The sequence below is a fragment of the Dromaius novaehollandiae genome, chromosome 6 (assembly GCF_036370855.1).
Source record: "Dromaius novaehollandiae isolate bDroNov1 chromosome 6, bDroNov1.hap1, whole genome shotgun sequence".
NCBI classification, from domain to species: domain Eukaryota; kingdom Metazoa; phylum Chordata; class Aves; order Casuariiformes; family Dromaiidae; genus Dromaius; species Dromaius novaehollandiae.
The window spans coordinates 29,344,777-29,873,392 of NC_088103.1; the positions used below are offsets into that span (position 1 = coordinate 29,344,777).

The following is a 528,616-nucleotide window of genomic DNA, read 5'->3' on the forward strand; positions in this document are numbered from 1 at the left end:
TTTTTTAACAAAACCTGATTTGGCTCAACCTCCAGGTCTGTAGAGCTGAGAAAGTGGATCCCTGAGTTTTCTGTAAATTACCTTTCAGAGAAAGTATTCACAGAGGACATGATGACCAGAAAACACACTCTCTTTTTCACAGCGACAGCTGTAGCAAGAGGGGAGGAGACTTCCTGCAAGGTTCCCATCAAATGATGACATGAGATACGTGACCTTCCCTGTGGTATACTGCCGTGTTTGTTTGAAGAGTAAGCTCCAGCTGGCACGATTTCAAAACCTGACCATAAATCAGTTGTCATTCACAGCTGTCTGAAATGCAAAGAAATTAACTCAGGTTCTTCACATTGCTTCCTTCTGACAGGAAGGACTGAAATATTTGCACATCATAATTACTGCAAGTTGCATGGCTGAATCTTGGCCATGAAATAGATCTTGATACGATATCTTTATCCATTATTTTGACATTGCTGAACATAATATGGATTAATTTTTAGAGTAAAAAGTACTGATGAGTCTCTATAAAGAGGTATAGGCAATGAATGTTGACACTCTACTGTTCTTGAAAGACAAAATAATCGAGTGGTGAATATATTGCATTATGTATGAGCAAATGTTTCAAGCTTATAATCTTGTGACTGGTCTTTATTCCTATGTGGGTCCAGTTGAATTCAGTGGAATGACAGGATCTAAACTTAAAAATATTCATCTGTAACCATTATTGTAAATACGCTTTGTTTCCTAAACAGATGGCGCACACCTCTCCAGGACAGGTAGCGTAAAGCAGTAAAAATGCACATTAAGTTGTATTGGCACGAGTCCTTCTACCAAGGGTAAATGGATCACTGGAAAAATTATAGTTACGAATTTGAAGATCATATTAAATGAGTAAATTGACTTGAAACCTCATCACAATCTTTGTGTCCCATAAGCATTCTTAAAACTTAGAAAATTAATAAATATATATGTATAATATATGTAACATATTATTGTGTAATAATATAGAGGTATAATAATATAGGACACTTACGGTTTACTTTTTAAACAATTTAAAAATACTTGCAAGTAATTATCTGTATTTTGCCTCCATTCATTACAAATGGAAACTCATGCTCTAGACTAATCTTCGTAACAGCTCTCTGACGAGGCAGGACCTTGCTGGCATTGCCTTCTCTCCCCTTCTGTCCTCCAGGATAGCTACAAAAGCAAGAGAACAGGATGTAGGTAGGACACATTTGCACTGACCTGACCTATCTGCAGCCGTTGGCAGGACATTTTGCATGAAAGGTCCTGTGTTATGTGTTCTGCTGGTTTTGTTTGTTTGACTAGCAGAACTCAGAGCTCTTAACGCCAGGATACGGCAGAAGCCATTTCTTTGTGCAAAATGGAGCAAATGGGTTCACTTGTGAATATATGTTTGATTTGGGTTATTATGTGAGTGACAGCTTTTTACTATTCAAATAGTGTTGTAGATCACTGAATGTTAGTGATCTGTACTAATATAAGTTTTGTTTTAATTGTGATGCCTTAGACTTTAATACACATATTGAGTAAACATCAGGGTGGATGTAGGGCTGTCCTCTGCAGTAATTGCACAGGGAAGAGGTTCTTCCTTATATAAATTAGAGCATTAGAGGCTCTCTGCAGTGGAAGAAGCTAGTTTGGGCCTGAGGATTTTGTCTTCTTTACACCATGCTGTGGTCTAGTAATATGTCATTACTTTGGGTAATGCTGTGTTCACTGTAGGACTCTTCTCAATTGTTTTTTTTCTTTATGGTGACTCGATAAGGATAGTTCTATTTCAGCAAAAAGTGTTGTTGCTTAAGTTTATTTCCAAAGGACACTGTCCTTGGATTATTATTATGTTACTTGTATTCTTATTCCTCATTGTTCAGGCCTGTAAAAGTTGGAGAGTGACGGAAGGAAAGAGGTGATAGAGTAAGGCTTTGTATAGCTAAAACAGCCAAGCACTAAAACATCTGCAACCACTGCATAAATAAACCATTTGACACCTTTAAAAGCTTTAACATACTTTATTTTTGGAATAAAATTAGCATCAGTGCTGACAGCTTACATGCCAAGTTTCAGTTCGATGCAAATTTAAAAAGCCCTGGATAAGAACTGCTAAAAATCGGGAGTTTATAAACACTGCCTGATCCTAACTGACATCCAAAATAGACGGTCATTAAGCTGCAGTACTTATATGCACCGCTTCATACTTTGGAAAGATAGAAAGTAATCTCCTTCTTCAGAAGAGCTTTACCTAGTATATGATTGGGTCACCTGAAAGGTTATTATATATAGAACTACTTAACTTGGCCAAATGCAAATGACATTATAACTTGGCACCACCGTCGTGGGACAGCGTTGGAAGGACACTGATTGCCATCCTCATGCAGTGGCCTCCAGTAAATCAGACGCCTCTACACTTAATAACAGTAAACTTTGCAATAGCAGCTGAAAATGTCCACCGCTTGCCCCCCTCCATCCCTCCTGGGACTGGGAGGGTCTCGCATCTCATCACCTCTTCTGTTGGACACATGGTTCAAGGGAAGCTCTGCAAGAACCTCCTCTGCCACTGTTGTTCTCCCAGGAAGAAGAGGATGAGCCTCTTTCCTCACGCAGACCAAAAAAGAAGCAACACGCTGCTCACGCTGCCAGCACTGGCCAACAAAGCTGTGAGCTGAAGCCAGTCGCAAGAAAAAAGCTTTCAAATTTATTTTCAGAAGAGGGAGTTTTCAGTTTAAAGACAGGTAATAATTCATTACAGGGATCTGGTACAGCTGCTAGTTTCAATATTTTGATCCATATATGAAAAGCCCTTCACAACCACAGAATTCTCTGTCGCTTTACTGTGTTTCTGAGTGTGACCCTCCTCAGTATTACGTAAAGGTGATGGTCTCTCTGAAAATGTTGGAAGAAGTATTTTTTAATGTGAGTAAGTGCAGGAAGAGTACAAAGGAGAAACATTTTTTTAGAAGTGAAGAGAAAGTTGGATATATCAATCTCGTTATCTAGACCAATGCTTCGCTTTTTGAAAGTTTCTACCATTAGAGTTAAAAATTGTTTGTTTTCTTATACAGGAGTTCTGTGCCAGTAAAAGGCAGAAAACATGATTATTTACCACTGGGTGAACAGTCTTCTGAAGATGACAAACGAAAAAAAGAAGCAAAACAAGATTATTTGTTCAGACGTTAAGTATATTCAGGTGCTATTATATTTAGTGGTGTTTGCATCTCTCCTTTTGTTCCACACACACTGAGGGGACTTTTTTGTGCTTTGTGTTTGAAAAGGAGGCTTTATTAGTGCAGACACTCGGCTCTTTAGGAAGGAACAAGTTCTGAGTGAATAGGGGTGAACTGCCAAAGCTAGCCAGTATCCATTAAATACACCTACTTGCCATTCACGGGTGATTTTAAAACCAGCACTGGGGCACGCTGTCGGCAATGACAGCACGGCCATGGCGGGTGTCCGGATGGCTCCCACGCTGCGCAGCGCAGGGGTGTCCTCGGCACCCGTCTGACCCAGAGGCAGGATTACGGGAGAGGTGCGTCCCCCCATCTCGCACCAGCACGTGTGGAGCAGGGACGCCGCTGGTGGCAGCGCCCACTCTGCCTGATGATATGTCCTAAAGGATGCTCTACGGCACAGCTGCTTTCCCCAAAACCTGCTGTGACACCTCAGATGTGCTCCTTAGGGCAGTATTGAACATTTTGATATGTGTAATGGTCCTCTATTGGTACTACAGCACAGTTTGGGTGCATTTGGGGGGTTTTCTTTCCCTTTTGAGGTTTTGGTCTGTGCCTGCCACAGCACAGCACTGTCCCTTACCTCTGCTCCTTCTCACAGCAATTCCCAGCAAGCGGCTGGCTGCCAGCCAGCTGGGCTAGAGCGGTGTCCAAGCGGAAATTTAGAGAAAATCTTGTGAAAATGGAGGTGTTGGGTGTGGAAGCCCTCTCCTCCTTGGGAGATTGAAGACCTCTGTAAGCTGCCTCCCATGCAAGCAAGTTAGCCACCATCTACCCAAGGAACAGGGAACGCCGTGAGAGCCAGCTAACCACGGCAACGGGAGGACGGAGCACCAGACCGGTCCCGTTTGGACATTACAAGGGTGAATAGCACACAGTGTGTTAACGTGACACACTCAGCAGTCTGCAAGCGTCAAGCTCTGGATTCTGCCAAAACTACCGCAAGTTTTTCATCCGTGCCATTTGTTCTACCAGTTTCAGATGCTCCTGCAAATTGTCATATACATGACCGAGTCCCACAGCTATTACTTTAAAGGACCGAAACTTAAGCACTCCCACGGCTTCCAGCATGACCCCGAGCTAAGGAACGATCCCCCAAACCCAGGGAACGAGGCGGCAGCAGCCGGCGCCGCGGTTTCCCGGAGGGCGGCAATGCCGGCGATGCTGCAGCGCGGCCGCTGGAGGGAGCCAGAGCCCCGGGCAGAGCCGGCCCGGCCCGGGGGCTGCGGCGGGCCGCCCGCACGCGCGGCGCTGCCGGGTCCAGCTGGGGCTCTCCAGCAGGGAGGATGAGCGCGCCACAGCTGCTTAGATTTTCTCTCCTGCTGTCACTTCGAGAGTGTTTTCTTTTTAAAGAAAACTGGGCTAGTTTACTAACCCATAATTACGGAAAGATTTGCAAAGCCGTGTTATGCAGCAACCTTAATTCCAACAAGCATTTCGCAGTTCACAGGTCATATGATGACTAAGAAAACAAGCAGCTTTCTGAATTGAAAATTATATACTGCTCCACGTTATCTTGAAGTGCTCCTGAATTGAACCTTCTCTAGCAACGGCATACTTGTTTTTCATTTCCTGTTTGAATAGAAATTGGGCTAAAATCCTGTGTCTGATATTTGCATCTATGTCAGTTTAAAATAATTTACAGGCCAGATTTGACGAAGGTAGAGGGTATCTCCTAGCTTCAGCTTTTGTCCCTTCCAATACCTTGGGGAAGTACATGTTGCTGTTCCCTCTCATAAGAGTTTAAAAGCCTGAAGGCCAGCTAGGAATATGGGGGTTTAAAGATATTCAGGACAAAAACAATTCCTAACCAACTTTCTGGAGAGAAGAAATTTTTGTGGAAACCTTCTTAAGTATAAGTTGCATGGTTACTAAGTTCACTCTCTTCACTTGGTGAATTTTTCTCTCGCCTTAAGTCTTTTCTAGTGTTTGCATCCAGGATGTTATCACAGATAACTTCATTCTGTGGACACCACTGAAATAGCCTTAGTATTTCTAAAAACGGAGGCCAGTGATTTCTTTCAACCCAAAGGCTGTGCTCCCTGTCAAAGGGCAATTCAGTATTCAGCTTATCTGAGCAGACAAAAAAAGAGTTAATCGCTGACCCAAAAAATCAGCTGTTGCCTAGGCACCAGTGACCAGGAGCTTGTTACAGTTAGCTGGTACAAATGTTGTGCTGCACCAGACAGCGATGTCTGGACAAGGAACCTGAGCAGCAGAAGTAATTATGCAGAAAAGACAGAACTGCTTATTAGCTCTTTCTTCTCTTTATCAGGAATGAACAAGGAGGCTGCACCTCATGTGATGATGTACCTTCAATCAAAAGTTTACCATGTATCAAACAGAAGGATATAGGTGAGCATCTGCCAGGACAAAACAACAGCTGGGCAACTTGCTTGTAAGAGTCTCACATGAATTAGCTGAAAAGCTCTTTTAACCACTTTTGTAAATGTTAATAAAATCTTTACTAAATGGGGCTTTCCAAAACACTGGAGGATGGCCAAAGGGGAAGCAAGAGATATAGATCAGTTCTTCTAATGTTAACCATAGGGGAAATAATGCAGACTTAGCTCAGGAGAGTTCAAATGCACATGTGTTCATGGAAAAGAGAGATGGCAGAGGGAGCTTTTCTACCTTGTAGACGAAGGCATACAATCCAGGGACTGAAAGCTAGAGAAAGACAGGCTCAAGGGTGACATAAATTCCTGTTCCCAGCACGAAGAACAAATACTATTGGACTAGCTTGCCAGCAGAGGTAGAAATTCACAATCATTCAATTTTTTAGGACAAAATTACAAAAACTTACACTTTAGTCCAATTTCTAGGGAAGTAGACTGGGATCATCCCTTCTGAGCTCAGAGACTACGCAGTCTTGGAAGTTATGACTTGTGGGTAGACATGAACTTCCATTCTCCCTAATCTGCCGCCTCCCTGGCTGTGCAGCCGGCTGGTCTGGGAATGCCACAGGAGGGTAGCACATGGGAGCAGCTCAGGCATTAGCTGAGTGGGGAGTCCAGAAGTCGTTTGGTTCCTGATTTTGGTATGATTCACATGGCAAGTGTGGTGAGCCCTCCAACTCAGTCGGCAGGGTAACAGGTGGATTTCAGTGGCATCTTGCCTGAGTTCTGCTAGAAGGTCACCGAAAAAGATGCTTTTCTGTAAAACATTTCCATTTCAATGAATAAGGTCTTTCTGTTGCAAGTGAAATGTTTTGCTGAAAACCTGCTGTGTTGGAAAACTCCCAACCGTTTCTCTCTCTCCTACTCCCATGGAGCAGAAATGGGTTGTTCCCAGCTTTTTGCTTCCCCTTTCTGTGTTTCAGCCATCCTGTGCTTCCCCTCGTGCCCACTCAGGGTCCATCTCATAAAGCACACATCTGTTAAATCACACAAATATTTTTGTACTAGGAAGTGTATGAGATCTTAAAACAGTATGAAGAGGAAGAAAAAGTATTGTTCAGTAAATAAAACAGACAGCACAGCTGTGTGATGAGAGTCTGTCACCAATCGAACAGAAAATTCAGCCTAGCTTTTCTAAAGGACATGGGCTATTCAGTGCCTGAAACCTTCCTTCGCATTCCTGCAAACACCAGCAAAGCATTTGAAGGACAGGAAAAAAACTGCAATGGGCCAATACCATCCCTAACATCACTGCATGAAACCAGGGCTGAATTTGGCCACGGCTGCATTTTGACTTCTGACTATAAAGAAACACGCGATCAGGTACAGTCAATTATTTGTCATGAAAATATTGGCCAGGGAATTTAGCCCTTTTGATTTTTTCATTCGTGCATCACTCCCAAATGGTAATCTCTGCAAATGTATCTGTTACTTGTAAGCATTTACTAATCATTTGTGAACAAATGTTCGCATTTGGTTTGCTTCCATCTGTCATTTCCTGGTGGTGGCCTGGCCACGTCATTGCACAGAGATGTGCAGTTGACTTTTTCCCCTTCCTGACAACTCCAACTCTTTGGATAGAAGAAATGTGTCGGTGAACAATTTTAAAATATGTTGTTTGCAAGGCCCAGCGCTCTGCTGAGGTGGGACTGTTCCCCCACGAGCACAAGGAGGTGTTTCTGGGCCACGTGCTGCCCGCGTCCCTGCTGTAGTCACGGGTGTTCCCGCAGCCGACACGCGCTTGCCGGAGCCTGCAGTGCGGCGTGTCGGCGTGGGGCTCAGCGCAGGCTGCCAGACTCACCCAGGAACCGGGGCAAACGCGTAGGCCCAAGCAGCCTGGATTTGGCAGGAGTAACAGCTAGCACAAGTGGTCTGTGACTGAACTTTCCCATTCCCCAGCTCCTCCCAACATACCGAGAAGTAGCTGGCACCATGTGACTTAAGATCTTTTAAGCAGCTCAGAAGAAATGAGGAAAATCAAGGAACGTGTCCTTGGAAGGATAAATGAGGGAACATAGTAACAGTTGAGGGTGGAAAAGCAACCACTAAGGTAAGCAGAAGAATCAACAGCCTCAAAAAAATGCAAATATCATGAAAGGTGATCCAAACAACGAGCCTGCAAACACTTTAAACTTAAAGGCATTGAGTGTGCATGGGCCTCTGTCTAGGCTCCTGGCCCATCTGGCCAAAAAAATTGGTGAAGTCTTGTAAATAGAGGTTGCATTACCTCCGTTTAGTTTTGCAAAGTTGTGCATGCTGTACGTGCAACAGCTCTTCTCTGACAGGAGATGGACTGTCTTTCTGCTGTTTGCTGACAGCTCCATTGCCCACTACACTGGTTTATCACTTTGACAGCAAATGGTTTCCATGCATTACCTGACTACATGCGGCACCACTGCGCGCAGCTAGCAGCCATCCACACTAGCAGATTTAAAGCCAGCTGAGATATGCCTTTCCAAGCTGTGGTTGTGTCTTTGACTGCATTGTGGATGTATGAATTATATTGAATACTTGCAGTTGCAAACCATAGGCAACAGTTTATGCTACTTTTGTTAGGAGTGGGAAGATGCATTTGTTTCTTCTCCAACATATGGTCCTTTTATTCTCTTAGAAAACAGCGAGAAGAAATTCTTTAAAATTGTAGTTTTGTGCCTATCTTCATAATTGTCAAGGGTCAAAATATTCACCTGACATATATTAGTTTAGTTCAACAGAACAGTCTAGTGTTCTGTTGCAGACAACATTGTTCAATATTTCTATGCACAGTAAAAAGTGATGTCTTTAATGTCACATTAGCTTTTGTGCAATAATTTTGGTAGAAAGCTATTTCAATGTTTTTGAAGCTATCAAAAACCAAGCTTTACAGCTCAATGGAACAGAAAAAAAAGCTGTTACAAATTCATTTGCATACTTCCCTACCTGCATTTCTATTTCCCTCTGCTCCATCTCTCTCTGTGCAGGCTCATGGGAGTAAATCCTTCAATGTTTTAAGTTGGCATAGCTCCACAAAACAGCTGTGCCAATTGCTTCCAGTTGAGGACTGCCACTGGGTGTATAGCTGTTTGTACCCAAGTCATTGCAATTACTATCATTATGTTATAACTTGGCAAGGAAAGGAAAAAGATGTGTGAATGTTTGGGGGGGCTTTGCTTAACTGCGATGGGCTGCTTATTCATGCCAACCACCGAGAGCAACTGGGAAGCAAACACAGCGAGAACAAGCGAGCTTTTTGGAAAACCAGCTCTCAAATTTAACTTGGTGAGCAGACAAAGGGATTTCTTAATGAAACCTAATACACTTCAGGTCTGCCAGTTCCTTCAGAAAGGCAAAGCATTTTTCAGCGCGCGAGCTTACCGCTGCAGTATCTTTTGTGCCCTTGCTTTCACGCAGCTCATGGAGACCTTTACCCCCACAGCTCCAGCCCGCAGGAGCTGCTTGATTAATGGCAATACTGAGAAAAACTGTAACACGGTTTTTCTCCATCTGAAAAGCTGCAGGAAAAGATTTCTTACAGGCGGCATACCACTCCATCCGCACTTTGATCGTGAAGCTTGGAGGGAGGACTCTAGCCATCAAATGAGAGTGGGCCGAGAGCAACTATAATTTCGGCTACAGCTAATGCTTTCAAGGACCTAAATTTTATGTTGCCTAGCGTATACCAAACACGATGCCCCTCTCACTTAGGAGGATTCCCCATACCTTTACCCACGCACACAAGCGCCGTATTGTGCGCAGTCCAACACGGCATGTGTCCCGAGGACAAATTAACCTCGCTCACAGCGCAAGGGCTCCTGAGCCAAGGCTCGGGGAAGGCGCCAGCATCTCGGACCTCCGGAGCTTTGCCAAACGAACCGAGCGGACTGGCCGTCAACAGGCCGTCGTTTTCCGCGCCGGTTTTCCCCGACAAAACACAGATGCAACCTGAGCTTTTACACTCAATTTCTCCATTCTGATCATAAGGCAACTTAAAGAGCGTGATTTGAATGCAGGATCGAGGCGAGGAACGGGGCAGACGGAGGCACAGCAACACCGTCCCGGTTCCCCTCAGGCCTCCCAGGCCCAGTTGGGATTTTTGCGGCTCTCGCCGCCGCCGCCGCCGCCCTTGGGCGGCCCCTGCCGGCGGGGCGCGGAACCGCCGCGGGTCGCCCTGCGCTGCGGGCTGGCGGCGGGAGCCCGCGGGACGCGGCCGCCGCCCTGCGCAGGGGCCTCTCGGCGCCGCGGAGACGGGCGGGGGGCCGCGCGGCTGCGCAGAGCGCCGGGGCAGCCCCGCGCCCCTCCGCCCGGCGCTACGGCGTTTCCGTAGCGGTGTCCTCCGCTGCCCCCGCGCGGCGCCCCCGGTCGCCAAGCGCGTTTCCATGAGCCGCCTATAAACAACATGGCGGCGGCAGCGGCCCCTGCGGCTGCCCCCGGGCTGTAGGTGGCGCGGCGGTCGAGGGGGCGCCGCGGGCGGGCGGGGAGGCCGGCGGCCCCGGCCGCTCCGCTGCGCGCTGCTGCGGCCCCGCGCTCCCCCTCCTCGCCGGGCACGGCGGGGGCGGCCGGGCCGCGCTCCGCCCCGCCGTGCGGGGGTGTCTGAGCGCCCGGGAGCGGCCCCGCTGCTGCAGTGCCGCGGCGGCCCCGCACGGAGCGGAGCGGAGGGGCGCGGCGCGGCGCGGCGGCCGCGGGGCTGCTCGCAGCGGGCTGGAGCGCTGAGGGGCGGCGAGGGCAGAGGCGCGGGGCGGCCGGGAGCGGGGCCATGTCGCTGCAGAGCCCGCCCGCGGCCGCGGCTGCCGCCGACCCGCCGAGCCCGGCGCTGCCGCCGGGCACCGAGCTGAGCCGCGGCGGCGCGGATCCCCCCGCGGCCGAGGAGGTCGGCGAGGGCGAGGAAGAAGAGGAGGAGGAGGAAGAAGAAGGGGAGAAGGAGAAGGAGAGGGAGAAGCTGCCGCCCATCCAGGCGGCGTCCAGCGCGGCGGCCGGGGTAGGTCGGGGCCGGGGCCGCCTCTGCCTCCCCCCGGGAGGCCGCGGAGGGGCAGCGCCGCCGCCAGCGGAGACTTTGCTTCAAGTCTCGCTCTAACGTGCCCTACCTGCGGCTCTGCCCTGGTTTTTTCTTTTTTCTTCTTTTTTTTTTTAAGAAGAGGCATCATTTTCGTTTAATGTTCTTTTCCTCCGGGTGGCTTTCATTCAAGTTTCTTAAAAATAACAAGTGCATCTGCAAGCAGTGACATAATGAAGCTATAAATTCTCAGTCTACTTATAGTTCTTTAACATTTTACGGCGGTCTGTCCTTCTGGGTTAGTCATGACTGGGGATTTGCAGCGCTGTGAGTATTTGTGAAGCCTCTGGGGGTGGAGGGGTTCAGCTTGTAATGTGCTTATGGCAAAGGAGCCAGCTGGAAAATACTTCTTTACGTTTTTCTTTTTCCTGAAAGGTCTTTTTCGTTTTTAAGTTGTGTTAAAGGAAAGATGACAAAACATTTCGATAGCTGCTGTACGAATTAGCTCAGGTGAAAACTGTGCAAAAGAAATTTGCCAGAAAAATTCCGTTTCTTAAACCTTATTTGAGAATTTTTTTAAATCTTACTAGAGTCAAAATTTACTTTCTGCTGACTACACGATATTATGAAATATAAAATTTTCCTGGCGTAAGGTGCATTTTTTTCATAAAAAAAGCTCAAGCTTACCATAGCTTACTTTAACCTAACAGAGCAATGAAAATTTTACTGATCCTATAGTAATACAGTTATGAGCTTTTAGTTCAATAGTTCTGATTAATATCTGAGTGATTAGAAATTATCACTTTATACAACTTGACTTTAAGAAATTGTGTCCAGTGTTTATGACTGTCCTGAAATAGCTGTAATGTTAAACCAAGTAACTGTGGGCAAACTGCTTTGCCCAGTTCTGCCCCTGTGTTTTGCCTACGACATCCCGATCTCCCGAAAGACTTTCAGCTTTGTAAGTCATTCTGAATTTAGAGGAAATATTCCCTTTATTTGTTCTTGGGATTCAAGTAAAGTGTTGGAGGAGAGTTTCAGGGGTCTGCAGTGGACAAGTACCCAGGGATCATTTACACCTTTGAAAAATCTCAGCTTCAGACTCTGTTAGGCAAATACTAGTCCCTTAAATTTTAGGTATGAGTGCTGGTCTAAAATGTGTCGGGCTAATGACAAATGTGTGTAATCAGGGAGCAATGAGGAATTCATCCTAATGAATCAAGAGAGCAAACTTAGCTGTAAGCTGGATATCCTTCACGTGTCTCCAAACTGCTGCCCGCTGGACATGAGTTGTCCAAGTTGACCTGCTAGAGGAGCTCGGATCTGGCTAGGTGTGATTGCTTGTCAAGTGCACGTGAGCTTTCGAAGTTACAAGTTGAGATGCATACAGGTTTTAATAGTGTATCGTGGAGAGAGGAGTTTTGTGGAAAGATGTGATAGATATTCCCATAGTGCTGTGTTCCTTTGTGTGTGGCAGGAAGAAATTTTGATCCAAATATACCAAGTAGGGAATGCACATACCTTTTGCAAGATCTTTATAAGTTGCTGTAAAGAAGCTATTGGACTGCTGGTCTGCTGAACCTTAGTTCTGACCAACACAAGCATCTGATTCCAAGTATTTATAAAATATGTTGCTAGATTTGTATTTTAAAATCACAGAACGATTTTAATACAAGTTCTTGTATTAAAAGCTCTGTTTGAACATCAAAAATGAGTGTTACTTAATCAGATGCTCTAAAATCCTTTTAAAATAAAATATATTCTCTGCTGCATCCTCATTAAACTGGAGAAAAAATCGTAAATTTGATACGATGACTAATGGAAAAAATTATTGTCTTTTTTAAAATATTCTTTGCATATTCATGGTTTTCCCATTATAATTCCCTTCCCTTAAAAACAAACACCTGATGCAAGTACTAAAATACTCCTGGTGACCTTAATTTTCTCACTGTCTCTGTCTATTTTGTCTGTATTCGTAGCCACTGTATGGCGACTTACCTTGTAGTCTCTATATGAGCAGTGAGCCTCAGATATTCTTGTCTCAGAACATCTCCCGGTTTCTTTGTGAAATTGGTATTTTCTCTAATGCACTAATGACCCACCGCAGGTTGGCACGGCATAGCATGGCATTCCCAGGAGGCCATGCAAAGGTGTGACACATCCTTGGAAACCAGGTTCCAGGTGCCACCATAGCTGTGGAGAAGGTCAGAATTTGAGTAAGTCAATAGGTAACAGCAGTATCCTTCTCATAGGAGCATGTGTATGAAAGGTGCCACATCTCGAGTCTAAGCTGGTAGCAAGGAGGAATAAAGGGTTTATATGACTATTGGTATTGCCATTTGCGTTGTGCTGCTTGCTAGCTGAGGACCACGGGGCACCATGGGAGAAGGATTACATCTTATTGCTATTGTTTCTCAGAGAAGTAGCGGAGATTATATTACTTCATTTAGTTCAGACTTTTCTTATGGGTCAAGTGGTGATAAAAACCAATGTGTTAGGGATGGTGGATGTCGGTATTCAGATTCTGAAAAGAAATCCATAGGAAGTTAAGCTGGCCATATAGTAAGCAGAAACAAGTGGGAACACAAAGCGAACATAATCCTGTGTTAAACTTTTCAAGACTTAAATGAAAAGGAATATTGTACTTAGCAAGTAGGCTGTTGCACTGACAGCTGCTTTCACGTGGTTTGAGTGTCCTGCATGTCACGTGCATAGAGAGGAGAGCCTTCTGCTCTTCCCTGGCCTTTGCTTGCCATGTGCCGATGGGTCTTGAGCAAGTGATACCAGAGCTAAAGCGGAGGATTTTCAAGAAACTCTTCTACATGGTCTCTTTTTTTCTTTTCCCTCTTCCCAGAAAGTAGTCTCTACTTGTTCTTCACAAACCATTTGACTTTTTTTCATTGTCTGGTTAAATTTCAGTAATGGCAAGCATAAATCTATGAAGTATAAAGCTAGTACTTCTCCAGCCTTGTGGAAGGCTTACTGATTTTGAAAACTTTCTCTAAGAAGCAAGAAGTGTTATGAGTTATTAATATGCTCTTAAGAAAGAGGATTAAAGATGACTTTGATCCACTTACTTCCTTAAGCATACCCCTCCTTTATGTGGGGGTGCATTTTTTGTGATGGCAGTATGTGAGTCAGGCTCTAGAGGCTGACTGACCTCCTACAAAGTTTTTCAAGTATGACGTGGTGCTGTACGCTTGTCCTAGATTACTCTCCCAGGAGACGTCAGAGATCCTCACTAATGAGCATGTAGTTTCCTGGTTTTCCTCCAGGGCTTTTTCCGGTAAAGCCCGTTTCCATATGTCCATTTAAAAAGTGCTGGAATTGCACTTGGAGCAGGATGATGCAGTTAAGTGGTATGTGTAAGTTTTGGGGGTTTTGATCATTTCTCTGGGAGGTGGCATTGAGAAGAACCTGTTTAAATGCCTGTACAACTATACTATTGCAATGGCAAGACTGGTGTAAAATGTAGAAAGCTGTGGAAAGGTTATGTCGGTAAAAAAGGCTGTCATAATAGCCTGCTTCATAAAAGCTGCTTCTTTGAATTATGTATGAAGGCTCAAGAAAGTCTTCTACCTAGAGCATATGTTTTGTGGCACAGCAGATAAACGTCAGATCTGGGTTTGCTTTGAGGTCCCTCTTTGGCTGATCACGTCTTGCTATGTTTGTTCAATGTTTGTTCTGGGGTTTTTTTTTTGCCAAGTGCCAGAAGAAACTGTATTTCAGATGTTGTAGAACAGGAAATAATAATAATGGGAATTAATTCTATTTTATTTTTGAATATTTGTTGCATACAAGGAATTTTAAGATAGAAATTGAAACTCAGTAGTTTTAAAGCCAGAAGTCCTGCTGATTGTTCAGATTTGCTATTTGCTGAGTTGTAAGCCATGGGAAAATGACTGTTTATGCCATAGTTATTTAAAATTCCTGGCAGCGTACCAGCGTGCACGCTGGAGCATGGCAGGTTTATGGGCTGTACTACCCTTCTGGTGGTATTTCAGGATGTTGTGGTGGAAGTGAAGTACTTTCCACAGAACTCTGGCTATGTGTCTTGGTCAAAACTTACTCCCTTGAAAGGAAGGAGAAATGCATGTTTTTAAAAAAATTGATAGGATAATGTGCTTATTTTAGAACGTCTGTTCTGGTTTGGGGAATTCCACTTTTGATTGTGGGGAATCTCTCCAGTCTTACAGAAACAGTCTTCTTCCCCCCCCAGCTGTGAGAGCACAGGTGTTGGATATCAAGCGAAGTAATTGTTAGGTTAATGGGAGGATGAAAACTTGATGTGCAAAAAGGCAGTATATATGGTCTCTGCAGTGTCTGCCTCTGTCGGATGTCATCTGATCATTTGGAGCCGAGGTGTAAACTCAAATCTCTATCATCTTGGACAAGCCCCTTAACTCACCTATGCTTTGTAAATTCTCTGTAGTAAATAAACACGTTTAATAGCACAAGTGACTGGGGCAATCCCGTGAGCGCTCTGCTGTGTTACCTCACCGCTGTTCACTGTTAAATCAGATTAGCACTTGACATGTATTAGCAAGGGTTCGTGCAGACTCCTTGGTGGCAGCACATGCAGATATTCAAGCAGGGTTTTTTAATGCTGTGTCAACAAGTGAGTGTTGGCTGGCCTTTCTTCAGTGGCAGCTAATGCTGAAACTATTGAATCATTAGAGCTTTTTATCCAGTTTGGCATTATCTAGAGTTCATTAGCAAGTAGCTCATAAAATTCTCAGGTACGCATTTCAAATCTCAGGGAGTTTGTCTCAACTACTTCAGCACATCAGGGATGTTTTGAAAAAGGAATATGAGACACTTTCATCTTCAACTGAAATGGTTGCAGTAAGGAATGTAAGGGAGTTTGAATTATGGAAAATTAGGATATTGTTGCAAATATTCAAATTGTATTGTGTCCTGCTCACAGTTATCTAGAGATGTCTTTACATACTGTAAATTAATACATGAGTTTTTGAACGTAAGAGAAATGGAAAGGAATTTTATGGTGTCTTTCATGATTGAATTTGGAACAAACTTGCTGAAACATTGTTTAAGTCTTATTTAAATACTACCACTCTTATTTCAAGATAAGCTATTTAAGTGTTCTGTATAATACCTCATGAGTAAGATTACTCTTGCAGTAATGTATTAGCCCTTTATAGCATACTGTCATCTTAATTACAGGGGTTGGAGAGAGGAGCCAAAAATCAATTTTCCACTTTCAGCAATTTCATCACAACTATCAACCAAAAGAAAGAAGGCACCGGAAGCAGAAGTCCACCTACGCAACTTGTTATACCTAACATCAAAAATGGTGAGAGAATAAAACTCCTGTGTTACTTAGTTACCAATTTAAGAAGGTGCTCAGTGTTCTGCCAATATTTGTATTGTGCTAGTGCCAGAAAATCTAGATTTCATTAAATTATGCTGTACTATGCACTGTAGAGTCAGTGGGATGATAGTCCCTGGAGAAGGGACTCTGGAGAAGTTATGTCACAGAGGACAAGATAGATAAGAAAAACAAATTGGTAGTAGAGCTAGAGGATGAAATAATCATCTGTAGTTTTAAAGGAGATTACAGATTCAGTAGTCTATCTGTAGATGCTGTTTGTCTAACTGCAGTCAGATGACAGATTTCTCTAGAAATTGTGTCAGAACTGTGTCAAGAAAATTTTTCTGACTAAGTTTGAAGAAGGGTGGCAGGGATGAGGCAAGCATAGGGTTTTTGAGAGTGACAGTTGATCAGAGTTGCTGCTTTTCAGTGAAGATGAAGGCCAGTAGTGACACAATATAAACTTGTAGGCAAAGAATGATGACTTCTGAAGACCTTTAACAATGAGAATGAAAGCTATTGTGATATGGTGAGGTAGAGGTAATTGATTGAAAGTTATAAAGTGGATCTGTGTATTCAGGATGATAGGCTAGAATCACAAAGTCTAGTAAGATGATGTCAGTAATGTCAGACTTCTAAGAAAAGACTGCACAAACATTTGCCGGGTTTGTACGAGCTACGCTTGCGGTAGCTGGTCTTGCCTCTGGGCAGGTCCATTTCACTCTCGATGTTCTATGATTCTTTAAGTCTCTGTGTTTATAGCACATCTGAGTGAATTTGAAGCTGGAAAGAAAGAGATTGCATTAATTAAAGAATCAAAGTAATGGGTTTGACAATTTCTCTGTCCACAGATTTGTTTCAATTTCAAATTTGTGCAGAAAGAGGTGGCTAAATAACTTGCAGGATTGGACCCTCTAATAAGATAGTGTTTGCATCCTTGCTTAGCTATACTGCAAATGTAATGGTCAATACAAACCCTTTGTAGCTTTTCATACTGAGTAGGGAGGTGCTTCCTGCTTCAAAAAACCTGATCATGGAAACACAAATGACAGTTATTTGTAAATGACATAATTTGTTTTAACTTGCATGGTTTGGACAGGATTTTATACTTCACTCGAGTCACTTTGCACCACACAAAGCAAGGAGAGAGGACTTGAAATGGCCAGTGAAGAATTTTCCCACTGCTGGGTACTTTCCCAAGGGTAAAGTAGCAGTGTATTTGAGGGTGATACATGGGGTAAGGCAGAAAGAACATGCTGGAGAGCAGAGCTCTGCTGATTCCTATGCATGCTGTAAGGCCTGTTTGAGGAAGCAGGAGGACTGCCTTCCTGTGGCCATTCCTCTCCCCTGCATATTTTAAAGAAAAGCCTGCATATATGAACCGTGTGTAAACAGTTACAGTACTGTCAGAATCTGAAGGAGCTCTGAGAGAAATAAAATGTCTTGTCTGTTCTGACTCAGAAGCTAAAAGTGACCACTTGCCATATCAACTACTCAACTGTGCTAGCCTTTTTAACAGAAACGTATACGCATTAGTTTCGTAGACTCTACTTTATCTTCCTCAGACCAGAAGCATGAGTTATTTCCTGTCCAGTTGTAAAACTTTAAGCTTCTGTCTGGGCAGTTATTTAATACACTCTCATGTTATGATATGAAAGTCTGCTTCTCAATAAAGTTTAGGACAAAGTAGTACTTAATCTAGTATTAGACTAAGCAGTGTGAATTTTTAAATGATCATTATAACACACTTCACATTTTAAAACAGTTCTGTTGGTATTCTAGAATTCAGGAATGATATTTGGTTAGTAAAGTGAAAATAATGTCTATATGTGCATTGTGTGTGTATATGCATGCGCGCGCACACACGCAGTAATACTTTGGTAGGCTCGAGTTAGAAGAAAGTTAATTTCTTTGGAAAAAGTAACAGCACAGAAAAGGTAATGCTGATAGTATAGCATGAAAGCTAGGATGAAGTTGATTTGCTATATAGCTGCCACAAAGATTGAGTTTATATAACAAGTTTTGTGATGCAACAATAATCTAGGAAAAAATGCAGTGAAATCTGTATGCTTAACTGTTCTACTTCTTTCATAATGTTATGAATACAAGTAAGATTTGTTTGCTTTAACTACTTTGGAAATTTTGATCTGCCTGTAGCTCTGTTGGTTGCTGTGAAAATACTGCTGCTTAGATTCGTTCATCCTGAATTCCTTTGTAGTAGTCAGTTCTGCCTTATATCGGTGAGATTTTCTTTGTCAAAGTTCTTGGTCATTCCCTAAGCAGTCACTCTGCTTGATGTAAGTGGGCAAGCAGCCAGAAGTGATTGCTTTTTCTTGTCTTGTAAGATTGTGTTATTGCCGCCTATCAACTCAGTACATGAAATCTCAAGTTTCTCTTGAACGGAGCTCAAGTGACAGATCTTAATGAATATTTTTGAATGTCAGGCAGATAAATATATTTACAAATAAACTTGAATTATGGCAAAACACTGAAGACGACAATATGCTTTAAACATGTTATTAAAACTCAGTTTTAGTATATCTAATTTAAGCAGCATGTATTTAAGAAAAAAAAATGCAGCACTGAAATGGTGCAAGCTACCAGCTTAGCACCTGCAGCTGTAATTCACTGAAGTGAGAAACAGCTCTGTCAGCTGTAGATCTTCTACAGATGCAAAGAGAATATTTTCTTCATTTCGGTGCATTCAGCTGGTTATAATTCAAATTCATTGAAATATTGAGAAGACAGAATGGGAGTTAAATTAAAATGACTTGTCTTTCATAGATTAAAAAAAACAGAAGACCATCTTAGTTTCTTTTAGGTCAGTCCACCCTGCTCTCAGAGAAGGCTGTGCAAGAGCAGAGCAGTTGCACAGTGGGATTGTGTGATACCTTGACTTGAATTAATTTAGTATCTGCATGTCCACTTTGTTTTTGATTACTACTTTTCTTTTGAAATGGCTTAAAAATTCCAGCTGTGGGTGTGGGCAAAATTCCATATCTAGAGTCAGTGCTATACATTGGGGGGGTTAAGGGCATCTCTGATGTATTACTTTCTCATGAAGGGCAGCTGAGCATGTCACATGCAGTTCGGCTGTCATTAGAGTGAGTGAAAAGAATCTACCTTTGGGTTTGGGAGATTTTATTAGCTGTTAGCATTTATCACAGCTGTTTCCCTGCTGTGGTAAATGGAGCAGGCAGCAGAGTAGTGATGGTACTTTAATGTTTGGTTTATTTAAAAAAAAATAAACCCTTGGAATTATAGGGGGGGAAAAAAGCAGTTCTTAGAGGAGTTTGGTTTAAAGTTTGACTTTTGAGGCCCCTTTAGGTAGTGTCTTTGGTCCCAAACGTGCATTGGAATTCATATAAATGCTTTTTAAAATGTGCAGTATAAATCAGGTAAAACCAGCATTTTAATGATATTTGAGAAGAGACTCAGTAAAAATGGATGCTCGTGTATGCTGCATTAGAGTACTTTTTCATGTTCCTGGATCAAACAGAGTAAGGAATAGGAGAAAGACCTTGTTAAAGCACTATATTTGTACTTAGAATAGGCAGCCAAATTTACTTAGAAATATTGAAAGATAGTACTGTGCCAGCGATAATTCTCTGAAAGACAGAGCAATTACATATCCCATTTAATTTATAAGAGAGATTTTTGTAGGATTCACAGTCAGCTCTTGGCATAATTATCTATGACAGCATAGACAAACTGACTGATGGCTCGTCCTTGTATGTCAGAAATAGTTGGGCTTTGGTCTGATTGCGTTTGAGATTTTTCTTAGCCATAGGGACCGCCGGTATTGCAGGTTGTCTATCATTACTTTCGAATGAAATACAAACCAATAATGGAGCATGCTACCAACGTCATGGACATTGCTTACGTTCATGACATTCATTTGTGTTTTCAAACAATAAATTCTACAGTTGGGATTAAACTGGGTAACTCTAATTTCTTGACATCTTTTGTAAGATTAAGAGCATTATGCTAGTTTTTGCTATCATCTTCCAGCTTACTTACCTCAAGTTCCTCATAGGTTCAGGTGGATGTGATGTAATGAGCTACCCGGGATGTTCAGAATAGGCACTTTATTATACATCTGACCTTATAAGGTACTTGACTTAATTTTCAGAGAAGTTGAGCATCTACAGCTACAAATAGATTTAATGAAAATTTTGCAGCGCTCGTTTTGAATATGATAGTACATATGAACTTGGATTTTTCTTGTATGATGCAAGTACTGCTGTAACACTAGATATAATACTGATCTATCTTATGCAAGTACAGTATTTTATTATTTTCCTTAAATAATCAGTTGAAACGTGTCACCGGCTTTTTTGTCAGCAGTATGCCAGTAATTCAGTTGTGATTTTTGCAGGAGAGGGGAGTTTTGTAATAGACAAATCCTACATTTGCAACTAGGGCCACCGGTTCCTTTATAAAATAGCAGAGGCTCTCTCCTTTCAGGAGCACCTAGCTCAGAGACAGACTGGCCAGTTTTCCCCTCCCATTGGCAGGAGGGAGCAGGCAGGATCCACTACCACGTAGGAAGATGGCAAGAAACAGTGTGGAAGGTTTTCCCTGTTCACTAACAGTTTGGAGCTTCCCCTGCTGTTCGCAAAGACCTAGTTATGACCTCAAGACACAATTTTTGTTGTTCATAAAGTATTATTTTCCTTCAATTAGTACAAGTGTCCTTCCTGTCTGGAAAGAGTGTTCTAAGAAAAATACTAGGAATGCGTAAGGCTTTAAAAGATGCATAACTGGCCATTATAAGTTTTCTTCTTTTTTTTTTCCAGTTCATATACACATCATTTACTAGCTAAATATGTTTATTATGTATGTAATTGCACTGTATTTATTGTTGTTTACATTTTTTTGTAAGTGAGAGATCTGCCACCTATTTGCCTCGATGTTAGACAAAAGCAGCGCATCTCTATAGATACACTACCGCAAGAACTGAAAGCACCGATCCCTCCTGAACCTTCCCTTCCCATCCGAACCAAAACTGTGAAAGATTTTCAGTAAGTTGCATTGGTGTTTCTAAAAGTATACTTTCTTCCTGTGGACTTTCTCCATTTTTTGCCTCTAATTTGTACGTTTGTTTTTTGTTGATTTCAAATGAGGGAACCCATTAAGTGTGACGGCCAATTAATAGATAGAATGTAATAGTTGAAGTTAGTCTGGTTCTGGTAACGGGATTGATACCTCCCTTACTGTGAAATGGTCAGAAGACTCGCTAACTTGAAGTGGTTTCCTGCCCAAGAAATGGGACAGCTTGTACTTTGGGAGTTGGAAATCCAGCACCTGACATCCAGTACATTTAGTTTTGGAAAAAATATGTATGGCTAGTCCTAGGCTGGAAAATCCATTTCAAATTTTCTTTGTACTCCCAAATGCTATTCTTGCACTTCTGTATGAGAAGCACTATGTTTAAAAGCTTTTTATTTCAATGAACTTGGGGCAAAGAATCTGTGCAGACAATATTTATGCTGCTGTCCTATAGCACTGATTTAGCAAAAAGGAAATTAGAATTCATTAGAAATAGTGTCTTGTGTTTCAGATCTCTACAGACCTTTAATCCAAACTGTATCTGCATTAGATTTCTGCCAGCGTAGTTATGTTACTTGGGACATGCTTGACTGCCTTAGCCAGGCTCCCAGAAATCCCCAGTGAAACTAGCTGAGTCGTCTGCAACGAGTACATCCCGTGTCCCTGATGCCAGGTCTACGCTACAGCGTTTTGCTGCCTTTGCTCACTTCACTTGGGGGTAGGGGATAGGGAACAGTTTTTACACTACCTAACGTAGCTGTCCGTTATCCCCCAAATTGTGACATTGATGCTGTTGTTTGAGGAAATGCTGTAACTCTGTAGGAAAAACTAGTGGCATAAGCTGTCTACACTAGGGGTTTCTGCCTGCGGTGCTGCAAACATACCTATTTTGGCAGAGTGTTTCTTTGGAATAGATATGTTCTTGGAGTGGTATTCACTAATCCATTGGAAGTGTGGCCTTTATTCCCCCCACCTTCCCCCCCCCCCCCCCCCCAGTGTTAGCACCCACACAACAGCATTACGCTGCTGTAATATCCTTGATGTTTTTACTGGTACAAGAATCCTGGTAGGGAAATGGGGGGAATTAGTACTAGGAAGAAGCCTGATTCTTCCATATTTCAAACAGATGGAAAAAAATCACAGTTGCTCCCAGAGACATATGAGCATATCCTCTTCATTGCTCTTTTCCATTTTTGAAATTTTGTGCCTTCAGTGAGGAAGAGGAATGCTTTTCAGTTAGTCAGTGTATTTATTTAGTGCAAAAGGATACAGGTATAAAAGATAATTTGGCAAGAGATGATCCTTTGCCAGCATTCAGGTGATCTGAAATGCTGAGTTTTTTTCCATATTCAGACTTTTTATCTATTGACTTCTGTATAATAACTATTGAGAACTATTCTTTCAAGTCAAATATTAGAAAAATTGTCACTAGCATTTTGGTACATCCCACTAATGATTTCTTTGTATTAGATATTAAAAAAGTCTGCAAGAGAACTGGGATTGCATCACCAGCATTGTAGACAGCTAAGATAATGTTTGTAATTCTGTGATGTGCTGGAATATTTTTGATCTCATTTTTTCTAATATATTATATTAGAAAATATTTCATATACAGGTAAGCTTTACAGGTCCAATACTTAAATTTATGGTTAAATCCATAGATTTTTCCTGCCCCTTCAAAGAATATGTACAGTCACATTCAAAGTCTAAATTTTAGCTGAAAAAACTAGAAGAGAAATAAAATTTGGTATAGATAATAATCAGATTAACTAGTTTAGGAGCCTGCATATTTCAAAATACATAAATTAGTTGCAGGAATTTCATCATGTGAGTGCCACTTGGGCGTAATTCTGTTCTGCTAACGATTTGTCTTATCATGCTGAATTGTGACACTGAATTAACATTTTGAATAAGAGACATTGCTCAGGTGTATCAAGCACAATCTATGCTTTTATTCTCTTGTAAGGCCATGATCATACAATGATAAGGGAGATGTTAAAAAGACATTGATCTTATACTTGTCTGTCTTCTGAATATGTTTACTGAAGAAACTTTAGAGTGATAGCACAATATAAAATGGAAAGGTGGTGGTTTTCTTCTTTTAGGGCAGTTAGTATCTGTTTTGGGGAATATTGAGCATTTATATTTAATTAGCAATATTTTAATACATTATTTCTAGGGATGATATGGAAAAAGCTAAGTCATCAGGAGATTGGAAAGCTGTACATGACTTTTATACTACATCATTTGATTCTTTCCTGGAGATAAATGCTGCATTTAAGGTAGAAAATAATTTATAATATTATTTAGCACTTTGTGCTTTGCATCTTCAAAATGTTTAGGCAATCATAATTTTAAGACTTCTGGCTAGTTACTCAAACCAACTTAGATCGTTTTATCATGATCTCACATGCTGTTGTTAAACTATCATTGATGTATTCATTTCACATTAAGTAACTACTTTTCAAGCATACATGTAGCTTTAAAATGCAAGTGTTTAGCTTGCTTTGTGCCACTATGACTGCTTAGGTACTTTCTATATAAACTGTGATTTAAAAGAGTGCAAGCTAATGCAGGGGCCCAGGCAAACCTGGAAACTGAAATTCCCTCTCCCTAAAAAAATGTGTAATTTGGGCTTGAGTAGTATAGTTATTGCTGTGCTGTGGTAGCATACCCAGTTTTGCTTGGGTAAGATGATATCTGTGAGCGAAAAATCTTTAGCTCCCTGCTAAATTAATATTTTCTGCCTGTTACAGAGCAAAATGTGCTTATGATATTTGATATTGACAGTAGGGTCTGAACCTAGGCAAAATAGCTGTTGAATGCAGATGTCTGTTGCTCTTGTCTGATGATGGATCTATAGCAAACATGGAAGATAAGACACTACATAATTCGTTATTTAGGGCCCTCTTACATCTTTAAAACAGGATGTGTTGTTAATGGGGTCATGTGAATTTTGCCAATATGTAAGATTCATATCCTTTAGTTTTATCTTTCAAGTGTTAATAATAAAAGTGACTTAGATTCTTATGTTTTGCTAAGGAAAATAGTTATGCACATGTGGTTTTTTAAACTTGCTGTTAAACTTTTATTTTTAAAGAAAGCTAAAATATTCAAAATATTTCAAAAACAAAATGCTTCATGTACTATCTAACTTGCAGAAAGATGCCAATTTTCCATTTAATACCATTGAAGATTCTGGAATCAATGCAAAATTTGTGAATGTTGTCTATGATGCCTTATTAAATACTGTAAGTAGAAAAAGAATTAATGTTTTAAAACATTTTAACAATTATTTCAGTGAAGAAATATGATAAGAAGCAATTACACCAAAGGTTTTTCTCAGGTAGGCATGATTTCTGAAGAATCTCTCAAAACACACTTAAAATGATCCCATGAGAATTGCTGTAGAATCACGAAAATCGCTCTTGTAAAAGGAGAGGAAATTTTTGCTACTAGTGATGTGGCTTAGACTGTGGTAGATCTCCAAGACTACTTGGAAGATATGACATGACTCTGATGGGACACTGAATGGTGGGGAAATAAAGAAAATATGAGAACGGGGCAGCAACAAGTACTAAGTAGTAAGCAAGAATAAGACAGTAATGATGGTTACAGTTTTTAAGTTAATGTAAATAAGTGAATGATAAGGATATCCCTGCTTAATTTAGGTACCCTTGCTTGACTCATATTTGTAGTCTTCATAGCCCTCTGTGGCTACTGCTGAGATGCAGTATATCACTGCATACCCTGCTGTTCAGCACTGTCCTTCATGGGACGTTGCACTGCACCAGACTTGCAGCTTTGCTCTAAGAGAAGGTGGTAGTCAATTTTGCCAGTGTCTTTGACATACTTCCTGGGCACGGGACTTCCCACCGCTCTGCTCTGCTCTCCCCAGTTTTGCATCTGGTTAAAGTGTTTAGTGCTAGCTGACAACACTTGCTCTGCTGTTTCTAGGTGGTGTGATTGTCAATATAAAAAGTTTAGTTTTGTCGCTATTTCTAATATTTCACTTATTCTTCAGTTACGATTGTACCACTCTAATCTTACTGAACTACAAAAATAAGTTTGTCTAACACCATGAATTTTGGTTAACTTTTTTTCCTTCCACCTTCTTTTTCGATAGCCTCAAGATGTTCAGAAGTCAGTCCTAAAGGGAATAATTAATGGTTTGTTACAAGAATGGAAAGGGTAATTATAACCAATTTTTACATTAGTGCTGTTCCACTTATTTACAACGCTGACTTTTTTGTCTTTTATTCTACTATTTTGGCCAAAGAAAGAAAATCATCTCATACAACTTACTTAACTTAGAAGAGCTTGTCTCCTTTTGGCAGGCAAGTCTGCTGAAATACACCTTGAACGCTGCAAGGTGACGTTGAACTTCTGAGAAGCAGACCCAGCCATTCATTCCTCCACCCAAAATCCAAATTCCTTGTGCCAAGGCAATCTCTTAGGCATCTGAACTGTGAAATGAATTAAGTAATTGATCTTGAATAACCTCCTGTCCCCTGCCCCATGTTAGTTCTACCCCAGAGCAATTCCTTGACCCCAAATTCACTTCACGGCAACATACTGTATGGCAGCAGCACAGAAAGGAAGTACAGGGTGCAGAACAGAATAGGCAGGAGGAAGGAAGGATTTTTAGCAAAAAGTAATAGAAACAAAAACGTGTAGTTTGAGTCACAAAAAAGATACAGCAAGATACAGCCCCTTGCACTCACTTGTGACCCAGCCCCTGCTTATTCCTTTCTGCGCCCTGTATTGCCATCTCTATGCTGTTGCCACATTGTATTTGTGGTTATGTAGAAGTCTTGAAGCAGATGAACAGCAAGATGTACAGAAGGCTGCAGTGGTAGAAATTACAGAGAGTTGTGGCAGGAAATACCAAAGACGGAGCAAATACTCTTCTACCATGTCTTCTGAGATAGACAAGAGTATGGATTTCCCCCTTTGAAAGGCCTCTTGCCTTTTCAATTCTGTGGGTTTTTGGGTTTTGTTTTTTTGCCTCCTCTCTTCTGTTATACCACAAGAAAGAGATGCTAGAATAGCTTACTCAGAGCACGATGTACAACAAGTATTGACAAAGCAAAGTTGAGTCCTAAAGTGTGTGCTTTCATGGCTATTAATGTGTGGGCATAAGGTAGCCTTATGATTCTGCTTCTTATTTCGTTCATTCTTAGGCCACGAACAAAAGATGATCTTAGGGCATACTGTATACTTCTACAGGTAAGAAAAATGTTTTTATTTAAGTATATGTATGCTTAATTTATAATCTATAAACCAGTATACTATGCAAACAAAATATTTAGTAAACTGTAACTGAGAAACTTCACATTTAATTTCATGTTGTAAGCATGTAATAAAATACAGAAGAAATCTGGAGTATGCATGATGGGAAGTGAAAGATAGTTGATGGGGAGATGTTGTGTAGGTTAAAACTATGAACCAAGAACACTTGGACATGCAGTTATTTCCTATCACATTGTGGTTTGAAAGAGCAAATATTTTCATGTATTTTTTTTTGTTCTTATTTCCTCCTTATTCCCAAGTTTGTTTTATTGGTATGCTGTAACTTTGCTTCTTCTGGAAAGTTTCAGTATATGCACTTTTTGTTGTTCCTGGAAATTTTCTGTAGTGTTGCAGTTTATTCAACAAACCCATTCCAGTTTCTGTCTGCGTTAGCATATGATCTTTGCTACTAAACTTGATTTCTTCTTGTAGCAAATTTTTTCTTTAAATTTTGGCAGTATAGATAACACCTGTCCACATGAGAGAAGTTTCTGCTGTTAATGTAAAAGATCGGCTGGTAATTAAATTTTTAGAGAGTTGTTTTCTTCCTTGGGGTAGTATACTAGCTGTGGATTATGAGGAATATATCCTGCTGAAAGGAGGGAATGGTTTGGACTCATAAGTGGAAAAAGTTAAGACTGATGTGCTTGAAGGTAGCAGCTATTAGAATAAATATGCTGAGATGCAAGGCTCGTCACTCAGAGGAGTGTAATTTATGGGATATGTAGTATTTGAATATCAAGAAAAAAGCTGAGTTTTACCTTTATTACCTGTGGATTTTCTTTTAAAAGATGGGGAAAAAAATTATACTTTTATGATATAGGAGCTGTGTATTTTTCATTTGAATAGAAGTTGTAAATAATATTTTTTCATAGTTTTCCACTGTCACAGCAGTTTTCTGAATTACACTTTTCTGGATAATTGTATTGGCAACAACAAGCAAATAAAAAAACAATCCTAACGACTTTTTTCCCTTTATGCAGATTATTAATCTAACACATTTTTTTAATCTTTTTCAGAATCCTCAATTTAGTAACACTTCTACTTATGTCATCTATGCTCACTTGCTAAGACAGATAGCAGCCTTAACAGAAGCTGACCATCATTTCCTAGTGCACTGGTCTAAAAAGTAAAAAAATAAAAAATAAAAATAAAAATTCCATTTTTTTAGGATTACAATTGTTACTGTATTTCCATTGATGTTGACTGTTTTATATAAATATTTAAATTATATGAAAGTTAATTAAGTTGATTACAGAGATTGTTTTTGTTGCTTTCAAAGCACATTTGGACATAGTCCACTAAGTGATACTGATTTATAGATGCAAACTGTATATAATGTATAAGAATACCTTTACACAAAAAGAAAATAAATGCCTTCATTGCAAAGTAATTTATATAAGATTATTTTTTGTAAAGAGATTTTCAAAATACAGTATTAATGTGAATGTCTTTGACCTTTGTTCAAATAAAGCTCTCTTTTTGCATTATTTCCAAAAGCTATTGTAGCTTTGCTCTAGAGCATGAAAACCACAAACAAAAGCAATTCCTTGCTTCATACAGTTATAAAGGTGATGAGAGAGTGTAGTTAAGGTATTAACTTTAATTAATGGAAAAAAAACTCTAATATCACCAACCCTAATAGTCATTTATGGGTATAACTGTCTAAAGAATATCTTTTAAGTTTGAGTGAATGATGTCTGTCTGAGAGTGCCTGAGCTGAAGAAAGTTTAAATGTCCTTATTTGCAACTGTCTTATCTCCTAGGGAATCTGTTAATTAGGGATTCCTTCCTTGCAAGGGTAGGGATTACATACATAGGTAGATGTATGTATGTATACATTCCCCCCCCCCCGAAATATGTCCACATTTGCTTAAAATTTGGTAATTATCATTCATTTGGAACAGTGCTTACAAATCAGATTTACTGTCTTGGTTAAGGTTGTAATAGGCAGACTGATATTTTTCATCAAAACAAGCATTGGAAATCTAAACCATTTTAAAAAATGAGAGCTTTTAGTTTTAAAAGGATTTTTTTGATATATCTAAATGTGTGTGTGTGTATATATATATATATACACACATGTTTTTGCTATGATTATGGAAGTGATATAGCACATGATTTAAAATATGCACTTGTTACAAGTGCTTGAAGTTTTTTCAGTGTTCGTTCATTAAGATTGAATATTGATCCAAAAGCTGAGAATTGCTCAGTATTCAGATTGTGTAGTGAAATAGATACGTTTTTATTTTTGTTTAACGTTTTGTTAACTAAAAGAACAAGTAGTGTGCTTTTGCACTGAAGAGCATTTTTGTGTGCTAATATTAAAAGCATGCTGCTTCAAACTTTATAGTTTTGTTTTTATGTATAGGACAAAAGCATGTTCTTCAGAAAATAATGTTGAAATCTTGATAACATAGGCTTCAGTGTGGGCAGTGATCACATAAGAGTAACTGCAGCATGTTTGTTCTAGGATTTCACAGAAAAGGTTCAAGCAGCTGGTGGACAGGTTACTGCAATTTATTTCTTTACGATTGTTTCCTGCAAAACCTGAAGAGTTTCCACCCATGATGAAATGTACCTGGTGGATTCCATCAGCAACTAAAGTCTTGGCTTTATTTAGTAGGTTGCTTCTTAATGTGTGTGTATACACACATATATTGGGGGGGGGAGGTTGGGGGGGGGCAGTTTATACCTCTCTTTTGACAGGGAAAGTGACAGGGATGGTGGCACAGTAAGAAGTACAGTAGAACAGGATGCCAAAAACCATCTCAGCATTTCTAAGCAGAAACAGACATCATCTACTGGCAAGTCTTCATACTTGCTTTTTAGTAGAGAATTGCTATGTGTCGTTTCCTCCTATGGCAACAACTGAAGATCATTCAAACAAAAATCTGCGGGGGTAACCTGTAGTTATGGTTTCCCTTTCCATCCCCTTTTGCACACAGGCATCAAACTCAAATGGGTAACTTACCTGGAAAGCCTGTAGAGATTATAGCCAAAGTGTGTAAAGCTGTATAAGAAATCCATGTTTCAAACTGCTTTTTCATAGATTTCATCAAAATATGGCATTAATCTTCATCCATGACACCTTAACTTACAGTGTATGTCATTGACTAAATTGGCTAGAGTCAATGCCATAGAGGAATTGCTCTTGATGTTAAAAAAAACAACAACAACAACAAAAACAACATATATCAAGCTTTTGTTTTCATAGGTGGACTGAGCTGGGGAATTATTATTTTTAGAGCTATTAATATGATATATGATGTTATGTTACAGTTGTAATTCTATGGCTAAGACTGAAATGAAGTTATTAGTAGCCGATTTATTTTACAAGTTTCTGAGATCATTAGTGCTCAGAATACTTGAAAGCTGGTATGCCTAATCAGGGCAGGATTTTGAAAGACCTTTGTATTTTCTTTTCAGATGCTGCAAATAGTCTAAGTAGTCCTCCTGTTATTTCATATACTGATTTCTATAATTCTACACTTGATCATATTGATCTTATGGAAGAATATCATAACTGGCAATGTTATGGAAATTCTCACAGGTAAGAAGGGAAAATAGATTCTTGCTAAGTAACATTTCATCTGTCTTTACGCACTGTTTATATATATGCCATATTAAATATTATATCTTACTGGAAAAGGCATAACTTGTTTGCAGACACTGGATGGATTTGAGGTTGACTGTAATAGAATTCATATTCCATCTTTGTAAGCGGGATAAAGGTGTAAATTATAGAGAGTGAGTTTATTATTTATTGATATGGGCTTCTCTGCTGCTTTTTGTACTAACCACATCTTACTGTGAACATATTATTTTAACCTCTGACATAATCACAGAAAGTGATAAGTGCATACTTGCCACTTAATAATAAAAATGTATCTATTTATCCTTGGTATGTTATATGTGTCTCTGATCCCAAAAAGACTTAAGCACCTCATTACTTATATGTATTCTTGTTAGTCCAAATGATCTCACTGGAGCAATTCCTATTACTCGAAAAATAAGAATATTACTTAAATCTTTACAGGCTCAAGCTTATAAAGGTGTTTCTCTTCTTGTGAGAGACAGCCAGAAGTTTTATTTAGAAACGTATGGAGAAACAGGCATTTAATCTTTCTGCTGAATTTTAAAATTGTTTGTTTTATTAATAAAAAATGTATTGCAATGTTCAATATAGGTGTATTTTTCAGCAACCTGAAAAATAAGATCTCCAGATTCATCACTGGCTCTTTATGCCTTGAACCACAAGATGATTTTTATTTTCCTCTTATTTCAAGACTTTTTCAGTATCCTGATTTAAGACATCAGCCACCATATGTCCTTGTGCTTGTGTGTGTACAATTTTCACTGCCTTCAGCAGGTTGTTGAGGAAAACTTGGAGGTCAGAATTTGTTCCACCAAAGTAGGCATTTTAGGCTAAGCTTCTGTCTGATATCTGATATTCTACTTGAGAAGTTAAAGGGGGGAAAAAAAATAATGTGGGATGATAGCAGTAAATGTGCAGTAGGCTTTATGTAGTCTCAGTCAAAGTATTAGTCTCGGTGATGCTGAGCTTCACACTGCTTTTTGCATGGATACCATCTGACTACTTTGGCACCCACATCCAAACCTACAAAAGGGCTGTAAGATTTCCAGTGGCCCCAGTTCTCAGTTAGCTGGAACACTGGGAATTCAGTATTTATCACAACAAAGCTTGCTTGATCCATAGTCTCTGAAGAAATATAGGCTGTATCACTTTTAACATAAATTTGATTTTTTTTTTACTTTGGTATTCCCACTCTTTCTCTTCGATTTTACATCTTGTAAATCTGCATAGTTGCACTTCAAAACCAAAGAATCCCAATCAAGGCTGTATGCTTAGAATTAATAAGGCCCTGTATAAGCAAGTCCCAGTTCACCTTGCATATAAAGTATTTTGAATAATATAATTCTTCCAACTAAGTCAAGACTCCTTGGTAAAAGTTTTTGGATTAAAATTTCCAGGAGGCTAATGAGAGATCTTACTTCCTCTTTTGTCTTTCTTTGCTGAAGACAGCAGAATCCAGACCTCCACATCGGTGGGATTCAGGGCGTGTATGTAGGGCCCAAAGCTCAGCCTGGGTACCTAAGTATGAACTTCTGCTGGATGACCCAGCTCACTCTGCCTGCCCATACCCCGAGCCTGTCAGAAGTTGTTCAGCTGGGGTTAGCCTGAAACAAAGTTTGAGCTCATCTCCTGAGAAAGGCAGTCTGCGATAGCTTGGGTTTCAGTGCATTTGGGAGTAGGAGGAGTAAACACGGAAGTGCCTGCAAAGATTACGTAGGACAAGATATTGGTGATAATTGGGGCTACCTAATGAAACATTGCAACCATTGTCAGGTGTTTGTCTTCTCAACAGCAATGATCTGTATAAATTTCCAGAAGCTAGGCAAAATTCCCAGAAAAACAAGTATTAAATATAGACGGTTTGTGGGGCTTTTTGTTACAGAAAAAGTTGTGTAGTGTTTTACCAAATGCCTCTTTACGGTGCCATAATCATAGTTACAAATGATTTGGGAACAAAAGTGAAAGGGTTGGCTTCAAATTAACCTCAGAAGAAGATAATGTATGAGACTTGCCTTGGCTTACATCTTAAATCAAACTGTCTGCTTTTGTTCTACATACAATACTTCTCAGTACTAACAGCATAAACTACTGACTTTTGAGATTTTGAATACACCTGCATAATGCTTTCCAAGGTAAAGAAATCTATTGGATTTAAATGTGAAGTGACTTTGGTTATTTCTGCATTGCTATTAAGTTGCTTAGCCACTTAATTGGACTGCTTTAAGGTCTGGCATCTTGGATGCAAATTTCTACGTGCTCCACAGTAAGTCTGGGCGGGAGAGAAGCTGTTGTATTCTGTTGAGTATCATAATATTAACGTAGTGATTATGCATTGTCAAGCAAAATATATACTAAATGCTGCTGGCATTGTTGCTTATCAGAGTTAAATCCTTACAGGTTCACACAGAAAAGCTTGTTAATATCTATATCTTTTTGCTAAACTAGGGCTTTTTGCTGAACTAGAACTGCTATTATTTGACTTCCATGAGCTAAATGAACAAAAGACTTAGTAAAGTAACCAGTAACAAAATAATCTGTTACCCTAAAGATTTCTGAAGTTTTTCAAAATCCTTGGTATTATTTAATTGCAGTGGCATGTTGATGTGATCTGATATCTTAGAAATACTTAGCACCTGTAGCCTCAGATTGAATCAGAAGGACCTGTGGAAAATCAATGCCTTTGAAAAGCAGATCTGCAGCAAATAAGCCAAAAGAGAAATATTTTTACTGTGTATGTGAGAATGCTACACTGAGATAGTGCTACACTGAGATAGTTGTTCGGCTTGTATTTCGTAAGATGATGCTTGCATTTTCATTAGTTCAGTGTAGCAATTAAAATTTAGTATTCAGAGCAGGAGATACTTCCTGCCATCTGTAACTGATAACTGCATTTTCTTAGGACTATTGAGCAATGATAAACAAAAGAAGTTTATTTAGGATGCGTACTATTGCTGATTAGAATTTCTACTCAGTGTTTGTAACTAAGTGGTTTGAGTTTTACTGAACTCAGTATGTATATAACAGAAGAATGGCAGCTATTTACAAATTAACACCAGTAGAGGGAAGATGGTTATTGAATGCTAATACAAAGATTCATTCCTCTTTTGCTCTTCAGGAAATGTTATATCTTTTTTTTTTTTCCCCCCTCATTTGTCATTCAGGTTTTCTTTCTGTCAATACCCATTTATTATTTCAATAGCGGCAAAAAAAGTTATTATTCAAAGGGATTCAGAACAGCAGATGATAAGTATCGCACGGGTAAGTCATCTAGCAATTAAATGTTTACGTCTAATCAATTGTAATCTTATAAATCTTTGGCTAAATATTCTATACAGCACTTCATCGCAACTTCTAATATTTAGGGCTACCGTGAAAAAGTACTTGAGCTATTTTAAAATTAGCAGTGTACAAATAATCATACTGAATGCTTTCAGTATTTTTTTTATTTTAGTGTATTTGGCTTCAGGATGCTCATAAATACAGTGTTGTGGGGAGAGAGTTTCAGTAAACTTTTTCTTAGTTTTCTTTGAGAAACCAGCGTGATGTACTAGCAAGTTTAGTTAATAAGATAATTAAGGAAGAAAATTTCCCTGAGAACTGTGGTCCACTTCCTGTTTTATTCATAAAGATGTGTTGTCACTGAAGACCAAGATGCAACTGTATGTTCACAAGTCACAGAAGAGGTGTGCTTCTGGGCAGTTAGTTTCCTTTTGAAAGAGGCTTTGTCTCCCTCCTTTTCGGTGACTTCCTTCAGATGGTAGGTGCTGCTGGTTTCCCAGTGCTTGGTATGGGAGCACCACATACCAATTACTGTCCCACTGGACCCGTCTTGTGCATAGATAAATAAAATGCAAGCCTGTCTCTCGAGTCTTGTGGATATATATATTTAACTCTTTGAGGAATTTAAGACTGCAGTACAGTTGCCACCTTCTGGTTTAGACTTCCTGATAAGTTTGTTAGAATATGGTGTAAATGCTATCTGCAGTAGAAAAGAGATTGCAGGAGGTGAAGAACAATACCCTAGTATGGCAGCTGCTTCAGTGCTTGTAATGTCTTTAATGCAAGATACTAAGGATTTCCTACATTTAGCCAGTGTGACACTTTTTAAAATGAAGATGTATGTATGATGTTTCTTTTCTATTCAAATAGCAAAGCCTTGTGGACAAAGTCTCTCGCAGACAGAAACCTGACATGAATATGTTGTTCCTAAATGTGAAAGTGAGGAGAACGCACCTTGTTAGTGATTCACTTGATGAGGTATCACAATTGTAATTAAATGGTGTGTTACTGCAAAGTAGCTATTGCACTTTGATTTCAGTATGATAAGTCATTTAAATCTTTCTGTGCAAAGAGCTAGGAAATATAACTGCATAATGTTAAATAAAAGTAATAACTGCATTACTCTGTCACGACAGCAGTGATGCAGAATAGATTGAGCTGGATGTTCTAAACTTTGTTTTCTGTCCTTGTACTCCTCCGTAGCTAAGCCTGCAATGAGCATGTATATTTGCATGCTACAGAGTCTGCTGGTGTGCTTGTTTTTAATTTTTCCCTTAAGAATACCGTGCATAATTATCAAATCATATGGTACCTTCTTCCATGATAGAAGCACCAATAGTAAGTGGCTAGTCCAACCACTAGGTGCATTTGTTCTAATCTAATTCTTGGAATACTTTTATTTTTTTTCCTCCATTAACTTCTCTATCCTATAATATTTATTTTAAGCTTTCTTAACTTTGTATCTTTATCTTAACTAATTTCTCATGTTCCTGAATATAATTTTTCCTTTTTTGGAAAAGAGATAGATGTGTCCACAGAAGCTTTTTAAATTAACATTAAATAATGAAATCTAATTCTCTAATCTTTCTCAACACAAAAAACAGCCTGATGGTATTGAAAAATTGTTTCAAATGGTAAAAAGGTGAAAACAAATCAAGACTGTTGGATCAGTTCTGATTAAACTTATGTTTTATGAACATGAGCAAACTTTTTTGCTAGATTAAAGCCAGTCTATTTTAGTCTCATCTCCTAAGATTAGAAGAACTATGAACTGCTTTATCTGAGGCATTGTAGGTTTTTATTTATCATGCTGGCATAACTATGAACAACTACAAGAGTTCCAAAAGCCAAAACCTTCTCCTATTTATTTCTGGTATTTTCTTCTGCCCATCTCAGGGATGAGTAAAAATGTACTGTAAAATTTCCATGTTCTTAAAAGAGTGGGGAATGGAAGTGGGGAAGGGGGATGTTTTATTTTTTTTTAAATTAGCAATTTAATTTGCAAAGAAAAATCACTTCAACTAGTTTTTTTTTTAAAAAAATCAAATAATGCAGATACCTATATGTATAAAACTTACACAACTGGGATTTACTTGAGCAGCTAAAACCTATAATTGTTTTAGTACATGCATCATCCTAATTGGTTTAAAAGCTTTTTCTGGAGTTGGCTAGTAATTATTGTTTTAGAGGAAAATTGGACAGGGACATTATCTGGATGGTCAATGCTAATTGTGAAAGGCTGTAATCTAATTCTTTGCAGGCCTCTTGCATACGTGGATGAAATGCTGCACATAGTCTTTTAGGACAAAGTAATGAAAAGAGGTGTTACTATAGTCTAAAAACCAGCTCTGCAAAACAGTTGGTATTTGCTGGCAGATATCCTATGCTGAATAGAACTGTCCAAATGTTGACAGTTTTAGTTACCACCTTATTTGCTAAACATCTCCCAAGCAAGGATTAAAAAAAAAAGCCAGCATTTCTTCATGGCAGACTGGCACTTGCATAGATCAAAGAGGATAGGTCCAGAGTATTCCAGACAGACTCAATTACAGCGTTTCCAGTGTTTCTAGTAGCTCTTTAAGAGGCTGCTTTGCAAACCACCAAACTTGTTCTCCAGTCTAGGAAGAGATATTCTGTGCAAGTTGGTTGATGATGTCGCATGGTCATGAGACCTGCTTCCCCAAGTGAATCTTTTTTTTTTTTTTTAATGCAGTTGTGACCTATTAGTAGGAGAGAATGCTAATTACTACTTTAGAGCCTTCTAGTAAGAGCTGTAGAGATGAGGAAATGTGTTCTGTATGTCTAGAAGTTGTGATAATGTTAAGTCTGCTTTTTTTTTAATCTCCTTATTTTGTAATAGTTGGCAAGGAAGAGGGCGGATCTGAAAAAGAAGTTGAAAGTCACATTTGTAGGAGAAGCTGGTCTTGATATGGGTGGCCTGACGAAAGAGTGGTTTCTTCTTCTAATTCGGCAAATTTTTCATCCAGACTATGGTGAGTCCTCATAATTGTCCTTAAGTACAAGTTCAAAAATTGTTAATTTTAAATTATCAAAATGGTGATGGATAGGAATTTTCATTAGTCCAATATCAGGCAGGTCAGTTATTAATTGATATTGTGAAAACAAAAGAGGGCATGTCATCAGTATAGCTGGGAAGAACTTTAGGCCTAGAAGATAGTGGAAGAGAGTAAGATGTATTGAAGAGCTCAGAATATTTTGGATTTTGACAAGGAAGTTCAAGTATCCCTGAGAAACTGAGACTTTTCAGTGGTATGACAAAATTAGATGGTGAACAAATCTCTCATCAATCGAATTAGAATAAAAAGTAGGATTAAGCTTTTTAAGACTTCAGCTAAATCTCATTTCACAAACCAGAGGCTCAATGTTCATGTTTTGTTAGGATCCCTAGGCCAGTGAGTACATTGAGTACAAAGCGGGAGGATTCAAGCCTAGCAGTGGACTTTAAAAAGTCCATTGATACGTCTGTTTTGTTACAGTGTTTCCAGCTCTATCCAGAGACAGGACCTTGATTTTGCCTCTAGGCAGTTAGGAGAAGGTCATTAATTATTTTATGGAATGGGACAGAGATGGTTTAAATCTGTTACAGCTCAGATGGAACTGGGCCTTCGAGCAGGTCCTTTCAGTTTCTTTCCTGAGTAGCTCTTATGAATATTAGTGAATTGCTAGACTTGCTAACGAGCTAAGAAGAATAAGCAAAGTTGCTCCAGACATTCAAACGCTGGTGTTTGCCCTTAGAAACTTTCTAGGATAAATACAAGTATATGTATGGAGAATATTCCAGTATTTGGAATCAAAATAAGAGTCTTCCCATTTAGCTTAATATGTTGTTTGATTGAAATCAGAAAATGGTATTCTTATTCCAAAATAGACACACATAATAGCCTTTGAAGTAGGTAGTTTAGTAAATAACCAAGTGCTGATAAGGCCAAATGTATTTGTTGTTCTCACCCACTGTTCTTGACTCTTCTTTCTCATGCTGCATTTTCTACTTTTACACTGCTCTCAGATGTCCTCATATTGTTGCGTTAGAGGGTCTCCCTGTTTTTCAGAAGTAGTTGCAGTTGGGTGATGTTGTCGTGCATGGTCGTGGCAAACTGCTGATTCTGGTGGCCACCCATGTATCAGTCGTTTGAATTTGCCCTGATAGTTTAGTGTCTGCAAGCTCTACCACAATATTTTTGAGTTTAGTTCTCACTTGATTATTTGTCATTGTATCTTCTGTTGAGGTGTGTGCATGGAGCCAGTATTCTTAAAGTGAGCTGGTCTGAGATGCTCTCAGAAGAACAAGGCACTTGAAACAGGAGCAGGGAAAGGCAGATGTGACACTGCATGGAGTAGGCTGCCTCTGCTGTTGCCAGGCCTGTGAGCTGATAATGATAGTATTTTCAGGGGGAAAAACAAGAAGACTTTTGAGTGAATAGGATATTAGATCTGAATGGCCATTCATAACCAAGCAGTTCAGTCTGCTACTTCTGTAGATGGATCTGGAGGGTTTTTTTCCCCCATTTTGAACTTTTTCAAATGAGTCAGCTTTCTTCTGTTATGTATAAATACGTTACTAATATGTTTCTGGGTTAGAATGTGCACAGATTGGTGTAGATTAGAAACACTGATTAACTAATTGTCATTCAGCCTGACATCTGATAGTCCTTGATAGAGTGCAGGAGCTTGTCTGTCTGTCTGGAGGTGTTCGTGCCCCCCGAATACGTGATACTCAGTTGTTTATAGGACTTCTTTTAAAGATTCACAGAGTTTTAAGCCAGACATACCTCATACCTGCTGAGATCATTTTTTGCCTAGAGCCTTTTTCTAGTAAAAAGGGGCCTGTGTGGAGAAATAACATTTAGTGATAACAAACTTAATAGGAAACAATTTATCCTAGAGAAATTGTTCTGTAAGCTTGACAGTTCTGTTAATAAAAATGTGTTGTCAGCAGAGCTTGATAACTGACGAGTTTGGAAACATTCTAGTTTTTTTTCACCAGCTTTGGCAGGCTTTCTCGCTTTAAAGTGTACATTCTTTCATTGATATGATTATCAGCCAAGTGAGGGAGGAGTTCAGAGTTGTTCTTGTCCCTTAGAAAGGGACTGTATAATCTGCTGTCTTTAATGCTTAAGTTGCAAGTAATGTCTGTCAGAGAAGCTTGGAAGGACAGAAGACCTTGCTGTTATTACCCTTTTGAGCTCAGCTGTTCTTGTGGATTTAACCACAATTTAATTAAAGAACTCTGACTTAACTCAGGTGCCTGCCCTCCGATGCGGAAATGTTACGATGTTTTTTTGTCTTGATGTGGTTCATTAATTGATGGAGCTTGAGACCTGTTTTGCTCCAGCATCGCTGTCGTTGTTTGGTGCGTGGACCTGGCGCTTCCTGACACATAGCTGTCCTCCTGCTTCTGGTGACAGCCCTGCCTGAGCCTTTTGTGATGAGCTCGCTGTTGTAACTCCAGTTTGAAAGATAAAGTGAGATCGCACAGGAGAGTAGGGAAAAATAAAAATTCTGAAGCCAGATTTTTACCCATAGTTTCTCATAAGGACTAAAGGACTGAGACAGTGGTGGGTGGGTGTTTTTGTTTGTTTTGACTAAGGAGTTTGATTTTCATATAAATCTGTATTTTTTTTTTCCCCCAACCTCATTTACAAAAGGAAATGAGGTACTGCATGCTAGATATCCTTAGGACTATTTAGTGCTTTGGTTTACACACGGGCTGCGGAAACAGTATTAAAGTGTAGGCCTGTTCAGTCCCAACAAATTAAAACCAGTCATCAGTTTTTATCCAGTTTAGTTAGGAATTGAAGTTAATTTCACTCTTGGTGCTTGCTGAACTAGAGTTTGAATTACTTTTCTTGCTTCTCAGAATATGTTTTGCCTAGGCTGCTTAAAGCTGTTACGTGGCTTTCTTACGGAGGTTTTTCCTTTCTGTTGCTCTTTAAAACAATGATCTGTATCTGATGCAAATAGTAGTCATGCCATTTTACAGTCCTGATTTTAGTAGGCTTTAGCTTCTAATTTAGGCCAATGGATGATCCGGATTTTTTTGTTCTAGGATTTTTGTGGTTGTTTGGGGGGTTTTGTTTGTTTTATAACTTCTCTAATTGAATTTTTGGCCACGTAAATATGAAGAATACTCCTTTCCTGCTAGTGCGTGTATAAGATGGACTTTTTACAGCTTTCTATTCTAAGATGACAAAGCTTATGGTATTTGCATCATGGGATTCATGCCAGCATTTTTAAAGATTGTGATCTGCTGTTGATATTGGAAGGCAGGAGGAAATGGGCTTACATTACAGCACGGAAGTTTTGGGTTAGACGGTTACATTGCTGACTGTACAGATTACGAAGCACTGAAATAGACTGCACAGAGGCGGTGAAGAGCATCTGTTACTAGAGGTATTGAAGAACACATTACACTTCATTCACTTTACACAAATGCCCATCAGGGCTGATACAATTGATCCCACTTTGGAGCCGCACTTGGTGATCCTTGCTGCGAGGTTCTCCTCTGCTTCCCCCATGGAAGGGAGGATACAGGGTTGAAAACAAGCATGGAGATGTGTGCTTATAGGCGTACTTGTTAAGGGTATATCTGAGGAAAAGAGTTTTAGTATGACCTTTTATTGAAGATAAAGCTTTGTAAAGAACAACTTTCTTGTGCTTACAGGTATGTTCACGTATCACAAGGATTCCCACTGTCACTGGTTCAGCAGCTTTAAGTGTGACAACTACTCTGAATTCCGACTGGTCGGCGCTGTATCCTTTTATCTTTGCTAGAAGGTGCTGTATGGACAGGCGTTTAATGAGCTATTATATGGGTTCAGTGCGGTGTGAAGATCTGCTTCCGGCTAATTCTGATATTGTATGTACAAGTATGTTCCATTTTCAGTATGTAAAAAGAATGTCATTCAAGCAAGAGAACTAAAAATAGGAAAAAAAAATGTTTGTATATGGGTGCGTGGTACATTTTGCAGTCAGAAAATACTAAAATTAAGATTGCATGTGCAACTTTTTATGTATACATGGTCATTTTTTACATAGTTATGTTTTTCAGTCTCATTCAGTAAGCATAAATGACCCTGTGTGCATTAATATTTTATTATTTAATTTAAATCCCCATTGATTAGTATGTGTTGGGGCAGGGAGGTTAACTGAGTGGAAGCCAAATGCTCTCTTGAGCATAGGTTTACTTCCTAGGTTTTCTGTTGTGCTCATGTATGAAGTCTTCAGACATATTATTAATGATAATGAGATGACAGTGTCCCTGTTTTACTAATGGGAAGCTGAGTCATAAGAGTATTATGCTAATTTTTGGTATAATTTCAAATTTGTGCTACAAACTCTTAGTTCAGGTAACTCATTATTTAATGCTTTGATATACCTTATTTAGACAATGTAAAGGATGTGGAAGGCATTGTCTCATTTATCAAGAGATATACTTAAGTCGTTAATTAACATGAGTATGGGGCAAAGGGGACTAAATTGGATGATTCATCTACTTTAATTGGAACTAATTAATTGAAAATTATGCTGGTTTGGGGTTTGTTTTACATGTTTAAGTTTTATGACAAAATGCGGGATATTTCTCAAGTGTAAGTTGCCCTCGATATGAAGCTAAAACAGTAGGCTGTAATAGCAAATCTGGCAGTAATAAATACAAGTCTGAAGAGGAATCAGTTTCTTGTACATGCAAGTATCTCTTTAGCTAGAATGGTAGCTTGTTCTCTCCCATCCCTATCCATTTCCCCAAACTCTGTGACTATGACACTTCATCAGATATTCTTAAATGGACTAGCTGATGAGCTGTAGTGGCAGCACAGGTTTGTCTTTACTCTTAGTTTTATTCAAAATAAAAATTACTATATTGAGCACTCCCTAGAATTTATGGAATAAAAATCTGTATCTACAGTTATTCTTAATTTTTTTTATCATAACAATACTTTGAAATGATTGCTTCAGGAAATACTTCTATCAAATATGATGAAGGACTTCAAATGCTCTGTCAATGTGCATCACTTGACTGCTTTAATTATTACTCAATTGAAATATAAAATTGTGTTTAAAATAATGTCAGTCCAAAAAATTTAAATAATTTCTGTCCAAAAAACTTAAATTTCTGTTCTGTCAGTTTATTTAGCATGTATTAGAGTATGCTCAGTAAAAATCCTAATGTTTTTTCCAAGTTAATTAAAATATTAACTACAGTAAGGATGTGGGTTTTTCTCCCCTTAACCTTTGACATGTTTAGCTTATGGGACTTGCTGTATATAATAGCATCACCTTGGATATTCGTTTTCCTCCTTGCTGTTACAAGAAATTGTTGAGCCCTCCCGTTGTTCCCTGTGATCATAACACACTGGTAGGCATCTGTGATGTTGCATTAGAAGACCTGGTTCAGATTATGCCAGTAAGTATTAAGCCTTTTTAGAGGCTAAATTACTGATTTAAAATGTTTTATTTAATGCTTGAATAGCTTGATAGCTTCGGAACAGCCCTTTTTTTGCACTGACTGACAAACAGTCTCCCTTCTTCCGCTGAAAATAGAAATTCTCCACATTCTCTAGTGTAGTAGAATTTTGTAAGATCTGCTTTAATTGAAGTTAGAATACCAAAGTCCAGTATGAATGTTCTGGACAGATTTTCCATAGTGAAAGGGAAAATTTAACAGCTTATATTGAAATCAGAAAAACCCACACACTTCTAAATATACTATTTAGGCACTGTGTTTTTCTGTATGTATGAACATTTTGAATATGCATTTTTTTCCAAGATACTGTTTGTATAGAGTAATGATTCTGATATGTCCTTGTAAAGCACATCCTTTGGTTTTGTAAGCTTACTAAAAGATTTTTACTGTTATTGTAGGAATTGGCCCATGGACTAACTGAACTTCTAGCCTATGAAGGCAATGTTGAAGAGGACTTCTACTCAACCTTTCAGGTCATTACATACACAATTATAAGTGATTCTCAAACTATTTCAGTAATTTGTAACCAGTGTTTCTGCAATGGAGTGGCCCACAAAGTGTGCTTGCTGATTGCTTGGAGCGTCGCTGGACGAGGATGAAAGCTCGCTTTACGAGAATCAGTCGAGTCCTTGGCACTTAGGGCATGCAACGGCCTGCTCCATCTTGCAGGGCTTTGAGCTGTGGCTCTGTGGCAGTTCAAGTCAATCTAAGTATTGATTGCCAGGGTCCCGCATCCTGCTGCTGGTGCATTTCTAGCTTTTTGCCTCCTCTGACACTATCACCTTGCAGTCAGTGACTTCGTCTGTGGAATTGTTGAAAACTGAAATATTTAATTTAAAAAAAGAATCCTCACAATTGCAGCATGCTCTAAAGAGAGACAGATTAAATACTTACAGTAGTAAATACAAGCTTTGTAATCTGTGAGTATATGAATGTGTTCTCTATACTCAGCTTAAATCCTCTCTTTCCCCAGGTTTTTCAGGAAGAATTTGGTGTTATAAAATCTTACAACCTAAAGGCAAATGGAGATAAAATTCCAGTTACAAATCAGAACAGAAAAGGTACTTCAGTGCATATTAACTACACATACTTGACAGATTGAGATTTATCAGTTTTTCCCTTTATAAGTCTACATTTTGTTTAACAAAATGTGAAATTGAAATTCTTAAAATTCTTTTTGGTATACCTACCAACTTTAATAGTGCCTTAGTAGTATCTAAAGTAAAATGCATTCATTTTTATTAATTCAATGCAATTTGAGATAGCACAACAAATGATTGTCTAAAACTCTTACGATGTAACAAAAAATAAAATGTTTTTCTTTTTCAGAATATGTGCAGCTTTATGTTGATTTTCTTCTCAATAAATCAATCTACAAACAATTTGCAGCTTTTTATTACGGATTTCATAGTGTCTGCGCTTCGTATGCTCTACTGGTAAGAATAAAGTAAAGCATAATTTTTCACTTCTGTTTCAGATATGTGAAAATGACTAATCTAAATGATGTAAGTTACTCTCAGTAACACCAGTGGTTGTTTCTAGAGTTCATAAAGAATCTTGATTGACTAATGTAGTTGAGTAAATATCTAACTATAACTACATAGGGATGTTTGTTTTGATTCTGAGGAGTCACAGGTTCAGACCTCTTTTTATCCTGCCCTTTTCACTGTCAGGCCTATCAGTAATTTTACAAGGAGAAGAGGGAGATCATGAAGTAGTAAAAGTCATAGGTTGAGGGCACTTTTAATTATTAAAAAGAAAAAAGTAGTGTGCTTGCGAAATAGAGCAGGGGAGATCCAGAGTAACACAATAGACCACAGCCAAGTTATGCATTACTACTTTTAAGAATAAGAGTAAAATTCCATGTTTGTAGGTTGTGTATAATGCACTGGGAGCAGGTCTACAAGAGTCCAAGAAGAAGAAAAGGAATTAAGCAGGCAATGAACTGTTATGTGTAGTGATTCATTAGAAACAGATAAATAAGGGTCCACAAATTATTTTGTGTTTAACAGCATGTATTCACGGACAGTACACAAGCTCTCATGTGAACATTTAAAAGGACTCTTTGTAGTGCCTACAGCACAAGCAGTAAAGCTCCAGAAATGCATGTTACGTTCTGCCGGAAGAATATTCAGTGAGACTGATATTAAAGATTCTTGTGTATTCAGTCCTATTTGGCTGTTGGAATGTCTTTCATATTTTACATTGTTCCTTGTGCAGTAAGAAGAGAAGGAAGAGGCAATTATAATTTGCATGAGAATTTCTGCATTCCTGTGAAATTAGCCAAATATGACACTTGCAGCAAAGTGAAATGAGAGCAACTGCAAGGAAGTTTCAGGAAGGAGACTGAAAATCCATTGAAATGCCATGAAGTACTCTCATGCAGCTTAACAATGTTGTAGTAAATGATTAAGTAGTAGGTTTTACTAGTGTAAGTTTAGCAGTCATTTAACATGGTTTATTGTCTTATGTATTAGCATTGCACAGTAGTGTGTACAACAAATAGTCAGGTTCTGGTTGCCACTGCTCCTCATCTCTCCACTGCTCCACTTTGAGTGGAAATAAAATAGAAATTGTATTAAAAAAAGAGAGAGAAGACCCTCTTTGTGAACTCCAGATGTATAAACCTAACTTTCTTCCTGACCCATTTGTAATCTAACTGAAAGAAAAGAAAGTCAGTGTAATAAATGTAACAATGGAAAAGAAATGAGGAACAAAAGAAATATGCTAAAATATGATGTTTTCCAGAACTTTGCTTTTTACTATATATAAGAGTAAGATACTCATCAAAATATTGAGAAATTTCTGTGAAACAATGTGTCAGAACAAAGTTATAAATTTATATTTGAATATTGTTAATTTCTCTATAGTGCCAACAAAATGTCCTAAATAATTTTTAATCTGAATCTTGTAGCATGGTTTCTCATCTTTAACAAAAATTAAATATTTTACAATTAATTTCCGACAGCTACTTCGTCCAGAAGAGGTTGAAATTCTTGTTTGTGGTAGTCCTGAACTGGATATGTCCGCTTTACAGCGAAGTACCCAATATGAGGGCTACCAGAAAACTGATCTTACTATACGGTATGCTTTATTTTTTCTTTTCTCCCATTCTAAATAGTGAATTTTAGAACAGCATAGAATGGTAGACTGTTGGGAATAATTTCTTCTTTAAATATAGTCTGAGAATGAATCATAAATGATTGAAGCTTTAAAAACGTGTTTCCAAATAAGACAAAGAGATTTAATTTATCTGCAAGTAGGAACACCTAGAGCCTTAATAATATAATGTGTTGCTGGATATCTTTAGAAGGATATAACCAGTTTGAATTGGAAGTAGTCAAAAAGAACAGTAGTTTCAAATCCTGCATGGTGAAATCTGAGTCTCTATTTTTATTATCCAGTCTTCTAAAAATGCTTTTTCTCTTCCAATGCTACTTGATATTCAGGCTATTTATAATAGTAGGACAACATGTATTTTTTATAGACAAGTTGTTTGGGGCATCATTTGACTATACATCATTGCAAAATTCATTCAACGTTGTATGTGTCAAATCCCCAGGAATCTTTTCAAACCTTTATGTATTAGGATAGTACTGATGTCCTACTTACTAGATTAATTACATTTGTAGCTAGTGACGATTCATCATATAATATTTGCGGTTGTATTATATCCTCCCGCTTTGTTAGAATATTTCATCTTGCACCATTTTCTTCTTCCTCTGTCTTGAATATAGATACTTTTGGGATGTAGTACTTGGATTTTCTCTTGACCTTCAAAAGAAGCTGCTACATTTTGCTACAGGAAGCGATAGAGTACCTGTGGGAGGGATGGCTGATTTGAATTTCAAGATTTCAAAGAGTGAAACATCCACTAATTGGTAAATAACTTTCTGGATTTTTTTATTTTCGTTCTTAAATTATTTCCTGAGAGTTCTTGTTGCTCTTGAATGTCTTTATAAAGAACAACGGACTAATTTTATAAGGGAGAAACTGTACGGTCCCTTCTAGCTTGTCTTCAGGATGTTATTAAACCCCTTTATTGATTACCTAAATTTAGCAGATGATTATCTAATACAAAATCAATTCTCCAGGCAGTGTTTACATTTGAGTCCAGGAATTACTTATTTATGAAGATTTTCCTTACATGTCTTCAGTATAAAGAAACTGTTAGCTTTAGTGTTCCTAGCATGACAGCTGAGCTAATTAAAATATTCTATGAATCACCATGGATTTTTCTGAATTCATCGAGTCTGCTTGTCATTATGAATAGCCCCCCCTGCAGCTGCAGAAAAACATTTACGTTATTTGTTGACGGGCTAAATAAGGATTTTAATGTGTGTGGCTGGTAAGGATGTAGCATTTCTTTACGGTCTCTGGTGGGTGCGTGGATTGCTAATGCAGAGGTTGCTCCTATGTACTAGGCGCAAAGCAGCCTGTAACGTCATTGTGAAAGTTAAATTGAAGTCCATGCCAAGTACTTAAATTTCTGGTAGTGTTTTATTTTGTATTGAAGTGAAGTGAAAAAATTCCTCATACTTTCCAGCTAGTATTTTCCCCCTCAAGAATGGAGGAAGAAGTTTAAGTAATTTGGAAAGCTGTCTACGAAAGCTTACTGGTTCTGAAGCTTCCTCAGCAGAAATTGCTGGCTTACCCTCCTTTCTCAAGCTTTTAACATAGTTCCTTTTAAATGTTTTTATTATGTTTCTAAAAAGTCACAATTTTGTTGGTTTTCTGTGGTGACCTGAACTATGTGTATGCCAGCTCGGTTTCTGTTTTTTAATTTTATATCCTTGTTTATATCCTTACTAAAGCTTTATTCAATTAGCTGATAACTGATTGCAGTAATATGTTAAATGAACGTAAGGATCTGGTTTAAAAAAAAAAAATTCAGTCACCTTTGAATTTCTTTAACTTCACTTTTGTTAATTGCTGTTTTTCTTGAAACTGGAAAAACGTGTTTTGAAATGGTATGTCCTTTAGTGTTGTGTGAGTATGTGTTTTACAAGATAGTCTTTGCAGTCAGACTGCCAGTGCGGTGATGGACGTGGGCACGGTGGCGTTGCATTGCTCACACGGAAGGATCAGAGAACATAATCCCCTCAGTGCTCTCCTGCTTGTCACTTGAGGGTGTAAAGGGCAGGAAGATCCCATAGTTTCTGCCTGCCTGTGGCTGTGAGGCCAGACATTGGTGACATCAAGTACTGATGACAAAAATATTTCTGTTACTGAAGAATAGTTCTCATCAAACTAATCTGTCTTAGTGATGAGCAGTGTTTGCAGTGATTCAGCCAGGCAATCTGAAGAGACATCTGCAAATACGTTCAAGCTCAGCTTTCAGAAGAATCTCACAAGTTCGAATAGTGGTATGACTAGGACCAAAATTTGTGAACTGTTTGCGTTTTTTTGTTGGGTCCCGTCCCCCCCCGCCCCCCGGCTTCAATCAGCTCCTCAGTGCTTTGCACTGACATACATGTCTGTAAGGATGTATTTTACCAGGCTGAACTTTCAGCCTTCTTTATCCTTACAGTAACTGTGGTCCATCTAGCTGCGCCCATACCTACTCCATGACCCACTTCATTCTTCACGTTGTGGATTCTGCATATTCCAAATTTAGTATTTAGAGAAGAACTGATTTTTGAAGTTGTGTGGCTACTTGGAGTTTGCAAAACCTGTAAGGGATGTTTCCAACTTAACCAAAAAGAAAGGGAGTGGAGGGGGGCTGCAGGCAAACAAACCAGCCTGAGTGCTTGAGGTGCATGTGACCAGCAGTGGTGATGGTTATATTTACAACACAACTTGAACAGTAACACTAGGATAACTATTCCTTTTATAGGATTTCTTTTTTAAGTAATGTTGAACTGGAAATGTATAGGTAAATGGCAGTGTCCTGCTTCTATTGTATTATTATTAAATGAGAGGTTTTATTCTTTTTTTTTTTTTTTTTTTTTTTTTTTTAAGGTTACCTGTGGCCCATACCTGCTTCAACCAGCTCTGTCTCCCTCCTTACAAGAACAAGAAAGAACTGAAGCAAAAGTTGATTATTGGAATCTCAAATGCAGAGGGGTTTGGTCTAGAATGAGGGGAAGTACTTCAAGGACAGCATTTTTATGTAGCACTCACTCTCTTCTAATTGTGCCTTTAAGCTTTTCATTGTTATGTCTCTTGATACTGTGCAAGTCTTACCCAACTTAGAAACATTTTTTAAATTAAATATGAAATGTATGTTTTTTGCTGTACGGCAATACATTTACTGCTTGCTTTGTTACAGAAAGTAGTTTTCTTCATACAAAAAGATGGTCTATTTGATTAAAGAAAAAAAAAAAGTACTGACTAAGGCAAGTTCTAAGTTATAGCTCGTTTCTGGTTATTCCTAATAGCACTTTAATCATAATTACTTTACATTGTGTGTCCCCCACTGGGAAATAATATACAGAATATTTCTTGATTAACTAATCCCAGTGGTAGAATGTCGTCAATTAACACAAACAGTAGAAAAGAATGTAACATACAGCATGTAGCCATATTTTCACAAAGGCAAGTAGGAATTTTAATCTTTATAAAATGTATGCAGTTTTAATATTCTGGTTTTCTTTCTCAATTAAAAAGGCTGTCTAAGAAGCATGTAAATAACTGCCAGTGAACAAATAGGGTTTTTGATAGTGCCATTTACTGCTGAAAGTTTATTTTTTATGAATAAGAGGTTTTAAATGTTCTATATTCAGCTTTTACAGATCAACAGGATTGACTGTACACGAAGGTTAGCTGGTAATTTTCAGGTTAAGTGGATTCAAGGTCAGACTACAGGTATTAATCAACTTGTATGTTCCTCCTTTGAAACTGACAACAAAATAACCAGATTTACTGTAGTTTCATAGAGTAAACAAAAGTAGATATTTAAAACAAATTCCTCATATATTTAAATATTTCAGGAAAAGAATGAAATCTACAACATAAGAAAAAATGATAAATAGTGTATCATGCTATCATCTTATCAGCAACTTTATTGTATTCACTTTTGTCATAGCTTAAGGCTTTCAATAACATTTCAGAAGAACGTTGAAGCCTTCATTAACTTGAAGGTCAGCACCTAAAGACAATATTTTGTGGTTTTTCCTGCACAAAGTGGAAAAAAAAAATTCTTAGTGTGCCTCTTCTGAATTAGTAAACTAGGAGCTGGGGAAAAAAAATGGTTCTAAAATACAGATGGAATTACAAGTCTGCATTTTATTAATTGAACAGAATTTATTAGTATGCAGTATAGTATTTTTCCTTATGAAATCTACTGTGTGTTCAATAAACTTTTATTTCAGCTGAATGAGGCCTAGATCTCCCAAGATGTTTAGGCATCTAACTTGTCAGCTTTCCCAGTTGACTTCTACTGGGAGTTGATGCTTAGATATTTTTGAGTATCTGTATTCAATTATTTATTTGCAATAATAGCAAAATATTTTATTATTCTTGTTTTCCCTTTCTTTATTTGGATACAACCAACAGATTTTTCACATGATGAACAAATTCATTCGTCTGATTTGTAGTGTCAAAGCCATTGTGGGTTTTCCTCAATAGCTAAGTGTGAATTTCATTTTATTCTCTTTTCTAGAGCAGGCAGCAGTGATTTTATTAATTTATTAAAGCAGAGACAAATAGTGGGATACCTTAAAATATCTGGCACTGTATTAATTGTGCGCTTATTGAAACAAATATTAAAATTTGTTGACTTCAGCTTGGAACGAAGCTAAGGTAGCACTGTCTGTGTTAAAAGCATCACTTCAAAATTGTGCACTCTATAGCATTTCTTCGAAAATGGAGATTTTAAAATAGATTTCAATTTACAGGAATTCAGTGTTAAGAAAGAAATGAAACTTTCACCATTGCACTGAATGAACTAGACAGAAATTTAGAATTGCTTGAACCTAACAGCAGGAGTGTTAGGTTCAGAGAGAATTACCTACATTCAGCAGAGAATGTAGGTAAGAAATTGGGAAACAAACACCTTCCTTTCCCCCTCTGTAGAACTGGATTTGTGGAATGCTGGCTCATGTATAAATGGCTATACAGTTTATCTGAAAACAAGGCACATTAGCCAAAATATTTTTTTATGGCTTAAGCCCAATTTTAATAACTATTTATCTATTATTGTTAAAATAAAAGCTTTATCTTCTTATTTTCACTGAATTGCACTGTCTTGGGTTTTGTTTTATTTATTAAAGCTTTTTTGATTTACTGTGTAATATTACCTCAGAATTCTAAAAAAGCTATTGTATTCGCATCAGTTTTTAAATAAGATACTGTCATGTAATGACATTTTATATATTTCCTGATGTTAATAAATTAAATAGTAAATTTTGTATTTGTTAAATGAAAGCATTGCACTTATTTATGAAATAAGCCTCTGATCATGTAAAACTTTCCTTCAATGACTTTTTGTTGTTCTTTTGTCTTGCCCTGTAATTCAGCAAATCTTTTTTTAATCTCCTCATTGTTTTGTACCGTACAAAAGAAATCTGGTTTGTATAAATTTGTTCATTACTTAGTATCTATTTTTATGTATTAAAATTGTGCAGTTGTTAAATCAAACATTTCAATTTGTCCTTATTTAATTTCAGATTTCCAAAATTGATCATAATGGACTTGAACAATCTGACCTGCCTCTCTGCTTTTGCCTTATTTTTCTTTTGAAAATTTTTCTGTGTGGTAACAGTTTTGCTAAGTCTTGGAGTGGCTCACTGAATAAGAAACTGAGTTTCAACTACCAGAGGTACCCCCAGAAGTATATTCCGTATCTATAGTCAAAGTTAGTATGCCAGTGCTTACCATGGTGTAACAATGCTGTAAAATAGTGTGGGTCCTGAACTTCGTTTTCTATGTTTGTTTGATCCCTCAAGTGCAAGAGTACTCTGAGGTACAGTGAGAGACGGAGTGAAGCTGTTGTATGCTTTCTTTTTCCAACTAATTTTAACATTTAAATCGAGAGGGATATGGAGCAAGAACATCAGGCTTTTCTGTGGTCACAGGTCCCGATGAGAGGATGGATCTCTGACCATATTTAAACCTTCTTGTCTCCTTCGTCCCACTCATATTACCTACAGATGGCAGCAAAGATGAGGATCAAAACGACTTAATTAAATGTCACATTTGCCTCTTTACTTACAGGAGGTACTATAAATACAAATAATTTCTAAAAAGTTATCTTACAAAAGAAATATCACAAGTCTTTTCAGATTCACAAAAGCAGCAAATACAGATTTGCTTGTTTGTTTGTTTTTCCCCCCCTCCCCAGCCCACTAAGTGCATGTGGAGGCAGGAGGGAAGAAGCAGTTGCTTCTGTCTAGTGCTGGGTTTTGAAAATCCCTTCCCTTTCCCTGAAGGTTTCTCTAGTGTGGTTTGGCATAGATCGGAGACCTTTCCAAAGCTGCCAAAAGAGGGAACTGTTTGCTGCTGTTTGCTCTAAACAGTCAACAGCCTGAAGACTGATGTTTAGAAAGAGCTTAGAAAACCTAGCTTGTCTTGTCTCATTCAGATCAGCTATCAGATGGCTATTGCTGGGGCTTAAAAGTGAAATGCAATATTTCTCTTTTGGTTTTGGTCAAGAGGTGGTGAGATTCTTTCTCTGTGGTTGTAATTGGTGGTCCTGGTTGACTTGCTCCAAAAGCAAATGCTGTGTCTTTCACAGATGTGATATTAATCCTTAGCTGGAAATCCTAGCAGAATCCTTAACTGGAGGAGGGGGAAGGAGGGGAAAAAAAAAAAAAAAAAGAAAAAACACCTCAAAGATCCTTTAAAATCTGCTTTCATGTCAGTAGTACTGACAGGCAGACTTTAAGAGCATTTATTTTTCTTGTTGGAGTACCTGGTTCATGTAAGCTAATTTCTTCTTTGTTTCAGTCAAGTAATTTTCTGTTCTACCTGGATGTTTTCTTCTTCAGGATCTGTGCTGTTGTGTATGTTGTTGAAGTTCCTTGCACTTTTAAAGATTTATAGGGTCTAAGAGAATGGGATGGCTTGGACTGACTGCCACAGCTGCTTAATCCATAGTCACGTGGCTTTTGTTGTTAAATTAATGAGCTTTTATTCATTTAAAATTTTATTTGAGTCTTTAAACCCCAATGGCTCTGTGTAAAATATAACAAAAGAAAGTAGTTGTGGCAATGGTTATTATAGTCTGATATTTTCTGGAGTTAATGTATTCATAGCTGTGGAAGGGATACTTGATTCCAAAGTAAATCATTCTGCAAATTATGCTTAGGAGAGAACTCTGAGGTCAAGGAAGATGGGGAGAGCGTCTCTGAGATAAAGAGAGCAGATGTTTGTTCAGCTTTGGGAAAGGAAGAGAAGATCATGCAAGGTGGGAAGCATCTAACCTGGTCCAGATCCAGGCTTTCACAATACTAATGTTCAGTAATACCTGTATGTTTGAGAAATATTAACACATCTCAAATAGGATGTATACATTAGTGATACTGTAGCGTCTTTTACCACTTTTATGTCCTACCACAGAAATGCTTCATTTGCTATTTTTTGATTGCATCAATATTTATGACAGGATATTTGTAGTGTGTGTAACTGTGTTATTCATATCATTCTTGTCAATGAGTTTGCCTAACGTACATTTTAGTCTCTTTGCTCTAGCCAAGTAGTCCAGAACATTCACTAATTTTTCTTTTCATTTGATGTCAGTGGTTTTACTGTGGAGAGCAGGACCCGTGAGTGTTCTGTCCCCTGGAAAATTAAGAGCTGGATATAGATTAGCCAAAGCACAGTTACTTTGAAGGCAGTGTGGCCTAAACTCAGATGTAAATCTTAGCTTTGGTTTTGTCTTTGTCCGTCTCTTAGTTGTTTTAGGTAACCTTACACACCTTATTCTCAAAGAGTGTGGTGGCAGCATTCATGCTGTTTGGGGAGGGGAGGGGGCTTAATAGTTGACCTGGCAGGATGGGTAAATACACCAGTAACAGCAGTCACACTGAGCAAAGAAGGCACTTGATTTTTATCATCTCACCTAATTTCCAATAGATGGATCTTTTCCCAAGCCCGTCTGCATATCAAAATGAAGGAGTATCCAGCTCTGATTTTAAAATTACTTGACAAGACACATTCTGTGATACCAAAAGCATCTTATTCATTGTTAAGCATTTCACTTCATTAACAGAAAAAGTAATCCATCATGGTAGTTAAATGGAACGCCCATAAAATGGGGATGGCTTTAATACATAAGAAAAAGCACAAAATCCCATGTTCCTCTAAGATCCTCACAAGAGGAAATAAAAACAGCTGAGACAAGCCAATTAGCTTTTAATTTTAAATGAGCAATCTCTTTAAGTGAAATATATATCAAGCCACCATAAAAATAAGAGTGTATTTTGCCTTTTTGCTTTACCAGTTTTCAGTGTTCTATTTAGCACGTTAAAGTTGAGACAGATTAATATTTCCTTTAGTGCTGCTGTTTTTTCCCTAGAAAAGTTATTTCATAGATCTTAAGGCTCATCATTTCTTTGTAGCCATCTACTGGCTCTGAGAGAACTGCAAATAATTTTTGTTTGCTTTTTCTGTTGAAAATATAGAGGAAGGTGGCTGGGAAGAGAAGTCTGTTTTAAAATAAAGCCAAAATAAAGTAAAAAGTAAGAACAGGAGTTTGGTTGGAATTTTTTTGTTTGTTTAGGTTTGTTTTGTTTTCTAGTTGATGACTTCACCCATCCATTAGATTGGCAGGGTGCAGGTAAGAGAAATACTAACTGAAAGCAAAAACGAGTATTATAGCACTTTTCCTTAAAAGTAAAAAGACTAAATGTAAAGGCAACATAGTAAAAATAAAATAAAAAAAAAAGGTCGATTGAACAATGCAGAAGAAAAGGGGAGGCAATCTTGGAAGCAGAGGAAAGGTTGTGAAAGAGCAATTCTGCTTGCATACATAGTTCTACAGAACTGCTTTTTAGACATAGAAATCTAAGTTTATTCCTTTCTTAAATGATGAGGTTTAATTTAGTGAGTTTTACTGTTTGATTACACCCTTAGAGTTTAAGAACTAAAATGACTGGTTTTCTTTAATTCAATCACAGTGTTAGATAAAATAGCTGAAATATGAGTAAACCATAATATTCTCCCATGAGCATATCTGTACAGTGCTTACAATATTGTTTAACTGTACTGAAATCAGTAGCATGTTCTGCATCACTTTTTGTTTGGAACTGTAACTTTTGTGACAACTTTTACGGAAAAATAAAAGCTTTCCCAAAAGCAGATCAACCTTTAGCTTTGAAAACACTTGCCATTCACGCAAACTGAAGCTTTTAAAGCAATATATTTCATTTGTTCCTGTTGCATATAAACAACCTGTTTGCATTTTGGTTTGTGTGGTTTTGTTTTAGGTTTCAGAACCTAAGAGCACTAAATGGTATTATCTCGAATTGTGCATTCGGGAACAAAATCCACTTTCCAGTAGCCTGGGCTATTGGAGAATTACTGTAAATCTGGGACAAGGGTTCCAAGTTAATTTCTCACTTGGCTTGGTTGGCTGCCAGATAGGGGTTGAAATCTCCTGGGGCATTATGACTAACCTATATCTGAACCACTTAGGGGTTGTTTGCTTTTTTATTTATTTATTTATTTATTGATCGATCACCTCATAGCCCATGCTTACCTAGTTTTTACTGGTGATGGGTTTCACATGCTTTCAGGTTTCTAAAGCGTTGGTTCTTGCACTGAAATATTCAGCACCTACGAATTCTTCCTTTCAAAAAGTAAACTTAGTTTCTTCAACAGGCTAGGGTGCTGGCCAGGAACTTACAGCACCAGGGCTAATATCTCTGTGAAATTATTTTAAAGACCCACTTTTATTTTCCTATATTTGCTTCCAAAAGTTAAGCATCATCCTATAATCAAAGCTGTCGAGGCAACATCAGTTCAATTACGCTAGTAGCTGCATTCTGTTCTTCATTCCCCAGTTTTTGTTTGAACTGTTGCATTCATTGGCGTGTAACCAAAATGAGTGATGAAACAGGAGTAGGTTTAATATTCAACTGATATTTTCCTTCTCTGTCTTATTTTTGTTTGACCTTCCCTCTTCTCCTCCTCAGCCCTTATGTCTCCCGGGTAAGTCACCACATGGCAGCTAGCTTCTCTGTTAAAGACTTGTTTCTCCCCGGCTCCACACCGCTGGCCCCATCCACTCACAGTAACCACCTCGGGCAGCCACTGCACTGAGCCAAGCCATCCCTTTCTCCACATCTTAAAAACAAACAAACAACAACTGAAAAAAGCTTTATCTCTTGTTTCAGAGGTTTCTGAGGAGCCAGACAGAGGATGTGGTTATCCCCAATTGTAGAAGACCTGTCTAGGAGAAAAGTACATGCAGGGTAGCCCTGAGGTTCAGAGCAGTCGGTATTTGGATTTCTTCTTCCTTGTTCTCATGATTAGCTAAAAGTAATCAAGCTCCATATACAATCATACAAAATCCCATATGGACCATATGAAATCCCAACCTATTTGACAATATTTAGACAGTCAAAGAGTTAGCAATATCTGTCTCAAGTCTGTCTATATGGACCAATTTGTAACCAAGCCTAATTTAAATAATACTGGGAGATCTTGGTGTTTGCTCGGCTAGCATGTCACAGGATGCTGCTGTGATAGAGCCATCTCTGGGATTTCAAAGGCTGCCAGGTGGGAGTATGTAGGATACTTCATTTAGCAGCATTATGTCAGCGGTGTAGCAAGTTGCCTGCCTGTGCTGAGAGGCTGCAGTCCTTCACTTAAGCTCTTTAAGCTCTTCTCAGTTTTTCACTTTGGAATTGCTACTGCTTGTTACTGTCAGCCAGTCCAGGAAAGCCAGACACTAGCTGAATCTCGCTGAATATATTGCCTCTGTATTCTGTATTTGATTTCCTGTCCTTGTCCTAACCAGTTTTGCTAGAAATCAGTAAGTAGAGAGGAACAAAGGAATTTGCAATGTAGATTTATTACTGAACTGATGAGATTAGTGGATCAAATGTCTTTATATTAGCCAGTCATTTCTTTTAGAGATAATTTTGGAAAAAAGTCTCTGTTTATCTGCCTTTTTTAGCTTCATTTATTCATGTTCTTTAGTACTGCACGTGTAGTTATCCTAAGAATGTCATAAATGCAAGATCCTGATGCGCTAAACTTTTGCGAATAGCCATCTTTAATTACTTACATCTAGGTATCTCTGTAATGACTTCAAGTCAACTTGCACCTCTGTGTGTTTTCACACCAGAGATAAAGGTGAAAAACTTGAAGCAGGGGACTCTTGTATTTTGGAAGGAGCAGATCCTACTACCAAGTTATCAGCCAGGTGGCTGCCAACTCTTTTTAAGCTTTTTAATCAAAGTCAGTTTTGGAAATATGTGGTGTTGATAGTTCTTGTGTCTTAATTATAGCAGATTAAAAGGTGACACTTCTGCAGCAAAGACTATCTTGGAGCTTTTGTTAGTTGCTAATTGTTAGCAAAGAATTTTGCCACAGCTTGTCAAGTGTAAAAGTGGTGATAGCAAAAAGAATGCAGGAAAGAATTGCTTAGGTTAGAGCTTCATTTTACAATTATTGATTACTTGTTCAAATAATCTGAATAAAGAAGTCTCATGTTACCATATTACGATAGGTGCTGGACAGAACAAATAAATCCTTTGGAACAGGAACCAACGGAGATTTTAAAGGGAAATACTTGTATTTCCGTTTAATAAAGACTCTGAAAAATTTAACTGTATGATGAGTTATACCTTCTTTTTCAATAACCATGTTATGCTTTTAATAATAGTCAGTATTTTGCTCCTTGCATGTTCAAGGCATTTGGGGAAGTATTTATTGGTGAGTATTAACTGTTCCCCTGTTTATTGACAGGGAAACTACAAATTTTCCACTGCTGGGGAAAGAGATTCTGCATCCTGATCACAATTAGGTGACACAAAATGTTTTCTAGCCCTCTTGCCCTTTTCATCAATGTAGTGCACTGAAATCAAATGTCAATCTATAGATTCATATGTGTTCAGGTTAAACATTAACATTAGTGTAATTAAAAAAAAAATTAAAATGGAAACCACTATCATACACTTATTCTGAAATGTATCTCTGTCCCTGAATAGTCACACAGGAACCAAAATGGGTAGTGATGTTATCAAACTTGAAATGCTTATTATATCTAGTAAATCTAAGCAGCTGTCTTTCCCATCTCCCTCAAATGCTTTTTAGCATAGATGGCCTGTGAAGAGAGAACCACGGAGAACTGAACCACACATTTTCAACTCAGCTATAATCAAAAAAGTTTGTTTATTTTTGTGCTTTGACTTTTTTTTGTGTGGGTTTCTCAGACTCAGACTAACCACAAGCAGAGCACAGGATCGCTTTGGCTGAAGGCAATTGCAAAACGAGGTAACTCTAGGTCAGTGTTCTACTTTGTAACCAATACATGCCTTTAGTGTTAGGTACAGCATCTAGCTTAAATGCTTATTTCACCCAGGCTTGGTTTTTTAGCAAATGTGTCTGATTTTTGCAGCAAGAGAAACAAGCACATCAGCAATTACATTTGATAAATGGAGTATTCATAAATTATATCTCCAAGGCTTTGCATACTTATAGCTATTCAGAACTATAGCAATTTTCTTTTGTACCTTTAGAATCTACCTGACGTTTCGCTTGATCCAAAATTAGCCATGATTTTAATGGGTAATTTCAGCTCATAAATATTGTCACCCCACAGCCTGATTCACGAAGTGAGGGAGGAGTCGTGCTTTTCCCTCTTCTCGATGCTGCGCTGTAGTGGTCAGAGCACTTGCCAGCCATGGGGGAAATCAGCAGTCGAGTCTTCTGCAGTGGGATCGGAACTCCCATGAGCTCTTAAATCTGTATTTTGCATCAGGCAGAGCCTGGGCCTCTCGCATTCAAGGTAAGTGCGCTGAGTTAGTGAAAGGAAGCTGTGTTCTCCTCGGCTTTGTGAATGGTGTACGAGGTCTAGTTCAACTTCTGCGGCTTGTTTTTGTTAAACGTGCCCCAATGAAATAAAAGCTTCCTTTCTGATTCAGAGTGAATCAGGACCTTCTCTTTTTTCATCTCAGCAAAATAAAATAGGCCCCGCTGCACTTTTATCTTGATTTGATCTGGATTTTTGTTTCCTAAAAATGCTTTTGCTTCAGCAGCTAAACTGAAATATTAGTCACACTTAAGAGTCCTGCCTGAAAATCATCCCACTGGTTTGCAAGATGGGCATGACCTAAGAGGAGGATGGAAGGAGGCAGGAAATGGGAAAGCCTTTGACAAAATGTGATCACACTAATAAATAAAATACCATAATTTTTCATGTCTCTGTATGACACTTTCCTGAGCAATGTGCAAAACTAACAAAAAGCCAGAATGACCTTACTGATTTAAAATACAGAAAATAGTGTGAAAGCCAATATGGCAAATTTTTCTAGTTATTGCATAGCACAAACATCTCTGTTAAACTCAGGAAATGACATGTTTTATTATAATATAAGCCACACTACATCCTTCTAGCTGCATTTAGTTCCTTGTGTAACATCACAAACCTCAGAACGAGGCCTTGTCTGGCCTCTGAACCATCCAAGAGTTTACGTTCCCCCCAGAAAATGCCTCCTTTCTAGGGAGGACTGTTTTAAGTCGGGGGCTGAGCTGTCATTCAGAAGAGCCATTAGTGGAGCAGGCAGGGGATCCTTTGCGATCCTGGACTCGGCTGCTTTGCTAGCAGGTGCAGGGAGTTTTCTCTCAATGCCAGGGTATTTGCAGACATCTTCCTGGGTGAGAGCAACAGTCCTTATCACTGATACTTACTGCTACTTTCCAGTATCTCAGTCAGCAGCCCACACATTTTATAGTAATTCTCTGTGAACAAGTGCAAATTAAGGCACCCTAAAATTTCCACTTCTAAAGCATATGGAGAAATTTCTAAGTGTCTTTTTTGGTGGGTGTCTGCAGAAGCCATACTGACAGTGAATGTTTATGAATGCTCTCTAGGCCATTTCTCCTGCAAAACTGTTCTGGACTGCAGATAAATGAACCATGTAGTAAGTTTAATGCTTCAGTTCAGTATGTATTTGTTGCATATTTTTTTAGTAGAAAAATCTTTGTACTTGAAGTGCTCAAGGAGAGCATGCTTATGGAATTATTTTCATCACAGAAGAACAGGGATTTCAACAAACTATACAAAATCACTTAAAGAATGGAACTGAACCTGGATTTCCTGTCTCCTGGTTTTCTGTTCTTATTCCTAGCTGGTTTTGCCATGCAGACTAATTAAATATAAGCAGTTTTGAAGAATACTATGTTTAAAAAAAATGCTTTCAGAGTCTCCCATAAAACTTTGTATTTTTAATATAAATTTTCTAAACTGAAAATAGTCCATTCTGATTAGAAAGCTACAAGTAGTTTTGCAAAGATAGAGATGCTGAGAACACTGTGCCATTTACATTATGGAATATATCATGTTAAGTCCTTATTCAAGTCACTGAAAATCTCCCACTGATTTCAGCAGACTTCGGGCAAGTCGCATAGTTGCCAACTTGTAAAAATGCTGTCAATATAAAACAAGTTTTGCTTGAAGAATTTTTCAGTTTGACAACCTGATTGGCAGAGACTTTATCACAAGTATGCCTAGGCTCACTAACTTACAAAAATATATTCTCAAATTCAACAACTTGTTAATTCATTCTTTCCTTGCTTATGAAAATTGTAAGTTTGTGTACAGGATTGTAAGCCCCACAATAAAAAATGTTTTTGATGCTTTAATTTCTGATAGTTCTCCTTCTATCACGTTTGAATGTTTTGTGCGTGTTCTACGCAAAGCATAGAGGATGCCAGTAACACACAAGCACTGATGTCCTCTGAATTGTCATAAATTACCTTATTAGTAAGTTACTACTTTGAATGCTCTTAAAACACAGTTACTCTCAGTTTTAATTGAGAAGGTGTTTGTTTTGAGATATCAGAAGGTAAATAGCGTACCTGTAGGTTTTCTCCCCTGCCCTGCAGTACTACCACACTGCTTGTTTGCAAGGGACCTCTCGTTCTTTAACAAGCTGAACTTTGGCAAGACGAGTAGCACGTCGGTCGTGTGGCCTGGCAACCCCCAGGCCGGAGGGGAGGGATACAACTGGTGGCTCCAGCAACACTGTGCTCCCGAATATGCTAAGGGGGGAAATAACCAAAACGGAAGCAAAAACCAGCATGAGTAACTGTGTGTTCATTTGCCATGGGTATTTATACAATGTATATTTATTCAAACTTTTCTACATACGTCCTATTCATTAAGAATTAATAGTGCCATAAGGTAACTTCTACAGTTCTAAGTTTGGGCTTAGTTGTGTCTAATTCCCTTCTGATATAATTCCGCCAGCTCTAGAGGATTTTGTACCTGAGGTGAATTTGACCATTTCTAACAATTTTCATCATTGTCTTCAGCGTAATCATTCTGAGGATGCTGCTAATGCAAAGCGTACAAACTCCAGTCACTAATCTGTAGACAGTAACTTCCATGAGCATGTTGTCTTCCAAAACTGTTGTGTACCTCTGAATGTTTCCAGTGTTGAATAATTAGGCTGAAATAATAAATCAATATCCAGAACTTGTAAGCTTCACAATATCTGCGAGCATGTCTCTGCTGGTATCTCAGCGTGGGCACATACAATGAATCGCCTTTAACCTCATCAGAATCATATTTTGTAAATACTTTTAATACAAGTAAGACTTTTGCAGTCTAGTTATTATTTATTTATTCAGAATTAGTTATTTTGTTGCCCACCCACCACTTCGTCTCTCACTCTTTCTTTGTCCTTTTTTTGTAGGAGATTGGGTGTTTGCCAGTTGTCTCCTAAACACGTTGAAGAATTCTGACTCTGTTCAAGTCAGGAAATGCTTCTCACAGGCTGACGTGGGATTCATTTGGGAAGCTTGCTGAGGTCACGCACGTTGTCAGCACGGAAAGCTGAGATTCACAGCACTATGAAGAAAGCCAGCTACTTAAACAAATGCAGCCATCCTAGAACACCCTAAATGTGCCACTTTGCACTAGGTAAGAATCTGTCCCAAGCTTTTATCTCCGTTTAAACTACTCATTCTCATGCGAAGGACTGTTTTCTCAGAGAAGTGTTGACAGTTAACATGAAAAAAATCTGTGCTTAAAAACTCCTGAAAGGATTTCATCTACAGAAATATGCCCAATCTTCCATTACAAATTCTTAAATCACTGTTAAACACTTTTTCTTCCATTATCTAAGAGCAAATCACCACCAATTACCTTTAGGTATAATTAATGCATTCCTGAAACAGAGTAGAATTTCCACTTACTGCTGCCATTTGTGCATTACGGACATCAGACTGCTTATAAAATGTCCCAGTGGATCACTATAGAGTACATTTATATCTTTGATACCCACTATGTAGAAATGGATTTATGGGCTCTGCCTCTCCTACCTTGTCTGACAGGCACAGATGACCCAGTCTGTCAGCGGCAGCTTTCTCCTGGTAGGCAGCTGTGCTGCTGGACGGGTCGGTGGCTGCTGGACGGGTCGCTGCTTTGGCAGCCCTGCCACATGCCTCAGAGTCTTCTAAGCAATGATCTGCACAGGCAGGGATCGCGCTGACCCACCATCGTTGCGCCAGGATGGAGCCGGAGTCCGTTTTTGTGAGTGAGTTGGATCTGATTTGCAGCTGAAAGAATGACCTCTTGTGCCAAGGATATCCTCTGAGTAACGAGGATCTGAGAGTAGGATGTCAGTGTGAACTGTCAAGTTACAGATCAGATGCTTCATATCACAGGACACACTTCAGGCAAATAAAAATGCTGTTTTAGACTTTTCTTGAAGCGCCTTTCCAGAGACAGTGTTCTCACTGTCAATGGCACTGTGCCTGTTTCTCTTAAATGCTAGCACAACAGATGAGAAGTGACTGAGAATGAAGTGCAACAAACCAGATTTTATGTTCATTACCTACAATTTCTCACTGTGCCAATTTAGATTTGCATTGGGCCTTAGATGTGAGAGCAACAACTCCTGAGCCTCCCATGTGCAAGGCGTATTTGTCTGAGACCAGTCATCAGTGTTCATACACCTTTTCTTCTTGCAGCAACTGGACCTCCTAAGCAAGTATAAGCAAAAGTGGAAGAAAATGGCAAATGAAATAAAATAGACTTCTTTTTCTCTATTCATTACCAAGCCCGGTACTGTTACCAATTCAGTAAGATCAGAAGTGATCAGAGGATTCAGCAGAATACAAAGCCAACTCATCTCTCAGGCGCTAGGAAAAAAGAACCAACAGAAATAGCTGAGCTGCCCCGTCAGCATCAGCATATCCTAAGTGCCTGTTCATCCCTTTGTTGCCAGTTTGCCGCTGAAGAGCAACATCTCAGCTATTTGAGCTGCCTGTGGCTAAAGGCACCTTTCTGTTCTAATTCTAACGCCTGACGTACAGCGATAACTACCTGCAAGGCTTTCAGCAGCAAGGCCTGTTTTCCTAAGGCCTGTCATCAGAGGTTTATTTAGCAGACTTGCTAATTGCTGTACTACCTGATGCTAAATTTACTTTTCCTAAGTCTTTTTCTAAGCTTCACAAACTTTCTTCAAGTCAAGTGGGATCCCACCTCTGTTCTGCGTTTTGAAGCTTGTCTCAAGATTAGTATGATGAAAATCAAATAGGAAGGTAATGAAAATACATCTTGCTGGCAGCGTACATGATCTGGGGAAGAAGTTGTTAATGAACAGACTATATTCAGAACTGATACATGCATGTTATCTGGAAAACGTGATTTCCAAAATGGCACCACGCTGCAGGCTCGGGCTCTGGTACCTTTTGCCTATCGGCCTTCTCTGGGAGAGGAGCCTCTTGTGGAGCACGGGAACAAATCCTGAGATGCCCAAAATAAGTCCTTCCTGCCACCAACCACACACTATATAGGGGTACGTCAACCAGTCCTTGGTAAAGCATCTATTTATTTAAAATTCACCTACTAGGCTATTGAATTCATTGGTATTTTGGGACTGATAATAGGTTCCTAATGTATCTAGTAGTTCCAATGTATTTGGCATTTATATGAACAAAGGTACAAATCTAGCTCTGAATTTAAGTCATTTCACAATATGAGCAAATATATGTTTGTGGGAAGTACAGTGGTGTGACAGTATGCATTTATGTTGTTGTGTGTGACATACCTGTTGTGCAATAGGGAGTGGAAAAAAATAGATGCAGTAGTGGAAAAAACGGTTTAGAGAGTTTTTAATCAGTGAATATCTAAAGATAGGTAATAATTTTTACAGTCTTGCAGTACTTCGCTAAAGTGTATTTGTAATGTAGCAGAAAACGTGTTTCATAGAACAGTTAACAATAATAATGCATCTTGCTAAAGGTGGGCTCTCTCTCATTCAAGTATGAAATTTTTGATTTTCAGAAGGAAATCACTTCTCTAGCAATCATTACATAAGGTCCAAATGATAATTTAATGCTTTATAACTGGACTTTTTTGTCTCACTACAGAGTTCTCTAGCAGGAATATAGGTCTGAATGAAAAGAATAAATAATACTTCTTCATAGAACTTTATGGGCTTTTTATTGTAATTTCCACAGGGCTCTAATTTCCGTGAAATTCTGGCTTTTTTTGTATTCTGTGAGATTTTTCCATAAAGAAATAATTACAATTTTAGAATTTCTTTGAATTTTTCTTGTTCTTTTTTTCCATTTGTAGATATGCGTGTACTTTGGAGAGTTAAATGCTAGTGACTTGATGAGAAAGAAAAGACTTCTGTGATGAAGGCACTGGCCTGAAGCTCAGGCAATCTGGATTCGGTTTCTGGCTCTGTACGAGGCCTTTCGTGTAGCCTAAAATAGGCAGCAGTTTGCAACCAGGTGTGCTACCACAGGCCTTTCCTCTCGGGAAAGATCGGAGTGAAGGAGCAGCAGCCGAGGAAGCGGCATCCCCGCACGCATCCCCTTCGCCTGCCCCGTGCAGCCGGGGGCCGGGCACGGCTCCTCGCTCCATCTCGTCCTGCAGCGCGGCACCCGCACCAGGGCAGGGCCGTTAGCTCTGTCCTTTCCCCGCCGATTCCTCCCAACCTCAGTGATGCTCCAGTCACCTTGCAGTCCCCTGGAGCCATTCCTGCACATCTACTTGGCCAAAGCCCCAGCGATACCCTTCTCAGCTCAAAACGTGCCTTACTGCAGCTCCCAGTATCTCCTCCGGGTTGCTCCTGCTCTTGGCGGCTGCGTAAATGGAGGCAGTCACAGGGCTCTCCCTAATAAGGTAAGCGTGATATTTAGCTTTTGATTTTAGTACAGTCAACTCATTCCCTGAGCTGCATACTTTGTACATGACGTTCCTTTTTTAAACATCAGTATGCTTCGTTATTGCTCTGTTTTGAGAGTAAATAGCCTTTATCTGTGAATTATAGCATGTTGCTAGTTTTCTCAAGTGAGGCTAGCTGCAACAAGGCTGGGAATTATTGACCCTACGGTACATCAGATAATCTCTCTAGGCTTAGTTTCCCCATACAAAAAAGAGGGAGCAATGTAGTGTTTTAGTAAAAGCTTTGAATACTTAAGGAGATCAGATAGTAGAGAGCCGCAAACCATGACAGACAGAAGGAGCTTTGTTGCTTGCTGAGTAGTTAAGTAACCTCACTGGAATTAATCTTCCTTAAAAACATTATCTCTTGCTGCAAAATATTATTCATTTTAAGAACATCTATATGTGTCTGAGAGGAATGATAATATAGTGAGCAGAATGAAGATAAATGTGGGCCTACAACAAGTATAGCTGAGCTTTCAGCTGGGGTAGCAGTGTCTTGATGCCAGAACAAACAGATGCTGGTTTTTCTTTCGCCTTCCTTTGGAAAACTAGCTGTACACACATAACTGCCAACTTCTGTTGGCTCAGTTAACATGCTTTTTACAAATTCGGATTTAACCTAGCCAGTGATTACAATAGACTTTCTTTGCCTTTATATGGTTGTTTCATATTTCTCTGGATCTAGCTCAACCTATTCTTAATTATGTGTTCTTAGTTTGAGAAACAGGTTTTGTGTTTCTGGGCATCCTTTGTGACTTTTTAAAAATAGCATACCACTTACTCTCTTATGCTTAAAGGATGCTAAACCCATGACTTTTAGTCAGCTGTTGAAACCTGGTAGCATCAGTAAAGAATGACGGTAAAATAGTATCTGGAGCAACTGCCTTTTCGTTGTGAGAAGTACATTGGTCTTGATCATTCTCCCCTAAGATTTATGCATATTCTGCTTCTAAAAATGTCTTCTTAAATAAACAGCAAACCTTGTTTAGACTTGGAATAAATTTTTGTCCAAATCTTCACCATATTTAAGCAGAAGGGTGTTCATATTCCCCGGAGGAACGTGGGCAGGATTCTCCAGGACACGGGTTATTAGCGCTGCATTAGCAGAACAGTCCTGGAGCCTGCTCTGCATGCGTCTCTGCGTTACCGACTTCTCTCACTTCAACCTGAACTAATAAATGTGCAAAATGACGTGTGACTATTTAACCATATGCAATGACTCCTGATGACCCTTGGTTCCCACTCACCACTGAACATTGCTTCTTTGCTCTGAGGTTAGGACTGTCAGAAGGTCAGTGATAACTTTCTCTTTGGTGGATGCAACAGAGGGAAGGGGAGGTACGGTCATGCAGAAGAGGCAACAGAACCAGACAAGAAAAAGCCTTGGGAAATGTTGATACAACATTGATGAAATTAGGTGAAAATTTACCATGTGGCGTAATTACCCAGTGTTGGTTTGAGCTACACAGTTGGCGGATGAGACCTGCCAGATTGCATCGTATGACCGGGGCTGTGCGCAACACGGGGCAGCACCTGAACCGCGTGCAGGTGAGCCAGGGCTTTCCGTGTCCCAAGGGTGCACGCGCCGCCTCCCTGGGAAACGTGGCGCCAGCTGACCTCGTGGCTGTTGCCAAAACAATTTTAACGTATCGGCTGTGAAGATTAAAAATTTTCCTGCAGTTCCTAGGAATGTTTTAAAGAACACACTCTGCTAGCCAAAATCTGTCTTTTTTATTTTACTGTTCGCTGAGATTTGCATCCTGGTGAGAATGCAATGATAATAGGGCCGGCAGTCAGCTAATGAGTCCCAGGACGTTACAATATTTCAGTTTGTCGGTGTGAAGATAGACTGAAAGCCACTTTGTGATTTCATTTTTGGCAATGTTGCTTTCAAAGAAGTTTAAATTCTTGGTTAGAGGCGAATTGAAATGCTTGCTTAGAAAGGCAGGAGAGAAAGGGCAGAGTGCTTGTTCATGACATTTTTATTTCATCTAAACTGTGGAGTGTTTACATTTTTGTTCACTAGACGTAGAAACAGCGCATCTATTTTGACTAAGAGTGGCATCTGGGAAAATGTGTTGAAATACAGAAAACCAAGGGCAGAAGAACAGTTTATTGTGCCATAGCAGGGCTGTCTTGTACATTTTTGAAAGACATTAGCAGCAGGATGTGTTTTAAAATTAAAAACCCTTAAGAAGAATTTCACGCTTCATGCTAACTTGTGTGTTACTCGAATGCAGCACGCAGTTTTGGCAAGAATTGTTTTTCTAATAGAGCTGGAAGAGTGCTCTGTGTTTCCCGCTGCCGTGACAGTGGGGCTGCAGAGGCCCCCGCGGAGGCTTGTGGCTCCGTCCCCATCTCCTCACGCGCCTGCGTTCGTTGTGCAAGCGTCGGATTACAAACACACAGTTTACACAAGCTACTGAATACTGCAGATGGAATTGAAACACTATTTTATGACATGCTTTGGCACTTAGGGAATATTTTACTGAAAACAGATTTTTGAGTGTACTGGAAGTTTGCTTTGTGGCATCTCCAAACAAGGAGGGCTTCAGAGATTTCCGTGACATTTTGGTGACGGTCGGGGCCCTACACGTGCCACCTGAGCTAGAGGGGAAGGTTAATCCTTCCAAACCTGTGAAGGAAGGGAGCCTTTATTTATCATAAAAAGGAACATATATTTGAGCCTGTGATCCCTGCACTCTAGCCTCTAAAAAAAGATAGAAAAGCTTTCCACTTTTCCTGTCTTTTGAATTTAACCATAATTGGATTAAAATGAGTGGAAGTCACAAGACCTCACTAAGAAGATAGCAGAAGAAATCTATGTCATATACAAGGTATGTAGACGAGGAGAGGACTGATGTTAACAACGGCACCAAGTAACCTCTTAAAATATTGGCATTAAAAAGAAGCTGACAGAGGCTTGCATTTTTGAGCAGGCAGTCTGAGGTGGCGTTTCTCAAAGTACAAAGCACAACCCAGTAGCGACATGAGGGTTATCTAAGCTGGGCCAAGAATGGGAAGGAAACACGCAGGACTTCAGCAGGACGTAGCAAAATTGCCAAGTTACAGCATTTTGCTCATTTTCCTAAAGCAGAAAGAATGGCCTTTGGAAGTCAAAGACATCCTACTACGGATGAAGGGCAATGGTTGTCCTGGGTGTCCGGATGAGTGTTTAGCAAGGCTGTGCACTTGTCACAGAAACTAAATTGATAAAACTGGTCAAAAAAGATTTATCTAGTGTTTCTCTTCTCCTTCTCAGCTGTAAAGAAATGTGTGCAGGGTGCACATAATCCATTCAGGCTCCAGTTTGACAATATGCTATATAAAGCATACATTTAAAGCCCAGTATGTAAAACACTCTACCACATGGTTGTATCTGTCTGTATTTGGGTTATGTGGTACTTTCAGTATAAGCTGTACACATAAAACAATGTGCTACTGTATTGGGGAAGGAAGGAGGAAAAAAGGGGCAGTGGCAATACCATTGCCTTTGCATTCCAGCTCCACTAAGCAAATCTAACCATTTTTGCAAACAGCCTTTGTAGTTCTAAATTCATCAAAAGAGAGCCAGAGTAGTGATCCAAAAGACTAATTTGAGCAGCAAATGCAGACAAAATGGGAAAAGATTCTGCTTTGGAGATTATTCAGTCCTATCCTGAGGTCTCCAACATAGCCCATCAGACAGTTATTAATTAACTTCACACTGGAATAAATGTCTTTATTTAGTAAAACATAAAAAGCAGTTAGGCAATCCCTATTGTAGGTCAACATTCTAGACTTATCATTAGGGTAAACTTTTGGCTGAAATTCTTCAGTTTTTTTTTTTTTATATATAACTTTAAAGGTGCTCAAAGAGGACAGAAACTTTTAGTGAATCAGATCCAAGGGCTATATTTCATCATGGACTTTATCAAGAGGGATCATTTGTATTGGCAGTCTTTCAAAGGCTACCCTCTAACTATGCTCAAATCAGGTTAGTTCCACAGAAAACTCCTACTTTATTCTGAACATTGCTTCCAAGATTGCAATCACACAAGTAAAGGGAAGACTCTTAAATTTTAACTGACCTTAAATTTCGTGCTGATCTGTTAAACTCAGGTTACCTGTGATTGGTAAATATATATTTTTAGCTACCTGCACGTTAGCAAACAGATGGAAGCTGATCAAAACCATTCCACTCCTCTGGGTTTTGAATGCAGTTTTTTTAGTAAAAAGTTACAATTATTTCACCATTAATGTATTGTAAGAAATTTCTTCTCCATTGCTAATGAAGCATTAATGCTGGTGCATCTTAGAAAATCAGCAGTCCTTTAAAAGTTGGCAATGATTTTACTCATTTTTCTTCCCTCTCCCCACAAGAAGGAGTTATAAAAAGTAAAAATGTTTCATTTTCACAGGTTGTGAACTACACATTTAACTCTGGATTAGGCAGGCAACCCACAGTTCAGCAGTCAAAGTGAGCTCCATCGTGAAGGTGCTACAGGCCTCTGCCAGACAGCAGACTTGGATTTAAAAAAAAAGAAATGGCAGTGCTTATTTGCACTTCTTTTGCAAAATAAACTTTGTGGGTGAATCCCATAAACAAAGCACCAGTTCCAGAAAATAACGCTGGCACTTAATTTATCCTCATTGAATATTTAGACCCTTGCTTATGTGAGTGAGACAGTTGTACCTTTTTGTACTCTCATTCCAGGTTTCTACAGTCTCATCAGTTACGTTTGCTCAGGAAATTGGGAGTTTAGGGGGGGAAGGGGTTTTCAGACTTTTACTGCAATTGTAATGGAGAGAGATGGTCTTTATATTGCCTTCCTTTTTTGATTCTTTTTTATTTTTGTTTTGTTTTTCCTTTAATGGAAGTTGAGTGAAAGATTCAGGGGAAGGCTTCAGGGGTAAGGTCCGTTGGCCACTTCTGGGCCCTGATCCTTGCAGATTCAAAGCCTATTCCAGACTGCTCCAGCAAATGAGAAATGCAGAGGTTTGTTTCCCTGGGGCTCAGTCCCTGCGGGGAGATGTATCTGCCCTGGAGGCCCAGATACCATTTGGGCGCAGGTTTCTGGCCACATGCATCTAGTTGCAAGGGGGGATCGACTATGTTACAAATGTCTGTCTTTCCTGTTTCTGAAAAGAATAATGTAATAGAGGGAACACACTCTTTTTTTTAATCCTTTTCACATGGGGAAGGCTTTAGCTTAAGCCTAAGATTCCTCCGACAGGAAAAGAAAATGTCAAACATACTTAGCTGCTAAAATTTTGTTTCTTTTCTTTTTGAAAAAAATTACCATGTATTTAATATAGCTCTGTAAAGCCAAGAATCCTCTTTCTCCTGATATCTCTAGTCTTTCTTCCTGAGCAGTAATTTTCTGAAACACACCATTTTGTCTGGTCTGTCACTGATTGATTGTTAGTTATTCTGAAAATGTCCTGTTTGTGTCTGAAGGGATTTGGTCTGGCTGTCTGACAGGAGGCTGCAAAAACCAGCCTCCCGCTCTCGGTCTCCTGCGTAGCTTGGACTGTGCCAGTGCTGAGCCCAGACTTTCGCTTACCAGGTACGTTACAGCGGAGACTCACAAGCGACCATGCCTTCACTACTAAAAACTGCCAAAGTCAGAGAGAGGAATGGGAGAGATACTCTGCTTTCCAAAGTAGGACGTGTGCCGGACTGTGACCTGAATGGCGGCAGCACACTATAGCTGGGGGAAAGGGATTGCACAGACCTAAAAAAACCTATCACTATACAATCTACAAGATAAATTTAAAAAAAATGTTTTTTAAGGGACTCTGTTCATGTGTACCATGCTACGTACACTGGCTGATGTCCCAGTGACACAGTGAACTCGAAAATGTGCTGTTCACATGCACGTACCTTCATGTTTTGAACTAGCCAGATGCACATACCTTCATATTTTGAATTAGCTTCATTCAAAAAATCTTTGTTAGCTTCAGTGCTGTCCCTCTGATACCTAATCACCCTCTGGCCAGAATGGAGGAGCCCACATTTTCCATGAGCTTACAAGTACTACTGAAGTTTGGCAGTTGCACTTGAGAAGACAAAATAATTCCTTCATTCTTATATCTTTTAGACAGTGGTTTTAAAAAGTTTTTATGAGCCATTACTTTTTTCCCTGTGAAGAGCCATCTTGGTTCATTGCAGGGCACACCAAGGAGAAATACAGGTTGTACTGGGCTCTCTTTACTGTATTTTCTATTTCAAAGGTCTTTGTATTTCTTCAATGAAAAATTTACAGAGTTTAAAAAATGCATCGACTAGTCTTCTCACTGTAAGTTTTTCATAATGCTGGCAATACTGTGTGAAAAATAGATTTCATATTTTTTCAGCTCTGAGGCCAAAAAAATGTAATAAAAAACATGAGATAAAAGATGCACTGAGATACTTAAGTTCTCTGGAGCATAGAGCCTGTTCAGAAATGTGCTTTCATAAAATATAGAGCAGAAGAGACCATTAATTAAAAAAATCTAACCTGAACACATTACAACTTAGGCCAGAGACTTTCCTGAATTAGTTCCTAGTTGAACTAGATGCTGTTGTTTAGAAAAAAGCCTAATCTTGATTTAAGAAAGGAGTAGCCTCCGTAGGCCTTGGCAAATTTTTGTTTCAGCCAGTTCAAACGCTGTCAAAGCTTTGCAGCTGATTTAATTCATTTAGTATCAACTCCTGTTTATTAGACCTTGTTATTTAGGTGGTCGATAATCCTGCCATTATCATACTTACGAACCCAGTGTAGGTCATAGTCAGCTTATTACATGATCACAGAGCGGTCGAGGTGGGAAGGCACCTCTGGAGATGGCCTAGTCCCCAGCCCCTACTCAAGCAGGGTCACCCTAGAGCAGGCTGCCCAGGACCGTGTCCAGTCAGGTTTTGAATGTCTCCGCGGATGGAGACTCCACAACCTCTCTGGCAACCTGCTCCAGTGTCCAACCACCTTCACAGGGAAAAAGTTTGTTCTTATGTTTAAATGCAATTTCCTGTATTTCAGTTTGTGCCTGTTGCCTCTTGTCCTGTCACTGAGCACCACTGAGTAGAGTCTGGCTTTGTCTGCTTTACTGCCTCCCATCAGGTTTTTATTCACATTGATAAGATGTTCAATTAATTATCTTCTGTGATCTCCAGTTCTTTTTAGAATCCATTTCTTCCCCATCCAATGAGTACAGCCTGGCTTCTTCCGTTTTGGATGGATTCATTCCCATTTGCAAATGTACATTAATCATCCAGCTTGCCAGCTGATACAGATTGATCTGAAGCAGTGGGTTGTCCACTTTAGTGTTTGCCAGCTCCCAGTCTTCATGATAAATTTTCATATGTGAATTTAAATTGTTTCTTTATTTGAGATCACTGAAGTATTTTGAATTGAAGATCATAGCGAACTCGCTTTAGCTTTTGCTCTAAGGTCAGTGTTCCTACACAGTGTAACAAGGCAGAATAATGGGAATGGAAGAGAGAGAAAGAAGGACATTGTTTGAATGACTTTATTTGGCCAGTGATTTGGAAATTCAGAGTAATCTGCACTTACTTTGCTGCTCTCATTTGTTATTTCTCTCTCTAACACTGAGGTGAGAATAGATTCTACTCGCAAGATCTGACCAAGGATCAGTTTCTACTTATTAATACAGCTTTCCTATTCAAAAGAGATGAAGATAGAAATTAATTGACAGTCTACCTATAGTTGCACCTGAAAATTTATAAGGTAGTGCATGAACATAGAAGCAGTCTATTCTATAGACTTACTCAAGTTCCATAGATCTATAGATCTGAATAGATTTGGATGGATAGACCATGGACTAATGTGGGCAATTGTGTGAAAAGATTCTGTAGTGGTTTGTAAAAGCCCAATCCAAATGTATGAGTCACTTAACTGTGAGCACATGTCCTTCATCTACACAGTGCATTTTTATCTGACCGCTTGCCTGTTAGTTTGAAGCTTAACAGGGACTTGTATCTCAGGAAAACTGGATGTCTCTCACCAACACTGTGAGCCGCTAATCTGCAACCTTAGAGTGTTGAACTTAGCCTGAACCTTATCTATTTTTACTTCTATGGAGAGGACAAGAGTCATCTTTCTGACACAGGATAAAAGTAGATACCTTGCATGTGGTCACATTCCTTCTTTTGCAGGAGGCGGTAAAAGACTTCAGCATTTCCTTTCTGAATACTCTGTTCCTGTATTGCTGCAGGGCATGAAAATGCTTATAAAGGCCACTATGGTCACAAGGGAAACGGACCATGTAGCTTGAGAATAAGTGCATAGGGCGAATTATTCACAAGCAGATAGAGAGTAGAGAGTCCACAGGAATTCAGGGTTGAGCAAAGCTTGTAAGTCTTATCTAAAAAAAATTGCATGAGTTGCATGTGATATTTTAGGCTACTTACAGTAACAATGGAAAGTATGTTGGGTCCCAAAAATGCCCAGTATTGGGATTTTGATTCAGACATAAAGGAAAGGCACATTTTGCACATGGAAAAGTCCAAAGCACATACAAATACTGGATTGATGTCGTTTCCAGCCATCCTCCAAGCTTCAGTGAGCCTCTGATCTCAGTTCTCCAAGTGGCTTAGCTTCCCCAGTGCTTCCTTCATGTCAGGGAGGATCCATTGCCAGCTTAGGAGCCCACTCATTGGGGTTTTGGCTGGTTGTTTGAAGCTCTGTAGCCAACATCTCGCCTTTATTTTCATTCCGCGGCAGAATCTGAAGAGAAGGAAATGAGCAGCTCTTTCTGTTCTCCTGAAAGCAGCAGTGTGAGACTTGTTTCTGCGGTGATAACTAGCTAGAGCAAATCAGGGAACTGAAGCTTTCTTGGAAGTCACTGCAAAGGCCAAATACAAAGTGCTGCAATGCCACTCATTTAGTCAGCTCTCAGGGCAGTCCTTCTTGTCAGATGTAATATACTTCCATTAAAAACTCAGCTTAGAAGACAACTGCTCTTTAGGCTGCAGGGTTGGTTCCCATGACTTACAGGGCAGCTTTTGCTGCTAGGTTTTACTCAGGCATGCAAGTAGTAACAAAAATTATTGCTTTACATGCTAATATTGGAAGGATGATGACTCGGTAAAAAAATGGTGTGATAGCAGGGAAGGAAGTTTCAGAGAGTTCTTGTGGTTCAGGCCTGGAACAGCAGCCGCAGACTTGCAGTCTAATCATAACTGTGGAGAGAAGTCCTGGCTGCTCTTAGGAGATACTTCATATTCTGCATCTTACTTTCCCCATTTCTTTCCCCAAAGCTTGCAGAAGCCCTGGTATGTAGTTCTCCTAGGTAACCTTTCTGATGACATTCAGTAACAGGGATAAAATGACAGAAGAGCAAAGGAAAAATGCACAGCATCTAGAGTCACTTCAATGGTAGTAACTGAACGTAACCAGGAACGAGAGCTGCTTCTAGAAAAACAAGAATTAATCTCCAAAACACAGAAGTGTTTTGTTCAAGTCTGAACAATTTCCATATCTTTCTTAACATCTCCCTGAGAAGCTGCTAGTTTTTCTGTCGTCGTTTTTTTTTAATCTCCCAGAGGGATATTTCAGTTCTGCTGTCAGCTCTAGCCATTTCTCTAGATGCTCTGCAATACTCAATACTCATATAGTCAAATCAGTAGAAGCTAGTTCTTAACACTGCTTTCTCTGTACTTGCATAATTTTTTGCTACCATTCATAAGCTGTTTGCTGATATTTGTTCCATTTTAAGAACAGAACCTGAACCAGTCCCTGCATAAAAATCCAGAAATGTCCATATCTTCTGATGGCCTTGCGACTTGATTCATTTAGTTCTGCTGCTGGCTGCTGCTGCTGCTGCAAAATTGATCTTTGAAAGGAAGCGAAATGCAGCTGTATTTGTTTGGTCAGAGTTCAGCTTTTCCCATAGCACATTACAAGCCTCTCTGTAGGGCTGCCTGATATCCTCACAGGAGCAAGTAGCCGTGCTGAGAGAGCTGTGCAGTAGCAAAACATAGTGCACCATGACAAATGCAAGTCTTGACAGGGCTTGCTACTAAGTAAAGAGAGGGACCATAGGACATGCAGCTCACAAGAAAGGAAGAGCTGCAAGAAATCAGAGGGAAAAGAGATGAAGATGAAATTAATACAATCAGAAACACTTGAAAATTGTACAGATGTTATTGAAATGAAAGATAGCTTAAAAAGGAGCAAAAGGATGGAAAAAGGCAGAGCAAAAAACAGCAAGTTAAGAAAGGGTAGACTAAATTATCTATGCACACTGAGTGTCTGCCAGAGGGGAAAAAGAGCAGAATGCAATGTTCTCCCTAGCCAGATTCAGTCTAGCACAATATTGCAGCAGCCCACATGGATTAAAAAAAAAAAAAAAATGGACCAGATCCAGCAGCTGCAAAGCGAATACAAGATGATGTGAGCAGGAACTCATCTTATAGCTGAGATTTTGTCAGCTCAGCAACGTTCTCGATATGAGCTAATAATCACTATCTGCAGAAAGTGGCACAAAATGAATCTCAAAAACCTGAGGCATATGCAATTCATTTGGCTTTGAGAGAGATGGTCAGTAAATGATATCAGACTGGGAAGCTTGCCTACTATAAACTGTTTCATTTATAGTCAAATAATTTGATTTACTATGTTACGATGTTTATAATTGTAATTAGAGATCGACTCTTTTTTTGTGACTGCAGCAAACCTAGCAACTAATTTCATAGTCATTTTGTTAAGTGATACTTTGGTAAACATTTGACAGTGTGCTGTAAGTTTTCCAAACATCCTGGAGCAAGTTTTCTTTGGAAATAGTGAGGAATGTACTAAGAAACAGACTTATGAAAAATAGTTGCACTCATCACCAGTAAAATTTCAAGCAAAATTACTGTCTACAGCTACTTCTTCACTATTAATGTGATCAGGCAAAGAATGAAAATGTCAGTAGTAATTTATAGTTGAAAAAAAAGAAAAATCCACCAGGCTGAGAGACAAGAAAAATTTTGCAAGACTAATTTTGGCAGTCCTGCATTACTTATGCAGGAACCAGACACTCAGGACGTGGCTGAATGTTAGTGTTAGATATGTTCTTTACTGCAGCTAACCGAAATGCTAATCCTGCACTTTACAGGCAATAGTAACGGCTTCTTCTAAACAAATTTGAAATATGAGTGTCAACTTCTTAGTAAAACTGCAATGCTTATGTTACCCAGAAGCATCTTACCCACAACAACTTGACAAGAGTTAAATATATTTTCAAATAATTAGGCAGTGCTTAATGAATGTACAGTTAGTAAACTGTGAATAGAGAAAGAGGGTCTGTTTTTTAGATAGTGAAACCTATATGCGGTGCTTGCAAACAGGTGTATTTACAACACTATCCAGCAAAACAGGAGAAAATTCAACGTAATTTTACTACACAGGAACGCCGAACTGCGCAGCCTGCAAACCTCACATACATATGGCAACAAATTCCACGTTTCTATGTTTTGATAGCTATTTATACATACATTTGCATGGGTATATAAGGGCATGTAAACTGGTGCTAGGGGATGAATGTCTTGGAAAATAAACAAAAATAAAAAAAAATACAAGTATCAGAGTATTTGAAGTGTGTTTTTTACCAAGGCATTTAAAACCAGACGAGAAAGAAAAACAAACTACGGTACTTTTAAATGCTCTGACTTAAGCAACTATTAAGTACAGCCGATCGTTTCAATCAGTTTACAGCTCTCTACCCAGTGTAGACTCCTATCACAAAGCTCAGAAAGATCCAGAATGCCAAAAAGCAGAGAGAGAGTAAAGCAAAGGGAGATCCAAATTCTTCAGGGAAAACCTTTGTCCCTCTTTTCCTCATTAGAGATCTGCTACCGTTCCTTTTGCATTAGCGAGTCGTGGAAAAGGCCTTGGGAGCAAAGTATGGGCTATAAAGCTGGAAGAAAAGTGCTTGTCTCAAGGGGTGTTACATTGGAGGGCATTCAGTGGGCATATTACATGCAAACTTTTAAATGGAATATCTGATTCCTTTAACCTTTAATGCTGATGCAGGGACCCTGCAGGCACTAGCAGAACTGAAGGGGTCCCCCACTTTTCCAAGTCCTAATTCTGCCCCACTTAAAATCCCTATGATTTGCTATAGAAACTGTCATGGGCTGTATTAAATGAATGGGCACTTTAGAAAAATCACTAATTTTAGAATGATCATAAATATTTATACCAGACAGACCGTAAACAGCACCTTAGAGGCTATGCTCTGTTTATATAAATCCCCCTTATTTTAGAAAATACTGTTTTGATATACTGAGACATCCACATCCAACAAACATATATTTGAGGAAACCTCTATACAGTCTCCTGTGACTGAATTTTCCCCATTCATACAGCATTTGGCTTTTGTTTCTAATTGAAGCTACTCGTAAGAATTGCCTGCAAAATTCTTTTAGAAATGTCCATTCATGCTGAGTTCAAGTGCTGGGAGATTGCTAAAACCCTGACTCTAAAGCTGGAAGCAGCTTTAGCTACGGACAGGTCCTTCCAGCCCGTTGTCTGCTTGCGTGAAGCAGCTCTGCATGGGTGGGTGCCCGGCTGCCAGGTCAGGGCTTCGGGCTGTCAGCCGCACGTGGCGGGGATGTTGCCCTCTCACGCCTTTGGCACGTTTGTCTCCCATCCTCATGAGGTGCTGCTGCAATGTAAACCAAATTATTTATTAATAGCAATATAAAGTATTTTCCTCCTGCGTGGCTTGAAAGCGCTACTGTAACTGAGACTGTTGGTCTGTGATTTTTCCTGATTTGGACTAAGAGGAGGTTGCTTCTGGAAGGGGGATGTTGCCCAACCTCCAGCAGCTTGCTGTTGTCCCCACTGCTATGCTGGCAGTCACACTTCTGTGGGCACATAGTGAAACAGATCAAGTAAGTGATGCAGCTGATAACTGACACAGTAAATAATATATGCATATTTTGCAGCTAAATCAGTATCCTGCTCTGGCTCATCATCTGGTCACACAAGCAGAAGAGGGCCTAGGAAACGGGAGTAAATACGTGGGTGGGCAGAGGAGGAGGGCAGGGCAACTTCTTTGCTGGCATCTTGCACTTGGATTGACTTAGGGCTATTGTGAAACCACAGTACTAGAAATGCTTTCTCTAAAACTGTTTTAAAAATTTGGTCTTGGACTCAGGCCATGTAAGTCTCATTTTCTGCCCATAACAGATGATTATCTCTGGAAATATGTCTGCCATCGTTGGATTCTAATTATAGTTGGAGGCGATTTTCAGATGTTCTTAATCCAAAATATGTAATTAAATGTTAGTTCTGTACACAGGCCGTATCTACAAGAAAACCATGCCATCAAAAATCCTTCTGTTTCATTTGCAGATTGCAATGGATTATACAGAAGCGTTACTCACTTAAAATCATTTTTGATTATCAGACGGTAGAGCCCGTGGCTGACAGAAAGGGCGGTTTTCCCACTTTCTTTGTCTGTGAGCAAGCTCAAAGCCAGGCTACGGGAGCGAGGGAGTGGCTGAGTTTCAGAATCCGCACCCAAGCCACAAGCAATACTGGCGCTGGGTTTCTCAGTTACGATGAGGCCAGATTCCCCAAAAGAAAAGTATTATTTATCTGACATTTCCTATTTTGCAGTAGAAAACAGGAACCAAGTTGACCAAAAACACTGCTAATGAGAAGTTACTTTGCCAAGCTGTCATGTCACATTAAGATGGCAGAGCATTTTACACGCTTACATTTACTGCACTTTTTGCAAGTTCAACCCTGTTTCCTAAAATGAAAGCAATTTCATATAACATCTCAAGGCACACTATAAGAAGTAGCTGCTGAGGGCTCCAGGTACAAAAATACAATTACCGTATCTAGTTTTAGTGACACAGACTGTGGGAAAGGGCAGCTTGTTTAGAATGATTTTTTATGTATGTGATGGGGCAAAGTGTCTGTGATTGAGTTACAATAAGATCTGCATTTTCTGTCTGTTATCCACTGTCCTTTCTTCATTATACTTAGGAAGATTCACCAAGGGGAAATCATGCTTAACCAGTCTGATAGCCGCCTATGATGGAATGACTACTGGGGAGATGAGGGGAGAGCGGTGGATATTGTCTACCTTGACTTCAGCAAGGCTTTCGGCACTGTCTCCCACGACATCCTCACAGGTAAGCTCAGGAAGCACGGGCTAGATGAGTGGACAGGGAGGTGGACTGAGAACTGGCTGAATGGCAGAGCTCAGAGAGTTGGGATCAGTGGTGCAGAGCCTATTTGGAGGCCTGTAGCTAGCGGCATACCCCAGGGGTCAATGCTGGGTCTAGTATTGTTCAACCTATTCATCAATGACCTGGATGAAGGGACGGAGCGCACACTCAGCAAGTTTGCTGATGATACAAAACTGGGAGGAGTGGCTGATACACCGGAGGGCTGTGCTGCCGTTCACAGGGACCTCAACAGGCTGGAGAGCTGGGCAGAGAGGAACCTCATGAAGTCAACAAAGGCAAGGGCAGGGTCCTGCACCTAGGGAGGAATAACCCCATGCACCGGTACAGGTTGGCGGTTGACCTACTGGAAAGTAGCTCTGCGGAGAAGGACCTGGGAGTCCTGGTGGACAAGAAGTCAACCATGAGCCAGCACTGTGCCCTCGTGGCTAAGAAGGCCAGTGGTATCCTGGGGCGCGTTAGGAAGAGCGTTGCCAGCAGGTCAAGCCCCTACTCAGCCCTGGTGAGGCCACATCTGGAGTACTGTGTCCAATTCTGGGCTCCCCAGTACAAGAGAGATGGAACTACTGGAGAGAGTCCAGTGTAGGGCTATGGAAATGATTAGGGGCCTGGAGCATCTCCCCTATGAGGAAAGGCTGAGAGAGCTGGGCCTGTTTAGCCTGGAGAAGAGAAGACTGAGAGGGGATCTTATCAATGTATACAGATATCTTAAGGGAGGGTGTCAAGAGAATGAGGCCAGACTATTTTCGGTGGTGCCCAGTGACAGGACAAGAGGCAACGGGCACAAGCTGAAACACAGCAAGTTCCATCTGAATATGAGGAAAAACTTTACTGGGAGGGTGACAGAGCACTGGAACAGGTTTCCCAGAGAGGTTGTGGAGTCTCCTTCTCTGGAGATGTTCAAAACCTGCCTGGACGCGATCCTGTCCAATTTGCTGTAGGTGACCCTGCTTGAGCAGGGGGGTTGGACTAGGTGATCTCCAGAGGTCCCTTTCAGCTTCAACCATTCTGTGATTCTGTGTTTTATCCTTGGTTGTGTTCTGTGCCTTGGTATTATAATAGTTTAACAACAGTCTTAGCAAATTTATTTAGTTAACCCAAATAAAACTCAAATTCCCAAGAACATATTGGGTTCAGTGATTTGCCGAATCTGTGTTTTTACCAGAATGTTTATTTTGGTGCTTTGCCCATCTGCTAGACTTCTTGTTACTTTTTAACTTTATTGTTTATTTATTTTTGCTCTGTGCATAAATCACCGATGGCATCTATGGTTTTGACTGTAACTCTTTTCTAAATATATCTGCTCTATATGGGATAAATTCAAGTCAGTGGATGGAACAGTGAATGCTTCAGAGAATTACCCAGAGAGATGTTTCTCAGGAAATAATGAAGCTAGTACAGAGTAGTACAGAAAGAATCACACTGAGCGTTGCTGTCTCACTGGCCCTTTCTTGATTCTCTCTAGAGAGAGTATTTATCATGGAGCAGCATTTGGCTCTCACATCAATTCACTCCCTTATTAAAAACAAAAAAATGCATCTGGTTTCCTAAGGAAATGAGACGCTGTGATTGCGCTGTGTGACCCTGTCAACCATCATCCCAGCCCCCCACAAACGCACTCTCCCAGTAACTTCTCCCTCATGTCAGTCAGGTCTGAAAAAATGTAGAGAACTGAAGGTTATTAAGGAATTAAGGATACAGAGATCTTCCCTGCAGAATCTGTAGTCACAGATCATGACAGTCTATGCACAGCCTCTCATGCCAACAGGAGGTGGCAAGTGTGGTTTGACTCACCTGGCAAGAGGGAGAAAATGGTGAGTGGAGCCATGCACACACGGGTCCTGCCTGGCCAGCGAGCGCGGCTGCCAGCTGCCACCAGAGCTGCATGTGCCGCCTCCCTGCCCCGTGAGCAAGACACACTGGTGGCATCCAGTGGAAGCTGTGAATGTTATGGTCATAGTGCTGGGGTTCAGAGGAGGGGAGAGGGGTTTGTGTGTACTGAGCACATGAATATAGATAGAGAAACGTTTTCAAAAGGGGATGAGAGCATAAGAGAGAACCAAGGCTCAATGGATTTCAAAATGAATTCTGCTTTCCAAGGAAACTTGCTCGCACCAGATATGCGTTGCCATCTCTAATAACAAAGTTTTGGCAAGCTTTTGGGCTTTGGCCTTTACTGATGACTTATTCCCAGAACAAGTCCTCTCAACTGACATGTCGGCTTTGCAATCCTAACTCGTGTTGGTGAGATGAGTACGTAGGGTGGCTTAGGTGCAGCTGTTTACCACTGTGGAGAAAGGCTGCAGTCTAGCGCAATTAGTGCTTGCTCTCTCCTCTGTTCCTGGTCTGCCTTCGACGCAACGTTGTCCCAGGGAACATGGATGACTTGGTGCTCTGTGTGTGGCATTAGGCTTTCTCTTTTTTTTTTAAGAGTATCCTGCAGAGGAGCCTATCTGTGCTTTGCAGGTTAAAATCAAGGTATATGGAGCTTAAAAGAGTACTCTTTAGCAGTAGAAATGCGAGCTTGGGATTGATCTCTGACATGGATAAATAGAACTTTCTCCTTGTGGAAATCAAGTAGAGGACAGGCTGTTTTTAATGCAGCTTTGGCAAGGAAAACAACCCACAGAGCATGGCTGGTGGGCTGGGGGTAGCGAGGGGTGTCTAACCCTAATACTGCTGGCTTTCCATCTTAGCTCTTAAATTACCTTTTTTTTTCTTTTTTTTTTCTTTTTTTGGAAAGACCCTTTTAGCAGTGCTGAGAGATTAGATATTACTCCTACATCCCAGAAGCACTCAGGGTAAAAGGCAGACTGCAAGGCCTCGTGCGCTTATGTTTTCAGAAGGTTAATGCTAGAAACACATCTGTGCTCTGAGCTTGCAAAAGTGAGAACTGTGGTTCTTTCTCATGCTCTTCAGCTCTGTGCTTTTAAACCCACAAGCTAACCAACTGTGTTTGGGGGATTCTGTTGTATTTGTGCTGTAAAGGTGCCTGGCAGAGGTGGACGTTCCTCCACTTGTGAATTCTCTGGGCAGCCCAATATAGCCATGGTGCCTAATAGCCCAGCCCTTTGCACTATCCCGTGCAGCCCCAGGTATCAGGCTGAACCTCAGGAAAGGTCTGGAGGACAAGCTGGGTGGTCAGAAACGTGGCAAAGCCTCTGTGCACGGACTGTTTGGTACCTTCAGAGCAGCCCACTCAGCTGCTCAACACTGCCGTTAGTGAGAGGAGCTCCATGGCTTCCTGAGCTTTACACTGAGGCCAGATCCACGAGGCACAAAGACGACTCAGTCTGCATGTACCTGCCTTCAGCCTCCCTGGGAAGCTGCCTGGAGTACAGTCCATAGCCTGAGATATACTTTTTTCTTCATTGCTTGAAGTTGTTGTACACTCGCTGCTCAATTATCCAAGGTAAGGATGAGGCGAGATAATCTAGATAAAGCAAAAGCTTGATAATATAAAATATGTGTAAATTCAGCTATAAGAGCATACCGAGTTTGTTAACCTTTGCCATCAGTTCTCTAAAGAGACTAGGAAGAGCTTTAAACAAAAGTAGGCCAAGCTATATCTGGGGTGATCATAAAACACTTTCTGTTATGAGCACTGTGATAGATGCATCAGGTGAAGACAGGCCCTGATTAACCCACAACTTAGGAAGTGTGTGTAGCTTTCAAATGGCCTCCCATTTTTAAATTAAAAAGAAAATACTGTTCATTGAAAATAATGCTGATGCATTCTTTAATAATGAACTATAAGGCTATTGAAGGATCTCCTTAGAAACACAACAGTTGTGTCGTTATGGTAATGTCTGGTAAACTGAATTTATGAATACACACATTGCTGTATCAGAACTACCAAAATCAGAATAACACATGACTAGCTTTATTTCTCATTAGAGAAAATATTTTTGTGGCATCTTGACTACATTTATAACAAGGTATTTATAAACAGAATTCAAACAAATGTTCCAGTGTAAACTGTAGTTTTATTTCTAGCCATTGTTATATGCCCAATGGAACTATTCACACTTGGAAAAAGAACATAAATTCTCACATTGAAGAACTCTGTAAAACAGTGTAAAGAAATCAGCTGTGTTTTTTCTGAAAAATGCAAACATTATATACATTTCAGGGAGGGATTCTGCCATTTTCTCTAAAAACATCAGTTTCTTCTGAGTACATTCAAGTTACCCAAGAATCCCCCTTATCTCTTTAGCTGCTGCTTCAAGTATTATCACGGGCATACGGTGATCTTATTATGAATCCATCTTTCTTTTGAAAGCAAAGGGAGGACCAGAGGTCAGATGACAGATCCCTTGTTGAAATCCAGTGGGATTTTGTGTCCCCCCGCGAGCACAACTGTGAGAAAGCCCCGCAGCTGAGCACCTACGTCCAACTCGGTCCTGTCCCAGGTAGGTGGAGGGATGCATTCCCTCCCTCGGCTGCTGCAGGAATTGCTTGTGCATTTTATCCCATGGCTATTTAATATAGAAATGCATAAATGTTCTTAGGACAAGACAAGCCAGCTGAATACTCTAAACACTAGACTACCCATCTTTGGATTATATGCAGTGGAGGTTTACGTCCACAGGAGAACACCTTCCAAAAGAAGCTTTCCAAGTGCTTCCTCTCAAAACATGGCAGAGCATTAGCTCGTGGACAGGGCACTCCCCTAGAAGAAATTATTTTCAATCTTCTCAGGCATAAGAGGGAATCAAATTTGATCTCCCCTACCATGCTTGAGGTAGCTAGCAATAATCTGGTGCAAAAAACAGGGTCCCAAGATGCCCGTGGCTGCAAGAGCCCCCACACTGTGTGCTGTGCCTGGCAAATTTGTCACCGGAGTTATTGGCAGTTCTCTGCAGTCACAGTGAAGGGCTAACAGGGAACTGGAGATCCTGACTTTGCTTAGGTTCACGCACAGGATGCTTCCTGCAATATGTGATACCTGTAGTTTTATCAGCATCTTGAAAATGTTGTGACTGGCTAGATCACCAGTGGAGGCAATGTGCTGGACAAAAAATTCAGTAACACTGTGTGCTTAGAGAAAGACCACTTGATATATTCACCGTTTGCAGTTCAACTCTGGAGAGGAAAAGAGGGAAGAAATAGCAGAGCTATTGCAGCCATATTTATGCTACCAAAATCCCATTTCCATTTAATTTTATTCTTTCTCTCAGCTGTCTGTCTTTCTATCCCCCTTTCTGATTCTTCCATTTAAAAAAGACAAGCGAATCTTGAAAGGAGATAGTAAGGTAGGTCTTAATTCTGATTTTCAAGGTATCAAAAGGAAATATCCAAAAGGAGAGAGGTGCTTGGCAGCGCTGAATAAAGTGCAATTTTAAAAGTACAGTTAAGTGCATAGTAAGTTACTAAGAGGAGCAGGGCTTGACCCACAAGTTAGCCCACATTGGCTGACTTAATAGTTCCCTCCAACCATGTGAATTTTATGGAGCTGATATTGAAATGCCTAACTTCCCCTCAGGAAGAGCACGAGCAGCCTCAGTTTTGAACTCGGGGAAAAGTTGTTGCGTGATCAAGACCGAGCCACAGATGTAGGAGCCTTCGTGTCAGCTCTCGTATGTGACTTGCTCTGCGTAGCCTCGCAGTCATTCAGGTCTCGTCTCTCCATGTTTGGCATTTCAGGACTAAAGTGTTCTGTTTACATTACGGATTCAACACTTCAGTTCTGAAATGCCTCCAAAATATTTTCAGCCTTAAAGAAATTATTTGCAGAATGTAACTTCTTTATACTAAGTAAACAAATAATGAATTAGCGTTTTGTAAAACTAGGACATATATAAAAAAAAATACTGTCTTTAGTTTATTAGCTACTGCAAATGCTGTTCAGGGTATTACACAAAATATATTTAGGAGATAAGGAAAGATTATCCACTTGGCCTTATAAAGCACTGAGAGGACAGCCTGTTATTGCTGTAAAATACTTGATAAGCAAAATATGTCAAACATTTAATTCCTTAAACTAGCCACAAACCAAAATGAGGTTCTTGGTCTCATCCTGACCCTTTATTGATTTGTCCAATACAGTATATTGCCTAATTGGGAGTCATTGTCTGGAAGGGAAGACCAGAAGGGGAAATGTATTTAAAGAAGGGGGAGCAGTGAGCTTGCCAGGCTGTGAAGGGAGGTTGCAGGCTGCAGGTCCTGCAGAATACTCCATTCTTGTGTGTCTCAGTTCAGTGATGTTTCATACTCTATCTCGTAAATACCTAACCCCATCCATACAGTTTGAAAAAGAAATAAGAAATAGTTAAATTCTGGAAGAAATGCCTTTGACTTGACTTTAAATTGCTAATTATTGTAATTTATAACGAACATTAACTGAGTCAATCACACAATTAACTGCTGGTTCCTTTTATAATATTGGTATCCAATTCTGTTTAGCTCTCGTTTTAATGGCTCCTGCCGCATAACTCCATGGTAGAGTCATTACATAACTCCAGTCCGTTTTGTTCAGATGATAGTCTATTTTAATTTTGTGGTTAGACTGACATCAGTATGGCATGTCACCGTGATACCTGGCTGGCCATCTGCTTCCGCCTTGTTCAGAGCCAGCAGTGAGCCAGGAACCCAGGAGAACTGGCAGTGATTAGAGAGGCAGAACAACTGGAGAATAAGGTTGAATTGCTCATGCCGCAGTTGTGCCAGGATAATGCTGTGAGCACTGACTCATCAGAATAAGCTGATTTCTCGCTACAGTGCTGCGTTTCTGAGAATCAAGAGAAGAATATTTGAAAGGGCAGAAAATGTGAAATTACTCAAAGCATTTAGGCACCATCCCTGCCCTTCCACAGTGCTTTAATCTGCAGTCTGTGAGTGCAAGAGGATATTTCAGGCTACTACAAAACCCCTTTAGCATGAGCATCTGTTACATGCTTGCCCGTGGCTGTAGAGCCTGGACCTGATGATTCGGGTGGTCCCTTCCAGCGTGATACTGCTAGTACTGGTCTTGCCGAATCACCCTGTGCTGCAGCACCGCTAGCCTCCATAAAGCTGCGGGTAGTTACTGCTGACTCACGAGCACACGGCGCCTGTTGCCTGCAGGCAGGATGCAAGGCAGGAACGGCTCTGTCGCAGGTTTGGGAGCTGGAGATGCACGGGAAGCCGAGACCGGGCAGCAGCAGGATGGCCAAATTACTGTGTTGCTTGACTTGCAATAAAACCAAGGGCCTGTCTGAACTGTAAACTATTTGAAGCATGCTTTAGAGTAGGGTGGGAAATACAGCTGTTTAGTGCAGGCAGGAGAATCAAAAATAGCTCCTTCTGCTCCATTAGTAGTCTTTGCATTGAAAATAACTTTGTTAATTATGTTCTGCAGGCCTGCAAAACATGAAAATGGGTGAAATGGTTTAGTTCAGCCAAACCGTGACACCGCCATCTTCTACTCCACCTCATGTGGAAGTAAATTCAGATCTGATCTGTAGCTCTGGCCTTTGCTGAATGAAAAGAGTAAAAATCGTATGAAGATAGTGAGGGATAAAAATACATGTATTTCTCAGTTATGTTTCCAAATAAGCAAAATTAGCCTGAGGCTCTCAGCACTTGTCTCCCCATCACTGGTCCATCTGTCAACTGTAGGAGTAAAATAGATATTTAAGAGGAAGCAGATGCTGGAGCACAACTATTCCAGTGTCTCTTTACAGCAGGAGAATATTTCGTTTAATAGAGCTGGGCTGCAGCAGAGCCCTCACCGACCCAGCTGTCCCCTTAACCCCTGGACTCCGCTTGGCAGCCGGCGTGGGAAGCGAGGAGCTAGTGGCAAGCATTAAGGACCGGATGGTGGAAAATGTCCAGGGACTCTTGTCCACGTTCTTTCATTTTTCACTTTTGTACTACTTGCCAGTTTGGGAGGTAGTCACACACGTCCCCAATTTATTGACGGACAGAGACACTTAATTTAAGCCATTATGTGGAGGGAAATCCACACTGTCAGGGGAAACCATTTGGGCTCGTGGTGTTGAAAAGGAGCGCTCTTCGTCGAACAAAAGCTCAGGGAAGGTGGCTTGAGCATAATGGGCCAAAGTCATTCCTGCAGCCTGGCATTAATTCAAGAGGAATTGCCCTACAGATACATTTCCCTCAGCAGCAATGTCAAACGGAGTCTGTTGTGTAGTCACAAAAACAGCAAACTCATAGTAACATCAAAGATTAGTTGCAGGAGGCCGGAACTGATAATCAAGTGAAAAAAATACATTACAAACAACTGTGCAGATTTGTCTCTATAGAGGAGCACAAATAAGCACTTACATAAAATGCTGCAGAGGCTCCCATGCTGTTCTGCACAGGCTTGTGACTCAGAGGAGGAGAGGCAAAAAGTGCTCTGACAGAAACTGAAACACTGGATGAAAAAAAACCCTCCACTGTCTCGAGATTATTTTAAACCTGTGGCAAATGTCCCTGTGACAACTAAACCACAAGTTACATGCCTATGAATTACACTGCTCTGTTTACCAAAAGAACCATATAAAAATAGAGGTGAAATATTAGGAATTTATTCTGGTTTTTAGTCCTGCAGGAGAGGTGGTAACCCTGCTGTCTGAGAGGAGCCCTCAAAGGTTTCTGTGAGAGTGCATTTCTGTAAGTACTGCTTTGATCGCTATGCCTTCAGGGTTTAAAAACGCTCAGTAAACAAGAAGAAATGGAAAAAAGGTAGAATGGTGTCTGGAAAGGGTCCATAGGCCACTTCAGAAAGTAAGTGCTAGGGCTGTTAATGATATTCCATTAAGAGTGGGGAAAATGCACCTCCCTCTCTCTCTCTCTTTATTGTTTTTAATAAAAGATTTTTAGCTTTGCACCTTTAGAACCATCCCGTGAAAATCCTAGTGTTTTTTACTTTCTTTTGTCAAACCATTTTGACTGCTAACAACCGCAGTTATCATGTAAGCTCTAATCCAGTCCTTTCGCTGGCCAAAACTGTTATAAACAAAAACATTTCCTTCTTGTGTCCTGAAATACCCCTTGAACAGGTTTGTGTGCCAGATAACATAAGGCAATGAGCATTTAGTAGCGCCTGTATCCACCGCTTCCCTTCCCGCCCGTCGGGGCTTTGGCTTCCCTCCCTCCGGGCCGTCAGGATGCTCCTGAGCCCCGGCGCTCCGCTCCCCTCCCACCCTGGGCACTTCGGACTTTGTGCGTAGGGGATGGACTGTTTTCTCTGCTGCTAAGGTAAAGACAGAAGATGGCAAATATGCCTTCCTTTTTTAATACCACGTCAGCAATGCCAGCCGTTAAAACTCAGGTGTAGCAGAGCTGAGGACACTTTGAGAAGTCTCCCAGGAGGGACAAGAAGACACTAGAAGGGCTAACGTAATCCATACAGAAAAGGAAGAAGGGTAGTATTTTATGTTTGGAATTTACTCTGCTTTATTCTTGCTGCCTTAACAAGATAATTAACTATATATAAAAATATATATATATGTTTGTGTGTCTCTGCTTAATGGTTCCCTGTAACGGCTGAAGAAGGTCTTGGTACCTGCCTGTGAACTGCAGATCCTGACAGGTAAAATTCTGTCCCCTCTAAGGAGCTCTCAGCCCAAGGAGGGTGACTGCTTATTTAAAGTGACTGTGTAGGCCTCTCTTCCTGCTTCACTGCCACACAGACAGAAGGTAATTATTTCCAGTACGACTATGAGGAACGAGAAGACCACACCTATCAAGGGGAACAGTTTCACAGCCACAGTGACGCTGAGTTGAGTTCAGATGTCTGCCCTGGGCAACTTCCCAGAGTCAACAGGAGTAAGATGTGATCTCTGAAACAGGCTTTATATCTCCTTCTCTCTCTCTGAATAAAGACTGAAGTGCAGGGATGAATCCAGCACAGTCTCCACAGTAAATTAGCTGCTTTAGGTTGTGGTTGCATGACACCTGAACTTGCCCAGATTGTACATTTGTGGTGTTTATATGACATTTTATATAGTAAGAAGTAGAGTATTTTTTACTTGACAATAAAATGAGATGTTATTTATGTAGTATTGGTATACTTGAGGATAAGAGGATAATATTTGGTGTTTGCAGTCCACTGAAAATATCAAAATACTGTGTTTTCTAGACTTACTAGCTAGAACCAATATCAGAGTCAAGTTCTTCAGTTTTTAATGGAGTGTAAAACAGAAGAGCAGAGTCTTCACTCATCGTCAGCAGAGACATCACTATCTCTTGAAGCTTGGTGGGCCCTGCTGGTGTCTTGAAACACGTTGCACCTGCGCTGTTTCTCTGTTATCCTCACAAGGTCTGCACTGCGTTCAGCACAGCCCCAGGTTTTTCCTACATCTTCTTGCCCCTTAGCACTCTAAGTGCTGTGGAAAGTGTGGGAGTCAAAGACCATGTTTATTCCTCTCTCTGATGGACCAGATTGCCAGGCAGCTGTGGTGGTCCCAGCCATCATCACCTGCTGATGGCAGCCAGACTCTCCTGCATCCCTTCTCCGTCTGGGACTTCACCTTAAATGAATATCCTGACACACCTCCAAAGCATCTCACGTATGACTGTTGTGCTGCTGATCTCTTGACTTGTACAGGAGAAGATTCAAATTGAGGAATTTTTCCAGCTGAAGGGTAAGCTTTTATTCACCTTGTTCAACATTTTCCACTAGACAGACCAGCAAGTGCTCCTGGGACCTCTCTGAGAGGTCCAGAAAGCAAAAATATCCAACGTTTGCTCTACTGATTTATTCAGTGGTGTCATGGACTTGTGTTTCCACGTGAGCTAATGTATAAAGTTGGGCAGCTGGTCCCAGTGTAACTAGGATGCTCAGATAAGGGCCTGTGACCCCTCCCCCCCCTTTTATGTTTTTTCGAGTAAAGGAAAGGTTTCATTTGGGGGAGAAAGAATGCCATTTGGTTATTCAGCAAATAATTACCACGTTTGCCATACAAGCAGCATCTGCTGTTGCCTTTTGCTCAGCTGCTGCTAATGAGGCAGTTAGCACGAGCTCCCCACTCCCAGACTGGTAGGAGGCCTGCACAAGGTTTTCTTCAGCAATAACACTGCTTTCATCTCTTACTGGTGGGGTGGCTCTTGGCTCCTGTCCTGTGGATTTGTGAATGGTCCTAATTCTTCCCATCTCGGTCGCTGCAGTCTCCTCTCCACCAGCAGGTTTTTCCTGTGTACTGGGGTTATACGCTGCCCGGGTGTCCTTGCTGAGGAGAGGTGGTGACAGGCCCCTGAAAGTGATACGGCCCAGCAATTCAGACACCCATGCCCTTCCAGAAGACTACTCCAGGTAAGAAAGGGAGGATCCCAAAGCTCAATAGATAAAAGAAGCTCTGAGGATGGGGAGAATTACTTGGAAGTTAATGTATCCCTCCTTACCTACGTGGAGAGAAGGATAAATGCTTTTGCTGATGCAGCTACAAGAGGGATAGTTACAGGCATGGAGCCTGTTTGCTGGTCTCAACTGCGTGTTGTTTAGGGCAAAAGGGAGGGTGAGACTCTTCCAAGGGCATGATAACATTAAGCAGAAAACTTTAGGAGGTGTCCATCACTCAGCTTTTGTTGAGCCCAGATGGAGCGTGTGAAGGATATCAATGTTTGGGATGTGATTGTCACCTGAACACCCAGGTGTCTTTAATTATACCCATCCAACTCTGTAGCTCCTGCATGTTTTTGTACCATATCCACATCTGCTCCCAGGTTTTTAGGGGAAGGGGAGACAAGTCAATGACTGAGGCTGTTCTGTAAGTTCATGGACTGGCCTGTTTTTCTGTGGTTGATGGATTCACTTTAGTGCTTGGAGCAAAGTCTGAGAGGTCTGTGTTGTAACTTAATATTCTTGATCTGACTTAACTGCCCTGCCTGAAGTATGTAATTAGCTCTTATTTAAGGAACAGATTTTCTTTTTTTTTTTTTTTTAGTCTACGTAAATCTATTGTAAGTGTGAGTTTAAAGCAAGGCAGCTGAACAGTTTCAAAACTACTTGTCTTCTATTTGCATGCTGAATTACCTCAAGATGTGTTGGATTGCCCTTCTGAGGCAAGGGAAACAGGAGGCAGGTTGTGAGTGGGAAGAGGAGGAGACAAAAGGGTCTTGCAAAGAAAACCCATGGAACAACTAAAATCGGGAAAACACAGGGTGAGCTTTGTGTTACTTGTTGCACATTGTATATTTCTCAGTTAAAAGGATACTTTCTGAAAGGAGTATCAGTACAACACGTTTCTGTAAAACCTTCACATGTTCATTCTTAATGTTAAAATTTCCCAGATTTTCAACTCATGGTTGGTTCTAGTTGTGCATGTGGTTGGGGGAGGAGGGGATTAGTTGGGGCAGGGTTGTGCTGTGTGAGTTTTTTTGTTTTGTTTCACTACTTCTGCAAGAGGCAGGAGTTCCCATGCTGGCCCCACTGCCCACCTAGTCTAGTTTTCTGTGTGTATCAGCAGCCACTTTTACGTCGTTCTGGAGCAAGGTGCAAGTTGTGGAAAGTCTGACAGTATATAAAGTACTGTGATTACCTGAAACGAGAAGAGATAGCAGAGGTATTGTACAATAACCACTTTGAAGCAAATCATTCAGCTTCCCTAGAACTTTTGTTCTTCTCCATTTATTTCTTTTACTTTACAGTGAACTGTAGACCAACTTCTTTTCTTGCAGACTTCCAGTTTCTGGTATACTTTTTCTTAGTTTGTTTTCAGTATTTATTCCCTTCCCCTGACATTCTGCTTGCTAATTTATTATAATCATAAAATTACTAGCAATTACTCCTGTCGGAAAACCCGGTCTTGACATGCCGAGCAACCTCACTTTTTCACTGGGCTCAAAGGAAGTTGAGGATGTCCCTTGTGCAAGACTGCTATGCTTTCAGCAAGCTACAGTGGCCTAAAGTGTGTTATAAAATTATCAGTAACTGAGAAGACCCGTGCTTTGCCTCGACAGAATTAAGCCTGGTATTTTCTAGCTTACTGTTCGAAAGGTGGCCACCAAGCCCCCTGCAGCGAACACTGCAAAGCTAAATGTCAGTCTGCCTTTTCTGCACAAATCTTATCAACTTGCATGAACTTTGTCTCTGAAGCAGAAAACGCCACTTCTCACACTGAAGACATGAAGGCTAAACAGCTTAACTAGTTCAAGAAGGAGATAAAACAAAGGCTGAAGTATTAGAAGTTCGTAACATAGAAGGAAGAGGAGCATGAAAAAGATGAATGTCCTCAAGGGAGGAGATGACATCCTTAGAATAAATCGACCAGTGAACCACATCACTGATTCACTCTGCTCAGTTGTCATGAGCTTCAGAGAGAGCCTATCAGGCACGACAGGAATGATGCATACGCTCCCTCGGCCTTATGGTATGAGACAGATTAAGTCAGCTGAGCAGTGAAAGATGAGTATTGAGTTGTACTACATTTTCATTGCTGAAGTTAGGGAGCACATTGCAAGGCTTCCACTAGAGCTGCCTGAGAGTGATTATTTCTGCCTTAAGGAAAATCCAGAGGTCTGACAGGTTCCTCAAGCTGAACAATTCACTTTTCATAAAACAAACTATTACTTAGCATAGAGAAGGGATGTGGGGAGAGCAGAGAAAGTTGGTATTTGTCCTCAAGTAATTACAGGCTTTGCAAGGGGAAAGCAATATTTTCTTCTTCTTGTCTATGCAGAATAAAACAAGGGAGGGACTTGATTATGTTAACAGTGAATATTAGGCTAAGACCTTAGGAGCCTCTTTTAATGCAAGAACAGTGAAGAAAAACTAGAAGGCTTGTGGGGCCTCCAGCACTGGAGGTGCTGTAAGAACAAGTTAGGCAAATGCCTGTCAGGAATGACTGAAGTATAGTTGATGCCTCACAAAGGAGGAGAGGGATCTCAAGAGATGTTTTATGGCAGCCTTACTTTTATTTCAGCCTCACTGAAACATGTTGTTCTTGATTACATTTCACTTTAAAGTTCACAGGGGATTGGAGAGGAATGAGAGTTGTTGCTTTGTGTGTATATATATATATATGTGTGTGTGTGTATATTTTATACATGCATGTGTATATTTTATACACATGCAGTGATGGACAAAATGATTCTCTAACTGCCTGTGAGAAATCTAGTTATGTTCTCAGAAGTGTTCAGACCTACTGAGCTAAAGGAGCATATTCACTCATGTCACCTTAGCAGTGGAAATGCAAGTCCACAATAAAACTGGCTGGAAAAGTGGCTTCATAAGAGCATGAGAGGGTGTTGGAGGTTGTAGGCTCTGTTTCAAGGCCTGCATCTGCTTTTTACCTTTCTTTTTGGAATAGCATGTATCCAAAAGGGCAGTATCGAAAATATGTGTTTGAATTACCTTGGCTGAGACAGTTTTACAAGGGTGACTAGCTTTTCTCAGTTTCTCATGTGCATTTGTGAAACTAATTTTTCACTCAATATACCTTATTGCTATTAACACCTTCCTTTAGGTGTCTGCTACCTTTCTGATGGATGTAAGCTTTAGTGTCAAATATGAGTCCTGGTCTGGATGGGGAAGAAATGAAACCGTGTTGCTTTGACAGGGGCTCTCAGGCCTCCACCTCACCACTGGGCAAAAGAGATCTTGCAAGGTATCTTTGTAAAGAAGCTCGCTTAAAACCAAAAGCTTGATTAAAGATGCTGCTTTCTGGTGTTTTAAAGTGATTTATATCTCAGTCAAGAGCAGGACAAGTAAGCATTTTCAGTTGTGATGACTAGTTGCAAAATTTGGCTGGAGAAATGCTCCCTCTCCTCCCAGGAGAGGGGTTCTGCTCTACCCACAGCCTCGCCTTTGTTCTTCTGGGGCGAAGCAGCGCGTGGACGCAAAGCAAGCCTCCAAGCCACTGAGCTTACAAGTCTCTCTTCAGTGCAGTTTGTTTTTCTTAAAGCAGGGAGCTGGTGGCACATTGTATATCATGGTCTCCCTGAGAGAGGCTTGGCAATGTAGAGGCTCTAAATTCATTCTCCAGTCCAGAAACTTCCAACTTCTTGGGCACCAGACTTAAGAAAAACTCAGTGGCAAGATCCAAGTTTAGTTAATGTGTTAAGAAATCCCATGTAAAGTAGCTGGTGTGTTGCTTGTTTTGGCTAGCTTGCTCCTAGGAAGCACTTTAGACTAGCACAGACTAGGAGAAGCAGGAGTGCATCAAACAGCCCTGGGGTGCAGGCCCTTGGAGCACAATGCACTGTTTTCTTCTTCATAAATGGCTGCAGAGGGTGTTTCTACATTGCACTGTCAAAAGTGAACAGCACTTCAGTTCCTAGCAAGTTGTTTGGTATTGATGGCAGTTTGGTTGGGTTCCCATATTTAATGCCCCTGCCCCCACACACACACCCATTCCCCAAAGAGCAATACAGTTGCAGGAGGAGCGAGTGTAATAAACTAGGTACCAGTGAAAACAAGCCTAATGCTTGTTAGGCTTGAAGTGCTGCTGTCTTGATGCACCCATGCCAGCATTGCCTGCAGATGTGCTAGTTCAGCTGGCAAGCCTGGCCCAGGGATTAAAAAAAAAAAAAAAAAAAAAAAAAAAAAAAAAAGGAGAGAGACTCACCTAAGATACAGCAGAAACTGTGACAATCACTTAAGCCAAAATATTCCCACTGAATTTTGTGAGATAAAATGATACAACTCACAAGGTTAATACCTTTGAGAACCTGAGCCGGTTGGATTTCATCTTACCTCAGGCCAAAGTCAGCTGCTGACCTGACCCCCCATACCATGCCATAGCCACATTTAGCAGCGCCCAGTAGTACAGCACAAGCTTGTACTTGATATCACAACTGAAGTTGTTCAAAGAAGTTAATGAAATTGACTCATCAAGAACCAGGTGTATCAAAATAATTTATTCTTAAAATGACTACTTTACACAGAACAGCAAGTGTTACATAGGAAAAAGTGCAATTAGTGGAAGAGGCTTATTTCACCTTCATGTTTATCTTTTCATTGCATTGCAAGTACTTTCAGACTCAGAATATTATACTTCTTAGCAATGAGCAAAAATGTGGCTTGCATTTTGATGTTAACACCATCTCTGTATAGCTAAGTGAAGGTATGCCAGTATTCACACCTACTGAATATGTATTGGACAGTCTCCCAAATGAATCTTATAAGAAACAGATTATCTTTACAGTTTTATAGTTCAGAAAGCTAAACTATAAGCATACATATACAAAATATACATTAGTTTACCTCAGTCTAAAAATAAAAACCCAGAATTTCAACTTAAAAAAATGAGGTATGATAAAATAGAGCAGTTCCTATTTATGTGCAAGCCTATATTCTTTCTAGAAAAGCTAGTGGCAACCCTGCTCTTTTTAAAGAAACTAGCTTTTACCAAATATAGTTAATTCACTGTCTTCAATATGAAGGACCTTGCCTATGTTATACAGTTTTGAAAAGTTATCACCAACTTTGCAATAGAGAGCAGGATAGTCAACCATCAGACATTGTAAGATTAGATCAGGTGAGTAGTCAAATCATGTAATGCTACTACAGACTAGGACATCTACAAGTCACTTGGTCTGCTTTGTAGACTAGCTATGGCTCCAGCTATTACTTTTAGCATTTAGGGACTTTAAGGCACATTTTTCTTTCAACATTAAAAAGTAACTATCTGCCTGTTAAGTGAGTAGGATGATGAAGGTAAAAGCCAAGGTTAGACTTGTTCTCAAATGCAAGATACTTATTCACAAGGCAGATGTAGACACAGATGTCCTCCCAAAGCAGTGGTCATTTTCACCACTCATTTATTTTGCATTGTTTTCTGTGTTCTCATTTTTAACACAGAATTTTCTGATACTTCTAGAAGACCAGCTTTGGAAAGAAAAATAAAAAGTTGTGCATCTCTACACACCTTGCCTCTTCCCCTTCTCCCACTTCTCCATTATCGTCCGAGTTTTTTAACCTGTACCGAAGCCACAACACCTAGCCATGCACTCCTACCTGCCTCTGCTACAAGCATGTATAGGGTCTGCAGTGAGCCCCCATCCTGACAGCATTACCTCATCTCTACCATGCTCCTACCAGGCACAAAACAAATTGTGGCATTCTGTTCATGTACCCTCTTGCACACACATGCAGTTGCTACAGCTTGCAAAGATGCCATCATCTCTTGTACTTCCTCACATTCTTGTCTAGTGACTGAGGAAAATGAATAGCAGAAAGAAAGCAGCATATATTTAAGATACAGGCATGCTATTTCTATGGTAGGTGGCAGACATGGGCTTTATCTTGCTTTCCTTTCTTTCCAAGGATAAGTTTTGGTTAAGAACTTTAATAATGTAACATGGTTAATGAGTCCCACATACTAGTGAACTTGGATTTGTAGAGACAGTCAAAGCCTGCCAGGTGGTTTTGTTATATTGTATGTGAACCAGGAAACTAACACTGTTCTGTTGCCAAACAGAAGGACACTTCCTAGCTAGTATCTATCACCAATGTGGTGATGAATTTTCAATCCCTCCCAAGCTCTGCCACTGGGGGAAGAGACCACTGGACATCCTCGGACTGCCTAATTGATCAGGCTCGCTCTCTTGCACTTTGCTTGGAGCCTGAAGATCTATACAGTCTTCCCTGGCAGATGGTATTTGAACACCATCAGGTTTCCACTCTGCATGGAGAATCTTGTAATTCTGACCCTCATTATTGTCCCAGAAGATGTGTTCTCCACTTTGGTAAGAAATGCAAAACTCAATCTTCTCTTGAGAAGAAATGGCAGGAGGCAGGTCAATGGTAAACGAGAAGGTGTCGTTGTCAGAATCGCCATAAACATTGTTCATGTATATGCACTCAACGTCCGTGTAAGTCTTCCAGGTATCAAAGGTAATTCGAACCTGAACCTTTTTCTCAAAGCTTACGTTTTTCACTTTGACGGTCCCCGACAGTATCTTCTCTTGGAGGGTGCAGTTCTCCAGGCAGACAAAGTTCTTCTGCAGGCGGTTCCGGAAGTCCAGGTAGTCGGCTGAGGGCCGAGGGAAACCCAGAATCAAGTTTTTCTCCTCATGCAGCTTTAAGCCAGACGTGATGTTCTCAAGGCCTAGCAAGTCAAACTGCAGGTCCCACACGGGGTGTTCCTGAAACTCGGAGAAGGTGTGTATGGCTGTCAGGGACAGCCCCTTCGAGTCCGCGAACACAACTCGCTTCTTGGTTCGGGCTGACGGGCGGTTCCAGTCGCTCTTTTGTGCCTCAGAGTCACGTTTCACATTGAGGCATGGGCGGAGAGGTTTGAACCTGTTAACAAAGTTGTTCCTTTGACAGTCCTCAAGGGGGCTGAGGAAGCTCTTCAGCGGCGGTGAATGGGCTAAGCAAATTCTCATGGCCACGTCCACAGGCATGATGGGGCTTGGCAGGGGTCTCGGATCCAAGATCTGTATCATTCTGAAATGAGCAGAGACAGCAAGTTACATTGCCTGCTACGTCAGGGAAGGTGTCTCTTAGGAATGCATTTTTGCTTCATTTGCCATCTTAATTATTCATGGCCTGCTCTTTACACAGCTTTAAGTAACACGGACTAAATTAAAATTGCCTGCCAGTCAGTTCAAGCTAAGGAAGTAGGATGAGAATATTCAGCTATTTCTTGCAGATTCTGAACTCTTTCCATTCATATGTAGTCTCATTTGCTTTTCCAAACCTCTAAGAAAAATGAATTTTAGTGGCATCTAATTAAATATATTCATTTTCTTGAAAATACAGGTAAAGAAAACATTCTAGTAGACCAGTGCAGACAATTAAAGTGCTCATCTACTTTAAAGTTTCCCTTGTAGAGACTGAACCAGGTCTTAAAATTCATGCAAGCTGGATCAAGCTGCTTCATCTGTGAAGAGAGAGAACTTGCTTAACACAGTGCTATCAGTCCCATCATGCACCCTCAAACAGGACAGCACTGCACTATGGTCCTGAACAATCATGAACACACTTATTAGGCAGCCTGGTTTTGGTTAGTTCAGATGAGCAAAAATGCTAAGGCTTCTCTAAAAGTATTCTCTATGAGCTATTAACCCAGGTCTAGGTAACAGAGCTATCTTGCACTGTTAACTTTGACTGAATAGGAAAAAAAGGGGGGGAGGGGGAGGAGAAAGGAATGCATTTTCATGTTGTTATGCTTCAAGAACTAGCTTAAAATATATCTTTCTGTAATCCCCAAAGTCCATGCCTAAAGCCTACTGCAAGTCTTCAATAAGAATGCTATGGCCTGATTGGTTCCTAAGCCTTCCTAGGAGATGATGAAAATCAGTTATTACACAAAAACCTGGTCCATTTCAAGCCAGTTTGCATTTGTATTTGTGGAAGTGAGCTTCAACTGCAGTACCTCTCCTCTGAGAATGATGCAGCCCTTGCTGGAAATACAGATTTTTTTTTTTTTTTTTTTTTTTGTTGAGTCATGGGAAGCAAGGACACTTGCTTTGTCACTTAAAAATAAATAAATAACTTTCTCCTTCCCGCTGTTCTCAGGGGTATTCCAGAGCACCGCCAAAAAATAAGAAAACCCTGCAGTAACCTCGCAGGTTTTTTTTCCCCTTGCCTTTTTATTATGGCAGCATTTGCCATAATGGGCAGGATTCAGAGAGCAGCAGCAAGTTAGTCAAGGCTCGTTCTGCTTTATCGGGAACGCAGCTAGAGCTCCACAGCCGCTCTGCCTGCCCCGCCGCTGCCGGGCAGCCGGGCGAGGGGCGAGCGGCCGCTCTCAGTCCCAGGAATGACGCAGCTTCTTTGCCCCCCTCTTCCCCCCCGGGGACCGGCAGGGAGGCGAGCGGCCGGCCGCCGCGGCCCGGCGCTTACCTGCCGCAGTGCATGGGGCAGCGCCGGGCGCCGTGCAGGGACCGAGGCACCGACCGCGGGCGCCGGCTGTCGCCGCGGGGCCGCTCCGCGCACCGCCCGCCCGCGCCGCCGCCGCCTTTATGGGGCGCTGCCCGCCGCCGCGGCCAATGGGCGCGGTGCGGCCCGGCCCGGCCCGGCCCGGCCCGCCCGGGGGCGTGGCGAGGTCCGACCCGGCCCGGCGCGGGGCGCCGGCGGCCGCTGCCGCTTCACGTGTCCGTCGCGTGGGGCCGCCGGGCCGGGGGCGGCGGGGAGCGCAGCGCCGAGCGCTCCGCCCCGGGAGAAACGCTTTTTCTTTTTTTCTTTTCTTTTCCGTTTTTTTTTCACGTTTTTCTACTTTGTTCCCCCACGTTCTTTTTCCTTCCGGCCTGCTTTCTTCGCTTCTCTCCCGCTTTTCTCCCTCGTGGGGCGAGGCGAGGGCAGGAGCTGGCAGGCCGGCTGCAGGCCGGGAGGAGGTGCGTGCACAGCGGGCTCTCGCTGTTGGCAGCCCTCCCGCCTGGCAAGCGCAGCGATGCCGCGCAGGGCGCCTCCGCCAGGCCCCGGCACCAAGCAGCAGGGCTCTGCGCTGCAGCACCGAGTGAAGCAGCGGCTGTGCAGGGCCGCGCACACCCTCCCGCACCACGCACACCTCCCACACCACGCACACCTCCCCACACCACGCACACCCTCCCACACCACGCACACCCCCCACACCACGCACACCCCCCACACCACGCACACCTCCCCACACCACGCACACCCTCCCGCACCACGCACACCTCCCACACCACGCACACCCCCCACACCACGCACACCCCCCGCACCACGCACACCTCCCCACACCACGCACACCCTCCCGCACCACGCACACCCCCCACACCACGCACACCCCCCACACCACGCACACCTCCCCACACCACGCACACCCTCCCACACCACGCACACCTCCCCACACCACGCACACCCTCCCACACCACGCACACCCCCCACACCACGCACACCCTCCCGCACCACGCACACCTCCCACACCACGCACACCCCCCACACCACGCACACCCCCCGCACCACGCACACCTCCCCACACCACGCACACCCTCCCGCACCACGCACACCCCCCACACCACGCACACCCCCCACACCACGCACACCCTCCCGCACCACACACACCTCCCCACACCACGCACACCCTCCCGCACCACACACACCTCCCGCACCACGCACACCCCCCACACCACGCACACCTCCCACACCACGCACACCCCCCACACCACGCACACCTCCCCACACCACGCACACCTCCCCACACCACGCACACCCCCCGCACCACGCACACCTCCCGCACCACGCACACCTACCCACACCACGCACACCCTCCCGCACCACGCACACCCTCCCGCACCACGCACACCTCCCCACACCACGCACACCCTCCCGCACCACGCACACCCCCCACACCACGCACACCCTCCCGCACCACGCACACCTCCCACACCACGCACACCCCCCACACCACGCACACCCTCCCGCACCACGCACACCTCCCCGCACCACGCACACCCCCCGCACCACGCACACCTCCCCACACCACGCACACCTCCCACACCACGCACACCCCCCACACCACGCACACCCTCCCGCACCACGCACACCTCCCGCACCATGCACAGCTCCCCACACCACGCACACCTCCCCACACCACGCACACCCTCCCGCACCACGCACACCTCCCGCACCATGCACACCTCCCCACACCACGCACACCCTCCCGCACCACGCACACCCTCCCGCACCACGCACACCTCCCCGCACCACGCACACCTCCCCACACCACGCACACCCTCCCGCACCACGCACACCCCCCACACCACGCACACCCCCCACACCACGCACACCCTCCCGCACCACGCACACCTCCCGCACCACGCACACCTCCCCACACCACGCACACCCTCCCGCACCACGCACACCCTCCCGCACCACGCACACCCTCCCGCACCACGCACACCTCCCCACACCACGCACACCTCCCACACCACGCACACCCCCCACACCCTCCCGCACCACGCACACCTCCCACACCACGCACACCCCCCACACCACGCACACCCCCCACACCCTCCCGCACCACGCACACCTCCCGCACCATGCACACCTCCCCACACCACGCACACCCTCCCGCACCACGCACACCTCCCCCACCACGCACACCTCCCCCACCACGCACACCTCCCCACACCACGCACACCCTCCCACACCATGCACACCTCCCCACACCACGCACACCTCCCCACACCACGCACACCCTCCCGCACCACGCACACCTCCCGCACCACGCACACCTCCCCGCACCACGCACACCCTCCCACACCACGCACACCCTCCCGCACCACGCACACCTCCCCGCACCACGCACATCCCCTAGCGCTTGCTCAGGGCAGCCCGGAGGAGCCCCATCTTGCTGTCTGCTCTCCAAACCTGCAGCATCACATCAGCCCAACCTGTGCTTAAGATATTAAAATAAACTTCCTGCCAACTCCGAAACTCCCCCAAAGTGGTTTCCAAAACTACTGTGCTTGAAATAACTTTGATTTTTTTTTCTAAAGGCCCCACGTCCTTACTGCATTGCCTATCAGCGGCCAAGGGCACCTCCTCGTGCTGTGTGGAGGCCCTGAAGTCCCCACAGCCACTGCCGAGGAGGAGCCAAGCAGAGCCCTCCAGGCAGGAGTAGGGCTGCCCCATGGGAGCTGGGGGAGCCAGGCCCTCGGGGGCCCTGCTCTGAGCCTCACCGCCACCTCTTCCCGGGGAAATGCCCAGCCAGAGACCACGGCAGCACTCACAGCCCCCACAGAGCCAAGGGAAAGCAAGCAGGAGGGCTGAAAGGGGCTTGTCGAAACATCTGCCTTTTCAAGGGAAACAAACAGGATTTGCTATAGCATTTCCAGGTGAAGTGGGTTTTGTTTAGCACGTCAAAGCAGAGCTTCGAGTCGCTGCTGAAAGATATCACCTAGTGGAGCAAAAACAATATCCAGTTCAAACTAGGAAGCATAAGCTTTGTCGAAAGGGGCTGGAGCCACACGTTGTAAGATATGTTGCCAGGGCCAGAAATCTCTCATCCTGCAATATAACTGTCTCTGTCCTCAGTGAAAAAGTACTTTTGCATGTTTAAGTTGAACGAGTCTATGCACAAGTGACTGGTAGGAAGTCCTGTGGCCTATGTGAAGCAAAGTGGGCTTGCAACGATGACCGGATGATCGAGGCTTTTCTAGCTCTTTTCTGTTCTTGGTTTGTGAGCTAAAGGAATGAAAAGCTCTCCTAAGGAGTGTGAGAGTTTGTTAGGAGATAACGTGTAAGCGCAAGCCAAGGCACAAAGGGAAGTATGACAATGGCACCTCCGTTTTGGATTCAAGTCTGCCGGGGCTGGCGGGAAGAGGCCTGCCATTCTGCTGACTGACACATGGCATGCCGCTCAAAGCGCTCTTTCTGTGCGTATAATTAGAGCATTCACAGGAGAGCAAGACTTTACTTTCGGAGCGTGGACCCTTGGTGACTGAAGATCCTGCCCTTCACGCCAGGCCATGGTGATGACTGTCACGCAGGTGAAGTCTGAAGCGCTAGCTGGCAAAGTAGACAAGGCTCTTTGGAAATGCAGTCGTCTGTTCCTTGGCGCCAGTTATTCAGGACGACCTTCCCCAGTCCTCTGCTTCTCAAGTCACGTCCCCTCCGCTTACATCCTCTTCCTCTCATTTTCCCTGTCCATCTTCCTTATCTCTTGGTGGCTGCCAGATCCCTCTCAAACACAGGCAATGGTTTCTCACAATTTGCTTAGGAAAAGTCCTAGAAAACAGTACATGTGCACTTGAAGTCTTGTTAGCTCTGAGGTTTTACTTTTCTAGAGTGAGAGCTAAAAACAGTTTCAGCCCTAGCCACCTGTATGACATCAGTAAGCAGGGCCCAAGATCCCCCATAGGCTAAAAGAGGATCAGGCATATGGCTGACACCAAATATCCTGTTTACCTGTTATAAAAAGGAAAAAAGCATAACCAACTTTGAGGAGGTGTTATGAGCCTCTGCTACCTGGAGTCTGTCCTTGGAGCTCTCCTGGTAGCACCAGTAAGCAGCGCTGCCGCACTGTCTGTGAGCACACACGGCAGCCAGGGCATGGCTCACCGTAAACCTATAGGCATTAAATAAGATCGGGAAAATTGTTTTATTCCACACTGACCCATCCATGCTTGAAGCCTGCACAAAAGGAGTTACCTTGAAGCTTTGCTATACACATTTCTGCTACACAGCTCGTTGCATTGTTTGCCACTGTAAAACACTCCTGTCGTATTACAACATGTGTTTTGCCTGACTTAGAAAACATTTTGACAGATTATTTAAGGTGATATGCTTAGCAAAAACCAGCAGTGAGATACAGAACCTTTTCACGGACAGATCATTGACCAAGTTAGTAAATATGGCCTGGAAACTGCAGCTTTGTGGCTACTTGGTAACCTGAAGTGCGTTCATGGTCACGGGCTGGTGTTGCAGCACCTGGCTGCCAATACAAGCAGAGAGGGCTGGGCACAGCCAGAGCTACGCTTTCCTCACCCGACGAGGTGTCTCAGGAGTGTACTGAGGCAAACTAATGGGGTTATTTGAGGTAGCGCAACAGTTTGCACTGTCAGTGATGGTTCTCGATCTGCTCTTTTCAGAGGGGACTCAGGTTTCTAGTTATTTTGGTACAGCAGCTTTCCTGTCATCAGCAGCTTAAAAATGTAGATCTGTCTGTCTGTCTTATCTTCAAATAGGGTTGCTAAATTGGGAGCGCCAGAGAAAAAAATACCATTGTTTCCTCATGCATTTGACAGCAATTTATGCCGTATCAACTTTCCTGACATTAGCAGGTGCATTTCACACAGAAGCAAGGGGAGAAATATGTTCCTGGAGGAAGCAAGGGTGATTATAAAATCAAACCCCATCATAGGGATTGTACTTCAAACTGATTCTGTAACAAGTAAAACAAAATTGACACAGGTATACTACTTCTCTCCCTTTCCCTGAAAATATTACTCCAAGTGTAAAACGCTAATTGTAACAAATTAACAGGTGTAAACTGCAACCATAGTTTCAGTAAACTTTAAATGTATGTTTTTAAAAATAGTTTCCAGTTGAAATTATCCCTAAGCAATGTAACACATGGGCTGGCTTTTCAATGAGTTCACAGAGATGGCTCTGTGACAACCCGGCAATCAAGTCCAAGCTGCTCTGTCCAAAGACAAATATATAGTATTAGCTCCACAGTAAATGCTTTTATATGTGGACTGCCCAACATGTCTCGCTGTTCTTCACCTGTCTAAACGAACTGACCCTTTTCTCAATCAGCAGCTTTTAGAGCAGATGATAAATCAGAGAGCTAAAGGGTTGTTTGTTCATTTGTTTGTTGGCTGTGGTCATTTTGTGGCAGAGTAGGATGAAAGAGCTGCTTTCTTTAACCTCTGTTCCAAAACAGAGCAATTAAACAAGGTTTTGCGGTTTAGTGTTTGACTGTTACTTTTAGGTTGCTGTTGCTGTGCTTCTGTGTTGTCGTCCCCAGAGCTTCAGGAGGGAAGAAGGGAGATCTGTTGCAGTTGAATGGCCTTTAGCATTTAATTGAAGCCTTCTGAGCAACGATAAATAAGCATTTCCTCAGAACAATGTTAAGTCAAAGCCACATTTATAGAAAAAAGTCCATACAGAAAAAAATATAGATTTCCATTTCACTTGCCTGGTAATGCATCCCTTGAAAAAACTGCTGTTGTTTGCAGGGTGGAGAGTAATACTAGTTCAATGCAGTAATAGCATGCAATTTAACAGGGAAGTTTTGATTGATTTTGGGCTTGAGACAAATCAATTGCTAGTCCAAAGGCAAAATACTGGGGTTAGTAGAAAACAGAAAACACATACCTTTCTTTCGGCTGGCACATATCTGGTCCCCACAGCATCGCTCCATACGCATTAATGAAGCCATGCTTTAATGACAAGTCTGTGATAAGAGACAAACATGGCCCATTAGGTCAGGGGATGGTGCTGTCTCACAAGGTTTACACCAGCCATTCTGCTCCTGCATTCAGCTCTTACATTAGCTCTCAGCTGCTAAGACTAATCTCTTAAAAAGTATATGAGCTAAGAAGTTGGGCTGCAGGTATCTATGATTGTGACTGCAATGCAAATAACCATTATTCAGGTATATGTCGAGGCCAGGGAAGTTCTAACTGAGCTAAACCTGTAGGCCATTGGAAATTGAAACTCAGTGAATTATCTGATGAAATACAGTCAACTGAAGCCTTGTTTATTCCTAACAGAAAGTTCATTTTCTTTACTTGCTTCTCAGAGCACTTACAGTGAACTCTGAAAATTTCTAATGGTCACAATTGTGTTCCAAGGCAACTTTCACTGGGAGCCTCCATTGCTGTTTTAGGGATTTCTTGGCACTGGCACAGTCCATATGAGGAATAAATAAGTTTTTCATCTTTCTAGAATTTTTATTACCTCATTCCTCATGGCTCAGCTCATGCAAACAGCATTTTGGAATCCCTCTGGTAGAAGTAATCAAGAGGACATCAGTAACTTATGACGACTTGTTAACACACAATTTGCAGAATAGCTAGAAAAAAATATTCTAATACTCTACAGCAGGGACCACAAAACTCCTCTTTATCATGATGATACTACTATGCTTTGGGAGAATCCAAAAGCATTTTTTTATTGATATCATTCAGGATGAAATTGCCAATGAAACATGTTTTCTTTGAAATACGCTGATTTTTTCTAGAGCTTTGCAGGAAAAAGTCAACTTTTGCAAACATGCACACTGTAGGAAAAAGAAAAGTTAAAAAACCAGAATAGTTAAAGTATCACATTTCACTCCTTCACTCCTCAAACAGCTTTTAATTCTGAAAGAACAAAGGTAAAAATTAAAATGAAACATTTCAAACAATCAAAATGACCTAATATATCTAGGGTGGGAATAGTAAGTTTTCAGAAATGTTTCACTTTTCCAGATATTTCATTATTAGAAAATTTCTGAAATCTTAGACTTTCACAGAAGAATAGATCTGTTTCCTACCCAGTTCCAACTTGTTTGTAGAAATTGCGCCTTTCACAGATTTCCCCCACAGAATGCAGCCATCCCCTACAGAAAGGGTCAGGTGGCAGGCAGCCACTCGCACTGAGAAACTACGCAAAGACGGGTGGATTTTATGCTCTCTTACAACTACTTTAAGAATCATCAGTCTCATCAGGATATGATGTTGGCCCAAAGCTTTAAGTACTGGCAAAGGGTGCAGGTCTGGATCTTTTTAAGTCAATAGCAGAAGTTCTTGTCAGGATTGGGCCTCACAGCTTTGCAAGGTTGCATTTTAAGTCCTAGAAATTTAAAGCTTTGAACTGAACTGGAAACTAGAAATTGATTTGAAATGTTCAATCTTATTAAGACTGATTAATGGTAGATTAGTCAATGATAGTCATTGCTTTGGAAATGTGTGGTGCAGGAGAAATGTGTTGTTTTCTGAAACAAGTGACACAGAAAAGCAAGAAAATATGTCTTAGGCTGCTTAAAAGTTTTGTGTAATATGATTTTTCAACATGATAACCATTTCCATAAGACTCTGGCTGAATGCTTTTGAGGTCCCTCATCCTGAATGAACATTGCTTTATCTTCCTGCAACCCAGCTAACATCTGCACTACGCTCACCTGGAGTGTTCAGAAGCCTTTGAAGGGTCTGAATAATGCTCCTTTTCTTACTCTGTCACCAAGGAGGCATAATCCATTTCTGTATTTGAGACTCTCTTACAAGGTTCTTTTCTCTTCCGTATCACAGGGGAAGATCAGCGCTTGGAAATTAGTTCAGTGAAATTCTGTGTCAATTTTACTTGGATTTGCAATATTGAGGGGGGGAAACTCCCCTATGGCATAGGTCTAAGGGATGAATGAACCTTTTCTCCTTCAGGTTTAGTCTAGTTTATACTCACTTCAGCCTTAAAATAGGAGTTTCCTCGTATCTGACCTAGTTCCTTTTTGGATGTGCAATATATAACTATGCATTTCCCCAGTCTCACAAGGGTCAAGCTTCATGCAGAGAATAATTTCATTTCTAGATTTGCTGGTAAGAATGAGACCTCTTAAATGCAAGTGCTATAATAGCATCAGTCTTGTTTCATCCTGTAACAGGAGAGGAAGTAGTTAGGGCCTCTGAGTGTAGAAAGAACTGTTGCCTAAATAACCTATTTGCAATAAGTTGGTTTCTTTGGGTTATTCTTGGATGCTGCTCCCAGAACACAGAGAGTTCGCTGTCAAAGTGTGCTTGCTTCACATATGCAGTAATGCTTACAGCAAGTTCTGCAATCTTTAAAACATATTGAATCCATGAAAAAAAAAGTTTCATATTTCTCTAGAGAATTACAGTAATAGAGTAACTAAGGTTGGAAGGGACCTCTTGAGGTCATCTAATTCCAGTCTCCTCCTCAAACCAGAGCTCACTCCAAAGCTGGATCAGGTTCCTCAGGGCCTTGCCTCAGGGGCAAGGCTTCCCTGGACAACCTTCACTGCGCTTGTTTTTCCCATTTATCTAACTGGAATTTCTTTGCTGCAATATAGGTATGTGTCTCTCGTCCCTTTGGTGCACACCTCAGAGGAAAGTCTGTCTCCATCTCCTCTATAATCTCCCTTGAGGCTGTAGGAGGCTGCACTGAGACTTCCTGCATTACTTAGCCCTTTCTTTCGCAGCTATTCCAACCCAGCTCCCTCGGTCTCGCCTGGTGGATCACACATTCCAGTCCCAAACCGTCCCAGAGGTCTCCCCCCAGCTAGTCCACATGTCTCTTTTATTGAGGGACCCAAAACTGTGCATCGTGCTCCAAACACAACCTTGCAGGTGCCTCACGGAGGGGAATGGTCCCTTCCCTTGACCTGCTGGCTGTGCCCTGGCTCACACAGCCCCGTATACAGTTCCCTTGCTGAGACTGATCAGGAGAGCAGACTGGAGCTATTTCAGGATTTCAGACAAGCCTCATGGTGTTCTCTCCGCAGAATATAAACAGAATTTTTGCTTTGTTTGCTGTGGCAAGACTTTTTGTGCAGGTTGGTATATAGAAATTTGTGCAATTTCTCAGGGACTCTTTGGTTTGTTTAGGAAACAGCAGCTCTCTCAACTGTACTTCAGCGTACAATAGGTTGTATTTCATTTGTGGTTTGGGTGACTGGTTTTTTTTCCCTTTTTATTCCAAATTTGGCAGTTTGGGAAATCATTCTCTTGCTCTCATATGTGGTTTCAGTCACCTATGGAAGAGATATGGCACTTCTGGATAAAGACTATTGCAATATCTTTCATTCAGGCCTTCAGGACTTTTGATTTAACATCTGTCTCCATGTCCAAATGACACTTGTTCATAAATATGTGTAAAGCTTTTTCAGTCCTCCCAAATGCTGACAGAGGAATCATTTACTTTGCTTGCTGCACCAATTTTGGACAGACAAACTTCAAAACTTTTTGGAAGCTTCTGCTCTCACACTACATTTTAAGACCTTACACAGCTTTATTTCCACCCATGTTGCTGCTTCTATCTTTCTGCTGCTTCTGATTCACTTCAACTGTGTGACTTCTCATGGTTTTGATTTACATTTCACCTTCTGGCTGAAAGTCTTCCTAAATCTGGTTCACCACCCTTCCACTTTCTCTCCATTAAACTGTTATCCAAAGCTTATTACTCTATTAACTTAGCTAAAACCACTAAGATTTTCATTACTACTTTACCTCATCTCATTTAAGCATTCAGGCTGGCAATCAGTGTGTCAAACCTCTCAGTTTTTCTGAAGCCATTAAAAAGGCATCTAACACAAAAAATAACAGCTGCTCTTTCAGCCTGCTGCTCCTATACCACACCAACAAAAATTTGCTTCAACCCACTTAAGGTTGCTCAAATGCTAACCTAACCCACCCACATTCTTCCTGGCTATTTCTTTTTAGCCACACTGCATTAACCAGGCAACTGGATGGACTTCGCACATTGAGCATAAGAGGGAGCACAGTTCAGGCACCAAGGTTGTCTCACTTGCACCATACATCTGACCTCAGTGACACTGACATATATTTACTAGTCATAATGTAATATTTAAGGGTATGAGGAATTATTTGAGGCTTTTCCTCTGAAGGAGAAAGCACTGAGTGTGATGGAGATGGAGAGGAATTCTGGTTTTATTCTCAGCCTAGTAAAAAAGAAAAAAAACCTCTCTTAACCAGAGGTAGTAAGGACTTTTTATGTTACAAAATTGGAATATTTAGATGAAAAAGTGTTTATCAGAGCACTTCTTGGAAACACAACAGTTTTAAAACCTTTCTCTCCTTATGTATCGTGGACTTCTGCCAGGGACCCTTCCTAGAGAGTAGGAGTGGCCACAGAATAACATGGCACTGCAGCATGGCATTCGTGTACTTCTCCTGGGTTACAGAAAACCGAGGCCCAGGCCCTGTTTATTTCCACGTATTCCTGTACCTGTATATTCCTCTGTGACATATCTATGCATGCAAAGTGGTACAGCTCTAACAGGAGAGGGTGGGAGAGACCTTACTGATAGAGCATATCACCTGGCCCAGTCAGTGCCTAGCCACATGAATTGGCTGTTACGGGAGATGTAGTTTCTGTCCATTGGAGGCAAGGGAGGGAAGAAAAATCTTAAAAAATAAAGCTTAAAAATCTGTTTTCATCTGATCCAGAGTACTCCTCCCCCCATGGGAAAAGAAAGTTGCTCCCTTTCTTGCTTTTATTTCAGGATAGTCATAAAGACAGCGAGCATGAGAGAAAATAAATTCTAGATCTGTATAAAAATGGTAGCATATAAATGATGTATCCATTTTATTACTACCATGAGGCACTACACATTTGGCTTCTCCAAATAATAGCCATATTCATAATTCATAAACTGTTTGTATTTGTGTATCCCATGAAAAGGTATTTAAGGAGAAACTTCTCACTAGTCATAGCACAGCAGTCTTGAAAGCAGAATGGGGTGTTGGTCAATGGAATGTCTCTGTTTTAGAAATGACCTTATCTTCAGGGCTCTTAGCTTCAAAATCAGGTTATGAATGCCCTGCAGGTATAATACCAGAAAATAAAGTCATATACCTGGCCCTTTTTATGTAACACGTTGCAGATACTGATAGAGGCAGAGAAGTGATGATTCACTATCTGTTCATCCAAAAACAAGATTGCTGATTCATATGTTACATCCCAAAGCTTCTCAAGTCTAAACGTATTCTTGACTATTGACAAATTTCTATAAAAAAAGCTGTGCAGAGGAGCATGCTTATGCCTTCTGTCATTGATCTTGTTCTAAATTAAAAGGTCTAGATCAGTCTTAGACTCATTGGTATGTAATGTCATTTCTAGTCTGCCCAACTTCTAGTCTCCTCTGTTTTAACTTTTACAGGTAATACAGCATTACTCCATCCTTTGTCTTTTTAAAATGGCATATAGAACTTTTAAAATATATACTATAGCCCATAACACATTTGAGCTTTTGTAAATCACAGTCCAGGCTTTTGCTTGTGCCTTCTTTTTTATGCTGACCATATACAAAAATGAAAGCAAATCAAACCCTCTTGTATGTAAAGATCAGTTACTAATATCAGGCATAACTATAGACACAGGTACAAAAAAATGCTCTTTTGAACATAGTCATACTGTGAGTCTAATAATGTTTCCACAGCATGTAACAAAAATCAAAACACACCTACCCATTATATCACTACCTTCAGGAGGCAGTCCACTAGTTTCTGTGTGTCTTGTAAAGCAGATGACCAGAAATCCTGGTCAAAGGCTGTTGTCCATGTACATATTAAATGCTTCAATGCAATAGGTCAGACATAAACATGGTTAGAGCTATTGCTTCAATGCCATCCATTCTGTCCAAGGCAAGGATGTGCCTGGACTCAGACTCAGACTTTTTGCAACAGTTTGTTGAAATTTGCAGCAAAACCCCCTATCATTTTTATAAAAATAAGGCATTGGATATGAAGTTGATTAAAAATAACCATGCCTAATGAAATTACAGATTTTCTGAAAAACGCAAGACCTGCTCCAGAGCAAGCACATCAAGTTTGTGTGAAGAATAACACTTTACCATATAAATATAGAAGGTCCCTGCCATGATTCTGGTGAAGACATTCTCTACTGATAGGTTCTCCACTAAGACAGCAGAGATACTCCTATTGCTTTCAGGGGCAGCTGGGCTGGGTCTGTAAGGTCCTTTGTTCTCAGGGTCCTCTTCTTTTTATCCATATGAATTTGAAAGAGACAATAATTGCTATAATCCTTAAGATCTTTTCCCTGAAAATCGATGTTACTACACTCAATGTGTAACCTTTACAATAGAGGAGATAAGAAGGGTGGAAACTTTCACTTCAAGCTCCTATTACCAAGTTTTCTTGATGGAGCAAAGGAGATGATTAGTATATCTGTTCAAGTGGGATGTGCTCTGTGTTTTGAGCAATTCTGCTTTCATTATGCATCATTCCCGCAGTTGCACTAGACTGCACAAATTTAATTGAGCACAAGTTCCCTTAGAATACATGGGATTCTGTACTTAATCTCTGCACTTGTTTTGTGCCAGTATAATTCAATTGTCCTGAATGGTAATAACCGACATCAATCTTTTGCAATGCTAAAGAGAAACAACCTAACATAAAAGCCTATGACAGTTTCAAGAAGCGTTGCCTACTATTTATTTATTCTGTTTGTATTGTTTGTGGAAGAAAACATGGTTCTGTAGAGAAACCGAGCAACTACTTTGCCTATGGATTAATATTGGTAATAGGTTTCACATCTAGAATTAGGACATTTGTAGTTGCAATACAATGTCCACTCTGATGTTTTCAAGCCTTAACAGAAGAATCACAGTAGTCAAAGTTCAGACACACAGAACTACAGCAAGACTTTCTAGCAGGAAAAAGGAAAGGAGACTGGCAGCTGTATCGTATTGCATCACTCCAGCAACATATAACCAAGCTACTGCACAATTGTTTGAACTGCTGTTATGTTGTACAATATTTAAACTGCTGACTCAGCATACTTCTAGTATCGTAAGACTACTGAAATATGACTGCATTGCTGACGCACAGCATCAGAGCTAAATCCAGTTTCCTTCCTTTTTAAATCTTAAGAGCAGATGAGTTCAACTACGCACTGAGAATTGACTACTCATCCACCTCAAATCTGTCTTTGGTAACCTGTCTCGAATAGCAGGTGGTAGGACTGCTGATGCAAAAAGCATGTGTATGGATTGAGAGTGTGTAAAAGAGATATGAGCATACATTCATAGAAAATGCTCAGTTTGCTTTATTTTTTTAATCTGAAAAAATGAGAAATTTCCTGCAAGGGGATATTTTTGACCAGAAATGTCTGGAATTATCTATTAAATTGGGTCTAACTTCAAGTAGAAGGCAGAGAGTTGGAGGAAATGGCAATAGAAAAAATGGATGCCAAGCTAGAAAATAAGACAAGGTAGAGAATCCGTATCTTGGATGCCACGTTCTGTCTCTGAGCACTGTTCCAGAACGGATACTGATGCAGTCCTGTACTGTGGGGTCCGCCACTTGCCTCAAAGGGGAACTGGGAGAGAGCATTGCTAGTTCAAACTGACCCGCTTCTCCCATCACATATTTAGTAATTCAAATGTAACATGTGCCAAGAAAGCATAAAGCAAAAACCTTTTTATTTAGATACTCTGTATAAATATGAAGGGAAATTTTCAGTCTTCATCAGTTCTGTATTTTCATGCATTAAGTGTTTTGTAGGCACATCTGATTTTATCCAAACATTGCTATTCTGGCAGAAATTCCCTCTTGGGTTTTATTAAAAGAAAGCCAGTGTCCTCGAGCAGTGCTAAGCACAAGGGGCCTAATTTAGTGGTGATGCTCACCACCCCCCTTCCTGTACTCCATTCCCTTCACCTTGTACCTAGAGTGATGTAACACAAATGTTAAGAAAAGGTGAGAGCTAAAACGGTGAGTGACATTTTAAGAGGCACGTTTTCCTGCTATTCCCTTCCTCCTCTTACCACTCATTTTTTGTCCCTGCAGGGAGAGGAGCTATGCCAGGCCTGACTGAGCACGTCCAGCCGCTGTGTCCGTCAGCCTTGGAGCTTGCACACACGCAGTGGGAAACCCTGCACTGGCCTGAGGCTGAGCAGGTAGCTGCAGTGAATGTAACAGGGGACTCAGCTTGCCTGTCTTGCCCTGTGGACATGAGGGTAAGGCACAAGATTGTTCCTTCCTTCCTCTCGGCTGAGGCATCATAGCAAACCAGGGAGAGCCAAGAATTGATCCAGTATTCCTAATTCATTTTATGTCATGTCAGAGAGGTTTGCTGCAACTGTAGCTGGAGTTCAAATGAACTTCCTTGCCCTGCAAACAACTAAGAGCAGTCCTGTTCTCAGTTAGAGCTGAGCTTAAAAAGTTATCAGCCTGTCAGCTCCAAAGCGGTGCCTACCTGTGACTGTGCTATTAGACTTACCATATGCTAACATGTCAGATGCAAAAAAAAGATTTGCATGTCAGTGGTCTGCTGTGAACAAGCTCCAATTCAGCAGCTCAAATGCTTAGTCACGAGCAGACACATCTTTAAAAGGAAAGGGCCTACATCAAATTCAGAAGCAATTTAAAAATAGAAGAGTGCAAGTTTCATACAGATAAATGTTTGAGAGTGGTATAAGGTGGTAAAACACACATAGCAAAGGACAAGAGCATACCAGTAATGCCAAATATAAGTCCCTGCAGGTTACTGTGGTCTTGCTTTGAATTAATTCTGAATTTAGCCTGGAATGTCAGTATTCATTTCAGGTCTCTCTTTGAGTTGTGGGTCACCAAACACAACACAACACAGTCTACCCAACCTAAGCTGCAAACATAAAAAAGCAGTTCCCCTATCTCTTTCTTGTTTCTTCTAGTTAATAACTTGGCAATCCAAAGCCTTCCAATAAAAGATGGAAAAATCACTTGTTAGTAAGCTTTTTACAGGTCCCTGAATTGAAAGGCCAGATTTTAAATGAACACCACTCAAGATATCAAGCAAGTATGGAAGGTCTTTTTTCTTGTTATCAACACTAGAAAAAGGTGGTTTTGTTTTGTCTTTTTACAAATGTACTTTTTCCTATAACAGAACTGATGTAATTTTTCTTAACAAGCAGCCACAAAGGGCAGCTTATTGTCACACACTTGTGAAAACATTCACCCATTGAAATTTGCAGGATTTTTTGAATATTCATTGCTTTTTGGTGTTTGGGGTTTTAGTTAACATTTACACTAACATTTTCAACCATTAATTTTAAGTGTTCCAGTGTTCTGCAAAAGGTCGAGACACAAAATAGTTGGCATGCAGTATTACGGGGCAATTTCTTAGCCATATTTCTGTTATCAATTTGACCTGAAAAATCAAGATCTTCCACTGATTTTAAATTTCTGGTTTGAAACTTGTTAACACATAATGTACACGTTTGTGTTACTTTCTCTTCACTCAACTTCTTTTTCTCTGAGCAGTGGGCAGAAGGTAGGGTGTCCAAATGGCACAGACTGTGTTCTAAGATATAAACAGTACCTGGCATTAGAAGCAAAAAAAGCAACAGAGTTTGCCAGTACTCACAGTAACCACGTCTCGATGCTTTACATAAGCACTACCAGTATAGATACAGAGGTGCTGTATCAAGCTTTTACACAATGTAAGTTTGTAAGCTCTGCTTGGGAAGTATGAAGTCACCTAAGCTTCTGCGTTTGTGCTGGGATCAGCTGGAGCCAGAAGCATGAGTTTAAAAAAGGACACTGGCATGTTGCCTAAGAAAAAATATACTGGCAATAAATCCTCTCTCTAAAGTATTTGGACAAAGTGTAACTTACAAATTTAAATAATCAGTAACCAGGCAATTTCAAAATACAAACAAAGACAATCTTGGATTCCTTGTTTCTTTGTAAAGAAGAAATATATTTCTGAAGTAGTTCAGTAAATAAAAGATACATCTGGTTCTTCAGGCTTCTCTTTCCTCAGGGATAAGTTTGAGTCTCAGTGTTGCCCCAAGCTCTTTCCACACATACAGATCTCTAGCTCAAGTAACTAACATAAGCTTGGCCTGTCTGGGAGCATAGCTTAGAGTGCATGTGTTCCTGATGCTCAAACCAATAATAATAGTGAGGTTAGGACTACTCTCTTCTGCTGATACAGCTACTTCTGTGATTCTAACATTGCTTTGCAGCATGTCTGCCTTTACTTAAGCTAATGCCTCTTCCATTCTCACAGTAACTCTTCTACCCTATCTACAGTATAGACGACTCTACAGGTGAATTACCTCTACAAAAAAGACAAAACAGGTGTATTTATACTATTTTGAAATTGTCACTGCAGCAGTGCTGTACTCCCTGTCCATCTCCCAGCCACACCACCAGCTCAGGCCACCTCTTCACCCCTGCTCACAAGCTGCCATCTGACTGACAAGAGAGCTGGACAGGGCTGCCATTAATGCATAAGTTAGATTTAGCCAGTGTGGTTTCCTGTAGCTTTTCTCAGCAAGGTAAGCAGCATCAACACTGGTTTAATATCTTACTACAGTTTCTACTTCCTACTCTCTATAAAGTGAATCTAACTTTTATTCTGAGACCTGCTGCCCTCCCTGTTTTTCCTTGAGTAGCTGCCAGATAAGAATAGCTCACAAAAGATCAATTTTATTCAGTTCCAAGTTTGCTCTGCTAATTTTGGCTAAATGGGAGGATTCCTAAGACCTTCTGACATTTCCTTACTGTGATCATTTGGTCTCAGATGAAAGAATAGTTGCACAAGGGGATGCATGCATCGGTTGTTCTGATAAGCAAAGTCTGCACTTTGGTGAGTCAAATCTTCACTAAAGCAAGCAGACTTCTTTCATATCACTCAATCTAGAGATAAAATGGGAAACTAATATTCCTAATAAAATTATCAGGTATTATTATAGTCCAAAGTGTCTGAATGGAAAAGAAAGTCACTGAGCCATATGTGTACTTGTCTGTGTAAGCTGTCATAATTTCTACAGTGCTTTGCACTGCTCTGAGTCTAGGGATTTTGCTAGGTGTATCAAACCAGCTCAAATGATAGACGTGTTTTGTTTCCATACAGTTAAAGATCCCTAGTAACAAGCATGCTTTCCATAGATTTTTTCTTCCAGGAGTATGATTAATCTTGGAACAAATACAAATGAGACAAACTTTCGTCATGTACTTATCTGCTGCATGGGATTTGTGTTTAAAGCTAAAAGGGCTAGGCGCTATGTCCTCATATGCACTCCGGGACTATTCTGATACACATTAAAGAATTTCCGCACATGGAAAGCATCCAGAAAGACAGCAGTAGCTCTGCTGCATGATCTGTCCAGACAACAAGGAAAGGATTGCTAGTGAAATTATTTCTGAAGAATAACTGATACTAAGCTACCGGGAGAAAGCCATTTCAGTGTTACATGCCTATGGAACAATTTGGTTTGCATGTATATTGTGTGCAATGATAGCATTTCAGATGTCCTGAGGTTTTAAGATCTTACCTCCACAACGAGTACTATTTTCTACTTAGCTGTTCTGTTTCTAGTTTTGAAATGTTATGGGTTATGAGGTATACCTGGGAAGAGAAATGGGCTCCCATTGGGCAAGTACTGGAGAAGTGAGGCAGAAGACTCCTTCAGCTCATACTTTGAGACCACATCTTGAAGACCAAAGAGCTTGGCCAGATGAGGCAAAGAACTGAAAAGGAAAGGGAGAAGTATTATGACCACTCCTCTGGAGGGACTCCAGAGAGAACCTGGGCTATATTTAGTTTTACCCTCAAGTCACCTTGCTGTTGAAATTACATCCTGTGCATTTCATCTTAACAGTAGTTCACATGCATGCAACATTTTAATATAAAAAGGGCCTTTTTCTGTTTTTATAGAAATTTATTCAGTCACCTCTAAAATACAAAAAGAATAATTTTGAAATTATTCTTTCCTGCATAGCTCTAGCTTACCTAAAAAACAAAAAATCCTGCATCTAGGATCACCCTATACACTCAGAAATGTTGCTATCTAAAGGGAATTTTATCAGGTGTTAAGCACTGGGTGTACTGGCCAAGTACACAGAGGGTACATACCATGCAAAATAATCACAGCCTCAGGTGAAATATAAGCACTACTATTTACTATTTTTAGGCAGCTGGGTTATATCACTGCATAATCATGATCATGAGAGTGACCATAAGGCAACATTCCAGCAGTCAAGGTATGTCCAGTCAAAGAAAAAAGACATGCATTTTCTGGAATGATTGGAAAATGATTTTTCATGGATCAATGAAGACATAAATTATTGTTATAAGACTTTTTATAGCCTATGCAGAAGAAACTTCTTAGTTGCCTACAAAGGATTACAGAAATAAGTGGATCATAGAAATAATCCTAGAAAAAATTGTATGAACAAAACTCTCAAAACTTTCCGTTTCTTGCTAGAAAATACAAAGTCCAGAAAAATGTTTTGAATCTACAAAAGTGCAACGTACATTGCCATTCACATACACTACTCAGTTGTGATAAAAAAGCAACAATACTTAATTTGCTAATATTTTCCCCTCCTTCAAATGATAACATTGGCAATAAAGAAAACCTACCAATATGTTAACTGTTCTTTCAGTTAAGAAAGCAATTTTTTAAAATGGCTTGACACATGGGTGGTGGTAGGGAATGTGGGGGGTGGGATTGGGGCAGTGATGCCCAAGACATTATAATTTCAAAATATTTTTGATAGCTATTTGTCACTAGGCAGTTGAAAGGGGAGTAACCATCTGTTTGCTTAATAATTCAGTGAACCTGCATGTAAAATGTAATTCAAATGAAAAGATAAATATTACAACACTTAAACAGTTTGAACTTTGGTAATGTATCATCATTTGTGGCTGATAGAGGAATCTTCCAATGTAACATCAATAATCTGTCAATGAATGAGTGGAAAACAAAAATTATTATTTTCTTGCAGCAGATATAGATTTAATACGAAAAAGCTTGTACTACAGATAAGGAGTTAGTTTGCTAGCATGTTTCAGTGTCCCTCCTTGAGCTAAATACTTGCTGAATCTTTGCAGTAATATGCTTCAGTGTAATATCTAGCAAACACTCTATATAGCATCAGTGAAACTGTTGGATGATATCTTTCTTGCACGCACTTCCCTTAGTTAGGTTATGCAAACAAAAATAGAGACCTAAATGGCAGAGCCTCAAAATAAAGCCAAATTCATGACTTTTTTTTCAGTTTTACGATATAGTTTGCTCTTAATACAGTTCAAAGATAGAATTATTTTAAAGCTCTTTGATTACACAGGGTATTCTAGGTTTCTTTGGCAAAATTCTACACTAAATTTAAAGTATTGCTTTGCTTTGATCTGAAAAGGCTTAACAAATAAATTGTCTTCAATTTATGCATGCAACAGATAAATGAAATGTAAGATTTCCTCTAAGTGAGGATTAGTTCCTTAAAATACGAGAGTGATTGCCTACTCTGAATTCAGGCAGAAATGCAAATATCATGTTTATCTGGTAAATGTTTAAGACTTTTGAGATTTATCTATTCTAGGCAAAAATATCTTTGGATGCAAATTTTAAATCTTGTTTGCAGGAACATAAGAATTGTTTTAATGGATCACTACTTGCTTCCTCCAAGAGTATCCATGGCAAAACGTACTCTGTCCTTCCTGAGACATTAGTACTGGCCACAGTAAGTGAGAAGATGTTGGAAAAATCATCCAAGGAAGTTTCCTTCTAATTGTCATGTGTTGGTTTATCTCCATGATAAACATGGAGATACACTTAGCAGGACATATACATACCTGTGTTCACTTCTTAATACTTTTTTTAAAAAAGATCATTTATTTTTATTGTTTTCTACTGACAACATGTGACCATTAGCATTTGATTCCAATAACCTTTTGAAAGTATTTTCTGCTTTCTGTTACTCGGTTATAATCTGCCTAAATATATTCTTCACACTAAGTCTCAGGATTTTAATTCTTTTCATATCTGATTTTAATATCTATGTAATCACATTCCTTCTTTTTATCAAGATTCCTCTTCTGAATCAGTGCCATGGACTAGTTTTCAGTAGGAGCCTTCCATTAGAGATGTTGAAATCCATTGTATTGGATCATTATTACTTCATGGCAGAACTATAGTTATTTCTTGACCCAATTAACTGTGTTGCTTAGGATTAAGTCAAGAACAGCCTTTTCTTTTGCAGACTGCAGAAGTAGCCATTCCAAAAAGCCATCATTTGAATTGTTGAGAGATTTCCTTTCAACAATTTTTCCTGAAATAACATTTTGCCAATCCATGTGCAAGTGGTTGGAGCAGTACACTACTGCTTTTTAAAAAAATATTAGACTGAGTTGCTTCTTTGCTTTTTCTTCACACTGCATATTCTGTATGGTATTTACATTACATGATATAGGCAACCAATTGAGTTATCTGAATTAAAAGCCTAGGCTTCTTGTATAGTCACTGGAAAGAGGTAAATTGTGTTAGAGGGCCCTTAAGAGCACATAATTTAGAACCCCCCCCCCCCATGTTAACTACACAGAGGGCTTGGAAACAGACCCTTCTGTTAAATGCCCAAGATAGATTGTGAAGAGGTCTGAACATCCCCAAAGCCTTTTTTTTAAATCAGGCTGATTAAAAAAAAAAAAAAGAAAGAAAGAAAAGAAGAAGAAGTCTGTTACAATAATTTCACTTGACCTCCAATTTAGGTGCATGGAAAGTCTCTCTAGTTCTTGCCCCTCAGAAATTTTGTCCCAGTAAAATGAAATTTCCAAGAGAACTACTATTTCCCATCTCAGTGCTCTGTCATTTCTAGATAGATTATAACCTAAGTACCCCACATTTATTTTTATTTCAATCAACTTCAGAGAAGCTGAATATGTCATGCTTTCCTTTCATTGGTTAGGCATTCTAGTTTGCCTTTATTTGCTTTTAGGTTTTTTGTACCTATTTGAGATACAAATGAATTTGCTTTGCTAGCATCCCTAATCAATGCCTATCTTTGGCCTGACAGCTCCTCTGCTGCTTGTGGCTTTCTTCCTAATAACAACTACCTTCTCCAGGCCTCTGCCATGTTCCCTTGTTGGCAGTCCATGCAACTCTGTTTTGCATGTGTGGAGTCTATGCTTTTATAAAAGCTCTCTATACTCTCCGAAGTGTTTAAGGCACTACGGAAAAACAAAAGCCCCCCTTAAGCCCTCTATACACACGTCAGCATAGTAGTCTTTGACAGGAAAACTGGAATCATTTTAAAGAAATCACAGGGGTCCTGGAGCAAAAGCTTTTTCCTGACTGATCTAAATTTAGTTTCCCTGACCTCTCATACACTTCTCTGTGCTTTTGGTGTCAGGATCACAAACTTCTCCCCACCACTAGCTACAATTTTCTCTAAAAGTCATGTGAACTGTCATCTTCACAGTTGGCCACCAAGTTGCTGAACAGCTCTTATGGTTGCTGCATACACAGGTATAGTATTTCGATGACTAAATCTCCTACCATTACAGCTTGTCTACATCTCACAGGTATATCCCTGTCTCTTAGAGGGACCATTTAGATATGTAATTGCTCCTCTCTGCAATGCTGTCTCTCAGTGTTTCACTATGTCCAAATCGCTTTTCATCTTAAAAAGATTTTATGTCTTCTTTGTTATTTCAGAACAACATGTTATATTTATTCCACTTTACCCCCATCTGCTGGTCAAACAAAGCTGGCACATATAAACCACTCATGGCAGTGGAGTGACTGGCAGAGAAAAGTGACTTGCTTGTTTAAGGTAAGTAGCCGAACTACTTGATAGATCAACTGAGATGACTTGATTTAAAGAAAACAAGAAAAAAGAAAAAAAAGAAAAAACAGGAAGGAAAAAGTTCTTTTAAAGATATGATTGCACACACATTCACTGTTACACAGCTTTAATTTTGCTGTATACTCTTATTTCTCAAATTAATCAACATCTCTTTTTGCTTAGAAAAAGTAGCTTGCAGTGAAAAAGTTTCTGCTTATAGTTTTAAAAATTTAGTTACTAAACAATTGGCCACTTCTGTTTCCCTCTTAAATTTCCTATTTTCATTTTAGGCATGTTTCATAATTTCCTGATGTACAGCATTAATTAACGTTGTTTTTTGCTGAGTCTCACCTGGAAATACTTCAAAGGAGTACACTTCATCATTCTTCTTTTGAAATAAGCCAAATCTCTGGACACTTGAAGTGTCTTATTTATACTAGTAGATATTTAATTTGCTTCCAAGCACAAGGCAAAGCACTGTAGGAACCAATTAGAGCTGAGAAATCCTCTCCAAATGAAGGGCTGACAGCTGAAAATCCTAAATCTGATGGACTGTCTTGCAGGATGGCAGGGAAGATGGCTCTGCCCCCAAGCAACCTTTAGTCTCCAAAGGAGAAACTAAACGCCTTTCAGTCAGCTCTATCAGTCTGTCCATACCCAGCAGTCCCCTTTTCTTTTCCGCCCTCTAGTGACCAATCAAGCAGGTTTCAAAAGAAACTATGTAGAAACACTCTTTAAAAATACATTCATGTATTTATTCAGCCAAGTCATGCCACTAATTTAAATATGCTACAGAGAAGAGGCTATTGGTATATCATGATTTACACTAAAAAAATGGCAGTCAAATGTTTCTAAGCTGTTAATGGGTGAGCTTCTGTGGTGGAGCTAATAATAGGTAGGTTATAGCCCCCTGCTTCCTCTGGAAAAGTCCTCACCAGAAGGTTGGGTATATATTTCAGTACAGTTTTCTAAATTTATAGTGCTGTACAAAAGACTGAAAGAAACCACTGAAATTTACAGATCATTTTTTCATAAAATAAATAAAAATATAAATAAAATAAAAACTAGGTTTATTTTATGGAGGGCCGATCTCTCAAAAATCAGAGTGAGGGCTATTAAAAGACCAGTCCTGAAAGGTGCTAAGAGTCTTTGACTCACTGAATTCAAGGGGAACTGAATGCTGCTCTTAAAGTATTACACATCTAAAAATTATTTCTCGTTCACAGAGACCTGGCATGGTTTTATACTCAAGCTGTCAGGAAGCCATACTGGAAAAGGAAGCCAGGCTATAGATAATTTTAAAAACTAGCATCTTTTTAGTATAAAGATGTGGAAAGAATGGATAGTTTCCTAATTTTAGATCCAAAATAACAATATATTTTATAAGCATGCTCTTTTTCTAACTTGCTTCAACCTTTTTCCATTAGCATTTCATAATGATATATTTTTGCCAGAGTTGAAAAAACAGACTTTCAGGTCGCTTCTTCAAATTGGAAACAAAAGCAACCAATTTCAAGTAAATTCATTTTCTATTTCTGTTGTAGACCTGAAGAAGAGTTTATGAACTCAAAGGCTTGTGTATTTTCTTCCAGCCACACTAGTTGGCCTACTAAAAGATATTCTCTCTCTCTGCAAATCTTGTTGTTCTGTCCTTTGACTGTCACAGAGATAACAACACCGCTATCACAGGTAAAATACAAAGCACTTCTCACAAGACTTTTTTGTGATTTCTTTTCTGCATATCAGCTGTCTGCTTTTTACCAGAAAATGTATGGGATGATCATGTAATGAATATGTACTTCAGATTTCCCTGAGGTGCTTTGATGGGTGTCCAACAAAGCCTGGGGCTCAGAGGGCAGGAACGGTAACCCCCACTGCCTGGCTGTGCCATGCAAGGAGGTGCTCAGGGTCCACTGACGGCAGAGCAGGTCTCTTACTCCTCCAGCCAACACCACCTCTCCAAATCCCCAGTTATCTAAGAGGGAAGATAATGTAGTGCTTCAGATAATAACTAGAACTTGACTCCCAACATACACATTTTATTTTCCTTACATGTTGTCTGTCGGGTTTTCACAGTCAGGTTACCAGCGACTCGTTTGCCCTGCTGACGTTTCAGGAAGCGAACTGCAGCACTGCAACTCTTGTTTCCATCTGTGGAGCCTGCACGTAGAAAGGGCAGCTTTTACCATGCATACTTTGGAGAATGAGATGTTGGGAAGGTCTGAGGTGGCTCCAAGCCGATGAGCCATATTTGATCATAGCTTACACCAGAATGTTATGGCCACATGCAAAGCAGTGGATGAATTACGTATGTGTGACAAAATCTGGTAGAGACTCTGGTCATACCCTGACTTTTCCCTGCCTACTAATAATCCTGCCTGCTGAACAGAGCTTGTAAGGTAAGTGGTAAAAGGGAGACATGCCAATGGGGTGGTAGACAACATATATGCATGATCAAGGCTGTCTGTCAAAGCACATATTTTCTGTCTCTGTGCCTAAGCTATCTGCATTCTTCTGTCACACAGCTGTAGCTATGTGTATATTAGTAAATTAAATAGTGCCAGGCTATAGACATAGGCTCTGGGACCTGAGCTGTCACTGTAACGTGGTTGGGCCTGGGACAGCCAGCAGTCTCCCAAACAACTCCTGGCCACAGGTTAGGCATTAGCATGGAGCAGGGACAGGCAGCTTGGATGCAACTACCTCATTTCAGGGGCCAGGAGAGTTTAACAGCCTGGAAGTGACTAGGCTGCACCAATTAGCAGCAGGGTCTGTTTCCTGGTTCCTAGGCCCTTTAATTGCTAGTATGACAATAGTCTGCGAGTTCAATTGACTTTGGGGGCACTCGTCTTTCCTGCCTTTGGAACAGGAAGCCACTGACCCTATTCAACTACCCTTACAAAAGTGTTTTTATTTAAGTACTATAGCGTGAGCGGAAAAAATGTTTTAGCATTACCGAAAGAGTCCTCTTCCCATGGGCCCCACCGGCGCTCACACTTCCCGTTCAGGCTGTCTGGCAGGCTTGCCTCCTCCTTTACGGAAGGGCAGAGATGCTCTGCGTTCAGTGTAAAACCTTGAGTGGGCAATGCCAGTCAACGCTATTTTCTAGCAGCAGTTTCCAAGATTAAGAAGGAAAAACTATATAAATTGTACAGTATAAATTCCATTTCACAGTTACTATGCAACTACATTACCTCCTTTAGAGGAACATGCTTCGCTACATAACCACATAAGGATCTCCTTTATTACATCATGAAGCTACTAGCAGCAGAACGCAATCTTACGCATTTTTCAGAAATTACCAAAAAAAAAAAATCCCCTCAATAGTTATTACATGTTAATTTATACGCCCCTGGGCTCAAGCGGGGCTGCAGCCGCCTCAGCCCTGGCACCGCCCCAGGCCCTCGAGCCCAACGGAAAAACCCGCCGCCGAGACCCGGCCGCGCCCCGCCCCCCGCCCGACGCCCCCACTGCGCATGCTCCGCGCGCGCGCCCCCGCCCGCGCGTGCACACGGCCCGCGCACTCCCTCCGCGCGCGCCTGCCCCTCGGAAGGCGCCTGCGCGGCCCCAAGCCTGGCAGTGGCTGCAGCTGCCGCCGCCGGCGCCCCCTCCGTCGGATCCCTCCGCGGCGATGCGCCGGGCGCAGCTGGCGGCCCAGCGGCGCGTGTCGGCGGGCCGCGGCCTGTGAGCGGAGCCGGCGGCTCCTCGGCCGCCTCCCGCGGGCCCGGGCCGGCATGGCGGGGCGGCGGTGCGCGGGCGGGGCGGCCGCCCTGGCCGAGGCGCCGGGCTGCGGCGCGGCGGCGGAGCCGGCCCGCGAGCTGTTCGAGGCCTGCCGCAACGGGGACGTGGAGCGCGTGAAGCGGCTGGTGCGGCCCGAGAACGTCAACAGCCGCGACACGGCGGGCAGGAAGTCCAGCCCGCTGCACTTCGCCGCAGGTACGGCCGCGGCGCGGCGGGGGCGCCCCGGGGGCCACGCTCGGGGCCTCGCCGCCTGCGCGGGCCCCGCGTGCTCGCAGCGCCCATTTTGTGGCGGGGGCAGCGCCGCGGCGGGACGGGCAGGCCCCGCGGAGCCGCCTGGCCGCCGCCGGGCGGGGAGATCCCCGGGTGGTACAGGTGGTTCTTTTTTTTTTCCTCCCGTCTTTCACCCTTAAAAAACGCTCGGCTGCCGTTCAGGACACCTCGATTGAGATTTTGGGCTGTTTCTGTGGTGGCTTGTGAGCTCTGACAGGTGACGTGCCTCGCAGGTACTGTTTCCATTGATTTCGGCAAGCCCGTTTATTTTTAGGGTTTTTCCTGCGAAGGAGGCCTGTCAGAGCACACAGTTCCTAAGCTTTCTGCTATCGTTAACAAACAGACTTTGTTAATTCGGTACTTAGATACGTAAATAACTGACATCACAGAACAACTGCTCTCCTTGGCAGCTGTCCAGAGGATAGTATCCCACCTTTTCACACAAAGACCTGATTGTGGCTGTTGTTTTGCTGTTGTTTCTTTTGATTTGATTGCAGCAGTTATATGTAGAACCTCAAGACAGGTTGGCTACAAAAGGCAGCAGCTTCTCATCTGCTAAACAACATGGATTGTAATAAAGACATTTGTTTCTTCACCGAATTGTTTTCGAAAAGGTCTCTCTTTAGGATGCCTTTTTCCCTTGTTCTGAAGACATAGTGGGTGTAAATTTCTGAAAGCCTCTTTTCAGGACAGCAGCATTTCACAGATTTAAGAAACTTGATCACAAGAGATCCCAGGAGGCAACTTTAAATATCCAGAGGAAAACAATTTTGCACTTACCTTTTTACGTGCAACAGTCTTGCCTGTTCTGTTATCAGCTCTGAATTTCTGAATAAATCAGTATGTTTTACTGCATCTTGACAAAAATGAGTGTTTTTCTGTTTGGTTGCGCTTTGTTTTGTTTATTTGTGCCTAGTCATATAATGTTGTGATTTGGTCCACCTCTCTGGACAGGAGTGATCTGTTGTCTTGGGTTTGAAAAACAGAACTTCTGATCTATAAAAAACTTTTTCTTTAAAAAGTACAGAATAAAAAAATTTTATGTGTTTGTTAGACTTCTAATGTTAAACAGGTTGGCGTGTAAATGGGAGAAGCCATGGCCATGCTTATGTACCCTTCAGGCTTGATATAGAGAAATTACTAATGGCTCCTCTCAGAAGACTGTGGGATCTGCCAAAACTCTATGATTAAGATCTGGCATAAAATACTTGCATAACTTCTTGATTTAACAGTCTTCCACGGCTTCAGATGGCATTCTTGTGCTGCCAGCCTACTTGCGGTAGACTCAGGTAGGAAGATAGTCATAAGTAACTCCTGTATTTTGGGGGGTTTTTTTGTTTTGCTTTTTTCCTTGTTATTCACAGATTGAATAACACTGTTTCCTGTCCCTGGAGGAATTACATTCCAGGAAGTAAAAGCAAAAGTCTGTTGTGTTCTTGCTTTCTTTAGGCTAGATGTGTCTACATATTCGTTCTCAGAAAATAGACTATGAAACTTCTTCAACTTCTTCAGTCAGTTTCAAGACTTTGTCTTATGGAGGAAGCTAAAACATGAAGATAGATTTTTGTATTGCCTTTTTTCTCATTTGCAGTGGCATTCTAATCTGAACTCAGGTTCCAATTTTTAAGGTTTTTTTTTCCCTCCAGATCTTACCTATTTACAGGAGACAAAAAAAAAAAAGAAAAGAAAAGAAAAACTTCTTTTTGTATGTGTTATTTTGTAAAGATAGATTTTAAGAATTGCTGTAACTGCAAGCTTTCCCTGGGCATGTGCCACTGTTAAAAGCAATACACACTGGGATTTTGGTATAGTTTGCTCTCTAGTTTTTTGCAATATGCAATTGTGTGTGGGGGAAATAGGTTGTCATGATGTTTAAGTCAACAGTTCACCAGCATGTTAGGCTCAGTCTTCTCTCACTGTAAGCCACACACTTATTTAAAGGCAGTCAATCCTTTTCATTGCAGTGCATGTCAACCTGAAAGAATCACAAGGTTTTAGGGACTTGACAGGAACCAAAGTGCAAGGTAAAACTCATCTGAAAACCGAAGGACTGGGTAGGGGAGAAGAACCAGAGCTAACAAGTAGAACAATTATTTCTGTCTCTTTTCGTCCTGTCAGAATTAGATGAATGTCAATAGAACGTCAGTTGACGCAACAGCGATTGTTGGCTACATATAGTTACAATTTTCTGTTGTGATTGATGTTCAGGATTTGTAAGCTAAAAGTTTATAACCTTTCAGATGAACAAAACAGCTACTTGGCCATCACAGACAGTAGAAGACTGTCAACTGGAGACCTCAATTAGCCCTTCTACTCTGCAGTTGGAATAAAGTGTTCTTGATGAAAACAACAATTATTTAGCACAAGCGCAGGCTATGATACCATTTTGTTGGTCTTTTTCTAGAAGCTCAAGAGCCAAAAATAAAAATACTTTAAAATGGCAGCATATTTTTCACTAGGTATTGAAATTATCCTTGCAGCAGCGGACTAATAGCAAAGAGGAACAGTAACAGTAGATACTGGCTTCCTTTCCTGTGCTGGCAAAGGCTGTCTTCTCTTTCCACTCCCAGCGAGAACAAGAGAGAGGAGGGAGAGGCTGTTGTGCAGAGATTGGCTACCTCCTCTGTACACGTACATCCTTTGTAAAATAATGAGAAAATACTTCTGTTTCCATATATGGTGCCCTCTTGTACAAATACTTCCACAAGGAAGCAGGGAATCCCTGCTGTGCATTTACTACTGAGGAGAAGTTACAGAAAGTGGTACGATGCAAATAAAGTGTTGTTGCCACATTAAAATAACTGCAGGTAGTTTGGACATGTTGCTGTACTACTTTGGATATTTTCCAAATGAATGCTGGCTTTGCACTGAGGAAAGCTATGGGTCGTCCATGAATTGTATGTGATTGAATCCATGTACTAGAGAGCTAATTCACCTGTCACTCCTCAGCACCTATAAAGGGATTTACCACATTTGAGTAATAATCCATTTTGGTATTGATTCTCACTAAGTTTAGCATTTCATGTTCAAAACCATGGATATACATCAAAGCTTTGAGGGACAGGCGTGTCTTCTGTACAAAAAATGAATGATGTTTATCCACCAGAGGCACAACTTCTAGGCAGCAAATTGGATCAGAGGTTTTTCTAACGTAGCCAAAGCAGTTTCTAGAAAACATTTTTTTTTTTTGGGGGGGGGGGGGGGGTACCAAAAGAAGATACCAAGCAGTCTGTTGTGGAAAACGGCTTTGATATCATCTTTGCAGGACTCTGTCACTTGTGAAAGGTGTTGTCTGAGTAGATCCTGTAAGAAATTACCAAATTTTGAGTATGCATTCAAACTGAAACAGAATTTTAGGGAATTTTGAAGGTATAAGAAATGCAGGAGGAAACATATTTAAGAAAAATAAGAATATTTAAAATAGTTATGAAAGCTATATTTACTTTATTTAAGAATGAGAAATGTGCTGCATATAATTCAATGTATAGAAGATAGGGCTGTTTGGATATATGTCGTGTAGATACTGATTTTTATTTTGGCGGCAGAAGCATGCATGTGCAGTGGATATGACTTACTGTGCCTGTGCAGAGAAATTTTTCTGGCATGTATGATAGATCTGATCCAGTTTGCATTTCTAGTGTATGGACTTTGTGGCTCATGTTCTGTTAGTTTGACTTGTGTCTGTGCAATAGCACAAGCTGGAATTTCTGGCAGCTTCTTTAGACTTGCAGCCTGTATCCAGCCAGATATGGGATGTCTGTAGTAAATGGCTACAGTTGCTCTCTCTGGGCATTAGGAAAAAAAATTACTGAACACATCTGGGAAAGCCTGTGCTGCATAATAGTACCAAAAAGCATCAACGCTATTGCTTTTTAAACAAAAGGAAAAGTCTTTGTCTGTAGGACCTAGAGATACGTATGTAGAGATCTAATGTGAATTTCTTCTGCTATTTTTTTCAGAGAAGCAGCTTGGGAGGACAGGAAAGGTACCATCTGCTAGTTATAATATAGGTAGCAGTGTAATATTAAGAATCAAAAGCATATTTGACCTACAGGGTGTGGTTCTATAGGAGTTAAAGTGCCCAGCAAAGTAAAATTTGAATTATGTAATCAAATGTATTTTGAAGAATTGAAGCACGTTTCTGTTTGGTGACCATTGCCCTGAAAGTACCTGGGTGTTCATTCTGGGATTAAAAAGTTTCACGTAGCAGCATCTTTATAATCCATAGAAAGTTATGGGCAGTGTGGTTCCTTACCAGACATTTGAGGGAGGAGAAGGAAAGATAGAATTTTTAAAAAGGCTTTTCTGAAGACATTTCCTGTCTTCAGCACATTTAACTTGTATATGGGATCTCCTCTCAGCGTGGCTAGGTAATCACATTTATGGACTTAGCACAAAAAAATAGTGGGATCCAGAAATTGCTGAAAATTACAACATTCATTTTTTGAGCTCTTAACAGCAAAGGTGAAAGCCTCTCCTGCTCCAGGTTTTCAGTGATTGTCAGTCTGGAAGAAGGATTTGCTAAATAGACCGTGCTATGAAAAAATTCACGGTTGTAACTAAAATGCTAGCATGTCTTTTTATCTGTTCTCTGATTTTGTCACTGAAATACTGTGCAATCATCAGCCATAAACATAATTTCTGGGTTACGTTGCCCTTGAATTCTCTCTACCCAGTGACTTTCCATGGGCGATTTATAACACAGTTTGAATTTGTTACAGTCTGAGTATAATTGTTATTTGTAATTGCATGATGATTGGGTCTGAGGAAAAAGCTCTCATAAAGAGACTTCATCCCCAGTTCTTGATCTCTTTGGAGAAAAAGGTTTGCAACTCAGAAATTTAAAGCAAGGAAGGGCAAGTTCTGTACACATGGGTTTTTTCCCATCATGTACTTAGCACAAATCTGGTATGTACCAGTATATGGCTTACTACCTGCCTAGTAATCCCTGAGACCCACCCAGACCTTCATGAAACTTTTGAGGGAATTTTGTCAGCAGTGTCCTTTAGAGCATAACCATATAGGCATAATGACTATAAACAAAAGTCCTAAGTCATTCTGGCCACTTTTGAAGATGTTAGAGAAAGCATAGACACAGTTGATAAATGTTTGAGGTACTGGTTTATTTGCTATTTTATAAATGTGGAAGATACAGCTAATATTAAATTATGGTAACTAAAGAATTGGCTTATAAGAACAATTACTTTACTTACATATTTCTAGTCCCAAATGTGCGAGTAGGCATATTTTTTGCTACCCGCTAACTTAAATGACAGGTTTGGAAAACCGTGCCAGAGAATGTAAGAGCATGTTTGTGCTTCAGTCATGATCAAATATTTATAATCATATTAGGGATCAGTGAAATTAGAACTTACGAATATCTTTAAATTATGGTTGTGCATACTCTTGTAATAACTTTCTTCTATAGAGAATGGTCTCTTAGATAATTTTTTCTGTCCGTAAGGGTCTACTTAAGTGATACTTCCAAAGATGAAAACTATGTGTGTATTATATTAATTGTCCTTAGAAAGTAGACAGCCATGCTTCTAGAGCTTTAGCCTTAGAGCAGCGCAGCTCAGCTGCTTTTTTAATATAAGCAGTGTAGTTCTGTAAAATACTTTTTCATGCTATATAACTATTTTAAAAGTCTGAAATATGAATCGTACATGCCTTGTTCTCTACCCAGTCTTACCCCCTGCTGTTCCCTGGGCTCAGCTATTGGTCCTTCTGCAAACTTGCAGCCTGACTGCAGGTTGGCAGAGTATCGTGGGCACTGGCTTTTAAAGACCACTAGTCTTCCCTGCACTTTATAGGTTAAAAAATCCCACAGCCATTGCTTCTAATTATTGGAACTACTGTACTGCACCTGTGAGCTGTAACACCTACTGATTTATCAGAATCTCAGTGTGCCAGGCCCTATGTAATTGCAGAGCTGAAAGGTGGTTACATTAATAACAGCTTGTGCCTTCCTAAAAAGTAGCCATGTGAATAAGAATATAATCAAACTTATTTTTCAGTCTTTTAAAATTTGCATTGTTCAGAGGCAACAGTAGTCTTAATATTACTTGCTTTAAAGGGCAAATTTTTCCATTTATTCAAATATCTTAATTTTTACATTCTGTATCATTGAAAGGCTTTCTTTTGATTAAACATGGTTATGATAAAATACTGCATCATTTAAAAAGTTTGAAGGAGAGTTCTATTTCTTGACTCTGTTCCCTAAAGTGAATACTTTGAGGATTGAACGGATAAGAAAATTAATACTGAAGAGGGAGTTACTTTAAATAGTATTAAGATTGTAGCTATTCCTTTTATACCAGTGAAAATGTGCATCCTACTGTCATGGCAGTTCAAGAATGTATCCACATTGAGCTGTATCAGTTATAACAGCTTAAGTGTTATAGCAGCTTAAGTGGTGGTGGATTTTTGTTCTTGTTTTTGAAGCACATGATCAGGATAGTAGTCATTGGTATAAAATTTGTCTCATGATCTGAATGTAACTGGTATGTGTTCTGAAGATAATGCTATAAGTTCCATTTAAGTTTATAATTATTTTAAGCAACTGTGAGAATTTCTGCAATTTTTTTGTACAGGCAAGCTAGGGTCTGGCACCCAACTCTTTTGTATTTTGGGGAAAAGATAAGGATTCAGTCATGTCGTATCCATGTCAGATCTGTGTCACACAAATCCATTTTAACTATGAATTGTGAACATTCAGTGACTAGTTACAGGAAACAGTAAAATCTTGGGTCCTGTCTGTTAAGTTTTTGTCTTGAATGTAATTCCTTCTTAGGTTCAAGACAAAAGCTGCATCAACTGCTGCCTGTTTCCATCCTTTGCAAAATGTCCCTGGAGGCTTTCGTAATCTCTCCTGCTGTGTTCATTGGTCATCAAGTGGGATTCTTGTACTGAATCATACAAAATATTATTAGCTTTAACAGCCACAGAAGTGGGTTATTTTGTTGTCAGTGTTCGGCTCTTTTATGCTTTCAAGAAGCTGTTGACCTTTGTTCCAGTAATCTTAAACTATTTTTCTGCTGATTTTAGTATAGTTCTTAGGGGTTTCATAACTAGCCTTAGTGTGTAAATGTTTCTTTAATAAGGAATGCTGCTTGTGATTTTATGGAAGTTTGTTGTTTTACTTTGGATATGTGAGACAAGGGGGTTTCTTCCCCCACCCCCATACTTTTCTTCTCTAAGAGATGACACAGGGCGCTCTATCTATTCCAGGTTTTGGTCGGAAGGATGTAGTTGAATATTTACTTCAAAGTGGTGCCAATGTCCACGCTCGAGATGATGGAGGCCTTATTCCTCTTCACAACGCTTGTTCTTTTGGACATGCCGAAGTTGTCAATCTTCTCTTGAGGCATGGTGCAGATCCTAATGCTCGGGATAATTGGAATTACACTCCCCTTCATGAAGCTGCCATTAAGGGCAAGACAGATGTCTGCATCGGTAACTTCTTCCCATTCTTCCTATGACTGACTCATTTCTTTTTGTTTTGTTTTTTTAAAAAAAAAACTTTGAAAACCTGTTTTTATTCTGTGAAGCTACATCTAATGTAAGGATTAAATCCAAAAGTATTTTGTAAACTTAAATTCATATGCCAGTATTATCTGAGAAAATAACTGCAGGTTTTAGATCTGTTTTTGATCATTCCCTAAATATAATGGTTCACACTGACTTCATGAGGAAAGCACTTTAGAGCAATGTAATGGGACTGGATTCTCTGCCATTTCAGCCTCAACTCTGTACTGCCTTCTGCTGTTACTCATGGTGCAGAATAGTGAACAGAACTGTCTGTAATGATGGATTCATTTTGTCTCTCTGCATAGCAGCCATGTTAATTAGTGGAGTGTATGAGCTAAACTTAAGCAAGGAAAATACATTATATTGACCTTATGTTTTGCTTGCACAGTCCCAAGACTTGAGGTAGAAATGTATGCATGTGCTAAAGAAGCTGTTTTTTGCATTGAGCTGTTTCCTTCCATTTAATTTATTCAGAAGCACATCTGGAGAACTGGACATATAGCACTGCATTTTTGGCCCCAGTACCAGTGAAAGGTCTAGAAAGATGTGTGGCCTGCTACCTCTGTATACAATTTAGGGCATAGTCGCTCATGGTTTTGAGGCAGCAGGCTCTGGCTCTGATGGAGAGGTAGCCACCATTCTTTTGGGGTGTTTTAGTCACAGTCTTTCAAATGAGATTGCCTGCTGTCAGACTGTGAATGTTCCACTTCTGCCCTTGTCTCATAAAACGTGTCTAGGCATGTTTTGGTAGTTAAACTGTTTGCAGACGATGTTAAGGAATTTTTGACCTACAGAATTGGAGAGAGGAAGTTAGGACTGATAACTGCATATTTTTCTTTTGTTGCTTCCTGTTTAGGTAAATGATACATCTCATAAGGCTTATAGAGTTGTCTGCCCTATAGAGTTGTTTTCTCATGAAAACTTTGCTATTTTGTAGTATTGCTGCAGCATGGTGCTGAACCAACCATCCGTAACACAGATGGAAGAACAGCTTTGGATTTAGCAGACCCATCTGCAAAAGCAGTGCTGACTGGTAAGTGATAATCCTTATTTGTAATTCATTGAGAACACATTATGGCTAATAACACTCGAACATAACACAGTATTCTGTTTTCTTCCTCTGATATTAGCTTTATAATTCTGAATAGAAAATACCCCTGTGGCCTTTGTCATCTCAGAATGTATTCAGTCATGGGATGTGTTCTGGATAAACAGTTTATTGTGCTACTTCAGTAATGGGCTGTAAAATTTTTAGCACTTGTGGTCTCTAAAATTATGGAGGAGGAGGCAGCTAAGTATTACATTTCCATTCATGATCTTCACGTACATAGCTATTTAACAGCTAAAGAAATTCACTTTTGACTTTCAGGTGAATACAAGAAAGATGAACTCTTAGAAAGTGCCAGGTATGCATTTCTACGGAAGACATCTGGAATTTAGTTGTATTTTCGGAATTGTCTGGAGGTTTGTATGTAATGAATATGTATTAGCTTTTGAGCTGGCTTTCCCTCTAGATACTAAGCTTGGGCTGTTGTCTGTGAATAAAACTACTAGAGTATGTATATAAATATTTTTGCTTTGCCTTTAATGCATACAATATACAGGAAAATACATTCTACAAATCTGCTCTAAAGATATGTAACAGCAAGCAAAAACACAAGAACATAATAAACTATTAAGAGTAGGGATAAAAAGAATTTTGCTTATTTCATATCTTGTTTTTTAGGAGTGGAAATGAAGAAAAAATGATGTCTCTTCTTACACCGTTAAATGTTAACTGCCATGCAAGTGATGGCAGAAAGGTATTCTTTTGTCTAAAACCTGCTTTAACGTTAAGTCATTCTTAAAGGTTTCAAGGTTACCATTTGACCAGATTTTAAGAATGCTAAACATGGATTCTACATATTTTCTTAAATATTTGCGTGGAGAAGGAATGTCCTAGCTGATTATGCGTTTTAACCTTAAAAGGCATGTGTGAGTGCTTCTGTCTAGGAGCAGTAAATTAACATCTTCTCAATTGAAATTTCTGCTTCACATCTGCAGTGAGAAAGAAGGGAAGCCTTTCATAGATTATTATAGTTACCATGTAATAAAGAAGTATAAGTAGGCCCCTTGTTCACCCAAAACCCTAGGCAAGTTATCGCCACTGTTTCAGAATCAGGTTAATTGTCGCTATAAGTATTGGTAAAGATATATTTGCAAAAACATTCAAAATCTCCATTTAAAAAAAAATTCTGATAGACCCCCAAGCTAAGCCTGTAGCTTACTGAAGCTGAGTTAGCTAACTTTGGTATCCTAGTAGTTCTCATTAAGTATGTGTACTCTGTCCTTTTAGTTGGTTAATTTTTGTTTGAACCCATTTCTCTGTGTTAGGCTTTGCTGTAAGATACTGGAATCTCCAAAATACCTACACATCTCTATTTTCTCACCTTCTAAGCGTGAGGCTGAACCTTCAGAAATGTACAAAGTCATTGAGTTGATGAGTTTGTAAATGAAGAGTTTGTAAATTCTGTTGCCTTTCAGCTCTGTGCTTGGTGCTGCTGACTGGTATTCTTGAGTGGGTTTGCAAGAAAGACCATAGAGCAGTTATCTGACTGCTCTGTGGAGGGGGAGAAGGTAGAAAAGAAGGTGAAGATTGCCATGTACCCCATTAACTTATGCACTCATAGGTGTGGATAACCATCTCTGATGATTTCTAAACTTAATCTATTGATTGTCAGGGAGACCTATCTAGCAGTCAGTGCTTGTAACAGCCGCCTTAACTCCCCTTTAGCAAAGGGTTATAGTTCATCCCAGCAGGTAAGAGTATTTATAGTTATGGTAGCCTAAAACATAGAAATGGATTGCAGGACTCAAAAGTCTGTTAAGAGGGCTTTCATTGTCAGAATGTGTTAGTGAGTAAATAAATTTAGGATTTGTGTTTATTGTAACTAGAAGAGTAGTCAATAAGGAATGAATGTAGATATTAAATGTCTGATTCAAGCACTCTTTTTTGGGGGGGGGGGGGAAGGGAGGTTGCAAGTACCTTAAAGACCTCAGTAATTAGAACTGTTAACAAGTATTGGGGAAAAAAAACAGTCGATTTTGTGTTACTGATTACATCTACATTCTGCCTTTTCAGTCAACTCCTTTACATTTAGCAGCTGGGTATAACCGTGTTAAAATAGTGCAGCTGTTACTGCAGCATGGAGCTGATGTGCATGCTAAGGATAAAGGGTAGGTTCACTTCTTGCTGGGTTCAGAATAAATAAACTGTTCAAAATTAAGCTGTGTTAAAGAATATTAATACCATTTTAACCATGAAAAATTTTGGATTTGAGGCCATTATGCCATCTTTTAATCTGTCATGACAAAAATACAAAGTGCTTTGTCTTAAGTCTTGTGAAACAGCCCAACTCAAACTGAACTCACCATAAAATATGCTGGGTTTTTTTAGGTATCATTAAACAACATATCTTTTGTTTAATAATATACTTTCATGTACCACTGTGGAGTCAGCAAATGTTTTAATGGTTGAATCAGTGATAAAATGATAAAGTTGAAGATCTGTTTCTCAAAGGCTTTATTTGGACTACATTTTTAAGCATCTCAGGAAATCCAGTGAAATATAGAATGTAAGTTTATTTACAATTGCATAAAATATAATGAGAAACCGGTTTTTAAAAATGTGTGTGTATGTACGTACATTAAAGATTGCGGAAAACAACTTTTACTCCTCCTTTTTTCTCAGATCACTTCAAAGACACATGAATAGCTGCCTGATGAGACAGCTTCAGGTGTCCCATTGGGGCTGAAATTCACTTTTGTCAGTCCTCCCTCCCTTAATAGCCCACAGGGAAAGAATTCACTTTGGGCAATTTCTCAGTTGCTCCTAAGACAGCTCAGTTCAAGAGAGTATGAAGACGGCCTTAAAAACACGGTAGCTCTGCTGTCATTGTAGATTGTAGAACGTTGTACAGTTACTTAAATGTTACTCAGTAAGACTCCTTTAGTTTCCAGGGGAGAAGATAATCTTACAGCAGTGTTCTTGTGAAAAAGGAAATAATTACTGTCACTCCTGAAAAGCTCCTGCAGATAGTTCTTTCTGCTTAGGGTTCCAAGTCTGTCAGAGGAACCATTTCATATGCAATAAGACATTGTAATTCATTTCTGGTTTTGGTCATTTTTAATGGTTATTGTTCTGAATAACATTGTAGAGCTTTTCTGGGTTCTTCCCCAGAACATTATGTCGCCCTCAACTTCATTTAAGAGTCACAGTCACTATTTTTGTAAAACGCTCAAGATGCAATATACTGTTATTTGCACTGTTCTAGATAAAAATTGTAATTGAAATGTGTAATAACATATTCCTCCCCTTCTCTCCTACACAGAGATTTGGTTCCACTTCACAATGCCTGTTCCTATGGTCATTATGAAGTAACAGAGCTTCTAGTAAAGGTTGGTCTTTGAGGAGATTAAGTTAAACTGGGTGATACTGCATACGAACAGTTTGTAATAGACTAATGAAAGTTGCATATCTTTTATTTTGTACTTAAATTTACAAAGCTTAAAAAGAATGATTGATTTGTTTTGCTGTCCATGTTAGTTAGTGATTATCAGGCTGGAGCTAAATCTCAACAGCACCTTCTGCTTGCAAGGAAGCTTTCTCCTTATAAACATGCTATCTGTTTTTTTCCTTCTTGGCTCCAAAGTTGAATGTTTTTCTTACCACCATGTAAGTATTCCTTCTCTCAACCCTCCCATCCCCCATGCAAAAAAACCCACAAAAAAAACCCCTGAGGGATATTCTATTCTAGTTGACAATAGAAAAATATTTCAGAAGATGCAGTATGAAAAGGGTTTTTGGAAAGTGTATTGATAAAGATTGTAAATGTTTAAGATTAAAGAATAGTCAGTCTCTTTACAACATCAATTCTGGCCCTGAATCATAGCTCTCACACCAAAGAAAGAAAAAGTGTGTCGACTTTTTCATAGCATAAGTGAACTCTCAGAGCCAAAGTGATTTATTTGGGTTATGTTAATCTTGAGGACAAAGTATGATACACTACTAAACATTAAACCAGGGGCTCCAAGATGTGGCTTGAAAGATCTGACTGTTGTCCACAAAAGGACTTTTGAACGGTGTCCATTTTCAGCTGCTACAGCAAATCATGAACATTGTAGCAGCTGCGGGTTTTCTGTCACATAACTGTGGATGTTTGGACGCTCAGGGACTAGCTGTTGGTCAACCCTGTACATCTCAGTCCACACTAATTCCTTTTATTTTTCTATTTCTTTACCAAAAATAAAGTAACAAGTGATTAAAATAAGCATGTATCATAAAAGGTTAAAATAGTCAAGCAGTGGGAAAGAACATGCCCTACCAGACTTGCTTCCAGACAGTAACATTGAGTATTGAGTAACGTTACTTTAGGCACTGAAGAATTACATAGAAAGTAAACATCCAAGAGTATTACTGACAGAACCTTTACTTAAATCATTTGAGTCCAAATCAACTTTAGGTGCCTACCTCCTTTTAGATATTTAGCCTTTATCTCTCAGGGGATATTCACAGAACATATCTTTATCTTAGTGAAACTGTTCACTGGAGACTTTTTCTAGAGCAACAAGAGACAGAAGCTTGTACAAATGTGATTTGGAGGGGGTTAACTAGGCTCTTCCTCTGATTTGTCCAGTAGCAGAGCTCCTCTCTTTTTAGAGAAGCTGGAGAAAGCCTGAAGGGACTAGCCTTCCTTTGGCTTCTGCAGATGTATCTTTGGGACACTGGAGGATTAAAAGCTGCAATGTGCTGAAATATTCTGTCAGTGGAGATGTTATATTAAAGATGAATGTCTGGAGAATATCTTGGAAAGTATTTGCGTACATGCATTGATTTTAACCATCTATTGCATTGAAATTAATGACAGAAGGCTTTTTCTAATCATCTGTTTTTGATATTGCATCTTTTTTAACCCTTTCCTTTTCAAGCATGGAGCATGTGTGAATGCAATGGATCTGTGGCAATTCACTCCTCTGCATGAAGCAGCTTCTAAGAACAGGGTGGAAGTGTGTTCTCTTTTGTTAAGTTACGGTGCTGATCCAACACTGTTGAACTGTCACAACAAAAGCACCATCGACTTGGCTCCAACACCCCAATTAAAAGAACGATTAGCATGTGAGTATAAAGTGAGCTCAGTTCTTCAGTTATAGATTGTAATATGTACTATGGTTTTCCAGACAGTGAACTGCCAGGAATCACATTTGGAAAATGCTTATGCTTTTCAAGCAATTGTGTAATGTTTGACAGTGCGTTTCACTGTTTAGGACAACATCTTTATATAATTTGAGATTGCTATATTTTTCTGAACGTAGGCATTTAAAATAGTTTTATTTTAAATTCTACAGTCATCTGGTTGCAATGGCTTTTGTATCTTTTTCTTCCCTGAATACACTTTTCCTTTCACAACCTCGCCAGTACCCTTTCATTTTCCACACTTATTCCTGTCATTGCATCAAGGCTGTTGAAATATTTCTTTATTGCACTGTATTTTATTTGAACAAAAGAAAAACCTTAATTGTTTAGAATGCTGAATACATGTGTTTTGAGTGCGCTGCCATGACTAAAACTTCAAAGAAATTGATGAAAGGCATTCATTTTGTCCAGCAGACTTGAAGGGTTGACAAGAATGTCCTCAATTTCTGTCTGTGAGTGGACAAACAGTAACTTTCCAGAATATGTACAGAAGTGACCTTTGCATACTATATTAGGCCACGTGTTAACAACTAGATATGGTTTTCCAAAGGGAGATCAGAAATAAAGGTTTACTTATATTTGGACTCGTACATATGCAAAGAGCAGAACCTAGAACAGTGGTGAGTGAAATAGATCTTGTTCAGACAGCTTGGATATCTCTGGTTTTGGTTTGGAGGCAATCAAGGTATGTTCCTGTATTGTTTTGACTTACTGGCTAATAAGTTTTGTCAAATGATTTAAAAGCTTAGGTCTTTGAGTTTGAAATTTCTGTATAGGGAAAGATGCCCCTTGGCTATCTTACCAACAAAGAAAATTAATATTTTCTCTAATTGAAAGAAACAATCCTCTTGATCCTGTTAGAATTAAGTGTAACCTGCTGGTATACGTGTGGGGGGGGTTTTGTTTGTTTTTAGATGAATTCAAAGGTCATTCACTGCTACAGGCTGCAAGAGAATCAGATGTAGCTCGCATAAAGAAACATCTTTCTTTGGAGACAGTGAACTTCAAGCATCCTCAAACACATGAGACAGCATTGGTAATGTTTCAGGATTTATTAATTATTTTGCATATATTGTGGCTGACCTAAAAATAGTAGATAACAGTCTGAAGATTTCTGTGCTGAACAGTTTAATTCAGACCAAACTGGAATATGCATTGTCTAATTTAAAAAATCAAGTAACATTGATTTATATTTTGTTGCTTAAAGTTAATTTTAAGACTAATCAAATTTGCCAGTTTTATTTAGGTTGTTGAAATTGTTTTTCTTTTTCTCTAGAATAGTCTAGTTCTAAGCAACAGCAAGCTACATATGTTAGCTTTGTTTGTTTTTAAGGCCTGAAGTTTTCCGGCAATTATTGGAGAGTGTGTGTTGGAAAATACCAGAGTCAATCCATGAGCCCATGTGGAATCTCCTGAATTAATAAGCTTCTACGTGTTTTTTTTCTGTCGGCTTTGCATAGAACCAGCTCTTAGTTTTCGGCTGATCAGCAAGTAGTAAAATCTGTATGTTGTGAGTTAGTTGTTAATGCTACAATTTTGTAATGTTTTCAGCACTGTGCTGCTGCATCCCCATATCCGAAGAGAAAGCAAGTGTGTGAATTGCTGCTGAGGAAAGGAGCCAACATCAATGAAAAGACAAAAGAGTGAGTGGTTACAAATGAATACGCCTAACTGTTTGTTTAGGAGGTTTTACAGAATACATTTTTAATTACTCATTTTTTTTTTTCTTTTAACAGCTTCTTGACTCCTCTACATGTAGCATCAGAAAAAGCCCATAATGATGTTGTTGAAGTAGTTGTGAAACATGAAGCTAAGGTATGAGTCACTATTTATACTTTTTTGTTTAGGTTTACCTACTGTGTGTTTTCACAGCATGAAAATGTGTCCCCAGTCTACTCAGCTGTCCAAAGTTTTGAGGGTTTGGAAGTTTATTATTTATTATTATTTATAATTATTTATTATTTGGAAGTTTGGAAGGCTGTTGATCCATCAGTACAGCACTATACTTTGAGTAAGTAAGTAGACCATACATGGTGTTGTGCAGTAAAATTACAGTAAAGGCAAAAGGTTAAATCATACAACACAGAGTTTAGGCCAAATTTCCTTCAGGAGAAAATATAGATAGGAGATATTCTCTGTAATGTTTGAATTGCTCAAAACTAGGAGTCGGCTGTCTTATGGAACTTTTTAATACAGCTGGACTGCTGTGACATTTAGGGAGAAGTAATGATCAAAACCAGTTGAACAGTAGAGAAGATAAGTATGCCCTGGGTGCAGGGTTTTAAATTGGTAAATATATCTTAATTAACTTGATTGACGCTTATATAATCTGAAAGACTGCAATAAGATGATACAGTTAAAACTATTCTGCTTGTTTGAACAAAGGATGTGTGCCGTCATGAACAAAATTAAGACCTATTCTGTATGTGGTAAATAGGCTGTAATTGTTCGTTTAACTCGTACTGGGAATTACTCAATATCTTCAGTGAGTGCAGTTTTAAAAAGCAAAAACAGTTTGTAAAGTTATCTTCTGAAACTTTATAATCTTTGGAAATATGCTGAATGTGTTCCTTTGATTCAAGTAAGAAGAGTGCCTGTGAAATCCCACTGGTCACCAATGAAAATAGCCTTAATGTTAAGTTTTGATGGTATTTCTTGTAATGACGTATTCTCAAGATTCTGTGTTACTTTTAGGTTAATGCATTGGATAATCTTGGTCAGACCTCTCTTCATAGAGCTGCACACTGTGGTCACCTTCAGACATGCAGACTGCTATTGAGTTCTGGATGTGATCCTTCCATTGTGTCACTGCAGGGCTTTACAGCCTTACAAATGGGGACAGAAAGTGTGCAACAGCTACTACAAGGTACAATTGATTGCCTTAGAAATGGATGTTAAATAAATGTCAAGTTTCATTTTACTTGCCATTTCAAGTGCTATCAAGGAATAAGAGCAAACAAAAGCAAAAAATTTTCTCTGAAAGATTGAAAACTGGTTTAGGTTGTACAGTTCTTAAGGTGTGCACATGATAATGGAAAAAACATCTCAAGTGTCTGCTATAGGTGTGGTTAAGGGTATCTGTTACTCTGTAGCATTCAGCTACACAGATTGTCGAGATGCTCAGAATGTTTAATTGTGTAGCCACTTGGAATCATTTTGGAAAACCCCTGCAGTGGGCAGGGGTGAATCTCCTGAGTAGAAAATGAGATTCAAAAGCAAAAATGGTTGTTGGCCTTTGTGAACTAAGGCAACAGGGTGTAGGGGTTTTGATGAATAAAGTTTGGACATTTATACACATACAAACAAGCTTCCTGAGACAGCCTAGTTCTGAAACTGAATAAGAATATTTAATTGGTTCCACAGTACTCCAAAATGGGTAGGAAGCATGTTGCTGAGGTCAGCTTTGATATGGCTTTGGAGCCTTGCAAACACTGTTGAAGTTAACAGCAACAATTGTAGATCATAAGAAAAGACAAAACTTGTCTATAGCTGGTTAACTTTCTTTTAAGGAAAAATACTTGAAATACTCAAATGACTTCCTGTCTTAACAAATTCCTTCAAGTACATACAGCTACCTTTCATACAATATCATTTATTTTGCAGAAGGTATCCCACTAGGTAATTCAGATGCAGATCGCCAGTTGCTGGAGGCTGCAAAGGCTGGAGATGTGGATACTGTAAAAGTAAGCCTAAACCCATCCTAAAAATAAGAGGGAATTGTATGCCAAACTATGATTTCTCAAAATAAACAGACAAAAAAACACAGGCTGTTTTAGGACTGTAATCTGTGTCCTAAGGCCTTTGTATTGCACAAGAACTACAAATGACAAAATCCAACACTGACTGCGTCGTAAAAGTTGCATTCAACTTTTAAATAAAAAACTTAAAAGTAACAGGTATGGATTTGGGGAGAGCAGGTACTAATTATTCTTTCTGAGGAAACAATCTATGAAAAGTAAGGGCTTTATCGAAGAAATTTAATGAAAATATATAATTTTTCAAATCAGATGTGTATAACAACATTTTATGACTAAATTAACAATGCGCAGCATCATATGTAGTTATAAATGTTCTGGCTGTTGGTTTTCACAGAAACTATGTACGGTTCAAAGTGTCAACTGCAGAGACATTGAAGGACGTCAGTCTACACCACTTCATTTTGCAGCTGGCTATAATAGAGTATCAGTTGTTGAGTATCTTCTTCAGCACGGAGCTGATGTGCACGCAAAAGATAAGGGGTAAATCTTCAAATATAATACATGTTTTATTGGTAGATGTAATTCTTATAATATCCATCAGCCTTGAATATTGCTAGCTGATTTGCATCCCATCTTTTGTCAGACATCCACTTTCTTGTTTTCATGGGAAGTTTCATTAGTATGGAGCTGTTCAGAAAACCCACAGAAATATTTTGCAGTACTTGAATATAGTAACCAAGACCCTTTTTCCCTAGGTTTTGGGGGGTTTTTTTGACTGGTTTGTTTTCCCCTCAAGTGCCACTACTGATGATGGCATTTGTACCACTTTGGCAGTAGATTCTGTGTTAGAATATTGCAGAACATTCAGAAAACAGGGTGTGTATTACATTGTGATTGTTAAAAGTGCGTTGTGTTTTACATTTATATCACTTTGTCAAAGAGGCTCTAATTTTTTTAAGGAATTTTTCTTTATTTCCTTTTCAGAGGACTTGTCCCTTTACATAATGCTTGCTCTTATGGTCACTACGAAGTTGCAGAACTGCTCGTTAAACATGGAGCAGTTGTAAATGTAGCTGATTTGTGGAAATTCACTCCCTTGCATGAAGCTGCAGCAAAAGGAAAATACGAGATTTGCAAGCTCCTGTTACAGGTATTCCATATGTTGGAGAGAGGTTACTTTTTGGAAATATTTCTTTCTTGTTCAGTCTGAAACGTGATTGGACTTCTAATAAGAATTGGTTTGTGTTTTGTATTTCTAAGCAACTGTAGTTCCACGTACATTTTCAGTAGAGGAATGCTATTTGTGTGTTGCCCTTCCTGACACGGTGTGTGGAAGGCTGTTTTTTTAGATATAATTCCTCTCTGAAGGAGTTGAATACATGTTGAAATATTTGCTCAGTAAGAAACGAGACACCTAAGATTGAGATGTTTATTCCATTTATGTGCATATCACCTGTTTTTAATGTGCACAGCATGGAGCTGACCCCACAAAGAAAAACAGAGATGGAAATACTCCTTTAGACCTTGTTAAAGATGGTGATACTGATATTCAAGACTTACTTAGAGGAGATGCAGCTCTACTAGATGCTGCTAAGAAAGGTTGTTTGGCACGAGTAAAAAAGCTGTGTTCACCTGACAACGTCAACTGTCGGGACACACAAGGACGACATTCAACACCACTACACTTAGCAGGTTAGCGCTTTGATTAGATTTAAGAGTTATTGCAGCTGCATGTACTAAGTTTAAGCAAGTTTAATAGTACAGCCTCAAGCTAAAGGATTCCATATAAAATTTTGTTAGTACTATTTTCTTAAAGAATTTGACTTAATTTTAGTGTTTTATTTTTATTTTCTGGGTTTTTTTATATCTTCTGTTCCTTTGCTTTTCAGAAGTGTTTAATACTAATGGCTTCGATTTCCCATTCTTGTTTTGTTTACTGACAGAGATTTTAAAACCAGATACTCTTATATAAGGTGAAGCTGTCTTCACTAATAGATAGTACACTGTCTTTTGGGACTGACACCCTAGCTTCCAAGTAATTAAGTGAATTATCATTTCTCTACTGTCTATTGAGAAAGTTCTGGCTGAATCCATATGAAGAATTTTTGTTCTGCTCTGCAACTTGAAGCTATTCAGTATTCACAGGAATTCTTTGACCTGGCAACTCATTTGCCAATTTTGTTACTTCTAATATTATTTCTTTCATTTTTTAAAAAACATGTTATATTTATTCTTTCCTTTTGCAAACTTCAAGCCGGTTACAACAATTTGGAGGTTGCAGAGTACCTTTTACAGCATGGCGCAGATGTGAATGCACAGGATAAAGGAGGTTTGATTCCTCTGCATAATGCTGCATCTTATGGGGTAAATATCTCAAACTTTCCAAGGCTTTATTTAAAAAAAAAAACCTGCATTTTGTTGGCAATGTCATGATCTGATAAGCTCTCTAGAAAGCTTTTGCCATTCTCTTGTGATGTAAACTTATTCATGAAAAGCAAGAAAGTAACTGACCCAGTCAACTGACTGTATATGTGGAGACTTTTGAATTGACAGAATGAGTTTTCTGAACATGAACATTTACAAAACAAGTAATCTAAAAGGTGTTCCATAAAATGCATTTTCTTACCCATGACAATCAGTTTTTATTATCAAGATCTCATTTATACTACTTTGGCTGAAGTTGAGATGCTACTTGTTTGCGTGGACTTTCAGTGTGTTTTGATCAAGTCTTTAATCAAAACAGCTGGAGTACTTTGCAGACTCGAAGCTTGGATGGATTCAGACTTTTTTTCATCTGTTAATGAAATCCAAGGAGTTTGGATTAGGGATTCTGTAGTCTGTCCTTCTTTCACAAGAGCAGTCTTTACTTCTTACTGGTATGTTGTAGGTCAGGAAAAAAACACTTTTTAAAAATACTTTTTAATTACAATTCTAAGAAAATTCAGAATGAGGATTACAGAGGAGAATCAGTAATAATTCTGAGTTAGCTTAATATACTGTAGCACCTTGGAATTTAACAGGATGTTTTATTTTTCAGCATGTAGATGTAGCAGCTTTACTTATAAAGTATAATGCGTGTGTGAATGCTACGGACAAATGGGCTTTCACACCTTTGCATGAAGCAGCCCAGAAAGGAAGGACACAACTTTGTGCCTTGTTACTGGCACATGGGGCTGATCCTACTCTGAAAAACCAGGAAGGACAAACACCATTAGACCTGGTCACTGTAAGTGATGGGGCTCTTCCTGGGAAATCTGTACTTCTCTACTTGTTGTGGCAGATCCTCTAAAATTATCCTTTTTTTAATTTTTTTTTTTTTAAATGTGGCAACTTCTGCAAAGTTTAAAATGCTTTTGTTTCTTTGGTGTTTCTACATGGTAAGGAAAGTCAGTAGAGCCTTTTTAAACTTTTTTCCAAGGTTTTCCTGCTTAAGGCTTCTTATTTTGAAACAGAGGAGGCAGGGAAATGGGGGGGAGGGGGTTAAGTAGATGCTTTTAATTTGGTACCTACAGTTTGACTAATATAAAAACTGTTGTGGCAATAAAATGTAAGCAAAATTTATAGCAACGTAAATTTAGGAAACTATCTGGCTTTTAAGCTTCCTCCCTCCCTTAAGTATTATAATACAATCAAAAGCTACACTCAGAGTGACTCTGTTCTATTTCATAAATTCTGATTGTCGGTAGAACCTTTTGCTAGTTTCCCCGTGGAAATGAGAGTTTTGTTTGACTCTCTGAGAAGTTTTTTTGTAGAAAGATTGAAGGAATTACTTTTTAGCTTATTTCTGTTTTTATTTTAAAGTTTTACTTAAGTTTCTTATGTCTTTATTTTCAGTATGTTGTTGGTACAAAAGGCCATTTGTAAACTGACTGAACTTTTCCTATATGTATGTATTTGTATTGCAGTGTACTTAGGAAGCAGTCTGGAATAAGAATAATGCATTCTAGGAAAAACTGTTGTGTTAAAGGGTTCCTGTATTTCTAATAAATTGTCTTCTGATATTTAGGCAGATGATGTCAGTGCATTATTGACAGCAGCAATGCCTCCTTCTGCCTTACCGTCTTGCTACAAACCTCAGGTTATAAGTGTGTCACAAACTACAGGATCTACAGCTGATTCCCTGTCTTCTGGTCCATCCAGTCCATCCAGTCTGTCTGCTGCAAGCAGTCTTGACAACTTGTCTGGTAGTTTTTCTGAACTTCCTTCTGTTGTTGGTACAAATGGTGCAGAGGGAACTGCTGTTTTGGAGAAGAAAGAAGGTGAGACTTTCTCAGTAATGAATAAGAGTTTAGAAAATATGGTAGAAAGAATACCTAAGTTTGAAACTATGCACAGATAGTATAGTTTATGACATAGCTCTATTCCTTAGGCTATCGTTAATGAAGAGCAGAAGTCTGAAAGTCTTACGGTACAGGATTCTAGTCCTTTCCCCTTGTAGAAGATATTAAAGTCCTTTTTTTTCCCTTTTTTTTTCTACACAGGCCCACAATGGTGAGTTGTGTTTTAAAAAAGAAGTTGTGAACTTTGACTCCACACCAAGCAGTATTTTACTACAGACTTTATCTAATTTCTAAGAGATTGTTCTTAGATCAGATACCTTGAAAAGGTTGTTTCTGTAACATCTGTTAGTTCTCAAAATATCTGCTGTTTGGAGATGCATTTCTGATAGTTAGTTGCTTATGTCACAGATGCACAAAGACTACTGCTTTTGGGGGATGAGGGTAGAATGTCCAACTCCATTGGGGTTGGTGACCCCAAAAAATAATAGTTGCCACTTGTTAGTGACATAGATGGGAGTTTTTTCCTAGTCTGCACAAGCCCAGGAATTCCTGTATCTTCCTTTGCCACAGTGTATGATGTGTATACTTTTTATAAGTACAGGTATGAGTGTTCCTTCTCCGTTATTCTTCTTATCCAGTTTCCGGTATAGATTTTAGCATAAATCAGTTTGTGCGGAACCTTGGCCTTGAACATCTGATTGACATATTTGAGAGAGAACAGGTGAGTAGTTACATTTCCACATACTCAGTTAAGATGGAAGGGAATAAAACACGGGGTTTTTTTTTAGGACAGTATATTGACACAAAGTTAAAATGAGTAAATGTTTCCAGTTGGATGTGGAATGGAAGAAAGGACCAAAACTTTTTTTTTTAAATGTAAAAAATGAGGCAATATTATTATATATTAGCTTGAGAGTATAGCTGTAATTCCTTTCAGTGATGTAAATGATGGAGTCAATAAGTAGTCAGTGTTGATTAGTAATTGCTGTGGTTTTATCTGTTGACTTTAATGTGTTTAGAAAATGATATTTCTCAGTCAGAAGCATGATCTTTGCAAGGAATGCCAGTTACTCAACTGTAGCTTGTAGAAAATTAAAAGACAAAACTTTGGAGAATACAGTGGAAGCAAAGCCAGGGACGAGAATAGTATGCTAATTTCCAGTATGCGTGTTCTTTTCACACTTTTTGCCACACCTATTGTAGAATATATTTGCAGTGTCATTGGTAGCTGTTCTGTTTATGCTGTTGTCAAAAAATGATGTTGCTCTTACTCTAGATAACACTGGATGTATTGGTTGAAATGGGACACAAAGAATTGAAGGAAATTGGAATTAATGCTTATGGCCATAGGCATAAAATCATAAAAGGAGTTGAAAGACTGATTTCTGGACAGCAAGGTATATACTTGTTTCAAAATACTATGTAACAGTGCATTTATAGAATCCATTTTTATAAATTCTTTAGGTTGTTCCAAATGATATCTCATTAAAAACAATTTGTAGTAAAACTTAGTTTATTCTAAAAAGGGGCACTTTTAATGATAAAATGTCTTTTGATCTGAAGCATGAGGGCTTTTAGAGGGCTTTTATTTGTGCTGTAAATTACTGTGAATCTTGTCCTCCAGTTTGCTCTGATTTTTTTTCATCACGATAACTGTTTTGTGTTTACTTGCTTAGCTGAAGTGTAGATTTAGATCAATTTGATTGTAAGGCTTTTTAAATAGAGAGTGGTTGTCTTTATCGGAGCACATTGGAGCGCAGAGCACATTGTCTGTTCATGGATTAGGGCCTGTTCTACGCTGTTCCTTTGGATTCTGCATGGGAATAGATACTGCGTTAGCTTTCTCGGAGAGCGAGCTGAAAGTCTTCTATATCCTTTTCTTTAAAAGTACAGTTGATGTGTTTCCAGTGAGCCAAAATTAACATAGCTGCTTTGTTTAACAGCTTCAGCTTGTATTGAATTTTATGCTAAAGCCCCTTTATTTGTGCAGCATTGTCGATTCCAGCACAATCCTGGGAATAGCACGCTTCATTTAACTATGGCTGCATAGGAGACAAAAAGAAGTGCGCTATTTTTTTTTCCTCCCTGTCTCAGCGAAACATCAACTAGTATTGTTTTGCCGTGTTTCAGAGCAATGGAATAAATTAGTTAGAATTGGTAGAGTTTTTTTTCTCTAGAGATGCCATCTGTGAGTTCTCATTCCAAAGTCTGGACTCCAGAGTAATGAGAGACTCACTATCCAAAGCACTAAATGACTTTTGTTCCTTAAGACAAGCCAAGCCATAAAATAATCCTTTGCCAGTGATGAAGAATTTTTGTGGATCTCTAACTTCCTTTTAACTTTCAGTTGCCTTTTGACTGGTTCATTGAGCATTTCGGGTGGAAACTATTTTTGAGGAGCTGTTTCAGCCTCATGTCCCATTTCAGTGTTAAACTTCTGCAGCTAGTAATCAGAGAGGGGTGTTTTTTGCCTTCCAAATACATTTTTGAAAATATATGTTTGTCCTTATCCCCACCCCCCTTATTCTTCCTTGACTCTTGCTGTCTTGCACTGAAAGGCCTGGCATTTTCGTTGTAACATTAGTCACAAGCATAAGTACTTAAACAGAATGTTTCAGTAACTCTTATGCTTTTATTTTTGTTTTTAAAGTTTTTGTAATTCTCTGTACTTGTGCTCTTACGTTCTAGTATGTTGGCATTAGTGTTTTGTCATCTCTCCCTGAACACAGTGTAGCCATTGTTTCAAGGTTCCTAGGGCTTTTATGGAAGAGTTTAGTTTTGAAGCTTTCATCAGAGTTTCTTGCCTCTGAACACTGGTTTCCAGTTGCACACCACTAATGTGAGGCTCCAAACAGGAAACTCCAGTGACTGCTGTTAAATATTAGCTGAATGACTTAAACATCTTGGCTCCCAAATGTGGATGAATCTTCAACTTCTCCTTTTTCCCATGTCATTCCTTTCTAGAGATATTATGACAGACCCAGCATCTAACTCTATCTGCCTGCTGGTTGTCTGGGAAGGCTATGGCAAAATTATATCTGGTACACTGTGTCTTCATAAATTCTTAAGTCCAGAGATTACATTCCCATTCCAGCTGTGATAGAAGTCTGTATGAAGACTGAGAATGGATTCTGTAAAAAATTTCAACATTATGCTGGCATCTTTGAAGCATTTAGTAGAGGAGTCTCCTTTGAGCATTCATTATCAGCCTCAGGCCTCTTAGGTTCATGGACTAGCTTAACTACATTGTCAGCTCTTTCTGCATTATGATTTGAGATAGAAATCCTTGCATCCAAGCTGATCCAAAGCATGAAGAGATCTTAGTCTGGTAAATATGTTCCTACTGAGAGGTCAGAATTTGCACTTCAAGTCAAGTCACAGAATGACAGAGTATTTGGGGTTGGAAGGGACCTCTGGAGATCATCCAGTTCAACCCCCTGCTCAAAGCAAGGTGAGCTACAGCAGGTTAGCTAGGACCTTATCCAGTCAGGTTTTGAATGTCTCCAAGGATGGAGATTTCACAACCATTCTGGGCAACCTGTTCCAGTGTTTAACCACCCTCTCAGCAAAAAGATGTTTTCTTAGTTCAGACAGAATTTCCTCTGTTTCAGTTTGTGCTCATTGCTTCTCGTCATGTCACTGGGAGTCTGACTCCATCGTGTTTTCTTCATGATGCCATCACCATTAGATCAGTAGTCATGGACTCTTCTGCACAGGGACAGGTTGCTCTCGATGTTTTACTGCCTAGAGTTCAAACAGACTCAAGTAGGCAACTGCTTACATATAGTTTCCATGTCTTGTACATTGGAGAGACTGAGCTAAGCACATTCAAATGGGTTAGTGGGTCTAAAATGTTTGTTTGTTTTGAGAGAACGATGGATCAGTATCCGCGGATAAATGAGTAATTGTTGTTGATTGGCATCCAGACCCGGCTCCTGTGCTTCTGATGGCATGAATGTTATATGGATGATAATATAAGGGTAGAAGTTAGAGATAAAGAAATTGAAAAGGTTATTTTGTTTGAAACTAATAAAATTTTCTGAGGGATGACACTTGGACATCCACAAAAATTTATGTGGGTGAGGGAAGGCAAATAAAAACCTTGGTAACTTTTGCACTACTTAGCAACTAAACTCTTCATCTTCTAAACTGAGATTTGAAAAGACCACTACTTTAAAACAAACAAGCAAACAAACTGTTGCTGCTTATTCCAAATCAGTCATCTTAAAGCAGTATCTGAAACTGTTGTATTTTGTTATATTTGCAGGACTTAACCCGTACCTGACTCTAAATACTTCTGGCAGTGGAACCATACTCATAGATCTTTCCTTTGAAGATAAGGAATTTCAGTCTGTAGAAGAGGAGGTATGCTTTTTTTTTTCCTCTTTAGTTTCTCAGTATTTATGTCACTGTTACTAAGGATGTAGACAAAAGAGTGTTGCTAGGCAATATCTGTATATATATATATGTATATATAACTGTATGATAAACTTTTCTAAGCATCATAAGAAAAAAAAACAGCTTAAGGGTACTTTGAATTTTGATTTTTCTTGCCTGTACTTCTTGACTGCACCAGTATTACGATCCCTACTCATGATATCCATAATTTTTTACTCTTGTCTATGTTACTATTGCTAGTGGTAAAACCTCTAAGATACCGAAAAGTTCTTCAATATAACATAAAAATTCCATGCTACCAATTGCCTGTCTGTTAGACACAGCTTTAAGTCACCTCCTTCCAAAGTGTATTAGTCACACAGGGCAAAATACTGAAGAAACAGTACTCTAAATAGAATTTTTTAATTCGGAAACTAGTCTATAGACTGTTCAAGGTGTAGTTTTAAAAGGTCGTAAGACCAGTCTATGTGCATCTACAGTCCAGCATTATTTACACACAGTTATTGCCTAAAAGTTTCTTCTATGATCTTTTATTTTTTTTAAGACAGATATAGTTCTTTTGATTGTTAGAATATATGGAGGATGTTATTCTGGAGCAAAATAACACTCCTTAAAATTCTCAATCTTCAGATGCAGAGTACTGTCCGAGAGCACAGAGACGGAGGACATGCTGGTGGGGTCTTCAATAGATACAACATTTTAAAGGTAGCAGTCGCATTTTTATGGTCGATTGTTACAGCTTCAGTGTTCTGTTTGGAAGTATCTTTAACTCAGCAATAAAATGTTCTGTGTTCATTAGTTGAGCTCCTAAGAGATGTGTCATTTTGAGACATGCACAGGGAAAGGATCATGCTCCAGGGAAAAACCAAAGAACGAGATCATATGGAAAAACTGCTTATAAGCCAATAGAGATTAAGGACTTTTGTTAGAGATTGACATAGAAGAACTTCACAGAAAAGTGCAGAATTTTTGAAGAAAAAGACAGGATTTAATAGGAACTAAAGGATTTTTTCTGTTGATAAAATGGCAGGGAAAAAATGAAGCAAGAAATGAAAGAAAAACTTCTAGAAACATGGAAATAAAGGGATCTGGTATGGCTTGATACCAAATACGGCTTGATTTAAAGACAAAGAATCTTAAAATATCAGGAAGCAGATAACCCTGCTTTAAATAGTCTGTTGGAGTTTTGGTTTGCATTCATATTTTTATTTTCCTAAAGAAATGGTCATTTTCATTAAAACACTGAAGTTTTTGATTTGAAAGTAAGTACAAGTTTTATGCTAAGCTGACATGACATTTTTCCCAGTGGAATAGATATGCTATATCTACACACACATTATAGTGAGAATGTTCAGCACACCTCTGCTTATAGGAACTTTTTTCCTTTTTGAAACCCTCTGGACGTCTTTGTGGAAGGTGCTTTCAATTTAATAGATGATCTTTTTATTAATGGTTTATATCAAGCAATGGGACACTAGAGGGATACTAAAGTATAATTGTGATGAAGCCTTCTAAATTTAAATTAAGAGGAATTACTTGATAGATACAATATTTAAAATGAACTAGCTCTCATGAAGCTTATAGTTATGGTTTACTCAGTGTTTCGCTGTTGTGTTAGAACAATCAACTTCTGTAGTATAAGCTTCAGTATTGTTTAATTGAGTTCTAAGTAAAGAAAGATTCTTGTTTAAGTGGTATTGTAGAGTAGTATAATTGTGGTATTAAATAGTCAAAGCAAGTTTTCAGCTTCAGGGTGGAACTTACATTTTGACTATTTCAGATTCAGAAAGTGTGCAACAAAAAGCTTTGGGAAAGATACACTCACAGGAGGAAAGAGGTCTCTGAAGAGAATCATAACCATGCTAATGAAAGGATGCTGTTTCATGGTGAGATACTGACATGCACCTTATTTACCAGTTTCACACTACCAACACTCTTTAGTGGAGGATTTCTACTGGTTCAAAGTAAATTTTCTCACTGGAAATTGGCACTAGTTTTTGTGCAAGTTCTATACAAACAAACATTATCAGCAGTGACATATAATGTATTGAATCTTTCTTCTGAAAATTGCATCTCCTTGTCTTTCCGCACAGGGGACTTTCAAAAGTTTAAGTAAAATCATTGTAGCAATTATGAATGGAGATGAAGGGGCTTACGTTCTCCTTGGTGAAGTTGCTAATTCTGTTTTATCAGCTCTATGGCCAAAATGATTGAGTCAGACTTTATTCTGCAAAGGGTTTTTTCATTTTTTTCATTCAGCAGGTTAGCTCTTGTTCAGATCGTAATTCCAGAGAAGATAGGTTATAATTGTCAAATCAAACCCAGTTAAAAGCTCTCTTGCATACAAATATGTAGTTTGTCCTGACTTGCAGTGAAATAAGTTCACTGTACATCCTTACAATGAAAGCTACATAGTTCCCAGCATATTGTTATTACCAAGAGTAATATATTAACATAATAATCACTACTTGCCCAAAGTTGTACAGATTAAAATCCTGTCATTTCACTGTGGCCTATACCACCATTAGAGGAAACATGGAATGACTTCCTTGATGGAATTACTTTCCTTTAAGAAAAGATCTTATAAATTAGATGGTAACAAAATTATCCTGGAACAGGGGAATTTGTGCCATATGAATATTCTATTAGTTTTATAAATTTTTTATTTACATTAATGCTTATCTTTAGTCATTATGTGACATGCGGAACATAATGGAAAGAAGCTGTGGCTGTCTCCAGTTTCTTTTCATGTGGAATGTTATTCTACTTCATATAAGGTTTTCTTATCCTTCAGGATAAGGATAAGAAGACTTTGGATTATTTTCACTAAAATTCCCTGTGTAACTGAAATGCTATATTCTCTTAGAAAGCTCTTCTCTGAAGCTTTTATAAAAATCCTTACTAAAAAGTTACACTTTTTGTGAAAATGAATGGATATGAGGTGCATCTAGAGATGCAGAGTCCCGTTTGAATAGATTATTCTTCAGGGCTAGATTTTATGCCCGGTGCAAGTAGATGCATACTGCAGGACACTGGAGGGAGAAACAGAAGAATAATCTATTCTCCTTAAGAGAGTTACTTCAGAGTTTTGACTGGAGTGCATCTGTTGTTTTTAAATGTAGCCTACTCAGTGTTAGGAAGAGATGGGATTTGTGTAGCAAATTCACAAAATTTTGTTTAGAAGAAAGCAGTGCTGAATAATAGAGCCTTCCCTTGCAGCAAAAGTTGCCTCAGATCTTATACTTTTTACCTATAAGTAGTACACATATCACCTGCTATTCTGTGTATAACACCTCTAGCAAACTGGTCATGTACACCTGAGTTGCCAGAATTTCTGGAGACTGATTTTTTTGCATGTCTGAAAACCCATATTAAAAATCTTGGGGAATGGATGGTAGAATTAAGACACATACAAGTATATTTCAAAGTACTTTATTTTAAATATTTTTCTTTCTTTCTTTTAGGCTCCCCATTTGTGAATGCAATTATTCACAAAGGCTTTGATGAAAGACATGCCTATATAGGTGGCATGTTTGGAGCTGGGATTTATTTTGCTGAAAATTCTTCCAAAAGCAATCAGTATGTATATGGAATTGGAGGTGGCACTGGATGTCCAGTTCACAAGGATAGATCTTGTTATGTTTGCCACAGGTAAGCCATGATCTTTTACACAGAGGATTCCAAGTTTGCATTTGCACTTTGTGTAATTGACCATCAAGTCAGCAGATTCTCTGAAGAAAGATTTGCTCAATGACAAAACCTTTCCAGGATTCACTATATTCAGAGCCTTTCAGAAAACTTTGAAGTCTCACAGAACCTTCAACTATCTTCAGTGCGCTTACCTGAGTCTTAACTTACTGTAAAAATCAGGTTAGATAGGCTAGGAGTGAAGAGGATCTGCTAGACACGTGTGCGAAAGATACAGCAATGCAGGGATTTAGTCTACTCCATTGCCTGTTACAGAGGAAGGAGAAATTCAGCAATATTTAGATGCTCTATGCTTTGAGGGGGTGCTCCGTAAGAGCCTCCACCTCACTGCTGCTTCAGACAGTACAACATAGACATGGATTTGTGGAATCTCTACCGCTAATTCTGAGTTCTTAAATCTGCTTTTCTGCAGAACACTCATTCTGTCTCATTGACACCTTCAGTTTAGAATCAGATTATTCTTACTTCATGGAGTTCTCATGGTAGTGGCCATCATTTCAAAAAAATACTGTTTGTATATTGTTTTTCCCCTAGTTTCACAGGGATGAGGCAGCTCTCGCAGTTTCCTTCCTTGAATCTGTGCCCCTTTTTTCTTCAAATTGCATACCCTTTTCCAGCATCCTTAACTAAAGAAAAGAATCTTCTAGATTTAAAGAGGCTGTCAGTATCTCTTCGTGGTTTCCTCTTCATATTTTCTAAAATTTTGTTAAGTTCTTCCAATTTGTCATGTGTGAAGAATTTGAAAAGCAAATTTATTTTGGCTGAGCATGATAAAATGGTACACAGCATTGATCTACAAAAATGCTGAGATTATGTTGCTACTGCATTGGAGCATATGTAAAGAAATAGGTACCTTTGTTCTGATTTTTTTTTTTAATGAAAACATTGTAACATAACATACTGACTAATGCTAGTATTGATGTATTTTGATTTCATCTAGAGTTTGTGGTTTGCACTTGATGATATGGCTGTTTTAGGTGCAAATCCAGCATTAGAACACAAGTGTATTATGTTGTTAGTGTGAGTGATTTTGAGGAAGGGGGTTACGTCAGAAAACTTTAATTAAAAAAAAAAACATAAAAAGGTAACAATCTGAGTTCATTATTAAGCATTCTGTTGCCAGTAATTGTGATTAATATTATTCAGTATTAGTACCAGCTCTTTCCCCAGGCTTAAAGACCTTTTCCTAAGGGAGTGTAAGTTTTATCATTCCAAACAGAATTTCATAGTTTTGCTTACTACAAGGACTGACTAAAGTGGCTGAAGTAGAAGTTTCAAATTACTAAGATAATCTTTCTGTTGCTTCATGAGTACTTTTTCTTAATTCATAATTCTTTTTTCCCTTTTAACATAGGCAATTGCTGTTTTGCCGTGTAACCCTGGGCAAGTCTTTCCTGCAGTTCAGTGCTATGAAAATGGCTCATTCTCCCCCAGGACATCACTCAGTTACTGGGCGACCCAGTGTAAATGGACTGGCATTGGCAGAATATGTCATTTACAGAGGGGAGCAGGTAATTTGCTTTTTGGGTTGGTTGTTTGTTTGTTTTTCCAGACATTATTTTTAAAAGCACATAGTAGATTTTTTTTTCCTTACTTTAGGGCTGCTAAGACTTGCTTTTGTCTTATAAGAAACTCCAACTTTGCATGAAGGTGAAAGGTTCCATGTTTCCTGAATCGGCAGATGTTCTGCCGTTGACATTTTGCCTTTTTTTAACTTTGACATAAATACTGCACTCTTTCCCCCTCTGCAAACAGAACCTGCATATATCCAGAAATTGTAATCATAATAAAGAATGTGTTTGTCATTTTTCAGGCTTATCCAGAATACTTGATTACTTATCAGATTATGAAACCCGAAGCCACCACTGAAGCTTAAGACAAATACTTTTGAGAAACCATCAGACTTTGGATATGAAGATATCAATGGCTAACATCCTGTTAATTTACACCGAGTTGCTTAAAAAAAAAAAAAAAAATCCACAGGTAGTGTGGTAGCAAATGTGAACAAAATCTAACATTTTTGACTTGATAAAGCTTTAATAATGTACAGTATGTTTTTCTAAAGTTTCAGAAATGTCCTTTTTTTCAGCACTTTAACAGATACCATTCCAGGCATAAACTGAGGTTTGGCTTACTAAAGTATAAACAAAAATTAACTTGAACAATGGTTTTATACAATACTACATAAAATTTAGCAGAAATTGTAATGCTCTATACAGGAACTCATTTTACTAAACCGTGTTCTTTAAAACACTGCATTTACACTGAAAACAATTTCATTTGTAAAACTGTAAATAAGAGCTTTTGTACTAGCCTGGTATTTATTTACATTGCTTTGTAATATAAGTGTTTCTGAACTGCAACCTTGTACAAAGTGTTTTTTCCAAATGTTGGTTTGTTGATCTGTATTTCCTCATGCACAATAGATTGGAAAAGCCAATTTTTTTCAGGGTTTATCATTAATTTGGGAGGGAGACAAATTTTATCTGAAGAGGTATAGAAGTATCCAGCATTAGAATGATTACTCATATTTTTATTCTGTATTTTTATTTATGAAATACACATTTCTGAGAATGATGAGCTTTGAAAGTAGAATGTTCCAGATGAATACTAAAGTATTTTTTCCACCTACTTACTAGAGTTTCATATTTTATTTCTTTAAAATGTCTTTTTTTAATTTAACAATAGATATAGTTAACCTGTAGCTTCACTTCAAGGCCATTAGACCTTGCAAGTTACAGTTTTAGTAAATTATTTTCTTTGAATGTAGTTGGAAAGTTAACCTCAACGAGGTCTTTCTAGATAAGTTCCACTTGCTTACATTTAAGCCAGGAAGTCAAATAGTTTATTTCTAATATGAGGGTAAGCAACTTCATCTTTTGTTTGTATGATCATTCTTGTAAATTAACTACTTACTGGTGCCCTCAGGATATGAATATTATCAGGTGGAAATTTTAAAACCATTCTGCCATCTTCTGTTTTTCTGCCATGTTTATGTTCAAGCTCTAGTTGAAGTACTTGTGTAGAAGTATGTTTATCTGCAGTGCTTTTGGCTGAGTGAAACTGGGGTGTAAGATTTTGGTCCCTTGCACTCAGCCAGCTGGACAAAGAGTGCGTAAGCAGGATGAGCAGCTCTTCCACTGCAACGGCTGGATACGGTAACCCTATTAAGATCACTTGGTAGAGGAAGAGTACAAAGGGTATAATCCCCTGTCGGGGTTACTGATTGCACTGATCAGTTCAGTAATCCCTATCTTACCTCTCTTGTGTATTCAACTTCTGTCCCATCTGCAGTTTTTCCCTACATATTTCAAAAATATGTAAATAAAATACAAACAAATTATAATTCATTTGGGTTTAATATTAAAGCGGTTAGGAGCATATTTTAGTTGTTTGATTTTTCTACATACAGGTTCCTATCCCAGAAGACAGTTTGTTTGCAGGGCATGTTATCATACCATGGTTTAAAGTTAGTAACTGGTCAAGATAACGAAATTGTCTTGCTGATGTGATGGTTATGTGATTATGCTCTATGTAAAAATGTATTGATCACCAGTTATGTGGGGAATCTGAATAATAAGATTGCATAACTTAACTCTTGCAGGTAATAATATTGGCTCTGAATAAAAGAGGCTTTTTTTTTTTTTTTTTTTTTTTTTTGGTACTTTCTCCCAGCATGTTGCCTGTTCCTTAGGTGTAGTAATGCTGGAATTGGTGTTCATGCAAAATCTGTTCAGTATGTTCAAAACATTTTAGTTACTGCTAAAATGCTTCATTCTCTATGAATGATCACCTAATGTCTTGTAAGATATTGTGGTATGTTAGCATTTAAGTGGTACCACAATGTTGGTTTTGTCTGTTTGGGTTTTTTTGAGTTGTTTTTTGCATGACATAGCTTGCACTCTGAAGATGGAAGCTGTAATGGTTTGGTAATGTTGACTATTGAGGTGAACCTTTAATCTTTTGTGCAATTAGTTCTGCTTTACTCATCTTGAAGTGTCTTACATGTACTGTATAACATTCCATATCCATTTAACACTAAATAAATTTAATTCACTGGTTTTCTAGTAGCATGGGAGTAATTACAGGTGTAGTATGTCAAACCGTTGTTTTGAATGTAAGCATGCGCAGTAATATAACAAACCGCATAATTAGAGGGGAAATTAATTGTGTTAGACAAGCTTTTAACATGGATGACAAACTGTAAATGCTGTGGAAATTTGTAGTTTGGTACTGAACTAAAATATAGCTAATTAACAGTTTTAGCTATCAGTAAAAATGTTTGAATAATAACTTGAAGCTTATTTCTAGATTTCTGCATGTAAAACTCCATTAGCTAGCGCAAAGCTGAAAAAGAAAACTGCTTTAAGTTGGTTTTGTAAAATGAGTGATAACCTGAAAATTCTGACCTTTCAGATTACTGCGTAGGTTGACAGTGTGGTGCCTAAATGAGCAACGATAAAAATCCTGCTTAGATCGCTTGTAATGTGGCAGTGAGCAAATAGAGTTTTATTTCAGTAGAACCACTTTACATGGTAGATGATCTCCAAAACCAGCCTTATATATAAGGTTTAAATAGATGTGAGCACTAGAGGGCAGGAAAGCAACTCAAAATCAAAGATGATGAAATTCTGGAAGGTATTTTGAAAGTACAACTTTAATAAAAGTTTAGTGCTTCTGAAAATTCCACCTATCTAGGTTGAAAAAAATAGAAGGTAACTTTTATTTTGCATTAGTTTTTCAAAAATCTAGGTAGTATAAAAGTTGCTGCAACTAAGCAAACTGAAAATACTAGCTTTTTTTTTTCTTAAAAACTTTATTTATAACTTAGCTTTATTTTTAGAAATTCAAAAGTAGTTTAGCAAGCCAATGGATAACTGAAAAAAAAAATAGGGTCATCCATACAAGAGACGTTCAAGTGGTACGTTGGCAGTAATTTCCAATGAGATAATTGTATATAAAAGGAGTTCCTGTCTTTTCTACCCTGAACTTACTCGTTAACTCACGCAGTAGACACATGCACGCTCCCTCCCTCCCTTCATTCACCAAGAAGCTAAGAAAGAGAGGAAAAGGTGATTCATCCAGTGGACCAGCATTGCCAGGGAGGGTTCTACAGCTTAGGAGCCATTTCCCTTTCATCTGGCTGTCTCCTGAACTTAATATGATGATAAAACAGTTTTTCTCTTTTGCTGGAAATGACAACAGAATCCCCTGGGTGGCTTGCCTTGTGGTGAAAAAGTATAAAAGCCTGATTTGTACTCATCTAATGTAGTATTAACAAAGACGACTGCTTTCTCACCTTCAGTGAACTGGAAAATCAGACTGGCTGAGGTCTGCCCCTGTGTGGTTCTTGGAGCTGTGCTTTTCCTGCGCCTGCTGAAGTTGCAGTAGGTGGAGATAGTGTCAGCAAGGGATGTGCTCGAGCTGAGGGTGCCGTGGGAGGCGTGTGCCTCTCTTTGCCCCTCTCCAGCAAGTGTAAGCAGTGGTACTTCTGAGAGCACGAAGGGGTTTCTTCCCCCTGCCTGTGGCTCACTAGCAGATCAGACTAAGCTGCAGGCAGCTAGAACAGAAAGCAAGATAAAAGGAAAAAGCATGTGGATGACTGGTTTGGAGTTAACATGTGCTGCCCCAGAAAGGGGACAAGGTTGATGACTGGAAAAAGACAGGAAGGGGGAGACAATAAGAGAGAGCAATATTAAAAAAAAATAAAAAAAAAAATCTAAGTTATAAGAGCTCTGAAATGTTACAGTAGAAATAGCTAACATAATTGTTGGGAATGGCTAAGATTGTCATAGTACATTAGCAGTAGGAGTAGGAATACCTACCTGCAGTAGGAATAACTTCCGTCACATTTTGAGTTAAACCAGCAAGCAATTGTTGATTCATAGACATTACAGGGATTTCAGAATAGCTACTCCTGAGAAGAACATGCATGTTTAGGAGGAGAAAGTTGCAACCATTAAGAGTTTTCAAAAAATAGTACTATTATTTGAAAAATGTAGTATTTAAAATAGTTGTACATCATTTAAGGGGCAAATGAAAATGCACAAGTGCTTAAAATGTATGATTGACTCTTTATAGTTGGAGATGCTGCTTCATGTCAGCCGATAATACTGTTTACAGATCCAAGGTGGTACATGTGAGAAGGGATCAATATTGAAATGTTGAAGCTAATAGAATTATTCTGAGAAATAGACTTGAAAGCAGTCTGTTAGTTCTAGACTATTAGTAGTGTATTTTCTTCTTGTTGTTTCTTTTCTCACTACTCTTGAAAAGGTAGCTCTTTTCCAGCAAGAGCTCAGGAAACTTAGGTCAAAACAAGAAAACTGCTAAAGTTTGTAAGGCAGACACAGAATTTCTTACTAGCCTGGTAAAGGAATGCACAAATACTGATTAAGCAAGTAAACAGGATTGGAGTGAAGCAGAACTGAAATAACATGAATGGAGGAAAAAGGGATTTTGTTTGCAAAATTATCAGTAAATCAGTTAGAATATGTAATATTTATCACCAGCTGAAGGAGGATATTGCATCTAATAGCTTTTAATTATTGAAGTAGCCAAAGTGGTAGCTAACAGCAGTTATATTAAATGTTGTTTTAATTAATGGTAGGATGAACAATCAAGCAGTCCGAAAGTGTCACCTTTAAATAAATAAACCTGTATATGATGATCAGTGCATGATAGACTGTTTCCCTAATTGGAAGGATTTTACTGAAGCAGTGCAAACATGACTAGAATAAAAAAAACTTGGGCTGATTTGGTATCAAAGGGCTTGCTGAATGAAATCCTTTCATTTTAAGTAATAAGTATTGATGACACACCTTTTTCATAAAACAAAGTAATTCAGGACTTAAGGGTAACAACTGGGAGACTTTGTAGTACCTTACGAAGCAACAAAGATTTACAAGAAAAAAAAAACCTATGTAACAGCATAATCTCAGTAAGAGGCCTCTGAACCACGTCTTACAGAAAATGTCATTTAATGCAAAGATTCTAAAACAGTAATCACACACAGAAATAATTTTAACCTCAAAGTATAAAGGGAATAGTGATGAAGCTTATTTTGAAAGATTAAGAATGTGTAAATGCATTAAACCTGCAAAAACGCAGGTTTAAAAAAGACAGGTCTCCTTTTGGGGGCCAGGGCTCTATGAATGGAGGGCAGGTTAGCAAACTACTACAAAGACAGATTTCTGAAGACACAGAACAGACATATATTGAAGATGAAACTGGTGTTTTGAGGAAAAAATAAAGGCGGGGAGGGTGGATTGAGCATTTATGAGAGTGCATCTGAGAGAGATGTGCTAACATGTTAATATGGCAAATCTAGTCAGTGGTGTACCAGAAGATCTTAAATTGCTTACACAGACAGAGTAAAAGGCAGGAGAGAAAATAGAGAAAAATACTGCTCTTAAAGGTGGTGAAGAGTAAGTCAGATTGCTGAATTTCTGAACTGAAAACTGTAAAGTGAACCTCCTATCAAAATCCTATTCATGGATGCCACATAAGTATCTCAAATGTCTTTAAAAGCTTCTGAGCTTGTGTATAATCAGACCAGGATCAAAATGGTGTGGCAGAATGGTCAGCTGGGGTGAGGGCCTGGCTCTAGCACACTGCAAGCAATGCTGAATAGCAGCAAAGAGCAGACTAGCCTGGGATGGTACGCTGAATAATCCATTATGGATAAGGACTGGACAAAAATTGGGAAACCTACTCTTTTTACAAACTGTGTAATAGACCATACTCCAAAAAGCAACATCTCTTCTGAAATATAAACTACTATTAAAAGTGCACTTGATCGATGATAACATGAAATAACCTAATAAAAAGAACAGATGTTTGTAAAATGCAAAAAGAAATAATAGTAGTTTCAGACCTGGACTGATTACAAGGGATATTCCATATTTACTATAAAGGGAAAGATTTATACAGGGACAGACTTTAAAACCAGCTGTGGATAGTTTTATATTTAAAAGTACCTGTAGCTTATGATGGGAAAGTAGTCCAGTAGAAGTCATGAAAATAACTTGCAAGAGATATGAGAATCTTGTGCATGTGCCAACTACTAATAGCTGAGGACTAATACGAAGTGGTCAGTAAACAAATAGCTATGCCTTAAGCTATGCCTGCTTTCTGTCTTCTGAGACTCCCCTCCCCACTCCCAGGAAATGCCAGCTTTTCAGTAAAGGAGTTTAACAAAATACGTGAGTTAAATATTCAGATAACAAGTTTTGGTTGTATTTATTTTTCTGAAAAGAGGAAAGAGTAATGATATGATGTTGTATAATTAATAGCTTAAATATTGTTAATTGTGTAGTAGGGTGGATTGTTATGTATTACAGATGTTTTATTACAGTATCAATAAATAACATATTTTCCTTTAAAAAAAAGAAAACCTTTGAAAAATAATGAATGCTCAATATGTCTCCTGTACTGGACTGATTACAGTAGAGATTTTGAGGAGTTCAGCATCTTTAACCTACTTGAAATACTGTTAAGGTAGTGGGGTTTGGACTCGCTGACCTACTAGTTCTAGTATAATGAATGTTCTTATATCTGTAAATGTAAAACCCCATGTATTTGCTTCTGAATTCTGTTGCTTTAAAAAAAAATAAATCTCTACTTATGCATGCCCTGATTTAGCAATACAGGTATTTTAAAGGTATTAACAGTTGGCCTCTTAAACTCGGACACAATTAGTTCTCCCCTTTTGTATCTAATTCTGGAGGTAAAATGCAACCAGTGTTTCCCAAGCAAATTCATGAAGTATTGTCTTTGGTTTTAAAACTTAATTTATTCTAGTTTCTTCCCTTTTAAACTGTTTCCTCTCTTTGACTGAGTGGAATTGTCACTTAATTACCTATGGTCTATTTTAGGACTACCTAAAAAAGCATTACTGTTGTCACTAATTCTCCCTTATACAGAGGTCAAAATGGGAGTTAGCATGTGCCACTACAGGGAAAAGGCTGTGCATAAATGTTTTTCCTCTAAAAGTTTATTCCTTGAACTGAGATTTTGCCTGTTCACAGGAGGGGCTGTCGCTATGTTAGGAAGATTCAGAAGGCCAGATGACCTGCCGATGTTCCTGAAGCAACCTTTCCCTGAGCGGTAGTGAGTGGCCCCTGTAGTGTTTTCCATTCTCAATGCTGTAGGTAGCTCCCAAGCACCTCACTGTGTCAAACAAAGCGCTAAACAAATAGCGTTGAAGTCTGCATCCACCTTAAAGATGCATACTTTTATCGGTGGCTTTTGGGGCTTCTCATGCCAGCAAGGCCCTGCAGTCTATAGCAAGTGTGTCAGCATTTTGCTTTTTCTGTCCAGCTGCAGAATCTGCACCTGAACGAAAGAAGTGCTGCAAGTCTGTTTTGTGTGTTTCCCCTGGTTGCACAAAATATTTGTGTTATGTTTTAGATGGCATGTGACAAGAACATATATGTCCTAAAAAAGCAGCAATTTCCAGGAGGATCTATAGATGGACAATCCAACATCATTTTTACTGCTGGAAATTCCTGCATTTCTCCTATAATCAAGCCTATCTCCACTATGAAGCCACACGATTTTGTCTGCGTTTTAGGGGGGGCCCAGCTGCCTAGTAAGGTGACTCAGACTGGAGTTCTGTGGTAGTCACAGTATGCGCTGGGAAAGTGAAAGGCATTTCAGTTTAGATAAAAGTGAGGTTTCTGCAGCTTACTCATTCTCTGGTAAAAATTCTACACAAGAATATCTGCCATTGCTCTTTACAGTACACCTTGTAAAAGCAAACTAAATTAATTTGGATTGAAAAGAACCTATATTCCAGCCGGTAATTTTAAGCCTTGTATTTGAGAAGGATAAAAGTGTATACATATTTTTAGAGATCTTTGTTTTAGAGAACTTTGCTTGCTTTGAAATAGGCTATTTCTATTCTAAATGTTAAAGTATAGTAGTAAGATTACACCATAGTAATAGCAGTTTGGCATTTTAAGTAGTTTCAAATAAATAAAGATTATCAGAATAAAAGGAACTATGTTCATCTTCTATTTACAGTTTAGGATTAAAGAAATTAAGTAGAGGAGCCTGTACCACTAATTGTTAAGAACAAGATAAACTAATCTGCATACTAACAATTTTAAATGAATGTGAAATGTATAGCTCTGTATGTCGAAAGCAGCACAAGAGAGACCACCAGTTCTGACAGTCAGTCATTCACATTTCCCACTGTTTTGCTCTATTGTAGAAAAATGTGAGAAGCTGCTCTCAAGGCCACACATACAATGCTCTTTATTGGTCTTTACTGAGGCATGATCAGACATCTATGCTGAAACTGCCAGCCTGAAAGAAGTGCTACTTGATGGCATCTGGCAGCCTGGCTTTGCTACAGATAGATTTATGAGCTGTGAAAGATGGCCAAATTAACATCTTCTGCATTCTTGATAGGATTAGAGTTTCTGGGACATGCAGCCATTTGCATATTGCTCTGACTTACCACATTAGTCTTGTGTTGAAGGCTCATTTTCAGAGATTTGTGTGGGGCTCTTTCTCCCTTTGCATCCAACCATTTTTTCAGCCACTACTGGCAGTGACACAGATGTGTTGCTTTAATAGACCTAACAGAAATCATACTTTGGGGTCTGACCTCTTCCAGTTAATGCAAATTGAGAGTAGCAGCAGTTGCAGTAAACTCTATCTTCATTTGGGGAAGGATGGTCTTCACTAGGGATGAGCTCACACACAATAAAGTTGAATGCACTTTTATAAGAGCATGGAAAAGTTGTCACTAGCAGTTAAAAAGATCTGATCTAAGGTATTTTGCTACAGCTTATTAACAAAAGACTTCAAGCAGTTATTAACGTTTTTGGAAGGCTTAGTTTCACAAATAAAAAGGTGATTAGAAATCCTGAAGGTCGCAGCAGGAAGGGGCTGCAACTGGGCCGTAGCGGGAGGCAACACGGATGCACCCTGGCAATCCCTAAGGCTGTTCCAGTGCCTGCAAGACGTGAACTGCAGCAGTGCCGTACTCGTGTAGGTCTCAGCCCCCAGCGCCTCTCCCCATCCCAGGGGCCTGCCTCGGCCCTGCTCACTGCTGCTCCCAAAACCTGCTTGAGGTTCAGGCTGGAGATGCGCCCCAGCCACGCTGCACCGGGGTATGCTGGAGCGAGGCCGACAGCAGGAGTGGGGAAGGGGCTTGTGGGCCCTGGGGGCACTGGGGCGAGCGCGTGGCCTGCAGCAGGAGGGGTGGTGCAAGGGTGGCCGCGGTCCCTGCCAGGCCCTGGGATCGCTCTGAGATTTCAGATGGGAGCAGGGGTAAGATGGATAGGAGAGTGTGTAAAATGAAACAAAGGGGCTTTGCAGCTTAGAGGCGCTGCTATAGCCCCATTAAATGCAAGGGTGAGCATTGTATTTAATTCATGTTCTGGATCAAGATACTCTCTGGGAAGCTAGAGGCTCATGTTAATGAGGTTGTGATTTTTGTCATCACAGACAAAAGAGATCCTATTCTTACTCACTTTAGTAGCCAAACTGGTTAAACATCTAGATTGAGTGATCAACTCCTTTAAACAGGTATTTTTCTGCCCTTCAGTTTTGTTTTCCAGATACAGATACGTAGTGTAAGTGTGACACTCTGTGGCAGGAAACTGGAAGGGTTATTTCAGCTGCCCAGGCAGCTCCCTGCCTATGGGGTTGGAAATGGCAGAGAGCAGCCAGCCCAAATCCAGAAAACACAACTGACAACTTTTACAGATAGAAGGCAAACAGCAATGCAATTAATTTTGTGTAACTGCATAGATTTCAAGTTTTTGGTGATCTTCTGAGCCAAAGGTTAAAAATGGATGATTTTGTCCTCCTTTGCTGCAACAGAAGGGTATCTGAAAGCTCCAGAATTTGTGCTGTGCTCCCCAAACCATCAGAGCTTCTGAAAGGTGGTCAGAAATCACATCTATAGATAAAAACATCTGCCACAGTTAACTGCAGATACTAAACAAAGAGAGGAGAGCATATTATCCACTATAATTTAATAATGCATGCCTATTTTGCTCTACCCATTAAGCACTAACATGTATGTGTTTTGCCTTTTATTGTAGCACCGATGGTTAACTATTTAGATAATAGGTATTACTTGCCCATATGCCATCAGCAGCCCTTTCAGTGGGACAGCAGCTGGGTGAGTTGTGCTTTTTCATGTATCTGTCCTCTATAACAACTGCATTTAATGCTTTTCACTACATTTCCTTGTGAAATCCTTATGAAATCTAATTATGCAGACATTAGGAGTTGAAATCCCACTTTGCTTTCTAGGAGTCTCTCTCTCCAACTCCAGATAGTCTTAATTTTTTCTCTGAACATGCACCACCCTAGAGAGTGGCTAATCGTGAGATCAGAGTGTGAGCCTGTCTCTCAAAGGATTTGGGTTCAATTTCTAGCACTTTTAGTCCAATTTGACAACTTAAAGCTGTCTAAAAATTGAATATTTTATACTTACTTTCTTTGCACATTAGCCACGCTTTCTTCTTAGCTTGTAAATTTTTTGCATTAAGGACTGTGTCTACCTATATGTATGTAATTAAACTTATCCAGGCCCTTCAGGTACTACTGTAATACAAATGATAAGCAATAATAACAGTTTTCTCCCTGTAGACCCCAAGTACAACTTACTTGCAACAGACCTCTCCAGTTTCAGGCATACTGCTACTATCTTTCTGTCTTCCCGACCCCTTCCCTGGCGCCTGTGACACCAGCTGAGGGCACTCTGGTCCCCTCTGGATGCCTTAGCAAATGTGCCTGGAGAGTTTGGTGCTTACATTGGGTCTTTCTAATTCGGCTGCATAAATTCACTGTACCTGATGCTAGGGGATACATTGTTGTTGGCTGCTTTGAACTCACCCCTTCTTCAGAGCAGGTTTAGGGAAACATAAATAAATGAATCTTTGTGGGCTCCTAATTGCAGTCGGTTGCAAGACTTGACACAAAAATTGAGTAAATTGACTTAAAGCCAATTTAAACAAGATTTCACCAACCCTGTCTTTGAAAGAGCCATGCTTCCCTGTCTTCAACTTCTGTGCAATCACTTCCCTGGTGCTGACACAGCATTTGGGGGAACTGACCCAGCTGAAACTTTCCCCTGCCCCAGGAGATTTTAACCTGGATGGGTTTCCTGATCTTGCTCAGAATGTGGCTGCATAAACACTTGTACTGACATAAAAAAATGGGGAATAGAGGAAAAGACAGAAGAAGGGCAAGGCTACCTCTTTCAGCAGCAAGGCCAGCTCCTGCTGACTGAAATTGATGGTGAATTTCTGGCGTAAGCAATGTTCTCCAGCCTTGATATCCTAGTGCGAGATAACAAGCATACAGTGAAAGGGATGTCCAGGGTGCACAGAACAGAGTCTGTATCCAACAAATCACTACTTCAAATTTACAAATAACACTTCAATGTGCTTAGTGCTTACCTATTTTGTAATAACCAAAAATAAATTAGCTATTCTTCTTCAGGAAATAATGACTTTTTCCAGTGTCATCTGATCTCTCTACTCCATTTTTTCACACACACTTGCATTCTGATGTAAAGTTAGGTTGTGCCTTCTCTCTAAAGCCAATTTCTTTTTGCTGTGAATGATGTGTGACGGGCATATCTCTGTTAACCTTGCTCAGGAGTTAGCTCCAAGCTTCCCACAAGGTGTCTGCTGCAGTATTTTACCTGAAAGAAACTACACAGGAAATAAGTCATTTTGTGGAAGCTATTGCTTGTAGCCACTGCTTGAACAGCCTCAGGGCTTTCTCAGCTCCTGTTTTCACTCAAACTCGCAGATCCCCCCAGGGAGGTGGGATGCGTTTTCCTTAACCAGAGCAACCCTCACTGGAAAACCAGCGGCTGGGCTTGAACAGGGCTGCCAGAGCTTGGGCACTGTTGTTTGGCCTAGGAGAGCCCGAACTAGACGGGTAGGTTTGACTCTCCTCCAAGTTCAGGCGCGTTACAGACCTGTGAGGCCTCGTCATGTCGGGGATGCTGCCTCCGTCGTGGCGTCCCCCTGAACCATGCGCACCAGCTGTGTTCCTCCTGCACCGGCACGGGCTGACCCTGAGGTGACAACTCCCGAAAACCGACCCACCGCAGGTAACAGGGCAGGACCGAGCACCCACGCAACACCTCCACAGGAGGCTCGCTCGGCCGGGACCTGCCAGCCAGTGCCTGTGGGGTGCAGGGAGCCACGCAGGAGCCATCGGCTAGCAGTTTGGGCTGTCCAGCCAGCCCAGCACGGGCAGAAAGGGTCAACCTACGGCCTCGCTGCAGCCGGTGACCCTCTGCAGCCAATTCAGCTGTTGGGGTGGCCCCGCGATTCCCGGCAGCCATTTCAGCTGTGGCAGGTTGCTCCAGGATGCCTGGCAGCCATTTTGGCTGCCACAGGTGCCCCTGCAACACCCGGCAGCCATTTTGGCTGCTGCAGGTGGCCCTGTGATTCCCAGCGGCCGTTTCAGCTATGGGGGGTGGCCCCGTGATGCCCAGCGGCCATTTCAGCTGCAGTGGGTGGCCTGGTGACATCCAGTGGCCATTTTGGCTGGGCCGGGGCACTCTGTGATGCCCAGCAGCTGTTTTGGCTGCGGCAGGTGGCCCTGGGAAGGTGCTCATCCCTTGGCAGGTGGCTGCCGCAGGCCCCAGGGCAGCCTCGCGTCCCAGAGAGGAGCACGTGAGCCTCACCTCCCTTGTCTCTCAAATAACTTCTTAAAATGACATATTTTTTCTGTTTCCTGGTGCTGTAGGAGCACGTGAGCCTCACCTCCCTTGTCTCTCAAATAACTTCTTAAAATGACATATTTTTTCTGTTTCCTGGTGCTGTTTTCCTACGTGACTCTCGCCCTGTGAAGTTCTTGGCTAAGGTAAGTACAGAAGAAAGCCACTCAAACAAAGCGCCATGTTACCACCACTGTTTACCATGCGCTGATAGAGATTTAAAATGCCCCCAGAAGCCATTAAAATGCAGTGGATATGTACATTTCTGGCTGCGGCGGCCCGCCGAAGCGCGCTCATTGGCCCTCGCTGGGTGGGATGACATCAGGCCCTGTCTTCAATAGGGCCTTCAGTTTGCCTAAATGTCTGGCGAGGGCTGCGAGAGAATAGAGGCGAGGGGAGACAACGTCCATGCTACATGGTCTGCGGCCCAATGAAAACACAGGCTGCCTCAGCTGGGGATAAAAGAACTTAAAAAACAAAAAGAGAGAGCGAGCCCGTAGTCCTGGAGCTACTATTAACGGGAGATGAATCGCAAGAGACCATTTCATGCCGAGGCACTTTAGAGAGCAGAATCCCAAAGAGCCATTAGCTCCCAGTGAGAGTTGTGTCGAAGTCCTTTGCTGTCAGGACAGAAGCATGCATATAAATTTTATACCATTTGTCTCCGAGCAGAGACAAAAGATCAGCTCTAAATCCTCAACATCTTGTCTCTGCTAATGTGAAATAATACTGTCTTGTGTGGCTGTCTTGTTACTCTTTTCCCATCAAAAGAATAGTGGTGATAAATTTATTCATAATTTTGAAAGGTGTTCCTCTTAAAATTAAAGAAGAAATCACGTGGAGTAAAAATTACAGTTAGTCTTGTTAGTGCAAATCATTCTGCTCTTAAAGACGTGCACTGTACTTTTTTTTTATTTTAAAAGTAGCAGAGCTTTAAAAAGTCAGCCACTAGATTTTCCTCTCCTGCTTTCCTCAAAACTAACTCTGAGGACAATACTACTTCTATATTTTCTAGTTCTAAACATGTGGTAAGTGCAATCTAAAAAAGGCACATTACTGTAGAATTTTTTTTTGCTCCTTTCAACAAAAAAGTCAAATCCTTAGACATTTTGGTTCCTGAGACCTGCAAACGTTACTCATACAAGTAAATCTGGTGAATCCAGTAAGTCTGGTAACACTGAATAGGGGTTCTGGTTATAATTTGCAGAATAAGGCCCTTTAAGATCTTTTTTATTAAATTCATTATCTGTGCCTAAGTAGATCTTAGATAAAATTTTACATTTTATGATTTGGATCTTTTTTATTGAACACAAGTTTGTTCTATGTACACACTGTTCTGTGTGTTAAATACATCTCTTTTCTTCAGTAGTATGTGTGTGTGTAATAAGAAGTGATTTCATTCTGTGTTCACCATGGCCCTTTTATCAACCATTTTCTCATTTAATGACAATCTAAATAAAAAATACTGTAATTTTGAAGCCTAAAGTTAATTAATCCTAAAGAGCCTTATTTTAAAAGGGGTAGTTATTCCTAGATTTCCTCTGCGATTTAAACATAGAACTTCTCCAGATGATCCAAAAGCTCTGTATGGATGTAAAATAGAAATAAAGTTAGAATTATTCATAATGGTTCATGTATAACAAAATGCTCAGTGCATGACACAGGACAAAACCGAAATAGTTTTTGGTTTAATAGCTTTAATAATTTAATAGTTTTACACAGTTATTTTTAGCATGTTTCCCTAGCAAGATGCAGCTGCTAACATGATGATGGTACTGTGTGTGTCTCTAGTACTAACCTGGCATTCAGCAGAGCCCTTTTCCTAGGGGACAAACTGACAGCCAGCACTGTTGTTGAACGCATGTACCCGTCCAGGGTGCAAGGGCCAACAGCAAGGACAGAGCTCTAAAATATAGATACATATTCTTGCTGGCAATGAAGATCTGCGTGTTTTCCCTAATCCGCTGAGACCACACAGGCCGGGCCCTCTGCATTTGTCCTTGCCGTGCAGAGGCTGCGTGGGAGCTCAGGAGAAGTGCGGGAGCCACTCCAGGCACACGGGGGGCCTCTCCTGTGGGAAGGCTGGAGCTGACGAGTAAAATCACACCACGGCAATCAGGCCATGTCCCCTATTCAGGAAACGGGAATGTGGGCTGAGTTAACGCTGCTACTGCCGCCCCTCTCACGCCCTCTCCCCACTCAGAGAAACATGCATCATTAACCTTCTGAATGCTTGAAATAAATTGGGCAAAATATTTGCCTTCTCAGAGGCCAACATAGCCTGTACAAACTTCACGAAGCAAGGTGCATACCAAACAAGGTTAAGCCCTAAAACTCTGAATTATTTCTAAGTCTGTAGAGTATTTTATACATAATTGTGCCTAACAGATCCCTTCCACTTAATCAAACAATCTCAGGGCTGCAGGAGTTAATCTAAACTCTGTAATACTGTATGGTTAAAAGCCTCTTTCATGTAATTGTGTTTATGAACTGAGCTTGGAATTCTTAACAATCCAAATTATTACAGAGGAAACTTAGTTTGGTATTTGGCAAAATCACAAATCCTGCCATTCACTTGCCTCTTGTGTTGCTTTGTTTTACAGTGAGTTTCAGAAAAGGGCTCATGGCACAATGAAGATGTGTAATATGTTGGGGTCATTTAAAGAGAAATTCGCAAAGATTTAAGGTTCCATTATCAACTTGCTCTCACTTGAATGGTTGCTTTTCTTTGCCTTTGCCTTATTGTTCTTATTTGTTAATAGCCTGGCTGCTTCTAAGCTGCACCACAGATCTCCAAAAACACAGCTTGCTTTTGCTGGGTACCCACAGAACAGGTTGGTCTTAAAGCTAGGTAGAAAACATGAGTGTCAAATAATCAGATGTAGAAAAATTAGATATGTAAATACAGGCACGTATAGCAGATCATGGAGATATTTGAACTGAGATTATCCGGCAAGATTTTAATTTTTCACTTCTTGAAACTGTTAAGTGTTCAAAGACATTGTAAAAGCATTAATGATATGGAAATTCATCTCTCATCTTCCTACAGCAGTGCAGAAAAGCAGTTTAAAACGCAGTTTGTATCAAACACCTGACAATAAAGCTCAGTTCATGACGGATTCTCTTTAGCTTTTGTTATCGCATAAGAAATTGAACTTTCTTGTTCAGCTTGTGTGGGGTGTAAGCAGACAGTTCAGCCCAATAGCTGGAGACTGTTCCCATTACACAAATGGTGGAACTAATTTTTACATTGGACTGTGAGCGCTACAAAGAAATTGTTTAGGATTTCACAGGGAGAAATGGAGTCCCATTGGTAGGGGTTAGTGACACGGGGAAAGAAAAGCCTCATGCAGATCGAGGTGGGCAAGGACCCAGGCTAAGCGTAAATCATGTTAACCCAAAATACTGGCCTCATCACCTTTTCAAAAAAACTTTCTCACAGATGTAATTAAAGAACTTCACTGGGCAAATTAAGGCCTTGGTTTAACCAAGGTTTTGAATCAAAAAATTAAAACATGCTTCCGCACTAGCTGAATTGGGCCTCAATGGCCGACGTTTGGAGGATTTCTGTGGAGGGTGTCTGGGGATGTGTGGGTGCTGCTGCCCTGGTGTGGGAGCTCCACAGTGCCCAGGCATGGGCCAGGCATCCGGGGTGCTGGGTGAACACCCCAAGGCAATGTGCTGGGGGTGACCTGTGGCCCCACAGGGACCTCATTTCTGTGTGGTCTGGTCACACGTGGGGTGAAGGACAGAGCTCTCACAGTCTGAGACAACCAGTTGCGAGTGTTTGGTGAAGGACCTGTACAGACTCTGCTGCTGTGTTTTCACAGGGAGGAGATTCGACTTCTCTGTGGCAACTGGCTCCTTTACAGTAACGGACTGCCGACAGCCACCCCTGGCAGGTAAGGGCTGTGGTGTGATTTAAACACAGGTTTTTCGGGCATCCTCTGCTTTGCAGTGTCAGTCCCCCCGCCAGGCAGAGCTGATAGTGGGAAGCAGCAGGAGAACACAGACCGCAACCACCATAGCCAACACTTCTCCCTGAGACACTGAATACACACTACGTTTTTGCATTGTTAAACAGGTAAATAATGGCATCTTGCTCAGGTATCTCTCCCTATTCCATCCTCTTGCTTTTTTCTTTTAGATATTTTCCACATTGAAGTGCCTAGTGCAGAACCCAGAAAAGAATAATTCCTGTTGTGGTTATTGTGCACTAGGACAAAAGAGCAAACTGATCAAAGTTTGGGGTCTGCAACCCAAAAGGCATCACGTGAGCAGCCATCTCAGTGTTTGCAGCTGTCAAAGGACAAGCTGGGCTAGAGCTGTGTCGCCGTTCCTGGGAGCTCACGTTACCTGGCAACAGCCTCCAACAGTCCCCCACTTTGTGTGAGGTTTCATGACCACTGAAGACTCTTGGTGAAACTTTCTCCAGCTTAGCCATTTCGAGGTTTTTTTTTTTCAATTGCTCTCCATAGACCTCTTTGCTTACTGCTGTGCTGTTTGGGCTGGCAGACCTGTGGCACCATCTGTGGGACCATCAGCCTGTGTTTGTCTGTATTAAGATATTGGAAGTTCACAGCCTTTCAGTACTCTTTTTTCTAACTCCAAATGTCTTGAAATGGGTTGGGAAGAGGTGAGCAGGAGTCTGAATATGTAGTCCAGGGACCGAACATGTAGCAAATGAAATGAAAAGGGGACAGGTAAAGCCCAAAGTAATTTGCTGAGTCAGTATCAGTAATGTAGATGTATGCCAGAGCACCTGTGCACTGTACCACATTAATTATTGCACTGAGGACATACAGAAACGAGTGCCCACCAAGTCAAAACTGTAGCACCTTAAATTACAATGTGTACTGTATATTGCAGTATTGGCATGCATTGGCCTATTTTAGTTTCAGTTTAGTTTTACAAAACAAGAATAAATGGATGGATGGCCCTTCAAAACAAGAGCTAGTCACATTGTCTAGATTGGGTGGAGCACATGTGCTGTCTGTCCTTTTGTGGATAGCAGACTTTTCTTCCACCTCAGCCTAGCGTAACTGAAAAGTATCAGACTGATTTACAGACATGGAATTGCTTTGAAGTACAGCACAGCCAATGATGAACTTTAAAGCAGATGACACAGTGAATATCACTTTTATGCAGAATCTTTGCCAGTGCCTGTTCTTAGTTCAGCTCAGTTCAGTTTTGAAGAAAGATTTCTTGCATGTATTAATTTTGTAATGTCATTTTATAGGAGGGATTGTTGCAAACAGCAAGACAGAAGAAAGTTTACTCTCTGCTCTAACCTCACAAATTAGAATAACATCTTTTATTTTAATTGGCCCTTCAAAATCAGAAAGCGGTGAAAGATTATTAGTTTGCTATTTAATAAGCTCAAGGGTTATATACATGTAAAAAGCACGAATAAAGCTAGTTACACTAAAAACATACCCAGATTCAGCATCACTGATTTTCTCCAAAGGAAAATCAAGAAGCAGTATTGCCAGCTCAGGAAACTCTATTGGGTACTCTAGATACTCTGAGGTATTTGTTTGCATTGTCTCGTAAATGCATGATGAACTGTAAATTCAAACTGGTTGCTATTTCTACTGATCACCCAAAGGAAAGAAAACAATTTTCTATGTATATAATTCAGCACAAAGCTGATATTTTGCCCCTGAAAACTTGCAAACACTTAGACCCCCTAGAATTCAAAATCCAGACACTAAAATAAAATTGATTTTTTTTTCTTTAAGAGAGCTCATGCTTTCCTTTGAAAGACAGACCTACCGATCTTGGTGGATTTAACTGGTAGCACTCTTGTGAGGGTAACAGAAGCTGCAACTCTGTCTGAGGAAGATCCACTCTTGTTACTGATGCTCTGGACCACCTGCCTCCAGCATGGGAGAACTCATTAGCTCTGCCCAAAGGCAGCCTAGGCTTGTTCACAGCAGGCTGTCAGACTGTCAGACCGTCTCCTCTTGCTGAGGACAACCAGGTGGCCAGTGAGAGCTGAGGAGGGAAGGGCGAGTTGGTCGGAGCTGTTTGAGCCAGGAATGGGAAACACGATGAAGGACTGCAGCGGGAGAGCAGAGGTAAGGTAGGCTGCAGAGTGGGCACGCAGCAGGCTTGGGTTGCTGAACCAAACTAATGGGGAGAGGAGTGGAAAGCACATGTCATGGTAGAGCTATTGTAGGGCTGGAAAGGAGCAGGCTCAATTGGAGATAAAGGTCTTGCGATAGAGAGGTCCTTTCTGTGTTCGGTTGGCTTAGCTGGTGGCACCAGCCATTGCCTAACCATGAGAAACACTGAGTTAGGGAGCAAAGAGCATTGATCTAGTCCCCTTAAAAACAAATCTGAGGATCTGACTGTGATTTTTCAGCCTTTGGAATCTGTAGTACCCAAAGTACAAGAACTCAGTATTTGTTGCCATTGAGCTGTGGACAATGATATTATTAACCAAAGTAGATGTGATTAATACAGTATCTTGGGTTGTTGTGTTTAATTATTTAGTGGTGCTATAAGAAAGATTTTGAGCTCTTTCGAGGAGTGGAGGAATAGTGCAGTGAAACATGGAGAAAGGGATCCTCTTCCTTCTCCTCCCTCTAAGATAAAAGAATGAACTTGTTAAGAATTTCTACTTAGGGTTTTTAAAAACACTGAGATGGGGGTAAGCAGATCAGTTGCTGTGGTGTTCCACCTTTGCATGTGATAGTGTAAGATGCAAGATTTGACTGCACTGGACAAAGTGGCAGTTGCACCCTGTCTGTAAACTGCTGTTTATCTGTGAGGCTAAATGTTTTATTCCAATAAGCTTGCCATCAGTTTAGCTGTGAAATTCAAACTTTTGCAACACATTTCCCTTGCATGGAAAGGTAAAGTTCTGTCAGTGCATCAAGGTGAACAAATAATGCTGCCATAAGAATGAATATGCATTACATGACTACACACTCACTGACCTGTAATGCTAGAGCTTTGAAGATGTGTGTTTTCCTGCAGCAGAGAGCTGGTTACACAGTGGCCACTAGCCTTGTAAAAGTAGTGGCTGATTTCCTTTTCTAAGCTGTTTGCTTTCCAGAATTGTTCTTCAGGGTAAAGAGAAAATGTATTTGGTGCTTCCTGATGTGATTGTTCCTTTGAACGTTCTTATTTCTTCTTTAAAGGGGGACTAACACCTGCACTACCTGCTTTATCCATAGTGTATGCTGTTCTTATACTGTGCCTGCTATGGATTTGATGTTTAATTACTGGTCCTGTCTTGGGTGAAGGGACTATGATATGTGCTCTCCTGCTGATGGCATATTGCTTTTCTGTGCTCAGTCTGCTGAAGCTCTGAAGTATTTTGGTTCAGGAATAATGTATGAGAAGCAGCCCTCTAAATGATCGCAGGGGGAATTTCAACTTATCCCTGAGGAACAATTAATTTAATGTTCTCTTTAATCAAATCTCTCTGCAGACAGGTATTATTCCACTTTCTGTACAAGTGATTCCCCAGGAGCTTCTTTTTTCATGAATGTAGAGGCCAGATCCTTCCCATGTTTACCTCTACTGCAATCCTGCTTTCCGCAGAGTTGCCTTAGGCAATAGGATACAATTTGACTTATCTCAGCAAAGCTGTTGATGCTCAGTCAGACACATGCTGTAGGAACCACCATTGCTCTTCTAGAATCTAAGTGGGATGTGTCTAAATGAAAGAAGTGAGGAGTGAGGAAAACTTAGGCTTTCTTTTCCAAACTGTACCCGAGAATTCCTCTTTAGTAAGCGGACAAAGTGTTTAATATCTCGAAAGCCTCTTCCTCCTTTGTAAGACAAGGAAGCTATTCACCTATTTCAAAAGATTGGGTGGACTGATGTGTTTATACTTGTGTGGTACAAGGAGGTGTCTGAGGAAAGGCAACTAGAAAATTAACTTATTCTCCAATAATATTTTTCACTTAATAGTGTTGAGCACAGGAAAATAGGGGGATAATCAAGAAAGTCTTGTGATGTTCCTGCAAGAACATCATATTTCTTGCTCACACCTTTTAGTGCCTTTTAGTCTCCAAAGGCGATGTGAGAAGGTAGGTAGTCTTTATAGCTGTGAGATTTACACAGCAGCTGAGTGGCATGGCCTGAACTAGAACATCACTCTCTCCGTCCCTACCAAACTCTTTTAACCATTAGAAAACACTTGTTACTTGTCAGTTTATTGGCAATGTGCAGATAGTGTTCCGGGAGTAAATTACAGAAATACAGGTCCTTACTCTGGGGAAACAGATATTTTTGATTTTTCTAGACACACCTGAACTTCTCAAAGTCTGTTCAGTATATTTCTCTTAGTAGTCTTTTATTCTGAGACAAAAGAAATACAAAAATTATGAAAAGCTTTCTGCACTTCAGAAGAAAAATCTGAATTATTCTGAGTCCTGCAAAACCTTCCAGGCTTGCTCTGTGACCTGATCGCAGCGTCCTCTGGGCGTGGCTCATCCTGTGGCTGGCTGAGCTCCCACCCTGCCTTCTGGGAGGTCACCTGCTCCAGGGGAGCACACTGGGCCACATGACTACAGTCTGCGTTCATGCCCGTCTGCAATTCCTAAGGCTAAAATGATGGAATTTTAAGTAGTATCTTATCCCTGTTGAGGTATAGTCTAGTTTGAGATTTTTTTTCCCCCTGAAAACTATGTGGAGTACTTTTGTATGAGAATGAAAAGCATTTTACTGTTTGGAAGAGGAAAAACCAACAACAGCAACCAAACAGAAATGCTGTTTAGAATGGCAAATGTCTTTCAATGTATATAATCTCCTCACCACATCCTCCCATACCAAGAAAGCAACCTCTGTGCTACTAAACACTACGAACATGTTGTGCTTTTTCAGTTTGTTGCAGCACAGAAACACGAGTATTCCCCCTTGCTGATACCTGACAGAAGCCTTTCTTCAGGAGCTACCGATAGCTTCCAGCTCTGTGACTTCTCAGGCGTGCTGCCTCAGGTTCACCAAGGCAGGGTAGCAGTGTATTCTTGCTCTGAATTGTTGGGATTTTGGGCACAGGAGTGGGACTTGCAAGCCCTGCATGGGCATCTGACCTTGATGCAGAGCCTGCAGAGAGCTTGGTGCCTCACATAGGATCAGCGCAAGCTGTGTGCTGACAAGGAGGCATCTCAGCTGCTTCAGGCTGAAAAAGATGTCTCCAATATCACTGAGCAGATATGTACAGCAACATTGATGGTCAGGGAATGAGAAATACTAGCAGCAAAAGATTTAACTATTTTCTTTGAGCTAAATATATATGGTTTGAAGGCTGGTTGGTTTTTATTACAAGGGGAGTTTGGCCCCAAAACAGAAAGCCAAGAGAAAGAAATTCTAGGGACTGAGTGTGCTAATCTGCATTTGTCACCAAAAATTGGCCTCCTGGTCTAGGCAAAGCATGTTGTGATCATGGTCCCTGTGGGCAGTCTCCCCCTCTGAGACCCCAGACCCATACAGGCGTGTGTGCTGAGCCTGACCACACCAAGGGTCCAGGTGTAGGTCGATTCTGTGCCTCTAGAAAGTCAAGCCTGCTAACGAAGTCCAAAACAGCTTTGAAAATAGTTCCTAGTTGAGAAGACTGGATAATGCAGTAGCAATGTGAGAACAGTATTTCCCCACATGTGAACTTTGTTTTGGGCTGTTTTTTAGGTAGGCAAAACACCATTCAACACCAAAACTGAGTTTGTGTATCTAGCTGCTTTAGTTTCTGTTGGGAAACCTTTCCACAGTTTTTGGTTTTTTGTTTTGCTTGTTCTTCAGCCCCCCACACACCTATCTACATTCCTGTTTGAAGTCAGTCAGTGATAATCTCACCTGGAAAGAGGGTTTGGCTTGTATGCAACCCACCTCCACACAGGGAACCTTAAGACTCACCCAAACAGGCCTTTTTTATCTTGAGATTTATGTAAGCAAGCAAGTCCTTCTAGGACTTAGTGTTTAGTGGAGACTTAGTAGTTCCTTATTTTGGTATAAATGTATTTTTCAAGATAAACATTACATTGAAATTGCCTGTCTTTAGGCATTGTGCAAATTGATTGGGGGGGGGGAAATTAGCTTCATCTCTGTCTTTATCTCATTTGGAAAAAGTGTACTAAAATATACAGATTTTTCCCTAGATACCTCTATCTCTTCAGTTACTTAGCTGGCTGATACTGCCTGTGTTTATTCAGTGTACAGTGCTGCAGATACATGACAGGACGTGAGAGAGAAAGAGTTCCATGAGCTTGTAGAGTATCATAAAATAGCTGGAACTTTATTGGAAAAAAAAACGAAAACTGACAAATCTGAGAGAAGACTGCGCCCGACGAAGGCTACACAGGGGGAGCGGGCGGCCGCGGGGACTATCCTAAGGGAAGGCGCGCCGCCGCTCCCGTTTCCAACGCCGCGGGAGCACCTGCTGCATTTTAACGGGTATTAACGGAAACGGGGTTCTTTAGCACCAACGGAGGAGCCGGTACTTCCAGGGCACCGGCCCGGCAGCGCCTCGGGAGGCGCGGGGCGGCCGGCGGGGCAGCCTGCCGCCGCGGCGGGATGGATCGCCCGCGCTGGCCGTCGCCTCCCGGAGCGCGGGCGCGCCGGCAGCCCCCGGCCGCGGCGGTGGTCAGCGACGGGGCGGCGCGGCCGGGGCGCGGCGGCGGCTCAGCCCTGCCAGAAGCCGACGAGGAAGCTGCAGAGCGAGTGCCACCGCTCGGCGCAGTAGGTCTCCGCCAGGTCCTCGGGGGGCTCCGCGGTGCCGCCGGCGGCGCCCGGGCCGGGCGGCGTGGCGCTGGGCGCGGGCAGCAGGCGGAGCTGCGCCTCGGGCGGCGCCCGGCCCTGGCCGCAGAGGCGGGCGCTGAGCGGGCCGTCCGCGGCGCAGGGGTGCCGCCGCCGCCGCAGCTTGCCCAGGATCTGCCGCCAGTACTGGCGGCTGCGGGCGCCGTAGGCGGCGCAGCGCCGCGGCTCCCCGCGGTACACGCAGCGCCGCGCCGCGCCGCGGCCCGCCGGCGGCCGGCAGCTCAGGCGCAGCTCGCTGGCCCCCGCCGCCGAGCGCAGCTGCCAGCTGCAGCGGTGCTGCTCCGGCGTGGAGAATTGCCCCGCCTGCGCCGCCTCGTCCGGCCCGCCGGCGGCGGCGCCCAGCGCGGCCAGGACCAGGAGGGCCAGGGGGAGCCTCATGCCCTCAGCGCGGCGGGAGCCTCCTCCGGTGCCTCAGCGACGGAGCGTCCCGGCGGGGGCGCCGCCGCATCCCCCGCGCCCTGCGGAGACACGGACACTGAGGGGCCGCGGCCGCCGGCAGCCCGCCCCGACGGGGGCCCCAGGAACAGCCCGGCGCGGCGCCGCAGGCTGCCCCGGTGAGGGGAGCGGAGCCCCCGGGGCGACGCCAGGTGAGCCCGGCGGCAGCCGGGAGGGCGCTGGGCTGCTCCCCCAAAACCCCTCTCTCTCCCCCGCCCGTCCACCCCCACCGCCGTGTTTCCTCGCCCGGAGCTCACCGTGCGCCGCGCGAGCTGGAGGTGCCGCGGCCGCAGAGGCGTGCGCGGCGGCGGGGCCGGCGCGGGGTTATCAACGCCGGCGGCTGCCCCCGCCCTCGCCCCTCCCCGGCCGCGGCCCGCGGGGGACGCGGGACACGCGCGACGCTCGGCCCGGCCCGGCCCGCCCTCAGCACCGACTCGCAGAAAGTTCCCTGCGCCGCCTCGTCCCCTTCAGCGGTTCAGCGGCATTCAGACGTGATCGCCGTGTCACTGCACTTTGGGGAAGGGGGACGAGCCGCCAGTTTCGGAGCAACCGCTGCTTGGAACTGGGCTCTCCAGCTCTCCATGCGCTGCAGTTTTGTGGGCGCTGTGCTTTCCACATCTGCCCCAAACGTCCGTCATTCCGACCCCTGTTGCTCAGACCTGAGGCAACAAGACACCGAGCTACCTGCGGTTTCGTGGCGCCTTAGCAGCAGCGGAGCGGCAGAGCAGCCCGGCCCTGGTCCGCACGCCGGGGGCCGGCGCGGCAGAGACGCTCCCCGCCAAGGCTCCCGCAGGCGAGGTCGGGTTGTCCCGTGACCCATCACAGGCTTTTGGAAAGATCGTTACTGCGGTGTAGATACGGATACACACACACCCCGTATGTATTTACACTGTATATCGGTACAGTGATACTATACGCGCCATCCTAACCTGAGCCGCGCGGCGCCGCGGAGAGGCAGCCCCGGAGGCGCCGGGGGCGGGGGGCGCCCGCCCGGCGCAAGGGCGACACCTGGCGTGCGGCGGTTGCTGGGGTGACTTCTGCAGAGCCGGGGGCAGCGCGGAAAGGCAGGTGCGGGCTGCTGTGTGCGAGGGGGTGGAAGGTGCTGTTCCGTGCTGCTCCGGCAGGCTGGCTGGAAGAGCGGTGCCTGCTCGAGGCGTTAGTCCGGTGCCAGCCCGCCTCGACAGCGCCGTCTTTCGAGATTCCCCCGTGTTTATAGTAGTGTGTCCGTAGAGGAGACCTTTGCGACTGCAGCCCCAAAGGAGGATGTGTGCCTGCGTGACTCCGGAGTCATCTGCACCGAGGCATTTAGACACCACTTTCGCACGTATTCTTCTAATTCGTAGATTTCCTAAGAGTGCGGGTTGATCACCCTTTCAGGCCAGTCTGTTGCTACCTCCCAACACCCCTAGGCCGTTCCCGCCTGTGTCTTTGCGAGGCACTGGCTCCTGAACAGCTGCAGGATGAGCTGGATCTGACGACGTTTTAGTGTGCCTCCAAATCTGGCTCACTGGGCAGCTGCCCCAATGGTGTCAGAGGAAGGGCCTGATTTGGAGCGGGGACTCTGGCAAAGGCATCCCAAGAGAGTGCCTAAGCTACTCCAGGGTTGTTTGGGGGTACTCCTCTGATATCTCCTGAGGGAGCTGCTCTATTTTAAACAACTGATATTTAGTGGGACTCAGTGGGGAGAAAGAGAGGCTGATATTAACTCATTTGTCTTTCTGTCAGTGCAATAAATGGTTGTACAGTCTTAAACAGGAAAGACTTCTGCAGAGGCTGAGAGAATGACGGCTGGGCAAGGTGCAGGACACAGAGCCCTTTCTCTAACTCAAGGAGAGGAGGGACTTTCAGATACATCTCCTGCTTCCCAGCTGTGTTTCGTACTCAGAGCAGGGGAGCAGTACTCTCCCTGTTTGTTCCTTTCGGGACAGGGGAGGAACAGTGGGGATGAAGGGGCGTGAGCATAAAATGGCTTTGGCAGCAAACCGTAGGAGAGGGTTCACAGTCAGGAATCGCAGGTGGAAACTGATAGCTCCCTCTGTCCTAGAGTTACGTGCACAGCTATCTCTGAAGGACAAGACCTGGTTTCTGCCTGTGAGCTGTGCTCGGCGTGCTGGATTGTGTAAATCTCTTTCATGTGTGCTGAAGTCTTCCCATGGGCTGTAGGAGGAATCTTGGCATCTCCCTTAGGGCTCGGGGTACCCTCAGGCATCATAATGAACGACTTTGTGACTTTTAAGACCCTCTGTGGCTCCAGTGAGCGTAAGGCAGGCACATCATGTGTATTAGCTTATCAGTCCGCCAAACCTTGATGTTGTATTCACATTAAGTCCTGACCACCTGTAACTGCTATATAGTATTACACTGATCTCCTTGTCCATTTACTGCATTCTTACTATTACTTATCCAGTTTGAAGCAGAGTTGTCTAATTTGTTTGAAAGGTTGCTTTTAAGGTAGGTTATCTTATCCACTGTCAGGATGCTTCTTTTTGGTCATGTAAAGGTTACCATGCTTATTCTTTACCTTCTCTGGAGAGGCAAATTTATGAAGATTATTTTTCTTTTTTCATTTCTTTTTTTTCCTAGTGTCCGTCAAAGAGTTATTGTTGTCTCCTTTCACAGGAAAAACACATGACTGCTATTCCCCAGCTTCATTATTCATTTTATAAATAATGAGCTGACCTAGACATTTACAGTGCCCCTTGTTGGGCTTGGTATGGAATCTGCTGAAATACTCCTTCCTCTCCAGGCTTTTCTGTCAGGTGATCAAAATTTTAAGTCTTGTGAAAGGCTGAACTCCAGCTTTGCCTTTTCCTCTTTTTTTAAGCTGGTTCAGAATAAATCAGCCTCTCCCATTGAGTAGTGATAGGAATCACAGAAAGCATTGATTTCTACTACTACTGAACAAAAGACTTCATCAGAATATCAAAAAAAAAAAAATTGCACCATTCCTTTTCATAGAAGCTATGGCTGGACATCCTAAAGTAGATTTAAAGAAACAAAAAATATATTCCTTATTGTTGTAGCAACATATATACAGACCTGCACTCTGTAGTTTAAAATCCATGTGTTATAAAATAAAAATTAGTTGCCTTTTAAATTGATCTTTACCATTTGTTTTAGACAGAGACAGGAGCATAAAGCCCCTTTCATCTGAACATTTCTAGAAATGTGAAGTTTTTAAAAATTCTAACTCAACAAATGCATCTTGAGACTATTTTTTGCCTGTCTTTCACAATGTAGCAGATACCAACATGCTAAGAAAGGGTTTTTATTTCATCATCTAAGTGAGAAGAGTTGCTGAAGAATAGAAGAGAGGGGGGAAAATAGCCAAAATGATGTAGGAGATCAGCTGTTAAAATGTTACCAGAGGATGTTTGTTTCAGCTTGTGTGAAAGATATCATTTTTACTCAAGAAGCAGCAGGCATAGTGTGAGGATAGCAGCAGAAGGCTGCTAATGTAAAACCTGGTACTGCAGCATGAGCTCTCCATTCTCCGTATGTGGGAGGAAACATGTTTTACAAATCACTGAGAAAACTCAGAGGGGTGGGTTTTCTTCCTCTTTTTTTTCTTTTTTATGAAATGTGAGGAATTTTCACGTAACGACAATCTAAGTTACGAGGGTTTAATTAACAAAATGTGGTTGAAGAACTTTCCAAAAAAGACAAAAAGGAAACCAAAATCATGATTATTTGACAATAAAGTTGTAAACAAAAGACTGCTGATTTCTCAAAAAATGATTAAATGTATTGTGGCTTAAGTGGAAAATTTCAAAACCACATATTGTAATATAAGAAAAAATAACAAAGTGTCTGATCTACCGTGTTTCAATTAAAATTACAGATAGATTGAAATGCCAAATGTGTGCAACATACAGCAAAATGACCTGGTAGGCTTAATTTTATTTCATAAAAACTAATAGACATTGTCTGGTTTTCCAAGGAGAAAACATAACATCGATAATGCTTTCCCTATAACATCATCAGTAAAGCACCTCAGCTGAAACTGGAGCAAGTTCAGACCTTCAGTTTTTTCAGAGCTTAATTCTTTCACTAAACTGGTTGCAAAGCGAAGGCTAGAGATTGGTTTTCCATTATGTCAGCTGATACGTAGATTATTATAAGGAAGAGTAAATATAAAAAAAATAGAGATAATTATGAAAGATGTCACATCTATATAAAGAGTGGATGTTTGTTCCAGTACAACTCCGTGACTGCATAGAATGGTCTGTGGGTTTGTTATTTATATTGTGGTTTTATCTAGAGACCTGAAACAGTGGGGAGAACGCCAGTGTATTAAACAACAGCAAACAAGGAAGTTGGTCCTGCCCTAAAAACTAGATTGATTTTATGGGGCAAAAATACCCAGGTTATGCAAGCACGTATACTCTGTCAACATATGATTCACTTCTCTTGTAATACCGTATTAAAATCAGAGTGACATTGCTGCTTTTAAGTAAACCTGTAATATGCATAAGTATCAAGTAGAAAACCCCCATAATAAAAAAAAATCAAGGAAAGGCACCTGATTAAAAGGAGAACTAAGAACCTAATATAAATAAAAACAACTGAGCAGCATGTTCTTAGTGATGTTTGTTTGCCTTGAAACTACAGAGGCCACTGTGTTTCCAAAAGGGTGTTTTCTGGTTTGATAAAAATGTGGATCCTGCTAAGAAGCATTTGCTTCAAGAATAGTTTTTCAAGCTGTTCATTTAAAGCTAATTTTTTTGTGTTATATAGTATTTGTTCATGTGTTAGAAAACATGGAATAGCTACCAAAAAAAGTGAATAATAGTAAATAGTGTGCTTGTAAATTTTTTCCCACCTGTTTTCTTCTTCTTGTTAGCTCTTTTGTTTAGACGCCAAAAGGCCCAGCTGCACTGCAGTTTCTGTGGGCTCTGCTACTTGGTTCTGCCTGGACTTGTAGTCTGTAACGCATTTATGAAAGGCTCCTGGTGCACATAGAGAACTTCATGGAGGCAGTTCTGGAAAGTTAGAAGTGATAACAGAGAACACATAGAGAACTTCATGGAGGCAGTTCTGGAAAGTTAGAAGTGATAACAGAGAACTTATACCCAGAACATTATTTTTCCCATCATGTTCCGTGGTGGTTATTCTCCCCAAAGAGCATAATAGTGTTGCTTGCCCTATTACCATACTCTCTCAATATGTACCAAGGGATTAGCAAAGCTGGACAAAATTGGACTACTAATAAACTGAAGTTCATTCTCTTATTGTATTTCTCAAGTATGATAAGAATCACTCTAAGAGAATTTACTTCTCAGTTTAGAAAGGAAAAAGAACGACAAAACCTAAAAACTCTTCTGTTAGTTACACCTGTGTCAGTGCTTCAAAGAACTGTGGAGAAACTAGTTAATTCATCTTCTTTGCCCCATAAGGAAGGAAGCAGGTATTATTTTTGTGGAACAGATAGCAAAACTGAAGTGCAAGTAGAATAGGTGTTGTGATCCCTAACTCGGGAATGTCCAATACCCAGACATCCTGACAGCTGGTCAGACAGGCATATCCCACTAGAGGAAAGGAAATATAGAGGAAATACAAATTATTCTTTCTGTACCCTGGCTCGTGAGGACAGCATCGTGATGAGACCTTTATAATGAGCAGGTGGTAGCTGAGTATCAGCAGGCACCGCTGCCTCGGAGAGGGCAGGAGCTGCCCACAGCTCATGGAGGTGAGCGCTAGCCCTGCTAACAGGAGGTATAGCATGCAGGCTGGCTGAAACTTAGGAAAATCTATTTTGTGAATATAATATTGAATGATGTTTGATGCTAAACCTAATGGGTATCAAAATCACGATGCGTCCTTCCATTTGGCCCACCCAGTTCTTCCAGCTTAGGCCCTTAGGGGTGCTGAAGTTCATTGCATTTTCCATTGCAACACGAAAAAGTGGACTGAAGTCGTGGAAGTCTTTGTTCCTGAAGCAATACACCATGAGTTTTTTCTTTCCTACCACATGTATGATACCTCTTGTCAAAAGTGATAGATCTTTTGCCTCTAACATGAACATTTCCCTATTTAAATCCTGTAGCCTAATCTAGAAAATAATGTTAGTGAAAAACTTGGGTTTCATTGAAACAAGTCTATAGCTGAGGCTAAGAGACAGTGATGAGCACTTGCTGAACAGAAATGTATCATTTCCTAGGTAATATAGCAAAATTATAGTGTCAGTACTCAGTGGTTTTAAACCACAAGAAAATTTTCCCTTGTACTGCTATTCTGCTTTAATCTTCAAGGTTATTTCATTTTTGATGTCTTTATATAGGTATGTTGTAGCAACCCATGAAAAAAATGCATTTGGAAGCATCTGACTTAAGGCATGGTTTGAACTCAGCTTGTGCCACCCTGAAATCACACATTTCAGCTTTATAAAATATGGCATAGTAAACAACAATTGAAGCTCAACAAGAGGCATTTACAATTCAAATTTTTGCCTGTCCAGCTTGCTCATCTCAAAGATAGGCTTAAATTCACAAAGGGAATTATTCAGAAGCAAGATAAAATGTAGTTTCTATATAAAATAAAGGTAATGAATATTCAGATAAACAGCTATTGTCTATAATCTGGAAGCAAAAGCAACAGTAGTAGTAAGTGAAGTGACCTGTGCTTCAAATTAAATCAGTCACAGAGTTTGTTTTATCAGAGATCCAGGTCAGATATCAGTGCAGCACAAAAAGTATTATGCTTTATCTGCATTCCTTTGTCCCCAGACTACACCCAGATGTGCAAAGGTGGTGCCTCTGAGGAGCATCACAGTAACTTTTTAACCACCACAGATCTACCCTACACCACGGAAATGGCTTCCACTTTAAACATTACTAAAGTTATTGATGCTCCTTCAGCAGCGTAAGTCATCAGCCATAGATTGAAAATCTAGCTGATTTTGAAAGAAGCCTGAAGTAAGTTGTTGTGCCCCAAATACACCCTATTGCTCTTAGTAATAGTTGGTTTATATGTGTCATGCTGTTCCTTGTACAGGTATGTTTTATAAAGTCATTTAGGCAATTATCTTCCATTCCCATTGAGAACTAGCTATCTAAATACCTATTAAAAATCTAGCCTGAAAAAGAGTTCTTGAAGGGTGCAACAATGGTGCAGAATTTTTATTCTGGCTCCGTCAATAAAAGTTGCCTTTGTTTTTGATAAGAGTTTTCCTATGAGTAAAACACAGTAAGACTGGGTTAAAAAATACTTTAGGTGGTCAGATTTGTCCTTCAGTGAATATCAGTGGTCAGTGCTAAAGTGTTGCGAGAAAACGTGGCCTGACAATATCCAACTGCAAGTGAAAATGCAGGAAGGAAATGAAAGCACCCAGAATCACTATTACCTTTCCAAAAGAACTGTTTGAAAGGAGAATTTCACACTGGGGAAATGTTCGCATAAATGTAATTGTAAATGTGGCTTTTTTTCTTGTTGATGCTATTTAGCTAATAATGTGGTTTCTAAAGGATTCTCTTCCTCCCAGCTTCCTCTTGGTGCTGTGAAGAAGACAGCAGAACAGCACCGTCAGTCCTAGAGCAAAATACATGTGGTCACTGGCCCAGCATTCACATTTCTCTGCAACAAACTCTTAATCGAATTGCTGTAGCAATGGGACTACAGATGATGACACTGACAGTAGTGCAGTCCGAGCGCGCTGTAAAAAGGCACAAGGGTTTTCTTCCAACCATGGCTGTGGATGTAAAAGATTTGAAAGCGGGAGTGATTACAGCAGAGGTCTTTCAGGGTTATAGTAGTGCAGTTGTTTTCTTCTTTACGCTGTTGAAGAGTCTTAGCTTGAAGGCTGGCAGCACACCAGAGAGACATTATCACTCTGCTGCTACTGTAATTCATGGCTCAGAAGCACTCAGTAATGTACTACATGATGAGCATGCTTAGAAAATTATGGATATTAATTGCCATTATCAAATTATTGTCACAGTGTAGTCTGACAGCACTAATATTCTGTTACAGTACAGAACATGAGACAAAATGTCTAACTACCACTTTGCTGCCTCTGTTAACAAATATATACCAAGAACATTGTCCCTGATACTTCCTCTGATGGTTGTATTATCGATTCAGTCATTAGTAAGCACCCTATGCTCTGTGCTACTTTATGCATTCATTTATTTAAATTATTGTGGAAAACTAATAGTTCTTTTTGCTTCATATGACCCATTATAACCTTTTATTTCTTGAAATCTAAATGGAAACATTAGAATAACTTTTCAGACCTACAGTCAAACAAAAGATCACATCCAGCTCTGCACAGATAGTAAGTTTCATTCTCTTGTCTCTTTTTTTTTCTAGTGTGATTTCTAATTAATTAATTCAGCTTTGTTACCAGCAGCAAGAAATTCCAACCAGTATGTACAACATTTGATTGTATTATGCTTTGTTTTCTACTATCCTGCATCACTATTAGTCCCTTCAACCAGCCAATACCATCGATAGAGTCTAGAGGGTGTTTTGTCTCACCCTAAAGTAGATATCTTCATTTGGTCAGATAGATCACTTTCTAGACACCATTCAATTGCAGAGGCTGGATCTCCATTGACTGTAATAGAAGCTCAGACAGCTTGCTCCCATGTGGATACCTTCATTGTAGACACAGATCATTGAAGAAGATGAATCCTTCCCTTAGTGACCTCAAAAGTCCTTGTATCAAATCCTTTACTGTCATCCCTACACTTTTCAGATCTGATTAAAAGTCAGATGAGTCAGGTAAGTATAACTTCTTCCTGCTCTGTGTGAGGATTTCCCCTTTCGGCAAGCAGTTCCATCTTTAATCTGAAGTGATTTGTAATGAGAATTATAAATTGCCTGATCCATCGTTAGGAATTACAATACACACACCAGCTAATCCTCGGACTTGGGGTTACCTCTTGGAACGCAACATAGTAATGGGGGTTATTTACTTTGTTAATTGAAAGCCAAGCATGCATGGAGAGTTATTTTTCAGATGAGTGACAGCCTCATCTCCAAGTACAGCATTTAAATTAGTGCTTCAGTGGCATTGATTGAGACAGGTCAGTTTGTAGGAGCTGGGATTTGGCTCATGTTGTATGAAAATAGCAGGCTTTAAAAGCGCTATTAGAAATGCTAGAAAATGCATTATTAATTTTGCAGTAGTTGGGATTTCCAAGGCTTTCTGGTATTACATAATTCTTGTCACCTGACTGGATAACGATGTAAGTACCATCATGGGAATAATAACACTCATACTGCTTAAATTAGTTTTTAAATTGAATGCGTGATTCTGAAGTTCCTTTTCTCCAAGCATTCAGGTAAGAGAAGTCAATCATTCGGATGTCTTGGGAAAATGAATACAAGAAGGGGAAAACTACTATTCAGGAGGCAAGTCTATTCACAAATAGCTATAAATATTCACAGGAGACAGGTAGTATTTCTCTTTCTGACCAGTAATGTAGTGTGGTATACAATGTCAGTGCACAACTCAACTGTTTTAGTGTTAAAATCAGCATCTTCAAAAAAAAAAAAAAAAAACAAAAAGCAAAAACCAAAAAGAAAACCTTACTCAAAAATATTGACCATTACCTCATTTTTTTTAATAAATCCTTCTGAAACAGAAATACTACAATCCCTTGATATTTACTAAAAGCCAGACTGAAATTAAATTTTCACCACCATAAGAAAAAATCAATTAAAAAAAAGGATCAATTTAAAGTGCAGCTGCTACCTTTCAATATTTCTCCTTAAAGTGTTAGGGTGATATTAAATCTGAACATGATTGTCCTCCAGCTGGAAGTGTACAGTGAAAATAAAACCGAAGGAAACCCCAGAGCCAAACCCAGAAAAGCCGTTGTTCTGGTAAAGACTAGGTAAGTGATCTGTCATGGCACCCATAGAGTTTAAAATTAGATAATGGGGTAATCAAAAGAATCTCACCTGGATGTTAGAGAATCACCTCATTAATCATTCGTATGCTGTACTTCCATTCGTTATCCCCCACTTCAGTGTTTTGGAATCATTATGATTCTGTTTGTGGCAGAACAGATATCAAAGTAAATCTGTACTTCTCTGTAACGTATGTTTAGAGGAAAGTTTAATGCCTATTAGAAAAGTCTCTTTCCATCTGTGCCATACAAAGAAATACACCACTTGAATCAGACCTAAATCCATTCTTTGTCTGCTTACAAACAGCCTGGCACACAGAAGCACTTAATTAGCAGAAGAAGCAAGATATCCTTGCTAGCCACAACCATAATTTCACAAATCCCAGGTACTGTGTCAGCCATCCTCAGCGGGGACTGGACGGTGACTCATCTGACACAGGCGAGCAACAGTACTGAGACAGACCCATTAAATAACTGGTATACAAACATTGCCCTGTTCTGCAAAATGACTTCGAGAAACTGTGAGTAGCAGAATGGAACAAGGGAAGGGAAAACGGGAAGAACCACCAGATCGTAACCTTTGCCTGTTACAGTGAGCATTTATGCTATTTAGCTCTGTAGAAAATTCATTAAAAGCTATTTTTATATGCAGTAGAAAGTGCTGAAGCTTTTGCGCTTCTTGGATTTTCATCTAAGTAAGATTTACCAGAATGTTTTCAGTTTCAGATTCTTTGTTTACACTGAAAGCAAAATATAATTTAAATTTGCAGTATTTTTAACTGTTTTATGTTTTGTATGCTGCAATACCTCTGCAACAACAGGTTCTGATATCTTACCAGCTGGGAAATATATATTATTGCCTTGTGTCAAGCTTCTGCAGAAAAATCATAAATATTCAACTGTAGAGAATGATGATAAATTACTGTCTATGGGAAATGATAAATCCATCATTATTCTTCCCCAAGTAATTCTGAAACAGTACTGAACACTAAAACTTTGTCCATTGGGACCTTTCATCTGCTGAGCTGAAACTTGAGGAAGTGCTGACCTGATCTTGGGTCGGATCTCTAGGACTCCCACTGGCAGTATGTGCCAGTGGCCATCGGAAAATGATGCAGGTACTGTGAGGGTCCCCTGCTCCTACACAAGCTATATTACTTTTGCTGATTGCCTTGAAGAACAGGTAGCAGCCAGAAAGGAAACATACAGGAACTGAATTTTTCTCTAGGGAGGTAACAATGTACGAAGGGTTTTTCTGCTGTGATATAGAGCTTCCAGTTCTAGCTCTACAAGCTTGCAGCATCCTGAAATTTCAGGAGTGTTATTTTCTTCTGGACTTGGCTCTCCACTGCCTTTGTGCAGTCTATTTAGCTTGATTCATCACTGAAAGTCAGTTGTATAAAAAGCTGTTCCAGTGTGACAACTGCTTGGCGGTGTCTGTGAAATGCTGTTCCTGGGCATCCAGCCTCAGGCTCTGAGGTGTGCAGCTCTCGAGTAGTTCAAGCATAGTCCTCTTTCTGGGACTGTATTCACAGGACCGCTAGCAGGGCTCTGCTTGCCCAGGGTTTGCTGGGTAACCGGGATCCCTGCAGGGCTCTGCTTGCCCAGGGTTTGCTGGGTAACCGGGATCCCTGCTGTTCAAGGCAGCCTATCTGCAAGTCCGGCTGCAAGTGATGGGTCCTGAGCTGCAGCTCGGGCTGGTCTCGTTCTGCAGATGAGTGTTCACCTCCTGTTTGTGAACTGTGCTTTCCTTTCGTCTCAGCTCCCAGTGGTGTGCGGTACGTGTCTTGTAGCTCTCGGTCACAGGCATGTGACTCTGGGTCAAGGGGATGGGCTGCCAGGGTGGAAGTAGTTTTACTCAATTGCTTGTGTGTGGTTGCTCAGCCACTGAAACCACCATGAACAGTAGGTAGCATCTTCATGGTGGATTTGGTAGAGATCAATTTGCTGCCAATGCACCAATAAATTTCTTTAATTCTTATTTTATTTCATGTTATTTACCTGATATTTCTCTGATGTGAATTCATATCAGTTCTTAGAGGAACAAAAAATCAGAGGAGTAGCCAGGGGGATGGAATCAAGTTGCTTGTGACAGGGACTCATTATAGTTCTGACGACTTCAGGCAAAGGCCATGTACCAAGTCATGCAAATTCAGAAAACGTATTAAACTTAAAATAAATGTAAAATGTAGGATAGCTAGCAAGTAGTTACATAGACAGCACTGGAAGGATTTCTCATTTTATCTACTTAATCCTGTTCTAGTGTGATTCTTCAGCTGTTGCCTTTGTTCTTTTTTCCTTTGGACACATGCTGTAGATATCAAGGGGAGACAGGCCCAGGCCATGGAGGCAGAAGAGCAACATTATCCTTTAACAGAATTTTGAATGAAACAGCAGAAGGTTTTGGAATGCAAAGTTTCAAGCTCTTCCTATTTTTTTAGTTGTAGAAAAGATACCTGTCCAAGGTGGTAAGGTGTCTGCCCCAAAAAGGCAAAAGAAAGGACAAGCTGAGATGTTACTTACAGTCCTTGAGCTTCTGGGATAAATCCCAATGCCTTAGCAGAGAGCAGTTGTCCTTTTCCACCCTCTGGCCCCTTTGTCACAGAACAGCAGGAAGATTCAGAAAAGTGAGTTAAATTTTAACACTGAGCTAAAGAAAGTTAAGAGTTATGTGGTAGGAGTCCTGTAACCATGGTAATGAAACAACTTAAGCACATCAGAGCCCAGGGGGACTGGACTGATAGTGTGCAGCATTCAGAAAGCCACCTCAATCCATCAGGTGAGGGAAAAAACAGAGCTGATGAAGAACAGAGAAATAATTCTTCACAAGGAGAATTTTTATTGAGAAATATTGAGCTGATTAAAATAAACTTAATGTGGTGTGTGTAGGTGCATCATCTGAAGTGTAACACAAGAGGCATGATTTTGGCAAAAGCAAAACAACAGATGCTTATGACAACTGAATTGTGTAAGAGATTTTTCTTTTGCTCCCTAGGTCAGTATTTCTCACTGAAATTAAGTTTCACTGAAAGTTTAAGGCATCAGTTTAGTATCAGAGGGATAAAAAAAAAATACACACAGTTAAGGTATGATCTTGGCTTCACTTGCTGGTATTTCCACTGAATTGATTATTTCTTAAAGTTACACATAATAGTAATTATAAAACAGTGAACAATAATTTATGTTTTATTGTTATCATCGCAACTGTACATAATAGTTTTAAAATCAAAACTATATTTAAATCGTTTTCAGTTTGTACCTGTATTTGGATGGACTTTGTAAGGATAGATTTTATACCTATGACTGGAGCTTTATACCAATATATAGTGATAAATGGAAAAGCACAATATTATTTTAGTCTGTACAAAACAAATTGCAACAATCTAGCAAGAAATAAAGGGAGGAGGAGGGGAGACTAATTTTAGAAGACTATCTGTCTCTTCTGATGCCTTGGAAATAAATATTTTATGCAATATATAAAGTCTGTAACAATTGTCATGGCCTTTCATGATGTGCTCCTCCTCAAAACACCCAAGTGGAAGAATTCCAAAGCTCATATAAAGCTGAATATCCACACGTCTGTGCTCTTTTCTGCCCTGTGAGGTAGCTGCTTAGACTTCAGACAGTGAGATCCTTTGTCATTTTGTTGTTATTGGTTTCTTTTTGATTGTGCTTCTTTTGCCTGCTTTGCTTGATCTTCAAAGGTGGAGGGATGTGTTGTGGGAAGAGAGAGGGGAAGAATTAGAGCGGGAAGCTTTCTTGTCCTTTGCAATATCTGCGTGTTTGTGTGCATTTTTAAGGAGAAAGAAAGGTGAGGAAGATGGAAGGTTTTCCCTCCAGGTTAGATGTATGGGTAGACTTCTAATCACAGGTGGGTTTTGGGAGGAAATCCAGTCCTTTTAGTTTTGACTTGTTTGGATTTTGGTAATGGGGAGTTTCTCTGAGAATTTATCTTTCTATTTTTGTGGTTTGAAATGCAGAAATGTCCCAAGGCTTTATGTTTTCTCATGCCAAGAGACATATACTTGCAGTCTCTTCTAGTTCCCAGAATTAACGTGTAGAGGCAGTGCTGAGTCTGTAACAAGCTTCTTAAAAGTCAACAGGACTCTCTGAAAGCAAATTAGTTTGTGCATAATGCACAATAAAGGCCTATATGAATAAGATGACAAACAGATAAGCAACAAAACAGAGAAATAAACAAAAAGTACAAAAACGTAAGCATGATGTCAAAGACGTACATGCATTGTAGTTAATATTTTAAAAATATTAAACAGAAAGCAAAACCAAGCTTCCCTAAAAACACCATATTTAACAAGGCATGCACACAGGCATGCGCATATCCACATCTGTCTACTCCCATGATTAACTTTTAAGCCTACTGAATAATTTCAGAGAAATTTGACAGCAGGAGAAAGGCCTCAGGTGGATAAGCATCTCTACAGCCACCCAAGCAGGGTACAGAGACCTTATCACTGCTTCTCATGTGTGACCTAATACTGAGCAGGGCTGCAGCATGCACAAGAGTTTTTAATTGACCACAAGAAGTTTGTATTCATTACAGTTTTGTAATAGAAAGAAACAGGAGCTCGGGGGCAGGGGGGGACTAGTTAGTTGAGAACTTTGTAAATTGGCAGAAGAAAAGGCAGTGGGAATTATTTAACAGAGAAGGCACTTGGTATACATCATAAAGCCCTACAATGTGTACCCTTCTAAACTGGAACGTGTTTTGATCACGTCTTGATGAACATGTTTAAACACTGGCTAATCAGAGTGTTTAGAAATGGTATCTGTGAGGTTTGGCTGTTCTGACATCAAGGATATTTAAAAGCTATTTTTTAGGTCATTGTGACATTAATGATGTTATTATACATGTGGAACTAATAGGCAAGGAAGTGAACTGCTTTTAGTCAGTAAAAATAGCTCACATATATTTTGGTGAACATATAAAGTACGTAGATTTGATGATCTGAGTTACAAAAAGTGTTAGAAGAAGAGCTCTTTGTAGATCTCCCTAAAATAATAGGTTTACCATTTGTGATTCATTTTGTTCTACCAAGCCAAGGAAGCTGTGACCCAGAAATGGCTAACAAAATGCTGGCAAAGTTTTGCTTTGGAAAGCATTTCTTTTGAGTAATTGCAATGGTGTAAGGAGGAAAGAATTTTGCCTCTTAATTTCTGCTGAAGTAAATCTGTGGCTTTTTGTAATAATTTGAATGTATCTCATCAGACTGGAACCTAACAATATTAACTGAGCCTTTATCTAATCTAACACAGCAGCCTTACCTGTCATGAGAAAAATGTCAGTGAGAAATCAGTCAATCATTAGAAAAAAATTTTTAGGAAAATAGGTTTTGTTCATTTACTGTTCACAGAACTGCTTGTTCTGTAGTCAGATTAATGTTCAGGAGCCTTATATAGCTTAGGAAAATAAAAAAACAGTATGATACATACAGTATGAATATTTATATATTATTAAGTCAACAATAGTAGAAGATGCCATTAACAGTCTGAAGGGCTGTGCAGTGTAGCTTTAATATGAAGTACCTTCAGTTATATGCCACTCAAAAGGAGTATACACAATTTATAATACACAATTTCTAAAATTTATTGCAGCCTTGAACATCACACTGCACATCAGATATTACAACTTTAGAATATAGTTCTGTGTAACATCTGCGCATCAGTAATGACCATTATAAAGTGCAAACACTTCTTTCCAGCATCACTTACAAAGCGTTATTTTAAATTGTCCATTTAGAAAGCTTCAGTCAAAGCCATATTTTCTTCTTCTTTAAATAAATATCCTTTTATTTTCAAGTACAGTCTGACTTGTTAGTGAACCTTATTTAAACTGTAGTCACAAGAACTGATAAAGATAGCTTTTCCCATTCTTAACACAAATATAGTTTCATAAGTCAAAGCTACCATGCATTTGTGATTACTCTTTAGAGAAAATTATTTACATATATTCCTTGCTTAATTTCTGCAACCCACTCTGTCATATGCTAAGCTTTCATCATTAGATCTATTAAGTCCAGAAGACTTCCTGAGCCAGACAGCTCCCATATGCAGAGAAGATAAACCTTTCCCTTCCATTAATTAACAGCTTTGATCTCTAATAACAAGACTTTACACACACTCAGAAAAGCTGTTGTGAATAATAACTCTGTGTGGCCTTGACTGCCAGAAGACTGCTAGCCCACGTGCACGAAGACGTGTGTGGGCAGGCAGAGGGGACCCTCTGAGGGATGGCGTGAGCTGAAGCTCTTGCAACAGGCAGCGCGGGAGCTGCACTTCAGGGCAGTGTTTTATCGGGTGTGTCGGTGTCTCCCCAGGATGGGTTTTAGTGTGGAGGAGGAGGGGGTGAGATGAGATGTCTTTTATAGCTCTAGGATATAATTTTGGCTTTTTGGAGGAGATAAAACATGCTGACTGTCTTACCATAGGATTTTCCAGTTTGTACAAGAATAAAGAAATGTAGCAAGGAAAATCCTCTAGCAGATATATATGGACACTTTAGCAGCTCAATCTATGTATGCTTCAGAAAACAAAGCCTAGAAAATTGTCAAAGGGAATCAAAATGAAAAATATAGATCTCATATATGTGAACTGATTTCAGGATTACTCTCCAGGTGAAACATCAAGCATGTTGAATGATAGTTGTTAAAGCCTAACAAAAATGGATAATCACTAAGAGAAAGGCAACTATCCAAATGTAGTCTTGAAGTTCTTATCTGTATGCCCTTTTGCTAAGGATGATCAGATGCAAACAAAAATTCAAACATCTTAACCTCCCTGCTGCCTTAAGGAATCATGTCACAGTGAAGCAGGACTAGAAGGGATCTCAGATCATTATACTCTGCCCCAAGACAGGATTAACAATGTCTGTGTCATTTCTGATGGCTGTTTGGTAATATCGTCTTAAAAACTTTCCCTGATGGAGACTTCGTAACCTTCCTAGGTGATCTATTGCAGTGCTTAATTATCCTTATTCTTAGAAAGTTTTTCCAATGTTTTATCTTGGTCTTTCTGACTTCAGTTAAGCCCATTGCTTTTTGTCCTGACAATCCTGGCCATGGTGAGCAGATTTCAGCCCCAACCCCACTATCCATCAAGGATGCATTTCTGAGAAGTGCAATGGTTAGCAATTCAATGGACAGCAAAGCAATTTTCCTATATGAATTAATGCGATAGAGGGGGAATGTGTGCAGGGACTTAAGCACTACACACAGTTTAAATTCACAGGGACAGTATATGGGCAGAGGATGGAGAGACAAGAGCAGGATCTCTGGGAGGAAATGCTGGTTCTTTAGCCGTGCTTTTCAGTAGCTGGCTTTCCAGAATGGATCACTGTCCTGAAAAACCTCAGCTGTGCCACCTATGAGACTGAATGCCCACGATAACTCTTTTAGTGTAAGCGTTCTTGCTGCCTCTTTCTGAACTGTTGCATTTTCATCATTGTCATCATTTTCCTTTGAAAGCATCAAGGCCAATTGACTCAATCATAGGCGAAGGACAGAAAAATGGGGTAATGGTGGTGGCTGGCAGAGCACAGTATTAAATGATCAGCAACAGAACTCCCAAGCGATGGATAAGGAGGCGAAGGATAGTGAGGTGCTGCTGTGTTCCCTTAGGTTTTGCCATGTTCCTCTGTATCTTCTCTCCTTTAAACACTCCGGCTACAACTTGTTCTGCCTTTTGTTGTAGTTCATTTCCTGTGTTGCTGGTTGTTCTTGTAGCTCTTCTCTGGCATGTCCACAGCTGTCCCATGTCTTTCTACATATCTGGGGCATCAACTAGCCCCCCACAGAAGGTTCTTCTGCTCATGCACATTGGTATCATATTTTATTTTGCTTGTTTTGCTTCTTTTCATGCCTGAAGATGAGATTACAACTAGTGTATTGCAAAGAAAGATTGCCAGCTTTTTTCTCAGAGGATGTAGGAAGTTTAATTCTGTAGGAAGTTTAAATCTGAATGCCACCCCCTACCTGCCCTCATCCTTGCAGTCCAACCTCTTCCCATCTACTAGCACTGGCATTCCTACGAACAAGCAGTGGATGGGTTCAGAGAGATAACCCAGGGTCTTTTTGTTTGGTCGGGTTGGGTTGTTTTTCTTTGACCAGATTACTTTCTGGAAGGATCAGCTGCCTAAACCAACACGAGAAAGGAAAGATTGCAGCAGTCTTAGTTTAGAGCAGCTTAAGTTGCTCTGGAATTGTATTGTTAGTTATCAGATGCTGTACTGATTAGCTGCTGCTGTTACCTCAACTTTATGCAGTAACAGATTTTCTAACATCTGAAGATGAGGAAGATCCTAGGTCAGTATCATTAAGCCTGGACACCAAAGTTAGGCACCTGAAACTGTGCCTAGGGCCCTACATAAAAGCAACTTGTTTTTTCCAGGTTTTTGGCATGCTTTCGACTTCACAATAAGATGGTGATGTTTCAGTTGAGCAATTTTTAAGAGACTAATCACTGAGTCAGAGATTTAAATCCAGACACTCAGCTCTGAAATAAATACAGAACTAAAACCAAACACAGAGCTTTAAGACCAGAAGTGTGCAACTGTATGATGTGAAGCCATGAGGAAAAAAATGTGTTTTTTTTAGAAATGTAGCTAAATCTAAGATTAACTTATCTGCATGAGATGATATTATAGAGTCTTGGTTTTGTTTTGATCTAATTCATTCTCAACAAAAATCATAGAAGTTATTGATAGAAGAGGGGTGGGTGAACAAATGCATGGGAAATGTGAGCGAGAGCAAGGGCTGAAGGTGACAGGCGGAAGATGTCAATATGGAGTTGCTGCGCTTTTGGGATAGACATTATATGCCTCTCACCTTCCGGGGTAAGAGCTGCAGGCTCTCGCCCCTCTCGTGCAGGACACTGTTTGCTGGGGGAGAGGACTATCCTACATGGAAGCCAAGCGAATGCCCGGGTCTGGGACAGCTGTGTGTGAACGCAGCACCGCTTATCCCTCCGGAATACGGTGACGGGGTCTTTCACCTCCACCAAGCCCTGCAAAGGGAGTAATCGTTTCCAGGGATATCTCTGCCTCACAGTCAAACGGCAAGGTGGCTGGCACAGGAAGACACTTGGGGCTGCTGCCGGGAGCAGCCTCCGTATGGGGAGTCGCAGGCCTTTTCTCCACAGGTGGCCCCTCGCTGCTGCCTTCTCCCCGGAGGCTTGTGGCACGGGGCGCGGGCTGCACCCAGGCGGCCACGGCAGCGGGTGGCACCGAGGACGAGGCAGCTCCGTCCTTCTGGCAGGTGGTGTCATGGTGATAGGACACTAGCTCATTGCTGAAGTCGACCCTCTGCACGGTGGACCTGGCTGTGCCACAGCAGAAGCACTGGCAGCCCAGCAGGCTGCTGAACGCCCGCCTGAAGTCCGCGTTGAAAGCGTAGATCACCGGGTTCACGGAGGAGTTGGCCCAGCCAAACCACACAAAGATGTTGAAGGCGGTTTGGCCAATGCAGGGCGACTGCCCCTCGTGGCTACTCTCCGGCGCAGGCTGGCAGAAAGGCAGCAGGCAGTTGAGCAGGAAGAAGGGCAGCCAGCAGCAAACGAAGACGCCCATGATGACGGAGAGGGTCTGCAGCACCTTGGTCTCCTTGCGCAGGCAGCTCCGTAAGGAGGAGGTAGGCTCCTTGCTGAGAGCCAGGCATTGCCCCCCGGCTCGCTCGAGGCTGGAGATGCGGCGGATCTGGGCCTGGGCGATTCGGTAGATGCGGGTATAGGTGATGATCATGATGGCCACGGGGATGTAGAAGCTGATGAGGGAGGAGGTGATGGCGTACGTGCGGTTCAGGCGGATGTCACAGCGGGGCGTCCTGGGCAGCCAGGACCCTGGCGGCCTCCTGTCCGGGGCTTTATGCCAATGTAGCTGCACCGGGATGAAGGAGATGAGGATGGAGAGGGCCCAGGCCACAGCTATCATGGCGCAGGCCAGGCGCTGCGTCATCCTACGCTCGTAGCGAAAGGGGCTGGCGATGGCCCAGTACCGGTCGAGGCTGATGATGCAGAGGTGGAGGATGGAGGCGGTGGAGCACATAATGTCGAAGGCCACCCAGGTGTCGCAAAAGCGGCTGCCGAAGAGCCACGAGCCGCCGGCCACCTCGGTGACCGCCTTCCAGGGCATCACCAGCAGGGCCACGCACAGGTCGGAGACGGCCAGCGACAGCACGAACCAGTTGGTGACCTTGGCGCGCAGGTGGCGGAAGCGCAGCACGGCCAGGCACACCAGCGCGTTGCCCAGCACCGTGCTCAGCACCAGGGCGCCCAGCAGGCACCCCGTGAGCACCCGCAGGGCCCGCGCGCCCCCCGCCGCCGCCGCCGCCTCCATGAGGGGGCGCCCCCGGCGTCGCCCGCCCGCCCGCTGCCGCCGCCCTCCGGGGCCGGGCGCCGCCTGCCGCGGGGCATGTCCGGCCGCGGGCGGCTCCCCGGGCGCCGCGCCCCGCCGGCGCCCGCCTCAGTTTCCCCCGCGGGGGCTCACTCACCGCTGCCCGCGCTCCGCGCCGGCCCCCTCCGGGATCGCCCCGCGGCGGCGCTGCCGCCCGGCCGGCGGGAGGCGGTGCCCGGCGCCGCCCCGCGAGGCGCCGCCTGCGGGCTGGGGCTGCCGGGGGCCGGGGGCGGCGGGCGCGGGCTCGGGCTCGGGCTGGCGGCCGCCGTCGCGGGCGAAGCTCCGGCGTGGGCCGGCTGCCGGCGCGGCGCGGAGGGGAGGGGGGTTCCCGCGGGCAGGGGCCCCTCGGCGCGCCGGGAGTGGCGCTGGCTGAAGTGCCGGGGAAGGGGAGCGGGCACCTCTGGGTATCCCCTTCGGGAGGGGGTAATAGGAGCTGTCTTTTTATTAAAACACGTTTTGCTCTTTAGTTTTTTTAATATTATTTTTAATCGAAGTCCTGTGCTACAAAAGCAAGCGCATAGAAAGCCAAAGCATCTCTCGTTCTGCCTTTTTTACATTTTGGCAGAAGGTGGTTGACACATTTCCTCAGGCATGAGCACCCGAAAGCTGCATATGGGTATTTGAGCCAAAGAGGTTTTCTGCTGTATTTCACTACCCTCCCGTTTGCATTTAGAATTATATGCGTGTTACCATATAAATGTGTCCTTCATACGCTTACAGCCTATTTTCAATAAAATATCCTAATGCAAATAGGATGGAAGAATTTGTATGGTAATCCTGCCATGAAAAAAAAACAGAGACTGGGGTGTGAGTGGAAAAGATCAGCTCATATAATTCAATTAATATGGTGAACCGGTACTTTTTCATAGATGAGGTATTTTATATTTTCTGTTCTACCTGGTAATTAAAATTACTTTATCCGCTAGTGCCACTACAAATAATTTTTAAGCCGGTGAGTATCTGATTTCCATCATACTGTTATGACATTCTTGATGATCAGAACAGAGACTGGAAATTTAAAAAAAATAAATTTAGAACAGTAAAGCTGGCAGCTTATCCTGTAAAAACTCAACATACTTAAGATAAGCTCACTTGTGTCAGTTCAAAACAGATTGTTAATATTTAGTCATGTTGTTTAAGATTCTAGTTGCTTTGTGCCTTGGAGACCGCAGTGTTCACAATGAAGTGTTATCCCTGGTGTTATCCCAACGCTGGAAGCTCGAATGCATTTCTTGTTAATGCGTTTGACTATAAAACCAGCTCATAATTCAAGCAATTTGTCTACAATCTTCTCTGATACAATATTATACTTTTCTTATAAAAGTAGCAGCTGTTAAAATAACGTAGGCTGTAAAATAAGAGCCTACTCCACACCTTGTCTCACTTGCAAGCGTACTTACATGGGTTTTACTGACGTTGCAAACTGTAGTGGCTCTCTGACTTTCATTGCAATACTAAGAAAGGACTAAATCGTAGTTTGTGAGACCTCTCTACCCGCTTGCACGCTTGCTAATTTTACTCAAATGTATTTGTTCCTATTTAACAACAATAAAATGGGCTAAGAACAGAATATTCTTGTAAAGCATTACGAAGGGGACAGCAGAGAGAGTTCAGGCAATGCAGTACTGAAGAGGAAAGAGCAATGCTTTTGCATACTCAATGCATAGTAGTACTACAGGGCTCTGTAGCAGACCGTAACTAGCGTTATCCCTATAATAAAAGCAACTGGTTTGAGTGTCTCTGCATATCTCCAGTTCCCAGGATGCCATTAGACTTTACAAACATACTGAATTAATATTTCTATCTCTTTCTTAGTATTCATTAAAAAGGGAAGCGATTATGCTGCTTTGTGTGCTTATGCTTTAATGTAAGTGCTCAGCCTCAAAATTATGAGGCCCTTGGCCAAAGTCAAATCTGACTAAGAGGTAGAAATCTCAAAGACTTGAATTTCTTACAGTTATAATGAAAACAGGCATCTGGGTAGACGTAAGAACCCCCTTAATAGCCTCATTGATAGGCAGGGTGCAGTGGGGACTGGACGCTTGCTAACCGCAGGAGAATCCATACAGAGGGAGACATTATGAATGCCCTGATTCTAGAGAAAACGTCGACAGATGCATTCACCTTCTTAGATACCAGAAAATCCAACCGCAAGATGTAAATGCATAGGAAACTATACAGTGAGTCAGTGGCAAAGACAGGAATAGAAACATCGCCCAAGCCTTATTCCTATGTTGGGCATAGTGGAGTGAAGAGTAAGCTTATTGCAGAGGGAGGAAAGCGAGACAAAGTGGGGAAAGCACAATCCTGTGTGAAAATCAGTGTGTGCAGTAAGTGGAAAATGCTGCAAATTTTGCTTTTGGGGACTGTAGACAGTTATTGCATTAAGCCTACTCTGGATAGAATAAGAAGGATCTGAGCAAACAAATGTAAAAGATTAATAGACTGGGTAAAGCAATGTCTCTTGTGACTCCAGAGCTCATTCCATCTATGAAAAAGTAAACTTATTCAGAGCATATATGTAAAACCTACTACAACGTATATAAGTATGTAATCTCTCTGTATTCTGTATTTTAAAAATGCAGTTATTGTATTCAAAATCTCTCTCCAAGAAGAGAAAGAAGGAAGTCTGATCAGACAGACTATGTAAGAAATCACAGTCAGTTTCCTTCTCATCTTACTTCCCCCCATAAAATTATCTCATCCTAGACTCAGTGCTCGCATATTTATAGCACATATGATTAAGAGGATATCTGATTCAGAACTTAAAATTAAGCCTTTCTCAGTTTACCAGTTATTATTATGTGCAGAGGGAAAAGGCTGGGCAGAAGAGAGGGCAAGAGCTCGCCTCTCTGTCTCAGATGCATGCACCAGCTGGCTGGACAACTAAAACTGTCAAAACTCAGTGCTCCAGCAGGGCATGACAGTTCAACCCACATCTCAAGGTGCCTCCTGGGAGGGCACCACGGTCCTCGCAGCCTCTGCTGTCACACGCTGGTCTCTTGGGGAGAATTAGGCTAGGGTAGGGGAATGCGCCTGCAAGCTGCACAGAGGCCAGCACCAAATCTCGCTGACACAACGTGGTCTCGCAAGGACAGAGACGGTAGCTTTCAGCCACGTTTATCCAATGCCAGTCATTACTGCTCTGCAAGCAGTGAGGCTATAGACTCATTCTGGTTTTGTGAGATGGCTGGAATATCAATCATGGTTAATTAAATACCTAATTGAATTTTGGTATTTTGTTCAAATGGGGGAGCATTATTATAACCAACTTTATGAAGTGGTATGATTTAATGTAATGTGATTATGTTGTGTAAAGATATTTCTAGGTACTGGTAAAATGGTATTGCAAGTAGTCTTCCTTGTAGTCTGAAAAAAATGAATTTGTGATGTCCAACACAGAGTCCACTGTAGCTCTTCACTTCACTTGAAATTAATGTGGTTCTTAAAGTGATTTCACTGCAAGATGTTTAGTAAGTCAGCTCTTGAGTTTGGAATACCTTTAAAACTGAGTAGTGAAGAATAAAAGTGATGTAGCAGCTGATTAAATTACCTTTTTGGAAAAAGTAGCTGGCTTCTCTTCCAGGTATACAGGCCAGAGATGTCAAATTCACTTTTTGGAGAGGCCCTCCTAGCAGCACTGCAGGTAAGTACCAGTCTGTGGTGATGCTGTGATACTTGTATATGGTGTAATTTGGAAGTTGGTTCCTATTCACAATTGGGATTTCCTGTGTAAGGGTGTTAGACAAACAAGCAGAAGAACAGTAACTACAGATAAATGGCTTTTCTACTACATTTGCTAGTATCACTATGCAATGGGTCTTCAGCAGTGAAGATGCCACTGCTTGCATGTTTGGAACGCTAAACAGTTAAACAGATTTCATGGGGAGAAAAAATGAAGTTTCTTAATTTTTGTAGTAGTCTCTTGTGAAGGGTGATAGCGAAGGCTTTTTCAAAGTCTAAGAATAACCTCTCTCCGTTCTTCCTTACTGTTATTTTGACAAAGTATTTATACCAGATTAGCAAGAGATGGTGTTCCTTTGCAGAATCTTTGCTGGTCAAATTCTTTCATACCATAATCAGTAAAGAGCCACACTGTATTGTGGTTGACAAATTGACAAAGATTAAAAAATGCAATCCATCATGTGCTTCCAATAGGGGGCACACACAGCACTTGGCAAAATAAAAAATTTTTGAAATCTGCTCCGTACTAGCTGACATGTGGCAGAATTAATGCCAAATCATATTCAGATTCCTATGGAAAATGATCATTTGTGCTCCACTTCAGACACAAAATTGTGCGCTACGTTAGGAATGCATCTATTTTGCTTGCTTTAGAAGATGCAAATTTTAATTATTTGGAAAATCAGTGAGAGTGTTCCTTACTTTTCTGCTGATGTCCCCACAATGTGTGAAATAGTATTTTGAGAGAAGATGCATGATTTTTTTCTGAGGCTAGAATAAAAATGGACTTTCTGTCTATATGGGACAGTACTTAGCACTCAGGATTAGGAATCATAATTTAATCTGTACTTAGAATCATTTCACTTCAAAGAATTTCAGATGGCCACTGCATTACTTTTTATTTTGGTTTGTGTTTTCTCAGTTTAGAGGCAGTGACTGTTAGCAACCTGGAAACTTTCTAGCACCTAGCAGATGTGATATGTGGTAGCCACTGAATTTTAGTGTTCCACAAGTATCAGTTCAATCTCTAGTCTTTGTAAAAGTCTGCATGCAGCCACCAATGGAACTGGTTGACTGACGTGGTCGGACAACACAGAGGTGATGCACAATTCTTCCTGTCCTGAAGCGATGACCATGCCACTGCCACCAGGAAGGCTTGGGACTTGGATGATCTGAACGATTAGGTGTAGCAGAACGTAAGCTGTAGGGAACGGCGATCGGAAGATCTCGCGATGGCACGGAAAGAGGAAGGAAGAGGAAGGATATGACGTAGAGATAGCAGTATGCTTGTAGGTATATAAGCAAATACATGCGTACAATAAACGCCATTTGCAGCATCCTCATATTGGTGTCAGTGCTCATTGGCCCGGAGGCAGGGGGAGCCTCCGTGCCGTCTCAGGCAAACGGGAGAGTGTCGCATCAGAAGGCGACAGTAAGCAAGACAGAAGTGATTCTGGAAGGCAGGTAAAAGCCTTTCGAAGGCTTCACAACCTGTGCTCATTCTTCTTTCTTTGAAGATCCCACATCCCCACAATCTACCCAACCTGTATTTTAGAACAAGCTTTAGATTCCTGCTGAATTCTCATCTGACAGCAGAAACTTGCTATTATCTAGGCTAGGTGGCTATTCCATAATGGCAAGCAGTGGCAAGCCTAATTTACTCACTTATTGCAAGCTCATGGCTGGACTATAGCAGTGTAAGGTGCCAGGCATGAAGGCATCAGTGTATAAGGACACTCATGGACATGAGGACACAGCAAACCAGGCCTCCACAACCTACTCCAGCTACCTCAGAAGCTGGTTCAGATTTGAGTTCTTGCTCTCTATCTTCAAGGCTTTCCTAGACCCTGTGTATGTAAAAACCACATAAAATGTTCACAGTAAAGATCATGGTTAATAACTATTTGAGAGATCTCTGTTCAGACAAAATTCATCCTGTAGGAGTCACTTGCTTGCAGTTGTATCCCCAGAAGTTTGAGAGCTTCACACACCCTGCAACTTTGTGCTGCACATTTCCTCTTTAGCAAAAGCTGAGCAAATCAGTGTTTGAACACAAACCAAATAAACAAAAATACTTTCCTGCAGTATATGCTTCTTTCGCTGTGGGAGAACATGACAAATATTAGTTGCACTGGCTACATCGTGATTGCTCTACGATAGACACTTCTCACGAGACACTCCAACTGTCTGGACTGGGGACCAGGTCCCTTCTAGTCTTTCTCCTGGTTTTCCTTCTGTGGAAACCATTGAATGGAGTAAGGGAGGCATGGTGCCTGGTTAGCTTTTAATACTGAGTTGGCATAAAATGAGTTACAGCCCTGGAACTGGGAAATGAGAAGTGTGCCGCTGCCCCACAGTTTAGACATAGCCATTACCTAAGGCTACATGTATTTAGCCACTACTTAACGCAGTGCTGGATTTGGATACCACAGTGATGAGCATAGTATAAGAACCTGTGCAGAACAGTTCAGCAACGCAAGCTCTCAGTGGTGCCTGGAAAATAGCTCAGGATGTGTGCAGGATGCAACCCTGGTAAACTAGGAGGTGATATTTCTCCATATTAAATATATTCTTCATTTTTTGTCATTTTTCTCGTTCCTAACCATCAATAGTGCCAAATGTTGCGTGCTGGATTTTATAAACAGACAAACATTTTGTAATAAACACCCTTAACAAATATTCTTAGGAAATAATACATTTTAAAAGTTCCTCCTCTTTGTGCGTTGCCTGTGATTAGCACAAGTCGTACTGGTTATGCCTGGCTGCAGCATTGCCTAAGGGACTGTCTGCCAGCTTAGCACAGCTTAAACACAGAGCAATAAATTGAACCTTACCCCTTCCGACCACTCCCTGTTACTCTGTTTGCCCAAGTTAAGGGAGGCCTGTTCTTTTAAGGATAAACTTTTGTTTACTGCTACTTAGGACATGGTTCAGCATTCACTAGCAGCACTTGACATACTGACATACTGACATAAGCAACTCTTGCTTCCAGCTACTTATTCTTGTGTCTACATCACCCAGCTCCATGTGCTGTGAACCCAACAGAAGAACTGATAGTGCTGTAGAGTAATCTGGTGAAAAAATGTTATTTTTCAGCCATATCATTTCCTCAGTCTGATTCATTGCACTGCCGAAAAGAAAACAGTGATGGCATAATAGCAGGCAGGATTAGGAAGGGGAATGCACGACCAGGAGTTGCGACAGCGTAAGGTCTGTTCACAGCAACATTGCTACTGAAAAATTGTCCATCAATCCCCACTCTTTCTGCCATTTGCAACCGCACACCTGTGAGAACTTCTTCAGCTTTCCATGAAAAGCTGCAAGAACTTCTATGCGGATCATATCTCAAGAAATTAGTTTATAATAAAATTCAGTTAAAAGGTTTCATCTGCAAGTAGTTCTAAGCCCAGTCCTGTTCCTGCTGAATTCATAACCAAAGACCGGTCCAAATTTTATCTGTTTTGCCTAGGGGACTTCTCTTGCTGCTGATTTTAGTGGGCAGAATTCCAAAGTGCCCACGACCTGATTTGCAGTCTCTATAAACATTTTACAGACTGTACACACATAAATAACAAGTGTAGGTTCAGGGCAGCATGAAATCAGAACAATTAGATTATTCCTGAAAAGTTAATATGCACTTAGCTTACAAAGCAGAGGCCTGTGTTTGGAGAGTGCAAAGCCAGACTGCTGTTCCTAAACCCTCCAGTATACATTACAAAACAAATTTAAAAAGGAAAAACAACCCTAATATGACTTGGCAGAAAAATAAAAATGGAAAATCCCTATAATCCATTACTTTTTTTTTGCTGCTTGTATTTTATTAACTACAGCACTGATTTTATTGGCAATTTTAGTGTCATAGCAAGTAAACAGAGCATGAGACTGAGACAGGAATTTGTGATAAAGTAATAACCATGGAGGAGAACTAACAACTCTTTATCAACTGCATATTAGCTTTAGAAAAATAAACAAAAATCTTATAAAACACTCCCATTGTCTATGACAATAAATGTTGGTAGGAAAAGTGCAAAGCAGAGTCCATGCAGCTGAATTAGCTCCCACAAAAATATTTACTGCTGTAGTCTAAGGACTATGCTGACATCCTGCCTGGAAACCAGAAATTTATGATACTGAGTATACATAATTCAAAATGAGTCTAATTTGTTAAGTAAAGGAAAAGCTATTTTGCCAGTTATATTGTTTGTCAGTCCTTAAAGAAAAAAAAAGAAAGGAAAAAAGAAAGGAAAAAAGAAAGAAAGAAAGAAAGAAAGAAAAAGAAAGAAAGAAAGAAAAAACCTTCAGTTGGAGAAAAACTGGCCAAAGTGTTCCTGGGTAAGGGAAAAAAGCAATCAGATCTCTGCTTTGATCCAATGACTCCCCTTTCATCTGTGTATCTCAAAAATATCCTCTAACCCTCCACTAACAACATAGGGGTACTGCCTGAATGAATGAGGATGCCAGGCTGAGAAATGTGAGATGCTGCGCTATCCCTTTTCCCTCATCTGTTCCTTTTCTTCTGCTTTATCTGCAGATGGATCCCTTGCATCTTGCATCTATTCCTTTGGGTGGATCCCAAAGGGTGGATTAAAACAAAAAGAAAATGAGAGTCCCCAGTGCCTGTGAATACAAGCCAAGGTTTTTGGCACACAAATGGACAGAGCCTGTGGATTAGGTAAGTGTCTAACTGATTAGCTGGGTAGAAAGAGGAAAACAAAAAGCCTTTTGGATCCTAGCAGAAAGAGATATTATTTCCTTTCATTTTTCTCCCCAGTTCTGTTATGAACCAGTGTAATTACATTTCTGTTTTGGATTTGCTAATACTGAATTTGTCTTCGTCTTGAGCTGGCTTAAGGTAAGGGTGATTTCCAGGTAAGTAACTCCCTATCCCTATGTGTTTGGTGACATTTACAACAGGAATATTGGGATACACTAGCAGTCTCTAGCTTTTCAGTATGTTGCTGATGATACCCAGAGGGGAAGAGAATAAGTCTCTACATAGGTATACTGGCCAGCCTGAGAGTGGGTAACATGGAGGTTGAGTGGAAGAAGTGACTATGTGACTATCAATAACTAGGAAAGTTTTCCAGCACTTAGCAAAGGAAAGTACAGCTTAACCCATTACAGTACTCGGGGAGGTTCTGACGTTGTTTGAACCACAGAAAGCATAAGGATACACTAGCAAAGCACCACAGGCTGAATTGTCTTAATACAAGCATATAACATGTTTTATCCACAAGCAATGTAATTTAATTCTAGGACTGCAGCACAGCAGGGAAGGTTCTGCGGAGAGGCTTGCGGTGTGTGGGAGTCTGCCAAACATAATGGCTCTGAGCTGCTTAATTAATTGTTACTTATAGAGTGTGATGAGATCTCGGCCAGAAGGAATTGTATTAAAAGTGCAAACTGTTATTAGTGGGGTGTAAAGATGTTCTTGCCAAAGTAGCATTTCCAAAGAAACTAGAGCCTCTGGAGTGAAATGCCAAAGAGCATAACTACATTGCAAATAGAAGAATATCTGAGGTTCTGGGAGCCCTAGGGTACAGTTGTTCATATATATTGATTTGAGGAAGCCATTCCATATTTTAATTACAGAAGTAATGGAACAGCACAGGGAAAGCAGCAGCCACACATTGGTTATGTTTATAACCAATAAATGTGTATTTATTATCACTGTTTGGCACAAGATGTAAGATAGTATCTGAGGCCTTGCCATGTTGTTCATGTGAAGAGAAACTAGTAGTGGGCACTTGCTTATTTTTGTAGTTTGTTTTTTTTTTTAGAGTAGTGTTGTTTCTCAGCTCTTGGGAACAAATTATAAATTGGCAGTTTCCTTGTTCATAATTTCCAGTACTCCAGAGAGTATCTGATTTGTTGGTTGCAGAGAGGAATTGGAGGTGAGCACAGGAGCTTACTTAAGAGCATAAGAATGGTCATCCTAGTTCAGATCAACAGTCTGTTTAGTCCCATACCTTGTCTCTAAGCCTGATCTAGAGGCTGGGTCTCCCTTACCACTGCTATGAAAATGTCTGAGACTCCAAAGAAATAGGAGCAGCTGCATGAGCTCTGTATCAGTGCCTCAGCTTTGAAATGATGGATGAGAGCCCCTGAAACCACTCAGCAGTGGCGCTCCTGGACTGACTGTGCCTTACTGGATCTCTCAGCAAGCACTTGTCCAATTTCTCCTTGAGTCTCTGAAACGTCTTGCATCCACAGCATCTTTTGGCAGGAACTGTCAGTTTGGTGGGGAAATCAGACATTCACATTCTGCATTTCAGTGATAGGTTCTTGTTCCTGAATAAATACCTCAAGATTTTCTCAGTATTGCCAGTAGTGTTGTCTAATTCTGCAGGCATCACACACCAAGGAATGAAGAGTTCACAACCATGTATTTTTAGGATTGCTGACAATATACTTGTCATAAAGGTTTGCAGGATTGGATCCTTTGCCTGTGCTCACAGCCTCCTTGAAAACAATTGCCTGGCTTATATTATTGCAGCATTTTCCTTATCCTTTATGCTTGGGAGTAAAAAATTGTCTGTGTCACTAAAATCCATAACTGGATGAACCAATGTAAATCAAAATGGAAACCAGAATTAAAACTAGTGACCCCACTGAAATGTGTTAATTATATCAGAAATGTGCGACATTTCATGAGTGTTCAGACCTTTGAAGGCATGCAGTTATAGACAGGGGCTATTCCTAATGAAGGACTGCATCAAGAGGTCAGCTGTCAAAAACAGTCATGAATGCAGACAGGTCTAGTTCTCTGTTGCCTGCGTATTTATTTAACAACCAGGAAGTTTGCTTCTCTCAGACATCAACGCTGGATCACTGTAGCACACTAGAAATCTTTGGAACATGGAGTAATGTTGCAGTTGGTGCAAACCTTAAGTGAGGAGTATTGAAAAGCCTGATTTGTTCCTTACGATATTTTAATCATTAACTCTTTGCAGCAGAGTCTACATGCATTATTGATTTGTACACTGTCTCACTCAATGAAGACTTGCCTAGCTGACACTTGTACTACTATAATCTTCTTTCTGCCAAGCAGAACACCTGGACTATCTTCTCCAGAGTGGAGATATTTTATAAATTGAGCTAGAGGCTTTGTTACTGCAGAAAAGTTTTCAGCAAAGTAAAAAGAACTCAGCTTCATGTCTCTTTCATGTAACTCACACTTTCTCTATAGAACTTTATTTGGTAAAGTTGCCTCCTTCCTAAGGGTCACCTTAGAGAGTCAGGAGCAGGAAGGTTCCTATTATATGCAAATCACCCTAAGCAGTTTCAGGACAACACAAAACCACTGCATAAACTATTTAGAATATTCAACGAAGCAGCTGGGTTTTTTTTACTAATAAATTAAACTATTTCTTATGCAAATACTGCTAAAACATTGAGTACTAAGGATCTAGCTACCAGATCAGAACTATGGTGTAAATAAAGGAATTTTTAACAGTAGTGGGCAGTTACAGCACAGTTACAGTTTAATGTGGCGAGAATTCCATGCTGTAATTTCTTCAATGTCCAAGTGAAGATGAGAGATTCATACTCCGGCCAGTCATTCTCAACCTCCAGCCATAGTTTAACTCTCTTTCAGTTGCAGTGATTCAACTGCTTGGGGGCCTTGCCCTAAAATGAATCAGTGAAATGATCTGGGATTTTAATTTTCTGAACCAGATCATTTCACTGATCTGCTGCAGTAATTGTAACAAGGAACTGCACTCTCACAGGGCTTCACACCTAGTCCTTATTACAGCACTTTCTGCAACCCTGTTCTTAAACTTCCTGGATTTTATAGCCCCTTACATACTGTTTAATCCCCACTTCTTCCTTGTGGACTGCTGATGGCCCTTCACAGACTCTAGATTACTTGCTACCCCTACTCTGCCAAACCAGAAAGTGCGCCTAACATGAAACTTAGCTGCCCAGAGGTGCATGCACATTTCTCTGAATTATTGCCTTGACACTCAGATACTTGGCTCAAGGCTGTTTCATAATCAGTTATGGGGGAACTGTATAATACATATCCCTACTAATCACATCTTCAATATTTTAGCTCATAAAATGGAAAGATAACAAAGCTCCTCCATCAAATAGTGACTGGATTTTACACTTTATATAGCATTTTCCATCTTTAAGAAAGATAATAGAAATCATGCTAGTTATTCACCAGTAAAAGACTGAGGTACTAAAGATGAAGTAGGTTGCCTGCAGTCACATAGCAAGTTAGTGGGAAATAAGAATAAAGCTTCTGACTGCTAGATCGTGTAACCAAGTATTCCTCAAGCTTGAGCATTTTTGGAAAAGGCAATACAAAGCTACAAAATCCTCATTCACTTCTGAACTCTATCCTACAGGAGTGATTTAAAATACAAACTATTATCCTGGGAATCTGTCTTAAAAAAACAATATAAAATTAATCTGCCTGTCTAGCAACTCTTAGAGTTGGGAATCAATGCAAATGCAGTGAACCAAGTGGTTATATTTTGTGCAAAACAACCTGCTATCCTTTGGAATCCCTAGCACAATTTTCAACTGTTGCAGTTGCACTGACTGAAATATATTTATCCTAAGCCAGCCTTATGCGACAATCTCAGTGCCATTCTTTTGTTTTGCTTAGCTTTATTACTTTTGAACAGATGGTATCTACCCTCTCTGTGGCTGTCAGCCAGTCAGGTGCTGCTTGGGATATTCTGCTTGGTCATCAGTTTGACGGCACAGGTTGCAGAGTCTCCTGCACAGAGTACAGAGCACCTGACTTGCCATACATGCATAGAGCACCTCCACAGCACCCATGAGGTAGGCTCATTTGGCAGGCATGGTGATCAGACTCCAACGTATCTGAGATGATCCTGACCACAACACAGAATAAAAAACCTCCCATTTTAATTACACCAGCAAGGCTGGCAAAGAGCATAATTAGCCCATCTCTGCTAATGGCTTGTTTTGACTGAAGTAGCCTACAAAGTACTCCCGCAAGCAGTTCAGCTGGCATATCCAAAGGATAGGTAATGTTGGCATTTTGGGACATTTTTCAAGCAGCTGAGGCCAATAGCTCCTTTATTTGGCACAGCTGTAGCTGCAGGAGGCTGCATGTCTGCTGTCAAAATCACAGCAAGACAAAACAAAAAAATCTGATTCCAGTTTCTTCTCCAGCCCCTGAGATCCCAAGTATTTGCTAATTATTCTAATCAAAAGGGTAACAAGCAAGTCTGATCTCACGCATGAAACATCCTGTGTTGTATGCCTGAGCTCAGAAGTATAATCAAAAGATGACAAGAAGGGGAAGAAAACCATCACAAACTTATTTGTTTGTTTATTTATTTATTTACTGAAATTAGGTCAATAGGCCTTATATTGTAAAGTCCTAACAATAAGTCATAGCACAAGGAAATGTATTGACTTTTTCCTTTTTGAGGACGATTCCCAGTTTTTCTTCCTAAAATTCCCATAACTAGGTAAAGGCTTTAAAAGAGGACACCTCTTCCTCCTCCCCAATTCCCGTTTTGTGGATGAGGCCTCCTCCGCTCTGGGCACGCTCCACCTGCCTGCCTTTAAAAGTAAGGACTTCCATCAAGCTGCAGGACACCTGAAGGTGGAGTTTTGAAATGGAGGACTCTTCTGGCCAAGGATTTCCAAAACAACTGTACTTTCCCTATTACCAGCTGTAAGTATTTACTATAGTAATAGGAAAGTAGTCTGTTAGGCTTGGGGCTACCTTGGGCGCGTCCTTAGGAAGAGCGGTAGCCTACAAAACCTTGCAGGGTCCCTATGTTGTTACAGCTGCTCTGGGGACTTGAGGCCTTTTGGCTTGCCTGTGACTTTTGGTCTTCTTTTGTCACTAGAAAGATGGGAGAAAAGTAATTTTTCTTCTTGCCTGAGACAAGTGGTAGGAAACACAGTCATGGATCCCCACCTTCCTGCACATCCTCCATCTACCTCCCCAGTATTAACAGCTTTGAAATCCCGTCATTGCTGTGGAGAGGATTCACCTTGCGCTTTCGAAGTGCCTAACCCCTCTCCTTTCTCTCTGCCCTGCCCCCCCCTCCAGCCCAACCCTAAATACATCTTGACTAATATGTTTTGTGTTTTTTTTTTTTTTTTTTTTTTTAAAGCCCCAGACAGGGCCAGGCACCGCCTGACCGCGCGCCCCCCCCCCCCCGGCCGTTGGTGCCGCCCGTTGGGCCGGGGCGGCTCCCTGCTGGGTGGGGGCGGGGCGGAGGCAGCGCCCCCCTCCCGGCGGCTCTGACGCGCCCGGCGTCTCTGCGCCGGTTTCCCGGCCTTGGCCTTCGCCGCCGCCCCCCTCGCACCCAGCAGCGGCCGCTTCTCCTTTCCTTTGCCAGACTCGAGCGAGCCGGCGCCCCCCTGCGTGAGGGGCCGCCTGCCCGCCCCGTCCCGCCGGCTGCGGCCGTGCCCTGCGCACGGGGGGCGGCGAGGCCCTCGCCTCCCCGGTGCCCCGGCGCTGTTCTCGGGTGAACGGCGACAGCAAACCAGCTTCCCCGCCGCGGCTTCCTCTCCGCCTCTGGTGAGCTCTCCGGCGCCCAAAGCTGCCAACCGCAGACTAGCCCGATACCTCCGCTTCCTTCCGCCGCCGCGGGGAAATCGTTGCCGAGTCGCCTCGATTTCCTCCCGAAAACCCGCCCTCGTCTTCCTGGCCCCGCTCCCAAGCCCCCGAGCTCAACCCGCCGTTGGCCCCGCGGCGGCTCCCCGCACGCCTCTTCCCCGGCACCGCCTGGCGAGCCGCGAAGGCGGTCCTGGCCGTGCTGCCCGCACCCGCTGGGAGCGGCGCCCGCCCCGGGAGCCTCCGATAAGCACCTCTCAGCTTCGGATGCCGGCTGTCCCTCGCCAAACCCTCACAGCAGTTACCTGTATTTTTGCTATTGTTATTAAGTTTCTCCACAAAAAAAAAAAAGGTTAACAGTGAAATTATTGAGTACCCCAAGGGTCGCCTTTACAGCGTCGGGTGTCTCCTGGCTCTGTAGTGGGGGTGGCGCCGTGCAGCCCTCCCGGGGCGCGATGCCCGGGAAGGGCTCTGGGTTGCTGGGGCGCAGGGTCAGGTTAGGAGGGCGACCGCAGGGCGCATCTCTGCCCCGTGATCTGTCTGACTGAGCCTTGGCACGGATCTTTATGTGGAAATGACATCGTGGAAAGCGGCAGGCGTGCCACCATACTTACCGGCAGGCGGGGGCGCGCGGTGCGGCGCTCTAAAACTGGACCCAAGTAGACATCCTGAATGGATTCTTGATGGTTTTGGCTGTACTGTACGTGTTTTGCAGGATTTCTGCGGTCTGGGTAAACGTGTACTCTAGGAAGTGCTTCTTGAAAAGTGTATGCAGAAAGTCTCACTATGACCCTGGTTCATAATTATTTGCACGTATAATGCTCCTTTCACATCATGCTTTAGGGTCTGCTTGTCATGTGAGTGATACAGAGCTTTCCCTAGTGTCCTGCAGAAGTGTTTAATTCCAGGAAGAGCGGTTAGGAGGCGAAGTCCGAAATGCTTGCTTAGATGGTTGGGTGTTAACTCAGCTTCGATTAAAGGGAAGGGAAGGACATTGGCAGCGGGTTTGGGTTTTTTTCCATGGTAAAGGGAATGCGGAATGCAGATGGAATGCGGTAAAGGGGAGGCGCTGGCTCGGGGCAGCCTTTAGCTGGAATACGGTAAAGAAGGAGCGGCGGTCTCCGAGGCACCTCTCTGGAGGGGAGGATCCTGTCTAGTTGGCATCTCTATGATCCCGGATGTAGCTGCGCCGGGGGAAGGCCTGTGTGTGTGCGGGGAAGGGGGGCGTCTTTCCTGCCTGCCTCTCTATGGTGCCTTTCCGGGGGGGAGGGCCGCTGCCGGCGCCGCGCGCCTGCGTGAGCCGGGCCCTCTGCTTCCACCCCCGCCGAGGCCGCTGTCCGAGGCGGTGAGCGGCGCCGGCAGCGAGCGGCCGCGGCGCCCCGGTGCGGAGGAAGGCGCGCGCCCCGCCCCCCCCACCTCGCCCCCGCCGCGCCGGGGGGGCCGCGCCGCTGGCACCCCCGGGGCTGCGCGGCGGCAAATGGTGGGGCCGGACGATGCCGGAGCTCCGGGCAGCGCAGCCGTGCTTCCCGCGGGCCGGCAGGAGACGGCGGCGGAGGAGGCGGAGGAGGAGGAGGACGGGGAGCGGGATGGGAGCCGGGGCCTGAGCCGGAGGAGCGGCGGGCCGGGGCAGGAGCGGCTGCTGCAGCGGTACCTGGCGGCGCTCGGCCCCGGCGCGGCGGCGGGCGCGAAGCGCTGCCCGGAGAAGGCCGCCAACGGAGCCGCCTACGCCGTGGGCCCCCGCGGGAGGATGACCAACGGGGACGTCGGCTTCCTGCTGCCGCCGCCGGAGGAGCCGCCGCCGTCGCCGCCCCCTCGGGCAGGACAGGCCGAGCAGGGGCGGGAGGAGCCGGAGCCGCCGGGGCTGGAGGAGGAGGAGGAGGAGGAGGAAGCGAAACTGCAGAATGGGGGCTTCCTCCTCTGCCGGCCCGAGCCGGGGGGCGGCGGGACCCGCGCGGCCCCGCCGCCGGGGACCGCCCTGGAGGAGCCGCTGAGGAGCTGCTGCCTGCGGGGCGAGGCGGAGCGGCGCGGGGGGGCGGGCGGCGGCCCCCCGCCGGCCCCCGAGCCGGGGGGCGCCGGGAGCCGGACGCAGGCTGCCGCCGGCGTGCGGACAGCCCGGGGCCGGGCGGCGCCCGCTGCCCTCCCTGCGGGGCCCTTCAGCTTCATGGACGTTAACCTGAACTCCCGCAACACCTACGAGGTGAGCCGCCGCCGCAGCGCCCCGGAGCACCTGCCCCACGGAGCGCCGGCGCCCGCGGCCCCGGCGCCGTCGCAGGAGCCGGCGGACAGAGCCCGGCGGGCGGGCATCGCCGGCGCCGGCAGCAGCTTCGCCGAGTTCTTCACCAGGTAACAGAGCGGCGGCGGCGGGCGGCCCGGGCGCCACCGGCCCGGCCGCAGCTGGCGAAGCTCCCGACCCGGAGCCGGGGAGAGGCGCCCCGCAGGGCACGGGCGGGCTGGGGGCCCCGGGCTGCCCCGCCGGCTTCTGGAGGGTGGAGGCGTTGTTTGAAAGACGGTGCTGCAGTGCCAGCGGTGTTTGCTGCTTATCGATTGATTAGCAATGCCAGCACAGATACAGTTTATGGCTATTGAGTAAATACTGTTACAGTGAGAAGGAGGCTTTGGGTTGGAAATGAGGGTGAGACCATAAAGGTACTTCTGCTACCACAAACAATGTGCACTTAAAATTAGAATGTGGTTTCTGTGCCAGGGTATTTTACTGTCTGGATGAACACAGTGGTGCTAATTAAATTGCTTGGGGAATAAGGGGAAATCTGTTGGGTTTGGAAGGTACTTGCAGGTGATTCTGAGTATCATCATGAAAGTCGCTAAGAAGTAGTAAAAGCTTCATGGCCTTACTGGCAATGTAGCAAAGGAGTTACTGTTTTACTTCTTTATTCCAAAGTGTGGTTGGAAAGCTACAAGTGCTAGGCTTTATGCTCAAGCTGACTGGGCTTCTGTTAGGTTTCTAAAACAAAAGCAAAAACTTTGGAACATCAGACTTCACTATTTGGGAGCCTCTGTGGTATGGCTCACTTGAATATACTCCACAGGAAATTCACCTTGCCTATAATAACTTACTCTGTGCTACTTCTGTTATGTCTAAAGAGGGGAGTTTAATTTCCAGTTTCTAACTTCTATTCTCCAAAACCCTGGGATTATAGGTACTGTGTGACAGCCACTCTGATAACACGGTGGGTCTCTTAAGTGTTTTGCGAAGGCAGATTAAGAGTAAACCAACTAACTGAAGACTGATAGGAAAGGAGAGAGCTTTGATCTCTAGGGATGATCCCAAATTGAGAAACAGGCTTCCCTCTGCCAACAGTAAGAAAAGGGAGATATGGAATTCCTGTCACAGGATTAGATAGTGGCAGTTGCAGGGTATGTTTGATGCCTCCCCTTTGTTTGAAGGATAGATTGAGAGAGGTTCTTCTATTCCCACTATTTCTGTTTAGTTGTCTTCCCCTGTCCTCTTCTTCATGTTACGTGGATTCAGTGCACTACCTTCCCTGTGCCTCATTGCTTGAACACTTTAACCAGTAGCGTTGGTACTTGCTGCTTTTTGTCCCAGAGCAATAGTCTAATGAAACTCTCCAGAACTTTGGCTCCTCCAGAGGACTGAACCCAGTCTGCAGTAGACTGACCCTTGCTGTTTTCAGGAAGGGTTTGGGTATTACATGGAAAAACTTAATTACGTCTATTCTGGCAAAAGTTATAGTGCTGGCACCTCTGAAAAAAGGATTCAGCAGTGAGCTGAGTTCATAGCCCTTGCAAGTCCAGCTGTCTGTTCCTTATGTGCATTTACCCTTATGAGCAACATTGGCTTTGAAGTTTTTTTACCTTCAGCTCTGCCTGTATTTGCACAAAAATGTTTTAGTTGCAGCTAATTTTGTCTGAGCAGCCAAAATGAGGCATATTAATAAATAGCTCTACTGATTTGAGAGGGGAGAGATAAAAAGAAAAAACAAACCTCTCTTACTTGAAAAACTTATTTCTAGCTGCAGTAACAGTTGAGTTTGTATTCTTCTGTTGTTTGCAAAAGTACTAATAAAATGTTCTCTTTTTTTTTTGAAGAGTAGTCAGTTTGTTTCCTGAAAGTCTTTTGATAGTGTAAAGGCTTAGACTTCTCACTTATGAAACTGCTCAGATTCATCTGAAACTGACAGTTGCCATGATGAACAGATCTTTTTCTCCAGATTTTCATAAAGTAGCCTGATTCTCAGAAATAAAAACTCAAATTGTTAAAAGTTGTTCTCTAATTGAATGTTGGTAGCAACACTATACTTCCTCATGAAGTGTCTCAGTAGATGATTGCTTGTATTTTTAAATGAACGCAGAGCCGTAAACGATGCTTATCCCAAACACTTATGTTGTACTGGATGGCAGTGTTCTGTCAAAAGTATTTGCTGAAAGAGAACGACTCCTTCATGTTGTTATGTCAAAATGTATACCTATTTTCAGTATAGGAGAAAAATAGATGTGCGAAATAAACATAGGTAGTTCACCAGTCTGGCACATCTTATACTGAATGTTTCATCCTTGTAGTGTTTTTTGTCTAGTTTACAAACTGTCTAAAATTTGATCTCTCATTTGTTTTTTCTAATAGTCTTAATTATATAGAACTCCTTCATTTAAACGATGTTTTTTGATACAAACTGATAGAAGACAAGGGGGAAGTCATATTGCCTTCTGTGTTTGAAAGCTTCATTGTTGTAACAGCCCAGTCAGACAAACTATTCTGTCATGGCAGATCTGGGTTAAGAGGCCGCTGTTTCCAGCTGCTTGTTTCCATCTCTTCAGTTATCGGACTGGCCTTTTTCACAGTCCTGTGAAATGATCCGTGTTAGTTGTCTCTGCTCATTTCCCTGAACCGGATGAGAAACTGGTCAGGTGAGTTAGGGGCAGAAACAAGCAGCTGTGAACAGCAGCTTCTTACCTGAGTTCTGCTACAGGAAGAGTGGCCTTGCCCTGCTAGATGTAACCTTTCCCCTGAACTTAGACTAATGTGTTACTTAAATTTTGAATATTTGATCATTTTAAGTTTTTTTTTTTTTTTTTTTTTTCAGGTAAGTATTAGGAATAATAGTTGATCCTGGGATCTTAAATTGTGTTTATGCCAAATTGCTAAGCCTGTCAAAATAATGCTAACAGCTTTTAACTAAAAATAATTATTTTTGCTGTCTTTTTGTTCTACCTCTTTGTTTCTCTCAGCATATGAAGTGGGATGCCTCCAGTAAATCAGAGGTATGTGGAGCAGAGTGGCATGGCAAGGAAGATTGCATGACTATGGTCACTTGTCTCCACTATGCTACTGCTACGGTCAGAGCATTAAGTGGCTCCTCAAAAGTCACCTGTCACTGCCTTGTACTCCTGTGTATGATCTGTAATACAGTCATATATAGGCATAATTCTTAAGGGTTTTGGTTTTATGCAGCAGCTTACAAGGCCAACATTCTGTTCCTGCCTTATTCAGATCACTTGGGTGGCCCCAGTGGATTATTATTGGTAAAGTGTGGTTTAGTGAGCAGGGAGTGCTAGGTGGACAGTTGAATTAAAGCAGCAATGATAACTCTGTTTGCAGTTTGCTTTGTCCTCCCCTGTGGGCCCCCCCCCCCCCCCCAACAGTACATACAGAGCAGAACAATAAAAGGGCAAGCAGTAGTAAGCATTCTAGTATACTGTGGTGTATAGAAGTCCACAGTAAGGCTGAACCTCTTTTAAAGGTGACTTATTTCCTGTTTTTGCATGTATATACCAGGCATCTTCTCAGCTTGTGCAGTTATTGTTCAGGTATCCAGTAGCTGACAGAGTGCCCAATTGCTTTTTGATTCCTGCATTCAAAGCTTGCTATTGACAACAGCTGTGAAACTTACTTTGTTATAGCAAATCACCTTTTCCAGAACTCATCCAAGGACGTTGTTTTTGTTTTTTCCCCTCCCTTTTACTGATAAAAGTGTTAAGAGCTTAATTTGTAATTATGGCTCTTCATAGTTCTTTAGAATGTTCTGTAAGCAATGTTTGTACCTGGGTTGTAAGCATATATGGCAATTGGCATGTGCACACTTATAAAAGCTGTCATTAGTCTCATCCTTCCTTCCTTACCCCTGCCCTCTTCCAGGACTTTGCTGCACTTATTGTCCAGAAGTTCTGAAAAATCTTAACTTGCAAAGAAAATGGAAAATTGAATGAGGGCAGTATGTGGGTGGGAGGGAGAGAGGGGGAGCAAATGGAGAAATCACTCAAGCCCACATCTTTTCTCCATCTTTATATAAAAACATAGTTCTGTCATTCAGTAAGTAGGTAGTTCTTCAAAAGCTGATAATCTTCTTACTCCTAAAAATGTCTTTGGCAGAGACCATGAAGGGCTACAAAGATTCACTTCCTTGAATGTTGTTTTGTCACTTCTGTATGTACTGATGTCTCTAGTTCTGTCACTTAAATTTCAGTTGATTACTGAGTAGCATTTGCGGCTCTGAGCTATATAGGCACATGTAGTCTACAGTTGCATCTTGTGAATGTTTAATACCTGAATTGATGTTTCTCTTTTTATCCTAAACTTCTCTATGGTCAAAAGAGTTGAGTGGGAAATGAGCTGCCCTTGTGGCTTGTTTAAAGCTTGAGGTCTAAAGATGAACGAACTGATTGATGGGGCATTTCATAATGCTTAGTTTATATCCTTGTATTGCTTCTGCCTGTATCTTGGTTAGTTCATCTCGCAGATGTGCTGAAAGATTTATTTTTTCACTTTCTCTGTCCAGGTCAGAACATAAGGAGGGGCACAGAAAGCTTCTAACAGGTGAAGGAAATAATACAGAAAAGAGAACAGGAGGGGAAAAAAAATCAAACTTGAGTGAGAAAGGAGATACTAATTTATTTGCATTACAACTCTGGAGAAAGTAGGCAAAAGCTCCTGGACCCAGATCTTGCAGGAATCACTGTGACTAACTTTAAACAGCGTTCTCTTTCCCTGAATTAAGAGGCATAATAACTTGATACAAAGAAAAAAAATTCATGTTACCAAAAATGAGAAACTTCTCTGAAGAGTCTTCATACACTATTCACTAAGAATGATCTATTTTGCAAAGTTGCGCTGACTTGCTGAAGTTGGCCGGTTTCTGGCTTTCAGTTATGTGAATAATGAATATAATTGCAACTTAAGTAAATATTAACTCCAAAGTAAAACAAGCTATAGTAAACTTTAAAGACAACCCCCCCCCCCCCAGCTATTTCTCTCTAGGTCCCAGCATCTTTGTTAATAAGTGTGCATATATAAAACTTTACCAAAACTGTGTGTTAAATGTCAAGGAAATGTCTCTGTTGTATATCTACAGTCTCTCCAGTCCTAATTCTATTATTGTTTCCTTGGCAGGTTGGTAATTAGCTTTTTGGCTAATTTTAGCTTTTACTGCATGAAGAGATTGGACTGCAGTGATGTAATATATAGTATTAAAACAGTCACTTTCAAGGTTCTGTTGGAAGTGCAGATCCCACTGTAGCAAATTAAATCTATATCACAGCAGTCTTGTTATTGTTAATGAACTAGTTCCAAGCAGTTCAAGAGAATTAACAGATCCTCATGGTCTGCGAGTTGAAAAATGGCTGTTAGAACAACTGTCATTCCCAGGCCTCATTCTGTATACTACTTAAAGATTTTTACATTTCTGAAAAACATTAGAAATGGTCATTTTTCCATGAGTATGTAAAATGTTGTGTGTTCATGTTATTACTTTGGTTAGGACATCTGTTCAGCAACAGACCAAAGTTAATCTTCAGGTGCCCAAGCATATGCTGACTTAACTCTGCTTGCATTAGAGATTGCTATATTGCTACAACCTCCCCCTGCACCCCCACATTTTTTTCCTAAAACATTGGCTAAATAGATTCCACATCCTTCTAAGACCTTGGTGCTGTAGGTGTAATCTTCATCACTTTAAACTACCCAAAATACAAATTTCACTGTTTTCCTTGGTAGGCAGTGTAATACTCAGTAGAGGTATTTGAGCTGGAAGACCTATAATCCTAACAGGATTTTTTCTGAAGTCAGTTCTTAAACTATAGTGGTAGTTTGCTTTTTCAAGCTGAATGCCTGAAATAGCCATTTAACATGCTGTTGGTGTTGTCAGACTGTTTTGCTAAGAAGTGTTTTACAGAGACTTTCGCTTAACCTGAAAGTGTCTTCTCCCCACATCCCAGAAGGACTCTTTCATTCCTTGGTTTGTTCTACTTATTTTGTGTCAAAGAACTTCTTTAAGACTTGATATATTGAGTAGTGTGACAAAGTGAATAGGACCTCTGTTCTCCTGAATGGCATATGACCAAGGGGAGAGTGTTTAAATGGAAAACAACAGCCAGAGAAGGTCACTTTAATCACAGCTGTCCTATAAAAAGGTAGCTTTCTTAGGCTGTTAACTTTTTTGCTCTGATTGTTCAATTATCTATTAGGATACTTCTGTCTCAATTGTTTAAGAATAAAAAGGAATTTAAGGTTATTCTTGTCAGATGTTTTAGATGTACAGCTCTTCACTTTTTTGGTCTGGTTAGTTGAAGAGCTAGGAAGAGACTTAGTATATTAGTAGGCTGGGTGGTAGGCATTGCCTTAAATGTTTTAATGGTCATGGCTGTGCTGTGCTTCCTAAAGGAATGACACTTACGCAGCTATTGCCTGATCTCCCTAACACTACAGCTGGTTAACCAAGTTCAATCAAATTTCTGTGAGACTGAGAGAACTTGGATGTGTGAACTTGCAGTTTTTCTCTTGCAGGGTCCCTGTATGCCCAGCCTCCATACAAAAAGACTGCTAATTTGGCTCTGTATTTGCAGCAGCCAGTTAGCTGTGCAGGCTACCTGCAGAGCATACCACTACTGGCCCAGCAGCGAGGTAGCAGGGTAAGAGGCAGATGAGTTCTCTATGGGTGAATTTGATTTTAATTAATAATAAAAAGGCTTCTTTAGCTCTGCTCATAGATCTGTTTATTTTTTAGAACTTCTGGAAGCCAAGCACCTTGAGGCTAGCATTCCCATAAAATCATACCCTCCTTTCTTAGCCCCCTACTGAAAAAAATCCCTCTAGCCTATGGAGGAAGAGACTTAAGTTTCTCCCCCCACCCCCAACCTTCCCCTAAGCTGCTTGTTTAACTAAGAACAAGCTCTGTTCAATTTCCATTGTTATCTTGGGATTTTTTTTTTTTTTTAACCTAATGTGCTCTCACATAAGTGAAAGAGTGCCTCTTATCAGGGAGTATAATAAAAACTGTCTGTCAGCTCCCCACATCTAGGGGAGTTCTGCTGACCTAAACAAACTGGCTGAAGGCCAGCTGTAGGAATGGGCAAACTAAGTGACTGTCTCGAGCAGAAGTAAAAGAGAAGAGACCTGAGATGTAGACAACAAAACCTCTATAGCCCTTCTGCCTCTACCGAAACCACAGAAAAACAGGCTTGCTGCTGCTGCCACCGTCATTGAGGACTGGTGTGATTACTGAGGAAGATTACTGCTATGGGGAAAAGGTGGTATACTTCTCATGTTCTGTGCTACAAGAGCAGCAAACCTAGTTGTTGATGCCAGGTCCCAGTTCCAGCAAAACTTAGTCCTGTATGACTTGAGTTGCCTAATGGAACCATTAAGGTAGGATCTTGTCAGTCTTACTGCTGTGGAATAGCGAGGCTTTTTGTGTGCTGGGTGCTGTTCCTCAAATTCTGTAGGCAGCTGAGTGGTAGCAAGGGGAGTTTCTTCTTCACTTTCTAAAATATGAAGTCATTGGACAAAACTGAAAAGAATCAAACTCTTGCGTATTGGAATCAGCCATATGACAGCTCAAAAATGGATTCCTGTTTCTGCAATTTATCTTTGAATGGTAATAATTTATTATGAATTGCTAACCACAGCACATGCTTAATATATTAGCTAGTTATTGTAGTCTGCAGCACTTAACTTGATTGGCATAATTGCACATTACACAGTGTGATAATTGGCAGGTGCCCAGTCTGTCTGGGACCTGAAGGTGGAAAAATATTAACTAAGGTTTAATCCAAGTTGGTCCGAGTAGAAAGCATTGCTAACTGCTGGGGCAGTCTTCAAAATAAAATTCTGCCCTGTGTTTGAACTAGTAACTCAGACTGTGCCAAAGGCTGGAAATCTTTCTTATCTTGGTCTTGAGTATGTTCCTCATATGGGATATTCAGACTATGGATACAGTGACTAAGTGAATAGTTTGATTTTTGATGATGCTGATAACTTTTGCTTTAACTGGAAGTGAGTCACTGATAGAACAGTTGTACTTTCATGAGACATCTTGAGGAACTGATTTAAGAATTTGCTGTTGTCGGGAAATGCGAGGAATGCCTCTTACCTGCTTGTGGTGCTTATTTGATCCTCTGAGCAGCTGCAGCCCAGTAAGCTGCAGGGTAAAAAATCTGGATGTTTTTCTTCTGGATTAGTGATTTGAATTGGCTCCTGATATTTGGAGAGTCCCAGAATCAGTGCAGCAGAGGGAGTGTGGGATGTTACTGGTACAAGGAAGAGAAATGCACTTCCCTTAGCTGTGTTAATGCAACTCTGCCAGCATGTAAAAAAGATTTGTACTCCTCTAGCACTGCTTTGTTCCAAGTCTGTTGCTGGTTAACCCAGCTCTGGCTTTGCAAGAGTAGAAGTCTTGGCCATGCAAGAAATAGCATAACATTTTTAGCTCAAGTGATAGCAGGTCTCCACTTGGAGCTATGTGACCTAGGATTTTGGTTTGGACTCTACAGATAATTGACATTTGGTTGTTGTTGAGTTTGGCTGCAGTGTTTGGTATAGTGTTTAAGTAGCTGTTGAATTGCCTGGTTAAGTATGAAGATGATACAATAGCTTGGCACAAGCTGTGTTTTGCTAATTCATTCCTAAAGGTAAGCATGAAGCTATATTGATGATCTTCCTTCACTCTTTGGTGCCTGGGCATTCTGAAATTCAACCATGTCTGTTACCTTAAAGCTCTGCATGTGTCCTTGCATATTTAGCTGTGTTTTCAAATGCCTGAGCCTGTTTATAAAGCTGACTTGCACAACAGCTCTTTTTTTGTTAAGAGTATAATTTAAACGATTAAAACATTGTTTTCTAGTGAGTGGTCTCTACAGAGTGTTCTATATAATATTACTAAACAGTTTCAACTCTTAAAACTTTCTCAGCGTTAGTGTACCTGTAGTAAAACTGTTCTGCCAGCAGAGTTTGTTAGACTACTTTGGGACTGTTACCAGCTAGCTACTTGAGCAGTGCAGTTGTTCTGATTTTTTTTGGAAGTCTCTCCTGTGCAATTCCACAGTCTTTGTCACCTCTAAGAGGTCAAAAAAGCTCCTCCTTTCCTATGCCTTCATCCTTAGCAGCTGCTCTTTGACAGTTTGTTAGATTTCAGGTAGGCCTAGTTGTAGCTGAGGCTTTAGTTGACCAGTAGTATCAGCAGAAATGTTAGTGTTTTTAAACAAAAACAAACAAAAAACCCCCCCAAAACTTTGGTCTTGCTGAAGATGCAGGTTCTCCTAGTTAGGATTTTTTTGGTTTGGGGGAGGGGGAGCTTCACTCTCTTGTGTAGTGTATAATTAGACTGTAGTGTTTGAGTATTACAGATTCAGATATATCAAAGCTCCTTTGGAGAGGATGGTTTGGATTGTCTTGGTTTGGTGGGGGGGGGAGAGGGGAAGAGCTTTGCACTGCTGACAGCTGCGAAGACTAGAAAAATCCTGTAACTGATCTGTGTTTGGAGGCAATAAAATTTAAAGTTGCTGTCCACTTTGTATCAAAGTGTTGGAAGATATGAACTGTAAAATCAGTTGGGTTTTCTGTCCCCCAGTATAGGGTGAAGCTTGGGTTCAGGACAGTCTTATAAATGCCTTGAGACAAAATGGGCCGGTGCTATTCTAAGTTGTTGAAACTGATAACTTAGAATTAATGTAAAATTATAAATTTTAGTTGGTGTGTTGCTGTGTTGTAAATCTCAATGTTACGTTTTTTAAGCTAAACCTAAAAACACTGTCATGTTTGTGATCACTGTGCACAAAGTAAGACTGAAATCTGAGAATAAATGATTAGTTGCAGAGTGTTTATGAATTAGGGAATGATTGCTCTTAATATTTTTCTGTTCATGTAATTTTTCCAGACATAACCAATAATGTGAGAAAACATGTACTTCTCAGCATGTGTAGGTGAGAGAATAGCTTCTAGACAATGACATATAATTCAAGTATGAAATTATGGACAAGCAGCAACATCCTATCAGTTGATCTAAGAACTGGATACTGTTCTTGTGTACACTCTGAACATCTACTGTAAGTTTTTGAACACTTACCAATTCCTACAAATTTTGTACTGTATAAAAACAGTTTAAAACATGTAGGAATAAAATCTTACTTGCTCTGCAAGCTTTAAGTGGCTGGCAAAAAGGTCTCTTTTCCTTTTAATGATTCATTGTTTATGCTTAGAGTTGAGTTACATTTGTTTCTGTGTATAAATTATTGAAAAGTCTGCTCAAAAGCATGGGAGCTAATTATCTATAATCAGGCAGTGTTTTTTTGTTATTTCCATTTTCTTGCACATAAGACATCGAATGGATAAAACTTGAATATGAAGAAAAAAGTTCTGCTGTGTTTTTTGAGCAGCTCTTGCATTTTACACCTGCTAAAAACTTGGCCATATTAATGTAATAATTCTTACTGTATTATAAAGCAATTTTTATATAGTCATGAAAGAGTATGGAATTGCAGGCCTGCAGGGGATTTCAGAGTTTGCATCAAATGCTCTGGAAGCATGGGTTTGAGCCAAAGTGATGGTGTGTGGGGTCCCCCCCAGGCAATATGAGTAAAAATATATCTTTAACAATTCCTAGGTCATAGCCTTTCTAAGTCCTGACTTATGCAGTTCTCTGGATAAGTAGTATTGGGTCCATAAGTAGTTCTCTTGTTGTTTTGTTTTTAGCTAATTCAGATTTCAAACGTATACTACTTTTTGTGTGCTTAGGAAACTTAAAAAAAATAAAAATAAATAAGGAGTGAAGGTCTTTCTAATCAGGTGTGTCTTCTCTATATAGCTTTGATGCACAGCACTATCTTATTTTGCTGTTTCAGACTCTTTAGGGTCTCACCTGTGGTTCCAGAGCCTGTTCAGCTCTTAGTGTTTCATCACATGACGTTCCAAATTAGTTTCTTCCAGGTTTGGTTTTAGTCTGTCCTGCCTTTTTGTTTGCCTGTCTTGCTCATTTTTAACCCTGGCTTTTAGCTTTAGCTTCTGCTAGTACTTTAGTATCTCTGGCTTCCACTCATGGTAACTTACTGTGTACTGCTGGGACCATTGCACTGATTTAAGCTGGTGTGTATGTGGGTGACATAAGCATAGAAGTCTTTATCTTTTGGGGCTTCCCTTCATTTGTAAACAAACACCATATGGATTTGTGTACTTGTATGCAAATAAAATGAGAAGCCTGGTATGGGCATCTGCTAGAGATTAAAGATTTTTCTTAGTGACCCTTGATAACAGAGGGGAAGGTAAGGCTTGAGGATGGAGCAGAAACCAACTGTGCACAAGCAGAACTCTTGGTGCAAGCTCAATTGTATCATAGTACATATACAGCGTTTTAATGTGTTTAGTTTGGTCCTTCCATATTTGTTCTAAAAATTCTAGAGTTTTATCATGATCTCTTGTGGGTTTTTTTTTACTTCAGGTATTGCTGGATGATGTGACTTTCAAGGATTTTTTTTTAACTGTTCATATAATAATATCAAAAAAACCTCTCTAGACTGTAGTCTAACTCGGTGCTCATCTGTAGAGTTGATTCCATGCTGGATTCCCTCTCTATAAGCCATTATGTTTCTGTGAAGAAAGGTTATATAGGGTAGAGTGAGGAAGCTCTTGATGACTTAGTGATGGTGATTCTTTCTTTCCTGTTTGCGTTTCATGCTTCCTTGGGTTTAACGCGAGGCAGTTGTCTTTTATCATGTCTAATACCGGATATAAGGATGCTTAATTAAAAAGGGAGGGTGGAGGAAACGCAGTCCTGATTTCCCTTGTTAGTTCTTGTAGCTTTCAAATTGTATTTTGTGAGTGTTTCCCTTTTTTCACAGGTCTTAAAAGACGCATGCAGTGAGAAGATTATTGATTGAAAATGACAATACCCAAGATCATATTATATGTGTAAAGTAAAATTGAAAAAAATGAACAATTTTTTAACTATAAGAAAGTTTGTTTCTAAAAATATATTTAACTTCTCATACTCTAGCAAAACTTAACAGATCACTTGCTGGAACTACTTTATTTGTAGGTTAGTGAGTAAACATTTTAAGCAAGGTCAAAGTTACCCTGCAAGGGAAATAAACCTTTATTCTGAAAGCAAGAAGACTATTCTCTAACTTAAGCATGGTGTTCATTTATTTCTTGGATAACTCTTAGTTCTCTAAGTATTTTACTTGGAAAAGTTCTTGTTTTTGGTGCCGGGTACAAGGCTTCAAGTTCAGCAAAGATTGTATTCCAGTAGTTGCCCACAGGTTTTATTGTCTAACATGATGCAGCCTATTTTGGGTTAGGTTTCTCTGTGTATTAAAGTGAACTTTAAAGAAGCACGCTTGACTAATCGAGTGCAACAGGGATAATGGTAACATGTTTTATGCTCTCTTCTGAGACCATACCCTTGTTTCAGTAGATGATACTGCTTGATTCTGGTAGTCCTCAGTATTGCAGGGTTAACAAGTTGGAGAAGGGTAGGCTTCATGCTGATAACTGTTTTAAATGGCTTGGGTGCAATATTTGACCTTACTCTGCCACTTGAAATTTGTGCATAGATAACTAATAGCTCTGTAAGTAGCAGATCCAGTGAAGCTTGGGTCTCAAGGTAGAGTTTTAATAACTGGATCCTCGACATCTAATAAGAGGTAGGATCATGCTGCAACCTCCCCTTCAGTTGGGATGGGGCAAATGCCTAACAGGATACCTGTCTGCTTTGGTATCTTATTTTTGGTATCTAATTTGGACTAATTATCTTTGAGTTTGCTGTTCCTTTGTTAAACCTCGTTGAAACTGCATTGCTGGACTTGCTGGCTGAACAGTTCAGATAGTTTTTCTAGGCAATCACACTAACTGTACTTTAACAGTGCAGAGTAAGCTGTACATACAAGGACTGTATTTATGTGTCCATCTCAAGTCAGTTGCACTTCATAGCCAGATTTCTGAACTACTGTTGTCTTTTCCTTGTGGTTCTAGTACAATTCACTGTCTCTGTAGCTGATGAGAATACTTGTACTGCATAGCAATTGCCTTTAGCATTCAAAGACTAATTTTCGGGGCTCTCGGTTCCACTGTGGTGGGCGCTTCACAAATGTAGTTAAGTGTATGAGTTTAAAGGCTACAGGTTAGTTTTATAGAGGGAACGGAGAGATCGACCCAAGAATCTATATCTTGTTTTTTAAAATCAGGAGACTAAAGGCAGACATAGGCTTGTGAATACTGTTTCTTAGTGCTGCTGTTAATGCTGGAGTCAAATGGGTGTTGTAGAGAAAAATGGGAAGTAAATAAAGTTGACCACTTAAAATAATACAGTACTATAGCTCAGCAACATCAGAGATTTTCTGTGATGATTCTTCTGTCAGGCTCCTTTGGGATTCAAAGTTGAAGATTAGAAACCCAAGGACATATATTTGGAGTGGGCAGGAGAACAACTTCAGCCAGGTTTTGTTGGGATGTACAAAGCAGTGAAATACTCATAGCCTGTTATTATTGGCACACAGGAGACTTGTAGAAAGGGAAAATAAATATGTGGTTGTGTTGAAAGAGCAATAGCAAAATGGCATCTAGCTTAAAACTAGATTTGAGTGTGAAGTCTTTGGTCCCATAGAAGGAAGACTCGCAAAATGACTCTTTGGTTGCCTGAAAGAAGACATCCCGGGTGGTAAACTACAGTAACTGCAGGTCATGCATAGGATTTGATTGAATTGGGAAAACTACAGAAATCTCTCAAATGAGAGGTAAATTAATTATACCTGGAGGCTGGATGGTGGAGATGTACCCAGCACCTGCTTGCTTTCCTACTTGCTGATTTTTACGGTTGCTTCTATTCAAGTAGGTCAGCTCTCTTTAAGGAGCTCCTGTCCAAATCTGATGACCCAGTTTTTAGTCTGGCTTTAGATGAAACTTAAGTTCAAGCTTGAAGTAATTGTCTCTGGATATTTTCTGGCAACTTCCTCTAGAATTTGGAAATTTGTTGTCCTTTTGGGGGTGGTGTATAGCCAGCTTTAATTGTGAAACAAAGTTATGGGTTCAGGTTGACCAAAAAACCCTCCACAAAATATCAGGTTCCATGTGTCCCCTTCTGACACTTAAACTGGTGAGGTCTAAAGGCATCTTGGATTATCTTAAACAACCACAAGAAGAGTAATTTGAGAAAGAAAAGCAGTGTGTAAGCTAGAAATTATATTGCTAGAAGCTGTGGAAATGGCCAGCATCTTTGAATTACCTTTCTTTTGGAGTGGTGGAACTCTTGCACAAAGTGCAGCAGGCATGAACTGGAATACTTGGAGCAATCTTGCTAAATAAGCAAGAAAACTACCCCTTGTTGCTGCCACTACAGCTCTTTGTCAGCGGAATGATCATAAAAGCCAATAGATTTTTTTTTTTTTTTTTTTTTTAGTGTAATCCAAACAATGTTAGCAATAGATTTCTTGGCATGTGATAGTGGCTTACTTCTGTGACTTCATGTTGTTTCTTTTAATGCTCTTCAAGCCACCTACTTTTTTAAGGTATCATTTGAGAGCATTTCTATGCATTCCAGTGTGCTTATATAAAACTAGTGGAAAAAATGTGCAACTCTTTCACTGGACTTCTGTAAACTAAAGCTTAATTCAGTGAACTAGTTTAATATCTCTATCCCATAGGTCCTTATGACAGAAAGCATTATGAAGTGAATTCTAAAGATTAGACTTCTTTGTAAGAAACTGAAGTTTTCAAGTGGATGTTGAGACTCCATACCAGACTAGCTAATTTCTGGATGTTTTTTCCAGGATACGTGAAACCTATGAATAATCTAAGCAATGACATTGCATATATCAAATCCAGTACACTTTCTACATTTCAGTGAATGTACTTTGGAAGCAGTCACAGATGCTGTTCATTAAAAGGCCATGGCTTTTGTAAGGCTTTACTGTTGTCAGTGACACATCAGAAAATGTGATGCTGCATTAGCTGCCAAAACAACTTGTTAAAGTAGCTTCCTTCCATCTTAAATTATACAGAATGTATTTGTAAACCTCCCATAAATTTCTTTTGGATTAGAATTACTACACAAGGTTTGTCCTGATGAATGATATAAAACTTGACCTGCTTTCTTACTTCCAGAATAAACTGAAACTTGAATGAATATCTACCACTAAATAAAAGTGAAATTGTGTCTTTTTGCTTGTACATTCCTAAAAAGCAAAATAAGCCTTTGCTTAATTCAGTACACTAAAGAATATTAAAAAAGAAAAATTCATAGTGAAGATTATTTTCTGAAAGGCTTGTGTTAATATTGTGGTTGTGTGTTTTTTTAAAAACAAACAAACACCGCTGAAGAGCCTTGAGCATACCTAAAGCTTTTGTACAGACACATTAATTAAAATGTCTTCTGTGTGTTTACACTTGTCTTCCTTTTTAATCTACCAGCTTCCTGGTTTCATCATAAACCAGCTTTGATATGGCAACAGATTGCCATCAGGTTAAAGCTTTACATTTTGCAGCTTGCACAAGTGCTAGGATCAATGAAGCTGAACTGCCAGGTAATGCTGGCAGTATTCCACAGTATGTGCAAAGACCAGGCGGTTATTGCTATGCATATAGGCAGGATACGTGAGCTATTTTGTATTTCAAGAATGGTACTTTGAAATATATCCTCTTGCATACCTGCTTTAGTAGTTCAGACTTCAGGGCAAGACCATAGTATAGTATTTGTTGACATGCTAGTCTTTTGTTATTTTTCTGTTTTGAACAAATAAATATTAATACAGATCTCTGGTTTGGGTATTTTTTACTTTATTTGATTTAGAGGTATCTGAAACATGAGTGGTGTCTCCTGTCTGAGTGGTATGAGGGATAGGAAAAGGTGATTCCTTGAGCACTGTAGCCTCCTTCTAATAGTGTTATGGAGAAGGATGTCCTCTAGAGCAGCTGTAGTGATTTGCAGTGATAATGTGAAAGATGCATTAGCACCCAGGCTAAACCTGTTAATTTTTCAGTCAGAAGTTGGCTTTTATCCCACTGTGGATTAATTTCTTAAATGAAGTTGAACTTAAAAATACGATAGAGCTTCTTGGCTGAGTGTTGGTTCCCTCCACCGGTATGTTAACTTCAGACACTTCTGAACAACAAATGAAAAATTGTGAACTTAGTGGTCTAAGTCAAAGCTGTTATCTGAGGTTTGAGAGAGGAGGGCCATATACTAGAAAGCATTAGGTAAACAGAAACAAGGAGGAAGAGAAATATGTAAGTGAGAAAAAGCATATAATGAGGAATCTTGGAACAGGATTTAGAAGAGGGAGGAAAAGTACAATACTTAAAAGGTATTTCCAGTGAGCTTTGTATTTTTTTTTTTTTTAAACCCTCTTTTTCCCCCACCCCTCTGAAAAATGAAAAACATGCAATTTCAGTACTAGTGGGTATGAAAAAGCTCTAAGAAGCTATTATGGAGTTTCTAATAGAACAGTTGTGTAGGACCTTAATGCATTTTTAAACACTTCCCTTTTGTATACAACGTAAAGCACTGTGAAAGGTGTGCTGTACTTGTGAAATGAGCCTTTGTTATCTATGTAAGCACATTTTTCTATCTTGTGTGGGTTTTTTATTTATTATTCGTATGGATGGAGATGTTCATCCCACTAATGATATACACCCTTGGGATTCATTGAGGACAGTGTCCTTTAAAGATACTGTATCATGGCTTGGCTTTTCATCAATCCTTCCTTCTAGGCCATGTGTCAGGAAATACTCGCCTGCCTGGTGTTGTGTGTGCTTACTTTGTAGGTTGTGCCTTAGCAGGTGGGAGCTAAGATACTGCAGGTCTCTCTGATAGAGCATTGAATTGGGGGAAATGGAGAGCATAACCAGTACTTACTAGAACACCTTGTATTAATTAAGCTATTACTAATAGCAATAGCTTGATTCTATTAATAGTAGGTATCCATACAGCACACAATCATTCTTGCACTCGCTCACTCACAGTTGCTGGGTTGGGACAGCTGCTGGGAGGCTGACCTCAGCTGCTCACTTGGAAGCAGAGGGTTGTACTGATGCACCAGTAGCTTCTAGGTAGGTGTTCAGGAAGTCCCTTGCGGGTCTGTCTTTTTAATCAGGTGCGTATAAAATCCTGTAGCCTTTGTCTGCACATAGCAGCCACTAACTTCTTGAATGTGGTCTGAATTATACCACATGTTGATAGTAATGTGTGCTGGTGGCCTCAAACAGATTTGGCTGAGTCCTGGTGTTCTGAGTTTATCAGTTCTCATGGCTTCTACAGGACTACTAGTCTTGAGCTTATCCATTCTTGGGGGACTTTCACATGTTACCTCTCAGCATGTACTTTTCTCTCTCTCCAGTTTGCTGTTTTCTGGTAGCTATGCATTCAGCTACACACGTAGGTATCTACAGAGCCCATTCATGCAAGTTTGCACAGAGGGGCTCTTCTCACAGAGGCATTTGCTTGTTTCTGAAATCACGTAAGACGTTCTGGTAACTGAAAAGATAGGGTTTGTCTTTGAAAACTATACCATGTCTTACAGACACTGACTGTTCATAATTATAAAACTATGCTTCATAGTCAAACCCTGACAGTACTGGAATTTGAGTGACTGTGCGCTTTTCAGGCAAATTACAGTTGTTGGCGCATGCTACTTCTATCTGGGCAAAGCCAGAAGACTGTTTTCTATGCACAAATATGAATACAGTCCACCTGAGAAGGAAATGTATTTCAATATAAAGAAAATGCTTCAATTGAAGAATAAATTTGGGAATCTCTTCCCAGAGGACTGAAGTGTTACAAGTGTGAAGGTACAAGGTTAGCTAGTTAGTGCTACACAAAACCCAATTCCAATAAAAGTGCTTCACGAAGTAATCCTAAAGTGTGGTAGCTTATGCAAGTCTTCACAGGGGGATCTAGTGCTCTGTATGCTCAGAGGTCAACATGTAAGCATCCTGAGTAACAGCCTAAGACTGCTTATACTTAATCCCTGTACCTATTATTCAAAAGTTTCTGGATAGTAACTTTCTAATAGTCAAGACTAATGCACTGCTTTTATTTTCAAAGCACTCATACATAATATGCTCTGTGGGAGCTTTTGGTCCAAGTCAAATAGCGCAGCCACACATCTAGACAAATTGTTGCTGCTGTGACCTTGTGATGGTCGGCTTTCGAAGAAATGATTGAGCAATGCAGTCATCTGCCTGTTCGAATGTAATTGCTTTAGGCACTGGCAAAGGATATTTGCTAAACTGAAGCTGTGTGCGTGTTCCCCAGTTTTCTAGTCTGTGTTATGAAAGTTAGACTTTTAACAAAGCTTTTGGAAAATGCTAGTTGAAATAGTAGTTTTGCCACTTTATTTTATAAACCTGTATGCCACGTAGCAGCCTGCTGCTGTTTCCCTTTCAGTTCTCCAAATAGCACCATGATAAGATACACTGAAACAAACCCCAAACAAAAGTCTTTAAGAGCTGCTGTGTGCTACTAACGTACATTGGAGGAAGTGTCCAATATTACTAAATGAGCTTTGATGATAAAAGCAGTTAAGTAGCTTAGAAGTCAGAGGTAAAACTGAATGCTAAGAATGAATATAAATATCAAAGCACATGTAATGAAGACTGCTTCAAGTTAACTTTTTTAAGTGTGAGGGAGAACTAAGAAAGATACGCATTTGCTGAGCAGTGAATCTTTACAAGGTCAGCTTGGTTTAAACAAATGTAAATAGGTTTGAATATCACTGTTTATATGCTTATAATAAAAACAACAACACTCCTGTCTTTTCAGAAACTTTTTCACTAAAAGGACAAAGGAACTCAAACCAGCTGTCCAAAGTGCTCCTGGTTGGAAGTTGTTTGGAAAAGTCCCACCCAGGGAAAATCTTCAGAAAGATTCCAAAATAATTCAGCAGGTGAGTAAACATCACACAATTCTAGGTATAAAACTTCTAAAAGTAAATGCATAGATATTGCAGTTCTCTGTTGCGGTGATCTCTGTCTCTCCTGTACAGCCGTAGAGTGCTCTGGGAGGACTCTTTGGGGCTCTGTCTAAAGAATAGTAGCTACTGATAAAAGGGAGTTGGAACTATATGACTATCTAGTACGATCTCGAGTACATCCCGTACTTACAAAAAGTTGATACTTGTTCAAAAAATGTTTAAACTGTTCAGATCAAGAAGCGAGAGCTTGTATTAATTTTTCCATAAAAATTTGCCTTATTTTAACATGGTATGATAAGATTGAGGTGGTAAAGTGATTGTGAAATGCTCTAGACATCCATTATGAGATTCAGTTTGGAGTTGCTCTTGCCTGCTTTTGTGCAATAAAACCATATTTGTACTTCTCTGTACAATTTTTCTTCAGAAAACATTCGTTCTCCTAAAGCATTCTTTTATATTCTAGTCTTACAAAACCATTGAGTTTTTTTGTTGTTTTTTTTCTTTTTTCCTTTAGAGCTAACTCATCTTCCCAAAGTCCTTACTTTTTGGCCTGTAAAACTTGCTGTCTGAGTAAGTTGTGAGAAATTGCTAAGAATTATGAAATGTAATCTCACTTCATCTAGACTTTTGGTCTCATTTCAAGTATTTTGGTTTGAAAATAGTTATAATACTGTAAGTAGAAATTACTTTTGGAGTTACTGGTGTATCACAGAAAAGTAATTCTGATTTCCTTTACCTGATACTAAGCTGTGCTATTGTATCATTCTGTATATTCATTCTTGTGGAGTATGTCTTTAATTTGTCAAAATATCATTAATAAAGCTGCATAGCCTTTCAAGATGAGTAACTGGTAATGTATCATTAACTTAATTCTAACATACAATCCTGAAGTTGAAACACATGTTGACATAAGAAATTTGTATGCCTCTTGTGCTGATGAAAACAGTAAGTCCTTGAGTCCCTTGAGAGTTGCTGTCTCTGTGTCTCCTTTCTTATAATTCCACATTAGCTGATGTATCTGGCAGGCGCAAAAGGCTACGGATGAAGCTGTGTTCATTCAGTCTTCTAGAAAGAGGTTTATGGCAAAGAAGGCCTTTTGGGAGCTGCTAAAGTGAAAAATGTTCCTTTTGATGGGCTCCCATGTAATGGGGCATATCATAAAGTGAAATGTTTTAGGAAAGTGAGAAAATAATTATGTGAGATTACAGCAAGTGCTATTTACTCTGAAGTAAACTAGATGTCTTTTCAATACACTTTCAAATACAATTTTCCTTTGTTTAAATGTTTTTGCTTTTGGGGGAAGGGGGAGTGTTCTTAGTTTACTTGCTGATGAATGCTGTTGGCTTTGTGCTGTGAAAGCACTGTGCTAAGAATCCAGATGTCTCCTCCATCCTGAGAAATGGAGTGTATGCATAATGCTTACCAATTATCTGCTTCCCTTTTTCTAATAATGAAGGTGTTTGTTCAAGAGACAAATCATAATCTGCAAAAACAGTTTTATTTTCTTCTTCTGTTGTCTCTCAGTGACTATTTTTCTTTTAAAATGTAGGGTGCCCACTCTTTTAAGTGGCAGAAAAGAGAATATATTAAAACAACTTGTCTTTAAATGTGACCGAATTCATCCTAGCCACTAGTCATACTGGTTGTCAGATCAGGGTTACTTTTGCATTTATATGATCTGAGTAATGTATGGGTTATAGCTAATAATTTTGGCTTCTAATTTAGATAAAGCATATGTGACCACCCGCTTTAAGCTATTCAGTTATCAAAGGGGATTCAGACTGACTTCATACTCTGAACAGAAGCTGAGAATATTTAATTTTTTTCTCTTAAATCTGGAGAGCTGACCCTTTCATGCATATGTTATTAAAATTTACAATACAGTTCCATGTGCATATGTCTTTTTAAAGAAAAGTGAATAGCTTCTTTTCTTGATAATGTTCAAATTTGCTAATCTGGATTGGATCTGAATGAATTAGGGCATGTTTCATTATTGAGGATCAATGGAAAATTGTATCTCCACTTTAAAATGGCTGACCAAGGTTCCTAAACTAAAATTCCTCACTGTGCAGGAGATTCAACTAAAGTGCATTTAGGCAAGATTGCAATTGTAAGTCATCTAAGAAATTGATACAAATATGATGAAGGCTGATAACTTCTTTTCACAATTACTTCAGTGAATCTGACAGAATAAATTGTATCCTACACGGAATATCTCTACAAACTTCCATGTTGCCTTTGTAAATTCAAAGTCAAGTAAGCAAAATGACCAAAACTGTGGCTTTTTTTCCCCTCATCTCTGGCCAGTGATGGCTACTGACTCATCACCTGCTGGTGTCAAATGAAGTTCTGAGTTTAAGGCTGTTTAGATAGAATGGGCTTAAGCTGCAGACAAGTCACCTCTGAAGGAGTTTGACAGTAGGTTACCGTAAGCAACAAATTTTGCCACTCCTGAACTGGTGTGGAGTCTCCAGAGTTGGACACGAAGTTCCGTGGTGTTGCTGATGCTAATGGCCAGCTTTGGGAGAATGCACATAAACTCAGTATTGAGTCAGCATCATTCAGGTAAGATGAGGTCTTGTAAGAAGCCCTTTTGCAGGAAAACTAAATCATGGCAGGAGAAACTCAGTAATAATAAAAGTCTCTTGGTTAAGGGTAATGTCCAAGTCAAAGCTTTCTGGCAATATTGCAAAGTTTTTGAAGGACTTACCTATTAGTAGATTAGCAAAAAATACATACCCTACTATATGAATAGATTCATACAGTCAGAGGGATGGTAGAGTTTGCATTCCATGTTAAGATTAAGTTAACCAACCTAAAGTTTTTGGGTTTCCTATGTGATATTTTGGAATCGGTATCCTGTTACTACTTTAACACACATATTGCTTAGGCTTCTTGTAAAAGGATGTGCTTAGTTTTCCATGTGACATCCCCTCTGGGGGGAGGGCTACAGAGGGCAGGTAGAACAGGGCCAGTTTGATCTGAGTCTAAATGTTTTAGTTTGGTTCAGTTTACCTGAAATATATCTTTGGAATAACTTGCCATTCACTTGCATCCAATTATAGAGGCACAGAATCATCAGTTTTTCATGCTTTTTGTGTTGTCTTCCTTTATGGATTAAGCTCACTAGCCTACCTCCTCCAGCTCGTGCAGCATCACTTCTGCCAGTCAGAGTTGTATGGTAATGGTTTGTCATAGGGGAGATGGTCCTGCTTGGCAATCCAGTATAAACCCCTTGAACTGTAGCCTATGGAAGATGCTACAGAAGTGCAATATGATGCTGATTTTTGTGTTGCCTTCTTCAGACAAACTGATTTTGTTGTTGTTTTTTTTTGTGCTAGGAAAAAGTTACTTGCCCAAGACTAGATTTCTGTTTAAAACTGAATCCTGTGTTTAAAAAAACTTTTTTTGAAGCATCAGAGTTCTTCTAGCTTTTGAAAATTTTAAACTTGAGTATTTTGCTCAGTGCTGCTATTTGCTAAGTAATGTGCCTCTTCTGTGAGTCTTAAAATTTCCGTGTTTCCATCCTTGCTCTTGCAGTCTCTTTTGTTATCTCTCTGTTTTAGTGAGGATGACATAGTAAATCAGTTTCATTTAAATTAGAATAAATATTTGTGGCTCCCAGTCAGCTGCCCTATCAACTAGACAGTGCTATATTTGCCTCTACAAAGAAGTCAGGTATTTAATTTGAGATACTGCTTCAGATACTTCTTGGACAATGACACTAGCAGGTCCTGCCTTCAGAGAATGTCTAATGAAAATTACTTTACAGTATTTCTTTGCAGATTTCTAAGCATATATGGAGGAAGACAAAACTTCTTGTCATAAAGCAACCTGCAGGGATTGCCAGTTTAGAAGATGATAGTCTGCTTTGCAGCTGTGCTGCTGTTCATATGCTTTAGGCGAGATGCTCTAGCTCAAACTGGGTCAGAGGCTGCAAGTCTTTGGCAGCTGCCTCTCCCAGCTCTCAGCTGCTGGCGCATTCGGCTCTCACTGGATTTAGAGCTGCCCAAGCAGGATGTGATTGAGGCCAACTCTTTTGCTGGACATCTCCCTCCTCTGGGCTTCCTTCCTTCACTGTTTTTAAAAAAGAGAAAATAGCAACTCCTTAGAATTTCAAATGTCAAATGCACTTGATGGTTTTAGGAAGTGCCTTTTTTCCATGAACTGCAACTAATAAAGCTGGCTGTTATAAGAAGTATGGTATCATTAATGCTGTCTGATAAATTCAGTAGCCTAAGCAGTTTTATGTGCAAACTGAAAAGAGCTATTTTAATACAGAAGTATTTAAAGCTGAAGCTGATTTGTAGGATCATGTGTAATACTTTGGTATGTATTGATTAAAGTGCAAGATCTGTTTTAAGATGGAAACTCCATTTCATCTTTGCTTAAACAAATGAGGTTTTAAAGACTAATATTCAGACTCATTTTGATCATAGGTTCAGCTCTTGCTTTTATTAAAGCAGATCTGAATCTTTTTATTAATTTTTTTAAAAGCACGGATTTTTTTCTAAAATAAGCCCAAGTTAAAGTGAATCTGGTAAATATCTGACTTTAGTCTTGCAGTGCATATTTCCACATTTTTGAGTTTACTGTTTTCATTGACTACTGTCAGTGGGAGCTGACAGTATTTAAATATGAAAAGCTGCCCCCCCCCCCCCCCCGGTATAAGGGGAGGGAAGGAGCTTCAGTGATTTCGAATTGCTTATTCAGAAGTGGAATAAAAACCATTTTTTTTTTCCCAAAAGCTTTCACTTTGTCTGCAGAAATGGAAGGTGTTAGAGGACCAGTTAAATATTAACTATGGGTTAGATGCCTGGGTCACTGTCCTCCAACTGACATCTGAAAACTTTTTTTTTTTTTTTTTTTTTTTTTTTTTGGACACTTATGAAATCTTGAGAAAGATACTGTACCTGAGGGCTATTGAACTGTAAGTGTTTTGATTTGCATACTTTCCTGTCTCATTATCTCTGGTCTGAAATCTAATGGCAAAATGGCAGAACTCCCATGGTCTCCCAGGGGCAGGAGTTGTCTGAGGTTCCTCTTTGGAGGAACAGATGCGTTTTGAATCAGTTTTCATACAACTCAGACCTTCCAACTTGCAGCGTTAACTCTTCCCTCGAATCTTTGTAGTTTCAGTTCAGCTGTGTACAAAGCTGCTCTTTAATGCTTAGAAAGTGTGTATGACCCGATTGTCAACAAGTCTGAGCACTGAATATCTTTGAAAGTGATGGGTAAATACAATACTGGCAGCTCTTTCATGAAAGAATGGCTCTCAAGCATATTCTTATCTAGATGGAGGTCACATTGGCTCATCTTGCGCAGTCCTGCTGCAAAGAAGAGAAGAGATGTGAATTCTGCCTGTATAGCACCTATGGGTGGAAACACATTGGTAACAAATTCCTTTGATATCAGGGCAGACAAATATGGGTATTAGATCTTACAAGGGACATGTAACATTGGAATGACAGCTTGTTTACTGGTAGCCTTGAGAAGGCTGTGATACTTTTATTTTTTGCAGATGTAGTAGCTCTCAGATCCTCTAGAAGTTTCTACAGTCCTTCCTGTGGAAGCTGGAATCTTCAGAGTCATGTATCTAGTAGTAAAATGTTATGCTACAGGTGGAATGAAAGTGTTATGTTTAAAACTATTTCAAAGACACTTCCCAGCGTTTTAGGCTTTTGCAATGATTATTTTGTCTCTAAAATGATAAAGAAGCTGGTAGGACCTCAGTGGGAAAAGTGCCTCTTCCTTTGTCTGCACAAAGGACCTAAAACATGGTGGCGTGATAGCAAAATCAGTATTCAAGCAGGCTATATCAATTCCAAAAGAATTAGATTGAGCAAAAAGATTGCCTTCCAGGTGGTAAAAATGCTGCCTTTCATATCCTCTCTCTCTCTCTCTCTCTCTCTCTCTCTCTCTCTCTCTCTCTCTCTCTCTCTCTCTCTCTCTGTGTGTGTGTGTGTGTCTTTTTTTTTTTTTCTCCTCCTTCCCCCTAACTATAAGGTCATGTTGATGCTAAATCTGAAGATGGAGCTTATCAGCTTCCTCAGGCTCTACTTCAGTACAAAAGAGAAAATAGCATAGCAAGGGAGAAAGAATTTAAAATGCTTTTTCAGTCTGGGGAATGTATGGTACAAGAAGCTTGCAGATGTGTTCAGAAATACCAGGGAAATCATAATAAAGGGCTTACTTTCTCTTCCTTGTTGCTTCTCTTTTCCTTCTGTTGCTTTCTCTTCCTTCTTGCTGTTATATAATGCATAAAATCTTAAGCAGTAAAAATCTCTAATCTAATTTAAAATCTCCAGTGTAATATTTAAAATGGCTTTTTCTTTGCCACCCTTCTTAAGCTTGACTTCTGCACTAAAAAATCAGGCTCTATCTCGAGTGGAAGACTGTAGAGCTTTGGTTGTACGGGGTCAGCTGTAGTAAGGTTTGCTTTTGCCTCATCCTCTTGTTCAGATGTGTTTGGATGAATTTCAGGTTGCTCTTCAGAATCTTTTATCTGTCATTTTGAAGTGACTATTTCAAAGCCTTACAAATGTATTATCTTGGTTCTTACCAGCTCACCAGTGAGACTGAAGTGTGATACAGTTTTGAGCTTTCAATTTAGAAATACCAATTATAGCAGGGGGGTAGGTGGGGTAGGACTTAGACCCACTCTGAGTGCTATTTAATACAGATTTCTGTTCTCTCATGTTAAATAAAAACAAAACACTTAACTTTCAAACAGAACTTCCATGTTAACTTTAGTGTTTGTTTTCCTGCCAAATGTTGTCAAAGTTCAGTCTTGATGACTTGCATCGTTCACACACACACACACACACACACACACACACACACACACACACACACACACACACGCACACACCTTCCACCAGTAAATAGTCCATTTTTAAGTATTATTTTCAACTTTAAAGCTAGCTAGTTTTTAGGTGGTGATATAGTTGGGAGTGAAATGTGTTCTGTGACAAGTTGAATGAAAGCCAGGCGCTCATGATTCATTTTCAGAGCAAACAGGACTTCTGGAATGTCTGTATATAGACAATGTTTTGTTCTTTCCCCTTTAACAGTGTATCTGCCAAGGTAGGGTAAGTGAAAGGAGAGTAACTGTTTTGGGTGGTGTGGGCTAGAGAAAGACATTTCAGTGAGTATTATCTGTCATTCACTTGACAAAGGTGCTATGATTGTGGAGGAAAAGGTCTACCATTGGGCACAGGTGTTAATTGTAGAAAAGAATGTAAAATTTCAATTAAAATGGAGAAATAATCCAGTAGGAATCTGTACATAAGCTGCACAAGTATGAAGTCTCTATGATTTTTTTGTGTGTATTTTGAGGGCTGGAGAAGGAGGAACAGCCACATATTTCAAACATCAAGTATAAATATTCTACATATAAATTTAAATTTTGGCTTGCATGTTGCTATATTTTAATGGTCTTTTTCTTCACTTATTCACTAAGGCTTTGCTTCTGTTTTTCTCATTAGGATGACAGTTCTGGCAGTCTTGCGTCAATATCTGCTCTCAGTCTATTAAACACAGGGGTATGGAATTTAATATTTTTTTTCTAGTTGCATTCAGTGCCATGCATGGGACTGTATAGCACTCATTAAAAATAGAACATCACATTTTCACAGTAGCATGAATATTTTATGGCACTAACCATCAACTCATTAGCTACCATTAGTTTAAAAAAGAAAAAAACCTCACACATGAATCTCACTAACAACTTGAAAAGTGATAGAGTATTATTGTTGTTTATTAATATTGCTTGTTCCTGAATAGCAGGAGATAGAAAGTAAATTCCTGTTAAGCTCTAGTGTTACCCATGTCTGCTGTGCCTCTTTGCTTAATGATAGAAGTTGTTAAAACAATTTAATTCATCATATTTCTGAACACCTTGTGTTGGCCTGGAAAATCGATATTCTAGAATCTTTTCTTCCCTGTTACTAAGTCACTCAAGCTATTAATGGTGGTGCTTCAGTTCCAGTTGTTTTTAATCATATTTTCAAAATATGAAGTTGGAAACCTAGTAAATGTAACTGTTGAAACTTTCTCATTATATGTAGTTATACCTCCCTGATGCTGTAACTGGTATGCATCTGAAACTGGTCTAGTGTGCATACTTGTTACTTTGAAAATTCTTAAAGTAACCCCACAGCCTTTGTTAAACAGGAGTAGTGCTGCTTTGCTTTTTGGACTTGCAGAACTGTTACTCTGGTTTCATGAAATAAAGCAATATAAGTAACCGTTAGCTGATATGTGATGCCTGTTGTTCGTGTTGCATAGTCCGATCACTCTTATCTCTTCCATACTGGGTCAAGAAGCCCCTGGTTTCATGCCTTCTTGTAAGCAACAAGAGATGAAACTTGGCACTCCTTGTGAGAAACCCAATTGAAGGAAAAAAGCTAAATCAACAACCGAAGGTGGCTGATGTCACTTTGAGAGCTGGGAGCTTGACCTAGAAACCTCCTCAATGTCTATTTGGGATTTGATACATAGGATTTGTTCTCTCCTACTGTGCAAAGATTAGTATTTTCCTTCTCCTCTTCAGTATAGGTTTTTCTTATATCACATGCATGTCATGGAAGAATTTACTGTTGTGTTTGTCCTGGTAGCTTCTGGCATCTCAGTTCTGAGGAAACATGTAGTTTCAGACTTGCAGGATTTTTTCAGTGAAGTCTGTTCTTGCTATAAGCACCTTTTGCTTTAATCACCTTGCAACCAGTGCTAGTTCAGCAATTTTAACAAGATTTAACTCTTGGGGGTTTTGAGGGGGTGGAGGGAGTCTGTAGGCATTAGCAGAAATTCTTTGAGGACAATACATAAATTGATTCTCTAAAAAAGTGACGTAGGAAGGCGTCTCCTGGAGGTTCTATTAACGCTTCCGTTCTTGGGCGATTTAACTGTTCTTGAATTGAAGGGAAATAATCTTTGTGGCGATAGTTCTAGGAAGCTGTGCAACACTGTCAGAATAATGTTATGGATGTTTTTAGAGGCCCATGTGTTCTGCAGAGCCACATGTGTATATGTAGAGGGGAGAGGTTTCAAAAACTCTAGCAGAATGTGTGCCAGTCCCTGGTGTTTCCTCAACAGAACTTGCAACTGACTGAAGGGTCAGGATTTTGGGGGGAGTGAACCATGTTAAAAGAAACTGATACACTGGATCAGTGCTCTGTTTAATTGGATTATTAATGTGGCTTGATATCTACTTTTAAATAGAGACAACACTTAGAATAGAACTTATTTCATGGTGCTGCCTATCACTGTCAGTTTTCCCCTAGTGTACTTAAAACAAAACATAGTTGGATCTGTAGCGTTTAATTGGTACAATTGGTACTTATCTGTCTCTTGGGAGTTTGTCTGTAATTCAAGGATTCTTGTCACTCATTTGTAGGAGTTCAGTTTTTGTTGTTTGGTCCGAGCTAGATCAAAACTTATCCCAGCAAGATGCATGTTAATTTTATATTATTTATTAGTAGTGTTGCCAAACGTACTGCTTTTCCTTTAAAGCTGTATAGTGTTTGGCACTAAAGAGGAAAGTTTGTTTTCTAAAATTGAATCATTATGTCCACATCTAGTAAAGTATTTTATCTGACTAGTGTGCCCTACTTCACATAGGGTCAACTAATGCTTGTGGAATGCCTTAATACAGCTGTTTTTCCTTTATGTAAGTTAGTTTGCTTAGGCACTGGAAGAAGTAGCTGTCATGAATATGTTACACAGCACAGTCCAGGACTGCTTAGAGATGCCTAAACTAGCTGGCATACCTGATTCTGCTGAGGCAGGATGAAGAACTTCAGTTTGGGATGTTTTCTGTAGCTGTTTCTGTTGGCTGTCAAAAGGTGCATGCATAAAGGAACTGTGCAGGTCTACCCTTTTTTTTTCTTTCTTTTTTTTTTTTTTTTCTTCTCGTTAAAACATCTGTTTCATTTAAAGAAATAAGTAAGAGAGACAATTCGGGATACCTTTATCTTAAGCTCAAAGGCAATTTATGAATGAAAGGCTTTTTTCTTTCCCCTACCCCAAGTATTTACCTGTCTGTAGATTAATAGTCTTATTTGTATTTTCATAGGAATAAAAAGTAAAGTACCCGTCCCTCTACATATCAGTTACAGATGCCAGTTTCCAAAGTGGTCTTACAAATATTGGTACTGTGTTTTTCAGGAAAAACATGCTTTTAGTCTGTTTACAGATTTATTATTGGCAGTAGGTAAAAGAATTCAGTACCATCGTTGGATAAAATGACTATTTTTACTTTCTGTTAAAGCTGAGATGTGGTTCTTAACCTAGTTTGGCTTTGTGAAATATTCAGTAACTCTTATTAAATTCTAAATATGCTGCAATAAAAAACTAAATATCATTTTAAGAACAAAATTCCCTGAACTACTGAAACTGTGCATGTGAGTCTTCCGACATTGTTTTTTTACTTAAACATTTATTGCATTAAGATAACATTATACATGATCTACCAAATCAGTTTTTGTGGTATCACTTCTAGACTTTCAGAAAATGATTTTTCTAAAAAACTAATAATCTTATGTGGGTGTATGAGTAAACTTGGATATACACTACAAACCTTGAATATAGAATAAATTAGATTCCATTTTTTGAAGTACAGCGCTACTATGTTAAGTCACATCTGTTTTCTGTCCTTTTTGGAAAGAACAGTTTTACTTGCTTGTGTTGAATAGATGCCTTTATTTTTTAAAATTTCTTTCATGAAGGATATCCTGATTTTTTTCTTCAGTGTCTGGGAATGGAGCTATACTGTAGTACAAGCCTGTATTATCTTGTACTGAACTGTAAGTATTTGCAGTTAATGCTAAAAGTAATAAAACCTCTTGTGCATATGTGTCGATAGAGGTTCACAGTAAAACTGGTAATCAACACTTCAAAATGAAGATTCAAGTTTTGTACGGTAAGAGTAGTCACCATAATTCCTGATTTTACTTAATGATACTCAGAACAGCAGTGTGTGCATCACTGGAAAATTTTGTCTGTGACCTCTTGACTCTGAATGTGAGAAAATGATCTCTGTCCAAACATGAGTAATTACAGATAAACTCTATTGCTTTAAGCTGGGTTTAGTTTCTTACCTGTAGCTGGGTGAGCAGTGGGCCTTCCTCTGCTTGTAGGAGGACTGACTTTGGAAACTTAACTCACCAGACCAGGTGAGTCAAAAATCAGCTGTTCTTCAACAGGTCTTGCAGAGTGCAGTCCTAGCTGTCAGCCCTTCTGTCTGCTGGGATGTGCCCTGCAACTTCAGTTCTTGTCAAGTGCTTTAAATTGTATCTTTACCTTTTAAGGAAGAGTATTGCCTCATACCTTGTGAAATGAAATTCTGTGTCAGCTCAAGTTTTCATGCGGTGTTGAGAATTTTTGATTCTACATCGAAGGCATAGTAAGGTTATTGGAATCCTTGAGTGTAGTAACAGAAAATGTGTGAGGAAATACACTAGAAAGTAATGGATATTTTAGTGCCCAGATTAGGGGGTTCTGTACATGCTTGATGGTTTCTTGGATCTAATCTTCAAGTAACTTCTAGAACACAGACTTCTTGGGCAAGAATCATTTCCTATAGGAAAGTTGTGATACTCTTAATATATTTAATCTGGGGGAAATATGCAGCCATGACAGTTTCTGAGCTTGAAGCTATTTTGGTCTCTGCTTTGACTCTTTCCAGTATTGCTCATAGGCTTCACTCTCCCTGTGTGTGTGCTTTATTTTATTTTATTTTTTCTTGGCGGGGGGAGAACTATTTGTAAAGTGTGCTTATTTCCAAAGACACAGTTCATTCATTCACAGTTCAGCAATGAGTTCAGCCTTTCATAGAAATCCCTGTGAAGAACTCTTCCTCATTGCTTTGGAAGTAGTATATTAGTTCTTAGCATACATGATAGCCAGAGGCATTAGCACCATTCAGATGTGTTTCTTGTAGTGGTGTTTAAAAAAAAAAAAAAAAAAAAAGAGAGAGAGAATGGCTTCAGTTCTAACATCTGCCTTTCAGTACTTTTTAACTTGCATGCAAATGAGATACTAGGCATGTTGAAAAGGTTGGGTACCATCTGCGCTTTCTCATCTCTGACCACTGAATGAGGCTGATTTGTGACTTCTGTTGCAAAGTGCTGAAAAAGTATAAAATCACTTGGAACTTCTACCAGGTGTTTGAGAGGTGGCATTGCTACTGTGCTCTGATATCGTGGGCCTGTTTTCCAGTACTGGAGGCCAGATGCTCATCTTGGGGAGCTATTGCAGGACACTTTCCTAGCTGAGATTACACTAGGGTAGACTGAAGAATGAAGTGTGGAGAGGATGTATATGTGTCTAAGGCTTTAGGTGGGATGAAATAATTTTAGGCTTTTAAATATGTATATTCATTTATACAATGGATTTACAGCTTTCTGATTTTTATGTGGCTGTAAATTACAACAAAACTCTATCAATTCTATATGCCAAGCTGTTCAAGATCCTTGTTTGAATGTGTTAAATGATATTGGATGCATATTGTTTTCAATCAAAACATAAGTTGGACAAATTATCATTCAGGAGAGGAATATGTGCTAGGAGATTTGTATTGCCTACTGTTCTTGGCCAGAGACTTAGAAACATTTAGAACTAAGTTGTGTTAAGAAGAGTTGACTAACTCTCAAATCATTGTGTTTATGAAGAATTAGGTTTCTTGTGTAATTGTATGTATAAATGTTGATAGCACACGCTGCCACTGCTCTTACCCGTTTTCTTTACAAGGTGCATGCTTGGGCTTTTCCTGCAGATAGGAAAGCAGTAATGCTTCTCTTTCAGTTCAGGTAGGCTGATTGCTATGGGTTTGTGCCTCTTTCCATGGCACTAACAAAATGAGTTGTTTGGTATACTGCCACAGTGCAGAGGATGATACAGAAGTTAAAGGGTAGATAGCTGGAAGGATGGTCAAACCCTTGGGAGAAAAAAAAGATTTCAAAAGATTTTGAGGTTTTTCTGAGAATGACCTGGTAAGGTGCTGAGCAACCTGACCCTGCTTGAGCAGGGAGTTAGGGCTGGACGATCTCCGGAGGTGCCTTCCAGCCTCAAGGGTTCTGTGATATCTGTCCCTTAAGATGAAATTAATACAACTTAAGTTTATATTTTTTTGGATCACTTCATGGATTATGCACAATGTGGGAGAACAGAAATTTTGTATGAGATTATTAAAAGTGATGGGGGAAAGAGGCTGTTAAGCAGAAAACTTTAAGCCACATCAGTATTGAGCAAAGACTTTGACTGTCCCTGCTCTGGAAATCTGAGGCTGTGCTGTTGCTTTTGTAAGAGTTGTTATCCCATTCAACTTTATGGATTTCAACTTGTGTACTCAGCTTTATTAAAGTGCATAATAACTTCAAAATTGTCAGTTACTAATAATGCTATCAAATAAACCTGAATATGTAACGCTCTCTGTTTTTTCGTGGGAGAACTAATGTGTATGTGAAACTGTTGTTTATTAGGTGTGAGATTCATTTGGGAGCAGTTTCTAGAGAAGACTGTTAGATTTGTTCAGGAGGATACAATGACTTAATTAGTAGGTGATTGATCACTTCTTGGTTTTGGTGTCTTAACCAACATGAGATATTTTGGGTAATATGAGATGGAATTTGATTTACAATTAATAAAGCAGCAGATATACAAGAATAAGCTGTCCTTAATTAAAATAAAAAAAAATTATAAGTTAGAACCTGGTTGGCTGTGATTAAGAATAGAGGTGCTGGAACACTGAAAGTATGTTATTAAAGTACCTTGAATTTGCTATCTTAAAGATGACTTTTCAACTCTTAAGATGCTGTGTTTGAATTCCAGCATGTGAAAGAATTGCAGGAAAATTAGTCTTCGTGCATAAGGAGAATATTAACCCACAAGTGAACTTAGTTTGGGAATAAGTTGAATATCTTCTCACAGATGACCTTTTTAAACTTGCTAAGCTGTAAGAATTGGTTTTCCAGCAACTTGGCAGTAGACAGAGGCCAAATAAAAGAACACTTAAGATCTGAGGGTTTTATCTGGCTCTGTCCAGCCTTTTTCCTAAAGATGTTCTCATATTTCTGCTTTATTGGGTTGCTCAGTGGAAAAAGGAATGGTATTCTTTCTTCCCCAGTATCATCTCTGTATTAAAGGCTCTCAGGTGTTGCTTTCCAAATAGACTGCATGTGAGAAACAAATAAGGCAAAACAGATTGGTAATAATAAATGTATACACTGTCACTGAAGGCAGTGTAGGTATTCTAGATGATAAAGGTTTGGTGGTCTTGCTAAAGGCATCAAACATGAACACATGAAAAAAACATGATTAGTGGTTCCACCCCCCCCCCCCTTTAACTTCACTGGTAGTTACTCAAATATAATTGCTCACTAATTAATATTGGAAGTATACTGATGCAGACTTCCTAAATGTAACTGATCCTTGAGTGCTCAGTATTAATATCGAACTGGAATGGATAAAAGATTAAGCTGATACATGAAGCTACTTTCTCATTCATCTTCACTTACTAGTCCTGAAAAGAAGTTATTTATAGCAAGACAATACAGCAACTTGAAATGATAGCTCCATGCTATCTTAAATGAATTCTTTACTACTTAATAATATATTTTAAAATATATTATTATATATTCACAAATTAGAAGGTAAGCTGAAAGTTTAAATTTAATTTTTGTCAATAATCCTGTTTAGGAATATGAAGCACGGACAGGAAGAATGTATAAACCTCCACCCCCCTCAACAAGACGTAAAAATATTGAATTTGAACCACTTTCAACTACTGCTCTGATTCTGGAGGATCGACCAGCGTAAGTATAGCTCTACTGTGGAGTAGGTGATGACTGTGAATTATTTGTTAGATTATACTTCTGATGAGTTAATCTTCAAATTTCTTGCACAAAAGTATCATTTGATTATTCTATCCCCAATGATAGTCTTTAATGGGGCCCACCCTATGACAGTGTCATAGGCACCCTTAATCAGGAAAATTCTGAAGGCGTCCATGGATTTTTTCCCTGTGCGTTCCCTGCCATCTGAGTATGGACTCCCCTCTCCTTTCCCCAGTTCAGAGAACTTTAATTTCTTAGACCAGTAGGGAAGACTTAACACTAACTGTTGTCCTGTCAGCAAACCTGGAGAGTGCTCTACCAGAAGTAGAGGTAAGTAGTAGTAGTACATTTTTAGTAGTGAGTAAGTAACAACAGGGAGTGAGAGGAATTGCTTTTAAAACACCAGAAATACCTTCCAATCACAGATGCTGATTACTGGTTTTGTATCTGACAACTACAGTTAAATCCTCTGTTGGTACCAAGATGATGATGAGTTCACTGGAACTGTTTCCTTCCCCCAACCCAATTAAGTCTTCTTGGCTCCGTAAAACTACTGTTGAACACAAGAAAGCAGCAAGTGTAGATGCAACACTGTGCTAAGTACAAATAAGAACAGTAATGAAAAATGGGTAATCATAATGAGTAACATCTGGAATGCTGTGCCGAATTCTGGCCTTCCCTGTGCAAGACAGACGTGGACCTACTGGACAGAGTCCAGCAAAGGGCCCCGAAGGAACATATGCTTATGTGGAAAGCAAATGGAGCAAGGCTTTTGGATTGCACCTTGAGAAAGCTTGTGATAGCACTGTTAAGCATTTGCTCTAATGAATTTCAATTAGAACATGGAAAATAATATATAGCACTAGAATGTTTCCTTAGAGATGGAGTGCTAAAACAGGAATATCTTAAATGGAGGTACAGACTGCTATAAGATTTTATAAATGCATTGTTTCTCTTACTGTGGTAGACAGTAAGGCATGGATTTAATAATACTGATGTTTTCCTATACTGTCAAATTTTCCCAATTTAAAAAATCAAATTTACCAAAAGTATGCTTTTAATAATGTGGCACTTCCACTTGTTTCAAATTTGAGTACCATCTCAAGTGCATAACGTGTTGCTATATCTTGTGATCTTTGAAAATAAATTCTGGTCTCATTCTGACAGAAATATTAAGAAAATTATCTTTCCTACTTGCATAAAAGGAGGTGGAAAACTTCATTTTTCTTGTATATTAAAATGACAAAAACTCTTCTGTTTATTTTAAATCAAAGTAGGCTGGAATTTGGGTGAGAGACTGAGACCCAACGTTGTTGTATTCAGTTTTGTTTTGGAATGAGTCCACTGGGGTAAAAGGAAGTGTGTATTTGGCACTTAGGTTATTGCTATAGAGCCAAAAAACAAATGAATGTGAGTGAAATGGCAAACTGGTAGTTCTGCAAGAAATTTCCTTAACTTCAGCTCTAGACATAAATTGGGTCTGTCCTCCCTTGGATAAACCTGTCTGCTCTTCTGACAGTTTAAAGGGACTACCTATAATGAATGAAAACCTTTACCTCTTATTGAAAATACACAATCATAAATTTCATATGAAAAAATGGAGCGTAGATATGCTTGTATGTTTAATGATTTAAGTAGGGATATGCATAAATGTGATGGCACTCTATTGGAAGAAAAAACTGTATATGGAATGTTAGTGTTTCCCTTTTCTCACTTTATGTGAACTTAGTTTCTGTAGTATATCAAAGAGAATAATTTTGATAGAAATTCTTAGTTCATGAAGGGTTTTTCCTGAGACTGTCTTTGAAGAGTTTGTTTTTATTTAATACTCCCCCCCCACCCCCAAGCCTGATTTAGTAAAGTTAGCTTTGCAGTTCAGTTAATTTTTCTAGCAGAAATCTTCACAAAAATGACCCTGATAATATACTGGATCTCATAATGAAAATCTGAATTATCATACTAATGTCTGTAGGTGTGTGTTTCTGTTGTGTTTTTGCTGTTTGTTTTTGTGGTATTTATTTTTAATATGGAAAGTTCTGTGTAACCACACATGTCATTACAGATGTTCAAAGAATCCAGTAATTTCAGAGACTGGTGACAGAGATGAATATGAACAAACTTTTCTGCCAGTGGTTTATTTTTCTACATGCTAGTTGAAAGGATAAAGAGCTAGAATTTTGGGAGATCTTGGATGTGCCACAGTGTGATTTTTGGATAGGGCACTAGTTTCTTGTACTCCTGCCCTGCTTTAGGGGGGAAGCCATAGGAGAACAAATAAAACAAAGCAGTAAATATCTGCTAGTTCTGGAAAAATAGCAGTCTTCTACTACTGTTACTGAAACACCAGTAATGTGACCTCTCCAGAGCTCACCTCAGAGAGGAACTAAGTTAAAACCTGTTTTGAAGTGGTTGAGAATATCATTTGTGTATTGAATTCAGGAACAACTTGTTTTCAGAAATCTTCCTGCCAAATCTGTGGAGGAGGCTTTACGTCACCGACAAGAATATGATGAAATGGTAGCAGAGGCAAAAAAACGAGGTATGTTAACTACCAAAAATCACCATATATTTTTTTAACAGTTAAAAAGGAAGTAACTTATGGCTAGTAACTTAAGACTAGTCTTTATGCTAAAGACAACCTTGTTTGATATTTATCTCTCTGGTATGTGAATGCATGCAATTTAAAACCAGAACTCTATCCTTGGATTGTTTCCTTGCTCCATGACCATAACTAGATTCAGAAGTCAGTTTAACTTTTTCTATAATTTTTAAATAGAAACTTTTTTTAACTACTTCTGTAATATGATCATCTGGGAACACTCCAGATGCTCAGACTTTTTTTAGTGGCCTTGCTGCAGCTGCTGCTAGAAGTATAATAAAGTTGAATACTTAACGATTCTCTTTTTTTTCCAGGAAATTGTGATCAATTTCAATATGAAAATAGTTGAAAATTTGTTTTTCTAACCATCTGTACCTATGTGAACCTTCCTGCTCCCACTAGTTCTGTTTTTTTCATTAAACATAGCTGTAGCATTTTGTACTGTGTCAATCTATGAATAGCTTGTTGAAAATAAGCAATGATTGTTATAAGGACTTCTGTAGGGGTCCATTTCATGTCTAGTGTTCAGAAAATAAGCTTTTTTAAAGAATCTATGTTGCACGTTTTACTTGAGCTGTTGTCACTCGGATCTAAGCTTGAAGTGATCGAGCCTCTGTATGGATCTGGGTAATCTTATTCTGAAAGATGATGAGAAATCCAGGGCACTTCAGAACTCGTTCCACTCTTCTCTCATGGTGCACAGCTTGTAAGGCGTGATCTGTGGGCCGCGTTCTGTAGCTGCATCTCTCCTGAAGGGTCAGCCACGTACAGTTTTGTGTATACTGTTTTAGTATGTGTGCCCTAGTACTCATTAAATAAACTGCTATATGCAGAGCTTCCAGAAAGACTTACGGCTGACTGGTTGCAGTATCAGCTTACTGAGGATGCAAGTTTACTGTGCTGGTATGTTTAGTGGAGCTGATGTAGAGCCACTTTGAAAAGAGCACATCTTGCAATTTCACAACAGTTCTTGATGATGATAAGGTAGAAAGTCCATTTTGCTCTTAGCCATTTCAATAGGAGAGATTTAGAAATGATCCATTTTAACATAAGGCAAAATAACTCTTGCTTTTCTCTTGTTCAGGAATATTAGTGGCTTTGTCTTAGATCTTTAGGTCCTCTTTTCAGAAATGAAATATGTGGATAAATAATCCTTTTAGGTGGAAGTTTCAGTAAACTTTGAATAATTTGAAAAATGGATATAAAATTGCACTTTTGAACCGTAACTTTTTCTATAGTTATTGCCAATAGTCTAAATGTGGAAGTATGTATGTTTTGGGTAGAATGTAGTGAATTTCATACCACACGAAGAACAGTGCTGATATACTTGCTTTATTAGTCCTTCTACATACTGCAGCAAGAGTGCTACTAGTTTTCTAATCAGATTTTTCTTGGTCCAAACTGCTTTCTATTTAATTAACTCAAAAATAGCCTCTAATCTTTGAATAATGATTCTTAAATAGCTTTCTCTGGAGATTATTTAAAATAAACCAAACACTTTTTGAGACTGATAATTTGACGGCATATAGAGGAAGTTGCAGGAGAGCTGCATTTGCATTTTTGTTCTTTAGTGATATCCTTCAGATGTTATAGCTCAGTGTATTTCTGAGGAAAAGCTCACTCTAAGGTACAGTTTCTGATAAATTGATCTATTGGTAGCTGAAAGAGCTGATCTTATTCTAGCATTTAAAGCTTCAAAATTTCTTGAAAGATAGTGGAACGCATTACTTGAATGCTTTTATCTGAAGGTGCGTATGTCTCCTTTAAGGAGGAATTGAATTAAAAAATGTATTTAAGAGCAGTATTCTGCCATTATTTGGAATGGTACACGGTACCTGGGTACTATTAGGAATTTTTGTGTTTTTGAAGAGTGGACTAACTCAGCACTTTCTCACCAAATGGGTCTACCCACTGGCGACTAACTCCACATTTGGCAGCTGAAGCAAAATACAAACTGGGCATATCCGGCATAGAAATAGCTTAGCTAAAACAGATATGGAGCTTGGTATTGCTCTTTCTCCCCCCCTCCCCCTGCTCCCAGTCACTTATCAGAGTAGGACATGTAATAACCACTGTTTTTTTATGTTATCTGGTTTTCTACAGAATTGATTTGATATTTGCCTGTAATCAATAGAAACAGCTAGTAAAGGATAGCTCACACAACTGTAACTTAACCTGGATCTTTTGGGTGTCATCTAAATAATTAGATAAATTATAAATAATTCAACTGTTAAATACACTAACGCAGAATTTTTAATGTGTTATATTTAACAGAAATTAAAGAAGCACATAAAAGGAAAAAGATAATGAGAGAGCGTTTCAAGCAAGAAGAGAATATCGCTAGTGCTATGGTGATTTGGGTCAATGAAATACTACCTAACTGGGAAGGCATGTAAGTAAACTTCTGTTGCGCCTGTGCGTGTGTGTGTGTGTGGGGGGTGTTTGGGGGGTTTGTTTGTTTGTTTGTTTTGTTTGTTTATGCTGTTTGGGTGGGTGGCAGGTCCCCCTCCTCCATGGGGCTTTAGCATAAGCAGAGATCCATGAATTTTGATTTGGAAAATAGTATGTTATCTTGCTGATAAGTTGTTCAGTGAATTTAAAAAACAAGATTTGGATTTTTTTTCTTTGTTTTTGTTTTTTTTCTGCTTCCCTATCCTAGGCGTGCTACCCGAAGAGTTCGAGAACTGTGGTGGCAGGGATTACCCCCAAGTGTACGTGGGAAGGTTTGGAGTCTAGCTGTGGGAAACGAGTTGAATATCACTCCTGGTATGCCTTAAAAGATAATATTTTTATGCAAAATTAAGTTGGTCATTTTCAAATAAAACTTAAGACATATTTGCTTTTAAAATAATTATATTTCACAACCTGGGAAGCAGGAGTGTGTGAGGCTGGGTTTTTTTGGTCTTAAATTAGTGTTTTGTGAGGGAGGGTTAGGGAGGTGGGTTTTTTTTAAACAATGAAACAGACATCATAGCTTGTAAAGTTCTGGAAATAGGGTTCAAAATCTGCTTATAAAAACATTTTAGTTTAAATGTGTGGTTCCCAAGAAAACCTTTGATATTTAAAATTGAGAATTTAAGCTATGATTTGGGGGAAGGGAAGGGGTTGCTTTAATATTTTATAACTAATGATTCTGATGAGCTAGAAGTGCTTCCTCTAACCCATTCAGAAAAGAATAAAAATACAAATGATTGAAGACATGATTGTCAAGATTTAATTTTTTATTTTTCTCTTGATTTGAATTTTCACCCCAGAAGAAAGTGTAATATAGTGCAAAATATAAAACTCTGTATAGTGGTACTCCAGTAGTTAGTGGTAACCTTATAATAGATTTCTGTCCAACTGTAAGATGAAACCAAGCAACGACAACAAAGCCAAACATAGCTTATGTGCTTTTTTATTTTGGAGGGGCACTTCTGTTACTTACCTCTTCCTGTTTTTTTGCAGAACTCTATGAAATCTTCTTATCCAGAGCTAAGGAACGATGGAAAAGCTTCAGTGAGACAACTTCAGAGAATGACATAGAAGGTAAGGTCTTCTGAATCCTAGATGTTTTCCTATTACCCTACTTTTATTTATTTGTTTTTACAACTCCACAAAATCTCTCAAGTTCAGCTGTAATGCAGTGATAGGAATATTTGTTCAAAGTTACCTGGGTGACTTCCTCCTTAAATATTTGCTTTTTTTATAACAAGTCAGTGAGTGAGGAGCTCAACAATATTTGCTATATCAATAAAGATGCATTAAAATATTGCATGTGCTAATTCACTTTCAAATAAATGTTTTCTTCTGAAACTGTGAAATTCCAGCACTACACTATCTGGAAAAATTTAGGTAAAATGCAAAGAAATGAACAAAATTGGTTGAAATGAGCTGCCAAATTAGCCAGATTAGGAATGAAGAACAGAACAGAAATAAAAAAACTAAGTTCTAGTATGTGCAGTTGCTTAGCTCTGCATAGGTGATTCGTATGTTGCCATCTAGATCACTTTCTGCAGAAATCCCACAATTTTGGGAAAGCAAGAAATTATTTTTGATTTTTTGTTGTGGAACTGAAAGGTGAAAAGTATGTAATTCATTACACACTTTGAATCCCGGACTGCCTTTCCTCCCAAATCTGTTAAATGGAGATGTTACCACACTTTTTATGTCTATGCATAATCTAGAAGTGTACGTATGATGGAGTTTTATCACTGGCATATTGTCTCCTGTGGGTGTTCTTTCAGTTAAAAATAGCATCAATAATGTGCTTTTAATAGTGGATATATCCTTGTCACCAGTACTAACTTCTTGTGCTGTTAATGCTTTTTTGTTTGGTTGTTTTTTATGGTACTGTCTTATGTGACACTGTCAGTACCAGCTGCCATGAAATAACTATTGTTTTGAGTTAGTCTCTTTTGGGAAAGAAAATGTCATCGTAATGCAAGAAGTACTTTTGTTTGCCTTCCCTCATAGCCAGTCCTGATTTACTGTCTGCTTTGACAGTAAATTATTCAGGTCTTCCTTAGACTGCATCTGTGACTCATCTGAAACTCATCTGAGAAACTGCAAAAACTTGTGCATGTACGTGACTGTGTGGTTAGCCTTGGAAAAATGCATTGTCCCTTGGTTTGTGTGTAGCGGGGAGGGGGGGTTGTTTGTTCTGTGGTTTTTGGGGGAGAGGGAGACAGAGTGCAGGAATGCTTAGGTGTAGTTTGCTTATTTCAGAAAGGTGGTGGTAGTTCTGGATGAGAATGGGAGGAAGCGCCATTTTGATTGTGTCAGATGTTTTAGGAAATACGATTTTAAGGGAAAACTCAAACCAATGCGTTCTGGATAAAGAGCAAGCCAACCTACTGTTTTTATTAGGAGTCTTTGGTAGCAAAATCCAAAATATCAATTGCTTCTGCCTTCTTTAACATATTTGAGTAGCTCTGAGTCTATTTTTCTGTCTGAATATCTTTAACACTTTTGGTCGATAAAGATTAAGCATAGAAAGTATCTTTCTGTGCCTTGGAATGAAGAATTTGGTTGGTCAAAAGATGTTATCTGCTAGGCCTGCTCAGAAGACCTGCAGTGACTGCTCTAGTTCACTGAACTAAATTTCTTGCATAACTCCAGAGAGTTTCTTGTGCTCTGTATTGTAGCTTTCCATCTTCCTTGGGCCTCATCGTGATTAAATGGGTGCTACCAGAATGAACCTGATTCTGATAATACCTCTCTCTTTGAAAGAGAAAGGGGGGATTAAGCAGCAGTTCTTGAACTTTTTATTTTAAATTGTGTACATCATTTCTCTTTAATTTGTCTTCTTTCTCTCCAACAAACTTTCCTAGTATGGCCTGTGGTAGTCCCAGCTCCTCCTGACTCCTCCTGTGACTATCTCTTAATTTTAGGAGGGCTAGGAAAAATACTGCTTTCCAGGTTTAAGCAAAGCTGGTCCTTTTAAGCCTATTCATCAAATCCTGCAGCCTTCCAGTTCCCAGATAGCTCTTGGCTCCTCTAGTTTAAGCACTGAAAGAGTGCTTGGGACAGAAAGCCTTTGCCCCAAATGCCGCATGTATTTTTTCCTCACTATCGCTACTATTTGCACTATATCCCTATATAGAGGACAGGATATAGATGACTCAAGGGCCAGCTGAAATGCTTTAGGAGCTTCTTGAGTGAATGTTGCCTGCCTGCCTTCCTTTGATTTGAAGAATGCCAGTCCTAAGGATGCAAGGAACTTGTTTGAGCCAAGTGAGAGCTAATGAGAGCTCAGAAGTAATGTAACTTCTGCAGGTTATACCTGGTAAATGAAGAAATTTAGGTGAAGTGTCAACTCTGCACGTTTTTGGGTTATCTTCAGTAAAACTGGAACATGGTGGAACATGAGACAAGCATGGGACATACCTCTTCCACATGGAAAGTCAGGCAGTGTTGGTTTGCTTGAAATAAGGACTAATAATCCATCTTTTTTCCTCTCCAGTATATAGAATATATTTTAATGCTACTGATCAACATGAGCCACCAGATTAGGAATGAAAAATTTAAGTAAGGTGAGATATTGCAGGACTATAATCAGATCAAGAACAATAATCTCTCTTTGTTCTTAGACTTACATGCACTAACTGTTCCTACTCATTAACTGAGGTCACAGCAGAAAATAAGGACAGAAAACAGTTTTAAGGGCTGGGCAGAGTTGAAGTGCTAGTGAATACAGTAGCAGTATGGGCCTTGATAGAGTGTTACACAGAAGGAAAAGGTAACCTGTTTTAAGTCTGAATGATGTAAAGGTGTATGACTTGAAGAGGAGGAGTGGACGGAGGCAGTAATTACTGATCGTTTCCCTCACTTTCTGGCGTGGGTGGTATACACCTGGTATCAGTGGACAGTATTTAATGTAGCTCTTAAAGTACAGCAGTGTAGAAATACACTCCAAGAACAAGAACTAAGTAACTTTTTTTTCTTAGTTTCTGTGTGCCTATGGCAGACTTACTCTGAAGTCTGTGGATCACCTGTCAGTGATGTTTTTGCTTGCAGATGCAGGTGCATCTGTTGCTGATCGTGAGGCCAGCCTGGAGCTAATTAAGTTGGACATATCACGCACATTTCCATCCTTGTATATTTTCCAGAAGGTGAGAATTCTGTAATTTGAGTTATGACAACTTTAAACTTCTGAATAGTTAAACAGGCAGATGTGGCTGGCTAAATGCCAAATACTTTTAGAAGCTGTTTGTTTAAACTAAATGACTAAAATTAGTTGGTTCCCACATACAACAACAAATAGCCTTTTGTTTTGTTTTTGACAAGTAAGGTAGGGCACTTACTCTGATGAAGTTGTCTTGCTCTTTGGGCAGCTGTAAATATGAGGGACGACGAGGCTTTTTCTCCTGGAAAAAATGCATGCTGTTCCTATTAATGTTTATGAGGTTACTAACAGTTAATAATGAGAATATTCTTACTAGTTCTACAGAAATCTTAATGTGTTTTAGTATACATTTTAGTTTTTTAAGAATTTATATATAATGTGCACACACATCTAAAATAACACAAGTTACTGTAATACAGTAACTGGTGTTATTAAAAGTTAAAACATCCAGTGTCTCTTAAAGGGAAAAAAGAATCCTATATGTGCACCAGATATTCTCAGTTTCCATTATATACTGATTTCCAGGGAATTATTTAATATTGAATTATTGTTATTTTTCCTTTAACATCTTAAAAGCATAGAAGGTAATGCTTACAGTAAAAAGAGGTATCTTTCAGGGTGTGAACAAAGCAATAAGTCACTGTCACTTCTGCAGCTTTAACTGGTTTGTTACCTACCTAAATTTATACAGCAGTTCTGAAAAGTTCTTTTTTTATTATTTTTTTCCCTCCCCTTGCATTAGGGTGGTCCCTATCATGATCTCCTGCATAGTGTTTTAGGAGCATATACATGTTACAGACCGGATGTGGGATATGTAAGTATTTGTGGTAAAAATATCTGTAGCATAGCACAGATGCTTAAATGACATATATCAGAGTATACTAGAGAACTAGGTTCTCTAAACTTTATGCTGCTAGCACTTCAAAAAAAGTTTAACTTTAGCACTTATTATATAGTAGTTACAATGATGGTAGTTCTTAAAGATAATTAAATAGCTGAAAACTTGTTGAATTTTAATACTGAGTATACTATCTGGCTTGCTCTGGAAACTTTTTTGAACTGATGTGTTCACAAGGCGTTCTAGACCTGGTAGACTCAGAGTAACTGCAGAAGAAACTGCCAGTAGGCTTCCAGTAAGCTCTCGCCCTGTTCTAGCCTAGTGTTGCTCCCACTGCTGCTATTTCCATAGTGACACTCTCTGCTTCGCTCACTTCACGCCTTAGAATGCAGACACTCTGTATTGGGGTTTTGATATCAAAGGTTAATCAGCTCATCTGAGTTCGGTGGAGATAAGATTGCTTGCAGCAAAAACCTTAACATGTAAAAATCTAACCTCTCTCAATGGTGTCAGCTGACAGAAGCAGTTAAGTAACAACCAGATGCTGACTTTTCTTATTGTTCCTTGTGAAGCTAGGAATACCTTTCAAAAGCTTTTTAATCACTTCTAGGCTAAAGTACTGGAAGAGTTTTAAAAGGCTGATCCATGAGACAAAGCATTAAATACCACAGGATGTGTTTTCTCTCCAAGTCAGACATGCTTAGGACTCTGCATCAATATCTAGTTGGCTTTTCATTTTTAAATGTGTTTTTCAGCTCTGAATTTTGTCATCTGTGACCTCAGTTTTGGAGACCTTCCCATACCCTTTCAGTGAGATTACAAACTCTGCAGGTTTTGAGGCTGCTTGTTCCCAGGGTGGAGTTTTAAAAGGCAAATAAGTATTTTTTTTCCATGGATAGGCCTCTTCTTTTTCAGTAGAAATAGACGATGCAACGATTTCAGCTAGCCTGTATATTTCTGATTGTACTTTTTCTTTTTCTTTTTTTTTTTTTTTTTTTGATGTTAGCTTGGCAGGAAAGGTAACTTTATTTCTACACCCTTCCATCCCACAAAAATGGAAAACTGACGGATCGATGGATTGTTTTTGATGCATGTTAATGCTTTCTTCCTAGCTGGTTAAAATACTGTGCGCGTTTTTTAAATGAGGAGCTGGCAGCATAAGTGCCTAGAAAGAGCAAAATAATCATCATTGCAGATCAAATTAGTAGAATTATGTTTTAGAATAACAAGTATTCAGATCATCAATTAACAACTACAAGAGTAATATTCTTTACTTTCACTGGAGACTAAAGCTGCTGAGAGAATGTGATTGGAAAAATGTAAAACTTGTATTGTAGCTAACTACTAACGTATGTGAACAAATAGTGTTCGGCAACTAAGATCTGTATTGACTGTTGTGAAAGAGAATTTTGTCTCAATTCCAGCATATTTGTCTGGGTCTAAACTGTCCCATATGTGACTCTTACTCCATGTCTGCTTTTCCCGTAGCTTAACAATTAACTTAAGGCCAAGTTTTGTCTTCTGTGAGCTCTGCGTTCAGCCTGTGTGGTTTTAACTTTCTTGCATTCCAAGTCCCCCAGGACTTGTGATTATAAGACCTCGCAGAATTTTCATCAAGTGTCTAAAACCTGTATCTGAAGAAACACTTGATTTCTTTTTGAAATCTAATTGGCTGCATGCATAAGAGATCCATGTTGTTCCGTGTTCATCTGGAAATGTTATGTAATGGTATTTGATATATTGCTGACTGTAAATATTTGCGCTTCAAAGGTATACAATGTACTGAACCTACTTACCTATGTTTGCCTGATGCTTTTCCTCCATTGAAGGTACAAGGGATGTCCTTCATTGCTGCTGTACTCATTCTCAATCTGGAAGAGGCAGATGCTTTCATTGCCTTTGCTAACCTTCTAAACAAGCCATGCCAGCTGGCCTTTTTCCGTGTGGATCACAGCATGGTATGCACATAGTTTTCTGGTTTTGAAACTTACCATCTCTTGACTTGAAGCATATTTGAGTTATTAGTGACTTCCTTTCATTCCTTTGAATAATGGAGAACTTTAACTTGTGGTTACAAGATTGAAAGCACCTAATCTATAGATTAGGTTCTGATCCATTGAACACATTATACTTTTTTGACTTTTCATCTAGAAACACTTAATCATGGCACTTATCTAAGAAGTCACATCACACTGTGTCGAGATCCTCAATCCTCGGTTGTTTTTATGTTATTTTGTAACTCATTCTTTATAAGACTGCTTATGAGGTACTTTATTATCTCTACAGATGCTGAAATACTTTGCAGCCTTTGAAGTATTCTTTGAAGAAAATCTTCCCAAATTGTTTCTTCATTTCAAATCATACAGTCTTACTCCAGACATATATTTGATAGACTGGTGAGTGTAGAGAATGTAGTATATCTAATCTTACAACTGTTGAAACGCTTCCCATTTTTGCTATAGGTTTTTCAACAATAGAAATACAACATAAAAAAAACACTTGTCAGGTGTATGTCTACTTAAACTTTCTAGGTCTTGTGAAATCCCTGTGGCCTGCCTTATACAACTGCAGTTCCTCTGGCAGGATTCAAACATTATGAACTGGGATTAGGGGAGACATCTATTCAGATAGGAAATGAGACCTGGAAGACTTCTGTAGGCCTATATTGTTGTTGCAGGTAATAGTCATTTATTTGTAACGTGAGGAGAGAACTGCAGTTGTTTTATGACTAATCATAAGTGACTGGATGAAATGAACATAATCTGCTACTGAAGAATGTAAGAGGAAACTCTGAAAGGCATATAAAGTAGAGGCAAAATGAAATATAGTTCTTGGTTCAGGAAGGAAGGAACTTGGAAATAAGATTAACATTTTGAATTATTGAATGCTCTAAAGCACAGTACCAAACTATACTGTGTACCACTAATGGAAGCCACTAACGAAAGCACCCTCTGCATTTGGAAGCATGCAGTGCTTCCAAATACTGAATGTTCCCTCAAGTGTGTGTGCACATACAATATGCACACACATGTATGTATATATAGGATTATTGTATGGGCTAGATGTTTTTAATGGAGCAAATTGAATTGCATAGAATTAAATAATGCAAAAATACTAGGTCATCCCAGTGCTTAGGAATGAAGAACTTCTGCTACAAGATGCAGCTTATCAGTGAGCAGCAAGTTTCAGCAGGAGCAAGGCATAGTAGCAGTATTGACCCATGAGTTGTGTAGCCCTCGGAGTTTAGGGGGATCAGAAGAGGTGTATCTGTTGCAGAAATAGTGCTGCTGTGTAAAGTACTAGAATATTCTGATTACTGCATAGCCTAAGTATGACATTTTTGATCTTTGTGTAAGCCCTTACATATTGTACCTCATTTGTGCATAAAGATGCTTGTAACTTTTCTAGCTAGAGCTTCCTAAAGGAGGTTGCTTTCAAATGGAGAATTTCCTGTAGCATGAAAAGTTCCAGAGGAGTTGCGATTTGAAGAGCTGGGGGCTTGTGTATCTTTGAAATAAGGAGGGGGAAAAAAAACACTTGAACTTGTCATCTGCTTGTTCTCAACTAATGTAATTTAGATTTAAAGGAGGTGATATTTTCATGTTTCTGAAATATCTTAAAATTATACTGTTCCTTTTTCTTCCCCCCCAAACTGTAGGATTTTTACACTCTACAGCAAGTCACTACCACTTGATCTGGCCTGTCGTGTCTGGGATGTTTTCTGTAGAGATGGGGAAGAATTTTTGTTTAGGACAGGATTAGGAATCCTTCGATTATATGAAGATATTCTCCTACAGATGGACTTCATTCATATAGCACAGTTTCTAACAAAACTTCCGGAAGACATTACATCAGAAAAGCTTTTCAGCTGTATTGCAGCTATTCAGATGCAGAATAGTAACAAGAAATGGGCACAGGTGAGTTTTTGGTTATAAGTCTCAGAACACTACATGGAGCACTTCCCTTAATGACTCCTTTATGCTGCATGTCTGACTCCAGTGAGGATTAATGCTGTATTTGGGGCCTCACCTCTGACATGAGGTGCATCAGAAGCTCAGATTTTGTCACTGAGATGGTTATTCCTTTTTTTTCCTTTTCCAAAACAAATTCAGCACTGAAACTTCCTTATTTAGGAAGCAATAAAACAGTTGCTGAGGAATCCCTAGTTTCTGGTACAGGCTTACATGCCAGGCAAGAGGAAGAGAAAGATTAACACTTTAAACCAAATTCTGCCTGAAACTGACCAAAAATGCAGAGTCTAAAGTGAGTTGTATAGACCCATTTGAACAAAATTTCTGTCTATACAGTTCTATGTTGTAGCTTTCAACATATCTTTCCCACCTCTGTCCCTTGTACTGGAATTCATCTAAATTCTGATGGGGAAAATACCTGTATAACAAAGGACTAGAATTGTTGCAAATGAAAGCCCTATCAAGATAGAAGGGCGAAATAGTCTTGTTTGGCAGAAGATAGGATTGTTCTTGGCTCAACTCCTAATGCAAATTGAGATGTGAAGAATGAATAGGAAGTAAAAGAGTACTTAGGACTGGTCTGCCTTGCTCTGTCTCCCCGTATTCCTGAGATCAGTTCTGCATTGGAGTGTTTCCTAAGATGGAGGAAAATTTTTTTTTTTTTTGAATAGGACTGATTAGTCTGTGCTGGTACTGTGACTGTTAATATTGGTCTTTTTTATTAGATTAGCCTGCTTATATTCATTAAATTTACATTTCCAGGTGTTTGCCTCACTAATGAAGGACAACAAGGAAGGGGACAAGAACCATAGCCCAGCACTGAAAAGCTAATCATCATAATGTAGAGGTCATTTGAAAATGTGGAAGACCACTTGATGAAAAAGAAGTTTTTGCATCACTTCTATGTGGAAAGCCACTGTGGAAAAAAGTGTAAGAAATGACAGCCAGTATAGCTCTCAGTGAATGAACTGATGAAATCTTCAGCCTTTTACCAGTATTAGCTTTTTTGTGGGAAGATTTGTTTCACACAGCATACTAAAACCTATGAAACTGAAAAGTGGGGAGTTCATATTTAATACTTATAAAATCAGCTCAATGCAATAAACATTTGTAATAACTTCCGTTGGTACTTTAAACAATTTTTGAGGCATAACTTTTTTACAAACACCACAAAGGCACTTTTTGGGGGGTGAGGAAAATGCTAAATCTTAAGGCCCCAAAATTGTTATCCAGAGCAAACCCTTTGGTACAAATATTACCTCCAAAATTAACCATGTAAAAGTATTGAGGACCAAATAAGGTGGTTTGGTTACATATATGTGCAAGGTGGTAAGATTTAGGAAGGGGTGTTATTTACTTGTTTTTAAGTTACAGCTTCATTCTTCAGTCTGGGCAAATGTAATTAACTCAGGAAATGTGGAAGTATTGTGCCCTAACCTGTTTGAGCAAAAAAATTTTTTTTTTTTTTTTTTTTGAAATTTAAAAAGTGGTAAGATCAGGGCTATTACTCTCAGTGTGTACAGCTTTCAAAATGAATGGTGTTAAGCCTTTGTTTTGGTGTATTAGTTGTGCAGCTTATTTAAAAATGGAGTGGGTATTCTGTGAATGGGTTTTGCCACCAGAAGTTTTACTTCATTAAGCCATTCTCAAATAAGAGATATGCTTGTATGTAATGGTAAACACTAGAAACTGATAAAGCTATCTACAGGCTTTGTTAGAGGAGCATCCACCTTTAACACTTCAGAATAATGCAGACATGGAATGGGGTCTTTTTTTTTTTTTTTTAACTATCTTTTATTAGTGTGCAATACTGAAATCTGAAAAGCGTATGGTATCGTGATGCTTAACTCTTTACCAACTTTTAACTGTGAGAAATAATGTCATACAGTACATGTCACAGCAGATATTTTCAACATTTCCTATTCTCAAAGATGCACCGTACAACTCTGGATTGTAGAGGTTGGAAATTTAAAATGGATAGCACTGCAGGTGAGGAACACTTGCACTCTCTTGGTCCATTTTTGCTAATATTTAATGTACATAAATTCCTTACATGTGGGTTTTTGTAACTGGTCCCTTTGTGGAAATCAAGTCAAAACTATCATTGCATATTTCTAAGTGCAGGAGGTTTTCAGTTGTCTGGTGTTAAAAGCAGAGTCTACATAACTTGGGGTAAAGATTTAAATTAGTGTGGTGTAACTTACGTTGCTATCTGGTTTCAAAACTACGTATATATATTACTCATAACATTACAATTTGAACTTTAAATGTCAAATTTTTCTTAACTTACGTATTCACTATTTTAATTGGATTCAATTTGTCTTATATTTTTGTGTTAACTTGTACAGTTTTCTTACTTTTCAAGTATAAATCTCTGTATATAACTGTAAATAGAAGGATCACGCCTTCCTTTAAGACCACTAGTAACAATTCCTGTGTAAATAAAACTTATAGCAGAAATGTGGTGTGGTTCTTTTCAAGGCTGTCGCTTACCCATAGGGGGAGGGGGAACCTGATGTGTGTTTGTATAGAAGGTGGTGAGTGGTGTAGGAGTTGTGTGCCGCCTGAGGCGTTCAGGCACTATTAGGTGATGTCTAAACATTGTGGTTTTAAGTTATGTGGCTGCCTTCCCTCCGTTATTTGGGACGGTGGCATGGCGTTGAGCTCGGTGGCGGATACCGTCCCTGCTCCCACAGGCATTTTTCTGTTGGGGGTTCGTTACAGTTCAAAGCTGTAGCGCGAGGGCCCGGGCCCGCCCGCCCTCCCCCTCCCGCCGCCAGGGGCCGCTGTGGGCGCCGCGCGCGGCAGGCGGTGCCGCGAGAGGGCGGGGCGGGCGCCGCGCGCGGCGTTTCCGTTGCTCGGGTCTGGCGCCGCACGCGCTCGGGGCCGCTGTGCGCCGCCGCCATGAAGCCGGTAGGAGGCCGGGGCGGAGGAGGGGGGTCGGGGGGCGCTCCGGGGCCGCCCGCGCCGGGGTTGGGCTGGGTGGGACGGCGCGGCGGTGTCCGGGCTCTCTGCGGCTCTGCGTGTGGCTGCGGGACGCGCCCGGCCTGGGCGGACATGGCAGCGGCGGGGCGGCGCTGGCGGGGGGCGGCCGGGCTGCGGGCTCCCCGGCAGAGGGTCCGCTGTCCTGCGCCGGCTCCGCATCCCGCCGGGCAAAGCAGGTGTGGTGCGGCTTTAGGCTATAAGACGGAAGAAAGCTCGTGGTGTTGCAGGGCAGGTGGTAAAATACAGCAGGTGCCGATCACATCGTTATACCGAGGAGTGTAGCGTAGGAGCTTCAACAGAGCAGGATTTCTGGAGAGGAAAAGCAGAATTGGAAGGGACTTTTAGGGAGATGGTATTGCTATAGCTAGTTCTAGCTTATGGTTTTACATGGATGATGTAGAGACAAGGGTCGCCTTTGGAAAGCCCTCATGAAGAGGGTGAGGATTTGACCAGCAGTATTTTCAGAGGTCTTTTAGAGTCAAGAGGTGACCCTTTTGGAGTTTTCATACCATCAGCTTTCACAAAAACCTTAAAAACAAGTCAGTGCCGTGGCTGCCAGTGTCTGGGATTGCTGGGTCTTAAGGTGAGCATTTTGTCTGAGTTTTTCACAAGAAGGAGATCTCAGTAAAAATAATGGCTCGTGGCTTCATTCAGGCCTGGAGTAGATTGAGGATATCTAGGGTAATCCATGGATTGCTTCTGTCTCTTCAGCTCTTTGCTAACAGCCAGATCTAAAAGGGGAAACTAAGGGTGAACTGGCAAAAATTGCAGACCTGAGAGCTCTGTGCCAGTCCAGGAACTTGTCTCCGTACTGAGGAAACACGTCTTCCCTCACCAATACGCTAAAATCATGGCCAGTTTTTTTCTGCAGTCTCTACCTTCCCGTGCCCCTCATTACATAAACTGTGTCCATTTTCAGGATCCTGAACACTCCTTGAAGTGTTTGGTCCAATGTGTCTGTACTGATCTGTGCATCTGGGGTTTCCCCTTACCCTTCCCCTGACCAGTGTGGCTCCATGAGCCTGAGCACCCATAGCCCATTCACAACTTCTCTCTCACGCAGTTCTGAGCCTTGCTGAGGGCGGCCTGGGCTCTTGCATGTGCCAGACCTGTTGTGGAGAGTTTGGGGCAGGAGAGCGCCACAGCTCAGTGTTGTAAAGTGTGCTGCATCAGGACGTTTGCCTGAGGCTGTAGCTTTGTGCTAGAGTTCCTAACTTTACTGCGTGCTGGGGAATAACACCACCATGAAGAAAGCAGACAGAGTGCGCAAGCCAAAGAACCGTATCCTGGCTATTTATGTGACGTGTCTTGAATATCCATATTTTTTCTGTGTCTAAAAGTGGATGAGTATGATGCTTAATAAAAGAATTGTTAAAGAATGTTTTCTGTAAAACATTCATGTTCTGTCTTCTCATAACATAGCTGGGTAAGCTTAGAGCTGATGATACCATTTGGAAGAAGCAAGTTGTTCAGCACTGATGGAAATACGTGCTTAGTGAGAATTGAAACAGTGAAATGGATATTTTATAAGGGCTATGAACAGGTCAGTTACTTGTAGTTTTCTATTTGTTTCCTAGAGAAAAAACACAAAACGAGTTCCGAGCTTTCGTAAGTTATTGAGAACTAGTAAAATAAAACTCGACAACAAACTCAAGAATAAACAATATAAGCAACAGAGTGCTGCTAAGAAGTATCGAAAAGAACAAAAGAAGCTAAGGCAGGCTGTCAGAGATGCTGTCTGTAGAAAACCTGTTCCGTTGGAGGAATACAAGAAAAAACAAGTTGGTAAGCGTTTGCTTGTTATGAGCTGCAAATTTATTAACCTCTCAGACTTTTTCTTTGTAGGGGAAGGCAAAGGTATGAGGGTTACTAATGTCCTGCTACTTGATGTTGTAAAATTGTTTCAAAAAAATTTAATTTGGGGTGCACAAATAATTGCTCTTCTTGTTAAAAGAAAGAAACAAAGTTATGAAAAACACAAAATGTAATTCTGGCAACAAGATCTGACTGATGTGGTAAAAACATGTTTGCTATAATCAGCATTGTATGTTTCAATTAAGAGGCAGTTTTCTGGGATAAAATTTTTTGGCCCAGTGTTTGTGAAGACTGATGAGATCAAGGTTGAAGTGAGGTCTAAAATGACCTGACAGATGTAGGCAGGATGGGTTTTCAAGTTTAGATATATGCACGGAATATTAATCTGTGTACGTTGTCTTCTAAAAGCTGAAAAACGAGAGGAAGAAGAGGAGGAAGATGCTCTTCCACTGGACATGATGGATGAGGATGACTTGAAATTAATGGAAGATTTGGCTCAAAAAGCATCCTTTTTAACCAGAGATCTTTCTTCTAAGTGAGTATTGTTGTGATGTCTACTTTTTATAGTAATTCAGTTTTGTGTGGCTAATACGTAACACAGTGCATTTATCAGGAGGTCACTTTCATCTAATTGTTTCTTTGGAGTTCCAGTTTAGCCCTTCCTTAGTCTGTCAGGGTGGTTTAATGTCTGTCAGTACATTCACCTGCCCTCTCTGACCTTCAGGATACTCTTTCTGTAGAGTGTTCACTCCTGCGAGGTCCCTAACTGTCAGAGAAGTAGCATTCCTCAAACTCCAAAAAATGCTTTATTCTGTATACAGTGTTCATCTTACAGAGTATTCAGGTCCTTCCCTGGGCTTTCAGCCACTGTATTTTACATACTGCTTTGCGAATTGCAAAAATGCTTTGGAGGTCATGTCTGTGAAAACATACAACACCAAAACATACATACAAAAAATTCCTCTCCAGTTTTCTGGTACAAAGTATTAGGAAGAGTTCACAATGAAAATCAGCGAAGGATGGTGCTACAAGTGGTACGATTAAAAGTCTTTAAAAATTTACTTCTGCAGAGTAGTCTAGTTAGATGACTATTTAAAATTGCTAACTTGCCTTTTTTGATGAGTGGGAGGAGACTCTGGATACTTAGCCTCTATAAGGCGCTTTTAATTTAATCTGTAAATTTCAGTTTTCCTTGGTTATGGAACAGTTTTTTTCAGACTGAACATTGAAATGAGCAAAACCGATTGTTCACTATTTTTAAGAAAAGAGAGAGAGCGTATCTTCTAGCTTTTTTTGGTCTATCCGTGGCAAATTAATTTGTTAATGCTGATTATAGTTATTAATAATGTAGACTAGTTTCTAAGGAAATTAATAAGGCTGTGCTGAGATCTTTGGTTGCTATTTTGCCTCTCTGTATTTTACTTACTCTTTTTCAAAATTTTTAATATTTGGGCCTGAAATAATGTTTTTTCTAAGGGTGCTGACCCTTACCTGGATTCATCTGATCTGCTCCCTGTTGCCTTACTTTGAAAGGCCCCTTAGTCCCTTGCTGCTACATTAATGGAAGCAGTGCCATCTCAAAACAAGCTAGCACTACGGTTTCCAGGTGTCCTTTATAACGCAGGATTTCCTGTGTTTTCACAGCATGTGTATTTTTTGCATGCTCAATTGGTAAGTCACAGATGCGCAGAGGTCCTGTGCTCATTGCATAGCATTTGGGCACATATGAATGTTTGATCTGCACAGGAGCGGCAAAGCTGATGCGCTGGCCTTACAGTGCTTGTGCAGGGCAACTGTTGTCATGTGTGCTGGGTAGACTCACTGTGATATGAAGTTAATTCACATACGTGTGATTTTCCTTTCTGAAGCCAAGCAGTCGCTCAGCCCAGGGCTTCCAGAGTTCTTCAAATATGCCTAGCTGAAACTGCCTCTGACAAGATCAAAAAAAGATGCTCCTGTTATCGGACAGAGGAAGGGGGGAGCATGTGATCACATGGCTCACTTCCACAGCGTGATTCTTCATCCCTGGTTTTTGGTTTATTAATAAGGAAAACAGATAATATGTTTCAGAGATGTGCCTGTACTGCAAGTGGTTACACCTTTTATTTAGATTTTTCTATAAATTCATTTAAATAAATCGATGTAAGCATTTTGCTTGCATGTTTACGCTCATGTGCAATCATTTCAAAATTCACCAAATTACTCGTATGACCTGCTAGATTAACTAAATTCTCATTTTTCTTCGCTCATATTTGCCATTTTGCCATCACATTTATATTTTCTTTAAAAAGGAGGTAGGAAGCAGTTTTTTGTCCTGATTTCAAAGATCCTGTGTGGATCCACATAAACACTGATTGAGTGAGTGGTGACTGGTTCTGTCATGGTCAACACACTGAAATATTCCGTGTAATAAGCTCAGGCATCATTTGTTTTTCTGATTGTGAACACATAATCCAGCTATTATACTGTCATATATGCTTCATGTCTAATCAGATGTTTAATTGATTTAGTTTGCCTTATATTGTTCAGTGAACCCGTTCACATCAAGAAACGAAAACATGAAAGTGTGATTGACAAATATGAGAAGATGCCAAGACGCATGCAGACTGAGCCGGAAAAAGAACTTATTCATCTGCTCCCCATCAAAGACAAAGGTGGCATTATTCCTCAAACCGTGGAGAAGCCAGGTAAGAGACAGATCCTGGAATCAGTATAGTAACAAGGTCATCCAGGATGTATATTTTTTATTCTTTTAAAATTCCAAAGCACTTATTACATGCTTGACAACTAGACACTCTATCTTTGCAGTTCTAAATGTTGCACAGGATGAAGAGGAGGAGGATACAGAAGAAATGGAAGTAGCAGAGGGTAATAAAACATCCTGTTTATTCTGTTTTCCAAATCACTGACCTAACTGAAGAGTACATTGCTGTTCCTTAAGGAAATTTGTAATTTAAGTGAATTTTGTTTAGGGTGTTTTTGAATACATTCAGTTCATTGTTGTGTTACTTCCAGAGTAAAACAGTGAGTCAGTTCTTTCTTTCTTACCTATTAGAATTCCAGGGAACAGATTTTTCGCAACTGGTTTCAGAATCGCGCTGTCTTTAAGATTACTTTGATTTTTGTCCGAAATTGATGTTTTCTTCAACTTTACCTCAGTTGTGTCATCTTTGCTAGTGAGAAGGGAAATCGTGGTCTTAGTTAAGGAACGTACGGTGTGGTTTTAGATTTGCTATCCTGAGACAGTTTTGAAATGCAGTTCAGGACGCAGACTTAGGGAGGTTTTTGAGTATACTGCCTTTGACATTTTTTAATTAACATCAAATATCAGAACACTAGGAAATTTAGACTTCAATTTTCAGTTTGCTATCTAGTGAGAGTTATATTCAAGTAACAGTCGTAGTTCTAACTCTGCCACTTATAGGTCAGAAGTTGAAGAAGGACATACTTGAAGCAAATTAATCCTCAGAAAAGGCAAATAAATGACTTGTATATTTAAAACAGGAAGTGGATGGTGAAAAATGTGCTGCAAATTACAAGGCACTGCTGTTTCTTGGCACAGCTGGGATCATATGTTGAGTTTATGTATTACCACTGTACTTAGGGAAAACCATTTTCAGATTCAAAATAGATTATTTTCACATTCAAAATAGACTTGGTCCATTTCTTCTTGCAAGAATAAGATTTTGAGGTGCAAGAGAAAATTAAGCCTTGGCTTAACAGAAGCTCTAGCAAGGTAATTCTCCTTAAAGCTGCTTTTACTATGGAACTGCATGTGGTATTGTTGTGTGGGATTATCACGGTACCCTTTTGAAATGTAGTATCTAGAACCGTAGTTTGCAATATGGTATTTATTAAGTGCTTTCCCCAGTGACCCTCCTCTCTAACCCTTACATTTTGTGCTAGACTCTAATGAAGAACCCCTGCCTGTTCTCACTCCTGAGGAAATGGCTGCTCAGAGGAGAAGAAAGCTGCAAGAAAGGAAGATTCACATCGCTGCTTTAGCATCTGCCATTCTCTCTGACCCAGAAAACAATGTGGGTAGTGTTTACTTGATGTGCGTTTATGTGTGCCTGTATTGTGTAGTAAATCAATAAGTAAAGTGACCAAATAACAGCAAAAGCAGCAAAATATATCACTGGAACTAGGAAAAAAGGTCAGTCTTGCCCCCCTCTCCCAGGGGTTCCAAACAGTGAAACTGTTGCTTTTGCCAGAGGTTGATACAGTGGTTTTGAATACAGTGAAGATCCAGGTGACTGTATCTGCTCTGTTCAGAAGTAATTGGTCTCTCTGTGAATACACACTATTTTAGGAATAATAATGTCAATACCTGCTGTTCAAAATACTTTGTTCCTGGGTATGACCCTTATTTAAGCTCTGATTTCAAGATTGTAACTGAAACTCAGTGTTTTGGGATATGCTGTTATTTTTCTGTAGTTCTGTGTAAGTTTGTAATGGCACGGTAGTTTGAACGCTCCCAAAACATTTATTAATTTTGGTGGGTTATCTCATGTTTCTTGACTCATTATGCAGTGCTAAGTAGAGTCTGAGTAAATGTGGAGTTATTTGCTTTCTTATTATAGTATGAGGCATGTTTCTTGTGGCTAACTTTTGCTGAAGTGTACATTAGGCTTGTAAATTGGTTTGGAAGGTGATCTTCAGCTGACCTTGACTGCCTCTTTTCTCAACCAGATTAAAAAGTTGAAGGAATTGCGTGCCATGCTGATGGAGCAGGATCCTAATGTGGCTGTGATTGTTCGGAAGTTGGTCATGGTTTCTTTGATGGAGATATTCAAAGATATTGCTCCTTCTTACAAAATTCGGCCTCTGACTGAAGCAGAAAAGGCTACCAAGGTGAAATACCAAGTTTCTTTATGGAGTATCGTTAGTAGTTCAGATTGTTTTAAATTATGCCAAATACTAACACTGATTCTTTTAGTACAAATTTACAGTTTGGAACAAAGAATGACAAGTACTTGTGGAAATTTTGGAACTCTGACACTTTGGGGGGCAGAGGTTTTTGTTTTGAGCCTTTGATTCTTACATAGTTCCTTCAATAAGCAGGTGACATGCTGGTGATATGCTGGTGATAATGAAGGGAAATAGTAGTATATGAAAGCAGTATACCAAACCTGGGTGACTTTCCCCATAAACCTTGGAATAAGACAGTGTTTTGTTTCAGATTGAGGAAATTGTAAAGAAAGCAAATTATGCAGCATTGTCACCTAACTGGCACAGATTTCTGTGTATGAGTTCAATAATATGCTGAACAAATGTAGGATAACTTGTTTTTTGAAGCTTTTTATGACTTTAAAATAACATCTTGTGCCAAATTTCAGTTCAGTCCCTTTTGATGAAGTAGACCTAATTCTGAAAGGCCCTCTAAGCACTGAACATGTATATAACTGTTATTTTAAATACATATCTGGGAATGCCTGATTAGAAGAAAAAACTTCTCAGATACATGATACTCATTTTAAAACTTTTTTGTTGGTTTTTGTTGGGTTTTTTTTTCAATACTGGTTAATTTCAGTATTTAGCTCTCCAAATAAAATTTCATTTGTGTTATGTTTACAGGTTAAAAAAGAAACTCAGAAACTAAGAGAATTTGAAGAAGGCCTTGTGAGTCAGTACAAATTTTACTTGGAAAATCTGGAACAAACTGTTAAAGGTAAAGTCAACACTTTCCATTTTTTGTAGCAAAAGCAAAATTGTTTGCAGCATCACAGTTTGCCTCCTGTGACTGAATGAATGTTGCTGCCTGAGCCTGTCTTTCATACTAGTGCTGCTTCATACAAGTGTGTAGAAAACTGCAAAAACTAAAAATATAAATATGTAGAAGCTCTCCTACATTTTGCACAATAATAACTAAAAATGTTATTTTGTGCAGATTGGAAACAAAGGAAGCTGAAGAAGAGTAATGTCATCTCATTAAAAGCGTATAAAGGTCTAGCAGAGATTGCAGTGAAGTGTCTGTGTGAGCTGCTTGTGACCTTACCCCACTTTAACTTCCACAATAACATTATTGTTCTGATTGTTCCTCTCATGAATGATACATCAAAAATGGTAAGCGATTTTCTGAACAGGAAAAGAGTTACTGTTCTTCCTGAAAATAAATTATTTCAGAACTTTATCCCACAGTATCCTAATCATGTAGCCATATCTTTTCCCTATTTCACAGGCTTTGTCCACTTAGTAAATACTGTCAATATTGTCATTAGCTATTGTCATGGACTTGGCTTTACAGAAGAATTTGTTTCAATTCCCCTTTCAGATTTCCGAACTGTGCTTTGAGGCAGTAAAAAAGCTCTTTAAACAAGACAAGCTGGGCTTTGCTTCACTCGGTGTAGTTAAGGTCATTTCTGGTCTTGTGAAGGGTAGAAATTACAATGTCAGACCCGAGGTAAGAGTCTTTCTGTTGTACTTCACAGTTTTTTTCTGTGGTTGGTTATAAAAAATCTGAAAGTTAATGTAGGGGCTAGCTACAGACACGCAGCATTTCATTACTCTCACAGAACAGTCAGGAAGATTAGAAGCAGGCTGAGCCAGAGGGTTAAAAGGAGAGGTACGGGGCTGGGGATGGAGACTGGGAATAGGAGAGCGCCTCCAGACAGAGACATGGGAGACTTGAAGTGAGACAGAGAAATGGAGGAAGGGATAGAAATGGACAGTGCTGGGAAAGGGACTGGGAGCAGAGATGAGCAATAGCGATGGAAAGGAACATGAAGGAAATAAGAATGAAATCTAGGATTTCTTAGACTCTCCATTCCTCTGTTGTGGATCACCTTCTCTTTATTTTATTTTACTGTAGGTCTTAAAAGTATTTCTTCACTTAAGAATTAAGGAAGTAGAACTAAAAAAAGACTCTGAAGACATTGCACCAAAGAAAAAGTTCATGACTTACAAAGAGAAAAGAAAAAATCTTTCAAGAATGCAAAGAAAGGTATGACTTGTGCTTTCTCATGCTCTATTTTAATGAGTTTAGGTAGCAAATTGTTGTAGAAGTGACTGCACTTCCTTTGTTGCCATTGTTAGCTCTCAGCATCAGTAATTAGTGTTTGCACTGTACTCAGAGCATTCATGAGGTTCTGCAGGGAATTTAATTGATCTTCCTAATTTTGTTCTCATCCTCGTGCTGTCTTTCTGGTGTTGATAATGCTTTCAATTGGTTGATTTTGTTGGCTGCTGGGAAGGGGCATATCTAAGAAGCTGGTTATCCTGTGGCATTGCAAACTTGAAGCAGCTCACCAAGATGGAAGATTTGTTTTCTAGATGTGTTTGGAACCTGGATACCCAGGCTGGCTGGAAACATTTAATTTGCTGGAATGGCTGTTGTCTTAAAATCAACTGTATGTTTTCAGTGGAAGAAAGCAGAAGAGAAGCTGGAACGAGAACTCTTGGAAGCAGAAGCTTCAGAAAGTAAAGAAAAAAAACTGAAGCTGGTAAGTAATTTAGAATTTATTTTTCTGTTCTTACAAGGCAGCAGTTCCTAGTCTTTTTGTTACCAAGTGTTACCAAGTGTCTCCCCTCCACCCCCAATCAGCAGCATTCCACACCTGTGGTTAACTGTAGCAGCTCACATTTTACTTGTGCCAGAGAGAGAGATTTTAATAAACAGAGCCCTCTCATTGTACCCAGAAAAGCCAATATAGCCATGCCTATTTCCTTCTGTTCTCTGCACAAAAAAGGTATTTGAATCCACAGGCATATGTCCTCCAGGTGTCCTGTTCCTTGCTACGTATGGTACCATGTAATAGCTGTTACCAGTTTCTGAAAGTGGCCTTTATGCAGGGGAGGAGTGTGGCTACCTTGAACTGAGGGGAAGAGAGGCTGATCAGCTCAGACAGTGTGAGGGTGCAGAGCCGGGGGCAGGAGGGCAGGGCTTGGGCTCTTCAGCACTGTAAGAGTGGAGATGGCAGTGCCAGGCTGGATTTCGGAGGCCTGAGTGCAGGCTTGGACTGCAAGGAGGTATGGCAGCTGGGCCAGCGCTGTGGCTTTTGCTGTCTGTTCTCCTGTGCTGCGCAGCTCTGGCAGCCCCCTGGAAGGGCACCCTGAATGGTGGAGGGGCGGAAGATGCTGTGCTGCTCCCTTTCCTGAGGCTCCTCTCTCCTGTCTCTTGCCCCACCAATAGGTGCGCTGCCCAGGAGTCACTGATGCTGGCCCTCAAAACTGTATCACTGTAGTTTAATGTGATAGTACAGTAGTACTAAAAACATTTTTACTTGTGTTTAAGTGAACTAGAAATGTCTGTTTTCCATGCGTATGTATTTTCTTTTCCTTTCTTTCCTTCAGCACACAGAGACTTTGAATATTGTATTTTTAACGTACTTCAGAATCTTGAAGAAAGCTCAGAAGTCTCCGCTTTTGCCAGCCGTGCTAGAAGGTCTTGCAAAGTAAGAATTGAGTCCACGTTCTTTTGTGTGTATTAGAGAAGACATGCAGCGCTAAAGGTTTTTTGATTATATCTTTTATAAGCAATGACAGAAGACTGTCTCTGAATTTGGTAAAATTCCTCTATTTCTATGTGGAAGTATTTCCCTACTTCTAAAAACATTTCAATGTGATGTGAAATTGCCAGGATAGAATTGTTGTGATGCAAACCCAGCAGGTGTGATGCGATTGCATTATTTAAGTTTGATAACTTAATGAAGAAACTGAGCATGTCTCTAGTGCTATAAGGAAGCTGTGATAAGCAGTTGGAGGCTGAATTGTGTAACTATGGGAAGACAGAGATGTTCAGCATCTCTATTTAGCTCCGCTTTTAAGATTTGGACTTTGGCAAGTCAAAATACTTTGAACTGAGTTTAAAGATAATGCTGATAGCTAAAAATAAAAATCCCTCTGCTTCAAGGTTTGCCCATCTCATAAATGTGGAATTTTTTGATGACCTGTTGATTGTTCTTCATTCTCTCATTGCATCGGGGGTAAGTTGAACTTACTTTTCTTAGAGTTTTCTTAAAATGAAGTTCTTCTGGATGCTTATCAGTTTTGTATTCTCAGGATTTAACCTATCGGGAGACTCTTCATTGCATTCTCAGTGCTTTCCACATACTCTCCGGTCAAGGTAAGAGCTCTTTAAAAACAAATTTTTGTTTAATATTGTCTGATAAATTAATGGGCTTAACGTGTATTTTGGGATTTTGTTAATAGGTGATGTTCTTAATATTGATCCAATGAAGTTCTACACACATCTTTATAAGACTCTGTTCAGCCTACATGCAGGTAACTTCAGATTCTTATTTTCAGTGTTTAACTAGATAATGTCTATTCTGCCTTTAGCGTTAATATAGTGTTAATAAACTGCAGTTGTGTTAAGGTGCCTTTTATATTTGAGTTTTGAAAAGGGTAGCTATCTGTTTTAACCTACTTTTTTCTCAACATGCACATTGCACTACTGCAGTACAGATACTAAAACTATTACTGCAGGATGTGGTAACAGTTTCTAATCATGTCATTTCTTTAAGGAACTCCTTAAGTTTAAAAGTGTAAAGTTAGAAGTTTAGAAGTTCTAAAGTTAGAAGTTTTAAGTTAGAAGTTTAAAATTCACATAATTTGAATGGGTTTCATAAATTTATATTGAATAAGGAGGGAAGAAGTTCTGGGTAGGCTAAAGTAGATCTGTGCACAATATAACAATTTGTAAAAGATGAAACGGTGTACTTATGGTTAAAACACTATTTCTAATTTTTAGACATTTTTGATAGAATAAATACTTTCTTAGAAGGGAACTCAGAAGGAAAGATACACTTTTTTTTTTTTCCTTCCTTTGCTGTTCAAAGCTGGACTAGTTTTACCAAAAAAGGATGGGTGTTTTTACCTGTATCACATTAGTGCTGTGTTTGAACATCTTACACTTTCATAGTATTTCTCAAGCTCCAGTGTGCAGTCACCATCAACTGCAGAGTATTTTATGTTCCTCAAAATCGTTATTTACTCTTTGTATTAAATACCTGTTTTTGAGGTGGTACCAATGATGATATAGGGATTGTGCTCCAGTGCCTGGATGTCATGCTTGCCAAGCGAAGAAAGCAGGTTTCCCAGCAACGAGCTCTTGCTTTCATAAAGCGACTTTCTACACTTGGTCTCCATGTACTTCCAAACTCCAGCATTGGGATCTTGGCAACAAACAGGGTGTTAATGCACGTAAGTTCTATTTGTTGGAATTTTTAGCTTACTGGTTAAAGGTGATAAAATTAATTTGGCAAAAAATTCCATGCAGAGTATTTTGAAGTATCTTAAACAGGAACGACTAGGATATAATCTCTTTAAATGCTGCTGAGACTGAATAAAATGGAATGAATCCTGGATTTTAGTTAACCATTTTATAACTGGATGTGTAACAAAAGTAACTCAGTCCCTGTTTCCGTTGCAGACATTCCCAAAGATGGACCTCCTGCTAGACAATGAATCTCAAGGCAGTGGAGTTTATCTCCCAGAACTAGATGAACCAGAGCATTGCAATGCTCAGAACACAGCTCTGTGGGAGCTTCATTTACTGCAGGTTAGTGACTAGCTGAGTGATTTGGGAAGGTCAGTAGTAAACATCTGCTAAATGTTTATGTGCTTACACAAATAGAGAACAGAGATCTCCAGGCTTATGCATCAAATCTAACCCACGGGAGCCTACTACATATTCCAACAAAGAGGAAAAGCAGCACGATGGTGTAGGGAAGTGAGGGAGCTCGAAAGAGGATGTTACACATCCCCTGTGATACTACCACCCTGGATCTCACTGCAGGTTGCCTAACAGACTCATTTGGAGGCTTTTTTATCTGTGAAGTTCCCAGGCAGACCAGCTCTTCTCCAGGAACAGCTTATACTCTGATTCCAGCGAGGGTCTGGGGTTTGGGGAGGACTTCCTCCACCCTTTCTCTTGCCTTCTGGGCAGAAGGCGTTAGATTAGCTGCAGAGTTATGCTCACAGCATGCCAGCTACTAGTGAACAGATGTATGACCAGGTGTTCTTGTTCATTTAACCTTAGAAACTTACTGATTTTTGTGCACTCCACTTCTCTATCTAAAACAAAAGCAGAACCTTCCATCCTACTGGAATGGAAATAAATTGGAGAATCCATGGAAAAATATATCACTGCTTACCCCTCACTCAACTGCCTTTCTCCTTCCTTTCTTTCAGAGACACTATCATCCAATAGTGCAGAAATTTGCAGCTCACCTCATTGTTGGAGCGCCAGCTGAAGGCTCAGGAGCTCTCTCACCTGATTTGAGCCGAAGGTGAGCTGCCAAAGAGTTTTCATTTTAAGAACAGTGCCCTGGCAAAGTAGCAGTTGTTTACACTGTATTAAAGGAATTCCTAAAAATAATCATCTATAAACTTAACAGATTCCGTTCTTTGAAATTCACTTTCTTTGTTCTTCTGCCAGTACAGAAAGTTGGCTTTCTTTTTTGTTGTGAGGCTTATTGCCAGGCTTTGACAAGGGTAAAAATCTCAGTGTGCAGTGTGATTTCTTCCCACGGGAGCAAAATAGCTGGACTTCCTCAGTAGCAGGCCTGATCTGAGTATGGATCAAGACTGCTGAACTGTGGCTCTCCTGTGTTAACTGGAAACCAAGATGCAGTGGAAAGTCCAGAGTATGTTAAAACGTAAGAACAGCCATCCTCATTCAGATCAGGGATCTGTCTAACTCAGTATCCTGTCTTCAGTAGTGGCTGTAAGCAGATGCCTAGGGAAGAGCAAAACCAGGGCAAGCATGTAAGACACTTCCTCTGAGCAGTGTCCTAGCCTCTGACTGGTTTCAGTCCAGGGGATTTCCTGATGTCATGTTCTGTTCAGTAACTTTCCATGGAATTCTCTTCAAAACAGTGTTCGGTGTCCCTTGAACCAAAGTACACTTTTTGCAAATACATCATCCTTTGGCAAGGATGCTTTAGCACAGCTCATTGTGTTAAGAACTACATTTATCTTGACCCTGGTGCCTGCATGCATCATTTGATGGTCCCTGGCTCTTGCACTGGGAGAGACAACGAACGGTCTATTCCAATGCAGCCTTTCTGTGCCACACATGACTTTGCAGACCTCTGTCATATTGCCCCTCCACCTACCATCACTTCTCATGGCTGAAAGGATCCATCCCAGGCAGGAGCTGTTCCATACCTGTCACCATCCTTGTTGCCCATTCCTGAACATTTTGCATTTTGAATATGTCAAGGTGAGGAGTTTGGACTCAAGTGCAGTATTTGAGATGTGGGTGATCCGTGGAATTAACACTGATGTAACAGTGCTTTATATTCTGTTTTCTCTTCCTTTCTAACTGCCACACAGCACTGAGGTCACAGTCCCCTGAAAGTATGTTTTAACATCAAGATCTTGTTCCTTACTGGCAATGCTCAGCTCAGAGCCTATTGTTTTTCATGTGAGCTGAGATTGTATGTCTCTATGTTCATCGTTTCACACTGAAATTCATTTGCCATTTTACTGACCAGTCACTCAATCTCATAAGGTTTGTCTGCAGTTCTTTGCAGACTGCTTTTGTTACTACTGCAAATAACTTTGTACTTACCATTCACCATCTTCGCCAGATCATTTCTGAGCGTGTTGAAAAGCACAGATACCTGGCACAAACTCTGTGGAAATCCATAGTTTCTTCCTGCCATTGCATTATGTTCCCTAGATTTCTGTACTGTTTCCTGTCTTTTAACCAGTTCTTTTCCCTTGTCATAGTCTTCCCTTTTCTTCCATGGCTGCTTAGTTTTCATAAAATGCTTTGGTGAGGGACTTTGGAATCCTTTGGAAAATTCAGGTAGATTGTATCGACAAGATAATCCTTATCCACATATTTTTGACTTCTTCAAAGGCGGAGATACGTGCAGGGCAAGCAGTAACTGCTTGGAGTCTGGCAGGCTGACAGAACAGGTCTCTTGTCTCCCATTTCTTCCTCTGTGCTCCTGCTGAGTATTAACCAGATACATTTTACTTGCTTTTACTTGCCTTGTTTCCCAGCTGCTGGCTTCCAGTCTTTTCCAGGTTGTATTCATCACTCTGATGGGGGCTGAGGGTAACTGGGGGAAAGCGGGTTGCTTTTGGTTGGTGGTAATATTAAAGGGTATATTCTCATTTTGGAAATGTACCTCATACTGTGTTTTTTTCCCTGAGAAAACTGTGCTTGTATTATAGACCTGCTACAGAACTTTTTGAGACATACAGCATGAAAGGAATGACTTTTAATCCTCCTGTTGCATCAGTAACACCCAGAAGAAAGGTACTGTCTCTCCTTGTCCTTTTTTAACATTTTATTGTGTACCAATACAGTCTGTATCATCTGCTGGCTCACTATGCAGCGCCCAGGCATGAGCACACTTAGTTTGGCTTTCTGAATTTCATACTTTCTCAGTTAAGTATTTTTTTTACTGGCCTAAGATAGCACTGACTCTAAAAGAAGGAAGAAAAAACTATATGAATAGTTCCCTCTCCCATCGCACCAGTTAATGTAGCAAGATGAATGTTATTTTTCTTATCTTTTGGACTCTTCACTGGCTCAGAGCAGATTTCTTGTCCCTTTTCTGTGATGATGAACTAATGTTTTTTTATAAAGCAATAATAAAAAGTCAGCTCTCTTTTCCCAGTGTTGGGAGTTGGCAAGACAGCTAAATTCCCAGAGCCTTTGGTTCAGTGTGTAAAAGGACACTGATCCCCATTAGTGTCTGTTTATAGCTTTAAAGTGTAAATTGGAAGGGAACAAAGAGCTAATGTATGAAGAGGAGAAATGGGTAAACAGTTTTCACATCTTCAGCATTGGATGTGTTCCAGATGCCAACCCCCATTAAAGGTCTAATGAGTGCTGTGTCCTTCAAAAAGTGATAATTAATTCTCTTTCTTCCTAATGAAAACATTGTAACCTATTAACCTCAGTAGTGCCTCCAATTCATAACTCACTAATGTCAGTTAAGGCCTTGAGAGCACAGATTTTTTTCCATTTTAGTGAAGCAGCTTCTGAAAATATATTTGTACCTAATAATTCTGTCCTTTTGTAACAACTTCTAGACGTGTCTGTCTTGCCAGGGTGTCACATTAGCAGTTCTGACAGGAATGAGGCTGGGAACAGCAGATGGGAGAGAGACTCTGTACTGCTTGAACAAGGAAATGCATAAACTCTTTAAGATACTGGAAACAGAGAAAGAGGAATATATGAGAAAAAAGTAGTGACTTTAGGTGGTTGTAATGGACATACCTAGGAAATTCACTGTGGGGCCTTGCTTGCTGTCTGGCTGTTGGGCTCTTTTAACAACCTTTGGCAGTATCTAGGTGTGGCTGTGTCTGGCCCACATTGACAGAAACTTTGAATGGGAATTTGCTTTCCCCGTGCACCACTAAAGAAGAGAGGGGCTCATTCTTTCTGAGTGAGCTTGCATGAAGCACTTGCCCATGTCCACGCTAAGGCTCTAACAGGGAGGTATAAATCTGAGTACCAGGTAAGAGTGGAGGGCTCCCTGAGCCTGAGGGGCTCACTCAAGGAGGGGACAGGTCCTTCCTCACTCAGTTTAACACCTCCTACTCTCAGCATTAATGTTTGCACTAGCCTTTTGATCAGAGCTGCTTAGCTAGTTCTTGTAAGGTGTGTTGAACAGGAAGACATGTGCAAGCTCCTTCATGGCTGGGGGCTGTGGCTGTGTGTATTAAGTATTCTTCCAGAGAACAGTTTAAAACAAAACAGAAAATCCTCACCAAAACCAAGAGCTTCTGAAGGACTGTTGGACACATCACTTTGTTGCTGTCCAAATGAAACTTACTGTCAGGCCTGATCTCTGTGGGCTGCCAGTTCCATAGATCTGGTCTAGCAGATGATGAAGGGCACGGGAGAGAAACAGCACTACTAATTTGAGATGCTTATTGAAAACACATACATGCCTTGCTTGCTAATACAGCTACTCTTCTGTAATTTTCAGGATACATTCTCACAAACGGAGTCATTTCTAAATGAAGAGCTAAATGAACGGCTTCAACAACACATCAGTGAGACTGCTGTTCACAAACCCTTGGATTTTGCTAAACACTTAAAGGAATCATCCCTCTCATAAATATTTCTGTCAATCATCAATCACATTCAGTTGACTTAATTATGGAGAAAGAGTAGCTGAAAGAAATTTTCATTCATTTAAAAGAATTCAAGTAGGATTTTGCTTGAAGATAGAAAAGCATAAAAAAAAAGAAAACAAAACCAAACAGTTCTTCACACAGTTAAAACCCCTCTCCATTTCATCAACTAGCCTGTGTTCTCCAGACTTGGGAACCACAATGATCAGTAACTGAAAAAAGATATGAAAACAGGTCATTTAAAAATTGTTTGCAACCATGTATTATAGTATAATAATTTTGTTTACATACTTTCTTATTTTTCTAATAGAATATACATATATGTGTTTCTGAAAAATCACTGGATCGTGTTGATAAATGAATACATTTTTTGAAATGTTTATGTAGTATTGAGTTCTTTGATGCTAAAATACCTGGAGATTTGGAGTATGCGTCATATTTTTTTCTGTTTTTCTTCTTATGTCTCCTAACCATTTCTCTTGTCTTCAAATGATTTTTACTTTAATGTTTTTCTTTTCCCCAATGAATGAAATCTCTTTGGTATTTATTAGCAAATTGAGATTACTGAATTCCAGTTCTGAAATAACTCCATAGTTGAATTTTCTACAACAATGCCTTCAATAAACCATCCTTGTCAAGTATACTGGACAAATTCAAGGTAAGGATTTAAAAAATTTTTATCTTGGCAATACAATTTTATCCCGTTCCCCAAATGCTAGTCAGTCTGATTGTCTCAGAATCTGTGCTCAACTTCATGTTGGCTTTGCAAACAGTAAGTAAAATATATGAAATAAGTAATTTCAAAATGAGAATTACTTTTATATGTATTCCATTCTATAGAGGAGGTTTTGTAATGTTTAATGTGAGATGTAGTAATGGTACATGTTGTGAGTTGTGCAAAGCATTTGTTCAAGGGACTAACAGCCTTACAATAATTAGAAAATACTTCTTTTTCTCTAGAAAAGTTAGTGCTTTATCCTGATTTAAGGTCTTTAGATACTTTTAGCAATAATTTACTTTGTTTTTAATAAGTGTTTTTAGTATTACTAAGACTGGTTCACCTAATCCTCAGTAGTTAAACATAAATTCATAAACATTTTTGGAATAGGCATCTGTCCGTTAATGGATTGGAAAATACATACTTATTTTACTATGTGGATTACAAAACAACCTGCATACTACTGAGTAATAAATAAAGAGCATCTTCCACGTGTTTCTGTCTGGTTAGGTCTGCATTCCCATAGCTTTTGACTAACTGTGACTAGTCTAGTTTTTAAGTGATTGCAAGGTTGGTATGATTTAATCTCTGAAACACTCCAAGGTGGTCATTTACCAGTACTTTGTCAGTTCAGGAAAGCAGCAGCAGAGTCCACATCTTAAACCATTTATTTTTTTACAACATATACAAATACAAGTTTATTCTTCAAGTCAGCAGAGAGAAAATATTCCAGGTGGAAAGACATTTTTAAAATTGTACATTTTACGTAATTTCAAAACAATGTGAAGACTGGCACATAGTGATGTTGCATTGTCAGAATACTTTGACATGCTTTAAGAGGCAGAGGAAGATGACTGAACAACTAGTAAGTCATTCTGAAATATCCTGTATTTGTATGGGAGAGAAATCTATTTACTGCTATTTATTTTTGTGTTTATTTTGCTAATTCTGGCAAACATCTAGCACTATTGCAGTTACAAAATATTTATCACAGTCAGAAAAAAAACTCCACCATTGTTACATTTAGTGGGCTACCCTAAAAGTAAACTGAATTTTATAGTGGACTAGTAACAGCAGGTGACAAAGAAACAATGTTAGCTGAAGCTTAGTAGCGTTTTGAGAGCTAGAGCAGAATGAACAGTTCCGTTTCAGAAGCTGCAGACTCAATCTTTTACTGAAATGTAAATCTGCCAGCAAGTTCTTCTTTTTTAAAGGCAAACTATGAATATAAAAGGATGTGTTTTTAAGATACTTAGATACAGCCACGTTAAAGTCTTTATTTCTTTAAAACGTGATCTCTAGAGGCAGACTGCTTTCAAAAGATGGCTATTGAGATACTTCATCTAGTAATATTCATAGTAATAAAAAAAAAAGTGACTACATTTTAAAAATAAAAAATGAGACAGTATTTTTGTATCATACTGAGCCCAAATTTAACAGTTAAAGAAACCAAACAGATAACCCTTCGGACTCTACTGATCACCTCCTGGCATCCGCCAATTCCTGAAAACTGAATAGTGCTGCAAAGGGGCCAGGATCCACAGCTGCCCGAGTTTTGTCCCGTACAGTCACAGCACTGCAAGCAGCACATGCTATGCAGAGAAACACAACACATATTGGTAGAAAAGTAACAGTGGTTTGAAAATAGCACAGAATAAAATACTTCTCTATGGCCCATAGGCAACTGGGTGCAAGATTTCCACATGTAAACTGTTCAGAGTGAGGCCTGCTACCACTCAGAGGCTGCACATTTCTGGAAGGTGTTGATTATTTACATTCCTTTCTTTCAAACTTTATCCTGGAAGCTGCTTCCTGTAAATAGTTTGTAGTGTGAAAAATGAATGTATTTGTCCATGCTCAGCCAAAAGCACGGAAAGGGACAAAAGTTATTTTGTCAGTCTTGTCGTAGGAATCTGTGGACAGATTTCCTGCAGAAAGAAAATCTGTGGAGAAGCAGGATAAACTTTCCTATTAGAATAATAACTCAACTCAGCATATGAAATCTATTTAACTGGGCTTTCATAAAAGTTAACAAAACCCTCTGTTTAATGCTTTAAGTAGTGTTATATTTTCATTTTTAGGATATTTGGAACCAATGCAAATGGAAGGATACAGTAATCCTTTCTAACTAACTTCACCAAAAATGAACCACATTCCACCAACAAAAAAGAATTTACTCTGATGTTTACCAATACCTAGAAGCTTTGTAAAACTGATTAACTGATACATGTACATTAATGAAAATACTTGAACAGTATAATTAGCCTTACAAACATCTAAATGCCTATAAAGCTAGATAGTTTCCTTTCACTGTGATAAACAGCAACAAAAGCAGCTTAGACCTTCACTGATGAGGCAGGTACCTCTATTAATAAACTGTTCCCACAACTAGAAAATTATTGCATTTGTACTATTTCTGCTAACTATTGTTTTTTAAATTGCTGCCAGACTTCAGGCTAGTATTAGAGCTGCTTTACACAATGTAGCATGGCTACAGCTGTCCCGTATTTTCCCAAGGGTGTTTGTTTTTTTGTTTTTTTTATTTACACAGTGTGACAGAAAACCATTAGTTGATGATGAGATGTGTACGAAAACTTGCTCTGTTGGCTCCCTAATCAATTAGCAAGTGTCTCCCAGACTTCTAGGACACTAAAGGTGATGTTAAGAATTTTACTTTCAGTGCTGCTGAATATTAGAAAAGTTGCTAAATAGGTACAGGCAAACTGTACAGGAAAGTAAATGCTATTTCTAGAATGTCCTTAAAAACACTGAAAGGAAAAATTCTTTATAGCATGAAAAAAAAAATCGCATTAGTTGAATTGTGTGGTAGGTCAATGTAAATATTTCCCAAAGCAAACTGTGCATATAAAGCTATGCATAATTTGTCGCTTTCAACATTTTATTCGGTATCAGTCTTGCATTATGCATGTGCCATGGGAGGGAAGGGCACATAGCTCCTTTTTAGAGAGGCTGCAGATAAGATGCAGTTAAAATTTGTCAAGATGAGCTAGGCCATGTACAGACAGCTTACTTCTGTTCACTTGGCCAGTAAATACTCACACAGAGGTAACAACAGATTTTGAAGCTATTAGGTAACATTCTAAGAGTCACTCGTTTAGCTTCAGCTAGATTAATTTTGTTTTCATTTCTGGGTTTCTAAGAATAAAGACTGGTGCCACGCAGGCTTTTTACATAGTAGCCAAACAAATAATGTACCTAAAGCCATATAAATTCAGCACTGTACAGAATCTTGGATGAGTTACTTTTGAAGATGTTAGCCATAAGCATTTGCAATGGAAATCTAAACTAGTAATTTCAGAGAAGGAAAAATTTGTGTGTCTAACTTCTTACACACTGCCTTTTCCTCAGAATGCAGAACGGTGTTATGAATGAAGAGGCTGAGCTGGAAGGTGGCTGGGGATTTTTTGAGTGGGAGACTGACTGCTGAATTGCAAAATGCTGTTTTGTCGCATCAGTACTGAAGATTAGTAGTGGGTAGTACGTGGCTTCCAGGATATGCCACAAGGAGATTTGATTTTTTTTTTTTTTTTTTAAGAGGCTGTGGTTATTTTTCCTGGAAGCTGGAAATGACCTCAAGGGGGCACTTTTTGCTTTGGTAATGATTACTTTGTAGGAATTTTCCCTAGCATATACTTAAAGACTTCATAGCTTCTCGTGACACAAGGCAGGCTCTGCCTGCTTGTTTATAAATCAATTAATGACTTTGCTTTCTTTTTTTTTTTTAATTTGCTGTTTCTCTATTTATTTGGTTGTCTCAGGACTACTGCCTGTAACTTCTTTCCCTGTCCTCCTTGTACTGACTAGCAAAAGTAAACATTGTAGTTACATTGCTGTTTTAACCTTTGCCTGACAGAGCCTCTCTCCTAGAAGCAGCAGCTGTTTGTGCTCGAGAGCTGGTGCTGATGCGGAATCGCTGATTGCATGAACCACTCCCCCTATTTACGGACTACTTGATTTACTTGCACCAGGTGACTGAAACACTATGTTCAGGGTGCGCTACCGGGAGACAAACAGGCGCTGAGCAATGATTTCACCACACACACAGTTCATGTGGGAAACCGGAGGGATGGGTGACTTCAGCAATTGTTTCATTTGTGCCCCTGTAAATTGGTGTGGGTTGTTTTAAGTAACTAAGCAAAACAATAACTCCCATAGAGGGGAAAAAAGACAGCCATAACTAATTTAAGCTTCAAAAGACAAATTCCGCAAACAGGTATAAAACTTTACAACAGTGTTTCTATGTAAACAAAAATGTCAAGAGTTAAGAGTGTAAGAGTTCCTTATACTCTCTGGGTTTAAGAGGCAAGTAAAAAAACAGCTATAGACATTTTCTGATTTATGGAAAAATGTATTTTCAGTTTGAAATTTTGAAATGTTAATTACATTTTTCAGTACACTGTTTAAGTTTGGTCAGTTTCAGGTATTAACTTTTTTTAGCTGAAAAGAAACAACCTGGAAAGTTTAAATATTTTTTCCTCTAAATCCAGAGAGAGGTGAAAATTCTGCAGTTTCTAAAAAGTAGTATATGATAAATATATTATACAATGGCACATACTTTGGAACATGATAATAAATATTCATTCTTTCTTTAAACATAAGTCTGGAAAACTAGAATTTATAAGAAGAAAATATTGTTCCTTGTCAAAGGATCACTACCAGTTGGGTGTATTTAGCTATTATTGTACATTATTTTGTTAAAGTAGATAAACCATAAATAATTTGAGCATTTTGTGTATATTCACCAAAGTTAAACTGATATGCCAAGGAAGTTACAATATATTTAAATCTCTTTACAATCACTTAACACAGTGTTTAACAGGAATCTTTAGGTAAAAGTGCATTATTTTAATATAATACACATAACACTCTGGTTCTAGTTCCCTGCCTTTGGTTTCCCTTGAGGCAACTAGTTAAAATTATCTTTTGTTTAAAACAAAAAGGTGGGGTAGGGGGACATGCTTGTTTACAACATACAGTCCAAGAAAACTGCTTCATCTGCCTACTGAGAATCTGCAGATGTGAAAATAAATGGAAAGAAAGGAATCCTCCGATAGGTGACAGGCATCTTTCCAATCGACACCATCCCACTTAGCATTCCCAGAGTGAGTGCGTTAATCCAGAAGCACTGTCTGGATTAAGCATTTGTAGCACAGGCCGCACAATTACTGACCAGTTCAGACCACAGCAGGTTTCTCCAAGGACACTGTAGAAGCTTCAGTGACGTAAATTCCAGTTCTCAACAAAATGAAAGAACAAAGAAGAAGAGGGAATGTTCTTGGGATCTTTCCATTATTGACTTTGCTTTCCTTGAATTCAGGTTTTTTGACGATTTAGGGTCTTCATAGTAACCTAGAAAGAAGATACCAAATTTGTCCATATTTGAAGTATTTCACAAACAATATTATTTGAATTCTGACAGTATAATTTATCAATAGTGTGACAATGCATGTCAAAGAATGTTTTGATAATTGAGTATATGTAGAAGGGAAATGTAAACTCCTTAAATTCTTCATATGTGAGATGGGATTAACAACAGAAAGAGATTTCTTCATTTATAACAAGCTGTAACTGTGTTATCTCCATGCTGTAGGAGGCAGCGTTATGTAAATCTCTAGTTAGTGTAAATCAGTGGGCAAAAAGTTGGATGCATTATCTTTATATAAATGGGACAGTCTTATGTTGTGTATTTCATTTGTTAGTGGAAGTCGAGCAAGATAGAAGAAACTATAGAAATACAGAAAGGATAGTAAAAATGTTTAAAAATTTGTGGCAAAATTTCCACATAGGGAGAAATTAAAAGCATAATCTTGTTTCAGCTAGAAAAGAGATCATCAGGCCCAATGATTTTATTATATGCATGTAATGTAGTAATACCAAAAGCTCTACTGGGTGCTTCCATTTATGTTGGCTCACAGCAAAAGAATAACAGGATGTCATTAACTAAGCACAGTTAGTTGTTTAAAATATATACTATAAAATAAAATAGGCTGCAACACTCTGGTTTTGTTTTTTAAATGGGGAAAGGCGGAGTAAAATTCTAGTTTTCATACCATTTGGATTCACATTAGTAAATGTCATAATAAGTAGTTTGAGATCTTATTAACTACCAGGACATGCAGGTACTTGTGGTTGTGCACACCACTAATATATAAAGTTTTCATGGATCTTTCTGTCTGTCCCTTGTACCTCACTCTGGTTTACCCAACTACATCTTTGAAAGAAACACACCATATATTATGCATTACATGATTGTTCAGAGTTCAAAAGCAAGTATCTCATACCTGACCAGACTGTGCTGTAGGCAGTGGTGGGTATTACTCCATAATGTCACTAAAAGTCAAACTGCATGCAGACCTTTCATCCTTACTCTGCGGACTGTCTGGCAAGACCTGCAGAGGTGGTGATACAAATCCCCGATACTTGTTACTTGACTTGGTTAACTTCTTGAGTTCACTGGCAAAGGAAATGCCTTTTCTTTTGTCATCTCGAGCTGCCTGTTTAAAAAAAAATACAGACTGCAGAACTAGTTTAATAGACTGTTAGCTGCAAAATACAGCAATTTAATATGAAAACATGTAAGATTTTTCTAAGCAGGCCTGACTTGAAATTCAGTGCAGCTGTGCTTTCATAGCCAAGCACATTTTTCTGATTGTTCTGAATAAACGAATTAATTGAAAATTATGTGTTGTCAAAGATTAAGGCTATGCTTAGCAAATTTGGCATAAACTTTTTAAATATCTGTGCTCACGACACTGTTACTTTGAGGCAACAACTGCTACGGATTGATGGCATCTGCTGGAAAGGAGAATGCAGTTACTTCCCCAAGCGGATAAGTATTCCAATCCTTCCATTTTCCTGAGCCTGAGATAAAGCAATAGAACAATTTTTTCACTGGGTAGGAATAAAGGGGACTTTATTCCAGTAGTTTTTAAATTCTTCCCATTTGAATATTCCTGTCTTACTCTGATGGGAAGCAGGGCACCATAGCCAGAAGCTTTCAAAAATTAGAAAGCTGGTAGCAAAAGATAAAGGTTGTCATGGGAGTTGCAGGCTGTGAGAAAAATCATGTTGCTGGATGTAACTGCTGCAGTTGCAATTAAGAAACTAATGGAGGTGCAGAGAAAATAGGACTCTGCTTTTTGTTGTAGTCTCTTCTTTCCCCCTCCCGTAAAATGCTGAGGCATCTCTGCAAGATTTTATTTACCTCCTGATCTTAAGCTTGAATAAATACTGATAAAAATGTCAAGCAGAGGTACTGAGTCCCTAGTACTTGCTGGTCATACAAGTACAAGAGGTGGCAGCTTGGCTCTGAATGCACTGCAGCAAGAGGCTCTGCTTTATAAAATTGTTTCATGCTATATTCAGGCTAAAATGTTTGAGTTGTTAAATGCAGGCTCTCTTAACTGTTTTTTGAGGCTTGCTTACAGACCTGTGTTAATTCTACAGTTTGTGGATTTCTTTTTCAAATTAATTCCATTACTACCATATATCAAGTCAGCCTTTTTGCCACTTTAAAATCTCATTTGACTACTTAGCATCTCCCTCCTATTAACAGTATGTTCTTGTCAAACTGATCACGTACCATTGACACACAAAGCTTGCAGCAAGGTATTTAATCTTTTACCTGAACTTGTTCTTTGAGCTTAAGGATAAATTTTCCTGCTTCTTTCCACTTGCTTTGGGCCTGAAACACACACTCTTGATCAGAGAGAATCCTCTGAGATGGCTTAGACGTTGAGGACTTTTTGTTTGCTGGCTCTTTTGTCACCTCTTCCAACAGGACATAATCACTCGGATTGGGATTGCTCAAAATGCTGTAAGAGTACTTGGCTTTGCAAAGAGTCTGTTTAAAAGCAGAAAAAGACAATGTTATCACAGATTCATCTTCACCTAGTGCTGAGAACAAAACACACATATCTTGTGTGAAACCAACCTCCACCCTACAGATTATGGAACCTACTAAATGGAAAGAACACGCTGTTTACCTGCTGTATGACGTCCTGAGCTGTGCTAAAGCGGGGAGCTTTGATGACAGTGCGTGGTTGCTCTGGGGAGACATCATGTACCTGAACAAAGAAACTGTCATCCTCAGAGCTGATGGTTGCATCTTCCTTTGTTTCTTGAAAGATGTTTCTCTCATTTAAATTCTATAGAAAAAAGGAGAGCCAAATTTATTTAGTTCAGAGAGGTAACTAATTGCTGGGGGTCACAGAAGATTTTCATCTCGCGGAAATCAGAGATTTTTGCTGTTGCCCTGGCTCTATTTCATTACATGCAAATCTTCTCTATAAACCGTTTTGTCAAGTTTATATTGCTAATATTTGTTTTTCTAAAATCAGCGTCTTAAATATGTCATAGGAGGCAAGAAATGAAGACATACATACGCTTTGTGCCACCTGATGCGATCACTTAAATCTTTTATCTCCTTGATGTATGCAAAATTATATTTTGTTTTATAATGGTGGTATTAAGATGGGAGAAGGTGCAAAGCATCCTTTTCCTTTCTTTGCCCCTGCGCTACAGCTGGCTTCTGGCACAAAGAAAGGAATTTAGAGAGCAAGAAGTCGATTTTCCATGTGGAGCAAGAGCAAGGCTACTTCTAGGTCCCTTTTCAGGATCTATGACATTACTATAGTTTTCCTGCACCTTCTCTCAGGTTCTGCATTTCTCTTCCTTCCTTTGTAACATAGGTTGAGTTCGTAAGATGTAAACGCGAGCTGTGTGTCACACCCTACACACGGACCTGCTCCTTGTTTTTCCATGCAAATTTGCAGCTACATTTCCAGTTCTGAGATCCGAGCAGGCTGCCATCTCTGGAAAGACCCCAAATTACAGATAATGCTGTGCTGTTCTAGCATCCTAGGACAAAACTACAGGATAATTTTCATGAATTTTGATACAGATTTTAATACATGTTTTCTGAAAGAATGGAACTGGCAGTGACATATGTATATTACATATATAAAAAAATATATATGTACATATACATACAAATGTATATATAATGTGTGGCTGCACACGCTAGCAAATTAAGTGTTGTAGTAGTCAACTGTATAAAGTATACGGCTGTTTCTACAGACAAGTTTTTAACCTCCTAACTTCTGCTCTAAATAATGAAATAGAAATTCAAAAATCATTTGAGTAGTTAGTTAGAAATAAAGAAAAAAAATGCTTTGTGTAATAATATGTCAAATAGAAGTTGTAGCAAAAGATGTGCAGAAATAACCAGAGTTAAAAACAGTGGTTTGTAAATTTATCATATAATAAAGCTGTGCATATTTTTTTTCATTCCAAAGGATCTTAGAGGAATATGCACATAAACAAAGGTGTTGTGTGTTTGTTAGGTGTGTGTGTAAAATTTCTCTCTCTATATATATATGTGTACATGCATTACTGTGTTCAGATTAAGCAAGCAAAATATTATATGCAGAACTGGTCAAAGGAAGTGCCTCGGAAAATTAGATCATTAAGTGTCTTCTACTTTTTTTGACTATTCTCTCTCACAAGCCTGAGCATTAGCATAGCCTGAGCATTAGCATATATTCAAGATGTGGATGTTTTGCCCATAGTTTAAACTGAAGTAATCACGCCATCATCCTACCTTAAATTAAAAGAAACATCTCTTTCACTCTTCTAAGTTACCATGGATAATTTCACCATCGTTTTTTAGGGTACTTTAATATTAAAGTCCTTTCTAATTTTATTGGGGGAAAAAAAAAAAACTTGCAGCCATCTAAATTGGTTGATAACTGTAGCCTGGTGTTCTGTTACCTGTGATCCTCTGGTATTAATTACTATCCTTTATATTAATTTCATACCATGTCAAAATCTTGATTGACATTAAATTGGAACTATCAGTTACAACAGGAAGCCAACAGTATCCAATTGTTGAGTAAGTGATAGCTGATGATAGAGCTGAGTGAAGTCAAATTACTGTTCCCCAGGTATACTTAATGAGGTTTATTAAAGCTACTTGTGCTCAGTCAGTGTTATGTTTGTTTTTAAAAGATGTACACAGCATTGACATTATTCACCAAGCAATGATATAAATATCACACTCTTTTGTTTCCTGGTCCTAATAGCTATTTTTAGCTACCTATGTAAATAACAATTTATCTAAAAAAGACTTACTTCCTCTCGGGTTTTAAAGATAATCCTTCCAACATATCCTTCTTCTGGGAACCAGCTGTTCAAGAGCTGCACTAGCCCTTCTTCAGGACCAATTACTCTCTGGAATGGTGGTTTTCTGCATTCGTTCTTTTCTTTAGATATGAAACTTTTCTCTTCCATCAGAAAATAGTCTGTGGCACATGACTCAGTGCCTTTTGTGGTAGCCAAGAGCTAAGACAGACCACAATACACACAGCATTTAGAAGGCTAAATATAAACACTGCATAATTAGTAGTTATAAATGAATATGAATAAAAAAGCTTTAAAAATCAATAACAATTCTGATAGTATAGGCAAGATTTCTGATGTGCTATTTATTACTCAGATATTTTACTCCAGGGTAATGTAGTCTTTAGACTAGCCAAGCAGCTCAGCTATTCCAGACAAGGCAGTACTATTTAAGCTTATTTCTGTCCTTTTTGGCTGGCCAGACACTTTATTCATAATCCCAGGACAGTACAGTCTTTTCCCACTGGTGGAATAACAACCCCTGTTGAGTGAAATGGTTTTTCTACTCATGAACTTAAGCCCTCTAACTTTTACTCTGTATTCCTATGATGCTCAAGTTCAAAGAATTGCACAGAAAAATCTGCTCTTTTCCAGGACAGCCTGCTGACTCCAGCCTGCTGACTGCATCAGTCAGAAAGATTTCTTTTCTCATATGCATATGCCCAAATATTAAAATACTAATAGGGGATATGTTACAAGATTAAAAACCCATTATCAGAACTCAAGATTTGGAAAACTTCACTGATACGCTGCATTTACAGTGCAATTAATTCCACAGTAATACATTGCTCAAATAACTCCTGGCTGCGATGAATAAGCTACAACGATTCTGCATTTGAGAAATGCAGGGAGACAAATGTCTGCCTTCTTGCAATCTGGTTGCAATGCAGTGGGCAACTTACCTGATGAAGAAGCTGTGCAGCTGTGGTCCCCCCGCTTATATTAAAAACAGTAAAAGGCTCAGGGCCTGGAATCCCATGAATGGTTACTTTGTACGCCACGGCAGCTCTCCTTTCGGCTGTGCTGAACAACTGTTAAGATAATGTTCATCAGGATACTGATACACATAGGCATATTATTTATAGGGTTCATTAAAAGAAACTGCCCACACAAGCTATGGGACCTTGACAGAGAAAAGCTGTCCAACTAATACAGGGCTCTTTCTTAAACTACAGATCAAGATATGAGAAAACAAAACAAAAAGAAAACCACTACCTTGAAGCTGAAGAGAAAAAAAAAAGAAATTGAAATGGGAATAAAGTTTTACAGTGAGGGTGCATAAACCACCACTGAACAAGCAGAATATTGTAGACCTCCATCATTCACTATCTGCAGCCTAACTGAAGTAAGACAATTGGTTCAATGTAGAAATTACTAGATAAAAATCAGTAACTTGGTTTTATGTTCCAAACCAATCACAGTTGTCCCTTCTGCCTTAATAATTCACCCAGATAAGTGTTTGGTCTGTATTCAGAAGAGGATAATGCCTGCTGCACACTCAATAGCTCAGGAGGTTTTATCCAACACTCAGCAAAGTAATAATATGCATTTAAAGACGCTGAAATAAACACAAGTAGCCTATCATTAAGGGCTATGTTTTTATATATACGTGTATGTATATGTATACGTATCTATGTGTGTGTGTGTATATATACATATAAAATACATGTGTATGTAAATATGGACTCAATTCTCTTTTGTAAGAGAATTCAACTGTATTATCACTATTCCAATAAAACATAGTTTTCAACAATTTGCATCCTTTTTGTGTGTCTCAAATGCAGTGTTTATGATCCATGCATGAGACAGCTCCAGCACAGAAGCTCTGCTTGTGCTATACCTATATATACCAAAAGTCAGACTCTGAAAAGATGTACCCACCCACAGTTTCAGCCAGGAAAGATAACCTAACCTCCACTGAAGCCCAGAAGGATGGGGGCTTCAAGATACTTCTGACAGATGTGCAGGTTTTGGGGGCCTAGTTTCTTTGAACAGTCTGATCCTAAAGCTCTTCAGACCATTCTAGTCATTGAGACAAAAATACATGGCATTCACAAAAATACAATTAAATTACCATAGATGCAGGCAGAGTGTTTCCAGATGGACTTTCTTCCATTCTCCGACTGTTTATGAACAAACTTGAAATTTCTAACGCTTCATTGTGCAGGTTATGTAGCTGGACATGTCTGTAGCCTAAAGAGAAAAAAACCCTTTCATGAGTACTTGGCCACATCCTAGGACACCTGACTCAGAGATGAAAAACTCAGATATCTGAGCCTTTGCTATACCTATAGCACTAAAGCACTGTAGTAATATTGCATTAACACTCCTGTCTGGACAACAGCACAAGCCAAATCCTATGAACCGCTGAGTGGCTCGTCTGGCTGTGTACTCTTATTAACTCCTACTGAAATAATTTTTCCTTTTGGCATTCACCATAATAGTCAAGCTATTTATACATGAAATAGCTAAATAAATTACAATTTTAAATATGAATGAAACAAGGACAAATTCTCACTGGGAAAATGAATATATATGGCCAGATCTCCTCATACATTAAATCTGCTTTGTGGTGTTACAGTTGCATGAGGTAAACCTGAAACTATTTTCACCATTTTGTTGAAGAGCTGCTGCTGTTATGGCATCCCCCACAAGTGCCACAGAATTATTGGTACTTGCTAGTCTTTCTTTTGCCTTTTTTCACTCTTCTTGCACCTCTTCTCCGGCCAAGGTTGCAAGCACGGTCATTCATCTCTGCCCTGGTGACCACTAATTAGGACAGCTAACACAGAGTGAAACCACTCCAGTCTTCCTACAGGAGCAGTGAGCCCTGAGCACTCACAACCACAGCGCAGGGTCGGAGCCGTTGCGTACAAGGTGCTGCCATCTCTGCAACAGCAGGTGCAGCTCAGGTCTGGGACTTTTTACAAGTCACTGTGGCAGCTCCCAGGGAGGTCGTTAGATCAGCATTAGATCGCTAGGGCAAAGTATGTTGCCTGATACTTGTTCCCTGTCTCCTCCAGAAAAAGGCAGCAAGTTGATTAAAAATATCCCTCAGGAAGGATTCAGTCTGCCAGGAGTCTGCTGGGCCATTCTGGTATATAGCGTTACTACAAACTTTATTTTACCTCTTTTTAGAGCCTTTAGTGGAATGATTCTTTGGGCTGTTACAGCTGAGCTGTTATTTTCAACAACTGCAAATCGAAGAAAGACCAAATCTTCAAAGTGAACCCGGAAAAGAAACTGCTCATTCCACATAGGGTTGAGAGTGTTGCGATGAATGGGTTTAGTCCGGAAGTGGCAGCTGTCCAGAGACATCCCGAGGACATCGATTTCAATGCAGGGACTTCCCGTGCTATTGCTGGGACAAACATTCTGGCCAGACACAATCTGAAGCCGAGAAGCACACAGAGAAAATAATTAGTGGAGTAAGTCTTTTTCTGTCACAATTCTTAGCTAAATATTATTTATCATGCTCCTAAGCACAGTTTGTTAGCATACTGATTCAATTACAACACTCCTTTACTTTTGTAATTGCCAAGACAGTAATTTCAGAAGCAGAACTGCTTAAACCACATGCCGTTGGTACGGTATCTTTCCTCCGAAAAAAGTACACCATATATCATGACTGTAACCATCCAAGGCATTTGAAAGTTAATCCAGAAAGAATGTACTAGTAATGTAGTCAAAAGGATCAAATTTTCTTCTCAGTTACTCTGAGGTAATGGCCCTGACCTCTGGCTTGCTCTGGTACACACAAAAGAAGAACTAGGTCTGCAATTACCACAGCTGGGAGAATTTTGACTCTTATGGATCTCAATTTTCTCAAACATTTCCTGGAAGCATTAGCTTCTTAGAATCCACATTTTTGCCATAAATCCATGCATAATCTGTCTTACTATATAACTTTAAAAAAATACATACTTTAACATTCATTACAGCTTTTTGTTTCACAAACGTGTGAAACATCTGATCACACATGTAATTTTACACTGTTGGGCAGTCCCACTGAAAATGTTTTCAGGACTGGGTTCTGTCAAATATTGTGAAGGAAACAGTGGAAGTATCCATGAATAAAAAACAACAAATAAACAAAATAAAGATTATCATTTGCTCCTTCCCCATCCAACTTCTTTTAGCTACACTGATCTTCAGCACTAATTGTAGGTACAATCTTTTCACACAGAAGCATGACTGCAATGCTGGTTTAAGACTGTAGTTACATGTTTATTCCTCTCTATCTGGCTGTTTGAAATGCCATTTTAATGTACTTACTGTTAAAGAATATATAGCTGGTTCCTTATTATCAAGATCTCTTTCTAATGGACAAAATTGCTGGTACATTGAACAACTTTTATCCCACAGAACAGGAGGTTTCAAAACATATCCGCAGCCACCATTAGCTTCAAACATTGCTGCATTAAGTTGCAGAGGAAGATCTGTGAAAGTAAGGCAGCCAAAACTGACAAACAGCAGTGGCACAACGGAAAAACTCTAACAGTGAAGACAAGGACATGCTTTTAGTATCTTCTTCTTTTGAATTTTAGTTGTGTACTATATGCTTGGTTTTTAGAGCTAGCTATAATTTACACATCCAATCTATCCAATACTTAATTACATAAAACTGTAAGAACAGTTCATTCTTTTCTATCCTTTTCTGATATCTTTATCCAGCTGCAGGACCACCTACACCTACTCCCTGAGAAGTTTCTAGATATTTGCCCTGAACTGCAGAATGAAAAAGCACCAACTGTAATAGCTTTGCAGACAACCTAACAGATACTTTTCCTTCCAAAAAGCTGAGGGAACACAAAATAGTCAAAGAATTTTTGCACCATGTTCTACCCTAACATTAAAGCAGTATCCAAGAAGGCAACTCTAAAGAAAAATAGTTCAGTATCTTTTTATACTTGATATTAGCAGAAATGGATAATGGCCACTGAAACTGGGGGAAAAAAAAGCACCTTCCACAGTAATAAAAAAACCTGAAAGTGCTGCTGTCCACATGGCTTTGTGCTATCAGGGGATTTGCCAGCATTGGCATAAACTCCTGAACTCTGGGATTCCTATTCTTACAGATTATAGATTGTAATTGTGCGAATCGGCTCGCGCTGTGGCACACGGGAAGGTAAGTCCCCTTGTGGCAGCAGGTAAAGGAAAACGTCAAACACAAATTCACAGTTTAAGAAGGACTTGTACCATATTTAAAATGTACAAAAATGTGCACTATTCTACCCCTACCATCTGTTTGGTAGTTAAGAGCCACGAGCTGTACGCCATGGAGCCAGAAGATAAGGGGATTGGGATTTGAAGAGTCGATGCGTGTGGCAGCGGGGTACGTCCGCAGCAGCTGGCAGGTGGTGTGCTGGATCAGCTTCTGAGAATACCGCCTGCACAGCCGCTTGGCAGCGTTCTCGTTCAGCGAGGAGATGTGGTAGCATTTAGGTGTCCTTATGATGGCGCTGAGAGAAGCTGGCGAATTAAAAGAACACGGATCTTCCCAGGTCTGCCGCATGACATCAAAAGGGCCTGGAAAATAAACAGTACCCGCAAGTTACAGCTGCAGGTCCAGAGACTGCAAGAATTCAAAGTTTTATAGTGAAGTGTATGTTTACACTTTGGCTATGGTGCAAACAAGGGATCCTGGAAAATGACACTGTTCAAAACACGCCCCATTTCTTCTTATACAGTAAGAACAGTTAATGAGAGAAAACAATGTTTAAGTATTTAAATTATTCTGTAAGTAGATGTGTTAAAAAATATTTTCATACAGAAGCATTTAAATGGCATTCCTGAATAACATACCTGTAATAGAGATATTAGCTAGAAATGAATTTTAATTCTTAACCCATTGCTTAGCAGTACTACCAAAGTATTGCCAATGCAGAGACCGTTAATAAAAATAAAAATAAAAATAAATAAAATAAAAGACTTGAGCTTAAAAAGGTCTGCCGTCTGGCAGGCAGGAGCAGCATCTAGAGTGCAAAAGCACTATAGAAGTGCTTCCCCTAGGAAGGTTAAGAAAACACTTCGTTCAGTTGTGTTGGCTTTTGCAGTTCCATTCCTAAATATTTAACTTTTCCCTTACTTTGCTTAGATGTAAGCTCACTTACTTTGCTTAGCTACAAGCTCACTTAGATATAAGCTCTGTTAGGCCTATAAAAAGTTGGGTGATGCTACAACCACCACCACAAGAACCAAGTCCTTTAGAGGACTTCTTAGGCTACCTGCTTTCAACACCATATATGAAGTGCTGCAACGGCGACAGAAAACAGGCATCCAGTCCCATCTGGGCAATCCGAATTTCCTAAATTACATACGTAAGTCCCTTTTACATTCAGTGGAAGCAGGTACCCCAGAAGCCTATAATGGCAAGAGTGGTGCCATCTGAAGCAAGCAGATAGGAAGCCATGACCCTGACTCAGAGCTATGGACTAGGCGCCTGTCAAAAGTCAGCCACAACAATCGTTTGGACTGCTGACAGGCAGCCTGGGGAGGTCACCTCTTCCCAACAGCCCACAGGCTAGAGTACTCACAACTGAAGTCCAGACTCCAGGTTATAGAGTGAGCCTCTGTAAATTTGAATCTGTAACTATAACGTATCAGGAAAACACCCTACTCATCCAGCTGTAGGGTCTTCTGGGAGACAATACTCCATTCTTCTCAAATATACATTTTACATTAGGAAGGGGGGCAATACTGAAGCCTGTCTGCTAAGCCTCCAAACAGTCTAGAGTGCCATAAGAGTTAGGGGACAAATTCAGCAAAAAATTTAAGGCCGTAAGAATTAAGTGCTAGAATTCTTTGTTTTTAGGTCGCTGGCCTCTAGAAGGGAATCTAACCTGTCTGGTGCTGCTGTGCCACTGTGCTGAAACACATGGATCTTTGAGACAGAAAACGAGTACAAGAAATCACCTGAAAGGCAGGAGATCTGGGTCTCATCCCTGCTCCAGAACCTTTTGTGTACTTCCCTATGCATTTCCTTAATCTGTCTACATGCAGAAGTAGAATTTCCCAGTTCACACCCTGCAGCACCTGTGGAGTTGAACACCTCCAAGGCAGAACGGGGCAGGGGTGGGTGGGGGGTTCCAGGATTACAAATCTGGATTTGGATGAATTTTAGGCAACTAAATCCTACTTCAGACATTAACAATCTTTTTCTGGATCCAGCCCAATAGTCCTACCTTCCAACTGTACTTCGAAAGAACATATTAATTCATGTCTTTTAAGATATAAACTGTAAGATGTATCATTTAAAATGCATTTTAGTTTTGAATCATTTATGAATTAGGGTCTTTATAATCCTGATCAATTAATTCTATTCTAACATTCCATTACTATACAGTCAATTCTTTAGTTATAATAGTGTTACTGTAATAGCTGCCACGCTAACAAAAAGCCATTGCAAAGTTCAACAGCTTATACATTGTATTTGATCTTTAACAATGTGGTCTGGTACATGTGTTAGATTACAGAGCCATTCCACGTGACTGGTGAAAGATGATGCTAACTTTACCTTTTCCAGATGCTTTGGCAAGAGTTGCTGACTCCCCAGGGCTTAGTCTGCCAGGATTGTTGCCAAAAATGGACTTCCTGCTTTTCCTTTCTTTTCCTCTGCTAGAGCCAGATGGGTTTAGAGTTGACAAGCCTGTTCCCATAAATGTAAAATAAATGAGCCAAAAAACATGACCAAGAGGGCATGACTTTTTCCATCATTTTTTACATTATTTTCTAAGACATGAATTTTCCCGCTATATAGTACACAGGGCAAACTGTGTATTTTTCTCCATAATTTAATTCCAGAACCTTACATGCACATATACCTTTATATATACATACACTCATACATGCATATATATATATGTATACACGCACACACATCTATATAATATATATAAAAACACAGATGAAGCAACACAGAAAAATCTGTATGATGCAACTTTTCTCCATTTTACTTTTTGGCTTGAGGAAGGTAGCAGTTCTGTCTCAAATTACTAAATGGTCCTAATTAATACTAAAAAGTTCTGCAGAAACAGTCTCAAAACATTCATTCTGAAAATTGTTTAAAAAAATCTTTTCTACATGGGCGATAAAACTGTGAAGTACTGAATATCATGAAATTTGTCTGAATTATGGTAGCCACATAATTAAATAAATACCAAAATATGATACTGAATATATAATAAAGGAAAACCCCAAAATGCTGTTGGTTAAATGTACCAGTTTAGCCTTTAACTTAACCTAATCTTTTCAGAGCTATCTCCTTCTGTTTAGAATTTGTATTTCAGTGATGGGAAATGGTGTGCAAAATCCATTAAACATTTAATGGCCAATATGTACACAGAAGTGGGGCTGGAAAGCTCTATTATAGCTATTCTTCAAACATATGCATTTCAGCAAAATAATCATTAAAATCACGATCTAAATCCCAGTGAAGTAAATAGATTTAATTCCCTTTAAGGTCAGTTTCTTTCTGTTGACTTTGACAGACCATGTAGCAGATTAAAACTAAAAACAAAGTTAAAACGCACTGTGGTTATTCTGACACACACGGAAGCGAGGTGAGGAATGCTCTCAAAGCCCCAAGATGCACTTGTGATTTACAATATGACAAAGCAAGTACACTATATTGGCCTAAGTGTCACTCGTAAGATGATCCTCAGTTTTGGAAAGACAAAATAAAACCCTAAATGCATACAAAAAAAATAAATGCCAGGCACCGCTGCCTAATGCCTCACAGGAACCATGGATGTGTCCCTCTTGGCATGCACTCACCTTGCTGGCAATGCTGTGCCAGCCCAGACACTAGACATGAGGTTTTTGGACACAGAGGGTCCAGTGCAATCCTACCAACTCACACCTGCCTAAAGACAGCTCTAGATTTAATATTAATATTTTAACTACAACTGTAAATCATAAGAGGAGATGTTAGATTCTGTTCTACTAAAATCAGTCCACAGATGGAAATTTTCAGGTCTCAATCTTTACAGCATGTCTACAAGTAGTTAGTTAAGTTATGCTTATAGTTTCAGTGGGACTGCTTGGATTAGTAAAATTTAGCATGTACATAAATGTTTTCACGATTGGAGACTTACTGTCTCTCAGGGCCAAAGCATACACATAAACAGCAGAAGATGACAGAGGTTGAGATCAAGGAATATGGACTGACTAGGAGAATGAGGAGTTATGGACTATGTGCTTCCAGAACTATTTAATCTCAGTTTTCAATGGATCAAATGGATTTGGCAAGCAAGATCCAGGTTTCAAAATCCTGTTGTGGAGACAGTCACTGAGGAAACAAACTAACCCATAAATCACTGGAGAGCACAATGCAAAATATCAAGGTTAACTGAGCTGTATGTGATAGCTATAGGGTAAGCTGGGAGTTTTCTTTCAGCCTTTCCCATAGGCATGCTTTGCAAGTGACAGGCCTCCTCTCAGAGGGAAGCTCCATTTTTCACTCCAGTTTAAACTGGACTCCAAAATACAGCATCACCTATTCACAGAATCATAAATTCATAAAATACTGGAGGTTGGAAAAGACATGGAAGTCATCTGGTTCAACCCCCTGCTCAAAGCAGGAGCAACCTAGATCCTGTCATACTGCCACAATGACAGAGCAAGTCTTGTTTAGTATCTCCCTACAACCCCTATATATAGGGAGGGTTATATATATTATATCCTTCAGGTTACAGACTTTATTACTACTCTCTCTGACTAGATTCAACCCTATTGCTTTACTGCTTTCAGATTTTTAATCCAGGGGATGATAAACTCCCCTGCCCTTCCCATTCTAACCATGCTAAGGTAACAGGCTAAGATGCAACTGTCACCTTCTCACCGTGTGTCCCTAGCAAACAGCCAACAGCCTGTGGCATTGCAGACCTCTAAAACAATCTATGGTACATTTGCAGGGTGCCATTTTTTATGCCCACTTAAATTTCTAGAAAATTGATACCACAGCGGCAGATAGTCCGATACAGTGGAGATGGTGACTGAATTTCACACTGGTTAGCTTAGGTGACACCCCACTCACTGCACTAGGTTGTACGGATCCTATATTAATGTACCCAAATTTCTCCATTCATTGTATGAGGATTCTCTGCATCAAGGCAACAAGCCACGTACAAGGGAGTTACAGCAGTACTATGCTCAAGTATGTTTCATTGCTCTCATCTTCAGGGACCCAAAAGAAGGGGTCTCCCCTATCTCAGACAACGGCATGATGATATCCAACAGACTGAAACAGAAGTTAGGCAAGGAGAGTAAGGGTCGAAAACCACTGAAACAAGAGCTGTGGCGGGTTCCTCCTTTCCAGAAATTGTATAAACAAGAAATGTTTTTTTTCTCCACACAATAAATTCTATTTGGCCAGAGAGCCATTTGGGAAGTCCATGTTACTCTGTCGGCTAGGCTAGGTGATCACAATTGTCATTGTCTTGTTTTATAGTCATAAATCAATGATAACCTTCATAGACACAGGCAATTATAAACACAGAATAGAGGTAAAAGGGGACAGGAGAAATAGTGTTTAGATCAACGATCAGCCACTAATACGAATTCTGCCCCCCCTTTCTCCAAAACTCTTGCATTTTTCTCAGTTGGAAAGGAAACTGGTCAGCAGATCTACATAGCCGTGGGTCTACTGGCCTTGTTCTCATTAATAATTGACAATATTGGGGTACAGCAGTGGAACAGAGGCATGCACTGTGTTTGTGCCCTCTAGCTGAGCAGAGAGATCAAATCAGTAGCACAGTGAGCTTGTATATCTACACCCATTGCAGAGAAGACAGTATTTGTCTCAAAAGAGGAAACAGATAAAAATTTGTTGGAAAATTGATTTCTATAGCTTCATGTATTCAACTGTGAAAGGAATTCATTTTCTTAGTTGTTCCATTCATGTTCTAATTAAAGCAAAAGGAAGAAATCTGATATGGAAAGCAAGCGTTTTTTTTCTAATTGAACTTACATTAAAAACTTGAAATATTTAAAAGTTATTTTAGAACACCAGAACTTCTTTGTGTGTTAAAATGTTTGGAACAACTTAAGCCATCTCTGTTTAATCTTTAATATCATTCTTTAAAAGAAAATATTTTATTTGAAAGATATCACATTGCAGATTTCATTAAAAAGAGAGTATCAAAGTTGAATTTTTTTAGAAGTTATTATTGTTACATGTAACACCTACAATTCTTAAATTAGGAAAGATTATGAAAGTATGTCTTTCCATTTTCAGCATGTTTATCTTGCATATTTGACTCTATTTTATGTTTGGTTAGCTTCTCAGATCTGACTATAGTTCTATTTGTGTAAGATCGTGATTTGCCAGAATTGCTGATATTTCCACGGAGAACCATTCCATTAAAAAGCTGATTTTTCATTCAAAACATTAAATACATCAATAAACAATATATTCCCAATTTAAAAGAATTTATGTACAATATTTGAGCCAAAACATACTCATCCTCATATTTCAGTACTGAACAAGCGACTCTCTGTGATCTCCTCTTCAGTTACTGCCTCTCCTTCTCTTCTGCTAACATTATTCTTCCTACCGTACAAAAGAAATACCCTCCCATCTCCTTAACTCATTGCGTAAATTTTGCGTGTGTGTGCACACGTGTGTGTGCATGTGTCTCCCCAATCCGCGGTCCTCGCCCATCCATGAAAAGGCTGTTAGCTTTGTCTTCCTCCTTCCCGAACTGCCCTTGCTTGTCAAGCAGGCAGACGATATAAGTGAATTCAGAAGGTCTTCACTTCTCCCATTACCACCCCAGCCCACTCCCCAAACGGCTCCCCTCCTATTCATTTAGGAAAGGACAGAAAAAGGGGAGCACAGGTGCAACATGCCACACTGCGCTCACTTAAAGCAATCTGACAAGCTCTTCCTGCAAGGTTTTATTCTCATTCTCAGTTCAGTACCTCTGTACCTGGAAACTCAGAGCTTTTATGATACAGCTTTCTCTCATCTGTCACCCACACAGCACTAAGACAGCTACTCTCTAAGTCATAAAGACTGGGAAATTTCAATTTTGTAAACATTTTTATATGACAAATGGTATGTCTTCACATAGTAGATTTATGCATACTACTACTCAGCCAGGAGCTATTATGTAGACTATCAGATCTTCAAAAAGAAAGTTAAACTACTTAAATTTGAAAAAGCTTGTACTAAGTAATTCAAAACACAAAGATAATAGCCTAAAGAATTAGAAAGTTTAAAGCAATAAAATAGGGAAGTATACTTACCTGGAAACTTTACAGCTTGACAGTAAATGACCAGATCTGATAGCTCTGGGGCTATCTGTCTGCTTTCCTTCTTATTCTGTGGAAGATAAAATTCTTCACCCAGTTCCATATCATAAACCTAAGTAACAATTCCAATAACATATAATAATAATATTACTGAGTATGAAGGTATTCTAGCATATGATGTTAATGTCCTTAAAATCCTTTATCTCATTGTTCCTATATGGTTTGCTGTCTTTACCTAATAGATCTCTTGTTTGCAGGATTATGCATTAACCTGCGACTAATACTGCAATAATATGCAAAGACCTTAGTCATGGGTCTATTCTACAAAAATTCAGACGAAAAAGATTCGTGTTCAGGAGAAACTACAGCTTACTAAACAACAATGCAGGGGTTTAATTGTCTGATGATTTAATAAATGGTAATATCGCTATAGATATCAAGGTTCCATATTTTTAAGTTATTTAGATACACAGAAATGCTGAAGAGTCTCATGTAATCTTCAGTTCCTGGATATCTAAAGCCCATCAATGTCATTGGAAATTAGATATATAAAAACACTTCAGGATCTAGCTACAAAAAAGTTTTCCAATGAGGATGACTACAATTCAAATTTCATCCAAATGGCCTGGACATGAAATAACCTCTGAGAACTTTTCTTGAACAGTATGTTGAATGTTTTTTCTAGGTAATCCATTTTCTTTGGTGTGTTTCCATGCTTTCTAATATTTGCCTTCATTAAAGTGCATTTGCCATCTGAAGTCTGGGTTACCTAAGCAACCTAAATGCTTTTGAAGCTTGTTACATACAAAAGTGTGCCAGAGAAGGAAGAGGGAAAAAAGCAGTACTACCTTTCCTTTATTACTGTAAGTAGCACAATCAGCTTTCTTTATTCTTTTGGCAGTCTCTTCATTATATTCAAACTGCAGCTTATCACTTGATAATTTACTCTCAGGTCGGTCTTCAAGAATGTTATCTAAAAATCAATGGGACTTTAATAAGCATAAAGCCAAATAATTTCAACTGGAAATCTTATTTCAGTTAACAATATTTGTGGATAATGAGGTGAATATTATCTGAAAAACCAGATGGCAAAATAATACATTTATTGGTCAAAGCATTCTGCTTTAATAGTAACTTTCTACTTAAAAAAGTTAAGGCCCGACTTTGGTTAATACATTGCACTTTTCTGAAAGTCCATCCTTTTGTGCTCACAAGATGCTTAAAACAAAATCATCTAATAAATTAAAAATTTCTTCTTCAAGCTTGCCATCTGAAAATAACTAAGTGGCATCCGTGAACAACAAATAACTGCATATGTTCAAATAATTCAACCACATCAAAGATGTACATGTCTTTGTATATTAAGTTTTCATGCCCCTCTCCTTATGTTCACTGTGCATAAACACACAAATATTTTCTACTTCTAGAGAAATTCCTCTTCAAAGCTACATATTTATTGGAGTATAATACAACTACTGATTGGTCTTCCTGGACCAAAATATTATAACTGTCTGTCACAAAAGGAATGGTTCTTATTCATTCCTGATACTTTGACCATATTCTTTTTATGCATAACCAGTGTTGCACATGCAATCTTCTAACCTTTCCTGACCAGTTAATAATGCCATATAAAATACCCGATATCTGATCACATTTTTAATATGCAGTAGAAACTATAAATTCACACTGGCACTTTTAACAGGTTGGAAATGCGGTGCTGATTTCATGCAGTTAAAATGCTCAACCAAATGGCCTTTACCTTCCTGGCTGTTAGCAGCAGGAGAAGCATTAAGGACATCAGCTACAGGGAAATGGAATCAGAAAGGGAATAAGAGTAAAGGAAATTAAGATTTACAGCCAGAGAAATGAAAATTGTCAGTTTAAAACTATTAGCCTTATGCAAACCTAATGTATCAGTAAGGAAAATAAAACTGAAAATCTTTAGAAAGTTTACAGACTATTATGTAGATTAGTTTTGCCAAAATATTAAAGTAATTAAAAATCCCAAAGAATACTCATTGTAATGAAGCAATAAACCATGCCACAGATTCCTTCACATATTGCAAGGTGTAGATGTTTGCTGCCAGCTTCACATTTTTCAGCCCTTTTCTTAATTACAGCATTGCCCAAACATTACTTACTCAGTTAGCTCATAACATCTCCCTTGCAAACATGTTAACAAATGTCTAAGTTTTTCACAGTAATTTTCACAGAAGCTATCTCCACGCTGTCCCACACAATGAGAACTCTCAAGCAGCCAGTTATGCAAACTTTCTAGCAAAATGCAGCTGGAGAAGGCACCACAACCAGACCCATAAATTTTCTTATTAGCTTAAATACTGCTATCCTACAAGCACTGTCAGGTCCTGAAGTGCATTTGTTAATTTTGCGATTTTTTTTTAATTGCTAACACAGAAGCAAACAATATAAATAAGGGACCGACTGGAAAGAAGTCCTCTGCTGCAGGGCATGCTCAACCCTTGCATCTTTTCTAAGTGCAGTGTGTAACACTTGCACAGATACCCATTAGACTTCAAGGTTCAGTGAGTGAAGTATTTCATTCCTCAGCTAGGAGAACATGCTCAACTTGTCAGACCAATGGTCCATCTAACTCAGTGTTCTGTTTTTGACAGTTGCAACAGGAGATGCTATTTAGGGAGAGCACCCAGCCCCTAGGCATGGTCCATTCCCCTTGTACCACCTCAACACCCACAATCGCTGGATATTAGGGATGTTGGAGGGTACTATTCCTGCCTATGAAGTCTGTTCATAAGCCTGTGGTCCCTGAATTTGTCCAGTCCTTTCTTGAATCTTCTGACGCTGCCTGCCTCCACAATTTCCAGTAGCAGCAAATTCCAGAATTTTACTACCAGCTACATAAAGTACTTCCTTTTACCTGTTTTGAACCAATCTTCTATTTGTTTCACTGCGTACCTCCTAGAACTAGTACTGTGGGAGTGAATGAATAACAATTCTGTACTCCCTTCACCACCACTTCATGATTTTGTTAACCTTCATCAAACCCCCTCCTCGGTCTTTTCCTCTCCCAGTGAAGAACTCTAGCCTTTTCAGACTCTTATTGTAGGATCGGGCCCCATTCCCTTTTTTGGTTGCCCTTCTCCCCATCTTCCACAACCTCACTACATCCTTCTTGAGATCTGGATACCAGAACTGCACAGAACTCAAGTTGTGGAACATCAAGGTTTTATATATAAGCAAAAAGACGCTGTTTTGTTCACAATACTGTTCCTAATGATGCCCAATATTTTACTGGCTTTTTTGCCTGTCACTGCACAGAAAGCTGATGATTTCAGGGAACTTTCAATCACTCTAATATCTCTTTTCTGATTTATTACTGCCAGTTTTGACCTTGGAATCGTGCAAGCATGGTTTAAATTTAATCCCCATAGATACGCTACCTTACATTTATCTATACTGAAGTGCATCTGCAACTTTTTTGCCCACTTGCTCTGTTTTATAACCTGTTTCTGGAGTTATTTGCCATTATTGCAGCATTTAACTTGCACACTGTGAGATTTGATTGCTGTGTCTTTGGCCAATATATCTTATCCAAACACACTGTGATTTACTTTGATATATTTTCTGAAAATTACCAATAAAAATAACATGTACTCCTTTTAATTGCCTCTAGTCTGTTCACCCTTACATCGGGGTTCTGACAAATGTTCTTTGATAAAACTTTAGAGGATTAAGTGTTTCTGACTCCAGCTGTTTGCACTGCTAGCGTCTACCAGCCCCACAGCACCAGAAAGTATAAGAAGATGTATATCCTCAACACAGCTGCCTCAGTCCGACACGCACTGTCCTTCCTTCACCAGTACTTAAATCCGGCATTTCAGACTGAACTTGAGCAACTGAAGATGCGGTGGAAGCTACTAACTGCAATATTTTTTATCACCCCTGACACACTCATCTCTGTATCCTATCTACTGTCTAGCAGATTTGTTTAAACCACCACCGAAGGTGGACTTATGCTAAGCTGCCAGTTCTTGAGGGCTCTCATAGCTGAAGCATGGAATTTTATCCTGTTCTGCTACTCCTGCTTTGTGGGAAGTGACCTATGGCAAAAAGGAAGCCTGGACAGTATATAAATCTACAAGGCAAGTCAGTTAGGCATCCCTTGCCATTTTTTCACTGAGTAGTTAAAGCTCTAATAAACCCATCACCTCTCTATTCTCTATTTGCACAAACCAAGGGCACAGCAGCTCCTCCAACTTTACCCATGAGGTGAACAGCTTATGCTGCAAGCGTAGCTAAGATAGGTTCTTCAGGGGTCTCTGGGATTAGGGAGTAGACAAGGAGGGCTTTGGAGAACCTGCATGTCAGATTGATTTAATGGCAGTCAGGCAGATGGCAAGTACTAAGCCTGTTGTTGACCTTGAACTTTCCAGTGTCTGAACTCCTTAGGAAATGAAATACAGGTGAACATAGCTAGAGTACACTACGTTAATGAACATGATCATTTTTTGCATAATTTAGGATGAACATAAAAAATAACTTACAAAGACCGTAACTTAGCATACATTACACAGTTAGAACATTTGATAGTTGGAGATAAACTAACACTAAAGTCCTCTACTTGTTCAAATTATTTTCATAGTATTAAAGAACATTGCACTGAAGTGCCACGGAGGACATATAGTCCATCCTCCTCTCACAAGGTAAGATAAGTTTATCTGCACCATTTCTGAACAAGGACTAGGATCAGATTTAAATGCCTTATTGCTACAGTACTCTAGCAACAGCACTGTAATAAATAAATGCATATTGTTACCATCAGAGAGAGATTCATAGTCGTAGTCATATTCATCCTCTTCTTCTTCTTCCTCTTCATTGGTAGATGTGGGGTTGCTAGTGCCACCACCATTGCTAGCCTGTGCTTGCATATGCGCCAGCTGATGAGCCTACAGCAACAGAACCAACCACTTACTACATCACTGATAAGTATTTTAAAAAAGCACAAGTTTTCTTCATTATTTGCATCTTATTTTATTTATATGAAAACACTGAAGAGATATCATAAGAGGTAAATGAAATTATCAGGATCAAACATAAATTGCATTGGTAGAACGATACACGGTAAGATATGAATCCTGACTGATTATAACATTATGGAAAAATGTCCCCATTGCACATTATTCAGAGTAAGAGTGTCTTTTTCCAGACTGGGATATTCTGTTTTATGCAGTTTAAACCTTCTTAAAAGATGAAGAATGTCCGCATACTGGTATTACCATTGTGATTTACTTATTCTGATACAAGCATACTGGCGTAACTCGGGGGATGATTTTCTGTACGGAAAACCCTAAAACTGAGAAGCAAAGAAACACCTTTTGCCTCCTAGTAACTGTTAAATTGTGTTGACATTTTGGCTAAGAGGAATTCAATTTCAAGGAATTACCCTAATTGCTTACTATACATACAAATACCACACAAATTTGTCACAAGCTGAGTCTACCAGAGATGCAGCCGCAGCTTTTTAGAAACCAAAAAATACCTCATGTAGGTACGACCACTACTTGAATAACTCAGTCCTTCATGAAAAAGAAGTAAGAAGACTTAAATACGAAAGAAGAAACACAGCAGAAGTCTACTAAAAATTATTACAAGCAAATAGAATATACTGAGCACTTCTCACCATTTCTCAGCAAACATTATATAGCAAATGTTATAGCTTAAAAGTGAAAATTCATTTACTTTGAACAAATATGATATGCGGTGCTAATCAGAATATTATGGAATATTATAGAAATAAATACACTAAAATTCTGTGATGGTGTATCTGTACCTTACTGTGTGGCTTCTCTATTTATTTGCAGGTGTTGCAAACCACTGGGAGTCCCCCAAGCATGAATATGCATCAGATTATTCTGCTACACATACAAGAATGGCAAAAAAAATCAATTACTTCTAACAAAAGTTCTAAGAAAAGTTTCTTGCTATTAAGGAAAGACTATACCTTTTGTTTCAATATATCCACTGGTGTTTGATGGGCTTTGAGCTTCTTGTTTTTAAGCAGGATTTTTCTTCTCAATTGGCCAGGTGAAGGAAGCATGGGATCATCAGAAAAGTCACTCTCAAATAAAAACTTTGTTACCAGCTTATCTCCAAATACACCCTGAAACATTGAGAGCATGTGAAATATTATGAAAAATCCCCAGGCATGCACTTAGAATAATTTAGTACACTCTGTGGCCTACCTTGAAAATGTCAGCCATCTTGCGTTGCTGAGGCAAAGAACAGTGGTTTTCTATGGATATGATAATTGGCATGTCAGAGGTGATAAAGGCATTGCGATCAATGGCTTCGACTACCTCCTATGAGGAAGAAAGATTACTGTAAGAATATATGATTATTCTGCAGCATTCAGTTAACTTATTACTAGTTGAAAGGGGAGAAAAGGGATCTGTCTTCTCCTCTAAGAAGAATCCACAATTTGCTCCCAAAAGCGGAACTCCTACAGATCAGCCTAGCATCTTGCTACAGCAGAACTGAATGCAGATATTTATAGTTATGTTGAAACTAAGTCTACAGAAAATTATACTACATATGCTACAAAAACTAATTTGAAAAGCATAACATTTATAATTGAGGTGTTCTAATTTTCTCATGAAGAGCAGTTTTCATGAAGTACTGCATAGTTTCTGTTTTATGTTATAGACCTGTTAGGATATGTATTCTTCTAGGAGAATTGTTTCCTTCATTAGAGAAAAAAAATTCATTTCTTTTCATTTTTAATTTCTATATGCAATTACCATCATACCTTAAAAGAGATCTTAGTAGTAAGAGTGTGCCCATGATAAATGATGGGCATCCCATCATCGCCATCCCAGCAGTCTAATTCTACACTTCTACAGCCTTGTAAGAGAACCTACAACACAATTGAACAGTGTGAGCAGATATGAGCCACAGTCTGACATCAAAGCAGAAGACAGATATTGCACAGCTAAACGAAAGCCTAGTGATTCAGAAAAAGTGCTAGGAGGAGCAATCTCTGTGGAGTAAACACAGCCCACAGAAGCTACAGTCTCCAGCTAACTGCATTCCCCAGGCCGAGAAACAGTGGGAAAATTAAGAAGAAAGCATATACGTCCTTAGAGGAAGTAAAATGAAGCTTAGAAACTCATGGTGCTTCTGCAGGACACATGGAATCTGTTCACAGAAAGTGGTTCTTACTGCATAGGTTGATGTCCTCAGGGACAGAAACATTTCCATATTAGAAATATGAGCAGTCGGGAAGCTACATGGCAATGTTTTCCTGGTTGCTACCATGACAGTTTCTCGGTATGGCAGCTGCAATTTGTTTGCTGATTCTATTTTGGGGTGTAGGTTTTTCATTTTTTTTGGTTTTATAAAAGGAGGTCTGAAAATAATTTCTAGCAAACACCTTAGATGAATGTACCACCAATGTACCAGGCCATCTTCCTTAATGACAGTAAGCTGGATTTACATTCATCCTTTTTCACTAGAAGCCCTACTTGCTAGAAAAACCACTGAAGAAAGCAAGAAGGCAGGATGGAAAGAAGGAGAAGCTCTGGGCTTTTGATAGATGAGTTAGATTATTATTGCTATTGTTATTTAGCATGACTATCCCTGAAAAAGTTATCTTTATTACAGTTAAATACTTCCCTAAAAACAAAGCTCTCCATAGTCAAAGTCATCTCTAGCAAAAACATATATGAATAAGGAAAAATTTACTACTTCTATCAAAATCTGAATAATTAGATTTCAGGCAGTTGTGTCAATGGCCAGCACAGCACCACTCCCTGCAAGAGTCAGACACCCTGAGCTAGAACAGAGTGCCCTCCTTTCTCCAGGCACTTGAGGGACAGCAAGAGGCTTTCCCGCATCATGCTTTCCCACTCTTCTCCTCCTTTGCAATTGCATTATGCTATGCAATCACATTATTCAGGCTTTCCTAACACAGCTTCACCCTTCTGTCTTAAAACTCAAAGAGAAGTGGCACAGGTGACTCCAGGTGAACCCTTCCCAATTTAATGAACATGGTGAGTCATTAACATTGAGAGTAAAACGCCACTCACAGAAGTTTGATGTTTTCTCTAGCATTTGGTAAACACAAAGACGGACAAATATACGTATACAAACAAACTCAGAACCACAAGCCCTAGGGAGAAACTGTTCTTTTCCTGTTCACCACCAATTGGGCATAAAGGCTAAAAAAACTGTAGAATATTCCTAGAAGTAATGTTTTTAGAAGTTATAGTTCTATTTGAAATTTCTTTGCAGTGCAATGTACAGTATTTGAATAGTGTTTTTGACATCTGAATGAACTAAAATATTAGATCAGTCTTTCCTGTGGGAAAGTCTAATTATAGTAGGTTGGGTCAGACTGACTAGTGTCTAAAAGCTATGAATCTCAAACTAAACCCATTTTTTGCCCTAGAAAAGGCATCTGAGCACAACTGCACTCACAGGCAGCTTTCCCACACATCATGTTTTCCAACATTTTACAAGCAGGGGCTTAGAACATTTTGGTTTTCAAAGCAAAAAGGTCATGTTTCTGAGACTTGCTAGTTAAACAAACAAGTTCATGTTGAAAACTACACAATGATCTAATCCTTTGTACCTGGCTGTAGAGCTCTACCGAGGATTCCCCTTTAAGCTGATGGCCAGTAAGGTAAGTATTGTGTGAAGATTCAATGTAATAATATGACAGTGGAAACTGCAATTCCTCAGCATTCTCTTGTGACTCATCGTTTTTGGAGGCAAAGTTGTCTTTATCCATCAAAAATCTAGAGGTGAGAAGATGTGAGGAAATTTTATGCTGTGCTGAGTATTTTGTGAATGTCATGCAAACATCAATATACTAGTGCCACCTTTATATATATATAAATTAACATAATTAATTACCTTGCAAATCCTTCAAAAGACAGTAGCCCTTGCTGACACATATTCACACTGGGTTCAAATTTCTGTAAAGAAGAAGAAAATTAAGAGATTATGTTATAATAATTTTTACAGATAAGGCTTTTTCATATTTTTATAGCTTGTACATCAAAGGAATCAGTCAGTATCCAAAAACAGTATTTATGTGGCTTAAGTAGTTAAATGTCTGCAGTACGCTTGTGCTTGTTTTGCAAATTGGTTAACAAGTATATGAAACCAGTAACTGCAGAATCATAGAATCATTCAGGTCGGAAGGGACATTGGGAAGTCATCTAATCCAACCTCCTCTTCAAAGCAGGGTCAGCACTTAAGCAGAAATTAAGAAAGATCTGTAATCATGGACCCTTCTCCTATCTGTTGTGCTTAAACAGAACACATCATCATCTTGAATTGGAGAGAGAGAGATGGTGTAGTACTTCGATGTTTCCTTTGAGAGGATGACTGTTTTGACTAAAGGTTGGAATAAAATATTTGAAACAAAATAAAAATACGTGGAAATGGTGTTGTTTTAACATGACTTTCCAAGTTAGGGATAAGTTGTATCAAAGGTGGTTACAGACAAGGAGAAAACAAGGCAATGGCATGAATAATGTTTCCAAGTCTTGATGTCCCTTCCCATGTAAAGCACTCACAGCCAATAAAAGTGTTTATTCGCCTCAACTTATTTTTTCTTTTTATGGGCATACTTATGGACATCTGCACAAGTTTATAGCCCATAATAAACAAAATACTACATTTTAAATTTATCAAGTAGAAACAAGGACTACAAAGTAAAAACTTGGTCTCTTGAAACAAAACTGCTGGGCACACTTACAGAATGATTTTCAAGCAAACTGCAGAGACAACAGTTGTCTGAAAGGAGATATCCACATACCTATAGTATTCTGAATTCCAGGCAGACAATACTGGCAGGGAAAACAGAAGGAACAAGAGTCTTAGTATACGGAATTGCAAGATGTTTTTATTACAGACCTGGATAATACTGAGGATTTCATCATAAGTGCAGTGTTCTCCTTGGCAGTTCACTAAGAAGTCGTTTAGCTGCTGGATGCCCACTCCAAATACTCCCAGCGATGTGCTTTCAACTCCAGTACCATTAGTTACAATACTGGCAGCAGCAATAGCATCAGATATTTGCCTCTGGTTATCTGACAGCTGCTGCCTACTCTTTATGAACAAACCAAGGTCTGAAACATTCCTAGTCAACAAATCTGAAAAAAAAAGTAAAAAACACTTGAATATTTTAGCACTAACGTATAGTTCTTCTTCCACATAAGGCAGATTTACAAGGAAAGCAGGTAGAAAACAAACCAATCAACCAAACAACCAAACCAGTCTCTTCATTTCTCCTCTCTACTTTTGCTCACTATTTTAGCTGGCCCTACAGTAGATTCCAGAGTTTCTGCCCAACCACATACTGGGTGCAAAATTTTCAGCAAAAAATTTTATGCCTCTCCTATACCAGTTACAAATATATCTAATACAAAGCAAGTATACTTTTTCTCCGTCTAATTTCTGAGGAATCATGGAGATACGGCAGCTATTCTATAGTTAAACTTATAATTTACTGTCCTTTGTAAGACTGACTGAGACACTTTTTTTAAGGCCAATAACTGAAACTGTTCAGTAGTATAACAGTTATATTTTCTTCTTTAACACACCTAAATCAGGCTGGAATCCGCTGCTATTTTCATCTATCTTCAAATTAGTATAAAGTGGAGTAGGCTCTAGACCGGATCGATTGCATGGCACTGCATAGACATCAAAAAGGTCTTTAAGATCCTTCCGGCTCCGAACACTGTGAAAACAGTTGGCAAGTTCAATTTTTGCTCCTTCGTAAACTTGGGTGAATTAGGTCAATACAAAATAAAAATACAATTTACCTGAAAGATTTGAAGAGCTCCACGAATTCCACAAAAGTCATATTACTATCAGAAACCATGAAGTTCTGAAAGCCCTTCATTCCCCCTTTAACTCGACCATGCCAGCTACTGCTGCTCCATGTGCTAAATCAGAAAAGAGATTGCTGTAAGCTTGGTTACATTTAATTTACACACACTGAAATATTACACATCACTGCATTAACAGCTTATTTGTGGTTCTTAATGTATGTATTATCAAATTTCGAAAGAAGCAAAAAAGCAGTATCTTATGGTGTGTATAATGACAGTTTGTACTTTCTTTTTTCATAGTGGCCCTTCATTTCCCTCAGGAGAATTGCATATTTTGCCAGAACAAATAATGTAAATGCTGTTCAGAACTCTTCCTTGTGCAGAAGGGCCTGATTTAAATGGCACAAATGAAAGCTTTCTCATTTTCTCTTTTAACAAAAAAATGCCAGCATTCCTGTAGCACAAGCTTTAAAGAACACATCCTGTGTTTATGAGCATCATTGAAGGCTTGCTAAGAGAGAAATTAAGAGAGATACAGAACTCCTTAAAGCGCAATGCTAAGAAAAAAAAGAAAAAAATCTAAGTGGATAGAGATTTCCTAGCACTCAACCCTCATTATTTCCCAGCCACATGGGTTTCCCAGGTACTTCCCCAAAACAGTCAGGAGTACCATCAGACAGCTCAAAGACAGGACAAGCTGCTTCTTCTTTTAGGCTTCATAGTAGCCTCTGGAGGCCATCTCCTTCTTAAAGAAACAAGGTTCTAGGGATTTCCTTCTTTCAGCTTCTTGGGCTGAAGGAAGGGAACACAGACTGGAATCTCTTGAGAGCAAATGAAGAAAATGATCACAAAAATAACTAATTGTTTGGTGCAAATGAGTGGAAGTTCGTTGGAGTGCAATGCACAGATCCATTCCTATTCCATACGTTGACCCTTTGATCCAAACAAGGCCTCTCTTTCCAGAAGCCCCATTATTCAGGCGGCCAAAAACATGCCTGGTTCATGCTGTGAGAATGAAATCTTTTTCTTTAAATACAGTGCAGATCAACTGTAAGTGCAGTTACCACACTCTATTTGAGATGTGATATTTGAGTGAGTGAGTGTTCCTGTCCATTTCAGGCGAAAGTAAAATAAGCTGGTTCAGCCTATTTTCAGCAACAGTTTAAGCTAATTATTTTTTATATCAAAACCAAGAAAGAGTATTCTTCACAGTTAATATATACATAAAAGAAGTCAATAAAACCTGAGAGCTTGAGTAATATCGAGCCCAGCCAATTTCTTCGTAACTGCAATTGTCAACCTAAGTTGTTCAACAGAAAACAGTCCTGAAGCAGAATAGTAACTTTCCAAAATCCACCTCCCAAAATCTTTAGACTGCTACTACAGGACATGGACTAGCAAGTGTAGCTTGGCCATGACTTGAACTTCTCCTTGTATGAATAAGCCCTTAGGGAATTTCAAGTACTAGTCTGTAATGAGGACAGCCAGATGGGCCAACTCCTGAGCTTAAACAACTAACACACACTCGAGGAACGGGATCCACCAGTGCCAACATCATGAAAAGGGAGGGATCTAAACAGCCAGTACAAATATCAAGACTAATTATCTAGTCCAAACTGTAACTAATTCCAGAAGTTACAGCATTTTCTACCAAATATCAGGCTAGGTTACCATGTGTCCAACATCAGGTACACATCTGCAAATCCATTAATCTATGAATTCTGTCATCAGGTTCAGTACAAGCAGATCCAACAGCTGTAACAGGGAAACAAGACCAACTTCCTGTCCAGGCTCTTACACATTTACAGTCCCTTGAAATTTGTGCTGTAAGCAGTCCTTTTTTTTTTTTTTTTTTTTTAATGTGGATACACTAGATCAGATTCCTCATTCATTCCTGGCCTGGCATGGATGCATGCAATTGAAAACCAAATGTAATTTAAAATATATTAAAAATACCATCTACTTCAACTGATAATTTTCCATTTGTTTGGCATCACTATGGTAAGTACTGACATGCTGCACGTAACTTTTTGGCTAAGACTACTCCTAACATTTTTGTGAGACAAGAAAAATAAACTATCATGAAGCAAGTCTCTTGGCTCCAGAAAACAGACTAGAACTGTATAGAGTCCAGAATAGGCCAGCAGCAGCAGATGAGCATGCTCAGCATTTCATGGGATTTGGTCACTAACAAGTAACTACTACAGTACTTCCACAGGTAGTATCCCAGGTTGTTAAAAAAAAAAAAAAAAAAAAAAAAAAGACGCCTCACTCCCTCATGTCCCCCAGTTGTGTAAGTAGGAGCAATCTGGGTTATAATATAAGATAATATAAGAGGAAGCTCTCTTTGTAAATAAGTCCCTCTCTAATTCTCCACATTCTGGTGCCTATTTCCCAATGGCCTTACCTCCCCTTTTCCACCTCCTCCCTCCCATAGGCGGCACTAGCTCAGTTCCCAAACAGCTGGGGTATATTGCAGACAGATTGAAACCTAGTCAGCTCTGCATCCACACCATCTAAAGGCAGCAGTCCCTGGGGCTATATTCCCAGAACTGTACCTAAATTCCACCTTGGGGCAACTGGCTGGTTTACTCCAAAACAGATCCAAGGAGTGAATTAACACCCATACAGTGTGGATAATCACAGGACTTTGCAGTAAAGCAGAGAGCCAACTATTTGATAGCTTAGATGTACTAATTACAAATTATGTACTGCATATATTTATTTCTTTTAGGATATGAAAAGTATCCATACACATGAAAACTGATAAGCACAATTCAGATCCATTAAGGGATGTAAAGACCAAGAGTAAGACTCTCGCCAGTGCTCCAAGTCCCTTAATGGCTCATAAAAAGTGGGGCAGAGTAATGGATAAATGTGTAATTCTGTTCCCAGGAAGATTTCCTCAGGACAAATGAGAACACCCCTTAAAGCTGCATCCAGAGTAACCTCCTGCAAATTCTAGCATAAAGGGGCGTATCAAGTCGGTAAGAGCTCTACCGAGCAACATTACACAGTTTCCAGACAGCTTTGCCATCCAGCTTAGGGAAAACCTGTCATAACTCGGGGAGGCCCACAGGGCTAAGCTATACAGAGATTTGTACAAAACCCAGGATCGAGAGGATTTAAGGAACATTAGCTGCCCTTCTCCTGGGAATGTGAGTTCTCAGTTGAGCCTCTTAATCTCATTTACAGAATAACAACTGTTTTGGCATACAAAGCAAAACGCAGATTCACAAAACAAGCAATTTCCAGAGGAAGCAATGCAGTATTTCTTCACTTCATTGAAAAGAAAATTGCTCCAGTCCAAAAAAAAAAAAAAAAAAAAAAAAAAGCACAGATGCCTTACAGAGATAAATCCTACTCTGGCATATGCCGGTTCTGAATGATGGAGTGAAGACCTGAAAGTCAAGAATGCAGTAAGAGTTTCAGAAAGTGGTGTCGAGAAGCAGCCAGCCTTCCATAGTAGATACCCACAGGAGGCTCTCCCACTCTCTCCCACTGTCAAAGCTAACTATTTTAAATGTGAAAAATCCCTGTAAAATAGGCAGTACAAACAATTATGAGGGACATGTCTCTCTAAAAATAATATTCTACCAGCAGCAATCTCTTCCATTCTTTACCACTTGGCGCTCCTTGCAACTGCAAGATCCATACTTATACCCACACCGCAGCACTCACTATGTTAAAAAGCACTGGAAGACCTCTGTTGAGACTGTCTTCCTGTATGTCATAAAGTACCATCCACATCCCTGATACATTATCATTGTTATATTACTATTATTATTACTATTAATAGAATTAATGCATTAGTGCATTGTGTCACTGCACAATCACAGCATGACCCTTTGCACTGTGTTAGTGACTGAACAATAAGGAATGTTAAGGGAGAAAAGGGAAGACTGTAAGAGATGAAAGATTTCAAAACTGTTCCTTCAGTTCCCTGACATTCTGCAACCATCACCAGAAACCTTAGCAAAAGTTAATATTCCTCTAGGCAGAAATGACTTGTGCTGAGCACTCTCAGTACTTTAGTTAACACATCTACAACATTTCTGTTGATTTTCAAAATACATAAGATATCTATAATTATGTTTTGGAGAAGATCTGGAGAAAGAAGTATGCTTTGTATTTATGTACGTTTTGTGACAGCATGCCAGTCTGCTTCTGTAATAGACTTATTAACTGAAGCATGCTGTTTAGTCACTTTTTACAAAGTTACCCTCAGATGTATGGTATTTCAGCTCAAATGTCCTATGTTGTTCCATAATGTGTTTTAGATGTCTATCAAAGGGCTAATCAAATTTCTAGTGCTGTTTTTGTAAGATTTTGTAGAAGTTTTTCATGAAAACCACATTTGATCATAATTAAGTTACAGCAACATTTTTCTTTTTCAATCAAAGCACTGATTTTGTCTGTACCTAGATTGACTCTTGCTTGAACACATTACTGGAGAGGAGACTGGTCTTGCTGGTGAAGATGTTGCAGCTGCTGAATTAGGAGATCCAGATGCTGTCAGAGAGTGAGCTCTTCTTGATGACACGGTGTTAGATGGAGAAGCATTAATAATAATACTCTGATCTATGGAGAAAACAGAAGTTAGCAGCACTATTATAACATCTAGCTCAATAAAAATGCTTTCTTCCAAGAGACTTACACCATAATTCATCAACATTTAGTAAAATTCTAAAGAGATTCTAGATTTGTCCCAAGATAGTCAAAAAGATAAATTCTGAACAACACTCATATAACCACTTGGTTTTGCTAGAAAGAAAGTGCTACTGAAACAAAATGAAAGAACAGTCATAAACAATTACGGAAGTTAGTTTTAAAAGTTTATACCATTTGGAGTCTCAAGTTGCAAAAAGCAGTTGTATATCACAAATGTATTTTCAATGCTGTAAAAAGCGTCTGTATGAAAAGATTTTGAGCAAAACCCTGAAGGACTTCTAAGTAGTGAGGCTATATATCTACCTGATTCTTCTTGTTCATCAATATCTTGGGGATCTGAACCACTTCTATTACGATATTCCTTACAGCTTTTTGCCTTCCGAGTTGCCATTTCATCATCAGTGGCCTCTCCACTTTCACCCTAGAAATAGTGAGCACCATAATAAACAGTCTGAAAATTCAACTTTTTTTCATCCTTAATCAGTGTCATCTGCAACAAAATCATGAGATGAATCAGCTATTCTATATGAAACAGGCTCCTGTAAAGCTAGTAAGTGCACTGTCAGTGAAACCATCTAAGTAGAAAAAAGGCAACTTAAGCATCACAAAAGATACGTAATGGAGTGTGGGAACATTAGGTGTTACCTCAGTGTGACATCACATAGAAGAAGACAATGATTGCCCCTCTCTAATGTGGTCCAGCTGGTTTTACACTATTCCACTGGTGCATAGGAGCCCTAAAGAGGATGGATCTTGTCATTTGAGGACGACTTCTACCTGCCTACTAGAGTATTTAGACAGCATAGAGCTGCTAGGTCCTGCATATTTTTCTCTTCTGGCTACTGCTGAAAGTGGCTGAGTCCAGAAAAAGAGGAGAGTGGCTGAGTCCAGGAAAACCAGGATACACTGTCCAGTGTTCCTGTAAGCCACGTGAGATAAAACTTCATGCTAATATGAGGCAGAAGAATTCTGGTGATGTTTTTGGGAACACATAAATGAAAAGGAGCAAAGAAAGGGACTACAACCTCCACACATCTCTCTGCATGTTGCTATTTTTATTATTAACACATTTAACTTTTACATTAAGGTAGCATCTAATGGTCTCAAATCAGATTCTGTCCCCTTCTGTTTGTCCAGTGCCCACATGTACTGAGAAAGCTCCGAGCATGAGGAAAAAAAAAAAAACCCCACAACCCCCCCCCCAAAAAAAAAGCTGATTGAAAATAATAAGCCAAAAACCTGAAACTCCAATAAACAATTTTAAAATTATCATCTAATATCTTTTCTCTGGTTCAGAATACATAGTTAGCTACACAATAACTACAAGAAAGAAACAAATCAGCCAAATAAATAACAGAAGATGAATAACAAAATATTCTACCCTCATGAGTACTTTCTTCTTTTTCTTGGCTGTGTTTATTCCCAGAGTGTTGTTTCTCTGTATACTAGGTTTCTCAGTGTTTTTGGTAAGGGTTCCTGTGCTTGTATTTCTTGCACTCCATCGTCTGCCTCCAAACAGTTCAACAGCCTGAGCCAAGGTTGGGCCTTCAAACCTTCCATCCTCCTACAAAAATTCACAGCATTAACAAAACAAGGAGAATAACTGCCAAAGAACAGACACATTTTCTTTCAACGAAATATCGAACATCATTATTGCATCAATATGATGGGTCTTTTTAAAACATTAGTAAAAAATTTTGTTTGCTGTTTTGACTCTCAGCACTCAATATTTCAGCATCCTACTTACACTCATTCTTTGCTGCTTATTCCAAAATTCAAAATATATGAAGAACTTTGTAATAAAAAAGATTTATCTTCAGTGTATTGAAAACATTATCCAGAGAATCAGACCATGTTACAAAGTTGGTGATTTGGCATGCGTCTTTCATCTTAGCTTACTAACAATAGGAACTAATTGCATAACACTAAGTTGTTGCTACCTTTGAACTTTTCTTTTCTTATAGATAATCACAATGTCTTTTTACCTGGTAAAGGCTGACATACTGTTTCCGTAGCCACTGTAGCCTTTGATCAGGGAAGCACCTCATTTTTCTTACAGCTTTAGACAATTCCAGCAATCCATCGTATAGCATTCTGGCAGTATATTTTGGAGCAACAAAGTGCAGCAACTTATTATCAGTAGTCTGAAGTCCATAAAGTAGTGTTATACCATTTTCTTCAAGAGACATATTACACAGTTTATTTTGAACACACACAGTGTGCATATCAATGCCAGGGTGTCCCATATATACAGCCTTTGCTGAAAACAAATCCAAAAAACCTTCCACCAATCCATTTAGTCCAGTATTGCCAAGAAACTGGTATTTACCAAGCTCAGGAGCATTACTTGCCACACTCAATTTTGCTTTAGTATTTGCAGGGCAAACTGTTGTGGGTTTTGTCCAAGTCAAAGTACTATTGTCAGGCTGAAGCTGAAGAAAACAACGTGCTGAGAGATGTGTGTCCTGGTCATAATGAATGACAGTTGCCCCTTGCAGCATGAACTGATGGACATCAGCTCTGATTGATAACACATACCAGGGAATGAGTTCTATTCCATGACAGAAAGCTTTCTGTTGCTCTTCGGTTGAATTTGTGTCCCACTCCTTCAACTGCTCAAATATATCACTTTCAGAATCTGAAAGATCTCCAATTATAAACCTGTACGTGAACGAAGATGAGAGACTTAGAGTTTTGTACACCTACTTTCTACCTTTTAAAACACCTGATACATGTGCTGATTTATGCTTTGACTGATGAATACTTTTTCTACTGGAAAATTAAAAAAATTTAATTTAATTAAAATTAAATTAAATATCACTATATAATTTGGACTTACAGGGACATCTATGGTTAAATTTTTTTACAGTATTACATTTTATGTTATTCTAATTTTGGATTAATTAAAAGATGTTGCTACAATTAATTATAATGGCTTTAATAGAAAAATTATATTTTCCTAGAGCTTTCCATACATTAATAATAAACAACTATAGTTTGCATCTTAAAGCCAAGTGATTTCGGTTTCTATATCCACTGCATAGATGGCTTTGGTTGACATATCAGGTACTGCACATGGAGACCGCTAGCAGGATCTAGTGTATTGAAGACAGGACTTCTAATCTCTGTTCTTTTACTGATTTAACATGTGGACCTTTCAAATTACTTCGATTCTCTGATTACCACTTGTAAAGTAGTGATTAAAATACGTACCTTTCTCAAAAGAATGTAGCAAGAACTTTGTTGCCAATACTTCCTTTTAGAAATTTTACATAAGCAAAATATCAACACCAAACATGTATCCAGCAACTAAAGTTTTTGAAATATTTTACCATAATTAGAAATAGTAGATAGAGAGCAACAATAGCTGAACTAATCAATGTGGTAGTTTAAAGAGAATTTCTTCCCTATGTGAGCTTCTAATATATAAAATGAATGCATGTTAAATATTTCGATACTGCATTAATGAACATAAAAAAGAGCAAACTGTTTATGCACAGCAGAACTAGCACAGTTTCCTAAAGCTATCTGGCCAATATATTCTACGACAGCTTTCTCTGTATATTCTTCAAGGCATCTTGTCATAACACCCTCAGCACCCCTCCTTCATCTCTCCATAGTATTCTCAACTCCTGTCCATATCCAGCAGCTACGCAAAAGGCAGTTCAGGTTGTGGTTTGTTCATGCATCCCATCTTCTCACTAAGCTAAACAGCAAAAAACCTGCTGCTCTTCCTCAAACTTTGGTACTAATTTGAACTTTCCCCCTGTATCCAGACATCAATTGTAATGATTCTTATATGAATTTATTAATTACTGAGACCTCTACCTCTCTGTCAAATTTAGCTAAAGTGGCCAACAGGCTTAGAAGTAATTGATGGATGGGGAGACTGACAGCCAAAGGCAGAATAACTGTTTAAGTACAAACTATAACTTTATTTCCTTAAGAAATCCGCTTAAAAATAAAAGTCATGCCTTATACCCTAGCTGGTATAAACTGGTGTTGAAGTTGATGAATCTCGTCACACATCCATATATTAAAATATTTAACAGGACTGTGCCAGATTAAGATTTTCAAATTAAACCAACTAAATGGTCTCTCTCTCCCCAATGCCCTCAATACAATCTAATGAGTCTCTGCAAAAATCCTAGAAAATTTATTCTGAGACTAGATGCACATGTCTGGAGAAATCTAGTATAGCGGAGATGGAAACGGCAGAGCTTCGTTCATGCCTTATTTCACATTTGATAGCGCAGGTAGGCCACAGACTAAAATGTATAAGCAGGTAAGCCAAGCACACACACAAGCATATACGGAAACATCGTCTACGACATCAGCTGGCAAAAGCAATATAGCTATCAAGTACTGAGAGCAAACTTACAGAACTCGCTTTGAATCAGAAGCTTTCTTTACATGTGCTGTACTGAGATGCAATGAAATGAAAAGAAAGGACAAAGGAAACATTAAAATAGACTGCAGTTTTAGGCAAGAAATTGCATGGAAAAGGAAAACATTTGTGTTTTTTTCTCCTTACTCTAAAAGATATTTACTGCAGTTAGGAAATTTAAAAGGGAAGATGTGTTCAGGCTAACGAAATAATAAGTTTAAAACAACTTAGTAAGTAATTTGATTAACAATTCTTTAAAAACTGTCTTTCAAACCTGAAATTTTTTGTTCTCCTACCTGCCCTTCTTTACTTGAGAACCGACAAGACAGAGCTCTAACGGAAATTAAACTTTGATATTTATTTGGCACATTCAGGAATTCTGGATGAATAGGCAGGTCACTGCCTATGATTAGATTAGGTAGTGAATTAAGTCACTGATTAGAGTGACACAGAGTTTATCTACTATTACAGCTGGGAAAGTAATAACTATATCCAATACTGACTGATTTTATTAGATGCCTTTCATTTTTAATTTACCAGTTTTGCTGGGTTCATGTTCTAAAATACACACTCCAATCAGCAAAAAGCAAACTAACTGAAAATCTCTTTCAGTTCTGAAAGATGAGAAGCATGCTGTGCGGTATATTCTTCTGCCTTTATGATCACAATAATACAATTATGAGGTGGTACATAATTATTATAATGTTGATTATATAATACTATATAGCAGTATGACCCAGGTTTCACAAGAAAGGCTATTACTTGTTCAGAGTATTAAAAATAAAACAAACACTGCTGCCTCCATACAGTAGGGACAACAGAATACAGCCCTTGTGCCTTTTTGCAGCAATTTCCTTCTGTGCCTCATCTAGCTCTCTCAATGCACAGGAAAGAGATGACAGGAGAATACGGAATTTCCAAAGTCTGCAAGGCTTCAGGGAAATTAATAATTTCAGAGGTATTTTCTACAAGTCACTATACTGTTAAAATCAGTATGTACTGCACCCGAATTATTGATACTAATAAACTGAGTAGGTATTAGGCTGAATTGGGAAACATACTTATTTCCAATTTTGTTCATTTAAATTTTAAGCTTTCATTTCAATGTTCTATTAGATTTTTTTCTTGCATTTAATTCCTAGTTTAAGTATAGTCAAACTTACTACATTGTATTTCAATATAAAGCACAAATAACTAATTTACCAAGCAGTGATTTCATAACAACCTAACCAAGCGGCCTTCATTTCCCCCATATTATTCCTGTATATTTGAATTCTACTTTGCTTATCCAAGTGAAATGTTGATTTCCCTAGTTCATTTTCCATTTAAGTTGTGAATTACAAGATGGTTTTGAAGTATATTAGTTAAGAAAAATAATTTCTGGAAGAAAGCATTTAAATTGAAATAAGTCAAGAGAAAACATAAATGGACAGAGAACTGGGACTGTCTTTCTTGGCATAATCCACTGTCCAGAAGCAACTAAAGCCAGATGTGAATAATTCTATTAGAAAACATTCTTTCGGGAAACAACAATTATTTATTTGAAATGAAATTTACAACTGCAGGTTAATGAAATAAATGCATTTTAAACAGGAAGATGGTAGTTCCTTCTCGGGCAGTCACTTATTAGATTTTATGTATAAGTAGCTGCAATAGGTTGGACACTTCTGAACATACAGAATTTCTGCTACACATCATCAATTGAATAACTCTACTAGTGAAATAAGTATGCTCTTTTATGCAATACCTGACGTGTCATTTTACATCACCTCACCTCTGAACCATATATCTGTGTCTGGTCACAAACATACTTCATTGAAATGAATTTTAACTCCCTTAGAAAAGGCTTTATCTTTACATAATCTATGTACGTGCACACATAAATATGTTTACAGGTTGTGAAGAGATAGCAAAGCTAACTTGGCTGGTGACAGTGCTGCAGCCATGGCACCAGAAACTCAACACTGAATGACTGGCCGAGTATGGACCAGCTTCCCACAAAGCTGGTGCACCACAAGCTGCTGCGCAGCTCACGCGAAGCCCCAGGCTGAAGGAGCAATGTTCTGGTCTGCCCAGGTTACTTAGTTCAAAGAGGACCCATGAACATCTATGTGGGCTTCAATTCACTGCAAAGCAACACTCTGGAAGATCATGTGCAGTGTTAAAGTTTGGATTTACCATATTTCTTGCAGGTAGATAGTATACAGTATACAGAATCTTCAAAAAATCTGAGATTACTGAACAGTGAGTTTTTCCATGGGGTGCTATTAAGTGCGCACCTAGGCAAAATAGTATGACTAAGCCAGCCTGAAAATTCAAAATGTCTAATGACTTCCAAATGTCTTCTAGACAGAATGTAAAAGCCTCAAATGAACTTGTCCTTAAAAGAAGTGGTCTTATGAACAATAATAAATAACCTTTATTTTGAACGGAACAGAACGCTGCCCTAGCATGCAGAATATAATGTTCTGAGCTCTGATAACAGATATGTCCTGGTGCTATTTCTGGTACCACAGATCAAAATTGTAATCATAACTGTGGATTTTTAAAGCTCTACATGTAAGATGAAAGGGATTTACTCTGATGAAAGGAAGTAATTACATCATGAGGGAAAATAAAACTATACAGAGACTTTCAAGCATTTGAGTGTCAGCTACTTAGCATAACTGATGGAGGTAAAGTTTTGAATTAGAAGAGGATAAATACAAGCAAAGATGTTAAAGTTACACATTGTTTCTATAAATGACCCTTGGAAGAAGGAAATGAAGGATGAAAAATGTGAAATACAGAGATAAAGACAGAAAAATAAAATATGAAACCTACTGGTACCGGTTTCTGTCCTTCAAAGAGTTATTTCTTGAATCGCTCCCTTCACTGAAATTATCTTCACCCTCTTCAGATTCCAAACTGCGATTACAGCTCCGAATAGTTTGAAATATGTTGTTTGCTGTTGATTCTTTTTCTGGATTATTTAAACCATCCTGGCCCACTCTTTGTAAGAAATTGTCTTGTCCACTGTAATCTGAAACAAACTGAAGATAACTGAAAGATTAGTATAGTAACAATTAGAATACTGTGTCGTCATCTTCTCATTAGAGAAATTTTTTACAAGAATTAAGAATATTTAATATATCTTTCCCATTAACTTCTGATGGGATTTTACATCCACTTTTCATACAATACAGACCAGACCACTGCAAACACAAGTAACAGAAATTCCTGTAGATTTTTTTTAAAGCCTCAGTCTTAATCTTTTCAGATAGTGGAGCATTTTTTTCTAAACAAAGCAATAAAGCTTGATGAAATTGCTCTTTTCATACAAGAGCCTAATCCAGTAACTTTCTGAATTCTGTTTTTAAGGGACTCAAAACCTTCCCATTACCAATGAGGTAAGCAGAAGGTCATAGCATTTAATATAAAGTATTTTACAGCTTTCAGAATGTGGTACTTTGGTACAAACATTAATTTCTCAGTATTCTTATGGTGTGCATAAACAACCATTAACTTTAAAACACTTTTATTACTACAGTTATTATGAGAATTAGACTGAGGTACTGTGAATAACAGTTTGGTTTAGAGGACTTTAATTAGATGCATTGTCATATAAAATAATAAATAATATAAAATAAAAAAAATACAGATTATGAACATAACCTCTTAGAACATCAGCTCCATTTACCTCTAGTGTTTCGTCCTGGGAGTTATATCGTGGACAGAGTCTGATGAGGCTTGATGCTCCATCCAGGACTTCACAAAGCTCTTTTAAAAATACACCACAGAAAGGAACTACTTTACAGCCTGGAATATTGAGTGCCCGATTGACCACTTTCCTGTATTCAGATGATGACTCATGTTGTGCCATAGCATCTTTCAGACTTCTCATAGATTCGATATCAGACTGGTCCATGAATTGCCACATTTTTAAAACTTTTCTTGACCTATTGCAAATAGAGATCAAACATCTATTAAAAAAATTAAAAGCATAATTTACATTGAAGTTCAACACCTGCAGCATATCTAGTAAAGGAAATTATAATCATTACTCAGAAATGAATGAAATGAATCAAGCTCATTATTTTTACAAAAACTCTGGATAGCAGACCATTTTCTCCTTTGGATGATTAAACATGAACACTAAAGAGGAGAAACAAGCAGTCCAATCTACATATGACGGGAGTAGCATTTGCGATTTTAATATAAGTCCAGCTGCATGAGAAAAACAAGCAGGCTTTCTTACATTTTTAGTGTGCCACTGCCTAAGAAGAAATAAGAAAAAATTAAAGAAATGGCATAAGGACAAACCAGATTGTTTATTACAATTCCCTTTCTGTATTATGAACAACCCATGAAGTTAGCAAAAGTAAAACAAATTAAATGTATTTAAAATAATTTATATTGATTTTTTTCCCAATTTAATTTGACTCTAGTAAGAGGATACATGAGTCAAGATCACGTTCCGACTCTCAGGCACCAACGCAGAGCTGTGGCGTTTTTGTTGTAGATGAAAAAAATTTTTAATTTCAAACAGAAATGGTTCTTGGGGCTCCCTGAGAAGGACTTCTGGTAATGCCAGGAGGTCTCTCACCTTCTGAGCTGTATGTCTATGCAAAGGCATGGCCATTCCACCCTGCCCTGGCCCCAGACATACCAAAAACTTGGTAGAAAAGCTAACAACAGAACATCCCTAACTCCACAGTCTGCCCTTGGCCTGGAAATATTACAAATCCGCAACTAGCCTTCCTTTCCTCTCTTTCCCTTGTGCAGTGCAGATGCATTAGAGATAAAATTAAGCCCTTAATTCGTTTTGCATTTTCCCTCACAACTTATATGGCTAGGAGACCATGGATGCATTCTGCTGAACAAGACTGTGTCTGTGACTAGTTGAAATGTGTTTTACACACCAAAAATGTAAACAAATAGCTCAATGTGAGTCTTTATTAAACCACAAAGAGAAACAATACAAACACATTAAAGCTTTGTTAGACAAACACAAAATACAAGGAGGGTCAGAGCTAAGAGATAGGAAACTTCATCTTAACTCTTGCCTGTACAGAATTCACTGCCTTCTGAACTACACGTCTAGGCAAAGGCATGGCTGTCCTACTCACCCAGCCCCGTGCATACCTACAATTCTGTAGAAAAGCTAGCAACAAAATGTCTTTATCCCCCTACTCTGTCCTTGTCCTGGAGACACTGCAGGTCGGGCTATGTAAGATCATTACAGTATGAGACATCAGTATCAGCCAGTGCAAGTATATTGAGGGGGTTAAAGAACGAGTTTTAGATGATTATTTTTACAATTTAAGCCTGACTACACAGAATGGTACTATTATTACGTTTCACTTACGTTCTGCAGACTCCAACCCCAAGCTACAATAGCTTTGGTTGATTATAGATAGTTAAACCACAACCGCTTTCCATCTTCTTTTCTCATTTTAAAACTTTCTGTTTAAAAAGTGTCTGTTTCCTAATGTAACATATTTAGACTGTACCAAGAGAAATGATGGTGTCTACAGTCAAGAAAATGTCTTTTAGCATGTTTATTTTTTCCAAGAGGATCGTTAGGGAGTCACAGGGTGAGGTGATGTGATTTAGTTCGTTGTTCTTCAAAGAGGTCTGCTTAACAGAAGCTGCAATGTAATCTGTCACTGAAATATCATTCAAAAACAGAGTTGCCAGTACCTTAGCCCTGCCAAAAATTCCATTACAGCATTGTAGTTGCCCATATTCCAGCAGCATTTTGCCACATGTACTAAATATGAGAAGACTTCTCGTTTCTCCTCCATAGAACCTGCAGTCAGGATCAGCCAGGTAACCCATGAGCTCACCTTGTAAAACAAAATGGACAAGGACAATCAGCCAAAGTGATAATATTTGGAACATTCAGGCATTTCTTTTTTTCTTTCCATCAGAAGGTATCAGTCAAAATTCTGCTCACACACACATGGCAGAATCACATCTGCCTTACGAACACGCCTTACACACAGACATACACACATTCCTACACGTGAATGATTAACTAGTCTGAAAATACTCATTTTAAACAAAAAACTATCATATATGAATATGTGGTATTCTGAGTATACATTCAGGTCACTGAAGAAGACAGGCAGCTTAAGTTAATGCTGGTTTCTAAAGCTGCCACAGTGATCTGCAGTGCCAATTCCCATTAACACAGCTTAAAAATCTCAGGCTCATACTAAGTAAACCAAGTAATCCTTGTTCTTACAACAAGGACAGTGAAAGTTGATAAATTATAATTTCTGGTTCTGCTTAAGTTCACTGAACTGGTAAGTGTTCTACTTAATGTATAAATTTGCTAAGTCCCATCTATATACACTGAACACTTAATGTAATTCATGTTATCTACATGCCAGATCATGAATGAAGTACACAACTCTCACATTCCTAAGTGTGACCATACTGCCAACTTCTGTCTGATGATTAATTAATGACAGAATCAGAAGTTAACTTAATACATGATTCTGTTCATATTTTTTAAAAAATCAAACCTTCATTTTACCAATGTGCAAACTTTCTTTCCAGTTTCTGTTCCCACAACATCCATAAAAAGTATCTATGTTTCGCATGGAAATCTAATTTAAACCAACTGTTCCTTTTTACAAAGTGATTCCCTGGGGCTTGATTTTTGTCATTGTATAAACACTTACGAAGCAATAAACGTGATTTGTTTACTGACACTGAGTTCCATTCTTGGGTCCTGAAGGATTCAAGTGTTTACAGATATTACTGGTGTGAGGAGAGGCTTATCAAAATTAGAAAATGTTAGTTTTCCTCTCATGGGGGATAACCTGTTTTATTTTAAAAAACAAGCACAAGAATTAAAATAAAAATGTGTTAGTACTTATTGAAAAAAAAAAACCCCACTAAAATATATAGGGCTTCTATTAATGCAAGTATTCACAGACACAGTGTTGCGAACCTCTCATTCCTGAGGGAGAACAGTGAAAGAATATGGAAAACCTAAGTCACTGTTCAATCTTTCTGATGCGCAAATAAATCAAGAATAACAAATGAAAAATGGGCAAATGAGAAAACAAGCTATAGCTGCAATATGTACGTGTGTGTACAAAAAGAGTCAAATTTTTAAGACTGAACTCTTAAAGAAATGCAGTTGCAAAATCATTCTGTCTCTCATCCAGGGAAGACGCCCTGGGGAGCGCGTACCACAGAGACGTGGCGACTCTGACGAGATGCGAGGCTCAGGAGACAGAGGATCCCTATGAAACAACGTTCAACCTGCTCTAGTGCTCATGAATCAGCTCGGTATGGAAGACAAGGCCTGGAAGAAACGGCCTGCAGGTCTACTAGATAACCACAGGAAAAACGGTTAGCTACTGCTTCAGTAATCACTGCATGTTTTTGTAACAAACATACAATAAAAGACTTGGCAGGAGCAGATATCCTGTACAGAGCTCTCAGCAAAGGTAGAACAAATACCAGAGTCTGATGTGCGACGTGTAAATACGCCCCGGAAGCTTTCCCAGGGAGTCTTTATGCGGATGGAGAGGCCACAATACAAGATATGGTTGGGTAAAATAAAACTATTTTTTAATACTGGCTGCCCTACACAACATATATCTAATCACTGTACCAGCTCTGAATGACAATTTACACTGAGATGAAATTTTACTCAAAGTACTTGACTGGTTACTCCTAGAATGAAAACTTTGAATCTCCTAAGAACTGCTTAGATGAAGAGCATCACAGCATGGAGAAATACAGATAACTGCTGCATCACACAGGGCTCAGATGAGGGCAAACACAGAATACAATGAAATGAGGTAAATACAGAAAAGCTCAGAAATTGTAAAACAAAACAGTTAAATTCATGAGCCAAGACTGGCATAATTTGTGTATGCTGGAATAAAATTACATATTTTTTTAGACATCATCCTGTTTGCCAAAAATAGCTCTGTTACAGAACACAAATGCTAAACATGCAATCTCACAGAAAAAAATAAAATTTACTTCATATGAAACACTAAGCATGGTAATGACAGTTTGACTGATACGGATTTAAATATTTTACAGGACAATAAAATTTAAACAGATCTGTTTTAATCTAAGGCAGTGAAGATGTAATAGTTGGAGGAAACCAGTATCAAAATTGATAATGTCAAAAGGCAACTGAATTCAGACTCCCCACTAAGAAGCACCCTTGAAACTAGGACAGTCACTTGTTGAAATTTTATTTAATAGAGAGCTTAGAATTGCTATAAACAGTTATGATGAACTCTTACAAACACTCCGTAAAAGCAAACAGAAAATGATAAAGGTCAGCATGAACAAGCTTTTGCAGCCTGGAGATGGCATATGTATATATAAGAGCAAAATATGGGTGCAAAAGGCAGTAGTCTCCCATGAAGCTGATCCTCCGTCCTTTTGCTAGACAAGAATAGACTTACAGGAAGAGCAGAAGGCATTTTTTAAATCTTTCACTAAACAAGAAGGAAAAATAGTGTCTGAATCTCTAAGCTATGAAACAGAAAGGGCAAAGGAAGATCTAATGGCTCAGACAAAATGAAAAGACAGAACTGAGCATCCAAGGATACTATCCACCATCTAAGAACAACGAACATGCCTGCTTTAGAAACCTACTTATAAATTTCCTTATTTTCTGGTTCTCTGAGATGAGAAAAAAGTTGAGGAGCACACTGTGGTATTTCAGTCAGATGCAGATAATGGAAAATTTCATTTGTATTATTTTATTATTATTTTATGTGTTAATGAATCTAGGAATGAAATAGAATTATTACTCTGCATATGTTCTTAGGTAGCTCCCTAGCGCATCCCTGCGGGACAGCCACTGCTGTAAGCAGCCCTTCTGTCCCAGTCAGGACTTGTTCTCCAGACAGAGCTAATTAAGAAATCAAAATATTGCTTGGTTACAAGAAGTATTTTCTTCTGTCCTACATCACAGGTTTCAGCTTTACCGATTCTTTTCATGTCATATCTCGCGGTAGCCAGGAGTATAAACTGACTTTTCTGGTATTTCTGAATAGCATCAGCTCTCCATGAAGATTTTCTATGAATTATCAAGAGAACCGTTAGTTGATTAGTTTGAACATATCATTCTTTCCCCCAGATAAGAGGATTATGGCTTTCTCAAAAAGCATATTAGTTTCCAAACTGGATTTCTTAGAAGCCGTAAAGATTTGTGCTTTTAATGCAGGTTTCATCAGTCTGGGATTCAAACAGAGATCATTAAAAGGCCATAGTCATGTCACAGAGGTGGTAACAGAGGAAAGGAGCTGTGAACAAGGGCTGTCTGCTTCAGGGAGGTTTTCCCTGAGTGCTGTGCCTAACATCCCTACTCCTAACTTTCTTAGTGAAGACAGCCGGAAAGGGAAGAGAATTCAGTCGGATAACAGAGCTGAGGTGGCATTTCCCCCAAATTAAATGTGGTCCTAGAGCCTAGCAGGAAAAAGATACAGAATTAATGAGCCGATCCAGTAGATACTTGGTCAAAATGCAATGGGATATTTTTCTCATGGAAGTTTTGAAGGTGGGAAATCTGGTTGAATCAGTCTGCTTTAAAGGAGCAGAAAAACGAAGTAGAACTTCAGCTGACTGAAATCAGCTCCCAGCTCCTTAAAGATTTTATTTTGTCCAGGCAGACTGAACTAACGGCTCCAAGAACTTTATCATGAAGAACAATATTCTAAACCTCTTAAATAAATGCATACTGGAATAGCCTGGTTATGGTATTAATTTGAGATGATTATTCATAATGGCCACAGCTAAAATCAACCACATGCAAACAGCAGTGAAATGAAGGTAGTTGAAATGACTGAGCTGTTCAGGAAACATCATGTATGACAGCTTACAGGAAACTTAAGTATATAACTGAAACGTAGAAAGAATAAACAGTACTTAATAACATACTCTTATGTGATTTATTGATCAATATATGAGCAGCCCAGGATACATCCTCAAAGGTATGCCTCTGTAGGAATCACTGACACTTCTCAAGTGACCTTATAGCTGCCACTGGATCCCCAAAAGACCTGATAATGCATCTACTACATTTTTGCTGCCTGGTATGCATAAAGCTCCCTTTGCACCAATGATATCTGAGAACTAGTGAGCTTTTTAGGACCTTCAGTTGAATGCAAGTCCAGAAGTGAGATTCCTCAGAGGTCATCTGGGCACACTTCAGCTCAGTGCAGCTCACACAAAAGAAAGAGAACAAATCTGTATAGGTATGTGTTTCTTGATGGCTCTGGAAATCACCTGGAAGTTGTATTCAAAACACTGTTCTTACCACTTTGGCAAGTGAGTACCAAAGATACTAATCTGCACACTCTCTCGGTCCCTAAAACCAACTGTGATCACTAACTCCAAGAAGCAGTTTCTGCAGCGGCTTATGGGCAAAAGGAGACCCCTTCCTGACCACAAGTGGGCACTGACTTATTGACACTTCAGCTACATGGGTGAATGGGCACTTTGATGGCTTAGAGAGCTATCTCCTCAGCTGCATTTCATTTGAGGAGCACCTAACCTGAGGAAGAAATGCCACCAGGTAGCAAACTGCTAGGTATCAGGCTGCAACTACAGCAGTGCAATTGCTCCGCCGCTCTGGCAATGCCTGAACAAACTAGCTCCAGAAACGGCGACCGTATAGCCAAGCCAAAAGGGTGCTCGGTAGCCTTGCCAAGTTGTTCAAAATACACAGCCAGTATTCCTCAGAACTACCAGTGACACTTTTTCAACCAAGTTTTTGTGTTAGACACCTCTTTCGCTACAAATCACAATCCACATATGGACATTTTAAAGATGATTTCCTTAGTTTACCTTTTTTCATGCTCTACATACATAGCTCTGTTTATGTAACTCTCATCTTAAACTCCCTTTACAATAGAAATCACGGCAAACCTGTAATTAGATCTCCACTGCACTGCTGATGAGTTTGAAAAGTATGAGAAAATGTATCCTGGCCTCTACTTTAATCCACATGATAGCAAGACACAGGAAGGTCATAAACTGAAATACAATCCACTCGAACAAGTTGATAACAAAATTCATCTTTCCATTCAGATGGATAAAAATGAATGTTTTGGGGGATTACTGCACACAAATATTAAGTAGTAAACAAACAAATGGAATAGATACTTAGTTAAGATATAAATACTATTTTCTTGTGATCTAACACTGAGAAGTACTGACAACTTTGTGCCGAATTTCAGCCATAATGTAAAGAACATGAAGTCTCCTTAGGAATTTTTCGGACTGACAAGAGCCTCCTTTAAATTCTACTCTAAGCACAACAGGGTCTGCATCAGCTTTAGCTGCGCAGTAGTGTCAAGCCCAGCAGTATATAAAGACCTGTATAGTTGCAGATTTTTTGAAATTATCTTTTTGTATCACCTCTTACAATTTTAACTGCACTAAAATCTGTTCTTTTAAACAAACATTTTATTAGGTGCTTGGGCTTATATTATTTTGCTCAACGTTTTCAGATAAGTTCAAGTTAAATATTGCTAATGCATTTTGGAAAAGGCAAAATTATAATTCAGCATTAATCCTCCAAATGCTGTGAATATTTTTTAAGTCAGTGACTGACTCTCATTCAGTGTTTCAGCTTACTTAATTTGGACATTTTCACAAATGTAGCAATGATAAACCTTTACTGAGGACAGACAAACGTTCCGTTTTCAGGACGTGACACTCCCAGAAGGCTCCAGATATTTCTGTTCTGTTTTTCAGAATTCTCTTTTCATTGTTATTTTTTTAAAAGGCAATTAAATACACAGAAAAGCTCCTGTAAGTCAATTATTAGAATTAATATCAATAATTTATTTTTTTAACTTGCAGCATTTTATTAATGAAAAATAAAACAAACTCTCCCTAAATCATTTAAATGTAGGAAATTTATATCAATCAAACAATTACATGACCCCTATGTTTTTAATGACCTAATCACTGAAACGCCAACTTAAAGCCAGTTCTATGTACTGTTATAATATGAAACAGGCAAAAAACTCCCAATTTGACAGTGGCAAGATATGGCTCATTATTGATGCTCAGCTGCTTTTACTAATATAGTATGAAGGACTTTGTGATGGGACATAAAAGAAACATCCAAGATGGAACTTAATCGGCAAGCTATGACTCATGACCTCAAAGCCTTTACAACTGTGAATTACACGACTATATGCCACTTACTCTACAGGAACCCTGTCTTACGCAATATATAGTTTGAAACTGTATTTAATGCATATTGAATTAATAACCAGATCCCTAAATCTGCCATGGATTTACTCCTTTTCTTTTTTAGTCCTCTAATACTTGAGATTATCATAATTCATATATATCTAGTATTATTTCTTATCCTTCACACAACTGCCAGAGAATGCATTCCATGAATCTTTGGGAATGGGAATTAATTTATTGCTTTTTTTAATAGGAATATACATGCAGAGGTGGTATTGAAGGAGGAAACTATTCAGAATCTCCACCTATGCAGCCCAATGTTCTCGTTGTCATTTTTAGTGGTTTACACTCATTTCCCCAGCTCTTATGTTTATAAGGCTTTTACAGCAATTCCCAAGCTACATACTTCAGAGGCTATTGCTACATGGAAGAAATGATGCCTTCTATTTTTATATTACATTTTTTAGCCATTTCATAATACTTGAGAGATGCAGCTTGCGGAGTAAAATTGGTAAATGCAGTTGCCTACCTGAAGTTTAACATTTACTATTGTTAATAAGTAAAATAAAACATTTTCGCTTACCACCAAATAAGATTATTGTATATACTCTAACACCTAACATATAAAAATTAACCATGAGTATTTTTCTATACTATAAAGCACTACACTGGAGCAAGAAAGAAAACGTTTTTATACTGACAAAATATTTAAGTCTATGAGAAAGCTTTGAATACAAAACAAGAAATTGATTTTTCAGTTATCCAAAAGATAAGCATGAAAATCTGTAGCCCATTTAACCAAACTAATCTATTTTTAATGATTTTGCCTGCTAAACCCAGGAAATTTGAGTCAAATTTGAAAAACATGAAAAATCCATGTAAAACAATAATCCTCATCAGGTATGATGCAGTGATTACGGCAAGAGAGAAAAACATACAGTATCTTGTTTAAAAGTAGAATTCTTAGTATATCAGTGTACTCTGATTTCCCTCACTTAAAAAAAGAAAAATCCACTTACCCAGTATCACAATGTCTTTCTGCAAAGTCAAGCTATTGTTGAGGGAAATTATTTTTATAAAACTGTATGCAGCAGATTCATATTTATGAAGCTTTTTAAAGCACTAGCAGTATTCAGCAATAGGACTAATCAGCTGGCTAACATGAGTTTATATTCCTTTTGTACAACTAACTGTGCACAAACCCATCAGTGCATACTGATGAATTTCAAGGATCACAGTATGTAATACAGAACTGTTTTCCTTTAAACAGGTTTCCTTAAAGTTTCTTTATTAATTTTTTTTTGATTTAGGTATTATATGCTATATAATTTTCAGGTGCATTTTTAAGCTGAGTATTTTAAAATTGCACATCTTACTAACAGATGGTTCACTTTACATGCTTGGGTGAAATTATATAACCTTACAAAGAACATTTACCATTTTAAATCTGATTAAACACTATTCCAAACAAGGACTGGAAACAGTTTGATATTTGTACAAACATGATCTTCTAAAAAGTATTATGCAAACCCATTTAGGCATTGCGAAAAAATTTTGAACTAAGAGACAGAGCACAATATTTATTTACATTCCATTATTTCAGTAAAATGATATGTCTCTGTTTTGCTAGTAAGAGTTTAAATTTGTTTTGAATGACAATGAAAAAAACTTACAAATTTAAAACATTAAAAATTAAACCATCATTATCATTAAGTTTGCCAAAGAGCCAGACCTTTGATTAATTATACTGAATATAAGAAGGACCGAGTGAATGATGAAAGCACCACAATCACAGTGCAACACTGGAGCAGAAATTTTGTCTTATTAGCTTATTTTGGGGTAATTTAATTTTCAAAAAAAAAAAAAAAAGATCACCTTATGTATTGAACATCTTGCTTTGAATTTGCAGCTCCAAAGTGGATGAAGTTCAGGCTGCTTGTTTGAATGATCTGAAACAAGTTTCAGTCAAAGATGTCACACTTGCTGTATATACGTATCTCAATATGGAATATTAAATGCTTTGTTTTGTTTTAACTTTTTTATTGTTTTCCTTTGACTTGAAGCTGTGGCCAAAAACTTTAAGCTATAAAAGGGACTCTTCATATGTATATAAGGCAATGCTTGAAATTATTCGAAATGTTCATAAACATATATATTTTCAACACATAAATTAAAATTGTATTTCTGTGGTTGCTTTGCTGGAGAGAGGTAGAAGACATTGGATGGGAGTAAAAACCACAGATGAACAAGAGTCTGGGAGTGCAAGGATACAGAAAAAGAAACAGGTGCCCAGGAAGACTGTGGAAAAGTTGTGGGAATTTCATAAAGGTAGGATACTGAGTAAGGACCATACAGAGTGTCCTCAGTGTGCATAAGCCCATGAAGGGGATGGCTGAAAAAGGAATAAATCACAACAGAACACAGGAATCAGAGAGAACAACTGCATGAAGAAGAGAAAAGCATAGTTTGCAACAAGTAAAGATGGAAAACCACATTTTGTTATAATTCTCCAGGTCCTAAAACTCACATGGTTACAATTTTCCTAGTCCCTTCCCTGCTACCAAGGTTCTGCTGCCTCTGCGGGACCTCCTTAATAGCTTCATCCTACAGCTTTTATATATCCATGAAATTTAAACTTCTGTTATCTGAAAATTGATAAAATTGATTTAAAATACAACTAAACTTTATTTAACGTTGAAGGGGTATTTCCTTGGGCTCATACTATACCCTCTTTACAATTCATTGTTCCTTGAAAGCTCCCTTAAAGATCTGGAGATGAGCAATTGATATATCTAGATCCACTCTTCAGGCATTTCTTCAGACATTTTCATACCCTTTCAAGCTTTCCAAACAGCACCCTCCTTTCACCCTCCTCCTTTCCTTGCAGTTTGGCACACTCTCTTGAGTCTTTTTTAGTTCTTAAAAAAAAAAAATGTTCAGGTTTACTTGTGAAATACCATGCTTTTTATAAGATGATGGACAGGCACCTGAGAACTTGGGTCTTTATCACAGTAGAAATGGGTATTACTATTGCTATCACGTGTACAGTTGCAGAGAACCCAAAAGCATTAATATAAAAACAGTATTGTAAAACTAGTTGTTACTGTATTCCACTCATCTCCTACCACTTTAACTGCTAATTCACGATCAGCTTTTCATTATTTTTATTAACAGGAAAGAGTATCTGCCTTTAACTTGATCCGCTGCCCTGGTCCTACAAGGCTCTATGATAAATTTTATATTAATAGAAGCAAATGAAATATCAGCTGTGTCTGGCTGATGAGTACACGTTGTGCCCAAGTCCCCTCTATCATATAACTACAGTTTTAATCAATCTTTTAAAGACTATAGGTTTTATTTATAGTTTGTCATACTGAATGGTCATACCGTAATTTTTCATGAAGAAAAAAAAACAAATAGAAAAACATCCAATAAATTATCTGTGTACACATGGCACAGGCTACAATACAGCTTTAAACTCTGTTAGTATAGTAAAAAAGTAAAAAAAGCTAAAAACCTAAAACATGTAAGGATATTTGAAATCTACAGATTTGAACGGATGTTAATTCCTACACTGCAACACTTCCAAGTTCATATTTCTACACTTAAAAACAAAGGAGAGGTTCACTGTTTAAAAGAGGCTTCCCTTAGTATCTTGTGGCAATAAAAATAGAATTTGGGACAAACAGAATATTTTATCAGAATATTATTTAGTCAGCTGCTGATGAAAATTTGAAACAAATGCATTCACAGCACTCAAAACAATGTTTTCTTTAAAATGTTTATAGTGTTACTAACAGATAAGGGAACAGATAATCCATAGGAATGAGATGTACAAAATGAATAGAATTTCAAGACAAATAGGCCTTTCTCTGAGATCATTTTAAATCTCAGGCTGTTGCAAGAAGAAAGTGAAAGAAAAAACAAATGATCCAATTTACTCATCATAAAGCAAAAAAAAAAAAAAACTCTCTCCACTTTTCCAGTTTTTCCTTTAACTATACCCCGAAATACTACAATTAATTTTTGTTAAGTTTTATATACATAACAGAGACAAGAAGTCAAAACACATAAACATGATGACAGCTGAGATTAACAATCTGCCACCCAGTGCAGAAAACTAGGGTAATCACTAAATCAGTGAAAGTTTAACAACTTCTTTGCAGTCTAAAAGCATGGCAGTTAAACTTTTTCCTACAATAAAATTAACTTCTCCTTGGACACTGTGTATTTGTTAAGCCTGATATGAATTTCAGGATTAAGGAAAGACTAAAATAAGGTCAGCTTAATTGTAGCACCATTAAAGAACATTTCCAGTAAACAGAGTTACAATTTCAGCCATATGTAGACGTCTAAGATAGTGCATGCATTGCCTAAGGAGCTGTAGATGTAGGTGAAGATAACATCATTTTCTCCTTTTTTTCCAACTTTGACAAAATTCCTTGTGTCATTTACAGTGTTTCATGCCACAATATTGTATTACTCTAGTGAAGCGGTTGATTGATCTCCTCTTGCTACATGAACTAACTGCCCATCACGGAAGAGCAGGATGCCGTTCTCCTTAAGCAGCCTGCTTGTTTGTGCTGTGTTAATTCTGAAATATGCGCAGTTCAAACCTGCCAGGAACATGGTAGGATTTCTCTCCCTTCTATTTTCCTCCTCTTTAAACATCTGACAATTAATGCATAGTAATCTATAATCATAGTAATCTTTAACAAAGTAGTATGTTACCATAATGATGGCATAAATACCTTTCCTCTGTATCTCTTATCCTTCCCTGGTAATCCACTATTTTTAACTTTTCCTTTTTCAACCCTACTACATCAATTCCCCATGTTAAAAAGTCATCTAATTCTTTCATTATTTTTTAATTTACCTTTAGTTTTATGAACTATTTCTTAAGCACAACTGACCAGCCTTTCTATAACAGCATTATAGAAATTATTTGAACTTCAGGGGCAATCTCCACCATGACTGTCTGCTTTTTAAGGAAGTGAAGTCTGAAAAAATGTTGCTACGTATGTAAACATTAGGAATGTTTTGTGACTTGGCTATATGTACTATGAACTTTTATCTACCTTTGAGCTCTATCAGAGATAGCAAACCCCACAGACAACCCACAACTTCAACAGGTGACAGGACTTTTATTTCCCTCTCTGGATATTTTATTTCCCTGCGAACTTCTGCACAGACTCCGGGGCTGGAATGACGCAAAACTTCTAGAATACAGATAAAATATCATTAGAGCACACATTCCACTCCGAAAGTGGTCCCATTTTGTGTTTTCACAAATCATTCTTGACTGACATTTCTCCCAACATATTTTTGAAACAAGCTGCTGGGTGTCAAGCTATTGCCTTGGCTGCCATCTTCACTAACGCAGTTGGGAATAAACCGACACTTCGACACTTGGCAACCCATGACAAGAAAAGACAGAGAGAAACATATTTTGTCTCAATCATCTCCAGTAACTATATGTCATATAACCATGCTTTCTTAAACGAAGGCAATTTCTATTCTCCAGCCTCAGCAGTTAAGAGCACGATTTGCTAGCTGCATGTTTGTGCTACTATTCAAGGAGGGCTTGACAGCATCTTCAATGCACGCCACCCATCTTCAGTGTCTCTACACACCTTCCATTTTTTTCTATTATTCTTGATAATGAAAAGAAAAAATGTATACATGAAAAGGATCTACAGTGCTAGAATTCCGATCTTTTGTGACTATTAAATACAGGTAATTTATTTCTCTCCAGTCTCTATGTTGCTAGTTACTCTTTCCCTATATGCCAGGAAAAAAAACCATTCAGTGCTTAGCTTCATTAATTAGCTTCAAATCTTTGACAAGAAAAGGTATCTCCAGGGGCAGTAGAGTCTCTTGCTGTAGCCACGAACTTAAGGGAGAAGCACTCATTCAGGCTACACAAAATGGGCTATGGCGAGCAGCTACGATCAAACGGCTCCCAGAGGCAAATGAAATACTCCTTTTGCTTAGTAACAGAGGACGCGATGCACTGAAACCCTGAACAGGCGCAGACATTGTGGCAACTGTGTTCATAATGTTGCAGGCTGAAAAAAAATTATGTGGCTCTTCAGGCAACATGTAATTAAGCTGTGGAAACCTGGCCACAAAGGTTGTAAAAAAGGGCCTCTCCTAACCAGACACTGTATTTTTTAAAATCGGTCACACTGCCTTTACAGCAGGAATAGAGTACCCATTGTCCAGAGATCAGGTAAGGTGCACGGATTAATATTACACCATCTATTTATACTTACTTCTTGTGTTGTTGTTAGAAAGCACTAAGACGCTGGTTAACATCTGGCTTGCCAAAAAAGCCTATTCAACCTTCACCAAGGAAAAGGCTCATGCATCCCATTTGAACTCAGAACTTTTCTTCTTATACATTTAGGTACTCGTGGTGCAGATTTCTCACTATATGTCTCTTAATTTGGTTTCTGCATTTTTTTTAATACCCTTTGTGCACTTTTAAACTGAAGTCAAACTCACCATGCTGTGATCTCAGGACAAGAGTATCTGACAAAAATGTATTTACACTGTCACGCTAGCAGATCCAACAGTTTTAAGAATTCTTGCAAGATCCTCAAGATCTTGTTAAAGAAAGTTATAGACCTAATGAAACACTGCAGTGGGGAAGAACTCCAGCTACTGCCATCCTATCTTTCAGTGGAAAAAGAATTTTTTGGATGATGGATGATCATTATTAAGCTGACAGTTGAACCACTTCTAGTAATTTAAGTCAAAACCCCTTACTTCAGTAATACAACAAAAGAAAATGCAGATTACAGCCTTCATCCAGCATTAGACAGTACATCCACTAATATGCTTTTCCACAGAAGGAAAGAGCAGGGAAAACAACAGCAGTTGTTTATTCTGCATTCAGCTGAGTTAATTGCCTTCAAGTACCTTACTTCACTTACTGAGTAGGGCAAACAATTTCTGATTCTGCTCTACAATTCTTCATAGAACATTTCCCTGTCAAACATCTTAAGGCTGACCAACCACCATAAACTCTTTCTCCCTTATGCCTCTTCTTCCCATACCTTTTAGTCTCCATTGAGGTCTAAACACTGTCATTGTATGAAGCAACATTAAACACTTCTAATTACTATTGGTTAAACAAATAAAAGCAAGTAGAAAATATTCATATTGTGTGCACTCACCCAGTGACACTATTTAAATATTTTACATCTAGAAAACAACAGTTATGTAACAGCAAATATATTTAACATACAAGGAACAAAGTGACGTTTCCCAGTCCCTACTGCTTGACCTTGCACTCTGTCGTCAATGGTAGTTTGCAACTTCAGTCATGAACAGGGTTTCTAGGTGTTATTGGAATTTAAATAGTAAATAATACTAATAAAATTTACCTCAGTGAGACCAAAATTTTCCCTACTTTTCACTAACAATTCAAAAGATATTTTAAACTTCATTATTTTAAACTATTAGTTTATTTAATTCTTGCAATCCTCATTCAATCTAAGCATCCATAAAAAGTCAGTATTTGGTCCACTAAAAAATACTTAAGTTCCTTTGTGTCACAAAACAGCAGTTAACTGACTGTCACATTAAACAAATGCTATCAGCAGGTGTTCCCAGCTATATGTATCAGAAAAATAATTAAAAAGCAGATTGATATATGAAAATACTCTATATACTATAATTGCTCATTGAAAAGAACAATGGCATGAAATAATTCTCTCCCATTATGCATCAGAAGCTGTCATTTTGAAATTCATTCTGGCTCCCACAGTATAAATACACTTCAGTATTTCTATAAGCAATGCCAAAAAATCAGCAAGCGCTCACTCACTGACTTTTGCCAACAAAAGCATGACTCTTTGCACAAGAATTTTCTTGCCATTTATAAACAAAGACGTTTAGAAAGCCCACGCTGGTGATTGGCTGTATACTCCCCCATAAGATAAAGCAGACAGCAAGATACTGATCTATTACAAGCAGCAAATATGGTACAGTAACTCCATTTAAACACGTTAACATCTACGCTAAACAAAAGAAAATCTGAATTAAAATAATATACTTCACTAAATATTATGTAATATATGCACTATATATGTGAGAATTCATTTAAATTATATGGAAAATGATCCTGTAGCATTACCAAACAAGTATTGTTAGACTACAAAAACTGCAAATCACACATTAAAAAAGAATATTTTACCAAGAAACAACTTTAAAGTTAAGCTTCACTTTGATATGCAATAATCTCGGTCATTTCTGACAAGACTTTTCACTACTACCTGCTCTTCAATCTTGTGACTATTCAGAGTGTCAGCACACATGAAGGTCCAGCTAATTTGTATAGCTGACTGCAAAATATCCCAACAAACTGCTCTGGCACTGTGCCTTACCAGAGCATACGAGAGATTGACTGCTTCACCTTTTCCCCCCTGCCCTCACTATGATGACCACCATGGCAGCAATGCCGCAGGAAGGAGGAACACTCCTGGTTCTAGCTGCCTTAGAAGCCAGACTCTTCTCTGGCTAACTACCAGATGCAATGGGAAATGAGACCAGTACTTTCTAAAATACAGTAACTAGAACTAATTTAAATCATTTTATGGCTCCGTCCAAAAATTAAGTTGCAATTTTTATATATTTTCCCATAATAGAATTAAGTGAGAGAAACCAATATACTTACAGTATTTTAGTTCCTGTAGCTCAGTAACATGCAAGAAACAGAAACACTCTGAAACATACTGAACACTCAATCCCTAATCCTTCTTTGCCTAGGCAGCAGGAAGTTCACTTGCTGTTAATACCTATTCTGATCTGTCCACTTAATTTCGTGCTGCCTTTTTGATACCCACTCAATTATAATCTGCTATTAAAGGAATGTACTGAAAAATAAGCTAAAAGAATAGAAGTCAAGAGTATCTTCATTTTATTCCACTTTTATAAATTTGAGAACCATATTGTATATGGTTCACATACAAAAAAAAAAAAGGGAAGAAAGAAATTGTTCCATTTTTCTGCAGCTGAAACCTGAGGTCTTTATTCAGGTTTTTTTTTTGTTTTCCTTTGTTTTTCTAACAATTTGTTCACTCCATCCTTGATCAATTTTCTGTTAAACTCATCAGGAGATCACATGAGTAAAAATCAAGGAAAATCTTATAAAAACCTCAGAATTTGGCTCATGGAAATACGTCCTGCCAAATGATACTTCAAGAAGCACAAAGTGATTAAATAAATAAATAAGCAGTCTAGATTAGTTCTATTATACAGAAACTTCTAGTTTGTAATACTTCTGTGCTGACTCCTAAAATCATGCTTATTCTATAAAATCCAGAGCAAATAAACAAACCTTCATCTCCTGAACAAAATAAAAAAATGACTGAAAGTATACCCCAGACTGTCAATATAAATATATGGAAATATAAGTCTGTAATTTTCTTCTTCCTGTTTACTTTGCCATGCACAAGAAAAACTTAGGTTGCAAATTTCCAAACTCACTGAGCAAATCGGTCACATAACTCTCATTAAATTCAGCAGAAGTTATTTAGCTAAGTCCCTCAGTCATCACTGTGTTTAGAGTTAAATTCTGCTCTTGGAGATAAAGAAAACAACTGACTTGCAAATTGCATCAAATAGGTAAAAATCCTCATAAGAAGTAAATAAATGTTTTGTCTTACCTCATTAAATCTTGTCACGAGATCTTCTACGGCATTATGCTCATCATTTTGAGAAGAAAGAATAGTAGCAGATATGGAAGCTTTAATGCTCGGAAGTTTGCTTTGACATTCAGCATTACCCAAGTCCCTGGTTAAAAAGCAGAGGTAGTCAATGGGTAGGACTTTCCGGTAGAGCTCCTGCTCCTGCTCGGTCAGTATGCTGGCAACCTCCTCTGGGAACTGAATGAGGTGTTGTAGTTCGATCAGCTCTTTACTGATACCAGCCACGTTGGAGGGAAGGACGCTGGAACCAGCCATAGATGTACACGCTTGACGTTCTAAAACAAAACAAATACAAAATTTATTAGGCTTCTCCTTTAACCCATGGACTGGGCTGTGCAAAATTAGGACAACTTCTCTTTTTTTGTTGTTCTTTTATACTGTTTATTCACTTAGCCAGCAGTACAGTATTTCATAATTATTTTATATTTCAACAATCTAATACATTCTTTTAGTTGGGAACTTTCTGTATATGTCTATAAAACAACATCTGGTATCAGTTATATAGCTGGTAACTGGGGCTTCTGAGACTGTTAAGCTACCTGGCAAAATGTGCTGGCTTCCTGACTTTTCCAAACACCTGCTTCAATCACCAGTCTTGTCATAACCTTGAATAAAATGATCTTTTGGATAGGGAGTTAACTCTACTCAGTCTCCATATAGAGTCCATGGTACAAAGGGGTTTGGGGCCTTGACTGGGCCACTAGGACTCTACTGTCACTAAAAATAATGTATAAGGATCAAGAAAAACCCAAGTGGTCAGCATTTTTCTTCATATTCCTCTTTCTAGAAGATAAGATGCATCTTAGCTCACTGCATTTTGAAAATAAATAACCAAAGATATAAAACATTCTCCATTCCTCTGGGAAAATGCATATATTTGGAAGTATGCATGTTTTATCCATTATTACAAAAGAGATTCATAGTAGTTTTGTAATATCCTAGCAGTGATATCCCTTGAAAATTAAAACTTTTCCTAAGAAGGAAGAAGCCAAGCTTTGTAAGACCATGTGGGAAGCCTGACATATCAACACAATGATTCCAAAATAGCGAGTATGAGTCTTCTGACTAGGTAAGTTTAGAATGGGTACTGTGAACAATAATTTTTCAAGAATATAAACAGTCATAGTAGTATATTTTGTACTCTTCTCCCTTCCCAAGAAAAGGAGTTTTTATGTATAGATATATATATACACACACATACAGACATACACACACACATACATATATATATTTCTTCACAATATATCCTTGGAGTTCTTTGTACATATAATGGAGTTATGCTCTAGACCCATCTTTCACTTAAATCTTTTTTCTATCAATAAACTCTCATTTCATACAGTGGGCAAATATCCTTTCTATTCTCTAGAAAAAAACAATTATGACTGATTATAATTCATTCTCTTATAACAAACATAAAATATGCTACGTGAGGTTTCCCTTGTTACGTTCCTTATGCAAACTCTATTATCAACTAGTGGGAAGTTAAAAAGACAATTACCTTTTCTTAATATATTCCATTAAAAGTCAAAACATAAATTACAGAAGCCCTACATACAGCCTTTAGGCTTTAACAGAAACTGTTAACAGAAGCTGTTGAGAATATATATAAAAAAGGCTTCTGAACGAGAAAAGGAATAATCTGTTTTCCATGACTAAAGTAGCTAGGAAAAAAGTAATGGACTTAACTTGCAACAAACAATATTCAGGTTACACAGCAGGGAACAGGTGCAACTTCAAGGACAGTGAAATACTGCTACATATTATCTGCAGATGTCAAGAAATCTTTATCACTGAAACTCTTTTAAGAAAGACTTTTAAGAAAGATTAGAGAAAAGAGTAGTTAAGATGTTGAGAATAACATAACATCAATAAATTGATCCTGTTCTAGGCAAAAGGTGAAGTGCAGTGAGCTTTTGGGCTTCCTTCCAGGCTTGGTCGCAGTTTCCAATTCCACTGGAATTCTAGTCCTACTTTGCATTTCAGTCGGTGCTGAACAGCTCTGAAAGGTTCAGAGGTTTGGTAAGAAAAAGTTCTCAAAAGCTGATTTGGAGTGTTTTTGACTTTACAACAAAACATAAGCATATGTCAAAATAAAAACAGTATGAAATACAATGTTCATTTTATATTACAGGGATGTGCTCAATGTATGTTTGCACAACACTTTGCATATATAGACAGAATTGCCACTATCACAACCAGTGTTAGTTCAGAAAAAAAGTAACAGGAGGATATGGAACATGACACAAACATCCGCTACCACCCATCTGCTTCCTAGGATCACAGCGCCTCGCTGGCCCCACATGACAGACAGCTCTTCTCAGCCCAGCACTGCACTGCGAAACACGAGGAGCTCTGTGAGCAAGGAGGACGGAGAAAGCACAGTCTGTCTCCAGCCCCCTGCACCTCGCTGCCGAAACAGAGGGTGTTCAGAGTGCGCCTACAGCAGCATTTTACTTGGGACCAGAAATGCACTTTTGAAGCAAACCTCCCCAGTGTCCCCACTTACTGTGCTTTAGTTTACGGTCTCAGAGCACACAACCAGGATCCCTGGCACATGAAAGGCCACCAGAAGCTGTGCTCCAGGAGGAGCTTCAGCCCTTCGCAGCATCCTGGCTCTGGAGGGGACACTGAGGTCAGAAGCAGCAGTGCAGCGGGACCAGAGCGTGCAGGCTGTGGTTTGGCTGCCGGGGTCGTGGAAAGCAGGGGGAAAAGACAGCAAGCAGCATGGGTGACACAGTCCCACAGAAACACTGATACTTTGCAAACTCACTATTACTTGGTAACTACCGTTATAATCATCTGATTATAATGTATTAATATAGTAGGAAAGGAAGGTGTAACTCTCTATAGAGTGCCAAGTCGAGTAGTCACTGATAGAAGAGTTAAAAATATGGGAGAAGACGAGCTCTTCTCTGACGAACTGACTCCTAGTCAGACTTAGGAGTGCTGGTCAAGGAATTCTGAAGACTTTGCCTTCTCCGTCATAATAGTACTACCTACCAAAATTACCCACATTCAAACTTCTGACAGGTCCACGTTCCACACTTGTCTAAGAACTTCGGTTTTCCTTTCACACCTGAATGAGCTGACAAAGACTGACACTGAATTCGCAACAGGCTCAAATGCTGTTTGTAATCCTATCGGACTTTGCCTTGCCTAAGCATAATTAGTCTTCAGGCTCCACTACTGCACACTCATACCTAAGAACAAGGTCCAACACACCGAAGCAAGTAGAGATAACAGGGTTGTTCCACAGAGTATCTGCTGACTGCCAGGGACTACTAGGAATTTATCATTTGAATTTCATTTCACTATATTGGCTGCCCATTGAATAAAGCTCAGTGGAAGGCTAATGCAGTTATTTTCAAAGCCCTTAACGAAACTACCTGATAGAGACCCTTGTCTACCATAACGAAGATTTTACAGTCAGCTTCATTCTCATGGAAAAATAAAGCTGTCAAGAGGAAAATCTTTTTAAAGAAGCCAAGCCAAGGTGTTTCAAGTCAGAGGCTAAATGAGATCTGCTACCATTCTTGCCGGATTTGGAAGAAACACACAAAATAAATAAAACTGTTTCTGATTCAAAAACTGAATTTCAGATAAGCATTTCTAAACTCTTAAACCTGTGAAACTGAAAGAACTACAGAAACGTCTTTTTAGTGTAACAATCCACAGAATAAGATGCTGCAGCGAGAGTGCAGCTGACACCCAACGAGAGGAGCACAGGCCAAACAGAACTAAAAAGGCTCACAGCCGATGGCTAAAGTATGGATAGAAATGCTGAAGAAGTGGAACTCTTACTTCTTTTTTTGTTGACCGTTTCTATACCCATAAATGTTTCTTTCATTCATAATTCACATCTTTGCATGCCCTGATTGTTGACACATTTTACCTCTCCAGATGCTGATTTTTTACCTTTCCTACTCCCAGTTGTCTATGTGCTATCACAAAAAATTCAGGGTCTTCATTCTCAACTTCACCACCCTCCATGATTTACACCCTGCATGAAAGTCTCCTCCTACTTCTTTCTTTTTCTCACATATTTTAAATGGCCTTTACTAACCTAGTCCTTTTTCTGGACTATTTCCTTGTCTCTTTTGCCCAGACTCTTACCATTTTTCAGGTCAGGAACTGATCTGCACCTCTCTGTCTGCTCGTTTCTTCTATAAAGCTTCCTACCTAGTCTCATTCATAAGGTCTCTAAGCTTCGTCTTGTTTATCAGTTTATGTTCTTCAGGAACTAGATCATATCTTTCTGTGCTTCAAAAAAAGACCAGTTCTTCAGAGTAACTTGCCAATGGAGCTACTTTCAGGCCCAAATCAGAGTGGATTTTGTTGTTGGAGTTAAGGTAAGATACAATCCTACCTTATCACTAAAATCAGCAGCTACTGCAGTAAATTGTGTTATTCTTTGCACTCTAAGACATCAAGTTAATGCTAGAACTACTAGAAGAAAATGAGAAGGTCCTTGACTATTCTTATGCAAGCTTTTCAGTGCTGGAATTGATAGCTTTGTTCTCCTTTTGATAAGCAGCCCAATAAGATAATCTTTTAAATAGCAAGCACTGCTTCTATTAATCAACCCAAGATAACCTCTGCCAAGCTTCAGACTCATGGGTAGACTTTATCTCTGCCGATATACATGGGAACAAAAACATATCATCCTTCCTTTTCTACTAAAAGAATCATCTATTTAAGAATGTGAGAAAAAAACAGAATGTCTGCTTTTAGATATTCTTCAGCCTGGCCTTGTCATAAACTCCTGGAAAACATTCACTCATTCAGTAATTGGTTTTGATTTAAAACTTTCTGCAAGAAGATCAACAGATTACCTTCAGATTAACTCAACTTTTCTTACCACAGTACTTAAAATTTCCATACGTCTTGTACACGTACAAGTTTACCAAAAGACATACTGAAGTGTGTGTGTGTGTGTGTGTGTGTGTGTGTGTGCACACATGCGCAAGTTTATGTGTACACACATAGAAGTTTTAAACCTTGAAAACCTCGAAATTTTCACTGCTGTTCTTTCCTCTATTGATTTCTTATTAGATTTGTGTTGATATATTAGCAGGGAGTTTAGGGAGCTCACTTTAAAGACAAATGCAAAGATACTTTCATAAATAAAAACATGAAAAATACCGCTAGAATGCTAGTGTTAATTATCTGTAGTCATTCGTGAAATTTTTCCCAGTTTGGTAATTTATTGTATTACTTGTAAAGCTAAAATTAAAAGCTGCTTATGTATGAAATTTTATTTCCTCATGCACACAGACAACTTATTACTGTATAATATCTTCTAAATACTGGGCTACTGCCATCAGTTTTCTAGAAGCAAAAACCCAGGACTGGTTTTGAGCAATGCATTTTCTAAGTAGAATTTGTACAAAGACAGAAGGAAAATAAATATAGCCCTTATTGTAATCACGCCAATGTCAAAAGTGCTAATTCTGCTTAAAATTGCAGTTTCCAACCCTGCAATTTGTGCTTTGACTAAATCACATCACTTTCCATGTGAAATCCAACAAAGGACGGACAGTGGTGCAGAACTGTTTTCATCCAAACTCAAACACAACAACTCTTAAATTTGATATCTGTAGAAATGTGCTGTGCATAGTCACGAGAGAGCATGCCTAGAGAAAAAATGTGAAAAGAGTAAACCTGCCAGAAAGATAAAAATTGATTTTCAACGACGTAGATGAATTTTCGGACAAGATTATAGGACTTGCATCTTAGCTTTATTACCTAGGCTGCTTTTCTTTCTAAACTCATTTTCGGAAAAAAGTATTCTCTCTCCATATTCAGTAACTAAAATCTGAAAGCAATAAAACAACGTGAAGTTTACAGCCTCTTACAAGCGCTCGCTCCCTAGGAGGCTGCTGGGAAAGATCCTGAGATTAGGACAAACTGTGTGTTCTGAAGCAAAAACCAGATTTCAATAGGTTGAAGAAAAAAAGTAATTATTCAACCTACTATAACACCCTGTAACTGACACACTCAGTTCCCTTTTTAATAACGGACTTTGTTTTCATGAAATTAAACTGATGTGACTGACCTCAAATCCTTGGAGGGTTATTTTCCTCAGCTGGCCTTAAGGGGTAACATGTACCATAATCTTCAACATCACCTTCATTAAAAAACCAATACCCATGGCATCACTAACATGTTGTAATAAATGGGACATCATAGTAAAAGCCTTTGTAACAAGCAATGCTACAGACATCATCCAAACTGTTTATATGCTTTAACACCTGCATTTTGATTACAACGAAAAAATAAAAGGAGACCATGGCAAAATCAAAAAGGCCAAAGGTGAAAAACGGTCAGCAGAGATAATACAGAAGTGTTCTGTTCAGAAGAGAGGAAACATACTCCCAAAGAAAACACTTGCATTTGTAATGCGTGACAGTATGTGAACAGGAGCATTAGACAGAAATCAGCATAACCAGGATTACACTTTTTTTGCTGTCCCTGGGATGTGACATCTCAGTACCATAACAGCCAAACCAATAAGCTTTATGTTAATTTCCTGTTCCTCTTCTGTATAATTAAAAACATCCCCCTCTCTCTTTTAATAACATGAGTTCACCCTTATCAATTTTGACTGCAAACAACTGACTCCAGTATTCAAGGATATTAAACTCAGTTGGAAGCTTGCCACAGAACAGGATCAAGTTCAAGTTCAATTTCACTGTAGAAACAACTGAAATTGATAGATCCTGTTTCTTCTTCAAACTTACTTATTACTAAAATAATCAAAGAATCAGAAGACCAACAAGTTCTTTCTCCATATCCCTAAATCTGGAAATCTGAGTTACCTTATACAACTGTGCATCAGCATGGATTATAATTTATTAGAAAGGGAGCTCTGAAACAGGAGTTCAGTCTGACCTGCGAATCAGTAAGCAGAAGATGATACTCTGAGCAAAGGGAGATTCCCCGATTAGGATCTGAAGGACAGAAAATGAGTTTAACCAGGATCTGTAGAGAGAAATACTATCTTTTTTTTAGACCAAGTAATATCATAGACACAGTGTAGGGTGCACAAGACCTTTCCAGGTTTGGAATAGAAACAGCAAACTTCACAGCTAGTCTGAGAATACCTGCACTAAGTTTAATTTTATCATGGTAATAAGAGAACTGGCGAAGAAGGTGTTTTGCTCTGGTACAGCAGCAGGGAGTGATCACAACGGACCAGGTAAAAAGGACATTAGCTCCTACAGTACATAGGGGAAAAGACAAAGGGAAAAATCACCTCTAGGACACAGAGTTTTGCTGGAAATAAACTGTTAGGAAACTATAAAGCACATATATCTCCATGGAGGCTAAGATTTTATTGTTGAATAGAGTTACGAAACCTCTGGAGAGGATTTGACAAAAGGCAGCAATCATGTTGAGGTATAACTGAATTAAATTACAATTATATACCACAAAATACTGACTCATGAACTTACCAGCAGAGCGTATTTGAGCAGACAAAGATACGGAGTGCTTGTAACCATGACATTAAGTAACAAACAAATGTTTATTCCTAAAATCAATTGCTTGCTTTAGGAAATGGCAAAGGGTTCGGTTTTGAAAACCAGACTCTGCACTGTGCTCTCTTCTTACGTCTTTTGCAATTATATCGTCAAACAAAATCCTGACAAAAATGGACAAGAATTCTATAGCAAGAAAGACAGGCTGCCTATATTACTTCTGAATTAAAACAAATTTGACTAAACAAATGACCTATATATCATGATTTGAACAGGTCAAAGAAAACAGGCATTTTCCTCAACCATAAAAGGTGTGCATAAACACTCTTACCAGGTAAAACCTATGCACAGAGAAACATTAATTCAAATTTTAAAGTTGAGTTAAAGAAAAACAACATGAAGGCTTTATTACTATATTAACTTTAAATTAACAAACCATTATGTAGGTATCCTTATGCTTTTCAGAAGTTGCAGAATAACAACTATAGCAATCCCGAGGGATAATTTACAGTTTAATAAATGTCCTCCCAAACATTCTGAAGGCAGCACATACAGCTATGCAACACTCTATCATAAGCATCATCTTTCAAGAATTTGTCAGTTTAGTCATTAATAAAATTGCCCGGTTAGAATTTTTCTGATGCAATATCATCTAAAGGGTGAGATTAAGAAACTTCCTAAATAGGTGACTTTAAAAAAAAATTTGTAAATCATTTTTGTAGTCCACTACTAAGTAGAGTGGTAGCAATTATTCTAAAATCATTTTAAAATTTAAATTCTACATTCTTTCAGTTTTTAATTTAAAATATAATTTGCACTTACGCAACTAGATCTTCATTTTCTTTCCATTTATAAGCTAGTTGTTATATTTTATACTTTTAAAATACTTTTTAGTTAGATTCCCAGGTGTTACCAGTTTAACCTTTGCAAAAAAATTTTCTATATATACATTTTGTAGGTAAAATGCTGATCTATGATAAGAAAGACAACACCCATATCTTGTTAGCATTCTTAAACTAGAATACAGAAACAGAACAGTTACCTTTGCAAATTTGCTTCTAGTATATTTAAGTTCACCTCACAAGAATGCCAGAATGACTCAGCCAGGTTGCAATCCTTCAACAGAGCCCACAATTTGAAGCAGATGGGACGTGTGCTTCTCAGAGAAGATCCAAGTCAAACACTCCAACATGGCAACAAGTCTTTTGAATACAAAGTTCTTACCCATAAGTAAAGTCCATTTAAACTGTGTTTGTATTCAGAAGATCCTGGCTATAACCTACATATATGCATACTGACATAATATACAGAGGAGTTAAAATTGAAGCATCACAAGTTCATCACACCTGAGACTGCAGTGCCTGCCTGCAGTCACCCACAGCGTGCAGCTGCATCCACATCACTGCTCAGACTTCTGCCAAGTATCGCAGGGCTTTCACCACTCCATCAGCCTGAATCATTCAAAGAAATACTTTACAGTGTACAAATGAAGATTTTGGCTGTTCGTCTCTGAATTACCATATACTGCCAATACATCTAACCAACCATTTTTTACCCCACATGTTGTTTGGTTGGTACTGGTTAGAGCTGACAGGAACAATCATAGACCTGCTCTTGATAAGTGAATGAGATGTTTTTGCTTCTGGCTGTATTCTCATTGGAAAAGTTACAGATAGAGGCATTTTAACAGCAATCTCAACTCTACAAAAGTGGTAGCAGATCTCCAAGCAAAAGTTATCCCATTTGGTGCTGACATGGTGGACAGCATTCCCTATATTCTTCCCAGTTCAGGATATGTAGCAGAGTGCTGAGACTGCATCTTCCTGCAGACACAAGATGAGTAGCAATGCCTCCAGGATTTCTGCACAAGGATCAGTGTGATATTGTGGCTTCACCCCAGCCAGTATATATGTCCACTGTGCCTGAAATAATAGGTTTTGAAGGTAGTGCCCTAACAAATGACCCTGGGGCTATCACTGAAGCAAATGGTATTTCAGCTATAAAGGGCACTTAGCGTTATGCAAGGTTTGGCTGAACACAATGGCACGTTCACAAACATTAAGGAGAGATGAATCAGCACAGTGTGTATTGCCAAAAGTCCGAAGAGCCCCACCGTCTGTGTGTTTAGTCAGAAGGGAACCTTACTGCTTCGGTCTACATGTTTGGCAATGCACCACGTGGGCCCTGCTGTTTTAGGGGACCTTCACCTATTGCCATAGCTCATGAAACTATATCCTGATTTCAGAACACCTTCCAGAGGAAGGTTTAATTATAAATCTGGTAGATGGCCAGTGACTGTGAAATTGGCTAGTTGAAAATTACACTCTAAAAGCTGTTTGATATCAGTATGGTATCTGTGTTACTGTGGCATGCTGCACCGTTCATTGTACAAGAGCAAACTTAAGACTGTATTGCTTCAGAGGCTTCTAGATAACTAGAAAGTGTGATTATCACCATGGGGCCTGCTTGAAGTGATCAAGGAAAATCCGGGATGACTTGTAAATATACATCTTTATATCACAGTATAACAGATAGAAATGTAAGGATGTTAAGAGGTAACATAATGGTATGTGGAGCCCTAATGTGCTGACTGTATTCAGTTACTTTCATATAGCTCTAAGATATTTTGAAATTTTAAAACAAGCTTTGAATCCAATTTCCTTACTATTCCTTCTTTAAAAGTACTCATACATTAACACACTCTTCAACCAAATCAATTCTTTATCCAACAATATCAAACTTCCTAAACAACACTGGAAAATTACTACAGCCTGCAAGACGTTTCCTGTGCAAAACTAGGCAGCAAAGTGCAAGCTATCGATCTCACTGGTTGCGGAAGTAGCTGTCGAAAGTGTATCTATTCTTCTGATGTAGATGGTCCTAGGAGAGGAACATGAACAGGATACATTCACCCATTCCACATGACAGAGTGGTTCACCGTTCACACGACCCCTAAACATCTATCATCACAATAAGCCTGTAGCTCCTAGGTGAAGCCTCAGCTAATGTAAGACCAGGTGGCTGAAGCCTTTAACTTAACAGGGGTTAATAGCCATCCAAACCATTCAGATGTTCTTTCTGCTGCTCTTGAGTCTTGCTCTTTCATCCTCACATCTTAAATATACCACTGTATTCTCATTCTTTCTTCTTTGTTGGCTTTTTCCACCTCCTGGTACTCACTTTCCCTTTGGTAGTCCAGGTACTCATATCACGTGCACCCAAAATTGCCATCCGTGACACAAAGGAGATCACTCTAGAGCACTTCGCTGCTGGTTGAAGGTCCCTTCCTATGCTTGAGTGTCTACCCCAGTCCAGCTGAGACGAAATATCCTGCCATGCATACAGGACACTGCACTGCTTTTTGCCCATGTAAAAAAGAACGAAATCCTCTTTTAAATTCAATGCCATGACAACCTACAAGTCGACATACCTTTATTTCAACTCTATCTATTCAAAAGCAACTTCTAGCCAGGTTCCCAGACCACAACCCTACTGTGGCAAAGATTTCAGATTTCAGAAACTTGAAATAAACATTTTTGAAGGAGCTTTGAGGACCAGATGAAAAATCAGAGCACTTAAATCCCTCACCAGACAAAGCGTACAATTTTAACTTTATTTTAGGTCAGCAGACTCACCAACAATGTTAACATATTGTACATCCCCAACTTAAAGAAAGACCAAATTTTTCAAGCCAGTTAAGGAATTGCATCTGTTTATGCAAAAGAGATCATATCCTGAGAGCACATTAAAGAATGGCAAGAGACAGTAAGCTTCAGCAGCAATTGATGGAAGTCTGAGTTCTTCCTCTGTGAAAAATTCTCAAGCAATGCCAACCAGGAGACAGCAGAGGAACAAGATGCTGAACAACAGGAAAGGGCTTGCTGACAGTTTCAGCTGCTCCCTAACTCTCTCATGCTTCCATCACACTACCAACAGAAAACACCAGGAGTCACATATTCCTTTCGAAAAGAGCTATTTTCCTTCAACACTTGTGCTGCGAAACTCACAATCCATCCTGTCTGGGGCATTATTTGAATGCTAACAACAACCGAACTCTGTAGCAATCGCAGTGTGATAGGTTACACAAACAAGCAGTATATGCTGAAATACAGATTCATGTTTTGCTGAATGAGAATGTTTCAACAAATGTCCTGCAACTTTCACTTTAAACTTAATAAAAATGAAACATGAGTTGTATGTTGAAAGATTTTATGCACACACACACACACACAAATCTGAAGTCTAGCTTGGCTCAATAGGACAGCCAAGAGTGGGAAGGAAGAGGAAATCATGGGAATTTTTAAACTTCCAAGCGATGTTAAAGCCACTCTACAATTGTCATTGCAAAATGAAAAGGCTACTGCCTGAGTTAAAGCAGAACCTAGGCTTTAATGTCAATCACAGAAATGAACACAAAGCACATCCAAAATCAAAGCAGAAGTTTCTGTGCACTGACAGAACAGAATTAAAATAAAATCCATTCAACTTTGAGATAACTCTGCAATGGAGAAATATCCATTGGTTAAACAGAGCATAGGAATATTAGATTAGGTTCCAATATTTGAATATTTTGTTCAAGATGCATAAAAAGCTCAAAACAATTTTACTAACATAGTGGAATTTAAACATTTTTTCAATATTAAAAATGAAACTATTCTATTACACTAGTGAAAGCAAGGGAAAAGTTAAACAAAAAATATTTCCATTCCACCTATGGAAAAAAAGGAGATTAAAGAGAACATGTATACAAAGTTAGTTACCCATTAAAGTGGAGGCTTATGAACTTCATTTTTAATATTTTGGTTTTTGTATTAGGCGTTTTTAAAATTTAAAAGAATATACCAACTGTAGTTGTGATAAAATATAGTATTGTAATGTAAATACGTAATGTAAATAATGGTAAAACTACCATAACAGACACTGTCAATGTTTCAAAGCCTCAGCCTATTATAAATTGCCTTGATTCAAATAATTTCTTTCTAGCCTAAGGGCATTGTTCTTCCACATCAGCAATCCTTGCATTTAAGTTAATGACCTGCTGCAGTTTGCTCTTCAGCTGCACAAACTTTTATGAATTATCACAAGCACAACCGCAAACTGTATTCTTGGCTTTGATACCCTCAGAAACTTATTTTGTAACAAATAGCACCTTCCCTACTTAGTATGGTCTCTCCCTGAAAGCTAAATTACATGTGGCAACAGACCTCTTAGGGATATCGGGGAAAGAGGAATGTCTTCTCCCATACTGTTCAGTACCCAAAAGCTGCAGAGCATAGGAATACCTAAATTTAAAGATCTGTTTCAGTGAAAATTATTTCATTCTGGAAAACAACCATTAATATAGTCCTTTAAGTAAAAATGATAATAATAACACTTCAGTGTCATACTGACTGAAGCAAATAGCAAAGCTGTCATTGACTTCAGTGGTACAAAATGATGACCAAATGTCAACCTGAGAAATTAATTTTAAGGACAGTTGTATCAAGGAAAAACATAAGATTTATTTAAGATCTGGTAAATGTACTGCCTTTGTAAACAATGAATCTTGCCTTTTGAATTCCAATATAAAAGATATCCTGTATATGAAAGAAGCTACCAGAGTTTCCACATAACCCAAAGGAGGCAAATTTACTGCATTAGGTATTTCAGTTTTTATTGGTACTGATGATCAGAATAGAATGAATCCAAGTCGCATCCAGTATAAACAGCAACACTTGATTAAATGTTCCTGATTTAAGCCCTGAAGCTTAGCAATGAAAGAATTTGAAGCAATGCAGTACACTTCAAAAAGGCTTGATCAATTCAGAGGTTTCATCATTCTAGCCTGCTTTCAGCAACTATCTAAACAGAATCCAGTAATAACACATTTGTTTTGAGATCAATCCTCTACACAATTACTTCACAGAAGAAGGACAGAGAATAGATCCACTGACAGAAAATACTGTTGGTCACGTACTTGGGTTCAAAAAATACTTGTGAATGATCTGCTAAGGAATCTTGTTCAATTTTCGGTTCACGCTGTCCAGTAAAAAATCAAATTATTATCCCCATAACTGTTTCAAGTAGCAGAAAAACTTTAATCTATACCTTCAACACGTAGTTCTAGTACGAATTTTTTTACTTCACTGTTTGCTCTGTTTCATGATGAGAAAGTTTTATAGACAGAATAATTATTTTAGAGTATCAGTTGTAATTTAATTTGACAGCTAAGATTTTTAGATGCCAAATGAAAAGAAAAACCAGGAAATATATCTATATTTAAACAAAAATATAAATTTAATATACAGAAAGGAATGACATAAGACACAACAGAAAAGGCAGTACAATGTACTAAGGTATCAGTCAGAAAAGTATTAGAATATCTCTAAACTGTTGTGAAAATAATTTTACATTATTCAGGCCAGCAATGTACAGCAGGAAGAATATACCAAGAACAATGCAGCCTTTCAGGTGCTGTTATAAACTCAATAAAGAGTTGATAAGAAAAATGACTCCTGTGCTGCTATAAAGAATGATTTCTTACAATGCACAATGAGGAAAATATGGGAAGACTCTCTCACACAAAAATGAACAAATGAACCAAAGACATACATTTAAGCAAAATGCCAAAAAACAGAGAGGGCTGATGAACAGGAAATAAATCGATCGGTTTCACAATAGTGTGAAGGGGCAAAGATATTACTCTTAAGTGAGAGCTAACAATCATTTAGCACTTGCACTTCATTTTTAAAGGAATGGCATACAAGTAATTTATGAAAGATTAAAAGAATATTTGCTGGAACTGGTCAAGAACATGGGGGAGGGGGGACATGTTAGATGCAACAAGTGAATATACAACTAATTGACAAGAAAACCTCTGCAAACTTCAGTCTTGTACTGTGACTCAGAGAGCTGATCATAGCCACAATATCCACTAGGAAAGCTGGGCAGCAGAGGAGCGCCCCAAACCCAGGGCTGTACTACCTCAGGTTTGCTTTCTGTCTTCACAATGTCATTTTGTCCGTGTCCTACCTAGAACGCACAAAATACAGAAGCAGAACTAGAGCCTACGTCAGTGCTGGAATCCTTCCATATATTCCTAGGTAAGCACAGATATAATTTTTAAAATTTGGATTAAAAAAAATTAAGGAATTTACACTCTTTTTTTTCCTGTAGTTGCAGTAAATTATGGACTATCTTCACAGCTAGCATTAATACACTCAACTTTATAAGCTACTGTGAAAGCAATTTTAAATTGTACAGGTACAGTCTCATCGAGTTAAGCATGTTTGTCTTAAAGGACTATATTTGGAGGAATTTAAAAAGATACTTTGGCTTTAACGTGATTTTAACAACTGATGAATGTCTTTGACATTTACTGGCTGGGAAGGAGAGGTATAATGAAAACAAAAAAGGATATAAAGTGAAAACAAAACTAGAAATAGGTTTTACTCTTCCTCTGAGAAATACTGTATCATGGGCTAAATTCTACGAGTGTTCTCAGGTCAAAGAGTCCGTAATTACTCTAGTGTAACTCTTCAAAATTTTCTTGTCATGTAGTATGTTTCTTCCACACATACTCTGCACTATCAAAGATGCAAGCTGTTGGAAATGCACACTGAGCTGTAAGCTGAGGGAACCTTGAAGAGCATCTGCCAATCTACGTAGCCAAAGGGAGCTGGAGAGTATCTCATTTATATAAACTACAACATGCAACATGAAAAGGGGTCAGTGCAGGAAAAGAACAGGCATCATTCCTAATAAAAGTTAATTGTTTATTTTTGGGGTGGCTTACTTTATGTTCTCTCCCTTCTCCTCACTTCCCCCCCTCTGAGATACTCCTTTTCCCAACTCATTGGTGAATATGTTGTGCCTATTAAAATTAGATTATTGTAAATTTATAAAGCATGTCCAGTTAGGGGGTTTCATGTAGGGTTAAACTATAACCCAGGAATCCAGCCTGACAAAGGGCAACCATGTAACTACAGAGGAATACGATTTATTTTTCACCATAGTGTCATTTTTGAAGGGAAATAATGAAGTTCTCTTGCTTATGCAGATTACTTCCCCTCTCTAACTTAGGAAAAGTAGAACCAATCTCTCTGCCTAGAATAGCAATTCTCTTAGTTATTCCTGTCCCACATTTCTTCCTAAGGTGCAATTTCAATGCAAGCTTCCAGTGTGCTAGAATAACAATCTGGTAGAGACCAACTACCGTAGTTAAGTTTACCGAGTAAAGAACAAGACTGCTTAAAGAGTCCACAGAAATGAGGGAAGCTTTTAAATAATTTCTTTGTTATAGAATGCAATTTCCAAATTTTAAAAGGTGTCTTTTAATGCAAACCCCTAATTACACCAATTACCAGAAAACTTTCAAATGAGTTGTAACGGTGGACATCCTTAGCAAGCTAGTTTTCTCACGTGAGGAGGATGATGGGAAGCTAAAGGAAATGCATATACTATTTTTATAAAAGATTAACATGCTTTCACAACTTCCCATCATAGTAAGTCATGCTTGTGATGTTATATAAGTATTATATCATGCCAGTATTTCTTTTAAGAAAGTATTGCTACTACCCAGCTATGCTTAGCAAGCTTTGTGGAATCACAAAGACTGCGCCAGTTCAGTTTAAAGGACGCTGGAAGGCCCTTTAAAAGGAAAAAGAGAAATAAAATTCAGCAAAAGCTGTGTTCTGATCAGGTCAATATAACTGAGCAGCCCACTGAGTCCACCCATGGACAGACAGAGCACATCAAATGCGAAGCGACTGAACTGCAATGCTTACACCGAGAACCACAGCATCTAGCCACGAAAGGCTCCCTCCCCACTACGGGCAGAGCCAGAGCCAGGCCAGCTCGCCATGCAACCTACTGAGGGCAGCCCACAACTTAGTGCAAACTGCAAAACTGAGCATAAGCAGCAGTGTAGCTGGGCTAACGTGTAACTCACCGTGAGCTAGTGACTTGCTGGGTCAAGCGCAGCTAGTCAATCACTGCTAGTTTGGCATTAGCTCAATAAATATACATTATACAGATGTCACTGTAGTACCAGCATAATGCAAGTCTGACAGATGTTAGTCATGAAACAAATGACAAAGAGAATAGTAGAAATCAAATCACGATTTAAGGTAATTTAATTTAACCTAGATAAACATTCATCAAGGATGGTTAGATGTAGTGAAATCAATCCTGATATGATACAGAAGTAAGGAATAGTTCTTAAAATTTTATTAGCTCAAATATAAAAAGATATTGCATGAAATCCTGGCTCCACTGATGTCATGGGCAATTTTGCCACCAACTGACAAGGCCAAGGTTTCACCTCGTGAGAGTTTTCCTCATATAAATCAATACTGCAGAAACTCCTGTAATTCTAGTAATTTGCATACATGTTTAGCAACACTCTCACGTTTAATGTGTCTATGCATAATGGAAAGATTATTCATCAAACAAAATACCTCTCTTGACAGTATAGCCAATAATCCTAGAAATGGGAAAACAGAAAACATTAAGAAATTGTATTATTCTGTGTGAATATGTAACTAGTCAAAATGATTTCTCTATCTGTGAAACTGCACTTCTATTGTACATTAAATGAAAGCCCTCAGTATACACTTTTTCAGGAGAAATTATTAGCATTCCAAATGAGCAAACAAAAAAAGATATATTTTGCCCCGTCAAAAATTAGACCCTATAAAATTCTAGTATTTTACTTCATAATACCATTCTGCTAACAAATATCATTTAATTCAGTTTAAATGTCCATGTGCCAGTGAATATAGAATGTAGTGCTTTACAGTCTTTAAATTTTTCTGGTCATCTTTCTGGATGAGCTAGTAAAATGGTTTTCTCATCAATATTACCAGAAAAAAAGTCAGCAAATATGCATTGTCCATGTGCAAGTAAATCTTCATAAATACACAAATGAAATGATTACAGGCAAAGGGAAAAATCACTTCTACCCTAAGTCAGCAAATGCTAGGGTATCTCTTAAATTCCAGGGAATGCACCCATGAGACCTAAACTGCAGCTTATTTGAATCTTCTGTAGCATGCGCACCTTTTGCCAGCCTTGTAGAAAAAGGTAAATTTCACTAAGTGGAAAACACAGCTGTACAAACAAACCAGGACATTTAAAAAGCATCCACAAATATACCAGAAAGAACTAAGCACTAACTTAGTAACAGAATAAATGCATCACAATTGTATATGAATTTATGAAATTTTCATTGAATGGAAACCCTAAATTGATGTAGTTAAATATCTTACTGGATTCAACAGAACATGCGCGAGATGCTCAACTGCTCAAAGTATCTGTGGACCCCAAAGCCCATGTGCTCACTCAGGCACCCAGAGAGCAGAACAGGGACCACTGATGAACCCTGTCAGTACTGCTGCTGTGAGTACCTAGCATTCAGATGCAGCAAAGGCAAGTTTTTTCTTTTCTTAAGTTACTTCCATAGCTAAATACCAGCAAGGAAAAGCTGAACTGCAATTTTATTAGGAGAATCAGCAATAACATATCACAACCCAACCTGAATGCTCTGCTGAAAAGTAAAGAATTTTCTAGCAAATGCCAGGGCCTGGATCTCGGAGTCTGACAGACTTCCTGGAAAACAGCATCAAATATCTCAACCTCTCAATCCGCTAGTTCTCCATTTTTAAAAAAGGACTATTAATTTCTCATTCGGAGCTAGCGGTTAGATATACTGCAGCGCTTTTACCGTTTGCTGATAATCTATTTGGTTTCTGAAATTTCTATTTCCAAGACCCATCAATTCAGTCTATCCTAACCAGGCTAACAGCTACAAAACAAACAAACTGGTACGCGGCTTCCTGAAATCTGGTGACACCCTCAGAAACCGGTTCTAGTTGTAAAGCATGCATCTACCTCACTGGATCTTCTGGTATGCTTCACGTATTGTGAAGCCCCAAAAAGCATCTCCATTTCAGAGACGAAAAAGGTAGGATGTAGCTCAGTGAAAAGCACTCAGCACAACCACAAGAACTGTTGAGAAGTCAAAGCTGAGACTATCACACTATTTCTACAAAAGTTTTAAAAGCAACATGTTCAGCTCTCTCACACCTCAGTAATGGCAGAAAGCTCTCTTACTTGCTGATTTTGTAATCTGGGAAAAATGGAAAATTCCAGGAGATTGGAAAAATACTACTATCGTGCCAATATTTACGAAAAGGCAAGCAAATGGCCTGATATCAATGCCAGGTAAAATACTGGAAAAGCTTATATAGGGTCCATTTTTATGAAGAATTACAGGAAAATCATCTAACTAATGCCAGTCGGTATACTTGCAAGCCAAACAGGTCTTCAACAGATTTCGCTAGCTGATGGCATTCGAAATTTGGTTGATAAAAATATGAACATACTGCCAATAAACTTTCATAAGGAAATTTATTAATACCACTTGACACTGACTTTTTCACACCAGTTCAATATATAACTAATATAACATACCTTGAGTGGATTAAGAACTGGATAACTGACAGATCTGTAAATATAGCTGCCACTGGGGAAACATAAAATGGGAGTTCTCATAAGACGACTTGACACAGATCAGTACCAGGCTTATCCCATTCAAAATTTTTGTGAGTATATGGAAATAAAGATAAAACAACTTCGGACAAAATTTAGCTATCAGACAAAGACTTGTTAAGAGACAAATGATGAGAACAGGGCAGCTTCTTCTTGCCAAACCAGCACCGTTCAAACTTTTTATGCTTTCCGAAGTAGGAGCTATTCTGAAGCAAGAACTGCAGACCGTATCCATGGAATGGAGGTCTGCATCTCCAAGAGCAGTCGTTCTGAAAAAAATATGAAGGGACGCTAAAAGCAAATGTTTTTATGAGCTTTTAGAAAGAGATGGTGGCAAAAAAGGAGGCGGCAAAAACCAACCCTTCTGCATAAATCACTGATGATACCAATAATGCTGTATCTTTTCTACATTTTTTAGAGATACAGACAAGCCACAGAGCATGCAAAAGAGAGCTACAAAATTATCCCAGGGTTGAATAAAAAGACCCGGAGGGAGAGATTTAGATCAGAAACGTGTTAACTTTAGTTCAACATAGTGAGAAATGAAAGGTGACTTGACTGGAGTATACATGTAAACATCTCCAATAGGAAAACATACCAGTTTTAAGGACTTCAATCCAGCAAAAGAAGGTGTAACAAGAATAAACAGTTGGTACTTGATGACAGACAAATTGGAACTAGAAATAAGTCACATCCCTTTGACTGTGAGTGTCACTGACCACTGGAAAAAGCTATGCACATGGATGACAGTTCTAAGGCATCCTCTGAAGGCTTTAAATTAACAGTGCTGCCTTTCAACTAGTGGGCTTAAAATAGAGACAACTGGGTTAAAGTAAACGACCTCTCATAAAGGAAGTCAGCTGATAGCTACAGGCCTCTATTAACATCAGGCTTTACAATTCTCTGGACTGTCTTACTTTCCCAAAAAACGCCCTGCTATTGCCCTCCGGTCTTAAAATTTGTTGCCTCATCATCCTTACAATCACCAAACTTTTTTTTTTTTTGGCCTCTCCCACCTTTTCTTTCCTGCAAGTTCTTTCTGAAATTAGTAACTCTGTATTCAGCCTTACCTTTCTCACCACCTTTGCTGCTTTTCTTCCGCTAGTTATGCCAGCCAACATCGCCTGTGCCCATTTTCTTCAGTGTCATTTGTGTAGAGAAGTGCTTTGATTTGACTGAACTCCCTCCTCCCTCACATCTCCGTTCTATCACGATACCTATGGTGAACTGTTGCAGTTCAGATCCATTATTTTTGGTCCTGTTCCCAGCAGACACAAAGAACAGCCTACTTTCCCCTTACAGCAACTATTATCTATCTGAAGACCATCACACGTCCTGACTTTTCTGTATACAGCAATCACAGTTTTTTCAATCTTTCTTCATATTTAGTATTTTCTAGACCTTTTCTTTCAGCTGTCATTTGCAGTCTTTCTAGTTGTTTCACATCATCTTTGAAATAAATGATCAAAACTGGACAGTCAGCGATGACAAGGAGGATCGCTACACTGCTTTTATATATGACACATTTCTTTCTGCCTCCCAGTAAAATAGCAAACTACCACAATATGACACACTTCACTAAGAGACTGCTTGCAATGCACTGTAACCATCAAGTACTTTTTCTTGCAGACTGTTTCTCACCAATCGTTCTGCCCTCGCATACAGTGATACAATTTTCTGCACAGTAGAATGAGAAAGTATTACTTTCACTGCTTGGGAAATTATTTCATTATTGTAGCTGTTGCTGAGAAATAAAATGTTTTAATACTAACCATATTGTACCATCAAACAAATGGCTGTAACTTCCTTTCCTTGTGGTGTCCAAAAGTAACGGAAAACAGTAATTTTGCTTGCTTTTAAAAAAATGTAGTGAAATTCCAAGTTATGCAAATATTGAGTTTGTTTAGAAATGGAACTTGAGGACATAATTATGTGTCACTGAGTATGTGAGGCCCAATATGCTTGCTGTTCTTTAACTTTCAATCACATGAGAGAGAGCTAAAATATGCAGGAACGTAGTCCATAAAAGCTTTCTGTAAGTCAAATAAAACATGAATATAGAACAGCCATTTTCAGTTTTTATGTGGCTTTTGGAAAACAAAGAAAGAGATTATGGTTTTTCACAGACGTGACATTTTATAAGTAAAAAGAAGTATTTTTTAGAAAGAAAATAGTTTTGAAGAAGTGAACATGTTAAACCCCAAACTGCTGCACAAAACTTTAGGATAAAGTGATTTCCACTGGAAATTTCGCACTTAAGTGATGGAAATGTTTATGAATTCATGTTGAATTTATCCAATATTTTAGACAATTAGTTCATACATTTTGTAAAAATCAAGACTTATCTTGGTATTTTCTGAAATTGATATTTCTTCTTTATAAAATGACATAATTTCTTCTTTATAAAATGACACAATTCCACAAAGACAAAACAAGACTATCCTCCCTTTCAAGATTCAAATTAAGTTTGGGGTTGGGAGTTGTTTTTTTTACTCACAAAAAAGTCTAGTATTTTGGGGTTTATGCAGCAAATAAAAATCCAGGTATTGACACAGTTCTAGTTTTATCTCTGCATACTCTACCTTTTAATATGTCCTCATTTTTCTCTGTTGTCTTTTATAAAACAATTCACTCTACATATGGCTATAAAAATTTTCTAAAGTTTTTTTCTCTTGAAAACGAAGTTCATATGCAAAATCCTACTGCTGATACCACTACCAAGACAACCAACTCACTGAAGCCATCACCTATTTCCCTTCTGTGCTCCATGAACATATTTAGATGATTTGTTGATGTCTTTTAGGTTTTAAATTCACAAATCCTTTACTTATGCAGCAGAGGATAACTATTTGATTTAAAATTTCATCATTTCTACTTCACGGCCGTTTCAGAACAATGCATAAAGAAGACCTGAAACCTGGAAGAAAAATCTGCTTTCACTGTTCTTTTTCTCTCTAACATTGAGGATAATAATAAACTTAAATAATAACTGAATTATTCCATAGCCCTTTAGTGTATGACACCAAAAACACATTTATAAAAAAAACTGATTACATTTTCTCAGTCAAGAAACTATCTGCGCCTACACTGACACAAAACCACAACTAATGACTATTAAATAACTCTTCTCAGCAAATACAGCAAAAGCATACTTTACTGACCACTCTAACCATTTCTTCATCCCTTAAAATTCACATTAATAATTCAAACTAAGAAACCAGTGCAATAACTAATGTCATAATGGCCTGTTATGATTTTTGTTATGATTGCACACAATTTTTAATTCATTCACCAATAAAAATGGCTTTTTAAAGACTTTTAAAAGACAAAGTTCTTAGCCTTAACACATAAGGGCACTGAGGGGCTCAAGATGGTTAAGTACATGAAAGTAAACCGGATGTTTGGCATATTACGCTGTTCTGATCTTTGCCGAAGTCTCACTACTGTCCCAGTGGCTGCAGCTCCGTAGTTGGAGATGGCAGGAAATGGTAGTAGTCCCTGCAAATAGTCTACAAAACAAAGTGTAGTCAAAAAATCATATATAGTTCAATGGCTTCAGGCACAGGTAGTTTCAGGATCAGGGCTCAAAGACAAACGCTGTCACCAATCCGAATTCTCCTACTTCTGAAAACTCTGTAGAAGAATTTATGAGAAAAAAATCTTAAAAGAATTGTTTAAAAAGGCCATGTTACTCTTGATAAGTAAATACAGGTGGGCAACTTCAGATAAATCTTCTCTAAATCTAATAGTAACATATTAAAAGGCATTCCAAAATTTAATTAATTTCCAGATTAAGTTTCCTTTTTTCCCCAGTGAATAATGCTCTTGGAAGACACCACTTCTTGCTGTGGCAATATAAGAAGTCAAAAGATAGGTACTTTACTTCATACTATCACAGAGAAGAGGAACTGAAACAGTGATGTGGATAAGGGAGAGAAGAGAGGAGAGCTAACGAAACAGAATGAGATCTACCCTGTTCCTACGAGATCTAAACATTTGATTTCATAAAGAAAGCCGAAAATATGCACGTAACCTGTTGCTCCCGGTCCATGGGAAATAAAGTATAAAAGTATTTAAATTACTGTACCAGTGTACAAAGCCCTTAAAATTAATCACAATAAAACTTTGAAGGTACTTTCAGCCTCAGCTGTGTTCCCAGTTCTTTTGTTACTGTTCTGATACTTTGTAAGTAAATTATTTGCAATTTAGGGGGGGTTTGGGGGTTTGATAATCTCATTGACAATTTACTCATTTCAGAATTGTTAAAAGATGTGGCAACGCATTTTTATATATACAACTATTTTCAAAGAGAATACTTAGGTATTAGAAAAGTATGTCAATATAGAAGTCATTTAAATAAAAAACAAACTATACACTATCAAAACTTCTCATATCAGCTACTCCTCCAGGAAATGCATGCATAATTCTATCTGAATTCAGTACCAGAAACACCATAAAATCAGCCTATCTAAGCCAAGGTTTCAGCTGAATTTGTAATTTTAACATTTCTTAAATTAACTAATACCATTTTCCCCCAATTTCTCTTAATCCTGTTAGGTATCTTACATTGGTTATCACTGACTGAATAAAGGGATTAAAATCCTATTATTTTGTAATTAATACAGATATAATTGATGTCAGAGCTTTTCTTTGGCGCTTTAAATCACTGAAGTGAAAATAAAGGTGTAGGGATAAGGGTAAAGGGATACTTTCTTTTTGAAAGGTAAATGTTTTTCTTTATCTAATAGCCAGTTTAGGGAAATGTGAGGGTTAGCCTAAAACATAATAGAACATGATAATATAACATATGTATTTTCCATGCATAAGGAACACAAATGATATAGAGTAGAACATAATGAACATTGAATCACGTTATACATGTCAGATTAAATAATGTAAATACAGGTGTTTCTTTATGATTAGTTAGTTGCAAAGTATTTCCTTTACATGTCACTATGCACTCACATCATTCAAAAAGGAAAAAACATCAGCTGCCTTAAGCATCCACAAAACATCAACTCATTACAAATTATAAACATATACTGAAGATACACAAACAAGGGCTTTTGTAAGAACAAAAGCAGAGGTGGATTTACATGCAAAAATATGTTGCTAACTTGCAACACCTGAGTAAATTGCAAACTTAAAAAATGATCAGTTACCTTGTTCTAGTACTTTTCAAAGTTTTATTATATCTGGCATTTATATTTAGTCCAGCGTTTTTCACACGTCACTTATTTTTGCAGAACAAGAAGCAAAGTAATATCTCACAATATAATTTAAGTTGATGTTGAGAGAGTTGCAGTAAGAACCAAATAAATGCAAATTATATCTAAATTACTTATAAATATTTATATTATTTTCCATTTCAAATGGAAACACAAAACACACACTTAAGAGTGAGAGAGATCTTTACATTTCATATTGTTTATATTAAATCCCTACTTCATTTTCCACAGAGAAACAGTTTTAAGTGTCCTTAAAGCATTATTAAATGTATACATTATAGATCCAACATTAGAGTAAAAAAATCCCACCCAACCTACTTCTAACTCTGCAGATAAAACTACCACTTTAACTTTTTAAACATAGCAGGACCTTGTATTATAGGCAATAAAAATGCAAATCTTACCAGCAAAAGTGTCTTCCATTGAGTCTTAGATTCCCCCTAAAATGCCAGAAGAGCAGGTACTTCCAATATCACAAAAAGAGGGTGCACTGCACTTGCCCAAACTAACAGTCAGGCAACAGCTGCTCAGTTTAAAGCTACAAACTGTGGCAAAACGCATAGCTGACATGCCTTGTGTAAGCCCTGAGGAAGACTTGCATTTGGCTCGCTCACAGAAAGGTCAGGTTACCCACCTCCTCAGATAAAAGCTGAAACATCGGGACTCACGTGGAAGGAAGTTTAGAAATTAAGGACTAGCACAACATCCTGCTAGGACTAAAAGCATTTGATTTTGACAGCACAGTTATAAACAAAAGTCATTTTAATTCTGCTGGATTTTTGTCTTTAAATATCGTATATCAAGAAATAAGTTAGCCTACGACCAAGCTTTTGGGCAAGTTATATTTATATCAGTGTTGTTTAAACAGGCCAAAAGTAATAAACTGAGTTAGTTTTGTTTTAGGAAACTTTACTTGAAGCATTGCAAAAACTGCGGCATGGGTTTCTGTATCAGCAAATGCTCTACCTTTACAGCTATTATGTACTCTGCACTAGTTTCTCTAATAAAATGAAACAGCATTAGCTTTAATGGGACAAAGGGCTATGGCTTGGGCAACAATCCAGAAAAGTTCCTTTGAGAAGCAAAGAAGAAAACCTCCCCAAGGCTCCAAGAGTATGATTAAAAAGACAACATAGTCTTTCAGGCTGCATCTATGTTAGTAAACTACACAGACTCCAAAATTCTGCCTTGGTCCTCGCAGCAGTTCCTATCAGGCTCGGGCATTTTTATCACTCTCTTATTCTAACCTCAGCTTTGTCTACATACGGTTTACATCACTTTAACAAGCAGCAGGACTATATCAGTGGAAAATTAGTTATGAAATTTGCTAGAGTACACAAGGTTTAAAAAGAATACACTACCATGAGAAACCTTTCTCCATTTCCCCAGGAAGTGTGAGAGAGGGATCTGCGTAGAGCTGGAATGCAAGTAGTACACTTACAGTCACTTTGTTTACAGGCTGAATATATGTCTCGTCTGAAAAAACTCTACTGAAGGAACTCTCACGGAGCACAGACAACACACCCCTGCATTTTCTTCTCACTGACAACACTAGCATATTCTTAATTGGAAAAATGACAATCCAGTGGTTTTTCCAACTTCCAGTTGAAAAGTATTCCATTTAGATTTCTGAAGAACTCATATTATATATGACAATAAAAGAACCATCATGGAAATACAGTATAGAATGTTAAAATCAATTTTATTCATTAATTTTATTAATGCTATCTATAAAATACAAAATAAACCATTAGATTAGACATTCCTCATCATTATAGGGTCAATATTAAAGAATTTCACACAACTTATAAGAGCAAATATCTGAAAATCTAAAGAAAAAATTCTTTAGTTCTAATAAGAAAACTGTACAGCATATCTTAGAATTTAATCAAAAAATTTGTTGCTGATTTTAAATAACATAGCATAGTACTATACATGTGTTGATCTTCTAATTTGTTTCCTAGAAACAAAACTTCAAGGGAATCTTTAGAGATGACTCAATGGCTTGAGGTCCTCGGGGTTTTTTGCTTTTGATTGACATGCTAACATAAACATACCAAAGAAGTTCCATTCTACACTTTAAAAGTTCCCATGGACATTACTTTTACAAGGCCCACTCAAACAGATGTTCAGACTTTAAAAACAATAAAATGCAATTTAGAGATCAATGAGCTGCATTTAGAATTCCACTTCATTTTTTGTGAAGACTAATTACTCTTCTTCGCACATCTGTGAAATCTGATTTTGAAACTAACATTATGGTTTGCACAAATTTCTGATCTCTTAGACATCACCCACAGATATATTAGCATAACCTTCACTCCCTTCCTCAAAATAAAGCTCTAATAGCAGGGTCAGACTCATGGTGTGCATTTAAACTACTCTTTGCTGCTGGTGGAAACGGAACAGAATATACCAACAGAAAAAACGCTGGAAGCAGAGACAGCTACACAGATTAAAGGATCATCTGCTTATCAAACTGCCAAAAGATATTACTGGAACTAAAATCTACTATAAAATTATCACAAACTCAGTTCTGTTTCTTAACTGCTTAGCTATATATATTTGTTAAGATCTCTAGATTCATATAAACATGTACCTTCCTGTAGCATTTTACAGATGGCCTTTTGGGGGTTGTTTTTGGGGTTTTTTTTGGGGGGGGATGGGCTGCTACTTATTGCTTTTTTATTTGCTGCTTGAAATCTACCGCCTGGCTCAACTATGCATCTTTGCATCTCACAGTAGTATGTCACTGCAACCAGAAAGAAAACTATAAGGGCAGGATGAGCTGTGCTGGCAGAGCTTAATTGTTTGTGCCCACAATGTATTAAGCATGCTGAATTAAACAAAGTTTTTGCTAAATTAATGTTGGAAAGGGTCCAACTTCTCTTGCTCTTGCCATGACCCAACCTGGCCACATCTAGGGCCTGACAGACCTGACCAGTAGGTGATCGGTCTGTGAGACTGACTGCAGGTGACCTGTCAATCTGTCAGGTTATGAAGACAACCCTCGTAGCTGGCTTCTCTAACTCCTCCAAGTATCACCCGGCTACAGCTGCACTCCCAAATCCTTTTTGCTTTTGCCACCTCAGCCTTCACCTGGGCTTCCTGTCACTTCATTCCTAATTCACCAGATGACCTAAGCTTGTTCCTGGTCTTCCTGCTCTACATCCTGGAGCCAACCTGGTAGCATGAAACCCCTGGTTTCCTGACCCACACCCATGCCTTAGGCCACATTATCTACTTACTGTCTGGTCTCCTACATCTCCTGGATTTGATTTCCTCTCCTATAGCATGTCGCCTAACCCATCTTCTTGCCTTAGATTCTCAGCTTGAGACAAGTTTCTTCTTTTCAGGTTATGACCAGCTCATCCTGACAAGACAATACTTTGGCTCTGTCCCCCACTCTAGCTGGCTTAACTTTTGGGCCCAAACACATACACATCCTAGCTAAATTGCTATAGCCCTCCAAAATCTGTGCACGTAAAGCTTATATAGCCCACGACTCTGGTATATAGCTGTTAGACAACTGCCTCAGCTTCAGAAATCCTGGAAGCTCCCCAGTAGCAGTAAGCTTTGTGCAAGGAGTACAGGAAATAGTAGTGGGAAAAGCCATAGAGCCTTGGGTCCTGTTTGCTGCCCAATTTTTGCCCAGTGGCAAAGTCTGATTACAGAAAAAAAGTAATCTCTGAATTCTGAGGAATGAATGGGAGATTTTCCTAAAATCAATATATTCTCCCTGCATGTTCATGACAAATGAGTTTTCTTCTTCAAAAATTGTTGAATCTTCAAAAATGGTTGTTGTCTATCAGACAACTTCTGGCTGTCCTTTTTCTGGCAGATGAATGACAGTGATCAAGGATGTAGTCTAAAATATATCATTTAGGAAAGTAGCATCAGATTTAAATAGCTTTGAAAGATGCTAAACAAAAAATTCTGATATAAAATGTCTGTCGCGCACTTCATCCTCAGAGACTGCAGACACTTTTCACTTCACCCCACCTTCTTTTCTCAGATTACAAAGCTACAGAAGTTATCCTCTTAACAGGGGTGAGGGAGGAAGGGTGCAAGTTTTTTTTATTAACAATGACTTTGGATACAAGTATCAAATACATAGCACATTTTCACATGCCCTAGTTCTTTGCTTAAGATAAAAGAAAAAAATTTTTTCATTGTGTGTTAAAAAAATGTCAGTAACACATGAACTACAACAAGGACTGAATCCTCAAATACAATTCCAGTGAAAATTCTGGCTCGTTAACAACTGTGAACAAACTTCTCTAACAATCACTTTGTAAGCAGCAGAAAAGGCTGAGGATGTGGGATTTCCTTTCTATGGGAAGAAATTTGGTTTCAATCCTACTGAAACACATTCACAAAGTCTCTTACTAACCAGAAATTCTAAATTACATTACAGAGACAACATCTTCAGGACTGTTAAGCAAAAATTATGTTCTCTATAGTAAAAAAGATGCTGACAAGAATGTGAATTTCACCAACCAGCTGTGGGAACTCCAAGCATCTGTGGTTCCCAAGCACAGCCTGAGACTGGACTCTCAAACTCTTCCTAGACTACTAGGACCTGAGCTGCAGCTCCTCAGTCCGGAGCCTGAAAGCTCTGAGAGCAGGGCTTCCAAGCTTACTACTCCAGGCCCAAGAGGTGAATCTCCTATGGAGCAGGGCCTTCAAGGCTTTTTAAACTCCTATCTCCATGACAGGAGTCCAGCAGCTCTGCCACAGCTGTCAGTCCTAGATCCACTTAACCTGTAGTTCAGGCTTCTGAGGTTTGGTATATTTGAAAGCCTTTGCATGAACTGACAAAGAGTTGGGGCAAATCTGCCAGCAGGGCTACAAGGCCTTATGTTAGTCACTCAGAGCATTTAGGGTACTTAGCTATTGAACGAAACCTCGTAACAGTATTTCTAGGAGCTGGACTACTCCTGACTGTAGGGTTCATTGCTCTGGTCACCAAGTGAACTCTTAAAGGACTGAACATTAAGAACTTGCAACTTTCTTAGTACTAAGGAGGCATAAGTTGAGGGGACTATCCCAGAACTGGGGACTCTGTTTGCAGAATCCCTGCGTCCAGGCCAGATACCACATAAAATGCCTAACTATACAGCCTATAAAGGTTTTAAGAACTCTTCCTTTTGAATCATGAAAAAACACTCCCATTAAAGTAATGCGCTTCTCTTTAAATACATTATACAGGAGAGATTTTATTTGTTTCAAGAAATTGCAAACTTATTGGAGGAAAATCAGTGGAATATTATCTGCTTCAAAAGAGATCCTCCAAGCATAAAACCAACAGAGCTTAAGATCTTTTCAAGGCTGACTGACAAAGACCAGTTTTAATAAACTCACTTCCACTTCTGAAGCTTTAAGTGTTCAAAAATCATTCCAAGAGCACCACTGTAGATTAACACACATGAACATCATTCCTAGTTGCAACAAAAGAAGAAACAGTTAATTTCTTTATTCTAGATTTGGAACTATTTCTAAATTGTGTCCGCAGTTTCAGGTCTGTATTGAAACTTAACTTGTGTAAGCAAAGCTGAGGAATGGTTTTACCTGGTGGAAGATATACATCCACTTGACAGAGACATTGGTATCATGCTACGTGTCTTCAGCACAACTGGATTTACTGCAATGCAGTCTGTATGTGGCTGCACCTTCAGAAATCTTTAAGTGTGGAATTCAGTAGTCCACCCACTAAGATGTGTCCTGTATATCCCAGGTGCATTGGCTTTCTACTGGTTTCAGTTTGCACTTAAGTTACTGGTCAGAGCCATAACGTTCTAAATGGCTTGTGCTCTTTTTAACAGAAAAAAGTTGATTCTCCTTCATATTGGTGTCCTAGTGACCAGCACAGGTGCGCAAGCTAGAATTTTTTCACTGGTAAGAGAAAGGGAAGAGTTCAGACCACTTTCCATGCAAGCCTCTCACCTCCGAACAAAGCATCTATTCCTGGTCTGAATAGCACAGGTCCAGCCCATGTTGCATGTGCTACTCTGAGGGCTTCTGTGAACAGATGAGAGCGAAGAAGAGTTTTGTGCTCTGCTGGCTCTTTTAACTGTCTTGGTAAGGTACGGAGGGAAGTCATACGCTCTAGACACAAAACAGGTACACCTCTGTGTTTTTTCACAAATTTAGAAAATGTAAGTAAAAAGGCTGTCAGCAATTCTGAGTACCACAGAGTTTAAAAATGGCACTAAAAATGCAGTGCCCACAAAACCAAAAGGCACATGGAGAAGCAACCAGGTTCTGTACCTGCTGTCTAGCCGTATGCCCTGTAAACAGTGACATTTTACAGTTTACAGTCATACAGTGACAGTATGAATACACTGAACCCATATACGAACTTCTTAATAAAACACTACAAGATTAGCCAACTCGTTTATGATTATTATTTTTACAAGTAGAATAAAATCCTTCCTTTGAGGTTCAGATGGAAACTTTTTCTCATCAGAGAGCTATCATGATCACTAAACAAATTGCATAGGTGGATTACTCAAATTTTCCTTTCAGTACAGTCACACATTTGTTACTCTCTACTTCCTCCAGCATGTCATGTTTCTCTGACAGCACAAGAAAAGAGCTCCCAAAAAAACACAGTCTGTAGACAATATTCCCCAGCCCTGCAAAAAGAGTCTGTCCAAGCTGTTTCCTAGTTTGGAAGACAAAGAACTACACTGAATTAAAAAAAAAAAAAAAAAAGTCCAATACACTGAAACCAACAATTTGTTATGTTTACCTTCAAGATACCTCATTTAAACTAAATCTCCTTTCATATAAATTATTAAAATACCTTTCTCTTCAATATCATTTTTCACTGGTAATTTTAAACACATACACAACCCTCCTAGTCCCAAACCTTTTTACAAAATAAGTTCAGAATTACCCAGGCAATCCATATTTTTCAATCAAATAAAAACAGAATCCTCTTACACTTCAGAATATGTTTGCACAATGCCTGCACAAAGGTAATGATATGTTTAAATAAAATGTATGACAACGTATACAGGCATTACAAACATTTATCACCGCGTCTTTTAAACATAACAGAATTTTGGCTATGTTGTACATAAACATTTTGACAAAGTCCTATTAACTCAACAAACTGAAATGCATAATATCTATTCAAACAGCTACGGCTTTTTAGAAATCTTCAGCTCAGGACATGATTTGACAAAATGAAGCACTCAATGGCAATATTAGTTTAAGCTGACTTTGCCCCTTACTATTCCCCTCTTCCACAGAATCCTTTTACGCAAAAGAACCCAGGAGGAGAAGGAGAGCAAAGAACAGCTTACAGAGAAATTGCCACTTAACGTCAGTTGACAATATCAGATGTTTAAGCTTTTGCTCTAGTACAGAAGAATATTTGTCAGTGTCTGATACTGTATATAAAGTACAATATAGCAAATCTTCAATGGCATAAAGCGTTTGGCTTTTAAAATGGCTTTATGTAGTGTATCTTTACAAGGTAAAATACCTATTGAACTGGATCCACCACACAAATATTTTACTATAATTACTTAATTCATCACTTCTTTTAGCTTTTATTTACAATGTCTTTACGTATCAAAATTTAAATAGGATCTATAACACAAAGGAAGTGTGACTGCAAAGTTTTTTTCTGAGTGGCAGAATCGCAACTAGATAATTCAGCAGTTCCTTTATTTATTCCTATGTAAAATAGCAAATTACTTTTGAAGGCACTTTAAAATAAATGTATATAATCCTTTTCGTAACATATCCCAGTTCCATCTATGTCAATGTTATTGCTGTTTACATTTTCATTTGCTAGTGCTTCCTTTTATTTTATTCAAGTCATCAGTACAATACCCATTGAATTTGGGCATGCCTACTCTGTACAATGAACTATGGTGCAATGATGCTAAACTATCACTATCTCAGCTAGTGCCACAACCAGAAAGAGTCATATTTTGAAGATTATTAACTGGGGCTGCTTATATTGTTTTCAAACCAATCTCCAGAGGGGATTTCCCTGCCTCATGAGAACACTCCAGTTCAGGTCTGAATGAGTCAGCAACAGGTCAAGTGCTGTACAAATGAGACATGTCTATAATTTCTTTCTTTCATGCTCTCATCAGTACTCACCTGCACTGCTATCAGGGCCTTTATACTTGGGTCTCGAACTGCACTATAATGTCTTACTACACTGTAAATTCTTTCTCTAAGTACAATTTTAAATGAAGAATTGTAAGACTTATGTTCTAGTAAAACAACAATAAATGAACACATTAATTACGAAGACACGAAGGTCAATTACCTATGCTTAAAGTTTTTACTGGAGCAAGCCAACAAGCTGAAAGTCTGGCCTGTCCTTTCACTGCCTGCAAAAACCAGTAATGAGAAACTCTTGCTATTTTTGACCAGAACAATCATGGTAAAATCAGAGAGGGGTCTTCCCTCCTCTCTTCAACAGGCTGAGCAATATGAAGAAACCCAACCTAAAAAGACTCAAGGCTAAATTTCCTGTTGCTGATACTAATTCAGGCTAGCACACAACACTGAAATTACTACACTGGCACTCAAAACCTCTGACTGTCAAAGCAGACACTTGTTTTCATCTGCCGGATCTCTCTACAACATACAACACTTATGTATATAGCTATCTTGTCTGAGAAAAATTGGCAGAGTCTTGATGAAATGCACAATAGTTTGAACCATTTCTGGAGTGCTACAGTCCACCAACACTGATGGAAATATCACCTTCATTATTAACCCATGCTAGGATCAATATATTTCCTTTTCTACAACTCCAGACAAGTAAACTGGTCAAATGACACGCTATATCCTATGATAAATACTCCACTGCACTTGACAACAGAGTTGTTATCAATGTCAATTAAAAGTTCTCAGGTTTGGGTGAGAGTACATCATAACTGAAGTTAAATCCAAGAATAAGAGAGGATTCTGGACAGATGAAAATAACCCTTTTAGGAATCTGCATGGATAATGCAATTTTCTTACTTGAAAGGTACACAGCCATGAAAGATCAACGCGGCTCTGACTTCCGAATACTCTTGGATCCCTTACTGCAGGCTGATGTCTCAGCTAATAACATCTCCAACTAGCACTCTCCATAAGTGATTTTAGAGAGGAGTCTGTCTCATTCTGAGGAAAAATAACTGTTGCTGATACCTTTGTCATTTCTTGGCTACATTGTATCACCGTGACATACCTGAAATGAATCTTCCACATCCAGAAATCTACAGAACATCTCCTCATCAACAGAGACCGCTAGAGTAAATCATATCTTACCTCTGCTCTCTACACAGACTTCTCATGGAATTTCAAATCAAGTCCAAGATCTCGGTGGTTTTTTTCCAAGTACTCAATTGCTTGAGCTCAGAATATAACAAAGCAAGTGTACACTATATAATACAGGCTACTGCTGAGATCCCCAAACTAGTGCAAAGAGTGCTGGTACACAGTGCAAACACGTGCAGTTACTAGCTCAGGTTCTAAAAAAAGGTATGGCCATATATTAGCATGTCGGTGAGCCTGAGCTAATTACTTCTGCTGAGACTGAAAACTGCCAGGGTGACTAAGTTGCTTCCAGTTTCAGACCTCAGTCGGTTCTGCCTAGTTCTCAGATGAAAAGTTGGGCTTTTCGGTCCCCATGACACTCTGCCCTTGGAAGGCAGAGCCTTGTACTTAGGGGACAGAACATCCTTAGGGTCTCATCCAAGGCTGGGACATCAAATTCCCTGTGCTCTCTTCTCCCACTCTGTAGGCAGAAAGTCCACCACTCTGCACCACCAAGTTCAGGTCTTTAACCTTGCTCTCCATAGTTGCCACAGGAACACATATGCTTGTTTGTTTTTGTACAGCAATCATCTCCCCGTCCCCAGAACAAATAAAAAACAAACAAAAGGCAAAGAAAAAACAATAGGACACAGCACTGTACGTACCTCTGTCTCCCAGAGGATGTTCAAAACAGATACGTGAAGGTTAGTCATGCTGCTCAACATGCTACTGAAATTCACTCAGATGTTAGTTTGCCACCTGTACCTGCTGTTCTTATACCATTTTAGTGCCTTTCTCTGTAATTTGATCCACCTAAAGAGAGACTAATTAAAACCAGAAAAGGCCACTCATAGGGATGCAATTGCATATGACGTCTTGATCTGAGTACAAACTATACCATTAGTTGTCTGTAAAAAATAAGGTCAGTGTCTGCATTAAGAAACTACACTGAGAATTCTGTAATGATTTTGTCATATTCCTGTACAACTTTGGGGCAAGCTGCGATACCCATGCGCTTCAATTCTACAATTGTACAACAGAGATATTACTTCCTTTTGTTAATAGATAACATGGTCATAAACCCCAAATGGGTGATTATCTGGGGAAATATTATAGGCATTAATTTAAAATACATTTTTTCTTCTTTACAAAACCCTGTTTTCACACAATGAATTTATACCAATAATGCCTTTTTCTTGTTTAACTTCCAAAATTAACCAAACTAAACCACAGAACCGTATTCTTATTGCAGACTATGACTATGAACACGGAAAGTTAGAATGTAACAACCATTCTCCAATAGATATTTTCCATCTAGGCAATCCCTAAGGTATTTGAAGTGATCAGATATTAGAAAGATGACAGATCCAGGAGAAGACCAACAGGAAATAAGTAATGAATTGTACATACTTATCACACAGCGCTATGTAAATAACAATGACTACAATAATAATAAAGTATAGTGCCTACTCCTTTCTGAAATCCTGAACCAAGTCAGCTCATGAACAGGAGCTCTTGTATAAATATTTGACATATACAAAGAAACATCCTAACAACAATGGATTAGACATTAATTAGTGGATGCAGATAGGAATATTTCTACCAAAAAAAAAAAAAAAAGAAAATTTGTCTACTTCTGTAATAAGACTCTTAATTTTTAAAACAATTTTTACTTTAGTACAGCTAGTTATTATGAGACAGTGCATTGCAAAGAAAAATTCTGAGAACACAAATCATTTTTATCCGTTAATTTCACACAAGTACATAAAGTACAGAACATTATACAGTATTATGTTTTTTTCAATATTCCCTATACTTAAGGTGGACAGGGTTCAAAAATTAAATCTTTATTACCTTTAAGCATTGTTCTTCCAGTTGATCCTCCAAAGATACTTAGAAGACCACTTCTTGCTCCTAATGATGTCGTTGCTTCTAGTAAAGCACCAGTTACATAGTTAGAGAGTGCAGTCCTCTGTACAGTGGCACGATATTGACAGTAAGCACCTGTTACACATGGTTTTAAACAAAAACCAACGCCTTTGCCTATACAGTCTGCATCTAAAGTTGGGAGCTTTCTCAGAAGATGAGGAAAATATTCAAAAATATCTTCTGCTCCTTCTTCTTCTCTCACTGTACTGAAGATCTGCGAAGAACACAAAAACATAAAGGGTTAGTTCATTTGCTTAGGATAATACACTGAACGTCAAAACTAGCATGACTTGTTGTAAAGTCCAGCAGCCTCTGCAAGAAAGCACTGTGTTGGAACACTGCATTTATGTATTAAGCCTGAAAATCCTAAGAATCCAAAACTGATCTGTAAAGATTTTGGGAGCATGGGGCTCCCAAACTGGCTATTTAAATAAGATTGCATTCTAGCTTTAAAACTATAGTTAAAAGCATTCTAAAGGAAAACAGTTTTTTAAGGATCACCATAACATGAAGATGTGCCACACCAATAAATCTGATCAACATTTAAAATACAGAATATACATGAAATTATTTTTAAGACCATACAATATTTTGTATTCTCAGCAAAATCTTACAGATCTTAGTAGCAGAAACACATGTCCATTCAAGCACCATGCTTTTTCTTGCTGAGTGAGGAGGGTTTTTGCGAACAGAAATGGTTTTAATCACCGTGAACAACGTTTCAGAAGGTTCTGGTGTCACGTTCATTGCATTACTTCCAGCCTACGCACACGTCCTCTATCTAATATTGGTTTAATACTCCTTTTCCAATATTTGTACTCACACACTAATGAATTTCAGGCTGTGGCTTAGCAACTAAGTAATGTTTGCTTATTTAAAAGAGCCTAATGATCAAAGCAAGAATCTGGAAGAAATCTTTTCATGTATTATACAAGGAAAGACTTGATTCTTTGCATTCTTGCAGGCTGACTTACTGATTAACATTAATAATTTGTTTCAATGATCTGTATTCTGTAATTAAACAGCGTAAACTACTAACGGAAAAGGTGATTTTAACAGTCACCAGCATAGCTGCTGAGACAATTTTCACCAAGGTTGTCCCTGAAACGCTCAGTCATACATATAAGTGACATCCTATCAGTTAAATCAGTACTGTCACGTAACTCAACAAACCGATTTTACCTGAAATAGGTGTTTTAGAACTCAGAATTTATTCAATTTCACAAATAACAGATGTTAACGTAGGAAATAAAAATAGACAAATTTTGCTCTCACCAGTCCTTAGACGTGGGCAAGAAACAAGCTTTATGAAACAAGAAACAAGTTACTGTGATGAATGGCTTGCTTCTTGTCACTGTCCTTCCCCGCATATGAACAGAACACAGCCATCCCTTGACATGGCAGAAGGCGCATCCAGACACCGTCTGCACAGCCTGCGCGTGTCAAGGCACCTGCACTCTCACCGTAGGACAGGTACATGTCCAGCCACACAACCAAACAGGCCAGCAGCTCCCCATCACATGGCTCTGCACTTCTGCCATATGATTTGCATTGACCCTCTTGTGAAACTGAGGAGGGTTCAAATGTGCTGCTCCCACAAGGTGTCTGGCCCGCTGTAAACAGGAGCTGCGAACATGATGTCATCCTTTCACTCAGGTAAGGACACCGAAAATAGTGGAAGCAACTGCTCAAAATTTTGCAAATTCTAATTAATATTTTGGAGTTTATTTTTTGCCATAACACAGGAAATTAAGTATCAAGCAGCATTTATTAAAAACCACATTTCTTATCTTAGCTTTCTTAACTTTGTATTAATAATTTATGGGGGTGACCAGTCAAATTGTATTTAAAATATAATAATGTATTAAATGGTAATGTAATTCAGTGATTTCAAAAGAACACTGATGTATTTATTAAAATAGAATATAATAAAAAAGAAATTTTTCTTTGCCTTGTGACTATGACTTGTAGAACTCAATTCTGTTAGAAATATATCTTCTGTGATTCATGACTCAATGCAGTGCTGAGATGTCATTTTTTTTCTCTGCAGGTTTTCCAAAATTTTTTTTGTAACTCAGGTTTTTTTTTTCTTTTTTTTCCTAACAGGCTTCTTGAAATATTAAGCTTTTACTTGATCCTCTTTATCTTCTTTTTTTTTTTTTTTTTTTTGGTATACAACTATTTTGCGGATTCTTAATCTCTCAGTAACAACATTACTCTTCTTCACCTTTATTCAGAAGAAAAGCACACTCTTAGAGTGTGCATTATGAGCATAGGGTACATGCAGACTGTAGCCCATCTACCTTTTAATTAGATAAAAGTCTGCAGGGCACAGCAGGATGAGCATATGATATACCTTTCCAAAAGGTGTACTGTAAAATAGTGAACCTGTCTCATACATGGATTATGAGTATGTCACACACAGCAGACATAATTAGTCTTTTTAGCACATTAAAAAAATATTTAGTTAATGAAAATAATTTAACTTCTCAAAACTGCAGTTACCTTCCAAAATATTTTTAAATTGGGTTCTGCATCTTATAAAGGCATGTTCTGTTGCCTACACTGCACTAAAATTTCTTTCAGCTGCCAAAGCAAAGAAACCATTTGTTGACAGAAATAGGCGACAGTGTTTTGCTGGAGAGATTATATATAGAACAATGGTGTTAATCTCTATTGTATAAGGTAGACTTCAGGGCACTAGCTGTCTCCAAAGACTCTACGCTTCATATAACATTTTCAAATATTGTTTTGATATGTTAAAGCTCTGAATGTGTTACTACTTCTGCACATAGATGAAGTTACAAAAAAAAAAAATACTGACTCATAATGCATATACTTATAAGCCACTGAAAACAACTGAAACCATCAGAATAGGAGCATATCCATCAGGTAACTGATATGGAAAAATCACCTTTCAGTGAGATTGCACCAGACAATAGGAAAGATTAATTCTGCCCGGGAGACGAAAAGGTTGATTCCAAATGAGGGCTTCATCCTGACATCACCCTGACAGATGTAGTTATATTGATCTGTATCACCCATTTTCTCTACCAAAGCATGATTGCTGTAATTAAAAAGGTGGACCAAAAAGAGTAAAATGCAGCACTAAACAGACAGCCTACTTGTCAAATAACAATGATTCACAAAGATGTATCATTCCTGATTCACTTTTGCCTTTTATATCAAATTAAAGATTTCAAAGCCATCCGCAGTCTGATGCTGAGGTATCTTGCATACCACATACCCAGCAGGCAGTAATCCTCAAGCAAATGGTGAGCTCTCTTATCTATACCACCATAAGAGCTTACATGTAAATGGTAAAATTATGTTCAACTACAGGATCTCAAGATTTATTTTAGAAAATAAAAAACATACATTCTAATATACATTTTTTCTTTTTTATGTGATTATTGAAAATAAGAAATGAGCTAAAACAGATAAGTTCATGTACTAATATAGCAGTTAAATAAGTATCCTCTGGCTTTAAGGCATTTTTATTTTCTTCTGCTTTTTAAAGTCTAAGAAGAGTTTTTGGTGGTAAATAAAGAGAATATAAAAATTATTTCTAACAGAAAATTTTCCAGGAGACTGCAGAAGAAAAAACACACTTTCCAACTCAAAAATGAAAATTAACATTGAAATAAAAATTAAATTCAGGCAGAATTCCACCCTTATAGCCTTACAAACAAGTCCATATTTGGGAAATAAATGGAAACAAAATATATCTTTCAGCTGTTATGTACAATGTATCTAATAAATCAAAAAACTTTAAAACATTCAGTTTTGCTTCTTGTAACTTAAAATGCTATCCGCAAGTTAACTTATTGATAACCTTCAGGCAATAAAACTTCTTTACAGTGACAACAGAAATACGCTGTTAAGATATTTGTTAAAAACAACTGTAAGAACAATTCAGTCAAGCTGGTCTTGAAATTACTTAGAATCTTTCTCTTTTATCTTGTTTTTCAATTTAACCATCTCTACAATTACAAGTTGTATTATGTCCTTTTTTTCCCAGGCATGCTATTGTAGGTTTACTATGTAAAAGCAGCAGAAACCTAAATATTGTGGCCATTCTTATCATTACAGTGTATGACTGATATTCCTCCCAAATGAAGCTGGAGTTCACAGGTGCTGATGTACTGAAAATACTGAATATAGAAGTTCACAAAAATACTTTTTTCTGATTTCTTACTTAAACTTGCATGTTCTTCTTTCTGTTTATTACAATGTTTTAGCTGTTTCTCTTTCATATTTTGTTCTGCTTCAGGTATTTAGCTTAGAACCTCAGGGCTTGTCATCATTTTGCCAAACATCTACAAGCTGCTTACTGCATATGAACTCCAGAAAGTGGACTTAAGAACAGCTCAAAGATTCCCTTGAGCTAGTATATAGGTTTAATTTCTGTAACTTTATTATAATAATAAAGAATATGTGCACTCAAAAAGTTCGAAGTAAAGATCCACCATGAAAAAACTATGTTTATTACTAGTATGCTATAAAAATAATAGAAAATAAGCCATAAAGGGACCTTAACAAATAAATGCATCATTTCTTACAGGCACCCATCCAAACTGTTTTTGAAAAGCCTCCACCAATACATCCTGAAGGCTCAAAATGAAACACTGAAATATAAGAGGTATATACAATGCTCAATTTGTACTATGTATTCTGGTCTGAATTTCTGTTTGCCTACCAGCAAATTAATCTTGAAATCATGACCTACAGCAGGTTTCTATTACAAAGTGCTGTATAGAGTGCTTGTGCAGCATTTCTGCTACACAACACCTTGACTTGTTACATATTTTAAAAGCAATTTTAAATGCCTGTAAAGTGGAATGGTAGTTTATCCAGTAATAACTCTCAGGACAGTATGTCTGGAAGACCACTTAAGTGTCTCCTCTGAAAGCACAAGCTCTGTAGAACGTAAGAGCCTAGTCACAATTGATAGTACCACAGGAAATGCTGCTTTTTCAAAATTTGTTCTGTTTCAAGAAGAATTTTTTGTTTTGGCAAAGAAAACTGTTCCCTCAGATATTTTAATCAGATCAAGTTAACAGCAGTAATGCCTTGGAAATCATGTCCAAGAACCCTTCCATAAGCTTTTACACATATTTATCCCACAACCATGTAATTCAAATATCTCTAAAACAGATTATGACACAAGTTTGCTTCAATAAATGCACTTTGGACAGGAAGAAAGGAGTATGTTAAGTGAATTGGGGGCAGGGGGGGCAGGTGATCCGCACTGACTAGCCCGTGATGTTTCAAAATCACTGCTTAAGGGCAGCTGCAGAATAGATTAATAAATACTTTTTGAAAGAGCCAGGACTTGTAGACTATCACTGGCCAGTTTTTCTGAGCATGTGTAGAGGTTTTCTTGGTTTTCTGTTTTTAACCAAAAATGAAAAGATATTCTCCTATTACTTCTTACTATTATTACCTCTGGAAAAATGTGATTATTTTAAAGTGAAAATGAAGGTATTTCTTAATTAAATTTCTGTTAATGAATTACCCATATTCTGACCTGAAAAACAGTTCACCTAATTAATCTGAAGATCCTACCCAACACTCTTCTGCTTAAACAAGACTGAGGCCATAGTCTGAGGAACATTTCTTTTTGCAACAACAGCAACAGTCATTTCTGACATTACTACTTTTAACATGTACCCCTTGACCCAGTTCACCGTGAGGTCACACAGACCATGCTATTCGCGTAAAAAGAGGGCAAAACGAGGGTGAGAACGAGTGGTGAGATGCAGCAGGAGGGGGCAGGTGATGGGGGCTGAATAAACCAGGCACTTGATCACACTCCACACAGTTCAAGGCTAAATTGCTTGATTTTCAAACGTGGCTGAATAAACTGTGAACTGGGATCTGCAGAAATGCTGAAAATCAGGTCAATTATGAAAATGAGACAGAAGTGAAATTGTTGGATTGATTATGCTTTCAAAATATGCTACACAGGTGAAGTTACAGGAGAGCTGAGCCAGTCTAAGAGCTTGCTGCAGCCAAAAGCATCAGTCCCATTCCCCCCACCTCACCCTGCCTCTGCTCCCGCTGTACAACTACATCCTCTCCCTTTCACCGGCTCTGGAAGGCCGCTGACTTCCACCCCCCCCACCCCAAGGTTAATTTTTCTTCAGTTTTAGTAAGCTGAATCAGCTGAGAACAGGGTAAGATGAATACCAGAGACAGTGCAGAGCAGAGGATGGGTGAGCACAGTGGAGAAAGCACATCCCTTTTGGCAGCAGTATGGCATTAGATTGGCTCAGGTTCTACCTCCACCTCTTAAGCAAGCTATGCGGGTATGAAGAGCAGCAGCAAAGAAACAGAGGGTCAGGGAAAGACAGGCAATGCAAAAGGTTCATAACATGAAGAGAAGAGGAGAAAGCAGGGTGAACATGTATGTAGTTTTACAATTCAGCCAAGACCACCTAGTAAAGAAGGGAGAGGTCTTCTCCCCCCTACCCTCCATCCTGTGTTCCTGCCTCTCTCATGTGTCAGTGCTAAGGCTTGTCCTACCCCTCCACGAGCCAGTTCACCTCCATCTTTCCTGTAACACCAGGCAGTAAGCTGTGGAGAAGACATCTATTAACCCCTTACTAACAGCTCAGGAAATGGATGAGCTAAGTCTGTATGACCAGTGCTGTAATCTGAAGCAGACAGTGGGTGAGCGTATGACCAAGCGATCTCTGCGCTACTCGGCTGTGTAAAGAACCAAATACCTACCTTCCTTTCCTCCTCCCTCCCCGCCCCCTCAAAAAGAGGGATGTTGAGGACAAAATTTACTTATTTCACTTCGTCACAGCTAAAAGCAGCTGTTCTGCCGTCAACTAAAAGGGTCAGCCACTGATTTGGGATTTAAATTCAGATCATGCCAACTTGTATAGAATTCTAAGCCAACACAGAATAGTTATTGACCTTGTTTTTCATCTAGCTCATACTTTCAAAAAAGTCTTTTCTGCTGTGCATAAACAGAAATGAATACCATAATTTTGTATAGCCAATTCTCTACTTTCCATTTGCAATTATCTAGTTTCAATAAAAACTACAGATACAAAGACACTTGGCTGGCACCGTACAGGCCAGCTCATCTAAAACACAAAAGTTACCTGCTTCTCAGCCTGTGCTTGGCAGAGAACCCAGTTCTGAGACGGCTTTCTTGCTTATACCTGCTTACTGCTTACAGTACCACACCATCTAGTTGCATTGCTTCCCTCACCAGCTTCCTCTGTGTGTTCTCATAACATTCAGGTATCTCTGCAGAGAAATTCACTATAAAAATTCAGTTAAGAAGACATACCGCAAAACTAATTCTGTACAGGTGGGTGTTTGTAACAGCAAAGGAAAGAAACTTTTTAAATAAAATTTTCAAAGCTGCAGCAAAAATGGATGCATAACTTTTGCTGTTGTTCCCGTTAAAGTAACTGAAAAGTCTGAAAAATATTTTTATTTAATTTGCAACAAAATGTAAAGACATACCTAAAAGCAAATATTTAATATTCAACAGCAAATTAGCCAACAGTTGCATACAACTTCATTATAACTGAAATTTCTCCTTACAAAATGGCCAACATTCTGCAAAATTGCAAATATTTGCAAGCACTGATTTTTTAAATGAACAGATTGATAATTTTATCATATTTTGGACAATTTTACACACACTGTCATCAGCTAGTTGGTTTCAGGACAAAAACTTCATGTCCTTAAGACCTGAGATATGAATTCTAGACAGCCAAGATAAAAATGACTCTTTGACAAGGGTTTCAGCGACAAAATTACTGTTTTAAAATTAAAAAAAATAATAACAGCAAGAGAGACTGGAGGTGACCAGGTATTGGGTTCAAATGTGTATCACTGCAAACATTCTGCACTACAAAAGAGCAATGACTGGCCACCCCTACATGACTTTCATGGGGAAAAAAAGGAAAAACAGAGGTACCATTCGATATCCATACTTCTCTGGTTTACAGGAAGAAGGAAATCTTTAACTAATGGACTTTCTAAAATATGACTCTATTACAACTATTTTTGATTAAATGACTCATGATAACAACAGAAATATGTTAAACACTCTAAATTCTGTTATGTCCAGTATGTCTAGTATACTATATTATTCTAGTACACTATTATTACTATTTATTTCTCCTTATCATGTACTTATGTCCTCAAGAAGCCATGCCAGAGCCCCTCATCTCAAACCGCTACGCAGGCTGTTCAGAGCTGGAGGATACAGAGTTTGACAGAGATAATGCTGTGAACAGCAAAAGGACTCTGCTCCTTCAGCATTGTTTCTGAGCTCTGCTCACTGACATGTCTTGTTCATGTTAGTGATAAAATAGGTGAGGGCTTCAGAAATCCTTCTGAAAAATTGAACTCATTTGAGGTTTTTTGTAAGTATTTTCAGTGTTTGGAGTACAAAAGACATCTAGACTGTTTAAACATAATTGTCTTGGTGGCATTCAGCTACCCATGGCTCACGACCAAATGAGCACATACCACAACAGCCAATCAAACTTTTTGCTAAGTGTCTTACTAAATTCGAATATTTTACAAGACTTCAGTAAGGCAAGGGATGAAAGCTGTGGTCAGTTAAATTCCACTCCTAACTCGCTATTCAAGAAGAACTGGATGATGACAAAGTCATCTACAACCTTTAGTAAACTGTACTGTAACTCGAATTTGCATGAGATTCACTTTTAATCTCTTTTAATATGCAGAAGCTTTTATTACACAGAATGCTGTTAAAGTTGAAAGCCCTCAACAATTCATGCATAAAGTGAGTTACTTCTGGAAACCCAAACCCTGTCTCCAGAAGAAACCAGACTGATAGAAAATTTATGACATTAGCAATAGGCAATCTTGTCTGGTTGTTTCTAGAGGTCATTATAAATTCAGCAAATTTGTCCAAACAGAGTCCACTCCATAAAATTACTGTATTTTAATACCAAAGCATTATGCCTGCCAACTGTGCAATAAAACTACAAAGAGAAGAATCTGGCAAAAAATGTTTTTGTAGCAAATTTTTATGCAAGTTTTCTCAGAGGGCAGAGACTCTAGTTCCACACTTAACTGTAACATTTGAGTATTAGATGGTGTGCTGCAGCTGTCTTCACAAGTCCAGCTGTTTGCAACAGAATCTTATTTTCACAGAATAGACACTTCTTCCTTACGTAGCGGTAAGTATTGTACATGGGTACCCCAAGCTTTAATTTCTTGCTTTGCACGACACCCTATTGCAGGGTTTCTCCCTAGGTATACTGTGGCAAATACTGAAAAAGCTTGCTGGAAGCAACTGCAGTTCTGCGAACTGGGGTCAAGCTTACAAATTCCCATGAATCCTTTCCCAGCATCTCATGATGCATCTTTTTTTGGCTAACAGGCAACATTTTTAAACTATTAACAACCATCCTAGATTGGGGAAAAGAAATAATAAATAAAGTGTTCCATATCATGACACTGTTCTTTATACCCAACAGTTTTTGGAGAGGTGTTTGAATTTCACCCTTCAGTTTTGGCTGTGCAAGCCAAAAACTGCCCTGCAAAGCCAAACGGATAGTAATTTCAGCAATGGCACTTGCCATCTAGTTTGTCTGCAGCTCTACCAATAAGAGAACTGCCATCTCCTGAAGGAACTTTTGCTGAAACACAGCCATTTGGCACAGTGCTGCATCTGTGTTCAAGAAACTGCAGTAAAGGACTGTTTTTGCGCAATGGGACATGACCAGCATCTGCTACAGCATGTCAGGATGACAAAGAACAACCTCTGGAGATCTGAATGGAGGTAATCTCAGAGCCGCCGTAACAGCTCATTAGCCAGACAGCTAAAGCTATGAACACGCATATATGCAGTGAAGTAAAAGCAACTGTGCAAAGACTGTTCAGAACATCAGGGGTTAACAGTGTCCTCTACATCTTAATTTGCTCATATCTTACTATCTCTAAGCATTTTCACATGGTGCTTAAACAGAATATCTTAACTGCTGAGATGCTAATTTTTGTAATGGAAAAATGCCTTAAAATAACTCTGGACCGCTGAAATGCTGTTTTGTACTTGAAAAAATGCCTAGGAAATAAGAGAGTACAGTGCAATAGTATAATCTGAAATGTACTTCATAACATACTAGGAATGGTGTTGTCTCATCTAGGAGGTAAAGAAAACCTTGCTCAAAATGTCAGATACACACACTAATCAATACCGCTACAACTTTGCACAGTTCTGACAAATGCATTATTTATTATAGGGTGGCTCGGGAGTTTTCAGGATGGTGTGTCCATAGGTGTTTTTTGCATTTATGCTGGAACACTATAAAGAAGAAAACCAGGTATTGCTTTGAGAATGCCAGAGACATGCTGCTTACTGCAGCAGCAGACCAGCGTGGAAGCACCAGGAATGATAAAAGGGAAGATTTCTGAGTAGACAGTTGAGGTAGAAAGAACTTGAATACAACTGCACTGATGATGCTTTGAATTGATCCCAATGTAGTCACCAGAATGAGTAGGTAAAAGGGGAAAGAAAGGAAGTTTAGTAAAATTCGTGTGTTGTGACAAAAGACTTTTTTAATGCTTTTAACGAGACTGTGGTTTTCAAAAAAGACCTCGGTTGGCATCATTTGCAATTGCAAGCAGCGTGTAAAACCAAACTTGCCACGTGTTGGGGCCTCCCTGCTGACAAAGCTGTGCCAAAGAAAAAACTCACCACGGGCAATGCCAATATACAGCCTGGGATAGATATACTATCACTTTTTTTTACATTAGGAATAAATCTCCTGAGTCAAAAGGAAGTTACCCTCCCCAAGGCAGGGTGTGCTCTTCTGGAAGATGAGGTGTCTACAGAAGTGGCTCAGTCTCCTTATACATCTAAAGGAAAGAATACATCAGAGGAGAGGAATAATGGTTTTCAGGCACCTCTACATTATTAGAATCAACGCTGGCTCCAGAATACTCAGAAGCTACATGAGTCACGCTGTCTCGGCATGAGTCACAAACTCTACTTCACTTGTGGCATGTGGCAAAACTCTGCTACTGTAATAATGACAAGTGTTACAGGCACTGCTGGAGGCCCACATGTTTGCCTTTGCTTTCCCACAAATGGGGTTTACGTTTTAACAATCTAGATCAAATATTGCAGTGACCTGTCCCCTTTGGTCATGCTTCTAGCATTTGTCTTGCCGATACCCTTGTTACAACATTTGCTCCCAAAGGCTTTTCAAACTCTCTCTCTCATCAATAATTGAGAAGATGCAGGATCTTCGTAGAGCACCAGGACAGAGCACAAGACAGTGCACCATGTTATGGAGCAATAATGCTCACTTATTCAACAGCAATTTTTGCTGTGTTTCAAATTTTACACTGTATACTGTAACTGGACAAATAGCACAGAGCAGTAGAGAACATGCAAGGAAACAGACTAGTTCATCTCAGTAAGATACAAAGCAGTATGGATGGCAGCTGGAATATTGCCAAAACAGTGAGAAAGCACAGATGTGCCCAAATATTAATATTCATTAACTCATGTTCTGTGAACTTTCTACGGCTTCAATTGCAATTACAGAATGTGCATTACCTCACCAGCCAATATTTATTATGAATTGCATCCTGTTAAGGATGAGATCATTTCAAGGAGCAGAAACTAAATTTAATGAGGATCAAACTGTCTTGCAGAGGCAAACTTTAAATGTAACTCTACATTTTTGAGCAATGATATCAGCCATTCCCATTCAGTTCTGGTATATCACCAATGTCTTTAGTAGGGAAAACTTTTCACTCCTGATCTAAAGGTAACTATGACAGAGTTTTAAAAGACATAGAAAAAGTATGCCTCTCTCAAAAGAATTTGAGTTGAATTTACTCATGACCAGAAATCATAACAGGCAGGCCCAAACTTCTAGCAAGTCATCCGTTTCACTTTTTGATAAAACTTGGTTGGTATTATTTACTACCCTTCTATTTCTGTCAGACAATACTACTTATTGTTTTAAAAGCCACTATAGAATGAAGGATGGACTTCTTAGTTGACCTCCTTACAGCAAGAGGAATAAATGTTAACAGTAAATGATCATATCATGGGCAACTGTTAGGTCATGAAGTAATTAAATTCTAAAGATCTTCAAGAAATAATGATGAATTCAATAGTTTTCCTTGTGATATATTAAAAAGGACAAAGCAAAGTAATACAAAGACTTTACAAATTAACTTCACTGGTTTGGAAGTTAGAAAAAACAGTCTGATATAAATGTGGCACAGAATTATCAAAGCACTTCTACTCTCAGAAAGCCCCACTTTTATGAAGAACTGTCCATCCTCATGCAGAAGGAATTGTAAAATAATGCTTGTTGCTTCTCGTGACAGGTAATACACACTAGACCCAAATAACTACGACAAAGAATCAGCTTCAGATATCAAACAGAGGCTGACAAAAGACACATCAACTAATTGGCATTTGAAAAGTTGTTCGTAAGTATTTAAAACTTCTACTTGAACTAGGAGAAAGTGAAAAGATGGCACTAAAGAAAAAAAATCACAGGAGCTCATCACATCACTTTTCATCAACATGAAAAAATGCCCATGTCAAAGAGAGACAAAACTGTGAAAGTGGCCAAAATTTCTGGAATCTGTTCCACATAAGGTACCAAAAAGATCGACTTCTGGTCAGCTTTTCCCATTTCTATTTTTGTTGACACAAAAGCATACATGAAAATATACGCTTTCTTTATAGTTATGAATTACTTGATTACTAAGTTTTCCTGCTAACTTTTCCTTCAGGCTAGATTGTATCTTTTATATATATATATATATTTTTACTACTTCTCAACTTAGTACTCCAGGCTAATTTCTGTTAACTGTTTGCTCTTGTCATTCTTCTTGCAGCCACTATTCTTTCCATGTTTGAAATGAGTGCTTATTTATTTGCTCGAAATTTTTATCAACAGATTGCACTTATGAACAATATGCTGTCTTAGAAACTAATTAAATTAAATACATTGTATTTAAACAACTGTGTTATTTCAACCTTACTCTAAAAATGACTCCAGACTAATGTTCTTCATATATTCTTTGCTGAGAAGCTGATAGTTTCACTAGATTGATGTGGCCCACTTTTCAGAACAGCTGATCGTGTGGACTGGAATTTCTTGAGTTATCAGTTTTCAAAACTGTCTACTGAGCTTTTAACAAAAAAGTATAGACACTGCACATATTTTGTTCCAAAATCATACTACACTTGTTCATATTTAATGAGTTTCAATATCTCTTACTGATTATCTTGCAACTGAACACAGTAAAACAAAGATATTCTGTTCATTTAAAATTTCTCAGATGTTCTATAAAAAGTATTTAAAGCAAGAAAGCGACTAGCAGATTGACTTTTCCAAAGAAGAACAGGTGTTTTACTGTAACTAAGTACAATATATAAAATAGACAGTAATTAGGATTAAAACTCCATGTCAGAAAGGTGACTGACATCATTCACAGTTAAACTACTTAGATGCTAGAATATGACATGTGCCATGATTGAATAATTTCAACTCAAGAAAGATGCAAATCTACACAGTAAATTCCACCCTTCATTCTCTGCATTTGGGACTCCAAACCATAGTGTGATACCACTGTTAAAATGAGATCTTGGAACTCTTTCAATGCAACTAATAAATAATAAATTCTAATAGAAACCATGAAAACCTATATTCAATACATCTGTAAGTGCTTACTTTCTTCACAGGTCAACATAAATTAGTTATTTTAATTAGGTCAAAGTTTCCAAACAAGTATAATAGTCATCTTTTTCACTTCCCAGACCCTGAGAGTGTGATAGGTGCATTCAAGACAGATGAATGCCAAGCCTCTCCTCAGAGAAATCTGGCGCCTTGCCCATCAAGGGAGTTAAACAGCCTACCTTCTCTGCTTCTTTTCATTCGTTTCAACTGCTATCCTACATGTGTAGCACTAGTGAGTCTAACTTTCCTTTAAAATTAAAAAAAAAGCACGAGATAGAAATCTGTATGTGTTTTCACATTACTAAAAGTAACTCTCCCATTTGAGAAAAGGCCTCCACAGAACTCATACATTTAAAAATAATTGCACACACAGATGTGCACTGATTATTTAAACAACTTTGAAGGACAAACTTAGTTCCATGTTTCTGAACCATAAATTGACAGCAAGTTTGAGGAACAAATGACAGAATAGGAAAAAATTAAAACATCTCTTGTCAATAAGACCTTCTTACAAATGACGAAACGAAGAGAAAACCTACACGACGGCCATTGAGGACCAGGCCTCACAAGCTCTATTTCCCAGTTTGAACACTCACAACTTCAACATTCCTGACCCGGCCTAACATGAGTAAGGTGCTCTGCCTTCCCTGGGACCTGTCCCGTGTCCCTTTTAATAGTTTTAAAGTTCCATTTTTCTTCATCTTTCTAAAATCTTATCTATTTAGCTATAACTATTTCTGCAGAACTCTGGCTTTACCAGTTCTTTGCAAAAATAATATTACATTATGTGTATTTAGGCAATTGATTGGGAAAACACGCAGACTTAGATTTTTGTCTCTTTGGCATTAAAAGTCAAAAAACAATGACAGGCAGGGTTTAAAGTTCACAGAATTAAATTATTCCGGTTTTACACTGCACGACATTGCAACCCTGTGACCAAAGGAATTGCCTACAATTTCTGATGAAGGGCCTCAAGCTCAAAGCAAATATCAGAAATATCTTATGCAAACCTTATTAAATGCCCATGAATGGATATGCCAGCTAGTAAAAAGCAATCAAAATCCTTGAGAAGATCTCCAGTTCCTCAATGTACTGGGCCTTGACATTCAAAAATTCTATTACATTGAATGTTAACACTGCAATTACTATAAAGATATGTATGTGTGCACGCGCGCGCGCGTGTGTGTGTGTATAATTTCTCTTACATTTTAATAATTAACACTGAAATGATTATGTTAAGAAAAAACAAATGTAATAAAATGTAAAAAAAAATGTAATAAAACTGACTTTATATTTATACTGTCACTGTTATTATTTATATCAAAGCAACACCCATATTGGGATTTTATTGTACTATACACTGTGGGCATACACTGAAAGGTAGGTCTTCCCAAAGATATATTCTAAAATCTATCAGAAACATAGGTATTATCTATAAGTGAAGTGCCACATAACCTAGATGTATCTCTAAATATTTTCATTTATGACAAATTATAATCAATATTGGTGTAAAGACCAGCTGGTATATTACTACCTCTGTAAAACTCCTGCATCCTGCCCTCCTATGGTATATAGCTAATAACGGAACAACTTGGAGCACTTTCCTTAGCACAGGAAATCTAGTTCTCATTTGCTAATTTTGTAGACACTGAATCCATGCCTATTTGTTTGCTTGTACTTCAGCTGTTGGGTTCTTAGGGTCATATGAATAATTATAAGATTATTTTGGATAGTACTTAGGGGCCAGGAAATTCTCAGAGTTTTCATGACTGAATTGTTTAATAGACTTTTAGGTCAGGCTACAGAACATGATTTCATGAAACAAAATAACTTTGTTCTATAAAGAGGCATTTTCCACTCTAAGTTTTGTTTTTAATTACCTAGAAATAGAAAAGGCACCATTCCTTGCCCAAAGTAACAACAGAATATTCACAATCTGAGCTTAATTTTAAAATAACATGTTTAATCTTAATTTACCAATAAAAAGTAATTGTGAGTTTTCATTAAGTTTCATTTCACTGTCCTTCCTACCCAACAGTTTTTGTTCAGTATGAACATTTAGTAACAATCCTAAATAAATCCTGTAAATTTTCAGACAAAATTTTTTGGCTAAAAAATAAGCACTTGCAAAAAACCAGCAGGGTAGAGTGAAGTAATTTTACTCACGCTCATCTCCTGAATCAAGAGCGTAGTACCTTCAACCCTAGTCACTGTCCCTCATCATTAATCTGCAAGGAAGGTTGTTTTCTATCTATAGGAAGCCTCTCAAGTACTGGAGAGTTTCAGCTGAAAGACAGCAGCTGGGAACAGGTAAACCAGTGACCTAAAGAAATAATCTGGTTTCCTTGCTTTCAATTGCTGTGTTCAAATATTGCCTTACACTTAACAACTGTCCTGCAGAAAACAGTATGCTGAATTTTCACATATTTTTATGTTGTGACCCATAACTTTGATGGTGCATAGGTAATATACACTAATTCCCATATTCATATTAAGACAACTGTATACTAGAATAAAACTGTACTAACAGAAATAATTATTCCCGGAAGAGCTTTGAATGCCTTCATTCAAATCTGCTAAAAGGATGAAACGATGGTAACACTACCAGATTAGGTTAAAAATGATTGGTTTATTTTGTCCTATCTCCAAACAGAGTTTGGAAGCCAATTCCAAGATCAAAACCAGGGAAGATGATTCATTAATTGTATTTCCAGTTCAGTTCTTGTTGCCCAAAATACACAAAAGAGCTAATCTAATGTCCTGCAATATTCAAAAGTTCCAGTTCCTTCATCAGAGTAAAAGGTGTTTCTAAAGTAATTGTGTGGCTCAGAAGAGAGAGGGAAAGGGACAGGGGCAGCCTGGGGGGGAGAGGGTGGGAGAGACAGAAAGCAGGGGAGGGAACAAGGGGGAAGAGGAGAAGGGGGTAGGGAGAGGGGAGAGAGGGGAGGGGAACGGAGAGAGTGAGGAGAGGGAGAGGGGGAGTTGGTTCAGCATTTAAATTATGATTTTTAACCATTAATAAAGCAAATGTGATTCTGAAGGAGCAGAGTGTACGTTCTCCTGCCTTTTCCCACTGGAGTGGAATGTCACTTGAGGCTCGATTTTTTAGAATTTAAAGCATCTGGCTTAAGACCAGAAGAACAAAAATATTTTAAATTAACTTTCCTTATTCTCTGGGGATTGTTACAGATCCAGGGACTACAGTTTAGGCATCCATGAGATTTATTTTGCTTTAATGTTAGCTTCAACTAAACTCTGTATATATAACGGCTTCCTTAGCAAAATTCATAGCCATCCTAGTCAGTGCAATCATTTTTATAAACTGCAATAACATTACAATGAATTACATGCATAAAGTGACCTATATATTAATGATTATGTTCTCAAAATGAAGGACAAAACTTAGCTTCCTATTACAAGCTTTCTTTTCATGCCATCCCACCGGTTTTAAAAACCTGGGCAATCTACAATTGCACATGCCCAGTTTTGGATTTTTAAAACTTTTTTAAAAGGTTTGTCCTAGTGAGAAGTAGTGCCAGTGAACAGCTTTGAGAGCTGAGTACAGATTTGTTTTGAACTAACTACACCAAATTTTCATGCACATAATGAAGTGTGCATGTACTTGGAGGAGGAGAATTTGTATTGGATGTTTCAATGAATTCCCAAGCAGAAGTGCTCATCCGCCCTATAGTTTGAAATAAATTATTATCATAGAAGGACAGAAAACCTTGAAAGCACAGTATGTTTTCATGAAACTCCAGGAGTAGCATATTATACTAAAACCTCAAATACTCTAAATGACAAATACACTGTTAAGATCTTTACACAGCTTTTTGATCACTGTAGCATCATTCTGAAAGTAAACAGGAATCCTTTTCTTGCTCAAATAGCACTAAGATAAGGATTTGAGTCACCATCAGTGACTAAAACAGAAAAAAATACCTTACAAAGGTTATATAGACCTAATTCATCTTTGCTTTAGTACAACAAAGAAACAAAAGATCATTTTCAGTCCCTTATGTTCTCAGGAGCATATCAAGGACAATCCATTCCCATGGAAAAAAATCACATATGTTTAATAACAGAAGTCTCATCAGACCCAAGATCCTTCACATACATAAAGAAACTCTACAAACACATTACCGTAGTAGCACAGAAAAAGGAAAACTCAATGCTGTGGTGAAAAAAAAGTGACTTCCATTAGAGAGACAAACTTCCACACTTCTAAAACCAAGTCTTTACATTCCTCCTTTTCAAAAGTTACTCTGCAAACTGTCCTAACTCAGTCTTCTAAAATGAAACCTCTCTATGAAGATGCATCTGTCAAAGACCTTTTGAAAACAGAAAATGAAGCAATAGTGAAAGTTTAGTAAAAGAGCTGCTTTTAAAAATTTAAGGCGGAAAATGTGGGGCACTAGTTCAGTACTTTTAAAATAACTTGCAAAAAAGAACACAGAATCAAACACAATCTCTCTCAAAAATAATAGAAAAGTAAGGAGTAAAGATGGAAGCTAATACTGTTCTGTAAACTGAGTTAAGGAGGTTTAGATAACCCTGTACCCTCATTATTAACTTGACAAACTTATGACTGTAATTTAATATTTTAATCTGATTTTTTTTTATCTCTTGATAGGCTGCCTGTGCTACACTTTCCTCTCAGGGCATTACTACTCTGGATTCACTAATACATCCAGCAAAAATCCATATTCCTATACATGCTACTCACCATTATGATTGTTTAATAGTATGCTATGTCTGTATATCCCATGGTTCACCTGTTTCATGACTGTGTATGCACTTTACAACAGAAATTTTGTCTTCCTATACATTTATACGGCTCCTGGTAAAATAAGTCTCATGGCCTAATGCCACCAGACATTATCACAGCATAAATGACTTTTAATAATAACCATAATATATCAAGCTCCAGTTATCTAACTGCCTTTTGTCATATAATCACACAGTAGCACAAGAAAAAGGCAGGTATTTGAACCCTTTACTGAGGACCTCGAAACTTTATTGTAATATTCCCAGCCTATTTGATTTTAACACAACTAAAGCTACAACACTAAACTACCTAAGCATGAGAGAGGCAAAACGCCTCCTGCGATACAAGTGAAAATGAGAAAACTTGTCACAAAGATATAGTTTGTGTTCATTAAGTATAATCATCACAACTTACTCTTGATAATCATCACAGCTCACAGAATAAAAAGAACATTACTACATTATTTTAACGAGCAGACACTTGGGTTCCTCATTATCCAATTTGCACACTAAATTGCTTGGGCCAACTCAAAAGCATTGCTAATAGTTCAAATTCCTGAAATACAGCACTTTACCGGAAGACTAGCCCAGTACACTCAAACAGAACACAATTTTCAAGTTTTCTCAACTATTTAAAGTACAACATACAGTTGAGAAAAGGAAACAACTCTCTCGCTATGACCACTAGTGTGTACTGAGCTGCCTGTAATTTTAGTTTCAAAGGCGTATGATAGGAGAGTAAGACAAAACTGTATTTTTTGTATTTATAAAAATATACACAATAATCCAATGTCATCCTGGTTATATTTCCACTGAAATCTTTTCTACTGATTACATTGGGTGAAATGTTAGCTATATAATTTGCTTGTATTTATATTTTTTTCCAAAGAAAACAAATACTATATATTCACTTTATGATTTCAATATACTTCACTAGTGAATGTCAAGCATCTTGTATAAATCCTCACTGTACATGCAATATTTCTTCATCAATTTACAGTAACATACAAAAGTAACAGTGAGGTATTCATTGGGGGTTTAATGCCGACATCATTAACTGTATCTAAGTACAAGAATTTTGTTTACCAAAACAAAAAAGTATGAAAAAGCAAAGCCTATAACTATACTATATTTATAGAATTAGACCAAATACTAACCAAACAATACAAGTAATCAGAAGTTCATCCAAGTTTTGTAACTTTAAATACCAAAATTCTGTAAGTGGCTTTACAATCAATTAACCACAGCAAGCTCGTAAACATTCATGCAAAACTATGCACAATTTCAATAAAAGGCAAATAACATACTTTTACTAATTATTTACATCTGCAGAATAAGTCTTGAATAAAAAGGAAACATGTTCCAATAAGAAACGTCCTGTTTTATATACTAAGAATATATTCTTCTGCAGCACTATATTCTTCTTTCTGAACGAGAAAAGCCTTCCTGTTATTCCTGTAGTAAGAAAAGCTTTTTTATATTACATGAACCATACCTTCTTCCCTTGTGCTTCACCATTTCTATATCCATATCATATCAAGTGGTAGTAAAAATGACAAAACTGTATAGAAATTGAAACAAGCAGACACAAGCAGAAACTGCAAGACAGCTTTCAGCAATACAAGATGACAGCCTGTTCCCGTCTACAGAGACTGCCTAAAAGCCTGGAGAGAAAAGAAGTGTATTGCCAAATCTTAATCCCTTTGCTGCATTTCACATAGTGCTGCCTCACCTCTGCAGCTCCCAAAACTCTACTCTTCCAACAGTCAGTTGAAATCTGTTCATTATAAAAACGCTGCATGCATTTTAGTTTACCTACAGCAAATAAAATCTGAAATATTTAATATTTAATTTTGCTGACATACTGGAGTTTGCGTTTGCATTACTGCAAATGAAATGATGCAATGCTAAATTTATCTGAAAATATTGCTTTGGACTTATGTTATTGTAGGAATTTATACAAATAAAACATTTTACAACATTAGCAATTAAGCAATTTCTAAAAATTGTTTATAAATACCAAGTATGCCACTGGCATGATGTAAACCTATTGTAAGTAAAAGTAAAATAATTCTTCCCACATTAGATTTCTCATCTCTAAACTATTCATACGATTATATTTCTGCAGAAAATATACAGATTAACAAGTACAAAATATGAGCCAAATTATATAAACACAAGAACATGATTTCTAATTACTGTCATCTTGAAACAGTTCCCAAGCATACTTCTGATGCTGCTGTACACTGCCCTGATGAAAAGTTGCAGATGTCCTTTATTATTGACCCACCATATTTCTTCACAAGGGGGCATAATTTAGAAAGGAAAAGCCTGTTTCACATGCAATTTTTGTAAGCCTAAAGATTACGCAGGTGATTGTATGCTACTTTAAGAACATATCAGGGTCACAGAGGAACACAAAGTGTACAAAAGAGAATTATTTCACTTCTGCGCTGGGAAGAAACAGCTTTATGTAGCCATTTTCTTACAGGTTAAAGTACAGATAAAGGAGCCAACACATTCAAGCACTGCAGCACAGTGGACACTATGCGGTTTCATAATCTTACACTCCTCAGGAAGATTCCTATACGGTGAGCTTATGAACTTCTCCAATTTCAGTACAGATTATGTCCACCCTCATTGAAGTTTAGTATATAAACAGAGTAAAGACAGTATACACCATGATCTCCTACCCATTTTGGCTCTGATGTCAGTATTGCTGCTCTCAGGAGACAGTGAGCACAAACCAGAGGCATCCTATTACAAATGACCTTGAAAACAGCTTTGAAAATACATCAGGTGTGGATCTGCTAAGAAAATAGAGATATGTGCAAAGGAGCTAAATCTTTGCATTAAAAATGATGAAATATAAGTACAGCACAAAGCAGTGCTACTCTTCTGTTCCTACTTTTCTGTGCTATTCCTACTCTTGCATTTTTATTCACAGGTTATAGTAGAGGTTTCCCAAGATATACTCGCCTAGCTGAATCAAAGTTAGTGTTACCTTCATATAGTAAAAATGATGTAAAGATCCAAATTAAGCTATGTCTAAACTCAGAGCTACTCTTTGGCTGCTAAAAAATACAGTGTACCAGAAACTGTGTTATCAACCAGCTGTCAACCACAACATGCACAACCAAGCTGAGAGGAACATTTTTTAAAGCCATCAGACCTTCTCTTATTAGCCAAATAATGGCTGTTCTTTGGAAACTTGCATGTTCATGAACTGCTTGTTTGCTTGAAGATCATCAGACAACTGCCTGGAACAGCCACTCACTCAAGCTACCAGACATCAAGCCTCCTTGCAGTACAACAAAAAATACACTATAAGTTATGAAATTACGAATATAAGATTACGCATCAAGGCTTTTCTGATCCAAATCCCAGTTCTGTCACAGACTCACCATGTGCATTTGGACTAATTCACTGTCTCTCTGTCGCCATTGTTTTATTTTCAAATTGAAGAAAAAATATTTATCAATCCACATGAGAGACGTGAAAATTTATAAACTTTACTGCACTTTGAAACTATAAAAATATGACATAAATGATAACTATGACTACGATCCTCACTTTTATAAGGGAAGGACTGGCCAAGAAAGGTATCTTCAGAGGAATATGACCAGAAGAGTTTCAGAGAGAAATCAGATGGATGGAATATCAAATTTCCATCCTCACACTGAAGCATTAAACTTGTCGCCCAATGGATGATCACAATTCAACTCCGTAATACTAGGCCATTCCAAGTGTGTGCATCAGTAGAAAAGTTCACATAATCTAAATGAGCAAAAGTCAGAAACCATCACTGATGACAACAGCAAAAAGAGAATTATCAAGTCAAGAACAACCAAGATGGTTACATTTATCTATTATAATCTAAAAATACTGATCTGCAGAGAAAAATAATCTAATTGTAGCTTATGTTGCATATAGTAATATAAAATTCAGGTTTCATAGCCTGCTCAGTAATACAGCTAGTCCTATTTATTTTTTATTTAAATAACAAAAGCAGCTAGTTTTTTTCCAAGGTTTGGGGATGAAAGCAGTATTTGCAGTTCTTACTTGTAAGCATTTAATCTATGGAATTTGAGAATTTAGTTTCTATGCAGGCAGTGGCAAAGGCAGGTTCCTAATTTAGGTACCCTGACTCCATCTCTCCACTGAGTACACTGAAGACTTTTCTGATCAGATGCCTAAATTAGGTGATGTGACTACCTCTCTGTACACCAATAACTGCGTCTCAGCAGGTCATTACAGGCTCTATCACTAAGAATATGCACTCAACTTTCTCCAAAAATTCTATCAAAACAAGTGATCTTCACAAAGTGTTCCCAAATTTAGGCTATTTTAGGTCAGGGTGGGATGCAGTTCGAGAATTCTAGTGCCTCCAGCTCACACATTACCTAGGAAAATAGAGACTCCTTGCCCTTAAGAGACTAACATAAAAAGCCCACCCTTTAAATAAATTTCTTGAATAAATCCATATCAGGTAACCTGCGCAATTTTATTTCAGAAGTGGGCCTTGTTATTTACTACTTAGTTTACCTGCATTTACTGTTCTCAAATAACTTCATCTGTGGACAAACACTGACTGAAAAGCAACGATAAGTGAGAATAATCAATCATGGAAGAAAAAAAGAAAGTATGATAAAGGTGGTGATGATAAACGTAAAAGTAGGAAAGTCATCAAGTAGCAGAGACTATGTGCACTAAATGTGATTATTGCAAATCTTTTGAAAATATTTTTGAATAATATGACTCACCCCTCACTTTTTTAAAAATATCTTCCTTTAGTATCATTATGGAAAAAATAACACAGAAGAAAAACAATGAAAAAATACACTACAGCTGCATGTGGAGTGTCAGGAAAGTAAAAAACATGCAAAACACCCAACTATCAGTAAAATCAGGAAGCTTCCTACAGTGTTCTTTAAGAATAATTAACCAATAACAACAAATACAGAAAAAAAGATACATGGCAGCAAAGACCATGGTTCATGATTTGTCCTATCCATACATAACAGACACAATGATTTCTGAAAAAAATACTAAATTGTAACAATGTTTTAATGTTGTATTAATAGTACTTAGTAGTATTACTAAATATAACAAGTCACCTAGCAAATAACATAAAGACAGTTGGAAATACCTGAGATCAGTAAACAGAATTCACAAAACCTTTATCAATTGATGGAAACTGTATTACTAGTGATTTTTTATTTCCTTCTCTTTATCTAGATTTTAAGCCTACAAATTATATTCTTAATCAATCTGCAGCGCCACACAGATATTCAACCACAGGTCACAGTCACGAAAGCTTATGAAACTGGAAAGATGAGGACGGAAATCTTCTCTATTTAATTAATGTGGTATCATATATTTGAAAAATCAATATATTTGATACTAGATACAAAAAATCATATACTTGATACATCTTTTGGTAAGGTTTACTGCTCAGTGAACAGAATGAGTTTCTAATGCTTTTTTCCTGAATATATTTTGAATGTTCATTATTAAAGAATAAATTCTATCCTGTTTGGTGTGTTTTAACATTAAACATAATACACAATTTATTACTTACAAAAACACATTCATTACACCTAACATTCATTTGTCACAAAATTTTTAAACAAGGAAAGAATTATTGCAAGATAACTCCTACAAAACTATCTGGCCTCACTAGTTCAGAAGAATTTTGGGGTCAAAAATAATCAGAATATTTTTTCCTTTCCATATTGACCTTCTTTCAGCATTTCAAAACTTGCATAGTATGTCCATTCTCATGGCTGTGTTTGACAAGAAAGAAAAAATATTGCCTACGTTAGAGAAAATTTTAAAATCTTTTAAAATAAAGATACATATTTATATTCCTAACTTCAAGTGGTTTTACTACACATCATTCCAAGAAACTTTTCTGCAAAGATCTGTTATTAAATACTACGAAGATTAGTGCATTATAGCCATTTTCAGTACTGTTAGCTCTGGCATTATAACTGATACCGCAATACAGTTTGCTTGCTGTTCCAGAACTGAAGCAAAGACAATTACACATGCATGTTTTCACTGAACAAGACTTTCTGGAATAGTTGCATCTATCTTTCTACAGAATCCTTAATTTTACTAAAAATCATGAAATGCAAATTTATCGTAGAGTAGCTATCCATGGAAAAACATTCTTTCAAGAAAATATTTTCTCTATCTCTAATGACTGATTTTCTGGTATTTCCTTCACATTAAACCACCTGCTTTACTACCCAAAAATCCCTGATACCAACTTGCAGTTTATTTCCTCAAGTGTAGCAACTCAAAAGAGATTTCCTGTCTGTTACTGTCCGGGGAAATACATTTTGTGGAAGACAAGGCATGGCTACAAGATATTCTAATATTTGGCTTTTTTTCCCCTTTCTTTTGCTGTAAGGATTTGTGCCTAGTAGACGTATCATTTTAATGACATCCATACTGATTAAAAACTTCTCGTGGAATTCCCGAGCATGAAAAGATGGGGTAAACACATCTCCTCCACATGCAGAAATTTCATTATACTATTGGGAAACATGGATGGGTCAATGATGTTGGAGCAGAAGGCAACACAACCAGTACAATGGAAGGACAGTCCGCGGCGGAAATTATTGAGGGAGAAGGTTGCAGTCCTATTTCTTCTTTACCTAACTCACGCCCAACAGTGTCTGTGTTTCTAAGCAGGAAGGCAACACATGGTAGGTGCATATACTCTGCTTTCTGTTTTCTAGCTACTGATCTACTCTGTGGAAGAACATCAATCAAAATCTAGTATGTTTGATAGGGGCATATCTCATAAATATCTTGAGATACCTCTCCCACAGGAAACATGCTGGATACACTCCTAATCAAGCTGAGGTCTGCAGCACAGAATAGCTCTTCAAAGGAATCCCCTATAACTATGCATGTCTTACAAGCACACGTTAGAAAAAACAGCCATTCATCCTTAGTTGGCCTGCCAGAAGTTCACTGGATACAAAGAGAAGTGGCTACAGATAGTTTTGTTTCCAGATCTGATACACAGAAAATGGACATCTTACATGACAAGCCTGTTCCTTCATTTTAGCAAAAATACTTTCTCCTTAAAGGGTAGCCCTATTTTTACATATACGAATGAAAAGATGCCAATCTTTTCTATAACCTCTCCAATCCCAGTGACAGCTACTATTCCACTGTAAAGCAGGGAAACAGCAGTCCTTCTGGATTAAGGAAACTAGTGAACATAATAAAGTTAGGATAAAGCAATTTTAATCACTTTTCTTAATTACAATAGAATTTATTCAAAGGTACATTTGAAGTTTGTTGGTGGAGAAGTACAGACATTTAGTTCATACTGCACTAACATTCACGTATATGGACATTTTAAAGGACACAGCTATCTGTTAGCAAAATGGCTTTGAAAAAAGTGAAGTGACAAGAAAACTAATAAAATAAATAAAAAGAAGTAACTTAAAAACTAATCAACAGATTAGCAGCTGTAGAACCTGGAACTTTACCCATATATGCATGTTGGCCGTAAAGATCTACATTCTTTTCAAAATTACTGCTTTACAATGGTTGCGATAGTGTTCTTGGAAAATTTAGAACAAGGTACCTGCTCAAAAGACATAATTTGACCTCAAAATTCCAAACTCCTGGAGTCCGCAATAAAACCTTCACTCTAAGGGCCTAGGACTACATCAGTACCTGAATAGTGTTAACCCTGATACCATCTAGTACAGAAACTCCTTTACTCTTTTAAGCTTCTTTAATGTGCAGCATGATCCACTACGCAAAGAAGTATTTCAAGACAGCCAATCTGTTCTTGGCAGTCCCAACAAAACAAAAGTCTAACAGATTTGTTCAAATACAATTTAAGTGCACTCCTGGCAGATAAACAATGAAATTCTCTTTCCTCTTTGGGGACTTACAGCTTGTGCAGAAGAACAAAACAGTATCTAAATTCCATGTATAGTTTGGTAATGCTATCAGTTGTACTGAAGATCACCATGTCCCCAAGGCCCTACACGTATTATTCGCTACACAAACAGGCTTGTCTAACTAAATTCACAATGCCCTGAAGTGCCTTCCTGCACAAAAAAAGACTGGGCGAAGAAGGTTGACAAGTATCAGTTCTTTAAGCTTTCACGCCTGAGCTGCTTCTAAGATCTCACCAGGAACTCCAAGTATCACATGCAGGACTAGATATAAGTGATGACATGCCTGAAGCAGCCAGGAGGCAGGCACTAGTAAGACATCATTGCTCTCTCTGTCTTAGCACAGGGTTAGCAAGAAAACCAAATAATTCTCCTGTCAAATAGGCTTTCCTTGTTCTTTCAGTGCCCCAACATAACAACCTAATGATATGAGAAGATTTACAATGGATTCCACTCATCTGTATCCAACAATTTAACAATTTTGTTCCCTCCACTCCACACCAACAGATTTTTGTTATTTGTTATTATACTAATCCTCAGAAGAAAAGCTGTTTTCTCACTAATGTCAAGGAATTTTAGGTAAACAAACCACTGCAGAATGCCTGAGGGATGACAGTTAAGAGTTTTTTTGCCAGTGCATGCGCAACTGCTGGTGCAACTTGCTTTAGCAGAAGACGACATTCTCCCCAGCTGCAGGCTTTTCTTGACAAAAAGCTGAAGGTGCTCTGACCCACACTATTATTTGGCTTTGTTCTTTTTCCAAGGAGAACAAACCATCTCCGTAGAAGACCGACTATACTGACTCTTGCTTTAAGAGTCTGTCCGTTGAAACATAGCTTTAATTGCAGTACCATTGGCCTGCTCTGACACCACAAAGAGCAGACAATTTGTGCTATACTATGGAAGAAATGCACACATTTCCTGCAAACTATTAAATACACATCATTAGCTTTCTGCTTCTCTATATGAATGCAATTGGAGGAGAGCACAAATCTGCAAGAAATGGTACTACAGTATACAGAATTAGCTGGGGGGAGGAATCAAAACAACATCCAACATATCCTCTTTGGTCTGCTTGCCAAGCTTGTACCAAAGCAGAAAAATCCAGATGCAGAACTCCGGTGTTACAAGTTCTTCTACATATATTTCATGAAATTTGCCTGTGTAAGTTTTTCCCAAAGGGCTTTAGCTTCTTAGACTCTATGGAACCTGGGTCTGTACCAAGACGTGCATTTACAACATGCTAAGTAGTCCAGTCCCCTCACTGAGAAAGAGAGAGCTATATTTTGAGCTCCAGTAACTTAAGCTTTTCATCACAAATATGATTTGACCCAAACTGTCCCTGGAAAGTTTCTCCTCAGTGAAAGGAGAAAAACATTCCCATGAAAAACTATTTCCTCCAAGAACATAAATGGGAACTCTCCAACTCATAAAATTACTGGTAACAAGGAAGACAAAAATCCAGGAGGCCATTTTAGAGGAATTCATAAAAACAGACTGAAGTGTAGCCTGAGCTTTTTATACCTGACAAAGACCAACTGGAAAAACTGTGCTAAAACATTGCCAGAAATGTCTATTACTAATGACTTTAATATTTTCTTTATTTTGCATTTCCTAATTTCTAAAGTTTTTTGAAAATTACTACTTCTACTAATTAGATGATTTTTTCTCTTACTTTCCAAAAGGCTCAGGAGGTGGGAAAACTATACCCCAAAGCCAGTAAGTAATACTAATATAGTTTTACAAATACGACAGAAGTGAAGAAAATAAGTATGTAAATAACATTTCCAAAGTAAGAACTACTCAGAGGAAGAGTCTGAAGTAAAATCGGTAACTTCTGGCCTCCAGTATCCATCTCTTCACTGGACAACTCTCCCTCACCTGCCACAATTACAAGGTTAGGTGAACCTTTGCTTACTATATGACCTTTCCAAGGGATTTCATATCTCTATGAGCTGGGTAAAGATATGCTGCTGTAGGAGTCAGTCACTCTTAGATCGAGTTTTGCGCAACGGCTCAGACTTTTCAGAGGAAATACAAACACGTGACAATCCTGTTAACTTCTTAATAATTACACATCACATTAACAAAGTATCAGCACTGCCACAACTTTATACACACAATATAGTTAGGAAACCTTCGTTCCCTTTCCTCACTTTTTTTCTTCTGAATACTTCTGAGTCATATAAAGAAAAGAAATTATAATGCCAGCTTTTGTCATAAAAGAAGACTGAAAGCAAATATAATTTTGAAGAAGTAGAATGATGGTTATTTTCTAAAATACTGCCTATGAAGTTCATATTTTCCCAAGTTTTTTGGCATATTACTTTTTGGATCATATAGGTCAATATTAGTAATTTTAATACTGGTAGATTTAAGATTTATGAAAAAAAAGTTGCCTGGAAGAAACTGCCTACTGGTCAGTTGTGGATTTTCTTTCGTTAAGGTAATGCCCATAAAGTCAACAGAAAGAAATTCTAGAAAATAGCTGAACAAGGCTGTAAGAAGACATCCCAGAGAATGTTTTACAATCTGACAGTGGTAAACATCATATAATATGTGCACTCTGGCATGCAGGTAAGCAGAATCAAAGCTATACTACTTGTAAATATAATATAAATATATATTCTGAGCTAAATGGTATTTGGAAAGCTGCTACTATTTGAGAACTGCAAACTGGAGCTACTCAGATTATTTCTTTTGGCCAGACCAGACAATACAGCTACACACTGTGCTTAACTGTTAAGATTTTCGTCTGATTCCACCTACTGGTAGGAAAATTGTTTTCTACAGCCACGACAATGGTACAAACACATGCAAAAAAAGCTTTGCTCAAAATCTTATTCAAATAGCAGAAAGTCAAACCGGCAATCAGGTTTTTTCCAACACTGCATCTGATATCCAACGTTATAAAATCTGCTGATAAAGATTTTAATAAGCAATGTTATGATGTTTTTTGAAATTACTGTACAGTATCTTTGGTTAGCAGGTCAAAATGTAGGTCAAAATCCCTTTTTTCTTAGCAATTTATGCAGTTGGGAAACATTCGTAATTTTTATTTTATCACCGCTTCCTACTCTTATGCTTTAGAGGAAAAGTAATTCCTCTTTTATATACAAAAATCTATCACCTGAGAATTTCCAGATATCAGTATCTCAATGAACAACTTACTTTTCCAAGCTTCTGTGCACTGATATCTTCAAGTTTAGAATTAAGAAAAAGTCCAGCTTTGGTTTTGAAGAAATTATTCAATTCTTAAGGATAATAATGAAAAGAAATCATCAAGCTACATAATAACATTCTCTCCAACCTTCTAAAATACAAACATATTATTCACAGTTTGCATCAGGGTTTGATTGAGCTTTTGTAAAAGCTCCTAATTTAAAACCTATACTTGCTTGAAATACATAGCAGTATAGACTGAAAATCTCCATTTTTAAATCTGCACTTACAATCTGATCTATCTCCTTCACTGTTTGCACTGCTTTGTACATGAAAACCATGTTTCATTTTGTAGTTTTACCAAGAGCAAAACTACATAACTACATACATAACTACATACATATGTGTGCATCTATATACAAATATATGTAACTATACATATATAGATACCATTTTAAAAATATTTTTCAAATAGATAACATTTTAAGCAACAAAACAAAGAAATCTGAATAAATCTTTCTTTTCATATCCATATAATTTGCCTGGAGTGCATCTGATTATTGTCTTTTTGTTTATATTCAAATACACATAGCCGTCATGACATAGGACTCTATCCAAAATAAAACATCACCTCTGTCCAAGCCAAATAAGCACAGAAAGCCATGGAGGTTGGGGCCATGACTGGCAAATTCACCTCAGGGAAAGCGTATTTTGTATGGTTTGTAGAAGAAAGGCAGTAAAATACTGAGCCTCTAATTCTAAACCACTTTGTGAAGATTCTCAACTTGGTAAAGGGAGACATCTTCTCAGAAAAGTGAATTTTGTCATTTACAACATGGAATTCTCTATTTAGGACCTTATTTTTCTAAATAAAAATTGGGATTCAAATTAATTTATTTACAGTCCATCATAAAGCCTTTAAAGAAATGAATGGGACTGAGGTAACTCTTCTGCTTGGTTTCATAGGGTGAAAAAAGACTTACGTCCCTAACTGTGCCTCTTAAGTTGGAAATGAAAACAAGAAAAAACTTCTACTGAACTCTTCAGTGAAAGTGGAGGAGGACTTCACCATAAATTGCCTGAAGGAATCCTTAAGAATTCCTTTCAAGTACCTTAAAAAAAAAATTTTCCCAAGGATGTTAGGAAAACATATCTAACCCACTTTTTTTTTTTTTTTTTTTTTTGAATCTCTTAGCCTGTTTCAGGCCAGAATTCACTTCTATTTCTCTTTTGTCTGACTGTCCAATCAGACTGGGGGAAAATGTGATTTTTTTTAATATAATATGAAAGTACTCATTCAGCATCTCATGGAAAGAAGACAACAGCAAGTGGAAAGCACTTACAAAACTGAAGGAAAGGATCTTTTCAAAGCAACTTTAGATCCCAGTGTTTGTTGAATCCTCTGCAGTCCTGTGAGTTTTTGAGGGTAAATAACCACATAAAACATTTTAGGCACAGTAAGACTCAGGGCACAAACTGAAGAACTGGATCCCAATATAGCATAAATATTTGTTTGAAAGAGTACAGGACCATGCAGAGAAGCACAAACCTGTAGCCATTTTAGCACTGCTCTACTGAACATTGCACTGAACATGTACTCCCCAACCAATGAAACAGTTAATAGGGGCGTGAGCTTGTACATGCTGTTCCTTCATAAAATACTTGACACAAAGTGCCAAAGCAGCTTAGTTCAGAAATAAGCTCAGTTATATGGAGGTGCAAAAACATTTAACTGTGATTTTTGCAAATAATGTGAACACTTGTTCTTCTAGATTTTTAAATGTTATTTTTCTTTGAATGTTGAGAAATAAATTAGTTGCAAGAAAAATAACAGAGCCATTAAATTTGAATCACATTATAAATCTAAGTCTATAAAAGTAAATCTACTGTCAAAAAGTATAATTTAAAATACTTCTAAAGAAGCTGGCTACTTCCAGTATTAAAACAAACTGTAAGTGTTTCCATGTGCAATTAAATCTCCATTTTGTGTGTGTGTCATGACTGAACTTACAAACCTTCAGAGCTGGGAACGCTGTGCAGCACAGCACAGATACCTGAACTACCTGTGTGAGATCAAGACTGTGCAGAAGCAACAGCATTACCTGTTTTTTCCATTGTGTCATATTTCAGCTCTCTCCTTGCCATTACCTTCACTAATGGGAAAGATAAGTGTACATGACCTGGTGATGACAACTCCATTTCACACAGGCATCGATTACAATATATATGAATAATTCATTCCTTTTCAGACCATAAGAATGAAGTCGCTTTCATTTGATCAAATCTGTAGTACATCACAGTATGAAAGACACATGAAGTCATTTTTCAATTATTTTCTGAAATGGTAAGTTCAGAAAAAATAACAAAATGAATAAATTAGGTCTGTTCAGTCTAAAGAAAAAAAATGAGGGAGTCACAATAACAGCCTTCCAATATGTAACAGGATGCTAGATTCCTCCCTGTCCACTAAAACAGTAAAGAATTAGAACTATTCCCCAACACAGAGAAGTTTCCTATCAGAATCAATATAAATTGACTGTGTGTTGCCACGCTCTGTCTATTCAGTAAACAACCCTGAAGTGTAAATCCTGATGTCATGCACACATTTGTGTGAAAAGAACAGTATTCGAATACTGGTGACACTCTCTACTTGATCTTCCTAATCTAGGTTTTTAAAATACCCAAGCGCTGTCTACATTCACCCCCACTAGCAGTCTAACATTTTCAAAAGCAGAGCCTTCTGCACAAAACTTACTTGATGAACCTGTACCCCAAACTGCTGGATAAAAGCACTTCTGAGCTGCAGGCAACGCAATCTGAAGGCCACTGTATGCCAAGACCATGGCAGCTCTGGAAGGCTACTCCAGCCTCACCTGCCATGCTGGTGCAGAGGCAGAGCAATCTCCAGTTTTCTTGCAAAGACTATGCCAAACAGACCATAATTTGCAATAAGGCAGGGGCTTGAGCAAGGCAATGCTGAGAAGATCTCTGGCTAACAGACCATTTAAAAACCTTTAAAATTAGTATTTAAAGTGGGGTAAAAATGGTTACTCCCGCCCCCCCCCCTTTTTTTTTCCTAGCAACAATGTGATACATACAGGAACCAAGTTTGGAATTTCAGTTTATCTTTGAAATAAGAATTCAGCTTTCAGAATTTTTTTCCTTTACCTCTGACTACAGAAATAACCACTGATGTCAATTTAAAGAGATATTGCAACACAGAACAAAAATTGATTTAAAATGTTAATAGAATCTGCTTGTTAAATATAACAAGATTTCCAATAAAACTGTATAAATAATTTTATCCACCAGATGGCACATGCCTCACATTTTACTTGCAATACTATCAAAATTCAGTGACATCGATAAAAAAGATCAAACTTCTGTTTTTCTTCTAACTTCATACATTTCAACAGTAGTGTAGAAGTTACGCTATATACTGTTTCAACACAACACATAAAAAGATACGTGGTGCAATCAAGGTACAGAATAAGGAATACATTTTCAAAATGATAATCAACATAGACATCTGTGAAGTGTTTTGAAACCCTGGCCTTTGCTGTCCTAGCAAGGAGATGCTAATATAGCTCTGCAAGTGAAGTTATACTTGCAGAACTATCCTTGCAGAGACACAGTTTGCAGATAAAGATAGCATAAGGATTATTCTGCCACTATAGTTTGTCCATGTTCTCTAATGAAATAACTTGTATTGTCGAAAGGACCACAGCTAGACAAAGACTTTATCATTATGGGCATCATATATATATACGGTTACTTATGATTCGGCAAAATATATATATACATATACAAAAAACACACACTTACATGCATATATCTGTATACACATACAAACCAGATCTAAGTGGAAATCAATGATGACAGTTACACAGATGCTGCAGTCAAACAGAAAGCAGTCTTGTCAACATTTTCAAACACAGTGGTTCAGTGGAATTTAGGCCCAAATTTTCCAATTAACCTGTAAATCCACAACAAGACTTCGAAATGTAGCTGGTCTGATTATGAGAAATATCAGACATTCATTATCTCTAAAATCATGATAATTTTATCCAGTAGACTAATCATGAATCATGGGTGTCTAATGTAAATATCCATATTTAAAAATGCTGACGATAATGCTTTTGAATAGTATTAAAATGTGAATTCTACCTTCAAAGAAGTTGTGTAACATAAATTACTGTAAAGCTTTCTCACAGCATCTCCCCCTTGTTTTGGAAGGATCAGCTCTGATAAAGTACAGTTCAAGCCTCCATGCCTTCTTGATTAATGGGAGCCGGATCATTTGTATCTGTCCATGGTAATACACCAAGACAGAGCAACCATTTTAGACATAATGTCAACAGCTGGTTAGACAGTAGCAACTTGCAACAAGTAGCAAACAGGCCAGTCTTTGAACCAGTGACTTACAAAGTTTTGCAATCCTAGCATTAAACTTGACTCAGACAGGAAATAAAAAGTAGCATTTCTTTTATTACCCTCATTCATACTTAGGTCTTTTGTTAATAAATGCGGAGGATCAACAGCCAGACCACATCTGGTAACAGACATATTAATAAAGAGAATCTCTCTATCACAAAAGGCCAAACAATAGGGAAAAATGGGTAATGTTCTTCAGTAAACAGGTAGTTTGTGATAGGGACAAATTGATTTGAATGACTTGCTTACCATCATAAAATGTATAAATTAAAAATTAGGAAAGTATAAGAAAATGTGAAACCTCAGACTGTCCAATGGCAACAACATTCTGCCACATCACAGAACACTGCGGTTTCAAATTTCCTGTTAATAACTGCTCAGTGTTTAATCCATTTTTAAATTTATGGACCTTTCTTCTTGCAAAAAACAATTTCAGAGAGAGGGAAGCATCCAGAAGAAAAAAGAATACAGCTTTCAGTGTTACACAGTAATGATTAATTTATTCTATACGCGTACGCCCTAAACAATTACTCCTTGTTATACGGCAGTTATTATAAACTACTTATTTTCTCAGAAATTATAATCTTGACAATTCATTAGGAAGTTGTTTCCCAGTCTTAAGGAGTCTTGAAGAGTTTAACATCTCAATATTTTGGCCTGGACATAAGGCAAGGGTTTTTCAAAAAGAAGTATCTGGAAAAACTGCACTTGTTCTATTACCATGCAGGCACACTGTGCCATGCAGCCACTACAGGTTGCAGGACAGCGAAAAGGGAAGCAAAGAAACAGGACTGCTTGGACATGTACTGGAGCAGAGGGATGAGTTAGACTACAGGATAGGAATACAAGGCTCACAGGAATCTTCTGGGACTTGATATTTTCACTTCTCAAAAAATGATATTTAACATTAACTTTTTCTTCTGTTTCCCAAAAAAGGAGATCACATTATGGTCTACATCGTCTTAGATTTCGGTCGGAATAATATTTATTTAATAACAGAACATGCAGAAAATAATCTCATCTGAGTTAAAAACCACAAACTTACCCATTTGATTCAGCCAAATTGTACAGCATGGGTTTCCAAGCTATGCAGCATACACAAATGTCACCTAAGCAATCAAACACCTCTTCTTGCACGTGCACACAGTTAAGTGCTGCTGCTGCTACCATGATGATACTAATACATGAGCAAGCTGAATTTAGAAGCTGTGCTCCTCTTTATGGGCAAGAGGTTGTAGCCTTTAAGAATCTGGGAAGCAAGGAGAGAGACTCAGGTATCAATAGTCATGTTAAATTTTCTGATATGCCTCATCTTAGTCTTATAAGAAACTTTGGAATTTCAACCTTTCCAAAATTAAGTTTAACTGCACCATATACGAGGATTTCATTTACTTCTCAGATAAGAACTTTAAGTCTAGTTTTTTCTCACACTTCAGACTTCAAAACTCCTTTTGTCAACTTACAGATGCGATTTTTTTTTAAAAAAAAAAAACATTATTATGAAGTATATTATTTTAATCAGATACCTTCCATAGCAGAAAATATTCCTGGAAAAAAAAAAAAAAACCTAGAAAACACCACCTAATTAAAAACCCAACAAACTAGCAAAACAACCCATCTGACCCTTGCCACACATGCTCAGCCTTGTCACACCAAGCCTTACCAGAGTGCCTCCGTTCATAACGGTTTAGAAATCAAACAATGACTAAAAACCTCTCTCCAAATTCTTTTCAGTTTTACTAATACTTCTACTTGAAAGTGTGACTTTCACATAGATCAATCATGATAGTACTAGCACTGGTTTAGATATGTCTTATTTCCACAGAAAAGGAGCAAAGCATTTACTTCTTATTAGGTTTGGAAGTAAGATTTTGGTTTTTTCCTCTATATTTTTAAAGCTGCAAAATTCAAAAGACTCTTTGTCAACTATCTCTTTTATTTTCCTTCCAAACTTTTCATAGTTCACTGGCTCCTTTTCACTACTTCTTTCAGTTAACCTTTTATATCTCATTAGGAAATTTTGTCAAATGAATTTCCACTTCTTTTACTTAATGAAGATATTTTTTTTGTCCCCTCAGCTCCAACTGAGTCACAACCAGATGGATATTCCCTGCAAATTTGCTTTCATCTTGACTGTTGCCTTCCTTGTGTTCTTGGCAGACTGGAGAAAATAGGCAAGGATCAGAGGAATCTGGTCATTAACTCCTAATATAAAGATTAAGGAACAAACACATCTTTTTTACTGGTAAAAAAAAAAAAATAGAGTATTCACATATTACAAATGTAATAATCGCTATGATACTATGTTGAAATGGGCATTTAACTTCAGCCAAAATACCAGCTCTTTTCGAAAGCCAATTCCAGTCTGAAAGCATAATACCACAACCATGTGCATAGCAATCATCTAATGTAAAGTCAAAATGCTGTTTACTAAACTTTCCTGGAAAAAATTCTGAAGAGAACATGGAAAGGAAGAGGCAGAAAAATGCTCAAACCAAAATATAATAACTGTAAATGGTACAGATGCCATATGCAAAGAGGTAAGAGCTCAACACAGCTAACATAACCTAACAAAGCAGGACTGCCATACAGGCAACACAATTGCATGAAGAGGGAACTATGGCCTTAACTATTAGGCTCAGCTAAAGAGTAGATCATGACAGTAGATAGTGAACGGTATGAAAAACACTATCCAGTAGTAAAAAACTGGAGAGAAATATATTGGGAAGCTTTCCTCTATACAGAAGACTGAGGGGTAAAGAAGGCTCCATAAAGACCAGCAGAGTAGGAAGAATAAGCAAGCTAAAGCCTGTTAACAAAACACTGAAGGCAAGTTCAAGAATGACACTGGGGAGCAAGAACAGACTGCTGTTGATAGACTTGGAAGTAAAAAGAGCAAAGCTAGTTAGGAGGAGATACAAAAAGCTAGAATTTTAAAAAACAAAAAACAAAAAAACTCTCCACACATTTCCGCCTCCCCTCCCAGAATTCGCTGAGAAGCCCCATGCAGACTTCCAGGTTCAGGAAGCCTAGAAAGGGAGAGCGGATCTTTGGGTCATCTTCCTAAAGGAACCTGGGAGAAGGAGCCTGAAAAGACCATGACAAAACAAAGGCAGTGCAAGCTGTAGGGCTGTCTTTTTCAAATAGCAACAGCTAGAACATACCCCGAGAGATACAGGTTATCACAGCTGGTACTAGAACTCTGCAGAGCCCTAGAAAATGGTTTGAGGTAGGGCCTATGAATGGGCAAAGATAAAGAACAGCCTAGGGAAAGAGCACCTTGCCCAGAGGAGCAAACGCACGCTCTACAATTCTGGGGCTGGGACCTTCATCACAGACAAGGCCCCAGTTCTTCCTCTGCTACCCACTGATAAACTCAATGACCTAACAGGTATAAAATACTCAAAGCCTTCAATCAAGGGAGTGAGGCTCACTAGCCATTGGAGTTGACATGATGTCAACTGCCTCTCGCTGTGTGCTTTCCGTTATGTCAGGGGGTGCAGACTAAGATCTGGCCACGCAGGTCACAGGAAGGACAAAAGCACCGCAAGGGACAGGCGATGCTGGCTGCTACAGAACAGCCTTCTACGTCAGGTCAAACAAGGAGGAGCAACAAGTGATCCTTACGTAATCCTACACAGCGACAACTTCAATCCTGAAGACGGAGGACAAGGCAGTGGCTCCCTTACTATCTATATGAACACCTTCCTGGTTAGTAAATAACTCATGTAAAGGTCCTGAAAAAGATGTCTGAAGCCAGGACAAGATACAGCTGCTACCTGTATATGGAGAACTTCACTATGGAAAAAAATAACTAAAACAAAAAGCAAAGAACTACTTTGGTTTATGCTGCAAAAACACATATACAAAGTCAGTTCTAAAATTCCCAAACAGTTTGTACGACTACAAAAACAACATATCCACTATCCAAATTATGACAAACCCTGAAAAAAAACTTATGCATGTACTGGTCAGGTTATTATGCAGATCAGAGATCAAATAAACCAAGACATTCCCATAGGGACACAAAAATATTGCATTGGAACTGCTTGAAAAAATTCAGTCACATATATCCAAATCCCCCACACAAAGATAATCACTCTAGTGTTTCTGATGATGGATTTATTTTCCTGCATCAAAAGAGTTCCTTGTGTAGCAAAAGCTTTTTAATCCATTAAAAATCTTCTAGGTACAGCAAGCACAACTTCATCTTCTGAATTTCACCATACCTTTACTTTTTAATGGTACCCAATTTATTAGTTTTAATTTTGCATCATTTTATAAAAGTAATTTTAATTCTGAAATAAACCATTGATACATTTATCTCCTCAACAGCTGAACCACTGTAAGGAAAAACAGGAAACAGCTGGTCAAAGCTAAACTGTGATGAGAAGCATGTTCAAAACTAAAAAATGACTCAGAAGTGATCTACCATTTGCAAAGGTTGGATTCACAGTCTTTCCAAACCAATGGCACAGAAACACTGGGCAAGGTAAATTAAATATGAAATGATTCACAAATGTCTGCTGAAGATGAAAGCTTAAGAAACTCTGCTGCTCAAGGGAAGTATTCAAATTACTGTAAAAGTCCACCCCCACCTACTGCTTAAAAAAAAGAAAAAAAAAAAAAAAAAAAAAAAAAAAAAAGCAAAAAGCAGCCCAATTGTATTTCTGGACTGCCAGAGAATAGGAAAATTAATACATTGCTGTTTTACATATGATCCCTGCTTTACTTCCAGTTTGCAGATAAACTCTACCAACCCTCTATGTCATCGCAATCTATTGAGATGACATTAACAGAGACACCAAAACCTCCTTCACGCTGTTAGCAAATCACTAGATGTCAATGAAATGTTCAGATACCAAAAAATTTTGCATTTCTAGAGTTCTCCTTTGGTCTATTTTAAGTGGTGCGAATTTCAAAAGGATGCAGGTGAGTCAGAATACATGTAAAGCTCAGAAAGGGCAAATATTCAAGTGTTCATGAAATAACCTTTTTCTTCTTCAAAAACACATTTGTCCTTAAAAACACTAACCATTTAGTGCAATACTAAGATAGTAAACGATAGGAAGTCCAGTATTATGGTTCCCATGGCAACAGAACTGTGCTTATATAAAGTAAAATATATTGCACATGCACAGGGCAGAATTATAATTGCCTCAAGCTTGTAGCATGATGCTCTAAGTCTGCAAAGTTACTCAAGACAACAAACTCCTAATTTAAAATGGAGGAGACTGAAGGCAGTTTTCTCTCAGAGGTCTTTTTCTCAGCCCAAATGACAATAATGTTTACAACAATTCTCCATGGCTCAGATACTTTCTTATGGTTTTGTCAAGAGACAAACTATACAGAATTATTATTAAGACCTTATTTCAGACTAACAGTATTTTACTATTGATTGGATACATACATATATAAAAATTACCTTAGTTTTTGTTTGCTTTTATGCATGTATCTCCAAAAACCACCAAACAGATTAACAGTTCATGCTGGTCAAAAAACTGTTTGTGTTTTTTTTTAACCACTAGAAACTTAGGCCATGTCTATGCTGCAGACTAGAGTGTAGCACAGAGCTAACTAAGCCTGCTGACAGGCCACAGCATGAAAGAGTTTGGCAGTAATTCTTCTTACCCAATGCCTGAGTGAGATCATTTGCAACTACCTGTCTCTGTGTCTACAGAACAGCTGAGACCATCACTTGTTTGTAAGATACCTAGGACCACAGGTTCAAGTCCAGAAGCAGGGCTTCTAAACGGAGTGGTAAGATGAACAGTAAGTGGTAAGATGAACAGCCTGTGCAACTGAAGGGTTACTGCTATCTGCAGCTAACAATGGAAGGAGGTTTTAAGTATCAAGTTAATCCTTCCAGATTGATTGTTTTTTCAGTGCATTATACATATTCATATAGACAATTTCAGCTTAAAACTATAGTTTCAAAACTGTTTAATGTAAGAGTTTGGAATTCATTTGTTTATTAAAAGATTTCACGTAAAATTCTGGATCCCATGAAGCCTATAAGTGTTTTGTACATACTTCTTTTTTTCCTTCCAAGTCACATTGCCCAGTAAGAGATTTTTAAGCAGATTTCAGTATGACCAGAATTTCATCCATTCTTTAATACTTGAAAATTCCTGAACACTTAAAGAACTAAGATTGTTACAATATCAAACCAGTGCAGCTATAGTACATACTTTGTTTCGGTCGTATTTTACTAATGAAGGTCTGTATCTGTGATTTTTTTGAAAATAATTTTAAAAGTGTCAGCAGAATAAAATCCAAATAGTCATGGAGAGTATAAGAATCACTTTTAATCATCTCAAAAGAAGCTCATATTAATTTTATTATGAAGTCCAAACACTGGAAATAGTCAACAGGCATTATAGTTACTGGAAAAGCTAAGAAAAATCTCCAGTTAATTAAATTGTTCAGAGTCCTATAGCAGGTGCATATGCTGATTTCAAAATAAAAACAAACTTTGTTACTGTTGCATATTCCCATACTGTCACAGCACATTTATTTGTAGGTATCTATCTTTGAGTATATATTATTTGAAGAAAATCATAACTTTGTACAGTAAGCATTACAGTTCCATAAATGAGAAGACTCTTGAACTTTCTACAAATGTGAGGACAAGAATAGCATCTATAAGTAAGAATGATCACAGATTTTCCTCTCTCATGCTCCTCTAGAGAACTGATAAGCACATTTCAAACATGAAGCTTTAATTTCATTCTAAAAATGACTGTTTGGTTATGGTTTTAAAAATGATAACAAAATGGATTCTGTCACACAATTTTGCATCTCAGTACAAGCACTGTATGACACGTGTGTTTTGCAGATAAAGACTAGCTTCTAATTTTGTAGTTTTCTAGTGAAGTTATTAGGAGCATACAAAAAGGGAAAGAGAAGTTAGGAATGCCAGGACTGAATGTTTATGTTCCCAGCGCTGCCCCATTTCCGACACTGCCGATGAAAGCTACGAGCTGTCACACTGCCCTGAGTCACCACGCTTCCCACTGCTGGACTGATGTAATTAGCTTTCACTGGTGTGGGAGCACTCTCGGAGCTTTCCTGTCTCTTGATAATCCGGTTCATACATATTTGGATAGTACTTGACAGCTGCATTATGTTCAATTTTTATTCCCTTTTTTAAGCTGTCACTGCTATATCCAAAAACATACTACTGACTACTTTAAAAAAAAAAAAAAAAAAAAAAAAAAACAGTTGGCACACTGGTCAATATTTCCAGTACCAAAATTCTTTGTAACCAGATGCTCATACCTGTATGATATCAAATCACTTTTCATAAATAAAGAAACTGAATAGCCTTATATCTCATGGAGGATGCCTTAAATAATGCGGCCTTTTTCCTGCAGGTATCATTTTACAAGAACATGGATTTTCCTACAAGCCTTTTTTTTTAATTTCATACCAAGAAGATATATGCCTATTGATTCTTGTCAGCCCAAGCTTACTCTCTTTTATACTCTCTTTTATACATTTTTTGCAAGATTCCAAAAGACTATAGAAAAGCAAGATAAAATAAAGTAAATATATATGAAACTTCATGAGTTTAGATTTTAATTACCCACTCACCAACAGAGCGATCTTTATACAGACAGATTTTATTCATACATACCAGAGTGAACAGTCAAAACTTTTCAATAGTTCATACAGGTAATTGAGATAAATTAGCTTTAAAACTAAAAACAATTTAGAAGAGGGGATAACTTTATAACACTCTAAAATAAACTCTTCAGTGTGCTGCAGGGAGATTTTCTAAAACAGATCTTCATGCTTCTTTACAGTTAATGAACAGTCACTAGAAGGAAAGTCAGAAAATGTGGAAAAACTGAAGACATAATATGTTGCTCTTGCCAAGACTCCCACACTACTGGCTCTAAATACATAAGTGTGCTCACAGCTAAAACTCATTGTTCATAATTTCGCCCCAAATTGTTAAAGCTATAAGGCAACTACAAAATAACACAAAGTACGAAGAGATTTATCTCTATCACACGTTATAGCAATAAAATTGACTACTTATGCAGACAAGGTAAAAGTTCTATTTTTAAAGCTAGCCTATAAAACTAGAGTAACTCGACCCAAAGCAAATATAAGTACAGAGCTTCATTTAACAAAGTTCAATTTATTTTTACAGCACTTACTGAAGGGAAAACACAATTTCATGCCTATTTGGCTTCTCTCTTCCTTCCCTGATTTTTTTCCAACTAGTCAATTTTACTCATGAACTTTTTTTTCTTTAAATGAAAGGCTAGCAACTCTTACGCAAATAAACAAGCAACACACCGTCAAGATAACTCATCCATTCCTTCAAACTGCTTTAACGTATGAACATAAACCTTTTTGTTTAGAAACATGACAACACCAGTAACAGGTAGGATACTCGTGCACAGTCAGAGAAAAAACTAATTGTTAAATGGGAAGAGAACCCAGGCCACTTGCTTTATTTGCTTTATGTCATTTTTTGCTGTAAATTCCTTTCAGATTGTTGGACTAAGAAATTTTATTTCTAAAAGCAGGAAAACAAAGAATCTCAAACCCCAAACCTGTCTGTAATTCATAGTAATATCCATATATGGTAGAGAATTGCAAACTATCTTTTTATAATAAAAAAGTGTAGCATAAACTTTAGCATAAAGAGCAGTGTAACATATCAGGTATGCATGCAAAAGTGGGAGGGAAACGTCCAGAAGTCCATTTAAATAATTTCTTCTTTTTAAATACGGAGCAAGAAGAAAGTGTGGAAAAGCCACGTAATCTTATCAGAATTATTTTCTTAGCACAGCAAATCTAGACTTGAATCTCCTACAGAAACAATTTAAAAGGAACTGAAAAGAGAATACCTATGAGAATTTAATTTCTTAGGCTGCTCTGTGGCTTGGGAACCTCACAGCTTGGCAGTGACTTCACTAATAATGCTCCTATTGCCAGGTGATTTCATGTGGCCACTCCGCTGAGCTGTGTGTCTGCTTCACCAAATCATATTAGTCATCTGAGTGAAACAAAACACGTACTCAAAGACTCTTATGCCTCTTCATACTGCCTTTAGTACACAGGGTAAATGAGATGCTTCCAAGTTTTTTTCTTTTACTTCTTAAGAATCTGCATAAGTCTTGTAATTATATAAATTTTATGTTTTGTACTGGAAAGTGTGTCTTCCAAGGTACTGTCAGATAAAAAAAGAGGGGTACACTATTCATTCTGACAAAATATTGACAATAAAGTGTTACTAGTAATTCCTACACCTGACAAAAGTAACCCCCTCCTTCCCTCCCCAAACGAAATCTCCTCCTCTGAACACAGAGCACTATTAACATTTCTTTTAGTCATAAACATACAAGTATATGTTTTCATGTAATGTAAAATGCTCCTGTATTTAGTAAGTGTGATTGGATATGAGAATAGTCAAAGCAGATGTTAATTCCATGACTGACAGCAATAAACCCAATCTATCTGGAAAGTCATTTTTGTAATCCCAACATCTTCAGCATAATGACACCAAAAATTCTGGAATCAACTTGAGTTACATAAATTGTATTTTCAGAGATGTCAGAAAGCATACAACATAAAGATACATTGATTAGAGTTGCTGGGATATCCCGGGGGGGGGGAGGAGGGGGAAAGAGGAATCGGGAATTAACCTCTTTACAGGCTCAGAATTAAAATATTAATTCTAATTCTGAAGAATTTAATTTAAAAATTTCAGACAAACATACACCATGTATTAAAGGAAAAACTACTTATGCCTGGCTCTGTTTCCTTTAAAAGTATTTTCCAAGATGACTATTTCAGATATCACATTTCTTAAACAAGGCAGTAGAACTCTTTCACCTCCCAATCTTTTTTCCTCTCCTTAACTGTTAGTTAACAGATGCCACCAACTGATTACTGGTCAACTGTATGGGAAGCAAGAATTCTTACTACAAGAATCCTTACATTAGTCATGCAAGAAATCAAGAATCCTTGCATTAAATCAGGTTTACACTTGAATCATAAAAACACTGAAATTAATTTAACCTACTTGAAAAAATGTGTGATCACAGATGCTAAAACATTATACCAATTAAATTAACTATGAAACACTTCTTTATAAGACAAAAATTAAGATTCTATCTGCAAACACATAGTGATAATAATTAAGGGGTTTTTTTTTAATTGCTGTTGCATTTGTATTTGGCATGTCAATAAAGCCTAAACAGCTGCAGAAAACGCAAGTCAGCAGAATTCTTGCTTCTTAAACCTTCGGCTATGGGTATCAGGAATGTAATGACACAGCAAAGATGGTACTGACACCTACAAAATAAGCTTAACTACAAAATTCAATTATTATGCATTGCAGCTATGCTGTTGCACAATTACGCTGTCATCTGGAGAGCGCCAGATCACTCACCTGGTTTGAGAAAATCACCCAGGAGGTAGCCTAGCGAGTTGCTCATATTTTATGTCTTAGTCAATACTGCACCCAGATACTTTTGTCGTATTATATAACACTACCGCAGAAACACCACCCTACCAGGAAAAAAGAAGCGGACTTCAGCACCATGAACCTGATGTGTCACAGGCACAAAAGGTTCAATGATTCTAGAAACTATGACTTCCATATTTCTACAGATTGCTAACGTAATGCAGCTGAGTTGGACCAAAAAAGTGAACACACTGCGCCAGTGCAAGCAAAGCTAACAGAGCTTGCACTCTCAGTATTTGCTTCCATAGCAAAGTCTTCAAAGGTGTTTGGGACAGCTTTAAGACATACTGACACGAGGAGCTTGCACTCATTCATTGTTCTGACACTGACACGCAAGTTTCTCATGTATAGACACAACAGCCATATTAAACACATGCACAGCGCAATGCTTATCCTTATCGGATGGACAGAGCTACAAGAAGTACATGAAAAATTAGAAAAATGTAATTAAGCGTAAAAATCTTCTCCCTGACAATGCACATTAACTACACAGTGGAGAAGTCTAAATCTGTATATTAAATATGTAAAACAGTACTCATATACTACATTAAAAAAAGTATTATTTCTTGCATCTTCTATGTAATCCAAAGCCTCAGTCCTACCCTTCTATGGTGGGAACAGCCAAAAAATAAAAATAAAGCAATACAACAATTCAGTACCTTTCCTATATTAGCTCTAAAATTATGTTAGAAATCTGCACCAATGAGACCCACATTTTTCCACTTAAAACATAAAGGTCTTTATTGTTCTCTGTTACACCAGTACCATTAGGAAAACTGAATTTCTCTTGACTTTTTTGCCCTGAAAAACAGAGCTACTGTTCACTTAGCTGTTCCAAATACATGCATACTCAAAGGGTGAGATAAGGGGAAAAAAAGAACAAATTACCACATTCATTTGCTGCTTTCTCCTTCATCTATTAACATGAACACTTCCTACAAGTGCTCATAATTCATTACACTATTTTAACTCAGTACACATGTTTAACAAGTATTTGAAAAGTCCACAGCATTGATCTCATGTTTGTATAAAAGCATCTATAAGGCTAATAACATAAACCACAGACACATAGAAATTACAGAAATTATCTTTGATACTAAAATAACAGAAAACTAATGCTAAGAATGCTTGATGCCTATTACACGTTACAAGATTAAATACAGAGGTTGGTACAAAAGTAATTTCAGAAGTGTCCATCTGGAAGAAGACAGACTTAGGATATGCAGTTTCAACACAAGAAATCATTCCGCATTGTAGTTATATAGCCTGTTTTACTGTACTTGTTAATCTTCTGTTCACTCACAGACAGAATTTATTACAGTTATTTCTGTGTTTGTATATGTACTACAATAGTGCTCAAATTAAACCTTTCACACCCAAAAATGTTATACACTTGGTTTTATGAGGCAGTGGCGGAAAGACACAGCAGGCAAGTCAATTAAGTTAAACTGGAAACACCTAAAAATCCTGAATACATCCTTACCTTTCCATATTGGTGTAAGTGAAAGTTATCCTAGATCTCAGCAATGCAACGTTCTCCCTTGCCTCCCTTCTCCTCCTCCCCACCACAAAGCATAAAAGACTATAGAAATACACTGAGCTGATGTCACATTAGATAAATATGTAGCTCATATCATTCCTTTAGTGCAGTGTGAGCACCTGCCCAGGCACATGCTGTACTAGCAAGTATATACTTTTCACTGGTTAGGATAGTCAGTATCACAATAACGAACAGCACCACAAAGCTTTGCTACCCAGCACAAAAACTGAGGAATAGCTGTTCTTACAGCTTTTTAATCATCTATCTAAACAGAAAAATATTAGTTTCTAGAAGGATATTAGGATACCATTGGAGGACACAATCATCACGGAGCTCCTGGGCCATCAAGTCCATTCTTCCGCTATCACTGACACAATCTCATATAATTAATAAAGATTATATAAATATGTGCATGGCTATCCATAAATACAATTTCATAGAAATGTAAAATTATATATATTCCCCCATGCTAATTTTAAACCAAAATGAGTTTTTAAGAATTCAACATATGCAATTCTAAAAAGCAGCGTTCAACACAAAGCTGAGGTTCAACATGGTTAGCCAAAATACCCTATTAGGTGGTACTAAATGTTTGTCAGTCAAAGGCATTTTGTTGAATGGAAGGTCATCAGGTTAGCAAAAGTCTTACAGAAACAAAGAAAAAAAAACTATGAAAAGCTTACCTCATACCATAAAGACTTCTGAAGAAAGGAGTTAAATTCCCATTTTATTAAGGACTGAATTATAGTTAGCTGTTCTGTTGTAATTCTACAATGCTTCAAGCCACTGCTGTTTCTCCTTTTTTCAACATAATTCCAAGACACGGTTCCTATGTGCCCTGAAGGTAAAGTCCTAACAATTGCTCTCGTTCCAGTATAAACTGATTTTTTAACCTCCTTATCATTTTTACAAAAACGCCTTATTAATAAAGTGGAACGTTCCTTTTTGTTTCTAAAAAAATCCTCCTCCATCTCTTCTTCACAGTTATCACTGCAGTCTTCAAAATGGCTCAGAAAGGGCTTGGAGGGCATTCTTCCAGTAAAGTTATTTCCACAGAAGTTGTGACCTGAGCATGCCACTTTAACCTTTCTTGCTGCTCTTTCCAGGCATAAATACTTATCCCTTAAAGTGTCACAACCATCATACAACTGTTGCCCATTTCCATTCTCACAATTATTTGTCAACTCCATTAATCTGCAAGTGCAGGCTGTAGAACCAGTGATGTGATCATCGTCCGTACTTACTGGCTGCAAGCAGTTATCCAAAATGAAGCTGTTGTGTAAATTGCATAAAGCCTTTGATATATTTCTTTCACTAGCACAATGAAAGTGAAAAAAGGCTACCTTATCAGTATCATTAGTTTCACTCTTATTTACTGCTGACTGGCTTCTTAAGGAAGGTCCATCCATTTTCAGCTGAATTTCAGCAAGCATGGCTCTTTCCAGTGAAACAGGAATTCCAGTTTCCAGGCGTGCATCTCCCCCTACTAAAGAATCACATGGTTTATATAACTGGCTGCATGGAATACTGCTGTTATAGTTTTTCTGTACAATGTTACAGTTAATATTAAGAAATTCCATTGAATCAGGGATGGAGCTGTTCCTCTCCCAGAAGTTTTCATTACTATTGTCATCAGTCATTGCTTCATTTGCCAGAGAGAATATTTTGGGCAGAGAGCCCTGAAGACTTTCTTCTTCAAGTCTGCGTAAGTACGAAAGCGTGTGCGCGGTTTGTCTTCCTGGACTGGCACTATGTCTTTTTATAACACTGGTGTTCAAAGCATTTTCGCTATTTTCATCTCCCGCTGACTGAGCAGGTATCACTTTACCCTGTACCACAGACACAAGAACAGAAGCTGTCATTTCCTCAGAGGTCATCTTGACACACAGTCTTTAGCTGTTGGGTATTTGTTAGGGAGAGAGTCTACCAATCATCACACCATGATTTCAGTGTAATAAAAGATTCAATGCTAAATAATGAGGAAACACACAATAAAACATATGTTGGTTACTTGTTCTTTGTGAATTGAGGGCAGGAGGAGAGTAATTCATTTAACTACTGGGCTTCTAATCTTTTCCAGCTGTGGATTATTGGCATGAAATATAAACATTCTTAAATCAGTTTCTTAATGTGACATAACCATTTGACTTTTCCCACAATTAATTCTTTTATCAGATGTAGCACACGTTGTTGCCTCAGGTTGTAGAAAAAGAAAAAAGTGAACGTATAATCCATGCCAAAGATGTGTATCTCCACAGGACATCCAAAAAGTTGGTTTTCTGTAAAGAAAAAAAAAATTACATATAATATATAAATATTTAACAGAATCCATGCCATAATGACCACAATCACAATTACAACACAAAGAAATGGCTTTTACGCAAAGAGAAGGAACACAAAACATCAGAAGATTATTAAACTGAAACCTAAAGAATTTAAAAATACAAATTTAAATATGTCTTTAGAAGTCTCACTTTCCAATTTGGAGAAATTACAATCAATTTTACATATTTAAATAGTGTCTTCACTACACTACGGAAAGCTACATGACTGAATAAAACGGAAAGCTACATGACTGAATAAAACTAACTTCACCAAAGCTGTAACACTCAAATTGAACATAAAAGATATATATGCAAAATGAAAAAAGAAAAATTACTTTCTATAACTTCTCTAACTTAAAGCCAGGATCAGTCAAAATATTCTGAAGAAAAAAAAATACTATTTTTAAAATTATGCCTTTTTTTAAAAAAAAATAGCTAATTCTTTTCCTGTTCAAAACTGAAGTCTATCATGATAACAATTGTTTTGGTGTTTTGAGGGGTTTTTTTTTCTAGTAACCCTTACGCTGTGCTTGGTACTTTGATATCAGAAAGAAAACACAATTTTTTGCCAAAAAATTATCTCTGAAAAAGACACCCATGAAGGCGTAGCAGGATGAGACTAAAACGTTATCAGTAACCTTCTTGACCCCTCTACTTATATGCCTATATCGAGACACGCCCAGATAAATCATGGTGAACGAAAATTACATAAATACATGCTTATATTAACAGTTTAAAGTATTTCAGTTTAAGCACCAAAAAGAGAAAAGAGCATCAGTAACAACCTTCTACCATTTCCCATACCTCTTCCCTGCTACTTCTTTTCCTTCCAATCTCTAGATAACAGCTTACATAACTTTTTTCCACAACACACTTGAAGAGAAGTGTGAGCAATTCATCTAGAAATGTTCCAATCTTCTTTTGACAATCATTCTTGTGCCTTCAAGTCCAAATCTACATATAAGGATGCTTACCATAGCAGAAAGGGCTAGGAGAGCTAGAAGGAGAAGCAGCTGTTTTTTCTTGATCTTATTTTTACTCTTAAGTCTCATTGTTGCTATATCAAATAAAAACAATACTTGTAAAAAGTACAAAGCAGGTATATGTATCAGTAATATCCTTCAGTACTAATTTTTGGAGGATTTCTTTCTTCTATCAAAATACCTCAGTCTACTGATTCATCTTGTCTGTTCACACCAGAAAAATTCCAGACGATCCAGTGAAAACAAACTACTGTAATATATTCATAAATGTATTCCCTGTAATACTGCTAAACCAGGAACAAAATTAACGGAATGGACTGTCACTGCAAAGAATATACAGTTTATTTCTCTGGTTGCTGAATGAAATTCTTACGAAACAACATCATTACGCATGGCAGGAAAAGCCAGCAACTTCATTATGCAATTTTAACACTACACAAAGAATTAAAAAAAAAACGAAAAAGTTTATCATACACATTATTTTTTTCCCAGTTTCTCCATATAGAACGATGTAAAGAAACTTAAAAATCCTATCACTGATGCACTTCTGTGAACTGAAAGCTGCTATAACTACAAGTCCCCTTCTTTCCCAGATTCTGTCAACAAAGCTCATCCAGGGACCAGAATTGCTCTTCACAGTCTTCCCAGAAGTTTCTTTCAGTATTATTCTCCCACCTCTCTCTTATGCCAAAGAGTCTACAAGTATGCTCTCCAAACTGCCTCTCTGAGGATTTGCCTTTTCTTTTCTCTAGAACTTTATCTCAATCTTCCCCATCCAAGGTCACATTTCCCGTCAGCTCCACAGGCTATATGCCTGCCCCATTTCTCTCCGTCAGCGTCACTCTTCTCTTTTTATCTGGGCCTTTGTTTGAAATATATATCTTCAAGAATAATGTCTGCTTAAGAAGCTCCCTACCCATGTCCAGCTGTTCCCATCCTCTCACGACCACTGCAATGTGATAGGGAACTGATCCAGCTCAAAAATTTTTTGCTCAAGTTACTTTACAGCTAGATCATTTTCCCAATCCACATCATCATGACTGGACTAATAGGTGTCCTACAACACCACAGGAGAGGAAATCAGCAGCAAAGGGAAGGGATAGAAAGGCTGCTTAAGTTGATTTAGACATCATTGCAATTGGTAAATGTAGTTTGATTTTTCAGCTATGCCAATGTAACAGCTAGTTGCCACAAAAACTGGCAGTCTCACTCCTCACTTTTGACCTTGAGTCACTTCCCCCATCCTGTGGGCCTAGAGATCGTGAGGCCACAGAGTTAAGTCGATTCATCTAGCTGACTTGTCAGGAAACTCTTCTTTTCTCCCAAATGCCTTGATTCACCTCGTCACCACATGATCACTATATCCCAAGAAAAGGAAATATTACAAATGCCCAGAAGGGAAAATAGGACTTCTCAGTAGCAGCTTGACTTTAGACCATGTTTGCTATGACATCTAAATGCACCCTGAACATAAAAATCATAGATTATGAGAAAAGCTATCTAGTGCAGCACTACACTAAAATCTCATGAAATAACATGCATAGTAAAAACTGCATTATGGTAGAAGGCATTAATAAGGGTCATCAACAAGCCTCTGATCTATAGAAAACTGCAAAATGCCTGAAGCAGGGACTCTGCTGAACAGACAAGGGTTTCACGTGTCCCTCGTTACACCGTTTTCAGCCCCTGCTTTCCACTCTAATCAACAGATTTCAATTCACCGTGCCCAGCAAATTCCTTAAACCACTGGAATTCATTAAACATGTTATGAAGAACTGTGTTAACACAGGGCCATAAATGCTGTTGAGCATAAAACTCATAAGCTCAACCAATAAAACAGTATTCTGTAACTTACTGTAAAATGGCAGACCTTTCACTTCCTGCGGCTTCGCCGGCTTGCATACCTTGGCACATGCAATGCCAAAGCCTAGATCCTATTATTAAAAACCTCATGGGAACATATGCAAGCATTCACATATAAAAACAATGCTGAAGTTACTCAAAATCATATTCTGCCTGTTGCATATTCACTCAAAACACTGTGATTCATGGTTAAATCTGAAATAAAAGTGCACGAAGTAGACTATTAAGCCTGCATTGTACTCAACACATGCTGACATTTTCTAAAGCCACTAGATTAGCTGAAGAAATCCATTAATAACTACACTGGTTCACTTTACAAGGCTTCAGTTATGTCAGAAATGTAATGTGCTCCTTCTAGCAGTAAAGGAAAGTAAAAATATAAGAAATTAGATCCAGCATTAGTGAATCATCCTGGATGCAGAGGTCAGCCAACAAAGACAACTGAATAATGAAAATAAACATCTTGGCAATCTTTCAGCACACACATGCGCAAAATGTGTGTCACATGCTTTCAGACTTGAGAAACTGATTTGTCTACTTTTTCTTTTCCTGTGTTGTGTACACCTTAAGACTTAAAGCACAAGCCAGTTCTAGTCATTAATATTATTATTAATGCTATTAACATATTAACATTCATTATTTAATAAAATTCTATCTGGGATTGAAGTCTAAAACTGCCTAGGTAAAACATACTTCCAACATAATTAAAGAGAAGAAAGTTACATTAATTTAGTATCACTTAAACTTTTACTTAGGCTAATTCCTTTTGAAGACTGTAGGAATTCTGTTTCAGTGAAAAAAATCAGGGAATATTAAGACCTACACTGCTATTTAGACTAAGGAAAGGCACCTGAAGGATCATACTAGTCACAATGTCTAAGAATTTCAGAGCTTTTTAACATTAGCCTATCAAGGGAAAGATCATTCGATAAATATATGAGGATGCTTGTTGGATAGATATTTTCATTTGGTCAACTTAAAAGTTATTCAGAAAAGCTTTAGTCAAACCCCTCCACCATTATCTATGATCACTGGAACCACCAGGATTAGAGACCACTGTATTAAGAAATGGGGGGGGGGGGGGGGGTTACATTCTATATAGCCTGTTGAAAAATGTTCACCTTGAAGCCAAATGTGAGGTCAAACAACTGAACAACAGCTGAAACTTGCCTCAGACATGCAGAAAGACAGACAAGATGCAGGGGACGTGGTCTGATTAGGCAGCAACTTTATTAACTTTTTCATCTGGCAACTACTGGCAATAAATTGCACTATGCATGTTGTGATTTTTCCTTAATCATTTCCATGTGGTGGAGATCTGCCATCAATCCTCCACCTCTCCACAGCTGATCCTCAGACCTGTTAGAGGGTTCTCACTGCTTTCCTTCTTTGGACAAGGATTAAGTCTAAGGAAAGGGGGTTGTCTTTTTCTATATGAAAACATCAGAAACCTATCCTCCTTTTTAGCTTCTGTACAAACTCTCCTTTCCTAAATTCATTCCAACTTTGGTTTAGCCAGGAACTGAACTGCAAGGAAGAAATACATGAACTAGACACAGCACGAAAAGACAAGGGCAAGCAACAGGTTTGTCTCCTTCTAACCCAAGCAGGTTTCCAGATAATTAGTTCAGTATTTAACGTTATTAGTTTAGCCTAGTAATACATCCTTCTCACCATGAGGTCAGAACTGGCTCACTCACTCACGACTGCCAAGGATCTTGCACAGATCTTGAGCAAACAGCAAATAACATATTCACAGCACTGGCCATGGGTGTTCTCTGAGTACCAACAACCAATCACCCAAATCCTTTGAAACTTTTCCAGCTTCAAACTGGGAAATAATTTAGCCACGATCTCATTTCAAGGCTTTGTCCACTTTGGAAGACTTTGGTGCTCCCCTAGGTTCAATGACAACATTCATATCTTCGACTTATGCTTTAACAAGTTCCCAAGTTCTCTGCAGCATCTATTAATGTAGTTTCTCCCCAGTCAATAAGTAAGTTCCTTCACTCCTGCCACCCAGTGTTAAATATTCTACAAAATACACAAGGATCATCATCTTACTGGGGTGATCCTGAGAAGTCCTGCTTACATATAAGCATTACTGTTCCAAGAACTTGGTTAGCACATTCAAAATCTGCCACCTGGTTATGTCTCTAAAAAATCAACAGTAACCTAGGACTGCATCCAAATTTCATTTGTAAAGAAGGTATACTCCCTCCATTTTTTATGTCAGGCCAACCACACTCCATGACCTGGTGGAGCACCAACCATGCCCCCAAGCAAGGCTCTTCCCTACACTGGCACCTAAGCTGTGGCAGCAAAGCAGACAGGCAAATCAGTTTCTACAACAAGTTTGTATTTGGACAGTGCAAGAACAAGTACTAATTTTAAGGATCTACAAGCCTTGGCTCAGGAGCTTTTAACTGAACGTCAGTTCAGCCCCAAGGTAAAGAGCCATTTCCCAAATATCCTATCCACTCCATTTTCTCTCATCCTCCCCTTTCCTAAAGGGAGAGCAAAGAGGTTGAGATCACAAGGCTGAAATCCCTGCCACACACACATGCACACCCCATCCCTCAGCAGGAATCTCCAGCCCTGGCAGGCCCCTTTCTTATCTAATCCTAGCTCACAATGAAGTGTCACCGGTAAGTAGCCTTCCTGTTCGAGCTAGTTTGGCATTTCTGCCCCATACAAAACCATGCTCTTAAGGGACTTAAAGCAGCACACTGACATATTTTAATAAACGACAACTGCACCTTGCCATAAAGACCGTTACCTTATCTGAATTTTAAAATTACTCAAAACTCTGTCACACAACGAGTGACAAGAACACCTTAGATTCCTCGTCTTGTTCCTTCATCCTTATCTTTTTGTACAAGCACCCAAGTCTTCTCTCATTTCCCTTCTTCTCACTGTCCAGCCTATATGCCATTAGCTGTAATTCTTGCCATGTTGTTGAGAACAGAACAAATCCATACTAAAAATATTTTTAGCTACTAAAATAGGCCTGATGGTATGTTAGAAGCATATACATGGCTATAGTTTATCTTCTGTAAACCCAAATTAACACGTTTATTCCCATTATGCTGAACCAGAGTGGTGCTATTACAAATGTTACTTGAGTAATCACTTATATATTATTACTCAACTGTCATAACTGTAATGAGAGTAAGTCTATTAAAACTAGAAGCTTAGTATATATTTCAAGTAACGATGAACAACCTAATCTGTATGTGAAGAGGTGTTCAAAGAGTCATTATCATGCCTTATACAGAAGTTGGTGGAGGGGGGAGGTGTTTTGTTGGTTAGAGGATAATAATCTGCTTAGGACACACGTCATTTTCATAAAACTATTTATTAAGCATCCCTGAAAATATATGAAATAATCTTGTGATACTACTTCAGTTCTAACACTTCAAGATTTTAAGCACTGTGAGCCTGAAAATAACACTGTTCAAACAGCAAACAATATTTGCTCACCAAATCAAGACCGTGTTCATTTTTTGCCTACAACAGCTGTATCAACTGCATCATTCTCTGGGAAAAAGCCCACCCTGACATCTGACTCATTCAAACCATGAAATATTCTCTAAGATGTTCACTTTTACTAGAATTAATGTGCAAGGAGCAAACCACACTGAACTGCAAATGATTTTTAGAGGTATTTACAATGTTAATATAAGAGATCGTTACCAACATAATCAATTTCCTGTTGTTATCGCCAATTTTCAATTAGCAACATCATCAATGGTTTTTATATTTAACAGCTACTGTACGCATCATTGTAATCCACAGTGCAAATATTAATAATTCAATTTTATTCAACAAATACACAGGACATAAATATAGCCAGGGTCACAATTAGAAAGTTTCTTTATAATATACTGTCGTGTCTTCCAAGATAAATGGAACCAGACACAGAGAAAACTGTATGTTTACAGCAATTTCCATTTTCCTTAAGTTCCCCTTTATCTTTTTTAACCTATTTGAAAGAGACAAATGTCTGAAGGTTAATATACCATGTCTCCATGCATCATTCTGATGCTCGTATTTAGGCCATATGAGGATCTCTAAAAAGATTCCAATGAACGTCGGTATACTTGCTGAGCAAACACAGACTTACTTGTTTTTCTTGGTTATCTTTCAAAGTCTTTATGGAAGTAGTCTGCAGACTATGATCCCTAGGACTACAGTTCTCACACTTACTACAGAGCTTTTGGTCTGCCAAGGACTTTGATGTGCTTAATACAGTCAATTAAGCTTGAACATACGTATAAAGGTATGAGGTTGTTTGTTTCTCTTTTTGTGCTATGGATCCCAAACTTCTACTCTACAGTCTTCAATTTTACTTTGAAAATTATACTGAATAAGTGTAAATTATAAATTTACACTGTAACTAGGTCCCCAAAATTCTTTTCAAAGTTGCAAAGAAAGGCAATTTCCTTCAGTTCCTGACATTACGGAAGTCTCCCATTATCATTACCTTTTCATGTCATACCTTTCATGTCACTAACCAATCTAACATTTCTGTTATGCTGGTAGGAAGAATCATAAAGGTCCAACTTTCATCCTGTTGATGCTTTCAGAAGTAATACAAGGGAACCAGAATAATGCTTTCCATTTTCTTGTCCTGAACGCAACAAAGGAATTCTCCAAAAATGCTAAGAAGCTTAGGCATTTGAAAAGGATGACAAAAAAAGACTACCACATAAAATGACCTTCATATACAATTCAGGTCAAAATCCATCCACAGATTTTGAGGAACTACAAGAGTTCTTAACACTAGCCTACCATTGCTATTAAGCATTTTTGTGCACTTATGAGATTCTTCTTCAGGGTTTTATTCAGCTTCCAGTTAATATGTTTTAACTGTGTATGTGGTCTTCACCCTTTCTTTTGGAAGAAAAACACAACCTTCAGCAAGTGTTCAACAAGTGTAATCCTCATAAAACAACTCACTCAGTTACTGTGATCAAGCTAGTTGCTTCATGAATAATAAGAACTAAGAACACTAAAAATTAAAATCTGCTGTCTTGGTAAGATGGGCCTTTATCTCAGATTTTTTTAGTTTACTTTAGTCTTCACAATATAGTTAATTGGGATAAGAATGTGTGGCAAAAGCTAATTCTAGACTTATCTAATGTAAACAATCACTTGTTCAAAGTTCATTACATTTCTTAAAAATCTTGTCATTTCATCTGAATAGACAGAATGCAATGTAAATACAGAGTGAAGTTGTTGATAAAAGTAAGGGACAAACATTTCAGAGGACACAGCATCTGTGGGGAGTATGCAGTAGGTAAAAGTATACTGAAAAACACAGAACATAGGAAAAAATAGAACATAGACTAACCAAGTATTATATACCTCATTTACTCCCAGAAACAGTGTAACCTGGCTTTTTGCAGATTTCTATCTCAGAGTCGAATAATTTTGATGTCTAAGGGGATACCCACTCCCACTGAAACTTTTCCTACACAGATCTTCTGTTATCTAATAATGTGCAAACACACAGCAACTTCTTCACAGCTAAAATCATTTACAGAACTTCTCTCCTGTATTTGAATAGTATTTTCATGAAATCTGTTGAACCTTTACTGTTTTTGAGCTCTGTACCTTTGTAATAAACTTGATTGCTCTAGAACAAATTCAAAAGTTGGCAGAAAAGATATACAGACACGCAGTGTGACTGTGTGAAGTCCTTTCCATAAGAAACCAGGCTAAAAATGCAGTCATAACTTGGAAAAGGACACTTCCTTCTCTAGAACACCCTCTTTTTTGACATAGGCAGTAAGGTGTGCCAAACTGCTAGTATCCAAACAGCAATGACTCATTAAAATCTGAAAATGCTAGCAAGGGATTTTTTTTTTTCCAAACTATATACATGTATGTTCTCATATTCATACATAAAGGTAATAAGATATTATGTCTAATGTTACATAAATAGGCTACAGACTAGTTTATATTCATATGATTGTGCAGCTGTACTGCTAACACAGTTTGTTGCTTAATATCTTTCTTAAGACCTTCCAACAAGTCCTAGCAGGAAAGAGACACAAATGTATGTCTGATGCATCTCCCACCATTCAGCAAAGGAGAAGGGAAAGCATTAGAAAAGAAACAGTTTGTGTCACAGCTAAACAAGCCAAAGAACCAACCACAAAAGTATTGTAAAAGATAATGAACCGGCCGATCAATGCTGAAATGCTCAAGGTTATTTCTGCTGTAACACCTAATGGATATGAAACTACTCTGTGTTCTGTAACATATTCAGGCATGATAACAACGGACAATGTTGCGACTAACATAAGAATCTGATGTGAAGTCAGGATCATCACAGATCTCTTTCAGAGGGATTATCAGGGCCCTGAGTGCATCAGCAGCCTTTAATTGCCATAAGCAGCCTCACCTGGGACACCCACCCCATGGGCACAGGAGCCATTTCAGCTGAGGCTTGTAGCCCCTGCTCCTGGGCTGGGCCATGTCATACCCAGCCCTGTTCGCTGCTGGTCCTAACCTTTAGACTGGACTTCTTGGACTGACGTTGCACCTGACTGGTCAGCTCATGCTGGTCCCACGCTGGCTGGTGACAGACCCTCAGCTCCTGGCTCGTTCTTCCTCAGGGAGCAGTCCAAGTCTGCTGCTCCTGAAAACAAGCTCTTTGATTTCACAATGAGCAAGGGCTACATTTTTATTACAAATGATAAGAGGAAGTTGAGAAAATTTTATGACTGGATCAAGTGATGCCCAAATGACACACTGAATAGAGACATTTATATGTCACCAGCAACTGGAATGACAAGAATGGCGATGAAGAGATTATTCTGAAATACCAAATCAAACATTATCAGGCCTTTATCTAGGTGGCGAACTGAGAGATAAGGAGAAGCAAAAGCACTAGTAATCAGGCTTCTCTTGGGCAAGATGCCAATAAAGACTCTAGGACTCTGCCAAGCTGAGGAAAAAAAACAGAAACCAGATACTCTAGAGTCACCTGCTGCTATTCTAGACTCATAAGCTCCTAATGCCCCTCCTGTCAAAAGCCAGTTTCATCAATACTTCCAGGCAAAAGGTAAACTTTCTACAATATCACCTTTACTAGTACTCACAAGGTACAACAGTTAGTCTGAAGCTCTCCATTTTCTTGACTAATATCTATTATGTGGAGTTCTTTCTTTAAACAATATTTCTAATATTCTAGTTCTTCTTGACTGCTGAAAAAATTATTCATGGTTTTACAGAACTCTTAAGGAGTTTCTTTACTATGTTATGCAGGTAGAAAAAAATTTACACTTATTTGCATTGTATTTCATCATTTATCTCCTAGTCCCTTAGCACAATCAGGTAGTCATCCTTCTCTCTATCCTTGGGTTTACTGCCTTGCATACATGTCTAAATAAAGATTTCAGAGGTATTTCCTTGACTTGAATGACAGGATTCATTAACTTAGGAATATTTTAAACATTAACATTTTTCAATTTGTTTAGTGATTTACAAAATTTGAAAATTAAATCTGCTTTACAGTTATTCAGAGGCAAATTTCTAAACAAGAGTAGGTCTCTGTACCCACCCAAGCAGGAGGAAGACCATGCAAATTTCAGATCTGAATTTTCAGCTACTGTACTACCTATAGTCCTCCCTTCCTTTCCCCAATTATAGAAGTTAGAGGGGGAAAAAAAACAAAAAACAAAAAACAAAAAAACCCCAAAACTTCTTTTATAAGGAAAAAAATCCCCAAAATGTCTACAGACAGACTTGAAAGGACAGGCTCTAGAAAGATGGAATCAAGCCATGGAGAATGAATTCATAGATTTTACTGCTACTGTACCTACTCACCCCTGTTAAATTAACTTTATGCAATCTATAAAACAGGCTGTATGCAACCTACAGAATGAAAAAAAAAATAAAACAAAAGGTAACCCAAAATGGTACATAAATGAGTTTCTTGAGAAAATGAACAGAAAAAATAATTACACATAAAGAAAGAAAACAGGCTGAAGTAAAAAGATTAGATTACATAGCACTAGTGAAAAAATAAAAAGCAGAGATAAAAACTAAAATGTATAATCAAATAGTACTGGCCAATATGGTTAAAGAAAATATGTTAGAAATTCAGTGCAGAGGATAAGAGGGAAGATATCACTGTTCAAAAACTAGAGCCTAGTAAAGATTCTGAAACAATTCAAAACTTACTTAGTTCAGTCTCTTCTAGAAATAATTAGAAAATATAAAACATTAAAAATATTTGACAATAACTCTTCAGAAAATCAGAGTAAGGAAACAACATTGGTCTAGAGGTTTTAAACTAAGACACAAGTCTACATTATGGATGGCATTGCTTTCCCATATGTTATTTTCTGGTTGTTAGGAAGCCAACAAGGAAGAAGTAGATCGTATGTGAGAACTGAGGTCAGATAAAAAACCAGAACAAAAAACAAAACAAAAACAGTATCTTCAAACAACCAATATATAAAACCAGCATACATAAAACAAAGCACACTAACCAGTCCTTTGAGATTTCAGAGGACTTATTGTTCATCTGCCTTCTTAGGCATTCTACTGCCACATCTCAAAATAGTTACCTGCTCAACCAGATTTTTTTTTGTTGCCTTCTTTTCCAAATCAATAGGCATCCCTTAAGTTGTAGGATCTTTTTAAATATGTTTTTAAGAAGATCAGTAACCCTGTTATTTTTATAATGAATTAATCTTGCAAACAGTTAAGTGCCTCCTCACACCTGTTCTTTTGCTCCTGTTAATTTAGCAAGATTTATTTAGCAATGCAATTGCTAAACACAATTAACACCATTTTATTAATCATCTTGTTATTAATGATTTCCAATGTGATTGAAAATTAAGGTATCTTTCTTTCATTTTTTTACCTAATTCTAAGAAAAATAAAATCATAGAATGAAATTTAGTTTAGAAAAAGCAAGTTCCATCTTCAAAACCAAAATCTACTGTAGACCTCTCCAAGTATTTCACAAACTGAGAACAGCTCCTGAGTATAACCCTAAGAGGTTAAGTTAGAAACATACAGTGCTTCCCAAGCTCTTCAGTAGTTTCTGTATAGTTTTCTGCTTTATTAACAGTTCATTAATGCTGACTTTTTATTTAAGCAGTCTAATGTCATTATATAAGAGGAACCAGCAATGGAAATAACAATGTTAAAAGCACTATACTGCCTCGACAAATTTTATTGAAAATGTAATGTAGGCATTTCGTCACTTCTTTTGCATGCAACTTCTCTTATGATTATCCTGATACTCAGCATGCTGAGTGTACCTCATGCATCTCAGTGATATTAACAATGTATTTCACATCAGTTCACAGAATTAGTAGACAGGATTCTTCATGTCACTGTTTTATTTACTTTTCAGCATGTAATTAACATATGTGGACAAAACAGGTTTAGGTTATCTGTCAGTCGTGTTTAGAAATACATGCCAGTAGCTATTATTACTGTACTACTTTTAAACTCAAGTTTGATATCTTAATTTTAGTACTATAAATTACAAAGATTTGACAATAACAAATTAAATACATTTTAAAACTGTATCAGCGTATATTAAAAATAAGCCCCAATTTCACTGATAACTTCCTTATTATATTTAATATACTTTATTATAACCACACGTGATTTAATGGATTGTCAGATATCTGAATATTGAAAGCAGAAAAGCTCTATATGGCAGAGGACCAGCTATTGAAAGTGCCTACACTCAAACCTACAATAGTTGGATACTAGTCGACAAGATCTATGCTGTTTTAATTTTATATATATATATATAATCTCAAATATTAAAAAATGAAGCTAGTAGGTCTTTATTATCTAGTAGAAAGGGAGTAAGAGATGAGCAACATGCATAAAAACCATAACATAAACATGGAGGGTTTTTTATTTTTGATATGCAAGACAGTAACTAGAGAAAAAAGCACAGGTTCATCTAGACAAGACAACCTTTTTTCCTGGGGGCTTTGGGCCACATCCAGCAGGCAAGGAATAGACAAGTCCTACCAAGAGCAGGTCAAGGACTCAATACTTGCAAAATCCACATGGAGAAAGATCAGAGCTCCCTTTTTGCCTTCAGTGGAAGGGCCTCAGTCTTCTTGCTTTTCTGGCAAGTGAAGGGAACATGGCCAAATTCCTTTGCATTCATCAGCCAAGAGCCGAGACAGTCTCTGTCTCAGTTCAGACTTCAAAACCTTTATTGGGATGCATAGCTGCTAACAGAATAGTGCCTTACTGTAAGCAAGATGGATATTGTGGGAAAACTAGGAGTTGGAGGCTGTTTTGCAAAGTATCCATTGCCTTCACTGAGTCAAATGCACCTGAAATGTTTGAGAGCATTTCACGCATGAATAGCAAAAGGAAGGTTTTCTTTTTTAATTCTTTTGGGGGCTTTTTTTCCTCTTTTCAGTAGGGGTAGGGGGTGAGAGTTGGAGTGAACAGAGAAAAGCTGATAAAGGACTGAAAATGGCATCATACAGCAAAATAAAAATAACCTGAGAGCACCATGTCAACTCAGAGGAAGGCACAGAGTTTAAAGCAGAGAATGAGTCATGTACAGATCAGATATTTTATTGGCCATCATAGCTCAAATGCTGTTATACCAAACGGATTGGCCTTGCTTTAGATCTGTGCACACCTTCCTCAAACATCTTTACAGCTCTGTCATTAACTCACGAGTCAAGCCCAAACAGCACTCATTTGAGACGAAGTTGAGGGCTACACAGAAGCTGTTATACAGTATAAAACTGTACTGCACCATTATAACTGTCACATATTACCTTCTGCTCTCAGAAACGTCAGCCTCAAGAACAGTGTTTATGTACCTGTACAACTTGGGACAACTGCATGCTAAGGGTAAATACTTTCATTATCAACTTGCACAACAGAATAAAGAATATATGGAATGAAATCAGTGGATTACATGAACACGGAGGTAAGCTTTTGGCAAAGTAGAATGACATTTTCAATTTTTAAGAGAACACACTGAAGAACCATCTGCCAGAACACACAAACTTGCCTCTTCTGGAGGGACAGACCTGAAGACCTCCTGACAACTGTCCAAACATCTGTATGATTCCTATGCCTAACAGGTAACAAAACTCCAAACAGATGTTATGATCTGGATCTTCAAAAAGAATTCAGATGGGCATTGTAGTCTAATACTATATGGCCATCTGAAAGATGTTACTGCATATTTTAACGCTGATCTGTTTTATAGCCTGCTGTCTAGAGAACTGCTTATTTCTACAAACCACTAATGAATTTGGCTTGCAAATCTAGAATCACAGTTCAAATAGTACGGAAAAATTATTTCTAAACAGGTTTCATAGTATTGTAATTCTTACAGTCTTAGAAAATGTGGTTTTCTAGAAGACCCTGGTCCCACTGTTACATAATTACTCAGAATCTCAGCTTTAATCAAAAACAGTTAGTTTAGCTGTAAAAACAATAGGAAAATGGGAACAATAATGACTCAAGAATTTTAAGACAAAAATGAAGGCTCCACACTCAACATTTTAAAGACAAACTAATGATACAAGGGGAGGCAGGACAAGGATTTGGAAAACGATGTATGGAACAATTGTTGCTGACAACACAGTTTTCATAATAGAATCAGCTTGCTGGCAAGCCCCTGGAATGGAATTTGATTGGGTTGAGTAAAAACATAATTGGGCAAATAAATTTAAATTGTAGATGTTATCCATTTATTAATATCGCAAATTACCAATTCTTTTTCTGGTTTTACAAAAGAAATCCAAAAATCTAGTATTTCCTCATCTTGGAAAAGCAGGAAAAACCATTTGCATCCGACACTGTTGCCCATGCATAAGCCATTCCTATTCTGTTATAGGAAAGGATCTACAAAAATTTAATGAAGGGCAGAAAAACCTCAGACTTCATATCTTCTCCAGTCTTCCCAGGTCACTATTATCTCCTCTTACATAGAAATAAGAAGGGTTAAGCCGTCAGGGAGTTCTACAATTTCCTGCACAACAACAATCTCAACAAGAGGAAAAGTATTTTTCCAAAAAATGTTCATAATTAATTTTGAGTGAAATATAGTATTTCAGTTAAAAACAAAACATTTGCTAACTCAGAATTTGTTGGAACAAGAAACATTTCAGCAGATCACTAAAAATAACACATTAAAAACAGTGCATTGAAGACTGATAATCCCCTTACCCATAGCCCTAAACTAATGTTCAGAAAGAATATTCTGTCTCTATAATAAACCAAAATGTTTCAATAACCATATATAAGCAATATTAACCTTCATCTACACAACTAGACTGGTAGTTGACAAAATCTACTTAATACAAACAAAAAATAACAAAATTAATACTATAGTGTTGCTATATAGCAAAATTGGCCACTAAAGCTTGATTTTAAATTAAATTTAAATGATCATTTTGACTTCTGCTTACTATGTATATTCTTAACTTTCATCTGCTTAAAGGAAAGTTTCATGAAAACAGGAACAACTGATGAATACACTCCGGGATTCATCTGTATTCTCAAATGAGTTTAAACTCTAGATCTTCATCTACAAACATTTTCTGGGTAAGTACTAAGAAAAAAAAAAGTTTGGCTTAGGTTAAAAAGCCCATTCTCCTTCAACAATTAACATATCTGTTTCAGACTGTAAGTTAGTTCAATTCTAGAGAGGAATTCTGTAACACAATCTCTGAAATCTGTTTTAATAGAGGACTAAAAGATGGCCGGATAGCAAAAACTGTTTTTACACACACCATATTTTTGCCAACATGGAATAAATAACACAATAAAAACAACAACATCCAATGTTACATGGATTTGGGCTAAGCTAATATAACTTTCTGTAGAGACAAGAGGAATCCATCCAGAAATACACTGACAGATAAAGTAGAGACCTAGATGCTTACTGGTGTTGAAAGAGAAGAAATATATAAGGTCAACATTATGACTTTTCCAAAATTAGGAAGTCTCTCAACTTTTTCAGTGTAAGTTAACACTGAACAAGCAACTTGCATTTTTAAATCGCTACTTGAATAGCTGACTGGTAGCATCTTTATGTGATTTATTCCATAATATTATCTGTAACAGAGGCATGTGACATAACCTATATATCCAAAATGTAGGAAGGGTTGCTAGTTTCTACGACATGGTATACTCAACAGATGAGCCCCTATTTTCAAAGTTAAAGTATAAAAAGAACTGATAGAGTCAGATACGAGTCAGGAGTACAGATGGGGAAGTTTTAACGCTTAGGAAAGAAAAAGCTGTCCCCTTTAACCTTCTGAGTAAATTACGGTAATTCTGCTTTGTGAGAAACCCCATGGATTTCATTCAACATCGGGGCACGACTGAGCAGTTCTGCTAGATACTGGCTCACTGAGAGGTCTTGTGGAGAGAAAGGTAACAGTGCTACTAAACGATATGCTTGCTGGAGGAGTAGACTTTGATGTGTGTAAATACACAGTCAGCCTTTTATTAGACTTGACCCTTTTAGCTGATAGGCAGCTTAAGCAGGTGCCCAATCTGTTTGAATACAAAAGTACTCTAACCGGGACAAATCTCTCTGACCAGGACACTGAAACACACCCTGAAAAGAGAGATGGAATTCCTGGCTTCCAGGCACAGGGAGACACACTACATGGAAATGAAAGCATGCAACCATCAAGTTCTTCTCTTGAGGACAGCAATCTGTAATAACACAGTATTAGGTAATGACTGGCAATATCCTAATCTACATTAGTTTATATACACTGCTTATATTGTGTTTCTGTCAAACCAAAAGCACCGATGACACAAAGGAATGAAATAGTATCACTCCTCCCTAGTATCAATCACTCCCACTTAAAATCTGACCCTGAGTAACAAGAAACAAAATTCGATGTGATGGGGAAGGTGAAACTAGGAAAAATCCAGAACAAGAGCAAAATTTGGTATGGGATAAATTACTGGTGGGCAGGGAGCAATAAGCAGCTATTACCAGAACTGCCCTCCAACAGCCGTATTTTACAAGGAGAACAGATCATTTTGGAAAAGACAAACAAAACAAAAAAAAGCAAAGGAAGCACAAAGTTCTGAAACTGAAACACTAAGTCTACCAATTACATACTCTGAGGATGCATCAAGACTACTCAAAGGAGTAGTATATTTAATTTGGATGATATTACTTTTTGTAATTGTTATACAGTGACAGATGCCAAAACAGTGATAGGTGCTTTCTAAATTCCCTCTACAAAAAGAAAATAAAGAAAAAAGCCCGATAATTGGACTTAAATACTTAAATTATCAAGGATAATGAAATTGGGAATATCTTTAAATGGGATAGCCATGGAGGTTTTGGTTTATGGTATATATGAAGCCATCCACCTTTAAAACACATTATGTTTGTCTGTATTTCATTAGTGTGTGTACTGGGTGAACAACACCTAAGTGGGACTTCTTGTTTATACTTTGCTGAATAAATCACACAATAAAAACAGATGCTTACTCAAGTCAGTTATAATGTCAACATTTTGAGTGGTTATTAAGATTAAAATATTTGTAGTATAAGCAGCTGCCTGACTGCTTGATTTTATAGTTCCTATTTTTGCTTTCTCTTCCACAAGCTTACCATTAAGAGAAGCATAAACGGGGGGGGGGGGGGGGGGGGGGGAAATGGCGCTATCACAGCAGAGCAAAGGTAATTATGCAAGATTCTCTCCTTTTTGTATGCCCACTTTGTCCTTTAGGGAAAAAATGAAAACACACTACTCTCAAAAAAAACAGCTACACTGAAAAATTTCAAGGGCTCTAAAGAAGTCACACTAAGAAACATATTTAATCTAAAAAAATGTAGAAGTACCATGATGCTAAAGACTTCAAGCAGCATTATCTGTCTAGCACTCTTTGACACCTTTGCCTCTCAAGTTGTTACAGAAGAGCAGCCCACAGCATAGCTAAACAGTAAATGCAAATATACCAAATACAGGACCAAATTGGGGGGGGGGGGGGGGGGGAGGAGTTGCGCACATTTGTCAGCTTCTCCTGCAGTCAGAAATCTACAGATTTGCTGCCTCAGATATTCCTCTGCTGTTACTACTTCCCATAAGCATGTTGAACCAAAATGGGTGTACACAGAGTGTGAGCAGGGAATATAGTGACTTGAAGCTTTCACAAGAAATATCCAGAGTTAGAGCTTTTTCCCATAGTTTTCAGTAGAATTAATGCAGTTGGTCACAGAACAAACATCTAATATATTTGAAAGTCATGAGAAGTGTGAATTTTAGTTGGTAAAAGTATAAATACTAAAAGATTCTCAGCAATCTCTGACCATTAATGCAACAATCAGATTATAAAAGCATTTTAATATACTTGCCTGAACTGAACAGTAACTAGTTGAAAACATATCTTTGAAAAATGGCAGAGTATGAAAGTTATCTAAAACCAGACAAGAAACAGAATACCACCTGCAGAAGGCAATTCAGTCTGGATATTAAAACACTGGGTTTTCTTTTTGCTGTCTAATGTGGTAAATAGCTGCAATCCACAACAATCATAGTAACACTGAAGAAGCTAAGAGGGAAGCATTCAGATCAAAGGGGTTCATCAGGACAAAATCTACAGGTTGTTCTTTAACAGGAACCGGTGGTAGTGGAGAAAGCATTAACTACTCTGCTACACAACCCCTTTATATCTTGCTAAATTCCACAGGGAAACCCAGCTGGGTATTAATACTGCTGAAAGATATTTGCATTGCTACAGAAAGAAATTAACCTAATCCAAGCAACAGTGTTTTGTATTTGGAATAAAGGAATGCATTATAAAAATGCTGGGGGGGAGGGGGAAGATGCAGTGTAACAAAAACCTCGAATACCAGAGATCACTGCAGCAGCATTCTTGCTGTATGCTGTAGCACAGATGAAGAAAAACACTGTGGGAGGAGAGGTCCCACATCAGAGCATTGTCTGAAACAACAGACAGCAAGGTCCTACTACACAAGGCAAGGTCAATGCAACTGGAGAATCATCTGTTTAACAAAACATACTATTATTAGATGCAAGTTATGCAGCACTTGTGCATACTAATAGAGTAAAACCATTACCCCCAAAATAAATGTAAATGTTTTTAAATGCAGCTTTGACTTTGCACTTAATATTTCCACCTTCAACATTTGAATACGAGTAACATCATATCTGAAATATTCAGGTATTTTCAATATTCTTTAGTTACTTATGAAATGGTATAGCAATTGAAAACTATGACGATTCATTTACTATTTTAAATGAACAGCTCCATTGTAAATGTCCTACCAAATTGTTAAATATCACTTTTTGATAGCAATGTAGAATAAAAAGTATCCTGGAGTTGACAGTCTATTTAATCTACTAGGATATGCCTCAGACTACTGTGAGTAAAACTGTACAGTCAATATGCCCGCCCACAGACTACTTGTCCTTGCCTAAGATGCAAGCTTGCATTGTCTCCACAGTCGAAAGTTATTCTGAGCTACGCAAGAGCTTCAGACGTTAACAACACAGAAGGCAATTCTCTGTAGCACGTCACATATTCCACAAGGTTTGGTCCTTGCTAGTTTAAATCATTCACTGAAAGAGGTGATATCACCCGAGACACCTTCACCAACAGCTTATTGACAGAGAAGATGTAGTGTAGAAGGACAGTTTTGGTGGACAGAGCTTAATGTTAAACCCATTCCCTCTAGCCCTGATAGCTCACCAATTTCCAGAAGCCAATCACAAGTGTATCTGTGTTCCAGCATTTGTTTTAGCATGTTGGATTATTTATAAGTGAGTAGGTAGTTAAGAAGAGAGTACTGTAGATGGCTTGGTTTAAAATTTAATACTAATAATGTCTTGCACAGAAATATCAGTGTGATAGAGTATATGACACCAGTGCCAGATTTTCATTCCACAGTGATGCATTTACCAATTAACTCCACTGTTTCAAGTAAGATCAAAATTCTGTACCACAAGAGCAAAAGTTTAAGGAGACTCCCATATAGAAAATTAAACATCACCGCCACCGCTTCATCTTCAACTCTTCAAGGCAATGGAAGTAAATGGAAATTTTGCTCCAAAAAAATCAAAAGAGCAAAGTATGACCAATATCTGGCAGAACCATGATTATGGAAACCCCACCCACAAGCAGATATACGTGTAGGCTCGCCAAGACAAACAAAGCAGTATGCAGAGTTAGCTGTCCTGCTCTCATTAACTGTGTATTCAGTCTTGCAGGCCCTCAAGTACACACATGGGACAACTCACTCTTAAATGACATTAAGAAGGTTCAAGAAGGGACAGAATTAACATAAAGAAAAACATGGGTTTCATTTTAGCATGCTAATAACTTTCTAAAATAAAGCCATGATGAAAAGCCTTATTTAAAAATTAATCAGGCTGCATATTAAAGATACAGACACAATTTGATAGCCTTTACTCAAATGACACTGTCAATAACTGCATTGTGAACAGATGTGAGAATAAGCCACTCCATGCTGCAGTTACATGACTCATTCCAATGCTTCAGCTATTGGTATTTTCAAAAAGTATATATAACAAATAAGATTTTTTTTAATAATTGGCAGGTTCTCTAATCCCCCTTCAAATATACAAATATATAAGATGTGCAGGATTAAAATTTAGCAAGGTTTTGTCCTCTAACAGCAAGCCTAACTCTACTCCTCGCTCAAGTACCTTACCGTGAAGCCCTCTAAACCTTTTACTGTTCCTTGAAGTATGGTCGATCCTTTATCCATTTCTGTACCATTCTAGTTGGCTCTTATGCTTCCTTTATCAGAAGCCTGGTTTGCAGCCACCTCTATAGGCTCTTCTCCATATCATTTACGCTAGTGGCATCCCAAGAGCGTGCAGCAGAACTGATAAGCACCACATCTCAACCACTTTGGTCCTGATCCCACAAACACTTCAGCGAGACTACTTTTGTAAGTGTTTGCAGATTTAGAGTCTTTGCAACACAACTGCACTTTACCAAGCACGTCAAAGAGCAGTCTGGAGCTAGCAAAGAATGTATTCGCCCTTCATGGCCTGGACGTGGGGGCCCGCAGCACCCGCGAGGGATGTTTACAGCCTGCAAGAAGAGGGGATCATTGTGAGCCACAGAGCAAAAGGGGGGAGGGAAGGGAAGCAGAGGAGGAGAAACAATTTCACCCCAGTAACTTAAAACTTCACAGGCTCCTTCCAACGCCAGACCTCACGTGAGCCGCACCACTTCTGTCGGAATACAATTAGCCATTTTTAATGTAAAAACCTGTTTGCACTGTCACAACGGATAAGAAAGTGAGGGCGAAGGAGGAAATCGCACCGATCTGCAGCGCGCAGGAAGGGCGCCACCCACCCCAAACCGCCTCCTGGATCTTCGGGCGCCCCCTGGAAGAAGAGGGGGAAATCCAAGGCAAAGGGCTCCGCCGGGAGCGCGGGGGCGGCGGGCCAGGGCCCCCCCACCGCGGGGAGCGGGGCCGAGCAGCAGCACGCACCTTTCAGCCTCCCGCCGGCATCTCCCTCCTCCTCCTCCTCCTCCCTCGGCCGGCGGCGACCGCAGCAGCCGCGGGACGGAGTCTCCCCCACTGCGCGCTGCCAGCGCCCAACGGCCGCCGCTGCCTGGCGGCGCAGCGCGAGGCGCCCGCCTCAACGGGCCGGGCCGGGGGCGCGCAACGCTCCGCGGCAGGGAGAGGCCGTGAGGGCACCGCCGGCGGCTGACTCAGCCGCGGGGCGAGGGCGGCCGGGCTCCCCGGGGCGGCCGGCGCTGCCTGCCCCCGCCGCCGGCTCCCTACTCCTCGGCACCGCGGGAATCACACCCCACCGGCGGGACGCGGGTGAAGCCTTTTCACGGGCAGCCCCTGCTGCCCCCGCCGTTACGGAGGTCGTCTGCGTTACCTGAGCTGCACACGCACTTCATGAAAGTTTTAGCGCGTAACGCGCGTGCCGCGCACCCCGGGGATGCAGCACCTAGCACAGCTCCTTGCAGCAGCACCGAGCTTAGTTGCGCTCCGCAGCTGTCCCCCGCAGCCTCCCCCGCTCTCAGGGCGGCATCTGAACGTCTCAAAAGTTTGGCGGGTTAAGCGCTGCGGCACCGACAGCGCTGCCAACACCGCAGGGCCGGTCGCTTTTTCCCCTGCCCCGCGTGCTTACCCGTAAAACAGCACCAGAGCGCGGAAACAGAAGGCTCTGAGGGACAAGCGAGCCTCAAACGTCCCTCCCGCGGCAGACACCGCGCCAGCCCGCCCTCCCAGCGCTCCTACCTCTCGCGAAGGGACGGTGCTGCTTAGGGCGCCGCGCGCAGCGCTCCGAGACCGCCGAGGGACGGTGCCTGCCCCAACGCCCCGCGCAGCGGGAGCCGCTCCAGGGCCATCGCGCCGTGAATGAAGGCCGGCGGGGGGCGGGGGCGGGCCGGGGCCGGCGGGGGGCCGAGCCGGGGCCGGGCGGCGCTGCCTCACCGCATCGGAATGCGGGCGCGCGCCCTCCCCGCGCCCCGCCCCCGCCCGGGTGTAACGGCCGCCGGGCGGGGGGCGCCCGGCCGTTACGCACGAGATGGGGGGGGGGGGGTGTTTAATATTTTTTACTGTTTTAAATCCTCTCCGTGGGGGGAGCGGCGCGGGCCGTCGCAGTGGAAACAACGGCTCAGTTGAGGAGGTCGCTGAGCTCTGCTCGGCGCTGCCAGCCATTATCCCGGGGAAGGAAGGCTGGAGCCGGTGGAAGGGGGGAAATAGCGCCCTGCTTCCCGCTACATGGTGGAAAAACGCAGGGCCGGGGGACGCGGCTGAGCGCCTCTGCGCGCCAGCTTTTCCCGGCGGAGTAAAACGAGGGGAAAAACAGCCTCGTAAAGTAACGCGCTGTGAACTCGCGTTTTAAAGGAAGCATTCCCATTCTTTAAAGAGGTGAAAGTTGGCCACAGATAACACACAGTTTTATTTTGGACAGTTATATATGAAGGACACCAATTCTCATAACTAAGGTATGTGCAGGCTGTGTCCCAGTACAGGGTTATAAAACTTGCAGTTAATTTACTTCATTCCCTTCCAGTCGTACTATTTCTGAGGGAAGAACAAATCTGAAAGCTTGAAACTCAGGTTTACTACCATATATTACATACTCTATTCACTTCAGAAATCCTTCTGTAGCTCATTGTAGTAATTGTCCTCCCAGGCTAACAGAAATGCAATAGTGCGTATTTACACCATATAGATGGTAATCACAGTGGGGAAAGTCAACAATTCAACAAAAGTCCATGAAATTATCCACTAAAAGCCTACAGAAGTTAAAGATTTTCAAAAAAGTTACTTTTTTAAAAACACAACTAGGCACAGACATAGTATTACAGTATTTATTCACTTACAAGTTCCCAACTTTACATTTATTACTTAGTTTGATTCTTTCGGGGGCTTAAAGATTCTGATTATTAGAACAAAGAGTTAAAATACGTCTGCTATCACCAACCACCTCGATCTTTTTAGCAGCATATAGTCAAAATCGTTTAGTGTTTAGGAGACGTGAGAATGGTCAATCTAAACTAAATTTTTATTTAATTTTAATTAATTAAAATTAAGTTAACAGAAAATATTAATCATTCTATGCTGAAATAAATAATATATTGGAGGAAATATGGGTCCTAAAGAAAATACAATATTCACCTTGCCTCCAGTGTGGCCCAGACTTCACTCACTGCATGTAGTACTGTCAAAAACAATGCCGTAACACTATTTTTTTGCAATGGGTAAAACTTGAATAGTAAATCTTTGCTTTCCCTTTCCAATTCATGTTTGATTTTCAATATGCATGCCTCTAATCTGTATATTTTTCAGTACTTCCATATATTCTTTCAATATGCGGAACACTGACCCAAAATCCATTAAATTAGTGATAAGTTAGTATACATTTTTTTAGTGTCAGAGTCAGAGCAATTACTTCGTAACAAATCATGCATGCATTTTCAGCACTACAATAGCAGCAATATATTATCCTCTAAACATAAAGGCAACAGGAACCTTTCCATGGAAGCTCTGCCCAGCTTCTCTCTGCTTTTTCATTTGTTTAAAAAAGTGCAGGAAAGTTGTTATCACACTATTCCAGTGGAAAATATATATAAAAATTTTCCTTCACAACTCGTTAGCACTTGATTTTTTTTTCCACCTTGCAAAAGTACAACAGAAAGTATACTATGCTGAAAAGAAAATAACACACATTACAGAATGGAAAATTTTTAGAAGTCATCATATCCTTGATTCAACAAAATATTAAGGCATCTGCCTAACTTCAAGTACACAAGATATCAATGGGACAGCTTAACATATGAGATCAATAACATGCTTAAGCAATTTGTTGTATTAAGGATCTCTTCCTGAGATCCAGCTCCTCACCTGTAAATTGAAGACTTCGATGCCTGAGGGGGACACTGGAAGATTATTTAGTAAGATTTTAAAATACTGTGATAATGGGAGATATCAATATACCTCCAGATGGAAAACTTATAACAATGTGAAAATTACAAGTCAGATGCAGTGGTGACAGATACTCTCTACAAAATAATTAGATGGTCATTTCCTCTAGGTTGGTATTAATTTCTCTGAATACTGTACGAAAGAAAAAATCTCCAGGATTCTAAAGTTGCAGGACTGCTGTTTTCCGACTTAGCTGCCCTCTTCTTAAACTGTTTTTATGTGATAGGTAGTTCAGAAATTGCATCCCTGAAAAGCAATGTAGCTTAAGAACAAAAATTAAATATGAAGGAATAACATGCCTAGGTATATCTAAAAAATAAGTTCCTGCCTAATGTTTTAAATGTGATTTCTGTGATTAAAAACAAATCAGAAGGCATGTGCGGGTCATGATAAAGACAAATTTGCAGTTCAAATACATATTTTTGGTTCATGTAAGCCATAGTCTTTCACTTCCAACATAGGTACATGGTGCTCTGAGATGCTGCAAGCGAATTTACGTAGGAAGAACCTCCCTCCTAAGTGTAACGGTAATTTCCTTGGTGACATGTTGGAAAGCTGCCAATTGCAATAGTTCCGCACGTAATTTGCTTGCCTCCCTTACTGTGGTAGTCATACATTTTGGATCTCTCCTTTTCCTCTCTTCCTGGTTGCACACCCTACAGAACTCCCTTGCACAACAGTCACTGACCTTCTTCCCCAGCCAGTTGGTCCGTGAAGTGGGAGCCATCTCAGGCACTCAATAGCATCCCAGACTCCACTTCCTCCCTGCGGCATGTGCATGCCTGAATCTTGCAGGGGTAAATTTTGAGCTGCTTCCCCTCAGCACTGTACAGGCAAAAAAAAGTTTTCTGCTGGACTGGACTTGACTTGTAGATCATAGTTTCTTTGTAACATTGTCTCTGTCAAATAGAAGGTACTTTGAGAATGCGTCAGTTGTCTTTTTCTCACAGTAGCGCTCACTGTCCCTTCGCATGACAATGAGCTATGTTAGCACACCCTACTCCATCAGGCTTGACAATATGAAAAGACAACACATCCAACTAAATTTCATCGTGTTGTGAGATCCACTAGCAACATAAAGCAAACATACAAGTTCAAGATGGAGGTTCAGATACCTTGAAGTTTTACTAATGTACAATTTTATATATAGTATTTATAGGTAGAGAAAAATACAGGAGTTTGAGAAAACACTGCTGTCTTTTAGCTCTTACCACTGACAATCTTCTAGCTACCATGTATTTTGGAGGTTGGGTTACAAAATTTATTTAGAGATGATCTTCAAAGTGATGCATAAATATTAAATCCCACATATCTCTGCAAGATGGTGAGTAATATTCATATTATACAGATGGGTAAACTAAAGCAACATGAGTTTATTTAGGCGATTTTCCCAACATCACAGAGAAAAAGTAACTAGAGTGCTGGGATCAGAACTGTAGAATACCTGACTTTTTCCTATGCTCAGTGTGGACACTGATTGCTTGCCTAAAACCTGCAGTGTAATGCATAAAGAAACATTTTGTCTTTAATCATTGTACTTTATAACAATATTTTTATACAATTTATTTAACAAATTATATAAAACACTTAAAATGTGCTTTTAATTTAAAAAAAAAAATAGACAAAAGGCTTTTCCTCAGGCTTTGCTCCAAAATTTACCCTTCAGCTAGGACTAAAGAAAAGCACACACATGCACGCAAAGAGAAATCCTGAAAGAAAATTAGAAACACATGAAAATAAGCACAGAGAATATTTTCTCAACTGCATTCTGGTTCCAGCATAGCAAAAATTTCAGTTATTTTCTAATGGATGTGGATTTGGGGGGGGAGGGGGGGGAGAAACACATAGGCCTAAACTACAATTAATTCCTCTCTTCCTTTGGACCAATTACCATTCTACTCAGGTATAGCTACTGGACACATGATGGAGGTTGCTGTGTCAGAGCCAGCTCAGCTCTCTTTCTAAGCACAATTATTTCAATCACAAGATGATTCTGCCCTATGAGAAGTTTTTATGGACAGATAGTTTCAGTTACAACAACTACCTTAGTAAAGGCATGATTTTGAAACTATTCTATTGTAAATTGCTAAACAAGTAAAATCAGTGCCATTTCCATATTGATTCAAGATAATAAACACATGGAACACAAAATACTTGAGTTGCAGAAATTGTTTTTAAATGATTAACTCTGGACTGGAAGTTTCTAAGCAAGCCTGTTATTTTACAGATGTTCTAGGGGCCTTGTAACTGTATTAAAGATTTCATGTCACTTTACATGATGCAAAATTTTATTTACCTATCTCATTATTATATATCACACCAGCAGTCCTGGGAGTGATTCTGAAAATCTAATGAACATGCTCAAAGACTTTTTGATAATTAAATTAGGAAGAAATAATCAATATAAATAACTGCTAAAAAAGACTAATAACCTGAAAAACTTAATATGCCTTTTTTTAATTGACCTTAGCTGCTTGGCTTTCAAATCATTAGTGCAGTTGCTAGTCTTTGGAAGAAATACCAAAGTTTTTGAAGTAAGTTTTAAAGAATAATGTTGTTTTCAGATATCAATAGAAAATTTCTGATAAGAAATCATTGCATGATGGCTTTAATTCTTTTCTTGATCATACAGGTTTTAATTTGATAATTTTTATATTTCAGTGGAGTAACTCCGGATAAGAACTAAGTTAAAGGAAGCCTTTTATGCCTCAGTTGTATTCCCATCATTTAACTTAAATGCATTTTTAGTATTCATTTTTGCTATACCATTATGCCTTGAAAGTTTTTTGAAAGTTAGAAAATATATTAGAATACAGATTTTTAAAACTTTGGAGGAGTAATTCTTATTTACTTCATCCTACAGTTCAGGGTGTATTGCAAACAATGAAAGTCAAACACAGTACTACTACTGCTAATTGAATAAAGGTATTACACTATAATCTTCTGTTAATTCTCCCTGACAACAGAAGACGGAAAATATATTTGTCTATTAATGAATTATGAGAATTTTGAGTCAAGAATAGCACATAAAAATTAGTGATAGTAAAGTGGCAAGTAGTAAAGAAACAGTGACATTCCAGATCAAACTACAGAGCTACCTATGAAAATCTTGAGTATTGAGAAACCAGCTCTATTACTTAATCAAGTTCCCAAATAGTCTCAGACATAAAGTTCCTCAAATGCACAGTAAAATCTTTTATAAATTAAAATTATAACATTAGTTGTTTCTTGAATGAAATTACATGATCCAACCTGGAGGGAATACTATCCTGAGCAGCTAAACAATATAATCCCATTAAGCGTTCAGGTTCATCTGACTATCCTTTAGAACAGTATTTTATTTTTAGTCTGTTTCTCCTGATCTACATTTTCAAAAAAGCTTTACCAAAGGCTGTACTGCTATCATCTCCATAGCCTTTATTTTGAGGGCAAAACTATTATTATACTCAGAGCTTCACTTCATTAGTGAACCAAGAAATGAGCTGACTGCCCCCACTCTGTCATCTCTGCAAATAGGCAGCCAGGACAACATGTTGTTCACGTAATAAATTATAACTCCTGTATTGTCTTTAATGCCTATGTCTGAACAATGGCCAGTCTGCAGGATCAGTTACTAGTATTCTGTTCCTTTTACTAGCAGCCTGCCACAGTATGCATTTGACCAAATTCAAGAACCAGCAGACGACTCGGTTTAGGTAACCAACCAGAACTGTTAATGCCATGAGATACTTACAAATTTTTGTATATTTTTCTTGTAATATATCTGAAAAGCCTAGGTGCCAATATGATGGGCAATAATATCGTAAAGCACGTAGTTACAAACTTCTTTAGTACTTTTGTTCTTAACATTAAGATGTTTCATTCTAGATCTAGAGTCACAGTATGTTCTACGTAAAAGAAAAAGTTTATCTCGAAATCTTGCAGCAAATTTCCTGTGAAATTTGGCAAAAGTTGTTCGTTTGCACAGATATATGTGTATATTTTTTAATAATTAAAACATGGAGGAGAGGGGCAGGGAATCCCCTAAAGTTGTCAGAAATGTTGTTGCTTTCTCCAATGGGCTGTTATTCTTTTACATCTTATTCTGATATTTGCTATTAATACAATGTTACTTGTGCTACAGAAACACTTCTTACTACAGTCAAATAAGACCATTTATTGTACATATAAAGTTTAATATTCACAGATTTTGATTTTGTCTTTCTTCTCAAAATGTTCTTAAAGGTTATGACTACAGATGAAACATCACCAGCTCAAGACTAAGACTAATCTTTAATAAGTTTCTAATGCTTGAAATCTAGTTAATAATGATCCCACTTGCTACTACTACGCAATTGTAGCATCAAAACACGAGATTTTAGATGTGTACAATACACATCCTTCTTGAAAATGAAAGTACCTTTTTCAGAAACTGACATCTCTTTCAAAGTACTAACATGGTTATTATCTGATTCTTCCAAGACTGCTTAAGAAGAGACTATAAAAAACCAAAAACCCACATGCATCTCTAAGTTGCTTCTAGTTTTCTAATAAAAACTGAGGTTGCTGGAATTACTGACATATAAAGACTGCAGAATAGACCAAAGTCCTGTATAACATGAAGACACACACAACTCAACTAAAAGTTTGCCTCATCCCGAAGTTGAATATTTAGCTAGTCCTTGCCTGTTCTAATATCAAAACTGGGATGTAAAATTTTATGTATAAAGTCTAAAGGTAAATGAGCTATCTTATATATAAGCTTTTATTATATCATTCATATGAATTAAGATAGAGTTTAAATAGAAATAACTAGCAGCTTTTACTGTTCAATCTAGTAAAAACACATTTAAAAAAAAACACACACACACTGAATCCAGGTTCTCTGAACATCTTCATTATGTGTTTGTTTCATGTTCACTATATTATCCTACCCTGTATAAGTAGTTGCAAGACAACAACCGCATTTACTTTTGGAAAACGAATGTCTCCAGAACTCAAAAAATCAGTCTGCACACAAAACTTCAATAACTCTTTTGGGGAACTACTATCCTAGAAAAAGAGGTACTATAACCACAGAGATTTATATCATTGTTAACAAAAGAGGATTAGAAAAGGAAAAAGGAAGCAAGTAAGCAAGGTGAGTAGTGATTAAATTTAAAGGAGAATTGCAAGTCTAAGAACCATTAAGCAGGCCAAATTAATCTTAAGTCTCCATCGGGCAATTTGTGATCTACATCTTACAAGGAGTTAACTTAGGCCAGGAGAAGCCAAGGTCTGATGTCACATCATTCAGAGGCAAATTCATCCTTATCGCACTTGCATTTTGGAATCCCTCAGTTCTATTGCATATAGATAGCTTCCAAATGGAAAGTATAATTTAAACATTATTCAGAAAACCAAGGTGGGTTTGGTTATACAACACTGTTTATTTTAAAAAAAGAAAGCATGGCCCCTTGTGTGTCCTTTTCCAAATTTAGTTCTCAAATGAGAATGTAATGCTGTTGTTTTGTCTCATTAAAAGCTATTGAACTGAGGTAGAATCCATTTTATTAAGAGAACGTATGATTGGACTATCCCAGATATTCCAATGTGTAACCAATTACTTTTGCCATCTTTGGTTAGCATTTGCTAGTGCACATGAATTCTGAAGACATAACAAAAGGTCTTTTACACTACTCCGATGTTTAATACTGTCGAAAAGACCTCAAGAATAAAATTCTGCAAAGTGATATGTTGAAGGACCCCCTTTGTCCAATGCTGGAAGACTACATTCTGTAATTTTAAATTTAAATGCAACCCACTTTTTAGATTAAGCTCCTTTATAGTTCTGTTAATTACATGATGTTGACTCTTGTTATCGCTGTGCTCTTGCGTGTGGTGTTTGTCATAACAATATATATTACCGGCAGCATTTGATTGATACATTAATTCAACATTATTTGTTTGATAGCTAGGAACATAAAAGATGTATGTGAAAACCTATTCATTCTTCATGTGGCTTTGCTATTCAGTGCTTGACAATTCATCTTTCTTTTTAGAAGTGATGACGATAGAGAATGAAAATACAGAAGGCATTGCCCTAAACAACAGTAGATTTATGATAAAGAAAAAAACAAGTCCATTATCTCCCCAAATTATTCAGAAACAAGGTCATGAATAGTAATTCACACTTTTTCTGCAATTCTAATGCAGCATTATACTAATGAATTAATTGGTAGCAAAATAAAGTGAGAAACATCTTTTAGTAGTGTAATAGCATCCACGATTTCCTGGTAGGCACTTCAATGCTTTATTATTTACTTGTTTTTATAGATTTCAATAATCTATTGTTTTCTACAGATTCAGGCTGGCTGATCAGAGGTTTAAATTGTGAAAGCATGGGAGTATTTAGAGTTAATCTTAATGGTTATTCAGAAATGAGTTTATATGACTAGGACTTTCCATGAATGTAGCCAGACAATCAGGCTGCAAAAAGGGTAATTGCAACTTTGTTCTTTGTGAAATTAAAAAAAGGACATGAACTTTGCAATATCTATGATATCCTTCTCCCCCAAAAGGGAACATTATTAAATGTACTGTAATTTCTAAATATACATTTTACAATCGTGTGAACTGTTACTGCTAAATATTTAAAACAAAAAAAACCCTTCTACTTCCATTGTCACATCAATGCAAAAAAATTTCATATCTAGTCCTGAACTCACTTTTGTATAACCGTAAATAGAACAGAACTTTACTAAAGCGTTCTTTCTTTTATAATAAAAACAAAACAAACAAAATATACTTCAGCTTCTGTTTTAATATGCCAGTTGAGATTCTTTGCAGTAGTTCCTTCCACATCTGCCCTGCAGCTTTCGGCTTTATAAAGGCAACATCTCCCAGTTTCCTTTCATCAAAATATCCATATGCTGCATTTTATGGACATGTAGTTACATTTTAACAGAGGCACTAATTATAACTTGGATCATATGCTGAGGCCAAGAAACAAATGCATGTGGTTATGAGGCATCTAATACCAAAAATGCCAAACAAACCAGAGAAAAATTCCTCAAAGTGTGATAACATATCAAAATAAGCACACCTGAAATTTTCACCAAAATTGTAAAAATAAAATTAAGAAGTAAACAAAACCCTGAAAACCAACAGATTCTAATGACTTAAAATCATATGCAAAATACTGTCACACAGATTACAGCAATAAGAATGTTATTATAGAATCAAATTGTTTGGGAAAGGGGATGGTATGGGAAGGGCTAAATACTTTGTTCAAAATACAAAATTTTAGCCTTTAGAAGATTTTATAGTGTTCGTTAGCCCCTTTAATTTAGAATTTGTAAGTTGCTAGTGTGTTGTAAAGCTCATCGGGTTTCCAATGAATAGTCCACAAATGGGAGTGTTTGAGGGGACAGGGAGCACGAGACATATGATCTCTAAATCATATTAATCTTCACTATGTGCAGGGTTTGAAGAGTTTTGCAGTGTCCCGACCAATCTGCCATGCCGTTTTCCTTTTTTTGTGCTGTCACTGACTCTTCTACAGAGATAATACACCCTTCCCTTTGAGGGTGCAAGTATAGTGACTATCCTCACTTGCACAACTCACAGAGGACAGTAAGTACAACTGAGAAACTGTGGGCAACTTTCTCTATAGGAGATTGTACCTAAGCATTGTATGATCAATACAAAAGTTAGGGGGCCTAAAAATATCCATTAATCTCAAGAGAAAGAGAACTAGCCACTGCTTTAAAAAAAAAAAAAAAAAAAAAAAAAAAAAAACCCAAGAAAAAGGCAGCTTGATCTTTCATGCTTCTATCTAGAAGTTCCTAGTGCACTGATGACATTTACACAGGAGAAATTAAATGTAAAGAATGCTTTTTCATTAATTACCTGCCTGTAGAGAGGAAATCTGTCCTTTCGCAAAAACTGAATCAGTAAAGACTGCAGATAAATGCTTTCAATCCTGAAGTGAAGCTCTAAATATCCAATAAAAGCAGACAAAAGACAAATTAGAAAAACATGTTACAAAGTATCTGTGGACACTGCAAAACTTGGAAGGACAACAGAGTCCTCTAGAAGATATAAAAGAGCTGAATCAAATTGCCAAGTATATTCCTCTTGAGGAAAACAGTACATAACAGTTCGTTGATCTAAACTTTGTCATCTAGAATGTTACAGTTTAATATACAATAGCATCCATTACATAGAAACCAAGGTTTCCAGGTTTCAAGAAAGACGTAGTAAAGAAAAAATCATGGGTTTAACACTGTTTTTTCTATTTTCTTCCACTCTAATCCTGGGATAAGAGTTGTAAACTGAAGTGAGCAACACTGTCAAGGGTATTCTTATATAATCAGAAGAGAACAAACTGTTCTTTCTCTTCCTTAAATCTGTACCCAATCACACAGACAGGGTCCATCACGAGAGTCTTGCTAAAGAGAATTTGCCAATGAAAGACCAAAGATTTTCCTCACATGTGCTTTTTCTTTCTCTTTTCTCCTCTCCCTTCCAAGTGAATATGAGACACACAAGGCTATTCACTAAAGTTGGGAGGGTCAAAATGATTTATGATAGAAATTTACATTAAAATTTGCCAGTTCCACTCATGAAGGAAATACAGTTTCTGTGATATAAAATACAGTATCTATAAATTCTAAAGTCTACATAGTAGGGAATCTATTTCACACCTTCCTTCCTTCCTTGCCTAAAAATACAAGACGGCCTATCAGGGCTGATCACATCATAAATTGGAAATAGCTACCTTTTTTAGCACAGAATAGGAACTAACGAATTGCAGGGGAAATACGACTTTGTGATTCTGGCAAGCAAGGCAGAATAGTGAGATGAGTAACACGAGGAGAGAGTTCTTCCAGGCTAGAAAAAACTACCTTGCTATTTGTAGTCCTCCCAGAGGAGATTTCAGATTTTAACGTTTTTCTTTATCATTCTCCATCTTTAATAATGAAGAATATTCTGCCATATGGCAAGAGTAAAAAGCACTGGCTAACAGTGCTCTCATATGGCTCTCCTATGTCATTACTGCAAATAATAGAAGGTGAAGCCTTATTTGTATTATATAAAGATGTTTAATGAAAAATTTAACATATTTAAGGCATTGGCTGGCATAAAATATTTCTGGTAAAGTGAAAAAAATAAAATCGGGATTAATTTTTAAAAGCGTATAGCTTTTCCTTTCACTTCCTGATCACAGCTTGATAGTCACTGAACAGTTTTTATGGTAATATAAAGACATGCTTGTCTTAAGAAATTACAAATGGAAACATATAAAATGCATATTAATAGATCTGATTCACGGTGTACTTTATATGAAAGGGAATTGCAACATAGCCTTTCCAAGTAACACTAAACAGATTTTTACTCTACTTCAGTGTTTCTTAGCTTCCCAAAACTTTCCAGTATTTCTTATAAAATAGAGTGACACCTACTTAGTGCCAGCTAACACCAGCAAAAATCTTCCAGCTAACTTTTCAATGAAAAACAGGCTGACATAAGTATCTTTCTCTAGCTCTCAGCAGTTAAACACATCACCTCCCCCTCTCTAATATTTCCCACCCCTTAATTAAATTGAAACTGAAACAATTGTTCCCAAACTCTACTGATCTTCAAGCCTGCAGCTTCTGTGCTCAAAACCTTGCCCGAGTTTTCCGAGTTTAGCTGGTTGGACTGAACAGACTCTCTTCCAGCACACCTGGCCCTGTCTGTACCCATCAGCTATGGTGACCAGAGCAACACTGCTACTGAAAAACCCTGGCATTAGAAACATTTGGCAATAGAACCCTAGGGATTAGGAGCTAGAGGACAAACAGACGCTGCCGGAGCGCCATCACCTATGAAACATGCTCAAGAACTATTTAGACCTCCCCCCCTCAAAATTACAGCAGAACAGCCGCTGTATCTGTAAACCCTCGACCCAAGCAGGAGAAAAATAGGAAGCAATAGTTACATGCTCATCAACTGCTCAGCCAGCATATGTGCCCTATTTCTGCGCAAAATTACAAGTGACTATTATCCTAAATTCATCCTAACCTGTCACAAATTACACTGAAGAATCTCAAAACAAGAAGGTACTGCCCTTTTTTAGAGTGCTTAGGACATATACTAGACATACAGACAGTATAATATTCAGCAAAATCATTACTAATGATGATAGGCCAATTGTATTACAACCTCCCTTCCAAACCCACTGAAGTTCATATGCAATTGGGATAGCACAGGGGGAGGGGGCCTACTATCTGCATGTTTCGGGGCAACACACAACTTACAGAATTTCAGGGAGAACGGTGTCAAAATCCTCCTGTACTCGTGCGAAATACAAGTGTTTTACTTTGAAACAGGGTGCTGGATGGAGATTAAAACATGAGAGAATGGAAAGCTTTGAACAGGATTTTAGTAAGTAGCTGAAAAGGACAAGCCCTGTACAGTCATTAAGTGCTTCCATAGCATTTGGACTCTATTTAAACTTAGATATTTACATAATACTGTATACATCACACATTTGTATTGGAACTTGTATTGTCTAAAACTGCACATTTGAATTTTAACAGTTTAACCTTACACAATGAGAAATAAGACAGCGCCACCTACTGACAGAACCGTTGCACTACAAAGTAGAAATTGCAGTTTAAAGAATTTATCATACTCACTAGTGAGAAAACATGAGAATTTCTTCTTTCCACCAATCTCTGTTATACAGACGCCAGAATCACTTTATACCAGCAGGCCTAACTCCAATTTCCAGTCTTCCCTTTACTCAATAGGTAAGCTCAGATGATGAAGTAGTTTCTCATTATCCTTTTCAGAATTTACTTGACGGGGTAACAGTGAGGAAATTTATTCCTTGTTGTCCGAAAATAGAATTCAATACGAAGTTAACTGATGACTCAAAAGAATCAACAGAAACCTATTTGAATGTTTAATCTGCACATTATTTCTCTTGTATGGCCTCCCATTTGGGGGATACTAAGAATATTTTATTAAGTCAATAATGATCAGTGCGAGGTACCCTCTAAAATTTTGCAACTTTGGTGAAGTTTGTTTTCCCAGTAGGAACTGTGATACTATTTTTTCCTTTGAAAGGTACTATATTTGCTTTATTTGGAGTGGGTAGACATAGTTCTATGATCTGGTTTCAAGAGTCTTAGTAATTATAATATCCCTAACCACCTATGTAGCATGTCACTCTGAATCTGTAAATAAGGAAGATTTTGTTATCTATCCAAATATCTATTTTTCCCCTCTTCCTTTAACACTTACTAAATTTCTATGCTTATTATCAAGGGACTTTTTTTCTTTTAATAAAAATTCCAAAGAATCTACAGAAGAACTTCTCCAAGGGAAAGTTGCAAAGATTTGCCACAGAAATCCTTCACAATTAGTCTTCTCCTGCCTATGCCTGTCGCAACAGGCTCTCTTGAAAGTATCCTGCTTTTCCTTTACTTATTTCAGAGCCTGAGAAACAGATGGCCTCAAGTGAGCCTATGATGAGTTAATTTGGGGGCATGTAAGGTAAGGAGGAGGGTAGTGCGTAGATAGACTAACACTTCTAATAATTCCCCATTATGTAACTAGTCTTCCTTCATCTTGTTTTCGCTATAGTACCAAGTAGTCACACGCAGAAATAAAGATTCATTACATGCACAAATCTCTCCAGCAAGCTAACTCCCCTGTCCAGTTCTGCTACATTCTGGTCTTACAAAGCCAGACAAAATTGCAGTCTGGGGAGGGGAGCACTTCTATAATGATAATATAAAATTTACTGCAGTCTTTTTGTGATACGTATCAAAATGATGGCGGTTTTGCAAACAAGATAATCAGTCTTTCTTCTACTCTTTCTCTTTGATTAGGAGTTAATTTAACTGTTGAAGCAACTAGGTAATGGGAAGCACTGGAACAAACGAAGGATCGCCTCGATGCATAAGCAGCAAGACTACTCAAACCAAGACTGGTCTTCTTGAGATGACATGGGAAGAAAAAACAAAACCAGACTTCCACTGGGAAACAGGAAAATTTAACTTTACTGACCTGTCAATGTCACATAGCTTTTCCAGTTAGGGCACTGCTGCATTGAGAAAGCTGACTGAGCTTCTTGCTGTCTCAAGCTTGTTGCAAGGTACAAAAAGTGACATAACATATTAAGAGTACTAGAATTTGAGGCATATGCTCATATTTCACAGGGACCATGCTTGGTTAACAGTTATTTCATAAAGCTTTTACAATCACTATGTTCAAATGTGTTCTACTAATCAATGAAAAAAAACAAACGATTAATTCTTCAGGTTCATTTTATTATCAATTGTGAATATAAACCTCTTATGAAAATATTCTTAACATTTCAAGATATAAGAATTTTCTATAAAAATATAATACTACATAACAAAGCCAGTAACTTCTACAAAACGTATCATTCAACATATGTTCAACAATATAAAGGACATAATAAAAATCCTTTATTTAATGCTGAGGGTATCTTTACCCCATTTTTGTCAAACAATAGCTCACATAACGTATGAAATTACTCATTCTGCTATACAGAAGTGTTATCACCAACAATTTACAGAACTCTATATATGTTCTGCACCAAGGTTACCTGCATCTACAGGAACGTGAAGTCACAACATTCTTTGGAATAGACAGTTACAGCCAGAAAAACATCCCCTTGGTAACCGCAACGTCCTGCTGAAGTCAGTGTTGCACATCTGCTGTCAACATTACCAATCCTGAACGCATCCACGAACAGAGATCATACTGTTGTTACCCTGGTGGGATCGATGCCAAGGGTGAGCCTGCATGTTTAGTAGAGAACTGGAAAACAGATTCTTCCTAGTTGACTACTGCCAGTTTGCAAAGGAAGGAACTTTTAAGAGGCTGCCCCTTTAAAAATTAGCTTTCCTCCAACAGACAGCTCCTGAACAGAGCTCATTAAGGAAGAAAAAATAATGGGAAAGAAGTCTTTATACTAAATGATAAATAAAGGTATTAAGACCCGTCTTGTCATTACCAATTACACAAAGATCTGTCTTAAAAACAGCATCTGGAATTGGGAAAGATCCCAGTTTAAGATTTTAGAAAAAAATTACAGCTTGAACTTGTTATTTCACCAATGCTTTTATGCTGAGGTCACTCCATTTCTAGTGTTGGAGAAATGTAGGAAATCCATTTTAATTACATAGACTGCCTTTGTCTACACAATGAGCCTCTTGAATTCTTGGTACAGGTGTATTTAGGGAGCTTTTAGACCAGATTTTGACAACCAACTTAACCCAAAAGGAACTGGCTGCTGCACAGTGACAGTATATAGCTTTTTCAGCTTTACATAAAAGATTCAGGTACATAAGGCTTTAAGGCTACAAAGTCCTACTGAAGAAAACAGATGATTACAGTGTTTTGCATAGTAAAAAACAAAAAACAAAACATGTTTAAACTGACACATCAATAACGATTAAGTCTTTTTACCCTAGATTCATGTGCAACACAACCAATAATTATTTATTACTCTTTCTATTCAAGGCATACTGAAATCAATATGTTGAAATTCAAGAGAAATGTAACTAACTTTATAGCAATTGCAACGCAACAATATTCCGTAATATCACAATGGAAAAATTTAGAAAATTAAAGTACATTTATCAAACTTAAAAATACTATAACTATCACTAGAGCACACTAGAGGTGATGAACATTGGTAATATAATTCTGACTCAAAACTTAGAAAAATAACATTTGAGACCCTGAGAATTTGCTGTTATAAAATGAAAAAAGCTTTCAAAAGTAAAAATATGTCAAAGGGAAGAACAAAGGTAAAAAGTTCTAGAAGCATCACCTAGAAAAATCAAGGTTCAGCCAGTTTCATTTCAGATTCTCAAAATGTAAACTCTGGAAAAAAAAAAAGTGCGACTGTCCTACTGGGCATGGTAGCAAAATATTTTCAATTACCCTAAAATGGTATTTTTAGGAACTATACTTTTGTATAATTTGGAGTGAAGCCTCTTAAAGGTTTAAGAAAAAATTAGTTTTCAATTTTTAAAGTCTATTTTAATTGATTTTCTTCTCAAATGTAGATTGAGGTGGTTAAGAAAAAAAACCTTAAAGCTTAAATCTTACACTTGCAAAATAACCTGGATAAACAAGTTGTAGAAGTCATGCTTCATGAAGAAAACAGATGACTAAAGAACCACTAGTTAAGTCTGTCGTTCTCACACTGGTTAAACAATCCTCTGAAAGATATTTCAAAGTCAGAATAATGCTCCAAAACTAGTGTTCTACAACACAGGAACTTATTTAGAGAGTTACTTTAAGAACTTACTAAATTGCCCTCATATCTCATTTAAGTGAGGTGCACTTGCTCAGCTCTTTATAGAACTGAATATGAGAATCCCCAAGGAAACAAAGTTTCTGTTTCAAATAGATGCAAAAAACCCCCAGCTTTATTCTGCTCTTCTCTCTATAAAGACAAAATTTTGAGATTGGTGAAGGTTTAGGAACAGCAAAAGAAAATAACTAGATGGAGCCTTAGACAACCATATAGGTTTGGATCAAGCAAAAAACCTGAAATTATCTAGGGCTTCCAGCACTACTAATAGGGAAGTATATTTAACAAAGTTTCAACCAGAACTGGAGAAAGAAGTTTCCAATTACTATACCAAGTTGTTGGTTTCAGGTCTGCTTACTTTTTGCACTTGCATACGTATCTAGTGCCAGAAAAAGTCCTTTCTTCAGTAGTATGTATTTTTCTAAGTGTAAGCAAGATTCATAACTGTTGCAATCATATATGACTTAAAGATTTTTCAGTAAAAACTTGCACATTATTTTTATTTTGCACTGATGAAACAGCATTCATAGATTATAATTTAAACTATTATCTAATTCCCCTTCTTAACGTTTTGACACTGTCATCAAGCTCAGGCTATTATGGTTTTGCCATCTCCAACAATCCTAGAGAAAGGTTATTTAGCTTGATCAGCTCCCAGGGCCAGCTCACCACATAATCAGATAAGCACTAGCACTGGCACAACGGGATAGACCAAGACCAGCTGACAAGCCAAATTTACACTAATCAGACCTGCTATGGAACTGTACCTTTATGAGTGTCAATTCAAAGATGGTCATATTAAACATGGACAGAAGCAGTAAGCTTCTGAGCAGCAGAAGAAACAGTCCCAGTTTACAATACCAAATATTAATAGAAACAGGTGCCAAGCTGGAATTTCATTATTACACTGGGCTGCAAAGAGATTTGGAAGCAGTTTCGGACCGTTCCTGACCATGTTGGGAGTAGCTGAACGTCAGCTTTCAGGATGGACAGCTATATGCAGGAAGTGCTTCCGTCACTGAAACATAACCTGCTTGTGTCCGTAAACCAACACCCTGAATCCACATACATTTAAAAGCAGAATCTTGCGCAAAGATAGCTCCTACCATCTAGATGCATCCCAAAGCACTATACAGGTTCCAATCCCTCAGGAATCAACTCCACTAGATCTGCCCTGCCAGGCTGCAATGCATACTGGCAAAAGAAAAGGTTGTGTGACTAGACATCTGTAAATGAGAATAAGAAAACGTATTTTCTTTTCCAAAATCACTAGAAGTAGTGCACAAAGTGTGGAGAATATAACATTCCTCTCCTTTAGAAAAGTACTGGACCAAGCGTAAATGTCTGAAAAGCACCTCATGATACAAAGTAAAGGGCCAAATTCAGATACAAGTTAAATCACTCTTCAAGCGCTACTGAGATAAAACCCAATAGTATGGAAGAACCCACTTGGGAAAATCTCCCCACACGACACTGAAAATATATTCCTCCTCAAACATGAAGGAAACAAATCAATAGCAGGACTCAGTTTTTCCTTAGTATTTGTCGCTATTAAGACACAATCTATCAAAATGAGAAACTGTGCAAGTGGCTAGCTACAGATTTAACAGGGGCGGCTGGAGAAGTGGGGCTGAAGCTGCCAACTAGCCCTGCCTGATGTAGTGTGCATGCCTCCATGTCATGAGTCAGGTATGCCTAACTCCACCCTCCCATTCTTTAGTTTCTCTACTATGACCTTGGCTAACTCACATTTTCTGTGAAAATGTGATTAGTCTGTGCTCTCCACTATATTCTTAGGAAATAGGATTGTTTACAATAAAGCATTTACCTAACTTTATCAAGGTCGAGAGAACTTAAACTTGGTCTCATACAGAACTTTTATGTACAGAAAATTTGAACAAAGCAGCCATAAGCAGCATTTAAAATAATCTATATTAAATACTTAAAAAGAAATCTTTTGCATAGACTAAAGAAGAGTGCAGCTAGGGCATAACATTCCATACCACAAGAAACAGCTAACTTACAAGTGGTATACAAATAACTACTGTCTCTCATCACCAAGACTGCAGCAGCCAAAGAAACATTTATCGGGAACATTACATTAAAGCAATGAGAGTTGGTTATTTCACTATGTCAGTAAACCAAATGCAAAAATTTTAAATTTTTTTTGAAAAGAAAGCAAAGATGATAATTCTCACGTTATATTTTCTCTTGACATTACTTAAAAAGATGAAACATTCTTTGTTCATTTAGAGCTCAATCAAAAATAAATCCTTACATATTTGGCATCTGTTTTGTGTAAAAATATTAGAAAGTTTATAAATGTGCAAGCTTTATCTGTGCTATGAAAGCTGGATGTTTATAGGGCTGTAATTCTTCGCTGTAATCTAATTTTTTGTACTGCAGTCCCTCTGGAAATCAAGCACAGAACAACACCAAATTAGCCTGTAAGACCTTGATTCCCACTTCCCAGGAGACAGAGTCTAAGAAGTAGAGAATCAGAAGGATTAAAAATTAAAGGAGAATAAGTGTCTGCCCAGTAACTATCATCCACTTTAGACAGGCAAGCAACTTTTAAAGATCTTCCTACTTCTCATACTTTCATGCCTAAATACAAGACAAAAAGGCATATACCTAATCAGTTGCCTAGACAGCTTTGATTTTATTTTAAAAAGAAAAATCGACTTTTATTGGGTATAATTGGATACCATAATTTGATAAATGAAATATTTAAAATAAATAAATATTGTATTTCTCAAGATTATTTATATTTCTGTAATGAAATAGTGTCTGAATTGTTAGATTTCATTTTGCTTAGCTTTTTTTGAGCTTTGATGCCACTTACGAATGGCAGTTCCAGTACTACTAGCTATTACACAAAGGGCACCACCCACAGTCCACCAAGTTGGTAGATGATTAAGAAAAAGAATCTGTAAAATAAAAGCAAACAGCACGTCCATTGTTTTCATTATGGAAACAGGTCCAGCCTTCTCTATCTGTAATGCTTTTGTGAGAAATATCTGACCTCCTAACCCTAGAACACCTATTAATATTAGAAAAACTCTATCTTTACCACAATATGGCAAACTCCATTCATTCATAAGAGACAATACTATAACACATCCAGTTAAACCAATTACTGCATAATACCAAATAGACAAAAAATAATGCACAGATTTTCCCACCTTTCTTAGTATAACAAAAGTCAAAGCTGTAGATACTGCGCTTGTAATTGCTGCTATAGTTCCTTTAAGATGATCTGCGTAATTTCCTTCAATCCCCGTAACGTTCGACCCAAAAAGAAATGGTGGTCTGGCAATAAGGACCACTCCAGTGATTGCAAAGAGGGTAAACAGAAGATCCCAAATACTGTATTTCTCTTTGAGAAAGATCCAAGCCAGCAATGATGTAAAAACAGGACTGCTAAAAGTTAGAACAGTGGCATCAGCTAGAGGCATTACTCTGTAAGCATAGTAGAGAAGAACCATTGCACTAGAGCCAAAGAATCCTCGGAAGAAAAGAAAGATTCTTTTACCTTTCGGTCCCAAAAACCCTGTTCTGAAAATTAAGGAGGGGAAAAAAAAAAACAAAAACACAACACATTAATGTTACTATCTCGCTTATTTCGTCATCAATACTCAATTACATTTAACTGTATAGACTTTCAAAATGAGATATTTTTCATTTCCAATGTCTAAATATTTAAACTGTCTGATCATAGAGACCTATTCATTCCCATAACCCCCAATCGCATTCAGAGTCATTCTTCTAGGTATTAAATTTGTGCTTGTAAAATAACCGAAAAATATCTACGAAGTACCTTTTATTTTTAGGAACAGCACTTCATTGAAGAGCAATACATCTGATATAATCCCTGTTGGAACTTCCACAATTCAGGGAGTCAAAGATTTTCAGTTTGCTGAGTTGTATTGAGAAACTATCAACTAGTCTAGTCAGAAGTAGTAGATGCTGCTCCAAAACAATGCAATTTATTCAATTAAAGTCAGAATTAATATTGCAATGTGATTTAAATTCCAATTTGAGTGATAATTCTGGATATATTTTTATGAAATAATTCTTAATTCAAACATCTGCTACACTTACTTGTAGTATATTAAACCAGGAAGAACAAATGCCATTTGGAAAACGCATCGAAATGCACTCACTTCCACGGCGTGCACATCTTCTATTTTTTTTAGAAATAAAGAGGTCACCGAGAAAAGGAAGGCAGACAGTACAGTATAAAACAGACCAAGTCCTGGACAGGGAGCTTTCTTCTTTGTTCCTGCAACAGATTAAAAAATACCTTCTGGTTAATAATGACCTAGCTACCTACCAGATTTCTCAGATGGCTTTATATACTGCAATGCTGTATGAATTTATAGCTATTCTTGGGGTAGAGGAAGAGGAAAGCAAAAAACTAAATGCAAATACTATATTTATTTACCAGATAGACCTTGAGAATACGTTTCATTGACTGCCACAGGTCTCCTTTTTTCCCTTAAACAGGAGATAAGAGTAAAATCGAACACTTCTGATGCAGAACCATCCCCACACTTCTCACAGTTCTACCACGGTTAGTAGGCATTACTTCTTGGAGGCATCAGACTCTAGTTTGGGAGATTCATTAATAGGATGTGTTTTATCATTCTGACCACCACCTCAAGGATCAGTAAGTACAACTGACTGCAAAAAAGGTCCATGAAATGATTATGAAACACTGAAACTTATTGCCTGGAAATCATCTGATTATTTAGCAAGACCATTAAGGTTCCTAAGCAACAATTTAGTTCCTTCTCTCACACGTGCAGGTGCGCGCACGCGCACGCTTGTAAAAACAGTGGAAGCACCTCACATTAGCTGTAAGATAAGCATCGGGTATAACAAAACACCCTAAATTTGACCTAGGGCTACACAAGTTTTACCTAACACTTTTATCTTGCTGTAAGAATCTAAGTATCTTCTCCTAATGAGCATCAAACATAGATTTTTAATCAGAAGAACTTTAAGTGCTTAGTTTTAAAACATCATTTGCCTGCTGTAAAGTGCTGACATCCCTAAAATTCTATGAAGGCCTAAGTTTCACCTTAGTTTACACTCATCTATCAGACACTCTCTTCCTGAAGTCAGTTCCTAAGCCTGATGGTTTCTATTCAAGCTTCCACAAGGCCTCAGGCACCCTTCAGCGACATACTCGTCCTTGTTCCACCCACCTTCTCCACCCTCAGCTATGAAGGAAAAGGAAAGCAGAGCGCGTGAACTGCTGCTGACCTCACCACTGTCTCCAAAGAAAGCAGTCTTTTTAAAAACAACTTTGCTGCTGAAGAGGAACAGTCTTTTCACCAAAACTAGAGGTGAACACCATAGAAAAGAAAACCCATCTGAGGAGTAGAGCGGAGTATTACCCCACCATCTTTTTTCTTTCTGTATGCATAAAATACTGAGTGTTACTCTTTCTTCTACTACACCCTCTAAAGATAGGAGCTAGAACTCCATCTTCCTGAAGCAGTCTGTTTTGATAAAAGATGCCTCATGTTACACTGTGTGGGAGCCAGTGAGCCTTACAGATCCTCTACAGCATAATCAGCAGGGCACGGCCGAGAGTTGCTTAGCAACTGAATTCGCTTTTGAGGTAGGGTTTTTTTTTTTTTTTTTTTTAATTAACAAACCTTGTCACAACCCATTTGATCCTCCCAGAGATCAGCATTCAAGGTTGAGAAAGTGCTTCTTGCTGTCTAAGAGCTGAGACTGTGGGTTGGTACCTCGTGTGTCACAGTGATTAGCTTTATCTGTTCTGAAGATGGCAGGCTTTGCAACCGCAACCAGAATTTAAAGTTTGAAGAAGGCAAAATAGTTTCAGAACTCCAACCACACTACTGCTGAAAATGAATGGCAATTTCTACTAGATAGAAATATTTCCGTTAATCAGCAGCCACCTATATAAAAGCAACTATTAAAATTGCCCCTTACCAGCACTGGTCCGGGACATCTACCAATTATGAAACAGAGCGGACTTGAAAATGTTCATGGATTACATAATGTCCTAATCCACATAGTCATGCAAAAGAAATACAAAGTCAACAGTGTCTCAAATATTAAAGCAAGAGGAATCAGAGTGGCCTATGAGTGAAATTGGAAATCCAAACACAAGCTGGCTTATGGAAGAACAAAGTACAAACAGAACTATTAAGTTTTATTTCAAGCATGATAGATTGTCTGATTACTACAGAAGGAAGCCAATCTAAATAACAGAAGTGTTGAAATGGAAAAATAAATCAAATTAAAGCAAACTAAGCTAAAGGGATGTTATACAGAGAAGCTTTGGATTTGAAGGAACAAAGAAAAACAAAAGGAACTCGTACTTTTGTAAGCTACCTAATATACCAAGCATATCAGAAAAGGTATCTTATAACACTAGGATTTAAGCCATCAACATCTCATATTGCCAAAGCATGTACTCAATGCAATGAGAAAGTGTAGTATTTCCTTTTAAAAATAAAATGGTACAAGTTCTTCCACCAAAAACAAGAATTACAGTTCTCAAGAATACTTATTTCAAAGTATATTCTAAGAAGAAGTTAGGTTAAGATAACATTCCCACCCAGCTAAGCATTAAGCCTCCAAACACTAACCCATTACCATCAAGATACTTAAGAACTTATGCTTTTTGGTTAAAACAAAAAAAAAAGCAGTCTAAAAATAAAAAGGTCAAAGTAGTATGCAAGTGCTCTTTCCTGAGTGGCTAACAGATTTGAGGAAAAAGAAATATTTCAGCAGCTCTTTGATCTTCCAAATTTATTATCTGGCCAACTCTATACATAAGGTTTTCAAACAATCTTACAACTCTTGTTTTAAGTCCTAGTTGAATACATCCTACTGCACCCCCTTTTCTATGTATAAATCCTCTTTGTCTGCATTTTAATGTGATGTTGTCTTATGAAGAGTTTTTATACTTGAAAAATAAATATATTGGGGGGAAAAAAAACCAGTTCACATGTACATGAAACTTGAGAATAGTAGCAGGGGCAGAAGAGAGTACTATGGGGAAAGAGGTCCGTGAGGCAATTCTTCCAGACCTTCAAGAAAGCCAGGAAAGGGTCATCCGTTCTTAACATCTTAAGAAGCACACGCAAGAGCGTGCACAAGCACACCAGCCTGTGTATGAACCAACCATGGTCACGTGGACGAGACGTGGGCATGATTCATATAGTGCTGCCACTGACTCAATTAACATTTAGCCAGGCAGATTACTTAAAAAACAAAAAAACAAAAAAATCATTGGGGTGAATACGTGCAAATTTCACAGGATTTCAGATACTGTTTTTTCCCAAGCTTTGACTCAGAAGTGATACTAGTGCTCTTCACCAGTGAAATGCACACCATCGCTTTTGGGCTCTCTACAGCTCACTTATTTACCGAAGACTCCTATTTTATCCATTCTCTGCTGAAAAATCAATTATATTCCATATTTACATGGGAAACACATTTTCAATAAGTTTACTTAAAATTTAAAAGTTTAGCATTTTACAGTACTTCAGAGCATGACTTCAAAAGTCAAGTCTTTTAAGACCGCATCTATTAAAGCCACGTTAACCTTACGAAAACACACTGTAGCCTATTTCTCAGCAAGTTAATGGCCTTGCCGGTTCAAAACAACCAAGTGTCAAAGTGAAACGCACAGATTAAGACTAAAGAGCGTATTCACACAAAAGAAAGAGAGAATTGCCTGGGAGGCCACAGCTGGAGCACGCGGAGTCCCTCCCCTTTACTGTCAGCACGCCGCTGATACCTCTCGCAGAAAGCATTCAGTGCCACAAGTTCAGCCTGCTATAGCCGAGGCACTTGAGTTTACCGAAAACTGGAAAGTCTCTTAGCAGACTTTAACAGTAGCACCAAGGAGCCTCGTTTCCCCGAGGAAACCGAGGCTCCCCACAGCGCAGGAGGAGCCGAAGAGCCGCCGGCCGGGCGCCACCCCGCCCGGGGCAGCAGCCCGCAGCGCTGAGCCCCTCCCCGGGGCGCCGCCGCTTCTCCCCAGCCACGGCAGCGAGGAGAAAGCCGCAACAGCCCCGGGAAAACCCCAGTCCGGCCGGAGGAGGTCCTGCCCGCAGCTCACTCGACCTCTTCATCGGGGGAGTCCGGCTGGCCGGGCAGCGCGGCGGGAGGGGGTCGGCACCGCGGAGAGGCCAAACGCCCCCCCGCGGCTCTCCCTCCTCCGCGCTGCCAGGTGCGAGCCGGCCCCCCGGGGAGCCGCGGCGGCTGCACCCTGCCGCCCGCCCGGGGACGGCCCAGGTGCCTGGCGCCCTCTGCGGCAGCCCGGGCGCGCTCCGCGCCCGTTCGGGGCCACTTCCTCTTCCTCCGCCCCGCCGGCAATGTCACCCCGGTGGCGGGAGCCCCAGCCGGGGGGCGCTGCCCCCCCTGCCCCGCTTGCCAGGCTCCCCCTCCTCACCGGGTGCTTTGCAGCAGCGCGGCCAGGACAAGCCCGAGCAGCAGCCACAAACGCGGGGCTCGTCAGCGCCCGCCGCCTCCGCGCCGGGCGCCGGGCACAGCTGCGACTGCCCCGGACCCGCATCGTCCTCCTGGCTCAGCGGCACCTCCGGCTCCTTCCCGCCGGCAGCTGAGACAGCGGCGGCGGCAGCCTCGCCGCCCTGACACAGCACCATGAGGACGCCCGGCTGCGTACGATGCTGCCGGCTCCTGGCAGCCGGCGGGCACCTGGCTTGCTGCGCATGCGGTGCCGCCGCCCCGCGCCGCCCCGGCTCCCTCCCCTCGCCCGAGGCGCGGAGGGCGGCAGCGCACCAGGCCGTGGCCTGAGATCCCCCGAGGCGGGGCCGCGGCTGTAAAGAGCTGCGGGAGGGCTTTCCCTGTTTCCCCCGCGGCAGGTACCTGCCCCAAAGCCGGGCAGGAGTCAAGGGCCCCTGCCGGGGGCAGGAGCGGGCGCCCGCCAGCTCCACCGCGGCGTCCCCTCGGGGTCCCCTCGGGGCGCGCTGCCTTCCGCGCTCCCTGTGAGGGGCGCAGCGCGGGCGGCCGCCTCCCCCAGCGAGCCCTGCTCGAGACCGGGGCCTGGGCCGCGTGTCGGCGAGGAGGCAGCGAGACTAGGGCGCCTCGGGAGAGGGAGCTCCCATCCCGCCAGCGACGCGAGAGGCGGGGGGGGGCAGCGGGCGGGAGGAGCAGCGCCGACCCCGTCGCTGGGCCGCGACGGCACTGCCTGGCCACGCCCCGCGGGGTGACCGTTAGGGCGGCCGTTGCTGCCGTTGGGGGGGCCGGGGGGGGGAGAGCTCGGCGGCCTGTGAGGTGTCGGGTGGCGCCGCCTGCGGGCTGCCGCTGACAGGAGCGGCTTGAGGCCGTGCGTTTGCGAGGAAATAAAACTGTGGAAAAGGATGACGCAGAGTTGTTTTAGGGGCGTTCTTGCGGCCTCTGAGCATCTGAAATAAAAGCATGTAGCAACTTCTGTACGACAGTGAAACCTCAAGGTAGCGGGGTCGTGCAGCCCGTCATAGGGGGCTTTTGTACTGGTGTCTCACCGAGATAATTGAGGTTTTATTACATTTTTTCCACGCTCTGTATGTCACAGTGTGAAATCCTTCTAATCCAATCTCAACGCCGATTTAAATAGCTCGGCTTTCTTTTCAGTGGGCCCATGAAAATTTAATTGTCATGTCACTGAACGATAGCATCATCTTCTGTACCTGAGGGCGCTGCTACCTGCATCAGCCACGTTCGCAAAGGTCAAAATGGGGATGCAGGGGAGATCTGATGGGCAATTTATCCCTTCTATGGATGTATGAAAATACCTCAAAGGATTGTTAGTAGGGTAGGAAAATCATTTAACTGCTTTCTTGTGGTATATTTTTTAAAAAAATGGCACCTATATGTTTAGACAGGAGATTCAGAAAGAGGAGCTGGCCAGAAGAAATACAAAGTGGAGCAGCTGTTTCCTTATCCGTCAAAGAGTAAAGAGAAAAAGAAGCAGAATAAATTGTGAATGTTATCAATAATTAAAGTAGGGAAGAATTTCATTCAAATAAGAGATTTATGCACCTACTAATCTTTTAGCTGCATAAATAAATGAGTATTTATTATTAACAAGGAGAAATTAAATCTACAACTTTAGCAAAAACAGTACTAAGTAGTAAATGTAAGCTATTTCACACAAATTATTTCAAGTTTTCCCTCAAGCTACCTCATACCAGCTATTTAAAGCTTTCCTTGTCTCTGATTTGGCACATTTTATAGTCTATGCTAACCCACCAAAGGCTCTAAGTATTTCACTATCTAGGAGCTAGCAGCTGATGAATATGACCAGAGTTCTTTCACAGATAACTATAAAAGTTACATGTGTGTTATTGCATCAACTAGTAAAGAAGAAAAATAAGAAATCCAATAAAAAAAAAACTGTGTTAGTCAGGCTTAATTCTTTATAAATGTTTATATTATCTAAACTTCTCTTGCTATAAGCCAAGAAAATAAGTAATTAGCTGCTGCACTAGATGCAACTTGCTTTATTGCAGTTCCTCAGTACAGTGCAATATAAACCAAGCTATACCAAATCTGCTCACTGAGGAGCTGTGACAGCAGTTGCATGTCCCACCAAGGGGACAGTCAGGCCAGCAAAGTTTCCCAAACACACATCCTTAATTAAGAAGAGACAGTGAGTTTTGTCTAATGCACTTACCTATCAATCACAGTTTGGTTTCATTTAGAGAAGGAGGTGCAAACACACACGAAAGCACACTGCTTTCCCAAGAAGCTTGTACTTCTCTGTAGCCCCCCAGGCAGCCATTATAAGTCACTGTTTTATGAATCACCAACAGCAATTTAAAACTATCCTTCCCCGGACAGGTTCTAGCAAAAGGCAGCAGTGGAAATACTGCTTCTCAGCAGTCTTCCTGTGGGTGGCAATCCCTCAGGCCTCTAGGAGAAGAATTTGGCACTTCCCTTGGCCAGAGAGTGTGAACCAGACCTACACAGGGCAAGTACCTGCAAAAGGGCCTGCCTCTGTGGTCATTAGGTAGGTCACCTCTATAGCCAGGGACAGCAGAAACAGCCAGTTGACTTGAGCCAGCTGAGTAAATAAGAACAGAGCAAATATTTTTTATTCATAGGACAGACAATCACAGTACAAAATATAATGAGTTTTTATAATTTCTGACTCCAAATAATTTTTTGAAGTGCCACAATGTCAAATACTGCCCTGTGGAGAGAGACTGAGGGAGATTCTGTAGCCCTTCCCCCGCATCTGGCTTTGAACAGGAACATCTAAGGGCAGTGTTTGTTTATGCCAAGATATATAAAGTGTTCTGTTTGCTCTTGGTCAAACTGCCAGTGAAACTGCCAGACTTGACTTGTCTTAGCTTGAAAGCTTCCAAGTTCTATTTGCAAAGTACAACTCTCTTTCTCTGAATAAGGAGAGCACTTCCAAAATGACAGAGCAGTTGCAGCTGCCCAAACTAACCAGTAGACAAATGTAATTTGTAGTCAGGCTGCACTAGATAGGAAAATTAAGTAGCTGCATAAATGTGACAAGTTAGTTTTTTATGCAGCCCTTTCAAGTACAGATTAAGCTTTGTGTATGTAATACAGTTCTGAGAACTAGTTGTCCCTTTTCCCAGCACATTGCCAGCTTGGTCATAAAATTCTTAAAGTACTGTGTTTAGTTCTTTAAAGTAGATGTTGATGGATGTGCAGAACTGAGTTACCATCCTCAGCTACTCAACTGCAACCAACAGCACAAGAATAAGCTTCTCCTGTGGCATCTTTCCTGTGCGCAAAGTCTACAAGAAAAAGATACAGTAAACTTGGACAATTTGACCAAACACTCTGCCCAATAGTGCTCCATATACAAAATTCAATTGCAACAGCAGCTAGCATGGGCTTATTTATCTAAGTTGTTTTTCATAATATCATAGGCACAGAGAGGGAGGAGCCACTTTCTCCTCTATAGTCCTCCACTCTACTTTCCACACAGAGAGTTTTCTCAGGTTGCTCTTTACAAAGGAGGAAAGTTCTCATTCTCAGCCAGAATTTAGGCAGACATTTCTTGCCATCATAAATCCCAAGAACAAGTCAGTGCTACATCTCAGGCTGAGATACAGCCCTGACAGCTACTTAGTCTGGAGAATCTTCTCAGAAGTATGGTAGTGAATCATCTGGGCTGGGTCCATGTGCCTCGTGAGTGATTTTTTGGTGTTCAGTTCCCATCTCCCTGCCTGCAAATGCTGTCTCAGACTCCTCAGAGTGGCTTTTCAGAGATTTTAACAGAAACAGACACAAATGACAAAGCAATTACATGAGTTTCATGGAGAACTGTGGGAGTTTTTTATGAGATTTTAAGAACTTTATCCTCTATTACATTATTTCTTTTATCCAACGCTGAGGTATCCTAATAAGCTTTTTGAAACACGATTGCCTCTTGGAGCTTTAGTGAGAACTATAAAATGTGAACCCAGGGAGCACTGGAACTGAACTAGCCCTTCTTTGCCTCACATAGGGGCAGCCCTGGCTCTGCATAGCACAGGATGAAAAGATGGCAGGCTGCATTGCTGGGTACTGCATGCAGAACACTGATAGTTATGTGTATCTGATCTTAACAAAGCTGCGTCAGCACACTTATGTACTGTTTGAGCTCTAAAAATAGGGGGAGATTTAAATCAAAGCAGAAACTTGTATTGATGTTTTTTATTCTATGAAAATGCTACTACTGTAAAACCCCTTTTAAGATCTTAATTTGGAATTTAAGTTGTCTGGCAATAAATTCATTAAAACTAATATTGACCAGTCCAAAGAAAGTAACACAATAAATAGTAACCTTACATTTGTTCCTTTCCTTCTGAAAAGGTTTAACAACAAAATAGATAAGAATTACTGTATCAGCTCCTGAAATGCATCCAACTCTTAAGTGCATTGTAATAACCATTACCTCTGCACAGGAATGCTATAAAACAGATTATTACTGCATAACCAAGGAAGTCCATTGCCCAGGTCATTCATTCAAACTTATGGTCAACCCGAAGTTGTTTGTCAATCACAGAATAGCTGAGGTTGAAAGGCATCTCTGGAGATTGTCTAGCCCACCCCCGCTGCTTAGAGCAGAGTCAGCTAGAGCAGGTTGCTCAGGACTGGGTACAATCGGGTTTTGAATATCACCAAGAATGGAGACTCCATAACCTCTCTGGGCAACCTGCTCCAGTGTTCAATCACCCTCACAGTAAAAAAAAAAAAAAAAAAAAAAAAAAAAAATTATGCTTAAGTGGAATTTCTTGTATTTAAATTTGTGCCCATAGGCTTTTGTCCTGTCACTGGATACCACTGAGAAAAGTCTCACTCCATCTTCTTTACTCCTTTACATCAGATATTTATACATAGTTATTAGATCCCCCCTGAGCCTTCTTTCCTCCAGGCTGAATGGTCCCAGCTCTCAGCCTCTCCTTGTATGACAGATGCTCTAATCCCTTCATCGTCTTAATGGCCCTTTCCTGCACTCGCTCCAGTATGTCCATGCCTGTCTCAAACTGGGGAGCCCAGAACTGGACCCAGCACTCCAGATGTGTCCCACCAGTGCTGAGTAGAGGGGAAGGATCACCTCCGTAATCCTGCTAGTAATGATCTTCTTAATGCATCCCAGGATACCACTGGCCTTCTTTGCCGCAAGGGCACGTTGCTGGCTCGTGTTCAACTTGTTGTCCACCAGGATCCCAGGTCCTTTTCAGCAAAGCTGCTTTCCATCCGGTTGTCCCCCAGCCTGTGCTGGTACATGGCATTATTCCTCTGCAGGTGCAGGACTTTGCCCTTTCCTTTGTTGAATTTCATGAGACTCCTGTCAGCCCATTTCTCCAGCCTGACAAGGTCCCTCTGAATGGCAGCACAACCATCTGGCATATCAACTCCTCTTCCCAATTTTGTATCATCTTCCAAATTGCTGAGGGAGCACATCTAAGTCATTAATGAAGATGCTAAAACAGTATTGGACCCAGTATTGACCCCTGGATTACACCCCTAGTGGCTGCCCTCCAGCTGGACTTTGTGAAGCAGATCATAACCCTTTGAGCGCCGTAGTTCAGCTTGCTTTCAATCCACCTCATTGAACAACCCTTTAGGCTTGCCTTGATCAACAGCTAGTAACCAACCATATGTATTGTTAGTATTTATATGTTTACAGAAAATATGGTGATTGAATATATGCTTATTTAAATATATAATACTTTATCATAGATAATTTTTTCAAGGAAGGATGAACCCCAGATTACTGACAGTGAATTAAAAAAAAATTTATTCACAATGGATTAACAATTTGTTTATAGTTAAGTACAGGGATGATCATTAAAAAATTCCGTTTACTGTTTCAGCAGGAAATGGCTCTGCCTTGTCACGCCTAGGGAACATCTGGGTTTCTAAAGTTAGGTATGGAGGTTAAGGCTTTCTCAGAGAATTGCTCAAATTGACCTCAGATTGAGTTATGAATCATAATAAATTCTTGGGGGGATCTGAATCTGAACAGAACCCCAGGGAGCATTTGAGGATAAGAGGTTAAATATATCCCCAAACCAATATCCTTTCAAAGCAAAACCAACAGGAAGTTGGTTTTGATGTCGCCTGATCTTACAACATCTTTGTTCCAGGACTCTGGCAATGTGTCCTCAGTTCTTCTCTATGTGCCTGGTTTTATAATATTCTAAGACTGATCAAGAGACAGTCTTCTCTATCCAGGGTTTTGTGTGGCCTTTGGAGGCCTGATAATCCTCAAAGCCATGGAACTGTTGTGCTTTGGAGACTGCTTGCAAGGCCCTTCTTTTTGCCTATGTCCTGTTTGGATTAAGAGAATAAAGGTTCTTCGTCCTGAAAAATAATATAATTTTTGGCTCTTTCCAGGGATAAGTGGATAGCGTGTATTTTTCTTTACACAGTCGTTAGGGAGAGGCCTTAGTTCTCAGTCTTCTCTTCCTTGGCCCCCTTTCCACTGCCTCTGTGACCACCTAAACCCCCAAAGGCTTTCTTTTCTTGCTATTCAGTCCTCAACCCTTGTCACCCTGTGCTGTGTTCCTGGATGCTATTGAGCACCCTTGGTATCCTTCTGGCCTCCTGAAGGGTATCCCGCTGGCTCCCCGAGTCCAGGCCTTTGATCAAATGCCTCCGAGATGACAGGCGCCCACAGAGCGTGCCCTGGTTATGCCTTGGCCCCCGTGCTTTAACAGAAACGGTACAGGTTTGCTTGTTCTCTGCAACCATTCAGGCAGGCCAAGGCATACGGGCTATGTCTTGCCGTATATACATCCAAGTATAGGCACAGACAGGCTTAGGGGAAAAAAGGGAAACTACAAAACTGAAGGCCTGGGTCTGGTCTTTTGCTGTAGCTGCATAAAGGGGTAAAAAGGCCCCTTGGGTGGACAAAGACAAAGGTTACAGTGTAGGCATGGTTGTGGGTACGCTGCTGTTGAGTTTGGGCTGAACTGATGAGTTTGGGATAGTTTTTATTGACCATAAATCTATTTACCACAGGCCAAACTACTGTAAGTATTGCACAGTGGCATGTGTCATTCTGGTGTTTGTCCTGGAGCTCACAGGGAACATAACATCACTTCCTCTTCTACTGCAGTGAAGTCTTATGTTACCATGTAACACTTCTATCATGCTAAAAATGCAAAACTCACTGAGTTAGCCTTAATGATCAGATTGTTAACTGCAAATGTATTATTGACAAGTCTAGTGATACATGTGTGTCTCAGTATCTCAGGTGCATATACAAATGCAGGGATTGCATACACAATTTCTTCAATTATACACGGATTAGATTGCTGACACACAGAACTGATTGAGTTCCACTAGGATGATCAGTAGTAGTGTACAAATTAAAAAAATCAAAACTGCCATCAAAATTTTCTGAGCCTTTGAAAACAATGATATAGTACACACAGCCACTACATAGGTATATCTAAAAATGTATAAGATATCTTGAAAATGTTCTCCTATGTAGAAGAGAGAATTTTATAAATTATAGCTGTATTCTCTTATTTAAAGCAAAAGTAATATGACTTTGATAGGGGCAGCACGCAATCAAAAGATGAAATGATGTCGTTGAAATCTGATTTGTCAGGGATTCAGTCAACATGCTGGAAGACAGGTAAAAAAGGTAAATCATACTTAGTTTATGCTGTGGCACAGTAAAGGTAATGAACAGAATTCATACATGTATAAAACTCCCAGCAGTGGTTGATAAAGCATACATTGCCAAGGCTATACTGCTTTAAGAGAGTGTGTATATTTTGAATGCAAACTTGGCAAAAGAACCAGAGAAGACCTAAAAGTTTGAATTTGGAAAGATCTCCTTTCTGGCAAGAGAAACGAGGGTGGGGTTTCTTTGGGCATGTTGTTTCATTTGATTGCTTGAAAGTGTCGGAGTCCACTCTGTGTGTAAAAATTTTCCAGGAAAATGCACATAATTTTTTATACTTGAGGAACGTAGATTTAGTATTACCCAGTAATTCTCATCACTCCTTTTCTAATTATTTATTAGTGTCATTTAAGGCGCCAAGAATTTGCAACCTTGGAACATTCCCTTTCCCTTACTGTCCTCTCTGATCTGGCCTCTCAGGGTTATTGCTAGGAAGGCAAACATGAGATCAGCTATAAAACCATAAACTTCTCTTCGCTTTTAATTACTCTTTACTCACACAGAGTAAAACCATCCAGGGCATACAGAAATGTAAAGTGAGCTAAAAGAAAAAAAAAAGGAGGAAAAGAACAAGGAATCAAGAAAAAAAAAGCATTGGTGGTATTTGATCTGTGCAAGAGAAGCAAGGCTCATGCTAGCATGTGTGTGCGCCTTCCCCCAGTACGTACTTCTGAAGTGTTTGAAAAGGTCAGTTGCTAATCTGAGAAAACAGTCTAATAAGCAAATAGTCAACGATTAGGGAAAAGCGAGTGGGAACAACACTTCCTATTAGCACAACTACATTTAATTGAAAGAACTAAATGCAGACAAAACATGGTATTTGGATTTAGTGCTGGGGAAGCAATGCACTTTTTTCGGAAAAAAAACCTCCTGATCTGGAGCCAACTGAAATTTTCATTTCAAATATTATAAATCTCACAGGAAGGGAAAAAGTACCTTCTTTATGATTAATTTAAAGCATTTTGTTAGGCCCAAAATTAAATGTTTCCTTTAATTTAGGAGCTATTAAACTATTTCTATATCTGATTTCACCTTTCACTCTTTTTTAATTCATGTCTTTTTTTGCCAAACATAGAGTTGAAAACTTTTTTTACTGAAAACAGTAGAAATAAACAGTTTGACATTTCTGAAGTGAAATGCTGTGTTTTGGAAATATCTACATTTAACATTTGGAAATTTTCAGCCCCCAGCATCTTTTAAATTTAAAACTATTTCCCAAATCTGTCCCAACTTCTGGAACTGGCAATTTTGATAACTTTAAATATTTGTTTTTTTTCCAGTGCTCCTTTGGAGGAGCTCTTGGAAATTGCCTAGGAATTCAGCCTGTTACTTTGTGCCGATTGCCACTTATGTACAGCAGTGGTTATTATATCAGCTTATTCAGTGTGACTGCTGCAACCAAAGTTCTTGGAAGAGGGAAGGGCAGATATTCTCTGAACTCTAGGTATAGGAAGCAGCAGTAGGCAGCAGGTAGCAGTTACCATGCTGCAAAATGCTTGAAACAGAAATAATGTAATTAAATACATGTTCTTTCTAAATTACTGCGTTAGAGGATTACTAGCTAACAAAGTAAAGGATATTCTTTCTTCTTCACAGCAGTGAGTATTGTGGAGAAAAGAGAAGGGTAACCAAAAACTGAATTGCATAATTTTAAAGTCGATGGTGATGTTCCAGATTTATTTTCTGGCAGGCAGTACAGTACAGTACAAAACTGGGCAGTAGAAGTGCAGGTGATTTGAGTCATTGAGTGTTAGCAGCTCACAAGGAGGAGTGGGGGGAAATAGAAATCGCCCAGAATTGCCTTTGATCATTTTGGATTGTTTTTGTTTTGCTCTACACTGGCATTTGTGGCTGTTAAAAAAAGAAATTTTGTTCAATTATGTTTTTTTCACTGTCACCTTAGCTGCTTTTCTTCAGCAGCAGGAAGGACTGAATGTATATTTTATCTCTGTGGAAGGAAAGGGAACTGTTTCAATCAGCTGCATTTCTTGGTGCTGTCAAAGTACATTTCCTATTCTGTAAGTATCTGCCTGGGGCTGCTCTGCAGGGCAGAAAGGGGGAAACTTTCTCAGTTGCATCTCTTACGAATTATTAAGCATTCGTTTATATGCTTGACGCAAAGGAAATTATTCTTTCTTGGCTCTTACTTTTCTCCAGAAAAAAAATTGCATGCAGTGTTCAGTGTTACCCTGTCACAGGTGATGGATCAGTACTAGCATGTTGGGATTCTATCACACATATCTAATTGCACTAAAAAATACTAACCCAATTCAACCAGTGCACCTCTTGTCTTGTTCTGACATGCTAGTGCAGTATCTGCCCCGCTCAATTTACTTGTACTAGCGTGTTCAAAGTGGGATGAGCTGAAATGTAACTCTTAACAAGTGTTACGGAAGCGAAACATTGCAACATTGGTTTTAAAATCCCTTCCATTTGTCAAAGTCACAGATATTGGAGGGGTCTTTTTGTTTTCTTTTTTTTTTAATAAAGTCAGCGCTCCTTTCTTACCTCCAGGAGCTGCATTCAGAACAGCAGTCTACCTGTTACTCATACGAAAAAAATGCAGATCTCATGCATGCAGAAGGTACCTGGCTCCAGGGAGTTTTGCTGTCCGAAAGAGTGCTTCCTTGAGGCAGGAAGCATCATTTCTTTTCCTTCCTCGCTGGAAGCTCAGAGGGTATCCTGGGAAAATACTGGGCTATATTTCCCATACTCTTTTTTTACAAGTGTCACTTCTGGCCAAGAAGGCAGGATGCTGGATCAGATGGAGCTTGGTCTAACCCAGAATGGTTATGTTTATGTCCACGTAAGCTCGGCTAGCTCCGATGCCGCTAACCGTGCCAGGAGGGCGGCCCCTCGGGACTGGGCTGAGCAAGGTTTGGCAGGGCGTGCTGAGCTCTGCAATCTGGTTTTGGCTCCCCAGCAAGTGACCATGAAGTGAGCTTGGGGGTGATGACACATATAAACTCATGACTCCCTCTGAAGTGTTAACAAAATGAGGGATATTCTGAAATGAAGGAGCCAGCATCCCCGTGGCAGTGCTGAGTTTCCTCAGCTTTGGGAGGAGTGCCAATGGCTGTGCGTCCTGGAGATGGGCATGTGGAGCCACGCGTGGAGCTTGTCCCCTGGCTGCCAGGGCAGCCGTGGGCTCCTGTCCTTGGGGCCGTCACAGGGCAGGATCCAGAGCTGCTCTCACACGGTGAAACAAGACTCTGCGACTCACTGGCTGAAGACAGCTCCGGCTGTATTTAGTGATATCACAGTAATATAGTTTATGCGTAACAATCTTGCCAAGTACACTTTACAGTTCATGTAATTGAATTAACTCATTTTCACTTTTTTTTCCCAAAGATTTTCAACTTTACCTACTCACATTTATGCATACTGTTAGACAACAGGAATAACTATCCTGATAGTAGGATATCCCGAGAAGCAATTCAAATTAGCTTACTTTTTTCCTCTTCTTAGATCCTTTGGTAGCGTCACTGCTCTCAAAATAACTTTACAGACATTCAGAAATAACAAGTTGTAATTCTGGAACAAACATTCATTTCCTATTTAGTTCAAACTAATACAATATGATTATCTTCCTGCTGTTACAGTTGATGTATTCCAGAGCCCTGTACAGAAAGGCAGAGCTTTCCTCCTGACTGCTGTACCAGATTCTTCTCTTAGTTTTAGCCTTGAAGTGAGTCTAAGTTGAAGGAGTTATAGTTATCTTAAACAATGCTTAAGAAAAATTTGGGATAGGGGGTTAAGACTCGATTAATGCCAGTTCATACGGATTATTTAAAAGCAGTGGATTTTTTTTAATTGGTGTTTGCAGTTTAGAATCCAAGTAGCTAGTACCTTCAAACATGTAACATTAAAATGATTTTATCCATTCATTAATGTTCTACATATCAGAAAATTTAGACATTCTCAGGTGGAATTAAACTTTCTGAAAACAGAGAGATTTTCCTGACCCCAAACTATTGTTTCGGTTTCAACTTTGTCCTTTTTCTTCATTTATGTTTGCCCACCAGATCAACATATTTGCCAGTGTTTTTCCTTAATGGAGAATATCACTATATTATTGTATATGGAGGAGAAAAGGGAACAGGATGGGGTTTTCAAACTTCATGGCTGCTTGGAAAGTTGCTGGCTTTTTTTCTTTTGTTTGTTTGTTTGTTTTTCAAAAATTGGTGAACTACTCTTGTATTCCAGAAATTACTCTCTCACAGGACAATGTTACCTGGTCAGTCATAAAGTATTCAGTTGATAAGTTATTTCTACAGTTTTACAATACAATACAACTCTTAATAGTAACTGTATATAAAGTGTATAAAAAGAGTTCAGTTCTTCCCAAGGGACACCATGTCTGTCAAGACTTGCATAGCTGAAACTAGACAAAGTTGTGCAATTACATTTGCAAGCATTTGCAAATAGTTTGCCAAAATTTTCTCACTGTTGGCATCCTTCAAACATATGTTTCTGATATCTCCCAGATTTTTCCAATTTTTCCATTTTTAATAGTGTAAGTACTCCCGAAAGCTTGTGTGCTCAGTTCCTGATCTGGTAAATATAATTCATATGTACATACTATATATTTTATTTTGAGAATCTCAGCAACAAAGATGAGCTAATTTCTGAGCAATATGTCTCAAGGACTGAGCATAGGAAATGTTGCACTGAAGCAAACTCATTATCCAGCTGCTTGGCTGTCCTTTTTTCAAATGGCTAGAGCCAGATGCTTCTGACAAAAGTTCAAAGAACCGCCTCCTCCTTATTAATTAGAAATTATTTTAAGAGCTAAAAAATGAGAATTAAAAATGTTATGTAATTTGGCCATTTAACTGTTTTTTTCTGGATGTCGTGTACTTGTTCTCAACAACTGCCAATTGCAATGAATGCCACAGTTTAATTTTGCGTGGGAAAGTTATTTTCTTTTATGGCTTGGTGTTTGACAGAGTCAAATGTCATCTTGTTCTTGTATTGAGCCAGGGAGAAGAAAATCTCAAATAACCTTTTCTTATGCTACAGGTTATTTTATATTTGTCCTCATATCCCCTCCATATCTCCTTTTTAAGCAAAATACATTTCCAGTATTTTCAGTCTCTCCTTTTCTGATTATTTTTCTACACTTTCAGCAAGTTTTACCACATTTCTCTGAGTCCCTAATAATTCTGTGTTTTTGAGATGGAGAGGATAGTGCTAAATACAGTGTCTCATCTCAGATAAGGCAACAGCACTGATTTGCCAAACATATAGTGTTGCATTTTCCATACTGTTGTGTACGTGGTTATCATGTTGTTTGCTTTTTGCTATAGCTATTGCTTGAGGTCCGTTTCTTACTGATTTGTTCACAGCTATGTCCAGTTCCCTTTCCTTAGGGTTAATTTAAAACCTTGTGAGCATTTTTTTCCTATATAGTTTGCATTTACGAACCTGAAATCCCACTTGTCAGCTTGTCCCACTTGCTTACTTATCTACTCTCTCCTGAAATTTTACAGTTCTCTTCTCAATTATCATTTCGGATATTTGACCAGATATAAACACGGTCTTAAACTCCCTTGATCATTCCAGGAACTTTTTTTAAAAACAGAAGCAATATTTGTTACTTCAGCTCTTTTGCACATAACTGATTTTTAGTGAGGGATATTCTGTGTAGTGCTGTTAGTAGATCAGCCTGTTTATCCTCGAGCTCTTTCAGCGTTCTTGGATATTTACCATCTGGGCAGGTTGACAGCTTGTTAACATACTGCTGTCGCTATCCAGGTTTTCAAACAGGAAGTGAGAACGGGTCAGAAAGTCCTTTTTCAATTGATCTAATTCAATATGGGACATAAACTAAGGTTGAATTAAAATTAAAAATTGATTGGATGAATGGGAGAGTGGGATAGTAACATACACACAGAAAACCATCATCCGCTTCAATTTATTTGGAGAACAAATAAAATATTGTTAGTACAAATATGCATATTTGGGAGCAAATTACTCTCTGCCATAACAAATTTGAAGACAGAAGTATTACACTAGCATAACTAATTGGAGAAATTCAGAGCCTCCAAGTACCAGCACTGGTGTACAGCACACTGGAGTTCCTTGGCGTCCCAGTTCGTTTCAGGAAAACCCCTGTGCAGTGGGTTGGTGTCTGAGCACTTTGATACAGTGAACCCTAAACAGCCATGTGCCGGTAACGCCAGCCGTTAGAAGACAGAGTAATACGCAGAGGAACACTTAGCACCAAGTCAGGCAGTGTGCAGTGGCTCAGTTTTATCAAGCTGAACTCTGCAAGACCCTCACACGTACGGGTTAGTTCCTGACCACAGAAACATGTTTAGCCATTGCAATCAATAAAAGCCTAAATCACAACTTTACTATCATGTTCACATCTACAGATGTTTGCAATGTACGTGCACCAACCAGAGGGAAAGCGTGCTAGACACCTGGGGAGCCAGGAGCCGGGTGGATTATCAGCTCTGTTTGGTTTGGGGCTTCCCTCGTGCTGCCGTGGCGCTTGGAGGCAGCAGCCCGCTTAGCGCCCCACGGGTCCCCGGCGGGGAGCACGGCGCCCGCTGCCGAGGCCCTGCCAGCAGGAAAGGGTCTGTCACAAGCCGAGATCGTGGATGGAGCAGGTTAAGTTCTTGAGTCTCTTGCTGTATTTTGCAAGGACTGGGTGACTGTGTGGACTTTGAGGGATTTTCATGGAGAAGGACCATGTTATGTGTCCAATGATCAGGAAAATATTTCCTTGAAATGGAAGAGTCCAGGACTGTTTTTGACACTCGGTGTGGATTTATATTCTGTCCCTAGTTTTAACATTTTGGGCATGCTGACTTCTCTGATTTTTTTTTGATGCTGTTATCAGTAATGTTCATCAACAGTCTAAGGACTGTTTTTATTTATACGGTTTATATATTCTTTATTTTCCATTGCATACTAACACAGTATATTATAATGATCGCATACATAAATAACAATGTTAAACAGAGACTTAGCTTCCCACTAGTACATATCAAAACATATCACACACATTGTTGGCTCTGCTAATAATTATTTCCCATCCTGAAATGTACTTTGAACGGCTGTTATCAGCCATTCAAATAAAGTTTAAAAAATGAAAATAAAAGAATTCAGAGAAGTTATAATAAAAATGCAACACCAAACAGAACTCACCATATAATACAATTTATCTCTATTTCTGTTTATTTTTTTACCTTACAGAAACAAGATTTTTCCTTAGTGAATGTATGTGAAAAGAGTGCATTTTGGAATATTTTTAGATGAAAATAAGTAGAAAGAGAGGGACCTGCAAATCCTCGACATTACATCAAACAAAGGAAAAAGCTGCACATGGTGTAACACAGGTATTCTGAATGTATTCTATATATTACTTCCAGAGTAGGGAAGTAGGGAAGTTTATATTTGTAGTCTGTTAAAAATATAATTAAGTAGCTCTAAAAATACAGCACAATTCCATTAACAGTTGTTTCTGTCTTAGACATTAAAATGACTAAACAATATCAAGAATCAGCAGTATCCATTAATAACCTTCAATAGCTACAGTACTTTTTTAGTACTTCACATACTCTGTCAGTCATAAACAAAACCATTAGGGAGCTTAGAAAATCCATTACGACCACGGAGTACAACTAGTTAGCCAGAAGTAACAAATACTGTGCTGGAAGAAGTGGATTTTTAGAATGATTTTTTTTTTAAGTGTGAATATATATGAGATAAAAATCCTATTCTAGTTTTTGCCTGGGACTTTCAGTTGGTAGCAGAAGGAATTCTGAGCAAAGAATGAGGATCACATATGGCCTTATACCCAAAGGGGTTGTTAAAATGCCCAGTCTCTGAAATTAGGAAGAAACAACATAGGGAGTTACCTAATGAGCCTTTACTCTCTTCTGCATTAAGGACTGCTTGACTATCATGAGTTCTGTTTTAAAAATACCCTAACTCCTTATGCAGTGCAATGAAATGCTACATTTGCACAATAATAAACTGACTGTTGTCTCTGTGAAACTCCGGCTGACATGAATTGACTATAGAAAGTGATTTTCCAAGGAGAACAGATTTAGATTCAGCATTTTATAGTGACTAGCTGGCCATTCCAAAAACTACATAGGCATAAAGAATTTCCCAAAGTATTGGTGCCCGACTAGCGCCTAAAGGAACAGCCAAACTGATAACACAGTTGCATACTTTAGTAGATTAACCCAACAGACTAATCCCATACCACTGTAGACTGTACCACAGCTACTTTTACAGGTATTGTGAATTACAAATTCTAGTGAATCACACTCTTGCAGGTTTTTTAGCTCGTCCTTTAAACCTAAGAGTAACAGTGAATTCCCATAACTCAGCAAAAAGTTAACTCAGGATAACAATTACAGAACTATAGCATAGGAGATGGAGCTGGCTGGCTGTGAAATATAATGCCATGAAACATAACCTTCTGAAGGTACGATTGTGAAGCAATATATTGGGATCCAGTGTTTGAAAGATGCTACACTGTTTAATAAATGTGGGTAGCAGATTGGCAAAAGTTATCCAACTCCACTTAAACTCAGTCGTGTCCATAATACATACATAATGAGAAGGATACATATCTTTTATGTACATAATTTGATAGAAAGTGCATGCAGGCAAGTATAATGGAAGAAATCAGATCAAAATCAGTGTACATAATTCAATAGGATCTTGAGTAAGAGACTAAAATAAAAGACAAGACGAAGTAGAAAACACCACATGGTTTAGTGATAGATCAGTTCATGATCTTCTGTTTCATTCTTTTGACATGTAAGGTGGATTGAAGAAGAGGTGGACAAACTGAGCTGGCAATCACGGTTGTGCAGCCAACATTTAGAAATACCAGAAATTAGTTGGATTCATCTGGGAGTTGAAATCACACTGATATAAAAGCTAAAAACTTAAAAAGGAAACCTGTCAAGCTAATGATCACTTATCAAGATGATATTTGGACAAATTATTTGTTAAGAAAAGTATCTGGAGGCCATTTCATCTCTAGTCACACTGTGAGTCTATATGGAATAGCTAGTTAAGTCAAATACTGAACAGAGCATAGGCAGCTGTGGAGAAAAAGGCACTAAAAATTAACATTTCCAGTGCATCTTAACTTATTAGAGTAGCATTGTTCACATGGGGTGTTTTTTCTTACTTTTAAAATCAAAGACATTCTTTGTTATATTCTTTACTATAGAGGCATACAATTTAGGATTAGCTTCTTAAAATATATATTACCTGTCATCTTTCTTAATGATGCTTTTCTGCTGTACTCAGAGGTGCTCTCAGCAGCACTAATAGACAGAGGAAAAATGGCAAAGGCTGAAACTGCTCTGCCATTTGGGGACCTCTGTGAATACAGGGAGCCCCAGCCACCCAGCTTGCAGGATCAGCTTGTGTGATTAGCTAAGACACTCATAGAATGAAAAATCTTATTTGCCAATCCAAGTCTTCCTACTGTGCAAGTTAGAAATGTTAGAAATGTGTATAAACATATATGGTATTCCTGTGTGTGATTTAAAGATGGCATTGAAGTGCAAGGTTTGATAACTTCCTAACAGCAGAAGTGCATAGGTGTCTAAAATCCATCTATGCTCTCTTCCTGAACTGCACCAAATGATCTTCAGCAGCAAGTGTTGGTGTCTCACGAGTGATGCACTAGCTATATGTAAAAAAAGACTATTTAACTTTGAGTTTGTAATAGATTTTCATGCCAAATTCAGAACTGCTGTAATTTAACAGCCATAGGTAGCTTCCTTGGAGCTGCATATGCTCCACCAACTGAATTCATCCTGCCACATTCAAAATTCCCTGAATTTCAAGAGTATCTGTTACCAAACATCATTGCAGGGTAGTGGAAAAAATGACTTCACATTCAGTAGTCTCATTCAGAAGAATGGAGAAATTCACTGAAGATTAAATAATTGCACTTACAGTGGAAAGGCTTGACAGAGATACAAAGAATTCATGCAAGTGGTGTGTAATAGTTCAGATATAGAAACGATGCTAGCTGAAATAAGCTATGCTTCTAGCTTTTAGCACAGTGATGGCCCAAGTGTCATACCAGATGCTTGTTTTGTGCTGCTTCAGCATGAGGTGGAGAAAGGTCTTTATATCAGCTTTTATTCTGTTAATTCCTCCATAAATTAAAAAAAAAAAAGAAAATCAAGCACTTCCAACTACACACAATATAAAGCCCCATCCTACAAGCAGATCTATATAACTGAACCTTTTTACTGAGTGGTGTCCTGTTTAAACCAGTGAAGCACCACATAAATGCAATAATCTGTCCAGGTGATTGTTTATAGGATTGGGGTTAAATGCTGTATTTTTTTTGAGAACTTCTGATTAAATGTAAAAACCACCCGATCTTCAAAATTGTGCATCTTCCATGCAGTACAACACTGCAATATGCCTGTTTGGGTTTATTTTATATGTGTATAATATATACACAAATAAAAAGTATCATCTGCGAATAATATTTGGAATGTGAAAGACACAAAATGTAAACATTTTATTTGGCAGTTGTTTCAAACAGGTGAATAAATAAATGGAAAAGTACATCTTAATATTCTTTATAGCAACAGATGCAGTTGCACACATATTTACATATTGTGGATGCAAAGAACAGTTAATTTAATTTCTTTTTGTTAAAAAATGCAACTTCCAACACCACTAGACTTGACAATTAAAGATGAAGATACTAGTAATACTTTGTTCTAGCAATCTCAACTTTTTAAAGGCATTCATTTGGAAGTAAGATAAGAGAGTCATCATGCATTTAGTTCATTTTGTCCACTTATGGTAGAAAGTCTGATGTAATCTCAGAATTATGAGTGTCATGCGCTTAAGTCAACTATGACATGTTTATAAATCAATGTAGTTCCCTTAAAACTTGAAGCAAAGAGAAAATCTCGTTTATCGATGGAGACATGTATGAAAGATCTTGGTGCCTGTATGTTTAATTCTTGAAACTTCACAAATTTTGCTTTTTCAGCATCCCAATAATAGACTTGAGTGAAAGAATAATCACTTCCAAGAATGGCATATTGATAATTACTTATCTGAAGCGGTTGGAATACCATTGACCCTCGGGATGGCATCCTTTGTAAATCCAGGAATGCTGAACCACCCCATTTCATTACTTTAGAGTCCCCAATAAATCTTGTTAAACAAATGTATACATCCTCTTTCACTTTGAAATGTTTCACTGCATATGCATCTTCCATATCTTGGATATCGAAACGCTTAACAAATTCATTTGTTCCTTTGTTCCATTGATATATTACAGGTCTTTGGGAACTACTTGACAGAATTAAATGTGGTTTGCCGGCTATTTCAAGATACTCCACATCAGTATCTCTGTACCAGGCATGCAGAGACTGATGGGAATAAAATCCATTCCCATTCCATTTGTAAACAGTGGTGAAACCAGCTTTTGAACTGTCTGCAACAACAAAATACCAGTCTTCAGCAATCCTGAAAGTTTCAATGTCATTGGGTTTTCGGATTTTAAGGATTTCAATATCTTGAATTTTTATAAACTTATTAGCAAAAATATCTCTTTTATATATGTGGGAGCCTCCAAACAGCTGCGCGACAATGACATACAGCTGATTCTCAATAACTATAGGTTTACACACAACAGTTGAAGTACCTATAAAAAGAAAAATAAAAGACATGGTTAGCACCACTTTCTGGATCCTGTATCATAATGTTATTTGGCAAGCACTGCTCATACCTGTAATGTTGTCATAATTCCTGAACATCACTTCTACATGGTCCCATTCAAGAAAAATGCATTTTCCAGTAAAAGGCTGGGCAATAACCACGTGCTCATCATTCATGTATGAGAAAGTGTCTACTGACAGAGATTGATATGGCAGGGACTGATAAACTTCAAATTCTGCAAAAGCGCACACACACACAACATATGATAGTTGCAGAGATACTTTCCCTACTGTTCTGAAAGAGCGTCTACTTAACAGATACCAATCTATTACAAATTACATTATTTAATCACTAGTCAAATTTTCCTATTGATAACGGAGCACTACAACCTGTTTCTCATTCTTGCTCAATTAAAAGACGTACTATTTTATGTCCCAGTTCTTCAAATCCTTGTATAACATACTAAAGTCTGAGTACAAGCTGTAAGACCCCACTCCCAAATCATTCCTGTGTCAGGCTTACACCCGTACAGAATTCATACTGATTTTAGTGAGAGGTCTATCTGATAGGCAGCCTTATTGCAAAAATGGACCCTACATTAAAACAAATAGATAGCTTTGATTTTAATTTAACAGGATTAAATAATTTGAAGCACATTACCTGTAATAATGCAATCAAATTCTTTTGGAGAGAGGGTATTGATTTTGCGCTTCTTATATTCTGGTGGGCTTTCACAGTAAATGTCTTCAACTGTCGCATTGGTGCTACCCAGCCATTCCACTAACCACTTCAGCTTGCAGTCACAATTAAATGCGTTGCCTCTAAGATCCCTACAAAAAATAAATCATACATTGAAAATAAGGAGTTAGCTGTTGTATTTCTCCTTGCAGGACAACGACAAACTGGGCTCTTGTTAAATATGTACCCTCTTGCTTTTTCTTAATTGATACTTTCCCAGCTTAATTTGTCCTGACCCATCAGAGATCCTACCATTAGTTAAATCTACATACCAGAACCTAAACAGATTTTATTCCCTTAAGGAAATCAAAGAGAACTGAATTTGATAATCGGTAGGAAATTTCTGTTTACAGGTATACAAAGTCCTAACAAATTGATTGCTGCATATTTGGGGAGGTTGTTTCTTTTGGATTAGCTTTTCTTAGTAAGATCATTGTAGATAACAAAATAGCAATTAATGTAAATTGTCAGCCAGTCAGTCAATATTTGCTGTCTCCTTTAGGAGACATCATTTAGGGTTTTAGGAGACACAGGCGAAGGAGTTCTGTTAAGTCTTTTACAGTTGTCTTCCATCACATTTCAGAAAGCATGTACAGGAATGGGGACGTGCCAGGACCCGACTGTGCGACCAGCTGGCTGGGACCAGTCATGCCAAGCAATGCTCCTAGATACAGTGGTTATCTCCACAACCTCCTCCCGCAGCTCTGCGCTGTGAATTCAGCCCACCGTGCTCATACAGGGAGCTGAGAGAGGATGTTCTGCACCCATCACCCCATGTCAGGTCAACCAGAAACTGGTACACTGTAAACAGACTATATATCAGTGAAGCACCTATAGGATTTATCTGTTGATCTATATTTTGTATTTTTACTCATATTTAAGTTATATATTTAAACAAATTCATGCTTTGGGGTGGTTGCAATTAGATTTAGCATGGGATATGGTACTTATTAAGACACTTAAATTTTTGTGATAAAATATAGCCTTCCCAGAAATATTTGGATGTCAGAAATGTTACTTCCATTAAATATCTTCCCCCCACTCCTCACATCATGCTCTCTCATGCATTCCCAAGGATGTTTCTCTCTTTTTTACTAAGTCTTAACAAACATGCAGATCTCTTACATAATTATTAACAATATTACTTATCTTTGTAACTAGTGAAATATTACAAAACTAAAACAAATGATCAACAACATTAGACAAAAATCAAGCCTATATTTGCTTCTATAACCTGTACTCAACAGTAAGGAGGTCCCATTACTGGTTATTGGCTTGAACGGTCCTCTAAAGATGTCTCTTCTGTATTTTTTGCTATAATTAATAGTTTAAGAACTGAAGATTAACAAAAATACCAAGCCAAAATATTTTGCAATCTCTTCCAGTCATGAAAAGGGAATAGTCTGTTTTCTCTTCTAACTAGTGTTTGATAATAAGAAATTGATGATTTCTTACACATTTGTTAAAGAATCCAAGCCTTTGAAGATGTCTTTTGGAAGTGTTTGGAGATTATTATTTGCAAGACTCCTGTAAAAGAAGATACTTCAGTATCAGTGCTGGCTCATCAAATTACACATTTATGCGAGGTGTAATACAGAGTTTTTCATTGTTGTTTTTTCATAAAATAAAGAACCCTAGCATTCTCCAGCACTTAGTTCTAGAAGAGTGCTTTCAAGAATAGCTCATTTACTTTGTGACTCTTTCTTCCACTAAAATATCATGACTCCTCCTGCTTTCTTGACTCCTCAGCAGTCTTATAGCATTTACAATACTTCACTTAGTGGGGTAAAAAGTGCAATCATCACCTCTGGTGTTTTGCCAACACCATTATTTTAAAACAATTAGTCATGATTGGATCTACTAATGTTTTCCGTATGAGATAGCAATGTGTAGCATTCCTATTACTGCAATCTTCTGCTTTTTTTCCTCTCTGCTGGAAACAAAATCTTACTATTGGGTTTTCTCCTACTGAACTTAGGCTTCTTTAGCTCCTAGTTTTTGCAAATATGCAGTAATAGACAAGAAATTGCTGATCAGTATGAATTTCTTTCCTGGAGAGTGTGAGTGAGTGAGTGAGTGAGTGTGTGTGTGTGTGTGTGTGTGTAACCAGCAAAAACAGTTCTTAATTATTTTTAAATGACAGGAAAACAATCTTAAACTCAATGAGCATTCCAGCTAGTAAGAGTGCGAAGGACATGTGAGCAGGTTTTAAACAAAGAATGTATTACATTTCATTCAGGAATGTCTGTGTAAATCCACCAAAGATCCTGGGTTCTCCTAGATGTCACAAAAGACATGACAGGACGAGTATAATGTTACAGGGTATAGTTTAGGCCTCCTTTGATTAACAAAATTGTTTATTATTGATTAGAAAAAATGAAAATGGGAAGAAATCTTTCTCACGTAAGATCCCAGTTAGCTAGTAAGACTTAGAAACGTCTATTTTTACTTGTAAACACAAAATGTACTTAACTACAATTTCTCTACCGAAGTAAAGACACTTAGACATATACTTGAATTCCAGAACAGGTACAGACCTACTGAAGCCAGTGGGTCTACCGCATCATTTAAAATTAAGTACTCTTTGCCTTATCAAGAATAATAAATTTGGGATTCCGTTATTCCATTCTTACTTCACTGCTTTCTAAGTATATCTGATTGCAACATTGCTTGGTATATGTATGTGTGCTTCACTTACCCTTCATTTTATACGCAAGAGCAATTCTCTAAAAGTCAGCTAAACTCATGTGACCAAAGCTAAGTAGACTTGCAAGCACAGACAGGTTCAGCACCCTATATATTCTTTATGAACTGGTTTATATCAAACTGAAAGGGATGATAGACTTGGAAGTGCCAGTGGTTCACCACCGCCATGGAAATCTGGCTAAAAGAAAAATTTATGCAAGGTTTATACATTTGCCAATTTTTGGATTAAAATTTTGCATTTTATATTCCATCTAAAAAGCATACATATATGTGAGAAAACATACTGCCATGTCTAGATGGAACTCTGCATGGTATTTGGTTGATAATTACTAAGAGCTGAGTCAAGTACACAATTATACTTATGGACATATATTTTGCAACTCTGAAAGATGTGCATAGAAATTATTTCCCAACCCTAAATGTAAGATTTTGACATTAAATTAGTATATTAGTAGAAAAATGGAACTGTGTTATTTTTTTCTTACATACAATCTAAACAGCAAATTAATTGTGTCGCATAGCAATAAATACTAAATGGCTCTGCTTTATAATGACACAATGTAATTATCAAAGTTAATTGCATAATAAAACTACAAATGTTTGCATAGTTCAAGGCATTGCAAAAGTTATGTTGCGAGAAGGAAGTGAACAGATTAAATAGAGCAAAGTTCATATTCTCCTCTAACTTCATGGAACTCATTATTATGCTTATTTACCACGATTCTTTTTAATATATTTTAATGGATCAAAAGTACTCTCCTGTTTCTCAAATGAGAAATGCCTCAGGAGGCCAAATGCTTACTCTTGATTTGTATGTACAATCTGTCCCAAAGGGTGGGGAGCAGTTCTGCAAAGCGATTATCTAGTCACAGTCTGTTGTTTATGGACCTGCTTTTGCAGTTATTTTGTCTGAAAAATTCTCATTGTCCTCATGAATAGCACTCCATGTGCAGCAGCACCATGATGCATAAATCTATCTCCCAAAAATGTGTGTGCAACCACATGCAAACCGTAATGGCTTCTCAAATGCGATTCTATCTTTTGCATATGTGTTTTCTTATGAAACTGTTGAAGCATCCCCAGAAACCAACACAGCAGTCAAGACAAGATGTTACTCTTGGACTGCATGCTCAGTGGAGAAGGAACTGTGTCTTCCTCTGTGTTAGAAAAGCAATTTGCTCACTGGCAGTAACAGCTACTAAATAAATAAATTGATATAATAAAAAAATGTACTGGAACCTTTTGTGAATATAAAGCTATTCATGTACATAAATATTTTGAAGATGGGGTCCCAGTTACCAACCTTATCCTGTTATCTCCCTTTTCTAACAATACTATAATGATGCCTATAATATGGATTTTTACAGGATGTGCACAACCGGTCTATGTATCTTTTTCCCTCTCTTTCCTCTTTCCCCTTTGTCAGTCCTAGAGGCTTTCTATACGTAACCTTATATATGTGAATAGTCACAGTAAACTCAGTTTCAGCCAGTTGAGTCTAGTCTATTCTGACCCCAAAGGGAACAGTAAGGTGTTTTATGGTACAATTGCTACACGGTGCAGGATATGGTGAATTGCAGTTAAACTATTATACTTATGCATTAACTATTTAAAGGTGAATCTGTGCTGTCTCCTGTGTCTAGATTTATTAAAGAAAAAGCCACATGATCCTGGTTCAAACCTCTCTTGGAGGTTATCATGTTAAAGCAAAAAGGTCGGGATCCACTTCCCTGCCTATGACAAATACCCCAAGATATATGCTTGTAAATGCAAATGCTCAGAGCTGGGTATAAATCCGCGTCACGCACACCCCAAACGACTTAGCCTAAGTACAGAAAGTGCATTATATAACCCAGCCTCCTTCTCTTACAGCTCCCGTGGCTAATGTAGCCTCTGCTGCCGCGGCCAGGGGCCCGTGGCATGTCAGAGGGCGAGGGTCCGGCCGCGCTGCCGGGGAGCCACCGGGCTAGACTAGGACGTGCCTGGGAAGAGACACGCTTCCACCTCTCAGCTCTCACCTTTCTCCTCGCCACGTCCCAAACGGGGACTCCGACCCATTCCCTCGCTCTGCTGCCTCACCTCACCAGTGGCAGCTCCCTGACCCGTCCTGCTTCCTCCCTGCTCCGCCATGCTCCGGGCAGGGCAAGGCAGGGCGCTATGGCCACGCGCCGCTTGCACGCTGTTTGGGCACCGGCCTTCTGCACATACCACAGTTTGGAAGTCTTTGGTGGAGACTCAGAGATTAACGTTCAAATTAAATGAATATTAATATCGCTCAAACAAAGGTGAATAGTGAGATACCAAAATGCTAAATTAAACAACACAGTGGTTCAGTCACTATATTAAATACACCAAGTAATATATTCAACCACTTTTACTTACAGGTGAATTAAAGATTTCAGTCCTCTGAAAGTATTTCTTGAAATTGACTTAATGCTGTTGTTCTCTATGAACCTGTAACAGGTCGCAAAGTCATTCTGGTCAAAGCAATGCCTCGCACTTGGAAGCCCACCCACTCTATTCACAAATGCCAGGAAATATCATTTTGTCCACTCACAAATATTCTAGATGAGGAAGGCCCATGAAAGCATCATCACTAATCACATCAAAAGTGTTTGATGTAAACAACCTGTGTAAAGAGACGCAAAACAAAACACCATTAGGTTATCAGCATCTTTAGAAAATGGTCCAGCAAGCCAGCGTAGGCCAAACTTCCATTGACTGGTTTTATAGTTTTGTCTGTGTAAACGCTACAGGATCATAAAGCTGTGACATACTGCTGATACATTGCACCTTTGGCGTGCTGCAAATGGAAGATTTCCTAAGGACCCAACAATTCATTGCTTTGCAGCCTGGGATCACCTGATAAAACTCCATTGACTTCTGTGGGATGTAAGTGTGGGTTTATCATGCCTTTAAAATAGCGGGACTGCGCACGAGCCAGTGGACATGTACTTGGTCGGCAATGCGATGTTCAGGTATCACAGACGCCTAAGCTGTGCTGAAGACCACTTACGTTTGACGACAACATAGGGCAACTATCCAGCTTGTTAACCAGACATCAGGTTGAATTTGTACAGCTGGCAGGTAGGATAAACCTTTAACTTACGAGTTATACTTGTGAGCTTATATGACCTGAGGGTCCTGAGAAGTTACTGAGAAAAAATGGAAAATCTCTTAACATCATTTTAATTTAGACAGTGCTCAAATCAGAACACCATACTTTACCTATTGGAGATAGCACTGAGTGTACACATATATTTTTCATCTGTCTAGCTGTAAAAATACCAGCAACACGTTTAATTTTACGCAATCCTGTAACCATTACAAATGGACTAGCATTGATTTTTCCAGCCTTACTTATGATTCAGCCCTGTTTGCATTTGTCCATTTTAATGCAGCGCTGGCCTGCCGCACCCTTACCGTGGCGAGGCACTGGCAAGCGAGGCGAACTTTGCTCTCCCCAGTGGAACACTAGATGCACATGTATATTTTATTCAGTTGGGCCTAACGGATACATGGACTTACACTACAATGTCCTCAGGCATCCAGGAATTCAAGATTTCAAAGTACGAATTAATACACTTAATGAGTTAATCTCTTCTTTTTGCAGTTTGCATTAAAAATAAATTCCTCTTGATTTATTTTCTTCCTCGGCTGTTGCAAACTGTGCTTTTGGCATTTAAAATGTGTTCCTATATCTTTACAACAATATAAGCAGGAAAGTCTTCCTCTTTGTCAGAAACAACAAATATTTCTCTTTCTCAGAGAAAATAAGTATTTCTGTAAAAACTCTGGACCACAAGACCCATTTAGTAAATCTGCTGCCTGCAATTAATTTTATTTTTCTGTTGAGGTTTTGCTGGGTAATTTTTATTTTTCTGCACTCCACCCTCCTCGTAATTTACAAGAATAGGGTAGTGTCTCTTTAAATAGCCTAGCAGTTTAAATAATATAATAGTTTCAGAGATCACCAGGCTTACAGCATAGGTCTTGCACTTAGTGAGCTCATTTGCCTCCCATTTCGCACCCTCTCCCCCTTGCTCTGACGGCTGCATCACATTTATTTGATGCACAGCGCGGCTTCTCTCCCGCTCGGTGACCTCAAAGGCCAGGTCTGCTCCATCTGTGATCCGCCAACTGGCTCCTTCTGGGTTGGGGACAGAGGCTTGAGACAGTGCCCTGCAGCTAGGGACGGCGCTGCTCAGCAGCAGCCATGTGCTGTTAGCAGGTACAAATCCCAGTGCCACGACTGCCTCCCTCCCCTCTTACGTGTTCTCAGGTCATGGGTTTACAAGGCCCCCCCTGCACACTGCATGCTGCACAGAGTCGCATGTGCTGGAGATGAAGGCAGGGAGGTTTTGTCTGCATTTCGCGAGCGCTGCTGCTTGGCACTTCACCGTGTCTGTGTAGGTCGTTCATATTTTTGCTGTCACATGCAGAGCACAGAACGTACCATCGCGCAAAGAAGGGCTCTCCTGTCCTGAACACTGCGCTGCTCTTCTGGCCGGGCTGAAATGGGACTTCTGCATAGTGCCTGGCACAACGGGATCAACATTTTTCTACTGATCATTGCCACTACTACGGTAAAAATGATGCTAAATAGTAATAGAGGCAGATATATTCCACACTCAGAGATATGTGCCTGGCATACTGGAAATACCAAGTTAACATTTGGACCTTAAAAACGTAATGCTGGAGACTATTACATAAAAAATATGGATAGGTTGCTAAATCTTGCTTTTGGCTAAATTAAGCCTACCAATACAGTTATAACCATGCCGAGTTAAAACTTAGTTTAATTTTTAATTACCCTGAGTTTTGCATACATATTCTTCTGTTGCTTACTTTGTCTTCTTCCAAATGTGGAGTTTTTTCTTTCCCGCTTACAAACGGGAGCCTTGGCCCCACAGATACAGTCCTGCTTCTATGTGCTGTTTTTAAAGAGGGCTCATTTGTCTTAGATCAGCAGCCTGACGCTCTCCAAAGATGGCAAGGCGCTCAGCTACCATGTTAGACATATAGCTGGAAAAGTATTCAGCAATATTTTTAGAAATGCTAGGTAGCAGAAGTAAGTAATCCGTTGGCTGTCTGGGCCATTTTCACATATCACTCGTGAGAGCTCATCGTGGAACGAAAACTGCTCTCCTGGGCTTGGAGCTCTTGTTGCAGCATTTCATTAACAGCAGCTGAGAACATGCGTCTCGGGGAAGGGAAAGGCAGAGCATGCAAATAATTACTACTACCAAAATGCCCCAAGCTGTTGTCAGAGACTAAGACCCCACTGCGCTGGGCGCTAGGTAAACTCCAAATGAAGAGAACGTGTCTGCTCCCCTCCACCCTGCCTGGTCCTGCCTTCCCTGGTGGTGGGCTTGCTAAGTGTAGGTGGCACATCGTAGCCAAGAGCGATGGTTATGATGCCCTACTCACTCTCTTCAGACACAAGCACAGTCCAAATGTTGCCATGTCTGTTTTCTCTCCTTTGAAAGGCACACTGCAGGAATTATGTGAGATTTGTCCCTTTTGTGGCCTGTGACTACCTGGGAAAATCTTCTCAGGAAGAAAGCACAATAGAAAAGCATTTAGGTTTCCATAGTAACTACATTTACCTATTTACCCTGTATCCAAAATCGTACAGTATGTCTGCACCTCCTCATCAGCTCCACTTGAGGTAGCAGAGTACAGCTCGGGTCAGGGCTTCAGCTACCAGTGCACCGACAGTTTAACGTGAGAGCCCGAGGGCTCGGCTGGGGCGACATCACGCTTCTGGCCAAATCGAGGGTGCATGAGAAGTCAGTCTGGGACAGACGCCTAATTTGGATTTTGAGCATATTAGGGAGTCCTTCTTGCCAGATTTCTGAGACAGATCTGGATGTCTTTCAGCCTGGTAGCACATCCACTACAAACAGTCCGGGTTACACCCCCTCTACCTTTGTATAGCTAGCAATTATATAATCATATGCCCACATTTCTAGAAAGCCTGTGAACCGGTAAAGATCTGATATAAAAATGAACCTAATATTTAAACATGCAAAAATATTCTCATCTTGTGTATACCTCATCACAGTATTTGATTCTAAAATAACTGCTTAAAAATTATTATTGAATCTTCTTTACTTTTGTGTATTTTCAAAGAACATGAGAAAACAAATAGGGTCAAATCCAGGCCCTATCCAGACAAAACTCCCGCTGAAGTGACTAAACTTCCACAGAAGTCAATGGCAATTTTACACAAAAAAGGACTGCAGGACCTGTCCCACTGAAATGAAGGGCCTGACCTGAGAGGTTGTGAGGTTGCAGCCGGTGAGAGTTGCAAACGGGCAGCATTTGATTGGGATCAGGCCATAGGACTGCAGAAAAGAAACTGGAATAGTTGTTGCAATGCTCCGATCCCTACTGTAATATTAATTAAAGTATAATAAAGATAGCATATGTTCTGTCACAGAACGCTTCAGAACGTAACCATTCAAAGCTGCACTGACAACAAACACCCTTGCAAAATACTAAGCAAGTATATACAGTCTGAAAAAATTAAACATGCACTATCATTCAAATTACTTAAAACTCTCGTATTTTGTCATCTAATGGCTCTTCTCTTGCTATTTCTTATAAAATCAATACTGAGACCCTTTCAGTAGTATTTATGGACACAATTACATTTCACAACAAAAAATATTATATAAATATTTCTCACAGAAGCTGCAGAGATGGTGTGAGCAAAAAACTCCCTTCTGGGATTTTAGTAAAAGCAGATCTCACAAAGGATCTGGAAAGAAGAAAAAAAACAACCTTATGTTAATGTAGTCTCATATACTCATGGTTATAATACTGATTTGGGCATCACAGAGAAATTTATTTACGTAAGTACTGCAAATGAGAAAGAAAAAAGAGAAATGTTACAGGTTTCATGTAGTATAGAAAAAGGTCTAAAATGGTATGTGTGCACATACAGAGACAGACAGACAGATGAAAGAGATGTAGAAATCAGGATTCAAGGATGCAGCACAATTTTAACACATTAGCTGATGATCGTGAATGCTGGAGGTACTCCCTGCAGCAAGCATCCGTCAGTATGCACTGACAACACCACACATCCGAGTTCATTTTAAATCATAAATTAAATAACCAAATGCTTACAGCCCTTACAGTGAGATAACATCAGGCGGAACGCTGCGAGGAATAGATCTGGCATTTTCACATAAAGCATTATCTTTGGTACAAGTACACCAGGCAGGACATTTTGGCTTCACTGGTTTCTTCCCTTCAGTCAGCAAAAGCACAGATAAAAGGCATAAGAAATAAGCAATTCTTCTAAAGGGTCTGCTGGCATTTCCCATTCTTTTGATCTGCTCTCGTTCCAGCCAGTTGAAAGAATATCCCAAAACATGAACAGGGGTTCTTTATTCAGCCATTGGATGTCTTTCTATAAGTCCAGGTCAATATTTGTCTCTGCTTTCCCAACCCTTTTCTTTCTCTTTCACTCTGTTTTTGTAGCCAGAAACCTGCAGCTGATCTGTATGTTTCCACTCACTCAGGCAACGTACTGCTCAGAGAAGAGACCTGCGAGGTGCTGTAAGATGGGGAAAATCCAACCGGCTGAAGGAAAAAAAAAAAAAAAAAAAAAAAAAAAAGACTTGCATCACCACAAAAACACTGAGCACAACACAGCATTAGATTGCAAAGTGATGTAACTGAGAAATACACTGCTTTCTGTTTTCACAGGGAGGCCCTTTCCCTGTTACCAAAAATAGTACGGCATTATGTTTTGCTGGTGGGTGGGTGAGTGGGTGTGGGGTGGAGTATACGTGTGTGTGGGGAGAAATCAGTCATCTTTTACTGGATCCCTACAACCTCGCGAACCTCTGAGGATTGTGCTTTCCATATTGCACGCAGCAGAAGAACTAAAGGCAGTATCTCCTGGAAAATGAACCGAGGGAAACCATCAAGAGCATTGCTGCAAAAGCTGTTAGATTAATTCTTATCCTTCGCCCTTATTGCACATATTTGTACCACTGAAAAACAAGCTGCCACACATGGAAAATATTACAATGTACGAGAGAATGCCTACGACTGTCATGCCTAAACAAAATATTTTGTCATGCAAAATAGCTCTCAAACTGCATTTTTAAGAAAAAAAAACACTTTTCTTTGGTGCATGTTTTCTGAGCTTGTTAAATAAAGTGGATCAAGCACCACTCAGAATGGATGATATTAATTAAAAAATTCAAGTACAAAAATTCATTTGCTTGGAGACTGCTTTGCTCATTTTACATGAAAGAAAATGTTATTTAAACACTAGCTATGTTACAGCCACAGTTAAGAATGGCCCTTCCTTGAAAAATGACAGGAAAGGGACAAATCTTGATGGCAATAAGGAGTGCTTACAATATTCCCTGGGGGCTGCAACTGGGGTTAGTACTGGGTGCAGCAGAAGCACTCTGAGACACAGTCCTCACCCTGCAGGCTTTACACTAAACTATATTAAATATTTTATAGGGATTTATAAAAGATAAGCAGCACCTAAGTGTTATAACGTAAAGAACGGTAAGACAAAACTAATGGATGCCAAATAGCTGGAAGTCCATATGGGATGATCTTTTTCTTTCTGATGTAGGATTCCCATCAGAAGAGTTTGCAAACTTTAATAGGTCTTAACACTCCATCAGTGAGACTGACAGCATTACACACTTAGAGGATTGTATTAGCTTCAACTGATGGTACAGAAAGTTTAGCTCAGTTTGTGTCTTTCTTCCTCGAAAACGGTGCCAGCAAGGCCCTAGCACACACGCAGATACGTGGGCCCAGCAGGAATTTCAGGTACTGCAGGTGGAAGATGGCAAAGAGGGACAGCAGCCTGCAAAAGTGCAAGAAATGCAGCGTACGGACCCCAGGGAGGCCCCCGCTGACCGCGCACCCTCGCCCGGGCTGAAAACCCAGCGCGCTGACATCATCACCAAGCAAACGGCGCTACCTTCTCCCCTGGGCGCCAGGGTTACTCCTTGCCGTGGAAACGACGCACGGCAGCACTGAGGAGGCACCGGCTCTGCGGCGCTCGCTGAGGCAGGGCGCGCTGCCTCGCCGCCCCCGCCGGACGTGTGCGGCACGGGCTCCCGCGGAGGCCAGAGCAGCAAATCCGCTAACTTTCTGCTGGAAGAGAAAAGCCCTGTTGTTGTTTATTTGTTTACTTCTGGCAAAGCTACCCATCGCCATGGCAATATCTTGCCATTGATGGTGAAACCCCGTGTCTCATTTTTTAAGCTCATTCACTGAAATGCACCCTCAGTTACCTAGGCATTTCTCTTTAGTTCACTCTCCAGCAACACTGTGTACCGCCTGGAAACTTTGCAGGGTAGCAGTTTTTCAGCAACAAAAGCACATTCTGCAGCAGAACAGGAACCTGATTCTAACTTTATCCGTGCAGAAATTTGCCTTAGTTTTCTATTCCAAACTACGAGCCAAAACAACTGGGTTTCCCCCCCAAAAAATTGCAAGTATTATGACTATTTACAACAGCTCTGTGAAGAGAGAGGCATAAATTACATTTTCTAGGCTCCTTTCGTGCCCAGCTCAGTATCTTAGTTCTTGCCATGAAATAGTTTAAAAACAAATTGGTTTATGGATTTTTGGCAGCATACGCGCCCTCGAGCCATGGCAACATTTGGCTTTACCTGTGCCATCGCTGCTGGTTTTCTGGCTCAACAGCACGGGCAACTGCCTGCTGTGCCCACGTCCGAGCGCCTGCTCCTAGGGCCGCGCTGGCTTGTTTCCCCTTACGTTTTGGGTTCTGATATGAGCCAAAATTCAGTTCCCTGCTTTCAGCGAGGTTTGATGGATAGATGGAGGTGCTGTGGCTTGTTGCGTTAGATAGACTTCTCATTATCTGATGATTTAACTGAAAAATCTTCACCTTGCAGTGCAATGGAGGTGCTTGCTGGCAGACATGTTTCCGCACGGGCAGTGATAAGCTTGCACTGTGCTTCTGGCTCTCGTTATTAGTTCTAGTTTGGCTTTGGTGAGATATTAATTAGCTAAAGGCAGCAGATCCTTTCTGGTAGCATTAGACATATCGATACCGGCATTACATGCATTTATTTTCAAGCAAATCGTCCTTCAAACTAACTCAGTTTTCTCAGCCGTGGCTGCTAAGTCTGAATTACGCCGTGTTCATTTTGTGCTCTGCTCTACTATCACTACTGCGAGGTGGCTACTGTAGCCTGGCAACACGGAGCACCGCAGGAATCGCTGCGCTCCCCAACCTCGCCAGGCTTCACTGCTACCTCCCACCAGTAGGTTTGCCTTTCGCATTGGCTGTGCGCTTTCCTTTACTTGCAAATTTGGCAGAGATGTCTACCGGTTGCTTGTTTTCTTTTTCCCCTTTATTTTAGCTGCTTTCTTTTAGCTGAAGCAGGTCTGAGAAGAAGCCCTCAAAAACAAAAAAACGTGGAATTAGGCCAGTCTCCTCCTTGGAGACTTGAACCTGCTTGTCACAGTTTTTTCTTTTTAAAACTCTTCTGGTGTGGGGAATCTTTGTAATTTTTGCCCTCTCCTTTAACAGCCGAGAATTATTCAGCATTGCACTAAGCAGAGCGGATGTTATTATTTCTTATACTTTCTTACTATACTATGATATTTCTCCTTTTTAATTTTGACTACAGATAACTAAGTAATTCTCAGTGAATAATTATGTCCCACATATTCTCTCTGCATGGTGGTAATCAAACATCTTATTTCATCAGAGGTATCCAGATTGTTTGATAATTGTTTGATAAACCTCTGATAATAATAAAACACCTAATAACAAGTTTGGTGCAGGTATATGACACTCAAAATTAAAGCTGCTGTAGCTAGTTGTCATTAGTGGTACTACTCACCACCCAGTATTACTCCTGTTTTCTGACCAGACTTAGCATGACTTTTGCAGCTTGGTTTCTAGTGCAAACAAATGCATTTATTATTATTATTTACTAAAAATATATTTTTAGCAAATACTCTCGAATATGTGGTTAAAATATGAATACTTCTATGAGTAAACCTGTTTGCTAAAATATTTGAGGAAAGCAAACACAAAAGGTCAGGATATAGATCCAAAAATTATTTAAAAAAATATTTAATACATTTTTGAGGAATAAATCCTGCTCCACTGACTATATTTGCATATTCACATTAGCCCAATATGTTTTCATTACCAACATATGGCAAAGTTTTAATAAGCTTCCTGTGGTTTCATGCTGACTACATTTGCCTTTGCAGATACATACACTACTACAGTCGTCATTTATTGCATCCTGCTTTTGGAAAATTCTGTTGTCTTTTCTCTGTGTTCAGTATGAGCTGCCTGCACATATGCGGCCTAATCCAAAATGCACTGAAGATGATGGCTGGACTTTAGCAAAATTTACTGGGCTTTGTGTTAGGCCTTTATTTTACCACACAGATGCACAATAGCCAAAATCACACCCCCAAAAATTCAGGGGTCTTCTAACGAATGCAATATTGTCACTGATGCATTACCATTGTATCTGGAGAACAAGGATTTTGAGAGACTCCTACAAATGTTTCATGACTCTGAGTTTTCACTCCCAAAGTGCCACCCTTTTCACAAATTCTGCACCAAATGGCAAATTTAAAGCAGCTGAGACTAAGGCTGCACTTTCAGTAAACAAAACTAAGTCTTGAATTCTAAATAGTTCTGAAAAGACTACGCTTCCTGGTGGAACTGGCACCGCGATCCATTGCCAGGAAGAGGCCTTCTGCAGGTTAAATAAATATAATAAAACTGGAAATGCCTTTACAACAGCTCACAGAACCGAGTAGCTTGAGAGTTATCAGAGAGATGCCTAGAACTTTTTATTTGGACAGGTCTTCTAACCTACTTTGCCCTGTCCTGTCCGCAGAGTTCTGCATTACAGATATCCTTCTTTATTATGCCACGAGAGTTTCATTAAATGCAGAACAATCAGGCCAATCTCTGTGTCAAAAGGCTGAGAAAACTGCTACTGTAATTGCTGCCAACTTTAAAGGAAAGAAAACCTCTGAGGGTGGCCTCTTCTCCCTTGCATAAAGAAGCCAGTTCACAGTTCACCATGGAGTTACATCAATATACAACTAAAGCACCTCTAAAGAGAATCAGGTCTTAGCTGTCACGGCCCAAATTATATGGTGATGCAGAATACGGAAAAGTTTACAGGTGGCTCTGTTTACTGGTTTAGGTATACGGTAGTCTGACCGATGACAAAAAGCACGTCAGGAGAGATGCACTGTAATCTGAGCTATCATTCTTTAAGAAAAACAGATGTGCAGTGTGCTTCATCCAAACAAAAGCTGGGCAAAATGCATCCATGTTTAGGTTTTGGTTTTTACAACTAAGGACGTATTGACACCTTTATTTTCAATTGCAGGTTTTTAAATAGTAGACAATATTACAAACTACCTCAGATGAGACTTAAAAGCAATAGGATTTCTACTCCCTGTGACTTCTGGGAGGCTCACAGCATCATTCCGGTTGGAAGGGACCAGGGAGCCGATCTAGTCCAGCCTCCTGGATAAACGAGTGACAAAGGCTAAGAAGCTGGGTACGAAGTATCCAAAATGTAGTCTTTTGATATCATACAATTTTTAAACCAATACCACAAATTTTGAAGGAGATAATCCATAATCTGTGAACAGTTGATATTGACACTACTGCTAATGTTATGTGTGTTTAAATATTCCACTGGATGATTGTTCATGCTGGTCTGACCGTCTTCCAGGCCAGGCCATAATGTACCATACACTGCCATAGCAATAGCTTTATTTTATGTAAGTAAAGAAAAAGAACAGAGCATACTATCAAACAGAAAAATCCAGTAACCATCCTTCAGGTCAGACACAATCATGACCTCAATTACTCCTGGATTAGCCCTTCAGCATGAGAAAAACCCCACAAATCCTCTTGATCCTGTTATGTTTTCCACCCTCCACTTCCAGTTCCCATAGAGGTTGTCGTTCATGTGCCTCCGTACGGGACTCGCTTGCTGTGTAGATCCTAGAGCTGGGATTCCTCAGCTCCTCCCTAGCTCGTGACTTCCATGTGCCAGCGCAGTGGGACCAGTTGCTTTCTCGGGTTTTTAGAAGGCTCATAAGCTCTGTTACGACGACTAACTACCTTTCCCCAGACCCACACAAACCCCACCCTACTCCTTCTGTTGTCTGGGTTTTGCCTTAAAAATGCTGGCAATGGATATCTAGAGATAGGGGAAAAAATGAAAACAGCAAACAGCAAACACACAAGCCCAAAAGCAAAAAAAGAGCGCCATTCGAGGGTGTGTGAAGCTGTGTTACTTCACGGTAACGGGAAGTGGTCTCGTGACTTTCAAAGAAAATGTTTTGCAAGTCTTTTCAGGAAAGACAAATAAAAGTGACATGGTGATACGGAGAATGCAGTCCTGCGTTACGCTTCTGTTCCTGGGAACGCTCCTCCCTTGCTCACCCTTCCACGGCCTCCTGGTTCTGCCTCCGTTCCACAGTTCGCTATTGCTGTTTCTGTCTCTACTGCTGATCTCTAAACCGGATCAATGAAATCGTAAAAGAACAAAAACCAAATAAAACTCCAAACAAATCCAAATCTTTCCAAAACAAAACAGGAATTGATAGAGCTAGAATGAGCAGCTGGGGAGGGGAGAGGACAAGGCTTTGCTGTCAAAGAAAATGTGTAGGGAGCCACATACTTGAGGGGCACTTCATGTTGCACCTAACCAGCTCCAAGTACAAGCTATCACCAAAATGGGCAGTTGCTATTTGCTGCATCTTGCTTAACTCTAATCAAGTAGTTTCTTAGTGCTACTGTGAGCTGGCTGTGTTTTCCAAATGTGATGCAATACTAATATTTTTGTAAGCAGGTGAGTTTTCTAACAGATCAGCAAGCTGAATTGGGTCACCTTGCAGTGACATGATCACCACACCTGATGCACAAGGAAGAGGGATTTTGGACCAGCCCTTTTGGCAGCAACCTGAAAAAGATTCAGTGTCGTGAGGAACTGCACCTTCAAAGCTCATCTCACAGCTACCTCACATGGCAAGCATCAGCCAACGGGCTGCAGGCTCCTGCTGCTTCCCTTGCACCGCCACTGCAGCTCTCCTCCCCATCCTGGGGAACGAGCTCAGGGAGCTGAACTGGCAGAAAACTCCTTGAACCACAACCAGTGGGAAAAGTTTTCTGAAGGGTGAACTGGCTCCCGGTGGTATCTGGTGGTAATGGTCAGCAGGGAGAGATGGAAAACCCAGCTGGGCCAGAGGAGAAGAAAGGGACAGACCCTTTGGAAAGCAGTTAGCTTACATGAGTGGCATAGCTCCAGCCTGGGAAACCAGACTCTGAGTTGCTGGTTGCGACCGCAGGACAAAGGTGCACTCCCACCTCAGCTGCCCTAACAGAAGAGGCACCTTTAAATCTAGGATGAAATAGCGAGCCGGTAACCGCCAATGTCACAGTTTGATACTTGAAAAAAGGCCAGACCTGCCAGAAAGTTTGATAAGCTCCTGGAAACCGCATCCAACCTGGCATGACCCTGGACAATGTATTGGTTTTCCAATGAAACAAGAAGCACTATTAATTTACTCAGGGGTTCCACAAAGTCTTCTCTATCAATTATTTTTCATCTACAACTGTTTCCAGTGTTAGGGTGGAAACAAGTGATGGGGGACAGGAGCTACTAGACTGGTGCTGGCTGCTGAGAGGTGCCTGCGGAACTGTGCCTCATTTCTGCAAACATAAAACTCACTGTAAAATAGCATCATGCAGGGAAAATGTTCACAAACATCTAAATGAACCATAGCACAGAACTGGTGAGAACTATCTCAGTCAAGACCAAGTGGGACAAAATACGAACTTCATAAAATGCCTTAGTATTTAGACAGTCTTGTATAAGTTATCCTCTAGCTAGAGCACAAACCCTCAAGAGGTTTATACTAACAGACATTTGGTAATTATGATCGTCACTCTGCCAGCCCTTCTGCTAACTATTCATGAATTTAGTAGTTGTTTATAGGAGGTATCTTTCATGCTTCCAGTGAAAATACAAAATAATAGAAAATGCAGTCCAATAAGAACCTCATATCTCAAACAAAAAGTCTCAAATTCCCTAGCATGATCAAGTGCTTTCCACAGACCCAGAACACCTAGCACTGTCATTGTAGCTAAATGCCATTTAATTGGCAGCAAGAAAAGTCTATAATACATTTCTTCATGGAAAAATGTTTGAGCTCCTCCAGTCTGCCAAGATGCTAATTAAAAACAGACGGCATGTTATAAAATCCTCTCCTTGACCTGTGCTATTTTACATTGATCTTCTGTATTTTTTTCATGTCATTGGGTCCCTGCAACATTATTCCAACCTTTATACACTTGTATTTAATTTTATCATTTTGCAGACAAAGTAACTTAAATATTATTTATTTAAATGTAAATAGGAAATGTATTTGTTACATGGCAGAGGTAACAGGCTTTTGAGGAGGGAATCTTTAGTCATTAAAAACGAAAGGTTTCTGACTAAGTCCTGAATAATTCACAATGAAAGAAATCTTAGCCCCACTGAGGTCACTCACATAGTTCAAGTAAAAGCCTTGTTGGAGTGCCACTGATATAATAAATTACCTACTGAGAAGGATGTGGCTTCATCAAACACATATTATTGTTTCATGACTGCTAATCAAAATGCTGGGATTTGGACCAGCGCTGATAGACTTTAAGGGGTCGTTGCTGACAGCTCCACAAGTGTATTTTATTGCATTTATTGTTCTTAACACTTTAAGAAATTTGGAGAAATGCCTTATTTCCTTAAAAATTAATCCCTTTTACTCCTAGCAAAGATTAGATCTGCCAGACACCCCATCCCACCTGATGGGTGGACACGCTCTCACTGTACAAAGCCCAACACAAATTCTCCATGAAACACAATACAGCACTGAGATGACTTCCACTGTCCCTCTTCCTTACAAAACCATCCCCTGTAGAGGAGACTTTAGAGAGCTGAAGAAATCTATCACATCTCTCTTAGTTTATGTGCCAACATGCTATTTACTCAGTACAGCTTTAGGAAAGGATTTGCTCCTTTGGCTGCCTGGCTCTCTCCCTCTGCAGTGGGGGACCAAAACCTGCAGAACATCCTATCTGAGAACTGGCTGTAATGTGTAATGCAATTTCCAGCGTTCTAGCAGCAGGGGATACATGTTTTAGTTATGACTGCTCAGAAGCTAGGGGATTTTCCTGTCTTGAGTATAATAGTTAAGACTTTCAGACTTTGGACTTGTAATGCTTCCTATGTATCGCTTTTCTAAGACAATAATTCAAATTCCACATAGGCGACTTTTTTTGCTATTAGGCATCCATAAATTTCCACTGTTGCTGCCCTTGTGATTTAGGCAAAGACTCATTAAACTGGAGAGCCTAATTCCCAGTCTCAATATAATACATCAGTGAGAAGTAATAAGCTTTTTTATGAAGCAATACAGCTCCCCAGTCAAACCAATGACACATACTCGTGATTAACCAAAGGCATATGTGGCTTTTTCCTAAGCATTTTTTGAAGCAAAGGGATGAATATATGAAAGAAAGAGAGAAGGACAAAAAAACAGAAGTGGGAATTCACAGAGAGAGCAGTAGGAACATCACAGAGCACCTGGATGGGTGTTGGGAGTGAGGTCCTGAGAAAGGCTGTAGAGGGAACTTCTTGGAGCTGCAAACAGTCTCCTGCTATTTGACTTGCTCTTCAGTTGGGGAAATGAACGCTATAAATTCTTGGTAAATAAAGACTGAATCAAAGATACCTGATTGCACTAACAATTTATCTTCCCAAACAGAACGATTTGAAAGACAGATAACCACTCAGGTCAGAAGTAGCAGTAATGCTCTATTATATGTTTCTGACACTTCTGCCTGCCTGAAGGGAGGAAGACATCCCTTTATAATAAAAATATATATATATAGCTTATATATATTTTGAGAGAGTGAGAGAGAGAGATCTTGTATATATAGCTTCCATTCACAGGCTAGTACCACAACCACTTATTCATTCCTCTCATGCTTTACCTGCTGCTTTTCAAGGCTGCCCTGCTGCTAAAAATAGCTTCACATATCACAGGAGGGTTGCTATAGATTCAGAATGGGTGATGTTAGGAAGACAGCTAAAGCCTCTTTGCAGAGGACAGGGATCCACGCGGATGTGGCTCCGGGGCAGCTGTAGTATCATGTGTCACCTTTCTGAAGGATTCCCAGGCGCCAAGGCTGGGGTATTTATGTTGCTCTAAGACTGCACCGAACTGCAGACCTGACATAAAAATTATGGATGTGGCCATAAGTTTGAGCCTTTGTTTTTAAACTTTAATGTTAGATCACTGTACCACAAGACCTTCCTATATTAGTAGCCAAACAGCTTCTTTTTCGCTGTGAAAACAGTTTAACATTTTGTTGTAAGGGCATATTTTTCTGGAAGCATTGATGTCTCAAAGCAGGAAATTAAATGCTTCTGACATCTGTTCTTGCTATATAGCTGAAAGGATAATGCATTGTGTGTTCGATTACCTACAAGACAGCAATGAAACTACATCTAAAAATTGCATTACGATCAGTTGGTTTGGAGTTCTGGCAGTGCATCCTCTGACACTGCTGACAAAGCTAATGGTAATTTTGGAAGTTACCTCCCTGTCTACAAAGTAATGGATAATGTGAATGAATATCTGCTTACATATAACTTTCCAACTCACATACTGCCTAAAACAGCAAAGTGTGCTAGAGAAAAGTATCATTTGATTTTTAAGGTTATCAAACCTAATTTTTCAAAATTTGTCTGCCAAAAAGGTTCTGGAATTACAGGAAAGATTTTATTTTGTCAACCTTGAACACTGGGAGATTTTGAGGACTGCCTTTAAAACAGTTATCTCTATACTCTACAGTTAGAAGCATCTTAAAATATTTTCCAGCTTTTAGAAATTACTTTTGTACATTAGGAGAATATCACTGGTTGCATCCTTTCAGGATAATGAAGATTAGATTACTGGAGATAAGAGTGTCTGAATAAGACTTGCTTCCAAGTAAGGAGAATCTCAGTTTGAATTTCGTGGGAAAATACATGAGTTGAAGGGTAAGTTGCAACAAAGAATGGATGGCAAAATATAGATTGCTAAAGTAATTGCTACTAGAAACATGGCAAAACAAAAAACTGAAAGTTTCATTCCACAGTATACATTAGCTCCCAAATATCAGATTCATTTCTGTATACTGAATACCTTAAACTTACTCACGTAGTTTAACCTTCTCCAAAATTAGCTGATTTTAGAAAATGATAATGAAAAGTTCAAGCTTAATAGAAAATTGTTTGTATGAAAGAAACTATGTAATGAGAAATTCATTACTGTGCATGCATGCTTCCAGAGTCCTGTATTAGGAACTGATTTAATGTTTTCTCTCCAGATCCAAATTCTCCTAGTTTTTAAAATCTGTGGATGTATTATACTCACACCTAAGTTAAACGACGTAGTCAAAAGAATATTTTCCTTTCGTAAACAGACTCCGATTATAGAAATGTGCTGAATACTGAGCCTGTTAAGGCTGAGGTTCAAAAAAGTTAATCATACCTGGAAAGAGTGGCATGGATTGACTAAAACATTATTAAAATGTATAAAAACTGATGGTAATAGAGCTTTAAATTATACACTGCAACTTTTAAGAACTGTATATCTGAGGACAGTGTAACGTAGATTTGAGAGAAAATTCCGTTATATGCTAAAGGAAATGGTGTTTCACTTAAATCCCACTTAAAGTCGACCCTTATCTTTCATGTGGTTATCTTTTATTTCGACTCAAGAGAGGCAGTCATCTAGATACGTAACTTAACATTTTAATATATTGCTTGCAAATTGAATGTGGTTTCAGTAAGTAGCAGAATCTCCCCTAAGATACAAGCCTGAATATTTCTTTTTACTTACTGTAGACACTTTCCTCGGCAATTTTGTGAGTCTGTAATTTTTACTCTTAGAGTTGTGGATCTTGTGCAACTCTCTGTTGCTGGCTATAAGGAATGCAAGTTGATATTTTTAATTAAGTTGGACTAATTGTTCCCATTGAGGATAGCTATCCTTCCCTTTCCACTTAGGTGCCATAGAATGAATAGCATCCTAGAAATACTTTCAATAGAAAGGTAGATAATATTCCAGTATTTTATGTCTGAGTGATTTTTGTCATTAAATAACACAAAACTGTATTTAATTTGAAATATAACCCCTATTATTTCCAAAATCTGGCAATCCTTTTACTAACGTAAGATCAGTTCTAGCCTAATGGCTATCAGTATTATTAGATGAGGTCTCACATTAGTACTGTATAAAGGTGTTTGTAAAAAAGTGAAAAAAGGAATGTTTACTGATTCATTCCACTTCACCGTGCTGAGCCGCCTCCGTGTCCTTCAGTCTCCAGTGGATGGTCAGCTACTGATAACTTCAACCCAGATACTACCAGCCTCCACACACTGTTACTGTACTACTTTACTATTTAAATTTTTACTATTTTTTTAGTGTTACTCTTTGAAGTAATCTGACTGAAATCATAAGTGGAATAATGGCTGATTCTGTCATCATTACGCCTTATGCTCTTAAATCTTTCTTTCAAAAAATATACCTGTGTGATTCCAAAGACTTGACTACCCGACGGTATATTGCACATGGTCTCTGCTATGAAATATTTCAATATTTTCTTAACTTTAAGACAACCAGCAGAAAACACTACGATGAACGTGCCTGACCAGCTGCATAATACAGGCTGCAGAACTGACCTTCTTGATTGCTGGAATAAGACCTCAACTTTTGGTTAAGCTAAGGCACAACATGTCTGTGAAAGCAGAGGTGTTTTCTGGAACAAATGCATATGCAGGAATGAGACCTTATTTCTCTAATATGTTCTGTCTTAAGACTGCAGACTCTGAGGCACCATATCTTTTCCAGGTTTTCTATAACACTAGGTGCACTAACAGTGCTTAAGAAATAAATGGCATATATATTGACTTGCTACTACTGAGAAGATACTGACCTGTCATTCACCTTTTTATACATACAGAAGTCTTTAGATTCCATATGTTCAACAGTAAATGATTTCTACCTTCCCTCAATTTTCATTGTAAGTAAATTATTAATAAATAAATACACAGTAGACATTATGCACAAAAATGCATATGTATCAAGGGACAAGGGAAAGGATATATTTTTTGCTGTGATTTAAACATGCAGCAGGCTGTATCTTTGCTCACATACTTATTTTACTTTCACTAAACAAGTCTACCAGGATACAATATAATTTAAAGAGAACAAACACTACAGTTATAGTGCTTGCTTTTTTATATATTTCCACCTCACCTTATTTTCCTTGTTTCTGTGCTCATTATGTTCTTTCATTTTTCCCTATTATATAACAACTCTGGTATCACACTGGAAAAGCAGATTTCCTCTTCTCTTGGATTTATGTATGCGAATGCCATCAGCCATTTCCACCATAACAGATCTAGACAGAAAACTAGGATTAAGCATTCTTTGCTTTCTTAGGAAAATGTTCATACTTTGTGGATTTTAAGCATAATGCACTTCTAAAATCTCCTCAAATAAAAACTGGAACACTCTGGAGGGGCTACTTTCTATATTCCACTGACTTCAATGAAGAACGATGAAACAAAGAAAAAGTGTTTTGTGCACATTGATAATTACTTTTTAATTAAATTCTTGACAGCTTAAAACCACTACACTTGTTTATGCATGCCCTCATGTGTGTGTAATCTTTTAGTGGATTTTGTTCCAAGCACAGCTGCCAGACTGCAAGCTCTGGAGACCAAAATCATTTGCCACACAACAAATATGGCAGAGACCATGGCAATTAAAGGACAACAGACAGGAGTCTACCTCGTATATCTTTAGAAGATTTATTAGGTAAAATTCTTTACTTTTTTGCTAAAAAAATATTGTAGAGATAATAGGGTAGGTTACTTCCAATAATTACTTTTGATGAAAGTTTGTTTTATTATTTCTGTAGCTGAATCAATTAGTCCTTATACGGTTATAATGGCACTCTTTACCATATAAATATTAGCAAGGACTTGTGGCCTAGTTTATTTTAATGATTTTTCTTGGTTCTGGAAAGCTCTCAGAAATTTTAGGATCAAGGTTATTGCTAGGAATGTTCCTTAAGTGCCACTGAATGAAAGACTGAAACAATCTGGTTTTCAAGATACTGTGTTCAACACTCTTACATAATACTGCATTCAACATTCTTACATAATGCTGCATTCATAGTCAAGAAAACTCAAATAAATGTTAGAAATTAAGACAGTCATATTTCTTCACATATATGTGATTCATTAGCATATTAACAAGATAAGAGATGCTACCATCAAAAAAGATGCTGAGCACAATTTCAACTAATACAGTTCAAGAGAATGAAGATTAAGGTTGCTACTCTGCCAGCAATAACAACAAATACATTCTGTGAATTGTACTTGAAGTTGAGAGGTCTTAGCTGCATCAAAGCAAGTGGAGCCAATAGATTAACTCAGTTCAGGCCATATTTTGTAAGAATGTGGCCTAAATTGGGATTCTGTCTACCAAACTGACCAGCTAAGAATGACAGCGCAGGTTCCTCATATTTTCCTTCTTAGAGATTTTCAGACAAATCGAAAATTGAGATTTTCAGTTCCTTTTTTAATAAAAGCCCTTTTTTTTTTTTTTTTGGTCCTAATAGCAGTATGGACTTAACCTGGAATTTGAAATGTGTACAACCCTCTTCCTGACCTTCGCATTACTGTTCACAAAACTAGTTCCCAAACTGAGGTCTGTAAGACCAAAGTTAGGTGCTCTGTAGCTGGCCAGTGGAACCACTGCCTTCAGACTAAAGTCTGAAAGTGCATTAGCCCATAAGTAATTGTGAAGGTTTGCAGTGATTTTTCACCCTAAATGTACAGGAGCCTGGAATAACAAAGGTCTGTGGGTCCAATTGCACTTCACGTAGCCTTCTAAAATACCATCATCTTGCAGCTCTGCCTTTAGTTACACAAAGTTGGGGTCAGATTATCACAAGAACCAAGTCTGCCAAATCGTTTATCATCTTGGAAGGATTAGTGTTCTAAAAATCTGTCCCTCCTTAGTGTATTTGACATTGATCTCCAATGGTGTTACCCAGGAATAACTGAGATGAAAATTGGAATTTAGGAAATTCAATACTCTTGTAATAGGATTAGATGTCATGTCACTATCACTATTCTATCCTACTAACAAATAAAAGGCAATACAAATTATTGTGGTCATTTATGCAAGGATATGGGATTCTGGAACAAGGAACAAACCTTATGAACGATCAGATGCCATTTTTTTCAAAGACACTTTTCTAACAATAATTACATACTGAAATGATAAGTGCAACTCCAAAATGGCATAAAATAGCACAGATAATCTTGAAATAATGGACACAGCAGGGGTTTGTCTATGATATTTTTTGTAACATCCTCTACAGGAAAAAATTACAAATCCAGAAGTGCTTTTATCGAGTAAATTACTTTATCAGCCAAACAAATAAGACTGCATTTGCCTTTTAGTACAGCAACATTGACATCTAGCGGCTAGTTAAACTCCTAGTCTGATATCCTTTACATGGCAAAGCCATGGAACATCACATTTCCTGAATTTGAGAGACAAAATAAATATGCATTTCAACAGCCTGTTCTCTTTGCATAATCTCTAGACCATTACAGAATTACAGTAGGCTTTAATAACTAGCTTGTGTAGGTTTTTTCATGGGAAGGGGTGAGCACAGCCCCACTGACTTCCCTGCCTCTTGGGAAGTCTGAGGCTTCTGAGTCCCCCTGCTCACTTGAGGATTTACCTTGCTCAGGGCTTGTTGGCAGGCGCAATTCACCCCTAAAACTGTGCACAGGTACACCTAAAAGAAGAAGAGCTACACTTACTGAGCATCATTTCACCAGCTTATGTGAACTTACATTTTTAATTCTACTTGCTTTTTGACTAATTATTAGTGAAATTGAAACGGGGGGGATGACAAATCAGGAAAATGACAGACCACAGGAGACTTATTCCTATGAAGACTGGAAAATAGATGGCTTGGCAACCTATGTAATAGACGTAGGGTATAGGAAGGTGCCAAAATCAAATAATGTTAGAAAGTCTAGTTTCCTCATTTTTCAAAAAAATAGCTGGCTTAATGGAGAAAGAGGAAAGATCAGACATGAAAAATCTCAATTTTACTAAGACTTTTGATGGTTCCACATTACTTTCTCATAATCAAATTTGAATGTAGTCATACATGTACTCCGCAAACAGCTCCAATAATGGCTACAGTTGGCATTGGCCGCCTTGCCCTCATTCTCCATACTGGTGGTAACTACCTCTTCTGGCCTGCTGGCCTCATCTGCTTCATTAAAAATCAATGGCAATAACAAAGATCTAATTTTTTAACCACCTAACCAAACTGATTTTAACCAAATAAATCAGGGGCTACTGAATTAAACAACTTTACCAGCAGAGCGGAGGAGGAAATAATGTCCGGCAGGAAGGCTGAGGTAGTTATTCTTCTTTAGCCTCAAAAAGAGAACACTTTGGGCATATGTCTTTCAATATTGAAAGATTTGTTATAAAAATGATTGATTCCTGTCTTCTGCATCAGCTTAGGGCATTGAGAAAATGTCTCAAGTAGCAACACAGATTTACCTTAGATATTAGGGGAAAAAAAAAACCCTATATACCTAAAAGGATAATTAAGCTATTTATGCTGTGAAATCTCCTATATCAGAAGCTTTTAGGAACAGCTCAATAAGTATGTCAGGTATGATCTTTTGAACTCTGCAGCTCTATGATTTAATACCTTCTTTTGGTGCATATGCATTGATAAAAGTGCCCTTCATAAAAATAAGGGGCATAAATTGAATAGTTTGCTTAAGTAATATATACCGTTTCTCCTAAATGATAAGAAAGGTCAGAGGTCTGTCCTGAACACAGTAAGGCCCATCACAGATGTTAAAATGCACTCCTGTCTCTCCAGCTCAAATGACATGAGTCAGTAAGTATACATAAATCTCTTGATGTTGGCAGATTTGCCACTGATTTAATGAATTTGAATGACTAAGAAGTGGCACATTCAATCAAATAAAACTGGCACTTTTTGTCTAGTTCTTTGCCTATTGAGTCTATCTCAGTGGTCCATGTAATATGGTTTGTGATTACATAGAAGACTGAAAGAAAAGAGAGTAATAAATATAGAAGCTGACAAACTCTTGGGAGTACTTCAGATTCATGGGCTTTACTTTGTATTATTAATGGTAAGAATATCCCTGCTTTGCAGTAATTTCTATTTCTTCTTTCCAAAACTTTTTCTGATATTGTTATACACAGTCATCAGAAAATGGGGTGACTAAAGTTGTATTAAGAATGTGTCAATGACTTGAAAACTTAAGCAAAGAGAAAACATTTACTTCTTGAAGGCTTTAAAATTATACCTGACTCAGGCTTTCTAGATACACTGACTCTCAAAGTTGGCCCATTTTTAGATTTAGGGCAGGGGTAAAGCGAAAACTACAATGACTGTTAGTCTCCTTTGTGGGCCGTGAAGTTCAGGGCTACTGTAAATTAAGAGTACAGTTTCCCATTACTGCTAAGCTGATCTAACGGAGAGCTGCTGCTGACAGAGAAGCCCGTTTCCCACCTTCCCTTCCCTCCTGTCCCATCCCTTCCTTCTTAACCTTTCTTGGCACCAGCACTGGTACTCATCAGATACCACAGCACGATAGTTGAAGGAGCTAGAATAGCAGAAAAATAAGTGCAGAAACAGTCAGATAAACATTCATGCCAATTCAAGAGGAGGAATGCCCTTTTCAGCATCAGCGAACCCACAGATTGGCTTACCTGTAGTAGAAAACCGTACTCACAGGTTTGGTTACGCAGTCATTGCAATCCCACCGAAATCTGTAGATCCGCTCTCCCATGAAGGAGCAATGCCCACCTCTCCTTTTTCTCCATACTTTTCAGCCATGTGAGACCCAGATGAGAAAACTGCCCTTTTTCATGTCAGAGCATACTGATGCTAGATTAAACTACGGACATATTCCCACAGGATCAAGTTACAATCCATACACTAAGGGCTAAGGACAGGTCCAGTTTCAACTCCCAGTTTACTTAGGAGGCCATTTCTAATCCATTTAGATAGCTGTAGCATGTTCAGTAGCGTACAATAACCTTTATATAAAAAGCAGTCAAGCTTGGGATATTTTCAAGCAGCACAGGCAGACACCAAAAAAGGATAGCATAGTAAGATGAAGTTATCTAGCTGTTATTCTTAGAAAAAACTTTTATAAAAAACCTCAAGCATCTACAACAGCTGCTAAAGTTGGACTCACAGTCCAATTTTCCTCTGTCCTGGAAAGTTTATTTTTCCTAAATGCAGGCTCTTGTGGCCACAGCACACTGATGAGAGATCCCAGAACTGTAAATCTTCTCCCTACCTTTTCCCACTTTCCTTCAAAGTGCATAATCAATGATATGTTGGCCCAGTTTCCAGAATCATGTCAGGATTCATTCACACTAAAACAGCCTGCCATTTCCGTCAGAGAGGAACAACAGAAAGAGGCCTGCTATTACAGCTTCGTGTGCATCCATTATTTATTTTGAGATATTTAAATTATTAATCAGGATAATTCCATTTTTGCAACGCAGAGCTTATGCCCTGTGGAAGAAATGGGCCGCATTAACGGGACTTCAGCAGACTACTGTACACACTCAGATGTGCATACTGGAAGGCAATTCCTCTCCACGGACAGGAATCCGGCATCGCCGTTAAATCCCGTCAGAGTTATACCAACACGGTGAGGGACACAGCTACTAGGTCAAGAGAAAAGACACTTTTATTCTTAAAACTAATATTTGGCAGCCAAGATAAGGAGACGGACTGCTATGGCGTGTGAGTCTTCCTACATAACAGCAACTAGCTATGACTTATAATTTATCTTTAATAATAAAAGTAACAGTATTCCAATTTTGAACATTTGCTGTATTAAGCATGTCTTTGGTTTAAAACCCCACAGATCATTAAACGTTTAGAAACTCTGATGAATTCCAGAAGG

At 39.1% G+C, this 528,616-nt stretch overlaps 10 protein-coding genes and 1 long non-coding RNA gene across 19 annotated transcripts; 5 read left to right on the top strand and 6 right to left on the bottom strand.

The window, feature by feature from the left end:
- The first annotated feature begins 9,956 nt into the window (after positions 1 to 9,956).
- HECTD2 (HECT domain E3 ubiquitin protein ligase 2) lies at positions 9,957 to 50,228 on the top strand. The gene is made up of 21 exons (XM_064514033.1): positions 9,957 to 10,598; positions 15,798 to 15,927; positions 20,831 to 20,969; positions 23,177 to 23,279; positions 24,159 to 24,248; positions 25,124 to 25,188; positions 26,181 to 26,226; positions 27,309 to 27,418; positions 28,763 to 28,911; positions 29,719 to 29,842; positions 33,049 to 33,145; positions 34,037 to 34,144; positions 36,027 to 36,159; positions 39,849 to 39,937; positions 41,430 to 41,588; positions 42,047 to 42,121; positions 42,622 to 42,709; positions 42,978 to 43,084; positions 44,617 to 44,732; positions 45,386 to 45,529; positions 47,610 to 50,228. Exons 1-21 carry the CDS (start codon positions 10,377 to 10,379, stop codon positions 47,728 to 47,730), a joined length of 2,415 nt encoding a protein of 804 aa, XP_064370103.1. The 5' UTR covers positions 9,957 to 10,376; the 3' UTR covers positions 47,731 to 50,228.
- A 43,658-nt stretch (positions 50,229 to 93,886) lies between these two features.
- Positions 93,887 to 97,973, bottom strand: PPP1R3C (protein phosphatase 1 regulatory subunit 3C). Its single transcript, XM_026094195.2, has 2 exons — positions 97,836 to 97,973; positions 93,887 to 96,434 (listed from the first exon to the last, which is right to left on the bottom strand). The coding sequence occupies exons 1-2, from the start codon at positions 97,847 to 97,849 to the stop codon at positions 95,489 to 95,491; spliced, it is 960 nt and encodes a 319-aa protein (XP_025949980.1). The 5' UTR covers positions 97,850 to 97,973; the 3' UTR covers positions 93,887 to 95,488.
- A 25,262-nt stretch (positions 97,974 to 123,235) lies between these two features.
- TNKS2 (tankyrase 2) lies at positions 123,236 to 157,643 on the top strand. 2 transcript variants are annotated; one of them, XM_064514034.1, is made up of 27 exons: positions 123,236 to 123,652; positions 130,958 to 131,182; positions 132,195 to 132,290; positions 132,627 to 132,663; positions 132,984 to 133,059; positions 134,379 to 134,473; positions 135,628 to 135,694; positions 137,225 to 137,411; positions 138,404 to 138,525; positions 139,041 to 139,132; positions 139,226 to 139,304; positions 140,184 to 140,355; positions 141,093 to 141,172; positions 141,582 to 141,727; positions 142,172 to 142,337; positions 142,660 to 142,879; positions 143,442 to 143,551; positions 144,225 to 144,413; positions 145,194 to 145,446; positions 146,106 to 146,188; positions 146,744 to 146,864; positions 149,735 to 149,832; positions 150,496 to 150,570; positions 151,646 to 151,751; positions 153,330 to 153,516; positions 154,928 to 155,084; positions 155,387 to 157,643. In XM_064514034.1, the coding sequence occupies exons 1-27, from the start codon at positions 123,451 to 123,453 to the stop codon at positions 155,447 to 155,449; spliced, it is 3,504 nt and encodes a 1,167-aa protein (XP_064370104.1). In that variant the 5' UTR covers positions 123,236 to 123,450; the 3' UTR covers positions 155,450 to 157,643. The 2 variants fall into 2 exon arrangements, with proteins under 2 accessions (XP_064370104.1, XP_064370105.1); XM_064514035.1 differs by lacking the exons at positions 123,236 to 123,652; positions 130,958 to 131,182; positions 132,195 to 132,290 and having other exon boundaries at positions 132,642 to 132,721.
- A 20,854-nt stretch (positions 157,644 to 178,497) lies between these two features.
- FGFBP3 (fibroblast growth factor binding protein 3) lies at positions 178,498 to 179,830 on the bottom strand. The gene is made up of 2 exons (XM_064514477.1): positions 179,740 to 179,830; positions 178,498 to 179,505 (listed from the first exon to the last, which is right to left on the bottom strand). Exon 2 carries the CDS (start codon positions 179,423 to 179,425, stop codon positions 178,913 to 178,915), a length of 513 nt encoding a protein of 170 aa, XP_064370547.1. The 5' UTR covers positions 179,426 to 179,505; positions 179,740 to 179,830; the 3' UTR covers positions 178,498 to 178,912.
- A 14,487-nt stretch (positions 179,831 to 194,317) lies between these two features.
- LOC112979708 (D(1)-like dopamine receptor) lies at positions 194,318 to 199,681 on the bottom strand. The gene has a single exon (XM_026094096.2). It carries the CDS (start codon positions 199,679 to 199,681, stop codon positions 198,308 to 198,310), a length of 1,374 nt encoding a protein of 457 aa, XP_025949881.2. The 3' UTR covers positions 194,318 to 198,307.
- Positions 199,682 to 207,962: 8,281 nt separating this feature from the next.
- LOC135328806 (uncharacterized) lies at positions 207,963 to 213,083 on the top strand. Its single transcript, XR_010389844.1, has 3 exons — positions 207,963 to 208,094; positions 208,194 to 208,274; positions 212,881 to 213,083. It is a non-coding gene; the product is annotated as an uncharacterized LOC135328806 (long non-coding RNA).
- Positions 213,084 to 215,147: 2,064 nt separating this feature from the next.
- On the top strand, positions 215,148 to 266,436 carry TBC1D12 (TBC1 domain family member 12). 3 transcript variants are annotated; one of them, XM_064514036.1, is made up of 14 exons: positions 215,148 to 216,326; positions 234,977 to 235,100; positions 242,615 to 242,671; positions 249,825 to 249,940; positions 252,418 to 252,500; positions 254,835 to 254,952; positions 255,220 to 255,326; positions 256,008 to 256,088; positions 259,059 to 259,153; positions 259,910 to 259,981; positions 261,835 to 261,963; positions 262,292 to 262,401; positions 263,664 to 263,922; positions 264,739 to 266,436. In XM_064514036.1, the coding sequence occupies exons 1-14, from the start codon at positions 215,152 to 215,154 to the stop codon at positions 264,805 to 264,807; spliced, it is 2,595 nt and encodes an 864-aa protein (XP_064370106.1). In that variant the 5' UTR covers positions 215,148 to 215,151; the 3' UTR covers positions 264,808 to 266,436. The 3 variants fall into 3 exon arrangements, with proteins under 3 accessions (XP_064370106.1, XP_064370107.1, XP_025949921.1); XM_026094136.2 differs by lacking the exon at positions 215,148 to 216,326 and adding an exon at positions 226,156 to 226,274; XM_064514037.1 differs by lacking the exon at positions 242,615 to 242,671 and having other exon boundaries at positions 215,153 to 216,326.
- A 349-nt stretch (positions 266,437 to 266,785) lies between these two features.
- Positions 266,786 to 284,204, top strand: NOC3L (NOC3 like DNA replication regulator). The gene is made up of 21 exons (XM_026094182.2): positions 266,786 to 266,889; positions 268,539 to 268,746; positions 269,185 to 269,311; positions 271,306 to 271,463; positions 271,585 to 271,644; positions 272,683 to 272,813; positions 273,469 to 273,630; positions 274,354 to 274,447; positions 274,667 to 274,842; positions 275,051 to 275,179; positions 275,588 to 275,719; positions 276,138 to 276,218; positions 277,069 to 277,169; positions 277,628 to 277,700; positions 277,777 to 277,840; positions 277,927 to 277,998; positions 278,738 to 278,919; positions 279,149 to 279,277; positions 279,910 to 280,007; positions 281,908 to 281,992; positions 283,677 to 284,204. Exons 1-21 carry the CDS (start codon positions 266,881 to 266,883, stop codon positions 283,806 to 283,808), a joined length of 2,403 nt encoding a protein of 800 aa, XP_025949967.2. The 5' UTR covers positions 266,786 to 266,880; the 3' UTR covers positions 283,809 to 284,204.
- Positions 284,205 to 285,192: 988 nt separating this feature from the next.
- On the bottom strand, positions 285,193 to 454,832 carry PLCE1 (phospholipase C epsilon 1). 4 transcript variants are annotated; one of them, XM_064514040.1, is made up of 33 exons: positions 454,690 to 454,832; positions 430,942 to 432,537; positions 384,137 to 384,425; positions 348,727 to 349,043; positions 332,558 to 332,703; positions 330,555 to 330,813; positions 329,705 to 329,907; positions 324,474 to 325,149; positions 323,870 to 324,052; positions 322,792 to 322,909; positions 322,239 to 322,398; positions 317,809 to 317,931; positions 317,587 to 317,723; positions 316,898 to 317,136; positions 315,890 to 315,951; positions 315,606 to 315,771; positions 313,782 to 313,889; positions 313,219 to 313,335; positions 312,978 to 313,136; positions 311,793 to 311,922; positions 307,846 to 307,970; positions 306,992 to 307,109; positions 302,259 to 302,390; positions 299,984 to 300,271; positions 299,018 to 299,181; positions 297,871 to 298,132; positions 296,817 to 296,935; positions 295,645 to 295,773; positions 294,695 to 294,904; positions 292,549 to 292,710; positions 292,188 to 292,406; positions 290,845 to 291,057; positions 285,193 to 289,912 (listed from the first exon to the last, which is right to left on the bottom strand). In XM_064514040.1, the coding sequence occupies exons 2-32, from the start codon at positions 432,133 to 432,135 to the stop codon at positions 290,878 to 290,880; spliced, it is 6,894 nt and encodes a 2,297-aa protein (XP_064370110.1). In that variant the 5' UTR covers positions 432,136 to 432,537; positions 454,690 to 454,832; the 3' UTR covers positions 285,193 to 289,912; positions 290,845 to 290,877. The 4 variants fall into 4 exon arrangements, with proteins under 4 accessions (XP_064370110.1, XP_064370111.1, XP_064370108.1 ...); XM_064514041.1 differs by having other exon boundaries at positions 306,992 to 307,067; positions 329,699 to 329,907; XM_064514038.1 differs by having other exon boundaries at positions 329,699 to 329,907.
- Positions 454,833 to 469,148: 14,316 nt separating this feature from the next.
- SLC35G1 (solute carrier family 35 member G1) lies at positions 469,149 to 479,936 on the bottom strand. Its single transcript, XM_026094174.2, is given in 4 exon segments — positions 469,149 to 474,751; positions 475,298 to 475,478; positions 479,640 to 479,891; positions 479,894 to 479,936. Coding segments are annotated over 4 exon segments (1,221 nt in total). The 5' UTR covers positions 479,922 to 479,936; the 3' UTR covers positions 469,149 to 473,991.
- A 17,914-nt stretch (positions 479,937 to 497,850) lies between these two features.
- On the bottom strand, positions 497,851 to 511,568 carry LGI1 (leucine rich glioma inactivated 1). Of its 3 annotated transcripts, XM_064514042.1 has the most exons (9): positions 511,456 to 511,568; positions 509,631 to 510,080; positions 509,179 to 509,250; positions 505,042 to 505,113; positions 504,867 to 504,938; positions 501,234 to 501,305; positions 499,701 to 499,870; positions 499,111 to 499,275; positions 497,851 to 499,026 (listed from the first exon to the last, which is right to left on the bottom strand). In XM_064514042.1, the coding sequence occupies exons 2-9, from the start codon at positions 509,819 to 509,821 to the stop codon at positions 498,209 to 498,211; spliced, it is 1,632 nt and encodes a 543-aa protein (XP_064370112.1). In that variant the 5' UTR covers positions 509,822 to 510,080; positions 511,456 to 511,568; the 3' UTR covers positions 497,851 to 498,208. The 3 variants fall into 3 exon arrangements, with proteins under 3 accessions (XP_064370112.1, XP_025949952.1, XP_025949953.1); XM_026094167.2 differs by lacking the exon at positions 511,456 to 511,568 and having other exon boundaries at positions 509,631 to 510,094; XM_026094168.2 differs by lacking the exon at positions 511,456 to 511,568 and having other exon boundaries at positions 509,622 to 509,744.
- Between the last annotated feature and the right edge of the window lie 17,048 nt (positions 511,569 to 528,616).

Excerpts from the sequence above, each read along its gene's own strand:
- HECTD2 (XM_064514033.1), top strand. The coding sequence starts at position 10,377 with ATGTCGCTGCAGAGCCCGCCCGCGGCCGCGGCTGCCGCCGACCCGCCG. Across the intron at positions 41,589-42,046 it reads ACCTGGTTCAGATTATGCCA|GAATTGGCCCATGGACTAAC; the intron begins GTAAGTATTAAG and ends CTGTTATTGTAG. Across the intron at positions 42,122-42,621 it reads ACTTCTACTCAACCTTTCAG|GTTTTTCAGGAAGAATTTGG; the intron begins GTCATTACATAC and ends CTCTTTCCCCAG.
- TNKS2 (XM_064514034.1), top strand. The coding sequence starts at position 123,451 with ATGGCGGGGCGGCGGTGCGCGGGCGGGGCGGCCGCCCTGGCCGAGGCG. Across the intron at positions 146,865-149,734 it reads ACTGATTTCTGGACAGCAAG|GACTTAACCCGTACCTGACT; the intron begins GTATATACTTGT and ends TTATATTTGCAG. Across the intron at positions 149,833-150,495 it reads TTCAGTCTGTAGAAGAGGAG|ATGCAGAGTACTGTCCGAGA; the intron begins GTATGCTTTTTT and ends CTCAATCTTCAG.
- FGFBP3 (XM_064514477.1), bottom strand. The coding sequence starts at position 179,425 with ATGAGGCTCCCCCTGGCCCTCCTGGTCCTGGCCGCGCTGGGCGCCGCC.
- LOC112979708 (XM_026094096.2), bottom strand. The coding sequence starts at position 199,681 with ATGGAGGCGGCGGCGGCGGCGGGGGGCGCGCGGGCCCTGCGGGTGCTC.
- TBC1D12 (XM_064514036.1), top strand. The coding sequence starts at position 215,152 with ATGATCCCGGATGTAGCTGCGCCGGGGGAAGGCCTGTGTGTGTGCGGG. Across the intron at positions 252,501-254,834 it reads AGCAGAGGCAAAAAAACGAG|AAATTAAAGAAGCACATAAA; the intron begins GTATGTTAACTA and ends TATATTTAACAG. Across the intron at positions 262,402-263,663 it reads GACATATATTTGATAGACTG|GATTTTTACACTCTACAGCA; the intron begins GTGAGTGTAGAG and ends CCCAAACTGTAG.
- NOC3L (XM_026094182.2), top strand. Across the intron at positions 275,180-275,587 it reads ATTACAATGTCAGACCCGAG|GTCTTAAAAGTATTTCTTCA; the intron begins GTAAGAGTCTTT and ends ATTTTACTGTAG. Across the intron at positions 277,701-277,776 it reads ATTCTCTCATTGCATCGGGG|GATTTAACCTATCGGGAGAC; the intron begins GTAAGTTGAACT and ends TTGTATTCTCAG.
- PLCE1 (XM_064514038.1), bottom strand. The coding sequence starts at position 432,135 with ATGACCTCTGAGGAAATGACAGCTTCTGTTCTTGTGTCTGTGGTACAG. Across the intron at positions 349,044-384,136 it reads TGGAAGAACAATGCTTAAAG|AACGTCAAGCGTGTACATCT; the intron begins GTAATAAAGATT and ends GTTTTGTTTTAG. Across the intron at positions 330,814-332,557 it reads GAATTTTTGGCAGGGCTAAG|GTCAAGAAAAGTTTTAAAAA; the intron begins GTACTGGCAACT and ends TATTTGCAATAG.
- LGI1 (XM_064514042.1), bottom strand. The coding sequence starts at position 509,821 with ATGGGAAATGCCAGCAGACCCTTTAGAAGAATTGCTTATTTCTTATGC. Across the intron at positions 504,939-505,041 it reads CTTCCTCATCTAGAATATTT|GTTCATAGAGAACAACAGCA; the intron begins GTGAGTGGACAA and ends GACCTGTTACAG. Across the intron at positions 499,276-499,700 it reads ATTTGATTGCATTATTACAG|AATTTGAAGTTTATCAGTCC; the intron begins GTAATGTGCTTC and ends GCGCTTTTGCAG.